The sequence below is a fragment of the Schistocerca piceifrons genome, chromosome 4 (assembly GCF_021461385.2).
Source record: "Schistocerca piceifrons isolate TAMUIC-IGC-003096 chromosome 4, iqSchPice1.1, whole genome shotgun sequence".
NCBI lineage: Eukaryota > Metazoa > Arthropoda > Insecta > Orthoptera > Acrididae > Schistocerca > Schistocerca piceifrons.
Genome location: NC_060141.1, coordinates 376,576,002 through 377,152,717, shown reverse-complemented (window position 1 = coordinate 377,152,717; position 576,716 = coordinate 376,576,002). Strand labels below are relative to the sequence as shown.

The 576,716-nt window shown below is 42.9% G+C and overlaps 2 protein-coding genes, 5 non-coding genes and 1 pseudogene across 8 annotated transcripts in view; 6 read left to right on the top strand and 2 right to left on the bottom strand.

The window, feature by feature from the left end:
• Window positions 1-90,974: 90,974 nt before the first annotated feature.
• Trnat-ugu lies at window positions 90,975-91,049 on the bottom strand. The gene has a single exon. It is a non-coding gene; the product is annotated as a tRNA-Thr (tRNA).
• A 1,945-nt stretch (window positions 91,050-92,994) lies between these two features.
• Trnat-ugu lies at window positions 92,995-93,069 on the top strand. Its single transcript has one exon. It is a non-coding gene; the product is annotated as a tRNA-Thr (tRNA).
• A 129,814-nt stretch (window positions 93,070-222,883) lies between these two features.
• LOC124795854 (titin homolog) lies at window positions 222,884-504,861 on the top strand. The gene is made up of 5 exons (XM_047259936.1): window positions 222,884-224,383; window positions 468,795-469,037; window positions 472,078-474,608; window positions 483,510-483,715; window positions 493,277-504,861. Exons 1-5 carry the CDS (start codon window positions 222,948-222,950, stop codon window positions 504,104-504,106), a joined length of 15,246 nt encoding a protein of 5,081 aa, XP_047115892.1. The 5' UTR covers window positions 222,884-222,947; the 3' UTR covers window positions 504,107-504,861.
• LOC124796975 lies at window positions 331,677-331,779 on the top strand. The gene has a single exon (XR_007016864.1). It is a non-coding gene; the product is annotated as a U6 spliceosomal RNA (small nuclear RNA).
• LOC124797099 lies at window positions 441,807-441,923 on the top strand (annotated as a pseudogene).
• Window positions 504,862-528,556: 23,695 nt separating the features above from the next.
• Window positions 528,557-528,631, top strand: Trnas-cga. The gene has a single exon. It is a non-coding gene; the product is annotated as a tRNA-Ser (tRNA).
• A 31,582-nt stretch (window positions 528,632-560,213) lies between these two features.
• On the bottom strand, window positions 560,214-560,288 carry Trnas-cga. Its single transcript has one exon. It is a non-coding gene; the product is annotated as a tRNA-Ser (tRNA).
• A 10,400-nt stretch (window positions 560,289-570,688) lies between these two features.
• Window positions 570,689-576,716, top strand: part of LOC124795350 (phosphatidylserine synthase 2-like) — a 232,675-nt gene continuing 226,647 nt past the window's right edge. For both annotated transcript variants that reach the window (XR_007016680.1, XM_047259338.1), the window contains exon 1: window positions 570,689-570,956. Coding sequence is in view for 1 of the 2 variants with exons in the window: in XM_047259338.1 (XP_047115294.1) it covers window positions 570,775-570,956 (182 nt within the window). In the remaining variant the exon portion in view is untranslated. The remainder of the gene's footprint in view (window positions 570,957-576,716) is intronic.

Here is a 576,716-nt window from a genome sequence, read left to right as displayed (position 1 = left end):
TTCTTTTGGCTATCGGAATACTCATATGTGAATTACAAAAATGTAATTGCTAGAACGCTCAACTACTTTAATAACACCTCATTCTGGATTGAATACGACTCGGAAAGCGACGTTTCCATCCATCTCCTGACGTTTTACTGAATGAAGTCTGAAGTGCACGCACAGTTGTGTTGCCTGCCGCATGGATTCTGTGAAGTGTTGTGGCAGCTGGCAGTCATTGCTGAATACAGACATTTGCAAATATCCCCACTGCCTTAGGGGAAATCGTCTTTGTTGCATTTTTTCCATACCGTAATTAGCACAATAACATAAGGCTTGTTCTGCTGAAGAACTTGATGCCCACAAGTCCTTAAATAAGAATCTCCTAGCGGGAGTAATGCATGCAAGGAGACAGACTGTTGGACAAAAGAATGGACAGCTCCCTGCTTTTTGCGTTTCCGATAGCGCCTACGATAAGAATCTGGTGTCATATTATGCTTCACAACCTTAAACTGTTTATTTTTTTACTTCATACTAAAATAAAAGTTATGATATGAGAAGAGGAAATGACTGATATGCTTCTCAGGAACTTTAGTTTCTCGTGTTTATTTTCTCACTTCATACTAAAACAAGGGCGTTAATATGAGAAGAGGAAATGAAATATACGCTTCAAAGACATAATATTTCCTTGTGTGCTACTACTGCATACATGAAAACCCTGCAGTTAATTTTTGTATGTTGGATAAATTTTGGTATCACCTCACCTTCCTTTGTGAGAAGGTTCCTATTTTCTTGGGATTCAAATAGAGTGGACATTTCATCACTGGTTAATATTCTGATGACTAATGACATGATACCCGTTGCAATTGCTCCATGGCACCTGTAAGTAGTCTCACGTTGGTTTCTATAAGAACACGCAGGCAGTGATATCCGCTCACTGCAGTCAGAGCCAAGGCGATTTCTTTCTGTTTATGGCGAAGCGTCTGCTGCAGTGTCCACGCTCAGCCAACATAAACAAATCGCGGCGGCATTGGGCACTGCTAATCGCTGCACTTGTCGCGAGCCTCGAAACACGAGCGCACTGTCTCTGCTAACGATACTGTGGGGTTAATACATCTTACTTAACGTAATATGCAGGTCGTGGGTTGGGTAAAAGTTCAGTTTGTCACTTCCCATCGCATTAAAATACTTTAGTCATATTTGATGCAATATTTATTGTTGGTTGTCTCTCTAATGTTAATGGCATCGATTCAGTTTGTGCGTGAACACGAAAACACTCACACACACACACACACACACACACACACACACACACACACACACACACAGTCATTGATTCCAGTGAGGGTGACAACTACTGTGTGTTGAACAACACATGCACCAGTCAATTCCTCAGTTGGCGTCGAGTGGGTGAGATTTTTCAATTACCTTGCATTGTAAGAATTGTAAGGAGGAGACTGAAAGCAAATGGACTTGTATCTAAAGAACTGCGACAAAGCAAAGCTTGACCGACTATCAGATAATTGTCCACATGGGTTTTGTGGACGAGTATACTTTTAGTAACCAACCCACCCACGATCATTACGTAAGATTTCTCGAAGGCGGAGGGGCATTGATTTCATCAAGACGTCGACAGTGTAGCGTGATGGTTTACTTCCCACCATACGTTTTCTATATTCGTCCAAAGGTCGCTTGCGTTTGTAGGTCCACATGGCAATGACCTTGTTACCTCTGCCCACATATTCTCTATTTGGTTGATGTTCGGTGATCGTGGAACAAACGGCAACAGCTTTATCCTCTCTTGGCCCTGAAACCAGTCTCGCACTGCTTTGCTATGATGGATGGGGCTCTGCTCCTGTAAATAAACTGTTATCTCGTTCGTTCATAAATTTATATTTAAATAACATATTAGTAATAAGCACATTGTATTATTATTTTCCACAGTGTTTAAGAATTCAGGCCCTGTCATAAATAAGTGATCTAGATTCAACCGTCCGATTAAGAATGTGGTTTATCCAGTCTATCAAATGATGAGAGTCGTATTCGGATATCCACATTAAGCCTGACTGGCTGCATCCGATTAGAACGATCTGGTATCAAAATGAAATTACAGAAATCGGATAATTTGAACGTCTGTGTTGCAACAATGCTGCGCACATAAATTCCTATGATGGAGTAACAGGCAGGAACTGCCTAAGAAAAAGTGAGAAATATGTCTACTAGCAGCAATGTCACGTAATTATAACCCATATTTATGTGACGGAAATACTGAATCGAACAATGCACATCTATTTCAGTGGTGGGAAGATGCACTATATCGGATTTGCTGATGACATGATGACAATAATAATAATAATAAAAATCCCGTGGGGCCGATAGGGGAAACCCTCCCCCATATGGGTGGTACCGAGGAAATCAAATACTTGGGGTGAACCAAATACTAACACAATCCTGAACGGCTACTCAATTCGTTGAACTCAAAATCCAGACACGTCTGAGTGAAAACCACGGCTACTCTGGTCACCGTCTGTTAGCTCAAAGAGCTCGGCTGAAAATATTTGCTTCCAAAGCCTTCAACACCCTCTGGTCCTGTCCGGTCCTGGAATCACCCAGGCCAAACCAATGAAACACAAGCAAACATGAACTGTGCAAGCAAAGTCAACTTTACCCCAGGTGGTACACAACCCGGCTGTCGACAGGCGGCAACTGGAATTTGGGATTCTGGAGAGTCCAGGTTAGCACGGCAGAGAATAATGAAGATCTCCTGTAAATTTCCCTACAAGCAGAAAACATGCATTTGAAAACTACACGCCGCGCGGGATTAGCCGAGCGGTCAGGGGCGCAGCAGTCATGGACTGTTCGGCTGGTCCCGGCGGGGGTTCGAGTCCTCCCTCGGGCATGGGTGTGTGTGTGTTTGTCCTTAGGATAATTTAGGTTAAGTAGTGTGTAAGCTTAGGGACTGATGACCTGCGCAGTTAAGTCCCATAAGATTTCACACACATAAGAACTTTTTTTTTATAACTAAACATCGATACATTGGTCCAAATACGAAAACTAAATAATCTCACATAATAAATCGACCGACAAAAAATTCTCATCATTGCTCTTCAAGAACCACAACTAACTGACAATGAAACCTTGCATTACGGAAACCATTTCATCTTCAAGAGCGAAATACAACAAAAGGTAGCGAAAGGCGTACCAATCTTCGGCATTTGCTTTTCTCGAACACAGATCTATCATAAACTCAGTCAAAGAAATCACAGCCATCAACAATCGACTTAGGACTATGCTCATTCAGAGCCCCAGTAAAAAATATACACCCATCAATGCACATTCCCCCACCAACATCGAAAATAAGAAAAACACCAAAAATGTCGAAAAATTATGGAACACACTCCAAAATACTATGAGCAAAATTCACCAAGACGACGTGAAAATACTAATGGGGGACTTCAACTCTCTATTTGGGACAGAAAAAACCTGTAGAAAAATCATTGGTACAAATTCAACACACCGAAACGCTTAGGCCAACGGCAAACGTCTGACTGATATTTGACAACAATTCAACCACAAAAGAATGTCTTCCCACTTTAGGAAAATACCATTTCCCAGGTAACATGCTTGGCTACCAGGTGCAAGCTGCTGTCGTTCGCCTTTCTAGACTCGCTGAAAGCCAGATTTTTATTTTTTTGTAGTAGAGCCACAAGCAGGCAGATACAAACTCAATAAGGGAATCGTAAGATAACGCTCGAGCAAAATTCGTCTTGCTACTTACAGTAACCCTTAGTGTCAGAGCGAAAACCTCACGGTACTGCCAATTTCATAATGCCACTTTTGTTTTCTGCCGACATATTTTTTGTTGTTGTTAATACATAATTTTATCTATGAAATGCCACATTTTCATAAGACTTGCGAATGATACAGGAAATGAAGTAAATACAGATCTTTTCGAAGTCAAATGTCGGTAATATCCTACTAATTCGTGTTAAAATAGGATCAATCGTCTTACAGACAATGCATCGCTACAGTCTGGAACCGCGCGACCACTACGGTTGCAGGTTCGAATCCTGCCTCGGGCATGGATGTGTGTGATGTCTTTAGGTTAGTTAGGTTTAACTAGTTCTAAGTTCTAGGGGACTGATGACCTCAGAAGTTAAGTCCCATAGTGCTCAGAGCCCTTTGAACCATTTTTGAACTTAATGCTTTATTAAGATGGACTGCTGTCGTGATATTTCTGCAGTAAGCTGAATTTAATTTGTATTAGTAAAATGAATATTATATTTGCATTTTCCATTAGTTTTCTAAACCCAACAGTAATCATCAAAGAGAAATTGATCAGCAGCTGAATTTTCTTTCGCGACATCTAAAACAATCTGACAATGCTACAGTTATTTACAAATTCTGCGCCCGTAGAAAGCTACTTGTTTTAACGAGCTCGTTAAACCATAGTAGTTTTAAGTGTATTTTCGTCTAGAAATGAATTGCCTTGACGGTTGATCGATCAAGAGCGGGAAAGGCAATATTTTACGAATACATGACGAGAGGGACAAGTGCTTGAGAGAGGACTTCCCTAACAATACGAGTGTCTGAGAGTCTACTTTCCTATCAATCTCCTGGATAGTTTTGTTTCTCAAAATCAACAGAGTGAGTTATCATGCAGTAGCAAAGGTGATGTAGTTTTGTTGCTCGACTTTCTTACACTGCGACCGAAAGGTGTCTCAATTGTTGACAACAAATTCCAGCTGTGTTGCACACACCCCTTGGGGCAGAATTTGTAGTCCAAAACACATATTTGGAGCTATCAAATGTAAAATATTATGTTCACACTACTCTCTGCTTTAGTCTACGTCTTTTGGCGGGGCTCAGCCTTTCATTTCTTCTTAGGAAGTTAACTATAAAGGCATCACAACACATCACCAGTACCAGTACTGCAAAGGAATGCTCAATGAGCGACCTGATGACGTTCAATAATAGTCACTCCGTTGATTTTATGTTGTTTAGAATTAGAGCATGCAGTACTCCTACACCAGACTTCTGAACTTTGCCTTTTGGATGCAAATGTAGCATGATGGTAAAATGGTAATCTGTCACATATATCAGTAGTCGAGACTTTCTTAATGTGGAAAATCATTCATGCCAGAACGATCTTTGTTGAAACAAGAATATCTTTTTCTGGCGTATTTTTCCCAAAAGCACTCGCTCCAAACACGGTTCAAATCTTTCTAGCTGCCTCCTCTACATTCACCCATCTGTTATACCAAAGTAAATATTGTGGTGCAGATGTTACACCTTTTTCCACTTGCGACTCAGTTTTACAATGCTTAACCGTAGTGCATGATGTTCAGGTATGCAAAATCCAATGCTTAACTGCAAGATACTAACTAGAACTTCAAATTCGAAAATGGCGTTGATACATATACTGACAGCATGGCGCCGTTTTCACATGGGCGGCGCCGGATTTCAGGCGGCGGGTGGCGTCCTGCCGGTGGCCGGTAGCCGCTGCAGCGCGAGGAAACGCCCGAGCGTAAGCTGTTATGATCGCGACGCAGCCACGAGCTGTCCTGCGGATTTGTTTCAGAAATACTTGTTATTGCAGGTGGGTAGAATGTTAAGCGAATTGTCTTCGATGTTCAATCAGACTTATAAGTTTAGACCGAAATGTGGTAAAAAAAAAAAAAAAAAAAATCAGTTGGACGCGAACACGCGAGTCTAACTTTAAAATGCACGACGATTACCGCAAGACCACGGGCTCACTCCAACCATATCATGTCGGAAGTAGACAACACTTCCTCCTAACACTTCCGCATCTTACAGTGTTGCCAGATTGTGCAGATGGCCAGACGTAGAGTTGTCAGGGGCGGTCAGTTTTATTGGCCACCTTAAGTGAACGACTCGGACTTAGTCCCTGTGGCGGCCGGCCTGCGGTCAGCTTTTTTGTCTAAGACTGTACATGTGTCATTGTATATAAAAAATATCTTCGAATTTTTGTAGGTTAGCGAATATTGTAGTACAAAATCCGTATTAACTTTTGTGTGTACGTTTACATACAGAAAACAGCTGTTTCCTTATTTTTGTTTGGTGTGGTTTTGATAATGTCCAATATAATTTTTAACTTGTAACCTAAAGCCACGTCTGAATCATCTATTCGAGCAGTTGTTTGTGGTGAACTCTGACGTCAAATAGCGATAGATATAGGCCTCAGCTGTATGCTTACAGGTACGAAAAAATGTCTGACATCGAAATAAGTGCCCAAGGAATAGAAAAGCAACTGAAATTACTCAACAGAGGAAAGTCCACTGGACCTGACGGGATACCAATTCGATTCTACACAGAGTACGCGAAAGAACTTGCCCCCTTCTAACAGCCGTGTACCGCAAGTCTCTAGAGGAACGGAGGGTTCCAAATTATTGGAAAAGAGCACAGGTAGTTCCCGTTTTCAAGAAGGGTCGTCGAGCAGATGCGCAAAACTATAGACCTATAACTCTGACATCGATCTGTTGTAGAATTTTAGAACATGTATTTTGTTCGCGTACCATGTCATTTCTGGAAACCCAGAATCTACTCTGTAGGAATCAACATGGATTCCGGAAACAGCGATCGCGTGAGACCCAACTCGCTTTATTTGTTCATGAGACCCAGAAAATATTAGATACAGGCTCCCAGGAAGATGCTATTTTCCTCGACTTCCGGAAGGCGTTCTATACAGTTCCGCAATGGCGCCTGATAAACAAAGTAAGAGCCTACGGAATATCAGACCAGCTGTGTGGCTGGATTGAAGAGTTTTTAGCAAACAGAACAGAGAATGTTGTTCTCAATGGAGAGACGTCTACAGACGTTAAAGTAACCTCTGGCGTGCCACAGGGGAGTGTTATGGGACCATTGCTTTTCGCAATATATATAAATGACCTAGTAGATAGTGTCGGAAGTTCCGTGCGGCTTTTCGCGGATGATGCTGTAGTGTACAGAGAAGTTGCAGCATTAGAAAATTGCAGCGAGATGCAGGAAGATCTGCAGCGGATAGGCACTTGGTGCAGGGAGTGGCAACTGACCCTTAACATAGACAAATGTAATGTATTGCGAATAGATAGAAAGAAGGATCCTTTATTGAATGATTATATGATAGCGGAACAAACACTGGTAGCAGTTACTTCTGTAAAATAATTGGGAGTATGCGCACGGAACGATTTGAAGTGGAATGATCATATAAAATTAATTGTTGGTAAGGCGGGTGCCAGGTTGAGATTCATTGAAAAAGTCCTTAGAAAATGTATTCCATCAACAAACGAGGTGGCTTACAAAACACCTACACCTTACAAAAGACCTATACTTGAGTATTGCTCATCAGTGTGGGATCCGTACCAGGTCGGGTTGACAGAGGTGATAGAGAAGATCCAAAGAAGAGCGGCACGTTTCGTCACAGGGTTATTTGGTAAGCGTGATAGCGTTACCGAGATGTTTAGCAAACTCAAGTGGCAGACTCTGCAAGAGAGGCGCTCTGCATCGCGGTGTAGCTTGCTCGCCAGGTTTCGAGAGGGTGCGTTTCTGGGAGTCGTTCTTCCCGCGAACCATACGCGACTGGAACAGGAAAGGACGGTAATGACAGTGACATGTAAAGTACCCTCCGCCACACACCGTTGGGTAGCTTGCGGAGTATAAATGTAGATGTAGATGTAATACACATATTGAACTCCCCTCTTTCCAACACCAGTATCTAGTCAGTTGAATATATTTCCAGCCCTTTTCTCACCAGCTTGCAGGAGAAGGATAGAGTTTGAGTGCGTCTACCACTACTTTTAAGTGGTGTTATGAAACATTTTCCCAGCAGGGCAACACCAATTCTATGGCACCGTCAATTATTGAGCTCTATTGCGATTTTAGGCAGTCCTTGTCTAGCGCTGTGCATATAGTTGTGTAATTAGGCCCGATCTTTATGATTAATTATGTAAGGAGGACCGATATTTGCTTCAGTCTCCCAACCAAAATAATTGAAACACACTGACATAGCCTTCCTCTTCCGCGTCTGGACTGTTTCCGTGTGTGTGTGTGTACCAGGGTTCGAGTCTCGGAAAGGGCTGGGTTCTCTGTCATCCATCCTATGCACATAAGAGGCTATCTTCATGAGGGACGGTATCTTCGGTCTTCACAATACCCCCTGGTTTGGTGGCAGCTGTTAAGCAGCAGCTTTTCCCCAAAAATGCCAGACAACATATTTCATAATACTGTCGGCGCCCAAGGACAATGTAGGCAACCTCTTCACTGCATAATAACTGCAGACAACATTCAGTAGTACTAGCGGCTGCCTAACTAGTTTCTTCCTCTCTCTTCTTCTTTTGATTACGGTGAGGGGCTTGTTATTTTTTGCAGAGTTGATAGCTTCCCAGCTAGCTTGGATGCCATAGGCGTTCACATGAAACCAGGAGGGGCTATAAATGTCTCCAGAAATAAGGGTTGCTTCTCAGTGCAGGTATAACTCGCACAATTCGTTTAAGGCCATCTCTGCACTCTGGGGAGTCCAAGTGCCTGAATGTCCGTTGTAAAACTCCACGCCTAAAGAAATCCGTTTGGAAGTGATATCTGTCGTTGCTCTCCAGCCTCAGCACAAAAGAATGTTAGTTTAAAATCCTTGCAAGAGGCTTTCCGATTGGCTCATAATGTTTACTTCCATTTCACGTGTGTGCCTACGTGCAAGGCTTTCGATTCGTGAGTTTCAGAATTACGCCATGGAGTGGTTTTCTGTCGCCCTCCCCAGGCTGTATCACCATTGGTAACGAAAGCCACAGGGGTGGGAGTTTGTTCAACTTACTTACAAAATTATTCCTACATGGAACTCGCAAGGTCTGCTGCTATTGGATGCCGAGACTCCCAAGCACGCAGAAAACAGCTATGTTTAGAGCTTTAAGACAGAGAACACTTGCTGCTAGGTCATCAATGAGTAGAGACTGGGGTCGAGGAGATCGATGAGACGAGACTTGCAGCCGTGTAGAAGGATGTCTCCACTTAAGTACTGAGCAGAGAGGGTGAGCTGGAATCAGAATCTCCATCCATTACTGCCGTCGTCTTACACCCACAAGCTGTATGAATGTGGTAATAATGAGACAGTGGTGGAATCACCAGTTTGGTAGGGACGTGATGTTAGTTAACTTTCACCAGGAGGCAACTGCAGAATTTATCGTTAAGAGGCAGCTACAGTAGTTTGCTTCCATCAAGCATTCTGAGGATTTTACTGGAGTGCGTACTTATTTTCCAGGTTATTTCTTAAATCACTCTTCATTCATGTAGTCAGTAGGCGTATCTGCGATTTATTCCTATGATTGTGTTTTAATTATGCTCACCCACCTTTTCCAAGGATAGTTTCTTCCAGCTAAAAATACCATTTGCACAAGTTTTCCAGGAGGGCCATGCACATCGCCATGCGGTCTCTCAAAGGGCCAACGCGACCACTGCCTGAGAGGCCAGGCATGCTGTTCGTTCAGCCGTGCGGGATCGTTCAGCCACAATACTGATCTTGAGTGATGAAACTGGCTTGTTTGCATCAAGACGGGGACATGAACACCATGAAATAGCACGGCGACTACTGTTGCAGCGTCCTTTCACACGGCATAAGAGTGAGGCTTAATGAAAGTGGTGTGCCCAACAACTTTGGACATAGGAGTGGCACCCAGTCGTTTTTTAAAACGAGTTCTAGTTGTGTGTATGGCATGAAACTGGATGTATGTGGCGGCTCCAGAGAGATAGAATGTTGCCAGATTGCATTGCTCATCGTCAGACAGCCTGGTGGTATGAGGTGTCGTTCTGTACTAAACACAAGTTGTCAGCAAGGCACTGTGCAAGCTTGTGGTGGCTCCATAATGCTGTAGGCTGTGGCTACGTGGAATGGACTGAGTTCTCTGGTCCGACTGAACCGATCGTTACTGGAAATACACTACTGGCCATTAAAATTGCTACACCACGAAGATGACGTGCTACAGTCGCGAAATTTAACCGACAGGAAGAAGATGTTGTGATATGCAAATGATTAGCTTTTCAGAGCACTCACACAAGGTTGGCGCCAGTGGCGACACCTACAACGTGCTGACATGAGGAAAGTTTCCAACCGATTTCTCATACACAAACAGCACTTGACCGGCGTTGCCTGGTGAAACGTTGTTGTGATGCCTCGTGTAGGGAGGAGAAATGCGTACCATCACGAATGACAAAACGTCATTTTTTCGGGTGAATCCAGGTTCTGTTTACAGCATCATGGTGGTCGCATCCGTGTTTGGCGACATCGCGGTGAACGCACATTGGAAGCGTGTATTCGTCATCGCCATACTGGCGTATCACCCGGGGTGATGGTATTGGGTGCCATTGGTTACACGTCTCGGTCACCTCTTGTTCGCATTGACGGCACTTTGAACATTGGACGTTACGTTTCAGATGTGTTACGACCCGTGGCTCTACCCTTCATTAGATCCCTGCGAAACCCTACATTTCTGCAGGATAATGCACGACCGCATGTTGCAGGTCCTGTACGGGCCTTTCTGGATACAGAAAATGTTCGACTGCTGCCCTGGCCAGCACGTTCTCCAGATCTCTCACCAATTGAAAACGTCTGGTCAATGGCGGCCGAGCTACTGGCTCGTCGCAATACGCTAGTCCCTACTCTTGATGAACTGTGGTATCGTGTTGAGGCTGCATGGGCTGCTGTACCTGTACACGCCATCCAACTCTGTTTGACTCAATGCCCAGGCGTATCAAGGCCGTTATTACTGCCAGAGGCGGTTGTTCTGGGTACTGATTTCTCAGGATCTATGCACCCAATTTCGTGAAAATGTAATTACATGTCAGTTCTAGTATAATATATTTGTCCAGTGAATACCCGTTTATCGTCTGCAGTTCTTCTTGGTGCAGCAATTTTAACGGCCAGTAATGTAGTTATGTTCGGCTACTTGGAGACCATTTTCAACCATTCATGGAGTTAATGTTCCGACTCCTTTGGTCCCTAGTATGGTGTGTGTTCCTCTTCTCCGTTACGTACCTCCTGGAGTTCACTATCGGCTCTTGCTCCGTCAGCTTAGCTTTACACTATCTGCAACTTTCCTAGTGGGTGTAAACCCTTTACCAACTCGGCTTTGTGCTTGCAGCCCGTGTTCACCTCAGCTTTTATTCACTTCCTAAGGGCACTATTCCAGCCTCGCTCTATCCCCGTAAGTTTCACGACCTTCGCACGGAACTTCGCGATCGTACCTTCGTGTACACTGATTGCTCTCGGACTGATGGTGGTGTCGGGTGTGCCTTCGTCATTGGCACCTACGTTTTTCGATATCAGCATCCGCAACATTGCTCAGTATATACAGCAGAGCTCTTCGTCTGCATCAGACCACTCAGTACATCCGGTGCCACGGGCTTTTCAGTTGAGCATCTGCTCCGACTCTCTCAGGGTCCTTCAAACCTCTGTGTGCTGTACACCGTCCATCCCTTAGTGCAACGGGTCCAGCAAAGCTGTCACATGCCCACAGTTAATGGGGCCACTGTGATGTTTATGCGGGTTCCTGATCATGTCGGTCTGGTAGGAAACGAGGCCGCTGACGCTGCTGCCAAGGCTGCAGTCCTCGTACCTCAGCCCGCTAGTTCTTACATTCCCTCATAAGATCTCTGTGTTGCTGTCTGTCAGCAGGTAGTGTCACTTTGTCATCGCCACTTGTCCTCCCTACATGGGAACAAGCGCCAGGTTATTAAGCCTCTCCCCAGCGGCTTGGACTACCTCCTCTCGGTCGTCTCGCCGTGAGATCATTTAGCTAGGTTGCGTATCGGACACTGTCTTTTTAACCATCACCATTTGTAAAGTGGCGCTACCCTATACTGCTTGCGCTCAACCTCCGAGGGTCCGTGATTTCTTGACGGAATGCCCTTTTTTTTAACCACTTACGCTCTCGTTTGTGTTTGCCGTCTGAGTTATCGGCCGTTTTAGCGAACGACGAGCGGGCTGTCGACTGCGTTGTACTTTGTATCGCTCGTAGCAATATGGCGAAGACCATTTAATTTTTATTTAATGACCTCAGTTTCTCTACTGCGTATTTTATAGATCTTTCTCCACGTCCCTATTTTTAGCTGTCTTCTCTTCAGTCGATTGGGATTAACGTGTAGTTGTTTTTAAATCCTCTCGTTGTCTTTGTGTTTTACAGTTCTGGACTCGTATTACCCTAGTTGTTTTTGCGCCCTCAAACAAAGCAAACAAACATATTCCCAAATAACGATGGAATATTTATGGATGACGATGCACCATACTACTGGGCCACAGTTGTTCGCGATTGGTTTGAAGAACATTCTGAACAATTCGAGCAAATGATTTGACCACCAGATCGCTAGACATGAATCCCGTCGAACATTTATGGGACGTAAATGAGAGGTCAGTTCGTGCACATAATCCTGCACCGGCAACACTTTCGCTGTTATCGACGGCTAAAGCATGGATGAATATTTCTGCAGGGGACCTCCAACGACTTGTTGAATCCATGACACGTCGAGTTGCTGCGATACACCAGACAAAAGAAGCTCCGACACGATATTGAGAGGTATCCCATGACTTTTGTTACCTCAGTGTAACAGTGTGCACCTGATATTCGATGATGTTGAAGTAATGATAGAACAATGTGTTTCATACACTGTTCCACCTCACACGGATCCTAGTTAACATCATAATAGCTTTCAACAACGCTTGCAGTGACCCACTCTTCATTTGCACGCTTTAAACGAGCTCTTATACCCAGTTGTAGGAAGCGACGGCACTGTAATATGTCACGCACAGACGTTGCACTCAGCGTGAATGCTGACACTTTGTTCCTCGGCTTTTCTACCACCTGGCACGTAGGGAAAAATAAAGTTTAAAAGCCCTTAAACTTTTGATTAAATGGTGACGGAGGCTGCTCCTTTCAGTTTTGTTATCTAACAGTACTCTACTTAGTATGATACCGTGGGACATTAATATGACATCGTGGGACATTAATTCCAAAGTGGGAGCGAAATAAAACAAGTCTAATAAAAAACTACGCGGATCACCATCTGCAAAGCCACCTGTTGAAGAAATAATCGCAGTAGCAGCCAATCTCTCAAGTGTAATCATTTTAAAACAAATTATCAAACGCCACCACGTCATTACGTGTCTTTGAATCTTCAAAATGCTACAAACTTGCGGAAAGTGTGGTTGAAAGTACTCCTACAGAGATGTTGTGTTAGCAGAGAACATGAGCGATCGGCATTTTTGGAGGTTAGCCAGTCATGAGAAAAATTAATTACTGAAGAATTATGCTGTTTGGTGCACTTTTTTGAGAAGCTGCTGCTGCAATAAGTAAACCTTTATTGTAATTTCTTCTTGTACATCTGTCAATAACATATACTGCCTTACGAGGAAACAGAGGCTGTAACATGTCTGAAGATTGCACACTAGTGACGCAATATCGGAGTTTTGTTCCGTGCACAGGAAAATACTGCGACGGTATTATCATTCCCACGTTGTGATATTTTCTCCTCTCGCTGCGGAAACTTCTGAGCAAAGACCTTTTAGAAATGTTCTAGTACAAAATGTCTTTGTGCTCAGCCTTTCGACTTACTCTTACAGGCTGTTGTGAAATTCATCGCTCGCCGCCTACGACTGTTCCGTTCGAAGGTTAACTTCTTCGGCACATGGCGATCTGAGACACGGCTACAAAATATGTTTACGATTTTTCCAGCAGTAAATCGTGCCTCTGTTCTAAGGCGCGGTTTTTCGGGTGGAAAGATTATCTATTTTCGCCCTTGCCTTATTCTACTTTGAGAGATCCTCCAACTGATGGACTCTTTTATTATAGTGGAGCTAGGGCTTACCTCCTTGGCCGAATGTTCAACAGAAGTAAAAGTAATAAACATTCAAAAGAAATAAAAGTAACATCAATCGTCCCCAAGAAAGCGTAATAGGATTCTCTAATGTTCACAATATACTGTCTGAACCATTACTCTACCGACAAACTTTCAGAGGTTGTTCGGGTATACCTTATGAGATTTTGGTATAAGGCATCCTCATTATAGGATTATAGCTTTTTTTTCGTCCCCCAATTAGCGTCTTGTCTGTACTGCACTGAAAATAGTGCACAGCGGTCCAAATATCGACGGTACGCGGTGTGTGTCTTGTTTCCATTTGCTCACGGTACCTAATGTTGACAACCGCAATGCCCTCTGTAACTTGTTCTCAAGTTTGCGTTCACTAATGCACGGTTCTGTCTAGGATTTAGTTTCCCGGCTGTGTCAGTTGTGCGTTAACAGTGATATACAGCAATACAATAGGTTTTTCTGATGAATAGTTGGCCGATATGGACCTCGTGTACAGGTTCACTGAATGGAATGGAAGAGGGACATTACAACGATACGCAGAGCTGTGCCTGCAATGACAGCAGCCGCATCACAGTAATCTTGCGTCTGTTCGTAGACGCCTAAGAAAACTTGGGTTCTTTCCCATTAGAATGGAAGACACTGGCTGTGTGAGGTATTCTAGAACAAAAAATGGTTCAAATGGCTCTGAGCACTATGTGACTTGACTTCTGAGATCATCAGTCCCCTAGAACTTAGAACTACTTAAACCTAACTAACCTAAGGACACGGCCGGCCGAAGTGGCCGCGCGGTTCTGGCGCTGCAGTCTGGAACCGCGAGACCGCTACGGTCGCAGGTTCGAATCCTGCCTCGGGCATGGATGTGTGTGATGTCCTTAGGTTAGTTAGGTTTAACTAGTTCTAAGTTCTAGGGGACTAATGACCTCAGCAGTTGAGTCCCATAGTGCTCAGAGCCATTTGAACCATTTTTTAACCTAAGGACATCACACACATCCATGCTCGAGGCAGGATTCGAACCACCGGCCGGTGTGGCCGAGCGGTTCTAGGCGCTTCAGTCTGGAGCCGCGCGACCGCTACGGTCGCAGGTTCGAATCCTGCCTCGGGCATGGATGTTTGTGATGTCCTTAGGTTAGTTAGGTTTAAGTAGTTCTAAGTTCTAGGGGACTGATGACCTCAGATGTTAAGTCCTATAGTGCTCAGAGCCATTTTGAGCCAGGATTCGAACCTGCGACCGTAGCGTTCGCGCACTTCCAGACTGTAAATTCTAGAACATCCGACATGGCAGAGAATATGTTACACGCGATTGGTGACAATCCTGCTTCTAGTGATCGGCGCGTTGCACGATTTCTGAACACAAGCCAGTCAACTGTTTTGAGAGTCTTACATGAACAACGGTTGCACCCGTATCATCGACAGAAGGTGCAATCATTGCCGCCAACGGACTTCCAAATGAGAGCGGCGTTTGGAAATTGGTTCCAACAGCAATCTACAGACAACCCAAATTTCCTGCTTTCACGTTGTTTACAGGTGATGGCAGGTTTACAAGAGAGGGTAACAGTAGGAATAACCGTATATAGTATGACAAAATCCACACGCGCTGGTGTGTCAATCCTATCAACTGCGTTTGCTGTGAATGTATGGGGTGGTATTGTCAACAGTTGTGTTATTGGACAGTAACTACTTCCTGGTACCTGGACGTAGTCGTGTACAAAACGTTCTTTCAACATGGCCTTCGCCGCGCGGGATAGTCGCGCGGTTTAGGGCGTCTTGTCACGGTCCGCGCGGCTCGCCCCGTCGGAGGTTCGAGTCCTCACTCGGGCATGGGTGTGTGTGTCGTCCTTAGCGAAAGTTAGTCTACGTTAGGTTAACTAGTGTGTAGGCTTAGGGATCGATGACCTCAGCAGTTTGGTCCCATACAACCTTACCACAAATCTCCAGATTTTCAACATTGCCTCCCACAGTTACTAGAAGATGTGTTGCTGATTCTTCGTCAGCCTATGTGGTTTGGACATGACAGGGCGCCGGCACAGTTTACCCTCGATTTCAAGAACCACGTTGAAATACAGTTTGGACGACATCGGTCGCCGGACATGGCACGATGGACTTCTTCTTTCGGGAGCACGTGGAAAGCCTAGTTTACGAGACTTCGATCGATACTCGCGTTGGCCTGCATGCTACGATAATTGCAGCCACGAAAGTAATACGCCCAACCCCTGGAACTGTTGAGTGCGTAAAACAGTCGATGGTGTGTCGCTGTACACTCTGCCGTGATCGTGGTGGTAGGCAATTTGAACAGTACGTGTACGAGAACGGCTCTGCATTTGTTACGTGCTGTACTGTAGGCTGACAGAACAGGTTAAACACACCGTTATCAGTGTTGCGAAGATATTTCACAGAAAGAAGGGTGATTGTGATAGCAAACCGAACAGATTATAAGTACATTATTACTCTGTAACAAGACGCAATAGATCGTAGGTTCCTGATACCAAATTACTCAGAACGTATCCGTAAACAACCTCTGGATGTCTGCAATAGAGTTCTGGTTTACATTGTATATAGGATGTAAAAAAAAAATCTACATTTACAGAATTTGTAGAATTATTAGAGGAGACAAAAAGTGACAAAAGTGTTTCCCCGCCACTGATGCTCAGAGTTGATGTTAAAACTAGCGTGTGCTGAATACTGCAGAAGAGATGTTGAAAATGTCGTCTGCTAACATTAATGCACAACTAACATCTGCTTGCCAATGGCTGTCTGACACACTCAAAACAACCAGGAGATTCAGGAATAATTTCTGCTGCTTCGGCCAAACGAGGTGAACAGTTCGCACACTGTGAGGTGTACAAGTTTCCCGTTGGCCTGGTCTATGAGATTCTGTTCTACGAAGACAGGCATCAAAAATTTGAAATTTTACATGATTTGCCGACCTCCTTCCTAGAAATCGTTCCGCATACAGGCACCCTGCTGCTCGACTGTCGCATCGTGCTTCCCCATGACTAAGATGCATATCAGCTAATTCGGTAAGAGTGCAATCGGCTATCAGGAACACGCAAATACGAGGATTGGAACTTTAATAGTGGCAACTATTTATTTACAGCTCGTACAATGTAATGTCCCTCTTCCATTCCATTCAGTGAACCTGTACACGAGGTCCATATCGGCCAACTATTCATCAGAAAAACCTATTGTATTGCTGTATATCACTGTTAACGCACAACTGACACAGCCGGGAAACTAAAGCCTAGACAGAACCGTGCATTAGTGAATGCAAACTTGAGAACAAGTTACAGAGGGCATTGCGGTTGTCAGCATTAGGTACCGTGAGCAAATGGAAACAAGACACACACCGCGTACCGTCGATATTTGGACCGCTGTGCACTATTTTCAGTGCAGTACAGACACGACGCTAATTGGGGGACGAAAAAAAAGCTATAATCCTATAATGAGGATGCCTTATACCAAAATCTCATAAGGTATACCCGAACAACCTCTGAAAGTTTGTCGGTAGAGTAATGGTTCAGACAGTATATTGTGAACATTAGAGAATCCTATTACGCTTTCTTGGGGACGATTGATGTTACTTTTATTTCTTTTGAATGTTTATTACTTTTACTTCTGTTGAACATTCGGCCAAGGAGGTAAGCCCTAGCTCCACTATAATAAAAGAGTCCATCAGTTGGAGGATCTCTCAAAGTAGAATAAGGCAAGGGCGAAAATAGATAATCTTTCCACCCGAAAAACCGCGCCTTAGAACAGAGGCACGATTTACTGCTGGAAAAATCGTAAACATATTTTGTAGCCGTGTCTCAGATCGCCATGTGCCGAAGAAGTTAACCTTCGAACGGAACAGTCGTAGGCGGCGAGCGATGAATTTCACAACAGCCTGTAAGTGTAAGTCGAAAGGCTGAGCACAAAGACATTTTGTACTAGAACATTTCTAAAAGTTCTTTGCTCAGAAGTTTCCGCAGCGAGAGGAGAAAATATCACAACGTGGGTATGATAATACCGTCGCAGTATTTTCCTGTGCACGGAACAAAACTCCGATATTGCGTCACTAGTGTGCAATCTTCAGACATGTTACAGCCTCTGTTTCCTCGTAAGGCAGTATATGTTATTGACAGATGTACAAGAAGAAATTACAATAAAGGTTTACTTATTGCAGCAGCAGCTTCTCAAAAAAGTGCACCAAACAGCATAATTCTTCAGTAATTAATTTTTCTCATGACTGGCTAACCTCCAAAAATGCCGATCGCTCATGTTCTCTGCTAACACATCATCTCTGTAAGAGTACTTTCAACCACACTTTCCGCAAGTTTGTAGCATTTTGAAGATTCAAAGACACGGAATGACGTGGTGGCGTTTGATAATTTGTTTTAAAATGATTGCTGTTCATTTTTTAACACAACGTACGACCAGCTTAGAGACAGAAGTGACGACACTTTCTGCAGGACCTGTCCATGATTTGCCGGACAATGCTCAAGCACGTACAGTGCAAGCTGTTACTGATTTGTTTGACTGATGGGGCTGCTAAGTGCTATACCACCTACTGAACTCCCCTGACTTAAGTCCTCGTGAGTTCAACTCGATTTCTAAACTGAAGGAAACACTTCACGGCATTCGCTTCAGAACTGCTACAAATTCGTCGGGCAACAGACCGCGCCGATCGAACTGTCAACACAACTGGCACTGCTAAGAGTATCCTACGACTTCCACATCGCTGGCAACGGGTTATACACAATGCTGGTGACTACTTTGAAAGTCAGTAAAACTTTGAAACACGTATCTATTTTGTACGAGCTGCAAATAAATAGTTCCAACCCTCGTATGAGAAGAAACTTTCATATAACCACAACATAACAAAAAGAATAATAATGTATTCGTTTATACAGGGACGTGGATGAGGACACTTCTAGCAGTAATGCAAACTTACCCTTCATAGCAGTAAGATGTAATTGTGTTGCAAATCGTATTCTGTTGGGAACGTGCTGCATACGAAGCTGGCCTAGGGCAAGCCTAGCGTCAGACTCTTCGAGGACCATTAGCGAGGAAACGGTGCTCCCGTTTGATTTGTGACACATAACAAGTGTGTTACTTAGCATCTTCTCAACCCTTCTAATAGCCCTGAAAATTTGTATACGTAGTTTTTTTACACCTGTATAAAGGATTTATCTGACAGGATCAGCAGCATTATCATGATTGTAAGCTGACGATTCTATTGTCCACAGAAAAGTAATGTTGTTGGGTTTCAGACAATTGTTGGGAAATGCAGAAAGATTCGGGCATTACTTCCGGCCGTCCGTTGTAGCCGCGCCGTCTTAGGCGCCTTGCCACGGTTCGCATCGACTCCTCCGTCAGAGGTTCGAGTCCTCCCTCGAGCATAGGTGTGTGTGTTGTCCTTTGCCTAAGTCAGGTTAAGTAGTGTGTAAGCCTAGGGACCGATGACCTCAGCAGTTTGCTCCCACAGGAACTTATCACCACCACATTACTTCCGCTTGGTGTAAATAATGACACCTGTCTTTAATTCTGGACAAATTTATGATAATGACTGTAACATAGAAAGAGAACCTGAAGGTAATCTGATTGTAGGATTAGAAGAAAAAAAACTGCAGCACGTCACATCGTTTAATTTTTAGGGACAATACTAAGAAGCAGTAAGACATGGAACAAACAAGTAAGGTCAGTATTAGGGAAAAGAATGGAAGACATATTTTAGAAAGGTTGTGGGGAGGTACAGCGTATCTATGAAGGAGGTCGGATTCAAGAGGCTAGGGAGCGCAATTTCATTGCACTGTTTGTAATGGAACACCGTCCTACAAATGAAATATTGTAACGTAATAGACTACATAAAGTTCAGATACAACTCTGTTAGTAGTTTCCAACCATGGAATTGATTAAAGTAATTGCTGGGCACGGTGCCTAGAAGTACTTCCGTAACACTGCCCGTTGAATAAAGTCAGTATTTGAAACAACACTCATATTTCTGTTCAGTGCTATAGTAGTACACTGGGGCGCCAAAGGAACTGGTGTAGGCATGCACATTCAAATACAGAGATATGTAAACAGGTATAATACGGCGCTGCGGTCGCCTGTATAAGACAACAAGAGTCTGGTGCAGTTGTTAGATCGGTTACTGCTGCTACAATGGCAGGTTATCAAGATTTGAGTGAGATTGAACGTGGTGTTATAGTCAGCGCATAAGCGATGGGAGACAGCATCTCCGAGGTAGCAATGAAGTGGGGATTTTCCCGTACGAGAATTTCACAAGTGCACCGTGAATATCAGAAATCCGGTAAAACATCAAATCTCCGACATCGCTGCGGCCGGAAAAAGAGCCTGCACGAATTGAACCAACGACGACTGAAGAGAATAGACAGAAGTCCAACCCTTCCGCAAATTGCTGCAGATTTCAATGCTGGGCCATCAGCAACTGTCAGCGTGCGAACAATTCAACGAAACATCAGCGATATGGGCTTCCAGAGCCAAAGGCCCACTCGTCTACCCTCAATGACTGCACGACACAAAGCTTTACATCTTGCCTGGGCCCGTCAACATCGACATTGGGCTATGGATGACTGGAAACATGTTACCTTGTCGGATGAGTCTCGCTTCAAATTATATCGAGTGGATGGACGTGTACGGGTATGGAAACAATCTCATGAGTCCATGGACCCTGCATGCCTGCAGGGGACTGTTCAAGCTGGTGGAGGCTCTGTAATGGTGTGTACAGTTGGAGTGATCCAGGACCCCTATGGGACATCCCACGCTTCCAGAATTGCTACAGAGTGGCTCCAGGAACACTCTTCTGAGTTTAAACACTTCTGCTGGCCACCAAACTTCGCAGACATCAACATTATTGAGCATATCTGGAATGCCTTGCAATGTGCTGTTCAGAAGTGGTCTCCCCTCCCCCCCTTCTTTCTCTTACTGATTAGACAGCTCTGCAGGAATCATGGCGTCAGTTCCCTCCAGCACTACTTCAGACATAAGTCAAGTCCATGCCACGTCGTCTTGCGGCACTTTTACGTGCTCGCTTGGACCCTACACGATATTAGGGAGATGTACCACTTTCATTGGCTCTTCAGTGTAGTGGTAATAGTTGGTGTTGTTGTTGCCCGTTGTCCTGAAAATAAGCGGGATATGTTTTCGCCAAGAGATTTCCTGGGTCTTGAAAGTGTCTAAGAACAATATGTTAATCTTCTTCTTGCAGTCAGTATTGCAGCATAATGCCTTCATTCAGTAAAATCACCAATAATGCAGATTAGGTGTGCTCTCAAAATGATGTAAACAGGTACTAAATGTAACTCTCTAAAATTAAATACCAGATAAAGTTACCCTGCTATGTTTTCTTCACTTTTCAATGGCCACAAGACACTTTCTTTACACTTCATGAAATATTAACAACATAACCCACTAGGCTACTTCAGAGATGAAGTACTCCATCACAGCTTACATACGAGGGTTGCCCAGAAAGTAATGCACCGCTTTTTTCTTCAACAATTCTTTATTAAACATGATGAGGATTACACACACGAAAGAATGGTGTTTTGTCTATACATCCTATGTTTCCATGTAATCTCCATCCCGTTCTATGGCCTTACTCTAGCGCGAATCAAGGGCATATATGCCCTGTCGGTACCAGTCCTTGTCCTCGTGGTGGAGCCAGTGTTTCATTTCCTTTGCTGATTGATAGATGCAGTGCCAACAGCCGAGTAGTAATGAGTCTGACCTTGCGAATGGCAACATCAGCTCGCTGCAACATGTCCGGTGTGACAGCCGTGGATGGTCTCCCAGACCGCTGCAAATCGTCGAGCTCCGCCGAACCGCCTTCTGATGACCCAGCGACTAACTGTATTTTTGTCAGCAGCAGATGCTCTATAGACTTTGCACAAGCGTTCGTGAAACTCCCCACAGTTTCTTTCTCTTCAGTGAGAAATTCAATGACGGCACGTTGCTTGTAACGTACATCACCTACAGACGCCATTTTGAAACTGTCCTGCAACTACGCCATCTGTCGGAAGTGACAGAAACTTGGCCCACTCACTCGGGAGACTTCAAATAATACATATGTAATGTTTTGCATTCGTAGCATTGTTTTCGGCTGAGAAAAAAAATACGGTGTATTACTTTCTGGGCAAGCCTCGTACAACTCTCAACTACTACTATCCAGAGAAAACATAAACCAAAAATACATAAGCTTTACATCGTAAACACATACAGTGTAATACATATGGATTTTTAAACAAAGGTAATACTTAAGTGGAATATTTTCCATCGTATACTACTTGCGTTTTGTTAACTTTTGAACAATCAATTAATTTTGGATAGATTTCCATAATAAATGGAGATAAATAAACAGGACATAAAAATTAAGGATCCCTAAACATCGAAATAAACCAGTGAATTCACGTTGAAAAAATATGCATTCCATATGCTACAAAATATTGAAATAGCAAATGGTGTATCGTGTTCTACGACTGATTACAGCCATACACTATACACTCCAGAATCATATTTTTGTAGTCTAGTTACATGTCTCAGCGTATGAAGTCTTTATCAAGCAAACATGGCAGTAACTCTAAAACATATTGCTACATATTGCTAATATCCGAACATTACGCCTATTAACCCTTCCTTATAGATTAAAGGTTGCCTCATCTGAGAATAAACGTGTTTCCAGGAAGCTGGCATCCATATCAATGCGCTGCAGCATATCCACAGCAAATTTTTGTCAGTATGGTTTGTCATTCGGCGTCAGATGTTGCAGAATTTGCACATATGAAGACGCTGGTGAACTACACGATGCAATGTTGATCGAGGTACATCAATCAAGTTGCCTACTGTCTCTTCTGAAACTACGTAATCTGCACCGCCAGAATGCTTCAGAACACTTCCTGTTGCCAGAAACTTCCTATACCATTTACTAATTGTTTTGACATCATATGGGTCATGTTCATAGACACGAAGATAATTTCTTTGCACAGTAATCGGCGATTTTGTTTCTGCAAAGCAAACTACTGCTTGCGCGCGCTGCTGTGGAGTCGCCATTTTCACTTCATGCGACCATGCTGCACTCTGGCGACGATACTTGTTACTTCTGACGTGGGAATATAAATTCTTTTAGATGCTCTACAATGCGGTGTGTTTTTCACTGTCATATCTACTGTGGTTTTCCTCTCCTGGGTCCTTGAAATCAGGGAGGTTTGAGTGGGACACCCTGTATATGGGAATAGTGTGCACGGTCCTAGCTACTTACTGTTACACATTACTGGTAAGGCCCTACGGATATGACATGCTGATGACATTTTCTTTGTTTTATCTTAGTGTGCTCATTCCACTTTAGCTGGCAGTCAGTATTTATCCTTGTTCTGTGACTCTGCTACGCTTGTGTGTTGAGTTTACGAGGAGAAGATTTGGGTACCAATTCGTCCGCCCAGCAAACAGATCCAGTGCACGACAAGCTCTCCTCCCTGTTTCGTATACCTAGTGCTGAACGCGTTCCGCTACATGAGTGCGTCAGATGATTCTGTCTATTACACAGTAATTAAATACAACGAAGATCACAACATTTCTGTCAAATATCCTCTCTGGGGTGTGTGCCTAAATCTACATATATAGAACATTTTGCCAGTATTAATTGTCCATGAATAAATATGGGAGATCATAACATTACAGTCCAGTGTGAAAATTGTTTGTCCTAATATCGAAAATATCATTTCACTTAATACATGACGCCTTTCTTATAGCGCAGTGTCATGCAAATAATTACTCGTGTGAAATTAGTGAAAATCACAAGTTCAGAACAGCACTCACACACATATTCATCAAAAAAGCGTGGTGAAAAAGGCAGAGTGAATAAAATGAGCTGCTGCACTGTAATATTGATGCATTAATTTGTTCTGAAAGCGGTGCTGATATTCAAGACAATAAAAGCGGGTTACAAGCTGTGAGCTATCTGGGGAAGTTAACCTTGCATTACTGAGCAACTTCTTCACCAGGTATGCAGTCTAGCTTACCAAATTCCTAACCAGACTAACATTAGTTATAATGTTTTAATAGTCATCTTATGACAACCGGTGATATATATATATATATATATATATATATATATATATTTTAACGGAACAATGATCAATGTTGAAATAAATGTTCAAATATAAACTGATTTATTTCTTTTTATATAAATTCTCTTTATATATATATATATATATATATATATATATATATATATATAAAGAGAATTTATATAAAAAGAAATAAATTTATTTCAACATTGATCATTGTTCTGTTAAAATTTCAGCATATTAAACTTGATTCATAACTAAACTGGTGCCTTATTTAGGATTGTGAAAATGTGAGTTTGTAATCTTACAGAACACATCAAATATGGAGCCAAGATTGGGAGAAAAGAATAGGTAAGCGGTACTTTGATGGTTACACCACACATGCTTCACGTGGTCAACTTGGTTTACACAAAGAGTGTAACTCCACAATAATTTTGATAATTAAAATAAATTACATCGAAACGCAATTTAAAAAAGAAAAACCCCAAACTGGTTACTATCGTCTTACTATTAACCTGATGGGTCAAACAATTGTATAAGCACGTAGTACTGGTCTCACAAAGTACACCCCATGTGGGTTAAACATAAAGAAAAGTTGCTATATTGAAAAATATTGTCAAGACGAGACATTATAATCTCACGCACATTCGCATTTAAGATCGATGATCTTAGTTAGAGTTATGGATCCTCAACACGTGGTTCCACTTTACTCACAAATAGTGACAAAGCTACTACTGGAAGATATTCTGAACTTCACACTCGAATTACACTGCGTTGCAATTTAAGATAACATATTTTAGATCTAAACCTGAAACAAAGGTGATTAAATTTACAGTTTGGTTGAACTTAAGAAATCCATTGTCCTACGGACTTAGCAGAGACGCGCTTAGCCAGAGATCTTACCACTTCAGACGCTCGCCGTGGACAGACTGCCTGGGCCCCTACCGGGGGTGCTTAACAGATTCAAACGGAAGTGACCAGAGAGGCAGCTTCCTATACCAACATGACAAGGGACAGACAGGACCATACTAAGAATAGAAACCTCTTTGCTTTTAGAAAGCGTAGCTACCTGTTCCGACGTTGGTCCTACTGTTCTCTAGCAGACAGGTTTGTCTGCTACCATCAAGCATGCAACTAGAAATACATTTGCTCATTCATCCTCTCACACAGAAGGGAAGGGGGATGACAGTATCTTATCATATACAGTATATAAAAGAAAGCGGATGTAGGTTCCATATGAGACTGTGTGACATGAATTACATATAAACTGTGTTTTAAATTGTAGTAGTGTGACAGATCACTCTTGTTTATGTGTAAAAGTAACACGTTCCACTGCACAGTCTCCTACCAGATAGTCAGAAACACCACAGTAAATTTAGAAGAGGAATTTATGCCACAAATGATAACAGATTTAAGAAATTAACATGAAAGGAATCCAACAGAGACCTTTCATAACCCCGACGCTCCAGGAAAAGACTGTGCAGGGAATTTTCTGGCCATGCTAGGACATTCCCAAGCAGGCTTCTCACACCCAACTTAAACCGAAATGTGAAGAAAATGCAAAAGTTCACCAGCTATTTGCTAAACACAATAATTTCAACACATCTTTAGAATCTACCAATTTCAAAGAGAAAAAGAAAACAGTCTGTGACACCTATTTAAAAGATAGTGTAGACCTAATTCGGTCAGCAAGTAAAAACAATGGTCCCTGTGTCATTAATATGAAAACAATTTCTGGTGGTTACCCTTATGGAGTTCACCAGTATTTGCTCATTGCAAGAGCTAACTGATCACAGGAAAATTTATGACTGTTTATTAACAAGTATACTTTATGAAAATAGCAAAGGTGCCACAGCAATTTTAAAAAAAAAACATGAAAATAACATCAGTATTATAAAGCAGAACATTACAATGCACAATCCCCAAAAAATGATTTTACAAAGTGGTTATCACAAAAAAATTCTATATCTTATAAAACTAATAATTTGTGGAATTAAAATAACTTTGTGCCACTAATTTAATCACTTTACTATATTTCAGTTAGTTAGCAAACAAGGATCACTGTGTCGTTATACTGAAACTACAATCAATTACGTGATTGTTACCCTTATGGGGTTTCTCACTACAAATATGCCCCAGGCAAAGGTTAATCGATCACAGTCCAATGAGAATGAATAGCTATCTGACTGATAAACGAAGCAATGCCACAGGAATGAATTTGCGAAACAAAATATCACAAATGTAATACATTACACAAAAACAAACATTGGTAAATAAAACAGCTCTGAGAGTACAATATTCAACGTCTAAAAAAAACACCAATAAATAAAACACCTGCAAAATCCAAGAGTCAATGTCTAAAAAAACAATAAATAGAACACCTGCAAAATAGAAGAGACAGTCTAATAAAAAAAACACCAATAAATCGAACCCCTGCAAAACACATGAGCCAAAGTTTCTCTGAAAGAACCGTGTAATCACTGTTCACTGGCACACTCAGTAGTTCCACTGTTCCGAGGCGCAATAGAAGTGGGGGCTCGTCGCCGCAGCTGTCAGTAGGGATTTTTGTCCATCTATTGCGTGCAATCCCGCCGTCTCTGCCCTCTCATGAAGTTTCTCTTAGTGGCCCGTGTCACGTACATCTCGATCTGGTTCCATGTTTGTGTTGTCAAATTCGTGCGGTATCCTCTTTTGACACGCCAGGTTGATATTCCTGGACAAGGATGACACTTAATGGCTCTTCTTTGTGCCACCCTTAGCGACCACGGAACATCGAACCATGATTTACTGTCGCTTGATCCGCCAGGAAATGTTGATAGGCGTCGTTGAAGTCTGCCAGTTTCTCTGGACAGTACATGTCAAAAGGCTCCACGCCCTTTGTGTTCTTAAATTCTTGAGTTATCCTCAACTGGCTCGCCAGTTTGATATTCCTGGGCAAGGATGACACTTAATGGCTCTTCTTTGTGCCACCCTTAGCAACCAGAGAACGTCGAACCATGATTTACTGTCGCTTGACAGTGGGCATCCACCAGGAAATGTTGATAGGCGTCGTTGAAGTCTGCCAGTTTCTCTGGAAAGTATGTGTCAAAAGGCTCCACGCCCCTTGTGTTGTTAAATTCTTGAGTTATCCTCAATTGGCTCGCTGGTTTGATATTCCTGGGCAAGGATGACACTTAGTGGCTCTTCTTTGTGCCACCCTTAGCAACCAGAGAACACCGAGCCATGATTTACTGTCGCTTGACAATGGGCTTCCGCCAAGATATGTTGATAGCCGTCGTTGACGTCTGCAAGTTTCTCTGGACAGTACCTGTCAAAAGGCTCCACGCCCCTTTATCCTCTGTCTTCTGTCGTTTCACCGCGGCCGTCTCGTCACGGTCGCGTGCGTGTGGTGCGTTGCCAGCAGATGGATTTCCGCGCGATGGACCTCTCGGCCATCTCAGGTCATCGCCTCCACGAAGGGTTCGCACAGGTGCGACTGGCCATTAGCTCCAGGTGCAAGGGAAAGTGTTTGCCCCGCACCCTCCTTTTGTTGTCGAGCGCGCTCCAGAAGTGGCCTGGCTGACAGTGTGTCCTGCTGGGAAACCCGCCTGTTTACAACTAGTCCTCCTCCTTGCTGCTCCCGCTGTCTCGTACGAGTTTAGCCGGTTCACTTTCACGTTCTCAACTACATTCACAGAAATTGTTCATCATAGTTATGTGATTACAAAATGTCATACATAATACCACTTAGTATTGTCTTTCACAATTTTTAAGAACAAAAGTGAGACTTAATTTTTTTTAAATAAAAAGGTTACATGAATCGACAATATAAAAATAAAAGTTAAATGACTTGACAACATAAAAAAATGGAATCACTTGACAGTATAAAAATAAAAATTAAATGAACTGACAATATAATATCTAAATCCACATCACTAATGTGGTATGCTTCAAATTTAAACAATTCAAACACTACCTATTAATTCACTAAAATGAATAGGATTATACCTTGTGCAAGCATAGGTCAGGACAGCATAGGGTTCACATGTTATTTACATACACACATGCACACCTGTTGTCTATTCTACAAACTAACTACCCATAAACATGAATTACTCAAAATTTTACTTCAGTCCACTACTAGTTAATCCAACAAGCTACTTCAATGCTACTTCAACACAGTGTTTATACCACTACAACATTGTTCTAATTCGTCCTCTTCTTGAAGCTCGTGGCATATGTCTTGTCACATGATAAATGTGGAGAAACTTTCCTTACACATGCATAGTAAAAAGAACAATGGTTATTTACACGCAAAAACATTTATACCTGTTGACACACCTGATAAGAGACTCGCAAGTATGCATTTATCATACTCATATGTCAATGCATAAAACAGTAATATAATTTCATCTAAAATTACGTTATCACAAGAATTAATCACACAGATGACTCTGAGAAGGGTAAAAATATTTTCATCATACAGGTTATACTACATTTTCTTACCCATTTTGCTCCAATTTCGTTCCTTCTTTAAGTTACCTTTCGCTTCCAAATCAGTTATTTCGCCTGTGGTGGTTTTTGTGGATTCATTTCTCATGAATGGCAAAATTGTGGTCTCCTCTATTCTGTAAAACAGTTTCATCTTAACATCCTATTGAAGTTACAACTGACACAAAAGATCCGAATAATCCTGTAGTGTAAATGACAAATGTTTTGCTTCATCCTTATTACGTTAAACCAAGCTTTCCTTCGGTCCCATAATCAAAATTATTTAATCTTTTTCTACCTTCAAGAGGGAAATTTCTTCAGTTGAACTCATATAGGCTGCAGTGCATCCCGCACCAGCGAAAACAGTAAGCTGTAATGCTCACAGCATCAACAAAACACATAAACGTCGCTTTTCTAGAATAAGTATTAACGCATAATAATTTTTCAGGCTCTGGCTCAACATCAATCAAGACTACAGAAAGGATCCATATTTCTGTTCCACTCTCCATTTACTGAAAAACTGCTCGTATTTGACTACCACAACAATATTTCAGGGCCACATAAATTACACAAACCACAACTCTTCTTTCACTTTGAAGGGAATCAATCTACTTACGAAATCCACAGATAGCACTTTACGTACTCAGCTATAAAGAACAAAAAAGACATATATCATCAATATTAACAAATCATCGCATATTGGGAACCCAATGGTTAAACAATCGTATCATTGCATCCTGTTTTCAAGATTCTAAGCTTACTCATTCCTTTCTCAGAGTTCTCCTATCTTAAAATATTCATACAGCACGCATACTATAGTAAGAGATCCTGATTTATACTGACAGTTATAGAATAGTAATAGATAGATAGTAGCACTGAAAGCAGAAAATCGGAAACAAGGCTACTAACAGCTGGGGACCTGTGTTTGCCAGACCCATAATACCCACAGATCGGATATTCCCCTGAGTTTTGCATTAATTCAACAAAGATCTTGCTTCTCTCAGGAGCGACTCTTTTCAACTTACACAAAAAAACCATAAACAGCATTTCACTTGTTCACGAAGAAACCTTTTATCTTCACATTTGAACCAACCTAAATCCTAATTGCACAAGGAAAGAAAAAAAAACTACAAACATCACTTCAATCAATCACATAGAAACATCTTTATCGTTATTTTTACCAACATATTATTCAAAATGCGTGTGTCACAAATGTAAACTAATCAATTCATTCTCCTCTCTATACACCCTATGTACTCATTTGCCATGTCGCTCATTTGTTCCGATTGGTCGCCTTCTGCACTGATCGTTTGTCATTGCCGGTTTTGTTCATTTCCATTTGCTGGATTATGTCTAGGGTTAGCCGGCCGAATTGCAACATCATGTGGTGTTCCGCCTACAGTTCTATTCCCACCGTGTCCACCGTAGTATCGATTATGGATGCCGTACCTGTTGCGTTCACGATCTTGTCCACGTCCTCGATCATTTCCGTTGCTCCACCTGTGTTCGCGACTGTTACCCCAGTTTCTATGCGGCCGTTCGCGTCGCGACGACCAGTCACGTCGTTGATTAGTACTACGGCCACGACTGCGATCGCGCTGCTGTGCCCCGTAATAACTTTGTGCCTGATTAGGCGGGCATTCTCCTGTATTATATTCCAACTCATGGAGAAGTGTCTTGAACGTTTCCACGTCCTCTTTGCATCGTCCCACAAGAATGACGTGGCGCAAGTGCATCGGCAATTTGGTGATGCATATCCTAATTAGTTCCACAGATCCGTATGGATCGTGTAGCAATTGATTCGCCTGCAGCATGTGGTCGAATAGGTGTGCTGGGCTGCCGAAACCAGACTGGTTCAAATTTGGCAGCATAATTATGCCATGCTTGACCCTATCTTGTGCCGCTTCCGACCAATAGGCAGACAGAAAGGCTTATCAAAACTCCCGAGTGGAGTTGCAGTGACGCGCTGCCGACCTCATGCGAATCGCCGGTTCGCCTTCCAAATAGCCGCACATATATTCTATCTTATGTGAACTTGCCCAGTCGGGGGGAAGACAGAATTCAAATTGCTCGAGCCACACTCGTGGATGTATGCCTTTTTGCGAATTCCGTAATATCTCAAACTTTCTCACCGTAAGGAAATGTTTGAAATCAAATCCCCGCTTTTCCTCCTGGCGAGGTCCTTGAATGTTTCTATTTTTCTCATGTCTGCCCCTCAAAATAGATTCTTCCCTGTCGTCAAAATCTCCCTCGTGGCCGGAGTCCCCCTCTGCACTGTTCGTGTGGCTCTTTTTAGTGCTATTGGCGAGTTCGGAATCATACCCCATGCGGTTTTCCAAATGCGCCACGCGTTCTTGTCATTCGCCTGTTACAGTTTTGTGCCGCCTGTTCACTTCTAACTGTCCCTTCTGAAATCTAAGAGGCGTACACACTTCTTCGGTCTTTGTGACCGCTACCGGTGTAGTATTGTTATCGCTCTCCGTCACCGTCATCGTGCCTACGATGTCCGCTAATGCAGCAATCTTATCATGTATTTGTCTGTTGTCCTCCGCCCCAGACTGCTTCAATTGTTCTACTTGCTGTTCGAGTGCGTGAATCGCTTGACTGTTGTCCGCTACTGTGTTGCTAACGGACGCGGAACAATGCGTTTCCGCCACTTGGACCCTCGAGAGTACCTGCTGGTGTTCTCTTTGGCATTCTTCTCTCAGCGCTTGGAAATTCCTAAGCAGCTGTTCCTCGCTCTCTTTCGATTCTGCATCGCGACTCCGCTTGCCCTGTTCTAAGGCTTGCAGACGATCATCAAATTGTTCAAATGTACGCCCTAACTCTTTCATAATATCACTTTTTATTCACTTGCCAGATTGTTTATTCTTTGTGAGATATCATCGGCACTCTCTGAATCGAGTTGTCGACTTTATTTGTCTACTGGATTAGTTTTTCGTCTATTTGTTCGCCTAGCTCACGGATCGATTTTTCAGATTTCTGCATCATTTGTTCGCCTAGCTCTCGGATCGATTTTTCGGATGATTCTTTTTGTTCTTGGAAAGATTTTTCTGATTTATCTGCGTTTTGTTTATTTTGATGCAATAAGGCTTTTATGAGTTCTGCCAAATCAATTTGGTTAGTTGGAGGCAAAATTTCTGGCTGTGCTGTGAGCCCGTTCGTCCTGTTTTGCACTTCCTCTGAAGTATTCCCCATTGCATTTTCGGACCCGTCCGACACGTTAATATTCGAAATCAAATTATCCCCTTGGTCCATGTTGCTTAAGTTGTTGGACCGCCTAGTTTTAGCTTGGTTACGTGTCTGCGTTAGTTCAATTTATATCCAGTACGCAACACACTAATCACAATAAATGTATCCCCCAAAAATTACGACAGTTACACGAAAGGTACCCAACCTAGTACGCACTTTTTCACACGCAAAACAAATTTATGTCTTTGATCGAAGTCAGTGCAATTTACAAGCGAGAAAAAAACCACACACACATATAAAACACACAAATATAGAAAACAAAACAACAAGACAAACAACACAACGCTGATCAAACACACCGTGAATCTTCTGAAAGTGTGCTAAGAAACAACGCCGAAGTTGTTTGAACGTTACAGGGAAAAAAAGTTAAGATTATACAACGCTCGCAATCTAACGTTTCAGAGAGTCCAGAGTCTAGCGGGATCACAGAACAAGGTTGCCATGTGTAATATTGATGCATTAATTTGTTCTGAAAGCGGTGCTGATATTCAAGACAACAAAAGCGGGTTACAAGGACCTTTCAGAGTATGCATGGAACCAGAAACGGAGAAGGACGTGATTTCATCCATTGCCTCATTAAACGCAACCGACCTGGGAACCATGTAAAGAAAGAAGAACGGCTCTCTGCCGAGACAGATTCCTTTAACAGGAGAGTCGCAGTAGGACGCGTGGCAGCGCTCAGCGCAATGATTCAGGCGGCTGCCTTGCGGTCGCGTAGGCGGTGTTTTCCACTTAGCGCCGTCGGCAGCTGAGCTGTCCCTTACGTGGCACGCTGCGCGAATCTGGTGTTCCAGAGTTACGTAAAACGCTCTGAAGATCTTGCTGTTGGTTTTATGCAGATCCTTTGGCACTAAAAAGTGCAGTCATCTCAGCCAGTCTAACATTAATGCCTCACACGTGTGACTAAAAGATCATGGGTATGGAGATGAGGATGGAGAGAAAGAATAAGAGGACTCTTATACAAATTCTGTAGCTATCTTAACCGCTGAAACCTTACGAAACTAAAAAAAATTACTTTACCGTGAAATAAAAACAAAACGATATTTATTTTTTATTTTTATCTACTTATTTATTTAACCTGACCTCATTAGGGCCATCAGGCGCTCTCTTACATCGGACAGGGCTCCACATATGCAACATACACACTGAATCGCCAAAGAAACTGTCTTCTCTTCCGTCGATTGGGATTGACGTGTAGGCGTTTTGAACTCCTCTCCTTGTCTTCGTGTTTCATAGTTTTGACATGGGCGCGTGTGAACCTAGTGTTATTGCGCCCTAAAACAAAACAAAAGAAATAAACGGGACAGAAGTGGAACACTTTCGCAGATTCCTGCAGATTTCAATGCTGGACCATCAAAAAGTGTCAGTGTGCGAACCATTCAACGAAACATAATCGATATGGGCTTTCGGAGCAGAAGGCCCACTCGTAATATCCTTGATGACTACACGACACAAAGCTTTACGCCTCGCCTATGCCAGTCAACACCGACGTTGGACTGTTGATGACTGGAAACATGTTGCCTGGTCGGACGAGTCTCGTTTCATATTTTATCGAGCGGATGGACGTGTACGAGTACGGATACAACCTCATACATCCGTGGACCCTGCATGTCAGCAGGGGACCGTTCAAGCTGGTGGAGTCTCTGTAATGGTATGATGTGTGTGCAGTTGGAATGATATGGGACCCCTGATACGTCTACATACGACTCTGACGCATACATAAGCATCCTGTCTGATCATCTGCATCCATTCATGTCCATTGTGCATTCCGAAGGAGTTGGGCAATTCCAACAGGACAGTGCGACACCCAGACATGAACAGTATTGAGCGTATCTGGGATGCGTTGCGACGTGGTGTTCAGAAGAGATCTCCACCCCCTCGTGCTCTTACGGATTTACGGACAGCCCTGCAGAATCCATGGTGTCAATTCCCTACAGTACTACTTCAGACATTAGTCGAGTCCAAGCCACGTAGTGTTGCGGCAGCTCTGCGTGCCCGCTGGTGCCCTACGCGATATTAGGCAGGTGTACCAGTTTCTTTGGCTCTTCAGTGTGTTACATTATAGTTACCTAAGAATATAACAGTTTTAGTTTAGTATTAAGTTGATCTAAGTGTCTGCAATGGCAGTGTGAGTAAATTATAATGACTTTGAACTGAATACTGCCATTACTTGTACTACTGCAGCTGCAACCACTAAATTATAATAATAATAACAATAATACTAACAATAATTCCTAACAATAATAAGAATCACATAATTGCGACATTAAAAACAATAATGATAGCTGCAGATAAAAGAAGAATTTACAGGTATACGCAATAGATATTTTTTGATATAGCGAGTTCCGGGAAAAGAAAATTTAAGGGGACTACGTCGGCTAGGAATACTGGGAAATCAGGAAGATGAGTTGGAAACAGGGATGTACAAGGGCAACGAGTGTATGCAGGCACAATGGTAATCTTGCTGTTGCTTTAGTAGATATATCATTACCTGTCTTCTGTAGCTGGATATGTTATTTACTTCTTTAACATAATGTGGGAGGCTGTTTCAGTGTGATGTTCCTGCTACATCTACATCTACATCTACATTTATACTCCGCAAGCCACCCAACGGTGTGTGGCGGAGGGCACTTTACGTGCCACTGTCATTACCTCCCTTTCCTGTTCCAGTCGCGTATGGTTCGCGGGAAGAACGACTGTCTGAAAGCCTCCGTGCGCGCTCTAATCTCTCTAATTTTACATTCGTGATCTCCTCGGGAGGTATAAGTAGGGGGAAGCAATATATTCGATACCTCATCCAGAAACGCACCCTCTCGAAACCTGGACAGCAAGCTACACCGCGATGCAGAGCGCCTCTCTTGCAGAGTCTGCCACTTGAGTTTATTAAACATCTCCGTAACGCTATCACGGTTACCAAATAACCCTGTGACGAAACGCGCCGCTCTTCTTTGGATCTTCTCTATCTCCTCCGTCAGACCGATCTGGCACGGATCCCACACTGATGAGCAATACTCAAGTATAGGTCGAACGAGTGTTTCTAAGCCACCTTCTTTGTTGATGGACTACATTTTCTAAGCACTCTCCCAATGAATCTCAACCTGGTACCCGCCTTACCAACAATTAATTTTATATGATCATTCCACTTCAAATCGTTCCGCACGCATACTCCCAGATATTTTACAGAAGTAACTGCTACCAGTGTTTGTTCCGCTATCATATAATCATACAATACAGGATCCTTCTTTCTATGTATTCGCAATACATTACATTTGTCTATGTTAAGGGTCAGTTGCCACTCCCTGCACCAAGTGCCTATCCGCTGCAGATCTTCCTGCATCTCGCTGCAATTTTCTAATGCTGCAACTTCTCTGTATACTACAGCATCATCCGCGAAAAGCCGCACGGAACTTCCGACACTATCTACTAGGTCATTTATATATATTGTGAAAAGCAATGGTCCCATAACACTCCCCTGTGGCACGCCAGAGGTTACTTTAACGTCTGTAGACGTCTCTCCATTGATAACAACATGCTTTGTTCTGTTTGCTAAAAACTCTTCAATCCAGCCACACAGCTGGTCTGATATTCCGTAGGCTCTTACTTTGTTTATCAGGCGACAGTGCGGAACTGTATCGAACGCCTTCCGGAAGTCAAGAAAAATAGCATCTACCTGGGAGCCTGTATCTAATATTTTCTGGGTCTCATGAACAAATAAAGCGAGTTGGGTCTCACACGATCGCTGTGTCCGGAATCCATGTTGATTCCTACAGAGTAGATTCTGGGTTTCCAAAAACGACATGATACTCGAGCAAAAAACATGCTCCAAAATTCTACAACAGATCGACGTCAGAGATATAGGTCTATAGTTTGGCGCATCTGCTCGACCACCCTTCTTGAAGACTGGGACTATCTGTGCTCTTTTCCAGTCATTTGGAACCCTCCGTTCCTCTAGAGACTTGCGGTACACGGCTGTTAGAAGGGGGGCAAGTTCTTTCGCGTACTCTGTGTAGAATCTAATTGGTATCCCGTCAGGTCCAGTGGACTTTCCTCTATTGAGTGATTCCAGTTGCTTTTCTATTCCTTGGACACTTATTTCGATGTCAGCCATTTTTTCGTTTGTGCGAGGATTTAGAGAAGGAACTGCAGTGCGGTCTTCCTCTGTGAAACAGCTTTGGAAAAAGGTGTTTAGTATTTCAGCTTTACGCGTGTCATCCTCTGTTTCAATGCCATCATCATCCCGTAGTGTCTGGATATGCTGTTTCGAGCCACTTACTGATTTAACGTAAGACCAGAACTTCCTAGGATTTTCTGTCAAGTCGGTACATAGAATTTTACTTTCGAATTCACTGAACGCTTCACGCATAGCCCTCCTTACGCTAACTTTGACATCGTTTAGCTTCTGTTTGTCTGAGAGGTTTTGGCTGCGTTTAAACTTGGAGTGAAGCTCTCTTTGCTTTCGCAGTAGTTTCTTAACTTTGTTGTTGTACCACGGTGGGTTTTTCCCGTCCCTCACAGTTTTACTCGGCACGTACCTGTCTAAAACGTATTTTACGAGTGCCTTGAACTTTTTCCATAAACACTCAACATTGTCAGTGTCGGAACAGAAATTTTCGTTTTGATCTGTTAGGTAGTCTGAAATCTGCCTTCTATTACTCTTGCTAAACAGATAAACCTTCCTCCCTTTTTTTATACTCCTATTAACTTCCATATTCAGGGATGCTGCAACGGCCTTATGATCACTGATTCCCTGTTCTGTACATACAGAGTCGAAAAGTTCGGGTCTGTTTGTTATCAGTAGGTCCAAGATGTTATCTCCACGAGTCGGTTCTCTGTTTAATTGCTCGAGGTAATTTTCGGATAGTGCACTTAGTATAATGTCACTCGATGCTCTGTCCCTACCACCCGTCCTAAACATCTGAGTGTCCCAGTCTTTATCTGGTAAATTGAAATCTCCACCTAAGACTATAACATGCTGAGAAAATTTATGTGAAATGTATTCCAAATTTTCTCTCAGTTGTTCTGCCACTAATGCTGCTGAGTCGGGAGGTCGGTAAAAGGAGCCAATTATTAACCTAGTTCGGTTGTTGAGTGTAACCTCCACCCATAATAATCCACAGGAACTATCCACTTCTACTTCACTACAGGATAAACTACTACTAACAGCGACGAACAGTCCACCACCGGTTGCATGCAATCTATCCTTTCTAAACACCGTCTGTACCTTCATAAAAATTTCGGCAGAATTTATCTCTGGCTGAAGCCAGCTTTCTGTACCTATAACGATTTCAGCTTCGGTGCTTTCTATCAGCGCTTGAAGTTTTGGTACTTTACCAACGCAGCTTCGACAGTTGACAATTACAATACCGATTGCTGCTTGGTCCCCGCATGTCCTGACTTTGCCCCGCACCCGTTGAGGCTGTTGCCCTTTCTGTACTTGCCCAAGGCCATCTAACCTAAAAAAACCGCCCAGACCACGCCACACGACCCCTGCTACCCGTGTAGCCGCTTGTTGCGTGTAGTGGACTCCTGACCTATCCAGCGGAACCCGAAACCCCACCACCCTATGGCGCAAGTCGAGGAATCTGCAGCCCACACGGTCGCAGAACCGTCTCAGCCTCTGATTCAGACCCTCCTCTCGGCTCTGTACCAAAGGTCCGCAGTCAGTCCTGTCGACGATGCTGCAGATGGTGAGCTCTGCTTTCATCCCACTAGCGAGACTGGCAGTCTTCACCAAATCAGATAGCCGCCGGAAGCCAGAGAGGATTTCCTCCGATCCATAGCGACACACATCATTGGTGCCGACATGAGCGACCACCTGCAGATGGGTGCACCCTGTACCCTTCATGGCATCCGGAAGGACCCTTTCCACATCTGGAATGACTCCCCCCGGTATGCACACGGAGTGCACATTGGTTTTCTTCCCCTCTCTTGCTGCCATTTCCCTAAGGGGCCCCATTACACGCCTGACGTTGGAGCTCCCAACTACCAGTAAGCCCACCCTCTGCGACTGCCCGGATCTTGCAGACTGGAACAGGACAAGCAGCCATGTCAGGCCGAAGATCAGTATCAGCCTGAGACAGAGCCTGAAACCGGTTCGTCAGACAAACTGGAGAGGCTTTCCGTTCAGCCCTCCGGAATGTCTTTCGCCCCCTGCCACACCTTGAGACGACTTCCCACTCTACCACAGGTGAGGGGTCAGCCTCAATGTGGGCAGTATCCCGGGCAACCACAGTCGTAGTCCGATCAGGGGATGCGTGGGACGAGCTGGCCGTCCCCGACAAACCCCCATCCGGACCCCCACAGTGATGCCCATTGGCAACAGCCTCAAGCTGTGTGACCGAAGCCAACACTGCCTGAAGCTGGGAGCGAAGGGATGTCAACTCAGCCTGCATCCGAACACAGCAGTTGCAGTCCCTATCCATGCTAAAAACTGTTTTGCAAAGAACGTCTGAACTAATCTACAGAGAGCGCAAACAAATTAACAAAATTTAAACGGTTATTAAAATACAAGATTGCCTAGTAAATGCAGTAATGCTGCTACTTGCGCACTGCTGACACTGCTCGGCGGCGGAAGGAGACTACGCGAATTTACACTATTCAGGTACTAAAACGCGATGCTACAACTCTCAAATACTATAATACGCCCGAAATTTATGAATTAAACAATGTAAGTACCAAAAACACGCAAAGAAATTAAGAATTAAACTATGTAACAAATGAGTGAGCTAGGAGTATACGACTTGCTGCTCAGCTGCTTATCCAACGGCGGCAGGGAGCACACTGACTGTGACCAACCGACACTGGCCGTTCAAAACAAAAACAGAAGACAAACGACTACGCGAATTTGCACTATTCAGGTACTAAAACGCGATGCTACAACTCTCAAATACTATAATACGCCCGAAATTTATGAATTAAACAATGCAAGTACCAAAAACACGCAAAGAAATTAAGAATCAAACTATGTAACAAATGAGTGAGCTAGGAGTATACGACTTGCTGCTCAGCTGCTTATCCAACGGCGGCAGGGAGCACACTGACTGTGACCAACCGACACTGGCCGTTCAAAACAAAAACAGAAGACAAACGACTACGCGAATTTGCACTATTCAGGTACTAAAACGCGATGCTACAACTCTCAAATACTATAATACGCCCGAAATTTATGAATTAAACAATGCAAGTACCAAAAACACGCAAAGAAATTAAGAATTAAACTATGTAACAAATGAGTGAGCTAGGAGTATACGACTTGCTGCTCAGCTGCTTATCCAACGGCGGCAGGGAGCACACTCAGACATCGAGAAGGACATCGAGAAGCTGACTGGGCGATGGAGTGAGACAGAAAGGATTTTGTTCTGATAGGAACGGGTGTTTTTTCCTGTTGTTTAGACAAGAGCTTTAAGGTCGAGGAGATGTGTGAGGGACACTGTTCATTGATAAGACAGTAGAGAAGACAGAGGGTACGGAAATCTCTGCGCTTGACTGCACGCAGCCAGGATAGCTGTACATATGATGGTGAAATGTGATCAAAGAGTCGATCATCACAGATACAATGAGCGCGGGCATTAATAACCAGTGCTAGGTGCCGTGAGCTTTCTTGAGAAAGGCCTTGCAGGAGAACATCGTTGTAATCAATAACTGGAACTATAGGTGTTTGTACAAGTTTCTTTTTCAGGTCAAGAGGGAAGAGCTTTTCATGTTTTTGCAGGTCATGGAGGCATGCTGCTCCCTTCTTGCACATTACAGTTACGTGCTCAGCCCAATTTAGATTTTCATTTATTATTACTCCTACACTCTTTGCTGAAGGAGAGAAGTTGATATTTATCCCATTTAGGGTCAAAGATGGTAGGGATTCCCAATATTTCAGACCAATGAGCCTAGAATGACCCACCAGTACCGCTTGTGTTTCGGATGGGTTGAGCTTTAACGCAATAACTTGCGCCAATTTTTATAGTACACACAGGTCGGTATTGAGATTCTGGATTGCTGTATTCAGCTTCATAGGTTTTGCACTTAGATGCAACTGGAGGTAATCAGCGTACGTGTGGTATTTGCATTAGGACAAGACTGACGACACATCATTTACGTACAATGAAAACGTTATAGCACCTAATACCAAACTTGGATCTCCATTGTAACTTTATGGTACCGTACATTACGCATTGCCGGCGAGACATCAGGTATGAGCGAAACCGTTGAAGTGGACTTGACGAAAAATTTAGGCTGCTGAGTTTGGCAAATGAAATGTCATAGTTAACGGTGTCAAAGGTTTTGCTGAAGTCTAAGAAGAACGTGATAGTTGCCTCTTGTGCATCCATGGTAAGGTTCAGATCATCTGTTACCTTTTTAAGTTATATGTTGTGCTGCAATGTTTGCAGAAGCCTGATTGGTATTCGTCTAGTAGGTTGTTTGTAGTTAGGTAGTTTCTTAGCTGGTCGTGGACAACCTGTCCTAATGCCTTGGAGAGTGGTAGAAGAATGCAAGTAAGTCGGTAATCAGAGGCTACCGTGGCAGCGTTCTTCTTAAGTAGTGGCTTAACTTGCTCCTGTTTCCAGGCCTCAGGCAAAACACTTGTGGTTAAGGGATGGTTGAAGATGCCTGTTATAGTGGGCAGCAGTGGATCAGTAATAAGCTTCACCATTGGGGCTGTGAGGGCATCGCGACCGGTAGGTGCTGATTTGGTACGCGTGATGGCTTTTTTGGCGGTGCTGCAAGTAAGAAGATTAATTTTTCATTGCTAGTCCTTTACCCGCATGAAGTAATCAATGAGTCTCGGTTGTAGTTCAATTGTCGTTGTAGGTAAGGTGAAATACTGGTTCAGTTTATCTGCTGGGACAATAGGATGGCCTGTAGCTTTTACAGTGCCTACACCAAGATCACGCAGGTTTTTCCATAAGACCGGTGTATTTCTGCTGTCGGTTAATGTATGGGCATGCCCGAGTTTTGCATTTCTCATGGCTTGATTGACCCTTTTCCGCCACTGCTTGCAGGTAACATAATTTTCAGAAGTTGGGCTCTGTTTATATGTTCGGTGTACAGCGTCTCTGAGATTCATGAGCTGTTTTAGTTCTTCAGTTTGCAAAGATGCAGGTTTCAATCTTAATTTTCGGGTCTTTAATGGAGCATATGTGTCATACAGTTGAATAAATTTGTTAATAAACACATGAAGATTTTCGTTTATGTCCCAGAAAGGAATAAAAGGCGTCCCCCAAGCTAACCAAAATAAAGACAATCTGTTCGAAAGTGCACATATTTTCACATCTTTGAAATCAAACTTTGCTGCTGGGTAACATTCAATACCATGTTGTTCCATTTCGCACATCGTAACATGCTTGGACCCTCCTTGGCATGTTGTTCTGAAGGTGTTTGAGATGTTGTTGCTAAAACCCATTGCACTCTTCGGCATCGTGGTCTAGTGCCAAAGCACATGCCTGGAAACTCAAAGACTGCAGGATGGAGTCCCGGTCAAACTTTCAAATTATTAAGTATACCTTTACGTTAGCCTTCACCTCTCAATGATGTAAGGGCATGTTTGTAACGACACGTGGTTCGGATTCCGCGACAAACTGTAGGTTTCCTTTCCACGGTACAGTTACTGGGGTAGGTTAGGTACACGCAAGTCGCCAAAGTGGCATCCAGTTCGAATGAGGTAGTTGTGGTGTGCGTCAATGTGGCTAACATCTTCCCACGCTGTCAACCCTTCTTATCGTAAAGTGGCAGTGCTCGTTCAACCTAAACTTGAAATGAACCTTGGAGATAGCCATGTCCGCAGACTGAACAATGTTCAAAAGCCACAATGTGCTGTACATGAACGGAAACATAGCTTGCTGTACTGAACTGCAATGAAAATTGAGGTTTACTTTTACGTTTATTACGCGTACGGCTATGCCTAGAGATTTCCTACGGACAAAAGAATGGTAGTAGTAGTAGTTGTAGTTGTAGTAGCTTTATTCATCCGTAGATCTCTTTTTACAAGGATATAGGACATGTCGAAGTATTTACAAGTTTAGACCAATTTAGAATAAGCTGATTCGTATACACATATATTTACAGACTTCTAGTTAGACACAATCATTAGATTTTGCTTCTGGTATACAATCCCTTTTTTACAAATAACTTATTAAATAACGTAATGCCACACCGTTCACTCATGTCTCACTATCAGTCACTGCACGCACGATACAAACATTGTTTTATATAACTTCACTCACTACACACACACACACACACACACACACACACACACACACACACACATCAACCTCTCACGTAGAAGATTTCGGGAAGACCGAAAACAAGACTATGAAACTGGGATAAGCGCTTCCGAAGGAGTGGGATTCAAATCCCATCCGGCAAGTTGAAATTTAATTTTTCCTGCTTTTTCTAAACTACTCGCACTTCAAATGAATGCTGTAACGGTTAGCTATAAGACCATGCCCGACTCCTGTCCCCTCCCCTGTCTAGTGGGCACAGGGAGACCGTCCCTAATGACATCGATATCGACGGCATGTTATACTCTAATCGTCTTTCCTTTCGGCACACGATAGTCCCTGGAGGTCAAAATGTGAAATCAGTCGGGTCGCTTTTGTTTGGGGAAGCCCACTGCATTTACGTTTCACTATGGAATCACTTATTCTAGTGATTTTTTTTCTGTCTCGTATAGTGCAACATGACGATGAAATAATGTATAAAGGAAACAATGATTAAAACAAGCGCGGCGGTACAAGAAAGAGAAGCGTGTACGCAAGTACCTGATGACACGTACTAGAATAAAGCATGGGAGGAAAAAAAAAAAAATTGGTCTACAGACGATGGACTCAATTCGGAAAGAATGATATGTGATGTTGAACTTTTCATTTCATCCGTAGAAATTCGCCACGGAAGGCTGCAAAGTGTTTCAGCATTCAATGGCAAGGTGTTGAGCAATTCTGTTAGTTTTATGTTGACCATTTTGTACAATTACTTGCTTAGGACACGCGTCTGTGCACGGTACTGAGATTGCTAAAGTTTAAACTATAGCAGAGACGAGAATGAAGGCCGTCGTGAGCTTTAGCGACTTAAAGTAGAGAACTGTGAGTCCTACTTGAATTACATCATTAATGGTGGTAAAAGACTGTTTCTTTATTACGAGCACGAGAGGAAACATATGCAGTCCGGATAACTTCGCTGCACTGACACCAAGGAAAAGTAAAATTCTTTGGTCTATGTGGACGGTAAGGCAAATTTGCAACTTCCATTGTTGTGGAACGATTTATCGGTGTGAAATCAGCACGCATCATCGGTTATCGGAGCAAGTCAAGTACGATTTCTCAAGATGCTGAGTGAATAGGCCCGACTAGAAACAATGAAAATCGTGTGAAGAATATTTCCCAGTATTCTTTTTAAAAAATGTGAGAGAGATAGACGCAAACACACACACACACACACACACACACACACACACACACACACACACAAAGAGAGAGAGAGAGAGAGAGAGAGAGGACTGTTTGGCATGTGATGCACATAAAACAGATCTTACCCAATGTATCATTTCCTGTCCCTGTAATGTGATTTTTCAGCTGCATGGCAAGTATTTTGTATCATTTCAAAAATATGCAAGAAAAGCATTAGGCCAAGGATGTGCAATGGAAGACAGAAAGTCGTTATAGATGTTGGCCATCATGATGAAGCACTTATACAGGATTAACTATCTGGGTCGCACTTTATTTATCCATATAGATTACTGCCGTCTTCTGGTCAAAACGCAAGGGAAAAATCAGTGCAGTGTATCATGTCAAACAGCACTTAAACATACTATGAACACTGTGTCTCTCGAAGCACATAGTACATACTCTCTCAAAGCACATAGTCTATGTCGATAAATGAAGTACGATCCACAGGGTTAAATTTGTTCAAGAACATGTAATTCCAGGACGATTACTCAGGGAAATACCTCATTAATTTTGAACCTAACTTAATTATTTATCGTGTGAAAAATTTATCTTCACTCTGTATTTAGTCGTATTCACCTTCGGGGAAATTCAGGTTTATATCCCCTTCCAGTTATAGCTACAGTTTTGTAGCATCGTGATTAATATTTGTAGAATAATTCTGTTGTTCACAGAAATAATAAAACATGGAGCTTTTGATGTTTTTGCTGAGCTGATATTATGCACTGAAAAAGATTGCACTTGTTTCAACTGACGCTGGATGGGTTTAGATAACATATGTTGCATCGATAACTCTTTTTACAAACAGAAACAGATATTCCTGGTGCAGTTAATTTTACGCCGGTAGTTTTGTAGCTTGGAAACCATAGGTCATCAGCTGCGAGATCCTTCTATGCACTCCAACGTGATATTCTGCGTAGTTTGTGGACTACACCCACGTGTTCCACAGAGAACGTATGACGTTGCCCTGTCCCGTGAGGCGACGCCCTTAATATGGAGTCGCAGCAGGTTACGTAATTACGTATTGGAACATCTGACCAACTGCTAAGTACACAGCGCTGGCTTTCATAAGAGGAGAAGAAGTTACTGCAATATTGCATATCTACGACTGATGTTTCAATTCTGATATGCCGATTGGCCTACACTTTCAACTGGTGCGTTTGAATGGAATGGTGTTATGATGCAAATAACAATAATAATAATGTGCTTTAACTTAATCCTCATGTCATTTTGGTTTTAAAAAAAGTAACTCTGTCTTTAGCCTCAAGGTTGCCTTGAACGGAAAGCATGCCTTGGCCTGCCTCCAGCATTTGAATTGACTTGCACAGCAAGCTATAAGGGGAGTTACAGTTTAACGTGGATTCCGAACCGATGTGTGAATTATTATGTTCACACATCCAAATCTTTGCTGGAGGTGACAGAAGCGGTAGTCGTGAAACCAACTGAGGACTGAACTTCAGATCTTGGGTTTGTTGGTCTTTACACTTATCCACTTACCCGCGAACCATTCATTTTTACGGTTATTTTTATATGTAATATCTGTAGAGACGTTATTTTGTTCTTTGATGACTACATTAAAATATTTGTGATAAGTTTACGTGATTTATTTGTAAAAGTTTCATCGCTGATTTAGTTAGTGTGCGAGGTACTGTTAGCGACTTCAAGTAGTAAATACGCCACAGAACATTTGATTTTCTTTATAATATGCTGGAAGAGCACAAAATGTGGAATAAAACATTGTCAACAATGATACAAGATACTTTCTGTCTAATCTTGCCAGCATAAACAGCTGCAGTCGGTGTTGCTATGCTACGTAACTAGACAGTGTTGTACAGCGTAAATAGCAACAAAAAAGTGCTGAAAACTGGTATGGGTAAGATAAAAAAGTAACGCTGCTCTGTAATGAGTGTACTTTTTATTAAAAATAGAAGTATCACGCAATTCTTTCCATTGAGATTATGCTACGCCCTGTCATTGCAAATCTTCCTTGAATATAAGTTATGGCGACGATTGGAGGTTAGATAGACCTAATATTCATACCTGCTGCTTAAGGTTTAGGCTTTTAATAGTGAAACATCAAAACAATTTCCTTAGTAACCTATTTTGGCATTAAATGTTTCAACAGACCCTTGCAGCCCGAGAGACAAAGCCCAAAAAAAAGCCCGGTGTTAAGGGTGTATCAAAAATATATCGGCAGCTTCGAGTAATTGTAGAGAGTGTCTTAAGGGTGTATCAAAAATATATCGGCAGCTTCGAGTAATTGTAGAGAGTGTCTTCAGAAAGAAATTGAGAATAGGACCCCGTGTCTGGAAATTTCAAGCAGTGACGTTCAGAGCTACAGGGGGAAACGCCTGCAGGTAGGCTACCCCTATGGCAGCTAACTAGGTTGTAACCCCTGCTGTCACTGCGGTTAGCGCTATACAGTGTAATTTCGTGATGACGTTACACATTTTCAGGGATAACGGAGAAGGCAAATGTATAAATTTGAGGTAATGGACCATAATCTGGAAACGACTAAGTCGAAAGTTACAAGCGAAATCGTTCTGATACCTCTGATAGTTGATTACATTTAACGATACTGGTGTTGCAAAGCTTATAAGATATGCAATCCCGACGAGTGCTTGTTATTAGTCAACGGATGTGGTTCCAAAATGAAGGAGCCACAACTCATTTTGTACCTGATCAGACATTTCCTGTAAAGTGGATAGGCAGAGGATGTCCTGTTTCGTGGCCAACACGTTCACCTGATATCACCTACTTGATTTTTTCTTGTGGGGCCACGTGAAACGTCTTGTGAACGAGTCGCCTGTCGGGACTGTAGAGGATCTCCTGGCAGCAATTCTCGCTGCCTGCGACATGCTCAAACAACGCCTGGGATACTGGAACTGGAAAGACAGAACATTGTGGGACGGGGTCATGCCTGCATTGTTGCTGGGGGACGCCATATTGAACTACTGTAGTAAAGGTAGCAGCTTGTGAAACTTGTGCAGCTAAATGAAATTCACTACTACTGTACCGTAGACTCAGGATTTTCGGTCTCTCTAGCATCAAGTTACGTGCGCCGCTACTAGTCCATCAACAGCGGAAATTATTATTTAAGGGTATTGGGGAGTATTCTGCGGGAATTCTGTACGTTATGATCACGGTTCGGAAGTTGAGGCCCTTAGTTTCAGCTCTGCGAGGCTAAGGTGGACCTGGCCCTAGATACGTTTACCATTCTCCATCGTCCATGAATGTTTTGTAACATCATCATACAATCACGCTGCATGCAGTGTTGCGACAGACATGGGTCGTTAGCGCCTAGTTACAATTTCTTTTTAGCCCACAAGAGTCCGCAGACTTGCTCAGACTTCCTAAGCTCGCTACCCCCTCCTTGCTATCGCATGTTGCTGCTCACCTCACATCTCCCCTCGGCGAGCTGGCGAAGTAGATTTCGAGAAGTGAGAAGGCAGAATGTGGTAACTTCCTGTAAAGAACCCTTGAGTGTTTCAAAGGAACAATATGAACGCAGACAGATTTCCGTAAGTCAGAAGTAAAGATTATCACAACATGAGCAAATGTGGTAAAACATTCAACTAAATATGCTATACGTTAAAAGACTCTCGGCTAAAAATAACAACAAAGGCTATTAAAAAGAAAATAACTCTGCCTTCACAGTACTGCCGAGAAAGACATTGTAGATGCGAAGGGGTTACGATGTTCTTGGTGCACAATACACCGATCCACCCTTGTCGTCGTCACACGTGGTCGAGCGGGACCTCGAAGACGAGTACGCCTGCCCTCACGATCACAGACAGTCCAACATCGGGTCACATCCGAACGAGCCAGAAATCTGGATATTGGAAAATTCGACATTCAGGCCAAATGAAGCCCACAATGAGGCCAGTTTCATACTTCGTCAGGTGCTGATAATGGTGTCTCACACGGGTATACATCATCTCCGTGTCCTTGAACACCACCATCTGAGGTTATTCACGAACAATATATAACCTACCAGGCCTAGTAACAACACCAAACGCGAGCATCATTAATGCACTTTGGTGGCCGTTCTCCCTGTAACAGAGAATTGGGATCATTTACATACTCGCCGATGGTGTGTATGTGTACGAAGTTACTTCAACATCCGCCATGTATTCTAGGTGCTTCACTTTTTTTTCGTCGAGCAGTGTGTATTAATTAAATGGGTTACATCCTTTTAAGTGCCTTCCGGATATTGTTTGTTGTTTCATCTCTTATAAGTGCTATACTCATGTTACTTTATAAAGCAGTGTTGACGGTTCTCTGGTTAAAGAGCTCGAGAAAGCAAAGATCAAGGTCTTATGTGAGCTGTCGGAGCTTGGGTTCCGAACACGATTGTTTTGTCATGCTAATGCATCAACGTATTGCCGATGTTCACAAGTAGTACGCTCATCTCTTGTAAAAACTATCTTACTTGATAATATCGGCTGCATCATTTCTGCAGCTAACCACTTCCATCTCTGGGCAAATTATTATAGTATTTCATACGACGACGTGCTGAAAAGTAATGTCTTTGAATTTTTTATTCTGTTCTAAATATCGATTGGGTATTACATGTCATGATATTAATCGCTCGACTATGCCACTTCGCTGACGCAAGTTGCAACCCCTGCCGCTAGAGGGCTACGAATTGCAGCATGTAACATGGCTGTGTGTACGGCTGCGTTCACAGTGGCACCGACCACAGAACAAGAAAAAAGAGAAACGCAACTCCCGTGTTAAAAGTGGGAAACACAGACCGAGAGCAGCGCCTCAAGTGGTATGGAGATGAACTACAATATGAAAACATTGCGTGTTACATCCCCCCCCCCCCCCCTAGTTTACTTACGTTGTAGGTTTTTATTTTTATTTTAATTCTATTACCTTATTTTTCTGGGCGTGCTATATAATTATTTTGACTGGCGTCATAATAAAATAATTGAAACACAGCTATAGCATACTGTACTACAGCAGAGAGAAACCTATTCAGTAATATTTTCAGTCTAGTTTTGACGTTTGCGTATGACAGACAAGAAAACATGATAGGAGCAGCGACTGTCAGGCACAAACGTCAAAAATAGACTTTTAAATTGACATGCTTATATTGTTATCTATCAACTTGTAAAAACTCCAGCATGTTTTATGGTTCACAAGAACTAGGTGCAACACTTGAAACTGAGAGTAAGTCGAAACAAGCTTGTAGGCTTAGTGTAAATAATTGAAGCAAAAGAAAAATAACATTGTAGCAGCTAAACTGGACTACAAATATTCCTGAATAATGTCATAATTTTTACGTCATACAGGCTGCTGGATCAATGGAGAAAAAAAGCCTATTATTAAGAGAATAAGCAGCAGTTAAAGAGGTTCAATTAAGAAATATTTATCACAGTATTAATTAATGAAGAATTCTAAAATTTGTTACAACTATGTTTCAAGACTAAAAGTTCTGAGTAACTGCCCAGCAAACTTGCACTACTGACCATTAATTTCTTAAAAACGTTCCTACATCTTACTACTGTAAATGCTTCACCACAAAAAAGAAAACATCAATATAAAGTACCAAAAGCAGGAAAGGTGGATAAAAACAGTGAAATGAAAACAAAACTTACTTTTTATTCACTATTAACAACAGTGTCACCAGATTCACTACCGAGTTTGGCAACTTCACAAGGAACACCTGTCACATGTTTTGGAATCACACTCCTGTTTAGCCTATGCCTACCTTTATTCATAAAATCTTCTTCGAAAAAATAATCTTCACAAACAAAATAAGAAGCACAGTTCACATCTGGTGACATACAAACACTCTTCCACTTTAGAAGCAACTCTTTAGGTTGTTTTGGAAACCTGTAGAAATGATTGTTGCAAATTTCTTCCGTTGAACCCACGTAATAGCCAGATGAAAAGCCGGGGAACTTGCAGGAGTATTTGAACGTCAATCTGTTGTTTTGAAAATTCTGAAAAAACATAAAAGTCTTCATTAAGTAAAACTACTACAGACATATCAAAGTTATTTAAATAAACAAACGGAAACCACACTGCTTAATTCACGATAGAAGAGAATACATTTCATTTATAAGCTACGAGATTATTTAGTGAAAAATTAAATGTCTTACCTTACAATTAACTGTGGACATTTTTCAGCAGGAAATCTCTTCAATTCCACGGTGAACTTTATGGATTTAAAGTAAAAATTCTGTTTATAATGAAGATGAGTAGTATGTAAATATGAAACAAATTCAAAGACGACTGTAACTGACGACCATAGACCTCAGTGCAGAACAAGACGATATAATATTTTAAAACAGCCACCATTGAAGTTTAGACAGCTCTCATTGGTCAATTCCAGCTTCGTTTGACCCCTAGCGCCTCTAGTGCTCTGGAATGGAACTATGTGGCTTGTTGCCTCTTCGCCCATATTGCTTTCACCCCCATGGCACCGACAACGGTCGTCAGACACCGTAGCCAGAGGTCGCCTGATATCATTGGCTGACAGCGTGGTCGTAATGCGTCCGATGTCCTTCGTCAGTTTTTGGCAGGATCAAGGAGGTTAGGTTACGTGACGTTAGAATCTATTCTATGTATGAAGTAGGTTAGATTTCAACCTCTTAGGGTGGGAAGGATACCACGACGCTTCTGTGCTTAGATATGAGTGCTGCATAGCGGCTTCTGCTATTAAAGAGACGGCGAATGCAGGTGACTCGCCCCCCCCCCCCCCCCTTCCATCCTGTCTTTCCCCGCCTACCCTCTCTTGGACCCCTTCTCTCCCACAAGTCCTTTTGCATTCCCATCCTCTGCCTTCCTCACCCCTTCTCACGTCCTCCCTGCCCCCCTTTTATGTATCTTCTCCCTCCATCGGCTCGTCCCCACCTTTTTGTACTTTTCTCCCCCCACCCCTTTTTTCCATCTGTCCAGGTCGTTCCCCCCTACCGTCCCCACCCATCTGCCTTAGGCAGTGGTGCGTGATCTTCGTGTCTAATCTTTAGTGCAGTGTGTAAGTGTTGTACGTCTTTCTTTTTTTAGTGTTGCGAACAGAAACCAGTCGTATTTTTTTTAATTCTCTGTCTATTATTGCACCTGTCTGCTTACTGTGTGTCGTAATAAGCATCACCAACCCTTTGTTTTTTAATTTTAACTTCCACAACTTTCCACCAGTTTACAGTTTTAAAAAGTCATCGTTTTTATCGCCTGTTTTTATTGTTTATTATCTTCCTAATATGTTTTTAAATATTCTGTAGAATTAAGAGCGGCGTACTAAACAGCTGCCAGCCCCCCCCCCTCCCCCAATCAAGGAAAAAAATGCATGTGAACGAGCCTTCCTGTCTCGGAAAGAACGCGGTCCTTACAAAGTCACAGTGAGGGGTTTGCTGCCCGTGGTGACAGTGCTACGGTAATAGTAAGTCAGTGCACCCTAACGTAGAGCATTGGTATTAATTGTAAGAACAAATGTTAACTCCAAATAAGTAGCTGAGACTAAAAATTTTAACCTATTTAATTATCTTCTTGTCCGCGTGTATAGCTGGCTGCCAAGTGAAGGACCTGGGTTCAATTCCCAGTACTGCCAGAGATATTTCCTTGGTGAGAGGACTGGTACTAGATGTACCAACAGTGTACCTACCCGACCGATTGGTGATGGTTTCAAAGTCAAGAAACCCGACAGCGCCCGGGAGAGCAGTGTGCTGACCACATGCCCCTCCAACCGCATCCGATGACACCATTGGCAGAGGATGATACGGCGGTCGGTCGTGCCCGATTGGTTTGTCAGGAACAGAACGCGGAACTTTACCTTACTCCGCTTAATTGTCTTTTTTTTTTTTAATATCAACACTACAAGGATGACTCGCCTTTGAGTCAGTCCATTGGGGCAACATTATAAGAAGGGCTTACACGTACGAGTAAATGAGCAGTCGAAATGGGTGTCCTGCTCTTATGAATACTCAGACCAGAGAAGATGAATATTCGATGGGAAAAAGTCACTCCCTAGAGAAAAAAACGCTAAGCGAGTGGCTAGCATCTGTTACATAAACGCCGGCCTGTGTGGCCAAGCGGTTCTAGGCGCTTCAGTCTGGAACCGCGCGACCGCTACGGTCGAAGGTTCGAATCCTGCCTCGGGCTTGGATGTATGTGATGTTCTTAGGTTAGTTAGGTTTAAGTAGTTCTAAGTTCTAGGGGACCGATGACCTCAGATGTTAAGTCCCATAGTGCTCAGACCCATTTTGCTACATAAACAACATTTTCAATATTAGCCTTGGGTTGTTCACGAGTAATGAACGAGAAAAATTTAAATACAGTCACTTTTAGAAAATATATATGGTAGTCGACACTACAACATCCAGATTTAGGTTTTCCGTGATTTCCGTCAACCGCTCCACACAAATGCTGGGATGGTTCCTTCGAAAAGGGGATGGTCGTCTTCCTTCCCCATCCTTGCGTTACCCAACCTTCCGCTCCGTCTCCAGTAACCGCGCTGTTGATTGGCAGTTAAAACTGCAATCTTCCTTGCTTTTCACATCGTGATGCAGAACGCCTCTCTTGCAGCACCTACCACTGGCGTTGGTTGATCATCCCCGTGACACTTTCGCGCCTACTAAATGATCCTGTAATGAAACACGCTGCTCTTCTTTAAATCTTTTCTATTTCTTCTATCAGTCCTATCTGACACGTATCCCAGACTGACGAGCAATATATTCGATTTTACGAATTCTTCGAGATTAGAAACGTTTTTCTCGCTACTGATAGTCTGTATTTTATATCCTATTTACTTCTGCGTCGTTATTTGTATTAATACCCAAATAACAAACTTCTTCTATGACATTGGGAGTTCCGTTTTCTAATATAATTCTGAGAGTATAATCTGATTTAACGCGGCTGACATTGGAGACCGATTAAATAATGTGTCAGTAGGAACTCACGCCTACAAACTATATTTTTTCTCGTTATAAGATGTATACAGTCAGACCTAGCGCGAAAGTCATCGACTGTCTCTAATCTGAAAGATATTGACGTCATTTGCAGCTAAACGATTCTCTTTTAGTTCGTATAAGGGGCGATCGAAAAGTTTCCTATTGTAGGCCGCACTAATCCCTTGCCTACACGTCGGTGCTTCTATACCTTCATCCGAGTCGTGCTGGGTTGCATATATGTTGCAGCAACGCCCCCAAATGGAAACTTTTTGATGGCCCCTTATATTGTGGCCGCACGGACGGAGGTTTCCCCTGCAAGCGATGCTATGAGGCGGACGCCGCTTCCGCTGTTACAGTCGTCTGATTTACTGAATGACGTAGATTCTTCTTTATTGTCTCGCCGATGTCGAAGTCTTTGGACACGCCATGCTAACTGACTTGAAGAAGGATGGGAAAAGTAAGAGACTGTGACCTGTTTAAGAAATCTGAAGTTTTTTTGCGATTTAACTGATTTATTTAATAATACATTTATCTTTCTATTCTAATTTCTATGGAGCGTACAGGTCAACTTGACATCTGTGTGTAACTCATCATCAAAATCATGTTAGTGTTTTTTTCTCACTGTGCATCTTAATCTCAGTCACATTATTTATCACATTACTTTATTTTATCTTCGCGTTGACCAACTAGGGTCACGAAAAATTTCATCTTCTTTCTTTCTTATTTCCTATTTTTACAGAATCAATTTACGCTAAAGCGCCAAAGAAACTGGTATAGGCATGTGCAATCAAATACAGAGCTATGTAAACAGGCAGAACACGGCGCTGCGGTCGGCAAGACCTATATAAGACAAGTATGTGGCGCAGTTGTTAGATCGGTTACAGCTACAACGGCAAGTTATCAAGATTTACGTGAGTTTGAACGTAGTGTTATAGTTGGCGCACTAGCGATGGGACACAGAATCTCCGAGGTAGCGATGAAGTGAAGAGTTTCCCGTACGACCATTTCACGAGTGTATCTTGAATATCAGGAATCGGTAAAACATGATATCTTCGATATCGCTGCGACCGGAAAACGATCCTGCAAGAACAAAACTGACGACGACTGAAGAGAATCGTTCAACGTGACAGAAGTGCAACCCTTCCGCAGATTGCTGCAGATTTCAATGTTGGGCCATCAACAAGTGTCAGCGTGCGAACCTTTAACGAAACATCATCGATATAGGCTTTCGGAGCCGAAAGCCCAGTCGTGTACCCTTGTTGATTGCACGCCACAAAGCTTTACGCCTCGACTGGGCCCGTCAACACCGACATTGGACTGCTGATGTCTGAAAAAAATGTTGCCCGGTCAGACGAGTCTCGTTTCAAATTGTATCGAGCAGATGGATGTGCACGGGTATGGAGACAGCTTCATGAATCCATGGAACCTGGATGTCAGCAGGGGACTGTTGATATTGATGGAGGCTCTGTAATGGTGTGGATCGTGTGCAGTTGGAGTGATATGGGACCCTGATACGTCTAGATACGATTATGACAGGTGACATGTACATAAGAATCCTGTCGGATCACCTGCATCCATTCATGTCCATTGTGCACTCCGACGGACTTGAGCAATTCCAGCAGGACAATACGACACCTCACACGTCCAAAATTGCTACAGAGTGGCTCCAGGAACACTTTTTTGAGTTTAAACACTTCCGATGGCCACCAGACTCCCCAGACCTGAACATTATATAGCATGAAACTTCCTGGCAGATTAAAACTGTGTGCCCGACCGAGACTCGAACTCGGGACCTTTGCCTTTCGCGGGCAAGTGCTCTACCAACTGAGCTACCGAAGCACGACTCACGCCCGGTACTCACAGCTTTACTTCTGCCAGTACCTCGTCTCCTACCTTCGGTAGCTCAGTTGGTAGAGCACTTGCCCGCGAAAGGCAAAGGTCCCGAGTTCGAGTCTCGGTCGGGCACACGGTTTTAATCTGCCAGGAAGTTTCATATCAGCGCACACTCCGCTGCAGAGAGAAAATCTCATTCTGGATTATATAGCATATCTGGGATACCTTGCAAAGTGCTGTTCAGAAGAGATCTCCACCCTTTCGTACTATTACGGATTTATTGACAGCCCTGCAGCAATCATGGTGTAAATCCCCTCCAGCACTACTTCAGACATTAGTCGAGTCCATGCCACGTCGTGTTGCGGCACTTCTGCACGCTCGTGTGGTCCTACACGATATTAGGCAGGCATACCAGATTCTTTGCCTCTTCAGTGTATCTTCCCCCGTATTGTCTGTTCCTTTGTTGTTTCTTCTGCTTTGACAGCCTCATAAGTTTAGTATTTCATTTTTAAAAGGTTTCTTTTTGTGTTTTATGATGCTTTGACGTTTTCTTACTAGTTCTTTCCTTATTTCTGTAACCCGTGATACTGTAGATTTCTTTTTACAGAAATACAGTAGTATTTGATTCATTAGTCTGTTCATATCCATTCAGTAGAGGAGACCAAAGAAGATTAATCTTCGCTTTGCCATTATTTCTGAAATTTTCGATACGTTTTTATAGATCTGGTCGTCACCTCTCATTTTCCAAACATTTGTAGTTTTTATTGTACCCAATATTTTTAGTAATCGGTATTTGAGATAGCTCTTATCTATCCATTTTATGGCTCATCGTTAAACATTCACATGCGTACTAACCATTCTATCCGTACTACTGTGGTGTAGTATTTTTTCCATAAGCTCTTTCCATTTTATTAACTCTTATATGTATTACAAATTTTGCTCGTCGATTCTTCTAAATAGTTTCTGGTATATATTTACATGTGATAACGTGCTCTGTTTTACTTGTGTTTGTATATATTTTGGTGTATTTTTCATTTTTGTTGTGAATTTTTTAAACAGATTTTACTAACTCGCTCTGTTACCTGGTTGTGTGTATTATTTTGCTGTATGTTTTATATTTGTCATGAATTTGATGATGATGAGGTCAGTTATGTTCTCCATTTTGTTCAGAAGATTTATTTGAGTAACAGTTTCTGTCAGATTAACCGTTCTGGTCGTACCACTGTGGTGTCGTATTTTTTCCATGAGCTCTTTCCATTTTATTAACTCTTGCATCTGTTGCAAATTTTTCTGTTTTTTTTCTATTTATGTCGTGAATTTCTTTTAAAGTGGTATTTACTAACTCACTCTTTATTACTTAGTTATGTTTGTATGTATTTTGCTGTTTCTTATACTTGTCTTGAATTTTGTTCTTCTCAGGTGAAATTTTGAGGCCAGTTGTGTTCGTCATGAGGCCAGACAAGCGTGTGGTTCGTGAAGAGGGGCAGCAGCCTTTCCAGTAGTTGCAGGGGCAACAGTCTGGATGATTGACTGATCTGGCCTTGTAACATTTACCAAAACGCCCTTGATGTGCTGGTACTCCAAATGGCTGAAATCAAAGGGAAACTACAGCTGTAATTTTTCCCGAGGGTAGGCAACTTTACTGTATGGTTAAATAAATAAAAAATATTCCGGAGGTAAAATAGTCCTCCATTCGGATCTCCGGACAGGGACTATTCAGGAGGACGTCGTTATCAGGAGAAACAAAACTGACGTTCTACGGATTGGAGCGTGCAATATCAGATCCCTTAATTGGCAGGTAGGTTAGAAAATTTAAAAAGGGAAATTGATAGGTTAAAGTAAGATACAGTGCGTATTAGTGTAGTTCGGTGGCAGGAGGAACAAGACTTTTAGTCAGGAGAATACAGGGTTAAATATGCGAAACGAATAACAGTAATGCAGGAGTGGGTTAAATAATAAAAAAAAGAATACGGATAAGCTACTACGAACAGCATAGTGAACACATTATTGTAGCGAAGATAGACATGAAGCCCACATATACCACAGCAGTATAAGTTTATATGCCAGTTAGCTCCGCAGATGAAGAGAGTGAAGAAATGTAAGATGCATAAAAGAAATTATTCAGATAGTGAAGGGAGACAAAAATTTGGTAGTCACGGGGGACTGGAATGCAATTGTAGGAACACGAAGAGAAGGAAAAGTAGTAGGCGAATATGGACTGGTGGTAAGGAATAAAAAGGGAAGCCGCTTGGTAGAAGTCAGCACAGAGCATAACTATATCACAGCTAACACTTGCTTTAAGAATCATAAAAGAAGGCTGTATACGTGGAAGAGGTCTGGAGACACTGGAAGGTTTCAGATAGAGCATATAATGATAAGTCAGAGATTTAGGAACCAGGTTTTAAATTGTAAGACATTCCCAGGAGCAGATGTGGATTCTGACCACTATCTATTTGTTATCAACCGTAGACTAAAACTGAAGAAACTGCAAAAAGGTGGGAATTTAAGGAGATGGGACCTGGATAAACTGACTAAACCAGAGGTTGCAGAGAGTTTCAGAGAGAGCATTAGGGAATGATTGACAAGGACGGGGCAAAGAAATACAGTAGATGAAAATGGGTAGCTTTGAGAGATGAAATAGTGAAGGCAGCAGAGGATCAAGTAGGTAGAAAGACGAGGGTTAAGTAGAAATCCTTAGGTAACAGAAGAAATATTGAATTTCATTCATGAAAGGAGAAAAAATAAAAATGTAGTAATCGAAGGCAAAAAAGAATACAAACGTCTCAAAAATGAGATCGACAGGAAGTGCAAAATGGCTAAACAGGGACGGCTAGAGGACAAATGTAAAGATGTAGAGGAATATCTTACTAGCGGTAAGATAGATACTGCCTACAGGAAAATAAAGAGACCTTTAGAGAAAAGAGAACAGATTGTATGAATATCAAGAGCTCAGATGGAAAACAAGTTCTAAACAAAGAAGGAAAGGCAGAAAGGTGGAAGGAGTATACAGAGGGTCTATGCAAGGGCGATGTACTTGAGGGCAATATTACGGAAATGGAAGAGCGCGTAGATGAAGATGAAATGGGAGATATGATACTTCGTGAAGAGTTTGGGAGAGCCAGCCCTGACAAAACTCTACAATCTGGTGAGTATGCGGTGAGTATGTATACAGTGAGTATATGAGACAGCCGAAATACCTTCAGACTTCAAGAAAAATATAATTATTCCAATCCCAAAGCAAACAGGTGTTGACAGCTGTGAAAATTGCCGAACTAACATTTTAATAAGACACTGCTTCAAAATACTGACACGAATTATTTACAGAAGAATGGAAAAACTGATAGAAACCGACCTCAGGGGAGATCAGTTTGGATTCCGCAGAAATGTTGGAACACGTGAGGCAATACTGACCTTACGAATTATCTTGGAGGATAGTTTAAGGAAAGGCAAACCTACGTTTCTAGCATTTGTAGACTTACAGAAAGCTTTTGGTAATGTTGACTGGAATACTGAAGGAGGCAGGGGTAAAATACAGGGAGCGAAAGGCTATTTACAATTTGTACAGAAACTAGATGGCAGTTATAAGAGTCGAGGGGCATGAAAGGGAAGCAGTGGTTGGGAACGGAGTGAGACAGGGTTGTAGCCCATCCCCGATGTTATTCAATCTGTATATTGAGCAAGCATCAAAGGAAACAAAAGAAAAATTCGAAGTAGGAATTTAAAATCCATGGTGAGGACATAAAAACGTACAGGTTTGCCGAAGACATTGTAATTCTGTCACAGACAGCAAAGGACTTGGAAGGACAATTGAACGGAATGGACAGTGTCTTGAAAGGAGGATATAAGATGAACATCAACAAAAGCAAAACGAGGATAATGGAATGTAGTCGAATTAAGTCGAGTGATGCTGAGGGAATTAGGTTTGGAAATGAGACGCTTAAAGTAGTAGAGGAGTTTTGCTATTTGGGGAGCAAAATAACTGATGATGGTCGAAGTAAAGAGGATATAAAAAGTAGTTTGGTAATGGCAAGAAATCATTTCCGAAAAAGAGAAGTGTATTAACAATGGTTCAAATGGCTCTAAGCTCTATGGGACTTAACATCTGAGGTCTTCAGTCCCCTAGACTTAGAACTACTTAAATCTAACTAAGCTAAGGACATTGCACACATCCATACCCGAGGCAGGATTCGAACCTGCGACCGCAGCAGCCGCGTGGTTCCGGACTGAAGCGTCTAGAACCGCTCGGCCACCGCGGCCGGCTATTAACAATGAGTATAGATTTAAGCGTAAGGAACTTTTTTCTGAAAGTCTTTGTGTGGAGTGTAGCCATGTATGGAAGTGAAACATCGATGAATAGTTTAGACAAGAAGAGAATAGAAGCTTTCTAAATGTGGTGCTACAGAAGAATGCTGAAGATTAGGTGGATAGATCACGTAAGTAATGAGGAGGTACTGATTACAATTGGGGAGAAGAGGAATTTGTGGCACAACTTGACTAGAAAAAGGCATCGGTTGGTAGGACATGTTATGAGGCATCAAGGGATCACCAATTTACTATTGGATGGCAGCGTGGAGCGTAAAAATCGTAGAGGGAACCAAGAGATGATTACACTAAGCAGATTGAGAATGATGTAGGTTGCAGTAGGTACTTGAAAATGAAGAAACCTGCACAGGATAAAGTAGCATGGACAGCTGCATCAAATCAGTCTCTGGACTGAAGACCACAACAACAACAACAACAACAACAGGTTAATGCCGAGCAGAGAAGTGTCATTTTGGTGCGGTGTCCTGGACGTGTGGTTCGCACGCTTGCGTTTGGTTGACAGGCAATTGTGATTGGGAAAATAATACCTGACATCGATTAGATGTGTACTTAACATGCATCTGAAGATGTGAATGGAATTTTCGAAATCGATAATGTAATAAAAACGTAAAACCATCCTGCACCCGAAGGCTGTTTTATTTATAACTGCTAATTCATACCAGTATGTGGCTGCGTACCCACAACCCACTAAGTGCGGTAGTCAAAATAATAGTTCCATTTTCTTTCCTTCACATAATTATTTGTTTAATTTTGTGATAATTTAAGCTCCAAATTTCAACATTTTTCTTTCTAAATCGCGGTTAAATAGTGAATGTGGTAAGCCGCCAGTTTGCAGAACATCAGTTTCCTTATTGTTGTATATTCCAACTAAAACTTGGCGAGTTTATCTTTAAACACAAAGTACCCGTCACCGCAGGCGAGGTCGCCAACTCACGCCCGTTCAGTGGCGTTCATCTTGAAGGTTAACCGTTCGGAAACTGGTGGTGAAAGAAATTTTCAACGTCAGCATTTAACATAAAGGTATGGAGAGGTGGTGGCGTCTCTGGATTAAATTTCAAATCTCTCCGCGGTGTCTCATGGAGTGAGGGTATGTGATACTGTTGATGGTGATCCGTACGCCGTATGGTGACACTAAGTTCAGTGGTCCCCTTGGTGTTAATTCCGAGAAGTAAGCTTTGTGCCGGCATCAGGTTTCACCCTCTCCCTCCTCTCAGCACCTCCAACACGAACGTGATACCACACACACACACACACACACACACATACATTACAGTGACCTGCACCCAACAAATACGCTTAGCATACCACTCTCACACATCGCGTAGAAATGATGCCATTGTGTGCGAAGGAATAAAAACCTTTACCATTAGGTGGATAAACAGATCCATCTGGGACTCCCACCCAACCATCGCAAAGTGAACCACCCGCGAAAACTACAGCTCGTCAATAGGACGATGCGACAACTTGTGTGTTTAGAGATAACGCAATGTATGCATTCCGTGTACATAATGCAGGAACACTTTAACCCGTCTGCGGTCATTCTCTTCTTGCATATGATGACTATCTTCCTGTAATTACTTACTACATTAGTCCGAACACTTATAAGCATATACTGCTGCTAGTAAATGTTATCTTTGGCCAAATAAATTATCATTGCGTTAAAATTCAAACATTATGACACTGCACAGACGAAAAGAATAAAATACTCTGCCTGCATATAGCTCATGAAACAGAGGGCTGGTCCCGGCGGAGGTTCGAGTCCTCCCTCGGGCATGGGTGTGTGCGTTTGTCCTTAGAATAATTTGGGTTAAGTAGTGTGTGAGCTTAGGGACTAATGACCTTAGCAGTTAAGTCCCTTAGGATTTCACACACAAAAACAACTGAGTATCTCTCACAAACCTTCAGATTTGTTGTTATACAGGGTGTTACAAAAAGGTACGGCCAAACTTTCAGGAAACATTCCTCACACACAAAGAAAGAAAATATGTTATGTGGACATGTGTCCGGAAACGCTTACTTTCCATGTTAGAGCTCATTTTACTACTTCTCTTCAAATCACATTAATCATGGAATGGAAAAACACAGCAACAGAACGTACCAGCGTGAATTCAAACACTTTGTTACAGGAAATGTTCAAAATGTGCTCCGTTAGCGAGGATCCATGCATCCACCCTCCGTCGCATGGAATCCCTGATGCGCTGATGCAGCCCTGGAGAATGGCGTCCACAATACGAGCACGAAGAGTCTCTAAATTTGGTACCGGGGTTGCGTAGACAAGAGCTTTCAAATGCCCCCATAAATGAAAGTCAAGAGGGTTGAGGTCAGGAGAGCGTGGAGGCCATGGAATTGGTCCGCCTCTACCAATCCATCGGTCACCGAATCTGTTGTTGAGAAGCGTACGAACACTTCGACTGAAATGTGCAGGAGCTCCATCGTGCATGAACCACATGTTGTGTCGTACTTGTAAAGGCACATGTTCCAGCAGCACAGGTAGAGTATCACGCATGAAATCACGATAACGTGCTCCATTGAGCGTAGGTGGAAGAACATGGGGCCCAATCAAGACATCACCAACAATGCCTGCCCAAACGTTCACAGAAAATCTGTGTTGATGACGTGATTGCACAATTGCGTGCGGATTTTCGTCAGCCCACACATGTTGATTGTGAAAATTTGCAATTTGATCACGTTGGAATGAAGCCTCATCCGTAAAGAGAACATTTGCACTGAAATGAGGATTGACACATTGTTGGATGAACCATTCGCAGAAGTGTACCCGTGGAGGCCAATCAGCTGCTGATAGTGCCTGCTCACGCTGTACATGGTACGGAAACAACTGGTTCTCCCGTAGCACTCTCCATACAGTGACGTGGTCAACGTTACCTTGTACAGCAGCAACTTCTCTGACGCTGACATTAGGGTTATCGTCAACTGCACGAAGAATTGCTTCGTCCATTGCAAGTGTCCTCGTCGTTCTAGGTCTTCCCCAGTCGCGAGTCATAGGCTTGAACGTTCCGTGCTCCCTAAGACGCCGATCAATTGCTTCGAACGTCTTCCTGTCGGGACACCTTCGTTCTGGAAATCTGTCTCGGTACAAACATACCGCGCCACAGCTATTGCCCCGTGCTAATCCATACATCAAATGGGCATCTGCCAACCTCGCATTTGTAAACATTGCACTGACAGCAAAACCACGTTCGTGATGAACACTAACCTGTTGATGCTACGTACTGATGTGCTTGATGCTAGTACTGTAGAGCAATGAGTCGCATGTCAACACAAGCACCGAAGTCAACATTACCTTCCTTCAATTGGGCCAACTGGCGGTGAATCGAGGAAGTACAATACATACTGACGAAACTAAAATGAGCTCTAACATGGAAATTAAGCCTTTCCGGGCACATGTCCACATAACATCTTTTCTTTATTTGTGTGTGAGGAATGTTTCCTGAAAGTTTGGCCGTACCTTTTTTGTAAATCTCTGTATAAGGGGCAGTGAAATGAAAACGACACAGAAGTAAAAAAAGGGAAGTGAACTGTTTATTATTTCAAAAATAATGTTAATAAATTTGTGCTACTGTGAGACAAGACGGTCAATGTCTTCATGGCAGAACCGTGATTTTACCCAGCCGTGCACATTTTCGTCTAAGCAAGTCGACAGCCACGAATGTCTTTCTTCTGAGCTCCAGAGATATGGAAATAGCAGGCAGAGAGACCAGAACTGTATGGAGGATGTGTAAAGGCCTTCCAGGGCAATTTCTACAGCGTAATCGAAACAGTCTTGGAAACATGTGGGCGGACATTATCCTGTGATAGAATGATGCCTTCCCTCAACAATTCTGGGCGTCTGGATTTGACGCCGCGCTTCAGTTCCGAAGTCTCCACGTACCCCTTGCGTTAACTGTGGTGCACTGTTGCAGAAAGTCAATGAGCAGCGGTCTCTTGCAGTCACAGAAAAAGCTCATCGTGACTTACCAGGAGCTGGCCTGCCTGTTGTTTCGACTGTGCTGCAGAAATTCGCTGGGAAGCCCTTACACACCCTGCATGCAGTCCCAACCACTCCTGATGCGATGTCAATATCTCAGTAATCCTCAAGAAAGATATTCGAGCCCGCCGATTTGCTTTGGACGAAGAGGTGCACGGCTTGGTGTAATCGTGGCTCCGTAGGCAACCGCAAACATTTTTAGATGAAGGCATTGACCGTCTTGTCTCACAGTGGGATAAATGTGCTGACAGTTACAGCGATTACTTTTGAAACAATAAACAGTTTACTTACTTTTTCCCATCTGCCTCGTTTTCATTTGACTGTCTCTCATGCAGTTGCAGATTTTAGTTCTGTGGTGGCCGGTTTACGCCTTTCTATTACTCATTTATATATTTACACTAGGAGCGTCCAATAAGTAATGCAGCACATTTTTTTCGGACAATTTCCGTTGAAAAATTGCAGAATTTGTTGAAAGACAACGTGGAATATCTCCGCTTCAGTCCCTATAGTTGCATCAAGTTCCGGCAAGTGGCGGCGCTATATGTAACCTTCAAAATGGCGTCTGTAACGGAGGTGCGCCTGCTGTGACCGAGCGGTTCTAGGCGCTTCAGTCCGGAACCGCGCTGCTGCTACGATCGCAGTTCAAATACTGCCTCGGGCATTGACGTGTGTGATGTCTTTAGGTTAGTTAGCTTTAAGTAGTTCTAAGTCTAGGGGACTGATGTGCTCAGATGTTAAGTCCTGCAGTGCTTAGAGCCATTTGAACAATTTGAGCGGATGTGCGTTCTAATCAGATAGCTGTCACTAAGATTCTTAGGCGGATAACAAGAGCATCACAGATATACATAGACGTTTGCAGAATGTGTACGGAGACCCTGTAGTGAACAAAAGCACGGTGAGTCGTTAGGCTAGGAGTCTGTCGTCATCGCACCCAGGTCGCGCAAACCTTTCTGATCTTCCACGTGCCGGCGGGCCGCACACAGCTGTGACTCCTGCCACCTTGCAACGTGAGGACACTCTCATTCGAGGTGATAGACGGACCACAATGAAACTCTCGCTGCTCAACTAGACGTCTGTTGGTAGTGCTGACATACTCGTCCACCAGCTGGGGTACTCAAAAGTGTGTGTGCCCGCTGAGTTGCTCGCCGCCAAACGGAAGAACATAAAGAGCCACGAAGTACCAGCTGTGCGGAATCACGAAGATGATCGTGACAATTTTTTGTCGAACACCGTCACAGATGATGAAACGTGAGTTCATCACTTCTAACAGGAAACAAAACGGAAATTCATGGAGTGGCGTCACACCACCTCTCCTCCGACTTCCATCTATTTGGCCTATTGAAGGAGGCACTCTGCTGGAAGCAGTACACGGATGATGGGGAGATTATTGATGCAGCAATACGTTGGCTCCGACATCGACCAGTAGAGTGGCACCATGCGGGCATACATGCCCTCCCAGTAAGGTAGCGTATGGCCGTCGAATTGAACGGACATCATGTTGAAAATAGGGTTTTGTAGCCAAAAGAGTGGGGAATAATACGGTGTATTGCAATCCTGAATAAAACCTACATGTTTTCGGAAAAAATGTATTGCGTTACATATTGAACACTCGTAGCACATTCGTGGTTTGATCTGGACTGCTTTCTTTACTGGTCGCGAAACGGCAACGCTGTCGAATGGAAAAAGGCGGGAACCAATTATAGTTTGTCATAAGCAAAGGAAAAAATACTGTCACACAAGCACATTTGACTACAATGAAGTGAAATGGTGGACGTGTACTTAAATTAAGCAAAGCCGACATATACTTAGTTATCCCATGGAGACATTACGTCAGTACCCTGCAACACAGCCACTAGGTTTAAGGAAGAGAGTCCAAAAGTTTGTGCAGCTCTGCCATATTCACCTGAATCCACTGAATGATGAGTAGTTGCCGTGGAACAATCAAATGGTGAGGATGTTGACTACTACGTTTCACCCGTTGTTCCAAACACTCTCCGATATTTTATATGGCATTAAAATTGGATAATTTAGCGTCCCAGTCGAGGTGCCATAGGGTGTCTGAGTGTTCGTCAGACCGGAAACGTATGTGTGCAGCTCTGTGAACACAGCAGTTCGCATCATGGAAGACGCACAACATACTGAAAGCCAACCACCCTACTTATTGTCCTGGACAACGGACCTGCTCCAACATCACGGCCACACTAAGTGGTCTCCTGGAATAAAAGCAACCATCTGCTTCCTCCAAATCATCGATTACTTTTGAACATGCAGTCGTCGAGGGGCCGATGACTGCGCCGTTTGATCTCGTCAAATGACAGTCATCATCATCATCATCGAGATGGGAGAGTCCACAGCATATTCATCATGAAGATCTAGAAGATAGGGCAACACTTGGTCACCGAGAATGTTGGAATGAACATCCTCGTTCATGTTTGCTGTAGCCTGAATGTGTGGGCTCAAGTCATGGTAAGGAAAGTACCTCAAAATCATCACAAACTCGCCTCTGGCCTGAGCTATACCCTCCACACTCTGTGGAGTAAACGCCTCTTTAGTCCACTGGTCCAATCGCCACCTTTACTCATTTGAAAATAGGCAATCGCGACTTTTAGGTCCAAATTACGGTGAGCAATGGCCTTCTGAAAAGTCCAGACTTCAGATCTTCACTGCATGCAACTCCCTTCGCAATGTTCGCTCGAAGACTGGTTGAGATGTGCCTGCATTTTTACTGACAGTAGATATTCCTACCTGGTTTGCAACTGTCATGGACAAGGCGTGACACTCGCCTCTGGTTCCTATCAGTTAGGATTTTTTACGACCTCTATTTGTATACCATGTTAATTGGCTGCGAGTACTATAACATTCCTTGAAGACATGGTGGACAGTTCGCGTTGGTATTCCGACAAACAGCGCTACTTCATTCACGCTGTGGTCATGGTCTCGTCCAAACACGATAGCTCCTTTCTGCCATTCTGTCACGTCTGAAGACGAAGCCGCGGCCGAACACACCTCTGAAAAGAAGTACATGGGGAAGCTGTACAGTGTGACAATAACGTTGAGTGGATCGTGCTCAAAGATTTGGAGGTCAGTACGTCCAAGCAACATTATGCTCCGACACAACATAACACCTGGACACCAAAACGATCACGTTAGACAATGTTTCTGGGTACATTATGTGTTCCTACCTTTCGCTGTATATACCTCTACATGTACATGGATACTCTGCAAATCACATTTAAGTGCCTGACAGAGGGTTCATCGGACCACCTTCACAATTCTCTATTATTGCAATCTCGTATAGCGCGCGGAAAGAACGAACACCTATATCTTTCCGTACGAGCTCTGATTTCCCTTATTTTATCGTGGTGATCATTTCTCCCTATGTAGGTCGGTCTCAACAAAATATTTTCGCATTCGAAGGAGAAAGTTGATGATTGGAATTTCGTGAGAAGATTCCGTCGCAACGGAAAACGCTTTCCTTTTAAAGATGTTCAGCCCAAATCCTGTATCATTTCTGTGACACTCTCTCCCATATTTCACGATAATACAAAACGTGCTGTCCTTCTTTGAAATTCTTCCATATAGTCCGTCAGTCATATCTGGTGAGGATCCCAGACCTTGCAGCAGTATTCTAAAAGAAGAAGGACAAGCGTAGTGTAGGCAGTCTCCTTAGTAGATCTGTTACATTTTCCAAGTGTCCTGCCAATAAAACGCAGTCTTTGGTTAGCCTTCCCCACAGCATTTTCTATGTGATCTTTCCAATTTAAGTTGTTGTTAATTGTAATACCTAGGTATTTAGTCGAATTTATGGGTTTTAGATTAGACTGGTTTATCGTGTAACCGAAGTTTAACGAGTTCCTGTTAGCACTCACGTGGATGACATCGCACTTTTCGTTATTTAGGGTCAACTGCCAATTTTCGCACCATTCAGGTACCTTTTCTAAATCTTTTTGCAATTTGTTTTGATCTTCTGATGACTTTATTAGTCGATAAACGACAGCGTCGCCTGCAAACAACCTAAGACGTCTGCTCACATTGTCTCCCAAATCGTTTATATACTGGGTGATCAAAAAGTCGTATAAATTTGAAAACTTAATAAACCACTGAATAATGTAGACAGAGAGGTAAAAATTGACACACATGCTTGGAATGACATGGGGTTTTATTAGAACAAAAAAAAACCATATTGCTAGACGCAAGTGTATCGTGATCGACCGACATCTCTAGGGATGCTGTAAGACAACATCCGACGCCAATGCCTCACCATAACTCCGGACATGCTTTACAGTGCTGTTCACAACATTATTCCTCGACTACAGCTATTGTTGAGGCATGATGGTGGACATATTGAGCATTTCCTGTAAAGAACATCATCTTTGCTTTGTCTTACTTTGATATGCTAATTATTGCTATTCTGATCAGATGAAGCGTCATCTGTCGGACATTTTTTGATCGTTTGTATTTTTTTGGTTCTAATAAAACCCCATGTCATTCCAAGCATGTGGGTCAGTTTGTACCTTTATATCTACATTATTCCGTGAGTTATTCGGTTTTCAAATTTATACTGATTTTTGATCACCCAGTAGATAAGGAACAGCAAAGGGCCTATAACGCTACCTTGGGGGACGCCAGAAATCACTTCTGTTTTACTCGGTGACTTTCCGTCAGTTACTACGAACTGTGACCTCTCTGACAGGAAATCACAAATCCAGTCACATAACTGAGACGATATTTCACTACATGCCGCTTGTGTGGTACAGTGTCAAAAGCCTTCCGGAAATCCAGAAATACGGAATCGATCTGAAATCGCTTGTCAATAGCACTCAACAGTTCATGTGAATAAAGAGCTAGTTGCGTTTCACAGGAACGATGTTCTCTAAATCCATGTTGACTGTGTGTCAATAGATGAGGATACTTCCAGCATTGTTGAACATGATCGTTTTGATGGTCCCGGTGTTATGGTGTGGGGATGCATAATGTTGCATGTGCATACTGACTTCCAAAGCTTTGAACACGGTTCGTTCACCGATCAACGTTATTGTGGCACTGTACTCCTTCGCCAAGTATCTCTTTTCAGGGGTACATTCGGACGTGACTTCATTTTTATAGGTGACAACTGCACGGCCGCACTGAACAGCATAGGTGGAGGAGCTCTTGAAACGAGAGGATATTCGGCGAACAATCCGGTCTACCCGTTCCTCTGAATTAAATCCCTAGCAGGATGTGTGGGCTACGTTAGGGCGACGTACTGTAGCACATCCACATGCACCAACGACCATCCAGCAGTTGTAAACAGCGCTGATGTACGAGGTGCGACAATGAAGTAATGAAACTGATTTTCTTTGCAAGATGTGACAACCCTGCAGGCTTGCGTAGGCACAATATCTTTGACCTTGGTCTATAAGCTGCTTCTAGGCCAAGCGGCACATCGATGTAACTGCTCAGTCGTGAGTTGTGCAGTAATAAGTTAACACGTGTTTGTGTCTCTCGTCATGGAAATGGAACTGCATAACATTGTGCAATGGTATGCCATTTCTTTTAGCGTTAAATTGGGCGAAAACGCAACGAAAACTTACAGTAAGCTTCAGAAGGCTTTTGGAGGGAAGGTTATGTCAAGAGCTCAAATTTTCCGTTGGCATAAAATGTTAAGTGAAGGCAGAACGAATGTTGAAGACCGCAGTGGACGGTCATCAACCTCACGGACGGATGTCAACTTGGCCAGGGTGCGTGCACTCGTACGATCGGATCGAAGATTATCCGTGAAAATGATTGCAGAAGAACTGAACATCAATTGAGAAACGGTTCGCCTAATAATAACTGAAGATGGTTCAAATGGCTCTGAGCACTATGGGACTTAACTTCTGAGGTCATCAGTCCCCTAGAACTTAGAACTACTTAAACCTAACTAACCTAAGGACATCACACACATCCATGTCCGAGGCAGGATTCGAACCTGCGACCGTAGCGGTCGCGCGGTTCCAGACTGTAGCGCCTAGAACCGCTCGGCCACCCCGGCCAGCAATAACTGAAGATCTTGGTATGAGAAAGATTGGATTCTGCATCACGATAATGTGCCATCCCATGCTCCTCTGTCAGTACAGCAATTTTTAACCTCAAAACAAATTTCAGTCCTACCTTATTCACCAGATATCGCTCCGTGCGACTTTTTTATACTTCCAAGAGTCAAAACGGCGGTCAAGGGACACCATTTTCAATCAACACATGATGTCCAAAAAGCTGTGACAAGGGCCTTTGAGGATATTACAGAAGATGAGTTCCAGAAATGTTACCATCAATGGCTGAAGCGCTGGAAAAAGTGTGTGTAATCAGAAGGGAACTACTTTGTAGGAGACAACACTAAACTTGACTGAAACATTTTTTTCACATCAGTCTCATTTTTTAGTGTCGCACCTCGTAGTAATGGAACGCCTTACTACAAGAACACCTTGCCAACCGATTGGCTGGAGTGGGAGCACGGTGCACAACGTTCATTGCCGTCCGTGGTGATCACGCACTCTATTAAGAACCATGTCCTGCCTTTTTTAATGTCCAGGGGACCATCATGAACCACGGTGACGTCAGTGTGATTATGGTCTTTGAAGAGAAGTCTCACTGTTGTTCGTCTCGTTACGTATTTCCTTCAGTTACTTTCTGTACCGTCCTTGTACTATACTGTGGCAGTTCTTTCTACGTATGGTTAAGCACCATCTAACTTTCTTTCTTAGCGTGTCAAAGCTACTTTCGTCCTTAAGGGGAGGTTTACTATCTTTGGCCCGAAAAAAGCATGTTCTTTGAGAATTTTTTTCTCGGGCTGTGTTAGAGATATCAATGTCAAATTTGGTCGAAATGTTTATTGATATTTCCTCTACAAATTTCGATATAGACCTCCACGCGCGGTATGTCACAGGTCAGCTGGGCTCGTCTGAAATCAAAACTGAGTTGACGTTAGCGAAGTATATAAGAGTCTTTAGGAGTTGTACCTCGCTTATTTGGACCATAGGAAACTAAATGGCGGTCATTTAAAAAAAAGGGGGGGGGGGGGTTTCATCGATTGTTCGACTTCGTCGGCCAAGTAAAAATATTTATAGTTGTTGGATCGGAATAAAAGTGGTACAATTCCTAGACAATTTAGTTAGCTTCGTCGGAAACAAAGAATCATGCCAATCGGTTCAGTATATTTGAAGTTACCATACCGCACGACAAAAAAAAAGTCATTTAGAGTAAAACGCGTTTGAAGTTTTGACTACATATAAATGCAATATTATACAACTTACGTTCAATCTGCTATTCCAGGTCCACAAACTAGTCCTTCCTCTTTCTCATAGAGGGCGTTCTGCTCTATCTGGGCCATCCTGCGCTGCTCCAGAGCCGCTCGTATGGCCCGTGACAAGCGGTTTTCGGCCGCTTGCATCTGGTGATCGTCCGAATGCTTGGCGAATTCCGTCGAATGGAGTCCCAGGGTGACGTCCATCGTAGTCATGGTCTTCAGAATTGTTGCATAGCCTTCGTTGAAGCTGCTCACAGCCAGGAAGGTCGCAATCTCCACACCAGAATGCAAATGCTTGGAGGCTAACTTCCAAACACACGCTTACAAACTTTCATTTGAATTTTGTGTGTTTCCTCCCAAGCACCGGTACAATAACGTGCCTTCTGAAAGGACCTCGTAGGTCGGATGATTCACTTTTTGAAATTGTTTGGAGGGCGGCTGGTCGTGTTGATATTCGTCCAGATGTCCGGCAGCCTCTGCAATGCGCCACTTGCACCAACTAGTTTCCCCAGTCGGACAATTTTGGTGTTGTGGGTGGTCATCCGTCGAACATTTGTGGAAATGCGTCGCCCAAATTGCCTTCTTCATCTGCTCCACCGAATTGGAAAGCCGTCGGATTGCCAAGCCGTAGTACGTCGTAAGCTCCTTGATCACTTTATTAGTTTTAGTCATGGGCAAGCACATAGAATAATTTTTCGCGGCTACAACGTCGAAATTCCCGGAAAAAAAACTGGCGTGTGAAAAAGGCCAATTTCAGGCAGGTGCATTCTTTTGTTCAACCCTGAATAACAAGCATTTCCGTTCCGTATTCGGAAAAACCGTTTCAGGGATGGATTCTAAACACGTTTATGGATCCAAAAATGCAATTTTATAAATCGATTTTTTGAACCAAAAGACAGTTTTGCACGTCAGTGTAGCTTCAGATATTCTGTCACATAACTTACACACGCTGCGCAGAGAAACAGTTAAAGTGAATCGCACAAATTTAAGGTTTACATGTAACTCTGGTTCGAGTCGAAAGCGATATGCCAGTCACCAATAGAACCGACCGGTAGTTATCTCGTTGGCTGTTGCTATGGCAGCTGCTCTGCAAACAACTTTTTGTAAATCACCTCGTTATTCCGATCTATCTATAGTACTATCTATTATAGTGAATTAATATCGACGACACAGGAAACTGCGTTTATGCGTATCTCTGAGGCCTATCGTAGAAGTAGCGCAGAAACACTTACGAAATGAGGTCGTGAAGTACAGCGATCTCTTTGGCGAAGTAGTACGTCAGAACGCCGTCCAACAATAAATATAATAACTGCCTAGGGTAATCGCAGCTATCTGCATATCTTTGCATACGAGGTCAATCGGGCCTACGGCCCCTGTCAAGCTGACCTCTCTGTTACTGATGGGTACCACTCGGGCGTACAGCGAGTTTCGGACAAGCCGGCGGCGGAAATGCTTCTCCCGCACTTCGTGGAAGTTGGCGGCAGTCGCAGTGGGTCAGGGATGTCAAACCCCTCCCCGTCGCCCCTGATTTAATCATTCATTAGAGGCCGCGCGGTGGCGCCTCTAAATACGGCGTGCCGCGTTCCCATTTCTCTTACGGGGCGCCGGCGTTCACTTCGTTTCCAGGAAAAAAGTGCATCAACTGTCTGCCCTGTCGTCTGACGTCTGCATCGTGTATTAGTCACCACAAAACCCTAGCTTCAATTTTAATTAACTGCCCGTCGCCTTGTCACTATCTGTCGATACCTAAATCGATCACTTCCTAGAATTTGTAAGTAGGCTGTTTAGGTTTTTATGTTGGTGACGCCATGTAGTGCTCTGTATTAAAATCGCTGACTGCGTTGTGTGCAGGCTGTGGATGGTTTGTACTAGTTGTTGGAATATTCGCTAGTGTAGTGTTGGGATGTTCGTTGTGAACAGCCCGTAGCGTTGGGCAGTTGGAGGTGAGCCGCCAGCATTGGTGAATGTGGGGTGAGAGATGCCAGAGTTCAGAGATGTTAAAATGAGCGGCCGATCTGGACGTGTGTCCGCCAGAAAAAGGAAATTTGTCAAAATAGATGTCACTATTAAGGTAAATACATTGTTTGACCTCTATCAAAATCTTTCATTTGCTAACTATATGCCTATCAGTAGTTAGTGCCTTCAGTTGTTAGAATCTATCATTTAGCTGGCAGTATTGGCGCTCGCTGTATTGCAGTAGTTCGAGTAAAGATGATTTTTGTGAGGTAAGTGATTCATGAAGGGTATAGGTTATTATTAGTCAGGGCTATTCTTTTGTAGGGATTATTAAAAGTCGGATTGCGTTGCGGTAAAATATTGTGTGTCAGTTTAGACATGATCAGAGTAAGTAAAGAGAAAACTGTCTGAGTACATTCAGTTTTGCTCAGCTGTTTGAAAATCAAATAACATAAGAGTTTTTCCGGCACTGTCATTCTTTACATTCAAAGGGGAAGTTTCAGATTTAAGTACGACTCCTTTGCTTATCCTTCCCTCAGCTCTTCTGACGACTACTACTTTCGCTACACTTCGTGGATGAGGCTAGAAGCTCGATTAGCTTCCATACATTATCTTTTCATCTCTTCTTTGATATTCGTCACATGCCCTCATCGGTTTTTACTTTTGTGGCTCTTACAGAAACCGCAATGTTTTATCTTTTTGAGTGATATATTTCATTCTCGTCCGTGAGCTAAACAATGTAAGTTTGAATTTTCATATTAAAATGAAAAAGCCGACATTCGTAAGGATCACTTTCCTATTTCATCCTCTAGTTTTGAATGTTATAATTTCTTGTTCTCATTAATGGCTACGCCCACCTATGTTAACAGTCACCACTGAAGTATTAATCTAATGTTTTACATTATGAAGAATCTGTTGCGCCTGGGCCTGGATACGGCGACACATATAACAAATCGATTAAGCAAGTTAATCAATCTCACGTTGAAAATCGAGCATGGCAAAAATAAAAACAGAACATTAATACCCTGACGCTAGATGAACTGCGTTATGGTTCAAATGGTTCTGAGCACTATGGGACTTAACATCTATGGTCATCAGTCCCCTAGAACTTAGAACTACTTAAACCTAACTAACCTAAAGACAGCACACAACACCCAGTCATCAAGAGGCAGAGAAAACCCCTGACCCCGCCGGGAATCTAACCCGGGAACCCGGGCGCAGGAAGCGAGAAGGCTACCGCACGACCACGAGCTGCGGACGAACTGCGTTATGTCGAAGGTGGGGAAAGGGGAGGGGCGATCGAGATACTAAAACTTCCTGTCTTCAGTCTCTTCTTCGATTTCTAAATTAACAGATTTTGGACGCGGACTGGTAGCTGGGGCTACATTCCATATCGGAAATCGTTAGGGAATTCAATATAGCGAGATCCACAGCGTCAAGAGCATGCCGAGAATACCAAATTTCAGGCATTACCTCTCACCACGGACAACGCAGAGGCCGACAGTCTTCACTTAACGGCGTGTGCACACGGAGCACGTCCGTGTCTCACCACTGACTTCTAGTATCAGCCGCACGCAGTTGACGTCAACAAGTGTATGGGCCTGAAGATGACGTTCTTACAACGTTGAAATTAGTTGCCAAAATAAAATCAACACCTTAAATACAGCTGGAGGAATTTCTTCATTTGTAATATAAATTTATACCAGCTGACGTCCCACTGTCCTCCATTTTAACTATGAATGTACGAAAATTTGTACTTGGTGTGATAAATGGGAGCTAGCTCTAAATGTGAGCAAATATAAGTAGGAAGAACAAACCTGTAATGTTCGGATACAGCCAAGTCGTTTAAATATCTGGAAGTAGCATTGCAAAGCGATGTGAAATGGAACGAGCATGAAAGAACTGTGGTAGGGATGGCGAAAGGTGGACTTTTGTTTATTGGGAGAAATTCAGGAAAGAGTGGTTCACCTGTAACGAAGACTACATACAGAATGCTGGTGCGACCTGTGCTTGAGTACTGCTCGAGTGTTTGGAACCCGTGCCAGGTCGGACTGAGGGAGGGCATCGAAGCAATTCAGAGGCGGGCTGCTGGATTTGTTACCGGTAGGTTCGAACAACACGTAAGTACTACGGAGATGCTTCGGGAACTCAAATGGGAATCCCTGGAGAGAAGGCGACGTTCTTGTCGAGAAACACTATTGAGAAAATTTAGAGAACCGATATTTGAAGCTGACTGCCGAACGATTCTGCTGCTGCCAACATACACTACTGGCAATTAACATTGCTACACCACGAAGATGACGTGCTACAGATGCGAAATTTAACCGGCAAGAAGAAGATGCTGTGATATGCAAATGATTAGCTTTTCAGAGCATTCACACAAGATTGGCGCCGGTGGCGACACCTACAACGTGCTGACATGAGGAAAGTTTCCAACCGATATCTCATACACAAACAGCAGTTGAGCAGCGTTGCCCGGTGAAACGTTGTTGTGATGCCTCGTGTAAGGAGGAGAAAAGCGTACCATCTCGTTTCCGACTTTGATAAAGGTCGGATTGTAGCTTATCGCGATTGCGGTTTATCGTATCGCGACATTGCTGCTCGCGTTGGTCGAGATCCAATGACTGTTAGCAGAATATGGAATCGGTGGGTTCAGGAGGGTAATACGGAACGTCGTGCTGGATCCCAACGGCCTCGTATCACAAGCAGTCGAGATGACAGGCATCTTATCCGCATGGCTGTAACGGATCCTGCAGCCACGTCTCGATCCCTGTGTCAACAGATGGGGACGTTTGCAAGACAACAACCATCTGCACGAACAGTTCGACGATGTTTGTAACAGCATGGACTATCAGCTCGGAGACCACGGCTGCGGTTACCCTTGACGCTGCATCACAGACAGGAGCGCCTGCGATGGTGTACTCAACGACGAACCTGGGTGCGCGAATGGCAAAACGTAATTTTTTCGGATGAATCCAGGTTCTGTTTACAGCATCACGCTGGTCCCATCCGTGTTTGGCGACATCGCAGTGAACGCACATTGGAAGCGTGTATTCGTCACCGCCGTACTGGCGTATCACCCAGCGTGATGGTATGGGGTGCCATTGGTTACACGTCTCGGTCACCTCTTGTTCGCATTGACAGCACTTTGAACTGCGGACGTTACATTTCAGATGTGTTACGACCCGTGGCTCTACCCTTCATTCGATCGCTGCGGAACCCTACATTTCGGCAGGATAATGCACGACCGCATGTTGCAGGTCCTGTACGGGCCTTTCTGGATACAGAAAATGTTCGACTGCTGGCCTGGCCAGCGCGTTCTCCAGATCTCTCACCAACTGAAAACGTCTGGCCAATGGTGGCCGAGAAACTGGCTCGTCACAATGCGTCAGTCACTACTCTGGGATGAACTGTGGTATCATGTTGAAGCTGCATGGGCAGCTGTACCTGTACACGCCATCCAAGCTCTGTTTGACTCAATGACCAGGCGTATCAAGGTCGTTATTAGGGCCAGAGGTGGTTGTTGTGGGTACTGATTTCTCAGGATCTATGCACCCAATTTCGTGAAAATGTAATCACATGTCAGTTCTAGTATAATACACTCCTGGAAATTGAAATAAGAACACCGTGAATTCATTGTCGCAGGAAGGGGAAACTTTATTGACACATTCCTGGGGTCAGATACATCACATGATCACACTGACAGAACCACAGGCACATAGACACAGGCAACAGAGCATGCACAATGTCGGCACTAGTACAGTGTATATCCACCTTTCGCAGCAATGCAGGCTGCTATTCTCCCATGGAGACAATCGTAGAGATGCTGGATGTAGTCCTGTGGAACGGCTTGCCATGCCATTTCCACCTGGCGCCTCAGTTGGACCAGCGTTCGTGCTGGACGTGCAGACCGCGTGAGACGACGCTTCATCCAGTCCCAAACATGCTCAATGGGGGACAGATCCGGAGATCTTGCTGGCCAGGGTAGTTGACTTACACCTTCTAGAGCACGTTGGGTGGCACGGGATACATGCGGACGTGCATTGTCCTGTTGGAACAGCAAGTTCCCTTGCCGGTCTAGGAATGGTAGAACGATGGGTTCGATGACGGTTTGGATGTACCGTGCACTATTCAGTGCCCCTCGACGATCACCAGTGGTGTACGGCCAGTGTAGGAGATCGCTCCCCACACCATGATGCCGGGTGTTGGCCCTGTGTGCCTCGGTCGTATGCAGTCCTGATTGTGGCGCTCACCTGCACGGCGGCAAACACGCATACGACCATCATTGGCACCAAGGCAGAAGCGACTCTCATCGCTGAAGACGACACGTCTCCATTCGTCCCTCCATTCACGCCTGTCGCGACACCACTGGAGGCGGGCTGCACGATGTTGGGGCGTGAGCGGAAGACGGCCTAACGGTGTGCGGGACCGTAGCCCAGCTTCATGGAGACGGTTGCGAATGGTCCTCGCCGATACCCCAGGAGCAACAGTGTCTCTAATTTGCTGGGAAGTGGCGGTGCGGTCCCCTACGGCACTGCGTAGGATCCTACGGTCTTGGCGTGCATCCGTGCGTCGCTGCGGTCCGGTCCCAGGTCGACGGGCACGTGCACCTTCCGCCGACCACTGGCGACAACATCGATGTACTGTGGAGACCTCACGCCCCACGTGTTGAGCAATTCGGCGGTACGTCCACCCGGCCTCCCGCATGCCCACTATACGCCCTCGCTCGAAGTCCGTCAACTGCACATACGGTTCACGTCCACGCTGTCGCGGCATGCTACCAGTGTTAAAGACTGCGATGGAGCTCCGTATGCCACGGCAAACTGGCTGACACTGACGGCGGCGGTGCACAAATGCTGCGCAGCTAGCGCCATTCGACGGCCAACACCGCGGTTCCTGGTGTGTCCGCTGTGCCGTGCGTGTGATCATTGCTTGTACAGCCCTCTCGCAGTGTCCGGAGCAAGTATGGTGGGTCTGACACACCGGTGTCAATGTGTTCTTTTTTCCATTTCCAGGAGTGTATATGTAAAGTTTTACTCCAGTGCTTGGGAAATAAACATTCCTTACAGAAGATACAGTCGTCGTCGTCGTGCAAGACAGACTATATATAAAACAATTGAAGACGTGGAAATGACCACATCTGCCGCCGACAAGAAAAAGAATACGATCAAATCCGTCGCTGCACACGCTCTACTGGACGGACCTGCAGTGTTTTGTGGTTGCAGACTGAACTTCAGCATTGACATCAATGATTCTTTTACCCACGGTAACGGATGGTTAACAGTTGTTGTTGTACGTGGTGGTACAGGCGTACCCAATGTATCCGGACTCGAAAGCTTCGTTGATCGTGACATCATAGCCTATCGAACATATCACGTCACCGAAAATGCAAATAAAGACTTTGGCAAATCAACATATAAGTCACCCTCACCCTTTTCCTTGTATACACGTAATAGACGTAAGATATCAATTAATGAAACTGTTTTTATATGGATTAAAGGTAAAGGTACCTGTGAATATGTTAAATTTGTTGGAGATTGTATATTGTATTTTCATAAATAAAGTGATCTGTAGCGTAGCTTAAAAACGGACAAGAGTACATCTAGGATCTGTCGACATAGAGTATGCAACAGCATGTTACGTCAGCTCTCTGAATGCTTGACCTTTGACCCCGCCGATTGGTCTGATGCGGAGGGGGGGGGGGGGGGGGGGAATGCCCCCCATCCCCCCCTGCAAATCGCACACTGCGGTACACTCGTGAAATGATCGTACGGGAAAATCCTCACTTCATCGCTACCTTGGAGATGCTGTGTCCCATCGTTCGTGCGCCGTCTATAACACCGCTTCAAACTCACTTAAATCTTGATAACCTGCGATTGTAGCAGCAGTAACCGATCTAACAACAGTGCCAGACACTTGCCGACCGCAGCGCCGTATTCTGACTGTTTACGTATCCTTGTATTTGAATACGCATACCTATACCAGTTTCATTGCACTTCAGTGTAATTTCGGTATTTTCAGTACAGGAACTCTGCAGATGAAATTGGCAACACAGCACACCCAGAGGACGTGCACATGCAATTTATCTTCATCTGATTTTGAGTATGGTCGAATCATTTGGATGATAGCATCATACTATGAATCTAGCAGTCAGTTGGCTGCAATGCAATGACTGCATAGCCGGTTGCGACGAGACTGACTCAGGACAACAATGTGGTAACAAGAGGAGGTGTAAGCCCTTCCTGAAGGGCAACAGCACGAAAAGACCGTAGATTCGTTCCATTGGCTTCGACAAATACACTCCTGGAAATTGAAATAAGAACACCGTGAATACATTGTCCCAGGAAGGGGAAACTTTATTGACACATTCCTGGGGTCAGATACATCACATGATCACACTGACAGAACCACAGGCACATAGACACAGGCAACAGAGCATGCACAATGTCGGCACTAGTACAGTGTATATCCACCTTTCGCAGCAATGCAGGCTGCTATTCTCCCATGGAGACAATCGTAGAGATGCTGGATGTAGTCCTGTGGAACGGCTTGCCATGCCATTTCCACCTGGCGCCTCAGTTGGACCAGCGTTCGTTCTGGACCTGCAGACCGCGTGAGACGACGCTTCATCCAGTCCCAAACATGCTCAATGGGGGACAGATCCGGAGATCTTGCTGGCCAGGGTAGTTGACTTACACCTTCTAGAGCACGTTGGGTGGCACGGGATACATGCGGACGTGCATTGTCCTGTTGGAACAGCAAGTTCCCTTGCCGGTCTAGGAATGGTAGAACGATGGGTTCGATGACGGTTTGGATGTACCGTGCACTATTCAGTGTCCCCTCGACGATCACCAGTGGTGTACGGCCAGTGTAGGAGATCGCTCCCCACACCATGATGCCGGGTGTTGGCCCTGTGTGCCTCGGTCGTATGCAGTCCTGATTGTGGCGCTCACCTGCACGGCGGCAAACACGCATACGACCATCATTGGCACCAAGGCAGAAGCGACTCTCATCGCTGAAGACGACACGTCTCCATTCGTCCCTCCATTCACGCCTGTCGCGACACCACTGGAGGCGGGCTGCACGATGTTGGGGCGTGAGCGGAAGACGGCCTAACGGTGTGCGGGACCGTAGCCCAGCTTCATGGAGACGGTTGCGAATGGTCCTCGCCGATTCCCCAGGAGCAACAGTGTCCCTAATTTGCTGGGAAGTGGCGGTGCGGTCCCCTACGGCACTGCGTAGGATCCTACGGTCTTGGCGTGCATCCGTGCGTCGCTGCGGTCCGGTCCCAGGTCGACGGGCACGTGCACCTTCCGCCGACCACTCGCGACAACATCGATGTACTGTGGAGACCTCACGCCCCACGTGTTGAGCAATTCGGCGGTACGTCCACCCGGCCTCCCGCATGCCCACTATACGCCCTCGCTCAAAGTCCGTCAACTGCACATACGGTTCACGTCCACGCTGTCGCGGCATGCTACCAGTGTTAAAGACTGCGATGGAGCTCCGTATGCCACGGCAAACTGGCTGACACTGACGGCGGCGGTGCACAAATGCTGCGCAGCTAGCGCCATTCGACGGCCAACGCCGCGGTTCCTCGTGTGTCAGCTGTGCCGTGCGTGTGATCATTGCTTGTACAGTCCTCTCGCAGTGTCCGGAGCAAGTATGGTGGGTCTGACACACCGATGTCAATGTGTTCTTTTTCCATTTCCAGGAGTGTAATTTAAATTTGTGGAGCCGAACACTGAAAGTTTTTAATAAGTCTTACTATTAATATTATTGATATGTTTCAGTTTTCTATCATCAGAATAAGTACAACTTTTCACAAATGTGCCTCTACTTTTTGAATTCCCCTCGTATATCTGTACCTGTATGTAGATGATTTTGTAAATAAGCTTTACCTATAATGTACTTTTAAAGATATAACAAGGGATGGCTTTTCTGATAGTGCATACGCGTCAATAGTGAGTTTCAGCATTAACATCTGTTTATAAATTGCTGTTTAACCACGCGTAACGCCACGGTCCAAGCTAGTAACATATTTAATTCTACTAACCCTCTAAGACATCCCCCCCATTGGTAAAAGCACATATCGCACCCTGGTATACCGTGAATATCACGAATCCGGTAAAACATCAGATCTCCGACATCGCTGCGGCCGGTAAAAGACCCTGCAAGAACTGGTCCATCGACGCATGAAGAGAATCGTTCAAAGTGAAGTGCAACTGCTGCAGATTTCAATGCTGGGCATCAACGAGTGTCAGCGTGCGAACCATTCGATATGGGCTTTCGGAGCCGAAGGCCCACTCGTATACCCTTGATGACTGCCCACTCGTATACCCTTGATGACTGCACGATACAAAGCTTTACGCCTCGCCTGGGTCCGTCAACACCGACATTGGACTGTTGATGACTGGAAACATGTTGCCTGGTCGGACGAGTCTCGTTTCAAATTGTATCTAGCGGATGGACGTGTGCGGGTGTGGAGACGTCATGAATTCATGGCCCTGTATGTCAGCTGGTGGAGACTCTGTAATGGTGTGGGGCGTGTGCAGTTGGAGCGACATGGAACCGCTCATACGTCTAGATACGACTCTGACAGGTGACACATACGTAAGCATCTTGTCTGATCATCTGCATCCATTCATGTCCATTGTGCATTCCGACGGTTGGGCGATTCCAGCAGGACAATGCTTCACCCCACACGTCTAGAATTGCAACAGAGTGGTTCTAGGAACATTGTTCTGAGTTTAAACGCTTCCACTGGCCACCAAACTCCCAAGACCTGAACATTTTTGAACGAATCTGGGACGCCTTGCAACGTGCTATTCAGAAGAGACCTCCACTCCTTTGTACTCTTACGGATTTATGGACAGCCCTGCAGTATTGTGTCAGTTCCCTCCAGCACTACTTCAGACATCAGTAGAATCCATGCCAGTCGTGTTGCGTCATTTCAGCGTGCTCGCGGGGGCCCTACACGATATTAGGCAGGTGTACCGATTTCTTTGGCTCTCCAGTGTGTATTCGCAAAAGAATAAAATGTTAACCAAAATATCTCATAGGTATGAAAATACTGGAGAATACGTTTTGAAGCATCCAGTCAAAGTGCTCGAGGTTTAACAATTTTCATTTGCATCAACGTACAAGGTTTCAACAACAATATGTAAATATTATGAGAAATGCTTGAACATAAATGCAGATACTAGTCAAGCCTGCACATTGCGCTGTTGTATTTGACCACGAATGGCATCTGTACAATACGGTGCAAGTGTCAGTTGTGGTTAGAATGGTGTTCTGTATAGTTGTGAGTGCATTGTATCTGAGGTGTGTGAATTCGACGCCTCAGTAACCAAGGTAGCCGAAGTGTTTGGTGTTTCAATAGGCACCTTATCAAAGATTTATACCGCATACAAGGAAAGCCGAAAAATATCACCCGCTAAGCCACAGCTCGGACCAAATTGTGTTTTGTGTGACAGTGGCAGATGGTATTTGAAGAGGATTGTCATAAGAGGACAACAGCTGCAAAAGTCACTGCAGAACTGAATGTCGCTCTTGCGAACCCAGTCAGCATCAAAACAACGCGAAGGGAGCTCCAGAACCAGGGAATTTCGGGGCGAGGTCGAATTCCAAAACCAATCATTAGCGATGGAATTGTACTTAGCAGAAAACCGTGGTGGCGAAGCCATAAAAACCTGGGCTACGGACCAACGAAAGAGTCATTTCGTCGGATGAGTCTTGTTTCACTCGGTTTCCAACTTCTGGCCGAGTTAACGCCTGGCGTACGCCGTCCCAAGCTACGATGCAGACTGCTTGCTGCCAAGAGTGAAACGTGACATGGGTTCTGTGACGATTTGGGCAGACATATAGTGGTATTCCACGGGCCCCATGGTTACTCTACAAGATCGCATTACTGCCAAGGATTATGTGACTTTTTAGGTGATCAGGTCCATTCCATGATAGAAAGATTTTCCCCATTGGTGATGCTGTGTTCAAAGACGACGGCTCTTGTCGTCCAGGACTGGTTTTGTGAGCACGAGGATGAATTGTCACATCTCTCCTGTCCAACAGACACAAAATCTCAGTATTATTGAGCCTTTGCTGTCTACTTTGGCGGGAAGTATGCCTGATCGCTATTCACCTCCATCATCGTTTCCTGAACTTGCCAATATTTTGCGGGAAAAATGGTATATGATTTCCTTGAAAACCAAACAGGATTTGTATTTATCCACTCCGAGACCACTGCAAGCAGATTTGACTACCAACGGGTTTCCTACACCCTTATTAACCACAGTAATGTGTTGTGTTTTTGGTGTTTCCATGTTTTTGTTCACCTGCTGCAGGTGACTATAGCGACCATTGTTGTGCTACACAAATGATGATCAATCGGTGGACAGAGTCACGACGTTAAATATCTAGGAATATACCTCCGGAGCGACTTAAAACGGGACGACAACATAACACTACTTTCAGAAAAATCAGGTGCGAGGCTGAGATTCATTGGAAGAAGCCTAGGGAAATGTAATTCAGCCACGAAATAAATGCCTTATAAAACACTTAACCTTACCAGATATGATTAATAGAGGAGCTAAATATGACTCAAAGAAGAGCGGTACATTTCGGCAAGGCGTCGTTCAGCTAGCCCGTGTGAGTTCGGGAGATGAGTTTCAAACTCAGTGACATACACTAAAAGACAAGGATTGTGCGCCATTTATAATTATGCGAACATAAATCCAGAGATGAGTCACACAACATATTATTTTCTCTTACATGGAGCGTAATGATGGAGACTATAAAACCGAGAAATAAGCTCATGTGGTGCCTTCCATCGTGCACTGCTTGCAAATGGAACAGCAAAGAAATGAATTATACCCTCTGCTACACACTGAAAGGTGGATTTCTGAGTGTACATGTACCAAAACAATTTGATATGTTGAATAAAAGGTTACAGGAAGTAGTTACACCTACATAGATTGCCAGACGTTAATACTGAAACACTGTTAAAAGAATTGTCATAATCTACGAGTGTGTATGATCGTTTTGCATGCGGAAGTAAATATAGTTTTAGATGGTATTCATCTGTGCTGGAGATTCTAGTTATATCTTTGGGAGTAGAACACAATATAAAACATAAATGATCAGGGGATTAAAAGCGGTTACATTTTCGGTGTTTAGATCATTGGTTTCATTCTGAAAACAATTCCACTCGAGTAGACTTTTTATTTGCAACTCTTGCCTTGCATTTTAGTTGCTGACTCACGTAGCTCGACGGCTCTTCGCCTGCTGGAAGCATACACGAGTTGTCTGTTACTCGCAATATTTCCGTCGCGTGCAGCACGATGTTTTGAACTTTCAAAGCAGGCTTTTTTACTTTCGCAAACAACTGTAAATCTTATTGAGCAATATCTGGTGACTAAGAAACTCATAAGTAGAAGCTCATATCTGGCCACGAGTAAAAGCAGCAACCACACCAAATGAGTAGTTCGTTGTCAAAGTGGACGATTCGGCAAGATGACAAAGACATTTACGGTTGCACTTGTCGGAAATTTTTCAGTGATTTACAAACGTGAATGACAAACTAACGAAAGTGTCTCCGTGATTTCAATTTTCCATGAATAGCCTCTCGAGAGCTTTCCCTGATTTCGTCTACTGCGACTGTGTGGTACTGGTATTTCCCGAGTAAAATCATGCCCCACTTCCACCCATTATAGTTTCTACGTACCATAAACGACCTTGCTGGAGTACAAAATACACTGTACGACTTATAAGCAGACGTATTTTTCGTGCTCAGTAACTCTAACTTCTTGCACACTGCAAATGTGTAATTTTGTTGAAATTACATACTAGTACTACGGGACGAAATTTTCCTGGTCTGCAGGACTACAATCTCTTTATGGAATACAGAAATTAGCGCTCAGTGTGTATATTATACCTCTGCTTATCACTCGCCACCGGGTACAGTTACTACGAAGAGCACAGCACAGCACCTGAGATGATGCATCCTACACTCCTGGAAATGGAAAAAAGAACACATTGACACCGGTGTGTCAGACCCACCATACTTGCTCCGGACACTGCGAGAGGGCTGTACAAGCAATGATCACACGCACGGCACAGCGGACACACGAGGAACCGCGATGTTGGCCGTCGAATGGCGCTAGCTGCGCAGCATTTGTGCACCGCCGCCGTCAGTGTCAGCCAGTTTGCCGTGGCATACGGAGCTCCATCGCAGTCTTTACCACTGGTAGCATGCCGCGACAGCGTGGACGTGAACCGTATGTGCAGCTGACGGACTTTGAGCGAGGGCGTATAGTGGGCATGCGGGAGGCCGGGTGGACGTACCGCCGAATTGCTCAACACGTGGGGCGTGAGGTCTCCACAGTACATCGATGTTGTCGCGAGTGGTCGGCGGAAGGTGCACGTGCCCGTCGACCTGGGACCGGACCGCAGCGACGCACGGATGCCCGCCAAGACCGTAGGATCCTACGCAGTGCCGTAGGGGTCCGCACCGCCACTTCCCAGCAAATTAGGGACACTGTTGCTACTGGGGTATCGGCGAGGACCATTCGCAAACGTCTCCATGAAGCTACGGTCCCGCACACCGTTAGGCCGTCTTCCGCTCACGCCCCAACGTGTCGTCTTCAGCGATGAGAGTCGCTTCTGCCTTGGTGCCAATGATGGTCGTATGCGTGTTTGGCGCCGTGCAGGTGAGCGCCACAATCAGGACTGCATACGACCGAGGCACACAGGGCCAACACCCGGCATCATGGTGTGGGGAGCGATCTCCTACACTGGCCGTACACCACTGGTGATCGTCGAGGGGACACTGAATAGTGCACGGTACATCCAAACCGTCATCGAACCCATCGTTCTACCATTCCTAGACCGGCAAGGGAACTTGCTGTTCCAACAGGACAATGCACGTCAGCATGTATCCCGTGCCACCCAACGTGCTCTAGAAGGTGTAAGTCAACTACCCGGGCCAGCAAGATCTCCGGATCTGTCCCCCATTGAGCATGTTTGGGACTGGATGAAGCGTCGTCTCACGCGGTCTGCACGTCCAGCACGAACGCTGGTCCAACTGAGGCGCCAGGTGGAAATGGCATGGCAAGCCGTTCCACAGGACTACATCCAGCATCTCTACGATTGTCTCCATGGGAGAATAGCAGCCTGCATTGCTGCGAAAGGTGGATATACACTGTACTAGTGCCGACATTGTGCATGCTCTGTTGCCTGTGTCTATGTGCCTGTGGTTCTGTCAGTGTGATCATGTGATGTATCTGACCCCAGGAATGTGTCAGTAAAGTTTCCCCTTCCTGGGACAATGAATTCACGGTGTTCTTATTTCAATTTCCAGGAGTGTATTTACCAACAACGCAACTTCAAGTAGAGCGTATGGCGATGAGAGGGTTTACCATACCTCTGCCATCGTCTGTCACCTGCGAAAGATGCAGGATCTACTGTCTGTCTGGTCATGTTCACCCCTTTGCTCGGCTACAGGCGATCAAAACGTTCAGCAGAAAAAATGGACGATTCCTTCTTTTGTGAATTTGATCGCAATGGTATGACAATAGTTCCACGCATTTGGGGATGAAACCATTAACTATTTCAACACAATTCAACAATTGTGTTATCGTCACTGAGACAGCGACATCGCAGAATTCACTTATAGGGAATAGATTCTTCGAGCGGAGAAGCAAGCACTGTCACAAGCATCTGTTATCGTTTTTTGAATATAATGGGTTCAGCTCTTAAGTAGAGTATCACTAAAACAAATACGCTGAGAGACATACTAGACATTAAATTTTTGTCTGGGACACGCGACTTTCCAAAGAAATTAAAGTATGCTCTACCTAGAGAATGAAAAGTGTATTAGGAGTACATCTAACTCCTGCACTAGACATGTCATTTCAACTCTTGAGTCAAGTAACACGTTATAAATAATTTTCATTGTTGAAGTTAACAATCCTCAAACAAAACTTAACGAACCTAAACGTTTGTGAGGATGTACCTACCGATCATTAGTGCAAGCTTAAATTCACACAACAGTGGAATATATCAGTTACGACTTCCAAGTATTTCATTATAGTGCAATATCTGCCTACGAGCGCCAGCTAGAAATGTACTGGTTTAGCTTTCATTCCTGTTTTTGGTTATTCATTATTAATTTTTCACTCCCTTTTCGTGAGAGCAGGGCGGACCGTTGAAGAAGTTCGTTCTGTAAGGAGAATATTCCAGTATTCTGGACGTGGGGCAAAGGGAATCGCAATTCGGAATATCTAGAAAATTTCTTGGAATTGCCTGATAACAAAAGAAAAGGAAACCTCTCGACTATCTTCGTCGGAAGTAGGTGATTATAACTGTTTTAAATTATTTCTGGAAAAACAAGCGAATTGTTCCATTAAAAAAATTAAAAAGTGTGTGTCTGATATTTACTTTGAATATGATCGATTATGCTTTATTTTTTATATTCCAGAGGATAATTGTGGGAGCGGCAAGTTATCGTTTTCAAGTGCCAGTGTACAGAAAGACATGGAAGAGAAGAGCTTCGTGCTTTGTGGAAATAATACCTTAGGCATAACAACTAAACATAGTCCTTTAGTCTCTATGCGCCTCTTTCTCCAACTAATTAAATTTCACTGACGTTTAATGAAATATCACTCATTTACTAAAGGCAATGTGCGTATGCAACGAATAATAACATAACTAGCGCTTGCATATAGAAGGCTCAAGCATAATATACTTTCATTTTACATCAAATCATCATGACAGAACACGAAGTTATACTATATAACAATGATCTGACGCAAAATGAAAGTCGATCATGCTTGAGTGTATAGAGACACCTAGAGGTAAAGGAGTATTCAATCGTTATACCTTTTTTGACATTATTTCCAAAAATTTAAACTAAATTACTTGAATCCTGATTGGAAGAAAACTTAAGAGTCGTAACGGTAACGCAGATACATAACACAGAAGCTGTTGGATTGTTACCGTGCGACACTACCCCAGGTTAGTTATGTCAAAGTAATATACGTGGCCAATACTTAAGAATAAATTCAGAACCGCCAACTGTGAATTATTTTCGGTGAGTAAGTTTGCTAAGGCGCTAGAGTAACTGAAGTTAAACAGTCCAACAATAACACCTGTTTTATCTTACACATGATACCGTTCATTAGTATTCGTTCTTTTAGCAGTGGAAAGAATAAATGAATTTGTCATCGCTAGTTATGGATTGGTTCTATAACCAGGTAAGATAGCAGTTTGTTTAACTGAATATGTGAGTGAGTTCTGTTCTTCAACAAAAGAACATAATTATACTGATTTTTCAGGGTTGGAATTAATAATATTTTCGTGCTTGCTGGCGGGACTTGGTTAGCAGTGATGGCGTGCTTGTAGCCTTGACGTTCGTAATACAATGCCTACATACCTTTTGCTTAAATATTACTGATTCATTCGATAGCGAATGTAACCTGTCACACTGACCCATTTGACCATTCTGTGTTTATGATATTTTCTGTGACGTCACAGCGGGTTGACTCCTACGTATATTACCAATAATCACCGGTAACATCCCCCCCCCCCCCCCCCCCGTCCTCCTCCACCTCTCTCTTCCCTGCTTTTCGCTTTGTTCTAGACAGTTATATTCTACGTTGTAGAATTTTAAAGTACTTAGCTGTCAGTGACAGTTACAAGTCGGTGTCAATTTATTGGGTAAAAAGGCTAAGAAAACAATATCCTTATTATTTTACGAAACCATTCGCTATTCACCTCGGTGACGTAAGATCGCTAATAACTTTGAGGTGTCAAAAGATATCTGAAGTGAGTAACTTGCTTGTTTCATCCTCTATGCAGAAATCAATATTCCATGGGCAGATGGAGAAAAACATGCCTGCATGTTACTGCGTATTCGGCGTCCTACTGCTACGAAGAAAACTGTTCTTATACAGGGCAATGGTATGAACAAGTTTCACAATTATAGAGAAAAATAAAAGCTTTAAATCAGCGACAGAAAGAGTGTATCTTTCGATTAGGTGGCAGGAACGTACGTGTTCTGTCACACTAATCCTGTGCAATGATTTCCCGTGGACGTGTTATGAGGCTGTCGATTAAGTCCTCTTATAATGAGCCGTGGCTCAAAGTGATTTCGTATATTTCTCGAAGAATTTACAGATATTCATTTATAAGTGTGTGCTCGCTTTTACTTTCAGTGTGTAATATGTAAGATTAAGGATGGTGACTTAATGAATGAAAAGGACAACTACAACGCGCCGAACGAAATACACTTGCTAACCTGGCTCGTGTGATAAGAAATTAGTTTTCAACTACTGGCAGTGAGTTTAATTTTAGGACGAAAAGAGACTGTTTAAATTTTTAATGACTCAATTCGAGCACCTTCTAGTTAGTGTATACGAGTCAAGCAGAAAGCAGAGGGTCGTGCCTCACGTCACTGGCTGTGTACATGTCAAACACGCGTCCGGCGTCGGAGTCCTCCACACAGGACGTTGCCTTCTGTGAAAGCAGCCACCTCAGCAAGTTTACGACTGCTGAAGCCAGTGCTCGTCAGTGTGTACTAGCCGCCCAACGCAATATAGGACGGGTGCTAAGGAGACGGAACAACATTTGGCGCGTCTCGGGAGTATGCAGTATGTGACGCGGAACATTGTATTCCTACGTAGGCCAGAATTTTACGCTTACGAAGAATGGTTTTCAAATTTGCTAATATCTTACTACATGATCCAGAGTCTTCTCGGTATCAAGAAGGTATCCCCCGTGCTGGCGATCTAGCCACTAAAGCACCCAATGTTGTACACGAATGATTACCTAATGTTAATGCATAGGACTAGCAACACCATTTCTGTACTACTAACTAAACTTTTTTTTTTTTGTGGCTGGCGGTCAACAGCTCGAAGAAACCATTCCGACGAATTCGCAGAAATGGCAATAACAAATCTCTCCTCTATTCTATCATCTTTTTACATTCTCCTTAAAACAACAAAATTTTATTTATATTTCGACCTAAATAATTGTTATTTTTAAAACATATTATTCTCTGTCAAATGTTGCAGATAAAAACAGAAGAAAAAACTACATAAAAGATAAAAACGAAAACTGTAAGGACTACGACCTGTTGCAGAACATCAGGTAATAGGTCTTTAAATTGGCAATAAATAAATAAATAAATCGTAGACATTAGAGCTGTCATCATTATCCAACAACCCAAGGTTTCTGAGTGTAGTGCACTTTATAAACATTTCCCTTGTTTAACATTTTTATTCCAGCTGGTACCTGATAGAGAAAGCTATGCATTTCAAGAATAAAATTAACATTACTTTATATTTCATGTGCATAACACGCCACTTATTCACTATATGTATTTTTCATTGTTTAATATGAAATTATTTTCGTTTCATTCACTGTACTGTCTTACTAAACCAAAATTTTATGCAACAGAAAATTGTACTTATTGTAAGTTTGTGGAGTACTAACATATTTAGATAAAGCGATTAATATCATTTTTCACAAGACATGTATCTACATGCAAAAGAACATTAACTTGTTACACTATATTGAATAACATAATACCCACGAAATTATAAGTTACATGGCGCGAAAAAATTGCTGTTGCGTACCTTCGATAGCAGTGTTGCAGAATAAAAGAAAAATATGCACACTTCTATTTCTCAAAATGCTATCATGTACAAAATGAAGCACAATTTTGGGTTCAAATGATTCAAATGGCTCTAAGCACTATGGGACTTAACATCTGAGGTCATCAGTCCCCTAGAACTTATAAATACTTAAACCTAACTAACCTAAGGACATCACACACATCCATGCCCGAGGCAGGATTCAAATCTGCGACCGTAGCGGTCGCGCGCTTCCACACTGTAACGCTTAGAACCGCTCGGCCAACCCCGGCCGGCCACAATTTTGGGGGTTCGAAATCAGAAAACCAATATTACATAAAGCTGTTGATCATATAACACACTCAGCTCCTCATTCTCGAAATTATCATCTGGTAACTTGTTCTCAAGTGTGTCTGATGATGTATTACTATCTCTACAAATTGTTTCTTCCCCAGATCCGCCTATAGCATTTGAAATACCATTCTGCTTAAATGAATTAATAACGATTTAAATCTTGATATTATTGGACGGTATGTACAACCAGAGACAGACGACGTCTCCAGTACTAGATTTCTTCAATCTTCCTGGTGTCCAATTATCGACTAAAGTCTTTATCCATTAGCGCTAGCCGGCCGCGGTGGTCTAGCGGTTCTGGCGCTGCAGTCCGGAACCGCGGGACTGCTACGGTCGCAGGTTCGAATCCTGCCTCGGGCATGGGTGTGTGTCATGTCCTTAGGTTAGTTAGGTTTAAGTAGTTCTAAGTTCTAGGGGACTTATGACCTAAGATGTTGAGTCCCATAGTGCTCAGAGCCAGCCATTAGCGCTATCCGTCTTCCACGAAGGACGTACGATGTCGATCCTCCAGTTATGACCCAAAATATTCTTTTCGATTCTGTGGCAGTCTTCTAAGAACCCACCCGGATATTCGCGCGTGTTAAAGCGCCGTTTCCGGGAGGGGAAGTGCGACGGTCCCGAATCGAATCTGCCCGGCGGATTAAACGCGAGGGCCAGTGCGTCGGCCAGCCCGGAACTGGTTTTTAGGTGGTTTCCCCCATCCCTCATCCCACTAGGTGACTACCGGGCTGGTACCCAAGTCCGCCTCGGTTACACGACTCGGAAACATTTAAAACACTTTCGCTGACGTTCATATGAGTTACACTTCATGCAAACAGTTGACGTATACATATTCTGTCCCAGGGAATAACGGGCTGGCGATGAGAAGGATATACGCCCACTCCTTAAACTAACCATGCCGAATCCGATAGTAGCCATGGCGGCTCTGCGCCGATGCGGGACAAAGGCAGAAAAAAAGAAGAAGAACAAAGAAGTCTTCTCAACGTTTTTTTGCAGTGTGTGCCGTTAATTGGTTGAGCACCAGTAAAATAGGTCTGTGAAATAGCCCACCTGGTCTGCCACAACGAAATTCTCAACTCTAGAGTTCGCCTTTCCCGTTACTTGTGTAATCTGATCATTCCATTTGAGATGATTTCGAATAGTCACACCCAGATACTTTAAGGATGTTACCGCTTCCAAAGACGGGGCATCCACCCAACTTTTATCATAAACATTAATAATCACTTCTTGATAAATGTCTTCCTGTGGCACTGCTGTGAATCTGAAAAAGAGCACATGAGGCAGCTTGACTGCTTCGCCACAAGAAGCCAGAAGAACTTGAGACATCCTTCTCGTCCGCCGCTCGGACTTCTGGGTGTCGCACGAATTCATACATACTTGCCGCAGCGGCCAGAACCCGAGCGCCCTGGGCAGTGTGCGTTGCGAGAAACAAACTACGTGAAGTATTGCTTCGCAGATGCAGTAGGAAACGTTTGTCGGTGGACTCGGATAAATTCTCTGTTCTGCTTCACTACCAATCAAGCTTCGACACGCAAGACACTGTTAAACTTCCCACAACTCCACACTCAGCAGTTATAAGCCCTGTAGCTAGCTACCACAACTACTCTCAGTAAATGAGATGATAATTAAATAGTCACCCTAGCTGCAAGCAGGCGTAGATACACTTCATTGGGGACATGTTGAAAGTGTGTGCCCCGACCGGGACTCGAACCCGGGATCTCCTGCTTACATGGCAGACGCTGTATCCATCTGAGCCACCGCGGGCACAGAGGATAGTGCTTCTGCAGGGACTTATCCCTTGCACGCTCCCCGTGAGATCCACATTCCCAACATGTCCACAACACTACATTCGTAGTGCGCTTAATAGATGTTTGCCCATCATACTCATTACTCGTGGCAGATTAATCTACCAAGTCCCGTACGAGTTCTGGCATAGCGTGTGCGTTCGCACAAGAAGGTCAAAGGCCGGGAACCCATATTTTTAACTATATATGACGGTAGTATCTGTTCCCGAAAGAACAGTTACCATGGATGACTATGCAGCTTTGCTAGAAATGAAATATATACACTCCTGGAAATGGAAAAAAGAACACATTGACACCGGTGTGTCAGACCCACCATACTTGCTCCGGACACTGCGAGAGGGCTGTACAAGCAATGATCACACGCACGGCACAGCGGACACACTAGGAACCGCGGTGTTGGCCGTCGAATGGCGCTAGCTGCGCAGCATTTGTGCACCGCCGCCGTCAGTGTCAGCCAGTTTGCCGTGGCATACGGAGCTCCATCGCAGTCTTTAACACTGGTAGCATGCCGCGACAGCGTGGACGTGAACCGTATGTGCAGTTGACGGACTTTGAGCGAGGGCGTATAGTGGGCATGCGGGAGGCCGGGTGGACGTACCGCCGAATTGCTCAACACGTGGGGCGTGAGGTCTCCACAGTACATCGATGTCGCCAGTGGTCGGCGGAAGGTGCACGTGCCCGTCGACCTGGGACCGGACCGCAGCGACGCACGGATGCACGCCAAGACCGTAGGATCCTACGCAGTGCCGTAGGGGACCGCACCGCCACTTCCCAACAAATTAGGGACACTGTTGCTCCTGGGGTATCGGCGAGGACCATTCGCAACCGTCTCCATGAAGCTGGGCTACGGTCCCGCACACCGTTAGGCCGTCTTCCGCTCACGCCCCAACATCGTGCAGCCCGCCTCCAGTGGTGTCGCGACAGGCGTGAATGGAGGGACGAATGGAGACGTGTCGTCTTCAGCGATGAGAGTCGCTTCTGCCTTGGTGCCAATGATGGTCGTATGCGTGTTTGGCGCCGTGCAGGTGAGCGCCACAATCAGGACTGCATACGACCGAGGCACACAGGGCCAACACCCGGCATCATGGTGTGGGGAGTGATCTCCTACACTGGCCGTACACCACTGGTGATCGTCGAGGGGACACTGAATAGTGCACGGTACATCCAAACCGTCATCGAACCCATCGTTCTACCATTCCTAGACCGGCAAGGGAACTTGCTGTTCCAACAGGACAATGCACGTCCGCATGTATCCAATGCCACCCAACGTGCTCTAGAAGGTGTAAGTCAACTACCCTGGTCAGCAAGAGCTCCGGATCTGTTCCCCATTGAGCATGTTTGGGACTGGATGAAGCGTCGTCTCACGCGGTCTGCACGTCCAGCACGAACGCTGGTCCAACTGGGGCGCCAGGTGGAAATGGCATGGCAAGCCGTTCCACAGGACTACATCCAGCATCTCTACGATCGTCTCCATGGGAGAATAGCAGCCTGCATTGCTGCGAAAGGTGGATATACACTGTACTAGTGCCGACATTGTGCATGCTCTGTTGCCTATGTCTATGTGCCTGTGGTTCTGTCAGTGTGATCATGTGATGTATCTGACCCCAGGAATGTGTCAATAAAGTTTCCCCTTCCTGGGACAATGAATTCACGGTGTTCTTATTTCAATTTCCAGGAGTGTAGTTAAAAATATGGGTTCCCGGCCTTTGGCCTTCTTGTGCGAACGCACACGCTATGCCCGAACTCGTACGGGACTTGGTAGATTAATCTGCCACGAGTAATGAGTATGATGGGCAAACATCTATTAGGCGCACTACGAATGTAGTGTTGTGGACATGTTGGGAATGTGGATCTCACGGGGAGCGTGCAAGGAATAAGTCCCTGCAGACGCATTATCCTCTGTGTGCCCGCGGTGGCTCAGATGGATAGAGCGTCTGCCATGTAAGCAGGAGATCCCGGGTTCGAGTCCCGGTCGGGGCACACATTTTCAACATGTCCCCAATGAAGTGTATCAACGCCTGCTTGCAGCTAGGGTGTCTATTTAATTATCATTTCATTTCTAGCAAAGCTGCATGGTCATCCACGGTAACTGTTCTTTCGGGAACAGATACTACCGTCATATATAACTCTCAGTAAAGATTCCGACGTCCTGCCAACAGAATGGAACATGGTCACTGCTGACAATTCAGCACATCGTTTGCATCTGGCTACAAGCAATTCCCCGTGGTCATTACCACAACAACAAAACAAGAATACAGTTCAAGGTCAATAGGAAAAGAATCACAAAAAACTCTCAAATTTCCACGGGAAACGAAATGAAATGATCCTATGCATTTTGATGGACAAGAGAACCCACTGATTACAATTTCAGAAAAATCTTAAGATTTATACATGAGAAAGAGCTTCACTTATTGAGGAAGTCAATAATGCCTTCCAAGGAGTTATTCGGCTTGGCATTGATTGACAGAGTTGTTGGGCGCCCTGCTGAAGGATATCGTGTCAAATCTACATGCAGAAATATACTCCGCTAGCCACCAAGCGGTGTGTGGCGGAGGGCACAATTCGCGCCAAAGCCATATCCCCCCCTCCCTCTGTTCCACTCGCGGATCGCGCTAGGGGAAAACGACTGTCTGAACGCCTCAGTACGAGCTCCAATTTCCCTTATCTTTGAATGGTGATCGTTGTGCGATTTGAAAGTTGGTGGTAATAATATATGCTCTACATCCTCGGCGAAGATCGGATTTCGGAATTTAGTGAGCAGCCCCTTCCGTTTAGTGCGTCGTCTATCTGCAAGTGTGTCCCACTTCAAACTTTCAATGAGATTTGTAACGCTCCCGCGATGGTTAAATATACCAGTCACGAATCTTACCGCTCTTCTTTGGACCTTCTCAATCTCTTGAATCAGACCCAACTGGTAAGGCTCCCATACAGACGAACAATACTCTAATACTGGACGAACTAACGTATTGTAAACAGTTTTCTTTATTGAAGGACTGCATCGCTTCAAGATTCTACCAATAAACCACACTCTAGACTTCGCCTTTCCTGTTACTTGTGAAATCTGATCATTCAATATGAGATCATTTCGAATAGTCATACCCATATACTTGACGGACGTTACCGCTTCCATAGACTGGGCACTTATTTTGTGCTCACACATTAATGGGGATTTTCGCCTTGTTATACGCAGCAGGTTACACTTACTAATATTGAGAGATAACTGCCAGTCATTACACCACGCATTTATTTTCTGCAAATCCTCATTGATTCGTTCACAACTTTCGTATGATACTACTTTCCTGTAGACCACAGTATCATCGGCAAACAGTCTAATGCCGCTGTCAATACCATCAACCAGATCGTTTATGTAAATCGTAAAAAGTAGTGGACTTATTACGCTGCCCTGGGGCACACCTGAAGTTACGCTTGTTTCTGTTGAAGTCACCCCATTCAGGACGACATGCTGCTCTCTGTCTGTTAGAAAACTTTCTATCCAACAGCATATGTCATCGGATAGACCGTAAGTGTGCACTTTTTGGAGCAAGCGACAGTGCGGAACTGAGTCGAATGCCTCTCGAAAGTCGAGAAATATGGCATCAACCTGGGAGCCGGTATCTAGAACTTGTTGTATATCATGCACAAAGAGGGCCAGCCGTGTCTCGCATGACCGCTGTTTCCTAAAACCGTGCTCGTTTCTGCAGATGAGCTTCTCAGAGTCTAGAAAGGTCATTATGTCCGAACACAAAATATGTTCCATGATTCTACAACAAATCGCTGTCAGTGAAAATGGCCGGTAATTATGTGCATCCGATTTCCTACTCTTTTTATAAATTGCTATGACCTGGGCCTTCTTGCAGTCCCGTGGAACTTTCCGCTGTTCCAATGATCTCTGATAGATGATGGATAAGAATGGTGCTATATTTGTAGCATAGTCAATATATAATCCTACGGGGATACCGTCTGGGCCAGATACCTTCTGGCGTCTAGGATCTTAACTATTTTACAATCCCAGATACACTAAACACTATGTCAGCCATCCTTGCGTTTGTTCGATAATTGAAAGGGGGAATGGTGCTGCAGTCCTCTACCGTGAACGAGTTTTTGAAAGCTAGGTTTAGATAAAATATTGCTTTCAAATTCGTTAAAAGAATCTCTCATTGACTTGTTGACAGCTGCTTTCATTTCGCATAATTTCTGTTTGTCAGAGAGGCAGTGACTACGTTTAAAACGACTGTGCAAAATTCTCTGGTTTCTCAGTAACTTCCTAATGTGTTTGTTGTATCAAGGTGGATCCTTTCCCTCCGCTATATTCTTGATAGGTACTTACTTCTCTGGCACGTGGTGGACAATACCTTTAAATTCCGACCAAAGATGCTCAATATCTTTGTGTCCCGCGGTGAATGCTTGGAGCTGACTATGAAGATATTCATTAATGACCATTTTATTTGATTTCCCAAACAAGAAAACGCTACGCTGTTTATTTGGTGTTTTTTTTTTTTTTTTTTTTTTTTTTTTTTTTTTTTTGCATCTTCCACTGACATAGAAGCCACAACGACGTTATGGTCGCTAATACCTTCTTCTAGATTAACTTCCTCAAAAAGATCAGGTCTGTTTGTCGCCAAGATATCTAATATGTTCCCATCTCGAGTTGGTTTCCTAACTAATTGCTCAAGGTTGTATGTTGAGAAAATCCTGTCCAATTGACCCTTAGATCGTCAAAATCCCGAGTTGGTTGGAGTCCTTACCCATAGTGCTCCAAACGCTCTCACTTGTGGAACGATCTGGCGAACTTGTTGGCCAAGGCAGGGTTTGGCAAGCACGAAGACAAGTATCAGAATCTCTTGCCTTGTGCAGGCGGACATTATCTTGCTCAAGTGTAAGTTCAGGATGGTTTGCCATGAAGAGCAACAAAATGGGCCGTAGAATATCGTCGGCGAACCGCTCTGCTGTAAGGGTGCCTCGGATCACAACCAAAGGGAACCTGCTATGATATGAAATGGCACCCCAGACCATGACTCCTGGTTGTCGCGCTGTATGGCTGTTGGTATTCAGGTTGGTCTCCCACCGCTGTCCGGGGCACCTCCACACACGTCTTCGCTGGTCATCTGGGTTCATTTCGAAGCGGAACTCATCAATGAAGACAATTCTATTCCAGTTCATGAGATTCTAGGCCGAAGAGGTGTCTGGAGACATACCGGACGGCCGACCAGTGTGGCCGAGCGGTTCTAGGCGCTTCAGTCTGGAACCGCGCGACCGCTACGGTCGTAGGTTCGAATCCTGCCTCGGGCCTGGATGTGTGTGATGTCCTTAGGTTAGTTAGGTTTAAGTAGTTCTAAGTTCTAGGGGACTGACGACCTCAGATGTTAAGTCCCATAGCGCCCAGAGCCATTTGAACCATTCTTTTGAACATCCCGTACTCACAGGCGCGATCCTGTTTATGTTGTGACGTAACACCCTTTTTATCTTTCTCACTGAAGTAGCGATATAGCGTTCAGCGGCCTCCAACCCCCTCCCAGAACTACTAACTGAGATTAATTGTTTGACCAGCTTGACTATAGACTGTTCTCCCCGCGAGACAAGTGAATATTCAGGCCCTGGTGGCTTATCATTCCTTTGAATATCCAGCACCCGTTCATAGGATTGGCAAACGGCAGGGATGTCCACACCAGAAGATAGCCAACAATAAATAAAATTATATGAACATCTCTTCCTTTCACTTATATCTACCGCGCACAAAGATTATGACGCAGTCCAGAACATCACGACAACACAAAATACCTGTAAAAAAGTGAAGAACAAATGACTAATTTTTAAAAAGGACACGACTACCTAAATTTAAAGTGAAGCACTTACCCTCGAAAGGCAAAGGTCCCGAGTTCGAGTCTCGGTCAGGCACACAGTTTTAATCTGCCAGGAAGTTTCATATCAGCGCACACTCCGCTGCAGAGTGAAAATCTCATTCTGGAAAAGTGAAGCTCCTTTAGTAATCAACTGCAATTCGTGGCTCCATAACCTCACTCACATTGAAGCATAAGGCTTACCAAAGTCTCAGTAACACTCTTAGAAATTTCCAGGCGATCCTTGAAACCACTCGCAGTAACAGAAAACTGCATGTCCCCCAGTCTTCGTTAGCATTACATATCTCATAAATAGTGGTGGATTATTTTCTATGTTGAACGAGGAACAAAATTTGTTCAGCTGTTCGTTTTCTGTTCACTTCTGCAATCTCGGTTCTCTTCATCTTTTATTTGCGGAGATATTTCTAGACTACCTTGGTAAAACGTACCCTAATACACAGCTAAGAAGTACGAAAAGATGCGCACAAAAATGTAGTGAAAAGTCGGAAATGAAAGTAAACATTTCACGACTTCGGTATCAGATACCGACAGCTTTTAGAATCCAAACTTTCGGAAATATATGAGACTCGCGGGTGAGGAAATCTCAATACTTGTGTTTCAGGACGAGACGTAGGGTTACAAGAAACTATACATTTTTGAACTGTTAACGTTAGAAGTTGAAGACCATGAGATCTCTGTCATCGCAGCCTGAAATGTGTTAATGTAAGTTCATAGCAAATTAAAATTCACCACAAGGTACAATGAAAACAACGAATGAGTGAAAATCTCAAACAAGAAGTGTACAATAAGACACTACCAAATCTTCAAAATGGAGGAGGCTGCTCGTTTAAAGCCGTGGTGTTAACTAAGCTAGGTACCCTTTCAAAACATTTTGTGAGTTAGCTGAGAAGATGAACAAAAATTTACCACTTGCTTGTTATTTCGTGTGTCTCACTTGATGTAGAGAGTAAGTTGGACTGTCTTCCCAAAACGATGGTATATCTCGCTGTGAGGTACATACAGTTCCAGTGTAAGCGTAAATAATCGGAAAGAGCATTAAATAAGGAATTTAAAATTGTATGTCGTCTCGTTGTCTCTGTAGGCTTGGGCCAAGGTAACAAGGAGAGGATGTTGTTTGGTAACCGGCCGGTGTGGCCGTGCGGTTCTAGGCGCTTCAGTCTAGAACCGCGTGACCGCTACGGTCGCAGGTTCGAATCCTGCCTCGGGCATGGATGTGTGTGATGTCCTTAGGTTAGTTAGGTTTAAGTAGTTCTAAGTTCTAGGGGATTGATGACCACAGATGTTAAGTCCCATAGTGGTCAGAGCCACCTGATGTTGTTTGGTGGCCGGTATCCTCCTTCTCTAACAAAAACTGCACACATATATTAACTGGGTTCTTTGTTCATAAGTATAGAAAATTACTTAACTCAAGATAGTTGTTGTGGTACAAGCTCTTCCGTTCTAGTCCACGTTAGCCTCACTGCTCGTGAAGTACAAGTCTGCTATATACTCTGCTCTGGTCACTGTGTGCTGTCTGCGACTGCAAGTGACTGGTGAAAGGTGGCTACACTGAGTCACAGCGCCAGAGATCGCGCCAAAGAGTTTTATTCCGCCGCCTCCACTGGCAGTGCTTGTTCAGAAGTTGTGGTGGTTAGTGCTTTGCTGAGAGGATGTTGATAGTTGTATTATTTGGGGCCATGTCGTGTGCAGTTGTTTTGATGGGCTAGACAGCAGATGTTGTTCGAATGGAGATGTTGTAATGATCAGAGTGTATTTTTACTCAATATATATGAAGGTAAAAAACATTTTTTTATTTATTTTTTTAAATTTCCTAACTAACAATGCCTCTTGGTCACAGGTTCAGTCAACAAAGCATCTGGCTTGTTTTCATGTATTAGACTGTAATTCGGGCTTCTATGTGCAATTATAGTATTTTAGTTTTATTTAATTAATTCAGTGTAAATGGTATTTAAAATATCTTGTCTTATTGAGGAAGAACCATGCAAGATGTGTACGTTGAATCACACTTCCACACACAGAACAGTTACACTTGTGCTTTGTTGTTCTGTAGTTTTTGTTTCGTAGCTTTTATAGTTGCTGGGGACTTAATTAATTAATTGTGGTAACAGAAATTTCCTTTCATTCTTTGTTGTTATTCTATGCAGTCAGATTGCGTACTAATACTAGTCAGGGCCAACCGGTTACGAGACTTCGTAGCCGGACATACAGCGACTAATATTAAAAAATATTTGCATTCTAAATAAATAAGCCCCCATGCACGTGGCGACCGCTGCTTCGGATCGTCCCTTGGAATTCTTTTGATAGTAAAAATAGCAGACAGTAGTATTGTTGCAGTAATTTGTAGTTTAGTAATTGTAGTCTATATTGCATGTGTAGATTTGGTAATTGAGCATTTGTAGTTGTCTTGTCATTCTTCTAATGGTATTTTTGCAGAATTTAATTTTTGATGTCTTGTATACGCGTTTGACAATTTTGTGCAATTATGAAGATTTCAATTGTTCGTTAATCGTGTTTGAGGGAAGCATTTCGTGTGAATGATATTGTTGGTGATAAAGTGTCATATTGTGTGTAATTTTCGTATAGTGACGAGTTTTGTATGTTTTGTAAATGATTACGCGATCGATGAAAAAGGCAAAAATGATGGATAGTGAGAATGACGAAATTGTTAACATGGCGAACTCGCCAACACAGGAGAAAGTATGATGAATTATGAAGTAGAAAACAATTTAATAAGCAGGGAAAACAGTCCGGAACCAGTCCAAAACTTTTCACAATCAAAAAATTTTGAGAATACGAGATTAACGACAGAAGATTCTGGAATAGTATTGAACACAGATAGCTTTACAGCTTTGACGGAAGAAGTTGGTTTTGCGGGAAATGTTAGGGGTGAAAAGAATTTCGAACAAGTTAATATGGAGCAGTTGATGAGTGCAATATTAAATTTGGAATCACGGTTAGACTCACAAATAGGAACAATTGAAACTGAGATGGGAACAATGGAAACACGGTTAGACTCACTGGGATCACAGTTAGGGTCTGAATTAAAAACAGAGATGGGAACTTTGGCAACACGGTTAGACTCACAAACAGGAACAATTAAAACTGAGATGGTAACAATGGAAACACGGTTAGACTCACGAATAGGGACATGTTTCAAAAATATGAAAGATGAATTAAAGAAATTAGAGAAGAAGTACAACCGATTTTGAATGCTCACAATAATAGATTAATTTCAATAGAAATTAGACAAAAGGAACAGGATAGAGAACAGAAAGAAAGAGATCGCGTGCTAGTACAAAAATTTTCAGAGTTAAATTTACAACGCGCACACGATAAGGAAGAAATATTAGAGAGAATCGAGGAATCCATACCAAATGACAGAATAAATAACCTAACACAACAATATAAACAGTTAACTACTAAATGTGTCAATACTGAAACCCGAGTCGCGACACTTACGGAAGACGTAAATAAACAGAACGAAAAAATAGGTGACTTATCGGAAAGAGTTGAGGAGATTTCAGATAAATTGACAAATCTTAGTTTACATGGGGACAGAGATTCAGATGATACAGCTCCATTGCCATTTGCAGAAACAGAAGAGTACCAGAGCATAAATAAACATGTTGAAAATCAGGGAAAATTTAATGAACGCGCCAAAAGGTAATTTGGGGCATTACGAAAGCAAGTCAAACAAATTGAAGGCGAAATCGTAGGAAAAGACAGCAGAAGAAATTTAGAATCACAGATAGCAGAGGGCTTTGAAGAAAATAATTTATTTCGTTTACGAGATGCAAGAAGAGAGCGCCAGGCGCGCGAACTTGACAATAATCAACATTCGGACTGGGACAGACGCGGTAGGTCTTTGTCACCACGAGGCGAAAACTTTGACTATAAACACTTTTTAACTGTTCGAAAATTTAAGATCTTTCGCAATTCTAAGAATGACATACATGCATGTGCATGGTTAGATCAATTTACGTACGCACTTCCACCAAATTGGCCACGAAGTCACAAACTGGAATTTATGTGCGGCTATTTAGGTCCTCAGGGGATTCACTACACTAAGTGAATATGTGCCGTAGCGTGCACAGGGCTCCGAGCTGTAGTGGTGCTATTTCCCTTTTCGTTTTCTGCACTGCTGCCTACTCTTTTACTATTCTTTGTATCTATCAAAACAACTCTTCAACTATCAATCTATCTAGACAGTCGGTAAAGAATAACCCGATATGACTATTTTACCCAAAAGTCATTTCGGAAACTACCGTTTGGACTTACTGTATCTTCAGCAGCATTCATTCGTAGTTTAAACGAAATTTTACCTGTTTATCTTTGTGATAATATTACTTCATATGTTGATGATATTCTTATTGCTAAACGTTCTTGCAGTGAGCATAACAAAATTTTGGATTCATTATTACGTATTTTTGCAAGAGTTGGCATTACAGTGAACTTGGAAAAAATCTGAATTTGGTCGTTCTCAGGTGAAATTTCTTGGTCATATTATTTCTACAGAAGGTATTCTTCCTGATCCAGAGAAACTAGACGCTATTCGTAATTATGCTGTTCCTACTACAAAACGTGATGTTCGTAGTTTCCTTGGTGTCTGTAATTTTCTTAGACGCTTTGTTAGATTGAACAATTTGGCCACACCTCGTTTATGTGAACTATCTGGAAAGAATTCTAATTGGTGTTGGGATGAGGAAGGTCAATCAGAATTTGAACAACTTCGTGATGCTTTAGTTGCTGCTCCACTTCTTTCACATCCGGATTTATCTAAAGATTTTTATTTGGCGACGGACTCATCATACAAAGGCCTAGGTGCACATTTATTTCAAGAGATAGAAGAAAACGGCGTTGTAGTATAGAAAACTATTGCATTTGGAAGTCGTGTTCTCTCTAAATCAGAAAAGAATTATTCGATTACGGAACTTGAAGCCTTGGCTGTTATTTGGGCTTTCACAAAATTTCGGACATTTTTGTTTGGCAGACATACTAAGGTTTACACCAATCATCGGGCTCTGGAATTTCTTATGTCAACAAAATTAACTCATGGAAGATTGTCACGATGGGCGCTGTATCTACAGGAATTTGATTTTAGTATTGTTTACATACAGGGTTCTTCAAATATTATCGCTGATGCTTTATCATTTGCACCTATAGGTTTGAAACAAAGTGCTGAGGAGGACTGCAAAAAAACAATTATTGTTTGATGTATATTAAAGGTGTTGCGTTTGAAAATTTTATTTCCTCTTCGCTCCAGGACATCGCTAAGGAGCAAAATAAGGATCCAATCTGGAAGGACATTAAGGAGAAGTGGAGGAGAAAGGAAAGCGTAGCGATTAGACAGTATTATTTAGTTCGCAATGATATTCTTTTTAAACGAAAATCGGTCGACAACTCTGTTTGGTTAGTTTGTTCAAAAAATGGCTCTGAGCACTATGGGACTCAACTGCTGAGGTCATTAGTCCCCTAGAACTTAGAACTAGTTAAACCTAACTAACCTAAGGACATCACAAACATCCATGCCCGAGGCAGGATTCGAACCTGCGACTGTAGCGGTCTTGCGGTTCCAGGCTGCAGCGCCTTTAACCGCATGGCCACTTCGGCCGGCGGTTAGTTTGTATTCCTGATGAGTGGATTAACAAATTGATTTGGTATACACATTTCAGTTATGCACACTTTGGTCCCAGAAAATGCTTTCAAAAATTGCGAGAAAATTGCTACTTCAGTAATATGGAAAAACGTATTCGATCTGTTCTTGCCAAATGCAAATTATGTCAAAAGGCTAAGCCGCCAACTATTTCCCACAGAGCACCGTTCTTTCCTATCATTTCAGCGAAATTAAAGAAGATGGCGGCAGTCGATTTGTTCGGTCCAGTGGTTCGTTCTACTAATGGTTTTGCGTACATTTTGGTAGTAGTGGAATTGACATCAAAATATGTGTGTTTTACACCTTTACGCAAAGCAACAGCTCGTTCAGTATCTAATGCTTTCATCAAACGTTTTCTTAAAGAAGTGGGACATGTTGATAAGGTTATATCAGATAATGGACCACAGTTTCGCTCTAAAATTTGGCTTCGTACTCTATGGCGTCGTAAGATTAAACCAATTTTCATTTCACTTTTTCACCCTCAATCTAACGCTTCAGAGAGATGGATGAAGGAAATCAATAAATTGCGTCGTCTTTATTGTCATCAGAATCACAGAACTTAGGATCAGTATCTTCATATTTTTCAAAACATTTTGAATGAACTCCCTAATGATTCAACTTCTTTACCGCCTATATTGATATTAAAAAATAAAGCACCGACAAATCGCATTTCTGAAATCGTTCCTTTTCCGCCTACACGGAAACTGCGGCATTCTGAAGTTGTGAACCTGGCTCTGCAAAATATTGCATCTGCGGCTGCTAGAAGAGAGAAATCAGCTAAACGTCCTGGTCGTTTAAAAACCTTGTCAGTTGGTCAAATGGTGTTAATTAAGTCTCACCGTTTGTCTCACAAAGGAAACGGCTTGTGTGGCAATTTTTTCTGCTTTATAACGGTCCATATAGAGTTCGCAAAATTATTCATGATAACACTGTCGAAGTAGAAACTCTTAAATCTCGGCGCTCTAAGGGAATACATCATATATCGAACGTTAAAATTTTTGTGGAATGACATACTTTCGAGAAACTAACAGTTATACGTGAACACGCAGAGAATACAAGGATACCGCGCCGTGTTCTGGCGGCGGAACATACTCAAAGCAACAGTCAAGTCTGCGCGCCGCACAAGGCAGTCGTTGACCGCAAACAATTACTTCCTACGTCACGCGTACCTACAGCTGATCGAGCGCTCAGTGCGAATGCACTGACAGCCGTAAACAAATACACAGTCTAATTTCTCTGATTAAATTCAGTATAAAGCTATAGTGACTTGATAAATTATGTTATTAACGTTCAGTATTTTTCAGGATACGGTTGTATAAAATATTTAAGAACTTCAGCTAAATTCTGTGTATGTCCGACGTTAAGAGGACTTGCTATCGAGAAAATTTCAGGAAGAATGTAATTTCGAAGAAGAAACTAATAAACTAAAAAGGTAACTATTAATTGAGTTTATATTTCAGGTAACATATTTCCACTTAGGTACGTACTTTAGACGTAATTTGCTGCTCGCGATTACGTGATTCATACTTTGTGCTAAATTTCATGTTCTATGAATTTACTTGTGAAGCGACGTGCTTGCGTACATTAACTGATTTTGACAATGACTGATTAATGAACAGGGTTGTTACTTATGTATATTATGCATCGCTTGGCTGCACTGCTTTTTCACTGATGTCATATTTTTTTGTTATATGCCTGCTGTGCTTATTTATTTAAATTATAATTGTCACCTGATTAGTTGTGCTGATATGGTTATGGATGTAGGTTATACTTTGTGATTTATCTGCTTGCACCTTCATGTTTACTTATTAAGATTACATATGAACATTTATTTGCTTATGCTGATGTGATGCTAATTACCTATTTATTATGTAAGATATATATTTGCTGCTTTGCGTATGGATTGCATATTTACACATTTCTGTTTTGTTGTCATAACTACTCTTTAATTTGGTATATAGAATTGCTGATATACTGTGTACAAACATAGAGTTTAGGTCACACTATGGTATTAATTATAGATTGTTCGCTTGGCAGAGCCTCGTTATAGGGCTTGTGGTACATCCACTTGTTGACATTCAGTTATCTACTGGTACATTTACTCGCTATTGCATGTTTTGCTTACGCTTAGTGCCTTATATTTTAAGATAAGAAAATGAACTGCTATAATTCTACGAACGACATTGGTACAAGAAACTTCATTAAAGTCACATGAGCTGGAGGTTTTATGGAAGCTGTATAAATTTATGCTAATAGGAAGGAAGCTAACGACATGACATACCAACACTAGGTTTAGACCATTGACAGTTATTACACTGCGTTCTTCGTGAGCAATTGAAATAGCAAGTGACACTTGACACAAGAAATACTCCACATGTTTGCTTCTGTTTTGCCATGATTCTTGAAGTGGTGTACACACTGTGAAATATTATTATCATTCACACTCTGTACTCGTAATTACTTACTGAAAGTTATTCAAACTAAAGGCTGTTAGAGGTCATGTATGCATTTCTTTTATTTAATGATGGACACGGTAACCAAAATGTATTTTATGATTCATAATGAGCAGAAGATTTGGGTCAGATGGATTACACAGAGGTTGTGTGTGGGCAATGTGTCTTTGGATTGCGTGGGATGATGAATTGAAGTTTGCACTAGGATTTTATCTGTACTTGTTCGAGGAGACTGACTAGAGGAAAGAGTTGTTATGGAAGTGAGATGATATTGGCGATAATGTTTGTATGTGTCGACGTATTGAAGAGGTATTATTGAGGTATTGAGATTGTGTGATGTTGATGATTATTGGAGTTTTGGTGGACATGAGGTAAGGTAAATGATATTGATGATAAGGTTTATATGTATCGATGTAAGAGGTATTATTGAAGTATTAAGATTATGTGATGCTGATGATTATTGGAGTTTTGGTGGATAAGAGGTAAAGTAAGTGAGGAGCATATTTTTTTGTTGTTGGTTTATATGGAACAAGGAGGATGATGATGGCAGACTAGAACACTCAAGTGGAAGGAAGATTGTCTACACACACACTTTGTTAAATCACTAAGCAGTATATACCTTTTTTTGGAGAGAGGAAGCATTTGCATATCTTGGCACACTGACTGTTGTTCAGAAACCGTACATTTTGATTTGGCTTGGCAAACATTGGTCTTGACATGATGACTATGTTGTTGACTAACTATTATTGACTGTTATACACTGTTGCCACTACTACTTGATACACATGGTGAACATCAAATTTTGACAGAATTGCATTTACACAGTTAATACTATTCAATTACACAGTAGTACTTAAATGTGGATGAAAGATGAGTGAGTGTGTTTTGTGTGTTTTCCTTTCCCAATCTCAAATAATTGGTACCGCCCTATTTCCTAAATATTATTTTATTTGTTTGTTGTGGCTTGCACTGACACCCCTAAATATTATAGGTTTACTGTTATTTGTGTATTGTAATAGTTAATATGACAATTATCTGATATCATTTGTGTGTTTATTACAATTTGTATGTTTAGTGTAAGAGCATTAATAATGATTTTGTAAAAGCAATTGTGTGTGCATTCAATCTGTTGTTCATGCCTGCACCTGTTCAACATTAATGGGTGCCACTTAGAAATGTTTAATTTCTGCTGATGAACTGTCTAATTAGTGATAGTGAATATTATGGACTGTTACCTGCACTTGTTCAAAATGATGGGTGCCACTTGGAAATGTTTAATTTCCGCTGATAAACTCTGATGAACTGTCTGATTAGTGATAGTGAATATTATGGACTGTTACCTGCACCTGTTCAACATTGCTGGGTGCCACTGATGGAACTGCTTCTACTGACATAATGTCACTTGTTGGTGTCTGCACCTGTTCAACATTGCTGGGTGCCACTGTTGGAGCTGTTTAAATACTGCTGATGAAATGTTATGAGACTGCTATTTGCACCTGTTGACCATTGCCGGGTGCTACTGTTGGAACTGTGAACTACTCTGAGGAGTGCTACTTGTTTATTGAACTATTGAAAGGATTTTATGTGAATATTTGTATAAACTGATTTTTTTGTGTATTTACTGTTTATGAAATGTTATGAGACTCTTACCTACACCTATTCGTCATTACTGGTGCCATTGATTGAATGATACTTGTGTAAACTATTATGTAAAATCACATGTATGCAAGCATTTGTATTCCTTACTGTATTTTATATATTAGGTTATTGAAGGGTCAGTGCAAAGCCAAAATTTATCTAGTTATGTGATATTTACTTCTTAATATTATCTTTTATTTTTGTCTGTAATTTTTTTTGACGAATTTGGTGGTATTTTCACCACCAATGCTGGCAAAAATACCATCAAATTCTAGCCCGTGGAGGAAGGGCATATGAAAGGTGGCTACACTGAGTCACAGCGCCAGAGATCGCGCCAAAGAGTTTTATTCCACCGCCTCCACTGGCAGTGCTTGTTCAGAAGTTGTGGTGGTTAGTGCTTTGCTGATAGGATGTTGATAGTTGTATTATTTGGGGCCATGTCGTGTGCAGTTGTTTTGATGGGCTAGACAGCAGATGTTCGAATGGAGATGTTGTAATGATCAGAGTGTATTTTTACTCAATATATATATGAAGGTAAAAAACATTTTTTAATTTATTTTTTTTTAATTTCCTAACTAACAATGCCTCTTGGTCACAGGTTCAATCAACAAAGCATCTGGCTTGTGTTCATGTATTAGACTGTAATTCGGGTTTCTATGTGCAATTATAGTATTTCAGTTTTATTTAATTAATTCAGTGTAAATGGTATTTAAAATATCTTGTCTTATTGAGGAAGAACCATGCCAGATGTGTACGTTGAATCACACTTCCACACACAGAACAGTTACACTTGTGCTTTGTTGTTCTGTAGTTTTTGTTTCGTAGCTTTTATAGTTGCTGGGAACTTAATTAATTAATTGTGGTAACGGAAATTTCCTTTCATTCTTTGTTGTTATTCTATGCAGTCAGATTGCGTACTAATACTAGTCAGGGCCAACCGGTTACGAGACTTCGTAGCCGGACATACAGCGACTAAAATTAAAAAAATATTTGCATTAATAAAATTAAGACCCCACGCACTGGGCTACGACTGATGTCTCGGTGACACTCGATGACAGACTGGAACTCACTCGGTGCGACAGACTCGAACTGGCCCTCCGGTTTCTTTTCCATTATTGTGAGTTTCAAACCTTTACAGGTAGGCCGGCAGCGGCAAACCTGTGCCGCTCTTCGGCCACAGATAACACAATCAGTACATAAAGAGAAGTAGGAAAACAAAACAAACACGGTGGATAAAAAACAGTAGACAGACAAAGTAAAATACATGGAGCCGTTCACAGGCGCAGTGTCCGAATAAAAAACGTTCAGCACTTGTACACGAACATAGACGACAGAAATGACACATGTGAACGTTGGAGCACAAACGAGGAAACACTAAAGGACTAACACGAAGGCACACAAAAACCGTTGGCGAAGATCTCCAGCACATGAATAGTCACTGTTCATGTCACTGTTCATGTACAAAACCGGGGACCTGCCAAATGGGAAAAGGTGGGGGTAGGAGGGAGAGGGGGGGTGTAGATGCCAGTGGCAGAGGAGAGGGGAGGAGGAAGAAAGAAGGTAGGGGGTAGGGGAAGCCTAGGGGGGAGAGGAGGGAGGGAGGAAGAGAGAAAGGAGAGAAGGGAGAGAGGGTGCCTTTGGGAAAAACGCAGGTGGAGGAAGGGGAGGATCAAAGTTGGTAGAAGGGGTAGATACAAGGGTGGAGAGATGGAGAGCAGGTGGGATTTGGGAATACAGGCGAGACAGTGGATGGGGGTGGGAAAGAATGGGAGAGACATGCACGTGAGTGGGATCAAGTTTGTGGGAGGTGTAGAGGATCCGTATCCGTTCGAGGAAAAGGAGGAGGTGTGGGAACGGAATTAGGTCATACAGGATACGCGTGGGGGAGGGGAGACGGACTTGATAGGCGCGGCGGAGCGCATGGCGTTCCAGGATTTGTAGAAGGTAGGAGGAGCGGAGATCCAGGCGGGATGGGCACAGCAGAGGCTAGGGCAGATGAGGGATTTATAGGTGTGGAGGATGGTGGAGGGGTCCAGACCCCATGTGCAGCCAGAAAGGAGCTTGAGGAGGCGGAGTCGGGAGTGTGCCTTGGCTTGGAGTGTCCGGAGATGGGGGGTCCAGGAACGGCGACAGTCAAGGGTGACGACAAGGTGCTTGACGGTGGGGGTGAGGTTGATAGTATGGCCATAGATGGTGAGATAGAAATCAAGGAGATGGAAGGAAGGGGTGGTTTTGCCTACAATGATCGCCTGGGACTTTGAAGGATTGATCTTGAGCAATGACTGGTTACACCAAGTGGTGAACCGGTCAAGATGAGATTGGAGAAGGTGTTGGGAGCGCTGCAGGGTGGGGGCGAGGGCAGGGAAGGCAGTGTCATCGGTGTACTAGAGAAGGTGGACGGGGGCGTGAAGGTGGTGGCATGTCAGCCATATGTAGAAGGTAGAGAAGAGGGGAGAGGATGGAACCTTGGGGCACACCGGTGGAGAGGTAGAAGGTGAAGGAATCCATGCTATGGATGGTGACGTAGGAAGGACTTTGGGAAAGAAAGGACCCAATCAGATGGACATAGTAAATAGGAAGGGCGAAGGTTTGGAGATTGAAGAGGAGACCGGACTGCCATACACAGTCGTGAGCACATTCAAGGTCGATGGAGAGGAAGATGGCAGAGCAACGGGAGTTGAGTTGTTCGGAGAGGAGGTGAGTGAGGTAAAGGAGAAGGGCATCAGCAGAGAAGGACGGTCGAAAGCCACACTGGGTAGCGGGAAAGAGGCGGTGCTGGCGGAGATACTGGTGGATGCGTCGGGTGAGGATGGATTCCAGGACCTTGCTGAAGACCAAGGTAAGGCTGATGGAATGGTAGGAGGAGACAGCGGATGGTGGTTTATCGGGTTTTAGGAACATCACGATCCGGGAGGTTTTCCACAGGTCGGGGTAGAAGGTGGTCGACAAGACCACACTATATAGTCTGGCCAGGGTGGAGAGGAAGGAGGCGGGAGCTTCACGGAGGTGACGATAGGTAACACGGTCGTGATCGGGAGCAGTGTTGCGTTTCGTGCTGAGTGTAATGATGATATCCCGAGTAGTGATGGAGGGCCCTCTGGTCCGCAGGGGCGATCTAAATACCGGCGGCCGAGAAGGCACTGACGGCACATTTACTGCGAGTCTGTCGTTGGCCTCTATCGATCTTCTCGCAATCTCTATGCCGCCTGGTATGCTGGCGCCAGCTTATGCCAGCACCTAATAAGTGCTACTATCACATGCAGAACGTCTGAAGCGTCTCTTACTTTGGTACAAAAAGGAACGAACGAATGATGCAGTGGAAACATGAGGTGACTACCACCGTCACCTACATATTTTTCTTTACGTTTTTAAAACTTAGAAACGAAACATTCAAAACCTACACCTCTCTACTGGAGGAATTCGAGCCTGTGACCTCCCTTTTCTGAGACAGCGAAGCTGTTTCGCAATCAAGAAAGCCAGCTATAATTTGTTCTACGTCCAGACCAGACTATGAATATGTACACTACTGGCCATCAAAATTGTTACACCACGAAGATGACGTGCTACAGACGTGAAATTTAACCAACAGGAAGAAGATGCTGTGATATGCAAATGATTAGCTTCTCAGAGCATTCACAAGGTTGGCGCTGGTGGCGACACCTACAACGTGCTGACATGAGGAAAGATTCCAACCGATTTATTATACACAAACAGCAGTTGACCGGCGTTGCCTGGTGAAACATTGTTGTGATGCCTCGTGTAAGGAGGAGAAATGCGTACCATCACGTTTCCGACTTTGATAAAGGTCGGATTGTAGCCTATCGCGATTGCGGTTTATCGTATCGCGACATTGCTGCACGCGTTGGTCGAGATCCTTCTTTCCACCAACAATACGAGACTGGAATAGAAGGGAGAACCGATAGAGGTACTCAAGGTACCCTCCGCCACACGCCGTCAGGTGGCTTGCGCAGTATGGATGTAGATAGATGTAGATGGATGTAACAACACTGTTAGCAGGATATGGAATTGGTGGGTTCAGGAGGGTAATACGGAACGCCGTGCTGGATCCCAACGGCCTAGTATCACTAGCAGTCGAGATGATAGGCATCTTATCCGCACGGCTGTAACGGATCGTGCAGCCACGTCTCGAACCCTGAGTCAACAGATGGGGACGTTTGCAAGACAACAACCATCTGCACGAACAGTTCGACGACGTTTGCAGCAGCATGGACTATCAACTCAGAAACCATGGCTGCAGTTACCCTTGACGCTGCATCACAGACAGGAGCACTTGCGATGGTGTACTCAACGACGAACCTGGGTGCACGAATGGCAAAACGTCATTTTTTCGGATGAATCCAGCTTCTGTTACAGCATCATGATGGTCGCATCCGTGTTTGGCGACATCTCAGTTGACGCACATTGGAAACGTGTATTCGTCATCACCATACTGGCGCATCACACGGCGTGATGGTATGGGGTGCCATTGGTTACACGTCTCGGTCACCTCTTGTTCGCATTGACGGCACTTTGAACAGTGGACGTTACATTTCAGATGTGTTACGACCCGTGGCTCTACCCTTCATTCGATTCCTGCGAAACCCTACATTTCAGCAGGATAATGCAAGACCGCATGTTGCAGGTCCTGTACGGGCCTTTCTGGATACGGAAAATGTTCGACTGCTGCCCTGGCCAGCACATTCCCCAGATCTCTCACCAACTGAAAACGTCTGGTGAATGGTGGCCGTGCAACTGGCTCGTCACATTACGTCAGTCACTAATCTTTATGAACTCTGGTATCGTGTTGAAGCTGCATGGGCAGCTGTACCTGTACACGCCATCCAAGCTCTGTTTGAGTCAATGCCCAGGCGTATCAAGGCCGTTATTACGACCAGAGGTGGTTGTTCTGGGTACTGATTTCTCAGGATATAGCAATTTTAATGGCCAGTAGTGTATATTTCATGCATTCACGAGCAGCACAGGTGCTTCACACTTAAAAAATTACACACATGTAGTTGAGTCTCCTTTTTGTAATAATTTCCGTGTTTTGATATCAGATTAATTTTGCGATTTTCGTGATTTACTGCCGACATGAAAGTCATTTCAAGGGAAAGAGAAGCTGACTCCGTCGAACCTTCACAGTGATCGTGTAATGCTAAAGCACTAAACGTGTTAGTGCCAATTGGTTGACAATATATATAAGGATATAACACGAGGCAATTACTGCGAAGATAACTTAGACAGGGCAAAAGGTTATTTCTTGTCCACTCTTGCGAAGTTTCACTTGTCTATCCTCCTGTAATGATTCTGCAGCGAACAACAAATATACAAACATGAAGAAAGCAAAAAAAAAAAAAAAATTGAGGGCTCATTAAAAGCAGAATTAGCAACATCCGAAAAACAAAAATAGTTGGATATATGTCCTTTCTGTTAGCTATTGAAATTCACTCGCATTAACATGAACAGTTTGTTATGTCGGTATACGAAGAGTATAAATTAATTAGAAGTTTCGAAGTAGGAAAAACGTTCAGTTAGAAGATAATGGACAGAATCTCTGTGACTAAGCACAATCTACGACTTTTGTTTCCAGGGAGAAACGAAACACAAAAAAGTGTGTAGTTAAGCAGAGTGGATGAAAGAGAACGAAAGAGAACGTAAATGAAAAACTAGGAAGAACATAAGGGAGGTGTACTATGAGAAAGTAACTAGCTGTATCACTACTGAAAGTTACAAATTGGCTACAAGTAATTGAACTAATTCTTTAAGTTTCCCAGCACTTTTATAAAAATTATGTTATCTTGTGGTATCGGAGAATATTCGGGAGGACAATGAACCACAATGCAGCAGACCATCCGCCAAGTTCTATGCCAGATAACAGGAAGCGTTTAGCGTTAATATATTCCATAATTGTCTTCTTGCTTTGGCGACATAAGCCACCGGCATACATGCGTATTGGTGCTCATACAGCTCGTCAGGTCCACAGAGATTAGTATAAGTGCAGTGAGACTGCCATTGGACGCTTGAACCACAGAAAACATTGTCTGCATTGTTGATTTATGGTACCATTCACAGACGCTGTTGGTTAGGTACGAGTAAGTCGAAAAACAAGACGTACATGGGATGAAACAGGGCCAGTGATAAGTCTGCAATCTTCTGTGAATAACGAAGGATATAGGACCTACTCTAGGATAGTTTTCTTCCATTTCTTTGCTTAAAATACGCTGTAGGAAGTCTAAACTTTCATCAACGTTCGTCTCGGTAGTTACGCAGTCAGCGCGGTGAATTGCTAACCGAAGAGACCCGAGTTCGAATTCCTCCCGAGTCCGAGATTTTCTCCGCTTCTGGGAGTGGGTGTTTTATTGTTCGTTTCGTCATAACTGACATTTCAGTGATGAGCTGCCTGAATGAGCATTTGTCGAAAACCAATAAACTGCAGAAAGAAATCTTTCAGCAAGACAACGTGCCACACCAATCGTTTCACAATGCATTAAATACACACTATGAGCCAAGCAAATGGAGAAAGACGTCATGTTTCACGTCAGTTCTATTTAGCCATCGCGCGAGATATGCGTCCCTGAACCCATAGACTCAGCCTCGACCAAGTTCCGTGCATTCTGGGCTACGATTGAACGTGGTGGATAGAGAGGCTCTTCACCACCGACGCCATAATTTTGGCGACAATAGTTGCTACGAACTGTTGTTGTTGTTGTTGTCGTGATCTGCAATCAGAACATTGGTTTGGTGAATCTCTCCGTGCTACTCTATCCTGTGTAGGCCTCTCCTTCTCCGAGTAACTACTGCCACCTACATCCTTCTGAGTCTGCTTACTGTATTCATCTCTTGGTCTTCCTCTACGATTTTTACCGCCGACACTTCCTTCCAATGCTAAACTGATGATCCATTGACGTCTCAGGATGTGTCCTATCAACCGATCCTTTATTTTAGTCATGTTGTGTCAAAAATTTCTTGTCTCCCCAATTCCATTCAGTACCTCCTCTTGAGTTACGTGATCTACCCATCTAACCTTCAGGTTCTTCTGTAGCACCACATTTCAAAATCCTCTATTCTCTTCTCGTCTAAACTGTTTATCGCCCATATTTACACACTATAAAGTGCGTATTTCTAATTCAATTGTCTAAGAATATTTTCAGTCTCTGCATCTATAAGTATAGTCTGCGGTACACATTACGTTGTCTGGTGGTAATGGTCGTGGTGGTAGGTGGGTTCTTTGTATACCACTGTTATTTTCGCGAGATGTTCGTAGAAGGAAGAAAATACTGATTAACTCTTCTGCGAACATACGCTGTCGGAATTTTAACATTAAACTGCACAGTGATGCGCAACACTTTTCGTAGCGGTTGCGTGTCTCCAAGACGCCTACATACTTACTAAACGAACCAGTGAAGAACCGCGCGGTTCTTCTTTGTATGTTCTCTGATTTCTCTATCGATCCCGTCTCGTAAGGGTCCCTTAGTGAGAAGCAATTAAGACTCGAAGTAACGAAGGCTTTTAAAGCTATCACTCTCGTAGGAAGACTACTCGTCCTGAGGATTTTTGCCGTGAAGCTCAGCTCTGGCGTCTGCCTTTCACAAGATTAGTTTTATGTGGACGCTCCACATTAAAACGCTCCGAACGGTGCTGGCTAATATTTAATGAATGTGACAGTTTCGAGTGAATGTTAGGGAATTCCCTCTATTAAAGTAAAACACCTTGGATTTGTTTTTGTTGAAGATCAACTCCCAATCACTGCACCAAACCTCGATCCTTTTCAGATCTTTCTACATTTGGCTTAAATTTTCTAGCACTGCGACTTGGCTACACTGTTTGATTAAAAGTATTGGGACACCTAGTAGTGGACGTTAATATGGTGCGTGTCCTGCCTTCGCCTTTATGACGGCTTGAGCTCTGCTGGGGCCACTTTCAGTGACGTCTCTGAACGTCTGCGAGGAATGGCAGAGGATTCTTCTTCAAGAGCCGAAACCACTGACGGTAGTGATGTTGGACGCAGTAGTCTGGAGCCCACAAAGCTGCTCTATCGACTTCAGGTCGGGACTTGAGGCGGGCAGTCCATTTCAGGTATGTTATTGCCCACAATTGCCTTACAATCGTGCTTCATGGTAGGATGCACTGTTGCACTGACACAGTCACCTTTCCCGAATTGTTCCACTACTGCACGCAGTACACTACGCTGTAAAGTATGTTTATATCCTTCCGCATTTAAAGTTACTTAAGCGCAATAAGGGGACAACAACCCTAACGACGCAAAACACACGAATACCGTTACACCACCTCCTCCGCACTTCACTGTTGATACTACATGCGTTGGTAGTTGGCGTTCCCCAGGCATTCGCATAACCCAAACGCTTCGAACGGACTGCGACGAAGTATAGCGTGATTTTTCACTTCAGATCACTCGTTTCCAGTCATACGCGTCCAATGGCGTCGCTCTTTACACCAGCTCACGCATCGCATAGTACTGACTACAACAATGTGTGGCTAATGAGAAACTGTTCGACCTCGGTGCTAGTAGCACTCTGAAAATCACGAATAATCCCTTCCGCTGATTTCATGCGATTTCTTTGCAAACTACGTTCCGCATTGGTCGATTGTCTATCCGTACATGAGGGCTCCCTGGTCTTGGTTTAGCTGTGGTCGTTCCTTCGCGCTTCTTCTTCACAGTCACATCACCAAAAGTAGACTGCTCTAGAAGGGTTGATATGTCTGTGACGGAATTGTTACTCAGGTGACATGCAGCGACTAGTGCACGTTCGACATGACTTAGCTCTCCTGACCAATGCAAAATGGTTCAAATAGCTCTGAGCACTATGGGACTTAACATCTGAGGTCATCAGTCCCCTAGAACTTGGAAATACTTAAACCTAACTAACCTAAGGACATCACACATATCCATGCCCGAGGCAGGATTCGAAACTGCGACCGTAGCGGTCGCGCGGTTCGACTGAAGCGCCTAGAACAGCTCGGCCACACCGGCCGGTTCCGATCAATGAATGCATTCTGCAGTTACTGCTTCTCTAATAATAACACAATACTGGCTGGTCCACCTCTCATCTAGTAGTCATTACATAAGGGTATCCTGATACTTGCGATCAGATAGTATTCTTGATGAAAACTGTCTCTATTAACCTCCCGTTGGAGAGACAATGAACCCCGGTATTCCTTACGGTATTCAGATAACTAAACAGGACGGGAAGAACGAACCGAAAAAGAAAGAGAGAGAACTGCGACCTGGACTGACCTACGATTCGCGTGGTAACAACTTGCGACTTGCACGGCGTCGACCGCCTACGCGCAAAGGATCGTTGCCCCGACCCTCGCGGCCTGCGTTCAGGGGAGGACAGCCAAGGACATCGGCCGTACCACAGGTGCCAGCCAGAGGGACGGCGTGCCAAGACGCTCTATCAATCAATCGGAAGGCGAGCGGCCCGGAAGGTGGCGGCCTGCTGTGTTGTGCGCGCGCGTCGCTGCGGAGGCGGCGGCGGCGGCAGTTGTGGCCGGCGGCTCCTCAGTGGCGGGCCCGACGTCGATGCCAGCCGTGACGCCGACGCCGCCGGCGCCGCGACGCGCTGCGCCGCGCCGGCCCGCCTCCCCGGTGGCTGCGCCGACCACGCGCCCGGGCGCCGAGCTCCACGTCTACCGACAGGTAACACCGAGCTGTGCGAGATTCGTGACAGTGCTTCCACGAGTTGGACTGAAATATCCTGCCGGCTAGAAATAATAGCGAGTAACGATATTTTACACTACTGGCCATTAAAATTGCTACACCACGAAGATGACGTGCTACAGACGCGAAATTTAACCGACAGGAAGGAGATGCTGTGATACGCAAATGACTAGCTTTTCAGAGCATTCACACAAGGTTGGCGCCGGTGGCGACACCTACAACGTGCTGACATGAGGAAAGATTCCAACCGATTTCTCATACACAAACAGCAGTTGACCGGCATTGCCTGGTAAAACGTTGTTGTGATGCCACGTGCAAGGAGGAGAAATGCGTGCCATCTCGTTTCCGACTTTGATAAAGGTCGGATCGTGACCTATCGCGATTGCGGTTTATCGTATCGCGACATTGCTGCTCGCGTTCGTCGAGATCCAATGACTGTTAGCAGAATATGGAATCGGTGGGTTCAGGAGGGTAATACGGAACGCCGTGCTGGATCCCAACGGCCTCGTATCACTAGCAGTCGAGATGACAGGCATCTTATCCGCATGGCCGTAACGGGTCGTGCAGCCACGTCTCGATTCCTGAGTCAACAGATGGGGACATTTGCAAGACGACAACCATTTGCACGAACAGTTCGACGACGTTTGAAGCAGCATGGACTATCAGCTCGGAGACCATGGCTGCGGTTACCCTTGACGCTGCATCACAGATAGGAGCACTTCCGATGGTGTACTCAACGACGAACCTGGGCGCACGAATGGCAAAACGTCATTTTTTCGGATGAATCCAGGGTCTGTTTACAGCATCATGATGGTGGCATCCGTCTTTGGCGACATCTCGGTTGACGCACATTGGAAGCGTGTATTCGTCATCATACTGGCGCATCACCCGGCGTGATGATATGGGGTGCCATTGGTTACACGTCTCGGTCACCTCTTGTTCGCATTGACGGCACTTTGAACAGTGGACGTTACATTTCAGATGTGTTACGACCCGTGGCTCTACCCTTCATTCGATCCCTGCGAAACCCTACATTTCAGCAGGATAATACACGACCGCATGTTGCAGGTCTTGTACGGGCCTTTCTGGATACAGAAAATGTTCGACTGCTGCCCTGGCCAGCACATTCTCCAGATCTCTTACCAATTGAAAACGTCTGGTCAAAGGTGGCCAGGCAACTGGCTCGTCACAATACGCCAGCCACTACTCTTGATGAACCGTGGTAACGTGTTGAAGCTACATGGGTAGCTGTACCTGTACACGCCATCCAAGCTCTGTTTGACTCAATGCCTAGGCGTATCAAGGCCGTTGTTACGGCCAGAGGTGGTTGTTCTGGATACTGATTTCTCAGGATATATGCACCCAAATTGCATGAAAATGTAATCACATGTCAGTTCTAGTATAATATATTTGTCCAATGAATACCCGTTTATCATCTGCATTTCTTCTTGGTACAGCAATTTTAATGGCCAGTAGTGTACTTACTGTGCGAACGCTATATAACAGGAAGGAAATACAATAGAATTTTTAAGTGATTTTGCTCTATAGAGGGAGCGAAAATTGGTACACAGAGCTGCCAACTCTGGCAGCATCAACGGCTCTAACAATTCTACTGCAAATTTCATCAACTGTAGTGGCTGGCCAGTGTCCCACTCTATCGGTAAGCAAATGTTTGGCCAAATGTTTTCAGTGGGTAAAATACCTGGAGAATGTACTGGGTAGATAACAGTCGAAACGATCAGTAACGAGTTTGGTGAGTAAAGCATGCACAACACATGGTCTTGCGTTATCTTGTTGAAAAATGTCACAGAGACAATGAAGGTTGAACCACTGGCCTTAATACGCCCGATACGTAACGCCTGCTGTCCAAATTACTGGCTGCACGAACCAGAGACGAGCTTGCTGTGTACGCAATGACACCACAAATCACTATGCCACGTACTGAGCTGGTATGGCGACGATCAATACTTTCTGGCAACGTTGCCTATCTTTTGAGATTTCTCATACGGATATGTCTATCGTAATAATTTACACAGAACCAGGACTCGACCGAAATGACGACGTGGTGTCACTCTTGTGTCCGATGTTGTTGTTAGGAATACCACTGTTGGCACATCTCTTTGTGTTGGCACGTAATGTGGAAGTCACAGCAATGGTCGCCGTACTGTCAACCCTGGTGCAACAGATGTCCAATTCCTGGCTCAAGGTACGTGAAATGCCCGCATGATTTTGCACAGCAATTAAAAAAGAAAAGTAGCCCTAAGCCCTAAGTGCTCTCGGACGCTAGTCGCGTGAGGCCATTGAGATACTGCAAGAAGCTGAATAAGGCCCTCCTGAACCGAATTTCGTATCACTGTTGTGGGACCACGCCCAATGCGAGTTACGATATCGATAAATAGATATTCAGCGATCACAGGCCCTGCAGACCACGCGCTGCTTCCACAAACTGCCTCCATTCCTTTCTGTTTTGTGCCAGGTTCCTCCAGGTGTCTTCAGTTCCCAGGGCTGCTAGGTCCTTCGCCAGGTCGTCCATCCAGCGCTGCTTTCGTCGTCCAATGGGGCGTTTGGTGTGTGGTTTCTCCGCTAGTGCCATCTTCACCTGTCTTCCATCTGTCATAAGGGCTACGTGGCCCACCCATTGTATTCTTTTGCTCGTTATCTTCTGTAAGATAATTGGTTGTCGCATCAGAAAGTAGATTTCCTCGTTTTTCCTCCTCCTCCATTCTCCGTTATCTAAAATTGTTCCCCATATCTTCCTCATTACTCTTCTTTCAAATATTAATAGTTTTTCCATTTCTCGCTTAGTCATGCTCTATGTTTCTGAACCGTACGTTACTGCTGGGCATATCACTGTGTAGTAGATTTTCATCTGAGTGTTCACTGAGTTGATTTAGAGCCGAGCGTCTCTCTGAGGGAATGCATGCATTTCATTCCCACTGCTATTCTTTCCTTGATGTCCATTTTTATGTTGTCCGTGGTAAACCAAGATCCCAAGTATATGAACTGGTGTACTCTCTTGAACCTCTTGTCATCTATCTCAAGAAATTCTTCCTGCTATTGTCTTTTGCCTAATTGCATGAACTCTGTTTTGTCTCGTTTCACTTCGATCCCTACCTTACAATATCACGGATCGATAAACCACTCTTTCGATAGGCAACTATCCTACCACACTCAAATTCCGACATATGCTGGTAGATTTTTTCCATATCTACGCGAGGCTTGTTACTATCTTCCCACAAACATACAACATTCAAATCCAATTTCTGACTCAGAAATCCGCTGTGTAATCTTTCCTTATATGCAGAATGTAGATGTCATTAACACTACCTGCTTTTGCAGTTGTGCTGAGCAGATAACAATTTGCACTCTCCAGCATGTAGTACAATTCACGTCAATTTGTTGGATGCAATGTGGCGTTGCATTTTTAATGGTCAGCTGTGTATGCAGACCTAAATAAATAATGAACAAATGTTGATCATTTATAAAGTAAGTATATACTTTCACATGGGATAACACCAGACTCCATTCCAGGGTGAGGAGAGAAAGGGATGGATGGCGACAGGAAGGGTATCAGGCGACCCTCTACTACTAATATTGTCAAATCCAGTAACTAAGAAGCTAACTCCTTGAAGATACGGGATAAAGGTCAGAAAGAAAATTCATATCGCATGCAGAACTCATTGAACACGGTCTAGGCAATGACTGATGATCTTGCTTCCAGGTGTAGACTACACTAACAACCCCTCTTCTTCCATCTTCCCCTCCCTTCTCTGTACCCCGTCGTGCCGACAACTAGAACACTGTAGGGTGCCTGACTAAAAACGTGAAGCACATAGAACAGGGTGGGAGAATATGTGATGTTATTTCAGTGATCACAAAACTAAATTTGTTGAGATCTTGCCAGTATGGACCCTCTTATCAGTACAACGTTGCATCCCCTCTGGCCTGTATGCATGCATTGTTTCGGTTGTGAAGGGTGCAAAAAAGCCAACGTATCCTGTCTTGAGGCAAGCTGGCCCACAACTTTTTATAACCTGGTCCCTAATATACTGGAAGAGACACTGGGATGGTGCTGACGCCCCAGTTGGTCCTATACATGTTCTATCGAGAACAGACGTGGGTACCTTGATGACTGCAGGAGCGCATCAATAAGAGACAGATAGCTCTTACAGACCCATGGCCATGAATGGGCATGCACTGTTCTGTTGGCACCACGTTACTGTCGCATGAAAAGTAACGCATGAGGACGCAGGACGTCCCTGACGCACACCTGTGCCGTCAGTGTCGCTTCAGTTACTGCCACTGTGACCCAAAGTCATGCCTGATGATTCCATATCCACGGCACCAGGAGTAATACTGTTGCGCCTCTCCAAAACATTGGAACGAAGGGATCACCCGCCCCCCCCCCCCCCCCCCCAATGTCAATGCCGTATTCACCGACTATAGTCATTAGTGCAGAATTGAGATTCGTCGTTGAACACAAAGCAACGTCATTCGTCAACAGTCTATGCTTCATGGTTACGCCACCACTCCAGATACATCCGTTTGTTGTCTTGGCATCAACGGCAGGTTATGCATGGGATGATAATTCCCTAGTCCAACTGTTGCTAATCTCCGAGCAATGGAGTAGGGTGACACAAAATGTTGCAGCGAGTCCATTACCCGTTCTCGGATGACAGGTGCTGATGTGAAGGGGTTATGATGTGCTTGGTGCACAATGTTAAAATTCTTACTTGTGGCAGTTGGCAGTCAGATGTGGTCGAACTGAATCTCAAAGGCCGTGCGGTTAAAGGCGCTGCAGTCTGGAACCGCAAGACCGCTACGGTCGCAGGTTCGAATCCTGCCTCGGGCATGGATGCTTGTGATGTCCTTAGGTTAGTTAGGTTTAACTAGTTCTAAGTTCTAGGGGACTAATGACCTCAGCAGTTGAGTCCCATAGTGCTCAGAGCCATTTTTTTGAATCTCAAAGATAAGTACACCTACCCTCACATCCCCATGCAGTGCAACATCATGCCACTGTCACATCCGAATACTCAACAAATCTGGATATTACACGATTCGACCAGCCGGCCAAATGAAGACCCACCAAAGAGGCCCCATTCAAACTCTGTCTGGTACTGATAACGCTGTATCAAATGAGTATGCGCCATTTCTGCGTCCTTCACAGTGGTCTCTCAATATCTGACGCTGTTCTCGTCCCTTGTATGCTTTACAAGGCCTAGTAACAAGACTAAATACGAATGACACTAATGCACCTAAGCAGAATGAGATTTTCACTTTGCAGCGGAGTGTGCGCTGATATGAAACTTCCTGGCAGATTAAAGCTGTGTGCCAGACCGAGACCCGAACTCGGAACCTTTGCCTTTCACAGGAGAGCTTCTGTAAAGTTTGGAAGGTAGGAGACGAGGTACTGGCAGAAGTAAAGCTGTGAGAAGGGGGCTTGAGTCGTGCTTGGGTAGCTCAGTTGGTAGAGCACTTGCCCGCGAAAGGCAAAGGTCCCGGGTTCGAGTCTCGGTCCGGCACACAGTTTTAATCTGCCAGGAAGTTTCACTAATGCACCTTGACGACCATTCTACAAGTCACAGGGAATTGCAACTTGAATCAGTTATCTTCGGTAAGGATAGAAGCTGAAGCAATGAATTAAAATTTGTACCGCAGCCAGGACTTGAACCCAGGTCTCCTATTTACTAGGCAGAGGTGTTAACAACTATATCACCGTAGTAGTATAGCTACTACCCCTGCGCGGACAACCCTCGTAAGCAGGAGACCCAGCTTAAAGTCCCAACTATGGCATAACTTTTAATTCCTTATCTCAGTTTCTATCCTTATCGAAGATAAAGTTGAGAGTCAAACGTGTCCAAGAAAACGTAAATCCATCAGATCAATAGATCTAATCAATTACATACCTGCTGATGGCGTGTACATATATGCTATGTGATCAAAAGTATCCGTACACCTGGCCGGCCGTTGTGGCCGAGTGGTTCTAGGCGCTTCAGTCTGGAACTGCGCTGCTGCTACGGTCGCAGGTTCGAATACTGCCTCGGGCATGGATGTGTGTGATGTCCTTAGGTTAGTTAGGTTTAAGTAGTTCTAAGTCTAGGGGACTGATGACCTCAGATGTTAAGTCCCATAGTGCTTAGAACCATTTTTTTATCCGGACACCCCCAAAAAGGTATGTTTTTCAAATCAGATGCATTGTGCTGCCACTTATTGCCAGGTACTCCATATCAGCGACCTCAGTAGTCATTAGACATCGTGAGAGAGCAGAATGCGGCGCTCTATGGAATTCACGGAGTTTGAACATGGTCAGGCGATTGGGTGTCACTTGTGTCATACGTCTGTATGCGAGATTTCCACACTCCTAAACATCCCTAGACCCGCTGTTTCCGATGTGATAGTGAAGTGGAAACGTGAAGGGACACGTACAGCACAAAAGCGTAAAGGTCGACCTCGTCTGTTGACTGACAGGGACCGCCGACAGTTGAAGAGGGTCGTGGTGTGTTATAGGCAGACATCTATTCAGACCATTACACAGGAATTCCAAACTGCATCACGATCCACTACTATGACAGTTAGGCGCGAGGTGAGAAAACTTGGATTTCATGGTCGAGCGGCTGATGATAAGCCACACATCACAACGGTAAATGCCAAACGACACCTCGTTTGGTATCAGGAGCGTAAACATTGAACGATTCAACAGTGGCAAAACATTGTGTTGAGTGACGAATCACGGTACACAATGTGGCGATCCTATGGCAGGGTTTGGGTATGGCGAATGCCCGTTGAACCTCATCTGGTAGCGTGTGTAGTGCCAATAGTAAAATTGGGAAGCGGTGGTGTTGTGGTGTGGTCGTGTTTTTCATGGAGGGGGCTTGAACCCCTTGCTGTTTTGCGTGGCACTATCACAGCACATGCCTACGTTGATGTATTAAGCAACTTCTTGCTTCCCACTGTTGAAGAGCAATTCGGGGATGGCGATTGCGTCTTTCAACACGATCGAGCACCTGTTCTATGCACGGCCTGTGGCGGAATGGTTACACGACAATAACATCCCTGCAATGGACTGGCCTGCGCAGCGCCCTGATCTGGATCCTACAGAACACCTTTGGCATGTTTTGGAACGCCGACTCCGTGCCAGGCCTCAGCGACCGAGATCCATACCTCTCCTCAATGCAGCACTTCGTGAAGAAACCTCCCAGCACCTGACTGAACGTATGTCTGCGAGAGTGGAATCTGTCATGAAGGCTAAGGGTGCGCCAACAGCATATTGAATTCCAGAAATACCGATGGAGGGCGCCACGAACTCGTAAGTCGTTTTCAGCCAGGTGTCCGGATCCTTTTGATCACATAGTGTATGATTTCACATTGACGTCCCCCAAAGTCTTAGAGATACTCCACGTTTTGTGTCAGGCAATGTTTATTAAAGTACAGGCTGGTTGCAAAGTGAATTTTAAAAACAATGTAATACATCTTTACACACAAATGGATCTATTTCCTAGTGAAATTTCTGGGAACTTTATTAATTCATGCTCCACTGAAATTTATTGCGCTGATGTGTATAGAAGTAATTTACGCAAACCTTTTGCGCTTGTTTCCACAAATAATTAAAAATATTGACATTGAATCAAGGTGTTGATGGCGTCACAATTGTGTTTGAGTATTGATGTAATTTTCTGGAAGTAATATCAGTTTGAATGCAAGGATTAACGATAGTAACTTTAACTTTCATTTGCATTTGAAGCATATTTAAAAGATCATTGAAACCACAGAGTAATACACTATGCAGACACGATACGACGTGTCACACGAACCACTTTAGTGCTTTTATGCTTAATGACTTCCCCGACAGCGACAGCCTCATGCGAGTCGTAAACTCCAAAATCATGGTATATGCTCTTCAGCATCGTAGTGAACTCACGTTGATATTTTGATCTCTAAATTCACCTCAAACGGACCCGATGGAATATTTCTGTGTTGCTATCGGTCGTCGGCCCCGCATCCACAAACCACCGCCCGTAATATACGGGAACTGTGTGAAATTTGCGTAGAAATCTGGTGCCAATTACCTCCCGAAACGTACCAAGAAGCTGTCGAACCTGTACTACGTAGTATCGCTACTGTATTGCATTGCAAAGATGGACAAACGCGTTATTAAGCAAGTGCTGATGATATTTTGGCTGATCAGAATATGTATAAAAAGTAGCAGGCCAACCAGTGCTGTAACTGAAAAGAAAGCTAATGATATACTTGAACACGTCAATAGTTGGTTTCTGGCAAATAGATCTCATTAAATTTTGACAAGACTCTCTACACGCAGTTCAGTATTTCTCGTAGAAATAACTTACTCATTGTTACGTATTGTATAAAGTAAAAGAAGTAGAAAATGTTACCGTTTTGGGACTACATGTGGGGCTCACCTTTAATAGTATATATATGAATATTAGGATCAGAAACTACCTTTACGTAGAATGCAAGAAGTTAATGTATGTACAGAAATGAATCAGACCTATGGGTAATTTGTATTCAACTTGCCAGAGTTCGGTGTTATATGGTGGAGTTTAACACTGAATTAAAGAACATTATGTTGACAGAATGAGATTTTCACTCTGCAGCGGAGTGTGCGCTGATATGAAACTTCCCGGCAGATTAAAACTGTTTGCCGGATCGAGACTCGAATTCGGGACCTTTGCCTTTCGCGGGCAAGTGCTCTACCAACTGAGCCACCCAAGCACGACCCACGCCCCGTCCTCACAGCTTTACTTCTGCCAGTACCTCGTCTCCTACCTTCCAAACTTAACAGAAGCTCTCCTGCGAATTGGCCGTGTGTCGTGCTTGGGTAGCTCAGTTGGTAGAGCACTTGCCCGCGAAAGGCAAAGGTCCCGAGTTCGAGTCTCGATCCGGCAAACAGTTTTAATCTGCCAGGAAGTTTCAACATTATGTCGAGTTACTCACTGAAGACTATCGTCAGAGAAACATGTCAAATTAATATTTTAGTTTATCTTTTAATTAACGTTAGAACGCCGGCCGCGGTGGTCTAGCGGTTAAGGCGCTCAGTCCGGAACCGCGCGACTGCTACGATCGCAGGTTCGAATCCTGCCTCGGGCATGGATGTGTGTGATGTCCTTAGGTTAGTTAGGTTTAAGTAGTTCTAAGTTCTAGGGGACTGATGACCTCAGAAGTTAAGTCCCATAGTGCTCAGAGCCATTTGAACCATTTGAACGTTAGAACAGTAATATACTAATTCACCTGCAGTTAAATAAAATGTATATCTTCGATTTTTTTCCACATCTCAGAGACCCTCTTTGTGGGTTCTATGGAATTCGACTAATGTAGTGTAATATAACATGAATTTCGTGACTTTGGTTTGTTTCCCACAGTCCGCTGGCCATAATCCGTACCTCAAACCCAGTGTGAGTCACACACGTCGATACACAACAAATAACTGCGTGACTCTTTCTCATTAAGCAGTAGGAAAACGATACGCATTAGTCGTTATTTGTTTGCCTGGGTAGGACAGCAGTAATATTTTCGTTTATTCGTAGAATCCATTTTTGTCTGACTTTATGAGAATAACCTCTAAAGAACGTGTGTACAAAGCATTTCGTGTATACAGTCTGTCGATTACGTTATAGATGAGGCGATAAAAAGTGTTTTATATTCCACCATCAACCAAATAATCGGAAAAACAAACCCTTTAACCTATAAGCGGGAACACACCTTTGCTACTATTCCAGCTGCCGGCCGCGGTGGTCTTGCGGTTCTAGGCGCGCAGTCCGGAACCGCGCGACTGCTACGGTCGCCGGTTCGAATCCTGCCTCCGGCATGGATGTGTGTGATGTCCTTAGGTTAGTTAGATTTAAGTAGTTCTAAGTTCTAGGGGACTGATGACCACAGCTGTTAAGTCCCATAGTGCTCAGAGCCATTTGAACCATTTTTTACTATTCCAGCTGCCCACTATTGGTTCAAATGGCTCTGAGCACTATGGGACTTAACTTCAGAACTTAGAACTAGTTAAACCTAACCAACCTAAGGACGTCACACACATCCATGTCCGAGGCAGGATTAGAACCTGCGACCGTAGCGGTCTCGCGGTTCCAGACTGCAGCGCTACTATTGGTGAAACAGTGGCCATTGAGAGCAGGAGGTGAAATGTTGTGTATCAGCTCAGAGCAAGTGTCGTGCCTGGTGATCATCACCCTCTACATTTGCTCTGGGTTCTGCATTGTTTTAGAGTGTGATCACAGGCAACAAAATTTTATTGATTAGAGACACGTACTTATATGCCCAGAGCTTCCGGTTCTTGCTTTTCGTGTAGCTCTGTTAGTTGTATTGATGTAACCAGATATTCTCCTGTTTCCCATCTCGCTTACCAGATGCCTCTGGATTTTCGTTACACCCTCAGGGTATTCACGTTGTATATCTCAACAGCGTTTTACCAGTTTAAGCGAAAGGTTAAGTATTCCTTATATCCATCGACAAATGACGCTTAAGTTGAAGAGATATTTTTATACTGGCGTTGTACAGCTAGTAACTGTGTACATTTACATTGCAATTAAGTGGAAAGTGTGTCTCGTTATCCACAGGACGACTGACAGCCCATTTTCAATATTTTTCAAGTGTCTCAACCAGCAAGTCTGTTCAAAAAGCGTCGGGAAAGAGAGCTAATCCCTCAATAAAAGATTTACTGTTTACAATTTTCCACGTTCTTAGGGATATTTTGCAAAAACTGCGTAACTTTACTTGTTTTAGTATTTTAGTTCAATCAGTATATTTTCTGATACCTTACTAGAAATCCTAGTGCTTATATTTTCCTTGGAGTTTGAATGAGCACAGATTGCATTTAATATTTAATTTCACATGCAATGTTTTCTCTTGCTTTTTATGGAGCGACACATTCCCACTACCTGTTCTCGGTACCCTATTCTACAAAAGAAGTAGAATTCTTGGTATTTACACTCAAGTGCAGAAATTTGCTTATTATTTACTGGCATTCTTTCCAGTAAGGGAATATCGCCACCCATGATGTACAAAAATTATTTTGTTCGCGTTGACAATTATTTCACAGAAATCGAGCGTTTCTTAATCTGGAGGTAAGGATTTTACTTGAGGTTGCGACATGAACTTTGCCGTACAAGCATTGTTTGTTTGGGGTACTGCCTGAAAGGGTTTTAAGGTGAAGAAATGCTCTTCAAAATTCATGGTGTCGTTGTGAGATGTCATAAATGGAGAATGTAATAGCGTGAATAAAGTTCAGCATATGAAGAATCTGAGTGTGCGATGGTCGCCGCGTTTCTTGACTCCATTCCCCCAACCCTCGAGGAAAGCCATTTCAAATCCTTTTTAGATCCATAATGCAAATAATTTCTGGCGTCATTATGTGACCAACGCGGAATCACATTTATAATCCTGACAGGGAGACCGTACGAACTTAACCTCATCCGTTTGATTCACATTGATATGATGTATAGCCTAAGACTATGACTTCAACATATTCTACATCTACATCTACATCTACATTTATACTCCGCAAGCCACCCAACGGTGTGTGGCGGAGGGCACTTTACGTGCCACTGTCATTACCTCCCTTTCCTGTTCCAGTCGCGTATGGTTCGCGGGAAGAACGACTGTCTGAAAGCCTCCGTGCGCGCTCTAATCCCTCTAATTTTACATTCGTGATCTCCTCGGGAGGAATAAGTAGGGGGAAGCAATATATTCGATACCTCATCCAGAAACGCACCCTCTCGAAACCTGGACAGCAAGCTACACCGCGATGCAGAGCGCCTCTCTTGCAGAGTCTGCCACTTGAGTTTGTTAAACATCTCCGTAACGCTATCACGGTTACCAAATAACCCTGTGACGAAACGCGCCGCTCTTCTTTGGATCTTCTCTATCTCCTCCGTCAACCCGATCTGGTACGGATCCCACACTGATGAGCAATACTCAAGTATAGGTCGAACGAGTGTTTTGTAAGTCACCTCCTTTGCTGATGGACTACATTTTCTAAGGACTCTCCCAATGAATCTCAACCTGGTACCCACCTTACCAACAATTAATTTTATATGATCATTCCACTTCCAATCGTTCCGCACGCATACTCCCAGATATTTTACAGAAGTAACTGCTACCAGTGTTTGTTCCGCTATCATATAATCATACAATAAAGGATCCTTCTTTCTATGTATTCGCAATACATTACATTTGTCTATGTTAAGGGTCAGTTGCCACTCCCTGCACCAAGTGCCTATCCGCTGCAGATCTTCCTGCATTTCGCTACAATTTTCTAATGCTGCAACTTCTCTGTATACTACAGCATCATCCCCCAAAAGCCGCATGGGACTTCCGACACTGTCTACTAGGTCATTTATACATATTGTGAAAAGCAATGGTCCCATAACACTCCCCTACGGTAGGCCAGAGGTTACTTTAACGTCTGTAGACGTCTCTCCATTGATAACAACATGCTGTGTTCTGTTTGCTAAAAACTCTTCAATCCAGCCACACAGCTGGTCTGATATTCCGTAGGCTCTTACTTTGTTTATCAGGCGACAGTGCGGAACTGTATCGAACGCCTCCCGGAAGTTATGTTAACAGGAAGACGTAACTCTCAACCGTTACCCCAAGAAAATAGTTTGAATATTTATATATTTTGTATGGTCGCTAGTACACTAGAAGTCCGCAGCCGAGCGTATTAAGCGGTTAGTTTCAAGAGCGTGAGGTTCATCGATCGAACATGTCTGCCTGCATTCTTTTTTTTCTTCCCGCGTAATTGGTTGGTTGATTTGGGAGGGGGGAGATCAAACAGTGAGGTCATCGGTCCCATCGGATTAGGGAAAGATGGGGAATAAGTCAGTCGTGCCGTTTTCAAAGGAACCATCCCAGTATTGCATGTAGCGATATAGGAAACTCGCAGAAAAACCTAAATGAGTACGACCGGAAGCGGGTTTGAACCGTCGTCCTCCAGAAAGCGAGTCCAGTGTGTTGACCACTGCGTCTCCTCGCTCGGTCTCGCGCAATTATTATGTGCAAACTGTCATTACTGAATGATTAAGTTATAATTTTTGTAATCTATATCCTGATAAAAGGAGAAAAAATTTCGCAATTAATTGGAAAAAACTGGTTTTATAAGGACTTTCATGCAAATCAGAATAGTCATTCTACTTATACTATTCTACCAACATACGTGGCATGCATAATGTGTAACCTATGGAGCACTGTACGAATCAGGAAGATACTGATTATAGAAACATGGGAAACAGTAGTAACTGCGACACGCACTGAAGCGCCAAAGAAACTGGTATGGGCATGCGTACGCAGATACAAAGATATGTAAACAGGCAGAATACGGCGCTGCGGTCAGCAACGCCTATATAAGACAGCAAGTGTCTGGCGCAGTTGTTATATCTGTTACTGCTGCTACAATGTGCAGATAACCAGATTTAACGTGACAGAAGTGCAACCGTTCCGTAAACTGTTGCAGATTTCAGTGCTGGGACATCAACAAGTGTCAGCATGGGAACCATTCAACGAAACATCATCGATATGTGCTTTCAGAGCCAAAGGCCCACTCGTGTACCCTGGATGACTGCACGACACAAACATTTACGCCTCGCCTTGGCCCTTCGACACTGACACTGGACGGTTGATGACTGGAAACATGTTGCCTGGTCGGACGAGTATCGTTTCAAATGGTACCGAGCGGATGGACGTGTACGGCTATGAAGACAACCTCATGAATCTATGGACCCTGCATGAGAGCAAGGGATGTTCAAGCTAGTAAACGCTCTCTAATGGTGTGGAGCGTGTGCAGTTGGAGTGATATGGGGCCCCTGATACATCTAGATACGACTCTGACAGGCGACATGTACGTAAGCTTCCTGTCTGATAACTTCCATCCATCCATGTCCGTTGTGCATTCCGACAGAATTTGGCAATTCCAGCAGGACAAAAGCGACATCCCACACGTCCATAATGGCTACAGAGTGGCTCCAGGAACACTCTTGAATTTAAACACTTCCGGTGGCCACCAAACTCCCCAGACATAAACATTATTGGGCGTACCTGGGATGCTTTGCAATCCACCGTTCAGGGGGCCCTACACGATATTAGGCAGGTGCACCTGTTTCTTTGGCTCTTCAGTGTAAAACACTTGTAATGAATGCCGAATCTTTGCACATCCATGGTTCTTCAGTGTGTCTCTTGGAAAACACACTTAGGTTCCATTCGTAAGCGGTGCTCATCATACAATTTCGGGCCTACCACGCAGTCTGCTGTTAGAATTAAGTGGGACTGAAATTAAAAAAAAGGCGTACTGGAAGCGGATTCGGTCCACAGGCATCGTGTTATGAAAGAAAGCGCTTACTCGCATGGCCTATGAAGTTTGTAAGCATGTGTAAAATTTTCATACTCGTTATTCTCGAAAACGGTTGACAGTTGCTTCTTGCTATTTGCATGTGTTGAAGTTATAAAAAATTAAATTAATAAAAATTTATTCAAACAATGAACTCTAGGTCATGAAATTCGTTATCATTATTTTTAGTTCTCTTCATTGCTTTGTACTTTAGTCTAATATTACCATCTTCAACAAACTGAAAGTCCCAGATAGTTATTATTTTATTAATCCTGTCTGGAAAAATAACTTTAAATTTATTATCAAGTGACATACAAATTTTCTACCCATATCTAGTTTTTAAATGTTCACAGCCCGTAATATAATACAATTCATTTACTTTTAGCTCACTAATTTTTTAAATAAATTAGAATTGTTTGCATTATTTAGCATCTTCAGTAGATTATCCATTTATATAGAATAAAAAATAATAATATTAAAATTGTTTAATCTATATGAAAATGACTAATGTGTGGGATGAATTTAAATTTGTTTTTTGTTGTTGATGGAAACAATAAACCAAGAGAGAATCAAGTTTGATGTAATATTTGAAATCACCTTTAATTATAGAACATTTGAGGCGTGAGGACCATACTGAAAGCAAATTTAGGAAGAGGAATACAAAATGAGATTTAATAGTTCTGATAAAACTAATATAGAAATATGGGAGGAAATAGAAAACTCAGATTTTCTCTTTTTTATGACTCTAAAAATGGTAGCAAATTAAAATTCACCAGAAAGTAATTTACCAAAAATAATACCAAAATACATTAAATTGTATTCATTAGTTTTAATATTTTCACCCAATAATTAGAGATTTAGAAGATAAAGAGTATAATAAAAATCAACTAATGAATTTATATTATTTGGCATAAGAAATGTGGTATGAATTTTATTTTTACATTAGGTGATATAGAAAAAGTATTATAATCTTATTACAATTCTTTAAATAATAAATAATTTTTTAATATCTATAAGGCACTACTCTTTTATCACACTGAAATGAGAATTCTTTCTTAGCCTGTTTGTTGACTAGACTTTTAGCATCTGACTGTATTCTGTTTCTTTTCCTTCACTTCACTCTAGATTACACTTATCTTATAGATTTACCATGAAGCTTTTGAATATTTTTATAGTTTAAAGTGAATTCTTTTACTTTCATCTCTGTTTTTTATCATTTTTCTCATAATAGTAACTTTTTGGGGCAGTTGAAGCCCAATCTGTAATCCAGTTATTTACTAATTTATCAGTCCATTCGCCTAATATACAACCTGTTTCCACAATATTTTCGCCATCAACAATACATACACAGAATCGGCATCTAAACATACAGCAGTTTCTCCTAGTTTATCTAACATATCATATAATCTAAACCTTGTATTTTATGTAGTGAATGCAGCTATAAAAATATTTGTAGCTGTATTATTTTCCACATAATAATCCTTGAAATTAAACCTCATCTGAACCATATCGTCAATAAGAAAATTTATATCTATATTATCTAATCGATCATCCAATAGAATTTCATAAAATTGCTGTAAATTTGGTATATATTCTGCTTGACTCATATTTTGCCTTTGCCCAAATTTCCCCCATAATGAATTAAGACATATCTTAGCAGCAGCTCGTTTTCCTGGATTTTCCATTATTCTATCAGGATCTAAGTCAATATCTAATTTCTCTTTAACTGATTTGCTACACTCTATATCAGTTTCAAAATTATGTGGACTGGTTTCTAATTTTATTTCCAGAAAAGCTTTCACATAAATGTTTAAATAGCATGTTGCTTTTATTTCTAACATCCCATAGTTCATAGACATGTAAAATTTTATATACCTTTTCTATAGTTTTCTTCACTCCAGCAATCGTCCAAGTTCCAAAAAAACTTCTTTCATCGTCATTGTGATTGAATTTATCTATTTTTTCTTGAGCACAAAGGAAGCAACAGATTTCATTCATTCTTACTGGTAAAACAGGGTGATACAATCCCTTAGGTGGCACTACTTTACATTTATTAAACGATATCAATTTTTAGAGTAATATTTCGTTCTATATATTTTGTCAGATGTTGCTCAGAATAAAAGTCATAAAATTGCACAGTAGGATAACGACTACTTAAGCCAATACAGGGTGTCCCACTCAAACCTCCCTGATTTCAAAGATCCAGGAAAAAAATCACAGCAGATATGACTATGAAAGATGCACCATATTGTAGAGCATCTCAAAGAATTTATTTATTTATCATCAGTACACCTCTAAACGTGAACCATTTGTAGCATGAAGAATATCGAGTCTATATTTAATTTCTTGCTAAGTTCTTTGTAACATTTCCTCTGTTATTGTTGCAATCGCATTGGTGATACGATGTCACAACATACGAATATCATCCACTTTGGTCGCTTACATGTGGTCCTTCACGAATCCCCTCATGAAGAAATCAAGCGGTGTAATGTTGGGTGAATGTGGTGGCCAGGCAATGGGTCCTTTGCGTCTGATCCAACGATTGGGAAATTTCCTATCTGGGAACTTGCAAACAGCTGTTGAGCAATGCTGCCGAGCTCCATCTTGTTGAAAAAGGATGTTGGGTTGCAAGTCTTGTATCTGAGGGTACACAAACTGCTCTATCATGTCCAGACACACTGTTTCTTCCGCAAAGAAGAAGGGTACAACAATCCTGTCGTGCATTTGCCTGCAACAGACCTTTACTTTAGGGCATTCACGAACATGCGGATCTTGCAAATCCCAAATCCGAACATTATGCCTATTAACCCTTCCTGATAGACGAAATGTTGCCTCATCTGAGAATAAACATCTTTCCAGGATGCTGGCATCCATATCAATACACATCAACATATCCACAGCAAATTGTTGTCAGCGTGGTTTGTCGTTCAGCGTCAGATGTTGCAGAATTTGCACATTGTAAACACACATAAAAAGACGCTGGTGAACTACACGATGCTATGTTGATTGAGGTACATCAAGTTGCCTGGATGCTTGACGAATTGACTTATGTGGGTTCTGAGAAACCCTTGTCTGATGTCCTCCACTGTCTCTTCTGAAACTCTGTAATGTGCACCACCAGAATGTTTCAGAACACTGTCTGTTGCCAAAAACTTTCTATACCATTCCTTAATTGTTTTCACATCAGGTGGATCACATTTATACACACAACGATAATTTCCTTGCATAGTAATCGGCGATTTTGTTTCTGGAAAGTACACTACTGCTTGCGCTCACTGCTGTGTAGTCGCCATTTTCACTTCATGCGACCAAGCTGCACTCTCGCGACAATACTTGGCACTTCTGATGCAGGAATACAAATTCTTTGAGATGCTCTACAATGGGGTGCATTTTTCATTGTGGTATCTACTGTGATTTTTCTCTCCTGGGTCATTGAAATTAGGGAGGTTTGAGTCGGACACCCTGTATATTTATTTTTTGTGCTAACACCATCAGCTTCAGCTCAAAAACATTCTTGGATTCAATGGTTCAACAATTTCAGGTAAATGTTTTAATTTCATAAACTTTTTATAGGTTGCTGAGTTATGCCAATCACATTCCCACATCTCTACTAAATTATTTTCCACATTTTGTATTTCTGCACTTCTCATTGAAGTCTTTTAATGAAGGTCATCCATTGTTTCTTTCTTTTTGTTGTTAACTGTCTCACTTGTAGAACATTTTTAGAACCATGTCAATGACAACTGTGGTATTGATAAACAGTATTAGTGCATTATCAAAGTAATCTAATTTTGCACTGGCTATTTTTACTTCACCACCATTAAGAGCATGTGAAGTATCATTATTGTTTAAACTGTTTAACCGAGCTATGGATTGTGTACTATAAATCTCTATCTGTTCTTTATCCAATACAGCAGTTCTATTGTCAGGTAAATTTTTAGATCTGTACTTAGGCATACAAACTCTAGCGATTGTTAAATAACAGAATGGATCAATATTAGCAATTTCTAAGAACTGTTTTCTCAGTTCTAAACGGCCTCTTCTCTAAATATCTACATCAGAATTACAGTATTCAACAATGTCTTTCTTCATATTGAACACACAATTTTCTTTAACTCTGGAAATTGTGCCATTTGAGAAATGTTTCTCTATCTTTTGGGTTCATAATGTCAATACAACAATATCGAGTATCTGGAATTAGTCCTATGTAATTCTCATGTTCTTGTGTGCTGAACAAATGTGGAAAGTAACCCTCTTTCAATTGTTCAAAATGAAATGTTTTTGGAAAACTACTAACAGGAACTTGTACAAAATTAGTGCTCTCTATAATTTTTAGTTCTAAATGCTTTATCTCCAATAACATCAATTTAGTTCCTGTGAAGATGATATATGGCTTTATTGTATTTTCATCACAGTGCTTCAAAATTAATTGTGAATCATCACCTTTAGCATAATGAGCTATGAATGTATAATTCCTGTTTTTATCAGATTTAAGCTACCTACAGAATTCTCCATTTCTCTTAAATTTATAAACAGTACTTCCTTTAAAATTGTGAACTACTATGAGATTTGGACCTGTTTCTTGTTGAGCTTCATAATCAAACCACATATATCTTCCTGTATAGGTACAATTCACTCTCTTAGGGAATCCATCTTCACAACACTCAAACTGTTTACTAGCAACTGTTTTACAGCATACGAAGCATTGGTAAACATAAAAAACTTTGAATTCTTCATTAATATAATAACCATCTTACTTACAATTTTGGCAACCTCTTACTATAAAATCCTTACCGAATTTTATTTCACAAATACCTCCTTTTTGCAATCTGTATTGCATGTAACAATTTTTATTTCCAGTTTTCACTACCTGTATGCAATTTCTGTGAAGTTCAAAGCCACATTTATGTTCTTTAGATCTCAAACAAATCTTTTTACATCCTTCACATTTGTAAACCTTTTACAAACTTCTTGATGATTATTAAGCATTCTTCATTATACAGTATCTATTGCAGTTTTTGCACTATATATATCTTGTGTGTCATAGTGTCGTGTTCTGGACCTTTGCATAGTATATAGATTTTTCTTTCTATTTTGCAATTATGTTTATTTTTTTATTATATGGCTTATAATATTTATTAGAGAAGTATACCAATCCCAAGAAAGCCTCTATACTGTTATTTTCAATGCCATCTAAGGAAAAGACTTTGTCGTTATATTCTCCCGACTGATTATATAATATGTTAGTTAACTCTTTTTGTAATTTGTATTTACCTCCTTCTCTAATTTTCTTAATATCATTTGTAGTTAATTCTCTGCCGAAAATATTATTTGTATGGAATATTAGTGGCACAATTACTGGTCTAGGACCACACACATTATCATTATTATTAATTTCTACGAACATCTTTTAGTTGTTCTGTCTTGAGCTATATTATTATTTTTTACCTCCACATCTAAGAACTGCTGTCATTTGAATATTAAATCTGTATCTGCTGTATCAATAGTCTCATCATATGTTGTTATATCCCTTATTTTATTGCACAAAACACGAACTGATTTTAAAGTATTACCAGATGCTTTATATCCTGTAGAAATTGGGTAAAACATTTTTGGATGTTTTATTCAACTTAACTTCTTTTCTAAAATTAGTTCTTTTTCTTGCTACTTAAACCACAGAATTGAGTGCTTTCATTATATAATCCATTTTATCGCTAATGGTATCAAGTTTAGCAATATTGTATCATTAAAGACAATTTTGTAGTAAACAGACTGAGATTGAAATTTTTAATTAAATCTCAATCTTATTTCTATAACCTCAAGTAAATGCTTTACAGTTTTCTCAGTCTTTTTCTTGCTCAAATAGTTTTCTACTGAATTGATAAATCTAGTCTCACTATTTTTTCTTGTCACAATGGTCCAGATTTTTCAATAATATCATCATCAAATCCGTAAAAACAATTTATATTAGGTACACATTCTGGCGTTGATCTACTTCTTTGCAATAATTCTTGATGAAACTTAAACTCCTGTAACCCAATAGCATTAACTAAGTCTGATTTTTTTAAATTTACTGTATCCTCTAATACTAAGATTTTAGCTCTAGCTACAAGCTCACTTACTTTCAAATTATCTAGGATTCTTGTAGGAGGAGGTAAACTATTTGAAACGATTAAATTAATTAAATCATCTTTTTGAAAGGTGCTGTAAACTTGTAAACTGTTCTGTAGGCAATAATCATAGAGTTGAACGACTGTAAACTCTCTCAGTGCTGCTTCCATTTATGGAGAACAAAAAATATAAGATTTCTTAAAAAACATCATAGTCGCCATTGACTGTATAAAATATTAATTGTTACTACAATAGTAACAATAAATATTTTATACAGCCAATGGCGACTATGATGTCTTTTAAGAAATATTGTATGACTGTGAATCCCAACCATGAGAAGTTAATCAAAAAATATAAGGTTTTCAAAAAATGAGAAATCTTGTTAAAGTGGTAATTACTTAAATTTTACCTTAAGTCAATTTTATATATTTGACTGATTTTAAATGTCTTTTGCAATCACTAGTATTTATTTTGTTTCCATATTTACAAACTATTTTTCTTTTTAGCTTATATTCTATTTGGCAAATCTTACATTTATTTCAGAGTTTGTTCTTAGATGAGCGGTTAAAGTAAAACAACTAAAATTTTTAATTTGTTCACAGCCTATACATTTTTGTTGAATTATCACAATTGTCATTTTTCATAGATAGCAGCATTTTAGAATGCCCCTCACACAAAATTTGTTTTAAATGTTTCTTATAATAGTAAGATGAAATATATTTTCCACACACACAAAGAACTTCGATATGTCTATTTTTGTGATGAAGATCAACACATTGTTTAAAGATATGTGAACACTCATCCTTTGTGTAAATGTGTGAATAAAAATTATCAGTCGACTTCCCTTCTTTGCATTTTTTACCCTTCTTGACATCTCTATTCATAAAGAGATTATTTACTTATTATTTATTTTAGGATCTATTGATGATTTAAAATCTTCGATTTTTGATTGAAAATCATCAAACGTTGAAATAAATTCATTATTAGTTTTTGGATCTAATGATTTAAAATATAAATCGTTATTGACCTTATTTTCAAAAAATTCCCATTTATTAAATTCAAAATATCATTAAACTTGTAATTATCTGATAGAAATTTTAACACAAAGAGACATAAATGACCACAAATTACTTCATTAATTTTTTATTTCTCAGCATTGTAGTATAGATCATTTTTCCCAAGTAGTTAACTAGTAATTTGTATATTACCACCAAATGAAACAAAAAGAATTTTTACATCTTTATTCTTGTAATAACAAATCCAATGAGAACCAATGTGATCAGATGTATCTAAATTAACTATACGAGATATGTATTAAAATTACTTAATGCAGTTGGACAGAAATCGATTTTTTTTTAATTTTTTGTCTAGATCCAGCGCCTTTTTTTCTGTTGCTTGATTATGTCTCTTCTGTTCTTCCAGTTCTGCATCAGCTTTTTTCTTGTTTAATACTGCATTTGCAATTGTTGCAGAACCACCAGCAAGTGAACCAATTGTTGCTAAATAAGGTAATGCAGATAATATTATTGGAAGAAATCCAGCTACATGTTGTGTTAATCCTTTTCCTTCTTTCTTTTTTGTTAGATATTCAGTAATCTTTTTCACAACAGGAATAACTAATCTCATAAGTAAATTTCCACCAGTTTTTTTCTCTTTCTTTCTTTTTTGTGCATCAGACAGTTCAATAATTATATATTTGTTCATTATTTAATTTAATTTAAACTGATTTTGGTTTAGTCTTGCCACTTGGTACCAAAGTATAATCAATTGAAATGTTATTCATTTATATAGATTAAAATTCATAAGAATTAAAATTTTTACACTCCCCAACCTTTGTGATCCATGCCTAAGCCAATGCCAGCTGAAGCAGGATGAGGAATGTGGTCCATTCCTAATTTTCTCTTTCCATACATAATTCCTGTAACTGCAGTTGCAGATAATTTTTCTCCTAACGAAGCAACACTTACATGCAGTCTTTCATTTGCATCTAATTGAAGTTCGTCATCAGCTTCATGCCTAGATTCTAAATCTTTATGATCTCTCTATGCAATATCATATTTTTCACAAGCTTCATCTAATTTATTTTCCCCTGGATCACCACATGCTACTCTTTCTTCTAGTTTAGTAAAAGTACCACAGCACTAACATCCTGGTAGATTCATTTCTGCCATTGGTAAATTATTTAAAGCCCAGTTTACTAATCCTTTGCCATGCATTTTTACTTTTCCAAAATGTGTGAGGAAGATTATTCAAAATTCTGATCAAATATGGAATTCCTTTTGGATTGTTGATGATGAAATCGCTAAATTTATTTGTCAACATTTACATTATTCCTAATTTTCATTGCTATAATTTTTATTTCCAGCTAATTCTTCTCCATGAATTACAGCTATCTATCAATTAATTGAAGGACATCACAGTCCAGACATATCCAGTTGGTTTTTCTGAATAATTTTTTACTGATCGTATACCAAAATTTTCGTCATCACTTTCCGGTGAATCATCTAAATTTTTTGTCTTAACACTGGAAAAAGTCATCAACAAATTCGTTTATCAAATACTTGTATTTATAACCTCTACTCACTTTTACTGTATTTCCCAAATGGTGTAATATACCTGCATAATTTGATAAATCAGATACTGTAAATAATGTACATATGTCTTCCATAGTCTTCATAGCTGTTTTTAGTTAAAAGATTCATTAATCCATCTGTACCTTCATATGTCCTATCACCAATAGTTAATTTATCTCCATCAAATTTTACTGATAATTTACCAACAAATTTAAATGAACCAACATGTCTTAGTCCAAAAACTTTATCTTCACTGTGATTAATATATTATATCATTCTTTCACTTATATTTTTTAACATTTTTATCCTTTTTTCTCTTTTCTCCACACTTCATTAATAAATCTTGTTTTAGTGATTCACTTAAAGTATAGTAACGCTGTGGACATTCCTATTATTTAATTTGTGGTATAAATTCTTCTATCTGATAATGAGAATAAGGAACCATTTGCTTTTCAACATCTTTGTTTCCTTCAATAGATTTCAAAACGTAGTCCCCTAATCCTTCAATTCCTTGTTTAACTTTTTCAATTGCATCGATAACTGGTTGATTTTTAAAATATTTTTCATAATCTGTTCATGGTTGTTTCTTCCATTTTTTAAATTCTTTTTTTAAATGTTCTTTTTGTCTTCTATTTCGCCTAGTTTCTTAACAACTTCTGGATCATATTTTGCAAACATTTAATAGAGATGAAAAAACATTAAGTAAACATTTTTAGCATCTAAAATTTGTGTGTATGTTTAATGTTTATGTTGTTATGAAATTCTACATATTATTTCTGAACTTACCTTCATTCGGTTTTCTAGTCATGTCTGTCATAAAAATTTTAAATTGATCATTCCAACATTTACTACACACTCCTTTAAAGTCATCAAACTTTAAATCACCAACAACGAATTCACGATAAATATGACTTAAACATTTATCATCTTGTCTAAAATGTTTAAAAATGTAAATTATATCTGCCTAATTGTTTAGGAATTTTTGAATATGTTTGACTTCAATAAAAACAAATTTATTCCTTTATTTCTTCCTCTAGGAAAATATTCTCTAACTGTTCCTTCACTTTCAAGAATGAAGTCATCAAATACTGCTACTGAATTATCTAGACATTGATCTAATCGAATAATTTCTTCATTATTTTCAATAAAAGTAGTAATCTTTTGCTATACTTATCTTCAATTTTTTACATCTTTTTATAAATTCTCGATATTTCAGTTAATCTAAACTTTTACAATAAATGTACAAATGATTTTTTTCTTCTAATTCAACCATCCAGGTGCTAGAATACAATTATCGATCATTAATGTTGTTTTTCCACAACCACTTGGTCCTATGATCACATGTAGAATAGAATTTGGTAAAAGTTTACTGTGTTTATTTTTTATATCTTTTCTGGAGCTCTTATTTTTGGTTCCCAATCAATTTTCAGTTAATTAAATAATTTTTAGATAGTAAATGAGCAGATTATTTCAACTGAGTGATAAGTCATCTGTTCGCAAAAAGAGATTGATGGTACTTCTTTAGTAATGTTGCACTGGTTGATTTTTATTCAACTTTTTTAACCCCAAATATTACATCGAAAAACAATAAATTATATTGTGATGGCATGCTGATAAAATTACTGATGGGCAATATAGTTTTAAAAACTTAGAAAAGTTTATTCATTCAAAAATCCAAATATTCGTACTAAAGTAAATGAAATTTTAAATAGACTTTTAATCAAAAGTGATGTAAAATTGTATACGGATATAAAAGAAAATAATATTGCAATTGTGCTAGGATTTAATAATCAAATTATTAAAGCAAATGAAGAAATTGTTGCTAATGATGTTCCTAAAATCATTCCATTTGAATTAATTAATATAAATTTTAATTTCGCTGATGGAATGTTTGTTAAACATACTGATGATTCAAGCCTAATGCAAAATTTGGTGGACCAATAATTCATGAACCACATTATCCTGTATACAGGGTGAGTCACTAACTATTGCCACCTAGAATAACTCCGAGAGTATGATAGAAGCTGCAAAGTTTGTGGGACAAATGTTACATGGACAACGAGGGTTACAATATGATGTTGGTTTTTGTTGCTAGGTGAGGTCGCTTCAGAGATATTAATGTCAACTTTGTTTTTCTTAAATGGGATGGTATAGCTTGGTACTTATTTTCTGATAGCGACAAGCAAGACGAATCCAGTACTGTGTAACAGTAAGGTCTTTTAAAATCAACGAAGGTCAAAAAGGTGGCATGAACGTCCATTTACAGAAGGTGTTCTAAGTGATGACCATTGGTATCAAGGCAGTGCTGCAATCTTCTTATCATGGATTGAGTGGTATTCCTTATCACTTGGGCACTTATCGAAGCATATGCGACTTACAATAACGATAAAAAAGAAAAAACAGACAGAGCAGTTGCTCGCAAAAGCCAAAGGTCCTGACTTCGGGTCTCAGCGCGGCACACAGTTTTAAACTGCCAGGAAGTTTCATCACAGAAGATGCTGGGAATGTCTACAGTTGACCTCAATGCAGTGCAGTGCTCGATTTACAATGTTGTGGACTGGCAAGACAGCCAATCCACAGTGACGGGTAACCGAAAGGCACGCACTTAAACTCACGCAGGCTGGCGTGAGGTCTGAAACAGGATACGTAATGAATGCTATAAAGAAAAGTACGTAGCTGCTGGAATACTTAACTTTAATCCACAAATGGTGAACATTGGTCTTGTTACTGTACATGCTTCAATGCTTCATTAGATACATAGCAAAGGATAAATGGCGCCTTGCTAGGTCGTAGCAATTGACGTAGCTGAAGGCTATGCTAACTATCGTCTCGGCAAATGAGAGCGTAATTCTCAGTGAACCTTTCCTAGCAAAGTCGGCTGTACAACTGGGGCGAGTGCCAGGACGTCTCTCTAGACCTGCCGTGTGGTGGCGCTCGGTCTGCTATCACTGACAGTGGCGACACGCGGGTCCGACGTATACTAATGGACCGCGGCCGATTTAAAGCTACCACCTAGCAAGTGTGGTGTCTGGCGGTGACACCACATACAGTATCAGGTTGAGAGCTGCTCGTAGCAGCTCTGCCTGAATGACAGCAGCAACAACGTTTTCAGTACTCTGTTGTAGCTCTTCCAGTGTGTGAGGATTATTTGAGTACAATGACCCTTTAATTTGCCCACAGGTAAACATCACAGGGACACGCGAACAAAACGCCCAGGAGATGGCACTTCCTCTGCTGATTGTCCTCTGCCCACCAAACATTTCACGCACACATGATGAGGTTGTCAAGGCAGTGTGTGCTGTTGCTTCGTCTTGCTGAAAATAACCACACAGTCATTTATCCTCTGTGCGTTGATCGACATTTGGATTAAACTGTTTCTAGACATACAGGTTAGCACTATCAGTCCGGTAAGGGAATAGTGTTGCGGTACAGACACCAGACATTGTGCACCATCATGTAAACATCAAACTTCAATGCATTTGAGGGGGACTTTCTGATGCATAACGGCGCGGGTTCTGTGAGTTGACATATCATGACGGCCTGAACTAGGCCTCATCTGAAGAAATCAAAAACAGAGGATCAGAAACTCCTGACTCCACTTCACTCAGATGCACAAGAGTAAATTTATGAGGATACAGATGCAGATCAATTTTGAAATTATTTCTATACGACGATATTTTAATTCCCATTTGCACAGATAAACGGCATTGACACTTTGTCGGACTCTGTTCCAGACCTCGAGCAATGTTTTCTAGAGTTCGAGCTCTTTTCGGAGAGATGCAGTTTTTATTAGTTACAGAGCCATTTTGCCAATACGTTTTGCCAATGCAGCCTGAGATGGGCAAAGACTCGTTCATCTTTGAGAACTAGTCCAGTGGTGACTGTTCCTTTTTAGGAAGCACTCATTTTTGCTCGTTTACCGTTCTTATTTATCTAATTGTGCCTGTCGTATGGATTGTAGGTAAATTTACAGAGAAATATCAAGTACACGCAGGTATTAACTGTTGCATGATAAATTAATTGATTATGCAATGTAGACGGATTGTTCACTTGGATTCCTTTATCTGAATGCTTTCGCAGAAAGTATCACATTAATCAGATGATGTGAGAGCCTGTTGACTGCAAGTCAGGCTCAGGGAGGCCAGAGCAGGCTGTGCAGAAGTATGAATTACGGAATCTTTTTACAACCCGCTGCGGACCACACCAGTCGACATTCACTTTCGAGAGAAGTTCGTAATCGTAGCAAGTACAGTGTCTTCGTTTTCCGTTTGGTTACAGAAAATAGCACGTATTTGTGTGGGCGTTACTAGTGTGAAACAGCTGGATAAACTGTCATATGTGAAACCAACATTAATAGTTTTCTTTTGCAATTTGCCGGTTTGTAAATTAACTAAGCGCCAGAGTTCCATACTCTGTGTGTGGGAAGTGAATATTTATTTGGAAAAACCGCGACTTCCGACGGACGAGCTGAGAAACTACATACCTGAATTAGAAGCTTTTAGCAACAGCAGCAACAACATAAAATTTCTGAGAGATCTTCGGAACTTCATAAGTAAAAAGAAACAAGACTTTCCTTTTCGAAACGATGACGACATATCACTCGTCATAACTTTCAATATCTTTACAGTCGAAAAATATAACAGGTTTTTGATCAGCCAACAACTGAAAGGAGTCACATGTTTCATACATGTAATCAGTCATCAGTTATTTGAAAAAGGTAAGTTCTGGGAGAGCACAGGCAGCCCCTAAAGAGAGAGAAACGAATATGAATTTCAGTAATTCATTACTTACTTATTAATATTCTTAAACTATAAATTTTACACATAAATGTATTTGAAAGTAAAAGTTCAGTACCAGCTCGATGCTGATAACGTTGCGCATGTTCGGGTCATTTAGTTTACTATGGAAAGGGCAGAAAAAACATGTCCGTGAAACTACTGATGAATGGGTTTTTAGTTAAATCTCTTGTTTCTTGTCACTACAGCATAAAATACTATCACTTCTGGAGGTAAGTATGTTTTGATAGAAAACATTTTTGAAAAAGTTCTCTTGTATTTACCTAGCAGGCATAAGATATTTCAGAGGATTACGTTGACAGTTTTTCAGTTAACTGCAATCTCTCTTCTCGAAGAACCACCTCATGGAGTATCTTTCCGTGGTCCAAGGGGATACATCATGCCAGTTGAATGGCTAAAGCCATTTCTGTATTGAAAAATTATATGTTCAATAATATAATTGAATTACAACAGAAAGAAGAGATGGTAGTTCGTTCTAGTTTTTTTTTTTTTTCTTACCAGTATGTAAGTCGAAGCAAGATCCTGTGCTTCTTCAGAAGCCAAAGCACCGTCTTTGGATTACAGTATTCTTTCAAAACTTTATTTGTGCATATCAGGTTGTCAATAGTGATACCTCGAATGTGGCTTGCAAAAACTTAAAATCATTTATGTTTCCCATCCGCTAGTCTGAGGCCTTAATCTCCTGAATCAAAAATGGGTACAGGCACTACAGTGAATCGTGAAATAGATCACGGACGAAAACGTAACAGAATTCAAGTAGGAATTGATCAAATCTCAAAAATTATGAGTAATAGGATTGAACAAATCGTTTCTAATATAGTAATAGTATCTTTAACCCTTTCACATACATGGGACACATTTGTCCCACATATAAATCACCTTACTAATTGCACTGTAATCACATGTATGTGCTGCAGATGCTCTACTTGAAGCAGAGATATTTGTTTTCTTTAATATCGTACATCTTTGGTGGCAACATTTACTATAACTACCATTAGTCGTCGGTTAGCGTTGGTGTTTATCACTTCGAGCAGACACACAAATTTATTCACTTATTGTGTGCATATTGTGTTCTCTGCCTAACTGTCAAAACTTGAAAGTATATTCAAGTAAGTTTCTCTTTTACTTTAGACCATTCACTCAGAAAATAACTGAATTTCATCAGTGGAAATCTTTATTTTTCGTTCTTTGGGACATAGTTGTCCCAGTGTACCACAATGGTAATTTGTGTACTTGTTTTTGAATATCATGAAATCGTTAGTATTACGTAAAAAAACGAGCAGAATGGATTTAAAATTCGTATGAAAATATATTAGCTTTCATTTTATTAAATAAGTGGAAAAAATTTGTACTGGTATAATTTCAAATCTGCTTTTAGGTCATGTGCTCCAGAAAAGAGAATTTTTCATCACCGATGAAAGTGTTACGCAGATTTTGGAGGCTTGCGGTAGTGATGACGAAGATAATCTGTTACTGGGTGAAGAAGATAAAATTTTTCTTGAAGGCGATATGAAAGACGAAAGAGAACATGATATTATAGAAGATCCTGGGAAAGAAATACGTAGCCCACCTAGCAAAAGAAGGCATACAGACGAAATATCAGAACCAAATGCTGAGGTACCTGATTCCCTTCCAGATTTACCAGAATTTAAATGGTCCAGAACTTACCAACCAAGACAGTTCAGTGATAACATGAATTTGGGACAGTGCTTTTGTTTAGTGTCAGTGAAAATCGTGAAATGCCACAACCATTTGAAATTTTTCTTCCACTATTGGCCTAAAAGATTTGGTGCATGATATATTAATTCCTGAAAGTATTCGGTATGCAGAACAATCAGGCAACACATTCAGCACAAATGAAGATGAAATCAAGGCATTTCTTGGTATGACCTGGTAATGGGGTACCATATTTTGCCTACATTTAGAAGCTACTGGGCAACTGAACCCGATTTAGGTGTTCCTTATATAGCTCAGATTATGCCACTACATTGGTTTCAAGAGATTAGAAAGTACTTACATTTTTCCAACAATGTAAATCAGTCAATAAAGGAAGACAGCACATACAAAGTCAGACCTGCAATTACCCTTTGAACAAAACCTTCCAGGAATCGCTTAGTGCAACTAGGGCTCAATCTGTAGATGAGCATATGATGAGATTCAAAGGACATAATATTATGTGACAGTATGTCAAAAATAAGCCAGTCAAATGGGGTTTCAAAATGTGGTGCAGATGTGATTCGGAAACTGGCTACCTATTTGAGTGTGATTTATACACTGTCAAAAAAAACTCAGGTCCTGAAGTAGGGCTTGGTGAGTCAGTAGTTCTGCAACTGACAAAAACATTATCTGGGCTGGGATGTGAAATTTATATAGATAACTTTTTTAACTCTCCAGCTTTGCAGTATTACCTTGGTTTGCAAAATATCAGATCATGTGGAACAGTGAGCACCAATCGTAAAAACATCCCAAAGACATTCCGTCCAGACAAGGAAATGAAAAGAGATGATTCATGCAGTCTCAGTAGCAATGGTCTGACAATCCTCAAATGGATGGATAACAAGCCAGTTTTTCTACTGACTAATTTTATTTCCCCAATACCATGTATGACAGTGAAGATGTGTCAGTCTGGTTCTTCTGAAAAGATCAATATTCAGTTCCTCTTATGATAAGAAAGTACAAGTGGACGGGGGGGGGGGGGGGGGGGGGGGTGGACCTTATGGACCAGAAGGAAGTGACTTATGAGATCGACAGGAAGGCAAAGACTAAGTATTACCTGAGAATTTTCTTTGATCTTCTTGACATTGGTGTAAACAATGCCTATGTAATATATTCAAAATTGGCAGAAGAATCAGGATTCAAATCAACACTATCGTCCCTAGAGTTCAGACAATGCATTGCAAAAAATCTAATTGGAAATTATTCAAGTCGAGAAAGGAATTTATCAACAGTAGTGAAAACATCAAGAAGGTAGCAGATCAGTTGCAATCCAAAGAGTCCAGAGCACCAAATGATAAAATCAGACGTAAGGAAGAGATATGTTCATTGTGCTTCAAAGTGTGTTGAAAATCGCACTTACAATATTTGTGAACAGTGTGGTGTTATTTTATGCTTTACTTCAAGCAGAAACTGTTTTGCAGAATTTCACATCAAATAGACAACATATACACAGCCTCTGTAATTTTTCGATGTATTAAGTGTAATGTGTTCTGTAACTGTCCTTTAAGGACCACAGGGACAAATACGTCCCAAATTTTTTTTTGGCAGTACAAATAAAAATGTTTGAAATAATAACATATTTTGTTTATAAAACCTCCAGTTATTCTCCCACTTAATACATGTGAACTATTAGTCTTTCAGAAGAAATAAACACAGCATTTTTGTCAGAAATTTAATGTAGTTAAATTTTGTACTGCGATATGTTTTCGCTAGAGACCATAATTTTCGAATTATTCAAGGACGAGGAGATTTCCTGAATACCTCGAAAACTGTGGTCTCCAGCAGAAACACATCCCAGCACAAAATTTAATTGCCTTAAATTTCCTACAAAAAGGTCCTGTTCATTTTCTTTATGGCACTAATGGTTTGCACGTTGCGAGCAAGAAAATACGAAAATCTCACATGTGATCTATGAAAGTGTTGGGGGTTGCATGAAACCTCTAGGCACGGACAGCTGAGTCGCCCATTATAATTAGCTCATTCACCCTGGAAATCGAGAATCTCGGCGATTTTTACCTGTTACCAATATCAGTACTAGCAAGATACCAGGCCCAGGACGGCGATTTTTACGTGTTACCAATATCAGTACTGGCAAGATACAAGGCCCAGGAATTCCAAGACATCCGAGGATTTTTAATTTTAATCAAATGAAACTGTATGGTTACTGAGTCCCTTTCAAGTCTCAAACATCTATGATGTATAAATGCAAACTAAAGTGATGAATGGAAATTTGTACCAAGGATGGGATTTGAACCCAGATTTCCTGCTCACTAGACAAATGTGCTAACTGTTATACTGCCCTGGCACAGTGGATTTGTAACGTGGCAGAATGAGTGAGGGTCAGATTCGCACCTTACATTAGAGCTTTATACATCGCAATGGGAAGGTGAATATGGCATTTAACTTAATTTGGCAGTAATGAGCAAACTTGCCTAGCAGAATGTAATGCAAAAAGGGATGACATTCAATCAACAGTAATTAACACACCGTTCCTATACTGCATGTTTGAGCGGAAGGTGAAACAAGCAGCGAGAGGCGTTTTAGTTTGGAATTCAGAGGGATGATGCAGAGGCAAGGCCACTCTACAGGGGGTACCACGGAAACCACTTAAAGGGGTGTCCCAGGCGGAAAGTCAACGACCGACCAGGTGACTCGGATGGGGAGAGCGAGTATAACAGCCCATCTGAGGGAGGACAGGAAAGAAAGCTTTTAGAAAACTGCGTTTCGGAATTCCAAATGGATATGAAACAAGACCCATGACGCATTTTCGATCACGTGTCCAGCAAGTGGTTCACATGTGAGAGAGTCAATGTATGCATTTAGTCGTCTGGAACAGACACAAAACGTCCGATTGGCGGAAACGCGATAGGAAGGAGAAAAGAGCCTACGTTTCGATGCAGTTTAATGGTAGGGACCTTGCGACTGGTAGAGAGAGTTTCCACAAAATAAGAGGAACGTTCCTATTGGTTGAAAAAAGCCGTGACATGAAGAAAGAAAGACAGTTCGGACAGTTCAGCTATAAGTAAGACAAGGCGAAAATTTTCGGGGAACTCTTCTCTGAACTGGCGTCAACTGCAGAACAGAGCACATAACGCTCTGTATGATGCAGAGGAATAATTTATGTGAACACTATGTTCACAGCGGCTGATATCCAGCTAGAAATTATAAGCTGTAGCATCGTTTAGCTCCAACTGTGGAGAAACGAACCAGCCAATTAGTTAATTGTTCTTGCAAGAACTGGGAGGGCATTATAATATGCACGCTGCTCCAACCATGTGCGTGTATATCGCCACATTCTAAGACTAGGGATGGGTACATGTTCTCTCGCATCACGAGAAACATAGGGAACGTTTCTGATGGAAAATTCAACAAAGGTGTAATTAGTTTTATAGGAATTTCAGCGAAAGAGAGCAGCCTAGCAGATGACAGCTCATCGCAGCTTAAGATAAATACCGCGTGCAGAGGCTTAAACTTGTTGGTTGACCAGCTTGTGTAAACTGTAAACTCGAGCGGCCTTGGGTAATCTTTTGCTCAATTTCTCACATAACTGAACATCCAACGTAGACTTGATCGTCATCCTAAAAACAGTACCGAACTTTGAACCGGAATTGGACGATTTTCGTAGTACTGACCCACATCATAACGTAAGTGTAGGAACAATTTTGTAAAGAAACTTCTACTTAAACTTTAATATTGTAGTGCTTAGAATAATTTAACCTTCTGAGAGTTAGTATTTAATATTGTTGTGTTTAGGATTATTTCACTTTTTGATGTTGACGAGATGTGTTACCCTGACAACTGGTTTTATTTTTTTTTTTTTTTTTAAGCGTGTATTTTTGTGCTAATATTGCGACATTATAGACGTCGTTTCAACTTACCAACTTACACAGTTGTCTTCAATCCTAGAATAAGTAAACCAAAAATTGCACCTTACAGCTTTGCACAACTGCATGGACAACCCTAGCACACTTTTCTCCTCAATCCAGATTCCCATTCATGCCTCAGCCCATTGCCTGGGTTCCACGCAGGATCCCCAGTTTCGTTCAGTGCTGAGGTGCTATACCAATACAGCTGGAGAGTCTCTTCAATGCTGTTGGGGTTGAACAATGGGCTGAGGCTGAGGCGTGATTGGGAATTTGGAGTCAGGAGGGAGGCATGCTAGGGTCGTCCATGCAGTTGTGCAAAGCCGTTGTGCCAGGGTGGCGTACTGGTTAGCGCATCTATGTAGTGAATGGGAGACGTGGATTGGAATCCTGATCGTGGTAAAAATTTTCATTTGTCACTTTTGACTGCATATATACATCATAGATGTTTGAAGCTTGAAGAGGTCTCAGGAACCATATTGTTTCATTTGATTAAAGTACCTATGCCTGGGTTTCAGCCTGGATCCCCCATTTTTTCGATGCTGAGTTGCTATTCCAATACAGTTGAAGAGCATCTGCAATGCTGATCGAGTTAAGGTGGACTACGAGGTGCGCTGAGGCGTGAATGGGGATTTGGACTGAGAATGGAGAAGTTCCAGAGTAGTCTGTGTAGTTGTGCAAAGCAACTGTGCCAGGGTGTAGTCTTGTCTTGTGAGCCAGAGACTCGGATTCGAATACCACCATTGGTACAAATTTTCATTCGTCGCTTCGGTCTGCATACATACATTTTAATTTTAAGTATTAGGTTTAAATCTTTTGCAATTCTGCATTTTCTGTTGCAATTTTTAATTTACTTGATTTATGCTGGAGTTATATTAACATGGTATGCTGATTAGCAACACCAAATATTTAAACGTTTTTTTTTTTAAATTGGTAACCGAATAGTTGTCAATGTGTAAATTTTCTCCGACACTTTGGCCATTCTTGCAAATGGTCTTCTTCAGGGCGTTTTTGCTAGTTGCTGGAGGAGAGAAGTTTTGGTTCTTATATACTGGCGGAAAAGGCTGTTTTCGTGTTCTAGCAGGATACTGAGGATGGGGAGGAGGGGCGTTAGACGTCCTTTATTGGTGTTTGTAATGTTTCTCTTCATTGGTGAAAATGTCCTTTCTTTATTCCGTAATCACTTGCCACTGATGTAAATAGCCAAGTGACCCTACAACATGAACAGAGACGTTAAGTGTCTTGGCTACCAGCAGTAACGGCGCAACGGAACGGTAGCGCATGCGAAGCAACACACACGCACAGTCGTGCAGGAGACCGCAGTGGCCTCACGTACACTCTGTACTGGCACGCCTCAACCGGCATCAGACAGAAGTAAACAGCGCTACGTCACAACTGCTGCCAGTTTCCCATTCGCCTATTTCCACCAGTGGCAAGCAATTAAGCAAATACTAATCAAGGACGTCTATTCCACCAACGAAAAGAAGCAATGCACGAATAAAGGACGTCTAACGCCCGTCATCCTCAATATCTAACCAGATTACAATCACAGGCTTTTCCGCCAGTATATAAGAACTAAAACTTCTCTCATTCAGCAATTAGAAAAAACATCCTGAGGAAGGCCATCTGCAACAGTGACCGAAATGTCGGAGATATTTTAAACATTCACAATGTGGTCACATACCGAGAAGAATTTATTGACTTTGATGAGTGTGTTTGCGAGTATCAAAATATGTAACATAAACGGCAGTATCTTTCTACTGCATTGAATCAGAAGGTTAGATTTCTTACACCGCCAAGGGACCGTAGACCTTAGTACGTGATATAAATTACAACTTGATGCTTCTACCACTCCTGAGAAGTATGGGTCTTATTAGTAGGGCAGACAGACAGACGGGCAGGCAGATGGACGGCCAACAAAATGATCCTATAAGGGTTTTATTTTTACCGACTGAGGTACGGTATGCTTATAACAAAATGGCATTTCCTTGTCATATCTGTCTAACATGCTTACAAGGGAACCTCCCCATCGCAACCCCCTCAGATTTAGTTATAAGTTGGCACAGTGGATAGGCCTTGAAAACCTGAACACAGATCAATCGAGAAAACAGGAAGAAGTTGTGTGGAACTATGAAAAAAATAAGCAAAATGTACAAACTGAGTAGTCCATGCGCAAGATAGGCAACATCAAGGATAGTGTGAGCTCAGGAGCACCGTGGTCCCGTGGTTAGCGTGAGCAGCTGCGGAACGAGAGGTCCTTGGTTGAAGTCTTCCCTCGAGTGAAAAGTGTACATTCTTTGTTTTCGCAAAGTTATGATCTGTCCGTTCGTTCATTGACGTCTCTGTTCACTGTAATAAGTTTAGTGTCTGTGTTTTGCGTCCGCACCGCAAAACCGTGCGATTAGTAGACGAAAGGACGTGCCTCTCCAATGGAAACCGAAAACATTTGATCGCAAGGTCAAAGGTCAACCGATTCCTCCACAGGAAAACACGTCTGATATATTCTATACGACACTGGTGACGGCATGTGCGTCACATGACGGGAATATGTTGTCGACCCACGTAAGTTGTAAACTTGGCAAATGGGTAAAAAGATTCTTCTACCTTGCCCGATTTAGGTTTTCTTGTGGATGTGATAATCACTCCCAAAAAAGTGATGAAAACATTAGAGTTTGTCACATAAACTGCAACAAATGAATGCAACACTTTCACAGTCGCGCAGTTTTCCCTGTGCTCTGTCAAAACATATGTTATTAACGTTTTCAAATTTTTCCGTGTGTAGACCGTCAAATCCTGCATATGTCCAAGCAAATCTGAACATGTGCTGGAATTTTGGAGAGCGAAGTTATGTGTGAGTGTCTGAACTTTGATAATTGTCTGAAAATAAAAATGGAAGACTTGAACCAAGGACCTTTCGTTCCGCAGCTGCTCACGCTAACCACGGGACCACGGTGCTCCTGAGCTCACACTATCCTTGATGTTGCCTATCTTGCGCATGGACTACTCAGTTTGTATATTTTGCTTATTTTTTTCATAGTTCCACACAACTTCTTCCTGTTTTCTCGATTGATCTGTGTTCAGGTTTTCAAGGCCTATCCACTGTGCCAACTTATAACTAAATCTCAGGGGGGTGCGATGGGGAGGTTCCCTTGTTAGTAAACAATAGGTTTATAGGCGATATTAGTAAAGTCAATGCAGCAATATGGTATTAATAATGAAGTTTAAAGTAAACAAATTTTTCGTTAAGAGCTACTTCTGAAAATATTTTTAGAGATACAAAATAAATAGTTTTATGCTGTTCTGCAATTTTTCGAGTGAAGAGACACCGCTTCACCTTTTCGTACTGAGCCTAAATCAGGCGCAGCATATTGTTCTGTGCAAAGAAACCAAACTAGGGGGTACCACAAAGAAACAATTAGACTTGAAAAATAAGAGCCTCTCTATGTGTTATATTATATTTTTGTAAGAAAAGAGAAAATGACGGGTTTCATGTTAACTTTGTTACACTAAAATAAAAAAGATTAAGAATTAGATTGAAAACTAGTCGTTAAATTATGCAAATAATACTTAAATAACTTAGAAATACGTATAAAAATCAATGGCTGCTCGTTTTAGTTGGTGAAACAAAATAACAGGCTTAATGATTAGTATGTGCTCAACTGTTGATCAAAATAACAAAGAGATAAACAGAACTCACTTTTAGCTGCCTGCAAAATTTGTATGTATATCATACAGGGTAAAAAAAAAGTTATAATTCCAATTTGTTTGCCTCAGAGGGGGACATCCAACGATACCACACTCGACACGCCACCCCCCCCTATGCGTGTGTGGCAGGCGACAACTTTGAAACCTTCCATTGGGGCCCCGGTTCTTTATTGCAGACTACGATTCCACGGCAAAATGTACAGATGTTTTGTCTCAAACATTTTTTTCTATCGTTTCACAACCGATGGCGCTGTAATCGGAGGAACAGCAATGCGTATACAACTGTAATTTACGACATGCTATTCAATGGTCCTTCAATATCCTGTGGCACGTGGGACCCCACCTCCACGTTGTGAGGGTAGCACAGGCCAGTATTTCGTATTTTCTAATTGGAAACCCCAGGTGCAACGTTGTATTCCTCCGACATACCAAACAGGGTACTACGCGACGCCCGCTGTAGCCGTGGCTCGAGGTGATCGCTACTCTACTATTACAATTAGAGTAAGAGTTCAAACATAGTACCGCCAACTTCAGTGCACTTAGTGATCGCTTTTCAAATGACTGTACACAGGATAGAAGCATATCTGCGGGAATGTCAGCACAGGCATTTCTGATGTGGTTGACTATGTCCTCATGGCCTGTTGGCATTTGCTGGTATGCTTTATCTTTTAAATATCCCCACAGAAATAGACCCGGCGACCTCTGGAACGAATTAATAGGGCCACCCACCTCTGTCGATCCACCGATAAGTGTAAACACGGTCTAATACCTCCTGTACTTCAATTGCGTAATCTGATGGGCAACCGTCATGCCGAAACCACATACGTTGTCGAACGTACAGGGCAATATCCTGCAATAGTACCAGTATTCTTGTTCAAAAACGGAGCAATGAGTTTGTTCTCCAAGATGCCACACCATACGTTAAGCATCGCAAAATAGTACCTCGGCAACGAACATGGTTGTCGTTTACATTTGTTGACGTACCCATCCATAAAACACTACCCGGTTATGGAAATCGGCGCCAAGAAGTTCTTGATGCGGTGACATGTGATGTGGATGATACTTATGGCGATGCAGTATTGTGACAATAGTGAATACGGACATACCGGAATCACGATGCAATTGCCGGGAGCTTATCCGTGGGTTTTGGTGCACTGCCGCTAGTACAGCTAGTTCATCAGCTTTTCCTGTAACACGTTTGCTTCGTTTCCTGCTGTCGGTCTGTACGCTGCGATCAGATAGAAAGGCGTTCACAAACTTGTAAAAGAATGAACGAGAGGGAGCTTTCTCTGGAAAACAAGGCACAACAGCCTCAACATTTCTTCTCGAGTCTCCTTAAATCAGGATCATTTCAGTTTCTTCTTCTGTGGTTGCAACGTTCATCGTTCACTTGCATGTGTCTTCTCCAAATGACAGGTAGGTAAGCAGGCAACAAGCACTGCGCAAGTATTGCATCTGCACGATACATGAGCTCCGGTCACAGTGTATTCCCTGTTATGATACGTCGTAGTTCGCTACACGGCCACGGTGGCGCGTCGATTACCCCCTGTTCGATATGTCGGAGGAAAAGAAAGTTGCGAATGGGGTTTCCAAGTTATGAAATCCTGGCCTGTCCTACCCTCGCAGCACGGAGGTGAGGTCCTATGTGCCATTACATACTCAAGTGCCATTGAGTAGCATGTCGTAAATTAACGATACGATTGTGTTACTCCGATCACAGCGCCATCTGTGGTGAAACGAAGAAAATGCTTCAGACATTTTGCTGTAGAATCCTACTCTGCAATAAAAAAAACGGGGGTTCCCATTGAAGACTATAAAGTTGCCGTCCGCCACACAAGCACGGAGTGGCGGGTCGAGTGCGGTATCGATGGATGTCCCGCTTCGAGACAGAGAAATTTGAATTACAACTTTTTTTGAACCGATGTGTAGTTTCCGAGACATTTCAATGTCTTCAGTTAAAACGAACACCCTGTATAATTACAAAAAGTTGAACTGGAATGAGGAACGACTGGGACGAGATCGAGGTAGGAACGAGAAAAGGAGGACACGTTCATTACTGAATGACCAGCCTCTAGACAGGCCTTGCAAACGTTTCCTAAGAATTGTGCTTTGCATAAGACTCGACAATGTACGCTCTCTGTTTTGTCTTGAGCACCATTCTGTGTCGCATCCAACGGTCACTAAACACGTCTACTCCTCTCACTCATTCCGGTGTAGTGACACTGGAAATATTAGGAACAAAGCATACCGCGTCGGTCTTAAAAATACTTTCCGGGCTAGTTTTATTTTTCCCGTCCTGTATATTCAGACCCTCGAAGGCTCTTGCCACATGCGCACCAGTCCTAAATCTTTTCCAGAAATAAATGCAGTAATTTCAGCACTAACAGTACCGAGCGAACAGCCGATCTTTGATCACCAGCAACGAGGCACTGAAATTGGTGCAGAACAGTCAGGTATACGTAATAGCTTAAACACTTTTCTGTGTTGAATGGTCCCCGTTTCACTGCAAGTGTCTGGCCTCCGCCGTTAATGACAAGTACGCCACGTCGATACTGAATCGAATGGTACCGTGGCACGCAATGAATCTTGCTACAAGGGTGTGGAAAAGGGCCTCCACTGGTGAGGTCGCCTCGTCACGAAAGAGCTCTACGACGTGAGTAAATCTGGTTAAAGTGAACCTGTTGTGACCTAGGTGAAGAGTTCTGTGATGATTACAGGCTGTTGCCCAGAATAATGACACACAGAGAGTACGTGCGCGAAAAGAAGTAATTTTCCTGACGAACACAAGTCAACGTAAGAATAATCTCTCAGCGCACCCACCAAAATTTGATACTAGTATCTCTGCAGTTGAAACTTACAAATAAGGTATTAGTGGATTGCGGACGACGTTGAAAATTATTGACATTTGGTTGTCAACAAACGTGGAATGCTTAGTTCGAGTTGTCAACGTTGATAGTGAATGGAAAAGATGTATGAAGCCGACAAAAAAGCTACAAGACTGCTCTAAATACTAAGTAAGTGTTTATTATCCTCCTTCTCCTTATTTCTTCAAGAGTTCGGCATTTGCTTGTTTTGTCTCTTTGTTCAGTGCCTGTTATCTGTGATTAGTTTCTATTTGATCTCTCCTCTTCTTCCTTGGTCTACCGACTGATCCTTTCCCTATTTGTCGATAATTCGTTGTTGTTTTAGGCGTTTTGTTTGCATTCATTGTTGTTAGCGGTCCTGTCATCCGAGGGTTTTTTGCGAAGGCTGACATAAGATGAAATGCTCCCGGGCAGCGTTATGGGCGCTGAGCTGGATAAGCCTCATGATGATGCTGCAACCGCTATGCCTTCATGTTGGCATAATTTCATCTCAGGATTTACTCTCTTAGTCTTTGAAGATTCCTCTTACACGTACGGCAGTGGTTAAGATTCTCCTCTGTCAGGTCCAAAGACAGTCATCTCCACTGTTGCTGTCGTCGAGGTCTTCACCAGAGATCTATTAACGATACAAAAATTGAACTCTTAATTTAGATATCATTAACTGTTTGAACATTATTATGAGCGATACACGTTTACCTACTATACTGTAGCAGCTATTACAGTCTACTCCTGCCGCACGGGATTAGCCGAGCGGTCTAGGCGCTGCAGTCATGATCTGTGAGGCTGATCCCGGCGGATGTTCGAGTCCTCCCTCGGGCATGGGTGTGTGTCTTTGTCCTTAGGATGATTTAGGTTAAGTAGTGTGTAAGCTTAGGGACTGATGACCTTAGCAGTTAAGTCCCACAAAATTTCACGAACACGAACAGTCTACTTCTGCTTCGCGGTTGGTGGCACCAAGTATCCTTCCACAGTTTGATATCGTTCTGCGACACAGTTAAGGTACAATGCCTCTGTACTGTCCTCAGAAACGTTTCTCAGGACGTGTTAAGTTTGGACCACTTTCCACAATCTGTCGACGAGGATAAGTGTCTTGAAAGTACGGTTGTTGAACAAGGAAACGTCAGACTAGCATATCTCAGGGAAAACATGCACTATTACACACAATGGGGTCTCGCAAACTGGACACCCAAGAATGTTGAAATCGTTGTGAGGTGATTGGCCGGGCAAAGAATTTGGTAGCTTTAAGGCAAGCTAAGTTGGGTGAAGAAGAATTTGCGATACTATATAGCTGTCGGCTTTGATCAATGACGTAACAGTAATGTATGCTGTGAAGTTACTTCTTAGCGCCTAAATTGAATCCTATTTCTTTATAGCGTTACTCTTTGTCATATTTTCGTTGGTTTCGACAGAAATCATATTTTTAATCTCTGCTGTGAATGAAAACCAAAATTCTCTCTCTTCTGTCTCGATGGGAATTACAGTCTTTTTTCTGTACAATAAACACGCTTTTCTTTCATTCGTGCTGTATTTCATGGTCTCCAATATAGCTGTAGACCATTTTTAACGAGATTCGATTCGTTTTCTTTCCTTTGAATAGTTAAAGTTCTTCTTGACATAAACATTTCGATTAACTTGAGATACATCCCCATAACTGCCTATCGCATCTCCACTTAATTATAAAGCTAATGAGTATTTTTCGATACTAGCTTCTGGTCCTTTACTGTACATATTTTATTTTTAGTTTCTTCCCGATAAGTAGTTAAAGATCTTATTGACTAGAGGTACTGCGCCAATGATAAGTGTAACACATGGAGAGGCACTACATTACTGCTACAAAAGGGCCTCAATATGGCACCCACCAGTGTTCACAAGAATCTGAAAGCACAGTATTGCATACCGCACAGCAGAATGAAGCATGTCCGTAGGTGTATGCCGGTTACATCTCTTGATATGCTGCGCTTCAGATCAGCACATGTGTGAATGTTCCCCTGGTAAACCCTGTCCTTCAGGTAGTCTCACAACCAGAAATCACAGGGATCAGATGATCGTGCTGGCCAAGCATTTGGAAACGATCGGCTGATAATTCGATCGACTCCAAACGCGTTTCGGAGAAGCAGATGACCTCACGAGCGTTGTGCGTTGGGGCCCCATCTTGCATGAAAACTGTCGAGTTTAATGCGTCTCTCTCCTGTAGGGCGGGCGCTGGCTAATCACACTGAACGTCTTTGGTCCTTGAGCACCAACTTGTGCAAAAAAGAATGGGCCTATGATGAACGTAGCCATGAAGCCACACCACGTGGTGACATGTTCACCATACAGAGAAACTTCATGCACAGTGACTGGAGGTGAAGATCCCCACGCTCGGTCATTCTGCGAGTTCACCTCACCCATCAGAGGAAAAGAGCTTCGTCTGTCCATAGGATGGTCCAGGAATAGCTCTCGTCAGCTTCAATCCTTGCAAGAAAGTGCATCGTTATGCATACTGTGGTGCAAGCTGCTGTACGGTATGGGTCTTGTACGGATACTGTTTGGGAGTGGTTCGAAGCACTTTCCGTACAATGGTCCAAGGGATGTTCAACTGTCGTGATACAGCACGCTCACTGGCTGACGATCGGGAATTGCGCGCAGCGTTTTCTGCCATAGCAACAGCGATTTCATCAACCACCTGTGGTGCAACCGGTGGTCGGCTTCTTCCCGAAGCGACGCCCAGTTCTCCAGCTGATTCGAACTTCTTCCTCATGCTCCGCACAACAGGTGGAAAAAATAGGACTCTTCCGTAATCCTTTCAGCCGGCGAAATTCACGAAGTGCAGCTGCAACATTACTGTCGCCTTGATGACAGAGCTTCACTAATAATGCCCTGCTCCTTTTGTCCGAGCTCATGTTGACACAGAGCTTCACCAATAATGCCCTGCTCCTTTTGTCCGAGTTAATGTTGACACATCAACAAGTGCACTGCGACTGGTCAGATGTGTGAGACTATGAATCACGGTGACTGATCACGACACATGGTGGCCATAGTTGTAACTGGACGGTGGCACTCTGACGCATGGAAATCATGCACCCCATACTCTTGACATTAATGCTACCAACTTTGATACTCGTAGAGTAATTAGTTTCTGTGTTATAATGTGTTAAATAGGGAAAGTTTAATTATAACCACTCTGTATGGAACCACCAGGGACGATCAAAACGATTCGATGAAATTTGAACGTGTTTCAGAGCAGCAAAGCAGCTTTCTCTCCTCTGTTATTTCGAGTCCTTCTGTGGCGTGATCACAGGGGGATGCGAAATTGACTCATGGGTGAATAATGCGGCAAAGGTTCCCTCTAAGACGCCCCAGAACCCTTGGTGGCAACCGACCACCTTTTTTGAGTCCTTTAGAAGTGAATGTGTAGAGAGACAACCTGTATAGTGTTATTCTTCAACTTCTCCCGGCATATATCTTGCTCGAACAGTCCACGGGTGTACTGCCAGTCCATAGTGTCCAACGGGCACAATATTTGGGCGATCAGACATGTCGCCATCGTCAGGTGCGCTGACGAACTTGAGCTCCTGAGGGCGGGCGTCCGTCCTAAATCCCCTTCCCCCGCGAGGCGTTCTCACCGCGGCCCGCGCCCAAGGCCGCGTGTCGGCGGTCGCTGAGAGGCTGTCGTCGGCGTCTGTGGTGGCGTCGGTGTAACTGCCTCGTCCACCCTGGCCGTTCGTTTGTTTTCTTTGCTGAGCCTCTTTTTAATTAGACTGTGCCGGTTCCCATGCCTTGCTGAGGTTATAGCCACAATCCCTGCCAATTGTTAGCAGTTGATGGTTGGAGTGCTGACACATTATCTGCATGTACAGTAATGCTGGCAACTGATGGGTTATGCATGGGGATCATATCAACCTGTACCGCATCAAAACAGCCTGAAGATGACGCAATGAAGCGTTGAAACTGGTAGCGACAAGATAAAATAAAATCATAAGGACGGCTGTAGGTGTTTCTATTCTTTGTCATTGTAGAAGAAAGTGCCCTTTGAGCCAAATTTCAAACTTACGTGTCGGAATGGAAGGCAATTCTGGGATTTTGAAGAAGTGACCCTTTAATCTTGTGCACGGTGTATTTATACGTACTTTTATGTTCCATCTCATCTACTAATTTACCTGTGTTATTTCTCGTTCTTCCCCGGATTAATCAACTTCTTCTCCAGATATTATTCATTCCGTACTGTTGGCATGCATGTCATTGCATAAATTAATCTGCAAAGTGATGAGTAAAGTACTTAAGTGTTTATTACTAAGACTGATACTCTATTATCATATACCGTATTTCTTATTCTATCTTTTATGTGTTTATAATATATAGCATGTATATGTGTGGTTGCCTAATTTAATCTCTGAATTACAATTCTCATGCCGAACGAACCTGCCATTGATAGTCTTCACCTAGGCATTTCCATAAAACACTCCAAATCAAACCGACTATTCCTACCGGCATCCTACTACAATGAATCACAAATTGGATACTGTAAATGATTTATCCTCAAAAAACATATAGAGTGCAAAACTATTAATGTGATGTACACAGTGTCAGATTCCACCCTAGTCGTAATGCCGAGATTGGCACAACATATATTTGACTTTCTTTAGACCGCACCTCCCTTTATTAGACGGACAAAAAGTTGGCTGACACTGATTAGTGATGAAAAAAGACGAACAACAGTCTGACTAGCACTTTCAGAAAAAAAATCATTTACTATGAGTGTTTCAAATGGCTCTGAGCACTATGGGACTCAACTGCTGTGGTCATAAGTCCCCTAGAACTTAGAACTACTTAAACCTAACTAACCTAAGGACAGCACATAACACCCAGCCATCACGAGGCAGAGAAAATCCCTGACCCCGCCGGGAATCGAACCCGGGAACCCGGGCGTGGGAAGCGAGAACGCTACCGCACGACCACGAGATGCGGGCATGAGTGTTTCGCTATCTGCCAAACCGAAGTGCGCATATAACCTATTGAAGAAAGTACCCATGATCTGGTCATTGGGGTATTGGTAGCTGTGCAGGTGATGCGAGTAGCGTACCTGTATCTGCCTACACAGTGCATGCAACACGCCGTCCGCATACTCTTAGGGCTGAAGTTACCTCAATACAAGACATAACAGCAGTCAAGATTTCTGTTTGCTCACTGGCCAGGAAAAGAAATTCGACTCAAGTATTCTTTCTTAAAGAAGCACTTCAATGTGTGTCAGACGCCACAGAGAGGTAGAGAATCGTCAACAGAGTAAACAGAATAACAAATTTTCTCACAGAGAAACGACTTCTCGCGCTCCTTGTGGCGAAATCAGCACTTCTCAAAATGCAACCATCAAATTCTCCACTGTGACTCTAACCAGCGGAGTCTCTAGGTGAATCCCCAGAGGGAAGCGTCTTCGATTAATCACGACGGGGAAGGGTGTCTCCATGTGAAACGCTCACTCCCTCCTGGAGACGTGGCGTCTACATTTGTGTTCACGTGACGAATCCCAGGAGGCGTTGCAAAAACATTAGCTCTCACTACATGGATCATGAATCTGCCAGCCAATCATGTGAAGCTCATACTCCTTTCACAAGATTTACTGGATGTTTCCATTTCCCCTCCTACATCGTTAGGTTCAAAATGGTTCAAATGGTTCTGAGCACTATGGGACTTAACATCTGTGGTCATCAGTCCCCTAGAACTTAGAACTACTTAAACCTAACTAACCTAAGGACATCACACACGTCCATGCCCGAGGCAGGATTCGAACCTGCGACCGTAGCAGTCGCGCGGTTCCAGACTGAGCGCCTAGAACCGCTAGACCACCGCGGCCGGCACATCGTTAGCACTCGGCCAATCACACACGTGTCTCTCCTTTTTGATGGGAAGCGTGCCCCAGCACTTCCTACGAGAAGACTCATCGGATGTCAGCTCGAGACCATCGTTTGTGACTCTGTGCATTCCTTTGCATTACAAAGGATGTCGCAACACTCTTCCACAAGGTAGACTATTCTGAAACTTTTTCAGATCAACAGAGTGCAACCTCCTTCTTGCACTATTCAAGCTGTAGAGATTATGCAGCCTCCGGCGTTGTAAACTGCTGTCTCCTCGATCTGCTCTCTCTCAGGGCAGTAAATGTCCACCCTTGCAGAAAATGACAACTCTCTTCCCAGTTCCCCTTCAGCTGGTAGCGCATTCTGAGGAACGCGTTACTCGCATCGCCCTTTCTCTCAGTGCTCAGCTCTAATTAACTACCAGGCATGCAGTACTACAGAAATTGTTAGTACATGATGCTAGCCAGTCTGTGCCAATGAAATCATTAATAATCTGATTGTGCATCATAAACAGTGATTTAGTGTAAATATAAATCGAAAAGACTTTACAGAATAACGAATGTATGGTGGTAAAATTTTGCTGCCTTACAAATTATTATTATTATTATTCCTTAAAGTGTTTATTACTGCAACTGTTGACAAAATCGTTAATAAACACTTTAAGAAGTTTTTAAGAGTTGTAGATTCCCTCTCAACAAAATGTTGAAACAGGAATTATTTTTATTATTATTATCCCAGGGGGCTTGTCTCTCTTTCATGAGTTCGTGTATGGAGCACAAGGGACCCCAAGCTATTTTGGCCCTTTCTTCCTTCCCAGGCACCATTCCCTTGCCCATGCCATTCCTTCCTGTCCTCACTCTTTCCACTGCGCCCCCTCCTTCCCTCTCTGTGTCATTGTTTATGTCGGCCTATATATCCTCCTGGTTTCTGCTATCCCTTACGGCTTTGTTCCTCTTGTATTTTTTTCACCTTTCCTTTTCGACATTTTAGATCATACCTTCACGTTTGACCTCCCTTCTAAATTTTGTCCCCACTGTATGAGTCAACTAGGGAAGAACACTTTACTTAACGCCTTAAGCATGTGGCCTTACCATCTGTTCAACCATTTCCTCGACACGATACAATTGCCAGTATGTGTGGTGAGATCGTTATTTATCTTTTTGGTCGAGCCACCTCGCAATGCAAGAATCACACTTCTGGTATCTGAGTTTCTGCCTCCTCCTGTATGCTAGGAGTAGTTGTTTGTCATTCTGGAGCATCAGAATTGCCGGCAGTGGCCACCGTGGCACATGGACTTGTTATGGCTGTATGACACCCATGGGAAGAGACTCTGATGGGAGTGGGAGGTATAAGGGCGGACGCTTTGCATATGAAGCATATTAAACTCCAGAATACTGGCCGTTCGTCTACGACCATCCCTTTAATTGAGAATGGGTACATTAACGCTGTTTGTTATGAGTCTGTGACCTTTCCTTCCATGGACATCCCCTAGAGGAGGGTCAGGCTCGCTGGCTTGGGGTGAAACTCTGTCCCCACTATCTGGTCTGAATTAGCACTGACGAGGACACTTTCACCGCCACCAAGCAGTTATTTCATGGAAACTATCGGCAATAGTTTGGCGAAGTGAACTCTCTGAGTAAGATGGAGTCGAGTTCGCTGTTGATCAAAACTTCTTCTTCTGCAACTCGAACTGACTCACATTCTCCCTATGATCTTCTTGGCGACATCCAGGTGTCCAATACCTCTCAGCAGACTTTGAGTATGGCTCATGGTGTATTTTTCATAGGGCAATCGTCCGTCAAACTATTGAGAAACTCTAGGCCGCCCATTCTGTAACGGTGGAGATTTTCATTTTGTTTAGAATTTTCAGAAAAGCCACCATAAGGACAATCACTTAGATAGCAGCACTATTATTCTGGTGTTTGAGGGGGACATCTTCCCAGAGAAGGTCCAGGTTATGGTTTATCGGCGTGTTATGAAGCCATACTTCCCTCCACCACTAACGTAGCCGGCCGCTGTGGCCGAGTGGTTCTAGGCGCTTCAGTCTGGAACCGCACTGCTGCTACAGTCGCGGGTTCGAATACTGCCTCGGGCATGGCTGTGTGTGATGTCCTTAGGTTAGTTAGGTTTAAGTAGTTCTAAGTCTAGGGGACTGATGACCTCAGATGTTAAGTACCATAGTGCTTAGAGCCATTTGAACCATTTGAACCACTAAGATGTTTTCATGTTTGCATTTTGGGCATATGTCTTCCAGTTGTATAGCGGACTCTTTATACAGTGAATGTTGATGCACACTCCATGAGGGGAGCTCCTGTGTCCCACCACCATTGTAATGACCATCACTCTCCACACTTGCCAGACTGCCCACTTTAAAAGAAGGCTCTTGATCGTTGATCCTACAATGAGATTCGTCAGAAACATGTCTTCACTCTGCCTATGACATCTAACTTCGTCTCTGTTACATCATTTCCCCTTCCCCACTCCTCTGTATCCTAGTCCCACCCCCCTCACTTCGAGGGGTCGTGCTTTCTCATCTAGTCAGGGTCTTCTCATAGACCAGTTTCTTGTGGACCACAACCTGCGTCTTTTTAATGATGGTTCCCTTACCCATTTTATTGTTGCTAATAGCATTTTCTCTGCCACTGATCTTTCACTCACTTCCATTCCCCTTCTTCCTTCATTTAACTGATCACTGCACAATGACTTCTGTGACTGCAACCACTTCCTGTTGAACTGTATACATCTACATCTACATTTATACTCCGCAAATTACCCAACGGTGTGTGGCGAAGGGCACTTTACGTGCCACTGACATTACCTCCCTTTCCTGTTCCAGTCGCGTATGGTTCGCGGGAAGAACGACTGCCGGAAAGCCTCCGTGTGCACTCGAATCTCTCTAATTTTACATTCGTGATCTCCTCTGGGGTTAGAAGTAGGGGGAAGTAATATATTCGATACCTCATCCAGAAACGCACTCTCTCGAAACCTGGACAGCAAGCCACACCGCGATGCAAAGCGCCTCTCTTGCAGAGTCTGCCACTTGAGTTTGCTAAACATCTCCGTAACGCTATCACGCTTACCAAATAACCCTGTGACGAAACGCGCCGCTCTTCTTTGGATCTTCTCTATCTCCTCTGTCAACCCGACCTGTTACGGATCTCACACTGATGAGCAATACTCAAGTATAGCTCGAATGAGTGTTTTGTAAGCCACCTCCTTTGTTGACGAACTACATTTTCTAAGGACTCTCCTAATGAATCTCAACCTGGCACCCGCCTTACCAACAATTAATTTTACATGATCATTCCACTTCAAATCGTTCCATACGCATACTTCCAGACATTTTACAGAAATAACTGCTACCAGTGTTTGTTCTGCTATCATATAATCATACAATAAAGGATCCTTCGTTCTACTTTACATTTGTCTATGTTAAGGGTGAGTTGTCACACCCTGCACCAAGTGCCTATCCGCTGCAGATCTGCCTGCATTTCGCTGCAATTTTCAAATTCTGCAACTTCTCTATATACAACAGCATCGTCCGCCAAAAGCCGCGTGGAACTTCCGACACTATCTACTAAGTCACTTATATATATTGTGTAAAGCAAAGGTCGTATAACACTCCCCTGTGGCACGCCATAGGTTACTTTAACATCTGTAGACGTCTCTCCATTGAGAAAAACATGCTGTGTTCTGTTTGCTAAAAACTCTTCAATCCAGCCACACAGCTGGTATGATATTCCGTAGGCTCTTGTTTTGTTTATCAGGCGACAGTGCGGGACTGTATCGAACGCCTTCCGGAAGTCAAGGAAAATGGCATCTATCTGGGAGCCTATATCTAATATTTTCTGGGTCTCATGAACAAATAAAGTGACTTGGGTCTCACACGATCGCTGTTTCCGGAATCCATGTTGCTTCCTACAGAGTAGATTCTGGGTTTTCAGAAATGACATGATACGCGAGTAAAAACATACTCTAAAATTCTATAACAGATCGATGTCAGAGATATAGGCCTATAGTTTTGGGCATCTGCTCGACGACCCTTCTTGAAAACTGGAAGTACCTGTGCTCTTTTCGAATCATTTGGAACCTTCCGTTCCTCTAGAGACTTGTGGTACACGGCTGTTAGAAGGGGGGGGGGGGGGCATGTTCTTTCGCGTACTCTGTGTTGAATCGAATTGGTATCCCGTCAGGTCCAGTGGACTCTCCTCTGTAGAGTTATTCCAGTTGCTTTTCTATTCCTTGGACACTTATTTCGATGTCAGTCATTTATTCGTTCGTGCGAGGATTTAGAGAAAGAACTGCAGTGCGGTCTTCTTCTGTGAAACAGCTTTGGAAAAAGGTGTTTAGTATTTCAGCTTTACGCGTGTCATCCTCTGTTTCAATGCCATTATCATCCTAGAGTGTCTGGATATGCTGTTTCGATCCACTTATTGATTTAACGTAAGAACAGAACTTCCTAGGATTTTCTGTCAAGTCGGTACATAGAATTTTACTTTCGAATTCACTGAACGCTTCACGCATAGCCCTCCTTATGCTAACTGACATTGTTTAGCTTTTGTCTGAGAGGTTTTGGCTGCGTTTAAATTTGCAGTGAAGCTCTCTTTGCTTTCGCAGTAGTTTACTAACTTTGTTGTTGAACCACGGTGGGTTTTTCCCGTCCCTCACAGTTTTACTCGGCACGTACCTGTCTAAAACGCATTTTACGATTGCCTTGAACTTTTTCCATAACACTCAACATTGTCAGTGTCGGAACAGAAATGTTCGTTTTGATCTGTTAGGTAGTCTGAAATCTGCCTCCTATTATTCTTGCTAAACAGATAAACCTTCCTCCCTTGTTTTATATTCCTATTTACTTCCATATTCAGGGATGCTGTAATGGCTTTATGATCACTGATTCCCTGTTCTGCACTTACAGAGTCGAAAAGTTCGGGTCTGTTTGTTATCAGTAGGTCCAAGAAGTTATCTCCACGAGTCTGTTCTCTGTTTAATTGCTCGAGGTGATTTTCGGATAGTGCACTCAGTATAATGTCACTCGATGCTCTGTCCCTACCACCCGTCCTAAACATCTGAGAGTCCCAGTCTATATCTCGTAAATTGAAATCTCCACCTAAGACTATAACATGCTGAGGAAATTTATGTGAAATTTATTCCAAATTTTCTCTCAGTTGTTCTGCCACTAATGCTGCTGAGTCGGGAGATCGTTAAAAGGAGCCAATTATTAACCTAGCTCGGTTGTTGAGTATAACCTCCACCCATAATAATTCACAGGAACTATCCACTTCTATTTCACTACAGGATAAACTACTACCAACAGCGACAAACACGCCACCACCGGTTACATACAATCTATCCTTTCTAAACACCGTCTGTTCCTTTGTACAAATTTCGGCAGAATTTATCTCTGGCTTCCTTTCCATCTCCCGAAGGCCAAGTTAGCCCCCTAGGTTTCCCATCACGCTGATTATCCTCTATACACCGCTCGTATTTACTCCCTCTTTGTCAGATTGTACTGATGCAGTCTCTGTGATATGTCCAGTGCCATTATTTGCACCGCCAACGCTGCCATCTCCCACTTTACATGTCGCTTTCCGTACTGGTTGGTCTTGTGGTGGAGCATGGCCATTGCCATCGCCATCTGTGGTCACTGTCAATACTTGCAATGCCGTAAGTGGAGCCTGTCCTCCACCGTTCTTATTACCTTTAAACGCCTTCGCACTAAAGCCTATTCCTTTATCAAGCAGAGCAAGCGGCTGTGTTTGGAAGGCTTTGTCGCTTCTCTAGGTTCTTCTATATCTTCATTATAGATGAGGGCTACACTCTGCACTCTCCAAGGTTGCCAGCGCCAGTCTTCCATTCTGGGTCTTGCCCTCCCATGTGCCCTTTATTCACATCCAGCAGTTCTTGCGGAACACCTTGCAACCCATTTTGCAAAAATATCAGTGTCAGCCCCCTGTGCAGTTGCCTTTCTCCACGAGAAACAGTGGGTCGAAGTTTCTCACTTATGTTTCACCCCCTGTCAGGTAGAATCCTAGAATGAAGCTTTTGCTGAATGGGAACGTCTTCTACCCTCTCCTCTTCCCATTATTCAGCCCCTGAACCCAATTCTATCCATAACCCATTGCTTCACCATCTCCACACTGACAATATCTCCTCTAGGTGTTTAACCATATTTGGCACCAAGGTGTTTTACCCTCTGAGTGGAGGTATTGTAGTTCCTGTCCTTGGGCCTGGTAAGGATCCATCATACCTCGACAGTTACCAGATGATCAGTCTGACAAATGTCCCCTACAAGTTACTTGAATGGTGGCTCATCAGCTCTGCTGGGTCCTCGAATCTCAATGTTCTTCAATCTTTAGAGAACCTATGACATGGCTTGGCACCATCGCAGCTACCCTACACTCTACAAGTGGGGTCTTTGGGGATCTCTTCCGATTTTCATTCACCAATTCTTAACCCATGAGTCATTCAGAGTTCAGATTGGCACTGTTATCAGCTCTTCGTGGAACCAAGAGAATGGAATTCCACAGGATTTCTCATCGCTATTGATGGATTTGTAGCCTCTGTAGGACAGTTTGGTGGCTCCAGCTGTGTATGTGGACGATTTCTATACCAGGGCTGGTTCCCACTTGGTGGCTTCTGCGGAGCGACAGCTCTAGGTGCCATTCGTTGTGATTACCTGTGGACTCTCTCACATGGTTATCTCCCTTTAAATCATCAATGAAGAAATTCTGTCGCTATAATACGAAACCATCCTGATATGGACCTCTACCTTCATGCCCACTACCTGTTGTGGTCCTCATTTCTCGCGTCTTCTTTTTGACAATGAGCTTACTTGGTTACCCCAAAGCTGCCTTTTGCAGATTGACTGTTCCCGTAAACTCAGTGTCCTTTGTTTCCTTGCCCATGCCTCTTGGGGCACAGATCACAGATCATTCGACCCTTCTCCATCTTTGTTGGGTCTAGGTCTGTCCTACCTGGACTATGGCTATCAACACTGCTCCTCTTGGACCCAGTCCACTATCATGGTTTGTTTTCGGCCACCGATGACTTTCGTACTACCCCTGTCGATAATCTTCTGGTTGATGCTAGGATCCCCCTTCCTTTCAGTTCTGTGGTCCCATATCCTGGTTTCCTGTGCAACCACTATCCACACATTCCCTGCTCAGCCTTACTTTTGTATTCTTTTTGCAGCTTCAGGATGTTGCCCACCTGCTGCCCATCCTCAGGTAGGTTTATCAGTTGGGCTCTGCTTTGCTTCTCTCCACCATGATTTCCATCTTCTGCCTTTGTCCTGTTCGCCACATTCTTTCCCAAACAAGAACCAACCCCCCCCCCCTTCTCCCTTTCTTGGTTACTTCCTCTGCCCTGAATTTGGATGGATCTCTCTGGGTGTCCGAAAGCCTCCATTGCTTTGATGGTGTTTTGTTGTTTGTTCTCCCTGATTTTACAGGAATTTTGTGTTGCTATTGTTATTTACATTTTACACTAATGGCTTTAAATCCACCAATCATGTGACACATGCCTTCATGTCTACTGTTGACATGGAACACCAGCTCTTGCCTGCCATATTTGGAGTGTTTACTGCAGAACTGATGGCCATTTACTGGGTCCTCTATTTTATTAAACAGTCCTCCTTCACTCGAATTTTGTTACACACACACTCAATGAGTAGACCTCAGAATATCACCAGGTGTTTCGCTTGCCACCCTTTGGTCTCTGCTGTCCACGACCCTCTGGCTGATCTTGGTCTTGCTGCTTGTTCAGTTGATTTCCTATGGGTTCCCACCCATGTGGGTATCCCAGGTAATGACCTTGCCAATCGTCTGGTTGGGGGGCGTGGGGGTCAGCCACATATCCCCAATTCTTAATGACATCTCTAGGGGCGAATTTGTGGCTTCATGTCAAGTTCTTTTTCGCTCATTCGTGAACCAACTCTTGGAGGTCCCACACTCCCCTCCCCATCTAATAAGCTTCATGTGATTAAGGGTACTCCTGGCATATGGCCTACCTCCCTCAACCTCTCCCAGTAATAACCTACCATCCTCTGCCATCTTTGTATCAGCCATATCAGTTTGACACATGTCTCTTTTTTCTCGACAATGAACTCCCCTCCCACCCTACTTTGTACTTGTGGAGCCCCCTCATGGTGATTCATACTTTGCTTGACTGCGCCTCCCTTTTGGCCTTAACACTCAACATGCTCTCCCACTTTCCTTGCCATAGGTGTTAGCAGATGACCCTCGCATAGGTATGTCCGACACTGGTTTTCTTCATGAAAGTGGTTTGCCCTCCCAGTTTAACTACCTGAATTTCCTTCCAGGATTTGAGTCTCTCAGCATTGGCATTGGTCTGGGATGTTTTTGGCCTTGCCTCCTTGCCAGCCATGTTTTGCCCCATTTTCCCCTACGTTTTCTTTGGTCTTTTGTGTCGTTTTGTCCCGCTTTTCTTGTGTCTTCTTCCTCTGGTGTTGTCCCCATTGTGTCGCGATCATGGTGTGTTGTGGGGAGTGGGATGGGGCAGTGGCGGTGGAGCACCCCCTCCATTCGCCATTCGCCCCTCCCCCCATCCCAGTCTCCTGTTCTTTATCCTTGCTACCGCCCCTACATTCCTACTGCCTCTTTGTTTGCCCGTTTTCCTTTCCCGTCGACTGGATTGTGCTGTTGGTGCTGTCCTCCCTTATTTTCTACCACCTTGGATTGTACGACCGATGACCTCACTGTTTGGTCCCCTCTGCCCCGTCCCCTCCCACACCCCCCGCCCCAGTCAACCAACCACCTTATTATTATTATTATTATTATTATTATTATTATTATTATTATCATCTACAGGGCGTCTACTATGCATTTTGTAATCATAACTCATGAAGGATGACAGAACAGAAAAGACAGGAACGCATTAAAACAATGCATTAGGCTGCCATCATTATGTGCTCGGGATTGCGTGATAATTACTAGTCAGAATCGCAGAGTCATCCCAAACGTTAGAAAAATTGTCTTAATTTGTCAATACTAATCGAACAATCTAATTTCTCATTCGATCTTTGAAATAATTACTTTTGGCTACTAACGGAACGAATATGTCTGAGAATGCAAGTTTTAGCTCCTTTTTTGTGTCTCATAATTCAGTGTGGATCTGCACTGTTGTTCTCGGCACGGAAAGTGATCAAACCGTTTGGAATGCAACGCGCAGTCTGCTTCGAAAATAATGTAGTGTTGTTGTGATATTTCTGTTGAAGCTATACAGCGCAAAAAAAACCATTTTCCGTCATACTTACTGGAAGGACGGTCGGAAACTGACTCTCCAGCAGTGAAAAGTGATGCGGTAATTGGTAAATACATATATGGTTTTGTTCGCTTATTCTTTCCATTCTGCAATGCTTCGCAGTAATAATAGAAGCCATACAGTTAGATCACCAAATTAACTTTCATTCTCTGTGGAATTCCCTCGCAGGAAAGCACTTACTGAAAGTAAATTTTCATTTTTGACTTCTTATAATCTACTACCTCTAGAATTTATTGCGTAGAGAAGTCAAAAAGATAAATTCACCAGCTGTGCCTTAAACCTTACGATAGGCAGACCACAATCCGTCGGCTCCTTGTTTCTTTTTTAATGGGACATTTTATGACCTTCCGTCGTTAATGATGTCTGTAAGGGGATAGATTCCTATACCGACGCCACTCTGTTAGATCATAATCCCAGTTGGTGTTCATTGGTAATAAAGGACAAGCAACTGAGCGTAAAAATTGTGACACGATTAATTGCATTTTAAATTTAATTGCAGAGTAGATGCGGCAAATGGACGTGGTCGTTGAGCAACTGGAATGAGTATGTTGAAACCTCCTGTACCTTGAGTCACTTCAAACGTAGTGCCTATTAGAGATAAGTCTTAGCATTATGGTCCACTGGACAATAATTATTGTTTCTGGTACTTTAAAGTTACACCTAGAAATAAACAATGGCCCTTATTTAGTCAATGCCACAATATAACAAACTTTGTCGTTTGTTGTGTGTCCGTAGCTGGCAGTTCTTTTATTGACACTGTAAGATAAAGGTACTATTCTACAGTGTTAGACCAAAAAATTAAGCATCCAGAAGGGAGGAGGTGGATGATGATGATGATGATGATGATGATGGTATGGCAAGGATGGCAGGGAGTCCCCACCTGGTGAAGTTCGGCCGCCGTTTTGCAAGTCTTTTCAGTTGATGCCACATTGAGCGACTTGCATGTCAATGCTGACGAAATGATGATGAGGCCAACACAACACCCAGTCCCCAAGGGGAAAAGATCTCCAACATGGCCGCGAATCAAGACCAGACCCGCTGCATAGTAGTCAGACACGCTAACAACTCAGCTAAGGAGGTGGAGGGAGGACTATAAGAAATGAAATGCATGGCTTGACACTTTACGCGATTCAATTTCAGTGATCACAAACCACAGCAAAATTTACATTAAACATGGTGGTATCAGTCCACTTGTCAGTATGACATTATACCCACTCTGGCTTGGATGCATGCACTGATTCGATTGGCGAAGGGTGTCATAAAGCCGTTGTATACTCTCCTCAAACGAGCTGGCCCACAAGTGTTGTAACTGGTCCTTGATCTACTAGGTACTGGCACTGGGACAGTGTTGGCATCCGAGCTGATCCCTCACATCTTCAATCGAGGACAAGTCTGGGGAACTTGGTGGACATAGGAGTAGCTCAGCATGACGCAGAGAGTCCATAGAGATCCTTGCCATGTGTGAACGAGAGTTGTCCTGTTGAAAAACGGCCCCACGATACAGACGCATGGGAGGAAGACATGAGGACGCAGGATGTCCGTGACACACCATTGTGCCGCTTGAGTCCCTGAACCACTAGCAGCCAAGACCTGAAGTCACACCCATTGGCTCTCCGCATCATGGCGCATGAAGTAACACCGCTATGCTTCTACAAAATACTGGCAGAACTGGGACTTCCCAGGTCGCCCCTCGATTGTCATCAGGGATAGTGCAGAACAGTGATTCATTGCTGAACGGAATGCCACCTCGTTCATCAGCAGTCTATGCCTTACGGCCACGACGCCACTCGGAGCGTAGCCGTTTGTGTTGTGATGTTAACTACAGCCTACGCGTGGGATGGGAATTCCCTAATTTGGCTGCTACTTGTCTCTGATCAATAGTTCGGGATGACACGGAATGCCACAGGAAGACCATTACTTGTTGTCGGTTAACAGGCGGAGAGCTGGTGGATTTATAAGGCAGTTCGTGTCAAATATGGCAATCTTCTATTGTGGTCGTCAGACACTGTCGATCGGAATCTGAACAACGAATATGCCGCTGCTCAGGTTTCCATGCACTTCAACAATGGGCCACTATCACATTCAAACGCTCCACAACTCTGGATATTGCACGATTTGACCAGCCAGCCAAATGAGCACCCACAATGAGGCTCCTATCAGACTCTGTCAGGTGCTGATATCACTGCCTCACACGAGTATGCAGCGTCCCCCTGCCCTTCACGGTGATCAGTCGACATCTGACGCCGTTTGCGCCCCTTATATACTCTACCAGGCCTGAAAACAACACGAAATACGAACGACACTAATGCACTCTGGTGCAGATCCTATTTGTCACAGAGAATTGCAACTCTAATCTTTTACATACCAACCTATGTTCTGTACGCGTGTGAAGCTATGTTGACATCCTCCGATGTCTTTTGGATGCTTCACTTTTTTTTGTTTTTGCCGTTAATGCTATAAACGCTGGGTATTTGAGTAAGTCATAAGCCACAGGGCGTCTTACAATTCCTGAGGTCGTAGATCAAGTTTAGCATACTAACCCATGTCCGGATACGTCATCCACGGCGCCTGTAAATGTGTGTTATATACAGGGTGATTCCATGATGATATTACAAACCTTCTAGAATGAAGCAGAAAGATAAATGCATTAATTTGAGGCAAGGGTCCCTGTAACGGAACCGAACGAGTCGAAAGTTGTTAGTGAAAACCATTCTGATACCTCTGATAGTGAGATACATGTACTGGTACTGCTGTTGCTAAGATTGTAGGGTAGGCAACTTTCTGAGGAGACAGTAAGGACCAAAATAAGAAAAAATGTGCAGTAAACATGGGCTTTAAAAAGCTTACCTTACGAGCTATTAGCATTTGTTCAATAGAGGATATGTGTTTCACAGCAGCGAAGATGAACAAGTGCGCAAAGCTTCTCAGGTGTGTATTTTAGAAACATTCTTCTAATTTTCCCAACAGATGAAAGCCCAGAATTGTTAAGTCTGGTGAGCACACAGGCCATTATGTGCTTCCGGAAGACAGTCCAAGAGTCTCCAAATGTTCCGTTAAGAAGCTCTTAAATTATCTGTGCAGAATTAGCAGGACATCCATCATGTTGGTGCTACATAAACTGCCTTGTGCCCAGTGGGAAATCTTCCGCTAATTGACGAAACATATACCTTACATACGTACTTGTGGTTATTTTAGACCCACAGCAATAAGACAGGGACCAATGATGTGGTTCTGGGAAGACCAAAGAGACGTGCTTGTCCCCTTCTCTCAGCCTGTGTGGATTTCAAATGATCAGTACCGCATATTGATAAAACTGACGGTGCTCCATCCATAAATAAAATCTTGCACAGAAACACTGTATCACGTTGCAGTTTTTGTAGACACCATTCGAAGAACTGAAACCGATTTTGAAAGACGTTACTACGACGCTGTCAGTTGAGCGAAATGTGGACCTTTGATTACGTTCGAATGTAATATTTGCAAAATATTCTTTTCGCTGATGCCACAAAAATATTCCTACAGTCTCGTAGTGATACGTGGTTCGTGTACTAAAATGATATGTGCATTTCTATCATCACTTGCTGTTCTTTTTTGTCAGCATATTTTATTGTTCACATTGCTCCAGTCTTGAATTTTTGTTACGGTGTCTGAAAAGACTGGTCGCCATGGTTTGAGCAGTCAGAGTCCCTTTCAGTATACAACCGCGCCTTCGTTCCAATAGTCTGGTAACAACCGCCACAAAAGAAAAGCATACCTACTTTCTCGACTGCAGTATAAATCACGAAAATTTGAATAGCTTCGAGAGTAAGTTATCCGGTGGCTAAAATAGTGGAGCACGGACTGATGGGCTTCAAGTACCCAGGTAAAACAACGTCCGACCAGACTTACGTGTTTGCTTAGCGGCGTCCTACGTGAGCAGACTGTTGCGCAAATATCAAACAGCGGCCAGAAGTTTAATTGTTCTATGTGAGCGCACACGGGCTGGGCATCAAGCAACGCGCTACGCGGCGAAGCGTACGCGATTAGTTGTTTTTTTTCGCGTGAAGTGGACGCGGTTTGCGGTTTGTGTTTCGACTTACGACGTGTGAAATTTGGATCAATGCTGTACAAGAACGTTGTGTACTTTGCGACAAGAGAAATGAAAATTGTAATAACCTTTTAATATCGTCACTTGAATGGGAGGAAGTTATCAAAATAATTGGTACTACGAATAAATACATGCAACACAGTTCTTAAGCAGCATATTTTACGTTCTTTATATAGGATTTAGTTCAAAATAAATTTAAGATTTTCCCTCATTTCCAAGGCTACTCTCAATGAAGCATTACATCTCTTTTGCAAATTGTCTTGTACTGGTTTCGGTATATTTAGGCATATTTAGGTACACATCTTGGAAAACTGCGACCTCAGTCATATTTATTGATTCGATATCACAGATGATGATAAGTATAATAGTTATAACTTTCACAATATATACTACATTCTCTACAGTGGTTTGGATTCCCTTATGCAGAAGTCTAAATTTAGATGCTAAGGACGAAAAGCACATTCTATCACCATCATTCTTGCCCAAGTTAAACGATAGCTGTATCTATCTTTAGTATCACCTACCAACCTTGTCCTTTCTGAAAAAGGCCACACTAAATACTCGTTTAGAGTAAATGCTGCATCTGTTAAGAAAACATGTTGACCCCTGATAGTGAATCTTGGTAGAAGTTCTTCTTTAGGTATTTTTAGGCTTTCCATCTCTACTGCATATGGCAAGGGATAGTTATCAAAAGCACCCGCGTCGTTCTCTTTCCTGTAGAACCTTACCCTATGCCATAACAAACCAAATATTTCTATGAGTGACAATTAATAGTCCCATTGAAAAGAAGGACGTTTAGCAATAATACCTGGAAAAAGTATTAATATGATTTTTAATGTGAATGTGTTTCCAGTGAATACTTTCAAGACAGTTAGGGAGCTACCATCAGCTCAAAAGACATATTGCTATTTTTTTAGTCGTTTTTCCTTGGCTCGAGCATCTGCTATGTTAGCAATGTTGTCCATCTAGCTTAGCAACCGTTTTCAAAATTCCGGAAAAAAATGAGTTGGCGGACTGTTGAATTCAGTTGCAGAACCAGCGTGCTCAAATAAAATAGTCCAACTTCTCTTTTCTCCAAACTATGGCAAGAAATGGCTTTCGCTTCAATTTTAAAGACGATTTGGGTATGTTAGCTACGTTTAATACGCAGTAATGTAGCAACTAAAATAAACCAAACGTACAGTAGCTAGCGACCAGATTTTTCACTGTTTCACTGTAAACCCTTCAGATTTATATGATAGATCACTTAGAAAATAACCATCACAATTAGTATGACTAATATCGAAAAACAGGCACCTCATCATCAGGCCGTAATGTGAAACTATACGACACGCAAAAATTAATTTTTTGTGCCAATCAGTTTTCTCAGAATCGAATAGGAAATATTGTATAGTGAAGAACATGCACAACACCGAAAAAAGGGGTATTAATTTTTTAAAAAGAAAAGGAAAATCTGTACCACAAAACCCCAGTAGTTGACGTAGCCCCACCTAATGCAGGCAATAGTTTGCGGCGTTCCTATCTTGGTTTTCTTTCATCAAGTTCCTCACATGCTATGTCGATGAATCACTCTTCGAAGGCGCCTTCCATTTAAAAAAAAAAAAAAAAGGTCGGCGTCATTATTCGTCCGCTATCACTGTTAAAAATTACTTACATACCTCACAAAAATTCGACGCTGCCCGTTATAATGTAGCCAAAACCGCAGACCGGTGTTTTTCTCGTACTTGAAATATCTGGAGTATCACGTTTCGAATGCATAGCTCTGGAACCATCCAGTGCAGCGTCTTTGCTATGGTGGCCAGTATCTGTGTTAGCTATCTCACACTCAATATTGTGCGAGATACGTGACCGACAGCATTCCAATGACTGGAAATTTAACAGCCATCTTAAGTTTTTTGAGAAACAGCCTCTCTTAAAAGCAGCCTGATGATCGGCAACATTTACAATATATCGAGGTCGAAACGTCGAAACGACTATGCAGAAAGCGATATTTTATCGTCTCACGAAAGCCCATTCTTCTGCCATTCTATGACAATTCCCTACTGCGCCAAACTCTATGCTTGAAACTTCGATCTTCGGACCATTCTTGACCTTTGTGTCACCTGGCCTCCACTGACCACCAGGTTTTAGACTTTTGGATGATCCCAACGTCAAAGCGGCACTTTGCTATCTTAGTGTCTGCAGCCAGTCAGCCGGTGCTTGATCGTGTTTCCAAAGCCCCTGTTTCAATAGAAGCATGAAGATTAGGATTTAATGTCCGCCCGACAACGAGGTCATCGAAAGAGCAATGTAATGATATGAAATTGACTGTGACTTTTTTTTTTCAGTGTAACCATTCCGGAATTAGCCTTAAATGATTCATGGAAACCACGGAAAAGCTGAATCCAGTTATTCGGATAGGGATTTAAACTCTGACTTTGGGGATTACGTATCAATTATCTAACTCATAGCATTATCCAGACTACACACATCAAAAAAAGTTTTGTATCACCTCGGTTTGTTTCCAAACTTCGAGTTTCTAATCTGTACCACTTGTTCAGCCTCGTGTAGGTATGAGGCGAGTGTTAGTATACTTTTGTGGTCTTCCGATTCAAAATGCATGCACGTAAATCATCAAGAGCAGGGGAATTCTTAGGACTTTTTAGTAGGCTGGTGATAGGACACGCACATATCCTCATATAAAATCAAACAACGCATGGGTATGCCAGCAATGTGACCATATACATACGAAAAACAATCCAAAAATATGAAAAAAATGACATAAAATCGGTAAAAGTCGAGGAAAACTTGGTATAATTAGGAGAAATTGATGGTGAATACGTAAAATCGAGGGAAATACGACGATATATGTAAAATCACGAAGAAACTTCCAAAATTACGTAAATTGGTTGAGAGTATATAACATTAGAGAAAGAGTACCATGAAACTGGGGAATTGAGGTAGATTGGGGGTATCCGGACACTCAGGACCGAGGAAAGCTTAGAAACTACGCTCTCGCTGCATTCAGGTTTAACTCTCCCCCTCCCCCTGTAAACTACGTTGGATATTAAAGCAGGCGAAACATATGAATTCCAATCCCTAAATGTGTTCTCACATATGGAGTTCAATATAGATATTACCGAATTACCATTGGTTCTCACAAGCAATGTTATTCCTTAAGTATTAAGGAGAAGAATCAGTTCACGTATCGGACATAAGCCATTCCATAAAGCGTCCTGTAGGAAAGTGGACCAATGCCACCTTTAATAGTGTGAGGAGGGTGTACTCAAGAGATGTGGTGTTAGGACGAAATTGCTATATTATCCTTCACATGAGAAAAACTGCTTAACATCAGACAAGGACATCTTTGTGCAAGAGGAATGCTACCAGAGCCATAGTGATGCTACTGTAAACAGCAATAAGACTGGTGGCTGGTAACTCAATGTATCAACTGTCGAAAATATTCATTTCATATTTTTATCGCTCTATTTTCTATTGAAGCATAGCTGCAGCCATCAAAACCGTTACTACTATTACCTCTACTACTACTAAGCACAACTGAAGTGGAAAGTGTGATACAGAGTACATACGTTTCCGACTTAAAAAGATGTATAAAATTCATTAATTTCCTAAGACACAGAACAGCAGTCTCCAGACATCGTGCTAGTTGGTTTATGAGCAGCTAGAGTGGCGGATACACACCGACGATGTCTTCCTAGGACACCTGAATAATGTAGAAGGAAGTAGTTTTATCATTTTAAAGTTAGCCACCATAGTGATTGGGTTAGGAAACTTGCAGGGTGGTTCTATGTCTGATGCTGGGCAAATGTATCCTGCATTCAAGTATTAAGAGCGTTGCATTCCAAACGACTAATACTTTGGAAACCACAGGGCTTTAACAATACAGCATTTTTAGGTGCAGAACCATGTAGCCATAGGAGTGTGTGTTTATGCTCTAAGATCATTTCTCCCATGCTGGTATCTCTCTGGTACTGACCCCAGAAACTGGAATAGTACTTCAGAATCGATAGCACAGTTGATTTATGTGAAATGTTTCAAATTCCATCCGTCTGGAGCTCCATCATGTACAAAACACGCATTTCTTCTTAAGTGTCTGTTATATCACTGCGACACACTCATATCTACTATATAATGTTAAGGGATGCTACCCTTCTCGACATGCACACATCTGGAGGGATCTTGTGCACCTGGATGGGTGCTGTGGGTAAGATTTGTGTGGAACAATCTTCTTCACTCAACAGCAAGTATGGACACAGCTCGCTCTGTTCATGACACATGGAATGTAATGGTCAGTTCCAGATTAAATTAGGGACCATGTTGCAGGGAAGATTAGCCAAAGACAATGTGCGGGGATCTGTCAATCTCCGACTTGACCCTATGATTGTGAGAATACTCTGTGGCTTCCATTCACACTGGGAAAGATGGCCAGTCCTAATCTTAAATTCTGGACTATGCTCGATCTGCTGGAAATATGAAGATAACCTAACTGCATCAGTATAGGAAGTTGTCTGGTACACTTTGGTGTATATGACTGAATGGACATACTGACATCTATCTTTATCCATAATCCAGCATATGGTATTTGCAAAATAATGGAGGGGTGATTTAGTGATGATACAGAAATTGTGAAGCGTTCTTCTGTGTCACTGGCACGTGTTAAAATTATGGAACAACTGGTGAAATTGCTAAATTTGATCGCTGTATCACCTGCATTGTGTATTACATTACATCATTCCATATCAGCAGTATCTTTCCCATCCTGCCCGTCCACTGGTATGCCATTGATTACCACATAATGATTGATTGACACCACGTGGTTGAGACAGTGAGGGCCTAAGCAGAACACTGGATATCTTCTCCTTGTCACTGTGGAGCATCGGATTAAACGTAGACGTCATCACCCTCAGGCAGTTGTTTTGAAGCGTTCCTCAATGCTGTGACTCAATCTACTCCCATATACTGTGGTGCCCTCCACATTTTTTTCACAAATAAGATAACACTACCTCTTTTTTTCTACTACCTCACATGTTGTGAATAGCACCTCCCAGCGATGATCAACACTAGAACCGTAATCATGCGCATGACTGCAAAATTAGGAAACAATGTTCTTCAAAATGGAACTCTAAGACATATATAGGTCATCGCCATGTGTCAATGAGAAACATCGCCTATGTGTTTTATTTCTATCATCCTGTGTGTTGAGGGAGCAGATTTGGTTGCACCATGCAATGTTCAGTTTTCTGTGAGAGCCAATGGATAGAAACATGTTAATGGTGGTTAAGCATCTGTCGCAGACCTCAAATTCATGGTAGAAAAACAGGTGTATGGTGGTGTATAAAGCTGGAGTCATGCACTGCTTGCATGTGTTACAGCTCAAAAACAATGTATTATGCTGCTTATGAAAGAACAACATAGGATCTCTCTCATGATTAATAGTGTATTAGATATGGTCTTCCTCCAGTAAAGTCGACAAAACTTTACACATGTCTGTGCAAGGGACTTTGACCACTGACCACTTGCTCCATGTAATATGCTCAATGTCATCATGTAGACAATGTCTTTTTTTTTTTTTTTGATATATCAGAAGAGACACGCTAAAATCTTATAGGTGGTTCTGTTACAGGGAGTGATATAACTTGTTAAAGTTTGGATGGAGATAGTTTGTAATCTTTTATCAACTATGGATGTTAGGGAACAATGATGAGGAGTGCTCTCGAGCATACTAGATGACTGTATAGATGCTGATCCGCATCGGTATTTCCTACATCTGAAATAAATGTAATATCCCTGTGCATGACAATTTGTAATTTGAAGACATGGAATGCTCTTAAACTACACCAATTTGCTCATAAAACTAATAGAAATCGACTGTATCTATTCTCAATTAATCATGACTTTTTATGATCGTCATCACAGTTGCATGTTTAAAAATACGTGTTACTGCAAGTACTGTATTATTTCACACTTCATAACCTCTAATTATAAAGTAGAAACCACTTGAATTATAGCTCATTGTAGAACCTAGAATTGATAGTGTTTTTCCTGACATTTGAATAGATTGCTTGAAACAGGCAGTTCTGTGGTGATCAAATCGCTTACGAAACCAGAACACAAGAATCTGCTGCTATTGCAAATGTTTGTCTGGTGGATGATAAAAACTTTGCATACACGTCACTAGAGGCATGCTATGGAGCAAAAATGTCAGACGTCGTCACACATATGGTATTTATTTTCAGTGTATCAGAGGAATCATATAGGTTGTCTACTAGGGGATGTTAGACCCGCCAGGTTAGCTGAGAGCGCTAATGTGGACTCGGGTAGGCACGCCGGCCCCGGATCGAATCCGCCCGGCGGATTAACGACGCAGGTCAGTGTGCTGGCCAGCCTGAATGTGGTTTTTAGGCGGATTTCCACATCCTGCTAGGTGAATACCAGGCTGGTCCCCATGTCCCGCCTCAATTACACGTCTCATACACATTTGAAAAAGTTTGAACTATTTCATGGCTTACACTTGATGCAGACAGCTGGGGTACACTACTTCCATCCCAGGGGGTATGGGGCAGCAACATGAAGGGCATCTGGCCATCCCTTAAATTAACCTTGCCAAATCCAATAGTAACAATGCTGCCTCTGCGTAGATGTGGGACAAGGACACAAGCAAAAGAAGAAGACTGTGTGATGTTAGGAGGTTCTTTTACAAGACAGGCTCTCACTACTTGTTTTGTAAATGTCAGTGCGATATTGCATTCCACTGGTAAAGTGGGACCTGTCATAGTGTGCAATATAACAACATCCTCTTGAATTGCAGCTTGTTGTTGATGAATGCAAAATGATTGTGTTTTTTCAGACATTTGAGCAAATGGCGTGAAAGGCTGTTTTCTGTAATGTAATTTCACATGTCTGTAATGTTTGAAATAGCCACATGCATGACAGTTTATTTCCCTCCACTGATTTGAATGTGAGGATGCTCTAAAGTCGTGCAATTTGTCCACCAAGCTGAAAGAAATTGCTTAACATAGATGTTTTATCTTCAGAGTTTAAATTCTCACTTCTTCTTTACTCTGATAATGTTTTCAAAATAACAAGGACATCCTGCAGTGATCGGTAGTTTTTGCAGCAAAATAGTGGAAGTTCTTTTTACTTTACGCTGGGTGGAGATGTATAGGAGATGCGTATCCCAATTGCTGCAGTTTTGTCATCTGTAACTGGCCGCAGTTTTTTTTCCACTTCGCTGGATGTCACAAAATAACAGGAGGCAGGGGGGAAGAGAGATGTGAACTGCATGCTGCTGTCAAATGCAAAAACTATACCGATTTTGCTCATAAAACTAAAAGAACATTGCCTGCGCCGATTTTTGTGGAAAGGGAACTTTTATTATCGTCATGACTGTGTTTTCTTTTTTTAAATAGATGCTCACTTGATCAATACAATTAATTTGTATATCAATTTTTTATCAAAATTGCACCAGTGCTGCCCTTACCCTACTACTGACGACACCTACTGTACACCACAGCATCATCAACAAACAATTGCAGATCGCTGCCCACACTGTCAAACAGATCATTTACGTATACAGAGAATAAAAGCGCTCCTATCGCACTTCTTTGGAGCACTCCTAAAATACCCTTGTCTCTGCTGAACACTCACTGTCGAGCCCCATATATCTAGGAATCTATTATGTATGCTCTGACATTCATTAGCAGTTACAGTGGAGGAACGCATCAAACGCTTTCTGAAAATCTAGAAATGCGGAATGTGTCTGTTTCCCTTCATCCATGGTTCACAGGATATTATGCGAAAAAAGAACAAGTTGAGTTTCAGACGAGTGATGCTTTCTAAATCTGTCCTGATTTGTGAGCAGAAGCTTTTCCGTCTCAAGGAAATTTATTACATTCGAACTGCGAACATTTCCCAGAATTTTGCAGCAAACCGATGTAAACGATATTGATCTGTACTATTGCGAGTCATAAAAGTAACCATGTTATAATAATGAGTTTCATCAATCTGCATAGGAACAAATAGAAATATCTCCCAACTATACTTCTCTGGTACAAAGCACCAAGGTTAATTTCATGTTCAACATATTTAGAGAGTCATTTGCAACTCCTGTACGGTTCGCGGAACAGACTAATCCATGGAGTCGTAAACCCAGAGCTCCTCGAAATCTGCCCCTGGTTCCGTGTTCCTCCAAGTGACGTCCAATTAAACGTGATCTGCATATACAAGTGTTGTCCTCCGCCTCTTTTTTGGTGACCACCTAATATAACGCATAGGTTTTTTTTCTTTACACAGGCCACAGAAATTGCATATTCCCATCAACATTGCCCGGCAACATAGCCGACCAGTGTTGCTCACTAATGTTTGCGACAATACACGGATCGCAGTATAGCCCGGAAATGGACAAAAGAGAGCTTATGGAAGTGATTGTGGCTCTCCTGCATTTGAATCCCGCAAGCAAAAACTTTTATCACAAAAAGCACTTTGTGGATGCGTTCTTTTTCAAGGAAGCGAACTCCTTCCGAATATTTAACTGGTAATTTTATTCTGTATACGTATCTTTCACACAGTTAAAACATGACTTTGGCTACATCTTAAACATAATTCGTCTGAGAGTTGGTAAGATGTGTACCAGCATACTCGTAATAATAATGTCGGATGGCACAGCGGCCTGGTGCACGTCTTTCAGTTGGACGCTACTTCGGCGATCTGCGTGTCCTTTAGCCAACGGCACCCGGTTTTTCTAGGATGGAGACCAATCCAAGTACTAAAAAGGTCCAACGTTGATTAACTTCGGTGAACGGGCGGGAACCTTTGTTATCAACGCAGCGAGGTAGTTGGCTGTACCAATATGGAAGACTGTATATCAGATACAATCATACTGGCGATCTCCCTTCGTTCTTGGCCGTTGGTAATTCGTACAGAAGTTTGACGTACCTTTTCAAAGTGCACTTCTCACCAGTGTGCTTCTTGTTATCAGACGTTTGCAAGGCTTTGGTAGAAGAATGCAAGGAATTGAGTAAGATAGTTTCAAGTAATAATCAAATATTTATGGTAATGTTTTATTGTGGTTCATCAGTATAGTGAGACGACTGTGAAATTCATAAATGCGGTACATCTGCGACCAGAGTTATGCGACGTCGGGAGTGATGTACACACATGCCGTAATAATTTAAAAAATTGCGTTGGCAAGCTGCTGCCCATGAACACGAAATATATGAGTATTTTACTTTGAGCGTTCCATAGCGCTTGTCGTAGATGTACGTACCACATCTGCGAAATTCATCGTTCGCTTGTTCTCCCACTTCTGCATTCCTGTAGAGAAGAAACAAATTGGGTGCCTCTACGTATGCACGCCATCTTTGGAACTGAAGTTTTCAGCGCTCTTGGCGGGAGAAAGAGGGAGAGAGAGAGAGAGAGAGATAAGCGTTAACAGACGACAGAGGTAGATACAGTACGGCCCGGCCATATGAAATATTCTCCACCCGTGGCGGACAACATCGGAAACACTTCGGCCACTCCTTGGCAACCACCTGCCACAGTGTACTCCCTCCGTAATATTGTCTAGCCATTCCGCATTATTGTCGTCTATTATTGCAACACTGCAGCAATGTTGACGACAACACTATTGTTGTCTCACATTGACATTGTTCCATAAATGCAACAACAAACCACTGTAGTCATCTATCAACTTAATAGGTTATCATTACGATACAATTACTCGATGTGGGTAATGAAAAACAACCAAGGCTGAGCAAATCAAAACTTATAGTAATGCAGTTCTGTAGCAACTACCACGTCTTAGTGGTGTGGAATGTATCTGTCAACTTGCTGTTCTGTGAAATATATAAGAACTGTGTTTGTTGCATATGAATGGAGCTTCTCAGATTTTGTCAATTTTTTTCCATAATCTGCGACGAGTGCTGCATTCATAAGACTTGTGTTTGTGGGGACAGCACAAGAACTTTTGCGAGATCACCAAAAAGGAAGATTGACCAGTTAATGATAAACTTTGGAGCACAAACATTAATCTGCCAGGAAGTTTCATATCAGCGCACACTCCGCTGCAGAGTGAAAATCTCATTCTGGAAATATCCCCCAGGCTGTGGCTAAGCCATGTCTCCGCAATATCCTTTCTTTCACGAGTGCTAGTTCTGCAAGGTTTGCAGGAGAGCTTCTGTAAAGTTTGGAAGGTAGGAGGCGAGGTACTGGCAGAAGTAAAGCTGTGAGGACAGGGCGTGAGTCGTGCTTGGGTAGCTCAGTTGGTAGAGCACTTGCCCGCAAAAGGCAAAGGTCCGGAGTTCGAGTCTCGGTCCGGCACACAGTTTTAATCTGCCAGAAAGTTTCATATCATCACACACTCCGCTGCAGAGTGAAAATCTCATTCTGGAAACACCCCCCCCAGGCTGTGGCTAAGCCATATCTCCGCAATATCCTTTCTTTCAGGAGTGCTAGTTCTGCAAGGTTCTCAGGAGAGCTTCTGTAAAGTTTGGAAGGTAGGAGGCGAGGTACTGGCAGAAGTAAAGCTGTGAGGACAAGGCGTGAATCGTGCTTGGGTAGCTCAGTTGGTAGAGCACTTGCCCGCGAAAGGCAAAGGTCCCGAGTTCGAGTCTCGGTCCGGCACACAGTTTTAATCTAAGTTTCAAGTTTCATTAACTAATTGAGGAAAAGTTGTAATTCAGTTATCATCACATGACTTGCTCGTGTTATGAACGGTACACTTTAACTCAAGTCGCACAAGCTGGACAGCAGTAACAAGCGACGCACAGTGGGCCAGAATCCTAAAAACCTGGCAAAAGTTTGAAAATCTGTTCCAGTACATGAATAATGAGGTCCTGACGCTTCTGATAACGAATTTATATCAAAATTGAAAAATTCCAAATGATGAATCCAATAATACGCGAAGAGTCTGCAAAAAATTAATGAAGAGGACAAAAAATGTTTTTGGTGAACATTTATGATTTTAATGGTAAATTTAATTACGAAACTGCCTCCATTACTGTCTTTATTACAGAAAATATGTATTAGTAATAAAACCGAGCGAGGTGGCCCAGTGGTTAGCACACTGGACTCGCATTCGGAAGGTCGACGCTTCAATCCCGTCTCCGGCCATCCTGATTTAGGTTTTCCGTGATTTCCCTAAATCGTTTCAGGCAAATGCCGGGATGGTTCCTTTGAAAGGGCACGGCCGATTTCCTTCCCCATCCTTCCCTAACCTGAACTTGTGCTCCGTCTCTAATGACCTCGTTGTCGACGGGACGTTAAACAACACTAACCTAACCTAACCTATTAGTAATAAAAATTGAAAGTTTTGTAAGTCTTCTTAACCTTGTTCCTCTTGTGCTACTAGTTCTTCATTTTTATTGCCTTCGTCAACTGCGACAAAATTTTCACTTTACTCGGGAATGGTTTCCGCAGGCAAGAAATATAGGGATAGGTTATTGCCTGAAGTCTCGGGGACTTTAAAGCAAAGCTTAGGTGATGTTACCTTATTAATCTGTTTGTTCTTTCACAGCTTCCGACTGGCAACATCGTAGTAATTATACACTGAGGAGCCAAAGAAACTGCTACACCTGCCTAATATCTTGCAGGGCCCCCATGAGCAATCAGAAGTACCGCAACACGATGTCACATGGACTCGACTAATGTCTGAAGTAGTGCTGGAGGGAGCTGACACCATGAATCCTGCAGGGTTGCCCGTAAATCCGAAAGAGTAGGAGGGGTGGAGATCTCTTCCGAGCAGCACGTTGCAAGGCATCACAGATATGCTCAATAACGTTCATTTATGGGCAGTCTGGTAGCCAGCGGAAGTGTTTCAACGCAGAGGAGTGTTCGTGGAGCCACCCTGTAGCAATTATGGACATGTGGGGTGTCGCATTGTCCTGCTGGAATTACCCAAGTCCGCCGGAATGCACAATGGACGTAAATGGATTCAGGTGATCTGAGATGATGCTTACGTACGTGTCACCTGTCAGAGCCGTAGTTCCAGTACATGAATAATGAGGTCCTGACGCTTCTGATAACGAATTTATATCAAAATTGAAAAATTCCAAATGATGAATCCAATAATACGCGAAGAGTCTGCAAAAAATTAATGAAGAGGACAAAAAATGTTTTTGGTGAACATTTATGATTTTAATGGTAAATTTAATTACGAAACTGCCTCCATTACTGTCTTTATTACAGAAAATATCAGGGGTCCCATATCACTCCAACTGCACACGCCCCACACCGTTACTGAACGTCCACCAGGTTGAACAGTTCCCTGCTGACATGCAGGGTCCACGGATTCATGAGGTTGTCTCCATATCCGTACAGGTCCATCCATTCGATACAATTTGAAACGAGACTCGTCCGAGCAGACAACATGTTTCCAGTCATCAACAATGTCGATGTTGACGGGCCCAGGCGAGGCGTAAAGCTTTGTGTCGTGCAGTTATCAAGGGTACACGAGTGGGCCTTTGGCTCCGAAAGCCCATATCGAAGACGTTCCGTTGAATGGTTCGCACGCTGACACTTGTTGATGGCCCAGCACTGAAATCTGCACTAGTCTGCGTAAGGGGTGCGCTTTAGTCACTGTGAACAATCGTCGTTGACCAGTTCTTGCAGGATCTTTTCCCGGCCACAGCGATGTCTAAGATTTGATATTTTACCGGAATTCACACTCGTGAAATGGTCGTCCGAGAAAATCCCCACTTCATCGCTACTTCGGAGATTGTGTGTCCCATCGCTCGTGCGCCAAGTATAGCATCATTTTCAAACTCACTTACATCTTGATAACCTGCCATTTTAGCAGCAGTAACCGGTCTAACAACTGCGCCAGACACATTTTATCTTATATAGGCGTTCCCGACCACATCGCCATATTCTGCCTGTTTACATATATGTATTTGAATATTCATGCCTATAACAGATTCTTTGGCACCAGTGTTATCCCGCTATGCTGGAACGGATTCTGTTTTCTGTCAGAAGTTTTTCACTGTGCCAAGGAGTTTCGAGGTCACTTCCCTATTCGTCCTACCCCATATCATGGTTTTCTTAAACGAAACACAAATGAAGGTACATATCGTTTAAAAAGACATGGGTGCACCATGTTTCTTTCACAAATTGCACAAAGCCTCCACTTCTGTTTCTAGTGAATCCAATCAACCACCCATCACTAATTCTTTAAGGAATCGGACTACCGTTGTAAGACGTCGTGGTCTCCTGACCTTCATTGCATACATATTCCGCCCCCACTATCATATTCCGCACATCAAGACACTTCATTTGAACCCAAACTCGATAAGATAAAGTCAATGTTGTATGAATTCACGTAAACGATATACAAATAACTACACTCCTGGAAATGGAAAAAAGAACACATTGACACCGGTGTGTCAGACCCACCATACTTGCTCCGGACACTGCGAGAGGGCTGTACAAGCAATGATCACACGCACGGCACAGCGGACACACCAGGAACCGCGGTGTTGGCCGTCGAATGGCGCTAGCTGCGCAGCATTTGTGCACCGCCGCCGTCAGTGTCAGCCAGTTTGCCGTGGCATACGGAGCTCCATCGCAGTCTTTAACACTGGTAGCATGCCGCGACAGCGTGGACGTGAACCGTATGTGCAGTTGACGGACTTTGAGCGAGGGCGTATAGTGGGCATGCGGGAGGCCGGGTGGGCGTACCGCCGAATTGCTCAACACGTGGGACGTGAGGTCTCCACAGTACATCGATGTTGTCGCCAGTGGTCGGCGGAAGGTGCACGTGCCCGTCGACCTGGGACCGGACCGCAGCGACGCACGGATGCACGCCAAGACCGTAGGATCCTACGCAGTGCCGTAGGGGACCGCACCGCCACTTCCCAGCAAATTAGGGACACTGTTGCTCCTGGGGTATCGGCGAGGACCATTCGCAACCGTCTCCATGAAGCTGGGCTACGGTCCCGCACACCGTTAGGCCGTCTTCCGCTCACGCCCCAACATCGTGCAGCCCGCCTCCAGTGGTGTCGCGACGAATGGAGACGTGTCGTCTTCAGCGATGAGAGTCGCCTCTGCCTTGGTGCCAATGATGGTCGTATGCGTGTTTGGCGCCGTGCAGGTGAGCGCCACAATCAGGACTGCATACGACCGAGGCACACAGGGCCAACACCCGGCATCATGGTGTGGGGAGCGATCTCCTACACTGGCCGTACACCACTGGTGGTCGTCGAGGGGACACTGAATAGTGCACGGTACATCCAAACCGTCATCGAACCCATCGTTCTACCATTCCTAGACCGGCAAGGGAACTTGCTGTTCCAACAGGACAGTGCACGTCCGCATGTATCCCGTGCCACCCAACGTGCTCTAGAAGGCGTAAGTCAACTACCCTGGCCAGCAAGATCTCCAGATCTGTCCCCCATTGAGCATGTTTGGGACTGGATGAAGCGTCGTCTCACGCGGTCTGCACGTCCAGCACGAACGCTGGTCCAACTGAGGCGCCAGGTGGAAATGGCATGGCAAGCCGTTCCACAGGACTACATCCAGCATCTCTACGATTGTCTCCATGGGAGAATAGCAGCCTGCATTGCTGCGAAAGGTGGATATACACTGTACTAGTGCCGACATTGTGCATGCTCTGTTGCCTGTGTCTATGTGCCTGTGGTTCTGTCAGTGTGATCATGTGATGTATCTGACCCCAGGAATGTGTCAATAAAGTTTCCCCTTCCTGGGACAATGAATTCACGGTGTTCTTATTTCAATTTCCAGGAGTGTAATAAATCACAAGTGCACACCGTGGTTGAAATACTCGAGGCTGGCGTACACACATACATTCCAGACACGACGGTCACAGGAGCTTTTAGTTCGAGAGAGGCAATCGCACGCCAGGAGGCCAGTCCCAACCCATCTACGTGGCCGCCCGTGGAGCAGACAGCGTTCGCCCGAGGGAAAGGCAGAACAACCCCATGTTCGGCTTAAAAGCAAATTTCGCTACATTGTGTGGGAGCGGCCAGCCTATGCATTCTTTACACATAGCACGCAGTTTCAGAGATTTTCACAGGGTGACAGCAAACGCCAAACGCCGATACTACAGATTTCCGGATTGGTCGCCTTAAACAAAACGTCATTCTCCAGTTTTATAAGAGCAATGCTGATTGGCAGACGACATTTCTGACGCCTTGAGCTGAAGGAGTAATGGAAGAGACCGAAAGATATACCCCTTAATGTCTGGCGTGGAGAGGCCTCGTTCCGTTGTCGCTCTTGGAGCGAGGAACAAGTCTCTCCTCAGTACTTCACTGGGAGAGCACCTCTGTCGAGAGCGAATCGAAGTGCGACTCTCTATACTGAGTCCTGGCAATTAAGCGTTGTTCACTGTGTTGGCCGACACACTTATTGTATGGTGTGAACGGACAGAGTTATAGTTAAACGCCTGCGAGCGAATTTTTGAGTGGCATCGCGATGGACTGGTTAACTGACTGGTGTACCACGCCAATAGTTAGACTAGGGGCGAATAGGAATCCTTCACTTCATCAAGGTGTAGGGAGAGTTTGATTGGCGAATGTCAATCCAGATAGAACGAGAGTTATCTTATTTGTCAGCAGCGAGCGGCGCAGACAGCAGTCATCGCAGCTTACGGCATTGTGCGCTACAGCTATTGCGAGCCCCATATTTCCTCCACAACAGTACACCTCATTGCATTTCACACGTGACAGCCTTGACCATACCTAGCAACATTCTAAAGGATAATTATTGAAGTTGAGTAGGCGCGCCTCTCAGCCATTCTGCCAAGTCAACATCAATCTTAAACTTTGTATGGAAATTTCATTAGCGAATCGTATCCTTGAGAGGTAACTTCACATTCTGAAAAGAACCAGGATATAACTTGTTCAATTCATAACTAAAAGTGCCATTGTGATTTCTCAGAATTTTTGAAAAATAAATAATAACTTTCGTTAGTTTCATGTTTTTCTTACACTAACTAGCACTACTCCAGTACCCAAGTATCCCACTAGCTACGTAAGAAATTTTGTGAATTTTTGTGTCATTTCCTTACAGCGGACGACTCCAGAAGATATTTATTGCTGAAAGTTTTTCAGGCATTTCTCTTTAGAAGGTTAGGAGCGTCTGTCTGACTTCTGTAGTAGTGTGGGGGTGGAAATTGCATCTTGCAAGAGCCACAGGCTAAAGGGTATGTTGTTGTTGTTGTGGTCTTCAGACCTGAGACTGGTTTGATGCAGCTTTCCATGCTACTCTATCCTGTGCAAGCTTCTTCATCTCCCAGTACATACTGCAACCTACATCGGTAAAGGGTATATCTCAGATTAATCCGTTGCGCAGAATAACAGAATTTCAGATCAACTCCACCACCACAGACCATTTATAAAACAGCTTGAAACGTGTGGTTACTGAGTCAATGCGTTAAACGTTTGACGTTAACCAAGTAAGTAAGAAAAAGTTTAGAATGGTTTGAAGTTGGAAGTTCCTAAATACTCTCATTATCAAACACTGGATGAGTAAAGTCCGGGCAATTTGCTTCCCGTTTTAAGCAAAAGATAGTTTCTCACGTATCTCAGTGTCTATAACGTCATATCTCGTGAACTATGTGTCGTACAATGATATAACTCTACAGGCACATTCAATGTTATATGTGAATACCGGCAGTACAGAATGTTGCGAATAGAATCAGTAGTAAAAAAGTGATCAGTTAAAACCTCATATCTAATGCTGAAGATTTAATGCTTGAAAACGTAAAATGTAGTAAGCTACAAACTTTTTCTTTCTTTCATCATTTTGTGGGGGGTGTCAGCGATAAAAAGCATCGACGCGTCTGAAATTATGTGTCAAGTTTTGGGATGACGCGAAGTGGTCCCATTCTCAAATACTGGGTGAATATAGTCTGAGTTATGTTCCCTCAAGACATACACAAAACTGTACTATAATACTTGTCTTTCAGTGTTAAACTTTCAACACAAGATTATACTGCACCTCCAAATAAGTAGATAATAATTTTAAATTTTTAATTACTGTCAATAATTATATGAAATACTGACTACCAAATTTTTGTTGCCACCGGAAGCCATTACATATGCAACCTGGAACCGCTGTCGTTCACCGTGGACCAGGCTAGCTGCGTAGTAATATAGATACTTGTTTTCGTCAAGTTTATCAACGGAGTGGGTTACGAAAAACAACCAGGCTCTTGGCGGAGGAGTATCTGATACTCCCAAACACATGATTTCAGTGAAATACTGGGCGTGACTTACCAATAGATAAATAACATCAACTGTAGCAGCTTAGCTCGTCAATAGTATCTGGCTCTGTGACAGTTCAAGCGATTAGATTAACAAAAATAAATAAGCGGAGAGATAGGAGAAAGCTTAGTAGTTTGGCATTATAGCAGAGAAGTTGAAGAAACAAGTCATGCGTGAAAACTGAAAACGACCGTTAACATCCACGGGCTGATGCGTACGGCCCTCACTGTCGTTTGCAACGGCTCGTTCTTTTGTTCCCCAAGTGTTATCGCCACTGGACGACGCGCTAACTTTTCTGTTCTTGAAGTGGTTGCTACCCGCTAGAGGAGTCCCACATTTAGCTCATCGGATTTCAAACTCTTTTTTGTGAGTAGCTCTCAAATTTACAGCAAACGTAGGCCGTCTTTAATGACCTCTGTGTGCATTGACATTGAAATTCTGATAAAGAGAAGATTAGGTAACGTGTAGTGCAGCGCTACACATTGAAACATCTTGAATTTGTACGCTCTCTACTCGTTTTTACTGTTTTAGCTTGCTAACGTTCAGCTGACTGCTTGCCTAGTGCACATATGTAGATCGCGTTATTACTAACAACCACGCGACGTTACAAATATGATCACGGTTAGGTTCCTTGTCTTAAAATTCAAGTTAAAATGAATACAGTTGAAACGTTGTATTTCACTGTAGTTTGCATTTATTTGCTAATAATCAGTAAATGGCTGTCTGTTCGAAATGACACACGTCCAATCTACACTGATGAGCCAAAAATGCTACGACCAGCTGCTCATTAGCTTGATGGTCCACATTTGGAACGCAATACAGCAGCGATTCTACGCGGCATGGGTTTGACAAATCTTTGGTAGTTTTCTGGACGTATGCGGTACTAGATGTCAACTCACAGGTCACGCAATTCGCCTACTGCACTGGCCGGTGGCTTGTGAGATCGGAGCTGGCGCCCGATAGTGTCCCATATGCATTCAGTTAGGTTCAGATCAGGCAAATTTTGTGGCCCAGACATCAACGTCAGTTCACTAGCATGCCCCTCATACCACTGTAGCTCGATTCTGGCATTATGACATGGGTAGTTATCCTGGTGTATAACGCCATCCCCAGCGTGGAAGACATCAAGCATCACAGGATCCAAGTGGTACGCAGTAATGTTGATCCATAGCTGTCATGGTGTCTAATAACACTCCTAATATTACTACCACAGGTCCCATCGAAGCCCAGCTGAATGTCTTCCATAACATAACAGTTTACCCAGTGACCCGCGTCAGTGGGGCTGTGAATGTTTCTGAAACCTGGTAGCCAAGGGAAGGCAGGATTCGATTACGATTGTGGACGGGGCCGTAATCAGTTACTATTGGTTGCTTTTTACATTTACACACATTTTATTTTAAACCAGTAATTCCAGACTCGACAATAAACAAAAATACCAGACGTTATTAATGAAGGAATAAACAACTGTGCAAATAATAGTGTTTTCAGTGAGTCACAATTTAGCAAATCACCATTAAATACAGATACAGCACATAATGTTTTAAAAGCAAGCCACTGTGATCCGGGCAGAAGGCCTTACACGCCAGGAATGGCAATAAATTAAGAATTGTTTAAAACTCGCTGCAACTTACAAATTACAGGTATTGAAATATTAATGGCAAACAGCCACAAACACAGCAGAAGGCATCAGACGCCAGAAATGGCAGTAAATAATATTTTAAAGGCTTACTGCGTAAATACAAATACTAAATCAGAATTTTAAGGCAAGTGACCACAATCTCGGCTGAAGGCCTTACACGCCAGGAACGGCAATAATATAAAAAATTTACAAATCTGCTGTGAAACAGCGAATACAACAGTAAAGGTTAATTAAAAAACAAGCAACTGATCACCAAACGCGTGAAATAAGATGATGGTAAACTTTGTAACACAACCCTTAACATCCACTGAACACTACACTGATAGATTTATTCCAGAAGGCGACCAGAACTATTAACTAGACATACATAACCTTTAATGTAGGCATTACAAGGTATTGTAATAAATAATACAATAATAAAACACGAGGACCAGTACATAAGTTCCTTAAAGGGTACTGAGGCACATTATACCCGCAGAAGCGTTACACTGCACTACTGGCCATAATACCTCCTTTTAGAACATACATGCCTTACAAGAACCAAGTGGCCACAGACGGTGCACCAGGAATCGACCTCTGAGAAGGTCCGGCAACAAACACTTTCGCTAGCGATGAGATAGGCAGCCAAGAGTTGCATTCACTTCACAAGATGGTAGCTCAGACTAGTGGCAGTCTAACGAATGACTAATGATAATCTTGCTGCAGCTACCTGACGTCCGATAAACCAAATGCAACGATGGAACCATACGCCAAAGCCGGAACCGGCGGTCTGCACTATGTCCCCAGAATAGCTCCTGGAACGAGAAAGGAACCACTACCGCCAGAGTAGAAGAATCACCCACCGGTCCACAATCAAGAAAGCTGTCAAAACTACGCTCCTTACCGGACAGCAGCGGCAAGGCGAGGAAACGTGCACTGCCGTTACATGCACTAATCCCCAGGGCAGGTTACTGGGGCGTTAGCGGCCACCAAGCAAGAAAAATTACCGCTTGTTGAACTTAACAAATCGTAACAAGCTGAATGCAGTAAACATTAATAAGAAGTCGAGGCAAGCTAATCAGATCCGCCTTCCCACAAGCACTCCACTCGCTGCTCTTCGCATTGGCGACACTATGCATAGCAACACGAACTTAAGTTACTGGGGAATGGCGAGATATCACAATAGTGGAGGTTTATCTACTTGGATTGAAATACACTCATCTTAAAGCTTGCAGGATACGATTTACGACGAGATTGTGCACCCTCATGACCACACTCTCCCATGCGGCAGTCCATGCGTGCCTCCAGCGGTCCTGGCGTGTTCTGGCACTGCGTGGACCTGGCTCCTCCTGAGTCCCCAACCGAACTGGCCCACTCACACGACCCTGAAAAACGACGATGTCGCCCCAAAGATAGGGCAACAGGTACTGCATATCGATAACCGCCGCTGCTGCCACTAGCGGACAGGCAACGCTTGCGAAACCGAGTGGCGCCAATCAACACGAGAAGACAAACAACCCCAACCATGCCAACTAAACGATACCGTCTGGCCTCCAACAGAGGGCAAAAACCTACAAACAGCTCCAACGCGAGCCGCAGTACGGCTGTTTCGTGCAGCCGTTCGCCTGGATGATAGTGCATCCCAACACGACTACCAACATGGTGTGGCAAGAAATTTGATACATCCGATTAGATGAAACGTTTCCATTCATCACGTTCCCACTGCAATCATAATTGATGTGGTTGTTTACTCAACATGGCAGTAAGTGGGCGTCAAGTATTTCGGGCCCCAAGTTCAACATTTGGCACTCAACGGTGTGCTCTGAACAATTGGTTGCTGTAAAAGTTGGTTGTATAAGCCAACGTTCATTTCTGACTGTGTGATACTGCCTAATCATCCTCCATAAGTTGCACAGGTGACTTTCGCGTTTTTTACCGCTTGTTAAGAGAATATGCAGGGTACGAATATATACGTTTTATGTGTAAACCAGCATCCTCCCCACATCTTCTGTTTCCCCAGATAATCTCTGCAAAGTGTGAATCTTTCAGTACATGTCGTTAAAAGTGCTGTTAGGGGATGCATAGACATTCTTGTGAACTCTGGTCTGTGTAACACTAATAACGATAGCTTTCCCCAAATAGATCTAGCAAATTGCATATTCTTAAGCCAAGTCATTGCGCTAGTTTTCCTCTCCGGATCTTTGCCAATGAGAGCCATCCCTCACTACTGCAGTAAAAAAAAACTGGCCGTCGTAGCAATCTGCTGTTGACTGGCTCTATTTGAGCGGTTGTCAAGTTTGACTCTGTGCAAATCATGGTGCTCCCTGCTTTTTTCCACCAAGTGTTAGGAGATGTCCATCCCTCTAAAACTTGCAGAAACTCTCTACAGAGTCAACTGCCTCCGCTGGCTCTTTTGAATTGACACTGAAGACCCCTCTACCATCTTGATAGAACATAATGTTTCTTGGAACACACCTTCATACCATTTTCTTCCGGTTAGAGTGGATTGTTTCTTGTTCATAAGCAAAATTGAGAAAGATGCTACACATCAAGAATGAGACACAAACACAGAGTAAATAACATATTTCAAAGAGCATTGGTAATATCTGAAAGCGTTACACAGTAATTAAATATAAATGGAACAAGCCAGAAAAAACATTAAAACTAAACGTTGAACAATAAAATGTGTGTGCGTGGGGTGGAAGACGATGCATAAACAGAAGGAAACATACGACTGAAAATTGCAACAGGAAATACATAAGCTAAAATATAAATCAGTTGCATGAATAATTTCTCTTACTATAGGGAAGATGTACATACACTGACGGAAAAAAATCGCAACACAAAAAAGTAATTAGAGTAATGGAATTTCTGGATTACATTTGTCTAGGAAACACATCTAAGTGATTAACATTGCAAGATGACAGATTAGTGTACGCGCGGATAAGCAATTGCAAATGTGAAATGCTGATATAGTAATAACCGAAGTAACAAAAAAATGGTTCAAATGACTCTGAGCACTATGGGACTTAACATCTTAGGTCATCAGTCCCCTAGAACTTAGAACTACTTAAACCTAACTAACCTAAGGACATCACACACATCCATGCCCGAGGCAGGATTCGAACCTGCGACCGTAGCAGTCCCGCGGTTCCGGACTGAAGCGCCTAGAACCGAAGTAACAGTCAGAATGTTGATTGCAAGCCTGCAAGCGTGGATGCATAGTGTTGTACATGTGCCGAACGTCAGTTTGTGGTATGGAGTTCCATGCCTGTTGCACTAGGTCGGTCAATACAAGGACGGTTAATGCCACATGGCCGTCCGGAGCCCAGTCTTCTTATGACCGTACATTCCTGTGATTACCGCTACCAGCAATCATGTACAGTGGCTACATTACTGCCAAATCTTTTTGCAGTATCGTAGAAGCAACATTCATCTTCTCATAGCCCTGTTGCACGACCTCGTCCAAATTCAGTGAAGTGTTGATAGTGGAGTCTTTGTCGCCTTAAAGGCATTCTTGACTAACATCAACTCATCATGTTCAATCTCAAAAGTAATTAACTCTCACGACGGTTATATCGTGTACTTAAAGAAAACCTGTTCTGCATCGTTATAGTGGCGCTATTAGCGCTACTTTTATGCGACTGGAGCGAAATCTGAATAGACGTCATCTCTCATATGTAGAAACACGCCTGCCAACTCTCGTTTATGTCGCACAACTCCTTCTTGGTGTTGTGATTTTTTTCCATCAGTATATCATAAAATCACAGAATATGTCGAGTACATAAACAATCGCTTTAAAATAAATAAACATAGGAAAACGGAGGAATAAAATTATAAAACAACAGAATATGTGGAGTACAAAGACAGTCACTATAAAATAAATAAATGCAGGAAAACAATGGAGAAACAGAATGGAACACGGTGAGGAAAGAATTGGAGAAATGTGTAGAATAAGAAAAGTTTAGAAGAAGAGAAGTACTGTTTGGTCACGTAATATAAAATCGGTAAAATCTGATTCCAACAGATTAAGTTTTTCGCCTTTGTTGACCATATAGACAGATGGGGCAGTGGTTGTTAGCTATCGTCTTCACTCAACAAATGTGGAGTCATAATTCTGCAACCCCAGCTGCTTTCATATTCGGCCAATCAAGCCGCTTTGTCTCTGCCTTATTGACAAACATAAAACTTACCACTTTACTGTGTCTCCACAGTTGGCTGGTAATAATTTTTTAGCTTTCCTACTGAAAATACACTGGCTGTTACGTTCCCCACACAGTAGGAAATCCTCTAGTTGCAATATTTAAGCGTTTTGGCTACTCTCTGTGAAACCTTATTGTACTTCGCTATTTTGAACTTCCTGTACAATTTCGACATTAATTACTAGTCAGTGTGAAAATTCTACTATTAATTCCACAAATAAACCACTGCTAATCGCCGGCCGGTGTGGCGGAGCGGTTCTAGGCGCTTCAGTCTGGAACCGCGCGACCGCTACGGTCGCAGGTTCGAATCCTGCCTCGGGCATGGATGCGTGTGATGTCCTTAGGTTAGTTAGGTTTAAGTAGTTCTAAGTTCTAGGGGACTGATGACCTCAGATGTTAAGTCCCATACTGCTCAGAGCCATTTTGAACCACTGCTAATCGTTCTCGACCGAAGAAATTTTAGTGCAACTTGTTAGTGTGCTGTTGCAGCTCATGAAATTGGCAAATACTTGGTTTGTGAAAACTGGTAACGTGATCGGAAATTTCCAACTGTCTATTCGTAACTGTCGATCTCAGACTGGATGACAGTAACTGAAAAGTTGTACCCAGCAGACTAGAACAACGACATTCCCATGCCGTCCAGGCCCGTGTGGAGAGGTATAGAACTACAGCACTGCTAGTGAAAGGGTACAGTCTTGCGAGACTGTAGCATAAAGGTAAGGGACGCCACAAATTATTCTGTGTGCGAGCTTCGTAACAGCGCTTGCGGCGCGTTTGTGGCTAGGATGCGGCCCTCAACCGATGCTGATCCTCAAACGCGCCGACCGTCCTTTCCACTGAAGAGCTTCCGGCGGAAGCCCTCGAAGCGCCCAACGGATATCAGCTTTCTAAAAACAAAGTCACTCATCCATCATTCCCACAGGGTGTTTCGTAAGTACCTAGTTAAGGAAGGCTTTCAGGAATGTGGAACGGTTCAAGTTTTAACAAACAATAGGAGGCCTACAAGTTACATCCGTAAAGCATATTAACAGCCGTTTAAAAGCACCGCTAATCTACTCACTTTGTAAATTATGTAAATATATAGGACGAATGGTTAATGTTTGAGATAAATCTCACTTATTGTTCCCTCTCAGCTCCACATTTTTATTTAGATTACACGTTTCGATCACTCTGATACGTTGTTCTGAGTAGACAAGACGGGTTTCTGATGCAATCACTTGGATCTGAAGATGAGCCAGAGTGATTAAAACGTATAATCAAACTAAAAATGTGCAAATGACAATAAATGAGAATTATCTCAGATATATACAACGCTGAATTCCCTCAAGACGATTATGTTGACTACAGCGGAAATGGTTAATATACAAGCATATGACAGGAAATATCTTTCAAAACAAAAACGTCTAGAAAAAAATGGGCTCTAAACTGCATATCTTAAGAGCTATAGCACTTCTTCATTTTCGATACTGTGATTCAAGTCTCTTCTACTGCAAGCTCTTTGCTTAGCAAATTTGGAGAGGCGGTAGTAGTATGGACCAAATGAAACAAAAAATTGTCTAGTGAACATGGGCCTTAAAATGCATACCTCAAGAGCTGTGAGCACTCGTTCAGTAGAAAACATGTGTTTCACAGTTGCGAAGATGAGCAGGTGATTATAGCTCTTAAGAGCTATTTTGAGCCCATGTTTAGTGAACTTTTGTTTCTTGTTTTGATCGACAACACCACCTCACAAAATATGGAATGCAAAGAGCTTGCAGTAGAACAGCTTTCTTTTATAGTATCGACGATGAAGAAGTACTCATAGCTCTTAAGGTGTGCATTTTGGAGTCTGTGTTTGCTTGACCTTTTTGCTTTAAATGATCGTTCGTGTCACATCCCTGAATGCTGACCTGGGACGGCCTGTATATGCAGGATGTCCCATTTACCTTCAACAAGCCAAATAACTTTTTCCCCAGAACCAAAATATAAAATTATCAATCAAAAGTGACCATGACTGCCTTTCTTATAATTTTCTTCGCTACGGGAACATGAACAGAAGTACTTCTTTTTCAAATAGCGCCCTATGTTTCCTACTCTGTATTCAACATCTTCTCCTCAGCACTTATTTAAAAACGAATAACACTGTGCCATTCACGTAAACATGACGTCATTAAAAACGTAACACACATTGACTTTGACTCTACTTTACTAGGACACAATGCGTTTACTGGACAGTAGACGCAGGGGCCGCTTCGATAACATTTTTGCGCACAAGCGACTCATCATTTGGTACGCCCTCTTCCTCCTTTTGTCTCGCACACTTTCACTTCTGTCAGTTTTCACTACTAATTGTATTTCTGGGATTACAATTCGATAATAAATTCAGTTGGAAAGGACTGGTTCAAATGGTTCAAATGGCTCTGAGCACTATGGGACTTAACATCTGAGGTCATCAGTCCCCTAGAACTTAGAACTACTTAAACCTAACTAACCTAAGGACATCACACACATCCATGCCCGAGGCAGGATTCGAACCTGCGACCGTAGCAGTCGCGCGGTTCCGGACTGAGCGCCTAGAACCGCTAGACCACCGCGGCCGGCTGGAAAGGACATACCACAGAATTTATGAAGCGCCTAAACAAGCCTGTACTTGCAGTGAGAATAAAGTCAGACGTAGGAGATATAAATATAAAAAAAATTGCATACGTTGCTTACTTTCATTCAATTATGTCATACGGGATCACATTCTGGGGTAACTCATCAAACCGAGCAGAAGTTTTTAGGGTGCAAAAGCGTGTAATAAGAATCATTTGTGGCGTAAATTCAAGGACATTATGAAACCTGTTCATGTAACTTTGTATTCTAACCACTGCTTCTCAGTATATTTATTCTTTAATGAAATTTATTGTAAGCAATATATCTCTGTTTCCAACCAATAGCTCAATACCTAGTATCAATACTAGATATAAGAACAATCTACATAAAGACCTAAAATCACTTACCTTGGTCCAAAAAGGGGTCCAACACTCTGGAACACATATTTTCAATAAATTTCCAGCAACCACTAAAAACTTGCTTTCAGATAAAGCACGGTCTAAACAGTTTGAAAGACTTTTTGATAGGCAACTCCTTCTATTCTATAGATGAATATCTTAACATGGACTGTTAGACCAGCTTAAGTAAAAACGTCTTAGCTTTCAGTTTTGACAGCACTTGGTCACGTCAGTCAGTATTAGGTATTTTGTGTATGATAAAATTATTAAAAGTGCATAACAATGTTTCACTGTGACAGTGTATTAATTCTGTAAATATTAGCAGTTCCTGTTTACAGTAATTTGACAATCTCCTGACAAATGATCAGGGTGATAAGTATTATATTCAGATGTTTTCTGTTTTTTATATTATACTTTCTGACACGTTCCACACCCACTAGAATCATCTGATTTATTTGCGTCTATCGAACGAAAACTGAACCTAATCTAATTTAAAACTGCGGCTTGTGTCACTTGGGCCTCAACCCGGCCCTATGTACGCAACACATCGTTTAAAAGTACTGCAGTATAGTTCTTCATGCACCCGTATTGTCAAAATGACAACAGTATTGCAATTACTATTCAGCTAAGGATACACTTTGATTATGGACACGTGCAGCGGTTCAGCGTCAGACAGCAAACTACAAAGACTCGACAGCATGCAGTACAAAGCTTTGTGTATAGTTATTGGGGCGTTCTTGACAATCCCAGGCAACGCATTACTGGTTGAAACGTTATAGCTGCGACGAATATTCTTCTGCAAGAAATTCCTCGTATGTCTATATTTCGACGACTATGGCTCCCATGATGAAAAAATCCGGGTTCTAACATGCTGCTGTGTGTGCGGAAGATATTGGCTAAATAAGCAACTTCCACCCGTCGCGGCTGAGTACACGGAGACGAAGGCATTAAGGCACAAGGTGTGGGAAAGTCCTCTTCTACCGCACTACAACAGGCCATACGAAAAGAAGACTCTGCAGATTGGTACCAGGGCCAGTTTAACGTTTCAAAACCAGGACCCAACTAACACAACGGCAACGGATGTTTTGTCTCACTGTCACGATGCGTGCATGGTACGAGTCCAAGTGTAATGACGGCAATGGTAGTGCCTATTGGGTACGCATAGGCAAACGACAAGGCCTATACTAGCTGGATCCACTCTCCACTATTATGTCAGCCGAGATGACTGTCATTTTGGAAGCCCTGCCCTTCGTACAGACGACCACAGCAGACACAATAGTCATCATCTTTGATGGTATGTCGGCCCTACAATTGACAAACGCCATCACAATACTTGTGCAGCAAATGACGACGTAGGGTGCCGAGGAACTATCGCCATAATGTGATGTTATGGATAAAAGGCCATTCTGGATACCTAGAAATGAACAAGCACATTACCTAGCAAAGCAAGCACCTCTACATGGAGCTATTAAATGTGATAAAGGATAAAGTCCCTCTCACATCATATTAAACCATGTTCAGAAAGCGGTTGTCATCGGACTGGCAAGAGGAATGGTCGAGGACTTCTAAAATCAAAGGCAGTCACTACACATTTATACAGCTCACGACTCAAATGATACCATGGTATAATAAAACACAGACATCGCGAAGCTTCACGACACTTATAGCACGGCTTTAATGTAATCTCTGGAAGTTCAATAAACAGGGCCGGCCAGTGTAGCCGAGCGGTTCTAGGCGCTTCAGTCTGGAACCGCGCGACCGCTACTGTAGCAGGTTCGAATCCTGCCTCGGGCATGGATGTGTGATGTCCTTAGGTTAGTTACGTTGAAGAAGTTCTAAGTTCTAGGGGACTGATGACCTCAGATGTTAAGTCCCATAGTGCTCAAAGCCATTTGAACCATTTTGAAGTCCAATAAACACCTTTATCAGCCCAACTTTAGCGCCACGCCTCTATGGTTTCCGGAGAGGAAGAAGATCCAAACCATATATTCCTACAGTGTCCTCCCAATATATATCAGACAAACGTACTTGTAAGTAGTCTTGGGACACTAGGACATCAGTTCCCAAGCAGCCTCCAAACCATTTTGGCATCGAATGATATGACAACGTATAAATTGCTGTACGAGTTCGTCAACAGTGCCAACATCCCGACATGGATCCCTTCTCTGCCGATATAATGCTCTTGGTAATTATAATGCCAGGGTAAGACGAAAGCATAATTAACTGACTATATTACCACGTGCTATTCAGCAAAATACGGAGCGCTCAGCCTATAAATGTCAGTCACTATGTACCATCTACATCTACATCTACATCTACGTGATTACTCTGCTATTCACAATAAAGTGCCTGGCAGAGGATTCAATGGACCACCTTCAAGCCGTCTCTCTACCGTTCCACTCTCGAACGGCGCGCGGAAAAAACCAGCGCTTAAATTTTTCTGTGCGAGCCCTGATTTCTCTTATATTATCGTGATGATCATTTCTCCCTGTGTAGGTAGGTACCAACACAATTCTTTCGCAACTGAAGGAGAAAACTGGTGATTGAAATTTCATGAGAAGATCCTGTCGCAACGAAAAACGCCTTGGTTTTAACGATTGCCACTCCAATTCACGTATCATGTCTATGGCACTATCTCCCCTATTTCGCGATAGTACAAAGCGAGCTGCCCTTCTGTGTACTGTTTCGATGTCATCCGTCAGTCCCACCTGAAGCGGGGCACAGCAATACTCCAGAATAGGGCGGACAAGCGTGGTGTAAGAGTCTCTTGAGTAGACCTCTTGCACCTTCTAAGTGTTCTGCCAATGAATCGCAGTCTTTGGTTTGCTCTACCCCCAACATTATCTATGTGGTCATTAAAAATGAAATGTGTGTGAAATCTTATGGGACTTAACTGCTAAGGTCATCAGTCCCTAAGCTTACACACTACTTAAATTATACTAAGGACAAACACACACACCCATGCCCGAGGGAGGACTCGAACCTCCGCCGGGACCAGCCGCACAGTCCATGACTGCAGCGCCTAAGACCGCTCGGCTAATCCCGCGCGGCTGTGGTCATTCCAATGTAGGTTATTTGTAATTATAATCCTTAAGCATTTAGTTGAATTTATAGCCTTAAGATTTGTGTGACTTATCGCGTAATCGAAATTTAGTGGATTTCTTTTAGTACTCATGTGAATAACTTCACACTTTTCTTTATTCAGGGTCAATTGTCACTTTCCGCACCATGCAGATATATTATCTAAATCATTTTTCAATTCGTTTTGGTCATCTGATGACTTTACAAGACGGTAAATGACAGCATCATCTGCAAACAATATAAGAGGGCTGCTCAGATTGTCGCCCAGTTCGTTAATATAGATCACGAACAATAGAGGGCCTGTAACACTTCCTTGGGGAACGCCGGATATTACTTCTGTTTTACTCGATGACTTTCCGTCTATTACTACGAACTGTGATCTTTCTGACAGGAAATCACGAATCCAGTCGCACAACTGAGACGATATTCCATAGGCATTCAGTTTGGTTAGAAGACTTGTGAGGAACGGTGTCGAAAGCCTTCTGGAAATCTAAAAATATGGAATCAATTTGACGGCCCCTGTCGATGGCACTTATTACTTCATGAGTATAAAGAGCTAGCTATGTTTCACAAGAACGCTATTTTTCGAATCCGTGCTGACGATCCGTCAATAAATCGTTTTCTGCGAAGCAATTCATAATGTTGGAACACAGTACATATTCCAAAACGCTACTGAAAATCGACGTTAGTAATACGGGCCTCTAATTCAGCGGATTACTCCTATTTCCCTTTTAGGGTATCGGTGTGACTTGAGCAATTTTCCAGTCTTTGGGGTGGAACTTTGAGCGGTTGTATGTAATTGCTAAATACGGAGCTATTGTATCAGCATACTCTGAAAGGATCCTGACTGGTATACAATCTGGACCGGAGGCCTTGCCTTTATTAAGTGATTTAAGCTGCTTTGCTACATCGAGGATATCTACTTCTGTGTTTCTCATCTTGGCAGTTGTTCTTGATTGGGATTCAGGAATATTTACTCCGTCTTCTGTGGTGAAAACCGTGTTTAATAACTCTGCTTTAGTGGCACTGCCATCAGTTACTTCACCGGTGTTATCGCGCAGTGAAGGTATTGATTGCATCTTGCCACTGGTGTGCTTTATGTACTACCAGAATCTCTTTGGGTTTTCTGCCCCATTCCGAGACAGAGTTTCGTTGTGGAAATTATTAAAAGCATCTCGCATCGAAGTACGCGCTATATTTGGAACTTCTGCCAATCTTGGGGATTTTGCGTTCTTTTAAATTTGGCATGCTTTTTTCGTTGCTACTGCAACAGCGATCTGACCCGTTTTGTGTACCATGGGGGATCAGTACCATCACTTATTAATTTATGTGGCATACGTCTCTCAATTGCCGTCGATATTATCATTCCACATCTTTTCTACGCCTACATGATCAGATCGGAAAGAGTGGAGACTACCTCTTAAAAAAGAGTTAAGAGCATTTTTATCATCTTTTTTAAACAAATGTACTTTGCGTTTCTTTTTGATGGTTCTTCCAGGAGTGCTAGTTCTGCTAGGTTCGCTGGAGAGCTTCTGTGAAGTTTGGAAAGTAGGAGACGAGGTACTGGCAGAAGTAAAGGTGTGAGGACGAGGCTTGAGCCGTGCTTGGGTAGCTCAGATGGTAAAGCACTTGCCCGCGAAAGGCAAAGGTCCCGAGTTCGAGTCTCGGTCCGGCACACAGTTTTAATCTGCCAGGAAGTTTCATATCAGCGCACACTCCGCTGCAGAGTGAAAATTTCATTCTGTAAACATCCCCCAGCCTGTGGCTAAGCCATGTCTCCGCAATAACCTTTCTTCCAAGAGATTGGTAGTTCTGCATGGTTCGCAGGAGACCTTCTGTGAAGTTTGGAAAGTAGGAGACGAGGTACTGGCAGAAGTAAAGGTGTGAGGACGAGGCTTGAGCCGTGCTTGGGTAGCTCATATGGTAGAGCACTTGCCTGCGAAAGGGACAGGTTCCGAGTTTGAGTCTCGGTCCGGCACACAGTTTTAATCTGCCAGGAAGTTTCATGATATTCCCTATTTGTCCAGGATTATTTGTTGCTAAGAGGTCAAGTATGCTTTCGCAACCATTTACGCTGCAAATTGGCTCATGAGCAAATTGTTCAAAATAATTTTCTGAAAAAGCATTCAGTACAATTTGGATGCGTTTTACGCCTGCCACCGCCTTTAAATGTGTAATTTTTTTAGCATATCGAGGGTAGATTGAAGTCACCACCAACTGTAATTGTATGAGTGGGGTACGTATTTGAAATGAGACTCAAGTTTTCTTTGAACTATTCAGCAACTATATGTTCTGAGTCGCGGGGTCAGTAAAACGATCAAATTTATAGTTTACTCCGATTGTGAAGTATAACCTCTACCCATACTATTTAGCAGGAACTATGTACTTCAATTTCACTACAAGGTATATCTATGTGTCTGAATACTGGTGTATCTATACATACGGCTGTAATACCCACATCTGGTTCTTGTATACTGTTGTCATGTTCTGTCTAGATGGTGCTTATAGACCTGCACAGATATTCAATTCTCTATCCGCAGCTTTAAAACAATTCTTACACATTTTATAACATTTTAGTACTAATTTAAAAGCACGCTCGTAGTCATTAATACGGACTGAAATGAGAGTGCCCCAAACGTGTACCAACGGCGATTTATCTTTTTTTTTATTGAGTTACCAGTAGGGTTTTTAAAGGATAATACCTTTGTGTATCCTGTGTTACATTTTCGTCTTGTCTACTCTTTTCAGTATACTGGGTATGTAAAATTTGTTTACGTCGAAATCTGTCCTTCGTTAAGCCTATCTAACTTCGTGCAAGGATACGACATAAACTGGTGTATACTCGTATACTTTGATATGTAAAAAAAGAAAAAAAAAACTAGCATAGTTATTTTTTAATAACGTCATGTGTCCGTAAGCGGTGCACTATAGTACGTCTTTGAACAGGTCTTGAGGATAGGATGTGGTTTACCGAATAAAAAATATAGAGTGCTATTTGAAAAACACGTACGCCTTCCTAACGAACAAAGATGCAAGCAACAAAGTAATGGTGGTTAACGTCTCCCTGGTAGCTAAACAACATTGACTTGATACATTTTTGTCTTGCTTCTGGACTAAAAGTTATCTGGGGTGGTCAAGATAAGTGGGATACCCTCTATACAAAAAAATAGTTCAAATGGCTCTGAACACTATGGGACTTAACATCTGAGGTCATCAGTCCCCTAGAACTTAGAACTACTTAAACCTAACTAACCTAAGGACATCACACACACCCATGCCCGAGACAGAATTCGAACCTGCCACCGTAGCGGTCGGGCGGTTCCAGACTATAGCGCATAGAACCGCTCGTCCACGCCGGCCGGCAACCATTATTAGCATCCCACTGAGTTTGAACGAGAATACATGATAGGGGTTTTTATAACAGGTAAAATTTCCTTCAGTCGAAATCGAGACTGCATCTGTAAAATTCAAGATAAATTGGTAATGCAAAGATAAATTTAAAAAAAATTAAACCTCACACTCAGCCTCTCGTAGCCCTATTACACGTCCTCGTTACTCTCGTGGTTACTCCACGCAGCCTGATTGCAGAACTGTAAGTCAATCCGGTGATTCGACTTGTCGCAAGGCCATTCACGAACAGCACTTGAGAAGATACAACGTAAATTTGATAAAATATTTGTAACTTTTTTTTAAGCAAACACTCTGAGAATCGAAACGTCAGGTATCAACTGTATTGACGTGTTACAAGTATTACCTTAACAGACATAAGAAACACAAAGGAATATTTGTTTATTAAACTAAGAGTAAACTACGAGATGTTTATTATGTATGTAAACACTGTAACATTCACGAGTTAATTGAAATACGTAAATTTTTTTGCCAGTGTAAGTAGAAAGAAAGAGGACCCACTATAGCTTTTCAACCCGCAATTATGTGGATGACCTTGGCGCACAGAGTGTGCGGGCAGAACCGAAAAGAGGCAAGTCGAAGAAAGTCGCAGAAGAGCTACAGGCGAAGAAGCCTGTGTTGCGTTCGTAGCGGATCATGTCAGGTGACAGTAAGTGGTTACTGGTATGAAAGTAGGTGTGGCAGTGGAATTTGTATTCCAAAGTCATCTCTGGAAATTACTACTCTTCAAAAGCAGGATTGATCAAGGTCAATCTATGATGGAATTTTGCTACAGCACTACCACCGCTATGTTCACTAAGGCAAGAACTTCTTTACTAACTCTAAGTGGATAGGACTGTAAATGAATGTTACAGCCAGCTTCTCATGCGTTCATTTTCTGAATAGAAAGCGTTACTATAAAAATTCTGTTCCAAGTTATTTCAATAAAATTTCCAAAAAACTGTATTCTCATTTGTTTGTCATTCGTTTTGACTGATTTTGTGTAAATTCAAACGGCGAAAGGTCGTTAAAAAACGTTTCAGAATCACGACAATACAATATTGTTTTAATTTTAGTGAAAGTTAGCAATGTCAGAAAAACAACATCAAAGTTATAAGAATATTAGACAGAAAAACAAAGGTCGCTTTACTAAAGAATTTGCTAATAATTTTCTTGAGATTAATTTCAAGTTATAAAATTCTCATTTCTTAATAACGCTCATATTCCAAGGTGGTAGCCACTGTGCTGGATCATAGTTTCACAGCTTGCATCCATCTTGATTCGAAATAAGAAAATTCAAAAAAATTTTATTAACATACATTCATTACGTACTGAAGTAAAATAATTCCAGAAACAGCGAAGTTAAATTGCTCCTTTAGAGCTGGCAGCCTCAAATATTCGTAAAAGCAATTTGTTTTTACAGGGGGCTGTCGTCCCAATGCTCAGGTACGGATAAAACTGTAAAGTGAGCAATGAAGCGATTGTACAATGTGTTCCCCTGCGCTGCGTGTCGAAATAAGTGCAAATCAAGCTCCGATCCATATATCTCTTTGGAAAGAGGTCCATAATAAATTAGCAGCCTTAAAATTAAGTTTACGTTCTGTTAGGTTACTCATGTTCGCAAATAATTAAAAATCCTTTAAGTCAGTGTAAAATTAACAGTTTTGAACTTGCAGAGTAAATGCTGATGCTCAGCTGAGAGGTAAAACCTTTCGGTTTCATTCCATTGGGAGAACGGAACTGTTTTTTGCTGTGATGACGGTCGACATGGGGGGTCGCCCAGCTAGCAGGCCGGTCGCCACAGAAAGTGGTCGTCAGCGCCAGAAATTCTCGGAACGCCGCAAGCCGGCGAATTAAATTTCCTCCAGTGACGTAAACTATTATTCAGCACGTGTCAAGCATTTTAAGTGCAAACACAGCTTTCATATTAACTAAAAACTGCGATTTCCGTAATTACAAAGAAATACTTTCACTGCTACAAAAAATTTCAAGTTCCATTACACACGATCCATGAATTTTAACAATTTATGTGAATCGGTCACACTCTGCAATCGGCGGGTTCGGTGACACACCCCAAGGGGTGTTTTCCAAGAGGATAACGCTCGCCCTCATACCGCTGTCGTGACCCAACATGCTCTACAGAATGTCGGCATGTTGCTTTGGCCTTCTCGACCACTATATGTGTCTCCAGTCGAGCACATATGACACATCATCGGACTCTAGTGTCATCCACAAACAGCATTAACTGTCGATGTATTGACTGACCAACTGCAACAGGCATGAAAGTCCACCACACAAACTGACAAATGGCACCTGTACTAGACAATGCATGCACGTTTCCATGCATGCATTCAACCGTCTGCCGGTTTCACCTGTTATTAATGTGCCAGTGTTTCACATTTGCAATGGGTTATCTCATGGTATCATTAAGCTGTGATTGTGCAATGTAAGTCACTTAAATACGTTGCCTAAACAAATGTATTCCCGAAATTTCATTACTCTACATTAATTAATTTTGTGTGTGGTGATTTTTTTCCGTCAGTGTAGTATCGTAAAATCGGTCACGTGCTTCTGGTTCAGTTTATTTACCAACAGAGTGTATGTGCTCATGCGTTTTTGATCATGGATAGAGACTTAGTATGGATATATGAGTGGTTACATTTGGAACAAAGATCCAGTGACGATGAAGAAAATTCTACGTGACATGAATACTGTGAAAACCGTACAAATGCTTCATTGCTATATATTTCTCTGGTTAGTCCACTTTTCTTAGTAGTTCTTCTGTATCCTTCATCTCACAGAGGCGTTAGACTGTTCAACTGCGCGATTAGGTTCTATCAATCGATATAGAATTTAGTATTCACTCCTTACAAGTTGTGCTGTAAGTACCGCAAATTCATGGACTCAACATTCGGCGAAAGTTCTTGTAATGAGAGAAATGTTACCTAACTGTGACAACCGCCTGCAAGCCATGCTAACGGTATGTACTGTGCTACTGGTAATTATCTGATATCATTGTAAGATTTCCAGATCGTATGAGATACTCTCATCGACGACTTACGCAACCAGCATTCTGTACAGTAACAGTTTTTGTGTTCTTGGCTCACAGTTTTACCGAAGATGTATCCACTCAAAACAAAACTGAAGCGTTTAATATGATATGAAAATTTTGTATGAAACGCTGTTGTCACGAGGATACATGTTTGCTTTCAAATATTGAATTCAGTTTCAAGTGCGGTAATACACAGAAGAGTGATCGATGGTGTTATGTAAAATGTACTGTTGCACCTACGTCATATTCTAGCGTGAATTTCATCTCTAGAGGAAACAAGGGTCTCTGCATTGACTGACAGAGGAGTCCGAGAATTACGAGATTGATATATTAAACCGACATAAAGTGAAATTACAAACTAAATTTGAGCGGAAGAAAAGTCAAGCAGAAAATCAGCGGTCGTAGATACCGTTATTCTTATTGTTTCGGTCGTCATCCGCAAGGTTTAGTTTCGTGAAGTCTCCATTCCTGCCGCCTGCTGGTCATCTTCCCTACTTCGCCAACATCCTCTACGATTTGCATTCGATAATAATAATTAAGAATGAGATTTTTACTCTGCAGCGGAGTGTGCGCTGATATGAAACTTCCTGGCAGATTAAAACTGTGTGCCGGACCGAGACTCGAACTCGAGACCTTTGCCTTTCGCGGGCAGGTGCTCTACCAACTGAGCTACCCAAGCACGACTCACTCCCCGTCCTCACAGCTTTTCTTCTGGCAGTACCTCGTCTGCTACCTTCCAAACTTTACAGAAGCTCTCCTACAAACCTTGCAGAACTAGCACTCCTGGAAGAAAGGATATTGCGGAGACATGGCTTAGCCACAGCCTGGGGGATGTTCCCAGAATAAGATTTTCACTCTGTAGCGGAGTGTGCGCTGAACTGAAACGTCCTGGAAGATTAAAACTGTAATAATTAAGCTTGCGCCTGCGATTTTTTCGTTTCTGTATACCTTCCATTACAGTTTTCACCAATGCATGTTGTAAGATGTGCTCACTCATTCCATCTCAGTGGTAGACACTAGATTGGTATCGGGAGGACGGGGGTTGACCATCCATAGTCAGGTTGTCGTGGATTCCCAGATGATTACCTTGGTAACGACACTACCGAATTCCTTTCCCTATCCCAACCAACTACTACGTCTCTAATGACCTTGAGGTCGAGGACAGGCTGAACCATAATGTTCGTCCTCCCTTTTCTTCCATTAAATCTGGATCTAACATTTACCAAGCGCAAGAACAATTTTATATGATAGTTTTATTTCAAATTGTCCGAGGCAGAAACTCTTATATACTTGAGATTAGTGAGTGATTCCAGTGACTGACTGCTGATCCCGTGGTCAAACGATAGCGAAACTATTCTTCTCTTTAGCGCATTACAATTCATTTATTAACGTTTTGAGTCACCAGCCAAACTTTGCATCGGGCAGGGATCATCTTGAAGACTCTCAGCATTTCATAAAAAGTTTCTAAGAACGTTATTACCCTATACATAACGACGTTGTCAGTGAATGGCTTCGTATAAGAATGCTACCTTCGCTTCTGACGATGTCACCTCATTTCGAACAACGACTCTCACTCTAAGAAGCCTCCACTAAGTGGTTGATGAGAGTAGCTGAGTCGATAGAAATCGATTATCTCGGAGCGATGTTGATGCATTCTTAGTTTCATCCAGCTTCGGCTGCCAGAAAATATCGTGTTTAAAGAATTTAACATATTAATACACTGAAGCGTCAAAGGAACATATAAGCCTGAATACTGAAATACAAACACATGTAAACAGGCAGAATACGTTGCTGCGGTCGACAATGCCTATATACAACAAGCGTCTGGCGCAGTTGTTTGATCGGTTACTGCTGGTACAATGGCAGGTTATCAAGATATACGTGAGTTTGAACGTGGTGTTATAGTCGGCGCACGAGCGACTGAACACGGAAATTCCGATGTAGCGATGAAGTGGAGATTTACCTGTACGACCATTTCACGAGTGTACCGTGAATATCAGGAATCCCGTAAAACATCAAATCTTCGACACCACTGCGGCCAGAAAAAGATCCTGCAAGAAAGGGACCGACGACGACTAAAGAGAATCGTTCAATGCGACAGAAGTGCAACCCTTGCGCAAACTGCTGCAGATTTCAGTGCTGGGCCAGCAACAAGTGTCAGCGTGCGAACTATTTAACGAAACATCATCGATATTGGCTTTCGGAGCCGAAGGCCCATTCTTGTACCCTTGATGAGTGCACGACACAAAGCTTTACGCTTCGCCTGGGGCCCGGTTCAAATGGTTCAAATGGCTCTGAGCACTATGGGACTTAACATCTGTGGTCATCAGTCCCCTAGAACTGAGAACTACTTAAACCTAACTAACCTAAGGACATCACACACATCCATGCCCGAGGCAGGATTCGAACCTGCGACCGTAGCAGTCGCGTGCTTCCAGACTGAGCGCCTAGAACCGCGAGGCCACCGCGGCCGGCCTGGGGCCCGTCAACACGAACATTCGACTCTTGATGACTGGAAACATGGTGCCTGGTCGGACGCGAACGGATGGACTTCCACGGGTGTGGAGACAACCTCATGAATCCATGGTTCCTGCATATCAGCAGGGGATTGTTCAAACCGGTGGAGGCTTTGTAATTGTGTGGGGCGTGTTCAGTTGGAGTGATATGAACCCCTGATACGTCTAGATGCGCCTCTGACAGGTGACGCGTACGTAAGCATCCTTTCTGATCGCCTACATCCATTTACGTCCATTTTGCATTCTGACGGACATGGGAAAATCGAGCAGGACAATGTGAGACTCCGCACGTCCAGAATTGCTACACAGCGGCTGCAGGAACACTCTTGTGAGTTTAAATACTTCCGCCAGCCACCAAACTCCCCAGACATGAACATTATTGAGCATATCTGGGATGCCTTTCAAAATGCTGTTCAGAAGAGATCTCCACCCCCGCGTACTCTTACGGATTACGGAAAAGCCTGCAGGGTTCGTGGTGTCAGTTCCCTCCAGCACGACTTCAGACATTAGTCGAGTCCATTCCACGTAGTTTTGCGGCACTTCTTCAATCTCGCCGGGGCTCTACACGATATAGGCAGGTGTGCTAGTTTCTTTGACTCTTCATTGTAAATATGTGTAGTAATCACAAAGCTTTAATTATCACCTAGAAAAAAATGAGTTACCTAATTAATTTTTTGTATATCTGTAGCTACATGTGTGCAGCCTTGGCAGACATTGAAAACCCCGTATCACCGGACCGTAACATGCCGCTAAAAGCAGCCAAAGCGGAGTGGCGTAGCCTACTTCTAAAATGATGTATTGTGCAGTAATTCATTTTTTTCATTCGAAGGGGGACAACGCTGCAGCAACTTGTGCTGAGTTGCAGCAAGTAGACCGTAATATAACACAGTGATCAGTTGGAGCAGACGCTTCCAGCATGGCCAAACAAACCCCAATGACGAGGAAGGAAGTGTCAGACAAATTCATGGCGTACTTCTGGGAGTTCAGACGAGCTGTTACGTGTTACCGTCGAGCTAGTCGCTCAAACAGCACCTCAGAAGTCCATGTATTGTGTAAGGTGGGAGGATGACACCAAATTACACCACTATGCAGTCCAACACCGCCGTGGATGTGCCACACAATGGGAAGGTCGTCACGCCCCGTCTTATCCACATTCCACTCCTCTTCTTCGCGCCTTTGCGATGTAGGTCAGAACCACGATCCCGGCGTTCAAACGACGTGACGCGGTTTTCTTTTTGGTGATCCAAGAAATCATTTCAGGCACACCTCCGTTCAGAATCGACTCGAAAACGCCCCAAGGCTGGCATAAAGAGCGTCAACGAAACCATCCCTTTCTTGGGGAGTTGATTCCCACACACCTCGCGGTCGAAAACGACGGTTGGCAGTGTGATGATCAACAGCACGACGTTTCAGACAACGTACGAAACTGTTCACATCTCCGGGCGATTCACGCCTGCTCTGACACTGTGTGACTGTATTCCAAAAAATGTTCAAATGTGTGTGAAATCTTATGGGACTTAACTGCTAAGGTCATCAGTCCCTAAGCTTACACACTACTTAACCTAAATTATCCTAAGGACAAACACACACACCCATGCCCGAGGGAGGACTCGAACCTCCGCCGAAACCAGCCGCACAGTCCATGACTGCAGCGCCTTAGAGACTGCATTCCCATGGAGCACAATGGCACCCCTTCGGAGTGCAACGCGAACGCAATTTTTGCTCTGGCGTACAGGATGGGACCATTAGGAAGCGTTCACAACGATTCGACGAAATTTGAAAGGGAACCAAAACAGAAAAGTTTGCTTACGTACTTCAGGCACTTTCGCGCCTTCCTGTGTCGTGATAAACGACAGAGGGGAGGGTAGGTGGCGTGCGACGCTGACACAAGTGTGAATAAAACGGCAAAGAGTCTCTCGAGACCCTCAGCTCGGCAACGCCCTCGTTGGGGTCCACCCATTTTTAACGCGATTTTTAAAAATGTACATTTACCCAAACATGCTACGTAGTCCTATGCGCCTGCAAGCAGGCGACCCCTCGACACCCCAGCGATTCCAGTCTGTCTCAGTACAGGTACATTTTTAAAATCCTCAATAAAGGGGAAAATGCCACCGAGAGCGTAGTCGAACTGGGGGATCTTAGAAAGACCCTCTGCCATTTTATTTACGCATGCGATCACGCCATAGGGCGCCACGAAACAGGAGGACTAAAAATGCAGAAGCGCCCTTTTCTGCATCAGATCGCGTTCAAATTTCATCGAATGGTTTTGAACGGTCTCTAGTGGTTCCAATCTACACATAAGAGCAAAAATCGATGTTCGCAGCGCACTCCAAAGGTGTGTGATCATATTCAGTGGATATGTAGCACCACAATCTGCGAAGGGCTGAATAGTGCGGAGCTGTCAACAGTGTCAAACGTTGTCAGGAAAGTCATCTAGTCGCTCATGGCACTGCGAAATGTAGTTTTCGACCGCGAAGTGGGGTCTTTTCCCTTAGATTCGGAGAGGCGATATGCCTGAAATGATTTCTTCCTTCACTCTTAAGAAAACAGTGTCATTTCAACGCCAGGCGTCGTGGTTTTGACCTCCATCGCAAAGAAGCATGTGGATAAGCATGTGGATAAGAGGGAGTGCGACGACCTTCTTATCCTGTGACACGTCCGTGGTGGCATTGTGCAGAATTGGGGTGAAGTTCGGTGCCAATGTGACATCATTAACACATTTCCCGCGCCGGACTGTGGCCTTTTTTCGACAACTTGCTGTTTGATACTTTCTCGAACTATAGGTAGATATTGCAAGGTGCCACACTTCTGTGCCATTAAAGAGAAATGTTGTAGGCACCTTTGAGCCAAATTTTAAACTTATGTGTCGCAATGGGAGACAAGTTGGAGGCCTTGCAGCTAGTACACATAACATCACAACTCGGAGCACCTCTAGAAGACAACTGGTTGGGTCGTCGAAATATTGTGCAAACACGGAATCACACAATTAATCAGTCACGCCACGAAAACCTGAGAGGTCATAATGGCAAAACCTCTCTCTGTGAAGAACCGGGAAGTGCAAGAGATATAGAGGCTCTGATGCTCGACGACCGGCGTATCACACATGAGGACGATTGTGGAAAAAGTGAAAGTCATAGATGAGTTTTCAACGTCTTGCACGATGAAATTCGGCCGCCGAGTGCAAGTCTTATTTCATTCGATGCCACAATGGGTGACTTGCGTGCCGGTGTTGAGAATGACATGATGATGAGGACAACACAACACCCAAGAACCTGGCCGGGAATCGAACCCGGGCCCGCTGCATGGGTGACAAGCACGGTACCACCCAGCTAAGCAGGCTGACGTCTTGCACGATATTTCAATAAAACAAAAGTCGCCTTCCCCCTTTGTTCCACGACTGCTCAAGCCCATCAAAAGGGCTGCAGGAAACGAGGTAGCAGCGGAAAGATTGCAGCTATCCAGATGACTTGTTTAGCCGGCTAATCACCATGAATGAGTGCTAGCTGTATTATCATCACACTGAGACAAAGGTGAGCAGCAGACAGGGGAAACATGTGGATTTACCACCACCGATAAAGAAGAATCGACCGTCTACGAACAAGGTATCGCTGATAGTGCTTTGGGACTGCCAAGGTTGGTTAGTTAGTTATATTTTCCAAAGATCTCTTTTTTGTTGGCGTTTTGCACGCTACCAGTTTTTAAACAGAAATTCGTCGGTGGACTACAGGGAGTTGTGTGCAATAAATGATTTTAGATTAGATTTAAAACTTGTTTTGCCACCAGTCAGACATTTTCTGTTATTTGGCAAACGATCAAAAATTGTTGGTGCTGCATATTGAAATCTTATCCGAGCCACTGACAGCTTTAATAATGGATAATAAAGAGCATTCTTCCTCTGGTGTTATAGGTGTCGACATAATTATTCTTCTCAAACTATGATGGACTATTTATGTCGAATTTCAGTAGCGAATATATGTTATGTGATGATGCAGTTAAAAAGACTAACTCTTTAAAGAGATATCTACATGATGACTGCGGGTGGACGCGACATATTATTCTTACTCCTCGCTTTTGTACAATCAGTGCTTTCATCCTAAGTGATGAGTTACTCCGGAAACTTATCCCATAAGCCCTTTGGGCTGCCAAATTATTCCGCACATCCTGTATTGTCGTGAGACGACAGTTTTTCCTCTTTTCTCAAATAAGGAAACTAGCAGACATTTCGAGTACGATTTTCGGGGTGCTGAACTGTCAAAATGCAGATTTCTATATAAGCATGGTCTCCACCAATGCATCCATTACTGAGAAAAATGTGCTGACCAGAAGGCTGAATATGTGCAGTGGCATTAAGCAAAATACGCCAAGAGGTTGATTCGCTTTTTTTTCCAAGACTAGGAAGTGTACGAAAAACAAAAGTAGATGAACTAATTGTTTGACAAGCTCACTAACATGTTTCCTTCATGTGGAATTTTCATCAATATGTACCCCCGAAAATTTAGAGCATTCTACCCTATTCACTGACTCCTGTTACTGTGCTACATCAGTTGGTTGTACAGAATTGAATATAGTGTGTTCTCTCAAAATTAAGGGAGAGTCCATTTTCAGAGAACCACTTAATTTTTGCTTCGAAAGACATCATTCACAATCTCTTCTGTCATTTTCTCTCTAATAGGATTTATTATAATACTAATATCGTCTGGAACAAGTACCAGTTATGCTTGTTTAATGTTAACTGGAAGGTCATTCTCATGTATAAGGAGTAGAAGTGGACTCAATATTGAACCCTGTGGTACTTACTTTTTTCCCCTCGTTCACTAAAATGTTCTGTCCATGCAAATGGTTCAAATGGCTCTGAGCACTATGGGACTTAACTTCTGAAGTCATCAGTCCCCTAGGACTTAGAACTCACACACATCCATGCCCGAGACACGATTCGAACCTGCGACCGTAGCGGTCGCGCAGTTCCAGACTGTAGCACCTAGAACCCCTCGCTCATTCCGGCCGGCTCTGTCTATACAACACTGAATTGTTCAGAACAACTTTTTGTATTCCTTTTATTAAATTTGATTCAAACTATTTGTGTGTACTGTCAGATTATGTTTGTAAGAGGTAAACCACGACAGCAGCATACTACCGCAGTCTCCTGACAAGACTACTGGAGACTGTGAAGACGAGGCGTCGCGGGAAGCTGTCCAAGGGGCTTCTGCTGCACGAATACGACCCAGCACGACAACGCCCCAGCCACACAGGCACAGTTACACATCCTGCGCCTTTGGGCTACCAAATTATTCCGCACATCCTGTATTCTCGTGAGACAACGGTTCTTCATTTTTCCTCGGATGAGGAAACTGGCAGACATTTCGAGAACGATTTTCGAAGTGCTCAACTGCCAAAATGCGAGCTTCTATACAAGCATGGCCTCCGCCAAGCCATCCATTACTGAGAAAAGTGTATTGCACAGAAGGCTGAATATGTGTAGAAGTACTAAGACATTCGCCATATTTCACGTCGCACCTTGATTTTGACGAGGATATAATTAAAACTTTATAACAACCTTCGTAAGATTATTTCGAGCTTAACTGCATATTACATTTCAGCGATTGTTACCTCTTCGCGTCACTACCCCTTGCGAGGACACGGGCGCACCAAACGCAGTGTTGTCTACTAAGTAACAATTTCAGCGACCACGAAAGAGTCGATAACGACGAAATGTATCGATTCAACTACTCATATCAGACACAGCGTCTACCTAGAACGCGCTTACAGTACTTCCTGCCTGCTGGGAACTCTTCAGTTCACTCTCATATCTGTTTGGATATTCCGAACTGAAGTATTCTGCCTATTAGCCCATAGTGCGGAACTTTAGCGAAGGCTTCCTATAATTTACCAAACACAACATGAATCTGAGCTCCTACTGCTTTCTAAACAACCACAGCAATGTAGTAGTACATCTCGAAACGTATACTAAAGAAAAACAGTGTTCCACAAAGCTTTATTTCTGTACTATATTTTATTTTCTGCAGCTGGCCAATTCGACCACATAGCCGTTTTCAAGATATTCTAGAGAACGTATCAAAGAAGTTTGTAAAACACAAACATCACCATTTTACTTTTTATCGATTGATACGAGATCAGATTGCCCTACGCCTTACGAGACCCTTCTAAATTCATAACCTATAAATTGATAAAAATTAACAGGAACTATGGATGGTAACGCCTTCAATCACATTTTTTCCCTATTTTATTGAATTACTCGATGCGTTTGGGATGCAAATCGTTTTAATGCTTTATTTACTTCTGCTCTTTGGTGAGATGACGCAAATATTAAATTTTTTCATTACATATATCAGTTGATTTAAAACTCTGATGCCTGACACCACATAATATATTTCATCTTTCTTCATCTCATATTGCATCTGTGAAGTGTTTCGAAATGTTCAGACTAGTGTGCGCCTTGAGTGAAGTGATGTCTGATTACAGAATGGATAAATCAACTTCTGCTCGCATTGATATCTTAAAAAAATTCTTCTTGGATTTTTCGTTAAGTTTTTCTCTGTCCGATCATATTTTCCGTCATCTGATTCGCGAATGACGAAGCCTTTTGAGGATACAGAAATTTCGGAGTTTTAGTTTGAGGAGATTCCCGTGAATATCTCTTTGTTCTGGAATTTCTATACTCTCGGTATTAATTATGAATGAATGAACGTTATATATTGTAACTTTAACGTAATACGAATAACCCTTAAATAAGGTCTCGATTTTTATAAGCAATGATTTATTTAATTTTGTATAAAAAAAAAGGGAATGTAATTCGACTAGGAGAGAAAGTCGTTTGAAAACCTTGTAAGTTGAAGAGGGTCAATGTATCTGAATGCGGCGATAGATCTGTTTGTTGTATTGAAGTCCTCGGTACTCACTGAAGTAAGCTCGAGTAACACACGTGCGTCTGCACCTAGAAAAATAAAGTACACGAGTTTTCTGCAGGACCAGAAGATATGTAATTTTATGCTGATGTACCTCGCAACTGAATATCTAACGTACTCACAACAGGAACTTACATTTCGCATCATCTCACCCAAGAGCAGAAATGAATGATGTATTAAAACGATTTGCACCTGATGATGAACCCTCAGGGTACGGAATGCATCGCGTGATTCAATAAAACACGAAAAAATTGAGGCGTTGAGATCAAAACGGGGGGCTTGTCATCATTTTTGGGGTACATGAGCTATTACTGTAGTTGTTATTTTTACACGATACAGCATCTCTTAGTTATAAAATAAGACTTGTTCAATGATTTTTCCCCTGTGTAAACCAGTATTGAAATTCCGTTTCGTGCAGAAAGAGGACTTGTCACAGAGACAAGTTTCTCTAGTGCATGAAAGAACTTGTGGCGTGATGCGAGCTCTGTATCGGGATGCAGTAACCAAAATATCTGAGTACACTGTTCTGTCAAAATGCGTCTCTGCTTCACCCAATAGCTGTGATATGGTGAAATATGAATTTCCTCTGATTAGGACCGGGATAGTCACTCATTTTCATAACGTGCCGAGAGGACACAGTTACATCATTCCTCTGAAATCTGAGAAACCACGCGATGTTTCACGCATGATTGATGTTATCCCTTTGCAGTTTTGTGAGTGTTTTAATAATACTTCAAAGAAATGTGCCAATTAATTAAGTGACTGCGGCTGACAATGAATCTGCGAATCAAGTTAGTTCTAATGATAAAGAGTGACAAGTCTATGAACGTATGTGTCTGTCAAAATAGACAGGGTTGTTTAATTAATAAAAAGTGTGGAATTAACTCTCCCATGTTACAACCCAAGGCACTAAAAAGCTCATTGTCTTCAACTGTATTGTCTATTTTGAAATGCATTGTTTAATTACGAATGTTTATAAAAGTAATAGGAATTTGTACGAACAAGTTGAAATGGTTCAAAAGAATATTTTACTTGAAAATATACATGTTTTTAGTCATACGATATTTATGATAAAACGAGTATTGAAACTTCCTGGCAGATTAAAACTCTGTGCCGGACCGAGACTCGAACTCAGGACCTTTGCCTTTCGCGGGCAAGTGCTCTACCAGGTGGTAGGAAGTTTCGTATCAGCGCACATTCCGCTGCAGAGTGAAAATCTCATTCTGGAAACATCCCCCTGGCTGTGGCTAAGCCATGTCTCCGCAATATCCTTTCTTTCAGAAGTGCTAGTTCTGCAAGGTTCGCAGGAGAGCTTCTGTTAAGTTTGGAAGGTAGGAGGTGAGGTACTGGCAGAAGTAAAGCTGTGACGAGGGGGCGTGAGTCATGCTTGGGTAGCTCAGTTGGTAGAGCATTTGTCCACGAAAGGCAAAGGTCCCGAGTTCAAGTCTCGGTCCGGCACACAGTTTTAATCTGACAGGAAGTATCATATCAGCGCACACTCCGCTGCAGAGTGAAAATCTCATTTCCAAAACGAGTGTTGTTTAAATCAAAATGGAGATATGTCAGTCATTTTGTATCACAATTTTCTATTATTTCTAATTAGTCTATGGTTACAGATTATGGCAAAAGACTGTATTCTTCCTTATGAGCATGTGGGAGTAAGTACACGGTTTGGGAACAATACTATTCAAGAGTATACCGTTTTTTTCATTATATTTCAAAACTACTGTTGAGTGGCATGTCCCTCTTTCAATCTCGACACCTCAATTGTGACTGAAGGCATTATTAATCATACTTCTTGTTTATTTTTTAGATGCAGTCACATTCACAACTGCAAAATATGGGTAAAACTAGAATGACAAAAATTAAAATGATGACGTTTATGTTTTAAAAGGTTATTTCTGGTGTCTTCTAGGATAGATTTAAAATCGCCACGTAGTCGAAACCGGCCAATAGCAGAGAATAAGATAAATCACAGAAATAGAGCCTCTGCCGAAAATTGAGTTACTTTAACATGTTTGTGGACCCAGCGTGAAGGAAGCTGTTGATCACACGGGTTCCCCTGATTTCAGGTTTGGTACGCGTTTCCGACAACGGGACACGACGCAGCTTCTCCCATCCGCGAGCGGGGCGGCCTGTACTAGTAGAGTCAAAACGCCGTCCTCCGCCGTCCCTGACATCACGACGGTGACGTGCCCGCGGAGTGACGACTGCGACCCAGCTTGTGGGCCGACTGCCTCTTTCGGAGCTCGCAGCCTCGACTGAACGCGGGCGGGAGGGGAACCGGCGGTCGCGATTGGCCGCCGTGGGCCGTACTCGCTGGCTGCGCCGCAACGGCCTGTCGCCGGCACACTCTACAAGAAGATGCCGCGCGGCTAAGGCGAAGCTAGTTCACACACGACAGCTCTCTACACCGCTCGCTTCCCGCGATGACGATCACGAAGAAGGACTCGGCTTCCAAGGGGAAGTCGAAGGCAACGATAACGAAAACGAGCAAAGAGATCGCCTCCACATCGACCAAGATCGCCGAGACGAAGAAGCAGGCCTTCACGACCGTGGTGAAGTCCTCCTCTTCGTCCTCCGTCTCCAGATCCAAGCACCTCTCGTCGACGAGCGGCAGCTCCACGGCGGTACAGAAGTCCTCCAGCGGCGGAAATGCGATCCAGTCGGCGGTCAACGGGACGGTGACCAACGGAAATGTCTCCTCCGAGCTGGCTCTGGCCTCGGGCTCCTCGACCAGCGAAGTCGTCGAATCAGTCAGCGAGTCCACGCAAGTCAGCCAATCCAGCAGCAAGAAAGAGTCGTTTTCCAGCAGCTCGAGGACTGTGGTGATGGACAGCAGCGGAAATGTCATCTCCGTCATAGAGGGATCCGACGGCGGTTCTTCCCGCCAGGGAGACAGGCAAAAAGCTCTGTCCCAAGCGACGAAACAGCTCAAAGACGGCCAGAGGATAGTTGTAATTGGCGGATCGACCACGGAACAACTCGTGCAGACTGGTGGCGAACAGATAGTCTCCGAAGTGATCCAACAGTCGTCGAGTTCGCACATGGCGTCCAGCAAATCGTCCACGGTCGTCGAGGAAGTGTCGTCCTCGACAGTCATTGAAGGACGCCAAAGTAGTGTTTCAGAAGAGTCTTTCACGGGCCGACAGATCACTGGCCAAACTATTGCCTCAGAACAGATACAGCAGTCAATGTCTACGTCAAAACAAGAATCGTCCTCCCTCAGTCAGTCCTCGAGCGTCCAGAATGTGTCCTCCAGCAGTGACGTGCGAGACGGACGCTCTCAGATGATGCTGGACAGCTCTGCATTACAAAGCGGCCGTCAGATCGCATTGTCCGATCGCGGCCGTTCCGATATTATCCAGCACTCCTCCTCGACATCCTCCGTCAGCAAGCAGTCGTCAGCTGTGGAGATGTCCTCCAGCACCAGTGTGGTGCAAGAGGGCCGTGAACAAATATCGGTCAGTGAATCGTCTGTGCGCGATGCCAAGCAAATGACGGCTGTATCGGAAACCGTACAGCAACAGACCAAGTCTTCCACAAGCATCCAACAGTCGTCAGTAGTCGAAGATGTGTCCGTGAGCACCAGTGTCCAGGAGAGCATTGGTCGCACGACAGCTTCGGAGGTGACGAGCACACAACAGGTGGTGGCCGGCGAGACAAGCGTCGTGCGAGAAGCGTTGAGCCAGCAGCAGCTGAGTTCCACCGTCAAAGAGGCAACCACCAGTAGCAGCACATCCAGCCGCACACAGACGCAGAAGGAGGTTTCCGAAAAGAAGACGCTCGCCGTCAAGGATAAAAAGACTGAGGCCTGGATCAACCCGTGCAAGGAGCAGTGCATCTGCGAGATCTGCACGTGCGGGTGAGTACTGCCGCAAGTGAATCTATCAGTTATGATTGACCAGTTGTTGTTACGAGAATTTAGATTTAACACGATAAGTTACTCCCAGATGGCACATCGACTCTGCCCTCCTGGATCGCTATTTACTTTTCCTTACTGTTACACACCTTGAAATTTGGAGAGCAGCTGCGAATATTTTTCAGAACAGCACTTATTTATATACTTGAACTTCTCGGCTAATCATCAAACGGTTGGCGCCTCTCTAAATAGTTTTCTCTCCTGTTGCAGATGTGACATTTCTTACTACTCTTTTACAGTAATGCTGCAAGTTTCTCTTTCTCAGCAACAAAAAGATGGATAGACAGCTCATTCTGGGCATTAAAGCACAATATACGAGTGGTTGTTAATATCACTCTTATGCTCATAAATATTGTTTCCGATAGTATTCTTATAACGGCAATGTATGGTGCTTCTAGTTTGACAAGACCTTTGATAATAGCTTACAACTGTAAAATAAAGGAAGACTGTATCCACATTGCTAATTAGATGCCCAGAACCAAGAAAAAATAGTATTATGGTTTTGAATGCATTATCACTTTGACAGTCAAGAACATACCTTTAAAACAGGCAATGATACAACAACTGTTAAGGTCAAGGAATAAGCTGCATCATTTTTTTCACGTTATAATTCTTTTGTTACCTAAGCACAGGGCAGGTCCATGTAACCCTCATTTTCAGCCAGCGAAAACTCACGCAGAGCAATATAAATTTAGGGGCACTAAATTTCGAATTAGAGAGAATAATCATGATCTAGGTACATATGTATGACGGTAATCCAAGAATGCAATATCGCACCTGCGCAAAAATGAATTTTACAGTATTAAGATTCGATGATATGCACAAATATTCCGTTTCACATATCATATCGCTAAGAATATGGTGTGTTGAAACTAGCTTTACAAACAATAAATTGGTAAGGTAGCCCTGCAGAAGCTATCAAGAACAATGAAAAGTGTTAAGAAGTATTATCTTACGGTAACTTCCATGATAGAGATCAATTCACGTAAAAATTTCGTTACACGATAAGTTGAATACTATTCCCCACATGCATTGTGGATGCGTGGCCTGCATTAATACCCAATGAGACTCTACTATACTAGTGTTCGGTTTCCACTTTTAAATGCTATCTTAGAAACAAGGCTTTTTTTTAAAAAAAAAGAGTTGGTAATGATCATGTTAACTTAGTCCTTCGTTTCTTCTCGGTAGAGTAACTTCATAATTATGAATGAAAAGAACAAAATCGTGGTTATCCTACGGTATTTATTTCCTCCTGGTCCTCACGCAGACACGCGTACTGTTTTTTCGACGGTTATTTTTAATATTTTCAGCAAGAAAAAGAGTCTAGGTTTCAATGACAGCGGAAGCCCTCTTGACACGTTTCACCTTCTTGAGGCATCTTCAGAAATTGTTTAGGAACTGCAGGTAACGCATTAGTCATAAATAGCCCAACTTTTGGTATGCACCTTCGGTGCATGATTAGTACGTTAACCGCAGTTCCTAAACAAAAAGGCGAAATGTGTCAATAAAGCTTCTCCTGTCACTGCAACCTAAACTTTTTGTCTTGCTGAAAATACAGCACTAATATTTCTGCACATGACCATAGAGAGGGAAGATTTAGTTTTAATTTTATTGTCTTGCTTTTGTTCCCTTTATATTTATTTCCTATTTGACATTTTCAGTTACTCTGTCAAAGATGACATTTACCATGTGTTTACAACTCACTCCCTACGTGTAACGAGTTTTTCAATGTTGTTAACCAGTATTGTAACTCCATTGACGACGACAATCAGTTAAAATCTGGTGACGAACTTGTAAGCCGAAAACTGATCAACGAAATGAAGTAATACTGTAGAACATTCAGTTTTGTGATTTTCGTTTATAATTCACAAATTGATAGCGTATTTATTTGTCATTGAACTTTTGATTGTTTGCGTGCACATATATTGAGAGAGAGAGAGAGAGAAATTCGAATAGAATGAAAAGTGGACAATCTGTACTGATTTCTAACACATGGCCTGGGTATCAAGTGCGGTTGGTTCTAAGCATTCGACATGAGGAGTCTAATCTCTCACGATAAATATTAAATACGTTCTGTTAAAACGGCGATAGAAAAACTGGAAATAAGTGTGTAGACAACACGCAAAATCTGCAATTCCTGATTTTTTCTTTGTTGTGATTTCGAAGACCAAACAGAGAAAATTTCTATTCCTGCCGGTGTTTCTGTGTTACATGTGAATGCAGGCGTATACGCTTCTTCGTTTTCTTTTGATGAACAGCGAAGGACTCGCTCGGTTTCTGTGCGCTAGCGGCGAACCTGGCGCCGGTGCCGGCATATCAGAGCAGCAGCAGATTCCTCAGCTGTGACGTAACGCCACAGCCCAGCGCCAGCAAGTGCTGTGAGTCGGGCACCTCTGGCCCTGCCGTCAGCGCACAGGAGGTAAACACAGCAGCGTGCGAGCGACTCAGCAATTAGAGCCGCCGGCTAAAGCAGTCTAATTGCGCCAGCGCAAGACGTGCACGCAGTTTCCGTTGTACCGTCAGTGCCGAAAACATTAGCCCTGGTAAGGCGTGCTGTAACTTGTGGCGCACAAAGAAACGTTTGTAGGAAAGCGCGTCCTCTGTCGATTTCCTTGGTGCGTGTGAGGCAAAAAGTGCGCTGTACATACGTTGGAAAGAAGCGTGCATTGATTTGGTACCGCACAAGTGCGTATTAATGTAATAAATGTGTTCATACGAAACGTCTATTCGGATTGGTGACTGGACTGAGGATTTATACGTTACGGATAACGCTATCGTGGACGGTGGGTCACTGTATTTTCGGCCGAGCCTCAGGGAAAGCTATCAGATTTACTAAAAGTATCATGCAGCCTTCTGAACAGAGATCCGTAATACACGATTAATTTAATTACATAGCGGGAAGAGGCAAATTACCATTAATTCTTTAACGTAGCTCGTCTACGAGTGAGACAGCAAGAATCTTTATTACACAACATAGACACGAGGACACGGCTAGTGTTTCATACAAAGTTCCAAATCATCGATACAAGATTTTCGAGGAAATGTGCATCTAAGCAAATATTCTGCTGTGTAGTAATTATTTGTACTCTTTTCATGCACCGAATACTAAAGCAAAAATAGCTTATTCGTCCTTCAGTGGAACGAAGTACTCCGCAAGAGATGAAACAGCTTTTCGGATGAGCATCACTTTGTGCTTCATAACGGTTGTAGGTAAACTTTTCGCAAAAGGTAGACGAAAAATGAGCCAAGGTTTCAAGCATAGGGCTGTTTCACCGCAGCTGTAAAGTTAAAATCGTATTATAGGATTCACACTGAGCCATGTGGTCAACTTTCCTTCCGTATGTTGAACCGTTTCTGAAATATTGATGGTGTCCGGGTTACGTGTTAATCCTTGCACACACGTTGTCCCAGGAGGAATGATCGATAGCAGAGATATGATAGGGACGATAATCGAAGCAAAATAGTATGCGTACCTTAAGATGCGGTTCTTTATCTTCGATACTGTGAAACAGATCTCTTCTGCTGCAAGCTCGTTGCCTTCCATATTTTGAGAGGTATTCCTATGGAAAAAAAAACTGCCAATAAACATGGTCTCTTAAGTGCATACCTTAATAACTACGCGCATTTGTTCATCTTAGCTGTTGCGAAACACATCTCTTTTACTGGATAAGTGCTCATACCTGTTAAGCTCGGATTAAGGCAGGACGAGGAAGGAAACCGGCTTTGCTCTTTCAAAGGAACCATCCCGGATTTGCCTTTAGCGAATTAAGGAAATCACGGAAAACCTAAATCAGGCTGGCTGGAATTTGAACCGTCGTTCTCTCGAATGCAGTCCACTGTGCTAAGCAGTGCGTTGCCTCTCTCGGTACGTATTTTCTCTGCAGATTAGGGACGGAAAGCGCCTGCAAAATACAGATTCGTCCGAGTGGTGCAGGGCAGTGGGAAAAATGCAGGTCAGGGTAAGCTTCCGAAGATTTAAAAAAAAAATCTTCGGAATGACAGTCATTATTTTGACCAAAGTGCAGCTTCATCGGAGCATGTACAACCAGTAGTGCTACTCGTAGATATTTAAATTGCCACACTAGCTCCAGATGTAGAACATTATTTTTATTAGGAAAATACTGTGTAGTGCAACAGGTTATATATCTACTTATATTACTGTCCAGTATTTGCAGCTAACGCCTTCTTTCGTTTTGGTCTGATTAAAGATCGTATTTTGCATGCGTCAAGTAACAGAAATGTCCCCTTCATGCTTCAGTTCAACTACAATCGAAACCTGTTACTATTATTGCAGTCCAGCGGTTCAGTCACGTATAAAATATCAAAATTTTCGTCGCGCTGAAATGGATGGAAGATAAAAGAAAGCAGGGTTAAAGGAAGCACAGGAAATATTCAAAAGCCTGAATGTTCGTCCCTCTGCCTGTAACTAATACTGAAGGCGGCGAATATCTGGGATCTAGTCCGACGAGCGATCACTCTCGTTCCAAATGACGCGATGCGATTTGGTCACAGCATTAGCGCAACACCATTCCGTGCCGCTGATGCACAGCAGATTCCACTAATGGCTTACGCCTCTCCAAGCGGTCATTAGCCGTCTACCTTGCCTGGGGAAATACCTGTAAAACAAAAGATATTATCACAATTATCACCATATCTTAATCATTAACTTCATAACTAGTCAGAAAAAAGTATTTATAATGAATTATTATGAAAACTGTGCCTTTTTGCTCGTCTCCCTCTCTGTTGTTTGTTCTGGTAACGTCCTGCGACTGTAAGGATACAATCATAAAACGGTAATGAAGCATCTTCTTTATACTTCTGACAAAATTAGCTGCAAGTTGTTTGTTTCTTGTTGACTGCAGAGGTTCACGATAAGCTTCTTTTGGCATATATACCATTTTCAAATGTTGTTCCAGATGGACAGGAAGGAAGATTGGGTTTAACATCCCATCGACATCGAGGTCAATAGAGACGGAGCACAAGCTCGGATCGTGTCAAGGGTGGGGAAGGAAATCGGCCGTTCCCTTTCAAAGGAACCTTCCCGGCAGTTGCCTGGAGCGATTTAGGGAAATCACAGCACCATTTAGGGAAATCACGGCAAACCTAAATCTGGATGGCGGGACGCGGGTTTGAACCGTCGTCCTCCCGAATGCGAGTCCAGTTTGCTAGCCACTGCGGCACCTCGCTCGGTATCTAGATGGAGCGACGTCCATAAAATTGTTTGGGAACGTAATTTCTTATATGTATTTTGCTGTTAACATAGGTGGCGTATTTCCTTTGTCTACATGCAGTGACATCCAAAACCATCGTAGAACGTAAGTTCTTTTTTGTACTGCGTTATTAACATACGAACGATCTGTCATTTGACACCTGTAAAAACAATACTAATTTTCTATAGAAAGTAAATACATACGCTTTGTGAACAACGTAGTACGTAAAAGAACTTACCTTCTAAGATGTATGTTAACAACATAGTACATAAATGAAGTTACATTCCAAGATGACGTCTCTCCATCTAGACGACCATTTAAAAATGGCAAACATGCCGAAACACGCTTGTCGAGAACTTACGTAATCAACAATTATTGAAATAGTTCTTGGTCCTTTGCGCTACCTACGACTCCTCCTCGGAAAAGAACGATATCTATCTACAGTTTGCGTAGACTCCCGGTACGAAACACAAATTGTGTGTATAGCGGCAGCATCACCAGAGGCATGTAGTATTTGCTCCTCTTCGTCGCTATTCTCCCGTGACAGCCTACGTGTTGGGCGGCGCTTGCTTTGTCTGCTTTCCGCATCTCCTCTGATAGCGTCCAAGAAGGGATTTACCAACGGTAGAAAGGTACGCAATAAATGGAGTAGCTATCCTTGATTAAATAAATCCTCTGGAAATTAATCCTCTGGAGCGGTGTAAGGAAACTGTGAAAAATCCCAATTACGAAGGCGGTATTTGGATTTGAACCAACTTCTCTGGGCTAGCACATTTAAAAGAGTATATTACCTCACTCAGACAGCCAAAAAGGATACCAATAAAACAGAGCGCACGCGAGAGTCCACATCCTTGTATAGCTCTGAAAAAAGAAAATGAAAATAATACAAGCTTTGGCACGAAGTCTCTGACACTCTCAGTGTATCAGTCCGGATATCCCAATACAGTTCGTTAGCTGAAGACGCAAATAGGATTGAAATGCGGGCTCATGTGCAGCTGAATTTACGTGAACGCGGGTCTCGTTTTAATCAAGCAAAGATGCCTGATGACGAAGATTAGTAGCTTTGATACTGATTGCATCTAATGTTTTTGCATGAATAAATACAGCCAAAGGAACAGTTATTATTCTTCTCTGTTATGAGTATCTGAATTTTCTACATTCTCCGTCAGCATCGAATCAGTGATCCTGTAGGCAGGTTTGGGATTTAACTGACGGCACTGAGCACAGTCTAATGATTCATCAAGCATGCGTCACCTCTTCTCCTCCACTTGCCATCAGACGGTGATGACATTTCCAAGTTTTGCTGCGTACGGTAATGTGAAACGGTAGATGAATGGAGCAACGTGTCTAGATGATCCGACTAATTTTAGGCACGATATTGAAAACTGAAGAAGTGGGAGCGTTTTCGAAAAAGCAGAAAAGGAAGGAATAATTGACATATAAAATGATTACCGCCCTTAACAGTTGATCCGAAATGGAAATATAGAGCTTGTTACCAAAGAATTTTGGAGTCTTCAATTTTTTATATTTTTGTTCCATTCCTACCAGTGTAGAATTAATAGATATCTGCCAAGCTGTGTCACTTCTCAAGACAGTTTGAATACTGTTTTAATTTCCATAGCTTTTTAGAAGCCCAATGTTTTTAAATTCGATGTGCTTTAAATTCACTTGACCAATCTATGGCCGCGAAGATTTCATGTGACTCATCACAACTTCTTTCACGTCTCTCGTAGCCCACAGCTGACATTGTAGTGTCAGTCCGTTGTTTTATTCTATTTATTTATTTAAAATGTTTAGTTTTGGATGGGACATGGCCGGCCGGTGTGGCCAAGCGGTTCTAGGCGCTTCAGTCTGGAACCGCGCGACCGCCACGGTCGCAGGTTCGAATCCTGCCTCGGGCATGGATGTGTGTGATGTCCTTAGGTTAGTTAGGTTTAAGTAGTTCTAAGTCCAGGGGACTGATGACCTAAGATGTTAAGTCCCATAGTGCTCAGAGCCATTTGGAACATTTGGATGCAACACGGATCGTTCCACAGTAGACAAATCTCAAAAAATGGTTCAAATGGTTCTGAGCACTATGGGACTTAACATCTGTGGTCATCAGTCCCCTAGAACTTAGAACTACTTAAACCTAACTAACCTAAGGACATCACACACATACATGCCCGAGGCAGGATTCGAACCTGCGACCGTAGCAGTCGCGCGGTTCCGGACTGAGCGCTTGAACCGCGAGACCACCGCGGCCGGCGACAGATCTCAGACATCTACAGAACGATGAAGAAAGAAAGTAAGTAAATGTACCAATGATGCCTCGCTACTGGGAATAGCTTGTTTTAACTAATGATGGGCGTCGTCGCACTGTTTTATTATCGTCTGCTGACTGAAATCGTCATCGACACCAATGACGATTGTAAAAAGGAGCCGGTTCAAAAAAGAGCATAGATTGATTATAAAACGAATACTTTTCATTTTAAGCTATTAGGAGTACTCTATGTAAAATAAAGGATCTCTACCACCAGTTAGTCCAGTTTTCTGTCTCATCGTTTATGGCGTCCCTGATATACCACACTCATCTTTTGTCTCGTATGCAGGTCCGAAAGAACACTGCATCGTACATCTGAACAACACAGGCTGTGCAGTATCATATTTATCCGCCGACTCCGGGCAAGCGACTTTCATTTAAAATGCCTCCCCTGAACAGGAACATACATAATGGATGTGCGAATGCAGTTTTAATCTGGGCGTGAAGTGTGCACGGATAGCCTAACGTTTTTAGCTGAAGTAGCACATTTTTATGTTGATTATTTTAGTTTATCGTTGGATCCCATTTTTGTAACATTCTGTTGTACAGATTTTTCATTTGCACCCACTTAGTAATTATATTCATGTAATAAGAATAATAAACAAGTAATAAAAAAATTATAGACGGATGGAGCCTATTGCCTTCGTAGAATTTTCGGGTTGGGGTACGTTTGACTTTCTTTCTGTTATTTTCATTATTAAACTTAGTTACATAAGGAGATAGGTCCACAGTCCAGCAGCAATTTTCATTGTCGTCATTCCATTATACAGCTGAAGGATGCCCATGTTCGTAACTGCGAATACATTTCAAGAACTGTGTAACGGTTGGATATGAATGAACACAAATGACCAGAATATTGAGATTTTGTATAGTGAAAAGAACTCAGAAGTCTATAAATGTACCAGCTATGAAATAACCAAATAAACTGCGAAATCCCCTTATGTTAAATGAGAATCGTCAATGGAAGGATTATGTGGAAAACGTTGCGAGAAGTATAAGCAAGATCTAAGGTATTCAGATTCAGGTAATCTGATAGTTCACGGAGGATATGAAATTAAATGCCACGCGGGAAAGTTCGTGAGAGTAGTACTAAAGAAACCAACAGAAGTAGAACAACCAAAAGTGTTGGACGCAGTATGGGCTTTGGACATCGCTCTCCGAGCCGTTGACAACTGTCCGACCTTCGGGGCCTCTATTACTTAGTCTAGTCACTCCTCAATTTGCCTCACGAAGCTACGCGCAACTTTGGCGATTCCTCCCGCTTAGGAAAACTCATTGACAGTACCGAGAATGGAAGCCAGATACTCCGATTGGCAGTCATACACATTGATCGCTTAGATGCAGAGGTGAATGTACGCTGTTATTATAGATCTGCTCGTAATTTGCAAAATTTTAAAGAATTTTCTCGCTTTCAGAATCACTTCTTAGAATAAATTCGATCTTGTCCTACAAAAAACTTAGCTCAGGTAAAAAATAACTTGCAACTACGCAGGATTCCATTGTCGAACGGTTATAAAAATGACAACAAATAGGACTTGAAGCCTTTTCTTCCATAAACCTCAGTTTACGTCTTCCTGGTACTCATGAAATTTGCGCTACTCACGTTTGTAAAAACGATGTTGAATAATCTCTTGACACAACTACGGTCCTGTCATACTTCTTTACGTTCATTACTGTTTTCCTCAAACGGTATTCGAATACATCAGAAACGTTCCTCCAGCCAGGTAACCGCCAGTATTCTAAGCAAAAGCCGAACTATGTCCCCAGTTGTTGCGCTGTCGTCAGCTCTTTAACCACTGTCAACAGAATGACACAGAGAGTTAAGAAACAGTATGTTGAAGAGGACCTTCATTAACTGCCAAGACAAATGTTATGCCATATTTTAGAAGTGCGTCGCAGCACTGTTCCTACGCATTCACGATGTAGACAGTCGTGTCGCTGAGGATCGTATAAATCTGGGCGTGGCACACACTAGCTTTTGTTGTTTCCTACGTAGATTTCGTAGGAATAATGTATTGTCAACTGGGGTGCATTAGTCACAGATGTAAGGAAGAGACGCTTGAAATTAATTACATTCAGTTTAAGTAGGTGGTAAGAGCGGGGCGAACATTTGCGTTCTGAGTGGAAACTCGGTCGGGAAGGACTCCGGAATGTTCTACTTCATCAGGCCACGGCTGACTTCTTCCCCAAGCCGTGCTCATTGCGAGCTAAGGTTCGGTCGATAACGACCTCGATGTCGACGGAGCGTTAAACCGGCAACTCGAATCTTCCTTCTCTTGAAACGATTGAAGCGCTCTACTGGGCAAACGAAGTAACGCATATATTAGAGAGCTACCGCGGGGATAATACGACATCTTTTTATTTCTTAATGGACTCTGTTCAACAATCTGAATTTTTGGTTTTTTTGTTTTACAATATGATATATCTGTCAGCTACCTTTAATAGCTGTCTTATAGCATCTGACAATCTACATAGACTGTCCAAAAAAAGTGAAGCGCCCAGAAAGGGATGAAGAAACGAAATGAAATTTGATTTGTTGAGAGGGTATGTAATTTTATTTCGGTGATTCCAAAATAAAGTCAAATTTGCAAAGAACTAGGAGTATGAGCCCACTTATCAGTGTGACGTAGCACACCTAGTCCGGATGAGGGTATGTAATTTTATTTCGGTGATTCCAAAATAAAGTCAAATTTGCAAAGAACTTCCTAGTATGAGCCCACTTATCAGTGTGATGTAGCACACCTAGTCCGGATGCATGCACTGATTCGGTTCGGAACAGTATAAAGCAGTTATATCCTCTCCTGACGAAGGCTGGCCCACAGCTGTTGTAAGTGATCTTTGATATCCTGGGGCACTAGAACTGGTTTGATGTCCGAGCTGGTCCCACACATGATATTTCGGAGATAGTCCTACTGATCTTACTGGCCACAGGAGTACATCAACATCCCGCTGAAAGTTCGTAGAGACACGTGTCGTACGTGGACCAGCATTGTCCTGTTGAAAAATGGCACCACGATACCGGTGCATGAGAGCTAACACTTGAGGTTGCCGTATATCAGTGACATACCGTTTCAGTAGAGTTCGCTCAGTCACTAACAGCCGCGACCTGAAGTCATAACCGATGGCTCCCCATACAATGACAGGGGTCAAACCGCCATATGCCGCCAAAACATTAGAAGAATGGTATCATTCCAGACATTGGAAAAACGGGACCTCTTCCCAGGTCGCTGCCATACTCGGCGTTGGTGATCATCCGGGGAAGTGCAGAACAGAGAGTCATCAATCAAAACAACGCGACGTCATTCATCAGTAGTCCATTCTTCCCGGTCGCGTCACCATTCCAGACGCAGCTGTTTGTGGTATGGTGTTAACGGTAGCCTGCACAAGGAACAGCAATATCTTAATCCGATTGCTGCTAGTCTTCGACGAATGGTGTGACATAGCATGGAGCAGTGTTTCTCAAAGTGGGGTCCGCGTGGCTTTCGATAAAATATCGATATTTCCACATTCTTCCAAGGAATGAAGGAATGTCAATGCATATCGGTGATATCCAACGCACCAATATATCGATATTAGAATGGCAATATCGTAAACCGATATTTTTATTTTATATTACATTTTTTCGAAATTTTCGATATACTTTTGAAGAAGTCTTTCTTTTAGTAGAATATTATTTTACTTTCACTGTGTGAAGGAGTCTTTCTACTGTTTGAGCTTTCATCACGTCCAGCCTTTCTCGCTGACTGTGTGAAACAAGTACAGATGGTACAAAGAAGAAGTCCGATTGCACTGTATGTGTGTGTGTGGGGGGGGGGGGGGGGGGAGGGGGGGGGGGGACGCAGAATGGAATAGCAAAATGTCCGATGTGAAGAAGTAGCACACTAGTTACGTTAAAAAAAAAAATTTTTTTCAATGCAGCTACTGTGCTGTTTCTCCACATCGGCATTCCTTAAAAACAGTTGCTGAAACTGATGAACAAAGATCTACATGACAAGACTGGTCTTTGCAGTGGGAATAGATGTGTCAGGGGAAACGCTGACGTAATCGCTGCTACCAACAGAAACTGCAACGTTTAACTTCACCACATAATTTTGACGCTACATCAGCTACTTCGCTGGCGTTGGCAGAAATGAAAAAAAAAGAGGGAAGTAGTCGTTCGTGAAGTGTTCCACATAAATCCGATATGTGACGAAACCAAACTACAGATTGACCCATCGGACACCTTTTATTGTGCCACTTACCTGCAGTAACCATTGTTAACACAGTGGTTATCGCCAAGCATGAACGTGCATCGTTTTCCTTTCAATTCTTACTCTGAGGGGAATAAGCAGGCAGCTAGCTTATTGATGTATAGAATATCTAGTTATAAATCAGTACTTAAATATACAGCTGTAAAACCGACAGTATATTTACAATGTGCAGCCGACTTTTCTATAGGCCTTTGTATCTTAATATTTTCCGTCGCCGTATCGATATATTTTACAATTAACCGAGTGCCGATAAAGTATCGATATATCAGATTTCAGATATTTTTAAAAAAACTCAACAGTCCTAGTCCACGGACCCCTGGGGATCCGCAGTATCTAGCCAGGGGGTCCGCGCCGCCTGAAAATTGAAATGTGTCGTAATAAAATGTAACTCTCAGTTGTTATGCAAGAAGTATTTTTTTCAGCTACTAAAACGAAAGCAATTAGAAATTATACCTACGTTTGTAAATTTGAATGTTTCCCTACTTGACTAAATTTCTGCCCTGAATCTGGTTAGCCGTTATATAGGACTACTACAGGCGGGAGAAATTCTTCCTTTGTTACGGACTTTTACATGTTGGGAGACTGGCCTATCGAATGTTCAAATGTGTGTGAATTCCTAAAGGACCAAACTGCTCAGGTCATCGGCCCCTACACTTACACTAACTTATGCTAAGAACAACACACACACCCATTACCGATTGGGGACTGGAACCTCCGGCGGGAGGGGCTGCGCAATCCGTGACATGGCGCCTGCGACCACGCGGCCACTCCGCGCAGCTGGCCTAACGTCTCGAGTGAAATTTTTAGCATCAGAAGTAGTTACTCATTGCTTCATGCACAGAGAAGATTTAGCGCCGAGAAAAATGCCTGAGGATTTGAAATGTGTTCTGGATGAAGTTACAAAACTTGTTAATTTTATTATATCACTTTCGCTAAATTCCCCCCTTTTCATAGTTTTATGCAAAGAAATTGGCAGTGAACTCACTCAACTTTTCTTACATACTGAAGTGCGTCAAGAGAGAAAGTTCTATGTCGCTTCTTCGAGCTGCGTGATGAAGTGCGCTTGTTTCTTTTAGACAAGCAACATGGTTTTTCAAGCGAAAAAATGTGTGATATTGACTGTTGTGGAAAGTGGCCTATTTGGGGAATATTTTCTCCTTTCTGAACGAATTTAAATTGGGCGTGCAAGGAAGAAATGTTAATATCGTGCAAGTTGAGGGTAATGTTGAAGCTACAGTTAACAAACTGCAGCTGTGAGCAGTACGAGTACAGAACAATAACGATTCATCATTTCTAGTGCTTGGAAACTTAATTGATTCTTCGGGTGAAAAACTCTCTGCTAAGGTGCAGAACACCTGTAAGACACTTGATACCATTAACTGTAAGTTTTCGAGAATATTTCCCTATCCCACAACCTGGTAATTGTTAGACTGAAGATCCTTTCACTAACGGCGAAATCTCACTGACACTGGATACGAACAGCTACTGGAGCTACCTTGCAATATTTCGTGGAAAAATGTTTTCAAGGAAAATGAACTTCGTAGCTTTTGGTTGCGTGTGCGTTGTGAGTACGAAGAATTGTCTGAACAGGCACTGCGACATTTGATGCCTTTCCCTGCCACTTAGTTACCTGAGCAGACCTTTCCTGCTCTTTGCAGTATTGAAACCTTAATGCGAAATCGCCGGCCGAAGTGGCCGAGCGATTCTAGGCGCTACAGTCTGGAACCGCGTGACCGCTACGGTCGCAGGTTCGAATCCTGCCTCGGGCATGGATGTGTGTGATGTCCTTAGGTTAGTTAGGTTTAAGCAGTTCTAAGTTCTAGGGGACTGATGACCTCAGAAGTTAAGTCCCATAGCGCTCAGAGCCGTTTTTGAAAGCGAAATCTTCTTAACGTCGTATAATACCTAATATTGACGGTTACAAAAGTTATTACAAATTTCAGTGGAATTATGGAAAAACACAAAGAATTTCATTCCTCACATAACTGACCTCACAATTCAGAACATTGTTTACAAGTGGATTTCATGAAAAAATCAATCATTTATCTTTATTTATTTCGCCGTTAGCTGGCCAGCTATTTATCTAGTCATGCTCTATTTAATATATTAAAATCACATATTCATTTGTTATGATGATAATGAATTTTCGATAATTTCCCTATTTCGTAAGTACTCGTATTAACTCTCCAAATAACACAAACGTATAAACAAGTTTTTGGGTTTCACCATGGGAAGTAATAACTAGCCAGATAAGAGATAATTAATAACCAGTAAGCAACAAGAAATCACATACAAAAGTGACTACAGTCGGTTTCTTCTTCTGGTAGACTATCAGTTCCTGCGGTGCGCCTGTGGAGTCAGTTAAGTATTACAGTCACATTAGCTCGGTGTCCTCACATTTCGGCATTTCTAGATGAGTATTTCTTGAAAATATCTTGCAATGTGGACTTTCTGGCTGTCGGACAAGGTTCGTGACATTTGTGGGTAGGATAATTCGCAGTTATAGAGTCTGACCTGCTGACTGGCCAAGAAGAGTCGGGCAGATCTGCCAGTCCTGAAGAGTGGTCTTCACAATATGGAGAGATCAAAATTTTGATTCTGTAGAAATGTGCAAGATAATGCCCGAGTCCATTTCGCATTCTTGTGACTGATGTTGTATGTTGTCGGGACAGTTTTAACTCTCAATACCAGATTCCTTTAGGAATGAATGGATGCATCCTAGCGAAGTTTTGCCCTCTCGTCTTCTGAGAGGTTTCTGAGAATCGGCTCCATTTATCAAATGTAGTTTTCTTTACAGTGATTACGGAGCCTATAGAAGGTGGAAATATAAAGAAAGGTATTCCTACTGTGATACTGCTAGCTGACCAATAATTTCGTTGCCTATGATTCCGGATCCAGAGAAGCTCACGCTTTGTTATTGTTTGGTACACCAATAGATTATTCCTGTACATCAAAGAGATAATAAGTGTAATGTTTCAAAAAGGTGAGGATCAACAGCCGCAAAGTATATTATAAAATGCATTTTAACCATCAGCTTTCTATTTGTCCCATTTGTCATCTACCAGTTTCGGTTGTTAACCATCAGCCAGGATGTCTATCAACATCATCATTAAAAAATTTTATGAAAGTACAATGCACACAAAAAATAGCAAAACTTTACAAATATATGGGTGAAGATTCGATTTGTATACTTACAGGGTACAACAAATTGGTTAAAAGCATCCCATATTCATCAGAAGCTGAACAATATAGAAATTATTCAGTGAAATTGTACAAACAATTGGTCTTAGAACAGTGACAGTCATATCTAATGTCAAATAGACAAACATCACAGGAGAAACAAGATGAGAAATTACTGGAAGAATCCCTCAGCAGCCAAGTTATATCAAATATATTACATTTGTACTGCATAGGTAACATAACAACATACTTTTGTATCAGTGCTGAGGTGAAGGAACAGAGTATCTTTACTAAAATCTTTGACTGAAGGTAAACAAAAACAGGAAAACTTTAATACTGAAAGTTAACAGTAAAAACAGTCGCAAGATAGAAGTGGAACCACGTATCAGACATCATCTAAGACAAATTGTTTGTACAATTTCACTGGATAATTTCGATATTGTTCACCTTCAGAGAAATACGGGATGCTTTTAATTAATCTGTTGTACCCTGTAAGTATAGAAATGGAATCTTGCACCTATATATTTGTTGAGTTTTGCTATTTTTGTCTGCATTGAACTTTCATAAAATCTTTTAATGTTGATAGACATCCTGGATGATAGTTAATAGTCGAAACCGGTAGATGACTAAAGGGACAAATAAACAGCTGATGGTTAAAACGAATTTTATAAAAAGAAGAGATAATAGTTTTTAAATTCCATGTTCTAGTTTCTCGGGGGCACCCCGCGAATCGGTTATCGGAATATCGTTGATATTGCGCAATGCAAAACTGAGTGCCTCTCTTATTGCTAGAATTGCAGCCATAAAGACGCTTCTTTCAGCGGGAATCTTGCACATATTTCCGATTCACACAGGACAGAAACATGTAAATCCCGTTCCAACAGTCGACTTAAATCCGTCAGTGTATAAAAAAGGTAAATGGTATTAACCATAATCAAATGATAATGACTCAGTCTCCATGTACCATTGCTACATATTTATTCCAAAAGTAGTCTGCTTAGTAACCCCGTACCCCTTCATTTCAGAGTAACTTTTAACGAAAATTTACAACTCGTGATGCTGGAACAACGAAACCACACGAATAACTATGTGAAACGCCAACGGATGACAGATTCAGCGCAGTGGTACATCCTGTACATCGTTTACCTCGTAAATGTGACACGTCGTCTCGAATATAGCGATTACGTGCGCTCGGCGCGGCCGTGTTCGCGGAAACACGCACGCATCGCTGACCGCCGGGGTTCCAACGGATCTGACGCGATGAGAAGCGCTGGGGCGCGGAGCGGCGGCCGCGAGGCCTGGCGGTGACGTCACCGAGACACGTGTGACTGCGTGACTGCCAGCACACGTCGGTGCCTCGGCTGCGAGGTCAGGTGGCGATGAAGACGCAGGCCCGTGTTCACGAAGTTGAGCTGCCGCCTCGATAAGATGGCTTTTGAGCTGCGGGAAACGAATGTGTTGCAGGAACAGCCGGGAGAGGCATCCAAGTATCCTGTGACTGTAAGGATTGGTTCTGACCAAGGGCTCTCTTACCATAGTTTGTATGGAGGAGGGGGGGGGGGGGGTCGTAGACCTAGAGGTATGTAGTATTTTCAGTATTATGGACAATGAATGGTGACTTGTAAATAGCCATAGAAAAGTTCCAGTTACGAAGAAGTGAAAAACCTACAATATAATTTGACTACACAATATTTTTTCTTTTGCCTGAGAGCTAGCCCAGGAGGGGAGAGAGGAAGGAGGGGGCGGGCGGAAGTTATTTTATAGATTTTATACTGTAATATGACCTAGATATTGCGAATGGCCTTGACTCGTAGAAAAAACAGGTTCTTAGAGGGGTAAACAACACCGGACGTGGCCAGTGCTTACATGGGTAAACGCCTGGATACGCCATGTGTTGGGTGCTTTCCCTTTGCCCTTACGGCAGATAAGGCGACACTTGTTTCACTCGCACCCTGTACCACCATTTAAAATCAACCAAGCTAAAATGTGTGCACTACACTTACTGTTTGTAATCACTTGTCTGCTGGAATCCTCACTTACGAAATACCAGAATTTGGAAGACGACAGGCTGCCAATGCTTTGTGTATTACCACTACCAACTTTAATAATAGTAACAACAATAATAATAATCCTGTGTGGGCTCTACAGCAGGTTAGTAACCGTTATTGTTGTGCTGTCAATTATTTCGTTTATTAAATTTCCTGGCAGATTAAAACTGTGTGCCCGACCGAGACTCGAACTCGGGACCTTTGCCTTTCTCGGGCAAGTGCTCTACCATCTAAGCTACCGAAGCACGATTCACGCCCGGTACTCACAGCTTTGCTTCTGCCAGTATCTCGTCTCCTACCTTCCGAACTTTACAGAAGCTCTCCTGCGAACCTTGCAGAACTAGCACTCCTAAAAGAAAGGACACTGCGGAGACATGGCTTAGTCACAGCCTGGGGGATATTTCCAGAATGAGATTTTCACTCTGCAGCGGAGTGTGCGCTGATATGAAACTTCCTGGCAGATTAAAACTGTGTGCCCGACCGAGACTCGAACTTGGGACCTTTGCCTTTCGCGGGCAAGTGCTCTACCATCTGAGCTACCGAAGCACGACTCACGCCCGGTACTCACAGCTTTACTTCTGCCAGTATCTCGTCTCCTACCTTCCAAACTTTACAGAAGCTCTTCTGCGAACCTTGCAGAACTAGCACTCCTGAAAGTAAAGGATACTGCGGAGACATGGGCAGAAGTAAAGCTGTGAGTACCGGCCGTGAGTCGTGCTTCGGTAGCTCAGATGGTAGAGCACTTGCCCGCAAAAGGCAAAGGTCCCGAGTTCGAGTCTCGGTCGGGCACACAGTTTTAATCCGCCAGGAAGTTTCATATCAGCGCACACTCCGCTGCAGAGTGAAAATCTCATTCTAGACTTCGTTTATTGTTCCAAAGTGAATAATAAAACAATTTCTGGTTCATTGTGGGGACCACCTGAAACTCGGAGAAAGCATTTTCCTGGGATATTTAAACAAGTGTGATATATGTGCCTCAATATCGCTGTCGTTGAAGCATGTCAGATAGTTCAAAGGATGTGTGTGGTGGGTGGACTATGTGAGGAAGATGGTACATGAGTTTCACAAGCTGTAACCTCCACACAGGTCTCACCCGGTAATACTAGTATACCCAGTTTTTTAAAAAAATGTAATTTTTGGTAACATATCTAGTCAGTATAGCAGTTTTACGAAATAGCGACCTTTTAAATATAATATAGTTTTGTGACAAAAATCAATGGATCATTTTGTTTTTACCCTTCTACATTTTATCCCTCAGGGGGTAATTACCACACCCACCTCCACCCCCCCAAGGTGGGAACCACTGGGGCAGAGGAAGGGTTAAAGTTTTATATTGACACAACCAATATGCCGTACAATGAAAATGTGCACCATGCTTTGCTCGTCCATCTCATTCCCCACACGAATCAACAGGCCTCTGTTAATTGAATCGACAGCTTCAACAACTCGGCTTCTCAACTCATGAAGAGTAGCTGCCACAGGTGCGACAAAGACTCTGTCTTCTACGCATCCTCACAAAAAGAAATTGCCCAAAGGCGGCTTTTTGCTGAATCGACGGCGGAATGCACATTGTACTTGAACAATGGATTGACTTTGCGCAAGTTCCAACACACAAAATTATTTCTCTGGTGGTGTAGTCGTCATGTTGCTGCATACAAACAACAGCGCAGCTATGTCAAAACTTTGAACCTCCGTCTATCCAGTTACATGCGCGATTTCTTTCTATCTTTTATAATCTGTCTGTAATAAACAACTGGAATCTGTTCTTTCTTTTCGAATCACTCGGTGTATCCTGCTCCACCGTCTTGCATCGCGTGAGGGTTTCTGGGACTGTACGTAACACGTTCCTTCACGATCGTGATAGGTCACGCGAGAACTGATCGTCTTCTCTTCTAGCGTTACACGACTGATGAGTACTAAGCAGTTTATTTTTCGAATAATGGCAAAAAAAATGGTTCAAATGGCTCTGAGCACTATGCAACTTAACTTCTGAGGTCATCAGTCGTCTAGAACTTAGAACTAATTAAACCTAACTAACCTAAGGACATCACACACATCCATGCCCGAGGCAGGATTCGAACCTGCGACCGTAGCGGTCACGCGGTTCCAGACTGAAGCGCCTTTAACCGCACGGCCACACCGGCCGACTTCGAGTAATGAACGTGTAGTGATGGTACATGGCGATTGTGTCATGGTCATTTCATTACCATCAGCATGAGCATCCTTAGCTGCTTCGGATCGCGTTCAAATTTAGTCGAATGGTTTTCAGTGGTCCCTAGTGGTTCCACGCTATACATCAGAGTAATAATTGCGGTCGCACTGGACTCCAAAGGGGTGCGATCACGTCCAACAGGGTTGCTGGCGTGCTATGTCCTTAGAGTATGACTGAATCGTCCGGGGATGTAAGTAGTGTCAAAGGCTGTCAAGAACGTCGCCCTGTTGGTCACTGCACTGTGGACTGTCAATGCCCCAAGCGGAGGGGTGGTTTCATTGTCACACTTTTGCCACCGCTGAGGCCATTTCGTATCGATACAGTGGCGGTGTGTCTGAAATATTTTCCTCAGTTACCCATAACAACACCGCGTCATTTCAACGCTGGGCGTCGCAATTCGGACCCCCGTCGTAGAGTCGTCGAAAGAAGGCGTGAAATGTGGTTACGAGCGGATGTGACGACCTTCCCATGGTGTGACATGTCCACGATGGCGTTGGGCGTTACTGTGGAGCATTTTGGTGCTAATGTGAAATCATTGACACTCTTACATCTCACATGAACTTCTGAGCTGTGGCCTTCTTTACGCATGTGTTGACACTATGCTGCTTGAACCGTTGCCGAACCCGAGGGTGACGTCGCAAGCTGCCGCGCTATACAGAGGAAGGTTGTCTTCGATGGCTCACCTGAAGATGACTGGCAGGTGTCCAGTTGAAATATCGTGAAATGAAGTTTACGACGACCGGCTGCAATCCCGAAATCTCTTCGAACAGGAAGGTTGTAGTTACCTCAGAGACAAATTTCAAACGTATTCGTTGCAATGGGAGACAATTACAGGGTTTCGAAATTGTGTTGAACAGTGTAATAGAAACAATAGATGTTCAATTTTCTAGTTATTTAATACACGGAGTGGCCATCTCTGGAAGCAACAATGGCTTAAACGCAACAGATCCTTGAGTCGAATTGGGCTTTATTAACAGATGCAGATACGTCAGACCATGCTGCTTCAACTCCGTGCCAGCATTCATCAGTCACGCTGGGTGGCTAGTCTGTCGACAACTCATAACCAGAAATTTTCACTGTGTGAGTGATCTGCAGAACGTGCTGGCCAGGGTAGCAGTCGAACACACTCTGTATCGAGGTAGGTCAACAAGTGGTCTTGCATTGTATTGTTGAATGATGATGTCACAGAGATCTACAATATAGGATTTAACTATCACCCATAACATGCCAGACACGCAGTGCCTGCTTTCGGCGAACCAGAGATGATGGTAAAGTGTACCTGGCACCCTACGTCATCACGGCAGGCGCTGGGCCTGTATGGTGATGACGAATGCAATCTGGCGACGTTCATTCTCCTCTGAGCCTCCACACACAGGTACATCCATCGAGATGCTGTACACAGGAACGGGACTCGTCTCAAAATACGACGTAATGCCACTCCTGTGTACAGTGTTGCTGTTGGGTGCACCTGTATCGGGACACCTCTCTCTGGTGCTGCATCAAGGAAAGCCGCTGTCCGTGGCTCCGCAGAAATCGTCGCATTGTCCGTGTAAATACTTGTCTTGCTGAAAGCAAGTCAGAGGTACGTGACGTACCTATATGAATCTGCACCAGCCGAGAGAACAATACGTCTGTCCTCTCGGGCGCTAGTCGCGTGGGGCCGTTTATATCCCACATGGCGTTGAGATGGCCTTTACGAACCCACCTGTTCCACAGTGTCATGACAGTCGTGGCATCACGAGCCAGGCGAGCAGCAATATCGCGGAACAATAAATCAGAGTCTCGATCGGCCATGGTCTTGTCGCATGTGAATTCCAACACTTGCTGGCCGGCGAGGCTAACACAAACAAACTACATTAAAACTTTTGAGTGAGATACCTGCTCCGTTATCTTTCGTTATACCCAGAATGTAGATAGCGGTGCTTCGCCACACACTGTGCTGAAATGCTAATCATTTGCATGCCAAAGCAAGTAATACTCTTCATGCCAGTTTGACGATTATTGCAGGCTGTGTTCATACCGCGCCAATTTCAGTGGCATCCAGAGTACAGGAGACATGGGTGACGTGGTGACGTAGCATGCTATAGCGGAAATAAGGCTTGAAGATGGTTTCTGTTCAAACTGAAACCCGTAATACAGTGCGATGATGGTCACTGTAAATGTTTTCTGCGTTAATAAAGCGTCGCTCGGTGTAGTAGAGAGCTTTTGGCGGAGTAAGCTCTGCGCATGTGGCTGGCGGCCGCTGCTCGCTGTCTGTGTCGGCTATGCGTGTCAAGGACGCCACCTGCGCTGTGGCGGTACGCCTCGCCTCGCCTCGGCGGGCAGCTACCGGAAGGCACAGCCCACACGTACACCAGAGAGCACCCAACGTGCCATTCAGCAGGCGCCTTTTCTCTCGCCCGACTCAACTCAGTTTGGTTTAGGTGCCCCGTATACTGAAGCTGCAATTCAAATTCTACGTGGACTATTGACGCCATAGATCTACATTCTCTGATCGAAAGTATCAGGACATCTATTGATGGGCACTAATAATGATGTGTCCACCTTCACTTTTGTAAAGGCTTGAAATCTGCTGGGGACACTTTCAATATGCTGTCTGAATCTTTGTGGGGGAATGGCAGCCAATTTTTCCTCAAGAGCCAAATCCAGAGGCGATAGTGATGTTGGACACTGAGATCTGGAGCGATGTCGACATTCTAGCTTATCCCAAAGTTATTCCATTGATTTCAGGTCGGAACTGTGGTTAGACCAATCCATTTCAAGAACGTTACTAATCACAAACTGCTGCCTCACAGATACTGCTTTATGAGGAGGTGAATTGTAATGCTGTTTCCGAACCGTTACTATACTAAACGAAGTACACAGTGCTGTGAAATGTGTTCGTATACTTCCGCTCTTAGCGTTTTCTTAAGCGCAATAACGAGAGCACACCCTAAACACGGAAAACATACCCATACCGTAACTCAACTTCCTCTGTACTTCAGTAACGCGCTACACATGATAGCAGGTAACATTCTCCAAGCACTCGCCGAACGCAAACACTTCCATCGGTTTGACACAGGTTTTAGCGTGATTCATCACTCCAAATCACTCGTTTCCAGTCATCCACTGCCTACCAGCGTCACTCTTTACACCACCGCAAACATCGCGCTGTATTGATTACAGAAATGGATGGGTTATGCGGAGCTGCTCGATCATTGTACCCCATTGTTTTTAACTCTCTACGCACATTCACAGTGCTAGCTGGACTGTTGGAAGCACTTTGGAACTCGCGACTAATTTCATGCCGTTTCTTATAACCACTTTCCTCAATCCTCGATTGTCTTTGTCCATCAGTACTTGAGGTGTCCGCCCCCGGTAGCTGAATAGTCAGTGTGACGGATTGTCAATCCTCTGGGCCCGGGTTCGATTCCCGGCTGGGGCAGGGAATTTTCTCCGCCCAGGGACTGGGTGTTGTGCTGTCCTCATCATCATCCTGTCATCCTCATCGACTGCAGGTCGCCGAAGTGGCGTCAAATTGCAAGACCGACACCAGGCGAATGGTCTGCCCGACGGGGGGGCCCTAGCCATTCGAATAGATAAATAAAAAGTACTTGAGGTCTGCATGGTGTTGGTTTAGCTGTTGTTGTTCCTTCTGGTTTAGCTGTTGTTGTTCCTTCACGCTTTCACTTTACAATCACATCAGCAACAGTCAACTTGGATACCTATATAAGTGTTGAAACGTCCCTGATGAATTTGTTACTCAGGTAGTCCACTTTGAAAGTCACTGAGGTCTCTAGACCGACCCATTCTGCTGTTTGCTGCTTCTCTACGGACTACACAATATTCCCCGCCTCCTTTTATACTGACGGGTCCGCCTCTCGCGATACCTAATGTTCAGTTCCACGTGACATATGGGTGTTTGGATAGCTCTGAACAAATACTGCGTGGTTTTTGAGCTGTTTCTCATACTCGTGTAGGAAAATGTGGGCAGGTTATCCGTACCACCTCAAATACACATAAACACACTTGGGTCTTTTGACGCAGTTCTGCATTCCTTTCACTTGCCAGTTATATTCATTACAGCATACCTGCCACGCTTTCAGTCAATGATTGCCATAGAACCTCATACCTAGTTCTGTCCTTGGCTTCTTTCTTTTTATATCTCTAAAATTACAGTTTCCAGCAACGTGTTAGTTGTAATAATTTCGATTCATTAAGATCTTTATTAGGTATTTTTTTCTTGTTGACTCACTTCAGGATTTCTCCATTCCTTATTCGATCAGTCCATCTGATCGACGACAGTTTCTGATAGTAATTTATGTTTCTGAAATTCAAAAACAAAATGGTTCAAATGGCTCTGAGCACCATGGGACTCAACCGCTGTGGTCATCAGTCCCCTAGAACGTAGAACTACTTAAACCTAACTAACCTAAGGACATCACACACACCCATGCCCGAGGCAGGATTCGAACCTGCGACCGTAGCAGCAGCGCGGCTCCGGACTGGAGCGCCTAGAACCGCACGGCCACCGCGGCCGGCTCTGAAATTCAACATCTGTCTTTATTTATGTTGTTGATATTTACATTTTATTATTGACTGTGGAGTTTTATATCTCTATCCCCTGATGTCTATATGGCTGTCTATCCTCTGATGTCTATATAACTGTAAGAAGACAATATCAACAGTAACGCTGATGTCGGGACCCATAAGTCTGTCTAACAGCATCTGGAAGTGTTATGAAGAGCACCCGTCTCGCGACGAAGTACAGCTGTTGCTGGTGTCTTCTTGAATTATCTGCTTCTAAAGTTGCCTTACAGTGGACGTCCTGTATATGCGCTACCTGAATTGCTTGTTGTACTCTATAGCTGGTTGATCTGGGCAGCCATATGGACGTCTGAGAGGGGATTTATGTAACTGCAAAGACGATAACATACTGTGAATATGAACATCACAAATAAAGTGAGCTGAGTGGAATATTTCAAACATAACACATTGCAAAGGCTTCTAATTGTTTCAATTCTGTCTTAAAATGGCTCGAAGCACTATGGGACTTAACATCTGAGGTCATCAGTCCCCTAGACTTAGAACTACTTAAACCTAAAGACATCATACACATCCATGCCCGAGGCAGGATTCGAACCTGCGACCGTAGCAGCAGCGCAGTTCCGGACTGAAGGGCCTAGAACCGCTCGGCCACAGCGGCCGGCGATTCTGTCTTCCAACTGTCGATACACCAAGCAGCTTTTCATGTTCTTTTTAGTCTGAAAGTTTATATCTTTTAATTCTAGCTGCTGTTTCTTTTTACGGAATCCCCTTTACCTTGTGAAATTTCTTCATTTTCTTCAGTCATCGTTCTTTTGTCTGATCTCCTTCCCAGAAGGCAAAATTCATTTACCTCTTCAAGAGCAACCTTTAAAGTATGTATAATGCAGAATAAAGTTTACCGATTAACAATCATACCGTTTTTGCCTGTTATCTTAAATGACGGTTTAGTGGCAGGAAGTGTCACAGAAATAAGATCCAGGATGAATGCTTGAGATCCCTAAAACGTGTTGATCGCCAAGAAGGAGAGATAATAAATTGCTTTTCAGCAGCCAGTTCGTAACGGATGATGGTACAGAGGTCCCACAGATACTGTTCAGATCGTATTTAGTTTCTAATTCATTTACGGCACTTAGACTGATGGTCAAGAAAGAGGACAACTAGCCAGGGAAAGAGTGCAAACCCGACATGTTTTGGTAGGAAAACTTTGGTTCCTCGTGAGTCGACAAACCACGAGTCGAACAATCACTGTCCTGGCTGTTAAATCATTTTATTTGTAAGATTGTTGCTTTCGAGATGTGAAGGTTTGGAATCCCTAGGGTGTAAATCGTAAGTCGTCCTTCAGTGTGTAAGCGTGGAATACCGTGTTCCCACGCATCGTGAATTCTGTAACGACGGAAGAGGCGTCGTGTGCCTGTGGGGTAATTGGAAGACTACTTCTCTCAGGAGGTCGCTGACTCGGGAACTGAGTTGCGTTTATCACGCGAGAACCTTCACGCTCGTCTAAGGAGCGAGAGTCTCATGTCAGTCGGTAATATCGACCTGAAACTTTCACTTCTGCCACGTGCCGGAAACTGCCAGCACACGAGGGGAACCTTTGCTCGGCGTATTGAATATTGAGATCGTTACTTGACCGCTGCTGGAAACATACAACCACCCCCACTCAATCATTTGGTGCGATAGAAGGAAAAGTGTCTCTGAAACTTACTTTCACTTTCCATTTGAGCTTGCAAATACACAGAGCATTCCAGCTTCGCAACGGAACACTTTGACGGCCGATACGTTACATGAATATGACCATTATTTAATACTTGTAGAATATTCAGTCAGTTCTTGGAGTAACATAGTCATAGTAATAATTTGAATACAAAGTATTAATGTTCCACAATAATATTTATTAGTTCATGATGAACCGGCTTTCGGCTCCTTAGGCCATCGTCAGATAACTTAACACTGAACACATAGTCCACACAACTTCAGCGAGAATCATAGCTGTACAAAGATATTTGATATTTTATGACATTAACGTTCGTCACATTCACCAGTTTGTCCATATGACATAGTAGCCTGTGCCATTGCCCACTTGTAGAACATCTCTGTTTTATACACTCACACAGTTTTAATATTTGAATATACTGTGATGTAAGATTATTTGTTCAGTGTTTGTTTAGGTACACTATGTGATCAAAAGTATCCGAACACCACCAAAAACATACGTTTTTCGAATTAGGTGCATTGTGCTGCCACCTATTGCCAGGTACTCCATATCAGCGACCTCAGTAGTCATTAGACATCGTGAGAGTGCAGAATTTGGCTCTCAGCGGAACTCACGGACTTCGAACGTGGTCAGGTGATTGGGTGTCACTTGCGTCATACGTCTGTACGCGAGATTTTCACACTCCTAAACATCCCTAGCTCCACTGTTCCCGATGTGATAGTGAAGTGGAAACGTGAAGGGACACGTACAGCACAAAAGCGTACAGGCCGACCTCGTCTGTTGACTGACACAGACCGCCGACAGTTGAAGAGGCTCGTAACGTGTAATAGGGAGACATCTATCCAGACCATCACACAGGGATTCCAAACTGCATCAGGATCCACTGCAGTACTATGACCGCTGGCGGAAGGTGAGAAAACTTGGATTTCATGGTCGAGCGGCTGCTCACACGCCACGCATCACGCCGGTTAATGCCAAATGACGCCTCGCTTGGTGTATGGAGCAAAACACTGGACGACTGAACAGTGGAAGAACGTGGCTCTGAGCACTATGGGACTTAACTTCAAAGGTCATCAGTCACCTAGAACTTAGAACTACTTAAACCTAACTAACCCAAGGACATCACACACATCCATGCGCGAGGAAGGATTCGAACCTGCGACCGTAACAGTCGCGCGCTTCCAGACTGTAGCGCCTAGAACCGCTCGGCCACCCCGGCCGGCAAAAACGTTGCGAGAAGTGACGAATCACAGTACACAATGTGGTAATCCGATAACAGGGCGTGGGTATGGCGATTGCCCGGTGAACGTCATCTGCTAGCGTGTATAGTGCCAACAGTAAAATTCGGAAGCTGTGTTGTTATGGTGTGGTCGTGTTTTCCACGGAGAGGGCTTGCACCCTTTGCTGTTTGGCGTGGCACTATCAGAGCACATGCCTACATTGATGTTTTAAGCACCTTCTTGCTTCCTACTGTTGAAGAGCAATTCGGGAATGGCGCTTTCATCTTTCGACACGATCGAGCATCCGTTCATAATGCACGGCCTGTGGCGGAGTGGTTACAGAATAACATCCCTGTAATGGACTGGCCTGCAAAGTCCTGACCTGAATCCTATAGAACACCTTTGGGATATTTTGGAACGTCGACTTCGTGCCAGGCCTCGCAAACTGACATCGATACCTCTCCTGAGTGCAGCACTCCGCGAAGTGTGGGCTGCCATTCCACAAGAAACCTCCCAGCACCTTATTGAACGTATGCTTGGGAGAGTGGAAGCTGTCATCAAGGCTAAGGGTGGGCCATCACCCTATTGAATTCCAGTATTACAGATGGTGGGTGCCACGAACTTGTAATTTTCAGTCATGTGCCTGGATACTTTTGATCACATAATGTATTGCATCATGCTTGTGTTTTGCATCGATATAGTCATAAAATGTCATATATTGCCGTACAGCATTCTTTGTACAGCTATGAATTCTCGGTGAAGTTGTGTAGGCTATCTGTTTAGCATTAAGTTATCTGACAATGGTCTAAGAAGCCGAAAGCCGACTCATAACGAACTAATAAATATTATTGTAGAACATTAATACTTTGTATTCATGCTATTCGTACGACCATTATGTATTAATAAATACGTCCTTTTGAACCGATCATTATGAGGTGAGTGCGAGAGTGAGATGCAACGTTCGTGGTACGCAACACACCGTAGCCTAGTAGCAGTCACCTTTTCTCGTGGTCCCGAGCCTTAAGTGTGTCTCAGTAGTACGTAGAGACGTCAGAAAATAAATTACAAGTTTCGTCCCAAACTCACGGCGATATATGGACCAAATGCAGTGTCGTGTCCACCCGTAGTGAAATGGTGCCAACAAATTGACCAAGACCTGACGGAGATCGAGAAGTCCAGAATGTGCACCATGCTGTTTCGGAAAGCTGAAAGAACACCTGGTGAGAAAAGAGATTTTACAACGACGCGGACGGTCACACAGCGGTTCTCTAATGGTTTCATAACCAAGGGGCAGGTTTCTACTGTCGAGGAACTGGACGATTTGTGGAATGTGACGACTGTTGTTTACAGAAACTTCATGACGATGTTGAAAAACAGTGTTACGTATCTTGTCACATTGAAGTGTAGAATCTTTAAAAGTTAATTGGCGTGCCATAATAATGTGTAACTTAACTTTTTGAATTCCGCTCTCAGTAAGAGGTCTGTAATATCTCTTTATATTCCGCCTTTAACGACGTTATTAACCAAAAAAGTACTTTTCAAATAAAAAAATCTGCAGTTACGTAGGTCACTGATCATGACAGAATCAGGGTAAACTCTACGACATCATGTTTCTGTAATGCAATATCACAGGACTCTTCTTGGTCGTGTGAGCGCGTCGTGGTATAAATCATGATCCAGCATTAGAGCTACTGTAATGCGCTGCATTCGTCTCAATAGCGGTGTATGTAGAGGAGACTTGAGACGGTTAGTGTTTAGTGTCCCGTCAATATCTAGATCACTGAAGATGTAACTCACCCAGAAACAGGAAACTGTCTGTGATTTTCCTGTGAGAACTAACTCGGACTCAGTTACAAAGATATCAAGTTCATCTGTTCTTTTTACGTTTTTGCTTTTAACAGTTGAATTTTTATATTCCTGGATGTCATACAATAAAGTCGAGAATATGACCTCGAAAATATGAAGTTGTGTAGGCTATCAAGCAACACAAACCACGATGAAGTCGATGCATAGCAGCGTCAGAAAAGCTGGATTAAATTTAACATAATGATGCTGTCACCTCGCAAAGAAACCATTATATTCGAAATATTTCTGCCATCAAGTACACCGTTAGGAGCAAGAATGTAACCTGTTTAATAAGGCCCCAAGGAACTACCGCAAATAATGTTACGGGAAAACATATAACGGCATCTTTGGACGAGATGTACTTGAAAGCGCATATCTTCATTTGATAAAGTTAATATGACGCGGTTTTTTTGTAGATAGAAGGGCACCGCCGTGAGCAGACGAAGGTATGTGATGCTCGAGAGTGCTAGTTATTGTGCAGTTGATTCAATATCTCGTCAGTAATGAATAAATTACAGTGCATAGCTTGAAGAAAGTGAAGATGACCAGGTAAGGCCTTCATCATGTAACAGTAAAATAGCGAGTGGACTGTTTCCTCCGAGAGTGTAATATTCAGCAGCAAAATACAAAGACGTATTTTCTACATGAAGTTGTTCCTCACCAGACCGGTGAGCTCTATTTTTGTATAGTGATCTGAGTTTTCTGCAGCAAATCGGTGATCAGGATATTGTTGACATTTGCGGCATTCTAATAACTCAGTTTATAAGCAGACGTACAGATTCAGCGCGCTGCTTACTCAGAACGCTCAAAAATGCGCGTCGTGTGCTTCGGAACTATCAATTCTGTCGTGCAATGTCGTGTTTCCCACCCTGAGTCGCCATCTGGCCGAAAGCTCGTATGTTCTTAGAATTACACCTCTTACGCTGAAGCCACATATTTAAATTGGTGCAAAAGATTAAGCAAAATCGCATACAAGACGCTGGTGCAACCAGTTCTGGTTCAAATGGCTCTGAGCACTATGCGACTTAACTTCTGAGGTCAGCAGTCGCCTAGAACTTAGAACTAATTAAACCTAACTAACCTAAGAACATCACACACATCCATGCCCGAGGCAGGATTCGAACCTGCGACCGTAGCGGTCGCTCGGCTCCAGACTGTAGCGCCTGGAACGGCACGGCCACTCCGGCCAACCAGTTCTGAACCATTACTCTAGCATTTTACGTTCTTATCAAGTAAGCATGGTGGTAGACGTCGTACGAAATCAGATGTGCGCCGCTAAGAGCGGGACATGTAAAAAAAAAAAAAAAAAAAAAAAAAAAAAAAAAAAAAAAAAAAAAAAAAAAAACCTCCAACCGAACAGGCCATGAAAACTCAACGTTACCGACGGACCACCGTGTCATCCCGAGCCCATAGGCGTCAGTGGATGCTGTAATATATACTTTAGAAACGAGTGGATGAAATGAAATGCTTGTACTTAACTCTTTCAAATGCTAATTGTTCGGAAGTGGGACACACTACAGTGACCACAGTAGAAGTGGAGCAAAGCAAAATACATAACATTAGATTTTAAATTTCCGCTAAAATTAAAGCTTCTAATCGGCCAAAATGACACTGTTACCTGCTGGTATTATTCTTCATTTACAGTCAGGTGCAGAGTCGCTATTGGGGAGCAGAAAAGCTTGATGACGATGGACTGTGTCAATATGATGTATAATGCAACAGAATAATGCGCATTACACAAAGAAAACCAGTAATCGGATTTAGTGACAAGGAATTTAGACTGTAAGGTTCGACTTTTGAAGCATGCAAAGGTGTGCAGGTGGAGCGTTATCGACATGTCACCAAACCAATCGCGTCCGAACCTTTTTAAAAACTGAAATATGAAAAGAGCCTTTACGTATTATTAGTGAAGGAGGTTGGAGTATTTTGTAATAAATAATAACATGGTACAGGTTAATTAATCCTATAATGAATTGCAACATCACAGAGAGCAAGAAAATGACATATTCTGCAAGACGTGTGACAAGAGAGTGACAGATAGGAGGCTATGCTCCTTACACCGTTTTAAAACAAAGGACAATTTAAATCAATCACAAATACATTGAGTACAAAATTATGAGTGAGGCAGAACCTCAACGAGATCATATCGCTGCCCTTACTATACACATTAATTTATTACAATGCAGATATAGAGGGGGCATGTGGCCAGCACACCGCTCTCTTGGGCGCCGTTGTCAGTTTTCGCGATCGGAGATGTAATCCGTAAGGAAGTCTTTAAATGGCATCATTTTCACTTTTAGCTGTATCTGTCATCATTGTGCTATTGTTATTTCGGCTTTTCTGTCACTGTCAAGCATTAGATTTGATGTCACATTATGACTCAGAAATAGGTTGAAAATAACGTTATTTCAGGGTTGGGTTGTTTGGGGGCAGAGACCAGACAGCAAGGTCATCGGTCTCATCGGATTAGGGAAGGACGGGGAAAGAAGTCGGCCGTGCCCTTTCAAAGGAACCATCCCGGCATTTGCCTGTAGCGATTTCGGGAAATCACCGGAAACCTAAATCAGGGCGGCCGGACGCGGGATTGAACCCGTCGTCCTCCCGAATGCGAGTCCGTTTTTTTAGGGTTTTGTCACTCTTGATGATAATAGAGTCAATCGTTGTTATCAGTTACAAGAGTATATTTGTGTTGTTTTCAACCTGAATGTAAAATAGTGGTAAAATCTGTAGCGCAAGCACGTGATCGGGCTTCTAGCTTGACTGCAGGTAGAGCGCAGCGTTTCTTCGCCACTGTACTAGGAGGAGGCGGGTGCTGGGTCCATAACCTCGACCGGCGTTTACTCCAGAAAAGTTTCTCGGTACTCATTTGACAGCAGGCTGAATGGACCTGGGACCGTTATGGAGGGACACGGACGAGTAAAAACCGCCGCCTCTATCCGAGACTGAACCCGGGATCTCCTAGGCCGGAGTTTAGGTTTCTACCCGCTAGACCACCACTGCCACCAACCTGTATGTAACGAACACAAACCTACTCATGTCACTGATAAGAGCCATTGACTCTCATTCTGCTATCACTATGAGTGACACAAACCAACAAGAACATTTTTTAATATATTTTAGGGCCAAAATGTGACAGCAAATCTTATGCTTGACAATGACACAAAAGCCGAAATTGAAATTGTTCAATAAAAACATTTACAAAATAAAAGCGGAATTGACGTCATTTAAAGAATCTTTCCATAAGAAAGTGTAACAGGTACTCTCTGAAAGACAGGCACCACTGGTTTCACGAAACTCCGTTAAGTACATTTAAGGAATCGATATTCGTGGAAGAGTGAGTGATAATTATGCCGCTACCATCGTGTATGTCCCATAGGCACAATGGAAATAAGACAAGAGAGATTAGGGCACTTCTGCCGCTAGTATTGGTACTGCACAGTGGGTTGCGGAGTACATCCAAATTTATATTGTGATAAACTAATGTAAGAAACATAAAGTCAGTCCCTCACAATGCCTAGCGCCAGACTTTGCGCAGTGTTTAAGAAAGAGAGGCTAGGGTTTAACGCATTAGCGGCGGAGCACACGCTCGATTTGGTATAGGGTGGGGAATGAATTTGGCCATGTCCTTTGAAAGGGACCATCTCGGCATTTGCTTGAAGCGATTTAGGGAAATCACGAAAGACTTAAATCAGGATGGTCGGACGGGGATATGAACCGTCGTTCTTCCGAATATGAGTCCAGTGTGCTCGGTAACCACTGCTCCACCTCGCACGGCACGGGCGTCCGGATGGGGATTTGAGCAGTTATTGGTTAAGACACTTGAATTTGATACAGAAATTGTCCATGAAGACTGGCTTACTTTATGCACAGTGTGCCTGAATTACTGCAGGCGAGCACTGTAATGGTTCGTGAGAGATACTACAGCCGCTCCCTTTGCCCGTCCTTTTCCATCTGTCCCTAATGACCTCACGTCGACGGAGTATCAAATTGTAATATTCCTTCTTCGTCAAAATAATTTTTCGAAAGCTGCTCTATGTCAGAGGAAAGATCAGCACGAGGCAGAAACGTCGTAAAGACGTTGAAACGTCATCCCTGTGCATCTCCGATTAGCACATAACGTGAGTCTTGACTGTGTTTGTGTTTGGTTTAGCACCTGCAGCAGTTTGCGACGCAGGCGTGGCGCGTTCCGAGAATCGAGCGATCGCTACGTTGCGATTCATGTTCGGTGTTTCTCGGAAGAACTATATGGACAAGACAACTCAGACACGAATTCATTACGGACTGAAATAAAGGTAGATAGCTCTTATGGTCAGGCACCTCGTTTTGCTCTAATGACGACTATGATGCATTGTGGTATTAGCTCCAAGAGACACACAAAGCGTTAAGAAGCATTTCTAACCCCAGACAGACAAGCATCCTTCTGACTATGGAGAGATGCTAAAACCCTTCTCGTTTCCAAAAGCGAGAGAGCAAAATGTTTCTTCCCTTGTATAAACATTACGACTATTTTTTATTCTCAGCAAGCAAAATGTTTAGTTTTAATATAATTGTCAAGAGCGAGTAATTTTTTTCTTGGCATATTTCTTCTTTCGTTGTTCCTAATTTATTTTTCCTGTTTTCCATGTTGAAACTAAGAGTATTCACGAATGAAATTTTCACTGTAGCGGAGTGTGCGCTGATATGAAACTTCCCGGCAGATTAAAACTGTGGGCCGGACCGAGACTCGAACTCGGGACCTTTGCCTCTCGCGGGCAAGTGCTCTACCATCTTTTTATTTTTTTGGGCTGATCTCATTTTCTTCTATATTTTTCGTTGAATTTGTTCGGGGCGGAGGTCCGATGATACCCATTTAGGTTCTTCGTTGATCTGTTCACTCAGTTTTTTTTTTTTTTTTTTTTTTGTTACAGAGGGTAGCTAATCCTGCGAACGAACACGCTGAGCTACCGTGCCGGCGACATCTAAGCTCTCCAAGCACAACTCACGACCCGTCCTCACAGCTTTGATTCCGCCAGTACCTCGTCTCCTACCTTCCAAACTTCACAGAAGCTCTGAGGTACTGGCGGAATTAAAGCTGTGAGGACGATTCGTGAGTCGTGCTTTGGGAGCTCAGATGGTAGAGCACTTGCCCGCGAAAGGCAAAGGTTCCGAGTTCGAGTCTCGGTCCGGCACACAGTTTTATTCTGCCGGGAAGTTTCATAACAGTATTCCTCTTTCATTAAATTCGATCCTTTTTATGCGCTTCTAAATTTTTCACCCACTTTTATTCCACGCGTTCATAAGAATCTTCTTCTCTGCATTCCAAACTCTCTGAAAAACATACACTGGGGTGACAAAAATCATAGGATAGCGATATGCATAGATGGCGGTAGTATCGCGTACACAACGTACAAAAGGGAGTGCATTGGCGGACCTGTCATTTGTACTCAGGTGATTCATGTGAAAAGGTGCCCGGCGTGATTGTGGCTGCACGACGGGAATTACCAGACTTTGAACGCGGAGTGGTATTTGAGCTAGACGCATGGGACACTACACTTCGGAAATCGTGTGGAATTCCGTATGAAATTCAATATTCAAGAGTGTGCCAAGAGCACCAAATTTCACGCATTACAGACAACGCAGTGGCCGACGGCCTTCTCTTAACGACCGAGAGCAGCGGCATTAGGTAGAGTTGTCAGTGCTAACAGACAGGCGGCACTGCGTGAAATAACCGCAAATATCAATGTGTCACGTACGACGAACGTATCCATTAGGACAGTACTGCGAAATTTGACGTTAATGGGCTGTGACAGCAGACGACTGTTGCGAGTGACTTCGTTAACACCACGACATCGCCTGCAGCGCGTCTCCTGGGCTCGTGAGTTTAGACGACTGGAAAGCTGTGGCCTGGTTAGATGAGTTCCAATTTTAGTTGGTAAGAGCTGAGGGCAGGGTTCGTGTATGGCACAAACTCCACGGAGCCATGGACCCAAGCTGTCTACAAGGCACTGCGAAAGCTGATGGTGGCTCCGTAAGTGTGTGAGCTGTGTTTACATGGAATGGACTGGGTCATCTGGCCTAACTTCAATATTTCTTGTGAGTCCGGCAGCTGTACCAGATAATACTGATTGAGGAAATGGAGAAAATCCTAAGAAGAGGAGTACGTCTCGTTATAGATTCATTTAGTGAGCGCGAGAGCGTGATGAAAATGCTCAGCTAACACCAATGGCAGACGCCGCAAGACAGGCATTCTACGTCACTGTGAGGTATATCTTTAAAAATTCCGAGGGCGTACGTTCCTAGAAGGGACAACCAATATATTGCTTCTTCCTACTTATATCTTGCGGACAGACCATGAAGGTACTATTACAGAGATTCGAGATCACCCGGAGATTACCAACAAACATTCTTCCAGCCAACCATATGCGACGGGAGCAAGAAATGTGGGAAATGACAGAGGAACACGAAGTGCACACCATAAAGTGGTTTGTGGGGTATACATGTAGATGTAGCCAGCTCCGTCCACCTGTTTGAGCTTCCTGCGCTTACTGTGCAACTGGAGCTATTCGAAGGCTCTGACTGGTCTGGCGCGAAACCTCCTCCTCCGGAAAAACCTGTGATCGACTACACTAAGGTGAGAAAAGTAATGACATACCTCCTAATATCGTTTCGGATCTACATTTGCTCGGCGCAGTGCACCAACTCGACGTGGAAGCGATACACAAACTCATTGGAAGTCACCTGCAGAAATATTAAGTTACGCTGCATCTATAGCCCTCCATAATTGCGAAAGTGTTGCGGGATCTTGTGCACGATCTGACCTCTCGATTATGTCCCATAAATGCTCGACTGGATTCATGTCGACTGATCTGGGTGGCCAAATCATTCGCTCCAATTGTCCAAAATGTTCTTCAAACCAGTTGCGAATAATGGTGTGCCGGTGTCACGGCGCACTGTGATCCATCAAAATTCCATCGTTGTTTGGGAACATGAAGTCAATGGATGGTTGCATATAGTAACCGAACATGACCATTTCCAGTCAATCGACGATTGAGATCGACCAGAGGAGCCAGTCCATTCCACGTAAGCACAGAATGGTTCAAATGGCTGATGACCACAAATGTTAAGTCCCATCTGTGGTCATCGGTCCCCTAGAACTTAGAACTACTTAAGCGGCTCCGGAAAGGCTCAAAATCATGAAAAGTACAATTTTTACTTTTTTGCGTTTTCTGAATCTGCAGACTATTACCTTTTAATAGATATATAATTTATTCAATTCCGAAGACTACAACTATTTTTAAATTTATTTGAAATGTGTTCTACATGGGCGTGACCCACTGTGGCGCTGTTAAACTGCTGTCAAATGGCGTTATTATTAACGTCCGTGTTCATCAGGTACATTTTAGTGATGTGAGATAAAGTATGTGTTGTGGCTAACCTGTGATGGTTCAATATATATCGCTGGTGTGATTGTCGATTGTTTCATGTTTATTTACTCTGTCGTTATCTCGAAAATATTCGTAATTAATTCTGTTTCTTGAGTCTCTGTTTTGTTGAAGTATAATAATGAGTAAAAGTAAAGTTATTAGAAATCCTCTGAAGGCTTTTAAGAAAAGGAGAAATGTTGGAAAGCCAAAGGTATGTGTTATTACTGTAAACAATAAAGACGATAACCAAGTGAGTGAACCTAACCTATCAAGTACACCTGCCCATAGCAGTCAAAGTGGGAAAGAAAATACTTCACAGAAGAAGCTTGGTTCAATGAGTGAAAACTATGAATGTTTTATGGGCGAATCGGATGTGAATGAAATATTTGATATGTCGGTTCTCAAAGGAATTTTTTCAAACTGTGTAAGATGTATTCATTGTAGTGAAGTTGGTCTGGAACTCTCCATAATAAAGCACGTAGGACTTGCTAGTGAAATACAACTGAAATGTGATAAGTGTTCATACATGACCACCTTTTGGAACAGTGTTGCAGTAACTGCAACTGAAGAAAATGGGAAAATGGTAGCAAAATCTACGAACACAACATTAGATTTGTTTATTCCTTGCGTTCAGTTGGTAAGGGTGCTACTGCAGGTGCAATTTTCTGTGGCATCATGAATCTTCCAAATCCCCCAACCGAGTTTACGACCTATAATAAATTAATAGGGTCTAAAGTAGAAGATGTCTGTATTGAATCTATGAAGAACGCTGTGGAAGAGGCAGTAATGGAAAATAATGGTAACAGAGATTTGACTGCAGCGTTCGATGGTACCTGGCATAAACGGGGACACACATCACTTCATGGTGTAGTATCTGCCACCAGTATGTATACAGGGAAAGTTTTGGATGCAGCAGTAATATCAAAGTATTGTAGATGTCCACAAAAATATAAAGGTACACATGAAAATAATTGCAAAGCTAACTATAGTGGCAGTAGTGGAGGAATGGAAGTCGCTGGTGTTGCCAGTATATTCCAGCGTTCTGAGGCGTGTGATAAAGTGCGATATGTTAATTGCCTTGGTGACGGTGATTCTAAAAGTTTCAAACATGTTCAAGGACTGAAGCCCTATGGTGATGATGTTGTAGTGCAGAAATTTGAGTGTATTGGACACGTACAGAAGCGAATGGGAACAAGACTTCGGCGACTGAAAGCTTCGTACAAAAAACAAAAACTCAGTGATGGTAAAGCGTTGGATGGGAAGGGAAGGTTAACTGACAGTGTAATTGACAAAATACAGAACTATTATGGAATGTCTATTAGGCAAAATACACAAAGTGTCGACGAAATGAAGAAGGTTGTTTGGGCTCTTTTTTTTTCATACTTCTTCAACCGATGAAAATCCCCAACATAGCTTGTGTCCCAAAGAAGAAGACAGTTGGTGTAAATATAAGAAAGGATTGCTAACTGGTGAAGTGTACACTCATAAGCATAGTCTGCCTCATGCAATAATGGAGGTGATAAAACCTATTTTCAGAGACTTAGCAGCACCTGAACTGTTGAAAAAGTGTATTCACGGAAAAACTCAAAACCCCAATGAAAGTGTAAATAGTGTTATATGGTCGAGAATCCCCAAGACTGTATTTGTTGGAATAGAAACACTTCACTTTGGTGTGTATGATGCTGTTGCGACTTTCAATGATGGCAACATTGTAAGGTGCAAGGTATTTAGAAATATGGGAATGAAGATAGGTTCTAACATGGTACGAGCGATGCTTGCTTTAGACAAGGAACGCCTTCGGGCTGCAGACAGGGCTGTAAAGAGTCTAGAAATACAAGCAAGAGTAAACAGGAGGAGGAACAAGAGGAAGCTGGAGGAGGAGTTTGCAGAGGATGAAGATAATTCATCCTATGAACCTGGAATGCACTAAAAAGTTAATCCAATCTTTGTCGCTCGATTCCCAAAACTTTTATTTTCTCATACTAATTACATGTTTTCTAAGGATCTTCCGAACATATTTGTTTCAAACTTTCAGTAAATGTTACACAGTACCTTCTGCACAATTTAACACAGCCTTTTTCCAAAAAAAACTGTATATTTTTGAATATATAAATAAAAAATTGCAAAAAAATGTTGTGAATTTTCGTTACAATTGAAAAAAAAATCATCTTTAATAACTGAACTAAAATTTTGTAAAATCCCTGTGTTAAGTTGTAGCCCATATTCCAATAAATAATCTGTAAAAAGTTCAACTTCCTACCTCAAATACTTTGTGAGGAAAGATGTAATTTATAAGCGTTATTTTAACATTGCAAGTATAGGGCGTTCCGGAGTCCCTTAAACCTAACTAACCTAAGGACATCACACACATCCATGCCCGAGGCAGGATTCGAACCAGCGACCGTAGCGGTCACGCGGTTCCAGACTGAAGCGCCTAGAACCGCACGGCCACACCGGCCGGCACGTAAGCACAGCCTACAATTATTTTGAGCCACCACCAGTTTGCACAATACCTTGCACTTGGGTCCATGGCTTCATGGGGTCCGCGCCACACTCGAAACCTACCATCATATCTTACCAACTGAAATCGGTACCCGTGTCACCACGCCAGGGTTTTCCAGTCGTGTAGGGTCCAACCGACACTGTCGTGAGCCCAGGAGATATCCTGCAGGCGATGTACTGTCAGTAAAGGCACTCGCGTCGGTCGTCTGCTGCCATAGCCTATTAACGCCACATTTCACCGCATTTTTCTAACGGACACGTTCGCCGTCTGTCCCACAATGATATCTGTGGTTATTTCACGCAGTGTTGCCTGTCTGTTAGAACTGACAACTCTACGTAAACGCCGCTGTTCTCGGTCATTAAATGAAAGCCGTTGGCCACTGCGTTTTCCATAGGGAGAGATAATGCTTGAAATTTGGCATTCTCGGCGCACTCTTGACACAATTTCCAAAATGGAATGTCCCGTGCGTGTAGCACCAAATACCATTTCGCGTTCAAAATCTGTTTATTCCCGTCGTGCTGCCATTACCACGTCGGTAACCTTTTCACGTGAATCACGTGAGTATAAATGACGGCACAGCAAGAGCACTGCCCTTTTACACCTTATGCACGCGATACTAGCGCCATCCGTGTATGTACATATCGCTATCCGGTTACTTTTGTCACGTGTATTTAGTGTGTGCATTTGTGTTGTGTGTGTCGGCGCTGCTAGTATGACCGAGGGGGTAGCACTGTCGTGACCTGCGTGTGGTGGTCGGCAGCGTTGCGCACTGGGAGGGGCCGACGCGTGTCCACATTCCGTGAGGGCACGCCCCCGCCACAGCGTGCGTCGCAGATAACGGGACGAAACAAGGCGAACGCTTGTGCGAGGCGGTGTTAAGCAAACGGGAGGGCTCTTCCCCCTTCCTGTTGATCCAGGCACGAAATCCACCCAGCTGCAGTCAGCCAGACGCCCTAGCTATACACTTTAAAATACGTCGTAGTTACAAATAAATTGAGAGAGAAAAGTCAAAAAACAGAAACGTCCGTTGAAACAAGTTTATAATTAGATCCTATACACTCGTTCCATAGATATAAAGAATGAAATATTATATTCGCCAATGAAATTCGTCATAAGTAATCTAGTACAAATCGAGAAGAACCGTGATATCGATATCTATAACACCCGAGAAATTGACCTTTATTATTCATTATTAAAGCTGTCAGTGGCCAAGGAAGAAGTTCAACATGGAGCAACAAAAAAATTTTCACTACTGGCCGTTAAAATTGCTACACCACAAAGATGACGTGATACAGTCGCGAAATGTAACCGACAGGAAGAAGATGCTGTGATATGCAAATGATTAGCTTTTCAGAGCATTCACCCAGTGTTGGCGCCGGTGGCGACACCTACAACGTGCTGACATGAGGAAAGTTTCCAACCGATTTCTCATACCGGGTGATCCAAAAGTCAGTATAAATTTGAAAACTGAATAAATCACGGAATAATGGAGATAGAGACGTACAAATTGACACACATGCTTGGAATGACATGGGGTTTTATTAGAACAAAAAAAAAGTTCAAAAAATGTCCGACAGATGGCGCCTCATCCGATCAGAATAGCAATAATTAGCATAACAAAGTAAGACAAAGCAAAGATGATGTTCTTTACAGGAAATGCTCAATATTTCCACCATCATTCCCCAATAATAGTTGTAGTCGAGGAATAATGTTGTGAACAGCACTGTAAAGCATGTCCGGAATTATGGTGAGGCATTGGCGTCGGATGTTGTATTTCAGCATCCCTAGAGATGCCGGTCGATCACGATACACTTGCGCCTTTAGGTAACCCCAAAGCCAATAATACCACGGACTGAGGTCTGGGGACCTGGGAGGCCAAGAATGACGAAAGTGGCGCCTGAGCACACGATCACCACCAAACGACGCGCGCAAGAGATCTTTCACGCGGCTAGCAATATGGGGTGGGGCGCCATCCTGCATAAACATCGTACGTTCCAGCAGGTGTTTATCAGCCAGGCTGGGGATGATGCGATTCTGTAACATATCGGCGTACCTCTCACCCGTCACGGTAGCAGTTACAAAACCAGAATCACGCATTTCCTCGAAGAAAAAAGGCCCGATAACGGTAGATGTCGCAAATCCAACCCACGCCGTGACTTTCTCGTCGTGCAATGGAGTTTCCACGACAGTTCTAGGATTTTCGGTAGCCCAAATTCTGCAGTTGTGGGCGTTGACAGACCCTCGGAGCGTGAAATAAGCTTCGTCGGTCCACAACACGTTTCTCAACCAATCGTCATCTTCCGCCATCTTTTGAATCGCCCACATCGCAAATGCCCTCCGCTTCACTAAATCGCCAGGTAACAGTTCATGATGCCGATGGATTTTGTACGGATAGCATCGGAGCGTACGCCTAAGTGCCAACCAAATAGTAGTGTATGGAATGCCGGTGCGACGTGCAACTGCACGAGCGCTGACTTCCGCTACAGTCTCCATTTCTTCCTGAACTGTCTCAGCAGCATTACGCCTTGTGCTCTGTCGGCCACTACGGAGTCTATCGTCTAAACAAGCCGTGGCTTCGAACTTCGAAATCATTCTCGCCACAGCTGCGTTTGTCAACGGACCTTTACCCGTTCGAATCCCCTTCCTATGGCGATAGCATCGTAACGCTGAACTAACACATTCCCCATTCTGATAATACAGCTACACTAAAAGCGCCTTTTCAGGTAACGTCAACATGCTGCGACTGCTGGCGCATCTGACTCTCTCTCTCATTACAGTTCCTTTTATACACGATTGTCATGCGCAGTCACTGACGTTTTGCTGTCCTGCGCCATCTGTCGGACACTTTGTGAACTTTGTTTTTTTTTTTTTTTGTTCTAATAAAACCCCATGTCATTCCAATCATGTGTGTTGATTTTTACCTCTCTATCTACGTTATTCCGCGGTTTATTAAGTTTTCAAATTTATACTGACTTCTTGATCACCCGGTACACAAACAGCAGTTGACCGGCGTTGCCTGGTGAGTCGTTGTTGTGATGCCTCGTGTAAGGAGGAGAAATGCGTATCATCACGTTTCTGACTTTGAGAAAGGTCGGATTGTAGCCTATCGCGATTGCGGTTAATCGCATCGTGACATTGCTGCTCGCGTTGGTCGAGATCCAATGACTGTTAGCAGAATATGGAATCGGTGGGTTCAAGAGGGTAATACGGAACGCCGTCCTGAATCCCAACGGCCTCGTATCACTAGCAGTCGAGATGTCAGGCATCTTATCCGCATGGCTGCAACGGATCGTACAGCCATGTCTCGAACCCTGAGTCAACAGATGGGGACGTTTGCAAGACAACAACCATCTGCACGAACAGTTCCACGACGTTTGCAGCAGCATGGGCTAAGCTCGGAGACCATGGCTGCGGTTACCCTTGACGCTGCATCACAGACAGGAGCGCCTGCGATGGTGTACTCAACGACGAACCTGGGTGCACGAATGGCAAAACATCATTTTTTCGGGTGAATCCAGGTTCTGTTTACACCATCATGATGGTCACATACGTATTTGGCGACATCGCGGTGAACGCACATTGGAAGCGTGTATCCGTCATCGCCATACTGGCGTACCACCCGGCGTGATGGTATGGGGTGCCATTGGTCACACGTCTCGGTCACCTCTTGTTCGCATTGACGGCACTTTGAACAGTGGACGTTACATTTCAGATGTGTTACGACCCGTGGCTCTACCCTTCATTCGATCGCTGCGAAACCCTACATTTCAGCAGGATATTGCACGACCGCATGTTGTAGATCCTGTACGGGCCTTTCTGGATACAGAAAATGTTCGACTGCTGCCCTGGCCAGCACATTCTCCAGATCTCTCACCAATTGAAAACGTTTGGTCAGTGGTGGCCGAGCAACTGGCTCGTCACAATACGCCAGTCACTACTCTTGATGAACTGTGGTATCATGTTGAAGCTGCATGGGCAGCTGTACCTGTACACGCCATCCAAGCTCTGTTTGACTCAATGCCGAGGCGTATCAAGGCCGTTATTACGGCCAGAGGCGGTTGTTCTGCGTACTGATTTCTCAGGATATATGCACCCAAATTGCGTGAAAATAATCACATGTCAGTTCTAGTATAATATATTTGTCCAATGAATACCCGTTTATCATCTGCATTTCTTCTTGGTGTAGCAGTTTTGATGGCCAGTAGTGTATCATTTGCTCTGTAACATAAAATGTCTGACTGATACCTATACAGTCTGGAACCGCGCGACCTCTACGGTTGCAGGTTCGAATCCTGCCTCGGGCATGGATGTGTGTGATGTCCTCAGGTTAGTTAGGTTTAAGTAGTTATAAGCTCTAGGGGAATGATGACCTCAGAAGTTAAGTCCCATAGTGCTCAGAGCCATTTGAACTAACTGATACCTAAGCAAGTTTGAAATATAACTTAAAATCATTTCTTCTTGACGAATTTGTATTTAAGAACTGGTAGCTTGTAAAAAACATTAGGACTAAAAAATAATGTGTTCATTAATGTCAATACTAATCATTCATGCATATCTTGTATTTTTTGGTAATTTATGGTAAGAGCCTATGGGACCAAACTGCTGAGGTCATCGGTCCCTAAGTTTACGCACTACTTAATCTAACTTAAACTAACTTACTCTAAGACAACACACAGACCCATGCCTGAGGGAGGACTCGAACCTCTGCGCGGCCATATCCTGTAAAGTGACTCGTTCCACATAATTTACACAAAATTTAGGTTAAAATCGACTGTCGAGATCGCAATATCATTTTCTTGTTGACAGGTTTCGGCTTATGCTAAGGCCATCCTCAGAATTAGGCATAAGTTCCAGGATATCGGCTCAACAAACTCCTAAACGACTGATAGAATAAATACAGAAGATCCAAAGAAGATCAGTGCGTTTCTTTATAAGTACATTTAGTAGTTGCGAAAGCGTCCCTTCGAGCAGAATACGTATCATTTTCAGTCGACGGATATTTTGCTTATCAGTGAACTCGTGAGGAGCATACTCACTCCTTGCCTTCACTGAAACATACTCCTGAATGCGGTCGAAAGACTATGAAACAGAGCGCTTACAACGCGTGTATTATGTTCTTAAAGGTTAAACACCCAGGATCTCCATCAGTCGTATGCCAGCATTTTTGGTTAATTTACGTACACAAATGGCGCTTTTAATTGAACAGGTTCGTGACAATATCTACTGACGAAGACGCCGATGTTTCACGTTGATACCTTCTGAAACCTTAAAATTACGTCTTCGAAAAGTTCTCCTTTATTTTTAGCCAAAGGCCGCACCTTCGCATCTGGAAACCCTGTCCCATCATTTCCGATTGGAAGCTCCCTTGTTCTACGACTTGCTTCCTGCGATGTGGCTGAAAAGAACGTAATTCTGCGAAACATTGAACTCTAAAATGAGACCGACACCTAGCCCTCTTTGGTGGGAAATTAAAATGTTAAAAAAAGGACATTCACTATCAATAGTCTATCACCGAATCGGAGGTCCTTTTATTTTAATTTTTTTTTTAATCGCTGCATTGTTAGCTTACTGACGAAGCCAGAGCCAAGGGCTAAGAGCATTTTTTAATTCTCAGGTGCTTTTACTGCATCGGTTTGGATTATTGGACTGTTGGTACTATTACTTCACTCAGTAGCGTTTTTTGCGTGGTTGTCGATGTCGATCTTCCAAAATATATGAAACAAAATTTTTCCACCACTATATCATATAGACGCGTGTATATGTTGTTAGACAGGACAAGTAGGAAAGGGGTGGAGGTGATGTGTAGATGGGTTGAAAACGGTTTTTACTTGAGACGTCGAACTAGTGTTGTAGAGTTATACAGGACAGACCAAAGCGGAGTATACGGCAATCTACCATTATAAGTGATAAGTGATGACCCTTGGCGACGGTACCAGTGTGAGATTATAGACCGGCTACGACTACCAAACAGCGTTCCACTGTGCGCACCTCCGGAACCTGCATTATCATCGCGAAATACGCCACGTGGTGAATCGTAGGACACCAAATACACGCTGTCACACAGAGTTACGACTGAAATAAACTGAGGTTGCTCTTGATTTTCTCTCGACGAAAAGCATCCTTTCTGGAATGAAATTTTCACTCTGCAGCGGAGTGTGCGCTGATATGAAACTTCCTGTCAGATTAAAACTGTGTGCCGGACCGAGACTCCAACTCGGGACCTTTGCTTTTCGCGAGCTACCCAAGCACGACTCACGACCCGTCCTCACAGCTTTAATTCCGCCAGTACCTCGTCTCCTGCCTTCCAAACTTCGCAGGAGCTCTCCTACATACCTTGCAGAACTAGCACTCCTGGAAGAAAGGATATGTGCACACTCCGCTGCTGAGTGAAAATCTCATTTCGGAAACATCCCCTAGGCTGTGGCTAAGCCATATCTCCGCAATATCCTTTCTTCCAGGAGTGCTAGTTCTGCGAAGTTTGGAAGGTAGGAGACGAGGTACTGGCGAAATTAAAGCTGTGAGGACGGGTCGTGAGTCGTGCTTGGGTAGCTCAATTGGCAGAGCACTTGCCCGCGAAAGGCAAAGGCCCGAGTTCGAGTCTCGGTCCGGCACACAGTTTTAATCTGCCAGGAGGTTTCAGCATCCTTTCTCCTGACAATCATGTTATTATTATGCTCTCCAAGTTATTAGAGCCACAAGCGTAACATATATAATTTTTCTAGTCTTGAAATAGTTCCTGATATATGAATCACGTGAAACCAGTGTCTTTACGACAAAAGTATAAATGAGCATTTTCGCAGTATTCTTTATGCGCAAGACCGATAGAAGGGGTGCACAGCTTGACTAACAGGTCACAGTAAGGGCGACAGTGTCACGTACATGCTCATCCATCTCCAGTGGTGGACACTGCTAGAAAAGAAATGTGCGTCACGGAGACGTTTACTGTCAAAATTTCCAGGAACGTGCGTTCCAAGAAGAGACAAGCAACATATCACTTCTTCCAACATATAGGGTGTCCCAGGAGCAATGGTCAATATTCAGATATATAACAGAAACGATGATTCGAAGCAAATAAGTCTAGTAAACATAGTCTCTAAAATGTATACCTTAAGATCCATCTCAGGTAATGTGAGACAGATCTCTTCTATTGCAAGCTCTTCGTTTTCCATACGTTGGAAGGAGGTAGTATGGATCAAAACAAGAAAAAATTATCTAGTAAACATGCGGTATAAAATACATACTTTAAGAGCTACGAGCCCCTGTTCTGTAGAAGAGATGTGTTTCACAATAACGAAGATGAACAAGTGCTCATAGATCTTAAGGTATGCACATGTTTACTGGACATTTTTTCTTGTTTCTGTCCATACTACCATCTCTTAAAATATGGAGAACAAAGGTCTTGAAGTGAAAGATATTTGTTTCACAGTATTATGAAGTGCTCATTGCTCTTAAAGTGAGTTAGCCAATGTTTATTAGACGTTTTTGCGTCAAGATATCGTTCCTGTCATATGCCCGAATATTGACCATTCCTTCTGTGATACCCTGAATATCTCACAAAATGATGACGGTAAAACCAGAGAAATTCGAGCTCACTGCTTAATGACAGTCGCGAATGGAACAGGAAGAGGATAAAATGATGGTAGGCTAATACACCAAGTATCCTCCACCACACACCGTAAGATTTAGAGCTAGAAAATGAGACCCAAGCAACTGGAATCGTCAACGTGATTTTATCACCCGTTACTATTTTACAGCAATTCAGAAATTCCACCTTCATTCTTTTTAATAAGGCGTCCACTCCGACTCGACAAGTAATATGCCACGAACATCCCAGTAAATGAGGTTTTGCTTTAATGTGACTCTGAGTAAGGGTGTCGAAATAGATACAGATAACAGACGACCGTTTATAGTCCTCTTTGAGATGTATATTATCGTTGATAGAAACACATCACAAGTCCGCTCGAAAGAGCACCATGTAGGAGAGACACTCAATGCATGAAATGGATTCCCGTATTTTGAATACATATTAGCGTCAGCTACGTGTGATAAATGACAATATGTGCCGGACGAGGATTCGGTGCAGTATTTCCCGCTTGTGGTGGGCGGTCGCCTTAAGAAGTTCGATTATCCGAGCTCTCCTGCAGTGCCGGTCCAGACCTCCATGTGTCACGTAGTCACAGTGCAAACGCACGCACATTCGTGAAACTATGCAAGGCAGTCCATTGTTATTTTGTATCGTCATTTTAGCCTCGCCAGGTGTAATTATATCATTAATGATGATAATGTCAGTGTTAACGCAGTAACTGTATTGCCTGAAGATCATGTACTGTAATAAACGCAGTTACGGCATCAACACAGAGACTGTCGCCATTAATGATATACACACTCAAGTGTCGTAAGCGAAATAACAAATGATACATAACAAATAGTCTGCATGAAAATGAAAGTTAAAGCAGATGACTCGGTGCATCCAGCAAAATCACAAATGGGGAAATCAATCGTATCCGAACTAGAAGGTACAAACCTTAGTAACGTGTCTTGTATGTTAATGAAAAATGTTACTGTCACAGAAACGGATCTATCTTGTTTTGTTTGTTTTCTGTGTTTTGCTCCTATGCACTGCACCGTAGTTTTGTGTGTGCATACACAGTTTGACCTCGCACAGTGTCGCTTAACCTGAAATTGTCCAGTCGAGCTTAACAAAGATACAGTTTAAACCTTCCTCTGTAAATTAAAATTATGCGCTTGATTGGAACACAAATCTTTTCTTTGAAACGAAGAAAGAAGTTTACGGAGTAAAGTCCATTCTTTTAATGTTTGAATTACGCTACTAATGTTCGACTCCTTGTTAAGGTCCCGTTGTTCAATGTTTGAATTATGCTATTAATGTTCCACCCTTCTATTGTGACAGAGAAATTTAATGCTGTTTTTCCCCCCTTTATTAAAAATTTATTTCACCTCAAATCTGTAAGCATCTGTAAAAGAGCTACCAGTTGGCGGCAAAATAAATAATGCGATTGTGACTGTCATTTTGAATAATTGACATACTACAACCCTTTACGTATCGCTCCCGTACTTATCGCGAAGACAACATCAGATCAATTACAGGACGTAGAGAGGTTTTTAAGCAACCATGCTTCCCGCACTCCATATGTGAATGATACGACATGAGGACTTAATAACTGGTGCGATAGAAAGTAGTCGTAGTGGTTTGCAGAGTATTGCTGTAGGTGTAGCTCTAAACCTGTGTTTCCCAACCTTTCTTAGACCATTTGAATGCAATTAGACATTAGCTGGTACCCCGCACTGACCCTGCCATCTGTTCCCACCTCTTCTCCCACATTACCAACAACTTAAGCACCTAACTAAAGTGTAGAGTAAAAGACTTTTGTTGGAACACTTTTATTTTTGAAATGAAGAAAGATGAATGATATTTAGTTTGTCTGTGTGTGTGTGTGTGTGTGTGTGTGTGTGTGTGTGTGTGTGTGTGTGTGTGTGTGCGTGTCTGTGTTTGAACGGATGACGAAGGAAGTTGTGGTGCATCCCAAGTGATACTCAGAACTCCATATCTGAAAAGAAAGCTAACTGTCTACACTGAGCGTACACTCTTGTTACAAAACATGCTTCCCCTGCATTACTCCCCCACATCGCGACACTTGCTTGAGTTGCACACTGCAACCCCATTTTGCACTCCTTGCTTCTGAACTGGCAGAAATTGGATGACTTCAGGCTGTTAATGCTTTATTTCTAACCACTCTAATAATAAAAATAAAACTGTGTACAATAATGTAAAGCCCTTGTGTAGTTACTGCTTCGTCGAACTGGGAATTAATTTATTTATCTGATTCGAAGCGAGTAATAAAGCCATTTCTGGACTATTGCAGGTACTATCTACAACTTGGAGAAGGCAAAGTCTTGAGATATTTAGCATTTGTTACGATATGTCTCACTTTCACCATCAGCGATGTACGGCACAAAACACAACATATAGGGTGATAATTATTGAACTATACGAAAAAAAGTAAGTTAGTTACAAACTACGACGTGCACACACTTTATTCAACAGGTAAACGTCACTACAGATATTCAGATTTAGGTTATCACATGTTCGATATGCCTGCCATCATACGCGATGTTGAGGCGCAGACGAATATCGAAATTCTGCATGACCCGCTGAAGTGTCGGAACATCGATGCTTTCCATGAACTCCTGAATGGCTGTTTTCAGCTCAGTAGTGGTTTTGGTGTTATTGCTGTACACCTTGTCTTTAATATAGCCCCACAAAAAGGAGTCGTATGTGTTCAGATCCGGAGAATATGGCGGCCAATCGAGGCCTTTCCAATGCCTTTTGGGTACCCCAGAGCCAGAATGCGGTCCCAAAAGTGCTCCTCTAGGACATCAAACACTTTTCTACTGCGATGGGGTCGAGCTCTGCCTAGCATGAACCACATCTTGTCGAAATCAGGGTCACTTTGGGTAATGGGGATGAAATCATCTTTCCAAACATTCACGTGCTATTCGGTAGTCGCCGTACCATCAAGGAATATCGCACCGATTATTCCGTGACTGGACGCTGCACACCACACAGTAACCCGTTGAGGGTGAAGAGACCTCTCGATCGCGAAATGCGGGTTCTCAATCTCTCAAATGCTCCAATTTTGCTTATTGATGATGATGATGATGATGATGATGTGCTAGTTGTGGTACGAGGTACCCTCCGCCACGTACCGTATGGTGGATTGCGGAGTATGTATGTAGATGTAGATGATTGATTTTTGGGACGCTCAACTGCGCCGTCATCAGCGCCCGTACAAAGCCCCAATTTTTTGACAGTCCAATTTTTTTCACAGTGCAATATAATCAGTGTGACGAATGATGAGGATGATAATAAAATGATGAGGACAACACAAACACCCAGTCCCCGGGGAGAGAAAATCCACAACTCGGAATTTTGCTTACTGACGAACCCATCCGAATGAAAGTGGCCTTAGTTGCTAAACCATATTCACATGTTAATTGGCATCACGCCGCGCGGCCAACCGTGCAGTTTGACCGTCCTAACGCAAGTTCAGAAGTTATGACGATTTTATTTCATGTGGTTCAATAATTGTGAGCCTGCATGTAGACTACGCGAGGAACCTGAAACGTCCACCGCATTAATGCTGGTAGTTGAGAAAAAGTAATTATCGATAACTTATATAATCAAGATTAGTCTTACAAAATTGTGATAGTAATAATAATCTTCTGAATATAATTTAATTGTTTAGTTTTTACCCCTCAGAAAATTTCATTTTAGCCACAGGGGCTAGCTACCACCGGGATGAGAACCAATGAACAACCCCGCGTCCGGCCATCCTGATTTAGGTTTCCCGTGATTTCCTTAAATCGCTTCAGGCAAATGCCCAGATGGTTGCTTCGAAAGGGCACGGCCGACTTCCTTCCCCGTCCTTCCCTAATCCGATGAGACCGATGATCTCGCAGTTTGGCCTCTTCCCCCCCAAAGAGCCCAACCCCCAACCCTTGAGTCATGTCTGTCTTGAGAACCAATGAACGAAGCGTAGAAACGGCGGAAGGGTGTGGAGCCCGAGCGAGGTGGGTCGAAGTCCTGGGCGGTGCGGCGTGGGCGGCGCTGAGTCTGGTGTTGTTGCGGCGTGTGGCAGCAGCCTGTGAAACGACCGCCAGCGCGGCCCACGGACACGTCGCCCCCGCTCGGCCAGCCAGCCGGTTACCACCAGAGGGGGAGCAGCCTCCACGTGTCCTCAAGTAACGAGGCTGAGGTGCCCTCCTAGCCACTCACTATACACGCAGTCTTGCTTCGCTCCTGGTTTCCAGAAGTTACTATCCAACGTCTGTCGAAACCGAACGGCATCACACTAGGCTTAGTCACACGGATTCCGACGTCTCCCAGGTTTCAACACGTTGTGCTGGGTCTCTGCAACCTTACTTAGCCGCAAGCTCTTGCTATGATTAGTTGCGCAGTCATTGTGGCTGAAATGCAAACGCATTTTGCGAATTGCACAATTTTACGTTTCCGAACATGTACAGGTGGCTTCGTCGTACCGTTAGCGATTGAGGCGACAGCAAGTGTGTTATATGTCATTTGCCCTGTAGGCTGTAGATACCACGCCCAGATCGCCTCACAAATGAGGCTTATAACGATTTACCTTAATGAATTCAGACAAGTGCAAGTGTGACCCTATCAATAAGGCCACGGTCGATGAAGGAGGATTTAGAGTTAAATGCGCCGTCGACTACGAGGTCATCAGAAACAGATCACATGCTCGGACTGCGAAAAGTGTGGAAAAGAAATCGATCATGTCGATTTCAAAGGAACTTACCCTCTATTTACCTGAAGCGCTTTCCGGGAAGCACTGGAAATCTAAATTCCCGGATGGAGATTTGAACCACCTCGGTTCCGAATCCGATTCCATTGCTTTAGCTGCTGTGCAAACCTACTCGCTCTCACGAACGGTTCCAAAATACATTTATATTTTATTTATTGAGATTTTTATTAATACAGAGGTTTCTCTTCAACGTAACAGTACATTCGGAACTTATTACAATGAGTGTTACGGAAGTACTGCGCACCTACAACTAAAGTGCAGTACTCACAAGTCCAGGGAGGGCTGCAATTACCGTATGGCAGCGAAATGCGCTACATATTCGAATGCGTCAATGCGGAATCGATTTACACTGGAAAAAAATTAATTCCGGTTTTAGCCACCAGACGCTGTCAATGCAAGACAGACGTATACAAATGTTTCCATACGTAATGGATTAGGAACGGAATATGAACAGAAAATATCAAACAAATGAGAAAGGGATAATGTTGATTTTATTATTAACCACCGTTTATACAATTTGTTCAATACAAGCACCCAGACGTCGACGAGATGCTGTAGAGCGCCAGATTTGCACCTGGTAGCCAAAACTGGAACTTTATTTGCAGCGTAAATCGGCTCCGAATTAACGCATTAGCGTATCTACCAAGTTTCGCTGCCATACGCCAGTCACAGCCCACACTGGACCTCTGTCAGTGGCTGCACTTTAATTAAGACCACGCAAAACACAACACTATCTCTTCGAGATATTCCTCCAGGAACTTTGATCTTATGTATCCTCTTCTGCACCAAATTTGCACATTGTCATCTGTACAGTTTAGATTTAGGTACTCATAAGTCGCCCTCTTCTTCTCCTTTTTGCCTTTTTCTTCCTTTTCTTCTTCTTGACACAGTTTCTGTCCCCAGTATCAATTTTGGTATTATTGTTTCGCCATTCCTCATATATGTCCGTACGACAGTAAATTTCTTCGATCCGCAAGATGGCTTATTCCTTTTTCCACTTCCATTAGCTTTATCACTTCAGTGTTCTTATGCGGTCTTTCCTTGACATTCTTGATGATCTTCTGTAGAAAACCACAACTAATACTTTCAACTGGTGCATATGTCTCTGCTCCATACAGGTCTATATTTTCTAATATCGACTTTAATATGAGTCTTTTTGTTTTATACATCACATGCCCGCTATGTATGATTGAATTGAGCATCCCAATTACCCTGTTTCCGTTACTAACTCTTTGAGTAATTTCTAAATTTAAATTCCCCTCTTTTTCTAAAATGGACCCCATATAGCAAAAATTGTTGATCTTTTTGATTTTTTCCTCCCTGTGTACAGTTCATTCAGATCATCAGTAAGATATTCTCTTTTTTGATAACAAATCTGCAAACGCGAGTTTTTATATTCCCTTGCCAACTGATCTGCATATATAAAGAAGATTGTACGTTTATTTGTTTGTAATTGGTACAAATCTACAATTTTTTTTCTGACCTTGATGAAATTTTGCACGCCTTACCTTCAAAACAAGAGGGAGATCACAGTCTAGATAAGATTTCGTAATCTGACTTGAAACATATATGTTTGTGATATATATAGAAGAAAGGTATTTAGCATAAACTTCTATAAGTTCTTAGCCGATTTACTTCAGAATCTGCAATGAAAATTTAGGCGGACATGGGCTGTATATTTCTTCAATATACACAATATATAAATACGAATATATAACATATACAAAGGAAAAACATTTCGAAAAGTTCTTGATCTATTTACTTCAAAGTTCTTGGCCGAATTACTTTAGATTTCTACATTCAGCTGGAAAATTGAAGAAAATTAATGAAAAATTAAATGTCTATCAAACGAAATATGTCTTAGTATACTGACTTAATTCCTATCCCGAGAATAAATTACAGCGGCAATACCCGTCTTGGAGATAGTAGCATCACTAGATCGCTGGACGAGCAGAAGCTCGAGAATTTGACAGAAATATGATTGCAAACTCTTATTTACTGGGTAGCTGCCGTTGCCACATACGCAACGGGACAAGGCTGGCCGTGAAGAACCTATTGCCGAACGCAACAGAGGCCACCATAGCGGCGAGATATGCCGCATCAAAAACGTATTCATTCGTCGCATTCCGTTGATACCCAGTAATTTAAATGTGTCTCATACAGCTTGCATTCGCTATGAGTGTAGACATGACGCAGGCCCAGTCACTTTGTGCGGCAGATATTAAGCATTTCAGGCAATGCCGGCCGGAGTGGCCGTGCGGTTCTAGGCGCTTCAGTCTGGAACCGGACGACCGCTACGGTCACAGGTTCGAATCCTGCCTCGGACATGGATGTGTGTGATGTCCTTAGGTTAGTTAGGTTTAAGTAGTTCTAAGTTCTAGGCGACTGATGACCTCAGATGTTAAGTCCCATAGTGCTTAGAGCCAGCCATTCAGGCAATGCCGGGCACTGCAGCTAGTTGAATATACAGGGTTATTACAAATGATTGAAGCGATTTCACAACTCTACAATAACTTTATTATTTGAGATATTTTCACAATACTTTGCATACACATACAAAAACTCAAAAAGTTTTTTAGGCATTCACAAATGTTCGATATGTGCCCCTTTAGTGATTCAGCAGACATCAAGCCGATAATCAAGTTCCTCTTACACTCGGCGCAGCATGTCCCCATCAATGAGTTCGAAAGCATCGTTGATGCGAGCTCGCAGTTCTGGCATGTTTCTTGGTAGAGGAGGTTTAAACACTGAATCTTTCACATAACCCCACAGAAAGAAATCGCGTGGGGTTAAGTCGGGAGAGCGTGAAGGCCATGACATGAATTGCTGAGCATGATCTCCACCACGACCGATCCATCGGTTTTCCAATCTCCTGTTTAAGAAATGCCGAACATAATGATGGAAGTGCGGTGGAGCACCATCCTATGGTACGTTTAGCTCCCTGCTTGCTTTATTCGTCGACTTCCGCGGGCTACGCGTGAAACTTGCCCGCACGCGTTCAACCGTTTCTTCGCTCACTGCAGGCCGACCCGTTGATTTCCCCTTACAGAGGCATCCAGGAGCTTTAAACTGCGCATACCATCGCCGGATGGAGTTATCAGTTGGTGGATCTTTGTTGAACTTCGTCCTGAAGTGTCGTTGCACTGTTATGACTGACTGATGTGAGTGCATTTCAAGCACGACATACGCTTTCTCGGCTCCTGTCGCCATTTTGTCTCACTGCGCTCTCGAGCGCCCTGGCGGCAGAAACCTGAAGTGCGGCTTCAGCCGAACAAAACTTTATGAGTTTTTCTACGTATCTGTAGTGTGTCGTGACCATATGTCAATGAATGTAGCTACAGTGAATTTATGAAATCGCTTCAATCATTTGTAATAGCCCTGTATAATTTGCATTCTCCTCATCTTGTGCTATGATGACTTGGTCTTCAGCAAATAGTAAATGATGCAGATATGTTCCGTCTGCAATATCTAATGTCATTCTAGTACATTTACAGGACCATTTCCTGACGCCAGCATCTGTGTAATCTCTGAAGAGCGTTGGTGAGGTGGAGCAGCCTTGTAATGAACCTTTGCGTGTTCTAAACTTCTTTGAAAGTATATTACCAGTTTTTATTTAGTATATACTATCTCTTTCATTTCTTGTATTATACGAGGTTCTTTTTTCAAAACATTCCGGAACTTTATCCACAAAAATTTTATATGCTTTCCTTCTACTTATTGTGTATGATCTCCTTCGATATATTCTCCTCAACATCTGACACACCGCTCCCAACACCGTTTCCACTTCCGGAAGCAGTACTGATACGCCTCTTGCAGGATTGCGCGAAGCGCTGTCTGCGAATTTCTTTTATTTCGTCTATCGTTGCAAATCTTCGTCCTTTCAACGGGGTTTTCAACTTTGGAAATAATAAAAAGTCCGCAGGGACCAGGTCTGGAGAGTATGGAAGATGAGGCAGCGCACTGATTTCGTTTTTTGTGCAATAGTCAAGCACCAACAGGGATGAATGTGCGGGTGCGTTACCGTGATGCAAGAGCCATGAATTGTCTCGCCACATTTCAGGCCGTTTCCTTCTCACATTTTCTCGCAGGCGTCGCAACACGAGCTGATAGTACCATCGATTAACTGTCTGTCAATGTGGCACGAGTTTATGATGAACTAATCGTTCAAAGTCAAATAAAACTATCGGCATAGCTTTGACATTTGACCCGACCTGACGAGCTTCTTTTGGTCTTGGTGAACCTTTCCCGACCAACTGCGAACACTGAGTCTTGGTCTCGACATAATAACCGTAGACCCACGTCTCTCTTAAGGAACATCTCGTTCTCATTTGCGCGATCTAAAAGCTCTTCACAGATTGCGAGGCGAAGGTCTTGAATCATGCGTCGTGGGACGAACATGGTGGCGACACGATGCATTTCAAGATGCTGTGTCAATATTTCATGACATGATCCAACTGACATGTTACATTGTCCTACAGTCTCTCGGACAGTCAGTCTTCGATCAACACGCACAGTTTCGTTGATGTTCCTGACATGAGCGTCGACGGCAGACGTCCGGAACGAGGGTCACCTTTAACTTCTGTCCGGCCGTTTTTAAACCGTGTGAACCACTCGTAACATCGAGTACGGCTTAAGCACTCATCGCTGTAGGCTTCCTGCATCATTTGGTGTGCCTCTGTAAAGGTTTGCTTGAGTTTCACGCAAAATTTATAGCAGACACGTTGCTCCTCTAACTCTGCCATCTCGAAATTCGCAAACTGTGCGAAACAACTTTCTACTCAATGTACCACTGAACAATAGCTAAGAGACATACAACAATGAAAGTTCCAGCAGTTACACATTACACACAGGCGTGTGGATGGATGCCATCCGCTTTTCGCTCCAGCACGCCATTAGCACGGAATTACGAAAGTTCCGGAAATTTTTGAACAGAACTCATATTAAGTAATTGATCCACTATGTTTTCCAAAGCAGTTTTCTTGGAATAGTATCATGTCTTTTTCCAAGTCTATGAAAACTGATCCAGTGCTTTTTGATTTTTCTCTATATTTTTCCAATATTTATCGTTAAGTGTACGGTTAGTTGATAGGGAGGCTGTTTTAGCAAACAGAACACAGTATGTTGTTCTCAATGGAGAGACGTCTACAGACGTTAAAGTAACCTCTGGCGTACCACAGGGGAATGTTATGGGACCATTGCTTTTCACAATATATATAAATGACCTAGTAGATAGTGTCGGAAGTTCCATGCGGATTTTCGCGGATGACGCTGTAGTATACAGAGAAGTTGCAGCATTAGAACATTGCAGCGAAATGCAGGAAGATCTGCAGCGGATAGGCACTTGGTGCAGGGAGTGGCAACTGACCCTTAACATAGACAAATGTAATGTACTGCGAATACATAGAAAGAAGGGTCCTTTATTGTATGATTATATGATAGCGGAACAAACACTGGTAGCAGTTACTTCTGTAAAATATCTGGGAGTATGCGCGCGGAACGATTTGAAGTGGAATGATCATGTAAAATTAATTGTTGGTAAGGCGGGTGCCAGGTTGAGATTCATTGGCAGAGACCTTAGCTAAAATGTAGTCCATCAACAAAGGAGGTGGCTTACAAAACACTCGTTCGGCCTATACTTGAGTATTGCTCGTCAGTGTGGGATCCATACCAGGTCAGGTTGACAGAGGAGATGGAGAAGACCCAAACAAGAGCGGCGCGTTTCGTCACAGGGTTATTTGGTAAGCGTGATAGCGTTACGGAGATGTTTAGCAAACCCAAGTAGCAGACTCTGCAAGAGAGGCGCTCTGCATCAGGGTGTAGCTTGCTGTCCAGGTTTCGAGAGGGTACGTTTCTGGATTACGTATCGAATATATTGCTTCTCCCTACTTATACCTCCCCAGGAGATCACGAATGTAAAATTAGAGAGATTCGAGCGCGCACGGAGGCTTTCCGGCAGTCGTTCTTCCCGCGAACCATACGCAAGTGAAACAGGAAAGGGAGGTAATGATAAAATGGTTCAAATGGCTCTGAGCACTATGGGACAAATTTTGAGGTCATCAGTCCCCTAGAACTTAGAACTACTTAAACCTAACTAACCTAAGGACATCACACACATCCATACCCGAGGCAGGATTCGAACCTGCGACCGTAGCGGTCGCGCGGTTCCAGACTGAAGCGACTGGAACCGCTCGGCCACCAGCGGCCGACGGAGGTAATGACAGTGGTACGTAAAGTGCCCTTCGCCACGTACCGTTGGGTGGCTTGCGCAGTATAAATGTAGATGTAGATGTAGAGAGAGGGCGGTATGTATACGTACTACGATAAACCTCTTCCCTCACAAATATTTCTCTCCTTTATACTTCCTCTGTGTTACCACAGACGATGTGTCACTGATCTCATTTGTACTAAGATTGCAGTAACGCTAGGCGCCTATTTACCTCCACCGCCCTGAGTGGAATGCGTAAGTTCTACGAGTAATAAATGCTCACCAACATGCAGTCTTCTGTAGTTGTTGTACCCTGCGCAGAAAACAGCACGTAGGTCGTGAATCCGTAATCTTGAGGCTGCAAGAAACTCTTAGCGAGTAACTTATTTTAGAAACAGATTTCCAATCAGTTTGTTTATCGGGATACCATTCGCTTTCTATTAGCAGAACACAAGAAACTGCACACTTACATTGCACTTTAGAGCCACAAATAATTTCTGTTCTTCAACAAAATAATGAACAGCGTATTTCCATAATTAATGTCACACTGTTCTCAACTATATGTTTCAAACAACCATACATTGCTAATAATGTCTTAATTAACACCGACCGCGGCAGGCAACTTGTCTGTCCTCCGAGGTTTCCCAATTGGTTCTGCTCTTCCAGCCAAACCACGTCGCCCACCATACAATTTAGGCGCGATCCGAAGATCGCTGAAGAGCTTCGTCTATCTTTTTGTTTAGCAGTTGTTTATTTTTCTGCTGGTTGTGAAATAATGGAATGGTAGCACGCTATTGAGAGATGCTTTAATTTGAACTGCAAGTAAATAAGCTGTTTAGTTTGTCTAATATTAATAATAGAAGATTACCATTTTGGCGCGCAACTTTGGAGCGCAGCAGACAATTTCGGAGAACTTCTTGATGCAATAATTTACCAACAGCCGTTTGATTTGTAGAAGTTTATTTTATTTTATGAACTTCTATGTGCTGCTACCAGTTTCGGCATTACATTGATGCCATCTTCAGCCTCCACTCGTCATAGTCGTAAAACCGCTATACACGGAAGGAGTCATATAACTGGATCCGTGAATCAATCGTCCTGCAACAGCTCTCGGTGGCCAGTTATATGGCTCCTTCCGTGTATAGCGATTTTACGACTATAACGAGTGGGACCTGAAGATGGCATCGATGTCATGCCGGGACTGTTAGCAGCACATAGAAGTTCATAAAATAAAATAAACTTCTACAAATCATACGCCGGCCGGTGTGGCCATCGATGTCATGCCGAGACTGTTAGCAGCACATAGAAGTTCATAAAATAAAATAAACTTCTACAAATCATACGCCGGCCGGTGTGGCCGAGCGGTTCTAGGCGCTTCAGTCTGGAACCGCGCGACCGCTACGGTCGCAGGTTCGAATCCTGCCTCGGGCATGGATGTGTGTGATGTCCTTAGGTTAGTTAGGTTTAAGTAGTTCTAGGTTCTAGGGGACTGATAACCTCAGCAGTTAAGTCCCATAGTGCTCAGAGCCATTTGAACCATTTTGAACAAATCATACGGCTGTTGGTAAATTACTGCATCAAGAAGTTCATGCCAGCCGTCGTCCCGCGATCTACACTCCTGGAAATTGAAATAAGAACACCGTGAATTCATTGTCCCAGGAAGGGGAAACTTTATTGACACATTCCTGGGGTCAGATACATCACATGATCACACTGACAGAACCACAGGCACATAGACACAGGCAACAGAGCATGCACAATGTCGGCACTAGTACAGTGTATATCCACCTTTCGCAGCAATGCAGGCTGCTATTCTCCCATGGAGACGATTGTAGAGATGCTGGATGTAGTCCTGTGGAACGGCTTGCCATGCCATTTCCACTTGGCGCCTCAGTTGGACCAGCGTTCGTGCTGGACGTGCAGACCGCGTGAGACGACGCTTCATCCAGTCCCAAACATGCTCAATGGGGGACAGATCCGGAGATCTTGCTGGCCAGGGTAGTTGACTTACACCTTCTAGAGCACGTTGGGTGGCACGGGATACATGCGGACGTGCATTGTCCTGTTGGAACAGCAAGTTCCCTTGCCGGTCTAGGAATGGTAGAACGATGGGTTCGATGACGGTTTGGATGTACCGTGCACTATTCAGTGTCCCCTCGACGATCAGCAGTGGTGTACGGCCAGTGTAGGAGATCGCTTCCCACACCATGATGCCGGGTGTTGGCCCTGTGTGCCTCGGTCGTATGCAGTCCTGATTGTGGCGCTCACCTGCACGACGCCAAACACGCATACGACCATCATTGGCACCAAGGCAGAAGCGACTCTCATCGCTGAAGACGACACGTCTCCATTCGTCCCTCCATTCACGCCTGTCGCGACACCACTGGAGGCGGGCTGCACGATGTTGGGGCGTGAGCGGAAGACGGCCTAACGGAGTGTGGGACCGTAGCCCAGCTTCATGGAGACAGTTGCGAATGGTCCTCGCCGATACCCCAGGAGCAACAGTGTCCCTAATTTGCTGGGAAGTGGCGGTGCGGTCCCCTACGGCACTGCGTAGGATCCTACGGTCTTGGCGTGCATCCGTGCGTCGCTGCGGTCCGGTTCCAGGTCGACGGGCACGTGCACCTTCCGCCGACCACTGGCGACATCGATGTACTGTGGAGACCTCACGCCCCACGTGTTGAGCAATTCGGCGGTACGTCCACCCGGCCTCCCGCATGCCCACTATACGCCCTCGCTCAAAGTCCGTCAACTGCACATACGGTTCACGTCCACGCTGTCGCGGCATGCTACCAGTGTTAAAGACTGCGATGGAGCTCCGTATGCCACGGCAAACTGGCTGACACTGACGGCGGCGGTGCACAAATGCTGCGCAGCTAGCGCCATTCGACGGCCAACACCGCGGTTCCTGGTGTGTCCGCTGTGCCGTGCGTGTGATCATTGCTTGTACAGCCCTCTCGCAGTGTCCGGAGCAAGTATGGTGGGTCTGACACACCGGTGTCAATGTGTTCTTTTTTCCATTTCCAGGAGTGTATAATAGATCAACGAAGGATTTCGGAGAAGGACCGCAATTTAGGCAGTCTTCCTCACGATACCCTTACCGAACAAACCATCTGTCATCGCTACCTCAAACCTCATTACGTCATCTCGCCACTGCTGCCTTCTTAGCTGCTTTCTTGTAGCCGAATATGATGATTGTAAAGCTAGAAATATTAAAAATGAAACTACGATCTATACGTGATCTACTAGCTTCGAAACCACATTTTCTTCTTCGCTCCTAAAATTGGGTGTCGAAAAGAGCAAATGTCCCATCTGTAATGGCTTCGATGTGGATGGCGCTTTAAGCCATCTAGTAGGTCAAATGACTCGTAATCTACAGGACAGAGACTCGTAAGTGCCTGAATGGAACAATTTCGGCTGGACGGGCGCTTAACCTCGGACAATGTGCGTGATGAGGACGAGTGAGATCAGCGCCTCGCGTAGCGGGCGGCGGATGCGGCAATCGCGCAGACAATGAGCGCCAGCCCCGGGCACAAGGCGGCTGCTGTGTGAGACGGGAGGCGAGCGGCTGCAGCGCGGTGCAGACAGCCTGCCACTGTCTCTCCCGCTGCACTGCTGACCCACTGTCCTAAGCAGGTCGGGCCGTGGCTTTCACTCTCAAATACGCGCTCTGTTCCGGCAAGGACGCGAGCTTCATGCGCCAGTTAAAAAGCACTGCCTCTTTCGTGCTTCCTTGCAACTCACGCTTCTCCTTCTCACTTCTTTTTTTTACGATTTCGTAACATCACCTTGTAAAGTGCTTCCTTCAGCTTACCTAATTTATTTGCTGTGAAGGATCTTCGAAGGCAGGTGAACAGTAGCTTTCACAACAATTGCCATTTTTATATGCGAGTGCAGGCTTTCTCGGCGAATTTCATATATGAAGTCTTCACGGGTTGTCAGCCAAGTAGCATCGTCGTCTCGTAGCAACGTTTCGATGGAATGCGTCTCCATCATCTTCGACCGAAGATGATGGAGACGCATTCCATCGAAACGTTGCTACGAGACGACGATGCTACTCGGCTGACAACCCGTGAAGAAAAAAATAGCTCAATTGGCTCAGAGCACTATGGGACTTAACATCTGAGGTCATCAGTCCCCTAGAACTTAGAACTACTTAAACCTAACTAACCTAAGGACATCACACATATCCATACCCGAGGCAGGATTCGAACTTGCGATCGTAGCGGTCGCGCGGTTCCAGACTGAAGCGCCTAGAACCGCTCGGCCAAATGGCCGGCAACCCGTGAAGACTTCATATATAAAAATTACAATTTTTCATTATTTCTTGCATTTCGGAAGATAGTAGCGTTCTATTAAGTAATAGAGTCGACACATTTTTTGTTTTAATCTTTTCATTACAGGGTGACCATGAATAAAACCGACAAACTGCAGGGGCAGATTGCTACTTTCGGGCTGTGTGATTGATACAGCGTACTATAAGCGGCAGAATGGTCCAGTATTCATGTCGGAAATAACCCGAGACATTGTTTGTGTACGGCCAAGCACGTGGAAGCGGCCGAGACGCAGTACGGCTAAACAAAAACAAGTACCCTCACAGACACCATCGCATCACGCAAAATTTCAAGCCATGTTTGGGCGTTTGTGCGATCATGGATGCGGCGGACGGAGCGTAAACCAGATTTGGATGACTAGGTTGTACAAGATATTGAGACGAACCCCAGTACAAGCTCCAGGCAACTGGCCCACAAACATGGTGTAAGCCGAAGTATGATTATGTGTATCCTGCATGACAATCTCTAATATCCCTACCACCTGCGACGAGTGCAAGGATTATCAGCAGCGGATTTCTCTATACGCGAAGGATTTTGTTGATGGTTCAAATGGTTAAAATGGCTCTGAGCATTATGGAACTTAACATCTGAGGTCATCAGTCCCCTAGAACTTAGAACTGCTTAAACCTAACTAACCTAAGGACATCACACACATCCATACCCGAGGCAGGATTCGAACCTGCGACCGTAGCGGTAGCGCAGTTCCAGACTGAAACGCCTACAACCGCTAGGCCACACCAGCCGGCCTTTGTTGATGGTTTCTGCACCGGGACGATTTGTTGTCGTTGCACGCAAACCGTCCATTTCTGGACACATGTTCATACGAATCATGGGACGTTTTTCTCTCCATTTACAGTCAGGAATTCGTCCCTGCAGTTTGTCGGTTTTATTAATGTTCACTCTGTATATTTCTAAAATTGATGAGTTTTACAATGAGTTGATCAGGAGCTTTTCTTTAACTGTTTCACGAGAGAACCATTTCAAGAAATCAATTTTTCATTATAATATTGATTTTACACTTTCCTGTGAGATACTAACTGACAAAAAATCACTCCTCACGTTAAGAATTACGAAAATAATCTGGATGAATGTGAATAAAACAACATCTAAAATTATCCTGGAGGTTAACACGCATTCATTAGGTAGATATTACTACAGCACAAGTACACGTAAATGAATATACACTTGACACACATACAAAACAATGAAATAACAAACAAAATTTAAATATTTATCTTATATGTTTGTTGATTAGCACTACGAGTATCCAGTTATTTTCAGACTAATAGTTCACTTTTCATAAAATTCAAATTATATTCCAATATTGCGCAGTAGCTTAATATGAAATAATTTTAGCTTTACTCAAAGGATAAATGGTTTTTCAAGCAAACAGTGATGTCCTACAGTCTTCATTATAGTTTTTTGTAATAATTATCATTCTATCACACTGTTTCAACTGATAACTACATTTGCATGCTGACTTCGTAGAGATTTCTCCAGGCCTACACAGTATGCCTTCCCTCTGTGACAGACAAAGCCCTAAAACGAAATAGTTTGCACGCCTTTCGGAGGGACTTCGCGAGAAGACTTGATTGCCTTCCCATTGGTCAATGTAACTGCAACAATACTGTCTCCTAAGCATTCAACTGTTGATTACGATATCACTCTCATCAGCGACGACAAATTAAACGCCTATTACTAGATAGAATTGGCAAGCAAACGCCAATTCCGAAACTTAAAGCCTTAGAGTTGTTCTTATGGATCGCCTGTGACCTGTTGGGTAGATTTAAGGAAAAATCTCTATAACATAATAAAAAGCTTGAGCCATTAATACTTATTGTTCAAGTACTTTTGTATCCACAGATACAAAATGCTCAGAAACATTTTCTGCTGACTACATAGCATAACAAAAAGCAACCGTTACAAGTCCTTGGATAGTTCCAAAAAATTTCACTGCTCCAAAGATAAACTTATGTGTTGTCGAGATGACTAATTGACATGTCAGAATAGCTTGTTGTGAGGACACAGAAATGACAAGACTCTTTCGAGAATAATTCTCTTATTTCACGTTAGACTAAAAGCATAATAAGGACGAACTTAAATTCAGACTGCACCACAATGCCCACAAAAGACACAACTATTTCGTTCCATGGCATCGATTCGCGGTGCTGTTTACTTCCGTGTACTGGCAGGCGAGTCGGTAAACAAGGTTTTGTCGTTCCGACCTTAACTCAGCTGTGTCGCGCCTCGGCGCAGTCGCTACGTGACAAGCTGCGGCTACTCACGTGGAACGGTTCCCACGCGTTCGCCTTCCCAGTGACCGATTCAAAGTCCCAACGTACTTACGAAATTTCCTGTAATTAATTCGAGACTTTGTAGAACGTTCACATGACTCAACAACAGGAACATGATACATATGTGTGAAATTAATTGATTGATAAGCTTGGAAAAAGGAGGGTTTACTGTCCCTGTCAAGGTCATTACAGAAAGCGTAATAAAGCAGGCTGAGAAGGGAATCGGTAATGACATGATTACAGTAAATACTCTGCTATTCGCCACACGTAAAGTAGAGAAACCCAGAGACATCTAAATCGTGACGGTCTGACGGGTATTTGACCCCTGATCCTTCCAAATACAAGATCATTGGCTTCTACAGTCCACCATCTCTGTCGGTGACCAGGGGCCACATGAATTTGCGGAAATGATAGGAACGTAAATAAAACTGAACGACAATGGAATATAAAAACCTGGAAACGTAAGTAGGAGAGTCAAATTATTTGGTAGTATACGAGGCAATAACTATTCACTTGTGATGCAGTTTGCTCTTTGTATTATGTTGCAAACCTCTCCAGATTAGTTTTACAACGTCTTTACTAAACAGTCTTAATGATAAGTATTAAAGTGGTTACTGTTTGATATAGCTCGTAGGGTACCTCTTCGCACCACGGATGGCAAATAACTAGGGTCTTTTGGATCCGCGTAATTCATCTAAGTATCTTACAAGAGAATGAAAACTGAATAGCACAGTTATGTGTCATTTATCTAGATGAATCGAGAGTAAACGTCGAGGGGGTCCTAGTCACTCCCGTGGACACCAAAGCAAAAGGTAGAAAGGAGCTTGTCATGAAAAAAAGACTGCGAAAGTGGCTTGCCTGGAAATCCGTCATAGTCGAGATACTAACTGTTCGATAATACAGTCAGTAGGTAGGTACTCTGATGCCAAAAAGTGACATCAGACGAATGCATATCGTCAAGGGATGACGTGATAATTTCCATTATCCTCCTGTTCATCATATTTTGCTGCCTTTACACTTCTCGTAACAAATGGTTCAAATGGCTCTGAGCACTATGGGACTTAACATCTGAGGTCATCAGTCCTCTAGAACTTAGAACTACTTAAACCTAACTAACCTAAGGACATCACACACATCCATGCCCGAGGCAGGATTCGAACCTGCGACCGTAGCAGTCGCGCGGCTCTAGACTGTAGCGCCTAGAACCGCTCGGCCACTCCGGCCGGCGCACCTTCTCGTAACCCCAAAAAGTTTATTCGCACTTGATGACAATAACGAGCGTACGATTGTTGAATTGTAAATCGAGATGTTGTCCTCCTGTACAAAGTGAATAAGGAAGTGGGTGTTGTACCAGAGTTTAACTAAAAGACCACGTTGGATCGTCTGATGACCTAGTCATCGACAGGAGGTAAACCTTAATCCTCCTTCCCTCGAACAAAATGGGACGCCATCCCACAACACTCCGGAGGTTCCTTTAATTTGGCTGAACATGGGGTCGATGTGGAAAATAAAGATTTGCTAACATATGTGTACTGCTTCGTTACGACTCGGAACGAGAAACTCTGCAACACAATGTATTTCACACTAGTGGTAGGAAAGAAGATCAAATGGCTGCTGTGTCGGACGTATCAGCGCCGAGTACAAATAGTTGACTGAGTGCGTGTCCGGTCTATTGCATCGGAAACCGCATTCACTTCCTGCGATAGCTCGGGCGCTATCAGAGGCAAGCCGGCTGCCAGTGTCACGGTCAGAAGGAAGCGGTCGAGAGTGGAGACTGTGCGCAGTGAATTCGTTGGCGAGAAATGTGAATTACTCATGTGATTGGAAGCGTGAAACGAAATTTTCTTCGTTAAAGCCGGATGACAACCACGAACGGAAGGTAAATAGATTCTTTCGAGTACTTTCAGTTCTACGTTACAATACAACGAAAGCTCTTGAGCCCAGTTATCCTTCTAGGGATAATTTGTAAGCAACTGTAATATTTGTAACAAAATACACGGCACGCACAGTTCACAAAGCGAACTGTTGGGATAACTAGGGTAGTTTAGAGACAGGTAAGTTTCGAAGTGGCGTCCAACAAAGACTTGCACCTGTCCATTGAGCCACACGAAATAATTACCGTTTCCCCGCTAGAAGTCCATGAAGATTCAGATGCTAATAATGTACAAAGACAGTGTCAAAGTGCCGTGTGGTGAATATTGTTTCAGAGGTGTCTCATTCTTTTTCTGGGAGCAGATGAAGTGTTTGGTGCACATGACACAGACAGACCGTCCAGAAAATCTGGTTGTTCATTTGGCTGAAGCTGCAGCCGTTATTCCTGAAACACTCAACTGTTTTAAGCGTATTAGAAAATCTTTAGCTCACAGACACCAATCGCAGATTAACGAAAAACAGCCGGTATTTACAGCAACGTCTTTAAACAATATTCGTCGCATGGCAGTTTGAACATCACGAAGGTCACAACCTCGTGGACCCCTAGAGGGTTCACAGAATTACACTCCACGTGAAAAAAAGGCGCAGTGCGAAGGAATTATCCGAATGGGACGGAAATCGACCGTAGATGTGATATACATGTATATGTACAGACAAACAAATGATTACAGAGCTTCACAAATTGAGCAAGTCAGTAATGCGTTGGTCCACCTCTGACCCCTATGAAAGCAGTTATTTGGCTTTACATTGGTTGATACAGCTATTGCATGTCCTCCTGAGGGATGTTGTGCCAAATTTTATCCAGTTGGCGTGTTAGATCGTTAAAACCCCGAGATGGTTGGAGAGTCCTGCCCATAAAGCTCCAACGTCCTCAATTGATGAGAGATCAGGCGACCTTGCTGCCCAAGGTAGGGTTTAGCAAGCATCAAGACAAGCTGTAGACACTCTTACTGTGTGTGGGCATGCATTATCTTCCTGAAATGCAAGCTCAGGATGGATTGCCACGAAGGGAAACAAAACGGGGCGTACAATATCGTCGACGTACCGCTGTGCTGCAAAGTTGCTGCGGATAACAACAAGAGGGAACCTGCTATGAAAGGAAATGGCATCCCAGGCCATCCTGATTGTCGGGGCATATGGTGGCGACAGTCAGACTGGTATCCCAACGCTGTCCAGGGCGTCTCCAGATACATCTTCGGCTTCGCATCTCATTGACTGCAGTAGAATCGTCTTTAGTGATGAGTCCCGCTTCGAACTCAACCCCGATGACCTGCGAAGAGGTGTCTAGAGACGCCCTGGACGGCAGTGGGATACCACTCTGGCTCGCCCGCCACACGGCCCGGTAACCAGGAGTGATGGTCGGGGATGCTGTTTCTTTTCTTAGCAGCACCCCTTTGGTTGTAATCTGTGGCTCTCTTACAGCTCAGCGGTACGTCGACGACATTCTACGCCCCGTTTTGTTGCCCTTCATGGCAAGCCATCTTGGACTTACATTTCAGCAAGAGAATTCCCGCCCGCACACGGCGAGAGTTTCTACTGCTTGTCTTCGTGCTTGTCAAACCCTACCTCGACCAGAAAGGCCGCCCGATCTCTTCTCAAACGAAGAAGTTTGGAGCATTATGGGCGGGACCCTCCAACCATCTCGGAATTTTGGGATTTTAACGATCTAACGCGCCAATTGAGCTAAATTTGGTACAATACCCCTCAGGAGGACATCCAGCATCTCTATCAACCAATGCCAAACCGCTTCCACAACAGCCAGAGATGGACCAACGCCTTACTGAAGCTCTTTCTGTTGCATAAATCACCCAATTTTCCTGAAGCTGTAAACGTTTGTTTGTCTGTACATGTAAATCGCATCTACAGATGTGACATTTCAATTGTCACATAAAGAAGCGTTCATTTTCAACCCATTTAAATACCCAATAGCCATATATACGTAGCCCTTACACCCTGTGTACTCCATTCCAAACAGCCAAAAGATAAATGAATTCAACCTAAAATAAAATAAATGAGTTTAACTAAATTACGAGCTACTGACATGACGACGGCGTGGTGCTTTTGTCGTGACAAAAATCCATTAAATACACCGCGGCCAGTTGGCACCGAGTGTTAGCAGAAGAAAACAAGGAAAATACGTAGCGCAGAGCTTTAACAACGTTTGCATATTGGTTAGAAGCAAGGCAAGAAAGTTAGTCAGGCAAAAAAAAAGAAAAAAAAACACGAAAACCGAACCCACAGGAGTGTGGGAGCCATTTCCTAACAAGACCGTGAAACGATAAAATCTGCTAGGGTCGTAAAAATAATTTATTTCTAAAAAGGTAAGCACTAGCCTATTTCAGGACATATGTCCCATCCATGGGTGCATATTAAAATGTGAGGCCACAAGGATGCATAACTAAGGTTAAAATATGTTAAAATATTGAATCCCTGATACATGACATTCAAGAGAATATCCTCTTCAATCCTAGGTCTGCCAGAGGATATTGTCTTGCATGCCATGTTCCAGGAATGCACTATTGTAACATACTTTCACCTTAGTTATGGATCCTTGTTGACTCACATTTTAATATGCACCTGAAGATGGGACACACGTCCTAAAACCGGACAGTGCTTCCCTTTTTAGAAATAAATAACTTTTGCAACTGTAGCAGATGTTATCATTGACAATGAATAACAGTTGTGGATAAAGAGAAATGTAAGACCGTGAGCGCTTCAACAGGTGTTGTAGGTACTCAAAAAGCACCCGACAGCCTGAGTAATATTCTCCTCTGGATGCGATGCAATTTGACTGCAACATATTGACTTTGTAAGCTCGTAATTTTACGTAGTAACATGAGGGTGAAAGAGGAGTTCGTCGGCACGACGTTGTGTGAGCAGTACGGACTGTGGCAGCTACGGCGGTCAGTACGTTGGTGGCCTCGGCGCTTCTGCCCGCCACGGCTGCTGGTGAGAGGTGGCGCCGCGCCGTTACGCAACTGTTCGACGGAAAACCGCCGCAGCGCCAACGGCAGTCCGCAGCCCGGCTGAGAGCACGTTTATTCCAAGTGCGGAAACCGATGAACTCAGCCCACCTAGTCACCACTGTGTCGCTCGTGCTCACCACCTTCTCCTGTTGGAATATCTCTCACAATGGCGGAGCGAGCAAGAGAATTAATCTTATCGCCAGGCGTGACAGCCAGTAAAACATGTACGACGTTCCATTAAACGGCTATCAGTCAGACACAGTTTTTACAATCAGTTCCTTCTAACCCCGCACTACAGGATAAACACACGTCTTCGCACATTGGTATACCAAAGAATTACAACACCGTGAAAGGATTACAGAGCGCGAGTTAGGCTGATTCCGTTCATGACTCATCAGCAGCTGCTTGAGAACACTGTTGGGTAAAGGCCTCCTCTAGTTAAAGGCTCTAAAGCACATCCACCTTAAAAGATACATTAAAATATATTCTTCAAAAACATATTAGAGAATTCAAATTGTTGGGAACCATTTGGATTATTTTTCTCTTCGATTTCAATAATGACACTTGACGTTTTTAGAACTGTTGATGTCGAGAGATGTTTTTCATACAGGTGCTAGTTAATCTTACGGCTGGTACTTGAAATACCGGTTAATTCTACTTCCAGACGTTTGGGGGCATGGCTTTTAAGGAGCACAGCACTTATGGGCTTCCAGGAGACACAGCTAGAGCCTAAAGGGAGCCGTCCCAGCCTCCACATGACGTTCACATTCCGCTCCTTATGACGAACGGGAATCAACACAGTGGCAGAACCTTCACACTCAAATCCCTGTCTCTGCATCTCGCTGTTATGCTTTGTTGCGTCATTAATGGCGTTAATACTCATGCTTTGATTGTGTGAAATATGCGTCTCTCTTTTTCAATTGGAAGTTCTGTCCAATGTAGGACAGACATGCTAGGTTTTTAAATGCACTAGACTTCATTAGAATCTAGCGAGAGTTTCTCATATGATCAACTGAATTAAGGACGCGAAACATGTATCGTCACTTTCAGCTGCCGACAAGTTCCTTGCTTGTTAATGGCGTTTGCTTGACAAAGTGCGTTATTTGCAAGTTTATTTTTGTTACTTAAAGCGCATTTTGAGGGTTACGCAATTTGTGCGTTAGATATAACTGTCATAGCACATATTTGTGAAGAAGACAAAAAAAATCTCCGGCAATCGAGAATTTGACACGTTGGCAACAGATTCGTAGGCATTCGCCGTCATGGAAACCATAAGTCACGTGTTGTTATTGCATGTTTTATACTGTGATCTACCCACCGTTCATTTGATTCTTAATCTCCGTTCTTTCTTACGTCTTTGATCCCAGTAAGCAACTTCCTCGGTCCACCTACCACCCATTCACATCGTCACATGTGCTTGCCGCCTCTATTTGAATTTCACTGTACTCATAATTACATCTTCCACTCCAGCCTGTTCTATGCCGGACGCACACTCATTTGGCAAGAGGTGGGAATACATAAAGCGTTCAATAACATTGTCTAACATGATCGTTTTGGCGGTCCAGGTGTTGTGATGTGGGAAAGCATAATGTTGCATGGGCGTACTGGTCTCCAAGTCTCTTGAACACGGTACATTCACCGGCCAATGTTAAGGCGCGTTTACACCTGTGCGCCTTGCTGCTAGTCGCCTTGCCGCTGTAGCTTGCCCCACGGAAGTAGAGGCGCCCAATGTGAACACAGGTGTGAATGGAATCACTCGCACGAACATGTTGAGGAAGAGGCATGCAACTTACGTGCATGCCTCTACTTGGTCTGGAGCAAACAGTCGGACGGCGGCTAGGTACAAGGCGCACAGGTGTAAACGTACGTTTTTTGTGACAATGTACTCCTCAACCATCTACATCCATACTCCGCAAGCCACCTGACGGTGTGTGGCGGAGGGTACTTCGAGTACCTCTATCGGTTCTCCCTTCTATTCCAGTCTCGTATTGGTCGTGGAAATAAAGATGGTCGGTATGCCTCTGTGTGGGCTCTAATCTCTCTGATTTTATCCTCATGGTCTCTTCGCGAGATATACGTAGGAGGGAGCAATATACTGCTTGCCTCCTCGGTGAAGGTATGTTCTCGAAACTTCAACAAAAGCCCGTACCGAGCTACTGAGCGTCTCTCCTGCAGAATCTTCTACTGGAGTTTATCTATCATCTCCGTAACGCTTTCGCGATTACTAAATGATCCTGTAACGAAGCGCTCTGCTCTCCGTTGGATCTTCTCTATCTCTTCTATCAACCCTATCTGGTACGGATCCTACACTGCTGAGCGGTATTCAAGCAGTGGGCGAACAAGCGTACTGTAACCTACTTCTTTTGTTTTCGGATTGCATTTCCTTAGGATTCTTCCACTGAATCTAAGTCTGGCATCTGCTTTACCGACGATTAACTTTATATGATCATTCCATTTTAAATCACTCCTAATGCGTACTCCCATACTGTACTCTATGTAGTTCCATCGAGATATGTTACTTGGCAATGAAACATTATGCGGCAGTTAGTTTGATACTTACGTTTTGCACACCAGTGTAGTTGTCTCGTTTTAGCGTAATGTCTGGAGGGAATTCAAGGAAGGGCTTAACCTTACTTCATACACCTACGACTGAACTACAAAATCCGCTGTTAGATGTGTGGCGTATGGTAGACAGTGCACCGATATCATTCCCTTCACATTCTATTCACAGGTGCGCTGAGTATAAGCACAGCTCTGTGTAAGCTCGAGTTTTAATGATTTTATCGTCTTGAACATTACGTAACATCGCTGTGGGAGAAAGTAATACAACTCTCAATTTCGTTAGGTGCAACGTCTTTCGTGCACCGCCTCCCGCTGAGATTCTTGACGTTTCCTGTGACCCTTTCACGCTGACTTGAGGAACGCGTGATGTGTAAGGCAGATTATCTTCGAATCCGGTATATCTCTTCCGTTAATCCAATTTCGCAAGAGTGAATTAAACCCCCGCAAGAATCGAAAATTCTGATTTTGGCATCTGCATACCACACACAGACATTTATATAGCCATTCCATTTTAAACCACTCCGGATGAGCAGCTCCAGATATTTTACGGTTGCTACTGATTATAGTGAATGCTCGACCCCGGTGTAGTAAAAAAATATCGGGTGCCTTCGCCAATTTACTTGAATAGCATTACATTGAATTACGTTCAGAATCAGCAACCTGACTCTGCCAGTCATTTCCCATTTATAAAAACATCCAGCAGGATTTTAGTGAAATGTTTTTCATTCGGTTATTCTTCTACATTTACCACTATTTAAAAAAGAGGTTAAGAGTGGGAACCATCCCTGCCCTATTGTGTCTGACAGACATTTGGTCTGGCTCCTCTGTCAAGGCCTAAGCAGCTTGGGTGGGCCATTCAGTAAGTACATCACCGCTGGCAAAGCCCTTGACTTGACTGGAGCACTAAACCCTACCGATCGGCACTGAAAGTTCCTTCGATAAGGTGGTGCCCCACAAAAAGTAGCCACTTTTATGGCCTAGCAGCATGTAAGATGCAAAGTTGACGCAGAAGACAAATTTATTGAATAACTGTCCAATTTAAATTTCCTGAGGTGCCACACAGCTCATCTAAATGAAGTAGACACGATTGAACACTATTCACAGATTATGTCTATTCCGACAGGGTGAATGCTGCCTACAAGACAGTATGAGGAGCGTTCTATGATCGTAGGACATGTGACCAGTACGTCGCCAGTCCTTCTAACCGTTATTGCTAGCAGATAACTCCTTATGATGCAGCTGATATTTTACTCAAGCAGGTACCGGAAATCGAACCCGTGTCCTTTCGCACTGAAGGCAGCGTTGCTAACTATTCCACTATGGAGGCGGCCTGTGAAGTAGACACTGATCAACAAATTTGAATAGTTTAATTAAGCGAGGGAGGACACTTAAATACAGTTCTGCAACGTCACGACAAAACAAGTCGACCACTACCGAAACGAATTATCACCCATCAGTCTAAAGAAAGAAATGTTCAAATGTGTGTGAAATCTTATGGGACTTAACTGCTAAGGTCATCAGTCCCCAAGCTTACACGCTACTTAACCTAAATTATCCTAAGGACAAACACACACACCCATGACCGAGGGAGGACTCGAACCTCCGCCGGGAGCAGCCGCACAGTCCATGACTGCAGCGTCCCAGACCGCTCGCCTAATCCCGCGCGGCATCATCAGTCTAAAGATAGGACCAGAGTTCAAGCCGCCGAAATGCAGTTTGGTAGAGGGATGAAAGAAGCCTCCAGGCTAAGCCACGTAATAACAGAAGAGTCAGAGACATTCTCACAATGTTCTGGAGACGTAGATAAGTACTGGGTTGTATGACTAAGCTGTGTAGAACAGATGGGTGACAGTAGGCCCCTCCAACGTTTATGAGACGTATTAGCCGCAGAGAAAAGAATCGTCGGATGATTAAGAGACGGATGCAACAATAGGATCCTCAACATGCCTCATTCTGAAGGAAGAAAAAGAATAAGAAGAAGGAACAGAAGAAGAACAGAGATTAGTAACGGTCCATTCGTAATTCCTTGCACTACATTCTTTGACACTTTCGGTTGTGATAATCCCCCCTCGCAGAGTCCAAGAGTATGACACGTATATAACTCTAATTAATATGCACTGCCGTTAAGTGAGAAAAATACGAGCTTATCGAGCCTGGGACCAGATTTGCGATTGGAGTCAAGACTTCCTTGTAGATATACCTCAACACGTCACTCTCGACGACGGAACAAATAATTTCCGGAGTACGCCAAAGAAGTGTGATAGGACCGTTATTGTTTACAGTGTACATAAATGATCTAGTAGAGCGCATCAGATGCTCTTTAAGACTGTTCGCGGATGATAAGGTTCGCTATAACAAAGTAGCAACGCCGAATTGTAGAACGACCTGCAGAGGACTGAAGGATGGTGCAGGCTCTGGTAGTTAACCCTGAACGTGAATAAATGTAGCATATTGCGCATACATAGGAAAAGAACCCACTACTGTACAACTCTGCTATTGATGAGAAACTACTGGAAACAGCATCTACCGTAAAATATCTAAGAGTAACTATCCAGAGCGACCTTAAGTGGAATGACCACGTAAAACAAATAGTAGGAAAAGCAGACTCCATTGTGAATCACAGAAATAATCATAATGAAATGTAATTCATCCACAAAGTAAGTGGCTTACAAGGCGCTTGTTGACAGAGTCTTGAGTATTGTTTGTTCTTCAATATAGGATTTTTAAAAGGTTGGACGGATAGAAGAGATACAGAAGATCCAACGGAGAGTGGAGCGTTTCGTTACGGCATCGTTTAGCCGGCATGAGAGCGTTACAGAGAAGTCCAACAAACTCTACTGACATACGTTACAAGAGAGGCATTGTGCATCTCGGAGAGATTTAATATTGAAATTTCGAGAGAGCGCTTTCTGAGAAGAGACGGACAACATATCACTTCCTTCCACATATATCTCGCTTAGTGTCCGCGAAGAGAAAATTCCAGAAAATAGAGCCAATATAGAGGCTTACCGACAATCATTCTTCCCACGAGTCATTCGCGTGTGGAACACGGGAACAATCGCAGTAAATCACTCCAAATTATTTTTGGTGAAGAGAGGTTCGCCTCAGAAGCAGCTTTCTGAAATGTCGAAAACGGGTGTGAAGGATTTCATCAATCCAAAACTACTAAACTATATGCAAATGATATTAACACAAATGTACCCCGTTTGTACAAGTGTACGACGTGAACTTGCGCAGAAGCCTGACAAGTAAAAATAGAGGATTTACAATTAACGAAACGGACAACATTATTTTCCAAAGAAGTATGTCGTAGTAGAGGTACTTCCGACGCTGCGTCAGACACTAAAAAGACTAGTTGGAGAGATCATAACAATCACACAACTGTACAATGACGTAATGACGTAGCGTATGTACGATTCTGATTCCAACAAATCAGCTTTGTAACGCGGTTGTAGTTTCGTGGCTTTATGTGCCTTGTTCCCGCGTATCCCAGATATCGACCGCTCAACACACGTGTCGCTACTGCACAGACACGACATAAAAAGTTCGAGGGCTGACCTGCAACCATTGCTTTTGTGTGTGACAGCTCGCTGTTCTTTCGTACTGCGTTTTACGGACGAGACGTAAAGCTGTTAATGCGAGATTTCTTCTTCGTTTTACTACTAGCCTGAATGAGTGAACAAGCTGATACACGATAAACCAGTATGTTTATCACCCTTGGACATGCAAGTGGCACATTCTTTCGACGGGTGACAAATGGAAGCTCACCATTTGAAATGACGCTACTAACTGTTTCAACCAATGGTTTCAAAAAGAAAGATGAATAGCTACAACGTAACAGAAGCCCATTTTTTAAACTGTAGAACTTTGAAAATTCAAAGCAATGTATATCAACTTGATGGAAAGGTAGTGCGTACTTTCGGTCGTACACAGAACAACAAAGGTAATTTATTTTCTTGTGCGGTGTCTACTATGTCCACCTACATTTTCAACAAACTTTGTCATTTAAGACAATGAGAACGCTATCAAAACTTGGTATTGGTAAGCAATTGTATTGTTGCTCATATAATACCATATCAACAATTTGTTATCATTATTATTATTTGCAAATAAGTTCTTTAGAATTCTGCAAAGTAATTAGAGATGAAAATTTTCCTTCCTTATTGTCCAAGCTTCTTTCATTCTCTTTCTCTCCTCTTCTCTCTCCAGAACATGCTGTTCCAGTCTTCTTTTTCGGCTTTCCCTCTTAGTCAACGTAGCATTTGTGAATTTTGGATCTGAAGATTTGGCTGTTTTGGACATCTTATGGTATGAGTCCTGCCAATTTCAGATTAGTTTTGAGCTCGCCAATCCATTTCATCGTGGTCGTTAGGATTTTTCCCATGTTGTCAAAGAATTCGACTACCTATTTGTCTTGTAAGTCTGTCTGGGTTAATCCTTTCAGTGTATCCATAGAATATTAACCTACATTTTCTAATACCTCTAAGGATATTTATATAATGTTTCATTTTCAATTTGCCTGTGAGTCGATATTACTATTATTAGCTACTTCTAAGCTCCAAACCATTGATTCGCATTATGAGAAACAGTGTCTAAATCGCTATTCGGCGGCCCAAATTTAGTTTCTCTGAATCGCTAAGGAGTATGCTGCGACAAGGCTAACTTGTTACGTAACATGGCCAGTTTGCTTTCCCGTCCTTGCCCAATCGTACTTAGTGTTAATCTCTAATGGCCTCATTGTGGACGGGAAGTTAAACCCCAATCTCCTTACTTTGTTAAACGCTCTCCCTATCCAGAGGTCATGACAAAAGGTACAGCGGCTCAGCAGGATAAGGACCGGGCAAGGGATCAATCAATAATTTTGTTGAAGGGAATATCCCAACACTCGCATGAAGTGACTTAGAGAGATCACTACCAATGAGTTGAATCACACCCGTTTTAATACATTTTTTTCCTAATCCTGTCGTGTATAAATCGATAAAGCTCGATTGCCGCGTCAGTCGGGCTAGTATTTTCTACTTCACTTTAAAATCAATGGTTTCTGAGAGCCCGTGAACACCTCGACTGCAAAAAGTGATAAGTGACAATCGATTAGAAACAGAGTTACTCCATGCAAAACATGGTAAGTGATGTGCTTTATTCATATTGGTGGATAGTTCCACGATAATCCGGGAAAAAGATTCCCGCTAATGGCAACTTCATCAGGATGTGTGCGTGTAAACAGTTGTAAATGTCAAATACAGGGTGACAATTATTGAACTATATGAAAAAACGTAAATTAGTTACAAACTAAGGGGTGCAAACACTTTATTCAACATGTAAACGTCACTACAGATATTCGGTATTAGGTTATGACATGTTCGATATGCCTGCCATATTGGTGATTATCTGGCACAGACGAATAGCAAAATTCTGCATGACCCGCTGAAGTGTCAGAACTCCGATGCTGAATGGCTGGTTTTAGCTTAGCAGTTGTTTTGGGGTTATTGCTGTACACCTTGTCTTTAATACAGCCCCACCAAAAGGAGTCGCGTATGTTCAGATCCGGAGAATACGGCGGCCAATCGAGGCCCATGCCAGTGGCCTTTGGGTAACCCAGAATGAAAATGCCGTTCCCAAAGTGCTACTCCAGGACATCACTCACCTGGTTCGATGGGATCGAGCTCTGTGTCGCATGAACCACATCCTGTCGAAATCAGGGTCACTTGGGTAATGGGGATACAAGCATCTTCCCAAACTTCCACGTACCGTTCGGTAGTCACCGCGCCATAAAAGAATATCGTACCGATTATTTCGTGACTGGACATTACACTCACAGCTACCCGTTGAAGGTGAAGAGAGTTCTCGATCGCGAAATACGGATTCTCAGTCCTCCAAATGCCTATCACTTTTGGTTATTGACGAACCCATCCATATCAAAATGAGCTTCGTCGCTAAACCAAACCACGCATGTGTACATTAATTCCCACTATGCCCCGCGGCCAACCGTACAGTTCGCACGTCCTAACGCAAACCGTTCAGAAGTTATATCGATTTTATTGTCACCTTGTACATGGTAGTAAAGTGAGCAGTGCTTGTACTACCAGAACGATTTGCAGGGGAAATTTTTACATATAGTCTACGTGAATTGACTTGACAGGATGGTAGATATGTTAAACGTCATTCTTAACATTGTTTATGTGCCGCAGTAAGACCCTTGCTAAAATTAATTTTTGTAATATGCCGAATGACGATTAATTTTTGAAACTGTTATCCTTCATCGTTGCAAAAAGTTTTAATGCAGCTTTTAGCATAAAAACCCAAACAGTTCGGACCTTTTAAATGTGTAGTTTTGAGAGGTTTCACAGTAATGTTTCGTTAATTCACGCAGCCGGCAAACAGCGGTAAGTCAATGCCAACCCAAGTTAAGTGCAATGAATCTGCAAATAAACAATGTTAAGTACCCAATAACGAATTTTTAAGAATAATATTTTGGGCAGAATTCACCGCTTTAGAAATATGTCGTTACTGCAGTTATATTTGAAAACAGGGACTAATTTATATTAAAAAGTCAAATTAATCGTAATTGAAATATCTTGTCTATGAGATTTTATTGTATCTTTATTGTGCAATGTGTCAAAACAACCAACTTGTCTCTCTGAATTGTTTACAACTGAAGTCTTTAATGTATACATGTCTGGGTCAATTATTTAAAGACCCTCGCATATGTAGAGTATTTCAGAAGGAATGATAAATATCCCACTCTAGCAACTGACACACTGTCACTATACTATTCAGAGTCGAATAAACTTCTTTAAAAATGTCAGTATGAGCAGGTTCCTATGCAGAACTTTGTATTGCTACGTTATACACCATTAAACATCAGAATTTTAAAACGTAAGTGGAACCCTGTTGTACGAGTGATATACGTATGAACAGGAGCTAAAGTTATTAACACAGAATGTTCCTTCGCTGTGAGAACCCTGCATGGTTGGCTACAGAAATTTCTCTTGCTGGTCAAGTGTACGAATCTCGACTAAAAAAACAGAGACAATGAATTAAACGCCTCTATAAGAACATTCAGCTCGTTAACAACCGTGGAGCGCGCTAAATGGAGCGTCAAGCAGTCGACCATGCACTTCGTCTACCGTGAGAAAATAACTAACGCTGCGCTCTGCGGAATACGGCTATTGAGGGAATCCTTTGTTTAAAATGCGGTGAAGTATCACATTCCATCCGTCATTACGTGCTCAACTACACGCAAAACGTTTATCTTTGTAGTTTCACATAACTTTTTATAGTTACAACTGTAGTTCTGTGAGTGTGAAGAAACAAATACAAAAAAACTGAGCCGTTATCAAATATTGTATCAGTTTTTACTGACAAAATAGCCTCGACGGTCTGTTGCTTTAGTTATACATCAGTTAAAATTGCTAGAGAAATATACAGAATTCAATGTCTGGTTTAAGTGAGAAACACACATACAGAAAATTACTTTCTTTCTACTTTCATAACTGCGAGACCTGCATAGGTGAAATATTTGACGATGCGTGAAAGGTGAAAAACAGAAGAAAGTACAAGCCGAAAAACGTAATTTTCAACCTTGAAAATGGAACTCAGCTCGGTCGAAGTAAAAACAATAGAAATGTGGTGAATGGGCATAGTTTGTTATTACATCTCCTAACCTAGGACCGACCGTCAGGACCTGTCAACATATTTTTGTGAAGTAACTACTGTCAAAACCACTAATAACAACCGCGAAAGGACCGACGGTTTACGGTAGTTACTGTCGATTGTCGCACAAACCAAGCTTTTGCTTTGTTTTTTGATAAAAATTTCGGAACCTATGCGTAATTTTTAGGCTGCTATACAGTTAACACTTCAGAACGCAGCAGAAATGCGGCACATCTAAAGTATTTACGAAACAGTATTTGCGGAGTGGGACTGAAGAAGAATTTTTATGATGTTTATGTAGTACGTAAAACGCCAGCAAAATGTAAAAACCTTCAAATAGAGAGAGAAGTAGAAACAATGTTACTTGTTCAGTAATGTCGAACACGGTCCTGAGTAATGAATGTGATAAGATGTTGAGCATATTTAAAATTTACTGTAAGTGCTGTATAGTATCATAGCAATGAATGAAACATCTTCGTTCCAGTTACTGTATTAGAAAAATTAATCAACACTAGCATAATGAAACGATGGTATTCTGTACATAAATTACGTGAAGGCCTCCCCTTTCTCGTAGGTTTTTCTTTAAAATGTTGTACAAATGTGATGTGCTGTTCCTAACACACTTAACAACAAAACATCAATAACTATCAGCAAAGACAGTGTTGTTTAGTTTTGGAATCAGTTGCTGTAACTTTAATATGAAACAGGGTAACGCATACCACAGTATACTGCCCTACTGAAGATAATCGGTTACCTTTATTTGCTTTTTGCATTTAAGGTGTGCGCTCCTTTTTGTGTTTAACACGCCTGATTTGAAACCAACAATCTGCAGAAATCAAGAATTTGAAAATTGTTGTTTATATAGCCGATTAATTTGTGTTAAAATCTAATAAAAAACGTTTTATACGATGTCACAATAAGCGATGTCGTACCAAGCGATTTTTTTAATTGTAGCGTTTATGTAGGTTTTAGGCGAGACCGTTAGATTTCGCTGTTATAGCCAGTACGCCGTTAAAAGCGATGTCGCTGTAAACGGCATCGACTATATGCTCATGCTGAGGAGAAGAATTCCAAGATCTGACGATTTGAGTATGTACCAGATTACAAGAAAATTTAGTTCTTTCATGTCCGAAAAGTGACAACGGGTGTTAGTGACCGTGCTGTCGTGCGCGTCTTCCCCAAAAAACAGAAGTAATATGACAGCAGTACATAAATTAGATTTCAAACAGTCGATCTGAGTCTTGATATTACCCTTTTCATTCCTCCTGTAAAGAGATCTCATGATCTATGATACTGTAGTATATCGAGAGGTTGTAATAATGGAAAATTGTACTGAAGTGCAGGAGGAGCTGCAACGAATTGACGCATGGTGAAGGGAATGGCAATTGAATCTCAATGTAGACAAGTGTATTGTGCCGCGAATACATAGAAAGAAAGATCCTTTATCATTTAGCTACAATATAGCAGGTCAGCAACTAGAAGCAGTTAATTCCATAAATTATCTGGGAGTAGGCATTAGGAGTGATTTAAAATGGAATGACCATATAAAATTAATCGTAGGTAAAGCAGATGCCAGACTGAGATTCATTGGAGGAATCCTTAGGAAATGCAGTCCGAAAACAAAGGAAGTAGGTTACAGTATTCTTGTTCGCCCACTGCTTGAATACTGCTCATCGGTGTGGGATCCGTACCAGATAGGGTTGATAGAAGAGATAGAGAAGATCCAACGGAGAGCAGCGCGCTTCGTTACAGGATCACTTAGTAATCGCGAAAGCGTTACGGAGATGATAGACAAACTCCAGTAGAAGATTCTGCAGGAGAGACGCTCAGTAGCTCGGTAACGGCTTTTGTTGAAGTTTCGAGAACATACCTTCACCGAGGAGTCAAGCAATATATTGCTTCCTCCTATGTATATCTCTCGAAGAGAGCATGAGGATAAAATCAGAGAGATTAGAGCCCACACAGAGACATACCGACAATCTTTCTTTCTACGAACAATACGAGACTGGAACAGAAGGGAGAACCGATAGAGGTACTCAAAGTACCCTCCGCCACACACCGTCAGGTGGCTTGCGGAGTATGGATGTAGATGTAGATCTAAATTATCAAACATTAAATGCAAAATAGTTTTCAGTAACAGTGCTTTATTTCGCTGTCCGGTGCTGTTTTCGTTTTCCGTCAGTCTACAATCAAGCCGCAGTAGGTACTGCTGAACGGTTTGAAACTTAACTTTTCCATCTTTGTTGTGTCTAAATGAGGCGCTTAATTACCCTGCTCTGGCACTTAGATTGTCAGCAAATTGCCAGCCAGTCCAGAGACTGTAACTGCTGCTACGACTGCTCAAGCCGGCCAGACGGTCATGCGATGCACTCCTTTCTGGAAAGGCTATCGGTAAGGCAAAGGGGCGACCACGGCTGGGTGACGCGGCCGCTAAAACAAGACAGGCCGGCCGTCTTATCAGCTGGCTGGCGTCGCACCGCCGGCTACGTCACTTTCGTAGGAAAGAAGCCACAGGAAGGCTGTTTCTTATAACGCCGGTAGCTGGGAAAGTAGTGGTCACCGCGAGAATAGTTCTACAGGAAATGGCAACATGTTCATATGCCAGTGTTACCAGAACAGTTCTTCGGAATGCAGTGTAGTTACAAAAGTCATGGGACAGCGACATGCACATATACAGATGGCGGTAGTTTCACGTACACAAAGTATAAAATGGCAGTGCATCAGCGGAGCTGTAATTTATGCTCGAGTGACTCACGTGGAAAGATTTCCGACGTGATCATGGCCGCACGACGGGAATTGACAGACTTTGGACGCGGAATGGTAGTTGGAGCTAGACTCATGGGACGTTCCATATCGGTTCGACCATATACGACTGGAAAAACCTGGCCTGGTCAGATTCAGTTGCTAAAAGCTGAATGTGGCGTAAGCCCCATGAAGCCGTGGACTCCCAAGTCGTCAATCAGACACTGTGCAAGCTGGTGGTGGTACCATAACGGTGTGGACTGTGTTCACATGAAATAGACTGTGTCTTCTGGTCCAACTGAACAGATCATTGAGTGAAAATAGTTATGTTTGGCTACCTAGAGGCCGTTTGGAACCATTCGTGGATTTCATTTTTATGAATGACACTGCGCCTTGTCACCAGCCCAGTCGGTCGGAGTGGCCGTGTGGTTCTAGGCGCTACAGTCTGGAACCGCGCGACCGATACGGTCGCAGGTTCGAATCCTGTCTCGGGAATGGACGTGTGTGATGTCCTTAGGTTAGTTAGGTTTAAGTAGTTCTAAGTTCTAGGGGACTGATGGCCTCAGAAGTTAAGTCCCATAATGCTCAGAGCCATTTGAACCATATCACCAGGCCATAATTGTTCGCAATTGCTTTGAAGAACATTCTGGACAATTCGAGCGAATGGTTTGGCCACCAGGAAAGCGCGGCATGAATACCATTTAACATTTATCGAGAGGTCAGTTCGTGCGCAAAATCCGCACCGGCAAGACTTTCGCAGTTTATAGAGGCAGCACGGCTCAACATCTCTGCAGGGTACATTTCCGACGACTTGTTGAGTCCATGTCACGTCGAGTCGCTGCACTACGCCAAGGAAAAGAAAGTCCGACGCGATATCGGGAAATATCCCATGACTTTTGTCACCTTGCCGAGATAAAATACGGAAAAATGTGAATTATACTTGTGGTCACATACTAATTCCATAAGATAATTTCCTTCCACTTAAGCTCTTCTTACAAGATAAATGAACGAGAGAACTAGCATCTAATGGGCTAATATACCTGGCCTGTAAAGTGACGAATAGGTACACCGTGAAGAGCCTGCTGGTCTTCTCGCCAGGTTACATGCCGGATAAGAACAACAGACAAAAAAAAAAATTCAGACTTCATTACAAGGTAAATTTTTTTTTAGTTTAACTAGGTTTCGATGCCAATAATGGTATCTTCTTCAGAACCTATAATTTAGCCCATACGAACATACATTACACATTGAAATACATCATCAGTCTAATGATTTCATAATCAGGAAAATCGTTACACTTGGAAAAATTAAATTATTTTGAGGGCCAAACGTTGACCATGTCACAGAATAAAACTAATACAGAAAAAAGACGCATAATTATAAGATTATGTCTGTCAATACTAAAAACAATAAGAAAAACGTAGACGGAGCTACGCCAGGTTAGGAATAAGGGTCACACGTAAGCAACAAGGAATCGAGCAGGTTCGCGGGGAGGCTCGGCCAGCCACCAAGCGCATGCGCGAGCGCATGCGCAAGCGCTAGAGACAAGCTGTCTCAAAATTACTTGGCGCAACGTAAATTGTAAACAAAATGTGACAGGAAACAGTCCTGCAAATGGACAAATGCCTCCCTATGGTACAGTACATTAAACAATTTTCCTAAGAACTAGCTACTAAGTCAGGGCAAGAAAATATACATTCAAATATTAATATACGTCTGTATGGGTTAATTTATAGGTTCTGAAGAAGATGCCATTATTGGCACCAAAACCTTCGTAAACTAAAAAAAAAATTTACTTTGCAACTGAAGAATGAATTTCTTATTGTCTGAACAATTCACGGTTGCTGAAGCGCTGCATTATGTTAAAGATTTGTAGACAAAAAAAAAATTTACACCATGAAGATACCTCGGCTAATACCGTGTATTACCACCCCCTTTCTTCATAATGGTCTGGGTGACCAAGCGGTTCTAGGCGCTACAGTCTGAAACCGCGCGACCGCTACGGTCGCAGGTTCGAATCCTGCATCGGGCATGGATGTGTGTGATGTCCTTAAGTTAGTTAGGTTTAAGTACTTCTAAGTTCTAGGGGACTGATAACCTTTGAAGTTAGGTCCCATAGTGCTCAGAGCCATTTGAACCATTTTTCATAAAGGTCTCAGTTCGGAGAGGAAGACAATCCACACGTTCATGCGAGTGTGTCATATCCAGCTGTAGCTAGTAACTGTTGAGCAGAGCTAATATACTACATGGACGTTTATTGCTGGGTTTCGCGCGCTGTCCCGAATAGTCCCAGAAGTTTACTGTAGCATTAAGATCGGGTGGTTTAGCTGGCCGGTTGAGATGTCGTAGGACCCTAAGCGTTCCTCAAACAAGGTATGTATGCAGTGTGAAATCGGCTGTTGTCATTTTGAAAGATGAGAGTATCCATTGCGTACTCACAATCAAAAATATTTTATCACAGAGAATATTTAAATAACCATCCTGTTTCATTTCCACGGTAAACCGAATAAGTGGGTCCAAGTCGTGTCAGGAAGACACCCCCACAATACAACAGAACTTCCGCCGGTCAGGACTACACGTTCCACACACTGCGGGTTCCACGCCTCATAGGGCGGCCGCTGCACTCACTGCCTTGCTTCATTTGCAAAAAGATAAGATCGTTGCTCATTGGACCAGGATACAAGGCTCCAGCGAGCTACTGTGCAGATTCTGTGTTCTTTGGCCCACTGAAGACGAACAGTTAGTCACATCTTCTATAGATCATTTGAACGATTCTTTTATCGAAAAGATGAGGAACGAGTCACTTTGCAGGACACGTGTAAGTGATTATTTTTAACGTTAATGACCATATTACTTTTTTAGTCCCACTCATGCAACCGCAGTTAATAAATAGGGTGTTTTTTACCGGGTACCACTCTTTAATAAAAAATTCGTCAATGGACTAGAAGGACCTGTCCAGGACAAATGATTTTAAGTTAGATTTAAAACTTCTTTTGCTACCTGTCAGACACTTTATTTTTCCTTATTTCGCAGAAGCAATCAAAACTTCTTGTTGCTGCATATGCTTTCTGAGCCACTGAAAGCTTTAATGATGGGTGATTAAGGTCATTTCTTTCCTCTGTTGTTCTAAGTATGGGCCTCACAGATCTCCCCAAATTGTGATGGATCATTTATGACGAATGTCACTGCCGAATATGTGTATCGTTGTGGCGCAGTTAAAATGCCTAGCATTTGTGTAATCAATAGTTTCTTTCTAAGTGGTGAGTTACATAGAAAATTATTCCATAGGACGTTACTGAATGGAAGTATGCGAAATATGTTGATTCGTCTGTCTTGAAGGCAAGCATTTAAACGAAGAGCAAAAGTAGCTGAATTGAATCGTTTGAACAGCTCAGGAATATGATTCTCACAGGTCAAGTTTTCATCAGCATCTACACATAAATGGAGCATTCTACCCAGTTTACCGAATTCTGTTCATGTGCTACATCAGTTGTTGATATGACTATTTGTTCTACAGAACTGAATATAGTGTGCCTTCTCAAAATTTAGGAAAGGTCCGTTTTCTGAAAACCACCTAATAATTCTTTGAGAAACATCGTTAACAATCTCCCCTGTTGCTTTCCCTCTAATAGGATGTACTATAACACTAGTGTCCTCAGTAAAAAGTACCATTTTTGCTTGGTGAATGTTGAGTGGAAGGTAATTCACAAATACAGGGTGTTTGGGGAGGAAAGGTCAATATTTTACACAGCGATAGTATAATTCTGAACAAAAAATGTTATACACTACTGACCATTAAAATTGCTACACCACGAAGATGACGCGCTACAGACGCGAAATTTAACCGACAGGAAGAAGATGCAGTGATATGCAAATGATTAGCTTTTCAGAGAACTCACACAAGGTTGGCGCTGGTGGCGACACCTACAACGTGCTGACACGAGGACACTTTCCAACCGATTTCTCATACACAAACAGCAGTTGACCGGCGTTGCCTGGTGAAACGTTGCTGTGATGCCTCGTGTAAGGAGGAGAAATGCGTACCATCTCGTTTTCGACTTTGATAAAGGTCGGATTGTAGCGTATCACGATTGCGGTTTATCGTATCGCGACACTGCTGCTCGCGTTGGTCGACATCCAACGATTGTTAGCAGAATATGGAATCGGTGGGTTCACGAGGGCAATACGGAACGCCGTGCTGGATCCCAACGGCCTCGTATCACTAGCAGTCGAGATGACAGGCATCTTATCCGCATGGCTGTAACGGATCGTGCAGCCACGTCTCGATCCCTGAGTCAACAGATGGGGACGTTTGCAGAACAACAACCATCTGCACGAACAGTTCGACGACGTTTGCAGCAGCATGGACCATCAGCTCGGAGACCATGGCTGCGGTTACCCTTGACGCTGCATCACGGACAGGAGCGCCTGCGATGGTGTACTCAACGACGAACCTGGGTGCACGAATGGCAAAACGTCATTTTTTCGGATGAATCCGGGTTCTGTTTACAGCATCATGACGGTCGCATCCGTGTTTGGCGACATCGCGGTGAACGCACATTGGAAGCGTGTATTCGTCACCGCCATACTGGCGTATCACCCGGCGTGATGGTATGGGGTGCCATTGGTCACACGTCTCGGTCACCTCTTGTTCGCATTGATGGCACTTTGAACAGTGGACGTTACATTGCACATGTGTTACGACCCGTGGCTCTACCCTTCATTCGATCCCTGTGAAACCCTACATTTCAGCAGGATATTGCACGACCGCATGTTGCAGGTCCTGTACGGGCCTTTCTGGATACAGAAAATATTTGACTGCTGCCCTAGCCAGCACATTATCCAGATCTCTCACCAATTGATAACGTCTGGTCAATGGTGGCTGATCAACTGGCTCGTCACAAGACGCCAGTCACTACTCTTGATGAACTGTGGTATCGTGTTGAAGCTGCATGGGCAGCTGTTCCTGTACACGCCATCCAAGCTCTGTTTGACTCAATGCCCAGGCGTATCAAGGATGTTATTACGGCCAGAGGTGGTTGTTCTGCGTACTGATTTCTTACGATCTATGCACCCAAATTGCGTGAAAATGTAATCACATGTCAGTTCTAGTATAATATATTTGTCCAATGAATACCCGTTTATCATCTGCATTTCTTCTTGGTGTAGCAATTTTAATGGCCGGTAGTGTACGAACATAGGTCAGCAAATGCTTCGTTACGGAGGTATGGGTATTGAAAGAAACTGTAATTCTGCCAAACTGATGTGCACAATGTGAACCTATACGCAGTAAAACTGGACCGTAATGTGATGTTCTTGAGAACAATGTTACAGAAAATGTTACACAATTTTACATAATGTTTATTTACTCTGCATTTAGGAACATAATGCATTACAACATGCATGGTACATGTATTCAGTTGAAAAAGACGCACCACATCTTTTACAAACGGCTTTAAACACTTATCGTACAGACGTTGTGCAGTTCACAGAACAAGTTCGAATATCCCACCATGAACGTCAATGCACTTTTGCGCTCTAGCAATAATATGTTGTGTTGCTTGTTCAATTGCCTGTGGCTGCTCCCTTATCAATTCAGCGGCGTCCATGATGCAACGAAGCAATTCATCTCGTGTATTTACCTTCACTTTGTGCAGCTCTGATTTCATCCAACCCCATAAACAGAAATGTAAAAGTGTAAGGTCAGGTGATCTTGGAGGCCAGTTAATAGCACCGCCACGGCCAACCCAGCGTTAGGGTGGGTGCGGTTGAGATGGTCCCTCACACGTAAGGTATGATGTAGAGGGGCACCGTCATGTTGAAAGTACATTCCAGTTTGCTTCGCTAAAGGAATGTCTTCCAATAGTTCCACAAATGAATTTTCCAAAATATGCAGGTACCTCTTTCCTGCCAATCGCTGATTGATAATAAATGGACCTATCAAAAGGTTACCGATCACGCCGCACCAAACATTTATGGCAAAACGGACTTGGAAATTGCTATCCGCTGAAGCGTGTGTATTTTCCCGTGACCACCGATGATTATTGCGTGTGTTGTTTATTCCATGTCGTGAAAACTGGGCTTCGTCAGAGAATAATATTTATGGAAGCAAATGACTATCCTCAATTACCGAGTGACAGAATTGAAGTCGTTGGGCGTTAGCGTCAACGTGGAAATTTTGGACACGTTGTATGTGAGATGGATACAGGTTTTCTGCATGTAATGTTTCCCATGCACGTGTCTGTGGGATATTCGTACGCAGCGACATTCTTCGTATGCTCGTACTGGGGCTTCGCTCAACACTTGCGATAATTTCTTCCCGTTCTTGCAAAGTTTGTTGACGCGCACGCTCGGACGAAAAATGCCTAGTTGGAAGAGAGCCCGTTGCACGCAACGCGTTCGGTAAACACCCTGCGATCAGGTAATCGTCGAGACGGAAAGCGCCTGTGGTATTCTTCTCTTGCAGCGGTAGCACTACAGTCGCAGAAACCATAAACATACACCATATCTGCGTATTCCTCATTACTGTAAACGTGCCACATTGTTAGCAGCGCTTGTACGAACACAGTAACACCATACACTACATAGCTAACCGATCCGTCGCCGGTACACTACACAATGCGGCTTACACGGCACCACACCGCAAACAACGGGTGATTGTACTACGTACGTCATATGACTATAATAGGTGGTACGTTGCATAGCGTAAACGTGGCCTGTACCCGTGCATTGTTTGCGAGAAAATCACGTTACGGTCCAGTTGTATTGCGTATGCGTTCACGTTGTGCACATCAGTTTTGCAGAATCAAAGTTCCTTTCAATACCCATACCACCCTAATGAAGTATTTGCGGATCTATGATCATATAACAGTTTTTTGTTCAGAATTAACTTATACTATCACTGTTTAAAATATTGACCTTTCCTCCCCAAACATCCTGTATAAGGAATAGAAGTGAGCCCACAGTCAATTCTTGTGGGACTCCGTGATTTCTCCAAGTCACTGAAATTTTCTCTAATTCCATCACTGTTCGACTTGTTCAGCATATTTTTTGCATACTGTTAGTTAAGTATGATTCAAACTAGTTGGATGGAAAGTCATCAGTTCCATAAAACGTAAAGTTTTTCTAAGAGAATAACATGATCCAGGCAGTCAAACACCTTGGAAACACCACACATAAATACCAGCTGCTGATATTTTATTACTTAAGGCTTGTAATATATGATGAGTGAATGTATAAATAACATGATGTGCTAGGAAAATTATATCTACTTCAATGTGAAATTACTCTTGAGTTCATTACTTACTCGAATACTTTGGTAAAAGACGTCGGGAAAGTAACTGGATGATAATTATTTAAGTATGACATGTCAGCTTTCTTATACAGAAGATTTATGTTCCAGTATGAGTAATGATCTTTTGAGGGCCATCTGACCACGAACGTTAATTGGACCAGTTTTCTTCGCAATGTCCACTTGGAGATGGACCTACATTTACTGACAATAGCAATTCCTGTCAGGTTTGAAACCTATTGCCATTGACATGGCGTGACTTTTGCCTCAGGTCGCTGTCAGTAGGATCTTCTTACCACCACCAACCCTAAGCCGTAATCATGCCTACGAGTGGTACACCATTTCTTGCAGATATGTTAGACAGTCTGCGTTGATACACAAAGACATTAGGTAACTTCATCCACAGAGTGGTCATGCGAACGTCCAATCTCTAAAGCTCCTTTCTGTCATTCTGTCTGCAATCCGTTCCCTATTACTGTGCTGATTCCAACAACCGGCTGAAAAATACATACTACTTTACTGCCACTGCTTAAGTCAGCGATGGAGGGGATAATATTTTGTTCGGTGACCTTATATAGATCCAGTACCGGTCTAGATGATATTACAAGGAGATTTTAAAATGTGTTACGTAAAGTGTCTACGAATCCTGAACTGTGGCGTCTTACTCTTGTACTAAACTCAGGTGCGATGACTTGAAACTGAATGTGAGGCATGAGAAACTAAGTGTCAACCTAATGCACATTGCGACTGTAACTGTAGATAGCCGGCCGAGGTGACCGAGCGGTTCTAGGCGCTACAGTCTGGAACTGCACGACCGCTACGGTCGCAGGTTCGAATCCTGCCTCGGGCATGGATGTGTGTGATGTCCTTAGGCTAGTTAGGTTTAAGTAGTTCTACGTTCTAGGGGACTGATGTCCTTAGAACTGATAGTGTCGGAAGTTCCATGCGGCTTTTCGCGGATGATGCTGTAGTATACAGAGAAGTTGCAGCATTAGAAAATTGTAGCGAAATGCAGGAAGATCTGCAGCGGATAGGCACTTGGTGCAGGGAGTGGCAACTGTCCCTTAACATAGACAAATGTAATGTATTGCGAATACATAGAAAGAAGGATCCTTTATTGTATGATTATATGATAGCGGAACAAACACTGGTAGCAGTTACTTCTGTAAAATATCTGGGAGTATGCGTGCGGAACGATTGGAAGTGGAATGATCATATAAAATTAATTGTTGGTAAGGCGGGTACCAGGTTGAGATTCATTGGGAGAGTGCTTAGAAAATGTAGTCCATCAACAAAGGAGGTGGCTTACAAAACACTCGTTCGACCTATACTTGAGTATTGCTCATCAGTGTGGGATCCGTACCAGATCGGTTTGACGGAGGAGATAGAGAAGATCCAAAGAAGAGCGGCGCGTTTCGTCACAGGGTTATTTGGTAACCGTGATAGCGTTACGGAGATGTTTAATAAACTCAAGTGGCATACTCTGCAAGAGAGGCGCTCTGCATCGCGGTGTAGATTGCTCGCCAGGTTTCGAGAGGGTGCGTTTCTGGATGAGGTATCGAATATATTGCTTCCCCCTACTTATACCTCCCGAGGAGATCACGAATGTAAAATTAGAGAGATTAGAGCGCGCACGGAGGCTTTCAGACAGTCGTTCTTCCCGCGAACCATACGCAACTGGAACAGGAAAGGGAGGTAATGACAGTGGCACGTAAAGTGCCCTCCGCCACACACCGTTGGGTGGCTTGCGGAGTATAAATGTAGATGTAGATGTAAGTCCCATAGTGCCCAGAGCCATTTGAACCATTTTTAACTGTAGATAAATAAATACATAACTGCCTCTATCGCCCAGCGTATAACACGTGCATTACTGGACACAAAGGTTATTGTTTTGTGACTCCGTGTTGTGTAACTAGAAATCTATGATCTTTTTAATGAAACTAAAAAACTGAAATATTTTATGCGCATATCTTTAAGGTATAAACAATGAGTAGTAATAAATAGTGTAGTTCATTATCTCTGTTGATTCTTTTACATAAAATCTAGAGACAACCAGAGTATTCGGAAATATATATTCGAGGTAGCTATTGCCACTTCATTATTGGATTGTAATATTAGTCCCTACCACATTTTATTCGATGATGCATGTAGGTGGGCCAGATTGTGAAGTAGAAGGTTACTGTGACAACACGCTGACAAATCTGGGAAAGCAAAGGAGCGTTTTCACCATACATTCAGACATTAAAGAATCATATTACTGAGGTATGGTTACTCTTGGGCTGCAGCTTCACAGTTCTGGCCGCTAAACTGACTGTAAAATGTGCCATAGATACGGTCACGCTCATATGATACGCCGAGATATGAGTATATTGAGCAATTAAGACACTGACCTCTAAATCGAGGAAAGTAGGGTTCACATATCAGCCCAGCCACTCCGAGGTTTTTGTGAATTCTGGTGTAGTTATTTAAGCAAACCTCCTTCTCCACGCACTATCCCACTGAGCTAGCAGTGTTGCTCTCTAATGATCTCGAAGTCGGCGAGGACGTTAAACCTCCCTTCCTTTTTTTTGAGAAGAGAAGTTACTGATTCGATCTCAAATCAGTTACGTACCTTTTTTATCGTTTTCCAACTAGTATAATCTAAAAATGTATTTATTAACTGCAATCAGAATGTGAAATACAACGTAAAATGATGGAAACGAAACAATAGTGAATGAACGACTGGATAAAATTATTTTGTTTAGTCGTATATGATACATCATATCAACATTTTCAGAATAGAAAATTGCACTACCTTTCCTCAGACCACAGAAATGAAATAATTTTAATTTTAGTGTAAGATAATAAAAAGTTTGACACCTGTACTTAAAATAATCTCACACATTCCCTATAAGTTTTACAAACCGAATAAACCAATATATTTTGAACGCATCCAGTGCTAGACGTCATCATTTTAACGCAGTTCGGGTTAAATCCGTTTATTTTCTTTCACAACTGCGCCGAGATTGACACTATAATGTGGTAACACATTCTGTACAGCTTAAATAGGAAGAGCGAGTATTTCTGAAACTTTTATTTTTTATTAATGACAATCTTCGTACGTAACATAAAATAAACTTTCATTCACATGTTCCACTTGCGATGATTGTTGGACGTAACAAATCTAACTCTTTGCTTTTTTTTCTGTTTCAGGTGAGTATCACTGGAGTACCTAAACGTTCGGTTCTGCGCCATAATTGACGTATACGTGATGTCAGTGACGGGTGACTGCCAAACAGATTCCACAAATGGCGAATTTGAGCGTGAGTAAACGTCGGATTGTACATGCTTTACCAGTCTACTTATTCCCTGCAGAAGTGTAGCCAACAGAAAACGATTGGGTATATGTATGACGACCGTTCGAAGATACATGTGCCTCTTCATAGAAAAATGTTTTATTCGTTGACAATACAATCAGCGTTAAGTAGCTGAAACTGTGCAGAAGTGACACAGAGGGAAAATCTGAGTTGCAGATAATACTGCAAGCATTCGAAATTTACAGGCGATTGTTAAAAATCAAGTGGACAGATAAACTCCTAAACATAGAAGTAACCGAAAATATATGGAATGCGCTTACTAAAAGTAGACACGGTTCAGTAGGACATACGATAAGGCCATAAATGTCATACTAGAAGGATAAATAGAATGAAAAAGAGAAGTGAGAGACAAAGATTGCATTATCGACCGCAAGTTATTGAGGTTTCGAGGTGTCGAGCGTTACAGAGGGAACTGGGTTCAAGGAGGCTACTTGTGCCGCAGCGTCAACCACACCGAAAAGCTGAGGACTGTGTAGATACCAGTAGCGACAACAGTTTCACTAAACGAACTAAATACTGCAACATGAATGCATGAAACTGATATTAGGGACTGAAAGCATTATGCAAAGAGTATAGGGGAAATGAAGCATTATTCAAACTAAGACCTGAAGCTGATGCTTTCCAATAGAGGGCCCTGTAAATGTAACCCAATAAAGCCTCTCTGTCTGTCTTCCAGTTACAAAACATCTAAGTGAGATACTGTCCCAGTTGATAAACATGGGATTAGCTATATCGGGAAGAAGATTATCGATAACACGAAAAACATTCCTCTCGTGTGCTGCAATACGCTGCACTTTACGAACCCGTAAGACAAGGGATCAGCGCCAAGAACTGATACAACGTGAAGGTAATCTTGAAATATTGTATGATTTAGGCACTGTTTGTCACTTCTCACAATAATTAATATCTGGAAGTTAATGACTACATTTCTTTCCATTTCATTTCGACAATAGCAAAAAGAAAGAAAGACGGAGAGGGGGAATACATTTAGTAAATAGCATCACGTGTAGATTTTAAATCAGTAGCCTTTGTGCCAAGTACAGCCGTATTTAATGTTCAAGCAACGACCGCTGTTATTTCAAGCACTGGACGTGCTCTATGAACTGGCACTGCTATAGTTTATATACGATTGTGCACACCATGAAACAGGTGGACGAACTGGGGCGTCTTGCACAAGTAGTATAGTCAGTATGGAAAGCTGATGTATAAGATTACTGATTTTGGCTGTCACTAAAAGGAAGTAAGAAGAAATTATAAGAAACGCAATTCATGATTTATACTCATTATTGAAACTTTCGACTACCTGCTCGTGTAGCTTAACGTATTGAACGCTAATTTGCGGGACGTGGAGGTGAGTCAACCCAGGATCGCATCCGTACACTGAACTACCGATCGTTCTTCTGGTACATCAGACAGTTTAAGTGAAATTTGGGTTTGATTTTCTCTAGTCATAAGGATCAATGGCTGACTTGTCCCCCATATTCGCCCCAGGAACACAATACACAGACAATATGTATTCTTCTTGAAGATGTGTTCTGCAATTATGTTGCAGTAATTTTAAGAAAAATATTTTCACAGCCGCGTCTAACTTATCAGTATTTTGAGCACTAACATTCCTCAATCCGACGTAGCACAAATCACAGCACTTAACTAAGGTTGATACGCGAAATAAACATTATATATCAACCAACCAACTATAAAAATTTGGGGTCTAGTGCAGCAGGGAATACAACCCGTCGGCTTTGAACAATGACGTCATTCCTTAGTCATAGATCGTAATGTCTTCACTTCGAGGCATAGATAATAAAGCAGTTCTGTGTTCTAATAAGCACTATCATTAAAATAATTGAATGTAAATCTAAAAGCGATCGCTTGATATTGGGTGCATCATTAAACGTGCTGTTATGTTTCAGTTTCGTTTCTTTACTGATTGCTTAATGAAGTAGGATCAGTTTATTCTATCTCGTGAGATTTTTTTTTTTAAAAAGCCAAAAAACTCGTATTGCGTACTGAAGGGAGCTAGAACACTAAGAAGAATCGCTTCTCGGCTTTTGACAAGATATTGCTTAAGAAAGTGGGATCAGTTTATTCTATCTCGTGAGATTTTTTTTTAAAAAAGCCAAAAAACTCTTATTACGTACTGAAGGGAGCTAGAACACTATGAAGAATCGCTTCTCGGCTTTTGACAAGATATTGCTTAATAAAGTAGGATCAGTTTATTCTATCTCGTGAGATTTTTTTTAAAAAAAGCCAAAAAACTCTTATTACGTACTGAAGGGAGCTAGAACACTAAGAAGAATCGCTTCTCGGCTTTTGACAAGATATTGCTTAATAAAGTAGGATCAGTTTATTCTATCTCGTGAGATTTATTTTTTTTAAAAAGCCAAAAAACTCTTATTACGTACTGAAGGGAGCTAGAACACTAAGAAGAATCGCTTCTCGGCTTTTGACAAGATATTGCTTAATAAAGTAGGATCAGTTTATTCTATCTCGTGAGATTTTTTTAAAAAAAAGCCAAAAAACTCTTATTACGTACTGAAGGGAGCTAGAACACTAAGAAGAATCGCTTCTCGGCTTTTGACAAGATATTGCTTAATAAAGTAGGATCAGTTTATTCTATCTCGTGAGATTTTTTTTAAAAAAAAGCCAAAAAACACTTATTAGGTACTGAAAGGAGCTGTTAATAAAGTAGGATCAGTTTATTCTATCTCGTGAGATTTTTTTAAAAAAAAAGCCAAAAAACTCTTATCACGTACCGAAGGGAGCTAGAACACTATGAAGAATCGCTTCTCGGCTTTTGACAAGATACTGCTTAATAAAGTAGGATCAGTTTATTCTATCTCGTGAGATTTTTTTTAAAAAAAAGCTAAAAAACTCTTATTATGTACTGAAGGGAGCTAGAACAATAAGAAGAATCGCTTCTCGGCTTTTGACAAGATATTGCTTAATAAAGTAGGATCAGTTTATTCTATCTCGTGAGATTTTTTTAAAAAAAGCCAAAAAACACTTATTAGGTACTGAAGGGAGCTGCTTAATAAAGTAGGATCAGTTTATTCTATCTCGTGAGATTTTTTTTTTTTTTAAGTCAAAAAACACTTATTACGTACTGAAGGGAGCTAGAACATTAAGAACAATCGCTTCTCGGCTTTTGACAAGATATTGCTTAATAAAGTAGGACAGTTTATTCTATCTCGTGAGATTTTTTTTTAAGTCAAAAAACACTTATGCTTTTGACAAGATCAATGTTTATCCCTCTCGCATTCCTTTGTTTCTCAACATTCTCCTCAGCTCTTTCATCTCTGTAATACATGCTCTCTGGCGACTTGTGACGTCATTGTTCAAAGCCGACGGGTTGTATCCCCTGCTGCACTAGTCCCCAATTTTCTATTAGAAACGTACAGTTTCTGTACACTGGGTGCAAGTGCTTCGTGCATCTACAACGCTATTTTGTAAACATCTCCGTGGCAACGCCTCTTCGCAGCTCTAAAGACGGCTATTGTTTTCGTCTACAGCCGGGGAGCGCCTCGTCTCCATGGGCCTGGGGAGCTTAAGTCTTGGTGGTGACTTAGTACCTATGTACCGCATTTTTAAAATCTGACTAGCCTATTCAGGCTGTTTTAGTTTTATTTCTAGACCATGCCCTCGTAGAAATATTATAGAATCAGGTTTATCTTCTGAAGAAGGCTCAATTACTTGGGCTCAAACCTAGGTAAAGGTTGGTTTCATTACCGCAATCGAGGCTGATAGTTTCTTATATATTAGTAAAGGAAACGACTACCCGCCAGGGTAGCCGAGCGCGCTAACGCGCTGCTTCCTGGACTCGGGTAGGCGCGCCAGCCCCGAATCGAATCCGCCCGGCGGATTAACGACGAGGGTCGGTGTGCTGGCCAGCCTGGATGTGGGTTTTAGGCGGTTTTCCACATCCCGCTAGGTGAATTCCGGCCTGGTCCCCACGTCCCGCCTCAGTTACACGCGTTGCGGACATTTGAAACCCGCACTATTTCACGATTTACACTAGACACAGACAGTTGGTGTACACTGATTCCGTCCTGGAGAGTACGGGGTGGCGGCAGGAAGGGCATCCGGCCATCTGTAACACTAACATTGCCAAAGCCGTTGTAACCACGCCGACCCTGTGGTCGATGCGGGACTATGGCGTCAGCGAAAGGAAGAAAGAAAGAAAGAAAGTAAAGGAAACGACTAACAGTGGTACTGTGTACCCTCTGCCACGCACCATATGGTGGCTTGCGGACTGCAGACGTAGATGTAGCTTATTGCACCGTTGTTCCCTTTCAAACCAATTGCCGCACGATACTCCACTAAATTAACTGATTGCACCATTTTGATTTGGTACCCCCTAGCGGCGTGCTGGGCTATCGTAGAGCGGGGAATTCAGTGCGTACGAGGTCCTGTGACATGTCCTTGCAAACAGACAAAACATTAATTACGAAAGACGTAAGAGTTACACTGTCCTTTGTGACTATTAATGAAGTCTTATTTGGAACAGAAGCGTTCGGTATATTTAAAGCATCTCCAGTGGTCACTCTAACAAATATGGTTTTCTTTACAAATCGGTTTAATGCGATCGTAAACAGTTCTCACGTATAAAATTGCCTTTATTATTAACTTTGGCTAACTTCTGGCTTCTAAATTATTTCCTACATTCTTATACAGGCGTTAAATTTAGAATATTTCACCCCTCCTCCTTCTCCCCTTTTTTAAAAAAAGTGTCACATATGCGTACGGGAGGTAGTATTGCTCAAAACTAGGTTACTGTCGTGATATGTCGGGAAACCAATACCTACTGAGATATGGACCAGTCTGTCCGCTCATTCCTGTCTATCTGTAACGTACTAGACACACCGTGTGCCTATGGTTACCGCGCATCACGATATCTTATACATTTCATCCCTGCTTCGCAGTGTATCATGCACTCTTTCAAACACATCTGGCTCCATTCAGATTGCGTCACAGGAATTGGTAATTAACTCCTGTCACGTATGTCCATTATCGATGGGTTGACGTGAATCCGTTGCATTTCTGAATATGGGGACGTCTAAAGACATTGGTGTATGCCAGATCCGTTGGCAAAGTGCGTACGTTACAGGAGCGTGTGACCACTACATGTTGCACAATTCGGATGGAGCTAGGTCTGAGAATAAGGGCTCCAGCATGCGTCAGAATATTTGGTAATTATACGCAGCATTGCCTATAACGTCTACCAACAGACCGATGGGAATAAGAGAACAGTTTGGTGCATCTCTTAACAGTTACTGGTTCCGGACATACTGTTATAGGAATTTTCTTCTAGTTTTCGCCATTACTACCTCCTGCAGAAATATGCGACATTTTTAACACTCTGTATACATACGAACACAGAGGAACAGCAGACGCTGTCACAGAGGCGAAAAAAACACGTTCGCTCTACGAGCGATGAAAACAAATTATACGAGGTGAATGTCGATATATAACAGCATGGAAAAGGGAAAATAATGTGTGTCACTGTAGTGCTGTGCAGTGGACAGTGTCGAAGAGAGGCCTCAAAAGCAAAAATACAACGTGTAATTAATTACGTATGAAAGGTCTCTGTTGGATTCCTTTCATGTTAATTTCTTAAATATGTTGTCATTTACGGCATAAATTCCTCTTCTAAATTTACAATGGTGTTTCGGACTATCTGGGAGGAGACTGAGCAGTGAAACGTGTTACTTTTACACATAAACAAGAACGATCTGTCACACAGTTTATATGTAATTCGTGTCACACAGTCTCATACGGAACCTACATCCGCTTTCTTTTATATACTGTATGTGATAAGGTACCGTCATCCCCCTTCCCTTCTGTGTGAGAGGATGAATGAGCAAATGTATGAGCAAATGTATTTCTAGTTGCATGCTTGAGGGTAGCAGACAAGCCTGTCTGCTAGAGAACAGTAGGACCAACGTCGGAACAGGTAGCTACGCTTTCTAAAAGCAAAGAGGTTTCTATCCTTAGTATGGTCCTGTCCGTCCCTTGTCATGTTGGTATAGGAAGCTGCCTCAATTCTGTCCAGTTGGCGGGTTAAATTGCCAAAATACCGCGCTGGTTGGATGTCTTGTTAGATCGTCAAAATCTCGACCTGATTGGAGGAACCAGCCCATAGTGCTCCAAACGCTCTCCGTTCGGGAGGTCTCCAGCGAACTTCCTGGCCGAGGTTGGTGTCTGACAGGCACGAATACAAGCAGTAGAAACTCTCGCCGTGTGCGGGCGTGCATTAACTTGCTGAAATACAAGCTCAGGTCGGACTGCCACGAAGGGCAACAAAATTGGGCGTAGATTATCGTCACGTACCGCTGTTCTGCAAGGTTGACGCGTATAACAACCACAGGAGCTTTGCTATGAAAAGCAATGGCACCTCAGATCATCATCGTGGTTGTCGACCTGCGCTGTCTAGGACCTCTCCAGACACATCTTCGGCCTGCAGCCTCAGAGAGTGGAGTAGGACTGTCTTCAGTGATGAGCCTCTCAACGTACTGGGCCCCAATGACCATGGAAGACCAGTCTGGAGACGCCCTGAACAGCAGTGGGATACCGACCCGATTGTCGTCCGTCATACGGCCCGACAACCGGGAGTGATGGTCTGTGTTCCCGTATCTTTTCTTGTCAGAACCCCTTTGCTTGTCATCGGCGGCACCCTTACGGCGCAGAAGTACGTCGACTATATTCTACACCCCGTTTTGCCGTTCATGCCAGCCTTCTAGGGCTTGCATTTCATTAATCTACAAACACATAATTAGCCTCGAAAATAAACTTGGCACAAATGGCACTGCACAATCTGTTATTCTCAATGGACCTATGTTTTTTCGTGGTTGTCGATTAAATTTCTCAGAATAACTTCCAAACTGAGAACGTTTGCAGCACTGTGGGCAGGAACCTCCAATCATATCGGAATTTTGACTATCTAACAGGACATCCAACAACTCTATCAATCAATGCCAAGGCGAATAACTACCTGCATAAGGGCCAGAGGAGCGCAAACTCGTTATTGACTAGTTCAATTTCTGAAGCTCTTTCTCTTGCGTAAATCATCCATTTTTTTCTGAAACTGTAATTATTTGTTTGTCTATACATGCACATCAAATCTACTGATTTCCTTTCCATCCAAATAAGTCCTTCGTGATGTGTAGATTTTTTAGTTTTGTCTTAGAGTAATTTTTTATTATTTCGGTACATTTCTAGTTGCGTACGCTTCACGACACGCGTCGCAACATCACTATACCATGGCAGGTGCAGGCTTCCGGCTGCGAAAGAATTTTCTATTATACTGTCAGAATATCACCGAGGTGGTGGCACAGAGGGCGCACAAGATGGCAGTGTCGCTCGTGTAGCGACTGCGTGGTCGGGGCACGGGTAGCGCACAATGCGCCGCCGCCCACCTGCACGTCCTCCGCTGCGCGGCGCCTTTCCGGGAACGGCGTGGGCCGCGTCACTGATTACCCCGCCCTGCCCTGGCCGGGCCGGCCCTGCGCTACGCCGCGCGCCGTGGGCACCGCCGCTCCGCCTGCACCAATCTGTGATGCGCACCTGCGGTTTAAAATCCTACGCACCGCGCCAAGGATACAGCAACCGTGTAAAATCTCCTGCGACTTACATAATTTCACTGCTGGCCAGTAAAACCAGCAAGGACAGCAGATGACGAAATATTACGAGGGGCGTGCAATAAGTAATGCAACACTTTTTTCTGAAAGCACACTGGTTTTATTCAGTATCCCAATATACCATATTATTCCCCATTCTTTTGGCTACAAAACCCTGTCTTTCAACATAATCTCCGTTCCATGCGACAGCCTTACACCACATTACTGGGAGGGCCCCCTGGTCTATGTTGGAGCCAACGTCAGGCTTCGTCAATAACCTCTCCATCATCCACGTACTAACAACGCATCATTCACTAGGCCAAACAGATGGAAGTCGGAAGGTGAGAGATCGGGGCTGTTGGTTGGATGAGGAAGAACAGTGAAATGCAATTTTGCAACTTTCTGTCGGGCCCACAGTCTTATGGGAAACCTAGCATAGTCAGCGAGAATGAGAAGTTCGTTTGCCGGCCAGGGTGGCCGAGCGGTTCTAGGCGCTACAGTCTGGAACCGCGCGACCGCCACGGTTGCAGGTTCGAATCCTGCCTCGGGCATGGATGTATGTGATGTCCTTAGGTTAGTTAGGTTTAAGTAGTTCTAAGTTCTAGGGGACTGATGACTACAGATGTTAAGTCCCATAGTCCTCAGAGCCATTTTTTTAGAAGTTCGTTTGCGTTTTTGTAACGACGAACACGCTGAAGTCATTTCTTCAATTTCCTGCGGGTAGCACAACACACTGCAGAGTTCATCCTTGCATCAGGGAGGAGAATACACACTTCTCTGTCCCAGAAGACCATCACCATGACTTTATACAGGCTTAGCATACGGCTTTGAACATTTTCTTCGAAGTAGAGATGGTGTGGCGCCCCTCCGTGGATTGCCGCTTTGTTTCCGGTTGGAAGTGGTGAATCTAAATTATCACGATCAGCCTCGAAACGTGCAAGAAATTACGCACAGATGGTCTTTCGTTGCTCTTTATGGCCTTCTGTTAGGCGCCGAAGAAGCCAGCAGACACACAACTTTGAGTACCCCAACTGGTTGACGAATATGTCAGGATTACCAATAGAGTCGTCTAGTTGAGCAGCAGTTTGTTTGAGTCTGGTCCACACGTTCCAGCATTGCGGGAGACACAGCTGTGTGTGGCCAGACAACACGCGAGAGATCGGATGGGTCTCCGCGACTTTGTTGCAATGATGACAGACGCCTCACCCAAAGACTCATCGTGCTTTTATTCACTGCCAGGTCTTTGTAGACATTCAGCATCTGCAATATTCTGGTTTTCCGCCAAACGAAACTCAATCGCAGCTCTCTGCTTAGAACCCACCTCAATTACAGACGCCATTTTTAAGGCTAAGTATAGCGTCGCCACCTATCGGAACTTTATGATGCTACATTGGCTCAAGCAGGAATGTTCCACAATGTCCCACAACAAATTCTGCATTTTATCAATAGAAACTGGCCGAGAAAAAAAGTGTTGTATTACTTATTAAACGCTCCTCGTACTTGCTGTGCTCACACACTATACCGGATACCTTACACAATCCAGAAATGATCATTCGACGTCACGTGATTATATAAGGAAACGGGGAGTATTCTGTTTTCAGTAGAGACCAATAACAACAGGACTCTCCTATTGGGAGAGCTCAGTGGCTTCCAAAGTGGACTTTGGGTGTCGCCTGAGTAATAAATCCATGAGGCACAAATCAACGTCGACTGTTGGTGATGTGACTGTGAACTGGAAAGGCGAAAAAACAACCACAGGTAAACCAAGCCCAAGCAGACCTCATGTAGTGACGGAGAGGGACTGTCGAGCATTCCTGAGAGTGGTTGTAAAAAATTCCATTACATCAGCGCAATAAATCACTCACGAGTTCCCAAGTGCAAAAGACCAGCTAGCACGATATTTCTCTCTCTCTCTTTCTGTGTGTGTGTGTGTGTGTGTGTGTGGAATAAGAAGAGTAGGGTACAGTGTCCGAGTAGTTCCTCATCAGCTACACATTTCTGTGGCCAATGCTAAGCGACTCTTGAAATGGTGTGAAGAGCGTCGTCACTGGACAATAGATGTCTGGAAACAAGCGATTTGTTATAGTGAATTACGCTCCAGCCTCTGGCAAGCCCGTGGAAGGTCTGGGTTTTCGAAAGGCTGGAGAACGTTACCTGTCATCATGTGCAGTGAAATGAAATGTCGTGTGGCTAGGGCCACCTGTCAGGTAGACCGCTCGCCTGGTGCAAGTCTTTCGAGTTGACGCCACTTCGGCGACTTGCGTGTCGATGGGGATGAGATGAAGATGATGAAGACAACACATCACCCAGTCCCTGAGCTGAGAAAATCTCCAACCCAGCCGGGAATCGAAACCGGGCCCCTTAGCAAGGCATTCCGTCGCGCTGACCAGTCAGCTATTGAGGAGGACATCCTGTGTAGTGCCAGGAGCGAAGTACGAAGGAGATGCTATTACATTACGAGTGTGGTTTTCATGGTCAGAGTGTGGACCCCTTATCGAGAAAACGGTAAAATCGGAAGGATAAGAGCGGCTTTTACAGCACTGTGTACTGGTAAAAAGCGGAGGAACTGTTCAAAGACGATGATTGTATTAGCATGGCACTCCACTCTGCCACAAAGCAGTATATGTGACGCAAAAGTTCGTGGACACTAACATTCCTGAAATCGACTGGCCTGTCCAGAGTCTCAACCTGAACCCAACGGAACATCTTTGTGGTGAGCGAGAACGTCGACTTCGTTCCAGTTACCAGTTTCCAACATTATTCTACCTTCCCTGTTTTCGGCTCGTGTGAAAGAAAGGGCTGTCATTCCTCCACCGACATTCATGCACCTCATGGAAACTGTCACCACCAGAGTTCACGCCGTCATTAAAGGCAAATGGTGGACGCAATCCATATTAATATCCACTAATAGCTGTCCAGATACTTTTGATCATAAAGTATGCAGTATAGTAGGAAGACCATTTTATTAAATTAGTAGATGGTTTGCGGGTATACGGGGAGCGAAACTGAGTACACAAAACTGCCACCTGTGACAGCAACAATGGCCCTAACGTGACAGGGTATCAAGGTGAACTGAGACTAGATGATAGATACAGCCATGTCGTTCTATGCTGCTTTAGGTCTGTGTTGGAGTTCATCTATCGCAGTCCCTGGCGAGTGGTGGCTTGTCAGTCTCTCAAACAAATGCTGGCCGGCTGCAATGGTTGAGCGGTTCTAGGTGTTTCAGTCTGGGGCCGCGGCGACCGCTACGGTCGCAGGTTCGAATCCTGCCTCGGGCATGGATGTGTGTAATGCCCTTAGGTTAGTTAGGTTTAAGTAGTTCTGAGTTCTAGGGTACAGATGACCTCAGATGTTAAGTCCCATAGTGTTCAGAGCCATTTGAACCAAATGCTGGGCCCACTCTCGACGAAAATGATTGCAATTTGCCAACGTTCGTTCTCCTCGGAGGCATGATGCATTTTCGTCGGATGCAACCACGAATTACAGACCTCAGCTGTGTTGTCGGAACTGAAGGAAATTTGGAATTTTGGGGGTGGGGGACGGGGGTTAGATACTGCGAGCCAGGCATCATCACGGCCTAATGACACCTTTTTCTTTTGTGGATAATGCATTGCATACATCCCTTATTTACACTGAAGCGCCAAAGAAACTGGTATAGATATATAGGTATGTATATTTATCTACAGAGATATGGAAACAGGCAGAATACGGCGCTGCGGTCGGGGAGGGCTATATAAGACAAGAAGTCTCTGGCGAAGGGGTTAGATCTGTCATTGTTGCCACAACGGCAGGTTATCAAGATTAAAATGAGTCTGAACGTAGTGATATAGTCGGCACACGAGCGATGGGACACAACATCTCCGAGGTAGCGATGTAGTGGGGATTTTCCCGTACGACCGTTTCACGAGTGTACCGCGAATATCAGGAATCCGGTAAAACATCAAATCTCCGACATCGCTGCGGCCGGAAAAAGATCCTGCAAGAACAGGACCAACGATGACGGAAGAAATCGTTCAATGTGACAGAAGCGCAACCGTTCCGCAAATTGCTGCAGATTTCAATGCTCGGCCATCAACAAGTGTCAGCGTGCGAATCATTCAACAAAACATTATCGATATGGGCTTTCGGAGCCGGAGGCCCACTCGTGTACCCTTGATGACTTCACGACGCAAAGCTTTACGCCTCGCCTGGGCCTGTCAACACCGACAATGGACTGTTGATGACTGGAAACATGTTGCCTGGTCGGATGAGTCTCGTTTAAAATTGTATCGAGCGAATGGACGTGTACAGGTGTGGAGGCAACCTCATAAATCTATGGACTCTGCATGTCAGCCGGGGTCTGTTCAAGCTGGTGGAGGCTCTGTAATGGTGCAGGGCATGTGCAGTTGAAGTGATACGGGACCCCTGATACGTCTAGATACGACTCTGACAGGTGACACGCACGTAAGTATCCTGTCTTATCACCTGCCTCCATTCATGTTCGTTGTGCATTCGGAGGGGCTTGGGCAATTCCAGCAGGACAATGTTACACCCCACACATCCACAATTGCTACAGAATGGCTCCAGGAACACTCTTCTGAGTTTAAACACTTCTGGTGGCCACCAAACTCCCCAGACATGAGCATTGTTGAGCGTATTTGGGTTGCCTTGCAACGTGCTGTTCAGAAGAGATCTCCACCCCCTCGTACTCTTATGGATTGGTGGACAGCCCTGCACGATTCATGGTGTCAGTTCCCTCCAGCAGTGCTTCAGACATTACTAGAGTCCATGTCACGCCGTGTTGCGGCACTTCTGCGTGTTCGCGGGGGCCCCATATGGTTGCCCTGAGCACTTTGAGAGCGGCCCAGGAAGGTTGTTTGTGACTTTAAAAGGTTCCTTCGTACTCTCGTGGGAGGTCTGAGGATCATAATGTTTTCTGTATGGGTTGTTAGGAGAAACTGCTTCGGAAAATGAATTAACTGGCAATTTACGTATTTGTAAAAACACATACCATGTAGTTTGAGTCTGGACCAGCTAAGAATAAGAGCCGCTAGAAACATTTGAGGAATCGGGACGTATGAGAATCAATGGATCGGCCTAATTTTATGTAAAGTATGGAGATAAGAGGACTACGGTGGGTGGGACACATAATGCTGATGACAGACAGCAATTCATCAGTAACATTACGAAGACCTGCGAGTGCTTGTGCAAGCTCAATAATTAAAAATCAGTGGCTTCCTGTTGCTTATCAGAAGTCGGTGTTCCAAAGGGACTTCAAGAGGCCTCGATTGAGGCGGATTGTACGATCTGGGCGTAATCTGCTGGGCCCGTGAACGGCTGTGATGATGGTACTGATGTTTGTGACGATGATTTCCTTGCACGAAGAACAGAGCTACCAGTTGAATATCGTCGTGTGGATGCTGGGCGGCTGGCCGCAGACTGGATGAGGAGGAGGCCTTCCGTGGGCGAGCCAGAAGGCCGCGGGAAGTGGGCCAGCCAATGGCGCGCCGGGCCCGCGCGCTCTCCATGTACGGCAGGGTCGGGATGGCCTGACTCACGGGCCGCCAGCCGACAGCCGCCAACGCTCACTCCTGTCCCCGTCCTACCGCTGCTGCCGGCGCCGCTCCATTTAAAGGGGCTCAGAAATGTCTGCACCAGAGATTTAATACCAGTGGTTTGCTGGAGCTGAGTTATGAATGAGCATGTTGAGTTCAGGCAGGAGAATTATTCCACTCCGATTTCGCTAGTCTATTCGACAACCAACAGCGAACTTCGGTGGTACACAAGGTGTGATCAGAAAGTAACGGGAATTCTTGTTTTTCTTTATTTATTCCTCAACATTAGCTTTGTCTTCTTCATCGTAATCCCCCCGAGATATAATACACTTGTGAAAGCGCTTTTTCCGATCTTGGAAGCACTTTTGGAACTTACATTTTGTTATGGTATTAAGCTCTTTAAGCGATTCTAATTTTATCTCATCAATGGTGGCAAACGATGCCCTTTCATGGTCTTCTTCAGCCACAGGAATAGAAAGAAGTCGCAGGGGGCTGCGTTCAGCAAATACTGTGGCTGAGGCAACATAACGGTTTTGCCAAAAAAATCACGGACAAAAAAATGTGTGTGAAATCTTATGGGACTTAACTGCTAAGGTCATCAGTCCCTAAGCTTACACACTATTTAACCTAAATTACCCTAAGGACAAACACACACACACCCATGCCCGAGGGAGGACTCGAACCTCCGCCGGGACCAGCCGCACAGCCCATGACTGCAGCGCCTTGCCGGCCTGGATGGCCGAGCGGTTCTAGGCGCTACAGTCTGGAACCGCGCGACAGCTACGGTCGCAGGTTCGAATTCTGCTTCGGGCGTGGGTGTGTGTGCTGTCCTTAGGTTAGTTAGGTTTAAGTAGTTCTAAGTTCTAGGGGACTGATGACCTTAGAAGTTAAGTCCCATAGTGCTCAGAGCCATTTGAACCATTTTTTTGCGGCGCCTTAGACCGCTCCGCTAATCCCGCAAGGCAATCACGGACAAGCATTGAGGCGTGAGCGCTAGCATTACCATGATGCAATTTCCACGAGTGGTTTTACCACAGTACTGGTCGTTTTCTCCGGTTTGCTTCAAGTAAATGGCGCATAACTCCCCGGTAGTATTCCTTATTGACGGCACGACCATGACGCACTGTCCCAAACCGAGTGAGGTGGCGCAGTGGCTAGCACACTGGACTCGCATTCGGGAGGACGACAGTTCAATCCCGCGTCCGGCCATCCTTCCCCCAAAAAAAACAACAACAACACTGTCCCAAGTGATCTAGCTTGTCAAACATTTTTCAGTCTTGACTCTTCACGCCGTTTACATTGGGACGATGGGACCTTTGTTTCGACGTTATATCCGTATACCCATGTTTCGTCAACTGTTGTAACCTTCTTCAGAAGTTTTAGATCGTTGTCGACTTCATTCAGCAATTCCTGAGCGATGTTTACGTGAGGTCGATTTTGGTCGAAATTCAACAATTTCGGAACAAACCGTGCTGCTACACTTTCCCTGCCCAAAACATCGGAAAAAAATTGCTTGGCATGAGCCAAAGGGTGTGCCGACATCATCAGCAAACTCTTTCATTGTGATTCGGCGTTTTTATAGAACCGTTTGCTTTACTTGTTCCAAATTATCGTCAGTAATTGACGTGCTAGGGCGTCCAGGGCGGTCGTCCTCTTTAGTCTTCTGGACCCTCCTTGAAACGTTTATACTACTCGTTAACTCTTGTCTCACTAGATTCGCTAAAAGCCACAGTCAACATTTCGAATACGGTGCTGCACTTTATTCCATTTTTCGAGCAACATTTAATGCAGATTCTTCGATCCATCTTTTTCGAAAGGAAGAATTGGTCGAGCCCTCGAAAACACGTATAACTTTTTCGACTGTCAACAGTAAACTAAATATTCAAAACAGCTCAAAATACAAACATACATCAGGAGCATGTGTACCAACAAGATAAAAAAATAGAAAATCGGATGTATAAACCCCGCGAGATTAAAAGATTCCCGTTACTTTTTGATCACACCTCGCATATACCATGATTGGATCAATACATACGAGAGTAGCATGGGCCCTGCGCTAGGAAGAAACGCAAAATTTTGAAGAATTCCACATATTGTCTGAGCGTGGCTCCAGGGCTGAGTCTGTAAACGTGAGACTTCAAATCCAAAGGTCTAGAGTTGAATCTTCGGTTGGTTCAATGATTTTTTTTTCTTTTACTAGTCGCTTCTTTCACATTTGGCAATGATTTGTGTATGTGAAAAACGGCAAGCTCTGAAGTGAGTCGGAGTCCACGTTTAACTGTACACCCCTCTACGGCTGGCTGGTGAAATCAGTTCAAAAGTGGAGGAACGCAAGAGCAAACAACTTCCAATACCACCATGTAATGAAGCATTTCGTTACTCAGACCACCCATTGGGTTCAGGACATGTAGGATAACCCAGTCATCCTGTCGCTTGTTGTACGATAGCCGAGAGGACAACGTAAGCAGCACCCAGGCTCAAGAGATTGACACCTCTTCGACGACGAAATCATTAGAGACGAAATAGAAGCTCCGACTCAGCAAGGAAGTGAATCGTACCGTGTTCAAAAGAACCATCGTAGCGTTAGCCTAAAGTGAGTTACGCCTACTACTCTCTTCCATAGTTGAGTTGTCTGTGGTATGTGGGGCGTGGGTTCGGTTCCCGGTACTGCCAGGAACTTTTCACTGGTATGAGGAGTGGAATAGGTTGTACCCAGCCTTGTGGAGCCAGCTGAGGAGTTAACTGAAAGAGAAGTAGCGGCTCCAAGATTCACAAAGCTGACAACAGTGGCGGATACAGAAAAACCTCAAGGAGGGGGCGCTAAAGATATCTTGAGCACCTTTACTTTTACCGTAATAAAAAACAATCAAGTTACATGCAAAGTTAACCAAAGTTTTATTTAAACTGATTATACACATATACAAGACAATGCCATTTTATGATATAAAAAAGTTACAATTGTGCTTCTCTTCCTTAAATGATGAATTCTGTTGAAACTTCCTGGCAGATTAAAACTGTGTGCAAGTCCGAGACTCGAACTCGGGACCTTTGCCTTTCGCGGGCAAGTGCTCTACCGACTGAGCTACCCAAACACGACTCACGCCCCCTCCTCACAGCTTTACTTCAGCCAATACCTCGTCTCCTACCTTCCAAACTTTGCAGAAGCTCTCCTACGAACCTTGTAGAACTAGCACTCCTGAAAGAAAGGATATTGCGGAGACATGGCTTAGCCACAGCCTGGGGGATGTTTCCACAATGAGATTTTCACTCTGCAGCGGAGTGACGCTGATATGAAAATCTCATTCTGGAAACATCCCCCAGGCTGTGGCTAAGCCATGTCTCCGCAATATCCTTTCTTTCAGGAGTGCTAGTTCTGCAAGGTTCGCAGGAGAGGTTCTGTTAAGTATGGAAGGTAGGAGACGAGGTACTGGCAGAAGTAAAGCTGTGAGGACGGGATAGTGTGTCGTGCTTGGGTAGCTCAGTCGGTAGAGCACTTGCCCGCGAAAGGCAAAGGTCCCGAGTTTGAGCCTCGGTCCGGCAACAGTTTTAATCTTCCAGGAAGCTTCATATCAGCACACTCCGCTGCAGACTGAAAATCTCATTATGAATTCTATTGCCTATTCTTCCTGGAAAATTGGTTAATTAGATCGTCATTAGGACAATCGATCTCAGGGTGAATGTTGTGGGCAGCGCCGCAAGGGGGGGGGGGGGGGGGGGGGAGGGCGACCCGCGCGTCCACCCCATATGTATCCGCCACTGGCTGCCAATGACTGGGAGAGTGCTGTGCTGATACCATAACCGCATCACATCCAAATGTTGCCATTGCTATATGATGACACGGTGGCTGGTCAGTATCGAGTAAACATCAAGACCAGATAACAAAGCCAAGATTCCGTGTAGTTCCTTTTTTTATGGAAAGTACCGAAAACTTAAGCATGGATTGCTGATCGGGGATCTAGACCGCTGTCCTTCTGAAGGCAAGTGCAGTATCTTACCCGCTGCATCACTGTGCTCGGTTTCTACAATGAAATAATGAAGCAGCGCGCTCCTAATCTGCTAATCGTACCGATAATCAATCTTGGCACTTAATGGAAATTCCTGTGTCAGTAACAGGCAGCTCCAGCAATACGGGGACCAATCAGCCCGTTCCGAATCCACCACTCCATCACACTTCATCGCGACAGGCTTTGTTACGTCTATCCACATAAACCTTAAACGACGGACTGGTTTCACCTTGTCCCTAAATAAGAGCAGAGTACCTATGCGTGATTCACAGGCAACATTTCACAGTATTCCGTGGTCTTGGATCCCTTTGAATACTTCATCCTCTAAATACATTATCAGTGCATTGTTTTCTGCTGGGAAACCCGTCCCTTGAGCTCCCAGCATGTTTGGCTCTCACATGGAGGGATGGGAATGATTCTCGGTCCTTCTAACAATTATTCTCTATGAGGTTTTTATAGATGGGGAGACAAAACCTTGTGCGGGCAACTGAGAATTTATTTCAAGGGCACGTAGCGGCTCCACTTTGAAAAAGACAACATTAACAGGCGGTATGTTTCCGTGTTAAACAAACTTTTCTTTACACTTAGGCCAAATTACGTCATAGACGAGGGGACGACACAGAAGTTGGGCTGCGGCTGCTGACCCTGAGGGTCTGACTGTGGCATTGAATAGCTCTCGATTATTTTCATTAATACGGTACAAATTCAGTACAAGTTCAGACAGATGCACCTTTCACTGTGAAGACATATAATGATAAAAAGTGCATCGCAAGTTTTTGTGTGCTATTATTTACATTTTGTGGCTCGAGAAGTGTCCAGACATTCCAAGCACAGACACTCTCTATATTTGATAGCCACTTAATTCGCAGTACGTACTGGAGGATATAAAGCAGTATTTGTATAGTAAATTGGATGATGAACGAGAGACAGACAGAATGCCATATGCTCGTTGGTATCAGCTCCTGTGTAACCAGAAGAGCGAGATCCTGTCGTTATCGCTTTGCGGTGTGAGACGTGGAGATAACGGCCCCTTTTCTCCGAGATCAACGCAACGTAGAATCAACGAGATACAGCACTCCGTATACATATTTACAGACGCCTTTAAATCTTTCAGTATTTCCAGTAAAGCGTACCTAGACCCATACTGGTTATTTCTCCAATTGTTCGGCTCTAATCTCAAAGTTTAGCAAAAATTTCTGTCGTCCCTTTTTGTTATGAGAGTCAGACGAACTGTCGCTTAACTGACTATCAAAATAAAAACAAATAGTTTTATTCTGCGTATTGAAAGGGATTTTTTAATACAAACAGATGTGACATTCAGTTGTACAGCATCTCGTTGTGATTTTGTTACCCTAGAAGTCCCCAAGGGGGAAAAAATAATTTCTCGTGGTAATCAAATCTACATCTACATCTACATCCATATTCCGCAAGCCACCTGACGGTGTGTGGCGGAGGGTACCTTGAGTACCTCTATCGGTTCTCCCTTCTATTCCAGTCTCGAATTGTCCGTGGAAAGGAAGATTGTCGGTATGCCTCTGTTTCGGCTCTAATCTCTCTGATTTTATCCTCATGGTCTCTTCGAGAGACATACGTAGGAGGAAGCAATATATTGCTTGACTCCTCGGTGAAGGTATGTTCTCGAAACTTCAACAAATGCCGTTACCGAGCTACTGAGCGTCTCTCCTGCAGAGTCTTCCACTGGAGTTTATCTATCATCTCCGTAACGCTTTCGCGATTACTAAGTGATCCTGTAACGAAGCGCGCTGCTCTCCGTTGGATCTTCTCTATCTCTTCTATGAACCCTATCTGGTACGGATCCCACACCGATGAGCAGTATTCAAGCAGTGGGCGAACAAGAATACTGTAACCTATTTCCTTTGTTTTCGGACTGCATTTCCTTAGGATTCTTCCAATTAATCTCAGTCTGGTATCTGCTTTACCGACGATTAATTTTATATGGTCATTCCATTTTAAATTACTCCTAATGCCTATACCAAGATAATATATGGAATTAACTGCTTCCGGTTGCTGACATGCTATATTGTAGCTAAGTGATACAGGATCTTTCTTTCTATGTATTCGCAGCACAATACACTTGTCTACATTGAGATTCAATTGCCATTCCCTGCACCATGTGTCAATTCGTTGTAAATCCCCCTGCATTTCAGTACAGTTTTCCATTGTTACAACCTCTCGATATACTGCAGCATCATCCGCAAAAAGCCTCAGTTAACTTCCGACGTTATCCACAAGGTTATTTTTATACATTGTGAATAGCAACGGTCAAACGACACACCCCTGCGGCACACCTGAAATCACTCTTACTTCGGGATACTTCTCTCCATTGAGAATGACATGCTGCGTTTTGTTATCTAGGAACTCTTCAATCCAATCACACAATTAGGCTGATAGTCCATATGCTCTTACTTTGTTCACTAAACGACTGTGGGGAATTGTATCAAACGCCTTCCGGAAGTCAAGAAACACGGCATCTACCTGGGAGCCCGTGTCTATGGCCCTCTGAGTCTCGTGGACGAATACCGCGAGCTGGGTTTCACACAATTGTGTTTTTCGAAACCCATGCTGATTCCTACAGAGTAGATTTCTAGTCTCCAGAAAAGTCATTATACTCTAACATAAATGTTTAACATTTCAGCAAGGTTCTTGCCACAGTGTTTTCTTCCCTTCCGTCTGACAGTGAAGAATGAAGAATGGAGTTGTAGTTTCATGACTATAAATTCAGCATTGCATTACATCTAAAATAGATTGTAAAGTGGAGGATACTTTTTGTTGTCTATGAACACCAGTCTCACAGAGACCAAATAACTATGCTATCGTGTGCTGCATAGTGCAGTGTACAAAAGGATTTGTTTCATTCCACAGATTTGTCCTAAACTGTAAAATCACATCCCTTCATAGGAGGCCTCTAAAGTTGTATCAGGATATTGCACACATTTTAAATAAGGCCTTATTTAGATTGATTAACTTGATATCCATTTTATGAGACGCTGTCATAGCTCTTGGCGTGGAATGCACGCCGTAGATCGTTAGCGTATGAGAGACGGAATTCAGCAAAATATGAATCGAATCCACACGCGACATTTACAGTCGGTGACCCGTGAAACCACAGAAACTAGGGGTGGTTGTGCAGTGGTTTTCCACACTCGTTTAAGAAAATTTAAGGGTATTTTCTTGTTTCCACATCAGATATTGTTAAAATACTATAATTCACTCAACGGAGATTACTCGATTCGCAGATGGAAACAGCGTACATGCCTCCTTTCTCCACCTACTAAGGCAAATCAAGGATATGAGCAAATTTTCAACACGTACAAATCAAACAAAAGCGGTCAAAAAGCAAATAAAAAAGGTAATAATTCGCTTTTGTTTAGACAGGGACCATTAATCGACAAGAAGGGAAAATTCATTTTCCAGTTGTACAGACCAGGGATAAATGTCGGTATTCAAATAGTAAGTAGAGTAAGATCGTGTATTACTCCAACTTGTGCAAATACATGCAGCAACATACGTAGATGTGTATGTAAATTTTTAAAATGGCAAAATCTAAAACATGGCTGCGAATCAGCAACTGTATAAATCTGAAGAGTTTGAAAAACCAGTCAACCAGTTGCAAAACAAAGGTTAATTAGCCCGTGACCTAAAAATACCTTCATCAGAAGGAGTAATGTATCACCATGTGATATAACAAGGTCCACTCCTTCTGAAGAAGATATTTTTAGAAATATCGAAACCTAGATAAAGGGCTAATTAATCCTTTCTTTTGGAACTAGTTTGCTTATTTTTTCAACCTCTCTTTTTTAATGGTCTTTACACATCGCAAACGTTGCCTTAAAACAAGAAAGTGAGCAATTGTGGCACTGATGGCGGCTAGTAATGACTGCGAAATAATGACGAAAGTCGTGCACCCGCGAAAGTACACACTGGAAGCCAAGTGAGTTGGACAGTAGAGCTAGCCTACCTTCTTACTGCGCTCTTCCAGTGGAGCAAGTGGGTGAAAGGACATACGTATCTCAGGTAGCTTCTTGCTAAAACACTGCGATCTAAAATCTTTTTTCAACATCCCCTTCTCTTGTCTTTGAGGTTTTGACTGTTCTGTGCATACTATGGAAACAACGCAGAAATTGAACAATAACACACTGCTATCTTGGGGTATTTTCAACCGATTTTTTCTATTGTGTTGATGAATTTTCTATGGACGTGCGATAGACTACGTTCAAGCACGCATGAAACACACGCATTCTGAATACTCCTCGTAAGTTTATCAGACTGCTAAGTGTACTGCACATAAACGTAAAAAAATTTATACATAATCAGTTAGAGATAGCCTTAGATCGTTGTTATTATTATGTAACGCTGGTGATAAAGAAAGACGAATGATTGAAAATTGCAGAAACACTAACCTTCCTGAGTAAAATATAGTTATAATAAATAGTAAATAAAATATTATTATTAAAACAATTTAAGCAAAAGTAAATTAAATTTATTCAATGTTTCCTGTACTTTCCTTTTTTCTTCCAACGGTAACAATGTTTTCAAAATTTACTCGTTACTGTACTAGACAGTCTAATCGTAATCCTAATGTAATTACAACTGCGCGTCGTTCATCTACTCTGACAATTTCAGGCAAAACGATAACATTACAGCAAAATTACTTGTTAAACATCGAGTAGGCCAGTTTTCTTTCTTCTTGCTAAAAGTATCTTCTCATACACACCTCTGCTTAATAAAAGTTCAACTGCTACGTCACAGAAAAGTATGAAACTTATGAACTATAGCATATCTGCTTCTTCATTTACAGCTTAAAATATGTATTCGTAGTATCTTTTTCCAAGCCGTAACCTTTCCACGTTACTTGTTAGTTCACAATCTATATCCTTTATCACATCTGCTCATCAGCATTATTCCTTAACTTTCCTAGGAGAAAATATGCCTGTAGGTATTTCGGTATTAACCGTGTTTGCTCGCAAATCGTCGTAGTTTCTAAACATGCCAGACAAATGAAAACGCCTCTTTATTGTGATTTGCGACACATTGCAAATTTTTTCATTTTAAGTGGTTGATAACGATGTAAAATGGCTTAGTTTGTTCTTGAAGTTACTAAGCTATTATCCGGCTTTGCCTTGGTGGATGAAATAATGCGATTGAATAAAAATTATTTCTTGGTGTTTTAAAATATCTTTGTGTAATGGAGTCATGGTCATCAAAATCATATTGGCCTATAGAGTGATTGTAACAGCAAGGCTACGTCCTTCAATGAAATTAAGATTATTTGTTGGGGAAAATTTTTACCATTATAGCTATATATTGTTTATTTATTTATGAGTTTCCGAGGAACTTTGTGAGTCAAAGCTACATGGATAAGGAACGAGTCATCAAATAGTTACCACAATGATGCTCACAAAATTTACGAACAAAGTTAAAGCATTAGTAAAACACGAAGAAACAGAGTGTATACGAATAAATAACACATTACAGAGACTAGTTCTCAGCTACTGCGAGGAACTCCTGTACAGAATAGAAGGATTGCGCCACAAGGAAACTTTCAACATTGATTTGAGTGCTTAAGGTTTATTCGTCAGCTATTAAATCAAGCATATCAACATACAGCTTCAAACTGTTACTTAATGATACATGTATCAACATTTCTGCTTCCTCCTCAGTTGACGAGTACAGAAGATTTACACTATTATTATTATTAAAATTATTAATTGGATCTCTCGTTTCACACGATACTGATAATATGATAATAGTTTAAACAAGTTTTTATCACTGAGTTGTCTATATTATTCGAGAACAGATCAAGCTATTCTGTAAGCGTTTAGCGCTGCTGCCTTCTGCAGCTTGAGAATGTAAATTTATATTAAATGTATCTCTGTGAAAATAATTATTTTTTTTACTTCCGAACAGAAATCAGAATAATGAAATGTATTTAAATAAGTGCGTGGCAGACGCAAATATTTTTATTTTCACATTTCAACAGATTTTAGAACGTTCATTTCTTGGATGAGTAGCCATCACAAACATAGACTTGGGGTGCCTTCTCCAGTTACATGCAGGATGATTCCAAACACAGCACCTAACACACCTATACCAGAGTTCTTGGTCTTTACTTAATTCTACACAGATGCGACATAACTCATTAGGTTCCCTGCTACGTGTAGGTAGTGGTTTCAATGCGCTAGTAAACTAGCTGTCGTAAACGTCGTCATAGTCATCATCATAAATATTGGAAATGTGCCTTACCTCCGAGGACTATGGAGTTTCCTCCTTATTTCTGGTATTCTTTTTCTTCTTTTCTGTCTGGTCAGTAAAGCGTTTACGTACTACAGCTTTGTCAGTCTTGGTATTCAGCTCAGTTTGTTGTTTCTCTTCATTCCTTAATTTCTCCTTAATTGCAGCTTCTTCCTCCTTTTTCGTGGGGGTATGCGCCTAGTACTCCAGTCTGCCATTATATATGAACGCGATCAGAGTCTATATGTCAAAATATTATATTTATCAAGCAAGTACATGAAAGAAGAGAATTTATTACTGATTTTCATGACGTATTCGGAAGAAAAGAAATTAGTAATAAGTATAAGCTTAACTTCGTATTTCGTATCTGCTGAAAATAACAAGAAATTGGGCTGTTTTATTTGCCTCACATTCGTGGCGAATGTCTTCTTGTCCCGTGTTTGTTACTTACAGTAATCAGAAGAGGACAGCAGTAGTTGGGAGTCGTCATGTTTCGTGCAAGGTTCAAATACTTAATGCGTCCCCCTAATCCCATGCTTTTAGGTAGACATATTTTTATTTCGGATCATCACAGTAAAATACATTCATTCAGTTCTGCCGGCCGGGGTGGCCGAGCGGTTCTAGGCGCTACAGTCTGGAACCGCGCGACCGCTACGGTCGCAGGTTCGAATCCTGCCTCGGGCATGGATGTTTGTGATGTCCTTAGGTTTAAGTAGTTCTAAGTTCTAGGGGACTGATGACCTCAGATGTTAAGTCCCATAGTGCTCAGAGACATTTGAAACATCATTCAGTTCTGTCAGTACGCAAAAGTAACAGGTCAACTGTTCTCCAGACGTCAGTGAGTTTTCTCGAATGTAACTGAGAGTTTTAAATACATTCTCAAATTTTATTTCAAAAGTAATGTAGCCGTAACCGCCGGAATATACAGGCAAATATAAGTTTCTCTTTGGGGAGATGCAGGAACCAGATGTTAATCCAGGTTACGTAAGCTACGTTTTCCGCAGAGCTCCAGCCTCCGCTGTGTCTCGTAAAGTGGAACTACGCCGTATCGATAAAGCAGTGCGACCTTTATGAGCCTCGTAAAGTGGCGCAAGCATCCGCCGTTTGCTCGAGCAGCTCTGCAAAATAAACGTGAAGTTAAAGGTGGCGCGTTACTACTTGCCTCTGTGATCGGAGTACGCCGCCTCTTCAGTGGATTGCGATCATGCGCGGTGTACGCAGCACCAACGGAGATAACTTTCTCAGGAAAAGAGACAGCCAATGTCATTTATCGTTGAACACTCAGTTACAACTAGTGTTCTACGAAAGAAGGAAAACATTCAGATGTGTAATGCACGTGGAGGTACGAGAAACGCAGAGAAACTTTCTATCGCTCCGATGTTCGAGTGTCGGTAATGGAAAGAATTTATGTCACTGCTGAGAGAGACGTGTTGCGTGCATCTCACAACTGGTTGCTACGTGTACGATATGGCCCCGGATTCCTACATATATCGATGGAACACAGGAATCAATACACACTCGACGATGGTCCACCCTTTGGATGTGCCATTTAAACCTAATGGAGCCCTTGAATGAGTAGTTCGCATCCCATGTTCGTGAGTTAAACTCCATCAGAGATGGTTGCATTATTCCCGATGTAATTATGCATGGTGGTCACTTGCGACGAAAAAATCAAGTAGTATTTCTTCTCGTAAAAGATTATTGATTAAAAAACGTAGGTATCCATTAGTGCATCCCGAAAAATATCAGTTCGTGCTGAGCCACGTGTGTTTCATTTGTGGGCCACGCCTCTAGCTGATGGCAGTAACGCAGATAACAGGCACGCGGCACGCTGGAGTGTATACTGTTTCGATCGTTATACGAAACGAAGAATACTGAACGGAAAATGGAATTTAACGAAACATAAAAGTGAAATCGTTAGAAGAGAAGCAGCTAGACACAGATAAAAAAAGGACAGCTGTTGTTTTCTGTTCTCTGCCTCGTGATGACTGGGTGTTGTGTGCTGTCCTTAGGTTAGTTAGGTTTAAGTAGTCCTAAGTTCTAGGGGACTGATGACCATAGATGTTAAGTCCCATAGTGCTCAGAGCCATTTTTTGTTGTTGTTTTCTGCTGTCTACTAATAAATAACTAACTTCGTCTAGAATTCAAAAATGGAAGACTCCTGCCAATTTATAGTAGTTCCTAAAGCTACTATTTTAATACTAATTCAGTTCGTATTGGTACAATACTACGTCTGTGGAATAATTCGTACTGATATTACCGTGATGGAAAATATCCACATTCGAAAATTCCCTATATTGCTCTTCTACCGCTGTATTTCGAAATTAGTTGTGTGGAGCGCTAAACCCACACTCAGGACGAGCGGGGTTCGAATCCCGTCCAACCACGTCATAAATGGGAAAGAGATGTTTAGGGTTGAACATCTTGTCGACACAAGCATTAGAGATGGAGGACAATTCTTTTCTTTTCTTTTTTTTCAGAAAATTTCTCCGCAACAGATTTAGGATTCTACGAAAATCCTTTGACTCTAAGGTCGTACGAGAACGTGAATCCTGCTCCTCCTGTAGACGACTGCTTTGTCTTAAACAATACGTCATGTCGGTCGGTTCTGCCTTCCACATTAAGATTTCCCTTAGATCCAGTACATGACTAAGGAGTATTGCAGGACGTTTCTTTATAAAAATCATTGCTGTCGTCTGTCCCTGTCCACCTCCATGTGAGCGATTATTCTATCCGCAATGATACCAACGCCGACGGCACATTATACCTTTGCTTCCTTACGTAATTAGGTCTACACTATTATAAATGTAGATATCCTAAATTCAGCCAATGGACAGTCATGTAAGAAGTCGAATACAGGAGCGTAGGAGGCAACAGACTGCAGAATTTACGCGACGAGCGGGCCGGACCAAGGCCACGTCTGGCAACAGTAATTAGGAGCCTGTGCACCCGTGCGCCGGTTCGCTTATTACTCTGCAAGGACAGGCCGCAGATTGCCATTTCCTTCCCCTGCCAATCACTTTTTGCTGTGTGCAAAGCACTACTTACGTTGTTATTCTCTTTGCCTTTCTCGGAAGCACTTCGTCATTATAGCGAGATGTGTCGCCTTTTTCGTTTTCCTGCGGAACGCTCTTCGGCAGACTAAGACAGCCGCTCCGTGACTGTCAGGAAGGTCGTACTGATGAAGCCTAAATAAATGTAACGAACTAGTGTGCTCAGCTGTGGAACTAGTAGATGGGTAATGGTGCTTGCTGATGGGGAAAATTTGTCCCTGCCGCTACCTTTCTATACTCCAGTCGGCTTTGTGTCTCAGTCCCTGGAATGTGTTGAGATTTGTTGTCTCTTGTGACATCTGTACTTTTTTTCCGCCACTGTTTAACGGCAAGAAAACTTCAGGCGACGCACTTCGGGTTTCTGGTTTTTACAGCGGTCTCCGTGTGTCCCTTTACATAATTCTTTGTACCCGACTTAAAGAAGCCGATATTGTACAGATAATGTAAAAAATATGATAAAAAGAGATTAGTTCTGACGAAATATTGTTATAAAGAATATGTAAAGATTCAGAATTTCATAATATGAAAAAAAATTATTTTTGTGGCTGAATAAGAAATTTATGCGTACATTCGTCTGACTTTCCACAGTTACGACAGATTCAAATAAAATAGACAAATTTAAGAACTTAGTTTTCAGCTCTGATTATGTAAACACCGATCAGACGTTAAATTCTAAACTTATTTCTTATTAGACCACGTGCGGTTCCATACAATAGCAACATCTCGCCCCATACAAAAAGAAGATTTGTGAAACGACGAAAACCTAGTATACAAATGATCGTTGGGCCTATCTGGCGAAGCCATCTAAATCTAGATATAAAAAGTAGTACGACTGCATAAGTAACGCTACATCTCAGCATAACAGCTCATATTCAAACACTGTATGGCTATCGTTTACAGTGCTATATAACAAGTAGTTTTACTTCCTACAGATCTGACTAGATGCTGCGATCCTAAAAATGTTTTCAGAACAAAGGGCATCGTCGCCCAACAAACGCAAAACGTTTAATTTTTAGTTGGTTGTTTGTCATTTAACTGAGTGTGGAGGTCTTACGACTCGAACGTCACGAAGTAAATTACTACCTGGTTATTGTACAGTGCACAGGTTTGCTTGCCTCTGTTCTTTGTCCTAATCGATTAGCAGCCTAGAATGGGGCAGAAAGCGACGTGGTAACAATGAGTCACTGTCCCTTGTTCTATTGAGAACTTATACTTTTGAACAGCGAGCAATTGTCTCACTGGTGGGTAGTTCCAGGACGACATTGTGTACCGTTAATAACACTCTCAGCGGCGCCCAGACGAGGTGGATAAAGGCGAGGGGCCGTGACTTCGTTGGCATTATTGATGACGGAGTTCGATGCATTGCAAAAGTAGATCTCTGTCTTGAGGAGAAAGTAAATTTGGCCAAGGATTGAGCGTTCGTAGGACTATGATTCCGCAATCAGCATAGTCATTGCTGTCAGTGTATATTGTAACTAACATAGTGGTGACTCTGCGTCTGCTTCCAGCGGTGAATGTGACTTCTTCGCCAGAATACACACTATATCAAACAGCCAGTGGCACACAGGTCCATAATCCTGGCTAAGCTGGTCCTCCATTAGTCCGAAACTTGTCACAGCATTCAACTATCCAAGCACCCACCCCACTCGCAAACGACGGCTATCGATCACCCTGCCGTAGGAATACCAACAGACACCGTCAGCAACAGGACATCTCATAAAGCAGGACAATAACTTGTGCTTTTAACAAGCCTCTCTGGAACGAATATTAACATTTATCGTCCAGTGTAATAAGGTCACTAGAGGTGGAGAATAGAGAATAGAACAGGAAGTTGGACAAGAATGAGGGGAGTGGGGTCTGGTTCATTCCTTATATACATAAGGGGGGCGGGAGTGAGGTCTGGTACATTCCTTATATGCATGTCATATCTCCTTTCCTTATTGTTATGGCCTCTAGTCTTCGACGTAGGCTCTGTAACATGAGCGTAAGGAGGGATCCATGAGAGAAGCGTTCAATCATTCTGGAAGTAAACTTTGTCAGCTGAACTGACTAAAAACGCTTACGTAAAATCAGTAAGCGGTTTGAAATTATCTATCCAGTCTCTTAGTGTCCATACCGACACTGAAACGGAAGATAACAGAAAGAAGACCGAAATACCGAATTCGGTCTTCCGAAATTGTTTCACTGCGCAAAATCGTAAACACGGTCCCTCCTTTCAATCATCGTTAACGTCGAAATGGCAGATATTGAGATAACCAATCACAGAAAGGAAAAAAACTCAGTTAGTAGTGGAAAGACATCAGGAGCAGATGACATACCTGTAAGATTCTATAAAAAGTATGCGAAAGAACTTGCTCCCCTTCTAGCAGCAACTCGTCGTAGTCCCTGGAGCAACAAACGGTACCTAGCGACAGGAAAAACGCGCAGGTCATTCCCGTTATCAAGAAGAGTCGTAGGACAGATGCACATAATTATAGACCTATATTGTTGACGTCAACGTGTTGACGATTTATAGAAAATGTTTTATGTTCAAGAACTATGTCGTTTTTGGAGAACGAAAATCTCCTCTATGGATTCCCCAAACGGACAGCTTGCGAAACTCAGGTCGCTCTGTTCCTCCATGACATCCACAGCGCTGTAGACATCGGCGCTCAAGTTGACTTCAGGAGGGCGTTTGACCTCCCCCCCTCCCCCCCCCCTCCATCAGGTGGTTATATGCATGTAAAACATCTAGCGGAATTATTTCCGACATTGTCTAAAAGATGTTATCCAAGAGAATTTACCCGAATGAACATTTAACTCCGCAACGTAGCGTGCGCAGTTTTGAAATTCCCTGACAGATTGGACGTGTGTGCCGGATCCAGATTCAAACCCGCAACACTTTCTTTCACGGGTTGTGCTCTTATCAACTAAGCTATCCATACATGATTCATGATCCGTCCCACAGAGCTTCCATCAGAATCCCTTCCCTACTTACCAATCTTCGCAGAAGTTGTTCTACACATTTTGCTGAACTAGCGCTTCTAGAAGGAAGAATCTCTTCCACAATTGGAACTCCACCTCGCGTCATACATATTCTGCTTGCTTCAAATCGGGATACGGAGTTGCACTAACCCCCGCCGTTTTTCCACAGTCCCTGACACAATTACCCCAGAGAATAATAGTTTCGATGCGTAAAGCGACTTGTTCTAAATTTCGTGGAACGCAAGTAACGTTCTTGGCGTGTTTCTCTGTTCATTAACCTCTACGTTAAAATTTACGAGCAGAAGCAAGGAACGGTATCAACCAGCTACCCGTCGTGAATTGTAATGGTCGACAAGACACACATAGACAAGTATCATACGCCAGCAGCGGCCGCGTTCAGTCCGAGAGCGAACCCCGTAACCAACAGCTCCATAATGCGCCCGTCCACTGCTTCACGGAGCAATGACGGTCTTTGTCATTACAACACAACCAACATCAGGCGCTGCGTAGTGGCGTACATTTCCATTTGATTATGTCACAGTTACGCGAGAGAAATGAAACTGCAGCACCACATTGTGCTACGTTATTCTTGCGCCTTATTCCCTTGTACGATTAATCTTAGGACGGAAGTATGGAACGAACGTCATGTTCACAAGGCTAAGTTACTTAACGTTTTCATCCAACGCTCCACAATCTGCATCTAACTTAGTTCTCTTTCTTCATCCATTGGTTTCTCGGCTTCATAGTCATGGACGATTTGAGAAATGAAACAACGTCGACCATTAATGTTGTTACGCAAATGTTATTTTACATTTCATCATTTCAGGGAAGTGCAAGTAATGAATTACGCAACGCTTGTAAGTCTTTCAGGATAATTATAGATGAAACAGCAACTCGTTGCGAAAGGTTGTTGTTTGTTGCAGGATTATCCTTAATTTACATCATAGTCACAGTATTTAATAACGTCTACAACGGACAAGATAAATTTTTAAGAAGCATATTCTTAACCTATTTCGGTTACAGCATATAGCTTAGTGACAAACACTTAAGAAATATGCAACTGCACGTCATCCCTTAAATTGATAAAATAGTCTACCGACATATTTACTTCAGACGCTGCATACCATCATTCCTCATGCAAAATTTTGGAACTAACTTTCTCAGTCAACATATGAACGGTAGCAACCAAGTCTCGTTTGTCATTAGTGTGACGTATTTCTCATTTATTCGTGATGATCTAATTCGTGGCGTCAGTCTCAAATAAAGGTTGATAATGCTCGTCATTAGGTATACAATTTGATACAATGTCTTTCGCAGGAAGGAACCCATGTAAATCAGGTACCGTCCTGAAGTTCGATTTGAACGCTTAAGCTCTTTAAAAGGTGTAAGCCTTTGTCTACCTCGTAATTTTTTTTTTTTTTTACAAATACAAACTATAGACCCAAGTGAAAGACATGTAAATGTCCCAGCTAAATTCTTGAACTTAGTCCCTAATAGAACTACGTAGCTTACAACTTATAATACGTGTGTAATCAACTGAGCTAGCAAACAATCAGCAGCAGTTACTAGAGAAACAATACAACTTGGATTTTTTGTATTTTACAACTTTTCACAAGAGTGCATCTGGCCGGTACAAGCACCAATTCCACCTTCTCGCAGCAGAAATGTCTATGTGGTGGTAAATACATTAGCAGAGCGGCTTAGCATGCCAGTATTTTATTTGTGTGTGATGTATTTGATGGTATAGACATTGTTCAAGATGCGGCCAACAATGGCAGTTCGCGGGAAAGGAAGGCACACAGCAACGATAAGAAACAGAGCTTCCTGGTAGCAAATTCTTTGCTGTTTAGTCGGCCGATAGCATAGCATACGTCTCTAAGCCCTAGGCCGTCCACTCAGACACAGGAAATATCTTTATCTGGAGAACTACCGCAACGGCAGAGCAGCACAAACAGGGCACAGAAGCCGCTAGGGAATTATGAGGCGAAAGGAACATGGCCTTCCTAGAAGGTACTATACCAAAAGCACGTGTCAGTCGAACATGGAAATAGCGATCGCAACGTGTTTCGGGGAAAATTCTTTTATTGGATGAACAAAGTGCCGCAAAGACGACCTTGTGCAAGTCACGAGTACGTAACGCGCCATCTCATTGGCTGCATAACGAAGAACTGGCGAACCAGTAAGAGAAAACCATGGGAAAAAAAGAACAAGGGCAGAGGAACTCTTGCTGGGGGAGTGCTGTTGGGTTGTAGCCTTGGAGTGAAATACTTTGCCATGATCTTCTGTTCTGTTGTAGTCATAGAGGAATCAGTCTGCTACCCCACTTCACCCGCACTCTACTCTTGACACTATCATGATTCTGATCTCAAACTCGCTGCTACCTGTCTCTGCCAACGCACCGTGGACCCTTCTCTACAGCCTCGTCCCACTGTAGACAATAACTTCCAGTATAACTATTCTTTCTATTGTTACCCAAGTAAAACGCCCTGAAGAAAGTTTCTCTTCAAGCATCCGGCAACGATATCTGTTCTTTTTCTCAGTCAGTCGCTCGTTGCAAATATCTTGTCATGCTGTTTATGGTTATGGATAGTGGTTTAATATAGGTACTTAACCGATGATGATATTTCATAATGTGATATCCTCTCATATATCCTTCAGACTGTTTGCACGCCATAGTGCTCTTTAATTGGTTTGCAGGCTGGCGTCCATATCAATGAATAAACTGAACTCTTAAGCATAAACTAGCTCCATACAGTTTCTTATTGCGTAATCAACCCTCCATCTGCATTTTATAACATCGTAACATAAGAAGTACATAATCAGGCGATAGTATAAAAAGCAAGTTTTTACACTGTCGCATGACTAGGTGCTCTTGTATTTTTTAGCACCGATAATGCCTAGTTACTAGCCGAAATCTAGATTTGCTTTAATAAAGTCTGAAAGGAAAGGACGACTGACTGTTGTGTTCCATCATTTTGAAACAAGTTTTCTTTTCTTTTAACGGTCGCCGCTATCTGGGATTTCTTTAACAACATACTTTGCAAGTTCGAATATAAGAAAAGCACAGCAATCAGTCGCAAACTCCGTCGTTTATAGGTGTTGGTCTAGATTTCGACTGTTACATAGTGACAAACGGTGCAGTTGCTAACAGGAGACATAGGTCTCAATGTATCGGAGTATAAACACTATGATAATGGCATGGTTATGACTGGCAGTCACAAGCATACCAATATCATATATTAGCGTTTATACCCAGACACATTGGGGCCGTGTCACCCATTGGCAATGCATCGATGGCCACTATGTAATAGAAGAAATCCAGACCAGCTCCATTATACGACGGATATTGCGACAGACTGCTATCCTTTTCTTACACTGAAATTCTCAACGCTCGCTGCGCACACTGTTTCTAATGGATTCCAATTTAGTTATATTTTGCGAGTCTCAAAAATTTATTCTGAGCTTATACACGACGGTCCTATGCTTTCGCTATGTATCAGTGAGTCTAGAACATCTAGCGAAATTGATTTAACAGGGGAAATCTTCATATTAAGTTTTTCAACTCAAAATTCACGCCGTCGACCCGTGATTGGGGTCAATGGACTCGAAGTTTCTCCTACTGTCTGATTGTTGCGATTGGATTTTATATTAATTTATTAAATCTGTACTCTCCCTCTGTGTGGATTAGACATAACAGCTATTAGTGCTTCTCCGAGTGCGGGGGAGACGCGCTGGAAAAATCTATGGTTTCCAAAATAACATATACACTGATGAGCCCAAACATTACGATCACCTGCTTGTTTATCCGACTTTGGAACGAAATACTTCACTGTTTCTGCGCTTCACGGATCCGACAGATTGTTGGCAGGTTTATGGAGGTATGTGGCACCAGATGTCTACGCACAGGTCATGTAATTCGGGTAAATAACGGGCCACTGATTTGCGTACGCGATGGTGGTACCCGACAGCGACCTAGATGGATTCAGTAGCATTGACATCAGGTGAATTTGGTCGCCGAGACATCAACATGAGTTCACTATATTGCTTCTCAAACCACTGTAGTATGGTTCTGGCTCCGAGACGCGGACAGTTATACTGCTGAAAGATGACATCGCCGTCGGGGAAGACATCAAACATGAAGGGATGCAGGTGGTTCGCAGCTGTCACCGTGTCTTCGATTACTGCAACAGGTCCCACGCAAGCGCAGGAGGTCTCCTACTGTATAATACGGTTACCACTAGCATGCGTCTGTGGAGCGCTGCACGTTTAGAGCTGCCGTTTACCTCGAAGACGGCTTTTGTGAAGACGACCATTGACCTTGCGTAGCATAAATGTAATTCACCCTAAGAGCTGACACGTTTGCATTGATCGACAGTCGAATCACGATGGTCCCGTGTCCACTGCAATCGTAATTGACGATATCGTTGGGTCAACATAGAACACGTAAGGGTGGTCTGCTGCGGAGCTCCAAGTTCAACAGTTTACGATGAACGGTGTGCTCCGAAACGTGGCTGCACGAGCGTTGTGCTCTTTCGGCAGGGATGCCACAGATCACCATCTAACCTTCTTTACGGACGAGAGGAGCCTCCGAACCCCGCGTTCTGTGAAAAGTCGTGGATGTCCAAACATTTAGCGCTTAGTGGTAGTTTCGCTGTCCTGCTACCTTTTTCCGTAGATGTTCACGACAGTAGCACGTGAACATTCCACCGACTTCGACGTTTTCCAGATACTCGTTCACTAGCTCTGCGTAATAATAATCCGTCCTTTGACAATGTTGCTTATCTCGATGGATTTCCTCATTTCCAGCCCATGTCTTCACTAAGTTGATCCGCATCCGACTTTGCTCCACTTACATATTTTCCATAGCGCGTCACGTGCCTGCAATCTCCAAATGGCATCCTGCCTCGCGATGGACAGTGGTCATAATGTTTTGGCTTATCCGTGTATATCAGTAACTGACCCTACTTCATGTTACTAAAATTCGTGTAGGTTCTTCAGAACATTACCTTAAGGATGAATTATGTGTAATCAAATTACACTCAGAAGGGATTAAACACACGCTTCTAATAAGTGTAACGATATAGAAGTACTTTTAGTACGTTAGATGGCAAGGACGTGCATTAAAGTTATTGTCAGTGAAATATATCAGTTATTGGCTGAACGTTTTAATGTCAGTCCGTATGTACTAAGCTCTGGTGTGCAAGTGCGCAAACACACATACACACACACACACACACACACACACACACACACACACACACACACCAACAGCAGAAGCAAACATAGCAGTATTTCAGCTTAGTCAGACAGTGCAGTGAGGCTCAGATCATAGTAGACAGGCCTGCAATGAAATGCAAAGTTCGTCATCTTGCTCCGCTGTCGCCCTTTGTGCGAATTACGGCGCCGTGTTTTTTTGTGTCAGTGAGGAGCTCGAGAGAAATACGGTAGCTTGCTCTCGTTATCTCAACACAGAGCTTATCTAGAAAGAACTCGCTCTCAATGGAACACGTGCCACTTTCGGTACCAGCGTTCAGGGCATGCCTGTTTGTGGGATTTGATGCATGACGTGGCGAGCGAAACGGCAACGGATATGATACCCTTTAGACACATCGCGATATCATGAAGTGGAACATCATCGTTTTGATACAAATCGCTGTAAACTTCGTTCCAAAAGCCCACTTTTAATTACATTACAGTAAGTTTTTTTTTCTAATTTTATTCAGGAGTTGAATATGAGAAAAACGACTACTTATACACCTTATGTTAACTTTTATTAGTCTAATCTTATCTTGACAGTGCCTATAGGCGCAACAGAGATTTAACAAATTCTGTGTCGGAAACTGATTCTGAAAAATAATGTTAATTTTGAGTAAGGCATCACAGTGATACATTAAAAATAAAGTGCGTTACTACAACATCCAGTCATCTATTCTCCGTCTGTCGTTACATCCTGCATTGCATATCTGACTGGAGTCAGTCTGGAGCCGCGCGACCGCTACTGTCGCAGGTTCGAATCCTGCCTCGGGCATGGATGTGTATGATGTCCATAGGTTAGTTACGTTTAAGTAGTTCTAAGTTCTAGGGGACTTATGACCTCAGCTGTTAAGTCCCATAGTGCTCAGAGCCATTTGAACTTTTTTTTTTTTACTGGAGTTCCCAAGCCTACATCCGCTCAATGAAATACTTTATCAACGGTTGATTTTGTGACCAAATGTCGCCTCACATGTGGGCGTGAAGTATTCCAAGTTAAAGACTGTTGTGATGGAAATTATATGCGGATTCTCAGGCAATGACAAAAGAGAACTGTGTGGAGGACCAGCACTCGAACTCATATATGTGTCCTGGGGAGGAATTGTGCAGTCGCAGCACGCGACACAGACTGTCAAAACTTCGATTTGTATTCGAGGTCGTCGTTCACGAGCTAGGTGTGAGCACCGTAAGTGTGCCTCAGAATTTTAGGCGCTCGCATCAATGCTTTTTGGTAAGGGAAAGGAGGGTTGGGGGATTAGAAAAGCTCTGTGCTGGAATTAGTGGCTCTATGAAGCATTTTAAATAGGTTTTTAACCCAAGAACTTTAGGTGTCAACATCACTGGTATGTTTGGCTGCAAGGATATTTAATAAAGTATGTTGGTTGCTTCGAGTGAAATGGATGTGATTTTAGGGCTTTGGTATACGTTCTGAGCCACTGGTAAGAAATACTTGCATAAATTATAGTTTTTTTGTAAATTTTCCACTTTCAACATTTTCAATAGCGTATCCAGTAGTATGGTACTTTCGCAGTTCCTCACATTTTACTATTTATTTCAATTCTTCATCCAAATGGCGATATTTAACGAATCTTCGAATGAAATATACAACCTGGTGCGTTATTCTCGACTAATTAAAGACTCAATATTTTCTTTAACGTTTGAGCAATCAGAGCATACTGTTTTCACAAAAGTGATGTCAAATTATTCACAGGCGGTCTTACACAGAGAATTTCCAGTGTTCGACTTAAATACCACACACACGTAAAAAAGACAATAAGCGAACTAAAAAAAGAAAAAAATAAGTACCCGTTTTTACGTGGAAGAGAGGTACTAGCTGATAAAACTCTGATGTGCCCCGTACATCATGTCTGGACAGTTCAGTCGTTCGATGATTTGTTGGGAAAGCCAAGGACGCCGGTTCGCCTCCCACCGAGGCACGCCGTGTTGATCTGTCAGGAATTCACAATACACCGTACACTTCCCTGCAGACAGTAAGATTCATTCTGGAAAAGACAGTAACACAGTTGCCCAGTATCTAGCACAACTAGAAAAACTAAATACATAATTAACTATTGTCGTAAAGATCTCTTGAACAACTTCGAATTTTAAAAAAATAATAATAATTTTTACTTACCCCGGGAAGTATCGGAAGCTTTATGTTCCTTTACTTTCAAATGAAACCGGCCAGAGACCTAATATCCTCATCTCGTATCAGAACAAATACTTCGCCATTGCTTTAGCCCTTTCAGACCTGAATTTTTTCTGGAGGAAGGAAAATTTTTCATTATGTGGTAATCCTCTTAGGTGATTTTTTAATGATTTTAGAGGCAAGATTTACACGAAAATATGTACCCGTTTTATCGACTAAAATAGCTAATTACAAAATATTCTCTATTGTAATAAATAGTAAAATTATCATTCAATAATTACCACGCAAAATATCAATACCAATATTCAGTTATACAGTGGAATATGCGAACTTGCCAAAGCCGTGTATACTGGTGGTCACGAGCTGCTGCGCACTGCTACAATGACTTGCTGGTATTTTCACAGTGATGCCCAACAGTTATCCATTACGAAAAGATTGAATATTCACAAATGTTTAGCTCAGGTTTCCATTGGGAAAAAATACTTCTGTTGCAGCAAAGACACAGTAAACGTTAGTGGACACAACTGTAGCCAGGTGGTCTGAATGGGTTAAGTGCCGTGGCAGGTGACAGCCGTGTCGAAGATTAACTGGCCCTTGCATTGCCTGTAGCAGCGTGTTCGTGTTTACCGGCGTACACGTCTACGGCAAGCGTGAGAGTTGCACAAGCGCGCACAGTGACCACTTAATCTTTCATTATCCACACATACACTTTACTACACCAGCACCACCCATTGAAAACCTTTGGCAATGCAAAGCAATTCGCCTTTTCAACGCTGGCATAAACATCCCGTGCTAAAGAAACAGCAGACAGTTGAACACAAGCAGTCTTCCTCTTGAGTTGCGTGTTGATTCCGTGATTCTGTCAAGGGGTCAGTAGATCAGAGCTGGTGCTGGTTGTGAAATCCCGTCTGTGCATCAGCCTCTCCCATTGACCCTAATAGGATAACCAGCCGGCACACAGCCTCCGGTCACGTGTCTTCTAACGGAGGCGTGCCGCCGGGCTAACTCATCTGAACTACAAATCATCACCATCATCACTAACGAAGGGGTGTACTGTTCTGATCTACAGGGAACTCAGCATATGTAGTCGTTATTCATGTATCTTCGGCAGAGGCGCAAAAGACATTTTACATTTAAGAAGTTATAGTGACGGAAGATCTTACAGATTGTATTGTTGCCGGAAAATGGAAAAAGTGCTAAATAAATATTGTGGTAAATAAATATTTTCTTGCGTATGAAAAGACATGAAGTGACAAAAGCACAAAATCCAATAAACCAAGCTGGTAGTCGTGTCTGCGATGCAACAAAATCAAAGAAAATACAACGTTCAATGTTAACACTAATTGCGTAAAGACTTTGATGCTATTAAAACTTCTTCTGTTCGAGTCCTTGGAGGAATAAGACGCAAACGTGTGCGCTCACATTTTGTTACGGGGGTGAAAAGGTTTGTGATGTGATAATCTGTTTGTTATCTCAGAATATAGCTATTGTTCGTTAACATTGAATAAAGGGTTTTATTTAATGTTCATATGGTGTAAAGCACCTTTCCTTCTACTTATTGCCATTTTTAGTGTAGCAGATGTACGTTAATTGTTGGCCACTACTGCTGCTACATTCCCTAAATTCACCTACAGGTGGGCACAGCGCCCACATATTCGTTAAAAACCGGCTCCATTAATTAAGAGAAGTAAAATGTGCAAGCAGTGCAAAACATGTGGACAGAAGTTTAATTTATTTCAGGTGCACCAGGATGCAGCCAGTATGCTAATGCAACAACGTAGCTCATTTCCACTTACGATTTTCAGCTACTTATATATGTTTTCTAGGTTATCAGCAGCCGTACATCAAGAACCCCCATTTACCCTGAAAATAAGATAGCTCATGTTCTCCTATTTAATCTGCTGTATAAGAGAATAGGTGTCGTCACATTCTTATGAAGCTAGCCACATCTTTAAACAAACAGTAATTAGCGTTGACATTCGACTAATATTACACGCACTGGACATAATTCTTCTAACAGTGTTGTATATATCCAACTTTTATTAACCACGCAGGAAACGTTAAGAACTTTATATTTTTCATAAAGTTCAGGGAAAGTGAAGTCCAACATCTTCCTCCTTTACTCATCCAATATATCACATTTTTTAATACGTTAGGATATATTACAGTATGACAACTTCGAGGCTCTTTGGTGCAGCATTGGAAGATAAGTAATGTACATATATTTAATTATATTTTACACTGCTCAAACCTGTCTCTAGATACACATCTTCTTCTCTGTCTTTTCCTTTCCTCATTTCTGCACAGAGTCGATATTTTTATATGTTGAGGTAATGTTAGTGGTAGCTGATGGCCCGATGACCTTCCTGACGTCACCACTCTCCCCCCCCCCCCCCCCCCCAACACTCACCGAAATGGAATTCGGGTACCCCATAAGCCTGTGTCTAGGTTAAACCTATGTTAAAATGTGAGAACGTTTTCTAAACGTGTGTACAGCTTGTATCTGAGGTGGTACGTCCAGTATTTATCTAGTTGGATGTGGGCAACTGCCTAAAACTACATCCAAGGCTCGCCAGCTCATTAGCCCCCTAGCCCTCGTCGTTAATCCTCGAGGCCTACCCTATCCCGGAAGCGGCGCGGTAATGCATTCGGCAATCCGGGCGCGTCACCTCGAGGTACACATATTCCCCGAATACAATATGATTTTTTAAGTTCTTCCTTCCAGTATTAGGCGTTAGTTCAGATTTGTTTATTGTGTACTGTCATCTATTCCAGATCCAAACAGATTACCCTCTAGTTCTTATTATCATCGTCACGTCACTCTAGTATGTAACAGCCTTTGTAAGGGTTGATTTAAAGTGGATGAGCACATAAATTTAAACTTTGGGAAGACAGATTCCAGTCTCTGATTTATTGGATGAATTCCAAGAAAATGTAATTCTCGCAAATAAATCTTCCATCAGTTATTGAATACTGTTCGTAGGCCAACGACCTTTGCCAAGTTGCATTAACGGCAGAGACAGAAAAGATGCAAAGAAGTGCTGCCATTCATCACGGGTTTGCTTAGTCAGCTTGAGAGTGCCACAGAGATAATGAAAGAACTGTATTGGAAGGCGTTCATAGAGTACATATATATGTGGTGTGAGCATAGCCTTCTGCGCATGTTCTCAACTTCAAGCTGGGCTAATCACGTGATTTTGGGAGGACGCTGCTTGGTTCAAATTATTGGCTTCACATGGAGAAAGTGATGATAACATCGAAATATAATTTTTACTGTGTTGGTACATGTTATAGCGTAAATCATGTATCTACTTGATCTGTATAACACTTTTTTCTTCTTCTTTCTTCAAGTGTTAACCATTTGTCCGTTGCGTCCTCTTGTTCAGCGCATCTATTGTCTGAGGTAATTTCTGTTTGATATCTTCACCTCTCTTGATGTAGCTATTGATCTATTCCCTATTGGCCGATAATTTATTACTATTTTGAGCATCCTATTTTCATTCATTCTTGTTTCGATGTTCTCATTTTATTTCTATGTTGATTGATCTGTTCATTTATGCCTTTAAGTCATTACGAGTTTTGTTGTATGTTTTGTTGTTTCGTTAAGATGAATAAACTTAATGAAGTGCCGTCACAAAATTCACTGTCTTACATGCTTTATAGCCAAGATACATTCTTCCAGAGTTGAAGAAGGTTTATAAAGAGCGTACTCCTTCATTTCCAATAGTTACCAAATAGCGAATGAATTCAAAAGGGACCTATTTCTCTTGAAGGACGTCCCGAAACTGTACACACTTATGAAAACATCAATAGATACACTATGTGATCAAAAGTATCCGGACACCCCCAAAACATACGTTTTTCATATTAGGTGCATTGTACTACCACCTACTGCCAGGTACTCCATATCAGCAACCTCAGTAGTCATTAGACATCGTGAGAGAGCAGAATGGGGCGCCCCGCGGAACTCACGGACTTCGAACGTGTTTAGGTGATTGGGTGTCACTTCTGTCATACGTCTGTACGCGAGATTTCCACACTCCGAAACATCCCTAGCTCCACCTTTTCCGATATGATAGTGAAGTGGAAAGGTGATGGGACACGTATAGCACAAAAGCGTACAGGCCGACCTCGTCTGTTGACTGACAGAGACCGCCGACAGTTGAAGAGAGTCGTAATGTGTAATAGGCAGGCATCAATCCAGACCATCACACAGGAATTCCAGACTGCATCAGGATCCACTGCAAGTACTAAGATAGTTAGGCGGAAGGTGAGAAAAAAAATGGTTCAAATGGCTCTGAGCACTATGGGACTTAACACCTGAGGTCATCAGTCCTCTAGAACCTAGAACTACTTAAACCTACTAACCTAAGGACAGCACACACATCCATGCCCGAGGCAGGATTCGAACCTGCAACCGTAGCAGTCGCGCGGTTCCAGACTGAAGCGTCTAGAACCGCTCGGCCACATCGGCCGGCTGGACGCTGCTTGTCTGCAATTTGCGGTAATAGCGAAAGTTGAATATTGCACGTATCCACCTGGTTTTGTATACGTTTCTGCACGTTTTAGTTTTAGTAACAGCTATGTTGCAGTACTGGCGTTGCTATAGATGTAAAGAGAAGTATGTGAAAGGGGGATCAGTTACTTTTCATTCGTACGTAGAACGAGCATATAATTGTAAATGTCATACTAATATAAGGCACTTGTTGAAAAATATCAAGACACGGTATTACAAAGACTTGTAGAGAGAAATTCTACGATTGTAAGGTCATGTGTTTACGAGACAAGTGCTGGATAAATTTCCAAGTGTGTTTGAATAAACTGCCAGTCTGTGTGTTCATATAGACGGAATGTTCAAAGGCAGACAAAATTTGTACATCACTGTCTGATTAATTTCCTCCAATTTATGCAGGTTCTCAAACTCTTGTGCGTATCTAAGTATTTCTTCATAAAACAATTTTCTATACAGTGTCATTGTAACGTAATTAATTAGAACAGTTTCGACAATATGAAGCAGTGCAATAGAAAACGTAAAAAATTTTGTTGGTTGTCACTTTTTTATTATTCCAAAATTCGAGCACTACTCTTCGGTTGTTTTTTTTTTTTTTTTTTTTTTTTTTTGTATCTAAGGTATGGTTTTACTTTCCTGATGAGAAGACGAAAAATGTTATAGATATTTTACTTGTCAATAAAAAGCAGAAAGGTAAACAAAAACAACTGAAAGTGATAATGGACAAGTAGGTGGTGGAAATCGCTTACCGTATTTACTGGAACAATTTCACAGTTCCAAATGTGTTTTTTTTCGTGACACTTCGGCGCCATCTACTGTGTCATTATAACGTAATTAATTAGTACAGAGATTCGGCATTGTGAATAAGTGCAATAGAAAACGTAGAGAAAATATTATTGTCTTACCGAACAAACGTAACTAAAGTTGAATCTGCGCTAGGATACTGTGCCGAAAAGGCACAATGCCATTGCCCTTCACATCTTTATCAAATTTTTAAGATGTCTGTAAAACTAGAATACACAGTTTCACTGTACTTCTGAAGGTGATCTATCTCTAACAGCTAAGTAATAATACTCAAAATATGCTAAGCGTTATAAAAGCTAAAATGCGTCGTCTCGAAACGCAAACGCCACGGTACGAGGCGCTACGGTCTGGAACCGCGCGACCGCTACGGTCGCAGGTTCGAATCCTGCCTCGGGCATGGATGCGTGTGATGTCCTTAGGTTATTTAGGTTTAAATAGTTTTAAGTTCTAGGGGACTGATGACCTCAGCAGTTAAGTCCCATAGTGCTCAGAACCATTCTGAAAACGCAAACGTTGCAGACTGAATTCTCGTCCTGCACACTCGAATGTTCACTTCATGATATTTGTGCTCATGAAGGCGTTACACAAAAAACGTGCGTCGTGGCCACAGGGCCGTACCTAGGACGTGGCTGTTTTCTTTCTTTTTTTGCATCCTGCATACTCCTCGAGTCCTCGATTAGCTTAGAACAGGGAAAGATTGTTCCGTTAAAAAACATTGTACCATTTACCTGTGGATGGACAAAAAGGCTGCTAATTTGTGTGGTATCTGTTATAGAAAAACTCGAACCATTTGCGAAGCCCCAGGATTGGTCGCTGCGTATATAAGGAATTCCGCTTCTTTATTTAGCGGCGCAAAGTTGTAAACATAAAACAAAAGAACTGGGGATAATTTAAAGGGGTCGTGCAGAGGGCGTCAGGGCCTTGATGAGCCCAATAAGGACTCGCTGCCGCCTGGAGACAGCGAGAGCTTTAAAACCGCCAATGGAAACTTGTCGCGCCGTCCAAGACGGCTGCATTTCCATCGGTGACGTCAGAGAAAGCTTTGGCAGTAGGAGGCTGCCCGTGACCCACCGTAGATCATGGCAGACGAGTGGGTCGAGCGTAATCAGTTGCAACTGCGTGCAAAGGTGTAGCAGCGTCACAGACAATACTGCGTTCCAAAATGGTGGTCGTTGGCAGAGACGCTTCCACGTACATCTCTGACAACCTTCCCCTAGCGGTTACCGATTGTAAATTATCATTTTACGCCATGGGCCGCTGTGGCCGAGCGCTTCAAGGCACTTCAATCCGGAACCGCGTTGCTGCTACGGTCGCAGGTTCCAATCCTGCTTCGGGCATGGATGTGTGTGATGTCCTTAGGTTAGTTAGGTTTAAGTACACTACTAGCCATTAAAATTGCTACATGACGAAGATGACGTGCTACAGACGTGAAATTTAACCGACAGGGAGAAGATGCTGTGATAGGCAAATGATTAGCTTCTCTCTCGTTCCTTTATTAAATTAATTTTGTTGATAGGTTTAAATCACGCACCAAATTCAATACAAATAATGAGTTCCACGTTTTTACTAGTGTTTCACGAATTTTGATGAATATTGTTTCCAAGGAAGTAATGCTTTCACTTCGGAACGTGTAATATCATGTAGAACATCTTAGCTCAGTAAATAAATAAGGTTTTAAATTAATGAATGAAGTTGTGAGAATTATTGAACTTCTTTCTGAATAACACGTCACTATAGATTGTTCAGGGGTGGAGTCTGCTAGAAGAAAGATTAGGATCTGTCGACGACGAAATCATTAAAGACAACTTACAAGCTCCTTTCTTTCATAAATTTATTTTGTAGCAATGTTCAAATCGCGCAAAAACTAGGTAGCAATTCAATACAGATAGTGAGTTTCACAAATTTCGATGAGTGTTATTCTCAGTACACTTACACTTCATAACTTACATAATGTGCGACTTTCTGACTTCAAAAAATACAAAAGATTTTCAGTTAAAGAAGCTATGATAAGTTGTTGAGTTGTTTGAACTGCTGCACACCTTCCTGGCTAATAAGATGCTACCCTATATATACAGCGCTTCACCGGAACCCACAATACGGAGCGTGGCGAATGTATGGCAAACACCGGCGCTTTGTGTACGTATACGGCCGCCTTAGCGATGCGATGCAAATAGCGATGAATATGCAGCCCGCTAACCGTACCAGGAAAACAATGACGCGCCGGCACTGTTGCCGCCAGCTGCAACACCTCGGCACGAGGCACGCTTCCTGCTAAGGACTCCTAATCCTTAGGCTGCCCTAAGTGGGGGCCCTTGTGCACATCAGTAATATGAACATATGGAAGAAGCACGCATACAGTGGAGACAGGAATGATTTGCACTTCAGTGAATACTGCTACTCTCAACTTCATAAATTAACAACACAGTTATTCCCATGTGGTGAACATACCATTTAAAACGAAAGAAAATAACAAACTTAAACCGACATGCTTTACCCGATCTTCTTTTCACGATCTCTGGACAAACGTACTGATATATACGACATAGGTGAGGAGGATAGCACAATAAAGGAAAGCCCTCCAGTTTCAGCTGCTACATATTCAGAGCTTCGACAGGATAACAAAATTTCTCTTCGAAGGGCAGAAATTGGACAGAAACAAAGGAGGTTGCAATATAAAATAGGTAAATCATATTTTAACGAAGAAGGAGAATCTCTTTCGGATATCATCTAATGTGTGGGAAGACACCGCTCAACAGTGCAGCTCATCGTAAATCGCCTGTGATGCAATACCTCTGTCATAAATAGAGATAAACGTGGACAACCGCTTAAGCCCACCTATAGTGTGCAGTGGTTGATGATGAACCCTCTTCAAAAGTTGACTAATATTTGCTGGAATGGGATTAAAGTCTATTTATTTAAGCGGGTATCGATGCCTTGACTGATCGGCGCACCTCTCTTTTCGGTTTGAATGTACTGATAAGTTCTGAGTTCCATTGCAGTAGCATAGTATCCGTAGTGAGGAGGTCCTCCAGGATGTGGAACATGTCAGAAAAACAATAATACATGACAGATATTTACAACTCAAACAAATAAGCTAATGTACCATTCCACAGGTCCCAAGTGGAATGATCGTCACTTTTTTGATGAACACTATATGAGAGAATCATTTTACAAACACTAATGCACTGAATTGAAAATAAAAAAAGTTTTTTTTTTAATTTATAAGGTAATAAACATGTAATGGAACTACTACGATACTTATTTGCAATGAACACATTACTGCACTGAAATGGTGCAGAAGCTAGATTGTACTTACACACACACACACACACACACACACACACACACACACACACACTTATTTACAATGAACACATTACTGCATTGAAATTGTGCAGGAGTTATATATATAACTTCTGCATCATTTCAGTGCAGTAATGTGTTCACTGTAAGTAAGTGTTATAGTAGTTCTATTATATGTTTATTACCTTATAAATTAAAAAAAAACTCTTTTATTTTAAATTCAGTGCATTAGTGTTTGTAAAATGATTCCTTCATATAGTGTTCATTAAAAAAGTGACGATCATTCCACTTCGGACCTGTGGAATGGTACATTAGCTTATTTGTTTGAGTTGTAAATATTTGTCATGTATTATTGTTTTTCTGACATCTTCCACATCCTGGAGGACCTCCTCACTACGGATCAATTGAATGAAAGTAAATCTAATCTAATCTAAAAGTACGTCAGTAAGTGATTGTGGCATATGGTTCTTACAGAAGAGTTCTTGCTATTTTGCTTTCTTAAACACCGTTCATATAAACGCATCTGTTCTATATGTAAGATTCGTCGTTGTTTTTACTCAATAATGATAGGGTACTATCGTAAGGAAAGCAGCAGACAATGTAGCATTAACTCTATGCTGTCGCAGTGCCCAGTAGTTTACTAAATTCTGAGTTCTAAAAGCGACGAGAGAGTCAAAGCACTCTTAATTTATGCATTCTTGTGAAAAATAACAGTACATAATAAGCTGAATAACTTTCCACTAAGGCGACAGTACATATAAAAGATCCGTAAGTCTCTGGATTTACCCAACAGGTACTGAGTGACATAACTGAAGTTTTAAAGTTCATAACACCTGTCAAGTAACACCAGTGATGATCGCGTAAGATATGAGCATATCACAGTGATGGTGTGTCAGATTCATACTGTTAGGTAGAGGCTGCGTAATTAAATACCCGGACTGAAGAATGTAAAGTGCAGATTTGTCAGGGACTACTAATAGTAGAAACGGCAATTAACCAATATAATCTTCGATGTTACGTGGCTTGTCTATTTTGGTAAAAACTGTATGCATTTTAATGATTGTGAGTTTCCAACCTCAAAGAAACGCCCAACATTAAGTGCGAAAATCACATTTATTTAACTCTTGTTTACCGTATTGCAGTTAAAACACGTAAATGCAGCGAGGCTCTTAGACCGGTGCAAGGATTGCAATTTGATGTCCGTTTGGCTATTCGCGTTTAAATTTTTCATTTGGATTCGCCAGTCTGCCTTTCCAGTACAGAAAAATCTGAGGTAGTCACCGGAATCAAAACCAGAACCTCTGTTTTAATTTACAGCTAAACTACCTTCGCGGTGGCCTTCACTGTTTGCTCTAAATAAATTTTACTTAGGCTGTAGTAGAGTTACATTACCCCAGCCGGCTGTTTGTTGTAGAGGTAGATACCTTGACATTAGTATCTGTATTGTATAGGGCTGCAGGAATAAAAGTCGTAACGCTAGAAAACAGTAGAGAAATGCAGGAAGACCTGCAAAGTATCAATGCTTGGTGCAGCGGATTAGCAGTTGATCCTCAGCATGAACGAATCTAACATACTGCGCATAAATATTCGGAAATATATAAGAGTATCTGTATGAAGCAACTTTAAGTGGAATGACCACATAAAATGTGGCAGATGCCAAGCTGAGATACAGCGTAAGAATCCTTAGGAAGTGTATTATATCCACAAAGGGTATAGCTTACAAAACTTTCGTACGACCGACGCTCCAATATTGCTCTTAAGTCTGGGACACGTATTAGGCTTGACAGAAGAGATATAGAAGACCTAAAGAAGAGCAGCGCATTTCGTCACAGCTCCGTTCAGTAATCGCGAAAGGGCCTCGGAGACGCTCATCCAACTCCGATGGTAGCCTTTAAAGGACAGGTGCTGTGGATCGCGGTGTTGTTTACCGTTGAACTTCCGTGAGCTAGAGGGATACGACCGCACACAGATGTTTATCGTTTTTCTCGCGCACTGCTCGCGAATGGAACAGGAAAGGGCGCAGTGACACTGTTGCACAAAATACCTTCCACCACACATCAAAGGTGGCTTTCGCAGTATAGATGTGGATGTAGATTTAGATATAATTTAATAACGGTACTCGACGCCACGAAAGAAAGACAAGCACTAGTTGGGCAGTGCATCTGTCGGCACGCGCTGTCAGAAGGCGAATCGATGAAGCAACCGGGTCGCAACTGCCGATATGGCAGTCATTAGCCGGCGCTGTCGCTGGCCGATACAAGGCGAAACACGCACAGGCCACGGCGAGGGAGATTACCTTCATGTCGTCCCTGTTTACTGACAAGGTCGCCGCACGCTGGGAATACATTAGTCAGTCGCAACCTAATGCACGTAAACACAGGACGTTCTCGTCTCCTTTATATAGTACTCGAGACCTATCCCGGCTTTGCACGGGTAGCACTAAGTTTCTACGATCGGACGATTAGTTTACAAGATATAGATACACACAAAGTTTACTAGAGAATCGGCTATGTATTAGTGACAACCGCATCCAGATACCTACACTAGTTCCTGAAATTAGCTATCACACACAGACAGAAAACACGGCGGACAACTTTATTATGTGTATAGATTTTGGTCACGCTTCGCTACATTCTGAAATTGTGGGACTGTTTACTGCTTTTTCCAACAAATATGGCCTCATCTGTAGCTGACCAGCTCTTAGCTCCTGTCGTTGCCACGAGATGTCACTCGAAACGCCAATTAAATACGGAACATATAACTATAAATATGTTACACGTTAGTCATTACTATAACCAATAAATTACATAGACAAACGTACCTTATGAATCAGTCTGTCTGTTAGTGAAAACCGTGCCAAAATTCCAACATTAGTTTCTCAGATTAGCCGTAACATATAGGCGTGTATAGGGACAACCTCCTTGGAGGGGGTAGAGGCAGTAAATTTTAAAATTTTCTATTGAGAATTTTAAGCATAGAAATAATCAGTCATCAGCTGCACAAATTTTCATTAAATTAACTTCTTGAATAGTTTCGGAAAATTAATTTGCCATCCTCACAAGATCACACAATTAGGTTTACATGGGAAAGCAGTCGTCAAGCAAACTCTATACGACGGAGTCATTCGTTAAAATTTTTACGTAGTATCAGTCTGTTAGTGCTACTCATCATATGTCTCGCGGTTTTTTTAAATATTTTCCTTAGGATGTGAAGTTTTTCTGGTCACTGTATCTTCGCTGGTTTTACGTTACTTTTTAACTGCTTGACAGTGCTATGAACAAATTTTTAACGAAGAACTCTATCGTCCAGAGTTTGCTTGACGATTGATTTCCGATGTAAGCTGAATTCTACGCTCTTCTGAGGGTGCAAATTAATTTATCGAAACTAACTAGTCAAGAAGTAAATCTAATAAAAAATTTGTGCACCTGACGACTGGTTATTTCTATTCTTAAAACGTGTTTCATAGCTGCTGATTGACAGCCATGAATCAAATTTTATTGAGAACTTCCATTCCTCTACTTCAGGTTGAGAAGCTGTGAAGACCGTTCACAGCCAACCCACAGCTGTAGCACGTGTTGATCTGTGGCTGTTCTCACCGTCAGGATTGCTGATGGTGGGACATTTAGAGTGGACTTCGTTTACCATCCCTGACCAATAACGGCGCGAGAGAGAATCACGTGGTGCGATGGACGCTGGTACCTGGGGACGGAAGCATCATCACTTCCGTCCCTTGCTCGCCATCCTCCGGCCTACTAATGCGGTCCTTTCCAGCACTCCCATACCATCCTCGGGGCCGGCCGATGTGGCCGAGCGGTTCTAGGCGCTACAGTCTGGAACCGCGCGACCGCTACGGTCGCAGGTTCGAATCCTGCCTCGGGCATGGATGTGTGTGATGTCCTTAGGTTAGTTAGGTTTAAGTAGTTCTAAGTTCTAGGGGACTGATGACCACAGCAGTTAAGTCCCATAGTGCTCAGAGCCATTTGAACCATGCTCGGGACTTTGGCCGTAACGGCCACCTTTCCAAGCAATTGCTTGCTTCCTCAGGTGCCTCAATTACACATCCTTTTATCACGAACAAAACCCTCCGACGATTCTCTTTAAATATTGTGGTGACATTTTCAAAAGACGCAATTGGTCTGGACGCCCTTCCCTAACGCTGCTCCTGGCGTTCTGTATAGATTGGAAAATGCTGTGGTGGAGCCCACGACGTTTGTAGTTTACTTATGGAGATGACTAGAGAATTACACTACACACGCATCAATTACACTGACCCACATTCCACGTATATACATATGAGGCAACTCTTACACATCCGCAAGTAAAAGGGCCAAAGTGCGCGGAGGAAGAGCACCCTTTCCGATAGACCGCTAAACCTACCATGTGGAACATACTTGCCAACGCTGTCATACGACATTTACGTTTTGCTAGCAGGTTGTGCATAACTTACAAATTGAACAATGTGCCATAACAGTGCGTGAGTGTCTGTGTTTTTTCTTCTCTCCTTCGTTCTTCAGAAAAAAGAGGGACAAATATCGAAAATTCTTTGAAATTTAAAATTTTCCCGGCGAATTAAATGTTCGAAGAGATTTCGGGATTGAAGTCGGTCGTCGTAATCTTCACGCCAAGATATTTCGACTAGACACTCGCCAGTCATCTACAGGTGAGCCATGGAAGACTGACGAAGCTGCTGCTCATGTCTGGGCTCTAGCCCATGTGGTTCTTCAAGGACCTGTGGCTTTTGCCTTAATACCTACTGTCTCAGCTGGGGACTCCTGAAGCGTGAGGGTTTTCATTTCTGCAAGTGTGGGTTTTTAGTGTCTTAGATATTAAGTCTGGTTAAAGTATTCTTCGGATGCTTGTAGTTTACTTGAAAGGGGGCCGATCGTAAGGTAAAAATCTACTGTTGTGGTGAATTTTCTGCGTTGGTGTAAGATGACTGAGTTCTTTGCTCAATGATTGTACTGACATTGGGCATGTTCGTGTCTCTATGTATGAGTGTATTGGGTACGAACCAGGGTGCGTCAGTTGACTGAAGAAGACGTCTCCGCTCTGCCTTATATAGCGCACTGAGAGTATTGCCGTGCATGTGTCAGATGCGGGGCCAGGAGGACCATACCGCCCGGCGGCAGCGCCCTCGCTGGTGGAACTGCAAGAATCAGCTGTCTCTGGTGTTGCCACTCGCTGCAGTCATCGCAGTATTCTGGCGTCTTCGTCCAGAGCAAATCTTGGAGATGACGGTATTCTACGTATTATCGAGCTGGTAGGCGCCGTCACGGTTCACTAGATTTTCCGCGATGCGTATTTCTACGGATTCTTGTATAGTGGAGTCACAAAACGTTGCTGCTGTGGTCAAAATTAATGTTTTGTCATACTCCAGTGACTCTGACGCACGAGCGGCAATACTCTCAGCGCGCTATATCAGACGGAGACTCCTTCGTCAGTCTTCGATGGCTCATCAGAAGACGACTGGCAAGTGTCCAGTCGAAATATCGTGGAGTGAAGTTTACGACGACCGACTGCAATCCCGAAATCTCTTCGAACGTGGAAAAATCTGTCGGAATGGATTTCACACACAGTTGCTGCCTTCAGGGTAACATTCGTAGTGTGTCATTCCTACTTATCGTTACTGTTTAGGACACTCGATAGCGGGATAATTAGCGATGTCGCAATAGTAGCCCTATAACAGAACTTAAATTACATAGCAAAATAAAGGGAATTAAAAAACTATTACCAATAATGACACAGTAATAATGTATACAAAAATATGCGGGAATCAGTAACACCGTAGGCAGATCGCCATCGTCGCGGGCACTCACACCCTTTGCTCGCATATGGCGCAAGGTGTCGTATCGGTAGAATAAACTAGACGAGTCAGCGGCTTACTCGGAAAGCTGTCCGAGAAAACCGCCATTTAGCGCTTCAGTGTCGGTAGCATCCGCTCGCAGAGCTGTGCACGCACTCAAACCGGTACCTTACAAAGCAACGGTAATGCACCTAATGGCCAATTCAGGTGCTGTTGATGGACGTTAGTACTGTACCTGGGCATGATGGAAAGGTTGATCCTGAAATGTTCTCTTATCTGATGAAGCGCGCCTACAATTATCCAGGTATGTCAACTCACAGAACCGTCGACGTGGGCGTTTGAACTATCCTGTCATAAAAAAAACGTCGTTATACTCTCATTGTCCTGCATGAAATAACCGTTAAGTCTTTCAATATTTTTAATGTCTCTGAAAGAAGGTTGCAGTACTTTGTTCGGATACCAGCAGTTACAACTTCCGTGAATCAAATCTGTCCTATAGTGCATATTGCATTAATTGCACACTACACTCCTGTTTTCGTATCACACACAGGCTCTTGATGTACACTATGTAATCTAAAGTATACGGACACCTGGCTGAAAATGACTTACAAGTTCGTGGCGCCCTCCTGTGGTAATGTTGGAATTCAATATGGTGTTGGCCCGCCCTTAGCCTTGATGACAACTTCCACTCTCGGAGGCATACGTTCAATCAATTGCTGGAAGGTTTCTTGGAGAATGGCAGGAGTACTTTCTGAAGGTGTTTGCGGGAGTGTAGCTTTGTATGGAAGTGAAAAGACGACAGACTATAAGTACTGTAGTTGAGACAACAAGAGAATAGAAACAAGGAGATTTTGAAATTTGGTGCTACAGAAGAATGCTGTAGTTTACATGGCCAGCCGGGGGTGGCCGAGCGGTTCTTGGCGCTACAGTCTGGAACCGCGCGACCGCTACGGTCGTAGGTTCGAATCCTGCCTCGGGCATGGATGTGTGTGATGTCCTTAGGTTAGTTAGGTTTAAATAGTTCTAAGTTCTAGGGGACTGTTGACCTCAGCTGTTAAGTCCCATAGTGCTAAGAGCCATTTTGAAGTTTACATGGGTAAACTGAGTAATCAATGATGGAATATTGAATCGAACATAAAAAAAGAAATTTTTGGCCTGACTTTACTAACAGAAGGCATCAGTTGACACAACACATACTGAGGCCTAAGGTATTGAAGGAAGTGTGCGAGGTAAAAACTGTGGAGGGAGACCATGAGGTGAGTACAGTAAGCAATTCAAATGGATGTAGACTGCAATAGTTATTCGAATAGGTAGAGAATTGCGGATTGCACAGGGTAGAGTAGCGCGGAGAGCTGCGTCATACCAGGCTTTAGACTGAACACAACAACAACAATAAGTTGTTAATTGGATTCTTAATGCTGATAGTCTCTGTCACGAGGGGCGGTCATCTACTACTGCGAAACCTCTGAAGGTCCTTATTTATAAAACACCACCGGTGAACAAAGAAACTGCTGTTCGTGACAAATAAAGAAAATGTGGCAATTTTAAGATTGCAATTGGTAGTAGGTTAGGTTAGTGTTGTTTAACGTCCCATCGACAACGAGGTCATTAGAGACGGAGCGCAAGCTCGGGTTAGGGAAGGATGGGGAAGGAAATCGGCCGTGCCATTTCAAAGGAACCATCCCGGCATTTGCCTGAAACTATTTAGGGAAACACGGAAAACCTAAATCAGGATGGCTGGAGACGGGATTGAACCGTCGTCCTCCCGAATGCGAGTCGAGTGTGCTAACCACTGCGCCACCTCGCTCGGTGCAATTGGTAGTATATTTTTCGGAATCATTGCATCTGCGACGTCTTTTTTACAAGTACATACACTTATTCAGTATCACTTCTACTCTTTTACCAAAGCTTCTCTGTGACACAGAGGCAAAACGCACGTCTTATAATTTCAGATTTTACTCGTACGCGGTGACGGGGGTTGGAAGTAGCCAAGGAGTTAATTCATCCGAGCTCATCAACATGTTACCCAGAGGTCCTCAAAGAGATAATCCGGTCCGCATGAAGTAGAAGAGGAACACAGCGCCTCTGTTTTCGTTGTGTAACTGCGTGCACCTTAATCCGTTAGGAAGACCTAGAGGCGCCGTGTACGCCTTGCTTGGTAAGCTCGTAACGTCAGAAGGCGAGGAGCTGCTGCCATCTGCACCACGAGGCACGCCTCACTACGCGGCTGGAATCACTCCAAGTCGCCCAGTTGGGTGCTCCTTCGTAGCTGTGTTTGCCAGACACCTGAACACCAGTCGCTAGCTGCTGCTGCTAGATTGACAACAGATTCTGTACAGGCTGCAATCACAAATGCGAAGAAGTTGTGACACATTGCCGTCCGTACCGCGTCTGACATAGTATCACAAAAACTGTAATTATTATCGATTCCCTCAGTTGAATACGACTTTGATGTATAATAAGAACTTTAGGTGATGTATGACACCTGGATATCCTAATTTGTTATAAACAGTTGAAGATATCGAAACAAGGTTCCGATACATGATTTTGAACAAAGGAGGGAGGATTGTGCGTTATTGTTTATGCTGATAACCTCATATCTACTGAAAGCAGTATCATGAGCCAATTCTTCAGACACGTATTAGGCTTGTTGACTAATACACCTTTGTATACAGAATGTCTCAGGATGAATGGTTCAATATTCAGGGATAAGACAGGAGTGTTCGCTCGAAGCAAAAGACATGGGCTCTAAAATGTATACCTCAAAAGCTAAGAGCATTTCTTCATCTTCCATACTGCGAAACGAATATCTTCTACTGCTAGCTATATCTTTGCTTCCCATATTTTGAGAAGTGGTAGTATGGACTAAAACAAGAAAAAAAGTGTTCAGTAAACATGGGGTCTGAAGTGCGTACCATATGTGCTTTGAGCACTCGTTCCGCAGAAGAGATTCGTATCACAGTAAGGAAGATGAACAAGTACTTATAGCCCTTAATAAATGCATTTTAGAGCCAAGTTTACTTGACATTTTTTTCTTGTTTAGGTCCACACCACCTCCTCCCAAAATTTGGGAACTAAAGAGCTTGGAGTGGAAAAGATTTGTTTCTCAGCAGTATCGAAGATGAAGAAGTGGTCATAGCTCTTAAGGTATGCGTTTTAGACCCTATGTTTACTACACCTTTTTGCTTCGAATGGTAGTCCTTGTCATATCCCTGAATACTGATCATTTCTCCTGGGACACCCTCTATAGAACCTCTCCAGCCTGTCCTCGGTCGCCTTATGTTCCTTCGACATGGCACATTATAATCATAAAAGGAGTTGTACAATGTGTTATCCGTCATTCTCAGCCTAGATTGTACAGGGTATTTTAGGGGGAGCAGTAATTTTTTAGCAGGCGGTAGTATAGATTAACTCGAATAAAACAGCCACGCAACTTGGGTCCAGTTTGTACTGATTACAAAGATGCAGCTGCTAGAATGTATAATTCCTCTTTCACTTCAAATAAAATATTAACGGGTAATTATGTGATTACTAGCAAGAAGACAAAGCGGAATTATCTTAATTACTTGAGCTAAGGAAAAAATTGGCGTAATCAGTGATCGCTGTTAACGGGGTGATGCATGACCGTGAATCGGGATTTTAATGCCTATATGGGTTCTACAATGCAATGATTTTTTTAAGGCAATGGACCTTTGTAATAAATTTAGAATCATTGCAGTTTCTGCTATTGACCATGCGGTATTCATTTAAAGCTGCGGCATTGACACGCGATCAATGGCGTCGCCCTACTAGCATTGTCCAGCTAATCTCGTTGCTCACCGTAACAAAAAGCTGCAAAAGTATTTAAAAATCAGTGTTAGGATTAAATAAAAAGCATCGTCTCTCTCAAGACTGTATTATTAATCTGAGATGTACAAAAACCATATTGTAGCTTCCTCACATTAACCGTTGTGACTGAGGCGCGCGAAAAAGTGTGACGCAGGAAGCTAATTTTTATCCATCACTTGTTTTTTTGAACAAACTCCCAATGGTTATCCAGAGTTTACTCACTTCATAATTGTTTATCTGTGCGTTCATAAGACAGTATAGGTTTTTATGTACAGCTGCATTATAGATGTAATCCAAATAGATGCTGAGAGAAGATGTTATGCACAGACAGACGTTTAACTCCAAAGATGATTTTCATACATTCTACCTTCGACTTCAAAGCACTTTCGATGTCTCTTGACAACACCTCGTGTAGGTCTTCTGAGATCGTCGTGGCGTTCCTTCATGGGGGAAGAGCTATTCATAATCCGAACGATCGATTCATCTCTTATGTGTCCTTTTTCTTCGTGGGCTTCGCCTTTCATCCGTCCCCATAGGCAAAAATCTAGGGAACGAGAATGAAATGAATACCCCTAGCTGCATACAGGCGTTGATATGTCAACGGGGACAGTTGAAAATGTGTGCCCCGATCGGGACTCGAACCCGGGATCTCCTGCTTACATGGCAGACGCTCTATCCATTTTTTTTTTTTTAATCTCATTTTGTTCGTTTTCGTTCGTTGCATCTGCTCGGGGCGGACGTCGCAAGACACCCGTTTAAGTTCGTCGTTGATCCATTAACTCAGTTTTTATTTTTTTTTATTACAGAGGGCAGCTTATCTCTGTCACGCCTCCTATGAGACCCACATTCCCAACTTATTGTCCCGCACTATATTCATAGTGCCCCTGCCCATTATACTCATTACTCGCGACTTTTTGCCGATTCCCATAAGAGTTCGGGCACTGTTTGTGCATCCGCACAGAAGAAGAAGATGGTCAAATGGCCGGTGAGCCTTAACTATATATATATATGAAGATGGTATACCACCTTCATATATATAAAAATCTAAGGGGTAGAGGCCATATACATATAGGATAATGGGGCTAAAATTGAGCTTTTTCGGGTGCTGGCACTCCTTTCGTTTAGTACATTGTTCGTATTTTTCTTGTGAGATGATCCAGTTCAAACATATCACTATCAATCTGCACAAGCGCTCTGGAGTAGCCTTAAAAATCAATAGAGTCCGCTGGACCCATTGAACCCGCTACACCAGAATATGACACCAATGTATTGAGCACTCCGCAAGGCAATAACGTGACATAAGTCATGGGGTACCTGCTGACATCGTTTCGGACATCCTTTTGCCCGGTGCAGTTCAGGAACTGGACGTGACATGGACTCAACAAGGCGCTGGAAGTCCCCTGCAGAAATACTGAGCCATGCTGCCTCTGTGGCCGTCCAAGATTACGAAAGTGTTGCCGGTGAAGGATTTGTGCACAAACTGAACCCTCGATTCGATGGGATTCCTGTCGAGCGATCTGGGTGGCCAAATCAGTCGCTCCAACTGTCCAGAATGTTCTTCAAACCAGTCGCGAACAGTTGTGACCCAGTGACAAAGCGCATTGTCATTCACAAAAAATCCATCGCTGTTTGGTCTCCAGGTAGCCGAACATAAGCATTTCCAGCTTGTGTTGCTGGACAAGAGGACCCAGTCCATTCCATGGTCTGTGTCACACTCGAACACTACAATCAACTCTTACCAACTGAAATCGGGACTTATCTGACCCGGCCAAGGTTTTTCAGCCGTCTAGTGTCCAACTGATATGGTGAAGAGCCCAGGAGAGGCACCCCAGGCGATGTTGTGCTGTTAGCAAAGGAACACGGGTCGGTTGTGTGTTGCCATAGCCCATTAACGCCAAATTTCGAAGCACTGTCCTAATGGGTGTATTCCTCGTATTCCCACATTGATTTCTGCCTTTATTTCACGCAGTGTTGCTTGTCTAGTAGCTCTGACAACTCTAAGCAAACGCCGTTGCTCTCGGTCGTTAAGTGAAGGCTGTCGGCCTATGCGTTGTCTGTAGTGAGAGGTAACGCCTAAAGTGTGATATTCTCGGCACACGCTTGACACTGTGCATCTCGAAATATTGAATTCCCTAACGATTTACGAAATGCAATGTCACATGCATCTAGCTCCAACTATCATTCGGCACACAAAGTCTGTTAATTCCCGTCATGCGGCCAAGATCACGTCGGAAACCTTTTCACATGAATCACCTGGGTACAAATTACTGCTCCGCCAAAGCACTGCCGTTTTATAACTTTTGTACTCTATACTACCGCATATCCCTAGCCCACGACTTGTCACCTCAGTGTATACCTGCGCCAAAAGTTGTGCATCCATATTTGGACGCTGAACACAACCTTACCACCTTTTCCTTCCGATTCGGAACTTTCCTTCCCCGTCAATGAATAACACGTTTTATCAGTGGTGTATCATATTGAATCGTGAAATGGATTGACCTTCGTGAAACGGATTGACACCGCCCCATAGAGCGTATGAGCTGTTCGCCAAAGCAAAGACCAAGCCGTGTCCCGCAGTAAAACAGCTCCGGAAGATGTGCGCGGGGCGTGATGTTGCGGCTGCTGAGTTGGGCCCATTGTTTGCGCGGCATCTCCTCCCCATTGTCTTCCAGCCCGTTTCTCCGCACCAGGTGGGTCTTCCGCGCTGGAGTCTGCTTTCTCCTGTTCAGTCACGTTTGGTTTCCATCCCCAATAGTCTTAGTAGGAAGATCCAGCTTCCGACATAAACCATCCTGACATTGCTTGAAATTGTTGAGAAAAATACAGAAAATTATTTTAGATACAGAACACAGTGCATGTAGTTCAAATGACATCTCTAGATCTGAGCCATTCGGAGACACATTACAGGGTGATTTTGATAGATGGGGACAAACTGCAGAGGAACAATAATGTTGTCCACGACAGATGCCATTATCCGTATCACTTACAACATGTGCAGCCCTTGCTACTTATGGACTTGCCTCCATGGCGATCCTGTAGCACAGACACCATGTATTTTGAGAGAGGAGCTAAACCACTAGTACAGACACAACATTCCCATTTTTCTCGTGGGTGCTTTCAATCACTAAAGCCTAATTTGTCGAAGATCTTTTATCTCGACCTTCAAGTGGATTTACGTCCCTTGGAACGCATTTCCAGCCAAATGTCCACATGATTAAATTTGTACTCCTTATTCTCTCAGGAATTGTTTCCTGCAGTTTCTCCCCATTCAGCAAAGTCACCCAGTAGAGATCTACAAATATGTAAATTTCAGAGTTTTCACGTGATTTTTGAAGGAGATAGCGACTTTACACATCATACTTGTGATGCCTTAAGTAATTACAAATCTGCAAAAAGATGCAGTTATTTAAAAGCATATTAATAGCGCAAGCGGTGTGACACGCAACTTTGGAAAGATGCGTTGCAGAATGAAACATTTTGACAGTCAACGAAAAAACGTATATCACTGAGCTAAATAGCGTTCGAGATATGGACATGATAAATTTGAAACTTAGAGACACTATAGAGATGTATGCCACATGTGAATTTCAGGATTTGATTTTAACGAGTAAAACATTTCGTAACGCCACAGAGAGTGGAGCGTTTTTGCAGTTACCTATTGACAGTACTTCGTGCAACAACGTCGCAACTTTGGATCTCAGACGTCAGATGCAAACCAATTTAAACCAGACTATGGCCCTAGCAACGTTTACGCAGTGCTCAGTTGGGAAAAGACGACATATGTAAAGGGAATCCACACTGTTCATCATTCCGAACGCATCCTTGTAATTGACGTCAGAAAGATCTTACTTATATTTTTTATAGATATGTCATATTTCGTAAATCAAACGAAATGAGCGGTGATTTTACTAACTGCTGCAACTACCGTACAGTTTTGTTGGGGACAGTATGGGCAGACTCAACAAAGGATGCTGGCTGTCTCTGCCCTGCCTGTGCAGACCGGGCTCGTGCCGGCGGCGGCGACAGGACCGGTTCTGCTGCGCCGCTTTCCCTGCGATGCCCCGCAGTAGGTTCGCAACCGCGACCCGCCGGTCGCAACGTTGCCACGCTGCCGCTCTTCATGTTTTGAGTATAACTTCTACGAGCTCTGTCAGCGCTCGGGGAGCTTACCGTTTTGTCAAATGGTTCAAATGGCTCTGAGCACTATGGGACTTAACATCTGAGGTCATCAGTCCCCTACAACTTAGAACTACTTAAACCTAACTAACCTAAGGACATCACACACAGTCATGCTCGAAGTAGGATTCGAACCTGCGACCGTAGCGGTCGCGCGGTTCCAGATTGAAGCGCCTGCAACCGCTCGGCCACACTGGCTGCTTACCGTTTTTTCCTTCAGAGGATGGCTTCAGGTGTTGCTGAGATAACCACTGACTGTCATAGTTATGGGCCAAACCTCAGACAGCTATCAATACAAACCGAGCTTCTGCATTTCAGAACTCTCAGCACATTATTTGCTGTAACTGAGCTGCACACAGGATCTACCTCTTACGAGCTGTTCGGCTCCTTTTCTCTGGTGCTTCTAAAGATGTTTTCAGTTTTTTTCTTTTCTGATATGTAACTCGAGCCACCAACAAAACAAAAACTGGTCATCGTATGTATCATGTCTGCCCAGTGTCACCGGAATGCGTCATATTCATTCTTCTTAGAAACACAATGTTCCTTAAGGCTTAATTTTATGTACCCTACAGACAAATCCAGGCAATGTTCTTAAACATTTTTCATAGTATAGGCAGACTGAATTAAACCTAACTAACCTAAGGACGTCACACACATCCATGCCCGAAGCAGGATTCGAACCTGCGACCGCAGCGGTCGCGCGGTTCCAGACTGTATCGCCTAGAACCGATCGGCCACCCTGGCCGGCAACTATTTGAAATTTATTTCTGGAACAACGTTGTCTATTATGTGTGTGAGAGAGAACTGGGTCCGAGTGGAGTATTTTTCATCTATATACAGGATAATTATAAAGTCCATCAAACATTTTTACGAAATCTATTTAAGCAAACGGCTAAACACAACATATGACACAGTAGGTGAAAGACAAAATTTCAGATGTTTTGTAGTTTATGCGATGCCAGTTCCAAGATGCTACTCCAGGCGAGTCTAAAATGAATGCGCGGAACGGAAAATAATGAACGCTAAAATGATGATTTGGCCCTGTCTGACTACCCCCTGAAGCAGATCTTACGATTTCTTAATGGACTTTAACATATAAATTACAACCTATACATAAATCAGTGATTAAGGCAACTAATACTACTAAATGATAAACGTTATTCCTGTATATATATCTTTATATATCTTTATATTACAAAGTTTACATTTCTTAAGTAAAATTACTAATCAATTGCCCAACTCTGCCCCTTACTATGACTGCGCGATCTAATATCAATAACGCGAAATGACTGGCATCATCTACATACCATACACTAGAAGACACTACTTTCAAAGATGATCTACGGTGGTGTGGAACCTCAGTGGAAAGAAACTAACGTGATCACAGCTGTGATAATAAGCCGAAGCTATTTGCGATATCACCGTACGTACTGCGTCCGGTGCGTCGAAGTGATGGTTCTCGTACTCGTCTGCGACGATGGAAGAACTCCAGCCACAAATAAACTCTTTCAAACATTACGACTGTAGAAGGCGGTCCTCTGACTAATATGTTTTAATACTGTCTTCTCCTCTCTGTGTTCTACAGACGAGAAACGCTAACTTCCAGCCACAAAGACGGAGTTCAGATAACGTCTCAACGTAAGTATAGGCAGAGGAAGTGCTCTTAATTATTGAACGCTGCGTACTCAACGACGACTTCCAAAACGGAGGTGAAGTCCAGAATCGTATAGGTTCGCAACAGTACAGTGCCTAACTGTTCTAACTATAAACTCTCCTGAGGGCAAAGACAGCAAGTTCGTCTGTACCAACAAAAGCTGATGTCGAGCCGTCACACACAGGCGCTCACAACGGAGAACCTCGTCTCTCCATCGCTGGCCTCCCAGCAAGGCTCAGTTCCCCACCATCGTAATTCCGAAAACAAATCATATTCCCGAAACCACGGAATATTCTCCCTCTCTTCCGAACGCCGACCAACTATATTTTAGTGTTTTGTCGTCCAGTGCGGAAAGTTTGCGAGGAAAAACCTATACTCGTACAATGGTACGCTTCTGAGTAAAAATACTTGAAAATAACCGAGCCTGCGTGGTTTCCGAGGTGCCGCTTCTTCGATCCTTTCACTTGCGTCCAAGATATTCAGCGTTCGGAAGTATTATACGGTTATCCTTCCGGCCCTACTACAATAGCGGCCGGTCGCGACTCTATTGTGCCCCAGCGCTCAGGCATCTACACGTCCATCTTGCTACTTCCTGTGTTTAAGCAGGACCAACACACCTGTGTAGGGCTTCCACCCAGGGCTTGTGTTCCGCCTGCCGCTTCATTTCCACTGTCGTTCCACCCTCTACTAGTATGGTAATAAAGACACTCCATCACCTTCCATGCAATAAACGTTAACAATTATAGCCGGCCGAAGTGGCCGTGCGGTTAAAGGCGCTGCAGTCTGGAACCGCAAGACCGCTACGGTCGCAGGTTCGAATCCTGCCTCGGGCATGGATGTTTGTGATGTCCTTAGGTTAGTTAGGTTTAACTAATTCTAAGTTCTAGGGGACTAATGACCTCAGCAGTTGAGTCCCATAGTGCTCAGAGCCATTTGAACCGTTAACAATTATTTACAAGGGGTACGTGACAATGTCAGTCTCCTTTATATAATCATATATACGATGTACAACCTACCACATGATACATAATTGTGTTTGTAGATCATGGCAAAGTATGTGGATGACTTCTTGTAAGGTGCGAAATTATAGCCACCTTTTGGTTTGTTTGAAAATCCGTCGACAAGCCACTGACCGCAGAACTGTTAATGGTATCACCTATGCCGACATGCTGTAATTGTGGCTCATGCCGCAACGTGAAACTGATAGCAAGGACTCCATCTTTCAACAAGATGGCGTCCCTCCGCAATTGTGTACGAGATTACTTGAATGAGTCGTTGCTCCGTCGCTGTATAGAAAGCGTTGCGGTCGCTCACCTCGCGCTACTCGAGTGGCCACCACGGTCGCTGGACTTAACGCCTTGCGACTTTTTCGTGTCGGCTTACATAAAGGTTAGCGTTTATGTTCCACTTGTACCAAAGAACCTCGAAGGTTTGCGACACTGCATCGCAGCAGCTACTCTTACCGTCACATCTGATATGCTGGGCCGGGTATAGCCAGAATGAGACTTTCGAAAAGAAGCGTGCCGAATAGTGGACACATAGAACACTCATTTATAACACTGAAAAAAAAAACTGAGCATTTGCCTTTCACATACTGTATCATTTAACACGTTGTTCTTGGCCATTTATCTGCACTAAATTTCTCAGTTGCTTTTGTGGACTTAATTACACTGTATTTCATTCTTTAGGAAGAGACAGCTGTTTTAGTAATGGCCCATGGTAAACTCAGAGACTTTTGAGATAAACACCAGCCGAACTGGTTGTGGAACACAGGGAAGTCCAAGTGGGAATATTTGTGAATGTTTTCCAGCTTCAATAATTGCTTGACAACCAATGAAAACCTCCCAAAAACCTTGATCAGAAATGGAGAATGAGAACTACTTTTAATTTAATTCTAGGATAATATGTCCCAGACGAAAATATGAAAGCCAGGTATATATGAAAGTGTATGTTTTTGTATGTAAACGAGGTATATTTGAAAGCGTATGTGTTTGTATGTACAGAAAGTTAAGTCTGTGGTTTGCTTGACATAAGCAATATACTGACAACGTAAAGGGAGCTACGGATTCTCCATCATTTTTCGGACGTGTGTCTGAGACAGTGCTATTTCTTCTTCCAACATTTCGGCTGATACACTACCAGCTATCCCAGTGACGGGTATTTATTGCCAGTAGCAGCAAAACACGACTGAGAGCGAGGTGTCGCAGAACCGTGGAAACAGCTTCAAGAGGCTGCTGGTGAGTTTGAGACCACTCAAACGGTTGCGCACACAAAATTAAACTTCCAACGACGTTCTCTTATGTAAGAGGACCACAACGATGGTTTTCGTTTACACTGGACGCTGCAAAAAAACGCACCATTATCTGTCTCTCTCGGGCCTTTCTCAGTTCACACTTCGAAAGTTCCAAATATCTTCAGAAACACCAGACATCATGAAGCCGATGACTCCTCGAAATCCACTACGCATTTCTTAGGGTAATGAAATGTCTGGGTGGTTGAATGGAAAGCTCCTGCTTAATGTAAGGCGATGTGAACGAATACTTCCTGCTTCACTTATACTTGACGGAATGTCTGTTGGCGAAAGGATATAGCGATGATCTATGGTTGCATGTTTAGATTTCGAGCCAAATTTTATTCCCTAGAAGCGTGAGATGAACTGATTTGCTGGCAGTAAAAATGAAGGAATATAAAAATGACTGAGTGAGTTAATTAATCCTTGCATATTCTTTGTCTTTCCAGAGCTTTTCACACTAATGCGGAGTCAGCACATGATAGGTATCAGTGGGCACCTGACACCAGTTTCTTAACCGTGTGTCCACCCCGTTGACGCTACGCAGGTTTATCCTAAACTGTCTACAACACCTTCTACCGAATCGTATTAACAATCTTTACATGCTATCATATTGTTTGTTATAATCGGAATCGGGATACCAGTGCGGTTTTTGGCTATACAGATATAGGAGACATTTTAGTACCACTTTAAAGTGGGTACGATTGTAGATCAACGGTATTTAACACCGATTGTGGTTCTTACGTGCGTTTAAATCATTTCTCAGCCTCGCAACACTACACGCTACGCTACAGATCACGATTCTTTGTAACGAAAGATGTCCGTCGGAGGACATAAGGAAATGCGTTTCATTGACGATATCAAGTTGTAGTGGCGGTACCCATTGGTCTCTCTCCTAGTGAATAAAGTCAGCTAGAAACTCGTCGAAGTTTCTCGGAAGTAGACTTTATGAGTTTTACCAGATGACGACTGCTATCTGCTGAGCTTGCGGAGGCTGGTACGGCGCCAGTGGGTTCCTGCGTGGTATGCTACCCGCGCGCCGCGTACTACGCCCGAGGCAGCTGCCAATCCACAGTTCCCGGCTGCGGCGCAGCGACCGGCAAAGGAAAGGTGAATGGTGTCAGAAGTCCTTCGCCTGCCCTTGTACCATGCATAACAAAAACTAACTACCTCCTCGTCATTTCAGATGTCCAAGCCTTCCTACTTCATCAATAACAAGATGAAGAGCAAGCTATCAATACTCACGGTTAGGTAGTGCTGACAATAAATTTTTCTCTTAGTCATGCAATATTAATGCCACTGGTAGCCTCAGTGCCGATGTAATGGATAATTTTTGTAGAAAAACGCTAATAATTAGCATCAGTAAGAAAAACAGTTGGAGGAGTTTCCTCCAATATTTATACGGCTCATGTCATTGCTCAATGAAATGCTGTGAGCGCATTAACACAGGCTGGATCACGAAAAACCGGTCCAGTGTACAGACCGCTCGCCAGTTACGCACGAACTGTTGCCGGCACGATGAGATACAACAACAGCGTTAGCTTACTTGTTATTTCTTTATTATCTAGTTATTACTTGTTTAACTATTTGTTGTTGTATCTCCGCTATAATTTCACATTTTTGACAGAAACTTCTCTCACTATCGGAATGAGCATTTGGTCGGCCGGAGTGGCCGAGCGGTTCTAGGCGCTTCAGTCTGGAACCGCGCGACCACTACGGTCGCAGGTTCGAATCCTGCCTCGGGCATGGATGTGTGTGATGTCCTTAGGTTAGTTAGGTTTAAGTAGTTCTAAGTTCTAGGGGACTGATGACCTCAGATGTTAAGTCCCTTAGTGCTCAGAGCCATTTGAACCAATGAGCATTTGAGACAAGATTGAAACTTCTTTCCTGAGCCTGAAGTAGGAACTGTATTCTTTGCTTTCGCTGTCATTGCTTTCGCCACTGAGCTGTCAGACAATCCTGCATGGATATAGAGATATAAACAACAACACTTCTCTCTGAAAAAAGCAATAACAAAGTGTTTAACTGCGATTAGTGTCCTGTGACTAGGGCTTCCCGTCGGGTAGACCGTTCGCCGGGTGCAAGTCTTTCGATTGGACGTCACTTTTGCGTGTCGATGGGGATGAAATGATGATGATTAGGACAACACAACACCCAGTCCCTGAGCGGAGAAAATCTCTGACCCAACAGGGAATCGAACCCGGGCCCGTAGGATTGACACTGTTTCGCACTGACCGCTCAGCTACCGGGGGCGGACTTCAACTGCGATCACGGAGGAATGCAATTTATGAGAGGAATTAATGGCTAAAGGAATGACTTACAACTACAAAGTACGATTAGCGAACTTGGTTTAACTTTATGTACCCAGGCAGTGCTTTTCCTTAAAGACAGCGGTCGGGTTTCACTCTCATGCAGCACGCATTGTCACCTCGAAAGAAACTTTTGTGACATGTTCTAATATCCCTCGCTTATATAGGTTTCACATGATTACACATGCGATAGAACAAACTGTGAAGTTTTATCAAATCCGAAGGAAGTTTACAGGTCAACAGCTTCCAATAAGGTTTGTAAGGAATAGGGTCCAAATTCCTGTCTGGCCAGCCTGTTTTAAGGTCTCCGTAAATTAATTAAGATTAATGCTGGGATAGTTCCTTTCAAAAGGCCATGGCCGATTTTTTACTCCATCATTGTGTTGCGTCACTAGTTCTCACGACTACAAGTGTAGACCCTCGTTTTGATAGGATTAGCGTTAAGATAGTTTTCTGCATAGTACTTAATTGAAGCTTTCAGGCCTTTCCTGAAATAATCTTTCTTGTGCAGTTTTGTTCTGTCACGATATAGGTAAAGCTATTTTCAAAACTTGAGCATCTCGCGGCATATCGAATATTCAGATAACTTGCGGAAACCAGCCGGGTGAAACCTTTGACGACTGCTGATTTTTGGACAAATGAACATACCGACCTTTTCAAGGAGCAAATGAAACAAGAAATCGCTGTGCATGTCAATTTAAACCCCGGGTGGACGTAGCTACGCTAACCAGGAAGCAAAAAGACGGCGTACGCTAAAGGACAGCACATGCCCTGAACAAACTAGCCTCACCACACAGTCAAAGGTAACCATCTTTAATTTTCGTACAAAATATAGCTTGTTGGTTTGCTCCACAGTTTTGATAAACTTTAGAAATGATATTATGTAACACCATAAGTTGCTGTTTAAATTATTTTATAATAAGCGACCGGTTTCGGTCCAAAATCATTCTCCAGCCAACTTGTGTTTACAGTAAGAATTATATTTTAACGCTATTGTACTGCAGGGTAATAATAATGAGCGTACGGCATTGGTGGCCGGGAGACCCCTCGCGGGGTGGTTCGGCCACCGCTCCACAAGTTCTTTAACCCCACTACGGCGACTTGCGAGTGAATGAGGATGAAATGATGATGAAAGACGCATAACACCCAGTCGTTTCGAGGCAGAGAAAACCCCTGACCCGCCGGGAATCGAACCCGGGACCCCGTGCGCGGGAAGCGAGAACGCTACCGCAACACCACGAGCCGCGGACTACTCCAAGGTAATCCTTGCTATCCCGGAACTGTGCTAAAAATGATCTTTGACCGAAATCTGCAGCTTATTAAACAATATTTTAATAGCAGCTTATGACATTGCAAGATGTCTTTTCTAAACCTGAATGGTACTGATAGTGAAATATTAACCAACAATGGGCGAACAAGTAGCACTAATTTTGTCCCTCTGATGTATGCCCAGGGAGAGGACAGGTCTCCTAGCAGAATTGAAACAAGATCCTCTGTTTCTGTTTATAAGATCTCTAGCTATTTGTATCTTTGCGCGACGGCTAGCCGTTTGTATAGATGTTAAACAGAGAAGGAAATAGCACATTGCAGCTAACGCGTGCCGGTGAACGGCGAGAGGAGGAGGTGTTCGCGTGGCAAGACCGGTCCAGCGCTATACATAGCGATGATGTCAGCTTCGGAGCAGACCGGCACCTCTGCAGCGCCTTCACCTTCTCGCTGCAGACAATGCCTTATGCGTCGCCGCTGCACTCTGCACCTGGAGCACAATCTCCACTCTCTACTTGTCCGAGTCAGTCGTAACCTAGAAACTTCTAAAGAGAAGGACTATCTCGTAGGCAAGGTCGTGTGTCCGTATACTGAAATAACTTCATAGACACCACTCTACAGGGTGAAAATTCCTTAAACCGACAAACTCTGGGAGGTTGCACGGGACACCCAAACAAATAGTTTTCTCTAATGTCATATTTTCCTGTGAGGATTTTTTAAACTGATGGAGGGAATTTTCTCAGGGTGTAAATTAATTAATCTAACAAACTCTGGGAGGTTCCACGGGGAACTGAAAATACTTTTTCTAATGTGTTTTCCTGCTAGGACAAAAATTAACAGAAACAGCTTTTAATTCTTTATTACCAAGAGACAACAAGATTAACACAACAAATTTACTTCAATTACAGCGAGATTCGAAACTTCCTCCATTTACCTGCAAACAGAGGCTACACAAGTAGGTCATTTTCTGTTTAACACGGTCAAATAATTCAGGAGTGTCCTTAACTCCTGCTGCTGCTACTACCATCCGGGCAACCAGATTTCACCTGATTCAACAGGAGTTTTGTAAACCAGGTTGGACATTTCTCGTGACACAAAAATGTTCAGAGGGATCAAATCAGGGAATTGAGAAGGCCATTGTAAAGGACCACCACTGCCAGTCCACTTTTCTGGGAGCTGTCGGTTCAAGGATCGACACCCAATACTACTGAAATGTGCCGGTGCCAGATGCTCTGTCTTCTAGGGAGTGGCGCATCATCCGGCACCTTTGTCAATGCTCTGGCGAGGAAACTGTCATTTAGTAGCCCAGGTAGGAGATATGACCCAATTAAACAGCCACCAATAAAATCTGCCCACACATTCACGTAGAATCGCAGCATGCGAGGGAGAATAAATATGGCATGTGGATTGATCTCACTCAACACATGCGAATTGTGGATGTTGAAGATCTATTCACGCCCAAACGTTGCTTCATCCGTAAACAGCACAGGGAAAGAAATATAGGGTGCATCTGACAATGCGGAAACTGTGCTCTGAGTGGATAATCATCTGGTTCCAGGTTGTGCGCACGCTGTAGGTGAAATGGATTTTGCCCGTGAAGGACGGCTGTACATTCTTCTGATTCGTCCCCATCTTATACGCAATTGCACGAATGCTGAGAGCGGTTACGCTCTCTACCGGGCTCAGGATTTGGGCTGGAAATCATTAAAAGAAAGGCGTTTTTCGTTGCGACGTAATCTTCTCACGAAATTCCAATCACCAACTTTCTCCTACGAACGCGAAAATATTTTGTTGGCATCAACCTACATAGGGAGGAACGATCACCACGATAAAATAAGGGAAATCAGAGCTCGTACGGGAAGCTATAGGTGTTCTTTCTTTCCACCTGCTATACGATATTGGAATAATAGAGAATTGTGAAGGTGGTTCGATGAACCCTCCGCCAGGCACTTAAATTTGATTTTCAGAGTATCCATGTAGATTTAGATGTAGATGTAGATGAACAAATGCTCACATTATAACATCAGAGAAAAAATTTGTTTTTGTGTTCCGTGCAACTTTCCAGAGTTCGTCGGTTTAAATAATTTTCACCCTGTATCCCCGGAATGAGTCTATCACTACGCAGTGACGTGTGTGCTGTTTTGCAGCTTACCGAGAAATTAAAGCTATCGACCGACAATGAATCTCGGACGACTGACAAAATAATTGACAGCTGTCTGCTTACAGAACTACTACCATAGTAACAATCTCTCAGAGAATGACACTGGACACGCCACATAAACGATTTATCAGAATCATCAGCACTATCAGATGCTCGGTGAAAAATTTGTCTACAGGGAAGTATCGTTATTGAACTATCGTAAAGAAATGAGGAAAATTGGCACATCCAGAATGAACATGTCGACCCCATGAAGAAGAAGAAAAGAAGATTTTGAATGCTGCAGTTCTATGCGAAATAACCATTCGTTGAGGTACCACGTTTCCTGAGGTGTACGAGTATGTTTACGTTTAAGTAGGCTGGCTCGACGGAGATTTGAACCTCGTTCCTACCGAAATCAATCTCAGTGTTGCACTAGAGGAGTATTTTCGTTTCAAGAATGCGTCGGGACTTCGCCACGAGAGTTAATCGTTGTTTCAATTATCACCTCGAAAAAACCATGTTATGCAATTAATTTCTTGTTTACTTGCAGACACCTTTGTGCTGCCTTGGCCCACAGTGAAATCCCCGGGCCGCAGTACCGTATCACCCCGCTAGTGAAAACAAAATGGCGCACTGAGAAAGTGTAGTATCCTGCGGTAATTCGCTTTCTGCAGAAGCAGAACGGTGCAGCTGTGTCAGTCCCTTCCAGAAGATTTCCTTAGCTGTCCGGATTGGCTTGACACAGTATATCGGCTTCTGTCAAAAAAACTAATTATCTTATACTACACTTTCTCAATGCGCCATTTTGTTTTGACTACTCTAGCTGGGTGTTAAGGCACTGTGGCATGGAGATTTGACTGACGACCAGACATGTACGCTTAAACAAACAAAAACTTAATTAAGTAATGTTAATCAAAACTTTATGACTAACACTCGTACGTCTGCGGTAGTCACAAAGTTGTAATAACGAGGGTTGTTTGGTAAGTCCGGCAAAAAATCATGAAAAAATGTTTGTTTTGCAAACAGTTCACCGTACATCTCGACATAGTCTCCTTTGAGGAATACACACTTGGTCCAGCGGTCCTCTAACTTTTTCATTTCACCAGAAAAATAAGTTCTGTCAAACACTGCAAAATACTCGTTGACTACAACTATCATTTCCTCATTTGGTGAAAATTTCTTTCCAGCAAGCCAAACTTTCAAATTAGGAAACAGGAAGAAGTGACTTCGTGCCAAATCTGGTGAATAGGGTGGATGAGGAACCAATTCATAGCTCAGTTCATGCACTATCGCTATTGTTATCATCGATGAGTGGGATGGTGCATTATCCTGGTGAAGGAACACTATTTTGGGTGGCAACCTTCGTCTTTTATCAGCCAACGCAAGTTTCAGACGATCAAACAATGAAGCATAGTAGGATCTAGTTATGATTCTGCCTTTTTCCAAGTAGTCTATGAGGATTATTCTTTGTGAATTCCAAAAAACAGTGGCCATCACCTTACCAACTGACAAAATTGTAATATCAATGTGAATCCTAAAACGTTTATTTGCAACACCATTAGTCTTGACGAGGAAATCGTGAAGTCTCTTTCGTTTCGTACATTACACTCTTCTGATCCTATCTGACACATAAACTATGAACCAAAGCAACATGTTGCTTCTGTTCCTCGTAGCAAAACGATGATTAACGCTCAGAGGCCTCTGATCCTGACAAAGTGTGGGTTTAAAGCAGTTCATCTTACTGGTTTTGTGAAATATTTCTCTTGAACTTCCAGTTTCCTGAAAACGACTGAATTCACACTTTTGGCACTATGTTCTCCTCTAATTGAAACTAGTCGTTGTAATCTCAAAAAGCATACCAATATTACATTCAAACTCACAGTTCTTACAATTACATTTTAGCAAATTTTAAGTAGCTGAGGAAAGCTTCTTAGAATCATAACATGATTGCATGGCACTGCTGATGCGTTCGTTAAAAAATAGCATAAATACAAATTGTTTCAGTTGTACAACATATTCGGTTTATTATATTTGGCATGCGACTTAATTCGTGAAGACTGCAAAGCGTCTTACGGTCACAGAATCCTGGTGTGCGCTCTGTTATTGCAGTCACATGTGACAGTTCAGTTAAAGCAATTGTTAAAGACGGATGTTCAAAGTAACGAATACTTCGCCAGAAGCAAAGATTTTAATCTCACTTCTAAACAGTTCAGCTTGAAGACCACGAGTTTCGTCTTCAAAGTTCCATGTATTCTGTGGTACTAACGCTGCAGCTTGTCACGTGGCACACTGGAATGAGTAGCATTTAAGTGAGCGAAAGACTTCCTCCGGACAGTGAAACGTCATCGGTTAGGACGGTGACGTCCGTCGCTATCGATCTGGGCGGAATTCCATGGCCGTCACGCCACATTAATTTGGCTCTAAAGGTCAGCTGCGGGGCCTGTGTCTCTTTTCTCACGTTGGGCCCTGAACTACGGTGAGGCGCCACGCCGCGATAACACCGGCCGAATACAGAAGCAGTGGCTTTCACCGTGTGCCACCGAACAGCGGTCGAGATGCGCCAAGACGCTGACGTCAGAGCACAGCTACCATCGGCCACTCCCCCACTTTCTCTCATCTCGTATGCTGCGTTTTCCTACGACCACAAAAGGCGCCCCGTTAATGCCTGCGATATTTCTTTTATTATAGCTACCGAGTAGCTAAAGCAGAGCTTGAAACTCTGGCTCGAATCTACGAGGAACTGAGTTTAGATATGTGTCCTGCCATCTTGGGTATTTCCCTGACTTTTATGAATCACTTGCTGCGTATCCCGGAGCGGTTCCTTCAATGAGGACACAGCCGATTCCTAACACCATCCTTGTGCAAAACGAGACGAAGCTCCATCCCTGACGATCTTGATGTTGACAAGACAGTAAACCTTATCTCCTCTCCTTCAGTCTTTTCTTAAACTATCTCAAATGCTTTTACGTTCATGTGCATAATTTTTTCTGATACAATGAATTTAAAAAAATGTTTTAGTCCTCAAAGAATGAAGATGGTAAATTTGTTCCTTGGCAGCTAGCCGCACTTCGAAATAACGTATCTCTAATAAGAAACGTGAAAAATAGTAATTCGAAAAATATTGACAGTGGCGAACACACGACAGAATTTGTTTATTTAAAACTGAGAGAATTTGTAACCAGGATAGCTACATTTTTCATTAGCGAGTGATGGATCAACCAAATAACTAGTTTTTGTAATAATGAAATACGTTTCACACGTGTATAAGTGTGCACACCCATCGAGTGAAATGTGCCTTTCATCTGCCCACAAGACGCTTAAGAGCTAGCCCGTTCTTTTCCAAATTTTACTACCCAGCAGTTTTGTTGTTATCGAAAGGCAGCGGCTGGGAAACGCCTACAATACTATGTCAGTTGAAAATACAAATATTCTGAATCATTACTAAAACAAAAATAATGCCCACCTCTTCTTGTGTATCTCAGTGAAAATCGCATGCAGGTACTTGCAATATTTCCATATCAGTGATATTTCAAGTATTCTGTTACATTTATATCTGCAGATACATCGGTTCTCCACTGAAGAACTAGTATAACATAAGGCGTGGTTCTCATTGTCTCCTGCTGATGTACTCGTACCTCCAGAAATGAGAATTCAGAAATCTGAAATAAATAATGCTGCTAAATTTAGCAATCGAAGGACCATAAACGTTAAACGTCCCATCGACGACGAGATCATTAGTGACGAGAAACAAGCTCTGATTGGGGAAGGATTGGTGTCCTTTCGAAAACTACCGCGGTGTTTGTCTTAAGTGACTTCGGGAAATACAGAGAACCTAAATTAGGATAGCCGGAAGGGGGTTTAAACCACCGTCCTCCCGAATCTGAGTTCAGTCTCTCAACATTGCCTCACTTTGCTCCGTTTGAACCTAAAGACAGTGCTCTGTGACTGAACTGACACACACATAGGCAGATGAACTATTTTAATAGCTAATCTTTAAACGGTAAGACTGATCAATAAACGAGTGCAACATTGTGGGAAAGTATCCCTGATGTTCGCGATACTTCGATTCATGTAAACACAATTACTGTTTAGCAGTCCGTCTACATCTGATCTTCAGAGATGACTCGGAAGCTCAAAATGGGCAAAGATAGAGAAGGATATCAGCTTCTGACAAGGAATTACCCCGGCATTCGTCTCAAAGGAAAAACTATGGAGAACTTAAAATAGCATAGATGGACGGGAAATTGAACCGTACTCCTTCCGAAAATGAAATTATAAACAAAGGTCTTTCTCCGTCAATACGGTGTACAGACATGATTCCACTGGCTGACAAATTGTTCTTCACTACATAGCCCGTCGTAAGACATGTCAGCTACCGTAAGTAAAATTTAACTAGTGTTCGTATCGGATTTGCGATTGGATTCAAGACTTCCTTCCAACACAACACGTCACTGTTAATGGCACAAATTCGACGGCACAAATTCGACGGCACAAATTCGACGGCACAAATTCGACAGTGCCTCAAGCGAGTGCCTCCAGGAAATGTGATAGGCCCATATGTGAGATAGTAGAAAATGTCGGAAGCTCCATAACGGTGTTCGCAGGTCATTCGGTAGTCAGAAGTTTGGACCAATGTGCAAAAAGACCTGCAGAGGATTGATGAATGGTGCAGGAACTTGCTGTTGACCCGGAACTGCACATGCACAACAGAAGAAATCCACTACTGTAGAACTACGCCAATGACGACAAATTGCTGGAAACAGTTAATACCGTAAAATGTCTTGGAGTAACCATCCGGATCGACCTTAACTGGAATATCAAATGTTCAGATGTGTGTGAATTTCTAAGGGGAGAAATTGCTGAGGTCATCGGTCCCTAGACTTACACACTACTTAAACTAACTTATGCTAGGAACAACACACACACCCTGGCCCGAGGGAGGACTCGAACCTCCAGCGGGACGGCTCGCGCAGTCCGTGGCATGGCGCCTCAAACCACGTGGCTAACTGGAATGATCACATGGAACAAATAATAGAAGAATCAGATACTAGACTGAGATTCATAGGACGATTCTTAAGAAAATGAAACTCATCCACGAAAGAAGTGGCTGACCAAACACTTGTTCGACCGATTATTGAAACTTGCTCACCAATCTGGCACCCGTACTAGGTAGGACTAATAAAAGAGATAGAGAAGATTTAAGGAAGAGCTGCGAGTTTCGTTATGGGATCGTTTAGTCGGAGTGAGAGCGTTAAGGAGATGTTCAACAAACTCCAGTGCCAGACGCTGTAAGAAAGGTGTTGTGCATCACGGAGAGGTTTACTATTGAAATTCCGAGGCAGTACATTCCAAAAACGTGGGACAACACGTTACTTCCTCCCACACACGTCTTGCGAAATGACCACAATGAGAAAATTCGATAAATTAGTGCTAATATAGATAATTATTCTTCCCACGCGCCATTCGCGAATTGAACAGGGAAGGGTGGGATCAGTGAGTGGTACCAGAAGTACTCTCCTCCAAACACCGTCAGGTACATTGCGGAGTATGAATGCAGATATAAATGTGTGTGAGTGTGTCTGTGGATAAGAAAAATGGCTTTCTTTGCATATTGGTCTATCGTATAGAGGCAACTTGCTCCACAATACCACTGTAGAGAGAAAGCCTGGGACGATGCAGATGTTATCGTTAAGAATAGGTATACTTTGTCCGACAGCAGGGCGTGACGACCTGATTGTGGAGAACCTGATTGTGAATCTCGTCGTGAGGCACATGCTCAAATACCGGAAAGACCGAACAGCAGATACCGGGCACAGCACGACGCTTGACGTCACCACAGTCGCCTATTGTTCTGAACTTAGCAAAGGGGTTAAATGCCTCCTTTCTCTCTCTCTCTCTCTCTCTCTCTCTCTCTCTGCCCTCTTTTCTGCTGCAGGTCGTGTCTGCTACCAGTTTCTTTACAAGCTATATGCAAAAATTAAATACCTGTTTACGCAGCTGCAGCTTTTCTCAAACGAAACTTATTACTATAGCTCACGGATAGTCGTCCTCAGTAAAGAGTAGTGAATGCTATAGTGCAGGAATAATAGATCTTCGATACGCCGCAAGTATTTGCTCTAGACGCTCATTGAACGTATGAAAACATCCCGCAAAGATTAGAAATACTAACCGGCGAAACATGGACTCTCTATCTCCTGACTACCGTGGACGCCTACAAGACTTTCATCTATCAAAAAAATGGTTCAAATGGCTCTGAGCACTATGGGACTTAACATCTTGGGTCATTAGAACTACTTAAACCTAACTAACCTAAGGACACCACACACATCCATGCCCGAGGTAGGATTCGAACCTGCGACCGTAACAGTCGCGCGATTCCAGACAAGCGCCTAGAACCGCTCGGCCACCGCGGCCGGCCTTTCATCTATCCCGTCTTCACCTAATTGCTTCCTCCACATCTTTGAAGGCCAAGCACTGTACGCCGCTCTCTAATTCGTATACCATCCCTCACCAGTATCCTGTACCAGCTGCTAAAGTTCTCCGTACTTACACACGTGGAATACCTTCGACGGTTGTACGCCTCAAGCAAAGTCGAGGTCCAACATTCTGCTATGTCGCCCATCCTCAATACCCTCTACATTGTCACGTCCCACCTTCTTTGTATCTCCACACACTTCATCTGCTTTCCGACAGTAACACCAACATTCCCCTCACAGACCATTTAGTCGTTTCCGAAATCTACTAATCCTATCAAATATAATCTACCCTACCTCTTCCAGTCCATGTCAGAGCTCAAAGTCTCCCTTTAGCTGCAAACAGTAATCTTACTCTCCTCATACCACTTACATTCCATCTCTTGATCCTTTCAAATACTCATCCCATATACCTCTTACCATGCCAGTTTTCTTTCCAGTTCCATTTGCATCCAAATCCCCTAGGTAGAATGTTACCAGGAGCTCACAGCGCTATCATCCACACAAAGTTCAAACCCACACTCATCAACAACTTCTTATCTGCCTGAGAATTATCGTTTTTATTTTTATCAAATTATATTTGTATGTTTTCAGTTGTTTTATTCACTAATTAAAAAGCAGCAACATGGCCATTGTCAGTCCGCGCAGTACAGAGGGAGTCTAAAAGAACACAAATAAGAAAAATAAAAACAAAATTCCGTGGCAAGCCGATCGTGAGGAGGAAGAGGAAGGAAATATCTGTCAAAGCAGAGAAGTTGGTCGGTTTTCGGGAATGGACAGGAACAACAGACAAAGAAGCGGGACATATTGCTAGATATGTCTCAGTTGGTTAGGCACTGGAATGTGAAACATAGCGGAGTCTACATCTCGCTTGCCCAGTCCCGTGGCCGCGCATTTAAACAGTCAGGAACCAGCTGGAGCTGAGGAAGACGATAAGCGGATTCAGTCTCGGCGCTGACCCGGCCAGCCACCGTGAGATGTGGTGTAGGGTTGCGGCCACTTGAGAGGACGGCCAGCCCACGGAACGGTGACGTAAGCGACCGCCGCGTTGCCACGTCCGGGCACACACCTGTTCTGTTGTGCTCCGTGCTGCTTCACGTCCGGGAAAAAAATCGCATCGCTTTACGGAGTACTGTACGAAGTGTGCGTAACAGCCTTGGTAAATAACACGATGCGTTTCTCCAAATGCCCTGTCTCTTCAAGAAGAAATGTAGATTAAAGTTTAATATCATGTCGATGACGAAATTATTAAAGCCAAAATTCAAGTTTAGACTGAACAAGGATGGTGCAAGACGTCGGCTGCAGTCTAAATGAACGAGCCATTCCAGCATCAGTCTGAAGGCATTTACAGAAGCCACGGAAACGTAAATCATTTTACCACGTAAGACTTTGAGCCCAGTGCCTTAACCAATGTGTTCACATCGCTCGTCTGTATTCCAGTTTTCCACAATAGAGACAGTCCGTTTATCACGATTTTCGGAACTCTATCAAATCTCAGTTGGTGTATCAGAAAGTTCACTATCAGGAAATTACACCAACTGTCAGGTCTCAAGGATCGCTTGGTCTTAGTATACCGTTCTCTGATGAAGCTTTATGAAAGCGCAAATTGTTCATTTGCAACGTGGTGCACACTTCAAGTTAAATTAGTTGTTTCCCTACGATAAGTTGAATTTTTTCACAAGTCGCAGTAAGTCAAGTGCGCACCAGCTCCAACAAGAGAGTACTAATTTTCTAGGTGTCGTCGCGTTAACGACTGAAAGAGATGGTACACTAGAATTGTAACTGATAGGTGTGGTTCTCGAATTCTGTCCCACTATCGTGTCGTAATTTCTGCTGTTTTCACAATATTGATTTCCAGAATGAATTTTCACTCCGCAGCGCAGTGTGCGCCGATTTAAAACTTCCTGGCAGATTAAGACTATGTGCTGGCCCAGGGTTCGAATATGTGACCTTTGCCTATGATGGACAAGTGCTCTACTGACTAAGCTGTCTAAGCACGACTCAAGACTCGAACGCACAGCTTTACTTCCGCCAGTACCTCACCTCCTGTTTTCCAAACGTCACAGACGTTATCCTTCATTCCTTGCGGGGCAAGCACTCCTGGAAGAAAGCCATCTCTCCGCAATATTCCTTCTTCCAGTAGTGCAAATTTCTGCGAAGTTTGAAAGGCAGGAGAGAGGCAATGGCGAAAGAAAAACTGTGAGGGCGGGTCGTGAGTTGTGCTTCGACAGGTTCCAGGTTCGCATACAGTTTTAATCTGCTAGGTAGTTTCGTCGTATCTTTTACTCATGCACCTCACAAGTGTTCTTAGTTTGGAACCACTTAAGCTCTCTTAACTGTAACAGTTTCGTGTAGATGACGTATTGTGTAGTATTTAGGTTGTAGTTGACAATGATAATTTATCTCTACATTTACAACTATAATCTGCAAAACACTGTGAAATGTGTGTAGAAAGTTCTTTTTATTGTACTACACGTTAAGGTTTCATTCCATTCCAGGGGATGGACTACTTGTATGTCTCTGGACTACTTGTATGTCTCTGGACGAGCCCTTTCTTTTTATTTTTTTATTTTACCTTTGAGACCTGCATGTCAATAGGTACGGTCTGCTGAAGAAGTTTCGCAGCTTATACTCTGAAAGACAGTTATTGAAGTTTCTTAAACGGGTTTTCGCGAGACGTAAGGCGTCTTTATTAGAGTCTCTGGTAACCAAGGTTTTTCAATGTTTCGGTTACACTGTCCAGCCAGCCAAACAATTCTGTGATTCATCGCGCCGCCCTTATTAGTAAACACTGGTGTCCTCTGTCAGTCCGACCTGATACTGGTCCCACACCCTTGAACGGTATTGAATTATGATGATGCTGATGATGATGCGAGAAGAGAAGAGCATCAGAGACGTCGCCGAGCTCAGCGTCCTATTCAACATTCGAATCATCATCAATCGTTTCACACGCCCACACACAATGAGACACTGCAGAGAGGCATGGAATTTAACCCAGTACATTGACGACACGTTTGGTGGTCAGAATCTTACGCGTTGCCCTCCCCTCGCCAAATGCTGGCGACGTTAATTTTCTCCATAACTGTGGTTCGGAACAGCTACTTCTCTTCGCACAGACCGCAGGCTTAGTGAACTCGGGTACGAAGTCGGCTGTTCACAACGTCACTGATAGTATATCTTGTCCAAGTGGGTTACCGACTACGCATTTAAACACACACGCTGGCCAAAATAAAACTGACTCAAAAGTGTTTTCGAAATAGCAAACGTATGAGTAAAAGCTTCTAGACCAAATTGTTCCTGTTCATTTCTGGTGAGGGTTTCTGAATGAAGCGGGAGTGGATCTTGTTTAATTTTTGCATAAATATATGATTTGACCTGTCCTATGAATTCACAGAAAACATAATTATCTATATTTGCGTTTCTCAATCATTTTTCCTTTGGGACACACCAAAGTTCGTTTCAAAGTTTCGCGACCCTTTCCCACCTACATGTGATTTTTTTCCTAGAAGCAAAAAAGCAAACACATACAGTACATACAATATGTTTTTAAAATTATTATGCTTATAATCACATATAATTATTGGCAATTTCTTGCAAACTGGGCTACTCTAAGAAACGATTTGGCGATAAATTTTGTACCTTCTACATATTTTATCTGTGGGAGATTAGAAGACAGTAAAAATTTCGCAACACACCTGACATGCATTCGCAACATACCACTGTGTCGCGGCACGGCGGTTAAGAAACGCTGATCTACTAGGTGTTTCCGTAAGAGCGTACAAAAATTTAACAGGACATGGAGTACGCTCCACTGAACAATTTAAGGTAGGGAACTTGGGGTCGGAGAAGCCAGCTTTAGGAATTAAAACTAAACGAAACTCGTCCGAACAAGCCATGAAGGCCCAACGGTATCGATCGGCCGCCGTGTCATTCTCAGCCCATACGCGTCACTGGATGCGGACATAGAGGGGTATGGGGTCAGCACACCGCTCTCCCGGCCGTATGTCAGTTTCCGAGACCGGAGCCGCTACTTCTCAATCAAGTATCTCCTCAGTTTGCCTCAAAAGGTCTGAGTGCACCCCGCTTACCCACAACGCTCGGCAGACTGGATGGTCACCCATCCAAGTGCTAGCCCAACCCAACAGAATTTAACTTCGGTGATCTGACGGGAAACGCTGTTACCACTGCGGCAAGAAAGTAATAGGAATAAAATCACATTACTGTGAGTTTTTTATTTACATTTACAGTTAATTGCAAATACCATCATTGACACAATAAACGTACCATGTGTACCGTATCTTACAAAATGTGCTCAAACTGACGCCATCGGCCTCAATGCAAGCATGATATCGGCGAACAAGAATCTGACGCACCCTGGTGTGTTTCGAATCACATCACAGGCAGCTACAATTCTGTCAACTAATTCCATCTCCGTATCCACTGGGGTCTCAAACACAAGTGACTTTAGATATCCCCTTAGGATATAATCAAGGGGATTCTGATCAGGTGACCTCGCAGGCCATGGAATAGGACCTCCCCTTCCAATCCTGCGACCAGGAAATACAACATTGAGATGGTTGCGGACATCCACACTGAAGTGAGGCGGTGCAGTATCATATTGTATCCACATCCTCCCACGAAATTCCAAGGGTACATTGCAAAACAACTAAGGTATAAGTTTTTGCACGAACCTCAAATGCAGGTTTAGAGACGCCATGTCACTGACTGCGCGACCCCTCCCGCCGGAGGTTCGAGTCCTCCCTCGGGCATGGGTGCGTGTGTTGTTCTCAGCATAAATTGCTTTAAGTTAGTTGAAGAAGTATGTAAGTCTAGGGACCGATGACCTCAGCAGTTTGGTCCCTTAGAAATTCACACGCATTGGAACTCAAGTACAGGTAGCGATTCAGACGGTCAGGTAGAAAATATGGAGGCTCGTCCTCCTTATTTCCTTGCAGGAAATAAAGAATGTACATGTAAATAAACTGCACAGTACATGTAAACTTGTATGCATGTTAGTTGTAAATAAGCTGGAAGACAGTAATGCTAGACAAAGCGGTAGACAAAGTTTACTTCTATATCTACTTAAGCTGGATTCTCGGACCCCAGGTTCTGTACCTCAAATTGTTCAGTGGAATATTCTCTATATCTTGTTGCATTCTGTGCGCGCTCTTACTGAAACACACTGTATATTACTGAAGGATTAACCCAGCTCACGGGTCATGGTTCATGACGCATCGTTCCAATTGCAGATTGCGTATCTATCAGCTCCCAGGGGTTACAAAAATTTTGTTTTCAGTATTTCATATAATTACCGACCGACTTTGAAAATTTAAAATGCTGTCATAATCTATGCATTAAGTGGTATAATCCTATGTTAAAGCCGGCCGCGGTGGCCGTGCGGTTCTAGGCGCTCCAGTCCGGAACCACGCGACTGCTACGGTAGCAGGTTCGAATCCTGCCTCGGGCATGGATGTGTGTGATGTCCTTAGGTTTAAGTAGTTCTAAGTTCTAGGGGACTGATGACCTCAGATGTTAAGTCCCATAGTGCTCAGAACCATTTGAACCTATGTTAAAGATTCAACACAGTAAGGCAAGCATTAATGATAGAAACTGTGTATGAGTCTCGCGGCAGCATAGCTCACAGCGTGCAAATATCCAGACTTTATTCTTCCAGTATCTGAGAATGATAGCATTTAGCGACTTGCACCTAACTTTACACATAATTTCAAGCCTTTAAGAAACTTACTCTCGTTGACACCTCCACAAAATGATGAAAGGAAAAAAAGTGAATGCTTACAACATTTTCTCTGTTCACGCTGTATAACTGCCGTATCAGAAACAACGTTTTAATTTATAAATTCCTTACTACACACTCTATACGCAACACATTTTGCAGACAGTATCTACATATACCACTGAATGTACCTAAAAAATTATATGATTCTACGAAACGTAGTTCAGCAGATGTGACGTCATAAACATTGAGATGCGTCAAAAAATGGCTTTTGCTTAAAATGGTGTCCAAACTATACACACTATACTTATCCAGTGTCGACTTCCAAGCACTTCAAACATAATTTCAACTCTTTTTCAAACTTTTCTCGCTTCAATGCTTAACATCAGATATTTACCACATTAACTCATTTGTAAAGTAATCAGAAATTTGAAGATGTTTTACGCATGAGAGTTCAGTTGTTTAAAGACTCGGTGGTTTGCTGGTTCATCAGAACGATGAAGAGCCGTTGGATGAGGCTAAGATTGGTGTTTGATTCCCAGTGTCCAGGTCAGTTTCATTTTGATTGCTCCGTGTTGTCATTATAAGTAAAGTTCTTCTGGTTAGGATTTCACCATTGTTCAATAAATTGCAAGTGATTTGTCAAGACACGGATGACCCTTACACAGTAAATTCGCGGCTGGTTGGTGTATTTATTCATTGTACAAAAAATAACGTTATACCATTATCAACGACGAAGTAACTGACTCGATAATTCAGCAAAAATGAAATACAACTCTATAGTTCAAGGATGAAATACTTAAATATATTTGTGACACATAGGAAACACACCGTACATGCAGGACATAGATATACACATGTGAAGTTGGATACGAATAGGAAGTTACGGCCCATTACCTATCTACTGTAACACTCCAAACTCAGAATACCGGAAAACACAATAAGATGAGTGAAAATCGCTGCTAAAATGCTTGCAGGTTCGTAATGTTACTTTCTGACTTCGAAAGGCAACACAGCGCGCGGACAGCCAAGGTCACCTACGTACGTGACGGGAAACACGAATCTTATCCAGTAGATTTGTAGGTGAAAGTTCTAAGGAAGTTCTGAGACGCACAGGCAAATAAACGAAGTTAAATATAGTAGTTCTACATTTTTGAGAATCACCTTTACCGCTCCCCGCCCTCCACTCCCACCAACCAATATCTCACATTCAATCGCTTGATAAAAAAAGTACTGGTATTAATTGAACGTCTAGATATGGAGGCATTCAAAAGCTTTCTTGACAGGTACAACATACTATCTTATCTACGATGCCTAGATCTGAAACACCGACTTATCGTAAGGAATCGTTTCAAGGAATAGATGTCAATATTTGGAAACTCTAAAGAGGTTGCCACGGAGTAACGTCGTTTGATAGCGATAGTAGATGCCTACATTAGACATAGTTTTACACAAAAACCAACGAACTCGTACAGTACTTTCTATTTGCATTCAGATCCACACATAATATAAAAATGTATGTATGTTTGTGTGTGTGTGTGTGTGTGTGCGCGCGCGCGCGTGTGTGTGTGTGTGTCTTACTGTATTCGCGATACATTTTACAGACAGTATGCACATACACCACTGACAGTAAGTGCAAAATTATGTCTTTGTATGACACCTAGTTCAGGAGTTATGACGTCATAAACACTAAGCTCAAGACCAGACACTGCGTGGTACAGACGTGAACGGACAGCTTAAAATAAATAGCGGATTTCTCCGCTAGTTTTATATAACTACAGAGGAGAAAGATGTGAAATACTTTCACGGAATCATCTGATCTGCACTACTTCACGTCAAGGGTCTATGATTCATTGTTATATTTGATAAGAAAGCTACGTTGCTAAATTCACTAAATGGCCGAATAAAATACAACAGCGAAATTCTCGCAGTGAAGGAGCTGGACAATGTGATGCGAAGATATACTCCTCAAAAACACTATTACAGTAGGTGTTACTAAACCCCAAGGTCGACAAACGTGATAAATACTGTTTTGTGTTTTGAAAGAAAATCTCTGAGCATTCTGAATACAGTAGAGTGACCAAGATTTTCTGTTTTGCAGAATAGTCTGCAGTAGATCGTGGTACAAAGTATCGGTCCATGAAGTACCTGAATGTACGTTATCATTCCTTGGAGTTAATTCTTTCATTATTTTCCCTAGCGTTAATCCCGTGTGTTACGAGCCCACTTTTTCCGGAGTTGGCAAAATTTTGTTTTATTTGTTTTTGTTACCAAGTTCCCTTCATGATGCCACAGTCGCCAAGGTAACCTTAGGGAGGGGAGTGATGTGCGCCATCTGTCTGTGAATCGAGTAAACTTTGGTCTGTGAGTTATCGTATTTTAACTATTTGTGTATCGTGTCCTCTGAGGCGGAATTTGAGGCCAGCCCAGCATTTGCCTAAACGAGCGAAGGAAACCACCTGAAAATCATAGTCAGGCTGGCCGGTGCACCAGTCCAACATCGTTAATCCGCCACCCGTATTCGATCCTAGTTTGCTTCACCTCCTTGTCATGCAAGCTTAATGCGCAGCGTTAGACTATACGAGCACGTCATATTGTGCACTAAATTGTGGCTGTTTATAGAGAAGAGACAGAATCAAGTAGATACGCCTATCCGACTGCGACAATTAATGTAGAAACTATACACTCCTCAGTACCTATTTGTATAGGTCAGACATCCGGCAATGTGTTTTCTGAAGTGACATAATAACTGTTACGGTCTGTATGCACCAGCTGGCAAGAAGATCTGGCATACGCCCAAGGGCACTGGAAACCAATTCTCGGACATAATTTGGTTTTTTACTTCATTTTTAGCTGAGCAGCAAAGGCAAATCTGCCGCTGCTCTTGAGTCGGTTTCCAGCTCTTAACTCGCGCATTTACGAGGCCACTTAACGTGCACTCCGTAACTAGCGCGGCCTCGTTTTGCACGTCAAAGGTCATGACTTCCCACAGTCGTTCGCCTGGGAGGGCAAACGGCAGCTCATAGGCGAATTGTGACGACGTATCAGAAGCGCGCACGGCGGGCGTGGTCATGTGGAAAGTAGCCGTGCAGACAGGCTCGACTCTTTGGCGGCGCGCAAATGTTGCATAATTCATCGCCACACGTCAGGTCGCCTTATTCTCTTTCCATGCGAGCCATCTGACATCTAGACGTCTACACAGTAAACCGGCCAGTCCACGGCGATTCTGTGTTAGCGAAATCTGTCCTCTCAAGCATTAAGTTCTGGTGTGACACTAGACAGACGATACATGTAAATGTAAGTGGGACAAATTTCACAGTTGCATTATCTTTTAATCGACGTGATCTGAAGATCATGCAAACGTTTCACAATTTATTTCCTTAAATTTAGTTTGCATCGTTAGTGTTTTAACAAACTTGAACTCTGTACACATGCCGGTTGTTTGTCTTACTGCATATTCATTAGAAGGAAGAAGGGAAATAAGGTTAAAATTTAATAAAGAGGACGCACTCGCTCTGAAGGAGATAAGAGAAGAAAACCGCCGTGACCGCCTTTTCTTAAAAAAAAAGAAAGAAAAAGAAAAATCTCGCATTAGAGTTATCTGATATAGGAAAAACATGGAAAACTTGCATGAGAATGGGGAGTTGAGTGCAGTGACCCCGCCACTTCGTTCTGACGGCAACTGTTCTGAAACCAATTACTGAATATCTATCAACCTGTCTTATCCAACCGATTTTTAAGATCGTCGTATTGGTTTTAGTTTTTGCTTACTATATCGTCCACACAGAGTTCCCAATTTCCATTTTGCCAACACACATGTCACACAAATCTGGGCGTAACTATTATACGGTCGGTTATATTCGTATTGTCTTACCAGTTCTCGGACGAATTTCTTTTATCATATTTTCAAAATCGTGTTTCAACATTCAGGAAAATGCATATATCCATACCAGGTCAACAATCAGAGCTTCGGAAATAGTTCGATTACTTAAATAAAAACGTACCTACAGAGACAGTTTCCTCTTTTTCTTTCAAACTTTTTTCCTCTTGGAACGACTATGTAAGAAAGACGCCCTCACTTCCACTAGCTCACCTTCTTCCATTTCGCAGCCCGTTTAAACACTTCTTTCCCTGAAATGTATTGCTGCAAACACTGCTCGGCATCAATGGACGGCAACATTGCCGATCATGTGACCGTCATATTGTCGGCAATATGCAGTTTCTGTGGTCCGCTACAGGGTGTGGACACAAATATGGGAACACCAAAAACAACACACATTACCAAGCCTAATGCGTTGTAGGAAACCCGCTGACATTCAAAAGAGCTTCCTGTCATCTAGAAACGGATAATTCATGTTCTCTACGGTTTTAGAGGGAAACTTACATCATGCTTCGTGAAAAATAGTGGCGAGCTGACGAAACGATGATGCAGGTAGACAGCGGTCACGCACCCTTCTCTCCAAAGTTGGCCACAGAGACTGAATAATATTGAGATCTGGTGACTGTGGAGCCCAGGGGAGATATGGCAATTCGTCCTAGCGTTCAAAAAACCAACCTTGAACGATACGAGCTGTGTAAACAGAGAACCACTCATCTTCGAGCACAGCATCACCATTGTATAACAAAATATTTTACCATGGGATGGACTGACCAGACAAAATAGTGACATCACCCTTGGCAGTAATGCGATCTTGCAGAGTAAGCATGGTGCCCATAGAGTACCATAATGTGGCAGCCCAAACTGTTAACGAATTCCCGCCATGTTTCACTCATGGGAAATAAACTCGGCCATAAGTTGGAAATATTGTGAAATAAGGCTCATCTGACCAAAATATATTCTTCCATTGCTCTATAGTCCAGGTTTTAAGACTTCGGCACCACGTTTCCCTGTGACGGGCATTTGCATCACTGGTGAGTGATTTTGAAATTTCCAGCCAGCCCTGTAATTCCCAGCTTTTGGAGCTCGCATCGTGTTGTTTTCGTGCTGACGGGGTCCGCGAACGCGGCATTCAGTTCAGCAGTGACTTTTGCAGCTGTCGTCCTTATTTTTCGTCACGATCCTCTTCAATGACCGTCCTCAACGGTTGTGACTTAGTGGATGAGGACGATGTTTTTCCGCTTCCTCTGTAGGTGGTATAATTGTGCGCTATGGTACCTCTTGAAAAACGAAAGTCAGCCGTTGTGGCCAAGCGGTGCTTCAGTCCGGAACCGCGCTGCTGCTACAGTCACAGGTTCGAATCCTGCCTCGGGCATGGACGTGTGTGATGTCCTTAGGTTATTTAGGTTTAAATAGTTCTAAATCTGATGAGCTATTAAGTCCCATAGTGCTTAGAACCATTTCAAAAAACAAACAAAAATTCGGCTGCCTTGACTACGGCGGCACTCACAATACGAACACTAACAATTTGCCCATGTCTGAAATCACTTGGCACTCAAAACCACACAGAATACTGTTCAGACTACGAGTGACGCTTGCAACGTACTGAAGACATCGCACAAGTGCCGTTTGTGGACAAGTACAACAACACAAGCTGGAGGCTTGTCTAGCATCTGCATTTATGTTCGACCGTGCATTTATAGCGGTGTTTCCATACTTCTGTTCAACCCCTGTACGTGTGCCTGTAGGAAATCGCATCTACTGGCTTTTGGAACCGTACTGTCTGCATGTAACTCTCGTACCTGTTTCTTTCCACTAGTGCTACAAACTGCGGCGGCACATTTTCTCGCAACATACATTAAGTACGACCTAAACAGTCGCTCTAGAGAGTGTGGAAGCTGTTTCAGAGCGCCACAGCCAGAGTGCAGAGTGGTATCTGGTGTGAGCTCCCATGGAGAGCCCGCTTATTGATTGTGCGTGGACTGGGATGCTGCAGACCTTGAAGCTGCAGTGCTCACCACGCCCGTACCGTCTGCCAAACGCACCAGTCTCTCGTCAGCAGTCTTTCGTCTTACTCCCACTCTGTCATCTTACATTTACTACGAAATGTGTGGTGTTTACAGTTGTAGAGCTGCATTCTAACGCACATTTTGAAAATACTGTGTTATCAAGCATAATGCACAGACACATTAAGAACAAAATTGAATCTGTTTTCGCTGAAGACTAATTTCGATTCGAAGAAGGCAGAGGCGCAAGAGAAGCTGTCGTATGCCTTCACAGTACAATTGAAGAAAGTTTTAGGACAGCTAGGGAACGGAGCAACGTACCGAGTTTTTATCTTAACAAGTATTTCTCAGCACAACCTCCCCTGCAACACCCTTACAAGCTTTTCAAACTGTTTCTGACCACCCTGCAAATTTGGGAAAACGTCTTAGTTTAAAAATAGCGTTATTAAAAGATTTATTACTCAAAAATGTCAAAGAATATGTATTGCTAAATTTAATATAGATGTATGAAACAGGCGAAATACCCTCAGACTTCAAGAAGAATATAATAATTCCAATCCCAAAGAAAGCAGGTGTTGACAGATGTGAAAATTACCGAACAATCAGTTTAATAACCCACAGCTGCAAAATACTAACACGAATTCTTTACAGACGAATGGAAAAACTAGTAGAAGCCGACCTCGGGGAAGATCAGTTTGGATTCCGTAGAAACACTGGAACACGTGATGCAATACTGACCTTACGACTTATCTTAGAAGAAAGATTAAGGAAAGGCAAACCTACGTTTCTAGCATTTGTAGACTTAGAGAAAGCTTTTGACAATGTTGAGTGGAATACTCTCTTTCAAATTCTAAAGGTGGCAGGGGTAAAATACAGGGAGCGAAAGGCTATTTACAATTTGTACAGAAACCAGATGGCAGTTATAAGATTCGAGGGACATGAAAGGGAAGCAGTGGTTGGGAAGGGAGTAAGACAGGGTTGTAGCCTCTCCCCGATGTTATTCAATCTGTATATTGAGCAAGCAGTAAAGGAAGCAAAAAAAAATTCGGAGTAGGTATTAAAATCCATGGAGAAGAAATAAAAACTTTAAGGTTCACCGATGACATTGTAATTCTGTCAGAGACAGCAAAGAACTTACAAGAGCAGTTTAACAGAACGGATAGTGTCTTGAAAGGAGAAGATAAGATGAACATCAACAAAAGCAAAACGAGGATAATGGAATGTAGTCGAATTAAGTCGGGTGATGCTGAGGGAATTAGATTAGGAAATGAGACAATTAAAGTAGTAAAGGAGTTTTGCTATTTGGAGAGCAAAATAACTGATGATGGTCGAAGTAGAGAGGATATAAAATGTAGACTGGCAATGGCAAGGAAAGCGTTTCTGAAGAAGAGAAATTTGTAAACATCGAGTATAGATTTAAGTGTCAGGAAGTCTTTTCTGAAAGTATTTGTATGGAGTGTAGCCATGTATGGAAGTGAAACATGGACGATAAATAGTTTGGACAAGAAGAGAATAGAAGCTTTCGAAATGTGGTGCTACAGAAGAATGCTGAAGATTAGATGGGTAGATCACATAACTAATGAGGAGGTATTGAATAGGATTGGGGAGAAGAGAAGTTTGTGGCACAACTTGACCAGAAGAAGGGATCGGTTGGTAGGACATGTTCTGAGGCATCAAGGGATCACCAATTTAGTATTGGAGGGCAGCGTGGGGGGTAAAAATCGTAGAGGGAGACCAAGAGATGAATACACTAACCAGATTCAGAAGGATGTAGGTTGCAGTAGGTACTGGGAGATGAAGAGGCTTGCACAGGATAGAGTAGCATGGAGAGCTGCATCAAACCAGTCTCAGGACTGAAGACCACAACAACAACAAATTTAATATATTATTGGGGAGAGGCCAGTGTTTGTTACTGTCACATATTTATGTCGATATTCAGTATCAAATTTACCAATTAAATTTCTACGTTTCACTATTGACAATCTGCCCTTTTCTTTGTCAGCGTATTGGTGACTACACTATCACGTCTTTCAGCTAAAAATGGTGATTGGGAGAAAGCTCATAACTCCGGTAGGCTGTGCAGAAATGCAGGGAGACTTGTAGAAGATCGATGATCAGTGCAGTGACCGGCAGTTGATCCTGGAAGTAAATAAATGTAACTTATTGCGCGTAAATGGACAAAGATAAGCATTACGGCTAGATTACGCTATTGGCAAAAACTCTCCGGTAAGATACCAAAGAGTAAGCGTCTGGGACGACCAAATATGGATGACCGTATGAAACCAACTGTTGGCAGGCTGACATTCTTTGGAACAATTTTAAGGGAACTAAATTCATCCACGAACAAAATGGTTTTCAAGACACTTGTAAGATCAGTTCTTGAGTCTACATTTGGTACCGGGGTTGCGTAGACAAGAGCTTGCAAATGCCTCCATAAATGAAAGTCAAGAGGGTTGAGGTCAGGAGAGCGCGGAGGGTATGGAATTGGTCCGCCTCTACCAATCCATCGGTCACCGAATCTGTTGTTGAGAATCGTACGAACACTTCGGCAGAAATGTGCAGGAGCTCCATCGCGCATGAACCACATGTTGTGTCGTAATTGTAAAGGCACATGTTCTAGCAGCACAGGTAGAGTATCCCGTATGAAATCATGATAACGTACTCCATTGAGCATAGGTGGACGAAACAAAAATGAGCTCTAACATGGAAATTAAGCGTTTCCGGACACACATCCACGTAACATCTTTTCTTTATTTGTGTGTGAGGAATGTTTCCTGAAAGTTTGGCCGTACCTTTTTGTAACACCCTATATATATATATAGTGTGAGTCACCTAACGTTACCGCTGGACATATTTCGTAAACCACGTGAAATACTGACTAACCGATTCCACAGACCGAACGTGACACAATAACCACGACGAAAAAATCTAACTAGAGCAGATTCTTCCCACCCACTATTCGCGAATGGGACAGAGAAGGGGGGAACAGATATTGGTACCAAAAGCACACTCCGCCGCACACCGTGGTGTAATGGGTTGAGGAATGTAAATGCAGGTATAGAAGTAGACAGTGCGTCTTGCCACTCCTGTGTTCGACTGTCACAATGACGGCCAGTAAAAATCTGAAGAGTTTCCAGTCACGTGTCACGCTGAACTATTCCATTCGCCATAGCGACATGAGCGCTTCTTCTACAACACAGTAACTACCACTATGACTTCTACGTATTCATAGAGATTCCAGATGGAGTGTTGCAGAAGTGCGTTCCCCTCTAACGGAAGGTGCCAACTTGTGAATCCTTATGTTATATGGATTCGAAAAGAGGAACTCCCATGTACGCCTTATCCCTCAAATGTTTGGACACTATATCAGTAAATTACTGCTTGAAACAGAAATGTTTATCATCTACTTGGAAGAATTCATACCTCATATTTACCATCTTCCTGGTAGAGGTTCTGGTCAAACTCCCTAGGAAATCTCCTGTAGCACTATTCAGCGTGAACACACAACTCCTTATCTAAGGAAATAATCTGGTAAAAAGAAGATGATGACATTTTCCTCAGAAAAAAGGGAAAGGTGATCAGGATCCAACATATTGTCTACGAAAAAGCTATTACAGACGGACCATACCGTCATTCGAAAATCTCCTTGTTTGGAACACATCTTCTCAAAATAGATTATTTTTCTCATACATGCCAGTGTCTTTGTAGAAGTTCAGATAAATGTCATTCCTATAATTGCACCGACGATCGAAACACGAGAAAAAATGCTAGACTGAAGTGTTGTAAGAGTTAAATCCCGGGCGTCACCGTAGGGAAAAAGCAGTTTCAGATTCCTGACAAATCATTGTGACGTGGTGTTTGGTAACATATGTAAAGAACATCCGCTGGACAGAAGGACAGCTCCTCTTCTGCTTCACCGACCAAGACGGCATGGCAGTTGAGACACTGCCCTAGCATTGGAGAGACGCTACTTTTAGGCCTGGCTACCGCGACTGAGGCTTCCTGTTGTTCCCCTTAATCATATGAAGTGAGTGCTGGAGAGGTTTCTTCAGCAAAGCACGAGCGCCTCTTCTCCTCGTCCTTCAATAGGGTTCGATTTCATCGTTAATGATCCTGATGTCAACAAGACTCTATACTTCAAAACCTTTCTTCTTCCTCTGTCTTTTTTTTTTAATTTTTTATGACGATGTTGAATCGATTCTACTGACAACACTGTCAACAGGGCGTTAACTGAAAAAGCTGCAAGCGAAATGTAAACTTCTCGAAACTCTACGTGCTGATACGTCTAAGCGTAAGAGCATAAACGTTACCTACGCCGAGACACGGCATTACGATCAGTATACACGGGCGCGGTCGCTGTGTGCTGAGGAAGACAAACAGTTCGTGGAAGTAGACGACGAAAGAAGTCGGACCTCATGGCCACTTGACAAGGGTCTCTTCACTGCTTTGGAAGACTCGATTACCATATCTGAAAGAGCGAAGAACAATACTCAGCAATTATTCTTTCATCGCCCTACTTTGTGTAGAAACACAAAAGAGACGACTATCATTACGAAAGTGTTCGATAAATAGAATTTGAAGTCATAATTGTTGCAATAGCATGTATTATCCAACAGTAACGAGTTTATTATCTTCTCTCCTCTGTTGTCCTTTCAACAGTACCTCTATACCTCTCTCTACCCTTTGTTCTGAAGAATCATTTCTCATTTTTGTGCTGAAATTCGCTTTCAAGAATAGCGGCACTATAATAACCCTCGGGAATTATTAAAAAGTCACCTTCGTACTCCGCATATGTGCGTAAACAAGGATTACACGTTTTACTCCACTCATATTTGATACTGTACTTCATGATCGTTGATGTTATAGCAGAATGGCACACATCAATGTTTCCAATAACAACGTCTTTTAATCGCGTGTCCCTTGTTCTTTAAACAGTGTAAGTGAAATACCAAATGCTTGGAGCAATTGTGACTGTTATGCCAAAGACTGTTCGGAGGCGATTACTATCTACGCATGCGTACTACAAATCACATCACTGTAATGAAATAAATAATCAGCATTCTTCTGCTAAAAGTTCACCGAATACTACAATTCCAAAGCGATCCTTAAAGATTGTTTCGTTACTTCCGTACGCTCAACATTCGCTCTGCTGCAATCATATTCAAAATCAGTTGAATTCAGTTGATTAAGGTCTGTGTGTCTCTTACCGCTTTCGGTGTTTTTACGTAACTCAGGGAAGTGATCACACATAAATATAAAGAATACGTTATTATACCTCATAGAATATTAAACCTAATAATACAAACCTTTGAAACGCTGGTTTAGTTGTTCTCTTATTTTGTTCTTCCTTATTTTTCCTTTGATCCAGCTTTATCCCTATATGAAAACCGTCAGGATTTTGATATACTCTCGTGTGGCATTCGGTATCGGTTTCGTAGTGTCCGTAAGTTCCTTGTCACATTATTTCCTTTTAAGTCAGGAATGTGTCACAGTATTAAAAACACATTCCTTAATTCACTCGACGTTGTTATTAATGTTTACAACTCTCTTTTATCGTCCATGCCCTCCAAGCGAAATCAGCGCCAAGGAATTTTTACATTCGCGACAACACGGAGTCAACAGATATTACCGTAAGTTTTATACACTGCTGTTACAGTTCGCAGCCATGGAGGACTGGTTATTCTTACGGACCAAATCGCTAATTTTACGATAAACTACTCTCATTTTAAAAAATGGAATTTTCTCTTAATTCTGTTACAGTTTGTGGAAACGGCTTCATTAATAAAATATCGCGGGTGACTTAGGCGTGTCAATATTTAATTAAACTTCGACAGAGCTACAATGTATTCAGAAAATTTGCGATAAATAGACCGAGAACTGCTGTTGTTATTTTGTAATCAAGTGTGATCGATTAAACATAAGAATTGAATACATAGTTAAAACAATACTATATGTGAAAATTTGACAGGACTAGCTACATTATACACATCAAAATTTTTATAAAGGTTATGTTACTAATATTTTCTGATACTTTGACCTAGTGACTGAATGGGAGTTTTCTGAAAACAATTAGCCAACTGTTGCGCAATGGACCTGTTTTCGACATAACATGACTTTCATTAATTCTGCCAGAGCACTGGGCACATGGAAAAAGATCAAGTTACATCGCGATTCGGATTCGTCGTTAAACTCTAGGCCGCCTTATAACTTGCTGCGTAAATCAGTTTACAGCTCTGAGGAAGGCGAGGGCACATCATATCCAGCAGTCCCGTTGAGCAAGATATACAGCAGGATATGTAAACGTCCTGCAGCATTGTTTGCTGGGGTCTGCAACTGGGTGGGTTCAGTCGCCTGTTGGAAAGGGTATTTTTCCTCTGCACATATTGGCCCCTTCCTCTTTGGAACGTGTGAGACTAAAGGAAGGAAGATTGGGTTTAACGTCCCGTCGACATCGAGGTCATTAGAGACGGAGCACAAGCTCGGAGGGTGTCAGGGATGGGGAAGGAAATCGACCGTGCGCGTTCAAAGCATTTTCCTGGAGCGTTTTACGGAAATCACGGGAAAATCTAAATCCATATGGCTGGACGCGTTTTTGAACCGCCGTCCTCTCGAATGCGCGTCCAGTGTGCTAACAACCGTGCCGCCTTGCTCGGTGTGTGAGGGTAATGTATGTATATTTGTCGAGAGAAGACGAGTGGTTGTGTCTGTGTTGTATGGTAGTGATGAGAGAAGGAAGAGGGTGCAACCCGGTGCCGGCACAAAGGTTACCGCCGAGCTTAATGTTCCCATACAACTGACGGATCACTATCAACAGTGTCATATACCGTCACTTCGTGAGGCAGTGCAGGGAGGTATAGAATTTAGTCCAGGAAATTTGCGCAAAGACTGATCAGGAGTTTATGCCACCACCCCTGCCGGCCAAATACTGGCAGCGAAAATTTTTTCCACCACCAGGATTCGAACCCGCTTCCCCTCGGGCCGAGCACCACATACAGGCGTGCGTTAGCGACCGCGGCTAAGAGGGCTAGTTTGGCTACAACCATGTAGAGGAATTCTAACTGTGCTCAGTTGAAATCGTTTTGATCCCACAGCGCGTGAAGTATTCAACGAAATCGAGATGGAGATCTTACCTGCGGAGTTCTCAAGAACTCCTAAAAAAAATTTATTACCGTGTAAATTTTGTTAATGAAATGCTCGTTGACCGTGACGACATCGAAGTGGATGATGGCAAAATGAGACCGGAAAACGAAATTCTGCCTTCCTAAAATGCTTCATAGAGGAACATAATACGCCAGTCCCAACATTTATGTCCTAAAAACAGCCACGAGAATGAAATTTAATAGACAGTTTCTACTTTCTTCTCTTCGGGACTTTTCATGTGACAGCAAAAAACCAGGAAGTCTTTACCATCAGTCACATTTCAGCAGAGTTCTACGTTGAGAACAGGACTAATGTCGCACCCGAAGCAAGTGATAAATATGAATCAAATGGCTCTAAGCACTATGGGACTTGACATCTGAGGTCATCAGTCCCCGAAGCAAGTGATACAGAAACGGTAAATTCTGTGAGTCAGACTGTGGCACGCTGTTTTATTTTCCGATTGTGTGAGCCGATGTGACCAGCAAGCAGTGTATGCATTCCACGCACTGGTACAGCGCTCACCAAGAGTCAGCGGCATGCATTCCATCACAGCTCACGTCCACTCAGCCCGAAGCACCGGCGGTGCTGACCAAAGCATCAACTACTGACAGCAGGAATCAGGGATTTCTGTCGTAAACCATCATTGCAGCCTGTGCCCTGGTACATTAAAGCATGCGGAAAAGGACAGTAACGATACATGCGTCTGTGGTAATGGTGACGGGGTCGACAGCTGTAGAATACAATGATAAATCTTTCACACTGTAGCGGAGAGTACACTAATGTAAAACACTCTGACAGATTAAAACTACGTGCCTCGCCGGGAAACACATGTGGACGCATGTCAGGTCCGACTCCCGATCCGTCAGACAGTTTTAATGCGTCAGACAGTTTGAGGATAAAAATTTGTTGAAATACAACTAATTCTGGTTGTAACCGCAAGATCACAGGCATCATTAACTAGCCCAAATCCCAATCTGCTGTTAGAAATGTCAGTCGCTGGCTTCGCATGTCTTCAAACCCTAGAGTAGTTTGTAAACATTCTAAGGTTCCAGATATGTTCAGAAAGGTAAGAAAGTAAAAAAAAAAGTGAAACAGTACATTCAAGTCTGATATCAGTTCAGTAGATGATATATTTGCATCAGATACGTTGTGCTTTCTCGAGCTGAACTCCATCGACGTCATTTGCTCATATAGTTCTGATCGTCTGTTAATTGTGTTGCTTCAGCCCGATTAACGCCAGTTTTCCATGACACTTTTATATTCAGAAGAACAGAGGACAAATAGAGTGAGCAGCAGCTTCGGACTGTTTGGTGATGACGCTGTAGGTACGAGAAAGTTACATCATTGAGTGTCTGTAAGAGGATACAGGATGACTTAGCCAGAATTTCTGTTTGGTGTGAAGAATGGGGCAGCTTGCTCTACATATAGAAAAATTTAAGTTAATGCGGTTGAGTATAAAAAACAACCCTGTAATGTTCGAACGCAGTATTAGTGGTGTAATGCTTGACACAGTTATATCAATCAAATATCTAGATGCAACTTTGCAAAGCGATTGAAAAGGATCGAGCACGTGAGGTCGGCATTAGGGAAGACGAATAGTCGACTTCGGTTTATTGAGAGAATTCTAGGGAAGTGTAACTCGTCTATAAAGGACATCGCGAATAGGACACTAGCGCGACCCATTCTGGAGTACTGCTCGAGTGTTTGGATCCTCAGCAAGTCGGATTAAAGGAAGACATCGGAGCAATTCAAAGGTAGACTGCTAGATTTGTAACCGATAGGTTCGAACAACACGCAAGTGTTACGCTGATGCTTTGGAAATTCTAATGGGAATCCTTGGAAGGAAGGCGACATTATTTTCTTCTTTTCGAGGAACGCTATTCAGAATATATAGAAAACTGGCATTTGAAGCTGACTACACGATTCTGCTGCCGCCAATGTACATTTCACGGAAGGACCACAAAGATAAGAGAAATTAGGGCTCATGTGGAAGCATTAGACAGCCGCTTTTCCCTCGCTCCATTAGTGACTGAAACAACAAAGACTCTCGGCCAGCCCGCATCTCGTGGTCGTGCGGTAGCGTTCTCGCTTCCCACGCCCGGGTTCCCGGGTTCGATTCCCGGCGGGGTCAGGGATTTTCTCTGCCTCGTGATGGCTGGGTGTTGTGTGCTGTCCTTAGGTTAGTTAGGTTTAAGTAGTTCTAAGTTCTAGGGGACTTATGACCACAGCAGTTGAGTCCCATAGTGCTGAGAGCCATTTGAACCAACTCTCGGCCATGCACCGTATGGTACACGTAGATGTAGATGTAGACAATGGCAACTTTTGTGTTTAAAATATTTTTGTGTATAAAGCTGTACGCTACCGGAAAATAAAGACAACTATAAACGACGTTGCGTTGATTCAAGGCATTGGCAAATATAGTTGAAAGTCCGTTGAAATGTTAGCTGCTATTTCGTTCGTATTTTACAGTGCGTTGTGAAATTATATCAGAAACGTCTTGTTGCCAGTTTTCGTCCTACATCAGAGAATAAATATTCGTTTCACGCTATTCATACAGCAGCTTGTATGATTATGCACGCCCATGCTGTCTGCTTAACGGATCCGGGTAAAAGCTAAGGCTGGGAGAGAGCAGCGCGAGCGTCGAGTCTCGGCCCTCTGGTAGCTTTCCCCTTGAGTAGGCGGTGCTCGTTAAGCCCACAGCTACTGTAACTGCTTCCAGGGACCGGCGGTGGGCGGTCGCCGACTAGTTCAGCTCATACTATACTGGTTGTCACGCTCCGCCCAGTTATTTGAAGGGGTCCAAAAGTAAAGATAGTTTTGTTCCCTGCAGGCGGAGGGGCGGTAGTGACAGGTTCCTTCACTAGGTGCCTCTGCTATTCATTGCTTAAAATCTGTTGATCGACTGTCATCCATAGATAAGTGCGAGTGCTTATTTTTGTAAAAATCCTTCCACCTGTTCAACGACTTTTGTTTCAAATGGTTCAAATGGCTCTGAGCACTGTGGGACTTAACATCTGTGGTCATCAGTCCCCTAGAACTTAGAACTACTTAAACCTAACTAACCTAAGGACATCACACACATCCATGCCCGAGGCAGGATTCGAACCTGCGACCGTAACAGTCGTGCGGTTCCGGACTGAGCGCCTAGAACCGCTAGACCACCGCGGCCGGCTTTTGTTTCACCTCTTCTGCGCTGAATCATTTCCATTTCAGGTTCTTTTCATTCTAAGAACCACGAACGTCAAAGCCGGCGAGAAAGGGTGATTAAGATGGGTACAAAACCACTGCCATTTTCTCTTTGGGCAGAACCTGGCTAACATGCAACTCTGGGGGACCATGAGGCTTATAGTGGCGGAAGGCCCAAACCCGTAAACAGCTCATTGCTAGTAAGCTGTGGTAACTTAGACAATAAATTTATGGTGGTTTATCCATTTCAAAAAGGGAAACGAAACCAACACTGCAGCCATACTAGTTTCGTCTGTTTTGTTTCATTCAGTTATAGTGACAAAAGTCTTCCACTGTCAATATTGCTGCTTGGTTCCCGAGTAGTAAGCACAACATCACATCCTGTCACTAAAAACTTGATGTTATAGGTTGTTTTTCGAAGTCTGTAACTGCTAAATTGCCGAACACGCGATAGATTATTCACGAAAACATGCTCTCCATCATAAATGGCCCTCCTTCTCGGATGACTGTTCCTCAACTTATTCGGAACAGAGTGAAGTAGAGAAATGCAGCGGTTAAATACATCGTAACAGCCCATCTATCTGTACGAAAGGAATTCTGGTTACTTTCTAATGATCCATCATACAGTCACCTACCAGTACGCATGAAAATTTTCTACAGTCTTTAAATGTTTGCTCCAGTTTTGGAACTATCTGAAAGTTCACATTTTATTTCTTCATTTCGTTCATTGTTGTTTCTGCAAAATCATGTCCTTTTAGAGGTCTTTAAAAGCTTTGTAAATTGCTCTAATTAGTCTTTTTCAGAGATGTGATTGATCCGATTTAGTAATTAGCCGTATAACTTAAACATCTTACATCCAGAAGCTCGTGTTTTTGGAAGATTTCTGTCTGGATTTAACCTTCATCTGCATGAAAGAGACATTCAAATTGCGCACAAGCAGTAATTAGGCGGAACAGACACTGAAGTCAGCCAATTTACATTTTATTAAATAGTGTCGTTAATGAGATCTCCAGAAACGGCGCGCTACCTAGAAACTAATACGTGGGCAATGTTTCACATAAGTGAGCAACCATGGCGTGTGTCACATTTCTAATTCGAATATGATGTAGTTTGTAGTATTCTCTAAGTTGCGAACATCTGCATCTTTATATGTATAGTACTGGTGGAGACATGTTTTCATCTCTTTTAACTCTAACTAAACCACGTATTAATACAACTATTTCTCTTGTTACAGGTAAGCAACGCTACCGCTCTACCAGGGGAATAGCTGCACTGCACCTAGAAGTATGTAGCAAAAAAATTGCGCTACGCGACTTAAACTACTGAATAAACTAACATATACTCGTAAAAAAGCCGTGTATTTATTCCGTTGCTGCTGAGTAGTACTATTTTCTCCACCGAAGTCGGTATATTGACCGCGTCTGACGCGCTGGCTAAATTGCACAATCGTGTACTAGGGGATGGCAGGTTTTGATAGCCACGTAAAAGCCGCAGGCAGGGGGATCAAAGACCTTCTCAGCACGAGGTACAATAAACTGGCAGCTGACATATTCTGGCTGAAGGCAAGTGTACAAATCAGAGTAATGTCTCAAATTCATAAAAAATCACTGAGTTTGATGTTCGCATTTAGCCTGCGCCATACAACTAGCTTATTCGTACAGATAATACGCAAATATTACAGATAATGTTTTTATACATATGAGCCTACAAATTAGATATGGTTGTCCAAGGGTGTCTCAAGTGCGCGTCGTACGTTCAGTAATGAAATTGCTGTCAGGACCGTCACACTAGTTGGCATCGGATGACCGAGTATAACAAGTTCGTGTAAGAAAGGAAATAAGTTTGGGGTTTAATGTCCCGTTGACGAAAACTCATTGGAGACGGAGCACAAACTCGGGATGGACAATGAAATCGGCCATGCTTATCCCGGCATTTGCCTCAAGCGATTTATAGGAAGCACGGAAACTTAAATCTGATTTGCTGAGATGAGATGTCACTCGCTGGACTTCCAAATCGATTTCAGTGTCTTCTATTACGCTGCCTCGCTCCGCTTCGTGTAGGATTGCTGTAGTTTCATATTGTCTGCGACATCCAGAGAAAGAAGTCTGCATCTCATTCTCAACTAGAAGAGAAAGGAGCCTCCGTGACGTGCAGACTATGGAAAAATTTGCGAAAACGCCCTTGATTAAATTGAGTCTAGCTATTAAGCCATTTGGACCTAATTCTTTCTTTTTTTTTAGGAAAGAAATTTTTCCTTACGTAGTAATGCTCTTAAGTGATGTTTTAATGACTTTAGATGCAAGATTTATACAAAAATATGTACCCATTTTCAAAAACTACTTTGTACACTTGGATTCATTTTATGGACTAAGGTAACTAATTACGAATAAATAGTAAAATGATCATTCAATAATTACTACTGAAAATAACAATATGCAACTACACTGTGGAATACAACAAACCAATCAGATCCGTGTATTCTGGTGCTCATGAGGTGCTGCGCACTGCTATTACATTGACTTATTGATATTTTCATAGTGATGCCCAAAAGTAGGTTGCACATTCACAAATGCATACCTCAGGTATCCATTGGGAAAAAATACATCTGTTGCAGCAAAGACACAGTGAACGTTAATTGTAGCCAGAGGGTCTGAAAGGGTTAAAGAAGCCAGGCGCTAAAGAGATTATATGCGGCTGGGATTCTGTGGCCAGAGGACCCGTCGGGTGAATAGATGTATACATAGTACTTGCCTTTGTGTCGTATTGTCCGCCACCCATCATTTTAGGAAACTGAATATTCTCCAGATTTTACGACCGAGCAGGATACTTCTACTTCTACATAATTACTCTGTAAATGAGACTTAAGTATTTGTCAGAGGATCCACAGAACCACTTTCAGAGTATTTCTCAGCCGTTACACTCTCTAATAGCACGTGAGAAAAATGAACATCTTAATCTCTACCTGCGAGCTCTGAGTTCTCTTGTGTTGTCACGATGGTCATTTCTCCTTACATAGGTGGGAGTCAAACAAATATTTTTGCGTTTGGAGACGAAAGTTGGTGACTGAAACTGCGTGAAAAGATCTCGCTATAATGAAAAATTTCTTTGTTTTAATCACATTCGTGACACTCTCTGCCCCAGTTCGTGACAATAGAAAACGAGCTGCTCTTCTTCGAACTTTTTCGATGTACTCCGTCAATCCTATCTATTAAGGACCCTATACCGTGGAACAGTACTCTACAAGAGGACGGACAAGCGTAGTTGAAGCGCGAGAAATTATTGCTTTTAACGTGTATGGTGGAATTCATCGTTAAGAACTTTTCAGACCGAGTGGTCTCCCACGAAAAGGAAATAATATCTGATTTTTTAAAAAAAATATGCTGATTTCTCAACCTGATGACTAAGGAAAAACCTACATTGTGCGCCAATAGGAATTGACGTTTGACAAAGCTTTATTATGATAACTGCTTCAACAGTAACACTGTTACCTCCTTTGCCGAAGAAAAATACGTTTTTCACGTTGTTTGGCACTTACGAAGAAACCATGACGAAACGTATAAAGCATCACGGTGATGTACTGCCTTATAAGTACGAATTTTACTTTGATTATCAATAAAGTCTTCTACCATTAACAGTTTCTTACTGTTCATACTATATTCCGTCTTTTTGCCACATGGGCAATATTTCAATAAATTTATTTTCAACTCTGAGTGTTGAGCGATATGTGGAATCGACGCTCCATGTTGTGCAGATAGACTTTCGCGCGCTGTTCTGTCAAATGACGATCCATTAACGCCAGTGTTTACGGGCCTTATCTCGGTAGTAATCCGTATATCAAGGATTCGAATTCCATCGCTAAGCCGGCCAGAACGCTGTCGCCCCATATAACACATTCTCACACGAAAATAGGTGCTTATAACTAATGCGAACAAATCATTATTTCATGCGTAATTTTTACATTGACTGCAAATTTGAATTGTCTGTTTATTTAATTTGGCTCTCACCAACTTGACAGTTCAGTCATTTACAGAAGTTTGCTCTCATAAAATATATTATGAAATCAAAGAAGCGTGGAATTTTTTTTACGAGACCAGTGTCCAGTGAGAAAACAAGTATTTGGGGATGGCAACAATGTCTTGACTATTCTCAAGCGGAAGGCCTGGGATACATCATTTCACGTCGCCTGCCTCAGTCTTGCATACATGTATTGCGGTAACCGCATTCCCAAACTTAATGGCTACAGCACTCGGTGTACACACAAGAGTGACGGGGACAGCAGCATGGTACGCTTGAGTACGTAGCTGCTTTACATTATTATAACTCTGAGAGTCGAATTCATGACACAGAACTAAGTTTGAGAAGGTGCGAAGGATGTAACAGGCTGTACCACATTCGCAATGAAGACGATTTCAGCAGTAGAAAACAAATCGAAAAATAAACGAGAAACAGTCACAACCTTGTGGAATTAACAACTCACTTATTACTTGAGGCCGGCCAGTGTGGCCTAGCGGTTGTAGTCGCTTCAGTCTGGAACCGAGCGACCACTACGGTCGCAGGTTCGAATCCTGCCTCGTGCATGGATGTGTGTGATGTCCTTAAGTTAGTTAGGTTTAAATAGTTCTAAGTTCTAGGGGACTGATGACCTCAGATGTTAAGTCCCATAGCGCTCAGAGCCATTTGAATCATTTATTACTTAAGTAAGTTATAATCCATTCAAAAGCAGCAGCACGCATCTCTTATGACGTTTTATATGTTCTGCTGCAATACGACAGGTTAGAAATGCTTACGCCTTCAGAAATGTATCGTATAAACATTTACCTCAAATTCATGGTACATATAAAATTTCTTTAGTAGATTATTAAGCAGAAATTTATATTCGTTCTTATTACACGAGAACATAAAACTTCTCTAAAAAAAGTATCCTACTGTCTGAAGATGAGAGAGGACCGAAACTAGCTAGGAAAAAATGAATACTCAAACGATGAAGCTGTGGCTGCAATGCTTTATCTCGCGGATACATTCTTTTTTTAATCCCAATGCATGCTGTAAAACAGTTATATACATCCGTATCACCGCGTGGTCAAAACACTACGTATTTCACTATGGCCAGCTGGACTCTCGCCTTCTATTAGAGACGCAACAGCTTTGCGGACAGCGCTGAGTCTGCGCACATGCGCGTTGGCGCCGACCGCTAGCCCGGCCCGAGGCCATTCCGACAGCGCAGAGGTCGCACAGAGGGGAGCGGGCTCGTAAAGACGGCGCCGCCGTTTTGCTCCTCTCTGGAGTCTGCGAGGGGACCGCCGCCTGCGGACTGCCCTCACCTTGAGTTATAGCGGCGCACGACAAAGGGAGCAAACTCAAAATGTAGCGTCGTTCTCTCATGCAACAATCACAACATACAAGTCTGTGGCGTAACAACGCACTCACCAGTGAGAGAGTGAGGCGAAAAGTTCCCTGCCCGGCTCTGAGGCAGCGTTGATAACAGTGAAATATTGTGTTTGGTATATTGGTACATATCATGCAGACTGAAGGTGGAGGGGAGAGAAAGGAAAGGAACTATTTATGTCAGCTCAATTGGGACTTTACGCGGATTCAGTGGCGACGAGCGAAAATGTGTGCCGGACCGGGATTCGAACCCGGGAGCTCCTGCTTAGTAGGCAATTCGGTTAACTACTGCATCACCAGGACACTGTGTTTATCGTGATTGGCATGCCTCGGGGTCGACCCACATTCCCACCTAGCGCCACCTATATGCTGTCCCCGTCCATGTCCTCTATACTCGCTACTTTGAGTTCCCGCAGCAGGTCGAACGTAATTGTGAATCCGCTGAAGGTGGTGGATTCATTGCCCATCGAGACGAATTAATTACATATAAATGCGAGGTGTTTGTTCTTTCGAACATGTCCGGAAGAACAAACACTAGCATTCATACGCAATTGCTTCGCCTCGATGGGCAATGAATCCATCACCTTCAGTTTGACCTCCTGTGGGAATATATTTGTACAAGTCAACTTGAATCTCGGAATGGTTTCGTTTTTACATGTTTTTCCGTTTGTACCTTGTCTATGTTTTGTTGAAATAGATAAACTAAAATATAGTATCGTCATATTTTTTTTAAAAAAAAGTGTAGCTCCACCAACAGGGCCGGTTTAAGGCCCGAGCTTCACAAGCGATCACTGGGCGGCAAAATGAGAGAGTCGCCAGAGATGCCCAGGTGCTAAATTTGTTTACAGGGTGAATCACAATCAATGACGGATACTGACACGACAGAAGTATATGACAATAGAAGAAAAGATGTTCCAATCAAAATCGGCCCGCAAAAGGAGATAATAACGAGTGTCTACATCTACACCCACATCTGTCTGTAACCCATTGTGAAATTCATGGCAGCCCTTGTAACAATTATTACGGTTTCTTCCGGTTTGATTCACGTCTAGACTGCGGGGAGAATAACTGTTTAAATAGGTCCGTGCGGCCGCGCTATAATTAGTTTAATCTTGTCTTCGCGATTCCTGTGTGAGCGATAAGTAGGTGGTTATAACATATTTAGATTCATCGCATAAAGTTGGTTCTAGACAGTAGGTTTTCGCGGGATAGTTTGTGTCTGTCTTTAATTGTCTGCCAGTTCAATTATTTCAGCATTTCTGTGACACTCTCCCATGAGTCGAAGAAACCTGCGAGCATTCGTGCTGCCCTTCTTTGTATCCGTTCAATATCCCCTGTTAGTCCTGTTTGGTACGGGTCACACACGCTTGAGCAATATTCTATGTATGCTGCACCAGTGATTTGTAGGCAGTCTGCTTCGTAGGCTTACTGCATTTCCCTTGTATTCTACCAGAAAACTGCAATCTGCCACCTGCTTTACCTGCGGCCGAGACTGTGTGATCGTTCCATTTCATATCGCTACAAACTGTTACACGCAGGTATTTGCATGATCTGGCCCATTCCAACTGTGACTCATCACAGTCATTGCATATTAGGTCTTTCTAATTTTTTAAAGTACACAATTCGACATTTCTAAATATTTAAAGAGTCCGCAGCTCATGGTCGTGCGGTAGCGTTCTCGCTTTCCGCGCCCGGGTTCCCGGGTTCGATTCCCGGCGGGGTCAGGGATTTTCTCTGCCTCGTGATGACTGGGTGTTGTGTGATGTCCTTAGGTTAGTTAGGTTTAAGTAGTTCTAAGTTATAGGGGAGTGATGACCATAGATGTTAAGTCCCATAGTGCTCAGAGCCAATATTTAAAGCAAGACTGTCTTTGTACCACTTTGAAATCTTACCAAGAGACGACTGAATATTTGCGCAGTCTGTTTCCGGAGAGCACTTCATTATGGGTAACTACATAGTCTGCAAAACCTTTGAGGTTACTATTCATATTGCCTTTCAAGCCATTAACAAACTGTATGAATAGCAAGGGTCCCAAAACACTTCATTGGGGCACACCCGAAGTTACTTCTATATCTGCCTATGACTCTCCATCCAAGACAACTTGCCGTGTCCTCCGTACCAAAAAATCCCCAGTCCAGTCAAAAATTTCGCCTCCAAGCCCGTACGATTGGGTTATAGCCGCCACTGTCTTCAGTGTCAAATATTGTCCTATTTACCAAAAATGTATTTGACATGTAGAGTTTCCGATTAAGTCGCCATCTAATTGAGATCAAATTACACCCATGACCTAGCTTAACAAAAAATACATTGCTAGTTCAGCATGTTACGTGTTACACGTTGCTGTACATTCCAACATTTCCACGTGTAGCCCTCACATTTGGAGGGAATACTGCTCAAGGCTCTTCAGTTAGTTACAAATCCTTTCAGAATGTCCAACACTATCCCGTATATGTTGACAAGATTGTTCAGTTTACTGCTCCAACTCTTCAATCGTCTCAATCCGACTGCTGTATATTTCACTTTTGAGATGACCCCCAGACAGATACAGGCTGTGGTCGAACATTTTATCTTGGACCACGTTGGTGCGTCAGATGTAATACATCATCGGCAAAATATGGTTGCGGCAAATCATGCATGCACCATATTCCCCAACACTGCGCAAGGTGAAATGGTCCATGGGTGAAATTTGAGACCAATTAGACAGGGACTTAATCGAAAAGTTTATACTCAAAATACATTTGTACGATATCAGTGGAAGGTCGTAACCAATCATGAGCAGTTATTTCGTAAACGAGTCGTTTGCGGCCTGTGTTTACCGGAATATTTTTGCTTCTGTCATCGTATAGTTTCACAGGTACCATTTTTCAATTGTGATCTATCCCACATACAGGGCGTCTCAAAGTCTTTGCACCAAACGTCTAGAGATGATAGATTTCGTTATGAAGAACAACCAGTGTTAGATGATGATGTTTGGTTTGTGGGACGCTCAACTAAGCTGTTATCGGTGCCCGTACAAATTCCCAATCTGTACGCAGTCCAAACTAGCCACTTTCATGAATGATGATGGAATGATGAGGACAACACAAACGCCCAGTTCCCGTGCAGAGAAAATCCCCAACCCGGCCGGGAATAGAACCCGGAACCTCCTGATCCACAGGTAGCAATGTTAACCACTAGACCACGAGCTGCGGACCCCAGTGTTAAAGACAAACTATTCACTGACACTTCCAGATCGCGCTAGTCCCCTTTTTATTGTATTCACCGGCCCTGGTACCACGAGATTTCACCAGACTAGCAGGGTCCACTAACCAGGCGTTCTCCATCTACACGCTACATACCCAGTAAATTGCTACCGTGATTTTCAACAAGAAAAGCTTAAGAATGATTCTCTCTACGTAGAGAAAAATGTTTTAGAAGGGAATCAGGAACTTCTATTTTACGTGACCTAGCCCCTTTCACGCGGAGCAGATGACAGGACTATAGGCAACACATGCTGCACACGGCCACGTCCTGCCTACTCTCAGGGCGTAGCCAATAATAAAAGACGCGTAGTGTGTCTAGGAACCGTCAGCGAACATTCAGTCTCTAACAAAAGTTGTTCCCCATGACGTGATCTATCACCCCTAGATGTCGGACGCAACGACTTTGAGACACCCTGCAAATAATAAAAAAAATATTAATTATAATGTTTATATATACATGAATAAATAATAAATCTGATGTGGCTCACAGTTTGGTTCAAATAGTTTCATTTGATGGCACTTCAGTGACGGGCGGGTTAGTTGGCGCTGTCACCAGTAATCGAATCCAAGTTCACAGCGTGAAAAGTATGAATGCTGCCATTCAACTACAGAGAAGGACTCTTATATTTAGCAACCGCCCAAGAAAAGGGAGACGGGGAAAAGGGGGACGGGGAGGGGGAGGGGGGGGGGGAAGGAGTCGGGTGCTGAGGTTCCAAATTATATGTTCCTTGTGTGCGGGAATGTTCTCGAACTCGCCCGGCTACCAGCACCCGCACATGCACCCCTGTGGAAAGATTACACAGGTTGGACAGGATGTGAGTCTGAAATATTGTCCACATGGCTGTGTACATGCACTCCTTAGTATGGTCCCATCTAGGAAATCATAGACAGAAAACTCCTGAAGAGTAGTTTGGAGCAGAGTGGGAACAGTGCCGCGGTCAGATGTCCGGAAGGAAATCTCTAGGACAGCCTGGACGGGTGGTAGGCGTGCCGGTGGATTATGGAACCAGCGACGACAGTTTGTGCGAGGGCGCAAGGATGTCTTGCTGTTGGGGAACCTGCGATTGTTTCTGAGCACTGACGACGTCTCCTGGGCTAGCCGCGGCGTTCTTGTTCTTGTAACGCGCATAAGTCTTCATCAGAGAGGTCAATTTGATTATAAAACTCAGCCACTTAAGGTACTTTATCTTGTTGATTTAGTCTGTAATGTAGGCCCTAGGTGTTGTCTGTCAGCGCCGAAAGCTAGGCTGCATAAGAGTAGCTAGCAGTCAGTCACATTTGCTCCATGACGTCATGTTGCCAGTGTTATTAGGTTGAGCTTGCCACAGATGGTCAGTTTCCCGTGCAAAACAAGTGTTTATGGTCGTTTCTGTTTGCACCTCTCAAAGTGAAATTTTATATGGAACTTGTTCCATCATTTTTAATGGTTAAGAAATGGGCGGCTGAGATGATCCGTGTGATATATGTGTAAAATGACATGAGCAACAGCCCAAGAAAAGGGGACCAAGGGGGGGGGGGGGGGGGGGGCGGGATAGAGGCAGGGTGCTGAGGTTTCAAATTATATGTTGCTTGTGTGCGGAAATGTTCTCGAACCCGCATCCGTACTTGCGCCTCTGCGGAAAGGACATTAAAAAACTGCGACATTTGAAAGCAGGACTAGTGTTTTCTGCGTGACAATTTGCGGTTTAAAGACAGTCTGTAGTCATTAATAATAAAACCGCTATATTTCTTCGAGCTGAATTTCCAGCATAGGACGCATACGATCTTAAGTACTGGTCAAATACAAAAGCGTTGTGCGGCAGAGAGAAGTTCCTTGTGCTGAATTACCCTACGTCTCCTGTCATTGTGCCACTATCCCGTAGCCCTGACCCTGCCTAGTCCGTTTCTTAAGTAAATTCCGTACTTTCTCAGTTCCTGTAACGTTTTAGACCTTCAAAATACTTCTTTGTCAGTAATTCAACAAGGGGCTAGTAAGGAAAAAAGTTATGAACATTCTTCCCCAGAGTTTTCCAGTTTTCATATTCTTCGTCAGTTGCCTCATTATCGTTTTGTTACTCACCATCTATCTGCAACTGCGACTCTTGGTGGAGCCCTTTTGATGATTTCACGCAGCGTAAAAAAAAGTAGAAGGGACAGATATGTCACATTACACTGGCTGAAAAATATCGGGGGCAGGTGGCTGCTTCGCTCTACTCCCAACGTCCAACAACTCAACAACTCGACTCGCAACGGACACGTGTCCTTGGCGACTTCCGTCGTCTCGCACGCCCATTATTAACGTGGCAAAGAAAAGACGCCACGCAGCGCAGAATATCGTCCTTGTGTTCTGCCTTCGCGAAACACTTCGGTTTTACATGGGCGCTTGCAGCCACTTGGCTACCTAACATCCGTATTGCTATACAAGGAAACTAATTTTTTCCTCTGGTTCACAACTTTTTATTTTAGATGACAAAGATTTCATTTACAATTCCATTCTTTTAATGCTATTGTTTAAAAAATTTTAATCATATATTATAGTTTACTATGGAACAAAGAATCTACAACCACCAAAGAAATTGAGTGGTAATTCGGAAGACACCAACATCACACAATGTTGACAGTGGCTTAAGGCGAGACTCCACCCTAAAACTTTAATTATTTTCAAAAAAAATTTAATGGCATATTGACATCTTTGAAGTGTTTGCTCTTGGACGCCAAAATGATTTGGCTGCATTCGAACTGCAAGTATTTGGTGAAGTGCCAGAACCCCACAGAGATAATATTCAAACTCCTCTTAGGACGGATGTTGGGTCGAGGCAGTACCTGACTACAGAAACTTGAATTCTGATGCACTTCTGGCAAGATGCACTGGTGACAAGAAATAGAATGCAAACAAAAATTCTGCAGTCGTTTGGTCCAAGTGTCCCAAAGCACTCTTCTTTTATCCAAACAGAAGATACGCTGATGCCTTGTAGAAGCTGTTTCTCAGTTCAGTATGGGATGTCTGAAGACTAAAGAGAGCAGGAGACCCAGCACTCCTTTATTTTCTCCCAGAGGAAGATCTGCTTGCCTAGATATCAATGAAGCAGTCCACCAGATGCTGCCTGGAGAAGGAAAAATTCAAGAAAAAAACTACAATGGTCTTGAAATTACAAGAAGAAGAAATCTTACAGGTGAGGGGCAAACGTATGGTACTGGTGAATTTTAATGAGTATGCGTCTTATACTACATTTTTTTTTAAATCAATTTTCCCATAAGTTTGTTTTCCTAAGTTCAATGCCAACTTTTTTATGCTAAATATTAACCGATCTCAAAGAAATTTTTGCACGAAGTAGTCTTGAAGTATTTACATTTTTCTATGCATGAATATTATCGTAAATGTAGTCGGCCCAATTTATTATCAGATTTATGCACCGATAAGTAAAGAAAATTTAAGTTTGAAAATTGAAAAAAATACTGGAAGTAAATTAATAATATTTTTTATAAAATAACTACATTAAACTATTAACTACGTCTTGTAAATGTACCTAAAAATTTGGAATGTGAAAATTAAGATCTGAGTACCAAAAGTTGAATTTCAAGAATACAATTAAATAACACATTAAAAAGTCAAAACTCGAAAACCAGTGAAGTTATGGACTTCAGAACTTGAGTATTGCAACATCTTTACATGACAGACACGAATTTAAAATTTCGTTGACATCGGATTAAGCATAAGAAAAAATTTTGAGTGTAGTGTTCCCCTAAACAGATTACAGAACAACTCCAAGAGTTTCTCGCGCAGTGCTGCTCAGTTATATAATTTTACCAGAAATCCCCCTGAAGTATTGAGGAAATCGCTGAAATATTCTTGTATTTCTGCTGTATGAAAAACACATATTTTTTCAGTATTGCCTCTATGCCTAACGTGAAATCTACGAGAATTTTTTTTTTCTGTAACAGAACAGTTGTAACTCGACTTTACGTCGTGTAAAACAAAAAGGCGTGCAACACAGGTAAAACTGTGCTTTGTTGTGTAATAATTACAATATCGCACCAAAATCCCGTAGCGACGCCAGTTAACATGAAAACAACATCCAAAATACTTCCGCCGTTTCAGAAGACGATTGCGCGAAAACTACAAGAGAGACAGAAAGTAGACGCATATCAACGGTAAGATCACCTCTGGAAATTCTTAACTCACATTATAGATGCACAATATGGGTACCGTTTGTGACGTGGCAAACTTCAGTCCTGCGTAAAGTCGATGACACGATTTGCTTGGGAAACCTGTCCAGTGGACTGTCTGTCTGCAGTTGCGAACTAATTTCATGCTACAATACGGAGTCGATGGTTCGTTTACACGTTTTGGGCACGCTAGTCCGCTAGTGCAAGTACGCCACCGCACTTATTATGAATGAATTTTCGAGAGCTGCTCTACTGATATGTAAAATTTATTTGTGTCTTCTACTTTTCATGGTGTCACACTGTGAAACCTCGGAAGTATTCATGAATAACCCTGCACTCATGTGCAACATAATTCGTTGCCTTCTCCAAGCACATCAAATCAACAGTGCCTCCGATTCGTATAGCAGTTTGAGCGATATTTGTACAAATTCAAGAGCATTCGACCAACGGATCGTCGTCGAGAATAGTACGCACAATGTGCCAACAAAGTTCACACACTTGCCGGTCACGACTTTTTTCCCTTTGTCGGGATCCTAACTGGCTGTATGGTAGAACGCCGACGCACAAAAGCACTGTGTCGTCAGCGGCTACGGAGGCAGTTTCTTTAGATCAAAAAATGACCGACATTAGCCAGATTAAACAAGGAATTTTACCTGCAACTGAAACTATAATGCCGGATATATTCCACAAAAAACGTACTGAGACTGAATATCGTCTTGATACCTGTTCCATGGTAAATGATGCACGTATCGAACCGTACTGAAATTGATATTAAACTTTGTACCTTTCTGAAAATTGTAGTAAAAAAGTGAACAGTCCTGTGCAGTCTCCAGGAGACGAAAAACATTATGTGTCATGGGTGACCTTACGCATCCTTACCACCCTACCCCAGTAGCTGCTTTTTAAATACGCTACCGGCCATTAAAATTGCAACACCACGAAGAAATGCAGATGATAAACGGGTATTCATTGGACAAATATATTATACTAGAACTGACATGTGATTACATTTTCACGCAATTTGGGTGCATAGATCCTGAGAAATCAGTACCCAGAACAACCACCTCTGGCCGCAATAACGGCCTTGATACGCCTGGGCATTGAGTCAAACAGAGTTTGGATGGCGTGTACAGGCAGAGCTGCCCATGCAACTTCAACACGATACCACAGTGCATCAAGAGTAGTGACTGGCGTATTGTGACGAGCCTGTTGCTCGGCCACCATTGACCAGAAGTTTTCAATTGGTTAGAGATCTGGAGAATGTGATGGCCAGGGTAGCAGTCGCACACTTTTGTATCCAGAAAGGCCCGTACAGGACCTGCAATATGCGGTCGTGCATTATCCTGCTGAAATGTAGGGTTTCGCAGGGATCGAATGAATGGTAGGGCCATGGGTCGTAACACATCTGAAATGTGACGTCCACTGTTCAAAGTGCCGTCAATGCGAAGAAGAGGTGACCGAGACGCCTAACCAATGGCACCCCATACCATCACGCCGGGTGATACGCCAGTATGGCGATGACGAATACACGCTTCCAATGTGCGTTCACCGCCATGTCGCCAAACACGAATGCGACCATCATGATGCTGTAAACAGAACCTGGATTCATCCGAAAAAATGACGTTTTGCCATTCGTGCACCCAGGTTCGTCGTTGAGTACACCATTGCAGGCGCTCCTGTCTGTGATGCAGCGTCACGGGTAACCGCTGCCATGGTCTCCGATCTGATAGTCCATGATGCTGCAAACGTCGTCGAACTGTTCGTGCAGATGGTTGTTGTCTTGCAAACGTCCCCATCTTTTGACTCAGGGATCGAGACGTGGCTGCACGACCCGTTACAGCCCTGCGGATAAGACGCCTGTCATCTCGACTGCTAGTGATACGTGACCATTGGGATCCAGCACGGCGTTCGGTATTACCCTCCTGAACCCACCGATTCCACATTCTTCTAACAGTCATTGGGTTTCGACCAATGCGAGCAGCAATGTCGTGATACGATAAACCGCAATCGCGATAGGCTACAATCCGACCTTTATCAAAACGTGATGGTACGCATTTCTCCTCCTTACACGAGGCATTACAACAACGTTTCACCAGGTAACGCCGATCAACTGCTGTTTGTGTGTGAGAAATCGGTTGGAAACTTTCCTCATGTCAGCACGTTATAGGTGTCGCCACCGGCGCCAACCTTGTGTGAATGTTCTGAAAAGCTAATCATTTGCATATCACAGCATCTTCTTCCTGTCGGTTAAATTTCGCGTCTGTAGCACGTCATCTTCGTGGTGTAGCAATTTTAATGGCCAGTAGTGTATCTGTGATCCAGCGGGTACACCATAGATCACAAAACGGACGATTCACATCACGCCGGCCAGTGTGTCATCAGATATGCTAGTAATGCCTTCTGGCGAATTGCTTTGTCTCTTATCAGCAAATGATAATTTTAGAATGAATCTTTCACTCTGCGGAGGAGTTGCGATGATTTAAACTTCTTGGCAGATTAAAATGGTCTTGCACCGGGACTCAAACCCATAACATCGCTTTTCGCCGGAAAAGTTCTTACCGTCTGAGGTATCCACACACGAGTATCCACACGACTCACAGCCCGCCCTCACAGCTTTACCTTCGCTGTACCTTTCTCCTGCTTCCCAAACATCACAGAAGTTGTACTCCGTCCCTTGCGAGACAGGATAAACCATGACATTCAATACCACCAGTCACCTTTGACCAATGACGTCGTATCAAGCCCCAAGAAGCTACACAAATGGATTTCAAAATGTCGACCAATAACATCACACGTTCTCATGGCAGCAAAATCTACAAATTAAATATAGAATCGTACAAATTCTTTATAATGAATACTGAAGCTAACGGGACAACCGTGGGAAAATGAGAGTTTGGGGCGGAGACAAATTAAATCTAGAATAACAATCGCGAAATCACGACAATAGTAAAGTACACAAAACGAAACAACTATGGAAACACGAGACAACATTAAACTCAAAATCCAAAAAAGGAAAAAACTGGTGCAAATCATCCGTAATTGGTATCGAAAACATCAGTTGAGCTATAAATCTCAACTTACAATTTCTATAATAAAATGTAAATGCGAAAACTGAAATTATTACAAAAAGACAAAAGGCGGTACCAATACACATAGCGAAAAATCGCGAAAGATGATACCGACACACTATTGCTTTCCATTCATAAACGCCGGATTCGCGCATGGAATATCTTACAGGGGACTCCTAACAGAAATAATATGTCGACATAACTATAAGAGAGAGACTGAGTCTCAATCTGTCAGGCCTCGTACTGCACCTGGTTGGCCGCCACAAACTGTCACACCCCATCCACATGGGTCCGTCGTATGACCGCTCAGGCGAAACTTCATCAAACTCACATGGCTTCTATAATGTTCTTCAATTGCACCTATATTTTGTCAGAATTTAACTATCGATTCCTGATCTTCCCTCTCTCGCTACAACATAAGACTTATAAATGCATTCGTTCGTTACTAGGACAACCATAGATAATGTTTAATCTCTGAACGACTAGAAGCTTCAGCTCGTTAAGGGATGACTTTACTCATCACGCCATGGCTGAAATCCAACTGGTGGTATCGAAGGATCAAATTGAACCTGCGGGACTAGCACTTCTGGAAGAGAGGATATTGCGGAGAAACAGCTTGTTAGCCACAACCTAAGGGAGTGTTTACAGAGTGAATGTTTTACTCTACAGCGAAGGATGCGTTGACGGTAAGAGAATGGTAATCGTAGAGGTAAAGCTGTGAGGGCGCGTGACGAATCGTGTTTGGATAGCTCGGACGGCAACAGAGAAAGGCAAGGTTTCGGATTCGAGTCCCCGTCCGGCAAATAGCTTAAATCTACCAAGAACTTTCAAATAGTAATTCGTTAACAGGAGTACTTAAGATACGATGGAGGGTGTGTGTCACGTGTTAGAATGCTGTTACTATTGCCGAAGGAGCATATCGCTGAAGAATTATGAGGAGAACGGGGTCGTACACACATCTAGCAGCAGATTAACGTTGCTTGCATTTCATATTGAGTTCGGTGGCTATTCGGTGAGGTGGTCTGATTGCTATCTGGAGCTCACGCATTCGAATCTCATTACCGCGCAGTATTTTACCTCGGTAGGAAGGTTGAAACTGGGAGCACTGAGGCTCGCAATGACTGTTCAGCAACTGTTTTAGTGAAATGTAGCTGTTGTGGTTCCGAAAGTAGACATTAACGGTCGGAGGAGCGGTGAGGCAATCTCTTGCTCGTTAATTACTGGTATGGAATAACGCCTAGGGCATGAAGGGAGTGGAGTCGGGTAGCAAGCGTTGTCATACAAGAAAGGTAGAGGCATGAAATTTAGTTTACGTTTTAATTTTTATTATTCGATCCTGTTACTTCTTAAACTCCTGTTACTTCTTACTTTTTCTAAGTAGTCCAGTATCTTCGTAATAACAATAATATCCTCAATAAGTAAGAGACTTCACAGCCCATTTTTGGATGCCGTTGCAACCACCTCAACGTTTGTGGCTGTTTTACATAATTTTTCAGGTATGAATGTCATTTTAACATGTAAATAAATACAGAAAATGTCTCTACATTACGAAGTTGATCCAAAAGAATGGCAGTTTCTTTCTCCCTTCATATGTCATGAATTGGAGGTGCATCTTTCAATATAAGAACACGATATTTCTTTGTGCGTCTGACGATACGCTCGAATACAAAGAACACGCTATTTATGATTATTAACTGTGTAGCTAACATGTTATGACTCCACAGACATTAGATAGAGAATTTTGTCACGTGGACCTAAAATGGAAAGAAGTGCTTTTTACAATAATCGTGCCCATTAAATGTTTGTCCTTTTCACCGCCAAGAAGAGTCGTACAGACGACTGTACCATATTATCAAATGGCTACACGAACAGCAGAAAGGCTACAATTTCCGGACAATTTATGCAGTGTTGGGAGATAAGCATCTACCCCCTTCCCCTTCGCTCCGCCCACGGGGGCCAGAATCTGGACAGTAGGGTATTAATCGCAGCTATTCCTGGACAGACTGCGAGGTCAGTCGCACTAGACGCTTCGTCACGCGAACCCCATTTCTAGGATACGGCTGCGACGGTACAGCAGGAAGCTTCCTGGACAGACACTGCTACTATCTACTCGAATCGTTCCAGATATCTTGCCTCCCTTGTATGCTCGAGAATTATTCTAAGATTTGCAGGTCACCTCATTTGTCATTTATCAGACAGAAATTACATTCCAAGCCAGCCTGTTCTATACATCCGAAAAGTCGGTACCTGTCTATTGCGCGTTGTCTGTTAGTTTTCATGTTGTTACCCAGAACTTCCGGCTTCCGCACGGAAAAACTGATCTGTCCAACACATAGCTCGGAGCCCAAAACTGGCCACATTTTCCTCATGGACATCTATGAAGACAATCCCTGACGTTGAAAAAAATTTCCGCTGTAAAGAAAACGCTGTGTTCGTTAGGTAAATAACCAGTATGCTTCCTTATCGTATCTTTAAACGGCAGTGACGTGTTTAGTTGTTGGTGACGAACGAGGAGGAAAGAGGTGAGACTTGGTACAACTACTTATCCTAGTTTCCTCGAGAATAATCATCGTCCAAAGTAGCCATCTTCAAACAGACCCAAACAGACGTCCGAGGGCACCAGGTCTGTACTATAGGCAGGAGGAGGCAATGATATCTAATCCAGTTTTACGATGAGTTCTCGGATTCTCAGACTTGAGTGTGGGCCTGCATTGTCGTCCTGCAACATTTCCTTTGGATTTTTGTCACACCGAATATACAGGAAACGATTCTTCACTTTGTTCACGATTTTCACATAAGCATTTGAGTTAGTTTCTGATTCTCTTGGCAACACATCCACGAGAGTGACACCGTCACTATTCCATAATGCTGTCATCATGACTTTGCCAGAAGGAGGCTGCCCTGATTTTTTTTATTTCTTTTAGCTAGATGCGGACTATGTCACTCCAGTGATGGCCTATTTGTCTCCGGATCAAAGCGATGCACCCGAGTTTCTTCACCTGTAACGAGCCATGACAGAAAGGCCTCTCCAATGGCCTCAAAGTGCTCCACCGTTACAGATGAAATAGCTTTTATTTATTGTAGTCCGTTGTGAGCAATCATTAGATCTAACTTAAGCACGCCTTTGAATATCCGAGAGTCTCAATCATTGCAGACGCACTTCTTATGGTCGGCGACTGCTGTAGAGCCCGTAGTCGAATTGTGATGAGCCAATCTGTACGATTAATGTCATCCGCGCGATTCACCATGCCGGGAGGGGTAGCTGTGGTGTCACCGCCAGACACCACACTTGCTAGGCGGTAGACTTTAAATCGGCCGCGGTCCGTTAGTATACGTCGGACCCGCGTGTCGCCACTATCAGTGATTGCAGACCGAGCACCGCCACACGGCAGGTCTAGAGAGATTTCCTAGCACTTGTACAACCGACTTTGCTAGCGATGGTTCACTTACAAAATACGTTCTCATTTGCCGAGACGATAGTTAGCATAGCCTTCAGCTACGTCATTTGCTACGACCTAGCAAGGCGCCATTATTCAGTGACTATTGATATTGTAAATAATGTACAGACAAGAGCTACGTTCAACGTTAATGGATTAAAGTTAAATATTCTACCAGTTACCTCCTTTTTTCTAAGTTCTCATTTCCTTGTCCTGTTCCAGACCTCACGCCAGCCTGCGTGAGCTTAAACGCGTGCCTTTCGGCTTCCTCTTACATTAGTGGGTTGGCCCTCTTGCCAATCCACAACAGTGGCTGTGACAGGGCATCCCGAACGTGGCCAATCATGGAGCTCACTTTCTGTAGTTCTTGGCGCTTCAGCTCTCTGCATCGCAATCACACATTGTGAACAAAAGTTTATGAATGTTCACCAAGGTTCCTTTTACACAACCAAGAACTCACCACAGTACGTTGCTTGTAAAGAGTGTCTTGCGTAGACGCCATTTTAGTGTTTCATAACGGCTCTGCCATCTGTCGGAATTGTTCGAAACTTCGCACACGCGCAGAAAAAATAGCAAATTTGAAGCGTCTAAAAAACGTTTACCTATATACGAGGTATGAGAAAAGTAATGAGACTGACAACACGATCTCACAACGCTGTGTTGCTCTAATTGAGTTGACTGGTGTGTTCGTTCCTTCCAGATGCTCAGTCCGAGTTTCAGCTCCGTACAGCTATCAAGAAATTTTTGAGAGCACCATCAGTGAAGTTATGTTTTTGTTGTGCGATATGAAAACGGAAAAAACGGAACTTACATTACACCATCACGTCTGCTGATAAGCTTGGGGAGTCCGCGAGTATGACTTTTGAAAAGTTGAAACAGGTAATACTTCTTATCAAGACTACAAGTTTTTCATTGGCACAAATTATTTTTGGAAGGCCGAGAAAACGCTAAAGATGAACCTCAGTCAGGGAGACCGTCAACTTCAAAATCCGACGGAAACGTCGAATGTGTGCATGCTTCCGTGAGATCAGACCGAGTTTTAAAAGTAAGGATCATACGTGATCTGCTAAACAGTTTCACCATACATCCAATTTTGACCAAAGATTTGCACATGCGAAAGATTTGTGCCAAAATGATGCCGAGAAACCTCACAACTGACCAGAAGGACAATCGAAGAAACGTGCGCGTTGCTCTTGACAGAAATGCCAGTGACTACGGATGCTTCAGCCGTGTGATTACAGGTGACGAATGCTGGATTTTTGAGTACGATGATGAGACAAAGCGGCAAAGTGAAGAGGAGCAAACCATAGAGCAAAACAACGCTGAATTGTTTTTTGTCAGTAGGAGCATCGTTCATAAAGAATTTGTTCGTCCAGGACAAATTACCAATTAATTGTTTTAGAAAGATGTCATTGAAACGCTCAGGAAAAATTTAATAGAGTGAGACCGGAGATTGTAGACAAGTGGATGCTGCATCACTATAACGCTCCATGTTACATGGCCGCTTCCATCACGGAGTTTTCGACCTCCAAAGACATTCCTGCTGTTCCACAGACCCCCTGTTCACCTGATCTGGGTCCTTGTGGTTTCTTATTTTACCGCAATTGAAAAATGTAAAAGGACATCATTTTGGGACTCTAGAGAACATTCAAATGAATGTGATCGATTTATTAAGGGCCCCACCAGTTGAAGCCTTTCAGCGCTGCTACCAAGATGGGAACAACGATTCCGCTGGTGTATAGTTGCCGAAGAGAACTACTTTGAAGGGGACAATGCTGTTGTTTGAAAAAAATAAAATCTCTGGCAGAGAAAAAAAATCAGAATCATTATTTTCTCATACATCTCTTGTATTAACTGCTATAAAAAGATGTTGGGGCATTATTTATCGAACAATTCTCGCACTTCCGGCAGTAATATCCACTTACATTGTTTTTAACGTAGGTCCCTGCACAATATTATTTCAACCTAAAAGCACAATACTTTCTAATTAGACACACTCATATTCGGGAACAAGAAAAACAAATAGTAAAATTTGCGTTTGTTTCAGTAAACAACATAATTAAAAATGTATTTTTTTACATTATCTTTGTCTCCTTTGTGCAGCCAGTGTTCCATAGCTCCTAGTGTTACTAACATAATTTCACAAATAATTTCATAAATACACCAGCCATGAGCTGTTGACAGTTTCGGCAAATCAGTTGTGAACCGTCTTGTACGTCCATTCTGTTTCCTTAGTGACAGGACATCTATTAGTTGGCAGTAACTGTAGACAGGTTACTGCATACATTGCCTGGCTTTTTCACGGACGTGAACAAGCTTTTGTGCAGTGCTTTCGAGAACAAGTGTAGCATTAATCATTTCAGCCTTGTGCACTCTAATATTCGTCTGCTTTGCTATCGAAATCCTTTGATGATATTCGTAATCTGTTTTTATTGCCTAAGCTTCGAGATAAAACGGCAAAGGGACGAAAACGGGAGAGAACTCGACGCACAGTAACCGCCTTACAACTATGCAACACGCTACGCATAACCGGCAGATGAGTTACATAACACTGATTTTAAGTAAATAGAATTTCTTGAAAACCGACTTCCCTCGAACTTGCAGAAGAATATTATGCTCCCACAGAATCATTTATTTGTCATCACATCTCTCAAATTTTCTTATTTAAATGAACTGCTTCTTCTTTCTTTGTTACCTGTTATTTCATATAAGCTGTGTTGCGATGTACATTCTCTTGCTCCCTACATTATCTCAGCCTCTCGCACAATTTTTTATTCAAAAAATGGTTCAAATGGCTCTGAGCAGTATGGGACTTAACTCTGAGGTCATCAGTCCCCTAGAACTTAGAACTACTTAAACCTAACCAACCTAAGGACATCACACACATCCATGCACGAGGCAGGATTCGAACCTGCGACCGTAGCGGTCACGCGGGATCCAAACTGAAGCGCCTAGAACCGCACGGCCACACCGGCCGGCTTTTATTCATTTAATTCAATTTTCGCCACACATGTTTCTTTCTCCACATTTTTCGCCTTATCTTCCTTTAGTTCTTTCTCTTTTTGCGTAGATACACTAAATTAATAAGCTAACAAGACAAAGCACCTCTTCAGATATTTTGTTGCATACGGAAGGGTAGAGAGAGTCAAGCGACCACCACTGCCACCGTCGATAAAACTTATTTTAACAAGTTCATTGAGATGGCTATTTTTAGCGTCATCTGCGCATAAAGTGTTGTATTTTATAGAACGCCTTTCCCATGCTGCACATGGTTTTTTATTTCATTTGTCCACCCATACGTGTCTCACCTTTTAACAAGGCATCTCCATTGCCTACGTTGGAATATTACATGGTTTTTTCGTTATCATATATTGGTTATAGTTTTAAAAACTGTTCATGGAAGTTTCTTGTAATAAAATGGAAATGTACTTACAGGAAGCATCTTATTCATTACTTGAAAACCTTGCAGCTTTTCCTCATGTGGAAATCCGGTTGAAATCCTCCACCTTCGTAACATAACATTTCAGCTGCCATTTTCGCTGTCTAGAATGCCATTTGTTTCTGTAAGTGTCACCAGTTTAATAGTGTTGTTTTTATCGGGCAGTATGAGACGTAATTTTATGCTTATGCGAGAGACATTCGATAAGTAATCCAACACATTTTTTTATGAAAGCAGGTTGATTTTATTCAGGATTACAATACTCCATGTTATTCCCCACTCTCACGCTGAAAAACTCTGTTTTTCTATATCATCTCCGTTCAACGCGACGGCCTTACGTCACATTACTGGGAGGTCCTGTATTCCGGCATGGTACCACTCTACAGATCGACGTCGGAGCCAACGTCTTATTGCATCAATAACATTGTTTCTAATTTTATTTGTCCACCCATACGTGTTTCACTTTTTAGCAAGGCATCTCCAGTGCTCCGCGCGGAGTGCATCTTTCATTGGGGCAAATGGAAGTCGGAAGGTGCGAGTTCCAGGCTGTAGGGTGAATGAGGAAGAACAGTCCATTGAAGTTTTGTGAGATCCTTTCGGCTGCTTAGACTTGCGTTTGCATTTCTGTGCCAACGAACACACTGAAAACGTTTTTCAGTTTCCTGGCGGTAGCATAATATAAGTCAGAGTTTATCGTTGCACCATGGGGAATGACACCAAACGTAATAATCCATTCAGAGTTCCAGGAAATATCGGACAGGCTTGGGCGACCTTGATGCGATGATGACAGACGCCTCGCCCAACGACTCACCGTGCTTTTGATCACTGTCAGGTCTCAGTAGATATTCTGCAAGCGCCTCTGAATATCTGCCATGTTCTGGTCTTTTACGACAAAAGAAGCTCAATCACAGCCCTGTTTGGAAAGCACCTACGTTACAGACGCCATTTTTGAAGCCAATTATAGCGTCGGCACATATTGCAACTTCATGAAACAGTAGGGGCTGAAGCGCGGATATTATACGATGTCCCACAACAAATTCCGCATTTTTTCAACCGAACTTGGCCGAGAAAAAAAGTTTTTTGCATTACTTACTGAGTTACCCTTCGTATAATCAAATAGTGTAAACAATGATTGCTTAGTCATAGTTACTTGGTCATTTCATAACAGTTCCTTTTCTGCCTTTATTTTGTATATGTGATAATTTTCTTCAAATTTTAGCAGAAGTCTTTTATTATTTTCACTGTATTTTCACATCTTTCTCTCTTGTGGTTGACTTGTGACTCACTTCTCTTAAATTTTTTGCAAAACCACTTGTAACCTACTACTCTTTGAGACTAATTTTGTTAAATTTATAAGTATACTGCCAATTTTGTGCAGCGATGTTATTATTCAGGAATGATAATTACGGAGATACTACCTCCGAGTCCAACTTCGGTCCCGGTGAAATCTCCTCCATTACATCCCTAATTAAACCCCACTCGTTCGCAATGCGAGCCCATTATCTTTAGGGGGGACGTTCATGAAATTGACCCAAAACGTCGATTTTTAATTTTTTTATTTATTCGTAGAACACATAGACATTAAGCTCCAAAAATTTTAATAATGGAATCGCATCCGAAGAGCCTCAAAAATAATTAAATGTGTAATGCGATCTTCAAGCCATGTTCACTTTTTGAAGCAACGCTTCAATACTAGCTCCGTGAGCAACTGTTCCGTGGATTATTATTTCCAAACAAACTTGCAAAATATACATCTAGAAGGCTGCGATACATACTCTGTGGTTTTATACTTATAGATCATCTGTGACTCTGTTACGCATCTTAGAAAGAATAACAAACCAGATGCTTTTTTTCTGAGGAAGCAATTCTTGTTTCGGCACATTTTCATTTGCTATAGTTATCAGCTAATGAGAAGGTACTGAATAGAACTGGGGAGAAGAGGAGTTTGTGGCACAACTTGACAAGAAGAAGGGACCGGTTGGTAGGACATGTTCTGAGGCATCAAGGGATCACAAAGTTAGCATTGGAGGGCAACGTGGAGGGTAAAAATCGTAGAGGGAGACCAAGAGATGAATACACTAAGCAGATTCAGAAGGATGTAGGTTGCAGTAAGTACTGGGAAATGAAGAAGCTTGCACACGATAGAGTAGCATAGAGAGCTGCATCAAACCAGTCTCAGGACTGAAGACCACAACAACAACAACAATAGTTATCAGAATTGCAATTTATGATACAATTATTCTAATTAATGATAGGAAAGTAGAGAGGATGAAGGTATTACACAGAGCGAGCTTTAAGATAGGAAATTTTGCTCAAGACATTTTGAGAAAAATAGATTTACAGCGCTTCTCTGCAGGTCAAAAGTCAGTTGAAGAACTGGTAAAGAAAGGGAAAAGAGGATACTGAGTACAAAGCTGGGGCCTTCTGAAGGGAAGACAAAAGAAAAATCTTCACGTTGAACTTTAAATTGCATTTCCTGAAAATTATGTTTTTAATTAAGTTCAATCTATGAAGATAGAATTATGAAATTTTGTACACTTTTTTTACACAACCAATAAATGTTGTCTCAAGAGTAAATTTTGTAATTCTAAAAGGAAGCTGATATATGGGGCAGAGTGCTTGGAATTTTGTACGAATATTATACTAACAGAACTATAATTTACAAAATATTAAAATACTCCTATTCGTTATATTGAAGCTTACTCTATGCAAAGAGATTAAACAGAGAAAACTTTGTAGAAATCTTTTAAATAGTTTCTGAGGAAAAGGTATATAAATTATTTTTTTAAATGGAATTTTTAAATTTCATATAAGTTAAGAATATATAAGTCATGAAAGTTAAATGCATATAATCAAAAGAACTTAATAGTAAATGTGTTAATTTCATGTAAAGTATAGTACAAAATGTCATTGCCGTATCTTCAAAATTGTCGATTTGGTGCTTTTTTTTTAAACTGTATGTTCTTCATGAATGTGCCCCCTTAAATACTGTGACATCTCGCTCGGTCTGACAAGCGGCCGTTGGAAATACGGCTCGCTCGAAAATTCTTATCGTGGATAAGGGGCGCATGTTGACAGATACAGTGACGAGCCAATGAAACCTGTAAACCTGCCTAATATCGTGTAGGGCCTCCGCGGGCACGCACAAGTGCCGCAACTCGACGTGGCATGGACTCGACTAACGTCTGAAGTGGTACTGGAGGGAACTGATACCATGAATCCTGTAAGGCTGTCCTAAATCCATAAGAGTACGAGGGGATGGAGATCTCTTCTGAACAGCACGTTGCAAGGCATCCTAGATATGCTCAATAATGTTCATGTGTGGAATGTTCGGTGGCCAGGGAAAGTGTTCAAACTCAGAAGAAAATTCGTGGACGCACGCTGTAGTGCTCCAAAAGCCATATTGATGACGTTTCGTTGAATGGTTCGCACGCTGCCACTTGCTCATTGCCCAGCACTGAAATCCACAGCAATCTGCGGAAGGGTTGCACTTCTGTGAAGTTGAACGACTCTTCAATCGTCGTTGATCCCGTTCTTGCAGGACCTCGGATGTAGTCTTTCAGCATCCCTAGAGATGTCGGTCGATCACGATACACTTGCGACTTCAGGTAACCCCAAAGCCAATAATCGCACGGACTGAGGTCTGGGGACCTGGAAGGCCAAGCATGACGAAAGTGGCGACTGAGCACACGATCATCACCAAACGACGCGCGCAAGAGATCTTTCACGCGTCTAGCAATACTTTTTTTTTGTTCTAATAAAACCCCATGGCATTCCAAGCATGTGTGTCAATTTTTACCTCTCTATCTATATTATTCCGTGGTTTATTAAGTTTTCAAATTTATACTTTTTGATCACCCGCTATGTCTGTATTTGAATACGCATGCCTAAAACAATTTCTTCGGCGCTTCAGTGTAAATGGCTCTGAGCACTATGGGACTTCTGAGATCATCAGTCCCCTAGAACTTAGAACTACTTAAACCTAACTAACCTAAGGACATCACACACATCCATGCCCGAGGCAGGATTCGAACCTGCGACCGCAGCGGTCACGCGGTTCCAGACTGTAGCGCCTAGAACCGCTCGGCCACTCCGGCCGGCCAGCGCAAATACCGTGTGTTTTACACGGACGTGCCCCCTTAAATACTGTGACATCTCGCTCGGTCTGGCAAGCGGCCAATGGAAATACAACTCGCTCGGGAATTCTCATCATGGATAAGGGGCGGATGTTGACAGATAGATGTCAGTTGCTCAGACGTGGGAGAAGAGATCGGTGACGTTGTGCAGCTGAGATCAATTGAGGCAGCTTCATCGACGGCGCATTACGGAAGACGGAGGCAGCGCTGCATACGGAAGGAGAAGGGTCAAGTCTCCACGAGAGCCGCGTGTGATTGCTGGTCAGCGTCGGTATTTTTAGTGCGCCGGCACTCGTTCGTAGTGCGCGCTGCGGCGGCGGGGGCGGCGCAGGCGGCCGGCGATCAATGCGTGCCGGCGGCCGAGGCGCGAGCGCCGGCGTGGCGCGGCGGCGGCCGGGGCCCGGCCAGTGGGCAGGCGACAGGCCGGCATGCGGGCGTCGGGACGGCGCGGCCGCCGGTGAGCTGGGCGCCGCTGGGCTGGCGATGCGCGCCGCGCCCTGGCGCGCCTCCGTCGCCGCCGCTTCCTACCTGCTCGCCGTCACTCTCCGGTGTGTACACTGCGCACCCACCGCACCCGCCTCCGCGCCGCACGCTACGCACTGCCGGCACCGCTTCCAGCTGCCACCGGTGACCGTCTGTCTCGCCTCCGAGTCTCCTGCCACATTCACATTCCTCAGTTCGAGCGCTAGTAGTTGACGTAACCGCTGATAGCAACACGCGTAGACACTAGACTTGACTCAAGTCTGGCGCTAGCCCGTCTCCAGGGGTTTTCGGGAGCCGTGCTGTCCGCAACCGTTCGAGGGTATGTGAGAAAACCCAACCGAGGATGTTCCGCAGTGTGAAGAACTGGTCTCTGCATCTGAGTATGAACGCAGTTAAAAAAAAAAGTCTTGGGGTGACAGATGACGCCGTGGGAAACAATTTTTGTGTTGGAGACGAAATGTTCGCTGACGCTTTCCGGCGCTTGTTTGAGTCATCAGTCTTCTGGCTGGTTTGTCCCGGTCCGCCACGAATTCCTCTCCTGTGCCAACCTTTCCATCTCACGAGTAGCACTTGCCCCATACGTCCTCAATTATTTGTTGGCTGTATTCTTCCTCTAGGCAACGGCCTTGCCATAGTGGATACACCGGTTCCCGTGAGATCACCGAAGTTAAGCGCTGTCGGGCGAGGTTGGCACTTGGATGGGTGACCATCCAGCTGCTATGCGCTGTTGCCACTTTTTGGGGTGCACTCAGTCTCGTGATGCCAATTTAGGATCTACTCGACCGAATAGTAGCGGCTTCGGTCAAGGAAAACCCATCATAACGTCTGGGAGAGCGGTGTGCTGACCACATGCCCCTCATATCCGCATCCTCAACTGAGGATGATACGGCGGTCGGATGGTCCCAATGGGCCACTTGCGGCCTGAAGACGGAGTGGTATATTCTTCCTCTACAGTTTTTACCCTCTTGTACCACGGAAGTTATTACCCCATGTCTTAAAAGATGTCCTACCATCCCATCCCTTCTTTTTCTTTCAGTGTTTTCCACAGGTTCCTTTCCTCGCCGATTCTGTCGAGGACCTTCTAATTCCTTCCCTGATCAGTCCATCTAATTTTCAACATTCTTCTGTAGCACCGCATCTTAAATGTTTCGATTTTCTTGTGTTCCAGTTTTACCACAGTCCATGTCTCGCTACCATACAACTCTGTGCTCCAAACGTACATTCACAGAAACTTCTTCCTCAAATTAATGCCTATGCCCTCCTTGCTCCGTATGTCCTGGGTAGCAGAATTCCTTAACTTCGTCTACTTCGTCATGCTCACTTCTGACGCTAAATTTCTCTCTGTTCTCATTTCTGTTACATCTAATTACTTTCGTCTTTCTTCGATTTACTCTTAATCCACATTCCATACTCATTAGAATAACATTCAACAGGTCCTGTAATTCGTCTTCACTTTCACTAAGGACACCAATCTCATCAGTGAATCTCATCACTGATATCCTTTCATCATGAATTTTAATCCCACTCTTTAATTTATTTATTTTTTTTTTTTGTTTCCTTCACTGCTTCTTCGATTTACTGAAAAAAAATGTCGTGTGACTAGGGCCTCCAGTCGGGTAGATCGTTCGCCGGTTGGCAGAAGTCTATTAACCATCTTTTATAACTGAATCGTGAACTATTCCAGTATAAAGATGTTTTGCTTAAAAGTTCCATCTTTGTAGACGTTCATCTCGGACATCAAAGGCGCATAGATCTCTCAAAGTCAGTTACTCATGACGGTGACGTTAGTGCTTTCGTGATACGCTTCTACCACAGTGGCTCATAAAGAAAGCTCTTCGTTTCAGAAATACTGACTCATTGGCCAGAACGTTTATCATCAGCCGTATTTGCTACTTGGACAGTTCGCTTCCATCATTCACGCCAACAGTTGGCGACTTAGCTGAAGAAAGCCTACCATTCCTCGTATTTACCTATTTCGCCATCGCAAATAACATGCCTCATGGCTGCCTATGGGTTCTGTAAACAGCACTGCTGGCTACTAACGCAGAAGTTCTGAGTTTGATTCTGATGATCAGACCTCTAGCACTATGGGGTCGAAGGGCCTGTAAAGGGTCTACTCAGCTTAGGTGGGTCACATTATGCCCCATTTAGATAAATAAGCAATGCGTTGAAGAGTCGTCATATGCATGTCATTTTTACGTAACTTACGTGTGAGCTGCTCGCTGCAGACGCCAGTTCTAGGAGACGCTCATCATAATGTGTCGTCGGCATACGTCGATAGCCTAGACAACCGTTATAATCGAACGAACGTATGTGAAATACCGTTCGTTACTCTACAAGTGTTTTACAATTGTGCGTGAAGCGTAATGCAATGACCGCTCCACTTGCATCGGAAACGAGGGTCAAACACGGTGCTAATCCCTATGACGAGTTAATGACCTTTGCTCCACCGAGCGAGGTGGCGCAGTGGTTAGCACACTGGACTCGCATTCGGGAGGACGACGGTTCAATCCCGTCTCCAGCCATCCTGATTTAGGTTTTCCGTGATTTCCCTAAATCGTTTCAGGCAAATGCCGGGATGGTTCCTTTGAAAGGGCACGGCCGATTTCCTTCCCAATCCTTCCGTAACCCGAACTTGCGCTCCGTCTCTAATGACCTCGTTGTCGACGGGACGTTAAACACTAACCACCACCACCACCACCTTTGCTCCCACTCGTTGTGCAGCCTGAGTGGGGTTCTTGTTACTTTCGCAGCGTCACTAAGTTAAATGTCGGACAAATTTCCCATTTCCGTATCATGCAAATTCGAAAACAATTGAGATTTTTGATCGCACAGAAGAGATAACACGTAATTGACAGTCATCTAGTGTAGATGCGCCCCCTCTCTTCCCACTGTGAGTTAAGGTGCCGTTGCGGCATCAGCAACAACATTGGACCACACAGAAGATTGCCAGAACAAATATTGAACGACCAAATAACTCCAACCGAACACAATCTGTTCAAGAGCGCTACTCACGCTGTATCAGTGCAACACTGCTTGCATGAATGCTTTCTTGAGTTCTAGTCCAGGCATACCCTGTCGGGCGTTATTCATGGTAAGCAAAAGCTCAAGATATTAGTGATATAAAAGAGTCTTTCCTGCTACGGTTCTACTGTCAACAAGGACAGGTAGCTGTAATGCCGACCGTTCAACACGAGATCTTGCGATCCACACGTGTTTAATGCTAAGATGGAAACAAGGCATCACAACCCTTACGATAGGTTAAAATCATGAAACGCTGGGAGCTATGTGCAGGATCTCAGTCTTATGGATGCATTTGTCTACCAACTGAGTTATCCAAACACATCTCGCGAGCTACATAGGAGCTTAATTTTGTCACTTCTTCGGCAAAGCTTTATTCTGGCAGCATATCACAACTGTTATTAGTACCACACCAGCTTTTGTGTTAACCAAGCAACATTAGCGCTTCGGACAGTATGGTATCGCAGCAACATCTCTCACTCTGGAGTTCATGGTGCAAAGTACAAACTTCGGTGACAAGTTGGGACAGTGTACCGCTCCGGCGTTTGGCCTTGAATCTCTGACTTTCATAGGCAGTACTGTAGCAAATAAGAGGTACAAAACTTTAATCTGTTAATACTGCTCTCTGCTCTCATAGACCTCACCCCTGAGCTGACAGTTTCTTGAGATATAACCCATTTCAACGTCACGTACTTCTTTCCTGCTAAAGGCACGCGGTACCTTCTGTTAGTAGTTTAGAGTAGCAGAAGAAACAAAACGAATGTTTCACCATGTTCCCAGAGGCACGTTTGTATCAGGAACGGAAGGCTAATTCTCAAGTTCTCGACAACGATATGTTCTTTAGAAATAAATAGTAGCTGGGGATAAACGGCGAGGGAAGGAAGAAACAGTAGTCTGTCTAACGAAATATTCCGGCATATGTCCACAATTATCGATGGGAACAATGGAAATCGTAAATCAGAAACGGGGTAGGCACGGTTTTTAATCCCATCTCTCTCCAATATGATTCCGTTTCCCAAGCATTCATATCTGTCGATACGTGATGCTATAATTTAGGTGGTGGAAAACTGCACACGAAAGAAAGGAGTTTCAGACCGACTCATGACTTTAACTTGTCACTGCTGACCATAAAGTGTAGCTTACACACAAGCCCGGAAATTTCCATGCAAGACGATTTATTTTTATTGAGATCTTGGCATTTTAAGAGGGATCTTATATTCCATTTGTTTAGGACAAATGGCGCTATTTGCATCATACTTACAGCAGAACAATAGCTTGTCTGCTACCAAATAACCTCAAACAGGCTGTGCTCATACCTACCTCCAATCAAAACTCTAAAGAGCCCATCTGCATTAAGATTATAAGCAGCGAATATTATTGTTTCATAAAGGAACTAACACTGTTTACATGAATCTGGCGCTATCGTTGCACGTACGAAAAATACCATAAATGAAGAGTCTGCTACTTTATTTTCACTGAACATTTTTTCAACGATAATCAGGTAAAGTTTTATCTCACACAACATACATGTTTTTGTTCGCCGTCACCATGTGAAAGCCGGCCGCGGTGGCCGTGCGGTTCTAGGCGCTCCAGTCCGGAGCCGCGCTGCTGCTACGGTCGCAGGTTCGAATCCTGCCTCGGGCATGAGTGTGTGTGATGTCCTTAGGCTAGTTAGGTTTAAGTAGTTCTAAGTTCCAGGGGACTGATGACCACAGCAGTTGAGTCCCATAGTGCTCAGAGCCGTTTGAACCATTTGAACCATGCGAAAAGACACAAAATTATAGCTGGAACCAGTTACTGTGAGAGCACGCAAGCTTCTAAACACGTAAAATGCTTGCAGCAAATATCCACTACAGCACTCCCACGTGCCACTCGTGAGCTTGCTGTTTAATTGTTCTGATAATTGTGAAACTTAATGCTTTATTGTCAGTCAGTCGTTTTCAGGCAGCTTCCAGCTTTCTCACAGCACTTTTCTCCACATCTTTTACCTATACAATTTCGGAATGTACTGTTTCTGAAATATTTCCTAAGTCAATTTTCGTATCTAGCACGTTTATTCAGTTGAAGGAAGTTTTGTTCCGCTGTGTGTGTGTGTGTGTGTGTGTGTGTGTGTGTGTGTGTGTGTGTGTGTGTGTGTGCGTTTTTTTTTTCATTTAAGCAGAATTATTAAGCTTCTTCAGCTTCTCCAAACGTTATGCTTTTAAACACGTTTTGCGGTCTTTCCTGCCGCTCCACAGTTACTCCTGTCTCTTTTTTATTGGTATTTAACTGGCTAAGCAGGTGTGGATATGATGTGATTTATTTTGTATGTGCATTGCGTTCATGGTCCACAATTTTCTTTATTTCTATTGTAACGTGGCATTTGTCCCTGTATCACATCCCGTTGTCGCCAGTATTCCAAAGAACGAAGGTTAGTCAAGAGTTAAATGGTCGTAGACACCGTCTTCAAAAGAGACTTCGAATTATATTAGTCCATTCAGACGAGGAAGGGAGAACGAATCGATCGGGAACTTTTAGAACAAATGAGCCCTACTTCTACCTTGAGCAATTTAGAGAAAAAAGAAACCACGGAAAATCTAAACCAGTGTCGCTGAACGACGATTGAAATTAGTTTCTCCGTAATAGGGGACCAGTACTTCAAGTATTCAAGCATCACCCACGACATCAGTATTCACCACACATTATTCCACATCGTACTGTCTACAGCTTTCTCTAAGCCAAAACGCACTCCTGTTAGGGAGAAACCGGGTTTAAATCTCTGTCCCGCCATCGTTATTTTTCCGTGGGCTCTCTACATTATTTAGGGAGACGTGCATGAAATGTTGGGAGAGAGGCCCAGCTAAATCTCACCTTCTCATTATGTCCGCTCCGCCAGCTGCGCGGTTCCTAGGTTCGACTAGATGGCTTATAGGCGCGTCCCGAAAGCCAATTAAAAAAGATCTTTTTTGAGGCCGTAGTGGGGGCGGCAATGAAAATCTCACGTCAACTTTGTAATTCACAGAATATACGTTATTATAACAGACAATATTAAAGCGCCCACCAGTCTTTATGACCTCTCTGAATGGAACGCTTTGCATGTGTGCATGTCCGGGATTCTCCAATATGAAACAAGCGCCGCACATGTGTATGACTTCATTCAGGGAGTCCACTACCGCGCTGGTCGAAATTATTGCGTGTCAGTCAGTGAGTCAGTGAGTCGTGATATTCTGCAACGCATTTAAAGACGATGTTACTGTGTTCAACTAGAAGTTGTATCAAAACTTTTACAATTCATATGTTTAGCGGCATGCCGACAAGTCGAAAACCAAGTGTCAGAGAGAATTTAATCTTTTGTGAAAGGAAACTATGCTGAAGTTCATCAACAAGATCTCTCTTAGTGATCATGTAAATCAAAGAGATTGATAAGCTACCTAATCATATGGATCAAAGGAAGGTAAAAACAAAGTTGACTTCCATCTGCAAAGTAAGTAAAGGTGCAATGACGTTTAATGTGTTTAATATTCGAGTAGCAATAAAAGGTCAGTTTTTTAGGAATCCGTCAAAACAGTTAATACTATTTCTGTGGAGCCTTTTTGCCAGGCTGTCTATCTGCCCGCCCGAATACTACACAGGGTTGGCATGTTCAAAATAGTGTTAAAGACACTCCTCAGTACACTTTCTAAACGAAACATGGTTTTGTTAGAGTGTTTTAAACAATGATTAAAACAAATCGGAGTACGGGGTAAACCTCACGTGAGGAGGACAGGTAGAGGGTCCAACCACACCTCACGAAATCTCAACAACATGGAATGGAGGTCCAAATTTTAAACATTCACTTAATTAATGGACGTCCATTATGACGAATTTCGGAGTTATTATTTCCTTCCTCCATGCTTCTGAAACTCCGAAGGCGTTCTATCTCCATAATGATTTCGCTATCGACGGGTCGTTAAAATCTTACTGGGGGACTGATGACCTTAGCTGTTTAGTCCCCCTTAAACATCCCAACAACCACCACCATTAAAATCTTATCTATCTTCCATTCAAACCACAAACTGCAGAGGTAAGCGAGTTATTTCTAATTTTTTGATATTTTATTAAGCCTGATGTCACAACTACTCCTTGGATTCTGTATCTTAGACAAAACCAGTCAGAAACTGTAGATTGCCACTTTCCCTGTCGTTTCTTTCAATTCACTTCATTTTCTCACAGATTATAAACTCGACGGGCAGTATGAATCACTCCCCGTAGGTAGTTTGCTTGCAGTCGACAGCACCTGTCTCTTTTGTGGCCCAGCGCACTAGCGACTGATAATAGGCAAAGCGTATCGCTTCAGTAATGATCAATTAATTGTGTTAATTGCTAAAATCGCCATAGAAACGTTAACAGCATCATTACATTATTTTTAATGCAGGGATAGGTACATCGTTATTTACTTGCGATAGTTCAGTTGAGAAGATCGTTACACAATATTCTCGTCCGGGCCGCGTTACGACTTACGTTAAGGTCTTGCCAACGTCGAAATTCGGGACCACCAAGTTTGAGGACGACGAACTTCTCGCAGCAGAAGCAAAAGCATCACGCAACTATCGGAGGTGGATCCTACCCTCCTCTCGCGTTTCATGTTACGCGGAGGGTGAATGTTCTCATATTCCAGTGAAATGTATTACCTTATTGAGAAATATAAATAGTGTTACTTATTTATTTATTTCAACAGAACAATGTTTACACTCGAGGGTCAGCCCAGAGTCAGATGGTTCAAATGGCTCTGAGCACTATGGGACTTAACTTCTAAGGTCATCATTCCCCTAGAACTTAGAACTATTTAAACCTAACTAACCTAAGGACATCACACACATCCATGCCCGAAGCAGGATTCGAACCTGCGACCGGAAGGGGTTGCGCGGCCCCAGACTGTAGCGCCTAGAACGGCACGGCCACCGCGGCCGGCAGCCCAGAATCTACCTGTGCGTGTGTGACAAGGCATTTATACTCGTATATCATACTGGCTTCAACCTACACAATTATCTACAGTCCTAGATACAGGTGTACGGGGCTTAATCTACACAGGCTCAGAAATTAATACTCTATGTTCAGCTGTCACATCCGTACAACGCATGAAACTTGTTAATGCATTGTCTCGTTCGCACTTTTGTAAAGAAATCGCCAGGGAATACTGATATCAAATTTTTATAGGAGACTGAATATTATCAGTTCCATTGATTAACTAATCTCTTATAATTATGCGTAGTATGAGGGTAAAAATGTTATTCAAAGCCTCAAGTTTGCGTCCTTGATTATATTGATTCTTTTGTGTGTATCAAAGGAGGTGGCGTCTGGACATCCAGATTTAGATTTTCCATAGTTTTCCTCTAAGCAGTTGAACCGAATGGCGACACAGTTTTTTTTGAAAATGCAACGGCTTGTTTCCTACGTCATCATTATCGAATCCGAACATGTGCTCAGCTGGTAATGATAACATCGTCGATGGGACTTTAAACGCTTATCTTTCTTTGTCCCTTCCTTCATCATTTCTCAGAGAAGAATACGCAGTTTACTACGAGATACTATTGAAACCATCGACTGATTTGACTTGTTAATCCCGCTTTTCACATTTAAGACTCCAATCATCACATAGCCAGTCGTATAAGAATACATATTCATGCCCTCGGGCCTCGCTTTCAACTTTTTAAAGCCACAGTCTCATGCAGCGAATAACTTTAGGGCATGGAATCAGAAATCACAAACGACATTCATAATATTCTGGAAATCACTCAAAGGTGTACTAGGGACTTTCCATAATTAGTTATACAGACAGGATCAAAAGGAAATTACTGAACAGTAGTAGATGAAACGGTCTGTGGCTCAAGTTAACAATCTAGGGGACAAATTCAGTCAGTTTTTTGAAAGAAATAAAAGCAAACATAGCCTTTTTCCCCAAACTGTCAATTTCTCTGTAAACATGTACATCAAATAAGTGATTAAGATTTTTTATACTCGAAGATGTTATCCTTCCCAAATTTAATAGAGGATGTTGAAACAGTATGAAAAAAAGTGTAGAAGTAAACTTGTATAAGCGGAGTGAATAGTTTAAATCGGGTAGAACAAGTATCACCGATGTTCATCGCACCGGACCACCGGTTGAAACCTGCACCGACATATTAAAAAAAGAGCACAAATGACATTATTCGCGAATACAGACGTGTAAAAATCGTAACAAATGCTGATCTGCGTACTGTTATGTTTTTGACAAGCTTAATCATCGTAAAACATGCTAGAGATAAGATCTAAGACAGCTGATGCAAGTCCATACAAACATCCGTGTTCGTATTTCTTCTCAGTCCAAGCAAGCGTTTTAACAGAAGGTAATTCTTTTCTACTTGACCAAAAGAAAGGATCGATTGATGGACGCATCCTGTGGCATCAAGGAACTGTCAATTTGGTAATGGAAGGAGGTATTTTCAAAAAATGGTTCCAAGCACTATGGGACTTAACATCTGAGGTCATCAGCCCCCCATACTTAGAACTACTTAAGCCTAACTTACCTAAAGACATCACACACATCCATTCCCCAGGCAGGATTCGAACCTGCGACCGTAGCAGCAGCGCGGTTCCGGACTGGAGCGCCTAGAACCGCTCGGTCACAGCGGCCGGCAGGTATTTTCATTCCGCTGTGAAAATATCACTCCTGATATGCGACGCTTAAAATAATTTTTCGCTTTAGAGCACTATAACATTAAAAAGAATACATCTAGAGACAGATGGTGTCAACATGGTCCAGCGTGTAGTAAGGCACTCTGATAACGATCAGTCTCTTTTATTACACAGTCATATGGTTTGAAATCATAGAAAACAGCCGAAATGTTTCAGCCATTAAAATGTAAAAGCTGCTTTTAGAAATATTATCGTAATTTCAAAATGTAACTGCGGTCTTTCCACAGTATGCCATCCTTCAAACAAATAAAAGATGAACATATTCTTAGTCGAGAAGTGTCCAAGCACACAACTCGTCGGTAACGAACCCCGCGTCATTGGCCTCATTCCTACACCTAGCAACGGAATAGCTGTCAATCGTAAACATCGTTACCGACAGCACAGGCTGTCCAATCGATCACCGGACACCTGTCGGGTGACGGCGCCAACGACTCTCGCTGGCGGGTGTCATTCCCTTTAAGCTGCTTACGATAGGTTCCTACGATGAATAGCAGCGCTTATCGGACTTCATGAATCACTGAACATTAGAAGCGCGATCTATCTTCCAGGGAGATTATTATAAAACGAGTCTAACGCCGAGATTACTTAACACATTGCAGGTGAAAATGAAGTGAGTTTGCCGGCCGAAGTGGCTGTGCGGTTAAAGGCGCTGCAGTCTGGAACCGCAAGACCGCTACGATCGCAGGTTCGAATCCTGCCTCGGGCATGGATGTTTGTGATGTCCTTAGGTTAGTTAGGTTTAACTAGTTCTAAGTTCTAGGGGACTAATGACCTCAGCAGTTGAGTCCCATAGTGCTCAGAGCCATTTGAACCATTTTTTGAAATGAGTTTCTCCACTCAAGGATAGTCTTTGCCTGGTTAGCTGGATATGGTTTAACAGGTGTTTAGTGCTTCCATTCATGTGTCTGCTTATAATGGAGATAGCCGTAACACGAACGTTTACTCTCAAAATGTGGAAACTCATTGATCATGCCTGTCAGGATATGTGCTGTTGATAAAGACAAGCCTAACCGCCTCTTTTACGAAAGTAATGTTATGGGGATATGCTAACTACATTTATCCCTAGTGCTTATGGTCCATCCCACACAGTCTCGTACACAAAGGCTCTCGTAGCGTACTAATTCTTTTCTTCTAGCTTTAGAAGCAGTTCCTTCTCTTTGCGATGTTACTCTCTTTTGGTTTAAAAATGGTTCAAATGGCTCCGAGCACTATGGGACTTAACATCTGAGGTCATCAGTCCGCTAGACTTAAAACTACTTAAATCTAACTAACCTAAGGACTTCACACACATCCATGCCCGAGGCAGGATTCGAACCTGCGACCGTAGCAGGAGCGCGGTTCCGAACTGAAGCGCCTAGAAACGCTCGTCCAATACGGCCGGCTCCTCTTTTGGTATTCACATCCGAAATCTGAAGCATTGCTGATATTTAGATTACTAGAGCAAGAAGATAATTTATCAACTTGACACGGAGAAAGTGATGATAACATCGAAATTTAATTTTTACTGCTTTGGTACGTGTTATAGCATAAATCGTGTATCCACTTGATCTGTATAACACTTTTTCCTTCTTCTTTTTTCAAGTGTTATCCATTTGCCCATTGCATCCTCTTGTTCAGTGCATGTATTGTCTGAGGTAATTTCTGTTTGATATCTTCACCTCACTTGATGCAGCTATTTATTTATTCCCTATTGGCCAATAATTTATTATTATTTTGAGCATTCTATTTTCATTCATTCTTGTTTCGATGTTCTCATTTTATTTCTATGTTGCTTGATCTGTTCATTTATGCCTTTAAGCCTTACGAGTTTTGTTGTATGTGTTTCGTTAAGAGCCGACCGGTGTGGCCGAGCGGTTCTAGGGGCTTCAGTCTGGAACCGCGCGACCGTTACGGTCGCAGGTTCGATTCCTGCCTTGGGCATGGATGTGTGTGATGTCCTTAGGTTAGTTAAGTTTAAGTAGTTCTAGGGGACTGATGACCTCAGATGTTAAGTCCCATAGTGCTCAGAGCCATTTGAACCATGTTTTCGTTAAGATGAATAAACTTAATGATGTGCCGTCTCAAAATTCACTGTCTTACATGCTTTATAGCCAAGATACATTCTTCCAGAGTTGAAGAAGGTTTATAAAGAGCGTACTCCTTCATTTCCAATAGTTACCAAATAGCGAATGAATTCAAAAAGACATACTTCTCTTGAAGGACGTCCCGAAACTGTACACACTTATGAAATCATCAATAGATACACTGTGTGATCAAAAGTATAATGTGAGTTAATGGCTCTGAGCACTATGGGACTTAACATCTATGGTCATCAGTCCCCTAGAACTTAGAACTACTTAAACCTAACTAACCTAAGGACATCACACAACACCCAGCCATCACGAGGCAGAGAAAATCCCTGCCCCGCCGGGAATAGAACCCGGGAACCCGGGCGTGGGAAGCGAGAACGCTACCGCACGACCACGAGATGCGGGCTGATCAAAAGTATCCGGACACCCGCAAAAACATACGTTTTTCATATGAGGTGCATTGTACTGCCACCTACTGCCAGGTACTCCATATCAGCGACCTCAGTAGTCATTAGACATCGTGAGAGAGCAGAATGGGGCGCTCTGCGGAACTCACGGATTGGGTGTCACTTGTGTCATACGTCTGTACGCGAGATTTCCACACTCCTAAACATCCCTAGGTCCACTGTTTCCGATATGATAGTGAAGTGGAAATGGTGAAGGGACAAATACAGCACAAAAGCGTACAGGCCGACCTCGTCTGTTGACTGACAGAAACCGTCGACAGCTGAAGAGGGTCGTAATGTGCAATAGGCAGACATCTATCCAGACCATCACACAGGAATTCCAAACTGCATCAGGATCCACTGCAAGTACTATGGGGGACAGTTTGGCGGAAGGTGAGAAAACTTGGATTTCATGGTCGAGCGGCTGCTCATAAGCCACACAGCAACCCGGTAAATGCCAAACGGCGCCTCGCTTGGTGTAAGAAGCGTAAACATTGTACGATTGAGCAGTGGAAAAACGTTGTGTGGAGTGACGAATCACGGTACACAATGTGATGATCAGACGGCAGGGTGTGGGAATGGCGAATGGCCTGTGAACGTCATCTGCCAGCGTGTGTAGTGCCAACAGTAAAATTCGGAGGCAGTGGTGCTATGGTGTGTTCGTGTTTCTCATGGAGGGGGCTTTCACCCCTTGTTATTTTACGTGGCACTATCACAGCACACGCCTGCATTGAGGTTTTAAGCACCTACTTGCTTCCCACTGTTGAAGAGCAGTTCGGGGATGGCGATTGCATCTTTCGACACGATCGAGCACCTGTTCATAACACACGGCCCGTAGCGGAGTGGTTACAAGACAATAACATCCCTGTAATCGACTGGCCTGCACAGAGTTCTGACCTGAATTCTATAGGACATCTTTGGAATGTTTTAGAACTCCGACTTCGTGCCTAAGGGTAGCACTCCGTGAAGAATGGGCTGCCATTCCCCAAGAAACCTTCCAGCATCTGATTCAACGTACGCCCGCGAGAGTGGAAGATGTCATCAAGGCTAAGGGCGGGCCAACACCTTATGGAGTTCCTAGATTATCGATGGACGGCGCCACGAACTTGTAATTCTTTTTCAGCCAGGTGTCCGGATACTTTTCATCACATAGTGTAGCACAATATTATGTAGATGGCTGGCGATTAAGTATGTATGAAATAACTGAAGCCATATTTGTATCGAAAAAGAGTTCTATCTGAATCATTAACTGCGAGAAACTTATGTGAAAACTGGATGTTTCACTTGCTGAATGCTGACCAAAATCATACCCGCAAACAAATTTCTCAATGATATTTGTTTCGGTTTGAAAAGAATCCAACAGATTTTGGGTGCCGATTTAATACAGTGGATGACTGATCTTCGAGGCTCAATTCAAAGCGCGAATTCATCATTCAGGACAATGAGATTCCAGATCGAAGACTTGTCTAGAGAGGCTCCTGACAATGGTAGGATACCAACCTGACGGTCGCCTGCCATACCACGCGACAGCCAGGAGTGATGGTCTGGGGTGAAACTTCTTTTCGTAGCAGGACCCTTTTGGTTGTTGTCCGCGGGCGGCACCCTTACATCACAGCGGTAAGTCGACAATATCGTACCCCCCCCCCCCCCCCTTTGGTGCCCTTCATAACAAGCCATCCTAGGCTCATAATTCAGCAAGATTGATACCGGTATTACCTCGGCGTATCATAAATCGCCCAAAGGACTAAGTGGAAGGACTGGACCTTAGAGCAGGGGAGAAATCGCCTTTCGTTGTTCACAATATTCGTTGAAGTCAATTAACAGAAATAATAATTATCATAAACTTCAAGTGGGAGAACATTTGTACATGAAGCCCATCAGTTGGCTTTAAATACCAAAGAAAGTATAACAACTTTTCAAATGAGAAAGACAAATCTTTTTTTTATAAAAAAGATTTGTCTTTTTTTATAAAAAAGATTTGTCTTTCTCATTTGAAAAGTTGTTATACTTTTTTTGGTATTTAAAGCCAACTGATAGGCAAATAGAATACACTGAACGCCCAAAGAGCTACCGTAAGTTCATTTACAGACAGTTTTAAAACCTTGCTGAAATATATTCATTTAAAAAAAAGGGTAAACTTACACATGAACTATAAATAACTACATTTTGAATTAACAAATCAGTGAAGAAATAACATTTATAATAGTGAATTCCCAGTAAGAGAACATTTCATTTATACGTGAAGCCTGCCAGCTGGCCTTAATTACCAATGAATGTGTAACAACTTTTCAAATGAGAAAGGTAATACCTTTTTAATAAAAAAATAGAATGCACTGCACGCCCAAAGGGCTATCGTTAAGCTCACTTACAGACAGTTTTAAAACCTTGTCCAAATATACTCGTTTCGAAGAAACAGTAACCTTACATACGGACTCCCAACGAGGCAGGCAATAATATACATCAGACACTTCTTACAAATAGTTCCCAGCTCACGGCATCGGCCAAGTGCTGACATGAACGTCCTGCGGAGTAGCCAATACGGGCCACACCTCTTTCTGCCGCTCGGGCCCGATTCATCGGGCCAACCGAGGGCGCAAAGTACAGTGTAGGTGCTTTGGGTGCACCTGGACCTTAACGGAATTCCGTCAGATGCAAGAACAAGCGAGAACCTGAAGGTGTAGCCCAGACCCACCACATAGGCACAGATGTAGAACAAATTGTCAACAATTATAGTCCAACAAATCGCGTGTGCTGACGCAGCAATACACTACAACCAAACGTCTCAAACAGTGCTATGTTAATAAAACCAAAATCAAGCATTTAAAACAACTTTAAATAAAAAGGCATGGTAGCAGTATCGCAAGAGTTAAAACAAACTGTGACTGCTAAATTTAGCTTAGAGGTCACAATTAAACAAGAAGCAGGGTTGAAATATTTTAAGTAACCGAATGAGCTCACTTCCACACGTGATGCCCCCAAAAAACACCAAATGATATTTTATCCTTACGATAATTTTATCCTTACGATAATCAAGCCTCCGCACAAGTGTCTCAGGGAGTTAGCGTACTGTGGTACATCATATAGTTCCAGATCCACAATATAGTCTGGAACAAACTATACCCTCAGTTTTAAAACATTATACAGAATAAGCCCCAGGGCTTGGATGGTAGGGCAGAATGCCGACGCTGCTAGACACCAAGCAACAACAGTTCGATCTGAATGGTGCAACAAATTGCGTAGCGTCCGACCACAACATGGATTACTAACAGATTTTCGTAATTGAGCACTCGCTAATAGCTTCAAATGGCTCTAAGCACTAAGGGACTTAACATCTGAGGTCATCAGTCCCCTAGACTTAGAACTACTTAAACCTAACTAACCTAAGGACATCACACATATCCATGCCCGAAGCAGGATTCGAGCCTGCGACCGTAGTAGCCGCGTGGTTCCGGACTGAGGCGCCCTGAACCGCTCGGCCACAGCGGCCGGCCGCTAATAATTTGGTTCAGGTGAGGCACACGTGTAATACGGAAGGCAGAAAGTGCATGGCCAGTGAAAGACATAACTAGAATGAAGTCACCTTAGCAGGTCAGCGAAATAATCGTCCAACAGCATCAGAGAAGCAGGTCACCAGTACAGTCTCCCAGTAACACGTAATCGGTGAACGGTCACCAACTGCTTGGCTGCGCAGACCACCTCAGGACACAGCCGTTACAACTTTCGCCTGTACGATCCATTTCAAAACACCTCTTCGCCGACCGGGTTACCTCCCCTCTTCGGGCAATCGCACCGTCTTCCACTCACCTCCAAAAAACCTCTTGCGCTCGCCCGTCGATCCGCTCACCGCCGCGCCACCTCGTGACCGACTCACAAGCGCCGAAAAGTTAGCATCTCTGAACGAATATCGGTAGCTGCAAAGCTGGCATGGCTCAAAGATAACGCCCGCCCGCATACGGCGAGTTTCTGCAGCTTGTCACCGGGCTTGCCAAACCCCAACTTGGCCAGAAAAGTCGCCGGATCTCTCCCCAATTGAGTACTTTTGGAGTATTATGGGCGGGGCCTTCCTACCAGCTCGGGATTTTGACGATCAAACGCGCAATTTGGGCAGAATTTGGCACGATGCCCCTCAGGAGCGCATCGAGCAACTCTGTCAGTCAACGTCACGCCATATAACTGCTTGCATTAGGGCAAGAGGTGGACCAACGCAATACTGACTTGCTCAACTTGTGAAGGTGTTTTTCTTAAATAAATCAACCAGTTTTTCTGAATTTGTTTTTCCTCTGTGTGTATGTGTGGTTCAAAATGGTTCAAATGGCTCTAAGCACTATGGGACTCAACATCTGAGTTCATCAGTCCCCTAGCTACTTAAACCTAACTAACCTAAGGACATCACACATATTCATGCTCGAGGCAGGATTCGAACCTGCGACCGTAGCAGCAGCGCGGTTCCAGACTTAAGAACCTAGAACTGCTCGGCCCCAGCGGCCTGATATATATATATATATATATATATATATATATATATATATATATATATATATATATATGTGTGTGTGTGTGTGTGTGTGTGTGTGTGTGTGTGTGCTCCTTCGTCTCCTATGGGAGCACCAGCATTGTAGACGATTAAGAGTAAGAGCACTAGACCTATCTCTGAGTCATTCGCCACTTAACTAGACCTGCGAACAAGCTCTATGATTCGTAGGACTGGTATATCTCGGGTCTGGTTTGATGGATGATGGTTAAGTGGGAGTTGGTCGAGGCTCCGGTGGAAAGGATGGATATGGCCAATGGGTACGTGAGAGATGAGAAATCGGTGTCATGGAGTAGCAGAGTACCAGCACAGGAGATAAAAAGATAGGAAATTAGGTACTGGGATATTGTTGACCGGTTGACTTGCTGTGTTCGAACGTGATTTAAGAAGAGAATAAGGCATGGTAGCTGGATTAGTTGGTATAGGATGGGAGCGGAGAAAGGCAGGCAGAGGCAGAAGGCGAATAGGAGAAGATCAAGGCAACGAAACGAGATAAAACGATGTATGACAAATATTACGAGAAGCTGCAAGTCTGGCGACAGTGCCAGACGGATGAGAATTCCACATTCACAGCTGTGCAAGAATTCACCAACCACCAATATCCTGATTTACTTGTAAAATGTGGAGATTACAGAGAATACATTATCTTCACCTGTCGATAGATTTTATGTCTGCATCAGATCTTTTTTGGTGCCCGGACTGCCGCTGAGTTTCCGTAACTCGCAACAGTTCGAGTGGGACTGGAATTTGCAAACAAAGCGTACTCGGGCGTGTGGTGCGAGAAGACAGCGCAGCGTCTCTTTGTGTCAGCTGCAGCTAACACAGCACAATGTAGACAGGCTACCAGCAATCCGATAGCCCGACCCCTGTGCCTTGTTTCTGCAAGGTAATACGGTAATACGAGGCGACAACATAGATTTGCAACAGAAAGCTACAGGTGGTTTCTATCGAGCAACGAGTTTCTCGAGTTGTTACCCAGAACCCTAATTATTAAGAAGGGCCTTATAAACGAAATCATCACTAGAAAACTCAATTCATTCTTTTGCGTATGAGTCACAAGCTGGCCAATCTAATATGTTGTAGACATTGGTTATCTTCTTTAATTTAGAATAAGAATCAGAGGATGTGAAGCATTCTACATTTTTGTATAACTCGAACGAATTAGAAAAACTTTCATCAATGCTGCCCGATGTTTGAGTCACTCGTCACTTCATTGGACCCACAGACAAGCCCTAAGATTGGTAGGACCGGTATATCTCAAGACTGGTTTCATGGATAGTTCTTCAGCGTCAACAAATTAAGAAAACTTTTTTTTTGAGTTTTTGAGTCTGAATACTGGAGAGCGTTCCAGGATTATCTTCTCGCTAGGTTTCTTGGTATGTATCCTTTGTTTTCTTTATTTAGGAGGGGGGGCAGTCAGTGCGGTGGGGCTGGTAGCAGTTTTATTGCTGCTCTTCAGCCTACTGATATTAAAGAATACACAAATATTTTAATACAGTCAAAACAATTAAAACAGTGTGATAAAAATACAATAAAATTATTTTTTTCTTGCTGTGCTATGAATGCATACACTCCACGACAGGAGAAGTGATGCACCCAGAAGAGGATGAGGAAGCGAAATCAAACTTCACATGTTGAGAAGTTATGTGAAGTTACTTAACTGATTAAAATATCGAGTCAAATTTACAAAGAACTTGGCAGTATTAGCCTATTTATCAGTATGACGGTACGCCCTCTATGGCACGGATGCATGCACTGATTCGGTTGGGAACGTTGTCATAAAGCCATTGTATCCTGTCCTGAGGCAAGCTGACCCACAACTGTTGTAACTAGCTCTTGGAATTGTGGGTATTGGAACTGGGGTGAAGTTGACGTCCGAGTTGGTCCCACACATGTTCTATCAGCGGCAGGTATGGGGATCTTGTTAACCACGGGAGTACCTCAACCTCAAGCAGACAGTTCATAGGTACATGTGCCATGTGTGAACGAGCACTGTTATGTTGGAAATTGGCACAATGTCACTGTCGCATGAGAAGTAACACGTGAGGAAGTAGGATGTCAGTGACGTTCCGCTTTGCTGACAGAGATCCCTCGATCACCACCAGCCGTGGGCTCCCCGCACCCTGACACCAGCATCAAGCCTAACACCGTTGTTCCTCTCCAGAATATTGGAAGAATGGGATCTCTTCCCAGAGCGCAGTTCTACTCGCCGATAATGGTCACCTGGAGTAGTGCAGAGCCGTGATTCATCGCTGAACACAGTGCGACGTCACCCATCAGCAATCCACGCTTCCCGGTCGCGACACCGCTCCAAACGCAGCCGGTTATGTTGTGGCATGAACGGCAGCCTGCGTGTCGGGCGGTAATTCCCTAGTCCAGCTGCTGCTGGTATTCAACGAATGATGCGGGGTGGTACAGAATGTTGCAGGGAATCCATTACATGTTTTCAGATGGCAGGTACAGTTGTGAAGGGATTACCATGGGCTTGGTGCACAATTTGGTGGTTCTCCTTTGTGATCAGACACGGTCAACCAGAACTTTGTCGATGAGTCCTCACGTTCTCAAGCAGTCCAACATCGGGAAACTGTCACACCCGAATGCTCCACTGACCTGGATATTGCACGATTCGACTAGCCGGCACAGAGGGGACATACAATGAGGCCTCTTTCAAATTCTGTGAGGTGCTGATAAAGCTGTCTCAAACAAATACGCGACATCTCTGTATCCTTCACAATGATCACCCAACATCTGATGCTGTTTGCGCCTCTTATATACCTTTCCAGTCCTGGTAACAACACTGAACACGAACAAAAGTAGTGATCTCTCGTGGCCGTTCTCCCTGTCACAGAGAATTGCAACTCTAATCATTTACATACCCACCGATGGTGTGTATGTGTACGAAGTTACATTTACACCCGACCATGACTTATTCAAACTGCGTGCCTATGGAGTATCGTCATAGTTGTGCGATTAGATTCGTTATTTTCTGTCAGAAAGGTCATAGTTCATAGCAACAGCCGAAAATTCATCGAACAAAACAAAAGTAATATCTGGCGTTCCCCAAGGAAGTCCTACAGGCCCTTTGCTGTTCCTGGTATACATTAACGACATAGGAGAAAATCTAAGCAGACCTATTAGATTGTTCGCGGGTGATTGTGTCATTTACCGCTTAAGTCATCAGATGAGCAAAACTAATGACAAAACGATTTAAACAATATATATATATATATATATATATATATATATATATATATATATATATATATATATATATATATATATGGTGCGAAAAGTAACAATTGGCTCTAATGAATGAAAATTGTGAATTCGTCCACATGAGTACCAAAAGGAATCCCCTAAATTTCAGTTACAGGATAAAACACACAAAACTAAATGCTGTAAATCCAACTAAGTACTTAGGGATGATAATTACGAACAACTTAAACTGGTACAATCACATAGATACCGTTATGGGGAAAGCAAACCAAAGACTGCGATGTATTGGCAGAACACTTAGAAAATGCAATAGGTCTACTGAAGACACTCTTTACACTACGCTTGTCCACTCTCTTCAGGAGTATTCTTCTACGGTGTGGGATCCGCATTAGATGATACTGAAGGCGGACATGGAAAAAGTTCAAAGAAGGGTAGCTGATTTTGCATTATCATCACGAAGTATGGGAGAGAGCGCCACGGAAATGACGTGAATTGGGATGGCACTTATTAAAACAAAGGCGTTTTTCGTTGCAGCAGGATCTCCTCCTGACATTTCAATCGTCAACTTTCTCCTCCAATCGAGAAAATATTCTGCTGTCACCCATCTACATAGGGAGAAATGTTTATCATGATAAAACACGAGAAATCAGACTCGCACAGAAAGATTTAAATGCTCGTTTTTTACGCGCGTCGTTGGAGAGTGGAATCGTCGAGGTTGTTTGATGAACGCTCTGCCAGGCACTTAATTGTGGATTGCAGAGTAATCATGTAGATGTAGATGCTTCACTTTTTTGTCAGGAAGTGTAGACGGCGATTATGTGGTTGGTGCTACGAGGTGGATATGTTGCAGATCACCTGAGATATGCTTCCAGTAGTTCTGTGATGGTAGGGAAAGGGGGTGGTGTGATCGCCATGTCCCAGTTTGGTACCTTTACAGTATGTAATCATCAGTGAGGGTCTTCATCTCGATACACCGTACCTGAATAAAGAAGTGGACTCTCATCCTCGAACTGAGGTCATCATGAAGTCTATAGCAGTGATGGCGCTTAACGCTGAAACAACCGGTTTTCCGTTAAATCTTTTTTGACTCCAGTTGATTGTTAAAACCTTTCAAAGTAACCGGTGTCTGAAATTACTGACTTTCGCTTTTTTATTGCTGTTATTTCCAGTAATAACGTAGACTTCGAACAAAGACTGAAAGATTCTGATGGTGATCTAGATCGACATGGGGTTGAGGCTGTAGCAGAAATCTGTCTCAGTGTCTCCAGCAAAGATAGTGAAGATGGAGATGTACGCAGCGACTGCCGGAGAGAAAATTCACCGGATGATGACTGTCATGCATACCTAAAGCTACCACAAAATTAAAGGTTCAATCATTATCCTAAATTTACAGCACGTCTATAAGGGCGGCGACTACGCAGGGGTGTATCAGGAGAACCAAAACTGGCAATCTACTGATCGGAGCGTGAAATGCTAGATCTCTCAATCGCGCAGGTAGGTTAGAAAATTAAAAAAATTATAGGTAAATGAGTCAAATCTACATTCCCTTCCAGAGAACGTAGTAGACATTTTCAGCTTGTATGATGTCTTAAGTCTGACGTGCCTCCTCCCGTTTTAAATCTTTTAAAGCAAATGGAGCACTGTATCTCGTTTCTACCACACTTAGTAAAATATTTCCAAACTATGTATGAACCCACACATGTACCGTCTAATAGGCCACGCCTCATGGCAACAGCTGCTTATTGTCTCCGCAGTGCTGTACCGATTCTTACATCATATATTTGTTTCTCGTTTCTAACTGCTGGCGTTGTTATTAAAATAGCACTGATCGCTTTCCAATTTTTTATAATAATGCAATATTTAATTCAATGGAAATTTCACGAATAAACATTACACCTTTTCTAAAAAACAAGTGTTTTATTTAAAAACCAAAAATTTTAGCACAGCTGTTACAGAAAATTGATACGTCGGTTCTACATCTGTATGGCTACTCAGCAAATCACACTTAAGTGCCTCGCAGAGGGTTCATCGAACCACCTTCTGCGGCTGGTCCCGGCGGAGGTTCGAGTCCTCCCTCGGGCATGGGTGGGTGTGTTTGTCCTTAGGATAAATTAGGTTAAGTAGTGTGTAAGCTTAGGGACTGATGACCTTAGCAGTTAAGTCCCATAAGATTTCACACACATCTGAACATTTCAACCACTTTCATAATAATTCTCTGTTATTGCACTCTAGAACAACGCGCGGAAAATATGAAGACCTCTATCTTTCCATGCGAGCTCCTATTTCCCTTATTTTTTATGATAATTGTTTCTCCCTATGTAGGTCGGAATCAACAAAATATTTTCGCATTCGGTGGAGGAAGTCGGTGATTGAAATTTCGTGAGAAGACGCCCACCGCAACGAGAAACGCCTGTGTTTTAATGATGTCCACCCCAAATATTGCATCATGACCGTGACTCTCTCCCCAATTTCTCGATAACACAATACGTGGTGCCCTTCTCTGAACTTTGTCGATGTATTCCGTTAGCCCTATCTGGTAACGATCCCACACCGCGCAGCAGTACTCCAAAACAGGACGGACAAGCGTAGTGTAGGCAATTTCTTTAATAGATCTGTTCATCTTGTAAGTGCTCTGCCAATAATGCAGTCCTTGATTCGCCCTTCCCACAACATTTTCTGTGCGTTCCTACCAATTTAAGTTGTCCGTAATTGTAATTCCTAGGTGTTTAGTTGAAATTACGACCTTTAGAGTTGATTGATTTACCGTGTAACCGTAGTTCAACGGATTCGTTTTGGCACTCATGTGGATGACCTCACACTTTTCATTATTTAGGGTCAATTGCCAATTTTCGCACCACACAGATATCTTATCTAAATCGTTTTGCAATTGGTTTTGATCATCTGATGCCTTTACAAGACGATAAACGACAGCATCATCTGCAAATAACCTAACACGACTGCTTAAATTGGCTCCTAACTCGTTTGTATGGACAAGGAACAGCCTATAACACTACCTTGGGGAACGCCAGAAATCACTTCTGTTTTACTCGATGACTTTCCGTCAATTACTGTGAACTGTGACCTCACTCACAGGAAATCACGAGTCCAGTCACATAACTGAGACGATATACTATAAGCACGCAATATGATTACAAGCTGCTTGTGAGGTACGCCGTCAAAAGCCTGCTGGAACTCAAGAAATACAGAATAAGTTTGAAGTCTTTTCTCGATAGCATTCAACCCTTATTTTGAGTAAAGAGCTAGTTGTGTTTCACAAGATCGATGTTTTCTAAATTCGCGTTGACTGTGTCTCAATAGACCGTTCTCTGCGAGGTAATTCACAATGTTCGAACACAATATATGTTCCAAAATCCTGATAAATACCGACGTTAATGATATGGGCCCGTAATTTAGTGGATTACTCCTATTGCCTTTCTTGAATATCGGTGTGACCTGTGCAATTTTCCAGTCTTTGGGTGCGGATCTTTCGTCGCGCGAGCGGTTGTGTATGATTGTTAGGTATGGAGCCATTGCATCGGCATACTCTGAAAGGAGTCTAGTTGGTATAGAATCTGGGCCGGAAGACTTTCTCTTATTGAGTGATCTGAGTTGCTTCACTACTCCGAGGATATCTACTTCTAACAACAGAAATTCCCCTTCGCCCCCCCCCCCCCTTTTCAGATTTGCGGTAAAATGACCCAGTGGATAGCCCGTCAGAAGCTGAACACAGTTTAAGCATGAAAACAAGAAGGTGTGTACTAAAATCTAAAAAAAGAAGCAAAATAGAAACAGTAAACGGTCCAGTCTCAAGATGTGCCACATCGAGCGACTCTCCAGACTCACGGCGCCGTGGTTGTGTGGTCGCGGTGTTGGAGTGCGAAGTGGGAGACCCGGGTTCAAATCTCCCTCGTGTCCCATTTCTTTTTCACAAATTTATGAACTGTCTGTCCGGTCGTTGATGTGTCGAACCTCCCTCTGTAGTCTTGGCAGTTGTCATACTATACACTGGTTACAGAATATGAGTCATGTGGAAAGATATATTACTGTTGCAAATAAATGTGATGAACAGTGAGAGCAGGCGAGATGCCGCACACACCTCTCACAAAAATGAAAACAGCAAATAAACGGGTGTGAACTATGTCACAACGAAAGAATTCAAAAGCCAAAACTTTGAAAACGTAGCGCAAGGAGCATAACGTGTGGTACCTGTGTAGAACAAATACGGGGAACGTACATCTGGAGATCTCTTCGTTAGACGTCGTTGTTGCGAACGAACGTTACACGACGATACAGACACAAATCTGAATACAGCGAACAGGCATATAAGTGACAGGGCGGACATTTCATTATTTTGTGAAGAAAAGGTGGGGCACGAGGGAGATTGGAACCCCGATCTCCTGCTTCGCAGTCCAACACCGTGACTACCTTTTTTTTTAATTGATAGACCTCATTTTGCTCATTATTGTTCTTTGCATTTGTTCGGGACGTCCCATGACACCCGTTCAAGTTCATCATTTGTCCATTCACTCAGTTTTTATTTTATTTTTATTACAGATGGCAGCTAACCCTCTGCCCGAAAACGCCGAACTACCGGCTCACGATGCCACAGTCATTCAAGGTCGCTCGATGTTGCACATGGTCATCTTGGACCTTCGCTGTTTCTATTTTGCTTCTTTTTTCCACAGCTGAGGACACCTTCTATCTGTTTGATGCTTGATCTGTATTCAGTTTTTGACTGGATATCAACTGGGCAATCTTACCACTAAGAGGGGGTGTGATTGAGCGTGTCCCTTGTAAGTTATTCATGTTGGCAGCTGCTCTTGATTCGAATTCTGGAACATTTACTTTGTCTCCTTTGGTGAAGGAGTTTCGAAACGTTATGTTTACTAATTCTGCTTTAGATTTTTCTTACCTGGTTATAAGCAAAAAATGCAAAAAGGTGTTGTAGATGGGACAAAGAAACATCGAAAAACCGGTTATTTACGAGGGTTGCCCAGAAAGTAATGCACCACCTTTTTTTCCTCCAACAATTCTTTATTGAACATAATCAGAGTTACACACACGAAAGAATGGTGTTTCATCTACACACCCTATTTTTGCACGTAATCTCCATCCCGTTCTATGGCCTTCCTCCAGAGAAACAAAGGCGTGTATGCCCTGTCACTACCAATCCATGTCCTGGTGGCGAAGCCAGTGCTTCACTGTGTGAATCACCTCCTCATCGTACTCAAAATGTCTTCCATGAATGGCATCCTTTAATGGCCCAAACAAGTGGAAATCAGAGGGGGTTAGGTCAGGGCTGTAGGGTGGATGGGGTAAAACTGTCAAATCCTGTTTTGCAGTGTGTTAAACAGCCCTCAGACTTGTGTAGGGCCGTGCGTTATCGTGTTGCAGCAAAATATCTCCTGGGTTGCTGTGGCGCCGAAGTCGCCAGAAGCGCGTCTTGAGTTTTGTTAATGTATTGACAAATGCTTCTGAATTAATGGTACTGCCTCTTGCCATCACATCAATGAGATCATACCTTCACAGTCCCAGAACCCGGTGATCATAACCTTACCGGCGGAAGCAGTTGCTTTGAATTTTTTCTTCTGTGGGTAGCGGGAATGCCGTCATTCCATCGACTGTCGTTTTGTTTCGGGCTCAAAATGTGGACCCAGGTATCATCAACTATCACAATTCGGGACCAGAAGGCTTCAAAACATTGCAACAAATCGAGACAAATATTTTTTTCTGTGCGATTTGTGATCCACCGTTAGACACCGCGGGAGCCGCCTTGCACACACTTTTGAATATCCAAGAGTGCGAATAATTGCATCCACTCTCCCTATGCTGATTGACAGATTCAGCACGAACTGTCGAGTCGTAATGCGTCTGTCCTCACGAATGACATCAGCTCGCTGCAGTATGTCAGCTCGACAGCCGTGGATGGTCTCCCCGATCGCTGCAAGTAGTGGCTCTCCGATGAACCACCTTCTGATGACCTCACCCTCCCTTCCCAGCGACTAACTGTACTTCATACTTATATGAATATGGTGTCTGTTCTTTCGGACATGTCCGACAGAACAGACATCATATCCATATAAGCATATAATTCTGGCAATATCGGCCATGACCTTCATCTTCTGTGCGGATGCACACATATTATCCGAACTCTTACGGGACTTGGTAAGAATGTCTTCCACGAGTAATGAGTATGTTGGGTAGGAACACTACGAATGTAGTGTGTGGACATACTGGGTGATCAAAAAGTCAGTATACATTTGAAAACTTAATAAACCACGGAATATTGTAGATAGAGAGGTAAAAATTGACACACATGCTTGGAATGACATGGGGTTTTATTAGAACAAAAAAAAAATTGCTAGACGCGTGAAAGATCTCTTGTGCGCGTCGTTTGGTCATGATCGTGTGCTCAGCCGCCACTTTCGTCATGCTTGGCCTCCCAGGTCCCCAGACCTCATTCGGTGCGATTATTGGCTTTGGGGTTACTTGAAGTCGCAAGTGTATCGTGATCGACCGATATCTCTAGGGATGCTGAAAGACAACATCAGACGCCAATGCCTCACCATAACTCCGGACATGCTTTACAGTGCTGTTCACAACATTATTCCTCGACTACAGCTATTGTTGAGGAATGATGGTGGACATATTGAGCATTTCCTGTAAAGAACATCATCTTTGTTTTGTCTTACTTTGTTATGCTAATTATTGCTATTCTGATCAGATGAAGCGCCATCTGTCGGACATTTTGTGAACTTTTGTATTTTTTTGGTTCTAATAAAACCCCATGTCATTCCAAGCATGTGTGTCAATTTGTACCTCTCTATCTACATTATACCGCAATTTATTCAGTTTTCAAATTTATACTGACTTTTTGATCACGCGGTATAAGGCGAGAATGTGCGTCTCGCGGGAGGCGTGTGCGAGATAGTCCCTGCAGTCGCACTATCCTCTGTGCCCTCGGTAGCTCAGTTGGACCCCTCCGTAATAAAAAAACTGAGTGAATGGATCACCGCTGAACATGTACTACGGATGTCACGGGACGTCCGCCCCGACCAAATGCAACGAACAATAACGATCAAAATGAGCTTAAAAATGGATAGAGCGTCTGCCATGTGAGCAGGAGGTCTCGGGTTCGAGTCCCGATCGGGGCACACTATTTCACCTGTCCCCGTTGATACATATCAACGCCCGTCAGCAGCTGAAGGTATTAAAATATAATTCTAATAACTGTACTTCTGTCGACAGCAGATGCTCCTTAGACTTCAGGTGACGTCAGATAATACACACGTAACGTTTCGCATTCGTAGCGTTGCTTTCGGCTGGGAAAAAAAAATAATAATAATTCCGGTGCGTTACTTTTTGGGCAATTCTCGTAGAACTAAAATATCGGTACTGTGTTTTAACCCGCAGGTTTTTCCCACCCCTAGTCTATAGGCGTATTAGGCAGAATTAGTGTGGTGTCTACTGGATGTGACAGGGTTTTTTTCTTTTTTTTGCGATGTGCTTATTTGAAACACATAGGGTGGAAATTTAGCGGCGATTTTATCGCACGCGCGTGATCCTCGTTCCGCTGAGCGCCGAGCTGGTTGCGAGCACAGTGTGTGAGATTGCCGGATGTGTTGCAGGCGGCACCGATGCCTGAACCGGCCGGTGACGGACGACGGGCCGCCGCTGGCGCTGGAGCCGGGCGCCGAGGTGCCTCGCGCCTCGCACCTGCACGCCGACTTCCCGGCCTACCCGCCGGGCGCCGCGCAGCGCCCGCGCCCCGTGCGCCTCCACACGCAGCTCGAGCTGCCCGACGGCTCCATCACCGCCGTCTCCTCCTACCGCCACGACTACGACGAGAAGCACGCCGAGAGGCAGCAGAGGTAAGCCCCACCACTGCTCTGCTTTCTTCTGCCTACTGCAAACCTCTCCTATGGCCGCGCGGGTTAAGCCGAGCGGTCTAGGGCGCTGCAGTTATGGGCTGTGCGGCTGGTCCCGGCGGAGGTTCGAGTCCTCCCTCGGGCATGGGTGTATGTGTTTGTCCTTAGGATAATTTAGGTTAAGTAGTGTGTACGCTTAGGGACTGATGACCTCAGCAGTTAAGTCCCATAAGATTTCACACACATTTGAACCTCTCCTATGCCACACTTCTTTTATATTTACATTGCATTAGTCGTGCTCAATATAAAACACTTCCTAATCTAGACACATAGGAATTAAAGATGTTAGCTGCCAGTGGCCACTGATTTTTACCAAAGGGGCAAGCTGAAAATTTGTACCGGATCGGGATTGGAACCGAGTTCTCCTTCAGCGCAGATACACACCGAGCTCGAACCCTTACGGAAACTGGCGAGATGGCGCGTGTAATACGTCAGTTAACAGAAGTTATAAACCTGTACCTATCATATAGACCTTTAACAATTTCCTTACCTTACTTTGTTATCTGTTCTACCTAACATTGTTTCGATCTTAAGGAAGTTCTAATCTCTATACATTTCTTACTATTTTTTCGGATAAGAGCAACGTCAAAATTTGCTACGGAAACGAACCTGATCATCCGCTAGTACTTTTTCGATTTTTTTCTTTCAGTTCCTCTGTGCACTATTCCAGTCAGCAATAAAACGTGTAATCCATCATCCTCGCCATATAGTGGTCAGGCTCCTGCTCAATATCCATGCCTTATTCAGTTGTGTGAGAGTACAGCTTTAACTGAAATCAAACGGTACATATCACGCTGCTTCGTTGAGTGTGGAGGCAATACTAATCTTTCTTCATCGTCCTGAATACCTCACTAGTAATTCTATTGCTATTAGAAAACAATTTTTTCACCTTAAATTTACAAATATTCTGAAAATCCATGTTCAGTATGGGACCACAGATTCTTTCTATACAAAATTTTCCTTTATCGAATTGCTACGGAATTTCTCTATTCATACAAGCTTCCACTGAGTTATCTGCTGTTTATTCTGCGCTTAATATGTCCCCATTTACAACTTATTTATATATTTGTTCCTTATTTCTCGGAATTATATTTAAATAACTTCTCTACACTTATGACTTATTCATTTTCTTTTCGATTTTCGCACTTCCAATTCGTTTATCTTACAAGTGCCGTTACTACTGGCAATATCCCTTCAGTTTTTTCTCTAATTAATAACTGCATATATTTCTTCTGTTCTTTATAGAGTACTGGCACTGTCCTTCCACATCGACATACTTTTTCGGTCCCCTATATATCCCTCCTTGTAACATGCGTCGTCCTCAACAGAACCGCCTTCTGTGCCTTTATGGAGATCTATACTTACAGGATCAAAGAACTTGAAGCATCCCTTTATTTTGAATAGAATTTCTAAATATTCCTTTGCTTTTTGTTCTGCTACTATTTGCATCTGCTTCTGGCTGTTCCTCGGTACCTGATAAATAAACCTACTACTCAAACATTCCTTTCTCTCTCTTCGTCAAGATATTGTCCAAATATTTCTATTACTCCATCGAACCTCGTTAACACACTTTCCCGTCATCTCTAAATAATATTACGAGGTTCTGTGCAATTTGGTCCTTTCTTTTTATCACACCGATGTTATGCTGATTGAGATAACACGGTTAAGACTAAGGTTTCGTTCTCAAAATTAGCCAGATTTCATTCTCCACCCAGGTATCGTAATGCGGTTTCTGCAATATACAAAAATCTAAGGTCATTGCTGATAGCCGTTATTATTCTTGTTCAAATAGGTTATTGCCCCGTCTCTAACGGCGTTGTGGCGAAAAGGCTGCTAGCGTTAATGTTTTATTCAGTCTGACCACTTCATTTGTTTATTGTTCCTAATTTTTTTCAAATTTTCTCTCTCATACACCTGCTACGTAATACATCTGTGTATAGGAATATTTCTAACTGACACCTATCCCGAAAAGAGAGTATTTTTTCCTTTTATTTGATCTTTTAGGTCCGACTTTCTCTTTCCTAAATCAAAGCCCAGCAGTGCTTTCATGTCATACATTGACCCTCCTCTGCTGCTGCTCTTCTTATCACAGTGAAAGTCAGTTCGTGGAGTATTTATGTAACTCACAATTTTTGCATATATTATATCTCGTAATGTCACTCCTAGCGTTGTTTTGGTTCACGGTCTCCATTTTATCTATTACCTGCCAGCTCTGACGAGCTGATTTTAGCATTCTGTAAAGAGTTTGCTTCCTCAATAACTTTCCACTCTCCCAGAACGCCCTGCTGTCTTGCCTCACAATTCTCGCAAATTGCATAAATTTCCTTCGATGGCCATGCGTTTGATTTGCTGGAATAACTTCTTCCCATTCGTATTTCATTCACATGTCATTTCGATTCTTTATCCCACTGCTTACGAATGAAGTTTACTTATTTTCTTCATTTAACAATTTTCTTTTAACACCTTTCTCGGTGTGAATCTGCAGGTATCTGAAACGATTTTCTCCGCATAACCGAATATAATACGTCATGGACCAAACAATGTGCAATACCTGTACTCGCACATAACGCCTCTGGAATTGCCATCACTAGAAATGGAACAAATAGAAACTACCATAAACGATAAAAGAAAAGTATCAAATCTGTTTTAATGAAGCGAAAATGGAGGCATTCGTAGCACAGCTGTGAGAATGGTATTATAAAGTCAATCAAAAATCCAGAAGCATGTTATTTATTAGCCTCTGTAAATTAAACTTCCAACTACAGTATATCACCATATGTTCACAATATTAATATTTCTTTGCGTGTTTGATTATGATTCTTAGCTGTATATGAGTAAGTGTCAAAACAATGTTGTTCGTAATAAAATAAGCGTTTGTGATGATTTCTCTACTTTGCTGTGTGTTGAAGCCTGCAGTCAAAATTGAGTTCTCGTAGAGGGAGAACTGTAACAGGTCGTAACATCCATATGGTCTCTTTTTCAGGTACACATACGAGGACCACCTGCATCTCGATGGGCAGTTCGAAGGTCAAAGTCACCTTCACGAAGAGTTTCGCGCAGTGCGTGGTGAACGTGCTCCAGTTGTGAAGCATGGTGACCATCTTCGTCTGGAGGGAGAGTTTCAAGGTCAGAGCCATCTCAGAGAAGAGTTCAAACCCGTTCGTGGTGAGCGTGCTCCAGTGGTGAAACATGGTGACCATCTGCGTCTGGAGGGGGAGTTCCAAGGACAAAGTCATCTGCACGAAGAGTTCAAAGAAGTCCGTGGAGAACGCGCTGAAGTTGTGCGTCACTCTGACAACCTGAGGCTCGAAGGCGAATTCCAGGGACATAGCCACCTAAGGGAGGAGTTTCGTGAGGTTCGGGGCGAACGTGCTCCGGTAGTCAAGCACGGAGATCACCTTCGCCTCGAGGGAGACTTCCAGGGACAAAGCCATATCCACGAAGAGTTCAAGCAAGTTCGCGGGGAGCGAGCGGAGGTGGTGCGTAGAACTGACAACCTAAGACTCGAAGGCGACTTCCAGGGACAGAGCCACATAAGGGAAGACTTCCGCGAGGTGAGAGGCGAAAGAGCAGATGTCGTCCGCCACACTGACAACCTGAGGCTAGAAGGAGAATTCCAAGGCCAGAGCCATCTACGTGAGGAGTACACAGTTACAAAAGGAGAAAGGGCTCTTGTCAGAAAGCCTGAGGACAACCTGCGTCCTGAAGGCGAATATAGTCCAGAGAAGAGAGACGACTATGGGGCAACTAGAGGAGAAAGGGCTCCAGTAAAGAAACCACAAGACAATCTGAGACCTGAGGGAGACTTTGCCAAACGTGAGCCTGTACAAGTTGGACCTGGAGATAGAGCTCCAATAAAGAAACCACAGGACAATCTTAGACCTGAGGGCGACTTTGCCAAACGTGAACCTGTTCAAGTTGGACCTGGCGACAGAGCTCCAATAAAGAAACCACAAGACAACCTGAAACCAGAAGGAGAATTTGCCAAGCGCGAACCTGTACAAGTTGGACCTGGAGACCGAGCTCCAATAAAGAAGCCACAAGATAATCTGAAACCAGAGGGAGAGTTTGCCAAACGTGAACCTGTACAAGTTGGACCTGGAGACAGGGCACCAATTAAGAAACCACAGGACAATCTGAAACCAGAGGGAGAGTTTGCCAAACGCGAACCAGCACAAGTTGGGCCTGGAGACCGAGCTCCAATAAAGAAGCCACAAGATAATCTGAGACCTGAGGGAGACTTTGCCAAACGTGAACCTGTTCAAGTTGGACCTGGCGACAGAGCTCCAATAAAGAAACCACAAGACAACCTGAAACCAGAGGGAGAGTTTGCCAAACGCGAACCTATACAAGTTGGACCTGGAGACCGAGCTCCAATAAAGAAGCCACAAGACAATCTGAAACCAGAGGGAGAGTTTGCCAAACGTGAACCTGTACAAGTTGGACCTGGAGACAGGGCACCAATTAAGAAACCACAGGACAATCTGAAACCAGAAGGAGAATTTGCCAAACGTGAACCTGTACAAGTTGGACCAGGAGAAAGGGCTCCAGTCAAGAAACCTCAAGACAATCTAAGACCAGAGGGTGAATTTGCGAAACGAGAGCCCTCTGACGTAAGGCCAGGAGAACGTGCTGACGTAGTTAAGCACCCAGATAACCTAAAACTTGAAGGTGATTTCGACAGGCCTGATGGAGTGCTGTACAGGCCAGGAGACAGAGCTCCCATCGTTAAACATCCGGATAACTTGCGACTGGAAGGAGACTTCGACCGTCCAGAAAAAGCGAAATTCGGTCCTGGAGAAAGGGCTGACGTAAAACGGCCTCAAGACAATTTAAGACCTGAGGGTGAATTCACGGGTAGGAAAAGAGACGATTATACTCCGACTAAAGGAGATAGGATGCCAGTCAAAAAGCCAGAAGACAATCTAAAGCCAGAGGGTGACTTCACTGGTACAAAACGAGACGATTACACACCAACTAAGGGAGAAAGGATGCCTGTCAAAAAGCCAGAAGACAATCTAAAGCCAGAGGGTGAATTTCTAGGAAGAAAGAGGGACGAATTCAGTCCAACTAAAGGAGAGAGAGCACCTGTGAAAAAACCACAAGACAACCTGAAACCAGAAGGCGATTTTACTGGAAAGAAACGCGACGACTTCACAGCGACAAAAGGCGAAAGGGCGCCTACTAAGAAACCGGAGGATAACTTAAAACCTGAAGGTGATTTTGTAGGTGAGAGAAGAAATGAATACACAGTGGTTAAGGGTGACCGAGCTGTGGTGCGTAAGCCGTCGGATAATTTGAAACCTGAAGGTGAATTCACAGTGGAAAGACGGAACGAGTACACCGCTGTGAGGGGCGAACGAGCTGAAGTGCGCCGACATGAGGACCACTTGAAGATGGAGGGGGAGTTTATCGGCCAGACCACTTTACACGAAGAGTTCCAGGTCGTTCGTGGAGAAAGAGCCGAAGTAAAGCGTCATGAAGACCATCTCAGAACGGAAGGTGATTTTACATGTAAGTAAAACATTGAACTAATTTTTTTCATGAAAAGCGAAGAGGCCAACTTGATTTAAACACCTCCTGGAGGTATCGTGATCTACCGATCTGCCATTATGATTAAGTCTTCTATAACTTAGCTTAATTGCCCCTTGGAGACTGTGCGGTGGACAGTCAATGGATCTCAGGCACTTCCTTGTCTGTAGTTTGCTGAATCCTGACAAAAAGTATTAATTTTGAAAGAAGAAAGACAAGAACACAAGCACGGAGAAGGAAATCGATCATGACCATTTCAAGCTAACACTTTTATTCACTTTTCTACTTCAATATTTATCCCCCCTCCCCTTCCTTGCGTCACCAACTGACGATTCCTTGATACCCCAGGATGTGTCCCATCAACCAAGCCCTTCTTTTACGATGTTGCAGTGCCTGTGTTAGTCTGATGACGATGCAAAGTTCTTTTGGACATGGATACACGCCGCGTAAGCGACTTTCAAGTACGACGTCTGACCTGTACGGGGAATATACATAATGGGTTTACGAGTACAGGTCGTAGACGCATGGTTGGCGACATGTGGAAGTTTGGGAGGACCGTGAATCGTGCACGGATAGCCAAATGGTACGCCGGTACGGTAGCTCAGCGTGTTCGGTCAGAGAGTTAGTTGCCCGCTGTAATGATAATAAAAAAAAAACTGAGTTAATGGATCAACGATGAACTTGAACAAGCGTCATGGGACGTCCGCCCGGAACAAACGAAACAAACAATAACGAACAAAATGGTAATGCGACTGCTCGCGGTAAGTGGGAAATCCGGGTTCGAGTCCCGGTCTGGCACAAATTTTCACTGTCGTCATTCTATTCTACAGCTGATGGTAGTCATTCGGAATTGCGAATTCATTTGAAGGCTTTCTTTTGGTCGGGTTGTACAGTAAACTTCTTTTCTGCCTTTCTACACATTTTCATTAGTCATCTGATGTACCTACCTCATCTTCATCATTCCTCTACAATAGCACATTTCAAAAGCTTTTATTATTTTCTTACTGTCTTGTCTGTCGTCCTCGTTTCATTTCCAGATAAGACTACATTCCAGTCGATAACTTTCAGAATAGGCGTCCAAACACTTAAATTTATATTCAGTATTTAAAACTTCTCTTTTTCAGAAACGTTTCTTTTGCTATTACCAGTCTGCATCTTATACCCTCTTCACTTGGACCATATTGCTGCTCGAATAATTATACTCGTCTACTATTTTTCGTGTCCCATTTCTTAGTCTGCTTCCCTCAGCATCATCCGGCGTAATTCAAGTACAGTTCATTATCTTAGTTTTACTTTTGTTGAAGTTCATCACATAACCCCTTTTAAACACACTACCATTCCGTTTAATTGATCTTTCAAGTCTCCGAAAGATTACAATATTATCAGCAAATTATAGATTTTGTATTTCTTCTTCCTGAACTTCACATCATTTTCCAAATTTCTCTATATTTTCCTTTACTGCTTGCTCCAAGTACGGATTGAGTAACACAAGGAATAGACTGCAACTCTGTCATATTCGCTGCTGCATTACTGCTAACCTTTCATGTTCTTCGACTCTGATTACGACAACCTGGTTTCTGTGCTAGTTGCACATAACATTTGCCTCCCTGTATTTTGTCCATGTTTACCCCAGAATCTCAAAATATCGTATTTCCGTAAATATTTTTCTAAATCTACAAATTTTATAAATGTAGGTTTGCATTTGTTTTAACCCCCCCTCTGAAATAAGTCTTAGAGCCAGTACTGCCTTGCATGTTCTTCCATTTCACCTAAACTCAAACTGCTCTTCCCCGAGATCTGCTTCTACCAGTAGACATTACCTGTAGCCAATTCGTATTAGTAGGCTTTCTGGCATTCTGTACTTGGGGACTGATAATCGTTCTCCCTAGCACTGCGTGATGCTTCAGGGTATCACGGAATTAAGTTCTGACATGAGCGTTATTGGTCTCTTACACATATTTATGTAGGTCACAAAGTAATACAATTTCAGTTAAATAACTGTATATTATTGGTCTCCACAGGCGCAGATGCAACCTCTACACCAAAATTTGTTTGTAGCTAATGTCATTCTCAATGCAGTTGAAAATCTTTGCTTGTGATTTGTTTTTGTAGCTTTCGTGTGCTTCTTCTGTAAGTTTCTTTTAATCAGTTATCGGCGAAAGTATCCTCAGAGCTGTTCCGATGTAGGGCCCGTCTGTAACGGCCGAATTACCTCCACGACATAAGTTAGCCATCCATTAATTGCTTGCCGTCTCCGAAATGACGGAGTACACTGATACAACTACCGCATTCACAATTTTTATTAAAGACTAGAACTGTTTATTTACTTCGATCCCACATACTTCACAATTTGCCAAAATTGCGTTCGAACTGTAATGCTCTATTTCCATGTTAGTGTAGGTAATGATGAAATTTCGTGACAGATTAAAACAGTGTGCGTATATGAGGAGAGTAATATGTTTCCCGACTTTTCCTGGAACGTATGCCCTGAAGAGTTTCAGCAGTAAATAGTAAACGTGATGCACAACGACTCTCTTGTAGCGAGCGCGAATGCAATTTGTTGCACATCTCCGTAACGCTCTGGCGCCGATTAGACGCTCCTGTGAAGAAATACACAGCACGTTGTTGGATCTTCTCTGTCTCTTCTGTTAACCTAACTTGGTACAGGTTCTCTGATGATGAGTAATACTCAAGAATATGTCTTACATGTGTTTCGTAAATCATTACTTTCGTGGACGAAAGTCCCTGAACATTTATGCACAATACGCCACATTTATTTACATTCGCGTTACACTGCCCGTCCTTGCACCAGCCTTGACTCTCTGAAAGTCTTTCTCCATTTCTCTACATCCTTTTGGCGTTGTGATTAACAGTAACGACCCTGTCATACTTCCTTGGGGTACTCTTCATATTTCCCTTGCATCTGTTGATTCTGTCCCGTCAGAACAACGTGTTTGTTAACTTCCATCTACATGAAAGTCCTGAATCTAATTGCAAACCTGGTGCCATAGTAACGTGGGTGCTGTTGCCTACGGCGCTGAGACTCCCATAGACGAATAGAGCGAGCTGAGTTTAGCGAGGAATCGGTTGGCGGAATCCATGTCGATTTTTGTGGTTGAAATCTTCGCTCTCAAAAAAACGAGATAATACGTGACCATAAAACATGTTCCTTGACTCCACAAAATACTGACGCCAGCGAGAGAGATCCTAAATTACGAGCATTATAGTTTTCGGTGCTTGAAGATGTGCAGCAACAGTAAACTGAAACACAAATTGGTGTCAGAACCAAATATACATGTTCATGAGGGAAGCAGGGGATGATCATGGTGTTCACGATCTCTTCCCTCATATTTTACGATAGGGATTTATATATTTACATATTATAATTTCCTAGCGTCAAACTGTGACAACCCCCGCAATCCAACCTAGAACCGAACCATCCATCCGCGCATGATTAATTGAAGTACAGTTCTACTGAACTCGCCGCTCTTTTCACAAATGTGAGAGCGACTGCGACCACACGATGTCTTATAGATAGATTGCTTCACATGAAAACTGCTTCGAAAACTAAAATCTACAATTCTGTGTCAAAGTTGATCCTGATGTAACAGAAATCACTTTCAACCCCACTACATGAAACTGCTTGAAATTATACATCCCTTGGGATGTCGATCTTTTTACTTGTGTTTACTTATCAGCTTTCTTTGTGTAGCTCAAGTTTTTTACTTGGTTTTTCTTTTCGAAGTTATCCCCAGCTTTCCTAACATATACTGAAAGTCAGAAACACCTCGTACCCGCAGTGACATAATAGGTTTTGTGGGGGATAGCTTTCAACAACTAATCCTGCAAAGCCTTATAAGAGAGCATTGCCCATCTCAATTTTGACATTTTTTTAGAAAATTCTTTTGAGGTAGCTGATGTACTTCAATCGAAGCACGAAATCACAATACTGTACCTCGATTATGACAGCTAGTTTTACATAACATTCGATGTTTTCATTACTGTTAACTAATTACAACAATGGTAAACATACATCGGTAATGATCGTAATACTTTTCCTACACAAAATCCAATTTCATTTTCGTAATCCTTTGATCAAATGGAATCGTTTGATATACACTCTACGATAATAAATAAATAAAAATAAAAAAGGGGACGTACCACGAAAGAGACGGAAATCGGTAGTAGATGTGCTGTACAGACAAACAGATGATTACAATTGGATGATTTATTCAAGAGAAAGACCTTCACAAATTGAGCTAGCCAATAACACGTTGGTCCAACTCTGGCCCTTATGCAAGGAGTTATTCAGGTTGTCATTGATCGATAGAGTTGTTGGATGTCCTCATGAAGGATATCGTGCCCAATTCTGTATGACTGGCGCGTTAGACACTCAATATCTCGAGCTGGTTGGAGGGCGCTACCCATAAAGCTCCAGACGTTCTCAGTGGGGAAGAGATCCGACTACCTTTGCTTGTCAATGTAAGCTTTGGCAAGCACGAAGACAAGCAGTAGAGCCCTGAAACACGTCCTTTCTCAAAAACTGGCATATGCGTATATTATTCTCGCTTTTGTCTGCGAGGCATAGTTACTGCCCAGCTGAGTACACGGAATGAAATTCGCAAAGACCTTATGCTGGTATCGACGTGTCTCCTGTTTATTATCCTTGCCAGCTGCCCGTCGAAATTACGCTGCAAAGTCACACATTCATTCATGGGCCGCCAAAGATTACAATTTTCCATTTTCCGCCGATATCTACGTGAATGTCAATTTGTGACCAATTTACATAACTCTTTTGTGGTGCGTCTTCTTTTCATCTTAAAGGGTACATCACAGTAACATTCTATTTGGAATTGTTGTAGTGCTTTTTGTGTTTCCATGTCATCACCCCTTCTACCCACTCACTCAGCCCCCACTCCCCGCTCTGTTTTCCCCGGTTCACTTCGCTCAGTCAGTATACAGGGTGATTCAAAAAGAATACCACAACTTTAAAAATGTGTATTTAATGAAAGAAACATAATATAACCTTCTGTTATACATCATTACAAAGAGTGTTTAACAAGGGTTTTTTTTCACTCAAAAACAAGTTCAGAGATGTTCAATATGGCCGCCTCCGGACACTCGAGCAATATCAACCCGATACTCCAACTCGTTCCACACTCTCTGGAGATGTTAGAGAATTGGCTGTTCCCTCAGCTCGAACAAGAAGCACAACAATTCATTTTTCAGCAGGATGGAGCGCCACCACATTGGCACTTATCTGTCCGTAACTACCTGAACGTCAACTACCCGAGGCGATGGATCGGCCGCCAGGCAGCCCGTGACAGAGCACTTCATCACTGGCCTCCAAGAAGCCCTGATCTTACCCCCTGCGATTTTTTCTTATGGGGGTATGTTAAGGATATGGTGTTTCGGCCACCTCTCCCAGCCACCATTGATGATTTGAAACGAGAAATAACAGCAGCCTGATATGCTACAGAGAGTGTGGAACGAGTTGGAGCATCGGGTTGATATTGCTCGAGTGTCTGGAGGGGGCCATATTGAACATCTCTGAACTTGTTTTTGAGTGAAAAAAAACCTTTTTAAATACTCTTTGTAATGATGTATAACAGAAGGTTATATTATGTTTCTTTCATTAAATACACATTTTTAAAGTTGTGGTATTGTTTTTGAATCACCCTGTATTATGAACTTGATTTTCCTGCGAACATAACGACAGTTTGTGAGGGATTTTGTGATAAGTTCCTTTGGGACCAAACTGCTGAGGTCATCGGTCCCTAGGCTTACACACTACTTAATCCAACTGAAACTGACTTACGCAAAGGACAATAAACACAGCTATGCCCGAGGGAAGACTCGAACCTCCGACGGGGGGAGCCGCGCGAACCATGGCAAGGCGCTGTAGACCACGCGGCTGTGGGGATTCCGAATGTCAATTGGATGTACTGCATCATCCATATAATTGACCAGCAGGATACCTTAAAATTATATGAATCTTAATTTGAACTGTAAGATAGGTCGTAATTTTGACGTAGGGCTTTTTGATGCCACGGGAATGACTTCACAAGCCACCATAATAAGAGAGGGAGTCTCAACTGAAGACTTACAGATGTTTTGACATATTTAGTATTGAGTCAGTTAGGCCTCCGATTCCGATTTTTCGATTTTACGGAATAATATCTTGGCAACACCGACGAATCCAGGTCCAAAATATCTTTTTTGTGTGGTGTTCAGTCTGAAGACGGGTTTTATGCACCTATCCATGCTACTCTGTCCTGTGTGGAAGCCTTTACAACTCCGAATAACTACTGAACCCAAATCCATTTCGACCTGCTTAACAGCACTCGTCTCTTTGTCTCCCATTGCAATTTTTGTCTCAAACACTTCACCTCCAGTAGTAAATTGACGATTACCAGATGGCTCAGATTGTGTCCTATCAACCGATCCCTTCTTTTCGTCAAGCTAAGACACAGATTTCTTTTCTCCCCAATCATACTCAGTACCTCCTCATTAAATACACGATCCACCCGTCTAATATTCAGCACTCTTCTCTATTACCACATTTCAAAAGCTTGTATTTTCTTCTTGGCTAAACTGTTTATCGTCCACTTTCAATTCCATACATGGCTACACTCCTGGCAAATACCTTCAGAAAAGACTTCCTAACACTTACAAATCTCTCGTCTTCAGAAACTCATTTCTTGTCATTGCCAGTCTACGTTTTATATGCTTTCTACTCGGCCATCATTAGTTATTTTATTGCCCAGCTAGCAAAAATCATCTACTAATGTTGGTGTTCCACTTCCTAGTCCAGTTCCATCAGCACTGTCTGATTTAATTCGAGGACGTTCCATCAGACATGTTTCCGCTTTGTTAACCCTCATCTTATACCCTCCTTTCAAGGTACTGTCCATTCAAGTCCTTTGTTGTCTCTTGACAGAATTACAATGTCATCGGCAAACCTCTAAGTTTTTAATTTTTCTCCCTGAACTTAAATTCCTTGTCCAGATTTTTCTTTGACTCATTGTAGAGGTAGAATAACATTCGGATAGGATACAACCCTGTCTCACTACCTTCTCGAGCGCTGCTTCCCTCTAATGCCCTTCGACTCTTATAATTGTCATTATTTATAAAACTTAAAAAAGGTTAAAAACATCTCCGTCAAAAAATGAAGCTGTGGGCTTACAACCCTGGACAATCAACGAATACAGGCAAGTCCACGAGTGTTGTGGATCTGAGAATCCTCGGATGGGGGCACACTTTCTGTAAAATAAACAATGAAATATTTCTAGATCCCTCTATAATTAAGTATATAGTACAAGGTTCATTCAATAATTAAAGAGACAAATCGGTCTGGGGAGAACCTGTTAGTAGGGCAAATATGGTACTTTTATGGCCTTAAGTTGGCATCACTGGAATGAGCCCTGGTCAGCTGATGTGTCAATATTGTTTTGTTTACAACCTCAAAACTACATTTCAAGATGGCGAGTCCGCTTGAAACGTCTACATTATTTGAACAACGTTGTTATTCGTTTTTTACTTGCTGAAGGCGAGAAATCAGTGAATATATACTGTAGATCGTCTAAAGTTTATGGTGAATGTTGTATGAATCGTGCAAATTGTTACAAGTGGGTAGAGCAGTTCAAAAATGGTCGCGACTCAGTGACTGACGAACACCGTTCTGGCCGACCAGTTTAGTTTCAGCACCTTCACTTGGAAGTCGAATTGATGACATTATTCGTGCAGACCGCCATGTGACTGAGGAAATGATAAGGTTCAAGTTAAGACTGGTACCGTTCATAACATTATCTGTAACAAGCTGAAGTACCGGAAAACATGTGCAAGATGGGTCCCAAAGGAGTTGATGCGGATACACAAGGAAACAAGGTTGAGAGTGTGCATAGAACTAAAGGAACGTTATGAAAGAGAATGTGAGCACTTCCTCAACAAAATTTTAACTTGTGATGAAACTTGGCTTCACCGTTGTGAGCCAGAATCAAAAAGACGAAGCATGGAGTGGAAGCACACCAACTCGCCTGTCAAGAAAAAATTCAAAACCCAATCATCAGCAGGAAAAGTCATGTTGACGGTGTTTTGGGATGCTGAAGGTCCAATGTTTTGTGATTATCTTGAAAAGCAGTGTACAATGAACAGCCAATTCTACTTGGATTTGCTTTTAAACAAGGTGAAGCCAGCCATGAGAGAGAGACGTCGTGGATCTCGGAGGAAATGTGTCCCCATATTGCTTAACTAACCCGTGAAACCATCGACAAAATGGGCTGGGAAGTACTGTCTCATCCCTCTTACAGTCCTGATTAAGCACATAATGATTTCCATATGTTTGGTGCACTGAAGGAGACATTACGTGGGAAGGGGCTACAGGACAACGAAGACGCGAAAAAGTTTGTGGGAAATTGGTTCAAACATCAAGATAAAGAGTTCCTTGCAGCCGGAATAAAACAGCTTGTAGCCCGTTGGAGCAAGTGCATAAATGTTGAAGGGGATTATGTTGAAAAGTAGAAAAAAATGGCTCTGAGCACCATGGGACTCAACTTCTGAGGTCATCAGTCCCCAAGAACTTAGAACTACTTAAACCTGACTAACCTAAGGACGTGACACACATGCATGCCCGAGGTAGGATTCGAACCTGCGACCATAGCGGTCACTCGGTTCCAGACTGTAGCGCCTAGAACCGCTCGGCCACACCGGCCGGCTAAAAAAATTGAAAAAGTACTCTGTTGTAAAAATACATGCTTTTTTCACCAGACCAATTTGTATCTTTAATTATTGAATGACCCTCGTAGTTTTTGATAGGCCTACTTGAAGGTTTCCAGCAAGGCTAATCTGAGACTTAATTCTGACTCCGGATACACGCTGTTACAGCCGAGACTACGGCCCGCAGCGAATTCACTGGAGAACGTACGGAGCGACCGAGGCTCATCCGGCGCAACACGTGGACGAAACTGGAGGGCGAGATGATCACCGAGACGACGGCTCGCGCCGAGTACCAGCAGCACGACGTGGTCGAGAGGACGACGGCCGTGCGCAGGCGCAGTGACAACCTCACCGTTGGAGGAGGACAATTTGAGGTACGCCTACTGTAGCGTTTCCTCTCTATCAAATAAATGCATGACGCACTATAACATGAACACACTAACCACGCAAGTTGAAGTTTGCGAAAGGTTGCAAGTGGAAGGCTACGTCGTACGAACTGCGAAGGTAGTGTCTAGCAGATTTAACCTGATTCTTCCCTACATCATCAGGCAAAGACTTGCTCACCTCGTCACTTCTAAAGCTGTCTCGATGTTCCCACTGAATTTCTTCTCCGTAGGCCGTGACTCCTACCGTGCGCTCTATAGACGATGAATTTTGGAATGGCTTTCAAGAATTCTGCTCCGATGTGTTACAATAAAGTCCGGATACATGGGATGCCACCTCATTTATTAATTCAAACCAAAATGAGGAATTTGCGTTTTCACTGTCAACACCATCTAAAAGCCAGTCTTAAATCAATAATTACACCGCGGAGTCTGATTATAGCCTTTCGAGCACCATTACATTCACAAAACAGTGGACGGAATCTTTATTCCGTTCTAATCGTCAGACTAGTCAGCATAAAACTTCAAATCATGTTCTTAAGCGAGAATTAGCACACGCGGTTTATACGTATTCACTATGTAGATGGCAGTACTAGACCAGGTATAAATGTTTCCCAAGCCAAAGTTAAACTTTAACCCACTTTTAAGTGAACGAAACAAGCGCTCGCAGTGCACACATGGTCATAGACCCGGTACTGGGCTATCCTAACTCTTTCCCATCTGGCCAGGCAGGCTGCCTTCGTGGGTGGTTAGTAAGTCTGCCAAACATTCGTAACATAAAATGAATTGTGTTATTAATCTTTGAAGGTCAGTTTTGAGTAATTGAAACTGTAGGTATGTAGAAATCAGTGTAGATAAAATCTTTACCGTTGTCAGAAGAGTTTCTCAATAATTTATACATTAAATATTAATACTAGAAGTTGCTCGTCTCGGCGCCAAATCTAACGTGGGATTCCCTACTATCTATGGACGCTCCAGGACAACGCGGCCTACTCTCATAGCTTTCCCACACACTCTGTCCCTGCTGAATGACCACCTGTTATTTGCGGAGTGGGTAACTTCTCGCTCCCACTAGCAGGTCGCATAGATATACACTACTGCCCATTAAAATTGCTACGCCACGAAGATGACGTCCTACAGACGCGAAATTTAACCGACAGGAAGAAGATGCTGTGATATGCAAATGATTAGCTTTTCAGAGCATTCACAAAAGGTTGGCGCCGATGGCGACACCTACAACGTGCTGACATGAGGAAACTTTCCAACCGATTTCTCATACACAGACAGCAGTTGACCGGCGTTGTCTGGTGAAACGTTGTTGTGATGCCTCGTGTAAGGAGCAGAAATGCGTACCATCACGTTTCCGACTTTGATAAAGGTCGGATTGTAGCCTATCGCGATTGCGGTTTATCGTATCGAGACATTGCTGCTCGCGTTGGTCAAGATCCAATGACTGTTAGCAGAATGTGGAATCGGTGAGTTCAGGAGGGTAATACGGAACCCCATGCTGGATCCCAACGGCCTCGTATCACTAGCAGTAGAGACGACAGGCATCTTATCCGCATGGCTGTAACGGATCGTGCAACCACGTCTCGATCCCTGAGTCAACAGACGGGGACGTTTGCAAGACAACAACCATCAGCACCAATAGTTCGACGACGTTTGCAGCAGCATCGACTATCAGCTCGGAGACCATGGCTGCGGTTACCCTTGACGCTGCATCACAGACAGGAGCGCCTGCGATGGTGTACTCAACGACGAACCTGGGTGCTCGAAAGGCAAAACGTCATTTTTTCGGATGAATCCAGGTTCTGTTTACAACATCATGATGGTCGCATCCGTGTTTGGCGACATCGCGGTGAACGCACATTGGAAACGTGTATTCGTCATCGCCATACTGGCGTATCAGCCGACGTGATGGTATGGGGTGCCATTGGTTACACGTCTGGGTAACCTCTTGTTCGCACTGACGGCACTTTGAACAGTGGACGTTACATTTCAGATGTGTTACGACCCGTGGCTCTACCCGTCATTCGATCCCTGCGAAACCTTACATTTCAGCAGGATAATGCGCGACCGCATGTTGCAGGTCCTGTACGGGCCTTTCTGGATACAGAAAATGTTCGACTGCTGCCCTGGCCGGCACATTTTCCAGATCTCTAACCAATGGAAAACGTCTGGTCAATGGTTCCGAGCAACTGGATCGTAACAATACGCCAGTCACTACTCTTGATGAACATGGGCAGCTGTACCTGTACACGCCATCCAAGCTCTGTTTGATTCAATGCCCAGGCGTATCAAGGCCGTTATTACGGCCAGAGGTGGTTGTTGTGGGTACTGATTTCTCAGGATCTATGCACCCAAATTGCGTGAAAATCTAATCACATGTCAGTTCTAATATAATATATTTGTCCAATGAATACCCGTTTATCATCTGCATTTCTTCTTGGTTGTGCAATTTTAATGGCCAGTGGTGTAGTAGCATAAGTAGTTTCACACAATACAACCAATTACGGCCCGCAATATGGCATATGATCCGAACTACGTTCTCCATTCAAGCACGTTTAAGAGACCACCAGCGTAGGTATCGCGCATTTAATCTGTCTGCCCTTGGCTTATGGATAGAAGTCCTCGAGCATAAGAGTAATGAGTAACCCTGTCCTTGATACACAACACCTCTCCTGTAGCATCTACCACTTGAACTTGTTGAGCATCTCCGTAACGCTCTCACGCCGACTAAACGATTCCGTGGTGGCGAAACGTGTCGCTCTTCGTTGTATCTTCTCTATCTCGTCTCTTAATCCTGCGTGGTAAGTATCTCAGACTGATGAGAATTTCGCTGAAATTGGTCCAAGAAGTGTTTTGTAAGAGGCTTCTTTCGTGGATGTACTACATTTCCTTAACGATCTCTTCCTACTATTTCTTGTATGTGCTCATTCCACTGTAGGTCGCTAACCTTCGCTAGACAGCCGCCCACATTAGCACACCGCTTCCGTGACTCTGAGAGGCGCGCCGGCAGCGTATCGAATCCGTCCCGCGTATTAGTGACGTGGGCCAGTGTGCTGGCCAACCAGGATGTGGTCTTTAGGCGGTTTCTCACATTCGACTAAATGAATACTGGTGTGGAAACCATGTCCCGCCTCAGTTGCACGATCCGAAAACATTTCGAAAATGGTTTCATACTTTCGCGTGAGATAAGACTAGACACAGACAGATGGGGTAGCAACATGAAGGGCATCCGGCCAGTCTACACCACTATAGTTGGAGTTACGAACGATGGCGGGCGAGGTTTGTTCTGCGAACCTACGTCACGCACCCTTCGACAGCTAATGAGCGTTCAGTAGTGTTCTGAGGACTCTGCTGTGAATGTTGTAGCCACTGCGAGATTTAAGCGTGATTGTAGCGAGCTATTTAGCGAATCTTTATTCGATTTGTTGCGAGTTGTCATCGCTGCTTGTAGTGGCAAGCAACAAATTCTACAGAAGCAAGCAAAAGATACAATTTGCAATATACAAGCTTTCTTCAAGCGCGAAGGACGTGCAATATATTCGCGCAGACTAAGTTGACACTCGGTGCAGTGGACGATAGGAGCGACCGTAAAGGCAGTTTCCATTTACAGTCGCTCCCATTAGCCATCACCTGGAGTGTAAACTCAGTTTGCGCGAATATTACATGCGTACCGGAGCTGTTGCTTGGAACCGGCAACAACACAATTCCCGTTCTTGCCTAGATCAGCGCGAACCGCCATCGGTCGTGAATCTGACTGTAACATTGCAAAATCCATATCAACATTCAGACCCCGTGAAGATACGGGATAAAGACCAGGAAAAATATTTCACTTCACCTCGCTCTGGGTATTTATTCCTAGGCATTTCACGGTGGTTACTGTATTCAATGATTTGTCGCCAATAGTGTAATCGACGATCTTTCGTATGTCTTTCTGCATTTCGCTACATGAAGACCTACGGGGGATAAATGATTGAGCAGGGACTGGCAGCTGGACCTGAACATAAAGTAACATATTATGCGTAAATAGAGAAGGAGATTCATTACTGTTCGATTGCCTTATAGGTCAAAAATCACTGGAGACAAAAACAATCGTAAAATACCTAGGACTAGCCCTCTGAAAAGTGAAACGACCACATAAAGTTAGTTGTAGCCAAAGTAGATTCCAGGTTGAGTTTCAATGAAAGAATCTCAAGGAAACATAAATTACAAACGAAGAAAGTGCCTTATAAAACACTTGCTGAACTGATTGGTACGTAGTTTTCACCATTCTGGGGCCCTTACCAAACAGGATTAAGGGGGACATTCACGAAATTGACCGAAAATTTCGATTTTCAGTTTATTTTTTATATATTAGTAGAACTCATGGGCAATAAGTTCCTAAAGTTTCAACGATAAAACGGCTGAAACATAATTAAATTTGTGACGCGACGCTCCTGCCACGCCCACTTTTTAAAATAGCGCTTCACTACTAGCTCGGTGAGCAATGATTCCGTGGATTGCTTACAAGCAAACTTGCATAGGATACATGCAAAAGACTGTGATATATGCTCTTTAGTTTTATAATCATCTATGCCTCTGTTCCGTTTGTTAGAAACAATAACAGACCAGCTGCTTTGTTTTTGAAGAAATAATTCTCGTTTTGTCTTGTGTTACCGACGGAGATTAACGCACGTGTTCGATTCTTGCATTTAACGGAGGGAACGTAAGGACGATGAAGCTATTAGAAAGAATGGGCTTTAAAATAGCAAATTTCACTCAAGACATCTTGAGAGGAATAGATTTACAGCGCCTCTCTGCAGCTGAAAAGTCAACTGAACACCTGGTAAAGGAAATAAGGCTAAAAACAAGAAACCAGAAGAGAATCCTTGAAGGGAAAGAGGACCCTGAGACAAATCTGGGACATTCTGAAGAATGACATAAGAAAAACAACGTCAGGTTAAACTTTAAATCGGATTTCCTGAAAATTATGTTTTCTAAGGTTTATGTACCTTTTTCTCAGAATCTACGACGGCTAGTATTATGTAATTTTGAACACTTATTTCTATTAACCGAATAAATTTTGATATTCTGAGTGTAAGCTGGAATATGGGAATTTTGCATAAATTTTATACTGTACTTACAGCATTATAATTTTTAAAAAAAAATATTAAAATCCTCCTGTTCGATATATAAAAAAAACTCATAGAGAAGTTTAGTATACGCAAAGAGATTAAACGGAGAAAGTTTTGTAGAAATCTCTTGAAATGCAGTCAGATAAAACAGAGAAAGTTTTGAAGAAATCTCTTGAATAGTTTCTAAGAAAAGGTACACATGTTATTTTTTTAAATAAAATTGATAAATTTCATTGAAAAAGTTAAATATATATAATACCAGCAACTTAACAGGAAATGCGTTAATTTCATGTAAAGCTTGGTACAAAATTTCACAGCCGTGTCTTCAGAATTGTGAATTTGATGCACCTTTCGAATAATATGTGTTTTTCACGAACGTCTCCCCTCAATAAAAGAGAGAGAGAAGATTCACCGAAGAGCGGCACTTCGTCGCAGGATCATTTGGTCAACGCGATGCTCAATAAGGTTTAATGGCAGTCGCCAGAACAGAGGCACTGTGCAGCACGGAGAAGGTTACTGTTGATATTCCAAGAGAGTACGTTCAGAGAACCTGCCACATATGTCTCGCGAAATGACAACAAACAGAAAATGAGCAAAATTATAGCTCATGCCAATGATTATAGACAATTGTTCTTCTCACAATGGAACGAAGAAGCAGGGAAATGATACTGGTAACAGAGGTACCCTACAACACACACTGTAATATGGCTTGCTGAGTGTCTGCAGCGTAAACGAAAAATGTTTGCAACGTAGCACTGTAGCTGAACAGTTTGATATACGATACTTGTGGTCTACCAACCTGCGAAACAGTCTCACATTAGCCTACAAATCCGCATACACGCCAGCGCATGCGCGCTATCGGACATTTTCAGTATCGTCTCCCTCTCTAAGGGATTAATTTAAACTTTCTTGTGAGGATAATGAAAGAGAAAAGACTTCTACAAAACGTATGCAGAAACTAATTACGTTTACTATTCGATCTAAGCGTAACGCTTAAAAGCACAGTCGTTTCATAGTAAACTACTTAAATGCCATTTTTATGGTGTTAAAATTCACAATATTTTCAGATAAAATTTTAGACACATGTCAAATTTACATTTTGTATGTGCATGGACACAGGGTTTTTAATATCCACGACGATTCAGTCAAATTCTCGCGCAGGCACTGTAGTTTAAGTGGCTTCTATGGGCCAATTTGAGGTTGTTTCCCATCTTGATACACCACAGTTCTACATCAAGCTGTCCCGACTTCCTCAACAGAACTGCGGTACGTTGTAAACAGCTACCGTTTACACCTCGTAAGCGTAAATGTAGAAGCAGATGTAGCCCCTAGATCTACCTCTGCTCTGCATTCACAAGTGCCTTATGCGCATCTTCAAGTCCTTTATCACCAGCCGTAAATATTAAAGTTTTGTAAACCATTTAATCCATTCAGTATCTTGGAGCTCTGATCGTAGGATGGTCCTCGGCCTAAGTCGCCGTCTGCTGACGGGATAAGAGGTAAAGCTGGTTTGAATAACGCAGTGCTTAACTAGGTATGGGGGTGGTACGCCCTCGCCTTCTTTCGACATCTGAACTGATTCACGCAGCCTGTTATAAGGCAAACACACAATTTAACAAGAACTCAGAACTATGGTGCGCCTTCTCATTTTTCATACTGACAGATTGTTGCCAGACATGAAAACAGAGCCATCTGACGGAAAAGATCATAAATCTAAATCAGTATTGAACTCCAGACTTATGGAGTTTATACCCAACATTAACCGTGAAGCAGCATCAGTATTCGTCAACCACCAAAAGTTTTGCATCACCTCGGTTCCGAGAGTTCCGGAACCTGTACAGAAAATTGGAATAGAGATCAACATAAACATCATTTCCGCCCTTTTTATTGCTTATGAAAGCCATACATTGCATGTTGTACTACCATACAGCGAGACCTTCAGAGGTGGTGGTCCAGATTGTGTACACACCGGTACCTCTAGTACCCAGTATCACGTCCTCTTGCATTGTTGCATGGCTGTATTCGCCGTGGCATACTATCCACAAGTTCACCAACGCACTGTTGGTCCAGATTGTCCCATTCCTCAGCGGCAGTTCGGCGTATATCCCTCAGAGTAGTTGGTGGGTCATGTCGTCCATAAACAGCTCTTTTCAATCTATCCTTGGCGTGTTCCATAGGGTTCATGTCTGGAGAACATTCGCCACTCCAGTCGAGCGACGTCGTTATCCTGAAGGAAATCATTCACAAGATGTCCATGATGGGGGCGCGAATTGTCGTCAGTGAAGACGAATGCCTCGCCAATATGCTGCTGATGTTGTTGCACTATGGGTCGTTGGATGGCATTCACGTATCGTACAGCCGTTAAAGCGCCTTCCATGACCACCAGCGGCGTACGTCGGCCCCACATAATGCCACCCCTAAACAGCAGGGACCCTCCACCTTGCTGCACTTGATGGACAGTGTGTCTAAGACGTTCAGCCTCATCGGGTTGCCTCCAAATACGTCTCAGACGATTGTCTGATTGAACGCATATGCGATACTCAGCGGTGAAGAGAACGTGATGCCAATCCTGAGCGGTCCGTTCAGCATGTTGTTGGATCCATCTGTACCGCGCTGCATGGTGTCATTGTTGCAAAGGTGGACCTCGTCATGGACGTTGGGAGTGAAGTTGTGCATCATGCATCCTATTGTGCTCAGTTTGAGTCGCAACACGACATCCTGTGACTTCACGAAAAGCATTATTCAACATCGTGGCGTTGGTGTCAGGGTTCCTCCGAGCCATAACCCGCCGGTAGCGGTCATCCACTGCAGTAGTAGCCCTTGGGCGGCCTGAGCCAGGTATGTCATCGACAGTTCCTGTCTCTTTGTATCTCCTCCACGTCCGAACAACATCGCTTTGGTTCACTCCGAGACGTCTGGACACTTCCCGTGTTGAAAGCTCTTCCTAGCACAAAGTAGCAATGAGGACGCTACGAAACCGCCGTATTGACTGTCTAGGCAGACAACAGGAGTCGTGTACCTCCTTCCTGGTGGAATGACTGGAACTGATGGGCTGTCGGATCCCCTCCGTCTAACAGGCGCTGCTCATGCATGTTTGTTTAGATATTTGGGCGGATTTAGTGACATCTCTGAACAGTCAAAGCGACTGTGTCTTTGATACAATATCCACAGTCAACGTCTGTCTTCAGGAGCTCCTGGAACCGGAGTGCTGCAAAACTTTTTTGATGTGTGTATTATTAATAACTTCCGTGATCGTTGGGGAAATTCTTTAGAATTCGAAGTCATTGAGAATAAAGTTTATTCACAACTTGTATACAAACCATCCTGCAACAAAAAGGGTCGAAGGAAACGTAAAGAGGACTAGCTGTGAAGGGAGGAACACAGGGTTGTAGCTTATTCCCCATGTTATTCAGACGGCTGCAGGCGGCACAAGATATAACACCTGCCACCACCCAGACTGGGAGGCGCCACTCCCCCATCCCCCCGCCCCTCCGGGGGGAAAAATATGAGGACATTCGCAATATATTGATACTTCGCCAGAAGATCACGAGTATGACACTCACTCGTCTGGAAACCTGAGAGCTGTACACTAGGAGTATATGACCAAAAAGCCCCCATTCACATGTGTTAACATCCACTATAGAAACTGTAAAGATCAAATTAGACTAATAACCGCAAGCTAAGCGTGCCGAGCGAGTGACCCAGTGATTAAGACTCTGGGCTCGACCTCATCAGAGCGACTGGCGTTCAGGTATGTCCAGTCAACGATTGCACGTTAAGTTCTAATTTTTTTTCCGACTTTAGACAATCGTAAAAAGAATCTTTTTTTTCAGAATCTATTCGTGAACAGAAAGGAAAAGATCTGTAGTACATGGAACAATAAAAAGTCCTTTATGTCATGCTATTTGCAGTGATTTGCACGGAATTGATGTACATGTACAAGCAGATGTCGTCAACGACCTTGCCCACGTTCCACCAAAGAGGTCTACCACCGAAGTAACATAACGGAAAAAATAATCACAAAACATTGCAGAACTAAAGTCATGTTCTTCGAGTGTTATAATTTTATTTTGAAATACTGGCATCAGTCTTTCTAGTGTCGTTAGATATGTTAATTGTGTGATAATACATCTGTGTAAAAATGTAAAAGCAAGAATACTGCCTTATCCAGTTACGCAACAGTCTATTGTTTGTCAAATATAAAAACATACAAAATTTCTTACAACAGAGTTTCAAATCATTAACAATACACAGAAAATAATGAATAATATTAAAATATGGTGAAGGAAAGACGTTAAACCTTGTCACACAAACATCACGATCATCATTATCAACATCATCATCATCATCGTCATCGTTATCATAATCATCATTACCATCACTACTTTCAGGATGTGAAGATAAACTTAATTTTAATTTCTATTGATTTCAGGGGACCTCCCAACAAAAAGAAGACTTCAAACCGCTAACGTTTGAAAGGCCCGTTATAAAAAGACATCAGGACAATCTGTTAGTCGAAGGAGATATGTCATTCGAATCATCTACTCAGGTAGACTTTACCGAGAAGGTGGGTCGTAGAGAGAGCCCAACACGCAGAAGGACATGGACAAAACAGGATGGGGAACAATTCTTCGAAACAACAAGTGGGTCTGAATTTAAAAAACATATGATCACCGAAGCTAGACAAGTACAAAAACATCACAAAGACAATTTGATACTAGAAGGAACGTTCAGCGGCACCCCTGTGAGTAGAGATGACTACAAAGTTACACGAGGAGAGCGAGCTGACGTAAAGAGACCAGAAGACAATCTTCGGCCAGAAGGAACTTTTGACGGTACTCCAAGATCACGAGACGATTACAAACCAGGAAAAGGTGAGAGGGCGAAGGTAAAGAAACCAAAAGACAACTTAAAAACAGAGGGAACATTTGAAGGCACCCCACGGTCAAAGGACGATTATAAGCCAACAACTGGTGAAAGAGAAGAGGTACGAAAACCTAAGGACAACCTAAAACCTGAGGGAAAATTTGAAGGAACTCCAAGGTCCAGAGACGACTACCACCCAACCAAAGGCGACAGAGCTGAAGTGAAAAAACCAAAGGATAACCTCAAACCAGAGGGAGAATTCGACATGACACCCAGATCAAAGGAGGAATTCAAACCTGTGAGAGGAGAGAGAGCCGATGTTAAAAGACCCAAGGACAATCTTAGGCCTGAGGGCGACTTTGAACGGCCTGAACCAGAACGCTATGGGCCTGGGGAACGTCCCTCACCTGTCAGGCATCCCGACAACCTCAAGCTTGAGGGCGACTTTGAGCGCCCAGTGCCACAGAAGGTAGGTCCTGGCGAGAGAGCCGAAGTGAAGAGGCCAAAGGACAATCTGCGACCAGAAGGGGAGTTTGAACGGCCAGAGCATAAGAGGTATGGCCCTGGCGAGAGGCCAGAAATCGTGAGACATCCTGATAATTTGAAACTGGAAGGCGAGTTTGATCGTCCTGAACCAAAGAAAGTTGGTCCTGGGGAGAGGGCTGAAGTTAAGAAGCCTAAGGATAATCTTAAACCTGAGGGAGAGTTTGAACGCCCTGAACGGGAAAGGTATGGGCCTGGAGAGAGACCAACACCTGTCAGGCATCCTGACAACCTCAAGCTTGAGGGAGACTTTGAGCGCCCAGTGCCACAGAAGGTGGGACCTGGTGAGAGGGCCGAAGTGAAGAAACCAAAGGACAATCTCCGACCAGAAGGCGAGTTTGACACGTCTCCACGGTCAAGGGACGACTTCAAGCCAACAAGAGGTGAAAGGGCCGATGTCAAAAAGCCCAAGGACAATTTACGGCCTGAGGGCGACTTTGAGAGACCAGAGCCAGTGAGGTATGGTCCAGGAGAACGAGCTACACCAGTGAAACACCCTGACAATCTGAGGCTGGAGGGCGATTTCGAAAGGCCTGAGCCACAGAGGGTTGGGCCAGGAGAACGAGCAGATGTGAAGAAGCCCAAAGACAACTTGCGGCCTGAGGGTGATTTTGACGCCTCACCTCGTTCCAGAGATGACTTCAAGCCCACAAGAGGAGAGCGTGCTGATGTGAAGAGGCCAACCGACAATCTCAGGCCTGAGGGAGACTTTGAAGGAACTCCGAGATCCAGAGACGAGTTCAAGCCAACAAGAGGCGAGAGAGCTGATGTGAAGAAACCTAAAGACAATCTGCGCCCTGAGGGAGAATTCGAGAAGCGCCAGCCAGCGCCATATGGTCCAGGGGAGAGAGCTGAACCGGTCAGGCACCCAGACAACTTGAAGCTCGAGGGAGACTTCGAACGACCAACTCCACAGAAGGTAGGACCTGGTGAGCGAGCTCCAGTCAAGAAGCCTGAAGACAACCTGCGACCTGAGGGTGAATTCGAAGGCACACCACGCTCAAGGGACGACTTCAGGCCAACGAGAGGAGATCGTGCAGATGTGCGAAAGCCAACAGACAACCTGAGACCCGAAGGCGAGTTTGAAGGTACTCCACGATCTAGGGACGACTTCAAGCCAACCAGGGGAGAAAGGGCAGATGTCAAGAAGCCAAAGGATAACCTACGTCCTGAGGGAGACTTCGAAAGGCCAGAGCCTGTGAGGTATGGACCTGGAGAGAGAACGGAACCTGTCAGGCATCCTGACAATTTGAAGCTTGAAGGCGACTTTGAACGGCCAACACCACAGAAGGTTGGTCCTGGAGAGAGGGCAGAGGTCAGAAAGCCCAAGGACAATCTGAAGATGGAGGGAGATTTCGAGGTACCAGAGAAACCAAGATATGGGCCAGGTGAGCGTGCTCCCGTTGTCAAGCACGATGACAATCTGAGGCCAGAAGGAGAGTTTGGAGGACCAAGGTCGCGTGATGACTACACACCAACAAGGGGTGAGAGAGCACCAGTGGTGAGGCACGCCGATAACTTGAAGGTAGAAGGTGATTTTGTCGACTCTCGCACCAGAGACGACTATCAAGTGGTGAGAGGAGAGCGTCATGACATCGTTAAGAGAACAGACAATCTGAGGGTTGAAGGCACGATGGAAACACGCCGATCCAGAGACGACTATCAAGCAGTCAACATTGAGCGAGTTGAGATCAAGCGCTATGAGGATAATCTTCGTATGGAAGGAGAGTTCATTGACACCAGGAGGGATGACCATGTGGTGGTAAGAGGAGAACGTGCAGAAGTACGAAGACCGCAAGACAATCTCCGACCTGAAGGAGACTTTGAGGGCACACCTAGAAACAGAGATGACTACAAGCCAACGAGAGGAGAGCGCGCAGATGTGAAACGACCGACAGACAACCTACGTCCAGAAGGCGAGTTTGAAGGCACTCCACGATCCAGGGAGGAGTTCAAACCCATGAGGGGAGAGAGAGCCGATGTTAAAAGACCCAAGGACAATCTTAGGCCTGAGGGCGACTTTGAACGGCCTGAACCAGAACGCTATGGGCCTGGGGAACGTCCCTCACCTGTCAGGCATCCCGACAACCTCAAGCTTGAGGGCGACTTTGAGCGCCCAGTGCCACAGAAGGTAGGTCCTGGCGAGAGAGCCGAAGTGAAGAGGCCAAAGGACAATCTGCGACCAGAAGGGGAGTTTGAACGGCCAGAGCATAAGAGGTATGGCCCTGGCGAGAGGCCAGAAATCGTGAGACATCCTGATAATTTGAAACTGGAAGGCGAGTTTGATCGTCCTGAACCAAAGAAAGTTGGTCCTGGGGAGAGGGCTGAAGTTAAGAAGCCTAAGGATAATCTTAAACCTGAGGGAGAGTTTGAACGCCCTGAACGGGAAAGGTATGGGCCTGGAGAGAGACCAACACCTGTCAGGCATCCTGACAACCTCAAGCTTGAGGGAGACTTTGAGCGCCCAGTGCCACAGAAGGTGGGACCTGGTGAGAGGGCCGAAGTGAAGAAACCAAAGGACAATCTCCGACCAGAAGGCGAGTTTGACACGTCTCCACGGTCAAGGGACGACTTCAAGCCAACAAGAGGTGAAAGGGCCGATGTCAAAAAGCCCAAGGACAATTTACGGCCTGAGGGCGACTTTGAGAGACCAGAGCCAGTGAGGTATGGTCCAGGAGAACGAGCTACACCAGTGAAACACCCTGACAATCTGAGGCTGGAGGGCGATTTCGAAAGGCCTGAGCCACAGAGGGTTGGGCCAGGAGAACGAGCAGATGTGAAGAAGCCCAAAGACAACTTGCGGCCTGAGGGTGATTTTGACGCCTCACCTCGTTCCAGAGATGACTTCAAGCCCACAAGAGGAGAGCGTGCTGATGTGAAGAGGCCAACCGACAATCTCAGGCCTGAGGGAGACTTTGAAGGAACTCCGAGATCCAGAGACGAGTTCAAGCCAACGAGAGGCGAGAGAGCTGATGTGAAGAAACCTAAGGACAATCTGCGCCCTGAGGGAGAATTCGAGAAGCGCCAGCCAGCGCCATATGGTCCAGGGGAGAGAGCTGAACCGGTCAGGCACCCAGACAACTTGAAGCTCGAGGGAGACTTCGAACGACCAACTCCACAGAAGGTAGGACCTGGTGAGCGAGCTCCAGTCAAGAAGCCTGAAGACAACCTGCGACCTGAGGGTGAATTCGAAGGCACACCACGCTCAAGGGACGACTTCAGGCCAACGAGAGGAGATCGTGCAGATGTGCGAAAGCCAACAGACAACCTGAGACCCGAAGGCGAGTTTGAAGGTACTCCACGATCTAGGGACGACTTCAAGCCAACCAGGGGAGAAAGGGCAGATGTCAAGAAGCCAAAGGATAACCTACGTCCTGAGGGAGACTTCGAAAGGCCAGAGCCTGTGAGGTATGGACCTGGAGAGAGAACGGAACCGGTCAGGCATCCTGACAATTTGAAGCTTGAAGGTGACTTTGAACGGCCAACACCACAGAAGGTTGGTCCTGGAGAGAGGGCAGAGGTCAGAAAGCCCAAGGACAATCTGAAGATGGAGGGAGATTTCGAGGTACCAGAGAAACCACGATATGGGCCAGGTGAGCGTGCTCCCGTTGTCAAGCACGATGACAATCTGAAGCCAGAAGGAGAGTTTGGAGGACCAAGGTCGCGTGATGACTACACACCAACAAGGGGTGAGAGAGCACCAGTGGTGAGGCACGCCGATAACTTGAAGGTAGAAGGTGATTTTGTCGACTCTCGCACCAGAGACGACTATCAAGTGGTGAGAGGAGAGCGTCATGACATCGTTAAGAGAACAGACAATCTGAGGGTTGAAGGCACGATGGAAACACGCCGATCCAGAGACGACTATCAAGCAGTCAACATTGAGCGAGTTGAGATCAAGCGCTATGAGGATAATCTTCGCATGGAAGGAGAGTTCATTGACACCAGGAGGGATGACTATGTGGTGGTAAGAGGAGAACGTGCAGAAGTACGAAGACCGCAAGACAATCTCCGACCTGAAGGAGACTTTGAGGGCACACCTAGAAACAGAGATGACTACAAGCCAACGAGAGGAGAGCGCGCAGATGTGAAACGACCGACAGACAACCTACGTCCAGAAGGCGAGTTTGAAGGCACTCCACGATCCAGGGAGGAGTTCAAACCCATGAGGGGAGAGAGAGCCGATGTTAAAAGACCCAAGGACAATCTTAGGCCCGAGGGCGACTTTGAACGGCCTGAACCAGAACGCTATGGGCCTGGGGAACGTCCCTCACCTGTCAGGCATCCCGACAACCTCAAGCTTGAGGGCGACTTTGAGCGCCCAGTGCCACAGAAGGTAGGTCCTGGCGAGAGAGCCGAAGTGAAGAGGCCAAAGGACAATCTGCGACCAGAAGGGGAGTTTGAACGGCCAGAGCATAAGAGGTATGGCCCTGGCGAGAGGCCAGAAATCGTGAGACATCCTGATAATTTGAAACTGGAAGGCGAGTTTGATCGTCCTGAACCAAAGAAAGTTGGTCCTGGGGAGAGGGCTGAAGTTAAGAAGCCTAAGGATAATCTTAAACCTGAGGGAGAGTTTGAACGCCCTGAACGGGAAAGGTATGGGCCTGGAGAGAGACCAACACCTGTCAGGCATCCTGACAACCTCAAGCTTGAGGGAGACTTTGAGCGCCCAGTGCCACAGAAGGTGGGACCTGGTGAGAGGGCCGAAGTGAAGAAACCAAAGGACAATCTCCGACCAGAAGGCGAGTTTGACACGTCTCCACGGTCAAGGGACGACTTCAAGCCAACAAGAGGTGAAAGGGCCGATGTCAAAAAGCCCAAGGACAATTTACGGCCTGAGGGCGACTTTGAGAGACCAGAGCCAGTGAGGTATGGTCCAGGAGAACGAGCTACACCAGTGAAACACCCTGACAATCTGAGGCTGGAGGGCGATTTCGAAAGGCCTGAGCCACAGAGGGTTGGGCCAGGAGAACGAGCAGATGTGAAGAAGCCCAAAGACAACTTGCGGCCTGAGGGTGATTTTGACGCCTCACCTCGTTCCAGAGATGACTTCAAGCCCACAAGAGGAGAGCGTGCTGATGTGAAGAGGCCAACCGACAATCTCAGGCCTGAGGGAGACTTTGAAGGAACTCCGAGATCCAGAGACGAGTTCAAGCCAACGAGAGGCGAGAGAGCTGATGTGAAGAAACCTAAAGACAATCTGCGCCCTGAGGGAGAATTCGAGAAGCGCCAGCCAGCGCCATATGGTCCAGGGGAGAGAGCTGAACCGGTCAGGCACCCAGACAACTTGAAGCTCGAGGGAGACTTCGAACGACCAACTCCACAGAAGGTAGGACCTGGTGAGCGAGCTCCAGTCAAGAAGCCTGAAGACAACCTGCGACCTGAGGGTGAATTCGAAGGCACACCACGCTCAAGGGACGACTTCAGGCCAACGAGAGGAGATCGTGCAGATGTGCGAAAGCCAACAGACAACCTGAGACCCGAAGGCGAGTTTGAAGGTACTCCACGATCTAGGGACGACTTCAAGCCAACCAGGGGAGAAAGGGCAGATGTCAAGAAGCCAAAGGATAACCTACGTCCTGAGGGAGACTTCGAAAGGCCAGAGCCTGTGAGGTATGGACCTGGAGAGAGAACGGAACCTGTCAGGCATCCTGACAATTTGAAGCTTGAAGGCGACTTTGAACGGCCAACACCACAGAAGGTTGGTCCTGGAGAGAGGGCAGAGGTCAGAAAGCCCAAGGACAATCTGAAGATGGAGGGAGATTTCGAGGTACCAGAGAAACCAAGATATGGGCCAGGTGAGCGAGCTCCCGTTGTCAAGCACGATGACAATCTGAGGCCAGAAGGAGAGTTTGGAGGACCAAGGTCGCGTGATGACTACACACCAACAAGGGGTGAGAGAGCACCAGTGGTGAGGCACGCCGATAACTTGAAGGTAGAAGGTGATTTTGTCGACTCTCGCACCAGAGACGACTATCAAGTGGTGAGAGGAGAGCGTCATGACATCGTTAAGAGAACAGACAATCTGAGGGTTGAAGGCACGATGGAAACACGCCGATCCAGAGACGACTATCAAGCAGTCAACATTGAGCGAGTTGAGATCAAGCGCTATGAGGATAATCTTCGGATGGAAGGAGAGTTCATTGACACCAGGAGGGATGACTATGTGGTGGTAAGAGGAGAACGTGCAGAAGTACGAAGACCACAAGACAATCTCCGACCTGAGGGTGAATTTGAGGGCACACCTAAAAATAGAGTTGATTACAAACCAACAAGGGGAGAGCGTGCTGATGTAGAACGGCCTACAGACAACCTAAGACCAGAAGGTGAGTTTGAAGGCTCTCCACGGTCGAAGGAGGAGTTCAAACCCGTGAGAGGAGAAAGAGCCGATGTTAAAAGACCCAAGGACAATCTTAGGCCCGAGGGCGACTTTGAACGGCCTGAACCAGAACGCTATGGGCCTGGAGAACGTCCCTCACCTGTCAGGCATCCCGACAACCTCAAGCTTGAGGGCGACTTTGAGCGCCCAGTGCCACAGAAGGTAGGTCCTGGCGAGAGAGCCGAAGTGAAGAGGCCAAAGGACAATCTGCGACCAGAAGGGGAGTTTGAGCGGCCAGAGCATAAAAAGTATGGGCCTGGCGAGAGGCCAGAAATCGTGAGACATCCTGATAATTTGAAACTGGAAGGCGAGTTTGATCGTCCTGAACCGAAGAAAGTAGGTCCAGGAGAGAGGGCTGAAGTTAAGAAGCCTAAGGATAATCTTAAACCTGAGGGAGAGTTTGAACGTCCTGAACGGGAAAGATATGGGCCTGGAGAGAGACCCTCACCTGTTAGGCATCCTGACAACCTCAAACTCGAAGGCGACTTTGAGAGAAGAGTGCCACAGAAGGTGGGACCTGGTGAGAGGGCCGAAGTCAAGAAGCCAAGGGATAATTTGCGGCCTGAAGGTGAATTTGAGCGACCTGAGAAGAAGGGATATGGTCCTGGTGAGAGGCCAGAGATCGTGAGGCATCCTGATAATCTGAAACTGGAAGGCGAGTTTGATCGTCCTGAACCAAAGAAAGTTGGTCCTGGTGAGAGAGCTGAAGTTAAGAAACCGAAGGACAATCTGAAACCTGAAGGTGAGTTTGAGCGTCCTGAGCAAGTAAGGTATGGGCCTGGAGAGAGACCCTCTCCTGTCAGACATCCTGATAATCTCAAACTCGAGGGTGACTTTGAACGACGTGTGCCACAAAAGGTGGGACCTGGTGATCGGGCTGAGGTGAAGAAACCAAAGGACAATCTCCGACCAGAAGGCGAGTTTGAGCGGCCAGAGCAAAAGAAATATGGTCCTGTCGAAAGACCTAAAATTGTGAAACATCCTGATAATTTGAAACTTGAAGGAGACTTTGATCGCCCAGAGCGACAGAAATTTGGCCCTGGACAGAGAGCTGATGTGAAGAAGCCAAAGGATAACCTGAAACCAGAAGGTCCCTTTGAGGGTTCACCTAGATCCAAAGATGAATTCAAACCAACCAAAGGTGAAAGATATGACGTTAAGAAACCTGTGGATAATCTGAAGCCTGAAGGGGAGTTTGAGAGCCGAAGGAAATCTAAGGACGAGTATACCATTGTACGTGGCGAAAGGGCCGATATTGTGAAACATACTGACAATCTCCGAATGGAGGGGTCGTTCGAAGAACGAAGGAGCAGAGACGATTATGCTGTTGTGAAAGGGGAGAGGACGGAAATTAAAAAGCATACTGACAATCTCAAAGTAGAAGGGAAGTTTGAGAGTAAACGTACACGTGATGACTACAATGTTGTTAAAGGTGAGAGGGCTGAAGTTGTAGTTCATCGAGACAATCTCAAGGTCGAAGGAACTTTTGAAGCTTCCCCCACAACGCGTGATGCTTTTAAGCCTACTACAGGTGACCGTGCAGAAGTTAAAAAGCATACTGACAATCTCAAAGTTGAAGGGCGCATTGACATCCACCGATCGCGAGACGATTACACTGTAGTAAAGGGAGAGCGTGCTGATATTAAGAGGTATGAGGATAACCTCCGTATAGAGGGAGACTTTACTGATAAACGCTCAAGCGATGATTTCAAACCAGTTAAAGGAGACAGGGCAGAAGTTAAAAAATACCAAGATAACCTTAAGTTGGAAGGTTCTTTTGAAGGAAGTCCAAGATCGAAAGACGATTTCAAACCAGGGGCTGGAGAGCGTCCTTCCATCCGAAAACCTCAAGACAATCTAAAAGTTGGTGGAGAGTTCCAAGGTAGAACAACCCAGAAATCGCAGTACACAGTCGTAAAAGGTGAGAGAGCCGAAGTCAAGAAACATGCTGACACGCTTTCTGTGGGAAGTGGCACAATGGACTTGAAAACGACAAGTAAAGATACTTTCCAAGGCCAGAGACGAGAATCGGCGTCATCTAGAGCTACGATCAATAAAAGACGGCATATGGATTCTCAGATTTCGCTCGGAGATGAAAATATTATTATAACTACGACCAACAGAGCTAACTATAAAACAGAAAAACGTGTATCGGATGTCGTTGATGGTGGAAAGACCATTCAGGACACTAAAAAGTCTACTACGACAGAAAAGAAGACGTTAGCCGACGGTACAGTTGTTACAATTACGAGAGAATGTACCGAAACTATGAGAGGCCAAGAAGCAAAGACTTCACAGACGAAGGTAACACAGCAGGAGGCGAGCTCTAAGAGTACTCTACTAACATCGTCAGTTGATAAAGTACAGCAACATTCGGCCCAACACGTGTCGGATAACAGGAAAATTTCGACATCCGAAAGCGCAACGCACATGTCAAAGCAAAATGCTTCACAAATGTCCAGATCCGAGAGTGCGACACATGTGTCAAAGGCAAATGCTTCGCAGGTGTCAAGATCTGAGAGTGCGACACACTTGTCGAAGGTAAACGCTTCTCAGGTGTCAAAATCCGAAAGTGCGACACACATAGAAAAGACTAGCTCTTCGCGCATGACCCAGGAATCAGTATCGTCCACCAGTGAACGTACACTCCAGAGCCAACAGCATTCGTCTGTGAGTGAGACCACACGCGGAGGTTCAAGAACTCACGCTAGCAGCAGTGAGTTCATGGAGGCCATCAGCGGCTCGTCACCCGCCGGGAAGTCACCCGGGGATGCGGCCGTCGCCAAGACTGGCCATCACCGCAAGAGCATAATCTCATCCACGTCAGCAGACTTGAGCAACGCCGTGCTCCACCGGAAGAGCATGACAACGTCCACGGAAGCCCTGCACACCATCTCCACTGCAGCGTCCGCACAAAGAAAGAGCATCAGCAACCTGCACGAAACAGGCCAGTTTATCAGCAACTCGTCACAGAGCCAGGACAGGCGAAGCCTGAGTGCCCTGCACCGGCAGGGCCAGCAGACACGCGACAATGTCTCTTCGGTAATCAGTGTCGATCACCAGCACCAGCAGCACGGAGCTGTGCGACGCTCCTCGACCTACAACCAACAGCAGCAGCAGCAGCACCAGAACCAGCTGTCCCGCACAGAACGAATCGTCCGACAAGATAACCTATCCGTGGGTGGAGGCATGTTCCACGGGCAAAGCGAAGCCAGGGCCTATGGAAACTTCATCAGCAATGGCAACAGCTCTACAGTGGTGCGAAACGAACGTGTCACCAGGAGGTCCAATACGTCGCACATCAGCCTCGGCGACTCTTCATCCACCATAATCGCCTCGTCATACAAAAACGAATACGTTCCAAGGAACACAGGTCCTTGCCCCGCGAGTTTGCTCGACACTAAAGACTCGCCGTTCAAGCACAAACGCGACACTCCAAAGCACAAGTTCTATGCTCCAGTCGGTTCGAATTAATCTTTTTTACCCTTATGTTCCTCCGATACCGAGAGATACTTGCGGTTCGGACAGCCTTTCGCACAAGACTGTACAAGCAATGATTGCTTTGTAATTTTTGAAATCATAACCCTTAATAAACCGTAGCAACGTTCTCTTATTCTCCCTCCCCACAGACACAAACGTATACAAGGAACACGACGGCAATAATCTCCAGTATAGTGTTTCAACAGTATGTCTTGGGCCTTTACTGCCACATCCTCTTGTGCTAAAATGGGTATCGCGGTTCCTTATTCTTCCATTATTAATGCTAATAACCTTCTGGTGGCTAAACTGTGATAGTATGTAACCGTCCCTCGTTACACATTTGTTGATTGCCTTGGAAAGACAAATCTAACATAGTTATGTTGTAAGGATTTTTAACAACAGATGAAGATATATTTTATTAAAAATTTAGTGATTAGTAGAGCTTACTGGTTGTACTGTTTTTATAAGAACATTTTTATTCCCATGTTGCTGTCTTTAAAATGTTTATTTTAAACCTCATGATTAATACTGATTTTGCTTTGTGGTTACTTTCAAATCACGGTTGAGAGTTTGCCTATTTGCCTTTACTCGTTTGTAAACTTTAAAACATGACCTTTTTTAATCTGATTTACATGGATAATTTATTTCAATAAGTTTATTACAGAATTTTTCGGCTTTTGTTTATGACTAAGGTGCATTAATCGCTGTAGCATCAAACAAAAACAAAATAAAATTTTGTTGTACAAATATATGTGTAGTATCAACACATTTTACATGTAGATCCTACTTCTTCGATAAATCTATCTACACTTGTTTCAGAAAAATCCAAGAGAACTGCCTTCATCTGCTTATGTGAATACTGTCTCCAACTCACTAGGTTGTATATTCCCCTTCTACCGCGTCCCATCCAGTCTCTTCACTAATAAATTAATCAACAATGAATATTCCTTTAGTCATAAAATGCGCCAAATGGGCTTTTTGATCAGTTGTTGACCTTTCTGATAAGGTATCAAAAGCAACTCTCGAGCTTTCGCTGCAACGGTTAGCAAATTTCATGTTTAAATAAGGTATTCTTTTGAGAGTTCATTTCTTTGCTTTATATGGGAATATTTAGATTTTTATTCTCATGCACTGCACCCAAATTAATCTCACGTACGGCTGCAACTATAAAATTTATAAGAAACTGTATTAAACACAAAAACATGTCTCGTTCACTTACATTCGTGTTCCAATATATTTCGTTAGTTCCATGTTCCGTATATCATATTCACTGTTAACGTTATGAAGTCGACTGTGTCAGTTGAACAAAAGATTGTCTGACTGTTTCTGAAATTTTTTGTTCAACTGATACATGGCTACATTCTGAGCAATTACAGGTTGTTGACTGTATAAATTGCTGGTTATTTCTATCCAAGAAGTCCTTTACGGTAAAGGAGGAGTTGTTAAAGAGACACACCTTAAATCTACGTTTGAAAATACGTCTGCTGTCTGTCAGGCATTTTACTTCAATGAGCAGATTATCTAAGAGTTTACATTGCATTCATTTTTGTGTCACAATTAAATTCACTAGAGGGAAGTGCGATACATTTTTTCTTCTGGTATTGCATTTGTGAAAATCTCTATTACTCTCAAACTGTAATGGACTGTTGACAATAAGTGTTGTGAGTGAATAAATGCACCTCAAGGTTGTGGTTAATATTAGCAATTGTTTAAATAGCAGCTTGCACATGTACATGTGTGAAAACCATCTCTGTTTCTAATTACTTTCTTTTATACAATGAATACTTCTTGCCTAAGTGAGGAGTTGCACAGAATATCATCCTGTATGTTAGTGAACGAATGAGTTAACAGCTATGTTTTGTGACGAACAAGATTTGCTTGACTGCTGAAGTCTAGCGGGTTAATATGCAAACATCATGAATAAGATCGAACACACACACACACACACACACACACATATATATATATATATATATATATATATATATATATATATATATATATATATATATATATTCTCTACCTTTTTTCAATAGCACTCTCGCTTAACCTAGAGCTAATGAACTTCAAAAGAAAGGTAGCCGTCGGCGATTTCAAGAACGCAAGTCTGAGAAATTCAAATAGTAGGCTATTTGTTGCAGCAATGCGACATATTGCGCTATTTTTCTCCAATTTGTCAGTACGTGGTTTATTTAACTTTTTTTTCATCGGCACCTAATTACAATTCAGTTAGAATCGTGCTAAAACATGTAATGCAGTATCGGGTTTCATGTACTTTTCAGTAAGTAGACCCTGCTTTGAGACCAGAATACATTACGTGATAATGCTGCGGATGCTTGGGCACAAGTATGAAACCTTGAACACATTCATATATCTCTATCCACACACATTTATGCTTCATGTGAAGGTTTTTCATGATTATTTCTCCTATTTTTCAACGATGCATTATTGCTGCCCTGAAGAGTTTTAATTGTCGAATGGGGTCGAAGGCGGCCGAGGACAGCCGAACGTGGCTGAGGATGGGTTACATGAGTCGTGCTTAAACTAAAAACGGTCTGCAAACAATAACAGAATCGTTCCGGGTCCAGACCGTACAATTTCTCTGAACGTGGTCATGGGGGTCATGATACAAATCAGTCTAAAGGTTTATTTACAAAACTTGCTGTAAACATAAAGTGCTAATATAAGGTGACGTATGTTAATGAACAATGATAAAATTATCTCAGAAGAAGCCATTGTGTTGTTCCTGTATGCTCTGTCGCCTTTTTTTTTTTTTTTTTTTTCAATGAGAATCATCACTACCTCTTATCGTAGGTACTATACAGACAATCGAAAAGTTGATAGAAAATACGAAAGATTAGATTTTGACCTAAGTTTAGGTCGTTAGAAATGAAACACAAGTTTGGACTGGGAAGGATGGTGCTGGAAATCAAACGCGCCCGTTTGAAAGGAAATACCCCAACATTTGCCTTAATCGATTTTGGAATCTACGGAAAACGGAAATCTGGTTGGCCGAGTAAACACCTCCTTGTAATAATCCCAAATGCAAATCCAGTCTTTCAACCACTGCAACGTCTGGCAATGCTGGCAAGCTGAAATGTAGGTGTGTGGTTCACCTGTTTCTTGAATCTGTCCACGCTTGTCGTGGTTATACCTACTGTTATTAGTGTTTACATATTAGCCACTGCAAGACGTCCAAATCAGGTGCATACCTGGAATGAGACGAACTTCTTACTACTTCAGCTCCAGCTTGCCCAGGCCTTCTGTCTGCTTTATTCTTTTGCAATTCGTCTCTGGCATGAGGAACGCCACCAGCTACGTTTCCCGTCCGGGTTTTAGTATTTCACAGCAAATGTGTATTAATTTTTAACTTAAAGGCAAATGTGCAAATCAAATACAAGACCTTTTCCTGTCCAGGTTAAAAGACATTTCGTAAGTACGGCCCAATGCCTCAGAGCCTTAGTATTGGTAGAATACTTTGGAAATTTTTATCTCTCGTGAAACTCTTAACTACAGGCGAAATAGGTCACAAACGGTAACTGGATAGCTTACTTTATTTATTTTGCAATGGAAACTAAGTCCATACAGCCATGAAGGTCGATTTCAACTATTATTATTAATACATTCAAAAGCTTCACTCATACACGCACCCGCGCTTGTTGCTTACTTCGAATTGTGTATTACATCACATCGGGCGCTATTAGTTCAAGGTTCTAGTCACACTCACATTTCCAGTAGTATGTATTACAATGTGACACAAAACGTACTTCATTTTGAATTAATTCCAGTATTTCTTGAATGGTTATAAAAGAACTGGCCTAACAACATTCTCACCGTACCAAGCGCTGCTCAGGAAGCACCAAAGGTGAACGAGAGTTGTAGCTTATCGTACCACAGACCGTAAGGGCTGAGTTGATGCCAGTGTGTCTGGGACGAATGCATTCTACGAGGCAGCGCTTACCAAGTCTACGTCGTGAGCGCAGACAAGCATCACTTGGGTGCAGGCAGAACCTGCTTTCATCACTGAACACCACAGCGCTCCATTCCATCTTCCAAGTGATCCTCTGACAGCATCAGTCGAATCGTGCACGTCGATGCAGCGGCGTGAGTGGATGGTGGGCTAAAGATGTCCACGCTCATAGTCCCACTGCTAGTAACTACAGCAGTTCGCAACAGTTCGTGTTGACACGTCTGGACTCACCAGCCTCTCATCTGCGCTGTGATAGCTGTACGATCTGGAACTGCTGCCCTTACAATTAGGCGATCCTGACGGGCGTCTGTGCTGAGTGGACGTCCAGAACCTCGTCTACGGATGTGAGAAGTTCACGTGACCGCTGATACCAGCACCGTTGCACAACTGACGCAGCACATTCGACTTGTGTGGCAGTTCTCCGCAAGGGCCACCCCGCCACTCGGAAGGCAACAATTTGATTCCTTTAAAACTCGCTCAGTTGGCTGTAGGAAGCCCGAGCGAGACTCCGTGGCATGATTGCCTGTTTGCTTCACACGACTGAGCCTTCTAGCCACAGATGGCGCTTTAGTAGCTGTCACTAAACTATCTGTTGGCGCAGGATGCTGAAACCATTATCAATCAGAGCATCTACTATCCCCTAGGTGGCATATCCCGTCATCGGATCAAAATCGACGTCGTCTTCCCAGGTGTATTCATTATTTTTCGGGTAGTGTAGATAGAAAACTTGCCACAACAAGAAACTGTGCAGTGTACTAGATTCATAACAACTGTGAGGAATACGACGTTTGTTCTGAGGTCAGCCTGGACAGCATACAATTCACCTTGAAAATCTTCCAGCACTCACTCCAGGGCGAAATCGATTAACATTGGGGGTGGAAAATAATATTCAGAAAGTGATAGGTCACTTGAACATCGATTGAAAACAGAGGTAAGTAAGTGATAAAAATGCTATTACGCTGTTCTAAGTTTGATATTACTTAACTTTATTTGTTTACTGCATGACCTTTATGGCCCGCCGTCTAGGTACTACGATGTACCCTACATTCCATTAATTAAACAACTAATAATCATAATTACAATAATGAAATGATACATTATTTTCACAGCCATTCATAATTTGTATATATGACTCTGTTTAGTGCTACAGTAATAATTCTTTAGGCTTTTTTTTGCAGCCTATTACTACTTAATATGAAAGATATAAACTATGCAGGAAAGTTGAAGACATCTAACTAAAAGACAGTAACAGGGCGAAAGAATAGAAAATACGAGGAGATATGGATATGTCCCCATCAGGGCTGCCGGAGGTTGTGGCCTTGGAGTATACATCAAGTCCACGCACCACAGCTTGTTGCCTGTATTGTATTACTGTTTCCACTTCTATGTGGTCTTCCAGGTGTGGGTCAGACTCTAAAACACTAGAGCCCTTCTTCCGCATACCGGAACGTTATGCTACATTGTTAAGTTACAAGTTATATTCGCACAGCAGGTGTGTTCTAGCTACAATTCTTGAAGTACGACACAAATCTGCAGTTACCTAAACTTAAAAGTTTGAACTATGTCAGATACGGTAATAACATCTTTTTTTCGTTTTTGTAGCGTTGAAGATGCTCATTGATTACTAAAACGTTTGAATGTTGGTAACTGGTTCTTCGGTGGAACGTTCGTTCGCCACATAACGTGGACTTTTCGTAGCCGCGAGCTTCCTGTTGAACAAAGCTGCGCTTAACATCCTCTAGCTTCCCCTGAATGCCAAGTTGTCTGAAGTCCCATAAATACTAAATGAATTTAGCCCGACGTTCTATCACAAGGAAAACTCGCCACAGAAATCTAAGTACCGGTCTTCACATCGAGCGATCGTGATTGAACTTTATTAAGTACTTCCTAGTAACTTTCTGTTACAGGGTACATGAGGTTTGTGAGCACAGGAAAAGGGAAGGCGATTCGATTTGCACGTTGGGGAAAAGTTCAACGACCTAAATTGCTGCTTAAAGAACATTTATTCACAAAGTGGAGCGTACTCTTGACATTCATCAAACTGGGATATGCATCAGATCCTAACACCAAGATTCCGTAAGGATAAACTATTAATCATCATTATTCATCGTGGTGTATGTTTAATCAGAGACGCAACATGGGCGCTCATGTGCTCACATGCAAAGACTCAAATATTCACAGAATAACCGAAGATAATATTCACGATTTTCTAGCAAAAACTGAGCCGTCAAAATTGGGTTGTGATTCGCAGTGGAAAGAAACATGAAACTCAATCAGGATCACGGCATGATGTGAATCGTGACTGGATGAGGAACAAATTAGGTCCCATCTGAACCTAGTTAAATTCTAGTAAAATCATCACTCGTGAGAACATAATGCATCTAACAGATGACTTAAAGTTACAAAAGTTTCCACTTCGAGAAATCTGAGCTAACTCTCATCCACAATTGCCTTCTAAAGTCCACACAGAAGCAACACCAATAACCAGCCACCAACGCAGCGACTCTTCTTCTACTGTTCTGCGACTGACTAACCCTGTACCAAATCCAACCCGCCTCTTCTCCGTGCCCAGAGACCGAAAAAACTTGGAGGGGCGAAATGATCACTCAACAAGACGAATTTTACAGAAGTACCATGGCTTCTTCCAATTAGAAGACAGGAGAGGCAACGCCTCTTTCTTCTTGCTCAAAATTTTCCATTGTTTCAACGTCTAAAATTTTAAAAAACGTATCCCTGTGCGTGGGTCTGAAGGAACCAATTGCGAGGCTGCCCATTAAGGACGCCGACGAAGATAACATCCCGCCCGAGTGGCACCTCAAGCCAGCTTTCAAAATTAAACTGAACCCACGCTTCAAATGCAAAGCTGAATCAAGGAAGTCCACCCGACACCAAGTTGCATGCGTTTGCAATAACACACACAATCATTCAGTCCAGCGATCATCCATGTTTAGGAAATGTGATTAAAGGTGCATGGTGTGCTGAATATAAAATGTAATAAAAATTAAAATAGAACACATTCAATGTCGGTTCCCAGCATTATCTTCCTCTCCTGCACGAAAAGAAAAGCCACGCAAAACACAGACAGAGAAAAGGCACTCTGAAGTACTTGGATTGTCTGCTGCCTTTCAACTTAACACTCCTAATTCACTTGCATTCACTGCGTGGTCTTACTCTCCGTTTGCACACGCGGCACACTAAGAAGTCCACGATGACACCTTTCATTGCATTCTATTAAGATTCTGTCTGAGATTTTATTTGCAATATCGTTAATTATATGCCATTTTTCGGGCAGTCTTATAGCCGCGTACAGATCCAGTGTTTCCAGAATGTTCTATCTAAAGGTATTAAACGATGCGCTGTGGAACACCGTGTTCTGGAGTTCTTTCGTCTGTATACCCGCAGTCGCCTGTCTGCCTGAACTTGAATCGCGACCCTAAACAAGTGATTATATGTTCAGCATCGTACACTATCTTGTGACTTTTGTTGAATCTGCTACCCCCACCAACCACCGCGCCGGTGTCTTCCGGGTAAGCAAGATAAGTACGAGACCTTTCTAGGATATCCGACTGTTTATGGTCACCGACAACTAAAATACAGAGTCCTGGAGTAAGAGCAAAGGATACAAGAAATACGAGATACTGATGACACAAGGATGAAAATACATGTTCATAGCCGGTAGTAGGTATAAAATATCGTCCAAAATTGTACTAAATGCTTCCTTCGAAAGGCAGCGGCCTTGCCGCAGTGGATCCACTAATTCCCGTCAGATCATCGAAGATAAGCGCTGTAGGACGTGGCTGTCACTTGGATGGGTGACCATTCGGGCCACCATGCGCTGTTGCCATTTTCCGGGGTGCACTCTGCCTCGTGGTGCCACCTGAGGAGCTACTCGACCAAACAGTAGCGGCTCCGGTCACAGAAAACCATCATAACGACCGGGAGAGCTGTGTGCTGACCACACGCCCCTCCTACCCACATCCTCAGTGAGGATGACACGGCGGTCGTGTGGTCCCGATGGGCCACTTGTGGCCTGAAGACGGAGTGCCCTTCCTCCGAAAATTATTTTGAGCAATTAGTTCAGGAGCTCACTCGAAGTGTAAATATTTGTGAAAACGAGCTCACTCGAAGTGTAAATATCTTTAACTCTTGGCAACAAATAATGCCGACCAAGTACGGACCGGCATTACAGATGCAGTGGTTAGTGATCACGAGTCCATTGCAATGAAAATGAATATCGTAACAACCAAACTCATCAAAAATAAATGCAGGATAGATCTGCTTAAATAAAAGAGATAATAACTTGACGCCTTCCTATGACGCAGTCTCCATTTCTTCCGAACTAAATATGTAAGCACATACCAGATGACGCTTAAATCCAAACACATAGCATCGACAGCAATTCAGAAATTTATAGGAAATAAATTAATGACAGAACTGATCCCCGCTGTACAGCCGGCCGAAGTGGTCGAGCGGTTCTAGGCGCTACTGTCTGGAACCGCGCGACCGCTACGGCCGCAGGTTCGAATCCTGCCTCGGGCATGGATGTGTGTGATGTCCTTAGGTTATTTAGGTTTAAGTAGTTCTAAGTTCTAGGGGACTGATGACCTCAGAAGTTAAGTCCCATAGTGCTCAGAGCCATTTGGACCGTTTGAACCGCTGTACACAAAATAGTTCAGAAACTGTTGAAGAAACAACGAAAAGCATACCAGATTTAAAAGGACGTAAAATCCCCAAGATTTACGAACTGTTACAGGAACTCGAATTTAAGGGCAGATTGCAGTCCGAGATGCTTGTAATAGTTTCCACATCTAAATTCTGTCTCCAAATCTGATAGCAAAACCAAAGAGATTCTGGTCACATGTAACGTATATCAGCTGCAAGATACAGTTAATCCCTTCACTGCACGACAGTGACACGGCGACTACAGTGGAGTTACTAAATACGGGTTCCTGAAATTCCTTCACCAAAGAAGACGAAGCAAATAGTCCAGAATTCGAATCAAGATCTGCTACCAACATGAGTAATCCTTAGTGTAGCGAAGCAACTCAAATCACTCAATACAGGCAAGTCTTCCGTTCCAGACTGTACGCCAATTAGATACCGTTTCAGAGTACGTTAATATAATAGCTCCATAACTAGCAATCATATACAACCGCTCCCTCGACGAAAGGTCTGCACATGAAGACTGGAAAGTTGCGCAGGTCACACCAATACTCAAGAAAGAAAACTGAATTAAAAACCCACCGAGCGAGGTGGCGCAGTGGTTAGCACACTGGACTCGCATTCGGGAGGACGACGGTTCAATTCCGCGTCCGGCCATCCTGACTTAGGTTTTCCGTAATTTCCCTAAATCGCTTCAGGAAAATGCCGGGATGGTTACTTTGAAAGGGCACGGCCGACTTCCTTCCCCGTCCTTCCCTAATCCGATGAGACCGATGACCTCGCTGTCTGGTCTCCTCCCCAAAACAGCCCAACCCCAACCCAATTACAGATCCATATGACTGACGTAGATTTGCAGTAGGATTCTGGAACATACACTGTGTTCGAACATTATGAATTACATCGAAGAAAATGACTGACTCAGTCAGCACAGATTCAGAAAATATAGTTCATATGCAACACAACCAGCTCTTAATTCTCAGGAAGTAATTAATGCTATCGACGGAGGATCTCAAATTAATTTCATACTTCCAGATTTCCAAAAGACTTTTCGTACCGTTCCTCGCATGCGACTTCTGATCAAACTGCTTGACAAGAAGTATCGCTCTCAACTGTGAGTGCGGATTCGTGATTTCCTGTCAGAAAGCTCACAGTTTGTAGTAACTGATGGAAAGTCATCGAGTAAAACGGAAGTGATATCTGGCTTTCCTTGCGGAAGTGTTACAGGCGTTCTGCTGTTCCTGATCTATGTAAACGATATATGAGATAATCTGAACAGCACTTTCATATTGTTTTGCAGATGATGATGTCATTTGCGGTCTAGAGAAGTCATCAGAAGATTAAAACTAGTTGCAAACTGATTTAGACAAGATATCTGCATAGTGTAAAAAGTGGAAACTGGTTCCACATAAAGAAAAATGTGCGGTCATCCATATGAGTACTAAAACGAATCCGTTAAATTTCGGTTACACAAACGTAAAGTCTGTCAACTGAACTGAACTCCTAAGGATAACAGTAAGGAACAACTTAAAATGGAACGATCACACAGATAATGTTCTGGGGAAAGCGAACCAAAACACTGCGTTTCATTGGCAGAACGCTTAGAAGACGCAAAAAGTCCACTAAGGAGACTGCCTGCACTAAGCCTGCCCGTCCTTAGTAGAGTATTGCTGTGCTGTATGGGATCCTTACCAGGTAGGACTGACGGACACTGAAGAAGATCAAACGACAGCTCGTTTTATACTGTCGGGAAATAGTGGAGAGAGTGTCACAGATATAATACGCGAGTTAATCATTAAAACATAGGCGTTTTTCGATGCGCGAGATCTTTTCGCGGAATTTAATTTTCTATATTTCTCTTCGGAGTGTTGAAATATTTTGCTGACGTCGACCAACATAGAGAGAAATGATCATCGTAATAAAATAAGAGAAGTCAGAGCGCGCACGGAAAAATGTAAGTGTCGTTTTTCCATCGAGCTGTTCGAGAATGGAACGGCAGACAGATGTAGTGAAAGTGGTTCGACGAACCCTCCCAAGAGTGAATTGCGGAATAGTCATATAAACGTAGGTGAATGAGTACTGAGCTAAAACGAGGGTTCACCAGAGTTAGGAACCGCATGGTGAAAAAATTTCTCCAAATGTATAAAGTGGGTGCAAAAACCATTAATTTCCGTTCTAGAAACACCAGATGCCATCGTGGAACACTAAAACTATGTCGCGCACAAGCGCAACGAACATTGAAACTGAAGATATTGCATTCACGAGCGACAGCTAATAAAGCGATCCAAAAAGTCTTCTTTTGCTCATATCATGTATGTATTAATGTCAAATAAACAATCTCAGTTCCAACAAAATATAATTTGGCATAAAATATGGCAATAAAAAGCTTTAATGTTTTCAAGCAGTCTTGGCCACATGGATGGACGATATGGGGAATCTATGTAATATGAGGGGCAACTCGAGAACCTGTTAAAAGTAGATAAAAATTTCTCTACGTGCATCAAGGTGCAAGATTCAATGCCACTAAAGAGTTGCTGCAACAATTTGGTACAATTCCTAAGATATCCGTTGAGAGAATACTGGCAGGCGGAAACAACTATCTCATAATTTTTCCAGGAGTAACACATTGATCACACTCCGAATTAGAAGAAGAAACAGATGATGGAAGAAAGTACGCGAATGTCCTGAAGATCAATCTCAATTCAAAGAATATGTCAAATGCCGTAAATACTTATGCCGCTTCGGTGTTAGGTCATTAATTTGATGTAATCACGGATACTAGAGTACACTCCTAAAAACATTTAAATCAGATCAACTCTAATAGTTGCATATAGCATATGAATAATTTTTAAAGAAAGGTTTTACCCATCTGACGTTACTTAGATGTTTAAAGAATAAAACAACTGACTCAGAAGGAGTGAACCTCGAAATTTTCTTATATATATTTTCTATACTTACTGGCAAATATGAAATAAGTCGGACAGAAATGTAAAGAATTTTCCATGTAAATCTGAAGTGTTTTACTTCCCCTAAATATTATATACGTAATTCTTATAGAGGGCGCCATACAACCAACCGAGGTGTTCTCCACACAGCCTACCTTCTTATACAATAGTATTCAAAGAACTGTGACTGACGCCCGAACTACAGGGCCTTATATGCATTGAGAATAGAAAGTAGTGGTATGTAATATACAAGTCATATAAGCTATGCCATTAGTTGTAACTTTTTATTATATCATCTGACTACGCACTTCTTGTATTTTTAGCATTGAGAATGGCTAGCTACTAGCCGAAATCTGGATTTGCATAATACAATCTAAAAAAAGGGCGACTGATAGCTGCACTCTATAATTTATAAGTCACATAACAGTCGCTGAGTGCACTCACTTTCCGAATCGAAGGTAATCTGATGGAAATTTTGGGAGCTGTTCAGGGATTATTTGGCGGACTAGAGGAGAACAGGTGATGGCATGAAGTTCCTCATCACCAACCTTTGCGCCAATGGCTTGAATTAAGTTCCAAAACTCTACGCAGTGTCTCATGAAGTGAAGATATGTGACACTGTTAACTACGATCCATTCGTAGAACGTGCACGTTAAGCCTGGCGGTTCCCTTGGTGCTATTCGAGAGTGGTATGCTACATGCCAGCACTGCATTCACTTCTTATAACACGAACATAGCACTAAACTGTACACGCATCCATTATACTCATCTCCTCCACAAATACACATACGACACAACTGCCACATAAAATGTCAAATCAAAACACCTTCAACGGTCTATATTTCAGTCTTATTTTTTCTACCAGTTTCGGCGTTACATTGCGTTATCTTGGATTTCAGATCGATTGCGTATTTCTGGTTTTCCGGAAGGCTTTTGACAGGGTACCACACAAGCGGCTTGAAGTGAAATTGCGTGCTTATGGAATATCGTCTCAGTTATGTGACTGGATTTGTGATTTCCTGTCAGAGAGGTCACAGTTCGTAGTAACTGACGGAAAGTCATCGAGTAAAACAGAAGTGATTTCTGGCGTTCCCCAAGGTAGTGTTATAGGCCCTTTGCTGTTCCTTATCTATATAAACGATTTGGGAGACAATCTTACCAGCCGTCTTCGGTTGTTTCCAGATAACGCTGTCGTTTATCGGCTAATGATGTCATCAGAAGATCAAAACAAACTGCAAAACAATTTAGAAAAGATATTTGAATGGTGCGAAAAGTGGCAGTTGACCCTAAATACCGAAAAGTGTGAAGTCCTCCAGATGAGTGCTAAGAGGAACTCGTTAAACTTCGGTTACACGATAAATCAGTCTAATCTAAAAGCCATAAATTCAACTAAATACGCAGGTATAACAATTACGAACAATTTAAATTGGAAGGAACACATAGAAAATGTTGTGGGGAAGGCTAACCAAAGACTGCGTTTTATTGGCGGGACAGTTAGAAAATGTAACAGACCTAATAAGGAGACTGCCTACACTACGCTTGTCCATCCTCTTTTTAGAATACTGCTGCGCGCTGTGGGATCCTTACCAGATAGGACTGACGGAGTACATCGAAAAAGTTCAAAGTAAGGCAGCACGTTTTGTATTATCGTGAAATATGGGAGGGAGTGTCACAGAAATGATACAGGATTTGGGCTGGACATCATTTTAAAAAAGGCGTTTTTCGTTGCGACAGAATCTTCTCACGAAATTCCAACCACCAACTTTCTCCTCCGAATGCAAAAATACTTTGTTGACACCGACCTACATAGGGAGGAACGATCACCACGATAAAATAAGGGAAATCAGAGCTCGTACGGAAAGATATAGGTGTTCATTCTTTCTGCGCGCTATACGAGATTGGAATAATAGAGAATTGTGAAGGTGGTTCGATGAACCCTCTGCCAGGCACTAAAATGTGATTTGCAGAGTATCCATGTAGATGTAGATGTAAATCATCAGGTCTCCTGACCGACGTGTGTACAGTCACTGGTATCCGTAGATCCGTTAATCGAAGGGATCGTGTTTTTACAAAGCAGTCTTCGATTTTATCCCGTTTTCGATTGTACAAGAGGTGGTATTCATCCTACACGTCGGTCAGGGGCCTGAAGCTGGCGCAATGTAACGCCGAAACTGATAGTAACATAAAATTACATTGAAATACAGACGGTTGAAGGTGTTCTGATTTGACATTTTATACTGAACAGAGATCCGCAACCAGAACAGAGATCCGCAACCAGAACAGAAATCCGCAACCATCCGGGATAAAGGTAGACTAACAGCAACTCTTACATGCCCGCAAGGAAAAGGACCAATGCGCACGGAGGTAAAACACTCTTTTCGGTAGGCGGCTGAATCCATCCCGTGGGATTTGTCAGCCAACAATGCCATATGACACTTATCTTTTTTTTACATTTATCAAAAAAAATCCTTGGACACATGTAAAAGTACACTGATCATTCAGCGTAGCGTTATTTTGCCATTGCCTTCACCGAACCCATAGACATGGTACTCGTCGACCAACTTTTCATTAATAAACCTATTCGCACTGCTGTGTGTATCAGTGTTAACGTACAACTAATGCTGCTGGAAAAACAAACCCAAGACCCAACCGAGCAATAAATCAAGCTTGAGGACGAACAGTGAAGTGAGCATTACTGTTGTTAACAGAATGAACGCAAGTGGGTGGAACAAGTCTATTTCCAAATAAGACACATCGCGTACACCGCCGACATTCGCATTGTTGTGCAGATGGTTATAATTAAACATTAGCTATTTGAGCCAGTGTAGACGCAACACTATTTCCCATAAAGGTATCCACCATTATAGGAATCAAACAAAACGTTGATCGTCGGTAAAGCAGGTGCCAGACTGAGATTCATTGGAAGAATCCTAAGGAAATGCAATCCGAAAACAAAGGAAGTAGGTTACAGTACACTTGTTCGCCCACTGCTTGAATATTGCTCACCAGTGTGGGATCCGTACCAGATAGGGTTCATAGAAGAGATAGAGAAGATCCAACGGAGAGCAGCGCGCTTCGTTACAGATATCGTCGTCGTGCAAGACAGACAATATATAAAGCAATTGAAGACGTCGAAATGACAACATCTGCTGCTGACAAGAAGAAGAATACTATAAAATCTGTCGCTACACACTCTCTACTAGATGGACCCGCTGTCTTTTGTGGATGTAGACTTAACTTCAGTATTGATCTGAATGATACATTCTCCCATGGTAATGATTGGCTAACTGTCGCAATTGTACGAGGTGGTACAGGCGTAACGAAACGCTACGGAGATGATAGATAAACTCCAGTGGAAGACTTTGCAGGAGAGACGCTCAGTAGCTCGGTACGGGCTTTTGTTGACGTTTCGAGAACATACCTTCACCGAGGAGTCAAGCAGTATATTGCTCCCTCCTACGTATATCTCGCGAAGAGACCATGAGGATAAAATCAGAGAGATTAGAGCCCACACAGAGGCATACCGACAATCTTTCTTTCCACGAACGAGACTGGAATAGCAGGGAGTACCCTCCGCCACACACCGTCAGGTGGCTTGCTGAGTATGGATGTAGATGTAGATCCAGGATGGACTGTAACAATATTATGAAAAGGATAGCTGCTACTCATCATATAGCGAAGATGTTGAAGCGCAGATAGGCACAACAGAAAGAAAGTGAACTTTCAGCTAACAAAGCCTTCGTTGGACAGACACACAAACACACACACACACACACACACACACACACACACACACACGAATGAAACTTACGCACATGTGAACACAGTCTCTGGCTGCTGGGGACAGACTGTGAGCAGCAGCCAAAGGCTGTGGTCACGTGTGTGAGTTTCGTTTGTGTATGTGTGTGTGTGTGTGTGTGTGTGTGTGTGTGTGTGTGTGTTGTCCATCTCCGACGAAGGCCTTGTTGACCGAAAGCTCACTTCTGGCAGTCTTTTTGTTGTGCCTCTCTGTCACTCAGCATCTCCGCTATATGGTGAGTGGCAACTATCCTTTTCATAATATTGCAGCTTTATAGGAATAATTTTCAGACTGTGCACTGCAGGATTTTCACCGTTAGTAGAGTTAGCGTCATGACTTGCTGTTAGGGACCGGTACTGTTATGGCGACGTACGTTTGAAACACAAGCATCAGTTTGCGTTACAGTTGCAGACAGTCAAGATGGGTCTGGAAAAGATGAGCAGAGGTTAAAGCTGTTTTATGAAAGCAACAGTATCAGTGCTGCTACTTTTCACGAGCATCGACGCATTACAGGAACACGGAGAGGTCTTTTTTCGCAGCGACGGTTGAAGAATGTGATTCGGAAGTTGGAATTAACTGGAGATTTGGAATTGCACCTAAGAGAGGGCAACGGTCAGTTGTGTCACGAACTGTTGTAGTTCCTGTTGCTACGGCTTAGAACGCTGCACGTAATGTGCAATATTCAAGCAGTGCATGAGCTGTGTCACTGCAGTTCAATATTCCATTTTCCACCGCACGAAAGGTGCTGCGAACAGTTCTGAAATGGTAGCGGTAGGCTGTTGATGCAGATGGTTGTCGCACTGAGCAACATTTGTAATCTGGAACGAAAACGTAGTACGCAATTAACAAATGTTATCCTCTCATGTGGAAATTAAGATGTTTTTCTTTCAATGGTTTATTCTTTATTTTTCTTCCGAATGTACTTACAAACGTTTCCTCGAAGTTTCCCAGTGCTAAGATCACTCGCTCTTCATGGTGGCCATCTCAAATAGCGAACGTTTAATTATAACCACCCTGTATTTTTAGACACAAAGATAAATTGGGTTAAGGAATCAAACGAAATGCAATTACGACTGGAGAAGACGAGTCCTCATCAAGAGGAGGATCCGACACGTGGGTCGCCGATCTTGATCAACATTTGCAACAATGTTCTGTATTGAAAGTAAAGAGACACGTTTTTCGACTTTTTGTTAGACATTCCCTAGTTTTTGAAAAAAAAAATCGAGGTCAGAGTTAATGACAACCAGTTGTCCACGCCTGTCTTTCAAGATACGCTTTTATGCATCCAAACTGATATCTGAAAGATCTGTGTTTAGGAACGTGAATGTGATATGTTTTCCACGAACGATGTACAGTACTTGAAAACATGTCAATGCAGCGAGATTTCGTTCGTGTGTTGCGAGAAATATTTGTTTTGCCTGTTTCTATGATGAGTTTCATCTCGATGATTACGAGAACGCTCGCAAATACAGGATCAATTACGATAAGGCAATAAATATACTTTAGGAGTATTTTTTTGCTATGCATCAGGATAAAAATAGCTGTCATTACATTAATATACTTATTTGATTATTACTCACACCTCAGCATGTTTTACTTAAAAAAAGCCAAAGACAAGTATTACGAGTAATAGAATATCATCAGATACACCGAAAAAAATGTCGTATGGAAAAAAGCCACCGCGATCAAGAGTCAAACACGGACCACCAGTCTGGTAGTCTAACGCCATGACCATTCTTTTTAACTTTTTTATTTTTTTTATGGCCGCTCGACCGCGGACCTCGCTCTGATAGACAAGTAGAATGAGAGGTGCCCAAGCTACAGCATGAAAACACAGCAACTTTAATAACTCGAATACTACTAACTTTGGACCCCATATTATATTACTAAAAAATGTGTGCTTTTAGGCAATCTTTCGATTTACAGCATTGAAAAGATGCTTTTCCGACATCAATTTTGACACCGATCTTTTTTTATTTTTTTTTTGGAAAAAGTAGGGAATGTCTAGCAAAACACGTGTGTTTTTATTTTGCATATAGAGAGTAAGGAATGAGGAGGTTCTACGCGGAATCGGAGAGGAAAGGAATATGTGGAAAACACTGATAAGGAGAAGGGCCAGGATGATAGGATATCTGCTAAGACATGAGGGAATGACTTCCATGGTACTAGATGGAGCTGTAGAGGGCAAAAACTGTAGAGGAAGACAGAGATTGGAATACGTCAAGCAAATAATTGAGGACGTAGGTTGCAAGTGCTACTCTGAGATGAAGAGGTTAGCACAGGAAAGGAATTCGTGGCGGGCCGCATCAAACCAGTCAGTAGACTGATGACAAAAAAAAAAAAGGAGTCCTTCCAAAACTTGGTCAAAATAGGTGGCTCATATATCAGACCCTCCCCTTACAAGATCAAAATACGAGAAAATATCCCTGAACAAGCACCGTAACTTCCCTGGTTGAGTTTCGATTCACAACGCACATGTGGCAGAGGTCTTGTGCGTATCAACAGCTAACCTAAAAAGTTAAATAATCGGTCCCAGAGAATATATCTCCCGGAAATCAAGCCCACTGCCATTTCGTTTCGCAGTATGTCACTACCTTGTGAAAGCCTATTCAGCAAGTTCCAACAACCAAATATAAGTGATGAATCTATATTCTCTTCATCATAAGAGTAAACCTGATGTAAACATTACGCCATGTATTCTTCCGCATTTGTTTCAATCTCAATAGAGTTCGTTTGACGTGGAGCTGTGACCAGTACAGCCAAGTCGATCATAAGAATACGTTTTATGCTGTGTTACACGCACATGGACCGAGCGATAATGCGAAACAATGGCTCTACAGTCGCATTTAACTGCGACAGCACTGGCCAGACAGCGGTCCAACTAACCTGCAATGGTGAAAGCAGTTCCCGTTCTGAAGTAAAAAGAGACGAGCAAAGAAACTACGTAGCTTCGAATGTTTGACCATCCATCGCGTTTGTGTTTGTTTACATTATGTTTATTCTTATGATGAACGGAGTATAGGAATATATTACAAGATGAAACTAATTGCACTGCTCACAAAGCCGTTTAGGGAGTCATTCTTCCCGTGTTCCATAAGTGAATGTAAAGCCCCCCGCCTCCATGCAAATCTATATGCTACCACCATTTCTTCCTGAAGTTAACTTAGATATCACGTCGTTCTTCTGACAGTTGACGTTAAGGGTACATTCCCCGCAGATAGCCCTAATGAAACAATCAACGTAAATCCTTTTGCAAATTATTTATTGAATCTTGGACAACATTTTCGATTTTTTTTTACGAAATTCAGTCACTGTTAAATCCCCCATCCGAGGAGTTAAAGTTGCTCTGTCCAAATGACGAAGTCCTGAATCTGCAAATGTTATCTGAAATTTTTAAAAAAATTCATAACATTGAGGATATTGCGCACTGAGTAATAACAGTTTTTTTAACTTGAAAAAATAATACAATGGCGGACGTTTGAAACAAAGACATCATGTGTTTTGGTCCCTTTTTTGCATAAATCAAAGCTGAGACGTCGATACACTGTATCTCAAGCTGACGGAATGGGTTGCGGGTAAATTAATTATACGTAATCTTTCTGAAATTGGCTGAATTACTCCTCGAGCATCTCTCAAATGAGTAATAGGATATTTTTTAATTTTAATTTACTCTTTAGATATTGCAAAACAAAACGTGACCAAACACGTACCACAAAACTACATCTTTGTTTTAAAGTTCCGCCATTTTCTTATTTTTTTTTTAAATTTCAAAAAATTGCTATTAATCCGTGTGCAATATCTTATATAGCAAGAAAATGTTGGTTTTCTGTTATTTCAGATAATATTTGCAGACTACAGGGCTTCTGCCATGCACACACCTCATTTTGGACAGAGAAACTTTAACTCTTCGGATGGGGGAATTTAATGATGACTGAATTTCTTGAAAAAATCAGAAAATGTTGACCAAGACTCGATAAATATAGTGCAAAAAGATTAATGTTGACTATTCACCAACACATGCGAAATGAAATTCTTCTACTTCTTCACAAGAAAATCGTGTTTCAGTTTTCACTGTTTCAAAGTTAACTCTCCACAAATATAAACGCAAGTACTAGGGATTTCTTCGGAATTAGCACAGAACACAAACCACAATCATTCACGAACGTAGAACCATAAGCAATCTCTTCTAACAGCTGTCAGAGCCCTCAATACTGAAATGCAAGTTACAAAAAAAGTAGGCCTACGTGATTCTTCATGTTTGACTCATCGGCAGTTCTGCAAAACCACCTTCGTTTCCTGGAGGTAGATTTCTGAACTGAGGACCATGTCTAGTAACTCTTTGCCCATATTTTAATTATTATTCAATAATTAAATCTGTAGGATATTTAAATAAACCTTTAGAAGAATAAGCTTATACAGCGTTCACAAGGATTTCGATCGATAGAGGGTGGCGTGACAGAAGAAAACTGCCCGACAGTGAAAACCTGATGTATTCAGCACCCATGACTACACGAAGAACGCCATTCACATGCTTTGTAACAAAAGTTTTAATGACTAGTTAAATAAGTCTGCAGAAGCAAAGTATGTAATTAACCATTTAGAAAGACACAGTGGGTCTAATTCGAGCAGTATTTAGTCATTAGCGAAAACTACATGAGGGTAAACAAATTTCTACAAAGATAGCACTTTTGCAAAAGTGGAGTACGGAGATACCAAACCTAGTAAAAGAAAGAGTAGGTTCAGGAAACCGCAAAGGCTGAAGGTGAATCCAAGCTTTTTAGACTACGAAACCTATGCTTGCAATGAGGGAGAAACCTATTGACTTCAGTATAGGTAGAAAGGAACAGTAAACGGCAACAAACACTGTTGATGTTTTGTCAATTAAAGCGAAACGCGTCTAGCGTAACACTCTCTTAAAGAGCAAAGCGCTTCAGAAAGGAAGAGCAGCTGCTGCAGAAGATGGCAGAAGAAACAGACGTATCAAAGGGAAGAACTTGCTGGCAACAGGTACAAACATTCATGTATATCGGAAAAGAGAGGAGACTTTTTCTGTGTGTCAAAGAAGATGGGGATACAGTGTTCGGTTTAATGAATGAATTGGGAATTGAATATAAAAAGCAGGAATGGAAACTGTTTATAGATTCCTCTAAAGTAGTTTAATTAGTTTAATAATTTTTGCGCCTCACATAGTTCGGCCGTATATATACTGAAACTGATCAAGTGATCAACGTGTTCTTACTCTGGTTTTCATTAAGTGGGTAAGGGGGAGATGATCACTGCCCAGATTCTGAACATAGCTAGAATTACGAAGAAGTTTCACATAGAATCATTCACTATTGCAAACGCTGATTTATGTTGACTATCTCGAAATTTACTACAAATACGTTTAAAAGTGAAATTCGTCGTGTTATGAAGTTTAGCTTTTCTGGATAAAAGAAAGTTACGCAACATACCCATAGGGCCATGTCACACAGTAAAACGTTACAAAACGGTGGGGAAAGACTGATCTACATCATGCTAAATGTTAGCCGCTGAAGCTGACATTTGCGTACAAGGATGGGTTAAACATTATAGCATGCATGATAATTATATAGAAATCGGTTGAAGCCTTACACAATTGTATCTTAAAAACATCACTAACAGAGCTAGATCACCACTCACCTTAATTGAAATGAGTAGCTGTCGGAATTCAGGAGTATTCTCGTTGCTACAGTGTACTGCTCAGCGGACTCCATCGTTTGTTCCAGGTTATAAACCAACGGTTTGTAGGTGAGCTTTGTTAACAATGTAAAGCAAATAACCTCTGTCGATAATGTTGTGGGACAAGAGAAGAAAAGAACATGTGAATAAAACCCTTGACTGATTCGTATTACGTAAAATGTCGTTTAATGAACTACAATTACGATTAATGTATTCTTGAAAGACTCGAAAATACAATTTAACAATACATTATCTTTATAGCTTTAAAAATATAGCACGTAATCCTAAATTAGGTTTCCTAATCGGTGCTCATTTTCAGTACAAAAATGCTAACTAGCGTATCGTAGAGATTGCATCGAATTATCAAATACTGAAGCCAATGAAAGCATTACTTACAGGGTGTACATAAAGTCCGGCAACACTTTCAATTATTTGTTGCACGAGAACCAAACATTGTACAGATATCATACATATGGAATTTGAAGAGAAACCCTGAAAGTTTTCTTTGATGTATACCGCCACAGCGTAATTTGGTAATTTGCCGATAGTCACCGCTAGACGCAAACATGGCGAGTTATGGCCTCCCCGATCGCCAGATCTCACTCCGTAATTTTTTTCTGTGGGGACTCATTAAAAATCTACCACGTGATGTAGCAGAGCTCCGGGAGAGAAGCGGGAAGCGACTGCCACAGTCGACGATGCCATGGTAGGACGGGTATGGCAAGAATTCGATTACCGTATTGGTATTAAAATTCATGGAGAAGAAGTAAAAACTTTGAGGTTTGCCGATGACATTGTAATTTTGTCAGAGACAGCAAAGGACTTGGAAGAGCAGTTGAACGGAATGGACAGTGTCTTGAAAGGAGGATATAAGATGAACATCAACAAAAGCAAAACGAGGATAATGGAATGTAGTCAAATTAAATTAAATCGGGTGATGCTGAGGGGATTAGATTAGGTAATGAGACACTTAAAGTAGTAAAGGAGTTTGCTATTTAGGGAGTAAAATAACGGATGATGGTCGATGTAGAGAGGATATAAAATGTAGACTGGCAATGGCAAGGAAATCGTTTCTGAAGAAGAGAAATTTGTTAACATCAAGTATAGATTTAAGTGTCAGGAAGTCATTTCTGAAAGTATTTGTATGGAGTGTAGCCATGTATGGAAATGAAACATGGACGATAACCAGTTTGGACAAGAAGAGAATAGAAGCTTTCGAAATGTGGTGCTACAGAAGAATGCTGAAGATAAGGTGGGTAGATCACATAACTAATGAGGAGGTATTGAATAGGATTGGGGAGAAGAGACGTTTGTGGCACAACTTGACTAGAAGAAGGGATCGGTTGGTAGGACATGTTTTGAGGCATCAAGGGATCACAAATTTAGCATTGGAGGGCAGCGTGGAGGGTAAAAATCGTAGAGGGAGACCAAGAGATCAATACGCTAAGCAGATTCAGAAGGATGTGGGTTGCAGTAGGTACTGGGAGATGAAGAAGCTTGCACAGGATAGAGTAGCATGGAGAGCTGCATCAAACCAGTCTCAGGACTGAACACCACAACAACAACAACATTGACGTCTGCCGGGTCACTCATGGTTCACATATCGAATGTTTGTAAAAAAAAACTTTCAGAGTCTCTCTTCAGATTGCAATATGTATGACTTCTGTACAATGTTTAGTTCTTGTGCACTAAATAATTGAAAGTGTTCCCAGGCTTTATGTTCACTCTGTACATGTAAACGTGTTGTAAGTCTAATCTCTGAAATATTTCCATGGCTGGAACAGTCACCTACTACATTTATGAGAAGACGATGTAGATGTAGACAACAGCATCCACGAAGCACTTTTTTATATAAAAATATGCCTCACTGAATGCCTCAAGCATTCGAAAGCGTCATCTGAAAGAGCTTCGTGATCTACTTCAGTATGCCGATAGCTTGAATATCTTAGTCTGCAGTAGCGTATTCTTTAATCTCTTTCCAAAGAGGTTCTACATTACTAAAGTTGCAAAGTTAAGACCCTCCGCACACGGAACGACTCAAATGCAAATGTGCGCTGGTAACGGGTCGGCAGTGAATCACTTCCCGTGTAGTCGAATAGGTAACCGCAGGCGACGCGACTGCATAGTGACTCTTGCAACGCTTTGCCAGCGACTCCGCGCCCGCGTTGCCAAGAGACCAGAGTTGCGACCTGTCTTCGAACACGGCCCTGCATGGTTTAATTTGAAGATGAACATGCAGGCTGTGAACATTAGCTTTGCGCGAGAAGTCGAAAATCATTCCATTTTACCCAATTACAGCCCCCAGGCTACTGTAGGGGAGTTTTGACGGAGAAAATGGGGTATGACGTGGGAAAAGAATTTCATATGACTTTATATCTATTGTTTAAAATAAAATTTCCAGCACGAAAATGAAAGCAGATGTATAAAAACTTGTAATTCATACGGATAGCATTCTTTTGTGTCACTAGCAGCCTTTGTCAATCTGTAAAATGACGTTGACATGTGGAAACGAACAGTAAAAAAGCAGGAAATCTCTGATAAGTGTAAATACAGCGGTGTCCACACGCAAAAGATTTAACGAACACAAAAGATCATTACCACATTTCCTTGTACATAAATCTCAGGCTGTGGCTAAGCCATGTCTCCGCAGTATCCTTTCTTTCAGGAGTGCTAGTTCTGCAAGGTTCGCAGGAGAGCTTCTGTAAAGTTTGGAAGGTAGGAGACGAGGTACTGGCAGAAGTAAAGCTGTGAGTAGCGGGCGTGAGTCGTCCTTCGGTAGCTCAGTTGGTAGAGCACTTGCCCGCGAAAGGCAAAGGTCCCGAGTTTGAGTCTCGGGCGGGCACACAGTTTTAATCTGCCAGGAAGTTTCATATCAGCGCACACTCCGCTGCAGAGTTAAAATCTCATTCTGGAAACATCCCCCAGGCTGTGGCTAAGCCATGTCTCCGCAGTATCCTTTCTTTCAGGAGTGCTAGTTCTGCAAGGTTCGCAGGAGAGCTTCTGTAAAGTTTGGAAGGTAGGAGACGAGGTACTGGCAGAAGTAAAGCTGTGAGTAGCGGGCGTGAATCGTGCTTCGGTAGCTCAGTTGGTAGAGCACTTGCCCGCGAAAGGCAAAGGTCCCGAGTTCGAGTCTCGGTCGGGCACACAGTTTTAACCTGCCAGGAAGTTTCATATCAGCGCACACTCCGCTGCAGAGTGAAAATCTCGTTCTGGAAACATCCCCCAGGCTGTGGCTAAGCCATGTCTCCGCAGTATCCTTTCTCTCAGGAGTGCTAGTTCTGCAAGGTTCGCAGGAGAGCTTCTGTAAAGTTTGGAAGGTAGGAGACGAGGTACTGGCAGAAGTAAAGCTGTGAGTAGCGGGCGTGAGTCGTGCTTCGGTAGCTCAGTTGGTAGAGCACTTGCCCGCGAAAGGCAAAGGTCCCGAGTTCGAGTCTCGGTCGGGAACACAGTTTTAATCTGCCAGGAAGTTTCAGTATACATGAGTTTTCAGAATTAAAGTAACGACATGTTATGGTTATGGCTAAAGAAATCAACTGCGCCAAATCACTGTAACACTAATTCGTCGTTCTGTGAAAAGCTGTGAATTCCGAACCTGTCTGTTACAGCTCCTTGGGTGCTACATAAAGACTGCAGTTTACATTTCTTTGGATGTACCGGTATGGCTGAATCCAGAAATTTCTTCGTTATCTTATTCGTTTGTAATAATAATAACAAAGAACCACATCTTCCTCTGAACTTGAATCTGTGTTCGAGATGCTGGGTGCAACCAAATCTTGCTTGGGTGCAACAAAGAATACTCCCTTTGCTTCACGCTCGTACACAGTAGCTGCAGTTTCTCATTTCTGAGCCGCCTCGTGTGCGGAACTGGGTTGCCAGCTAGTCGGCAACCAGTTTCCCTTTGCGTTCCTTTTCAGTCTTTTGGTATGCGGACGGCCTAAACGGTAACCTGAAGATCGCAGCCTTTGCCATCTCAAAAGTTTACCAGTGTTCAGCGTTACCTTCAAATTATACATTTTTTTAAAAGCGATTCGAACTTAGCTGCAGTAAGTTCCTAACCGGTTGATTTTTCTGTCAGTTATTGTATTATAGTTTCCTTTCTATAAGATTTTATTAGGCTCAGTTATACCTTGATGATAAGAAATGAAGTATTGTCGTTAATTATAACCGCAGAGGGCTCTAATTTAGTCAGAAGATCACTCGAACTTTTTAAACACTTCACGATATAAGTTTTTTCTGTCAGTGCGCACTTAAACTTTCTTATGTTAACTCTGTTCTCATCAAGGTACTTAATCTAAGCCGGCCGGAGTGGCCGTGCGCTACAGTCTGGAGCCGAGAGACCGCTACGGTCCCAGGTTCGAATCCTGCTTCGGGCATGCATGTGTGTGATGTCCTTGGGTTAGTTAAGTTTAATTATTTTTAAGTTCTAGACGACTGATCACCTCAGAAGTTAAGTCGCATAGTTCTCAGAGCCATTTGAACCATTTGAACTTAATCTAAAGGGCTCTACACATGCACCAACTTTTAGGCCCACCGACCAAGTGACTGTGTGCTGGGCTTTTGGGCGACTGTCAGACTGATATTCCTTTTTGGACAGACAGTTGAGCAGGAAGATGTTCTTTTCACTCGACTCTTGCTATAACGTACCTTTCGTAAAACTCGGGTCTCACGAGAAATACGGGCCCTGCAACGAACTTGTGACGTCACATTAGTCGGCTTGTCCGCCGCACTTCACGAACGCTCGGCTCCGTGCAGGGGCCATGGGAAATCAATATACAGGGTGATTCAAAAAGAATACCACAACTTTAGGAATTTAAAACTGTGCAACGACAAAAGGCAGAGCTAAGCCCTATCTGTCGGCGAATTAAGGGAGCTATAAAGTTTCATTTAGTTGTACATTTGTTCGCTTGAGGCGCTGTTGACTAGGCGTCAGCGTCAGTTGATGCTAAGATGGCGACCGCTCAACAGAAAGCTTTTTGTGTTATTGAGTACGGCAGAAGTGAATCGACGACAGTTGTTCAGCGTGCATTTCGAACGAAGTATGGTGTTAAACCTCCTGATAGGTGGTGTATTAAACGTTGGTATAAACAGTTTACAGAGAATGGGTGTCTGTGCAAAGGGAAAAGTTCTGGACGGCCGATAACGAGTGATGAAAATGTAGCACGCATCCAGCAAGCATTTGTTCGCAGCCCAGGAAAATCGACTCGCAGAGCTAGCAGAGAGCTGCAAATTCCACAATCAACTGTATGGAGAGTCCTACAAAAAAGGTTAGTTATGAAACCCGAACGTCAACTACCCAAGGCGATGGATCGGCCGCCAGGCAGCCCGTGACAGAGCACTTCATCACTGACCTCCAAGAAGCCCTGATCTTACCCCCTGCGATTTTTTCTTATGGGGGTATGTTGAGGATATGGTGTTTCGGCCACCTCTCCCAGCCACCATTGATGATTTGAAACGAGAAATAACAGCAGCTATCCAAACTGTTACGCCTGATATGCTACAGAGAGTGTGGAACGAGTTGGAGTATCGGGTTGATATTGCTCGTGTGTCTGGTGGGGGCCATATTGAACATTCCTGAACTTGTTTTTGAGTGAAAAAAAAACCTTCTTAAATACTCTTTGTAATGATGTATAACAGAAGGTTATATTATGTTTCTTTCATTAAATACACATTTTTAAAATTGTGGTATTCTTTTTGAATCACCCTGTACAATGGAGAAGGTATCCAATAAAGGTCTTAACTTGGTCGTGTGCCGTCAAGAGCCTGTATGTACTTCAACGTGCAGGCTAAGAATTATTAAAATGGTCTGAAATACTTACTCGCTTCCCGCCGGCGCTAGTAAGAACTGCAGTGTCATGTGCTGTGACGTACGGCTCCGGCCTGTCCTTCTCGTGGGCCTCGCATAACACTCGATTCGATCACTAAACTCGATAGCAGTCGGTAAATGTAGGACTTTGGAGACTCCGTATTGTATTCATATAGTGTTTGCGACTACCGAGTTTACACCCGGTGCGGTGGTTGGAGGGAGCGACTGTTAAGGCATTTTCCATTTATGATCGCACCCATCGGCCACCGCACGGAATGTGGTTTCCACAAATAGTGTTTCGTTGTTTGCGTACTATAAGTTACGTGTTATGAAAGTATGCCGTTTCAGCGTAACAGTGCATTGAAGACTTATTAGAAACACGTCACTCTTAGTACAGTTTTTTGTAATGAAATGTCAGTCACTGACATGCCAGTGGTACCAGCTTTCAGGACAACGTAAGATGAAATATAAAAGTCCAAAGTTGCATGAATGCACCGCCATGCACTGAGCCGTAGGATGGAGTTACAGAGTTGAAGGTAGTAGATTTGCATCTTGTTGTACTCTAATATTTTTTTACTTTCACGTTTGTAATAGATTCTGGGACTTTCTCATCAATTTAATAAAAGTGTGTTTTGCAACATTGAACGTTATTTACTTATAGCAGCGATTTTTCTCATGAGTGAGTGTCTTCTATTTGGTGACATCAGTCTGATTACAAAACGAAAAATTAAACTGCTGTTTGTTTCCGAATATATCGCGATTTCTGAGAGTGTGGTTTTTCAGGAACCAAAGAGTACAACTTATATTGCTGAAAGTGAAATGAGGAACAGACTTCTAAGATATCCACCGAGTGAGATACAAAGGTATATTTCTTCCAAAAAAGTTCTTATTTACAAGTAAATAGTCTTTCATTGAAAGTTTTTTATATACTTCCTGTAGTGTATGTTCTTGTTGCATAAGTAAATATTTAGCATACCTGTTGTGCTTTTTCTTAAAAAAAAAAAAAAAAAAAACTCGCTATTTGAAAACCTGATAGTCGAAGGTAGATTTTGCCTGATACACAAACATCGAAAGTTCTATTTAAATTTCGTTAATAGTTTAAATGTCTTTAAAACACGGCAGATTATATTTTCGGTAGCATTTACTCGCACTATGAAAGTGTGATTAAACGTTTCTAAATCATATCTAAACATGTCATATTATTTACACAGACACGATCTAGACGTAATTTTTCCAAGTTGTAAACCCTAACCAAACAATCTTGGTAGCGTGATTTCTCTAAAGTAAATGAACTACCATACTGTACTATCTTATTCTTCTATCTTCATTTTCATAAATTAGTCCAAAACAGTAGCTACAGCACAAAATACTTAAGCATAGGTTTTCTTTACAGATATCCTAACTCGCGTCCTTAATAAACTTAATACATTCTTTAAAATTGGATTTAATTCTTATTTCGGTACTGACCGGAAGTGAGAATTGCGAGAGCCGTTATAGGGTAGTGAGTAGGGGAATTTGTTGCCATTGAGGAAATATTTTCACTGAAGGAGATGCATTGGGGAGAACATTGAGAAAAGAGAAGAGGCTCTCTCCTGGAACTGCCGAGTGTGCAGCAGAAATATTTTCATTGAGGAGCAGAATTGGAAAATCTGTGCACTTAGGTGCAGCTGGAGGAAACAAGTAAGCAACTGATCAGGAGCAAGTGAGATAGAGGGTAGAAGCGTGATTGGGAACTATTAGTCAGTAGGAAGGCAGGGAGTCAGAGAACTGGATCAAATAGTTTTAGTATCAACTCTGAAAACAAATATCTACCACTGTCAGAGCTATATATAAAGGGTAAAAATAGGAGCAGAAAATCTGCAACATAATTCAGCCTAGACTGGAAAGCCTATAAATGAGCAAAATGTTAGGAAGAAGAATTCTGGTATGTCCCTTCTGGTCAATAGTGCATCAGGGGTTACTATAATGATCTAACACGTGACCACAAATATGAACAGCGAAAAGCGTGGTGTAGTCGGAAAAGAACTTCGACTATCAGACTTTTTATGCCAAATAACAACAATAACATTTGGTATGGAAAGAATCGCTAAACTCCTGGCATAAAAAAGATAGTTATCAGAAATCAAAATATAAAATTTTTCAAGGGAACCATGGAACCAAAGTTGGGATGAAGTGTATAGAAAAACCGAAGTAAATCAGAAATTCTCCACATTATTTAAATTAAACTTCAGAAAGGTATTTCCGAAAGTGCCAATAACAATATCAGTATCTCACAAAAACAAATGGATAACAGCAGGCACTAAAAAGTCCTCCGAAACCCTTAAGTACCTCAGTATCCTGGAAAAGACTCGTAAGGAACCAGAGCTCTCAAATTTCTATGGTTGATACAAAAAGATTTATAGGAAAGTGCTGATCGCTGCAAAAAAGTCATGTAATGGCAACATAATATACAATGACAATAAAAGCAAATCAATCTGGGAAGTCATTAAAAAGGAAACAAGGAGAGACAAACAGAGCTAGAATAACATACTGGTAAGGGAGGGGGATAATCCACACATGTTATGTGAATGAACATTTTTCAAGTATTGCAGAGAGATAACAATTGAAATTCTCAAAAATTAACATATTACCTTTAGATAATTAAGCACTAAGTACAATGATGATGTTAGCAAGCACTGAGGATTAAGTCAGTAAAACTGTACAAAACATACAACATAAAAAGTCTGTAAATGAAGTACCAGTGTGGGTGCAGAAACAATGCATATGGAATACACAAGGTCCTTTAAAATTAAACTCCGCCCAAACAGGCCATGAAGGCCCAATGGCACCACCAGCCACTGTGCCATCTTCAGCTCACAGGCATCACTGGATGCAGATATAGACAGGCATGTGGTCAGCACACCACTCTCCCAGCCATATGTCAGTTTATGAGACTGGAGCCACTACTTCTCAATCAAGTAGCTCCTCAGTTTGCCTCACAAGGGCTGAGTGCACCCCACTTGCCTACAGCATTCGGCAGACCAGATGGTCACCCATCCAAGTGCTAGCCCAGCCCAACAGTGCTCAACTTCAATGATCTGATGGGAACCAGAGTTACCACTGTGGCAAGGGTGTTGGCATACAAGCTCCTTTAAGAAACATAATAAGTTAACTATTCATATCATGGAAATTTCCAGAAGATTTAAAACAGACAAGGCTTGTACCTTTGCTAAAGAAATGTAATGCAGAGGACATAGAAAACCACCAGCCCATGTCACTGTTTTATTGTTTTCAAAAACAACAGTATTAATTATGAAAGACAGATTAATGAAATACTTAAATAATTACAGCCACTTAAGTGAATCACAATTTGATTTCCAAATGGGTAGAAGTAAAGAATCGTAGTAGAATACATATCAGTGGTACTTGAAGCTCTCAACAATGAGAGATCTTTCTTAGGCTTTGTATAAGGTTGACTGCGAGATTCCACTAATATGCTTGCAGCTTTGGGAAGAAGAAGCATAGCTTGTGAGTGTTTCTGGTAATTCCTAGCAGACAGACTGTAGTGAGTAGAGATAGCACATACCTTAGTGAGTATAAACTTTTAGTAAACCACTTACCGGAAGGAAAATACCTTAATATAGGTGTTCCTCAGGGTGTCATGTTGGGGCCAATACTGTTTCTGATACACATTAATGACTTCCCGGTAGTGTGAGTCATGGAGAGAACATTCTCTTTGCTGATGACAGCAACGTTATAGTCACTAATAAAAGAAGAGGTATACTAGCAGAAACCCTCAAGGAACTTTACAGATGGTCAATATGCAATAAAGTGATATAGAATATAAAGAAAACAAATGTCATTAATTTCAGTTTGAAGAGAAAAAATGATACTATTAAATTAAACAGAGATGGGACCTCTCTAAAACTGTGCAACAAATACAGAGTGTCTAGCAATAAGTATTGATTCTCAGTTGAACTAGCGTGAATACACAAAGATACTTGCAAACAGAATGTCATCAGCATGTTATGTCCTTGGAAATCTATGACCAGTTTTTAACAGCCAGTGTCTTTCAGTTACATATTATATATATACACACACAGTTCTTAGTTACAGAATTTTTTTTTGGGGGGGGGGGGGGTGTAGGGGGGAACAAATGCACAAAATATGAACACGGTTTTCAAACTACTGTGAAGGGCTATATGAATAAGAATCAAAACTAGTAATCAGGCTCATTGTAAATATCTATTCAGAACTCTGGGGATTTTACCTACTCCATTGAGATAAACAAAGAACAACGATCAGGATTAATTTAAGGAAAACATGTGGAATGGTGGCCCAACTTTATGTGTCACTTATCATTCCCAAACAAATATTTTTATTTAATAACAATTCCATCAGGAGCCAGCTGACAGTTATCAAGATTTTTGCAAAATACAAATACAGACAAATAGTTAAGATTTTTAAATTACATTCACCATGTATAACAATTACAAACAATTAGATCACAACTGTGGACTAAACCCACAACAGGGCTCGAATATAAGTTCAACAAACATTAAATAAAAGGCTCACATCTCCACTGGTTATTCTGCTCTTAAATAGACAATATACAGCCAAGTTGCCTGCAGGCTACCCACATGTAGTACCCCACTGATTGGCCACAAGCCTGTTCCACATGAATCGCGTTAAGTACGTAAATAAAGTGCCGGGCACCTAAAACACAATTAAAATGATGATGACGATTAAACCCTCAATTTGTTTTAAAGATTTCATGAAACTCAGTGCTCAGTTTCCCCAAAGACTTTCATCACATGCCCACGAGGGCCTTAAAACAACAGAAATACTGAGTCAATTACTTCCTAATCCGGCGACATCCCTTCTGTGGCATGATAAGCAAAAAGAATTACAACAACCTACTCAACTTGAGGCTAGGACAGAAGCTCCACGGAATCGCACACAACCTGCTAACACTCAGGCCTCGTGTGATGACGGGAAAGCCACTGAAGCAGAAGAAAAATGCATCCTGGCACGGACCAGCAGAACAGCAACATGTCAACTACTGCTGATACAAGTCTGTCAACATATACCAAACAACAAATAGCAAAATAAGTTTGATAAAAATTAACATACACAGTAATACTTAAATGGGCAATGAAAGATTCAACTATTAAAACTTCAGTATGAGAGCAACCCACTCATAACATTGCAAGTTGCCTTCCCAGAAGTATAAAGAAGCAATATATAAGATCTTTTAAAAGAATAATTACATAATAATTCAAACAAGATTTAAAAGGTCAAAGTATACCTTTACTGGGGCCTCTTAGGGGTAATAGACACTGTAATTGGGATACGTACCAAACGGCAGGTGGTCAGTTAAACTGTACACCCAATAACCCGAATGGCTCCTCAACATGGAGTAAAAGAGTGTGCAAATACAAGTATGCACACACACATGGTCCACATGTGCATAACTTTAGGCTGTGTGTACACAACTTAAGTTACAGGCCAAATCCAATAACTTGCCCCAGGAAGGGCCATGACATCTACAACAAACAGAACTTACAATCAGTGGTATCAAATACCCAATAATAACAAACCATGATTTCAAGTACAAGATTAAAATTGCAAAGTACTGGATTGGCACATACAGAAACCTCCAGATTGAGACACACAGTTCCAGAGGGGTCACTGAAGGCATAAAAAAACCGAATTCCTGGCCAGCTCACACCAGTCAGAATTAACAATCTTTAAGTATAGCACTTACTAAACTGTTTCCAAAGATAGTTTCGAACAAATGCCAAGGAGGCCAATAGCTTCAGGACTGCGGGTAGGCTCCGGATAATACTGCCCCGCTGCTCATAGCTGCTAATAAATTGTTCAATAGTCCGCCTGCTTAGCTGGGTGGTAACTTGCTCGCCTCCCATGCAAGCAGGCCCGTATTCGATTCCCGACCGGGTTGGAGATTTTCTCTGGTCGTGGACTGGGTTTCATGTTGTCCTCATCATCATTTCATCCTCATCACTGGCGCGCAAGTCGCCAAATTTCTGAAGTAGGATATCAAGCTTGTTTTTGGTCTGCCTGATCATTCCGTCTTGGCCAGAGTACGGCAGTTGCCAGGTTGGGCAGACAGTATCAACCCTCAGCATTATGTAATGCAGTCCTTTAGACCTTGATGGTATGGATGGAGATTTTGTGTGAACAGAATTAGTTGCAGAATTAGTATTTTGAGATGAGCAGTGTGATACTTCATCTTCCGGATGACGATAGTGTAATGGCCCAGACACCGACAGCTGGGACTGCAGCCCAGCAACTGTAACCAGGCTGCAATTACCAGCCACTGACCTGCCAGCTCAGGAGCGTCAGCAGGCATGGCTTCCGCAGCCAGCACTTCCACGTGACGAACGTCACATGGAATCCCGCCACATGATCGACCGACCTACCAATTACGCCACACCGCGCTATTGACTCCATTCCAGATGTTTAGATTCGGCGTCGACACTGCGGGTCTTCCGCAACTGTCAGCATTTAGAATGGGATTTAAACCACCAGTACCAGACTGATGACGCACAGCCTGTGTCAGTCATTGCTGTATCTATGACACTGACTCCGCCATGATGTGAACCAACGAGTGAGTGTCCAGTCCGGGGCATGACCTCACTGCCACAACGCTACGCTGCTGGCTGTCAGCCGCCATTCAAAAGAATGTTGCGGTAGCCAGGCCGCCGCTTCCTTATAAGGGAAACGCCTGCCTCGGCACACCACACAGAGGTCTGAGGATAACCTCCCAACGTCTGCAGTCTGTCTATTTCACATGTCTGAACCATGTCTGTTCTTGTTCATCAATAAAGTGTTCTATCAACTGATTGGCTGCCTTCTTTGCCTGCTCCATCGCCAACCTCCAGCAGAGAACCACTCGCCCATTCCTACCCTGCTATAAATCTGATTACAATAATGGTGTCAGGATACCTACTGGATCTGGGAAGGTCGTCCAACGGATCCTAGAAGGGAAGGAGGTGTAGCATTAATGGCGTTCAACATAAGTTTTCAAGCAAGTGTCAGAAACAAGTGTTTTATTTTGGACTCGTTGTGTTCGTCCTTTCCTCTCTGTTTTGGTTATTCTATACACTTGTACAGAAGCGAAATGGCTGTCTGTGAGAAAGCAACAACCCCAGGAGACAATTCAGCATCTACAAAATGTAGTAGATAAGGTTAGAGCTGACAATGAAGTTTTGTGTAGAGAAGTGAATCGGTGCATCTTTGGGCATGTCTTCACCTAGACTTGATGCTGGTATGGCCTCATTGCTGACACCATTCTCCGGTAAATCTGGGGAAGATATTTTTTTATTCGTTGATAATTTGCATACTGCCACGAAATTAGGTAAATAGAGTGATGAGCTATTGTTAAGTATAGCTGATATGAAATTGGTAAGGACTGCCAGAACACACGTAATGTACAATGAGAAATTGCAGGACGCTCAGTCCTTCACAAACTTTCAGGTAGGGTTAGTTGATCGTTGTAGGAAGAAGAATACATCGTGGAATTGTCATGAATAGCTTAATGGTATAGTGCAGAAGCAGGGGAACCCGCCAAAATAGCCGCGAGCGCTAACGCGCTGCTTCCTGGATCGAATCCACTCAGCGGATTAACGACGAGGGCCGATGTGCCGATCAGCTTGGATGTGGTTTCTAGGCGGTTTTCCACATCCCGCTAGGTGAATACTGGGCTGGTCCCCATGTTCCGCCTCAGTTATACAGGTCACAGACATCTGAACACATTTGCACTATTCCATGGATTACACTCGACGCAGACAGTTGGGGTGCACTAATTCCGTCCCAGGGGGTACGGGGTGGCGGCAGGAAGGGCATACGGCCACCCCTTAGACATTAACATGCCAAATCCGATTAACAATGGCTGACCCTGCGTCACTGTGGGATAAGGTTCAAGTGATAGAATAGTGCAGAAGCAGGGGGAATCAGTAGAAGGTTTTGTGGACTCCATCAGGCAAATCAGTGTCAATATTCATTTATTAACGAATAGTTATCGTTCCAGTAAAGCCATTTTGCAGGAGGCGAACAGTGGGCGCTTGTTGCGTTTTTGCGGGGCCTGCCGTCCAAAATGTGACGGAAAGTGCGAATGGAGTTTCCAAGAACCCTGGACAAGGTAGTGGCAACTGCGGTAGCTGTGACTGAAACTGATTCTGTAACTAGATGAAAAATGTTTACTGTAGAGATAAGATGTTATAGATGTGGTGGCCCGGACCACATTCAATGTTTCTGTACGAAACCACAATGTCAGAGGTGCAAGCAAGCGGGGCGCTCTGTTCAAATATGTCCACAGGCGTATGGACAGTGGACTCAACAAACACTTGCATCCCTGCGTTAAACAGTACGCGGGAATAAGAGGACACTGTACAATACTCACTGTAATTTAGATTATGGGACACTCCGGCGCAATATCAGAGACAGAGTTTTTCTATCCGGCTATGTAAAGGGAATGTCATGTAAATTGTTGCTGGACGGAGGATTGCAGGTACCCATGGCTAGCGAGAGTATCTTGAGTACATTGAATCCGAACCCACTACGCTGTATGTTAAGGGGAGCCGGAGGTGCCTATGCTGCCCATGTTAAAATCACTAAGTTTGAGGAACATTTATGAATAAACTACCAAATAGAAAAATTTGAAATTTTTTTTACATATAGAGTGGTTTAGTATTGCAGTTATGACAGAGGGATTTTGGAGTATCTTTTCTAGTTTCCTTCCAATTATTTTTTTATTAATGACCCAATTTTTTTTACAAATAATTGCTTTATAATTAAACTGAAATGAAACTACTGAACATATTGCCAAATGGCTGTGTTACAATGTAAGTTTGACCACTAGGAGTACTGTATAAAAATTTCATCTCTCTAGCTTGAGTGGATTTTGAGAAAATGTTTCTTATATTCGAAAAATTCTAATTTACGGGAAATGGCTATCAAAGTTTCTCAATACATTCCTGCACTATAGGATGGATTATCAGGGTCTTCTTCTTCATCCTCAAAAAGCTTACTCTTCTGCCTTCTTTTCTGGCCTGTTGTTCCATCGTACTTCATATGCCTTTCTCTTCTTTCTGCTCCTCTTATCCTTTCTCTGTCAATATTTCTTAGTGCTCGTACAGTGTTCACCCCAGCTGTAAATCCTAATGCCTTCAGAACTTCACACTTCACACTGTTCCCTTAGTTGTAGGTTGCTATTGCATCATAAATGCCAAAGTGCAGTGTTTTTATGCTTACAAACACCCTTTTAGGAATCACTTTCCAAATAAAATTGTTTACGCTCTCATTAGGATTCTGCGTCTTTCCGTGTAGACATTTGTGTAACAATTCTGGCTGTGCTAAGTCATGAAAAATATCATCACTGTCACTAACATATTCACAAAATCTGTCACTTCCACCAGTCAGCTTTTTGCTAGAAGATGTCACAGGGCTATGGCCGGCCATGTGTTGCTTAGCAGAAGAACACACTGTTTCAGTAATTGTAGTATCGCAACTTGGTATTAGTGTTAATTTTCTTTTCCCTACGTTCTTCCTCTTCTTATATACACGGTTACTAAAACGTGGCATCGTAACCAGAACAACGCTTTACACAAGAAGTATAATACTACCAACAATAGGCGCAACACTGAACTAATTCGAAACGGTAAACAGCAAAGAGACGATGTTCCGCGCTCTTAGCGCTTCATTTGTCACAGAAAACAATGTAGCCAACCCTTGCACACTCGCTGTATGCGTAACATAAGGCGCTGTATGCGTAACAAGCGGAGAAAATCCCAAGCAGTTCGCCAGGAAGTCACGAGAGGGTGTTAGATGCATTCAGCGCCCGCTCATTTCCTCTGCAGGCGTGGGGGAAAATGGTAATAACTCCACTTTCAGGGCGAGTAGAACAATAATTCAAAGTTTACATTAAAGAGGAATGTTCCAATTAATTTTCGGTAGCAAAACAAAAAAATCGTAATTTTTTGGATTTGACTACCTCCAGCTCCCCTTAAGTGGTGCGGGTATAGAAATGTGAATTGTGATAGAAATGTGAATTGTCTCGGTTCCTCGTTTTTGGGTGTCCGAACGGGAGGGAGAGACTTCTGATTAATTGTGGAAGTTCTGCCTTCCGTGGGCGTTAGCTGCGACGTCATTCTGGGTCTGGACTTCCTGAGTGAACATCAAGCAACAGTCTATCTGCAGCAGTGCAACTGGATGGGACATTGTTCCGTCCCAGTTTTACGGCTGAAAGAGCCAAACTGCCGTGAGGAACACCAAAGACGTGCTAGTTAACTGCAAACACAGTCTCTGAGACTCGACTCGTGGGATACTATACCGAAAGGTACAGGAATGCCGATCTGGATGAACGTAGGTGCTCATCTGCATGTTAATATTGTGAGTGTGTGGTAGAACCATTGCCAGAGAACGAGGTACCGGATCAAGTGCAATGTTTATATGGCAGAGTTTGCCGTACGTGCAAGAGTTAGTCGGTAGCCAGATAGTACCCGTCAGTATAAATAATTTTGGTTCAGGGGGGGCGAGGCTATCAAAAGCAACCCTGGTCGCTAACTTTAAGGTTTTAGTGGATTAATTAGAAAGGGGTTTAAATGTAGAATATCAAAAGCTGGGCAGTCTGTCGATTTAACTTGACTGAGGGTAAAGTGTCGCGCGCGCGCGTGTGTGTGTGTGTGTGTGAGAGAGAGAGAGAGAGATAGAGAGAGAGGGAGAGAGGGCGACAGGCAGACAAAGTAGATATGGTGAAGCTATAAGAAGAATATGCAGGATTGTTTAACCCACCTGGACCACTACCAGCTACTCCTCTGGTACAACGCAGAAGTCCCACTGGGAATGAGCCGCCAGTATAGAAGAAACCATACTGTATTCCCTACTATTTGCAACAAGTAATGGTGCAACTCAGTGACCAACAGCTTCAGGATGGAATCATAGAAGAAAATACTAGCCTATGGTCAGCTCCAGTTGTATGCTGCGTTTACAGATATCTACTTGTAAACCGCTGAACAGTCACCAATGCATACCCTATACCTAATATTACAGAGACGTTAGACAGTTTGAGGCAATGCCATTAACATACTTCTCCACCTTATATTTACGCAGCAGCTACCAGCAATTAGAAGTAGCAGCAGAGGATCTGCTTAATAAAGCAGTTTCGGTATCATTTGGACATTTCCAGTATCGCCAGATAATTTATAACGGATGTTTCATAGGGCAATTTAGTCCATAAAGATAATGAATTTGAGGACGCTTTTCGAGCGTGAGAGGGACAAGTAAGCTGAAGGGGAATTTATTCTTCACATAGATGGGAGATCAGGTTTAGACCAGTAGCAGTTAAAGGAAAGCAGAGGATAGCGAAACCAGTTCACAGGTGCGGATACAGATACTATTGACCCATAAAGATGGCTGATTCGAGTGCTTTGCCATCCATGCCTGTCCAGTAGCTTAGGAATCCCTACGGAAATTCGTGTGTCTACGGGTACATGAAATAGTACTCATATCACCCAATAGAAAGTTCCATGCTCTGCTCACCTCCGAATAACTGCTACAGTGCAGAAGTGGGCAGAGTGTATCCTCCACAAAGCGAATACACACCATACGTGAGTCATGTAAATGTATTCTGTTTCACTCTGAGAAGCCTGCAACTAACTGCCACTGGGAGCTCATGACAAGGGAAATCGAAATTTTCCAGAAGATAGGGTCACACTGGCTACACTTAATACAGAAGACGATACGAGTCATTGCCACCTACTATGAACAAGGACATTTCTGCAATGCCCAGTGCATAAAGGTACAAGGCCAGGGATTGCTAATGAGTGGACAACGTGACATTTCAAGTCCCTGTTTCCAGTTACCTCCCACCATTACCTGAACAACAAATCTAAACACCAGCTATTCGTTAATTTACCTACCGGATTTGTCTTTCGAAATCCTGCTCAAGAAAACACTGACTTTCCTGAACACCACGTTAGACCCAACTCTTCTGGCTGCCGTGGACCAGATGAGAGCAGCAAAAATCGGTCGTGTGACGATGTAACATATACTCGATCATATAAGAAAACATCAGAATGAATGAAGCAACCAGCTCATAAACCTAGGGCCTAGCATATCACCCATATATGTAATTTTGAGCATAATAAGTACTGTGTGCTGTCATTTGAGGGGCAGAGCTCCCAAAAACCCGCCCTTACCCTCCTTCAACCTACAGGTCCACAATAGTCTTGCTGGTACCAGTGAAGAAGTGACCCAACCACAGTGAACAACAATGAAGTGTGAAAGAAAAAGAGGTGAAAAAAAACAAAGACGGTCATAGCAATAGAGTGCTTAAGCATCGTGAGACTGAGATATTGTATATAGTGTAAAATAAAACAGGAAGATGAATAAGCCATACTCTTATTGAAACCATGAAGAAATAATGATATATGTGAAAGTGTCTCTGTTAGAAGACTGGATTAATCTATGGAGGGGAGAAATGCAACTGCTCAAATACCAGCAGCTGGTACCACAGCCCGGCAATCAAAGCGAGGTCGCAGTTACCGGTCAATGCCCTGCCAGCTCAGCAGCATCTGTAGGCATCGCTTCAACAGCTGGCAATTCCGCGTGAAGGACATCGTGTGGATTCTAGCCAACTGTTCCACCGACCTATAGATCACAACACGCCAGGCCATCGACTCCACAGCAGATGTTTCGATGCAGTCTCGATGCAGGGAGCCTTGTGTAATTATTATCGTGCGGAAATGGGATTTGGGATTTAAACCACCAGGAACAGCCCGTCAGTGACTTGTTACAGTTGGACCATTTATGACACTGCATGTACTGGGCCATGAACCAACAACCGCTGCCCGCATATCCAACCCAGGCACAAGGACATCACCTCACTGCCACACCGTCATCCCACAGCTATCAGCCGCAATCCGCTAGCATCCTGTAGTAGCCAGGCCACCACTATCGTCCATTGGAAACGCCTGCGTCGACACACCCAGCCCAGTCTTCCAGTGTCTGAGGATCACCTCCCACAGTCTGCAGTATGTCTGTTTCAGATGTGCTGAACCATGTCTGATCATGTACATCAATAAAGCGTTCTGTCAGCTGACTGGCTCCTTTCTTCCCCAACCCAGCAGAGAACCAATCGCCCACTCATATCCTGCAGTAAACTCGTTACAATAGGAAGTTCTTTATCTATGGGTGGTTCAGATGGCTCTATGAAATCCACCGAGACAGTTAGTGGTTCCTCTTATAGAATTTCTTCTAGGGACAAGTGGAGAACTTCCTTATACGCTGAATGCACACATAAAAGTACCCATCCACTCACCCCTGTGGCACTTGAAGGCTGTTTTGAGTGTGCAGTGCCAGTGTTCCATGAGGCTACTACTTTGAGGCTGGTGTGCTGTGGCTCAGAAGGGCTGAACGGTGCACACATGACAGAGTTCGATAAAAAGTGCTGATTCAAACTGTCTGCCTTGATCAGTCGTTATGGAGGCAGGAAAGCCGAACTTGGGACACCACAAACAGACAAATGCCTTCGCCGTGGTTTTCACCATGATGTCAGGTGCCCTTAACCAACGAGTTACACTGTCAATTACTAAAAAGATGAAACAAAAACCAGCTGATTCAGGGAAGGGACTGATGAGGTTTAGATGCACAGGCTGAAAGCGGCCCTTAGGGTGTTCAGTAACAGCTGTGCTGTGGCTGTTCGTGCCATCCTGTCTTAGAATGTTGGCAAGCAGAAAAGGTTTAAATGCTAGTGTCCAAGTTTCAGAATGTTTTGAAATTTGGCCACACGAAGCGGTCTGTGACAAGTCTTGTTTTTCTATGGACCCATAGATGGGACAATCCATGTAATTTATCAAAGACGACTCTTCTCCTGCTGAGAGGTACGAGTTGTCGAATACGATTCTGTGAAACTTCACACAAAACTTGTGTTGATGAGCCGGGAATGATGAAGCATTCTACGTGCAAACTGTTTGTTGTGTCATGTAGGAATTTGCGTATCCTGCAGTTGTACTTCTGCCAGTTTCTCATAACCAGTATCCACTGAGTGTTGATCTGAAAGAGACAGTCTGACACTATGTTGTCTGTGACATGCAAATGTCAAATATCAGTTGTAAACTGCGCAATATAATCTAAATGGCGAAACCGACACGGACAGCAATCTTTCGGTGGATTAGGAATGAAATCTGCCAGGGGCTGACGATGGTCAGAGACCTGCCCCAACATTGTCTCTGAAATGACATACTGCTTCATATACTTCCAACAATTCCTTGTCATACGCCAACCACTTGTGCTGGCAGCTGGTCAACTTCCTGGAATACAAGCCTAGTGGTTGTTGTATTCTTGCCACTGACTGTTGGAGAATTACTCCAACTGTGGAATTGCTCACATCATAAGTGAATGACAGATGTGCAGTGTGCAGTGCCTAAGAAAGGCAGTCTTTTAATTTGCTTAAATGTCTGTTGCATTTGTGGGGTCCATTCAATATCTTCCTTGTTCACTGAGTGCTTGCCTCCTACCACATTCGGCAGTGGTTCCTAGATGGCAGCTGTGTGAGGTAGGTGTATGCAACAAAAATTAAGCACATTGAGAAATTGGCATAATTCTTGAAAGTTCCATGGCTGTGGGAGTTGACTAATGAGCTCTGTCTGTTGTGTTGTAGGTCATATGCCATCACTGCTCATTGAATGGCCTAGGAATGTAACTTCTGATTGTTACAGCTGACAATTATCATCATTAACTACAACGCTGAATTCATTTACCACAGCGAAAACTAGTTTGAGAAACTGTTCATGTTCGTGTTGAGTAATCGAGAAGACTAAAGCTTTGTCTACGTAAGCATAGCTAAAGAAAAACGAAAAAAATTTGGTCTATGAACCTCTGCCAAGCCTGCATGGCGTTATTGAATTTGTAGGACATGTAAATGAATTCATTAAGTCCAAAAAGGGGTGGTAATAACTATCACTGATATAGTTTCTTGATTCATAGGAATCTGCAGACAAGCATTTCTACAGTCCAATACCTGCTAGATTAAGAGTAACGTCCTGAAAATTATGGACTAGATAACCATCTGTGATTATGCAGGTGTTAAGATCCCGACAGTCACTGCAGTCCTTTTAGAGTATGAGGTGAATGGGTGAGGACCAAGGACTATCAGACTGCCTGACGATATCACTTGTAATAACTCATATATATCCAATATGGCTGCAAAAAGGTGGGAATTTAAGGAGATGGAACCTGGATAAACTGAAATAACCAGAACTTGTAGAGAGTTTCAGGGAGAGCATAAGGGAACAATTGACAAGAATGGGGGAAAGAAATACAGTAGAAGAAGAATGGGTAGCTTTGAGGGATGAAGTGGTGAAGGCAGCAGAGGATCAAGTAGGTAAAAAGACGAAGGCTAGTAGAAATCCGTGGGTAACAGCAGAAATATTGAATTTAATTGATAAAAGGAGAAAATACAACAATGCAGTAAATGAAGCAGGCAAAAAAGAATACAAACGTCTCAAAAATGAGATTGACAGGAAGTGCAAAATGGCTAAGCAGGGATGGCTAGAGGACAAATGGAAGGATGTAGAGGCTTATCTCACTAGGGGTCAGATAGATACTGCCTACAGGAAAATTAAACAGACCTTTGGAAAAAAGAGAACCACTTGTATGAATATCAAGAGCTCAGATGGGAACCCAGTTCTAAGCAAAGAAGGGAAAGCAGAAAGGTGGAAGGAGTATATAGAGGGTCTATACAAGTGCGATGTACTTGAGGACAATATTTTGGAAGTGGAAGAGGATGTAGATGAAGATGAAATGGGAGATATGATACTGCGTGAAGAGTGCGACAGAGCACTGAAAGACCTGAGTCAAAACAAAGCCCCGGGAGTAGACAACATTCCATTAGAACTACTGACAGCCTTGGGAGAGCCAGTCCTGACAAAACTCTACCATCTGGTGAGCAAGATGTATGAGACAGGCGCAATACCCTCAGACTTCAAGAAGAATATAATAATTCCAATCCCAAAGAAAGCAGGTGTTGACAGATGTGAAAATTACCGAACTATCAATTTAATAAGCCACGGCTGCAATATACTAACGCGAATTCTTCACTGGCGAATGGGAAAACTAGTAGAAGCCGACCTCGGGGAAGATCAGTTTGGATTCCGTAGAAATATTGGAACACATGAGGCAATACTGACCCTACGACTTATCTTAGAAGCCAGATTAAGGAAAGTCAAACCTCATTTTCTAGCATTTGTAGACTTAGAGAAAGCTTTTGACAATGTTGACTGGAATACTCTCTTTCAAATTCTGAAGGTGGCAGGGGTAAAATATAGGGAGCGAAAGGCTATTTACAATTTGTACAGAAACCAGATGGCAGTTATAAGAGTTGAGGGACATCAAAGGGAAGCAGTGGTTGGGAAGGGAGTGAGACAGGGTTGTAGCCTCTCCCCGATGTTATTCAATCTGTATATTGAGCAAGCAGTGAAGGAAACAAAAGAAAAATTCGGAGTAGGTGTTAAAATCCATGGGGAAGAAATAAAAACTTTGAGGTTCGCCGATGACATTGTAATTCTGACGGAGACAGCAAAGGACTTGGAAGAGCAGTTGAACGGAATGGATAGTGTCTTGAAAGGAGGATATAAGATGAACATCAACAAAAGCGAAACGAAGATAATGGAATGTAGTCGAATTAAGTCGAGTGATGCGGAGGGAATTAGATTATGAAATGAGACACTTAAAGTAGTAAAGGACTTTTGCTATTTGGTGAGCAAAATAACTGATGATGGTCGAAGTAGAGAGGGTATAAAATGTAGACTGGCAATGGCAAGGAAAGCATTTCTGAAGAAGAGAAATTTGTTAACATCGAGTATAGATTTAAGTGTCAGGAAGTCGTTTCTGAAAGTATTTGTATGGAGTGTAGCCACGTATGGAAGTGAAACATGGATGATAACCAGTTTGGACAAGAAGAGAATAGAATCTTTCGAAATGTGGTGCTACAGAAGAATGCTGAAGATTAGATGGGTAGATCACATAACTAATGAAGAAGTGTTGAATAGGATTGGGGAGAAGAGAAGTTTGTGGCACAACTTGACTAGAAGAAGGGATCGGTTGGTAGGACATGTTCTGATGCATCAAGGGATCACCAGTTTAGTATTGGAGGGCAGTGTGGAGGGTAAAAATCGTAGAGACGAATACACTAAGCAGATTCAGAAGGATGTAGGTTGCAGCAGGTACTGGGAGATAAAGAAGCTTGCACAGAATAGAGTAGCATGGAGAACTGCATCAAACCAGTCTCAGGACTGAAGACCACAACAACAGCAACAACAACAACATGGCTGTGTACAGCTTATCCATGGTTAATCTGAATGTCTTGTCGCGGACTGGAGGGCTCAGTGTGGGCATTTATTTTATGAACAGTTTCGTTGTGGATAGCACTTTGTCTGAATAGTACACATGAATCTGGAGGGGCAGGGCAAACACACACAGCAGGAGCGTGGGCACCAGGGAAAGATGCACTGTACTATCTGTGAAAGTGATGATACACACGTTGCAGCCTGCTCTTGATGGTGTTTGTGTGTATGTATGCATGTGTGTCTATATGTGTGTGTGTGTGTGTGTGTGTGTGTGTGTGTGTGTGTGTGTATCTTGCTACCCCAAGCCTGCTGTCTCATTCATGGTGATAATGCCAGAATGATGAGGCTGTTCTGAAGTGAGACGTTCCAGGTATGAACACATGCCAGTGAACCTGTAGATTTATCCACAGACTTTGCCAATCGCTGTCCCAGTTGCAGCACTCAGCCCAACCACCGAAATTATGTATATTTCTGTTTCGGTATTCTCTTGTGGAGAAATAAACTGTGTTGCTTCCTCGAGTCTTTTATTATTCGATGCACCTTCATTCATCGATACAACAGAAATGAAATAAAAATTGTGTCCACGAAAATAGCCAAAGATTGCTGAATAAGTTGATAGCCTAAGGCAGGGGTTGCCAAGAATTTAGCTCACGAGCTGTGTCCTGTCACATTTCCCCCACAGCTGAGCGCAAGGAGGGGACAGACAGCGAACGCGCTGCATTTAAAGAGTGGTTTTTATATTTCACATTCATCAACAACATGGTTCACAGTCAAAACAATTTTTCAGTATTATTTAATTATTTTCTGCACACTGAAGACATATATTTTTTATCTGGTAAAAATGTTGGCTTACGGACAGACACAAACAATTTCACAGATTTTTGTACAAGTTCCTACATAATTGTGACCTTTCCAGTTTCATGATCGAAAAACTTTCTTTCACACACATATGTTGATCGAGATACTGCGGCAGTTTTGCAACCTCTTTATGGAGACGTGGAAATCTACCTGAGAAAAGCAATGTAGACGCCATGGACAGTTGTGATGTTAAAGGAATTTGTGTTTAAAACGAGAATTACGTAGCATATCAATAAGTTACATCTGCACTTGCACAGGGGCGCTTTCAGCTGAAACGGAAAACCGTATCGAGAACAGATGTAAGTTTGGTAGTGTCCTCAAAACGATTAGGAAGCCATCCTGGTAGTTCTTTCATGGCCACAATGAATTCTTCTAACGTCACGTTCTCTTTAGTGCCATTTAGCTTAGTGAACTGGACTGTTTCAGAATGTGTCCCTTCCACAACACGAATTTCTTTGTAAATGCATCCCCATCAGATTAGAAAGAAGTTGTGTGACCTTTCAGTGCCTTACTGTGGGGAGTCCATTTAAAATGAGAATCCTGCAGTTCATTCCAGATGTTCTAATTTTCGTTCCTTCACTCCTTTTTCCTTCATAGATTCGACAATAGCGGGTTTCAAAGTCGAAACATCGTTCCAGACATGTCCCTTGACATAGCCAACGTATGTCATAGTATATAACGTCTTCATACTCTTCATACAGTTCCAACAAAAACTGTTGCAACTGAGAACTGGAATAAAGCGTGCGACTTAGCAAACTTTACTAACTGTACTAGCAATTTCTTCACGTTCCATGCCTGTAACGTTAGCTCAGAGTGCTTCTTTACGTACAGAACAATAAATTCTGTCTCATAATAATTGTAACTTTTTGCTTTTTCATTGTAATTAAATCTTTAAAATTCTTTCTGCATGGTATTGTATTGTCGTTTCATAGCAGATTAGCAATAACCATCGCTTATCCCACTGCATAATATATATAACTCTCATCCTCCCTTCTCTAATTTCCATTCAGTGTTAAAGGTTTGTGACGATAGATCGCTAAACTACCTCTTTTTGTGCAAACAGTCACTGGACCTGTGAACGTCCTTCAAACCGTGGAGAGATTGGTGTCATGTGAAGTTTAGGGACTTTGTGACCAATTTAGAGTCTTTCACACCAGTAGTCACGACTTTTAACTTTTAATTTAAATTCTTTCGCATTTCGGGACGCAATGTTTGTTACAGGTATCTTGAGTTACCACTGACTTGCTGATTGACTCCCCTGGTGTGCAATTAATTCTGGTGCACATCCAACCTCTCCTTAATACCACGGGTAACGGAATTATTTCTGTCACATAATTTAAATTCCATTCAATCGCGATCTCTGGAAGCGACGCCTCTTTTACTCTGTTTCTCTGTACCTTGTGGACCCACCATATGTGCATACTTGTAACTGAGACAGTTTAATGCTTCATGTATTTCTTGTTATTTTTTAAAGGGAACTTCACCATGTGTGTAGATCTTTGTAAAATAAATGTATAATAGCCAAATTCTGCTTGATATCATTTCGATAGTTAATTGATCACTTATCATTTGAATATAGATTAACCAAGGCCATCAGCCATACTTATGGTGGAGACACGCTTCTTGCAGAAGCGATTGCTCCAGCCTCGAAAAAAAGGCTCAGTACCTGATGCCTATGTACACCTCCAAGTGACGTACTGTCACCAATAGAAAGTTGACATGCTGCTGATAAAGTAGGGAGTTACCCCTCACGATAGATTTATTTTTTCCAAAGGTGTTTATCAAAACCAATCTTTGATCTGATCACTTCAATTGGTGAGGGTAACACATTAACATACACTTCCTTATAAGAGGATAGTCCAGTACCAGTGTGAACATTCGAGTTGTGCACTGCCATGACAAATGACAAATTTGTATTCCAGCCATTCTCCTAAAAGTACATATAGTAACTCAGCAACTTACCATTGTTCGATGCACAACCTCTGTTCTCCCATTGGTTTGTGTATGCAGTGGATTAGTTCTTAATTTCCGAATGCATAGTAAGTGACCTAGCTGTTTCATCTCGCTCGATGTGAAAGTTGTCCCCTCCATCTCATGTACACCAATTTGAAGAACCAGTTGTTAACCACAACTTGCACCTCCTTCACTGCTTGTTGATTTGGGATTGCGATCATTTCCATCTACCACGTAAAGTGGTCAATAACCACTAAAACGAAACGGTTTCCCTATGGAGGTTGGTTAAATTTACCTAATACATCCATCCCTACATTTTGAAATGGTTTTGTTACTCCTGGAATCCTTTGCAATGGTATTCACTTACAGCTCATGTCTGCTTTCCGTGCACACTGCTCACAATTCCTTACATATTGGTCTACACCCTATGTCCTCCCCTACCACCAGTACCGTTTTGCTGCTCCTCAGTTCATTGTCCTCTGACCACCATTCCCAGGTAGGAAGTGGTCATGTGTTTCCCTTAACACTTCTTTCTGAACTTAGCTGGCAACACTGCATGTGGTCCCAATCTAATTCTCTTGTATAACAGGCCGTCACACATGCTGAACTGTGGTTGCATCATGCATGCTCACAAAGGCCATGTCCCAGCACCTGCATTACTGCCACTTTTCTGCTTCACAAATCTGCATTTATATGCTTCTTATTTGGCTTATGTGCAACTTCATAGTCAAATTCACTCAAGCTCAATGCCCACGTTGTAAGACTGCCAGAAGTGTTCTTCAACCCAAACAATCACTTTAGAACTGCATGGTGGTTCATTACTTTGAACTCTTTCCATATAAATAATACCAAAAACGCGTGACACTATATACTAAACAGAGCATCTCTTTCTCTATCTTGGAATAGTTATTTTCTACATTATTCCACTGTCAGTATGCATAAGCCACAGGATGTTCTTCACTCCGTATTGCTTGACTGGAAGTGCCACATACAGCACAAACCCCTTTTTATCTGAGAAAATTAACACTGGGCTTGATGTCAAAGCTTTCTTTTGTCCCCAAACGCAGCTTGGCACTCTTTTGTCCATTCGAATTTCACACATTTTATCATTTGTGAGACTGGCTGTGCAATATCTACAAACACCTTCAGAAAATTTCCTATAATAATTTGAGAACCCTAAAGTCAGTTGTAACTCTTTACCCATCCTAGGAACTGGAAAATTCTGAACTGCCTGTACCAACTTTGGATCTGTTCACAGCTCTTCTTTGCTAATTACAGGACCTATTTACATTGTCTCCTCAAAGATAAAATGACGCATATCTGTACTCAGTGAAGGATGCAGAGCTCTTTCATATCCCTCAAGAACGCAGTTATGTCGTCGAGGTTCACTAAGCATTGCCAAGGTTTTAATTCTCTCAGTTCTCCATCCAGCAAGCACTGGGTACATTCTTCAACCCAAATAGCAATCTTCAGTATTGATAATGACTTTAGGGGAGTATGACTGCTGTCTTTGGTAGATCCTCTGGAAGCACCTGCAGCTGGTGGTAACCACTCCTTAAACCAGCACTCTCCCGTTTTGTGATATTGGGTATGAGGTACACATCAGTTACTGTTTTACTATTAAGATGTTAATAATCACAGCAGAATTAAACTTCTTATGACCATCTGCTGACTTCTTTGGCATGACCATTATGGCTGTCCACCCCCTCCAGGGATAATGCTGTCCTCTATCATACTATAAACTAGTTGCTGGTTAATGAAATCCTCCATAATTGGTTGTAATAGCCAAGGCATACAGTACGGCTTCCGTTACACTGGAGCTTCGTTTTCTGTTGTGAGTTGGTGTTGTGTTGCAGATGTTTTATCAGCAAATGGCCCTGGTAATAAAATAAATCCTCTAATGGTCTGCATCTGATTGTAATCCATATCCAACAGGCCCCAATCTTCCTCCTTCAGGATGTCCAGAATCGCTACTAACAGTCCCCTTTTTTAGTTTTATCTCACTGGGGTCAAAAGTATACATATTGACGTGTACCATTTTCCTACCATCTTTCTTCTATTTGCGTACAATGATCCTTCTCTCAGAACAATGTGATGTATCCAATACACCTTTCTCTTCTAGTGACTACTACACATGACATAGCACAGGTTCTTTGCAAAGCTAAAGTAACTTCTAGTGTCCTGCAGCACAATATCATTAGAATAAATCCTTGGTATTTTTGTCTGCAGTTTTATTGATACATCTTCTACTTTAGATGAACCTTGTGACAGTACTTGCAATAGTTTCCCCTAGCTGGAATCCCGCCCTCCAAGTTCTACCAAACATCACTAAAGGTAGAGATATTTTAACAGAACCTCCAACCCCACTATCATACAGCTATCTTCACTTACATGAGACACTGCCTGCCCACACTGTTCAAACTGAATCACCTCAACCTGGAAATTCAACAATGCTGACCCAGTGACTTCACATCATTATCTCCAACCCCCTGCAACCTATGATGTTGTTGGTCTATCCACTTATGAGAACCCGTCCACCACTGACAAAGGCATACTTGTGTACAACAAAAACTACTTGTGTTTCTTACCTCTCATCACCAACACTATACCATATTCCATCTTTACATACATATCTGTAGCATCAAAACTTAACGAAAATGCTGCTCAGAATACTTAGGGTTCTATTTTGTGTTTAACGCTTGTTCACATCTGCCATGTCTATTCCTGTATCTAGAACTTCGCTTGTAGCTAACATTACTGTTGATGGTCTCTGCAATAAGCTTTCTTCCTGCTGTATTTAAATAGAAGCCATGACATGTGTGATGACGCTGTTTAGAGGCATTGCCACAACAATTTCCATGTGCGACCCACTCTGGCTGCTACATTGCTTTGCTAAGCTCATCACTGACATGTTTCATGGAAAGTTTCATCCATGATTTCGAAACACTGTAGAAGAGTGAAACTGTTTTCACGTTGGTATGTAATGTTTCCTCACCAATGTTAGAGATATCTTCTTCAACTTTGTAGCTACTGCTGTAGCCTAAACTACTCCCAGCACCAACTATTATCATGATGTGCTTTGTTCATCAAAATCTTTGCACAAGGAGACTATATCACTTATATTATCAATGAGTCCAGTATTTGGTTTTATCATAGCAATAAATTGTTAGTTCTTACTGAGATATTCCTGTAATGGCTGTAAAATATCTCTCCCATGACTGCTTCCAAGTGCAAACACGTTTTTGATAATGTCAACTGTGTTCTTGTCTTCCTTTTTGTCAAGAAATTTATTAGGCTGCATAAGATCACACTTCATTCTGTGTATCTTCATGAGTTAAGACACAAAGAAATTACAGACATTGATTGTGAGCGGGCATTGATGTAAATCAGTGGGGACTGTTGAAAATTTATGCCAAACCAGGATCCTCCTGCTTGCTACGCAGATGTGCTGACCACTATGCCAGCCAGACATGTCTGAAAGAATAGACACACACACACACACACACACACACACACACACACATATATATATATATATATATATATATATATATATATATATATATATAATAGAGGGAAACATCCCACGTGGGAAAAATTTATCAAAAAACAAAGATGATGTGACTTACCAAACGAAAGCGCTGGCAGGTCGATAGACACACAAACAAACACAAACATACACACAAAATTCTAGCTTTCGCAACAAACGGTTGCTTCGGCAGGAAAGAGGGAAGGAGAGGGAAAGTCGAAAGGAAGTGGGTTTTAAGGAGAGGGTAAGGAGTCATTCCAATCCCGGGAGCGGAAAGACTTACCTTAGGGGGAAATAAGGACGGGTATACACTCGCACACACACACATATCCATCCACACATATACAGACACAAGCAGACATATTTAAAGACAAAGAGTTTGGGCAGAGATGTCAGTCGAGGTGGAAGTGCAGAGGCAAAGATGATGTTGAATGACAGGTGAGGTATGAGTGGCGGCAACTTGAAGTTAATGGAGATTGAGGCCTGGTGGGTAACGGGAAGAGAGGATATATTGAAGAGCAAGTTCCCATCTCCGGAGTTCGGATAGGTTGTGTTGGTGGGAAGTATCCAGATAACCCAGACGGTGTAACACTGTGCCAAGATGTGCTGGCCGTGCACCAAGGCATGTTTAACCACAGGGTGATCCTCATTACCAACAAACACTGTCTGCCTGTGTCCATTCATGCGAATGGACAGTTTGTTGCTGGTCATTCCCACATAGAATGCATCACAGTGTAGGCAGGTCAGTTGGTAAATCACGTGGGTGCTTTCACATGTGGCTCTGCCTTTGATCATGTACACCTTCCGGGTTACAGGACTGGAGTAGGTGGTGGTGGGAGGGTGCATGGGACAGGTTTTACACTGGGGGGGGGGGGGGGGGCGGTTACAAGGATAGGAGCCAGAGGGTAGGGAAGGTGGTTTGGGGATTTCATAGGGATGAACTAACAGGTTATGAAGGTTAGGTGGACGGCGGAAAGACACTCTTGGTGGAGTGGGGAGGATTTCATGAAGGATGGATCTCATTTCAGGGTAGGATTTGAGGAAGTCGTATCCCTGCTGGAGAGCCACATTCAGAGTCTGGTCCAGTCCCGGAAAGTATCCTGTCACAAGTGGGGCACTTTTGTGGTTCTTCTGTGGGGATTCTGGGTTTGAGGGGATGAGGAAGTGGCTCTGGTTATTTGCTTCTGTACCAGGTCGGGAGGGTAGTTGCGGGATGCGAAAGCCGTTGTCAGGTTGTTGGTGTAATGGTTCAGGGATTCCGGACTGGAGCAGATTCATTTGCCACGAAGATCTCGGCTGTAGGAAAGGGACCGTTTGATGTGAAATGGGTGGCAGCTGTCATAATGGAGGTACTGTTGCTTGTTGGTGGTTTGATGTGGACGGACGTGTGAAGCTGGCCATTGGACAGGTGGAGGTCAACATCAAGGAAAGTGGCATGGATTTGGAGTAGGACCAGGTGAATCTGATGGAACCAAAGGAGTTGAGGTTGGAGAGGAAATTCTGGAGTTCTTCTTCACTGTGAGTCCAGATCATGAAGATGTCATCAATAAATCTGTACCAAACTTTGGGTTGGCAGGCCTGGGTAAGCAAGAAGGCTTCCTCTAAGCGACCCATGTATAGGTTGGCGTATGAGGGGGCCATCCTGGTACCCATGGCTGTTCCCTTTAATTGTTGGTATGTCTAGCCTTCAAAAGTGAAGAAGTTGTGGGTCAGGATGAAGCTGGCTAAGGTGATGAGGAAAGAGGTTTTAGGTAGGGTGGCAGGTGATCGGCGTGAAAGGAAATGCTCCATCGCAGCGAGGCCCTGGACGTGCGGAATATTTGTGTATAAGGAAGTGGCATCAATGGTTACAAGGATGGTTTCCGGGGGTAACAGATTGGGTAAGGATTCCAGGCGTTCGAGAAAGTGGTTGGTGTCTTTGATGAAGGATGGGAGACTGCATGTAATGGATTGAAGGTGTTGATCTACGTAGGCAGAGATACGTTCTGTGGGGGCTTGGTACCCAGCTACAATGGGGCGGCCGGGATTATTGGGTTTGTGGATTTTAGGAAAAAGGTAGAAGGTAGGGGTGTGGGGTGTCGGTGGGGTCAGGAGGTTGATGGAGTCAGGTGAAAGGTTTTGCAGGGGGCCTAAGGTTCTGAGGATTCCTTGAAGCTCCGCCTGGACATCGGGAATGGGGTTACCTTGGCAAACTTTGTATGTGGTGTTGTCTGAAAGCTGACGCAGTCCCTCAGCCACATACTCCCGACGATCAAGTACCACGGTCGTGGAACCCTTGTCCGCCGGAAGAATGACGATGGATCGGCCAGCCTTCAGATCACGGATAGCCTGGGCTTCAGCAGTGGTGATGTTGGGAGTAGGATTAAGGTTTTTTAAGAAGGATTGAGATGCAAGGCTGGAAGTCAGAAATTCCTGGAAGATTTGGAGAGGGTGATTTTGAGGAAGAGGAGGTGGGTTCCGCTGCGACGGAGGACGGAACTGTTCCAGGCAGGGTTCAATTTGGATGGTGTCTTGGGAAGTTGGATCATTAGGAGTAGGATTAGGATCATTTTTCTTTGTGGCAAAGTGATATTTCCAGCAGAGAGTACGAGTGTAGCACAGTAAATCTTTGACGAGGGCTGTTTGGTTGAATCTGGGAGTGGGGCTGAAGGTGAGGCCTTTGGATAGAACAGAGGTTTCGGATTGGGAGAGAGGTTTGGAGGAAAGGTTAACTACTGAATTAGGGTGTTGTGCTTCCAGATTGTGTTGCTCGGAATTTTGAGGTTTTGGAGGGAGTGGAGCTGGAAGTGGGAGATTGAGTAGATGGGAGAGACTGGGTTTGTGTGCAATGAGAGGAGGTTGAGGTTTGCTGGAAAGGTTGTGAAGGGTGAGTGAGTTGCCTTTCCGGAGGTGGGAAACCAGGAGATTGGATAGTTTTTTGAGGTGGAGGGTGGCATGCTGTTCTAATTTACGGTTGGCCTGTAGGAGGATGCTCTGAACAGCCGGTGTGGATGTGGGAGAGGAAAGATTAAGGACTTTTATTAAGGATAGTAGTTGACGGGTGTGTTCATTGGCTGAGTTGATGTGTAGGTGAAGGATTAGGTGGGTGAGGGCAATGGATTGTTCAGTTTGGAACTGGTATAGGGACTGATGGAAAGAAGGGTTGCAGCCAGAGATGGGAACTTTAAGTGTGAGGCCTTTGGGGGTAATGCCAAATGTCAGACAAGCCTGAGAAAATAGAATATGGGAGCGTAATCTGGCTAGGGCGAAGGCATGTTTGCGGAGGGAATGTAAATAAAACTTAATGGGGTCGTTGTGGGGGTGTTGAGAGGGTGACATGGTATTAGAAGGTGGAAAGTGTAACATGAGGCTGAAATGAAAATGAAAATAAAAATATATTGGGAGAGATAAAGGTGGACTGGAAAGTAACTGGAGATCTGGTGTGAAAAAAGGCGAAAAGGTGTTGGTTACAGCTAGGCTATGTTGGACTTGGGTTGGTAGACAACGATGTGCACAAAGGTTAAATGGTTGTGTTGCCGCCAAAACACGTTAAAGGACGGAGAAATTCGGGAAACAATCCTTGTAACCATTAATGCCACTTCCTTATACACAAATGTTCCGCACGTCCAGGGCCTTGCTGCGATGGAGCATTTCCTTTCACGCCGATCACCTGCCACCCTACCTAAAACCTCTTTCCTCATCACCTTAGCCAGCTTCATCCTGACCCACAACTTCTTCTCTTTTGAAGGCCAGACATACCAACAATTAAAGGGAACAGCCATGGGTACCAGGATGGCCCCCTCGTATGCCAACCTATTCATGGGTCGCTTAGAGGAAGCCTTCTTGCTTACCCAGGCCTGCCAACCCAAAGTTTGGTACAGATTTATTGATGACATCTTCATGATCTGGACTCACAGTGAAGAAGAACTCCAGAATTTCCTCTCCAACCTCAACTCCTTTGGTTCCATCAGATTCACCTGGTCCTACTCCAAATCCCATGCCACTTTCCTTGACGTTGACCTCCACCTGTCCAATGGCCAGCTTCACACGTCCGTCCACATCAAACCCACCAACAAGCAACAGTACCTCCATTATGACAGCTGCCACCCATTCCACATCAAACGGTCCCTTCCCTACAGCCTAGATCTTCGTGGCAAACGAATCTGCTCCAGTCCGGAATCCCTGAACCATTACACCAACAACCTGACAACGGCTTTCGCATCCCGCAACTACCCTCCCGACCTGGTACAGAAGCAAATAACCAGAGCCACTTCCTCATCCCCTCAAACCCAGAATCCCCCACAGAAGAACCACAAAAGTGCCCCACTTGTGACAGGATACTTTCCGGGACTGGACCAGACTCTGAATGTGGCTCTCCAGCAGGGATACGACTTACTCAAATCCTGCCCTGAAATGAGATCCATCCTTCATGAAATCCTCCCCACTCCACCAAGAGTGTCTTTCCGCCGTCCACCTAACCTTCATAACCTGTTAGTTCATCCCTATGAAATCCCCAAACCACCTTCCCTACCCTCTGGCTCCTATCCTTGTAACCGCCCCCCCCCCCAGTGTAAAACCTGTCCCATGCACCCTCCCACCACCACCTACTCCAGTCCTGTAACCCGGAAGGCGTACACGATCAAAGGCATAGCCACATGTGAAAGCACCCACGTGATTTACCAACTGTCCTGCCTACACTGTGATGCATTCTATGTGGGAATGACCAGCAACAAACTGTCCATTCGCATGAATGGACACAGGCAGACAGTGTTTGTTGGTAATGAGGATCACCCTGTGGCTAAACATGCCTTGGTGCACGGCCAGCACATCTTGGCACAGTGTTACACCGTCTGGGTTATCTGGATACTTCCCACCAACACCAACCTATCCGAACTCCGGAGATGGGAACTTGCTCTTCAATATATCCTCTCTTCCCGTTACCCACCAGGCCTCAATCTCCACTAATTTCAAGTTGCCGCCACTCATACCTCACCTGTCATTCAACATCATCTTTGCCTCTGCACTTCCGCCTTGACTGACATCTCTGCCCAAACTCTTTGTCTTTAAATATGTCTGCTTGTGTCTGTATATGTGTGGATGGATATGTGTGTGTGTGCGAGTGTATACCCGTCCTTTTTTCCCCCTGAGGTAAGTCTTTCCGCTTCCGGGATTGGAATGACTCTTTACCCTCTCCCTTAAAACCCACTTCCTTTCGTCTTTCCCTCTCCTTCCCTCTTTCCTGATGAGGCAACAGTTTGTTGCGAAAGCTTGAATTTTGTGTGTATGTTTGTGTTTGTTTGTGTGTCTTTCGACCTGCCAGCGCTTTCGTTTGGTAAGTCACATCATCTTTGTTTTTTGATAAATTTTTCACACGTGGAATGTTTCCCTCTATTATATATATATATATATATATATATATATATATATATATATATATATATATATATATATTCATGAGGTTCTCTCTTAGTACTAAATTGGTTATGAATTCCAGAATGAGATTTTCACTCTGCAGCGGAGTGTGCGCTGATATGAAACTTCCTGGCAGATTAAAACTGTGTGCCCGACCGAGACTCGAACTCGGGACCTTTGCCTTTCGCGGGCAAGTGCTCTACCAACTGAGCTACCGACACACGACTCACGCCCGGTACCCACAGCTTTACTTCTGCCAGTACCTCGTCTCCTGGTTATGAATTGCTTTTAGAAGGTGATTATTACTTCTGGAGTAGCCTACTCTAAAACACTGCTGTTCTGTTAATCACAGTGAATACAAATGCTGTCATATTTACATCTGATTTGGTGAATGTTTAGATGTTTATTTATTAGGCTTCCTGAGTGTTTAACAAGGAGTTGGCTTTGTCAATTGAACTTATACATTTACAGGTAACTTTTAAATAAATAGACAGTTTTAAGGCATTTGCAAATTTATGATTTTCATTGCATAATTTACATTCCCATATATCAGATTACGTATCTACACAATTACATGTGAGTAAATACACCGACTTTGATAAACAAGTGTGCAGGTATCATAGGAAAAAGCACAGCACTTTGAAAGAACAACAACATCTAAGCCATGAACACAAAATACAGAAATGTTAACACAGTGGAAAAATTCAAGTATCTGGAAGTACATACACAAATAGGAGGATCTAACCAGGCATCCAACATAGAACAAATAGAAAAACTTCAGAAAATGTACAAACTGACATGGACACACTACAATAGAAGTAACATCTCAAGTCAGGCCAAACTCAGGCACTGCAATGTAGTCATTCTACCAAAAGCACTCTTTACATCAGGCATCACTAAAAAGAAAAAAAATAGAACTTAAAATCATCAGAAAAATTTTTGGAGCAGTATGCAGAGATGAAGAGACCAAACAAAGAATTATATGAACCCACAGACAAACTCAGAGACATGATCACAAAACACAGATGAGTATTCTACATATTAGAGCCAACACAGTTGAATAAATAATAGTGAGTAAAAGACATTTAGTGCCAGTACCTATATTTGCACTTCCAAGTAAAATACATCGAACACAACAACTAAGGAACATTTCATTACACACACAAAAATCACGGCGTACAATAGCACCAGAGAGGTCTATTATATTCCACATGATGCACTTTGCCCCCATCTCACACGAAACATATTGTTCACACAATTCTGACACCCCCCTTTTGGACATATATTTTGCAGCTTGCCTTCACAAGATAAAGAAATAGCCTCCCAATCAACTTCTCTTTGTCCAAGGGTTTTGTCAGAAGGTCAGCCAACATGTCTTCTGCGCACAGGTAGTCCATGTTCTGTCGCTCTACGTGGGCCCTAATAAAATGGTGCCTTACATCAATATCTTTTGTCCTAGCACTAGTGACACCATTTTAGCCAGGTTAATGGCTCCTTTATTGTCACAGAAGATCCTTATAGGTTCCAAAATTAAACTGAGTTCTATTTCACATATTAATGTTGTTAGCCACAGTGCTTCCTTTGTGGTGTAGGATAGCGCCATATACTCTGACTCTACGGTACTCAATGCAACAGTTTTTTGCTTTTGACAGGACCATGAAATGAGGCCCCCCATTAATTTAAAGCAGCAGCCAGTAGTGGAGTGCTTAGGTCCCAATTCACTCCCCCAGTCCGCATCTCTCTAGACTTCTAGTTTTGCGTTACCATCTCTATAATATCCTAATTTGTGGTTTGAAGTTCCTCTTAGATATCAGAACATCCTATTCACAGCTTTCCAATGCTTTTCCTTTCGGTCTCTGCAAAAGCAATGTCAGGTTGTGACATTTGAGACAAGTACAACAGATTCCCTACTGCTTCTAAATATGGAACATTCTTATCACATTCCACATCTGCTACTTTAGTTGGAGTAGTTATGGGTTTACAATCATTCATGCCAAATTTCTTTCAGGTTTTTTCTGTATATGATGATTGATTTATACTCAGTTCTTGTCTCTCTTCATCCTTAGAGATCTGCATACCTAAATAACTTTTAACTTCTCCCAAATCATGCACCTTAAACATGGTTTGCAACTGTTTCTTAAAAATTCTCATTCATTTTCAGTCAGAGTAAAGAAGTCGTCCACCCATATTGCCATTATTATTATCACTTCTCTTTGCCTTTTATAGTACAGCCTGGGATCTGCCCTAAGATTGATTCATATTCATATTTATTAGAGTTTTATATAGACATCGATTCCAGCAATGTTCCCTTTATTTAGGTCCATAAATACCTTTTCACAAACGCCGAATCTTTTCCCTTTCCAATCTCATTTTCATGGCTTCTCTTGGTGGGATGACATATATCTCCTCCTCTAATTTCCCATTTAAATATACTGTTTTTACATCTATATGATGAATTGTTAAATTTCGTTTTGCTGCCAAGGCTAAAAGATATCTAAGTGAGGCACACTTGACTACAGGTGAAAAAGTTTCTTTGTAATCTACTCCTTGTTTTTGCAAAAATCCATTTACTACAAGTCATGCTTTACATCTTGGTGATGAATTTTCAGGGCTCTTCAAAGTGAATACCCATCTTGCCTGTAATGTTTTCTTACCTGGTGGCATATTTGCCCATTGAAAGGTTTCATTCTGAGATAAAGATTCCAATTACCTCTTCATCGCTTTTCCATTCTTGAGAGTTCAGGCTGCTCATTGCTTCTTCTGCTGTTGCTGGCTCATCATTAAAAGATAGGGCTGCATAATCTCAAAATCCGGATATTCTTTTGGTTTTGGTATGCGAGAAGAACAGCTTCATTTTGTTCATCCTCAAACTTATTGTCATCATAAATAGTCTCCATTTTCCTTTGACTATCCTCTTCCAATTCTTCACTTTCTCTTTCTTCACATAAAGTTTCACTCTCAGAACTATGTGCAGTTAACTTAGTAGCCTTGACCTCTTCAGAGTCCTTTCTATTTTTAAAGAATACTACATCTCTGCTTGTAACTATCCTTTTATTCAACGGAGCCATTAATTGGTAGACCTTTGAATTCTCACAATAGCCTACAAAAGTATACTTTTTAGCTTTTGGATCCCATTTTCCTCTCAGCTGTTTTGGAATGTGCGCCATTGCATCACATCCGAAAACCCTTATATTGCTTAGGTCAGGATTCCTTCCTACCCATATCTCATAGTAGGTTTTATTTCTTAATGCTTTTGTAGGTGATCTATTGTTCAAATATACTGCCATTGATACCGCCTCTGTGAAAAAATCTTTTGATAATCTAGTAGCAGTTATCATGCTCCTTGCTTTTATGACAATGGTTCTGTTAGCCCATTCAGCGACCCCAGTTTGAGATGGGCTGTACCTTATGGTAGTTTGATGCCTGATTCCCATTTTTACCAGAAGTGTCATCAATTTCTGGTTAATGTATTTTCTCCCGTCCACCTTTGAACCATACTACAATGTTCCTCAAAAATATCACTCACTTGGTCTTTGGAACTAAGGTAAGAAAATAAACATCAGTATATCGTGAATCCCCCCCCCCTCCCCCATGAAACATGGACCTTGCCGTTGGTGGGGAGGGATGCGTGCCTCAGCGATACAGATGGCCGTACCATAGATGCAACCACAACGGAGGAGTATCTGTTGAGAGACCAGACAAACGTGTGGTTCCTGAAGAGGCGCAGCAGCCTTTTCAGTAGTTGCAGGGGCAACAGTCTGGATGACTGCTGATCTGACCTTGTAACATTAACCAAAACGGCCTTGCTATGCTGGTACTGTGAACGGCTGAAAGCAAGGGGAAACTACAGCCATAATTTTTCCCAAGGACATGCAGCTTTACTGTATGATTAAATGATGATGGCGTCCTCTTGGGTAAAATATTCCGGAGGTAAAATAGTCCCCCATTTGGATCTCCGGGCGGGGACTACTCAAGAGGACGTCGTTATCAGGAGAAAGAAAACTGGCGTTCTACGGATTGGACTGTGGAATGTCAGATCCCTTAATCAGGCAGGTAGGTTAGAAAATTTAAAAAGGGAAATGGATAGGTTAAAGTTGGATATAGTGGGAATTAGTGAAGTTCAATGGCAGGAGGAACAAGACTTTTGTTCAGGTGAATACAGGGTTATAAATACAAAATCAAATAGGGGTAATGCAGGAGTAGGTTTAATAATGAATAAAAAAATAGGAGTGCGGGTAAGCTACTACAAACGGCATAGTGAACGCATTATTGTGACAAAGATAGACACTAAACCCACACCTACTACAGTAGTACAAGTTTATATGCCAACTAGCTCTGCAGATGATGAAGAAATTGATCAAATGTGTGATGAGATAAAAGAAATTATTCAGGTAGTGAAGGGAGACGAAAATTTAGTAGTCATGGGTGACTGGAATTCGCGAGTAGGAAAAGGGAGAGAAGGAAACGTAGTAGGTGATTATGGATTGGCGTTAAGAAATGAAAGAGGAAGCCGTCTGGTAGAATTTTGCACAGAGCATAACTTAATCATAGTTAACACCTGGTTCAAGAATCATAAAAGAAGGTTGTATACATGGAAGAATCCTGGAGATACTAGAAGGTAGCAGATAGAGTATATAATGGTAAGACAGAGATTTAGAAACCACGTTTTAAATTGTGAGACATTTCCAGGGGCAGATGTGGACTCTGACCACAATCTATTGGTTATGAACTGTGATTAATACTGAAGAAACTGAAAAAGGTGGGAATTTAAGGAGATGGGACCTGGAAAAACTGACTAAACCAGAGGTTGTACAGAGTTCCAGGGAGAGCATAAGGGAACAATTGAAAGGAATGGGGGAAAGAAATGCAGTAGAGGAAGAATGGGTAGCTCTGAGGGATGAAGTAGTGAAGGCAGCAGAGGATCAAGTAGGTAAAAAGACGAGGGCTAATAGAAATCCTTGGGTAACAGAAGAAATATTGAATTTAATTGATAAAAGGAGAAAATATAAAAATGCAGTAAATGAAGTGGGCAAAAAGGAATACAAACGTCTCAAAAATGAGATCGACAGGAAGTGCAAAATGGCTAAGCAGGGATGGCTAGAGGACAAATGTAAGGATGTAGAGGCTTGTTTCACTAGGGGTAAGATAGATACAGCCTACAGGAAAATTAAAGAGGCCTTTGTAGAACAGAGAACCACTTATATGAATATGAAGAGCTCAGATGGAAACCCAGTTCTAACAAGGGAACCTCTCCATCACACCCCCCTCAGATTTAGTTATAAGTTGGCACAGTGGATAGGCCTTGATAAACTGAACACAGATCAATTGAGAAAACAGGAAGAAGTTGTGTGGAACTGTGAAAACATAAGCAAAATATACAAACTGAGTAGTCCATGGGCGACATAAGCATCATAACGGATAATGTGAGCTTAGGAGCGCCGTGGTCACATGGTAGCGTGAGCAGCTGCAGAACGAGAGGTCCTTGATTCAAGTCTTCCCTCGAGTGAAAATTTTACTTTCTTATTTTTGTATAGTTATTAACTGTCCGTTCGTTCATTGACATCTCTGCTCACTGTAATAAGTTTAGTGTCTGTGTTTTGCGACCGCATCGCAAAACCGTGCGATTAGTAGAAGAAAGGACGTGCCTCTCCAATGGGAACAGAAAACATTTGATCGCAAGGTCATAGGTCAACCGATTCCTCCACAGGAAAACACATCTGATATATTCTATACGACACTGGTGACGGCATGTGCGTCACATGACAGGAATATGTTGTCGACCCACCTAACTTGTACACTTGGCGAATGGGTAAAAAGATTCTTCTACCTTCCCCAATTTAGTTTTTCTTGTGGATATGATAATCACTACCAAAAAAGTGATGAAAACATAAGAGTTTGTCACATAAACTGAAAATAACAAATTAAAATTTTCACTTGAAGCAAGACCTTCCGTTCCGCAGCTGCTCACGTTACCATGAGACCACGGCACTCCTGCGTTGTCAGCGTCCTTAATGTTGCATATCTTCCACTGAACTACTCAGTTTGTATATTTTGCTTATTTTTTCACAGTTCCACACAACTTCTTCCTGTTTCGCAATTGATATGTGTTCAGTTTTTCAAGGCCTATCCACTGTGCCAACTTATAACTAAATCTGAGGGGGGTGCGATGGGGAGGTTCCCTTGTAAGCAAAGAAGGGAAAGCAGAAAGGTGGAAGGAGTATATAGGGGCTCTATACAAGGGCGATGTACTTGAGGACAATATTGTGGAAATAGAAGAGGATGTAGATGAAGATGAAATGGGAGATACGATACTGCATGAAGAGTTCGACAGAGCACTGAAAGATCTGAGTCGAAACAAGGCCCTGGGAGTAGACAACATTCCATTAGAACTATTGACGGCCTTGGGAGAGCCAGTCCTGACAAAACTCTACCATCTGGTGAGCCGGATGTATGAGACAGGCGAAATACCCTCAGACTTCAAGAAGAATATAATAATTCCCATTCCAAAGAAAGTAGGTGTGGACAGATGTGAAAATTACCGAACTATCAGTTTAATAAGTCACAGCTGCAAAATACTAACGCGAATTCCTTACAGACGAATGTAAAAACTGATAGAAGCCGACCTTGGGGAAGATCAATTTGGATTCTGTAGAAATATAGGAACACATGAGGCAATACTGACCTTACGACTTATCTTAGAAGAAAGATTAAGGAAAGGCAAACCTACGTTTCTAGCATTTGTAGACTTAGAGAACGCTTTTAACAATGTTGACTGGAATACTCTCTTACAAATTCTAAAGATGGCAGGGGTAAAATACAGGGAGCCAAAGGCTATTTACAATTTGTTCAGAAACCAGATGGCAGTTATAAGAGTCGAGGGACATCAAATGGAAGCAGTGGTTGTGAAGGAAGTTAGACAGGGTTGTAGCCTCTCCTCGATGTTATTCAATCTGTATATTGCGCAAGCAGTAAAGGAAACAAAAGAAAAATTCGGAGTAGGTATTAAAATCGATGGAGAAGAAATAAAAACCTAGAGGTTCGCCGATGACATTGTAATTCTATCAGAGACAGCAAAGGACTTGGAAGAGCTGTTGAACGGAATGGACAGTGTCTTGAAAGGAGGATATAAGATGAACATCAACAAAAGCAAAACGAGGATAATGGAACGTAGTCAAGTTAAGTCGGGTGATGCTGAAGGAATTAGATTAGGAAATGAGACACTTAATGTAGTAAAGGAGTTTTGCTATTTGGTGAGCAAAATAACTGATGATGGTTGAAGTAGAGAGGATATAAAATGTAGACTGGCAATGGCAAGGAAAGCGTTTCTGAAGAAGAGAAATTTGTTAACATCGAGTATAGATTTAAGTGTCAGGAAGTCGTTTCTGAAAGTATTTGTATGGAGTGTAGCCATGTATGGAAGTGAAACATGGACGATAAATAGTTCGGACAAGAAGAGAATAGAAGCTTTCGAAATGTGGTGCTACAGAAGAATGCTGAAGATTAGATGGGTAGAGCACATAACTAATGAGGAGGTATTGAATAGAATTGGAGAGAAGAGGAGTTTGAGGCACAACTTGACAAGAAGAAGGGACCGGTTGGTAGGACATGTTCTGAGGCATCAAGGGATCACAAATTTAGCACTGGAGGGCAGCATGGAGGGTAAAAATCGTAGAGGGAGACCAAGAGATGAATACACTAAGCAGATTCAGCAGGATGTAGGTTGCAGAAGATGGGAGATGAAGAAGCTTGCACAGGATAGAGTGGCATGGAGAGCTGCATAAAACCAGTCTCAGGACTGAAGACCACAACAACAACAACACATCATGAATAATCATTAATAAACGTATGAAAATAATAAGTCCCACCTATGGATTCACACTCCATCGGGCCACATACATCTATATGGATTAACTGTAAGACCTCTGTAAATTTACTTTTACTAGTCTTAAAGTATAGCCTTGCTTGTTTTCCTTTTATGCATATCTGACAAGGGTCCTTGGATACACTATAATTCTGCATCCCATTTACCATATCCCTTAATAAAGACGTAGTCTTTCTATTTGGGTGTCCAAGTCTGCAGCGCAATAAAAAACATTCTATTGAGTATACTGAATGACTAACATTTTGTGTTTCTGTCAGTGGTATCCAACTTAAAAATTCCCGTTTCGTTACTTGCTGCAGTTATAACTTTACCATTTTCGTTGATTACTCTTGCTTTGTGCATGTCAAAAATGGCTGTATTTCTCTTCTTGACAATTTACCCTACAAACAGTAGGTTAGTTGCAACATTTTTTACATAATAAACATCATGTGCCGTAAGCATTTTGGGTTCACTATTTACACTTTACATGTAGGTCTAGTTACCCAGCTAAATGACACTGGAGCTTGCTGCCATAAACAGTAGATATTCCCATATGAGTCTTATCTTTAACATCACAAAGAAGAGATTTGTCTTTAACAATATGTACAGATGCAGCTGAGTCTAAAATCCATTCCCGTTGATGATTACCCACATCGCCAAAAGAATAGAAACATGAGAGTGCCTTTTTTATTGGTCCTTCTCTTTGGGCTATCAGCAACATACCTCTTCTGCTGCGTGTCTGACCTTGGGTTTACTTTTTCTCTGTACTGAGATGCAATATGCCCCTTCTTCGGACATCTCACTGATTTTTTTTTTTTTTTTTTTTTTTTTTTTTTTTTTTTTTTTTTTTTTTACTAAAGAGCAGATGCAGTTTCCTTCTCCAATACATGACAGCTTGAAGTACTCTTTACATCCAGTATGATTTTTACTTTAACATTGTCGCCGATAATAGGTATACCTGAGCTTTCCAGCCCCATAATCATAGGCGCATACCTTTCGAGCAGTCCTGCCAACAGTAATGTCTCTATTCATTCGTCAGCGATCCCAAACCCAATATGTCTCAGTCGGTTCGATGCAGCTATTATTTTGTTGACGTATTTGTCTACACTCTTGCATTTGTCCAGCTGAGTGATAATTAACCCACTTTCCTTGTAAAACCTCCATCCTCAAATGCACTTTGTAATTTGTCCCAGGCTTCTTTCACTGTCGCAGCTTTTTCAACGTGAACATAATTCACTGGGTCAGCTAGTAATGTCAACTTCGATTTTGCTTTCCTACCCTTACTTGAATAATCCTGATCTGTGGATATCATTGTGCCATTCACCACATCCCATAGGTCGTCCAAACGTAAATACGCTTCTACTGCAAATTTCCAAGTTGCGTAGTTTTCGCGATCCATAAGTCTTTCAATCTGCAGAATTTGAGCTACGATCATTTTCACGGTAACTGTGATCTTTCTTTACGTAAAGAATAATACCGAAGAATTATACAAAAGAGTTTCGTTCGTCTTTAAGATTACTCGTACTTGACGCAAGTGCACTACTTTTAACTTTTCTAATACTTTCTCACTATTATATTATGTAGGTACATATTCCAAATACATCGCTGGGCCCATAGCCTATTAGAGTAGACACAGTTGAATAAATATTAGTGGGTAAAAGACATTTAGTCCCAGTAACTATATTTGCACTTGCAGGTAAAATAAATCGAACACAACAACCAAGGAACATTACGTTACACACATCAAACTCAGAGCATACAATAGCACCAGAGAGGTCTATTATAATCCACATGATGCACTTTGACGCCGTCTCACACGAAATATATTGTCCACACAATTCCGACACTATGGACGCATACGCAGAATGAACAGCAGCCTCACAAAGAGAATTTTTGATGTAGTTAACAGCTCAAGCAAAGAAAATGAAGAAACAGAAGGAGACCTAAAATAAGCACAAATACGTAGGAAATGATAAAGGAACTCAGAAACAAAATTACGAACACGAACTCTGAAGAAAATACACGAAGAAAAGAAGGAAAATATAGACAAAACAAAGGAAACATGACCACAGTCAAAGAATGAAGAGATTTTGAGAAGAGAAAAAGAAGAAGGAAAGAAGAAAAAATTGAATGATCAAGTAACATTCAAGTCTTGAGAGCAAAAATGTGAAATAATAAAGAGACCATCTCTTCCACTATAGATAGGCATGGAAGTACACATATTTTCTTCAAGTTTCACATTGTGTGTAGTATATCCAAATTTTACATGAATAACAAAGTATATGATGAATATATATTTGATTTGAATAAGTACATAGCAATGATAATCTTCTATACTAGTAATTAGGTGCTAACTTGGTGGTTTAAATAATGCAGTAAGCTGAAAGCCTGTGTAAGGAAATGGGTAGTTAAAAGGAAATTTAATTTTCTCTGAATTAAGAAAACTTACGTACTTGGTTGCGCTGTCTCCCATAGATGCAATTCGAGTATTCGCTTGACTCCTGCGCCGTGAAACATACCATACTGAGAATTTGAGAAACATGAAAAGGGAAACGTGGGGGAACCGCGCGCTGCTCTTTAGTTTTCAGAGAAAATAAACATATTTGCACTGTCAGAACATCTCCACCAACGAACTGTTAAACACAGTGAAAGAAAATCTAGCCCTCAGCCCTAAAAAGTTTTTGTTGTATGTCGATATATGTGGAAGGAGTTTTACATCTTTGGAATTCATACGGCAAAGGAACTACGTTGTTTGTTTTTGCGGCATGCGGAAAGTGCGCGGCGATGTCTGAGTGACGGAAGATGTTAAAGAGTCGAAAATCTTCGAAAGACAAACAGAAGAAGTAATGGCAACCCTAAGAAAATCTGTGAAACTGAAAGAACTGGATTCCAAGACATCGAATGATTTGCAAGACGCTCATCTATCTGCTAAAACATACGAGAAAGGTGTTAATTCCTCTAATCTGAAATGTTCGCAAACGTCTCCCGTAGAGAAATTTTCAGATGATGGCACATTGACGTTTTTCTGGTATGTGCTTTCATTTTAAATGTACCAGTATAAACTGAATGAGCGGTTGTGGCTATTCACATTTTCACAATAAACTGCCTTAGCCTCCCTGCAGGGGTATTTCGATCACTGTCTGCTGTTAAACGAATTTTGGACTTACTGGCATGTGGTAGTTGGGTCATCTTAGCGTTGTTTGTTATGGTATCACTCTATCTGTTATGGGGGTTATACTGCATTACACAGTTTTTTTTTTTTTTTTACGTAACACGGTGTAGGTTAATCCGCTCCTCTCCCGGCCACTATCCACATCACTGGTATCTAATTGTAGTTTCTTAACTCGAAACAAGTTTTCTTTGGTGTTATTCATGTATTAAAACTAACGCACTTGCTAGAAAGTTTCGCAACAAAATTTCAAGAACCAGCTGTAAGTTATTACTCAAGGAATATACTGAAATCCCATACATATCGCTCACATGGGGGCTGTAAGTATAAGATTAGAATAATCACTGCACGCAAAGAGCCATTCAAACAATCATTCTTCCTGCGCTCCACATGTGAGCGGAACAGGAAGAAATCCTTATAACAGGTACAATGGGAAGTGCCCTTTGCTATGCACTGCACAGTAGGTTGCAGAGTGTAGGTGTAGATGCAGATATCTTTCATAAGAATCCCTGCTTCACCGCCATTCAGATGTCCACATATGAATATAGATTTTTTCCATTATTCAGATAAATTGTATTGGATTTGTAAATGACTAAGAACAGTATCAATACAGTATTAAACCCCGATACTCCTTTTTTGCATTGTGTACCAAGAGTGCGAAAATTTCAGGATCTTCGAAACTGAGTGTTTGTATCTCAACCCTTGTACAGTGAGTAGCAGTAATGGGCTCAAATTGAACTGTACTTCAGCAGATAGCTTCTGTTTGTAAAATGGCCAGCTTTGGGGAGGGGGGAGTGGCATGCACCTTTTAGAAGTGCAAATAAATGTTTTTGCTACTGTAATACCACAACTTCTCCTACAATATCTGTTCATCAAATGTTTACAGCAATCTGATTGGCCTTGGTGCTGGCAGTATCTTATGTTTATGTGCTGTAGTCTTTTTCTCAATATTGTTATTGCTCCTTCGTACCTAGTGTTGTAATTGGGTTACATACTATTAAGTTGCACATTTTCCTCGACAGACTTTTTTAAAGGAAAAGTCTCACGTGCCCCTAGTAAAATGAAAACTACCTTTACAGTTGATTGCAGTGGGCTTTCTGTCTGTTGGACTGTGCTTATTCACATTTTGTAACAGGATGGGCAGGTGAATGCCTTTGTTACTCATGTGGATATCCAGATGCTCCCCAAAATTGCCTCAAGGAAGGCTAATAAAATTACTATGTACACTTGAGGCAGATGCAGCTTGAATTCATAAACAGAATTCCACTTTACCTCTCGAATAAAATGCCTGTCTTTATAGAAGAAAAATATTCTTCATGACATATGCCTCAGCTTTATAAAGCACCAAAAGTAAATTCCTTTTGCAAGTAACACTACTGATCTTATGTTGAATTTCCTATATTTTGAAGACACTCTTTTAAAAGTTCCCTGAATTTGTTTGCTTAAAATTTCAGAAAAATACGTTTAGGAATACCTCATAGCCCTCATAAAGCTTGAGGGAGAGTGAGTTATTGAGCTATTTATTTTCATTGTATAATGATGGCACATCAAATATCACTGAAAGATGCGCCCTGGGTGAACAAACAAACAAATGTAATCCGATTGAAGCTTTCTTGCTGATAAAACTGCTATATGGACTGCACAATAGTTGTAAATGTCAGTAATACTGAGTACTTGTTCCACAGCTAAAGACCATGCAGTATTTGATGTTCATAGTGTATGTCAGTAATTTTCCACATACTTTCAACTGTGCTTTCATTGCAGTTGTTACTGAAGGTTGATTTGTACACCACAAAGCTGTACTAGGCACAGCCTTATTTTAAGTGGTGTCGCATTGCCCTTGTTCATCTTGTGGGTGGATTTATCAATCCAGTTACTTTGACCTACTGTTTAATAAGGATTATTTATTAGTTTATTGTTTGTTTATTTATTCATCATAGCCTATTTTCTTGGTGACACCAATGGACCATTAAATACAGAATTACATTACTTCACATTATTCTATTTATTGTTTTCCTTTTTCCTGTTCTGAACACTGAATTAAATTTACAGTGCCTAATTTTTTCCTTATTGTCATTTCTTTATACTACTATCACTATAACATTTTGAGAGCTGCCTATACATTGACCTACTTTAACTTACATATAGTTTTTGTGAGTCATGTTTTTTCCATTGTCAGAGGGCTGTTCTTTTACTGCAACAGAAAAAGATCCATAGATTTTTGTTACTTCAAATTATCTTGATCAATTTTACAGTTATTTTTATGCCTACTGCTGTCAGTACTGTTACAGCAGCACATACTACTACAGTAACAACAAACAGAATAACTATGAGATACATAAAAAGTCCTCCCACCACCACCACCACCTCTACCTCTACATACACAGTCCACAAGCCACCATATAGTGCATGGCAGAGGATATCTTGTACCAGTACTAGTCATTTGCTTTCCTGTTGGACTCTCAAATGGAGCAAGGAAAGAACCACTGTCGAAATATGTCTGTACAAGTTCTAATTTCTATTACCTTGCCTTTGTGGACCCTACACAAAATCCCTCCAGGGATTCCAATTTGAGTTCATGGAACAACTCCATAATACTCACATGCTGATTGGACCTGTCGGTAATGATAACAATCCTAGCTCGATACCTGTTAATTGCTCAGTGTCTTCCTTCAGTCCACTCTGGTGATCCCAAACTCTCAAGCAGTACTCAAGAAATGGTTGAACTACTGTTCTATATCTGTTCTCCTTTGTAGACGAGTTACACATTTCTAAAACTCTGCCAAGAAACCGAAGTTGGCCATTTGCTTACCCTACAACTGGTCTTAACTGCGTGTTTCATTTCATATCACTTTGCAACGTTATGCCTTCATATTTAATCAGCATGATGTGTCAAGCAGCACACCACTAATTCTGTATTTGAAATATACAGGATTGCTTTTCCTACTCATCTGCATTAACTTGCATTTTTCTACATTTAGAGCTAGCTGCCTTTCATTACACCAAATATAAATTCTCTCAAGTCATCCTCTATTGTTCCAGAGTCACCAATACCTCCCTCCTTATATTACAGCATCAGCAGCAAACAGCCACAGGTTACTGCTTGTTCAATCCATCAGATAATTTATGTATATAGAGAACAAGAGAATATGAATCCACCTGTTGCCCTTCATCCATAATTCACAGAATATAATATGAGAAAAGGGCAAGTTGATTTTTGCACTAGTGTTACTTTCCACAACAGCAATGACACAACTACTACAACTGAATATCACATTAGTAATACAATTACCTCTACTATGATTACATATGATAATCTTATGGTTGCTGACAGTTAAACAGAGTATTGTCATGTGTAGGTTAATTACTTCTCTTTACTGTATCATCAACAATAAGTTTTAGGGTATCAAAGTTCTCTTCTAGTGCAATTATGTCATAAACAGTTTTACCTCTTAAAGCCTACTTAGTAGTCCTTGTTATGTCTTCCAGCTAACATTCTCATAAGACATGGTGTGCCAGTTTCGCTTTCTTGTTTCACAATTTCAGTAAATACGCAGCAGTTCCTGCTTGACTCTGTATTTAGTTTTTCATTTTGGACTGTCTCTTTCACAGCTGGTCATTGCTCTCATACCAGTTCTGTTCAGGTATGTGGGATATGGCTCGTATGCAGTAAGGTAGTGAACCAGTCCTCTATTTGGCTTGAAATGTGTTTTATGAAGCCTTTCATTTACTTCAGCAAGAAACTGAAACATTCTCATTCTTGCGTCTCAGGAATTCGGCCTCTGCTAACATTCTAAAAATTCTTAATTCATTATTACTAAAAGATCTGTTGATGATTCTCTAATTCCTCACTGTTCTTTCTCATATTAGCGGCAGATCTGCTTGCTCATAGCTTGTGTGCCCAAACAATGGCACTGTAGCCCACAGTTGCAAATGGAACCACCTTTGTCCCGTACTAATAATTTTATTCATTATCCTACCTTGCAGCTACTTCTTGTGCATGGTTCCAAGGAATTTGCTATAATTACTTTTTTGTGAATCTTGACAGTTTGGATACACGAAGTACCACGCCATTGGCATGTAGTACAACTCCTAACAGTTCCTGTCTGAGCTTAGTTGACATTTGGCAAAACTCCAAACTATGGTACATTTTGCATTTTTCATGTGTGTTAGTAATTGATCAAGACGAAAGAAGTGATAAGAGCCAGGAAAAATCCTAGCCAGTGATTACTTTGAGGAGGAGAGACTCTTAGTACTGCTGGTACACATATAAAAATACAGGAAACTATCCTAGCATACATAGTTATTAGTTTCTTTTTAGGGGAGAGCAAGAGGGTGGGGAAGATTAAGAAGGAAGAGCAGCTCACAGAGACCCCAGGATGCTGTTGTCAGCTGCTATCATTGTGGGTCTGAGAGAGACCTTCCTTTTTTTTTTTTTTAAAAAAAAAAAAAAAACCTTCCCTACCCAACACTCATTTTTTGCCAAGTGAGGAACTGGAATGGTTGCTTATACTTTTAAATATGTCTGTCAGTTGTATTAAGAATTTGCCCTCATGAAGATAAGTACTGGCAAGCAACTGTTTCAGAATTTTGTAATTTTCTCAAGTGAATTTAACTTTTGATACTGCGAAAAAGTAGAATTAATCAAAACTGAAGCTCTGATTTGTAGGTTGACACTTATCCTCTCGTGCATGGAGCCACACCAGGTGCATCACAAAGTCACTAGAGAACTTATAAATAACTGTGTTGGTCCATTGACTAACAGCTTAATTAAAACATAGATACATTTAAAGTGCATGTAGCCAAACTCCAGCAAGATCACTAAGTGAGATGACACTATAGTTTAGACAGTGGGCTTGCATTGGGGCAGACTTCGATTCAAATTATCATACGGCCATATAGGTATAGATTTTCCTTGGTTTCCCAAAATCAAGCCTACAAAGGCGAAGGCTGATTGGTTCCTTTTAAAAGGATATGATTGAGTATCTTCCCCATTTTCTGTTAGTTTGAACTTGTGCTTCATCTTCTACTATTTTATTGTTGCCAGGACATGAAACCCATCTTCCTTCCAGCAAAATTTAATAGTTTAGTGCCTGTAAACTCCTAAACAGACACAAAGGAAGTGTTATTAGGTATTTGGCTCTTTTGTTTCTGAACACAGGATGACTGTAGACTCTCACTGGACAAAAAGTCAATAAATATAAATAAAACTAGCCCATATCTAGATTAAATACTGGTAAGTAGAAATCTCAGTCAAAACTGTGTTAAGCAGGAAGACTATGAACAAGAATAAAAATTCTGTTGGGAAGTGGCATATATGCAGGAACAATTGCCAGTTTTTTATGCAGAGCTAAGACATTTTCCACATTCATTTACCTTTTTTAATGATCTTTATGGGTTTTTGAGGGATACTATGTTGGGGGACCACCTTTGCTTATTAAATACTGTTCAATTTCAACATTTGTCTAATGGTGAAAATAGGTTGACACTGCTTGCTAGTACTAAATTTGTACCATTCTTCATGTGGAAGAGATAGAGAGAGAGAGGTGCCATAACCCGAGATTTTTCTCTGAAGAGTTATGAGTATGTGGCCTAAAAAGGCTTTTGGCAACAATTAGA

Coding starts and splice junctions, on each gene's coding strand:
- LOC124795854 (XM_047259936.1), top strand. CDS start 222,948: ATGACGATCACGAAGAAGGACTCGGCTTCCAAGGGGAAGTCGAAGGCA. Junction 469,038..472,077: donor CACGCCGAGAGGCAGCAGAG/GTAAGCCCCACC, acceptor TCTCTTTTTCAG/GTACACATACGAGGACCACC. Junction 483,716..493,276: donor TTGGAGGAGGACAATTTGAG/GTACGCCTACTG, acceptor TATTGATTTCAG/GGGACCTCCCAACAAAAAGA.